The sequence below is a fragment of the Talpa europaea genome (assembly GCF_964194135.1).
Source record: "Talpa europaea genome assembly, chromosome: 10".
NCBI classification, from domain to species: Eukaryota; Metazoa; Chordata; class Mammalia; order Eulipotyphla; family Talpidae; genus Talpa; species Talpa europaea.
Window position 1 is genome coordinate 43,446,712 of NC_140077.1, and position 576,716 is coordinate 44,023,427.

Here is a 576,716-nt window from a genome sequence, read left to right on the forward strand (position 1 = left end):
TCATCTATTTTTGGGCATTTTGGGTGTTTCCACGTTTACCTATTGTAAATGTACTGCAATAAACACAGGGGTTCAGGTGTTCTTTTGAATCAACGTTTTTGTGTCCTTTGGGTAGATCCCTAGTAGTAAATTGCTGAGTGATATGGTAGCTCCATTTTTAGTAAGTTGAGGGTCCTCTACACAGCCTTCCATAGTGATTGGAGCAGTTCGCACTCTCAACAGCAATGTAGGAGAGGCTTAACGGGGTTCTCACAGACAGTGCCCATTAGTCCAATGGAAAACAGCCTTTTTTTTTTTTCACTGAAGTGGCTGAACTTACAGGTCTACCCTGAATCTCCTTGTCCAAACTGGCTTAGCTCCTCCACATTCTTGGGCCCTGGAAATGAGCTGGCTGGGCCACACCCTACATTCACAGCTATACAGACATGGCAGCCATTCCCACCCAGCTTCCTGCTGTCATTTAAGACCTTTCTGCAATCCTTTCTAGTGTGGTGAATGCCTTTTCATATTAAATCCAACCCCCTCTGCCCCAGCTGTTCTGTTTGCTCTATCTTCTTTGCCCACCAAGTTTTGCCTCTCAGATGAATCATAAGTTGCCTTGACCTGTCTCATACACATAACCTGATACATAAAATGATGTGATGGTGGCAACTCTCTTGCCTACCTGTGACTATGCAGGTGCCTCTATTTTTCTGTAACCTTTTCCTAATAAACTTGCTCTTTTAAAATGGAAAATAAACAAATGTTTGAAATGATGTGATCGTGATGATGGGAGCGACAAACAGGGCACGGAGATAACTTTCTGTTAGCAACCCTATACAACAGGACTGGCAATTCACCCCAAGGGCAGGCAGATAATATAAATAAATTGCCTTTTTTCTTTTGTTGGAAATGTGGGAACCCAAAATATTTTGTGCCCATAACTCTGTGATTTGAGAAACAACAACATACACTTGGTGATAAATGGCAGTGGACATTCATGTCCCAGCTGGGTAACAATAGGGACATTGCGGACTATGGTGAATGGAAGAACATCAGTAAAGTTTGGCCTGCAGCTCTGCATCAGCCCAATGGCCCCTTGAAGAGTGTGAGCCCATGATTTCCAGCCTTCCAGCTTCTTAAAATACCCAGAAATCCCATTTTGATTTCTGATTATTGGCAATTCACTTCACTCTTTGAAAACAACCCAATGTAGGCAAATCTGGTACAAAACAAAGAAAACGTGGAAATGGGCCGTAACTGATCCAGAGCCATCAATTTGAAAACTCCAGTTTTAATAGAACCCTTTTGACAGTTTGAAAAGCTCATCCTGCCTCACCATTTCAGGGAGAGAACCATCAGTTCCAATAGGATGGTATCTGAGGGTCTCCTGGCTTTGGCAGGCAATCAACCCCAGAGCCTCAGTTCTGATCTATCAGGAAATGACCTTTGTTTCATGCACCTCAGACATAAATCTCAAAACACAGCCCTATGGGGTGGGCGGCAAAACTCAGGGTGGCCTCCAAGACATGAGAGGATGTGGCTTTGCCAGACCATTGTCAGAGGGGCTCAGAACTACTGCACAACCCTCCTGACTTTTTGCAAACTCCCTACACTTTAATCCCTTTGGGTTTTGTGTGATCCAGCAGCTCAAATGCCCAGCCCTGAATCCCCAGTGGGTTGGGAGGTATTGGTGAGCTCGATAAGCACAGTTGCAACCACTGTTCTCACACGTTTCCGTTCACAGACCCACACACAAACAGGGGCACAAGAGAAATCTTGAAACTTCACACTGGCTGCTGTGCTCATTGAAAATAAACATGGGTGTGGGCCATACCTTTGGGGTTAAGGAAGCAGGGGCAGGGTGGGCCTGGATCCGGGACAGCTCCAACAAGGATGGGAGTCGTTCATGTGCCCTGGTGGTCAATGACACAGGCAAGTCTCTCCGCTGCCTGGGCTGCCCCAAAAGACACTCCCTTTCTACTCCCTTCTTGAGACTGTTTGGAGGGAGGAGGGCATGAGCCTATCTGGAAGGTGAGTTCTACAAAAGGGGTCCTGAAAGGTCATCTGGTTAGCCCTGCTGGTTTTAAATGCAGGGAAAGCGAGACCCCAAAGAAGGAATTTAACTGTGGCCACAGAAGTTTGTGGCAGGGCCAGGTCTTGAGTCCTGGGGACTACAGTCTGAATAAAACTTGAGGGAGGCCAATAGAATTTGGGAAGGAGGACTCTTGGGGAGAGGGTGTGGTGAGACCGAGGAGAAGGAATGGCCCCTGTCGAGGGGAGGCAGCAGTGGCACCCTCAGCCCTAACTAAGGCCACCCCCATGATATCTTTGTTTCTCCCCACTTAAGGCCCCACCTGAGGCCCCTTGGGTAACCCTCCACTATGCCAGCTCTCTTCCTTTTGCTGGCCCCACAGGGCACAGGAGGCTGACCTGCCTGAGCTGGTCAGTGGGCAGGAGATGGGGGTCTGCAGAGATTAGGGCAACTACTCCTCTTGTTACAGGGCAACCCCACTCTAAAATGGGTTACCTGACTGTGGATCCCCAACAACGCACTCAAAGGAACTTACACTGCAGGCACACACAAAAAGCTAACAAAAGATTTGTTTACAAGGGAAGGGGAAATGAGAAAATGTACAACTCAGGAGAAAAGAGGGAGATAAATTCTTAAATGTGTCCTACCCATTCGGCCGACCTGGAATCCCAAATCACCTGCAGAGACCAAACCTGACTGGCCAAGAGCACGAGCCAAGTGAGCCCCAGACCCCACGGATATGGCTGGTTATAAACCAAGGCTTGAGAAAATGGCTGCTTAACTCCACCCTTAGGTCCTCGCAACCTCCCTTTGGGGATCATGGGATTTGTAGTTCCCAGGGTCTTGATGGAGTGGAGGTGGCATCCACAAAGCCTGTATGGAATTCGCTCAGGACATCCTTTCCCCTTAACACTTTCAGTGTCCCCAGTGAGGGGGTGCTGCTTTGAGAAGCTGTAGACACTCTCCAGTGTTCTTCATTCCCCCACATCTGTCACCTATCACATTCCTGCCATCTCATATTGCCCGCTTCTGCCTCTGTAGCTCAGGCCATTAATACCGCTTGCCTGGAATAGTCTGTCTAATCACTCCTCAGCCTTTTGGCTAAGATCAAGTCTGGAATAGTCTTCCTCCAGTCCCCTCACTGATCTCTAGAGTCCCATCTGCCCCTCCCTGTCCCAAAATTCCACAAACACCATAGTGGCAGCACCCAACCCATAGCCCCACAGGCCCCACTCCAAGGCAACCCCCGCAACTCTGCCTGAGGAACCCCCGCAATTCACTCTGTCTGCCTGCCCCAACGGAAGGTCAAAGTGCTAGGGGATAGTGAACATGCCCAGTCCAGCCCTGAACACCAACAATGGCCCGTGGGAGGTGGTGTATGAACACCCCAGCTCTCTCCCCCTCGGCAAGAATAATGCTGAGGGGAGTAGTCTGTGTTGGCTCCCAGAGATGACCCCCTCCACTTGCAAGCAGGACAGATGGGGGCCTGCTCACGGTCATACACCCGGGGCCAGAGAGGCCCACTCCTTCTAATTCTAAAATGCAATCACTGCCTTCTCATTTAAGGGCCCTCCTCACCCAAGAGAGCAGCTTTTGGTGGAGGCAGCTGAGGGGGAGGGGGCACCCTGAATACAGGACTCCAGCCTAGCTAGAACCCCCTCCTAACCCCTTACAGAGCGAGCTGGGTGGAGGCAAAAGAGGAGGCTGTGTTGAAGCTGGAGCAAGCCGTCCACATGTAAACATCTGTTTATAATTCAAAACACAAAACAGAAAGATGGTTTGCTGAGCTAATTCACAGGCAGAAGAGACGGCAGGGAATGATAGAGCTTTGTTAGGAACCCAAATTGCTTTCAAGTCCTTTGGATGTGATTTAACCACACAAATGTGCTTATTCAGCAAACCATGCAAATTAGCTTATAAACCCTGAGTAATCCTTGGCGATCAGTATCTGCGACATGAAGCAGGTGCTGTGGGGACCCCAGCTGAGTCATACGGTAGCTTTTTCTTGGTTTTCATCTGTCGTGTATCTGAAAATAATACTAGGGTTTTCCTTGAGAAGGTTCCATGATTTCGATGTTCTGGTCAGTTCTTCCCTAATTATGTCTCCCAACTATTTCCAAAGAGCATGTCTTTGTTTATTGTCTTTGTGCAACAGGGGCTGAGACTGGCTACTAGATAAATACTCATTTTGCACAAATCTGTGCAAAAAGGCCTTTATTGATTTCATCTGGAGGGAACAGCATACCCAAGCCTTCCCAGACAGATGTGTGTGGTGGGCTATACCCCACTTACTAAGTGACCTGGAGCCAGTGGCTCCCCTTTGAGCCCCCAGTTCATCATGTGTCGCCCAGACATGCTGGCAGTTAAGCCATTTTCAGATCACACATATACCCATGTGTGGGGCAGGATGGGATGCAGAAGCAGCGGCCAGTGTGTAGGGCATGCAGTGTTGGAAAGGGCCCCTGCTGTGGGCTGACACCTCTCCTGCCCCAGGTCCTTCAGATGGCTGAGGGCTACATCTTATCAAAGAGGGGCAGGTAGAGAGGGAGCAGAGTGGACTGAAACAATTTTTCTGGTGTACATGCCAACTAAAATAGTAATCATTCAAGGATGAATAAACAGGCAAAATAAAACCTCATTATGAGGCATATGAAAAATTTTATAACTTTAAGAAAAGAAAAATATAGCATGAGAGAGAGAGAGGGAGAGAGGAAGAGCATACTTTTGAAAAAGATTTACAACATGAGATTCTCTATACAATCTACTCTCTCAAGAAACACACAGACTCCACTGTGTGGGGAGCCTCAGGGACACAAGGATCCCCGTCTGAAGCCTGCTTCTCTGGTCTGCTGCTCTCACCTCCCTGCCAGGAGACCTGCTCTGGCTGGAGCCAACTTTCCTCCTCAAATCTTCCTTGGAAAATCTCAGTAAGACATCTCGATCCTGATTGTCCGCAGACAAGGAGTGAATAGGGCAGAGCACCATGCGGGGATGGGGAGCCAAGGCAGAAGGGACAAGCCTGTCCCCAGTACAACAGCCTAATGCAGAAGAGAGGGGCAGAGAAGCCCAGGGATGGGGCCACTCCCACAGGGCCCCCATCACATCCCTAACACCAAGTGCTTCCACAGCCCCCACCACCAGGGCTTCCCTTCCCAAGGGGTTGGAAACTTCAGGATGCTTGACCCCTCAGAGCCTAGATTATGGAAAGTCTCTCCCAAAACCCTTGTGACATTGACGTCACCTCCCCTTGTGAAGCAAATAAACACGCTGTCATCTCACAAGCCCAGGAAACAGCCACCAACACCCAACTGGTGAAAAGGCCATCCGGGTATCCAATGGAAGCCACACTGCCAGCTCTGAGGGTGGGGAGGGGTGTCTTTTGGGAGAAATCTCTCTCTGCTATCCCTTAACCAGATCGTTAAGACCCTTCTGGTCACACAGCAAATGCTCAGGATAAGCTCTGATTGGCCTCAGTGGCCACTTGAGTCCATGCCTAGCCCCCAGCCAATCACAGCGTCGGGACCAAGGGGTGGACAGGGTGGCTCTCCGTCCCTGTTGCGCCTGAGATGGAAACTCAGAGATGGTCACTAGAAGATGAGTAGGGACTGGGGAGAAGACAACCACATGTCCACTCTGTGGCCCCAGAATACCTGGGGACCTAGTGCTCATTTCAGAGGCTGTTGGAGTCAGCTCGGGTACTGGAATCCCGGCCATTTTCAATGATGGGAAGAAAAATGCATGGTGCAGGTTGTACGTCAAGAAGCAGAGAAAATGGGCTACTAGATAAATACTCATTTGGAAAAATATCAATTATATTCTCTGCTTTATGGCATTCACCAAAATGTATTCCAAATGAATTAAAAAACTACATTTAAAAAACAACATTGTGCAAAAATTCAAAGAAAACATAGGAAATAAACATAGATCTGTGGAGAGGGAAGGTTGCTTACACATGATAAAACCAAATGCAGCATTTGACTATATCATAACTTACAACTTCTCTATGACAAAATACACTCCAAAAAAGTTACAAGAGCAAATAATCTGGGAGGAAGAACTGCTTGTAAACAGTACCTATCTGTCAATTTATCCATCTATCCATCCACCCATGAATAAATCCGATTTTATTAAAAATTATGCCTAACATTTTAAAAGCAGACAACCCAGCATAACAAGAGACAAATACAGATGAGAGTAAATCCAAATGGCCGATAAGCATATGAAAAGATGTTCTACTTCATTAGTAATCTGGGAAAATCGTATTAAGATAAAATTAAAGACTATTTTTTTCCTTAGCAATTTGGCAAAAATCAAAAAGACTGCTGACCTCAAATAATGAGGTGGGACTGGGGAAATGGGTGTTTTCATAATATGCTGGTGTTTAATTCAGCCCAGAAGACAGCCTCGTTTAGTTCAAAGAAAGAAGCAGCATCACTTTTGGATAGAGCGGGCACTGTCATGTAAGTTTTGTCCATGGGTGGGGTGGGTGGAGGTGGGCAAGGAAAAAGTAAGCTAAGACGATACACAGTCAAACTTAAAAGGTGCACCTCACATCATTTATCAGTGTGAATCATCGGAGGCAAGGATTTCTTGTGGGTGTTGAGGGGAACCTCTTAAAGGAACAGCAAGCAACAAGTCCAAGAACCACAAGACCGTGAGCATGGGTTTTTCAAGTAGTCAGCTTTCTACTCAACCCCCTCACACCACCCAGCTAGGCGCCCTGCTTAAGGATTGACATTTCTGTCTCCCATCGCTGAAAATGGCAGAGGACTCCAGGACTCCAGAGCTGGGTCTTGGAATCAGACTTTCTTGGCTTCTCTGTCACTCCCTGTAAAATGGGCATCCTGGGGCCTCCCTGGTGGCACAAGGGGTTAAGACACAACCAACGAAGCTGTCCGCAGCCACTGCAGCACAGGTTCGATCCCGGGTCAGCTTGGGAGCTACCCACATGGTGCAGCAGACCACTCCCTCTCGCCCAGTGCTCCCTTCGGCAGTGTATTTCAGTCAGTCTGCCTGTTCTGTTCCCTAATCTGTCTGGTGAATCCTCTCACCCTCCCACCCCGTTGACCTGTACCCCAGCTATTGTATGCATAAATAATAATAAATAAATCTTAAAAAAATAAAAATAAAATAACTCTTCTTATAAAGAAAATAAAAATAAAAAAATAAAATGGGCATCCTAATACTTCCCTGGTGGTATTGTTGGAGTTCTGAATGAGATGAAGGCTGCACACGAAGCCAAATGTCATAGGTAAAGTAAGGGTTCTGCTAGAGAATATCATAAAACAAAGTACTGATCTTAGAACAGGTGGGCTGCAGTGGAGGCTGAGATATGAGAAATGAGAAATGAGCTATGAGAAATCCAGTGTGACTATCCTACAAGTCAATAATGAAAAAGACCCAAAGAAAAAAATTCGCCAAGGATAGACAAGTCATAACAAAGAAAATACATAAGGCCAATACACGTGAAAAAAGAGTTCAAATCTCTGTTCATTTACAAAAAATTATAAAGTTAAATAACTATGAGATGCTACTTTGAGCCATTAATTGGCAAGAACTTTTTTTTAAAATGTAATACACAGAGCTGGGAAGAGTTGTGACCCAGCATCCTCATACAGTGCTGTTTGAAACATAAAATAGGACCTTTCTGGTGACAAATTGAAAGTATACATTGAAAACCTTTACAATGGGCTTTCCCTTTATCTAGAAAATAATAGAGGTTGACATTGCCCTAGAAGATTTAGAGACATCAACCCAGATCACTGCCCAACTCCCAATCCTCTCCCACCCTCTGCCCCGTTATCACAGGGAAGACTGAGCTACAATGTCTTGTCCCTCTGGCCACAGCCCACAGGACGCACAGCCCCTCACTTGAGATCAGAGGTCAGGGCAGGTCATGGGGAAGGCAAATTCATCTGCCTGAAACGGTTCATAGACAACAGAAAACCAAGATGGTTACTTTCCTCAAGTGCAGTCAGAGAAGGCTGACCTTCCCAGAAAGAAGGCTGACCTTCCCAGAAAGCGACCAGAGAGGCCAAGACAAGAGTGAGGGGCCTCAGCCAGGTCCTCAGGCAGCAGGGTCTGGGGTGGGATTAGCTGTGTGAGATTGATGTGGAGAAGCCTCTGTGGCGCATAAAGGAGGAGGCAGAAGGCAGGAAGGGCATTCAGACCACAATTTGGGTCTGACACCCCAAGAAGAGATGGAGAAGAGCCCACCCTGCTGGGTAGCTCTGAGGAGCTCCTGGCCAGAACACGAAGAGGCCCAAGCAAGGCCGGCGGATGCAGGCACACCGCAGTGGGCAGACATAGCCCGAGTCGAGGCTCTAGGGCCCCTGCGGTGCTCACTGTTGGCTGTCGGCTGGGAGCAGCCCAAGAGACTGAGCACTGGAGAGGGAGCCTGGCCTTGGCAGCCACACTTGTTGGATCTGAAGGTGCCAGCTCTACTGAGAGGAGGTCTGCACAACCCCGTGGATGCCAAAGAGGGCTTCTGGGGCTCCCGGGACAGTTCCCCTATACCTAATTCCCCATGCCCTACTACATGCTACTAAGGGTCCTCTGAGCTATTTCTACTGACCTTATTTTTCACAATTCCCTTTTTGATAAGTCAATGGGGGCCATTCTCAGGATTACGCTATTCCAGGAGTTGTATCACCTGCCCAAAGATTTGTGCTTGAAAATGTTCCTTGAAATATTCTTTATAAATGTTAACATTAAAAACTAACCCAAATGTAAGGATGTGTATCTTGATGATAGAGATTTGGGTTACACAGGTGTACACATCTGTAAAACCTCACTAAGCAGTACACGTCAGATTTGTGCATTTGGGGTAGGTAAATTTAATCGCAAAAGAAAAATGAAAGACCTGAATGACAACAAAGTAACCCGAGTAGCCTAGAATGAAGGAATTGGTTTTTAAAAATTATTAAGTATTCACACAATTAAATGTTATGTAGTCACAGAAATACTTCAGAGGCTAAAGGCAGAGGGAAATACATATTTTTAAAATGTGAATTAGGGTTTTCCAGAGAAACAGAAGCAATAGGAGATATTTGTTGCTTTGATTGTTTATTAGAAGAAATTGACCATGCAATTATGGCAGCTGGCAAGTTCAAAATCTGCAGAGTCAATGTGCTAGCTCCAGCTAGAGGCCATCAGGGGGCAGAGGTCTACCTTCCTTAGTAGTCTGAAATTCCACTCTGTTCCATTTCCCTAGATACAACAGTCCTTCACACTTTAGTGTGAATTCACTTGTTAGGTTGCTTTCTTCAAAGAGGGGCTTACAATGACACCCCTGGGCAGCCCGAATGAAACAGTAAGGTAGATTGGGGATGTGAAGGGAGGCAAGGGTGGCAACTTTCTCTGAGAATCAGGAGTGCTCAGGGCAGGTGCTCTTGATTCACCCTGCCCACCCACCCTTATCCAAGGAGCAGCAACCAGAGTTTGCACCCATTCTCTACCATCTGCCCCACAATACAGACAAATCAAGTTAGGCACAATTCACATTTTGCCATCTTTAATACTCAAAAGCTCTGTATAAAAGAAAAATCACAAATGAATCCTCACAACACCCCTGTGAGGTAGCAGACAAGTATTATTCTCCCATTTTACAGATGGGGAAACTAGGGCAGAGAGGGAAAGGGACCAGTCAGCGATCCCAGCACAGCTGGAATGCAGGGCCAACCATGAGAACATGAAGGCTCCCTCCCAGGTCAGCCCTGGTCTCTGGCCTCTCATCCTTATGGGCAAAAAAATGAAAACTTTTTAATACATGCAAAAATAAAAACAATTCCAACAACAAATCTGAAAAGGTAGTGAGCAGATGACATACAGTAGTTCTGCAAAAGAATTCAGACAAGATGGGCACACTCATCCCAAGACTAGATAGATGTGAACAACCTCAGCCTCTTCGCCACTTTCGAAACATCATGACCAGTAACACCTCCACTTCCTTCTCTACAGAAGTTAGCCACAGAGCAACTTCCTAGTCCCCACAAGCCACACTTAGGGTACGGTCCCCCCCAGTTCAGGACCTGGGTTTTCACAGGCACAGGGTCCAGAAGAACAGCTGCAAGGCTCAGCTCACACCGCCTGCCTCTCCCGCCTCTCTGGGGAGCCTCCTACTGTCCACAAGAGCTAGTGCTGGTGCCTCCAACTTCATGGTGCATGGCCCCTCTCTTCCTCTGCCCAGCATGAAAAGCAACTCATGGGTGCTCAGCAAGCATGGTCTGGAATCCAAGTGACCCCTAATCTGCCCTGTGCTCACACCCCAGTTTTTTGAGAGGCATCTGTCAGTCCTTGGGGGTGCTGCTTGCAAAAGGTGGGGGCACAGAGCCATCTGTAGCTGGTGGGCAGGGAGGAGGCTCTCCAGTGGAGCCTATCTCCCTCAGCACCTCCAGACTGGCTCCCATGCAAATCAAGCAGGCCTCTTCCACAGGATTTCACCCACCTTCTGGAAGCTCTTGCCTGCCCTGAATGGAATTTCTTGATGTTCCAGGCTCTGTGGAAACCTCCATAGCCCTCCCAGTACCAGGGAAGGGGGTGAGGAAAAGAAAGGAGAGGGAGGGGCCTCCAGCAGGCCATGCTGTTATCATTGCAGAAGTCTCCAACCCGGAGCCAGAGCCTGAGAGGCAAGAAAATTGGATAAAGCTGCCTTTAAAGTAACAATACTCACCCCCCCAAACTGCATTCACTCTGCAGGGAACCAGAGCCCAAGGGCAGTGCTCAGGTAGCAAAAGGGGAGAAGCCAAGGGGCACAGCAGTGAGGGACAGAAAGACAAGGAAACCACCCGCAGCCTGCCTGCCCTGCAACAGGGCCGTCTGCGCTGCTGTAAAAGGGGCCAGAGCAGGAGGGAAGTAGCCCGGAGATTGGCTGGCAATTTGGGGTGTGACCTCCTTAACGGGCTAAGGCATCCCAGACAGCCCACCTGCAAGGCATGTGTGTGTTTGAGTGTCTCTCTCTCTCTCTTCCAGATACACACACACACACACACACACACACGCCCCTCTTCCGGGAGGCCATGTCATTTACAAGGTGTGACTGTGTGCCAACTGTCCCACAAAAAGCTCTTACATAGAAGAGGTCCCCACCCCAGTCCCTCTGGGGGGACTAGGAATTGCCTCCTCATGACCACCCCGGGAAGAACACCAGGAACACCAGCCCGGGAGGAGGCAGGGGCAGGGGGAGCCCCTCCTATAGGAAGTCCCCTGCGGCCCAGGCCTCAGGGCTGTGGCTCTGCTCCTGCCACTGGCAGCGCAGCCCAGAGAAGGGCGGGTCCTCCACGCGCTCCAGCTCAGGGAAGCCCAACTGGTGGTGGTTCTTGTAAACTCCGGCCTTCGATGCCACCTGGGAGGAAAGCAGAGAGGGGCCAGCGCTCCAGGTGAGGCAGAGTGACCTGAACGACAGGTCACCCTTCCCTCATCACCAGGGCAGCCTCTCCTCCCTGGCTCTGAACAAGACTGGGGCCGGTGCTACCCCAGCTAAGCGACCTGATTGAGCTGACTTTGGTAACTGCGCTGAGCCTCACTTTCCTTCTAACAGGGATGTGGCTCTTCCTCCCCGGACTCCTGAGGAGGCTCAGCACAGCATGCACTCACACAGTAAGGAAGTGGGGAGTCACACGGGGCCAAGCAAGGCTGTGTCAGCCAGACACTCACTCGACACTCAGGAGCACTGGCGACAGGGGCCCAGGGGGCCGGGCAGGGCGGGCAGTGGGGAAGCAAGAGGCAGCAAGAGCCCCTTGACTGTGAACTGTGGCCCAGGCTGGCCCACAGTGGGCCTTTGCCCAGGGGTTTAGCTGGAACCTCTCCACACCACCCTTTTGCCCAGCAGCCCAGGCTCTGGCACCAGACTCAAACCACCCACCAGTGTGCCTCTTCTCCCCACCATCCTGGGAGTGGTAGGACAAAAGCTTCACTCAGAACAAGGTCTCCAGGCAATCCTCGCCCTCCACTCATCCCCAGGAGAGAGGGGATCTAGCATCCCATCCCCACCCATGATTCCCGAGATTTTCTTTCTCCAAGAAGAACCCCCCAAAAGTATCCTCATTCCCCTATCACCTCAACCCGGCACAGGAGATCAAAGGGGAGGCTGAGCCCGAACTGTTCAAAAAGGTGGTCCTGACCCCCCATCAGGTATCACTCACCCACCCCTAACACTGACCTCACGGAATCCCTCCCATATCTCGTGAGGTCACACTACGGTATCAACATTATTTCCATTTTAATGTTGAGGAGAGTAGGCTAGACCAATGCACTTGTCGAAGGTCACAGAGGGCAGCTGGCAGGAGCTGAGCCACCACACCAGCTTGCCCTGAGGGCCGGGCACAACAGCCAGCCAGAGGCACCTGGCAGATGCGCACAGCAGGAGCCCAGCAGGCACAGTACCTGGTGGACCGCCAGGACCCCTCGCGCCTCCCCGTGCACGCATTTACTCTTCAAGCTGAGATGATTATCCTGTCCCACACAGACACGGTGCTGAGCCCCAAAGTGAGACAGGAGAAACGCCGGGCCACGTGGAAGTCTCAACAGTGGATGGGGATGACCTGGTCCCTCCTGCAGCCGCCCCTTGCACCTCAGCCTCCCTCCTCTCACCTCCCGCATCCAGGTGCTGAACGGCCTCTGCCAGGACTGCGCCTTCTCCAGGTGGAGATGCGCGTTGAGAAGCACCAGGTGGACAGAGCGCTCCAGGTACTGCAGACTCCGCAGATGCAGTCTTCGGGCCTCCTGCTCCACCTTGGCTGCCTTTGCCTGGAGGACAGTACAGGAGTCAGTTTGGGGGTCACCCCACACATCGCGCATGTACACACCACATACTCTCACGAAACTCTCACACATAAAACACACACACTCACATACACATGCCGCCCACACACAGATACCCCATGCCACAGGCACCCCCATTCACACACAGCGCACACAAACACTGCATGCACACTCATGAACACCCTATACACACACACACACACACACACACTCACTACTCACACACTCACATCCCCTGCTGTCCTCAGCACCAGGGCAGGGACGGAGGGTGGATTCAGATGGCAATGGGATGGGTCACTGCCCCATCCAGGTTCCAGGAAAGGCCATTAGGTGTACTGGTGCCACGAAGAAGCCACCTCCAACCTGGGAGGGTGGTCAGCCTCCCTGAACCCCTACAGTATCAACATTAACTCCCTGAACCTCCTCGTGAAATTCTAACCACTGTTCTGAAGGGAGACCAGACAAAGACAGGTTGCCAGCAGAAAGCTCCAGGCACACAACCTCCTTCGTACCTGAGGGGTGAGGAGGGCGCCGAAGGGCCCTGGACAGGATGCCCTGCTGCAGGAGGCCTTGATGCCCCAGCCAGATAAGACACTGGCAAGCAGCGAAGGTAAAGGGCCTCACACCGTGGGGCCGAAGGTAAAGGGCCTCACACCGTGGGGCTGAAGATTCCTTGTGCCTCACACCGTGGGGCTGAAGACCTAACATTCCTTCATTTTTTGTTCTTGGTCATAAAGAGAGACAAAATTTCCCAAAAAGTACATTAGGCTATAAATTATATGTATCAGCAGACTGCAAGCAATTGGCACAAAAAATTACCTGTTTAGAAATTAGTTACTACACAATCCGGCCCAATTAACAATGGGAGACAATTTATTGCATATATCTGACCAGCAATCCAGCATAACAATTATAGTATATCCTTGTTTTGTTTTTCACAAGTTTCCTTTTTATTTAGAAGTTTCTTAGGAAAGTTTTTAAATGAAGTTAACTGTGTTAAGAAGTTTGTAGGTAGAAAAAATTCTGATAGCTGAGTAGCAGCTGGTCTCTGACTGAAGGTCGTGTGAATAAAATAGTCTTTTGATGCTTAGGTTTTAGCTGATAGGGATGCACTGGCGGCTATCCACTGTCTTAGGTAATTGTCTAGCTAAAATAATAAGTTTTAGTGTTAGGTCTGGTTTTTTATCTATTAACCTTGAAGGCTACCGTCTAGCTGGGACCCGTAGGAGCCAGTAGTCCATGGGAACATAATACACTAATTGTTTCTGCTTTACACATGACAATGTATTTTTTTTTTCTGCTTACTAAAAATGAATAAATAAAGACCTGCTGAGTCTCTCGGCAGAAGACACTAGCACCTCACCAAGTGTCGGTGCCTCCTCATTTCCCTTCCCCTCAGCTCCTGAGTTTCAGTCGCTTACAAGTCGCCAAGGCCGTCTCATCCTTTCAGGAACCCCTGACACGACATTTTGCCGGAGGCTGGTCCCCGGCAATGCCCAGTTCTTACCACAAGGTAAGGGGCCTTCTGGCCAACTTTCTGTCACCCCAAGGAAGAATATCTCCTTCCTGGTCCCCAACCCTCCCGGGAATAGAGGGAAGCCCAGGCCTCCGGGCGTGGGGGTGGTGAGAGCTCTGCTCCCTGGCCAGGCGGGGCCACGCAGGGGTCTGCCAGGGTAGGCCATTGGGGTTCTGACTTGTGGACACAACAAGGTTTGGGGCTGGGAAGCTAGGCATGATGCCAACCTTTAAAATGGACCAAATCTGCAAAATGCCGGAGCCGGTGCTTCTCCGTCTGGTTCTAACCAGTCAGAGGACTGACTCCCTCACCCCTAAGACACAGATTCTCCTTCTCTACCTCCAACTCATGTTCAGTTCTACCATCACTTGGACATGTCTCTCCAGCATGTGCGTCCAGAGGTGACCATGGCACAGCAGTCTGTGTGTTCTGAGCTTGCTGCCTAGGAAGGGCTATAGGCAAGGGGTCTGATGTGACAGGGTGGGGTGACCTGATGAGTAAGGAGTAGACACAGGCACGGTGAGTGTGCCTAGGAGGACACCAGGCCTATGTTTGAATAAGGCTGATTTCTCAGCCAAGTCTTATAGGCACAGGTGTGGTGAGAGGAAAAAGGGGAGGGCATCTCAGGCACAAGGAACTGCATGGTTGGTGGAAGGATCAGAAACGAGACCGGGATGGAAAGCAGAGGCTGAGGGGCTGGCAGGAAGAGCAGTGCTGAGAGGCCCCCTTCTGAAGCCAGGAGGGTCATGGGGAGGAATCTGGCCTGTCCAGAGGGCCCTCGGCAGTCACTGGAAGGTTCTGTGAAAGGGCAGGCACAGAGTTAGGATTTAGAAAGCTGGCGAGAGTAAAACCTGTTTTTAAATTCCTCACTCACACTGACGTGTGAGTCAACCATGGTTGTGTAGTAGGATATGTAGTGCCCAGAAGGGTGAAAGCTTTAGGATGTAGTATTCCTTCTCTTTTTGAAATACATCAAATATACCTATTAAGGTATATTTTTACATTTTATATTTGTAATCTACATTTCAATATATTTATATATTATATACTGTGAAATGTATAATAAATTATATGCTATGATGTATAAAATGTATACCATATATAACGTTAAACACATAATCATAATTCATAATTATATGGGAATAAAACTATATATAAAATATGAAATACAAACATGTACATTTTAATATGATAGGTTTCTTTCATATTATCACATTCATCTACCATATGACAGGTTTCTATCAATAGCAACCGAGACTGTTATTCTATATCTAAGTATTTTCAGTGTAATGAGGGAACAGTCTGTTGTGGGATTGAGTAAAACGGCACATGGGGGTGGAGACTTCTCTCCCCTCACCCAAGGCCAACACCCTCCAAGGCTATGGTCCTTTTGCGATCCCTCTCTTTCTAAATTTGGAAAATGAGACTAGAAATACGTATCCACCACCTCTGATGGGCACCCACGACGCCAGCCATACATGGAAACTGAGAGCCGGGAGCAGACCAGGCAACATATAGCAATGTGGCAGCTCTGCGTCCTGCTCAGCCCCTAAACCTGAACGCCCTGAGGGACGGAGAAGCCTCCATCCTTGCCCCCACTCAAAGGACACACCCGTTAGAGATGAATCTCCATTTGACAACTTAATCCACCCCCTTTCAAATGGGGGGCAACATGGGTACCCCAGCCTTGCCTGTGAAGTTCCTGCCTTCCATTTGCACAGAGCTTTCACAAGACCCAGCTCTAACTCATTGCGAGTTAAAAGCTGCCGTTCACCATAAACACAATGGAATATTACTCATCAATCAATAATATAAACACATGCAGTTTGCAGCAACATGGATGGAGCTGGAAGGGATCATGCTCAGCGAAATAAGCCAGAAAGAAAAAGAAAAATACTGAATGGTCTCACTCATAGCAGGTATTTAAAAAGCCTAATAAGAGACCAGGAGAAAGACTAATCAATGCAAAGTAAAAATCAAAATCAACGAGCAACTATAAACCAGAGACACACTAAGGAGAGGGGGGAGGAGGGGAGCAGGGAAAGGAAGGACTAGGGTCAAAATAAGGGGGGGTGCAATTGTATGGGGAATATAAACATAATGAAAATGCATACATTGTGCAAAGATGAAAAATGATACAAGAATTATAGAAAATAAAATATTAAAAAAGAAAAGCTGTCATTCACATGTTCTCCAAAATGGGAAAGGCCTTTACCCACCATCTAGCCATGAAGAAGGCTACGAGCATTTATGGAGCACCAGCTGTGTACCTGGCGCAGAACCCAGCAAGCTTCAGCCTTCCAGCTCTGCTTTTCCTTTAAACTTTGAACTAAACTCACATGGCCTGGATGTGAACCTCTTGTGATTCAAGTGGTGAGGATGTTTTGTCTAATGCCTAGTTTTTTCGTGGCAAGCAAAAAACGCCAGCTGAGAGGTTAGGAGACCAGGTCAAAACTTGGCATCTATGTGGCAAAATGGCTCTGGGCGGTCCCTTCCACCCTCACACTTCACCGTGAACGGAAGATGCGGTCACCTCTGTGGTTCCTCAGAGCCCCGACAAGTCCATGACTCAGCCCCCAGGTCTTTGCACAGGCCAACACTTCAATCTGTGAGACTTTTCCCCACACCGCACCCCCAACCCTGCAGAAAGCCTTAGTGCTTCCTTTCACTCCTTTCTCAGCAGTCACCCCTCTGTGAAATGCCCCTACATTCCCACCCCCAAATAATTCATCCCTCATAGGTCAACATCTGTGCCTTGGGCAAAAGTCTGTGGGCCCCATGCACTGAAATCTTTTACTGGTGAACAAAATTGAACTAATAATCATGAAGAAAGCTCTCATTTTACCTTTCTGAATCATTTAACATATAATCTGCAACATAGAAATTTTATAAATGTTTGCAGGATCAATGAATGCCTGTATGCCTTATGGGTTCTTAATCTGCTGTAGTGTTAGGGGATCCCCTATCACGACCTAGAGAAAGTCACATACTACTTGTTGAAGCATTTCTTATAAATACCTCACGGGCAGGGTCCTGCTTTGCTCAGGTTTTGTTGCACCAGACCTTGGCACACACTGGGTGTGTATTGCATTGAACGGCATTGAACTCCCCTCCCTGAGCCTCCACACTGAGTGAGCAGTTCTCTCCAGGGGGCAAAATGGTTCCTCTAAGAGTTTGGCTCCATCCCCAGGAAGGGTGTATGGATTAGGGATCGCAAAAGAAAATATCTATCTGGCACCAGTGTAGGGAGCTGCAGGGCAGACTTGGCTTGGCAGCGCGGTGCTGGCAAAGCAAACCCCGCCAGCTCCAACAGAGTGCCCAAGACGACCATCACCACCATGGCTGATGGACCCAGACTTGAGTGAAAATGTCCCGAAGGACAGAGCAACTCCTGTCAACAAAACAACAATGATGCTTGTGAAGCAAGTGAAGTGTGGCAGGCTGCTATTAAGGGCCGGTTCCTTCAGCTCAGCCTTCACGGGGCTAGAATTCTGAGCATGACCCGGCCAGGGATAACTTCTCCCTACCTTAGGACCCAAAGTGAGGTTATTATTTATTTTACTCACTTTTCGTGTAATCACTGTGGGTAGATAATAGTCCCATTTATAGATAAGACTTAAACTGAGGTTCAGAGAAGTTCAGTAACCAGCTCAAGCTCACACAGTGACTGGCAGAGCTGGGTCTCAGAGTCAGCTCTTCAGATACTAAAATCCATGTTCTCCAAGCTCCTACGGGTTCTGAAAGCCCGTCAATTCTCACCAAATTATTAGCTTCATAATAGTTCCTCGAAGCACATAATAGCTCCCAAAGGTGCCTGGAACTCATTGCCAGCTTTCGGGAGACTGCATGTTTCTGCTTAAGGCTGGGGATCTCAGTAAAAATCATCCCTGCAGGCCCAACTAGATGGTGCGAAGGATACCAGCCTCCAGGGATACCCAGGCTTGGGATCTGTGTGAGGCTTGATACACATCATCTCACCCAACAGCTGAAGGAGACACCCTCAAAGGTCACATTAGTCACCTGCCCACCTCAGCCACTTCTGTTCTTTGTATAACTCCAAGCAGCTGAGGCTAGTCAGGCCCTGTACCACCCTATATTTACAGTCCAAAGGCCTCCTGGATATGATTTTTGGCAAGGCCTCCATCTGATGAGCCATAGTCAGCTCTGGGAAGCTGGGAGGTTTCTGGGATGGGAACAGGGTCAGAAAACCCTCCGAGGGCCCTTGACTCAGACCCTGTACAGCTACAGGGGAGCTGAGGACATGTATGGCTACAGGGGAGCTTAGGACAGTGGAGCTGAGCCTTGGGCAGAGGGTACAGACTGCATCAGAAGGTCACAAAGAGAGCAAAGTGCTAAAAAAATTAAAATACACTGTGAAGAACCAAAACTGGAATAAACTCTAGATTTCAGATTACAGGTTGCAAAACCAGGAATCCCGAGCTATATGAGTCCCTGAGTCCACTGCAGTTGGACAAGAGGAAGCGTCCTCCCACTTGGAAGTGATTGTCCTCCCCTGAATGTTCAAAATAGGCCCACATACCTCTCCAGTCTCAGGCTCCAGAGAGCAGCTGAGAAAGGAGCTCAGGCCTGAAGCAGCCACACCCAGTGACCTAAGAGGCTGACTGAGGTATGAGTGCTGGGGGGACACCTGCCCCTGGGAGTGACTTTGGTGCACCACTGTCAGAGTGCTAATGGTCCGGAAAGCCAAACACAAGACGCAGATTAGTGCCCAGGGTCATGTGGGCTGTCAGTCACGCGGGGGCATGAAGAGAGAAAGCTGCCATCCAACCCGTGCTCCCAGGCCTGTGCATCAGCTCTGGGGACCCTTGTCTCTTCCTCTGACTGTATGCAGGAGCGTGAGCAGCCCAGGTGACATTAGGGACACTTGTCTCCCTCCTGCTGCCCACCCCACCCCCTCTCACACCACTTTGGAGATAATATTTGTGACCAGGCTCATGGGTCCTCTTATATTCTCCCTTCACTGCAGCATCCATCAGACTCTTGTGCCCTCCTCTCCCAGAATGTGTTCTCTATCAGCACCATCCATGTGGCCTGACACTAAGGGGCTATGAAGGGTCTGGGGGTCACCCCTGTAGGATAATCCATAGTTTCCTGGCAGAAGGCTCCAGACTCCAAGGACCGAGGACTGGCTGCTCATGTCATAGAAGGCAGCATGAGCTGCATGTTCCCGAGCCCCCCAAGTCCCACTGGGCCAGGTTGGAGGCCAGACCAGGTGGGTGTTGTGCCCACATGGGTTGGTATCACACTTGAGGAACCCCAGTTTAGGAAAGTCCAATCTTAAAAGGGGTCCGTGAGCAAACCTCCCAATCATCACCCAGGGAAATGGCAAGAAAATTCCCCTTCTGTCTGGAGAGAAATAAGATCTTGTTCTTCCAGGGCCACCTGCCATGCGAAAATCCTCAGAAAAGAAGTTGAGAACAAAAGCTGCAACAGGACAAGAAAACATCCATAGGATTATCCCCCAACAGATAACAGGGCTGAAAGCATGCCGGCGTGGGAGAGGACCCGCATCCATGAGTGCAAGGGCAGGCCCTGAGCTCCATCTTTTTCCCTCTACTCAGCCCTGCCTAGGACTAGAGCACCTGGAAAGAGGAGGCCACTGGGATGCAATCTCTGACTCAAATGATTTGTGATTGCCCATAGGGGACGCCTGTCCTTGTGACTTCCTGCCCTGCTTAATCTGAATTATTCCCCTGCCCTACACAGAACAGTAGACCCCAGAGGAGCCCAGAATCACACTGAGCCAGGCTCAAGCCCAGCACCACCACTGAACATCTAGGTGACTTCGTACAAGTTACTTCACCTCTCATCTTACCTTCCTTCTCTGTAAAATGAGAATAAAGGTATGTAACCATGAGGGATCCTACAAAGATTAAGCTGATGATTCATGGGAAGTGTTAAGCTTTTTGAAACAGCTGTGTGGATGAGGACCTCTAGTATTCCAACTGTTTTTCTGGTGAGGAAACTGAAAGCAGAAAGAGGACAGGACTTGGCCAAGGTCGCAGTACATAGGTACATAAGCTTTGACTTGCAACCCAAGTTCCCCAGCTTCCTGTCCAAAGCACCCACACCAACTGGGGGTGCCCTAGAGCCCAACTCCACCTCCTTTTCATCAACCTCAGTAGTCTATAGCCCCACTCAGACATGAGATATTTTAGCAGGGGAATTCCAAGCACTGCCCCTGGTTTGTCTCTGTCAGATGCAGGATCTGGAAGGGCTTAAGGAAATGTTGCAATGTTGGCTTGCCACTTACCAGCTCTGAGACTTTCCATCCATTTCTTAAGCTCCGGCCCCAGCTTCAGATTCCCCATTTGCAAAGTAAGAAAATCACAGAGCTGGTTTATGAAAATGTGGTGAAGGTGACTATATGCAAAATGCTTAGCAGAGTACTGGCACATTTCAACTGTTATTTTGACGGCATTTAGTGCAGATTCTGCTCTATTAATAAGAAATTACCAAACGAGATCCTGGGTGGGTTTGAAAGTCCTTTGTAACACTATTCAAGTGAGAAAGCTGATGCTGCCCATAACTTAACATCCTAAAACATACTCTTGTCAGAACGGCCTGGAAGCAGACCACATGAATAGAACTGCCGCAGGATCAGGACATGGTGATCACAGGCTCAGCTCCCTAATTCATCTCACCAGAGCGAGAGCAGTGGGTGAAGATGAACACAGCTAGCAGCTACTTGTCAATGGGCCCTATGAGGCCCTTTCACATTCAGTGACCAGGTATGATGCTGGGCAGGTAGCGACTAAGACCCATAGATGTGGAAACAAAAGCTTTAGTTCATGGCCATATAGCCAGAAAAGATATGCATTCAATAGAGCACTCAAGGTTCGAGGGATGCACAGGCTACAGACCGGCCTGCACCCCATTTCTTCTAAGCAAAAAATAAATAAATCTTTAAAAACATGTTTGTCGGGCCACCCTGGTGGTTCAGGGGGTTAAGGCGCAACCTATGAAGCTGTCCACAGCCACTGCAGCATGAGTTTGATCCCCGGCCAGAGAGATACCCATATGGTGCAGCAGACCTCTCCTGACTCGCCCACTGCTCCACTCAGCAGTGCATTTCAGTCAGTCTGCCTGTTCTGCTCCCCACTCTGTCTCTGGTGAATCCTCTCACCCCACACCTCTGGCCTGTACCCCAGTTCTTGTATGCATATATAAATAAATCTTTAAAAAATAGTTTGAAGAGAAGATAAGTCACATTATAAAGACAATAATTTTTAATATATATGTTCAACATCATCAACCACGAGAGAAATCCAAATAAAAAACCACAATGAGATGCCGCGTCATACACACAAGAAGGATTATAATCAGAAAGTCAGATAATAACAATGATGTCGAGAATTTGGGACTCTCAGACATTGCTGGCAAGTGTGTAAAATGGTGCAGCCATGTTGGAAAGTAGCTCCTAAGAGGTTAACCCTAGAGCTACCACATGGCCCAACACCCCACTCTGAGTACATATCCAGAACGAAAACCTGTGTCCACCCAATATCACGTGCCTGAATCTTCCAGTCACAACTGGAAACCACCTAAATGTCTCTCGAGTGATGAAAGAGAAATGAAACGGTCGTATGTTCCTATAATAGAATATTAATTAGTCCTGAAAAGATATGAAATGTTGACAGATGCTACGACTTAGGTGAACTTTGACAGTATTGCCACAGGAAAGGAGCCAGCTGCCAAAGGTCACATCTTGTATGATTTCGTTAACACAAACTATCCGAAAGCAAAAAATCCATCAAGACAAAAAGTATAGATACAGTGTGGGGTAGAAATGAGCAGTGGCTGGCAATTGGGGTCGGTGTCTTTTGGGAAGTGATGAACCCTTGCTGAAACGTGTTGTTGCACCACTCTGTAAATATACAACTGAACTGTGCACTTGAAATGGATGAATGGCATGATGTGTGAACGGTACCTCAAAAAACTATTAATAATAAACCATGCAGATGGTGTCTGGCAATGGAACAAATTGTGCTCTTGTTAGAATACATGCCTCTGAGGAAGAACTGCGCTTAAAGCACATTTCAAGTTTCAGCTGGAGAAAACAGCTATCATCAGTCACATAGGCCCGAAACAGTAGTTGTAATCCTCCTCGCCTCACTGCCCTTCATATCGCCCACACCAGCATTTCTTGGCCACTGGCCACTTCATAAGCCATTGGAAACCTGCTAAATGTACATTTCATCACTAAGCATCTAAGGATTCTTAGAAATCTCAAAGTCGGCCCCTATACATGAGGACACCAACCTAGGAAGGGGTTAATACTCCACTGGCAAGAGCCACTCAGCAAGTCTCCAGTGAAGCTGGGATTAGAACCTTTTCCTCTGCCTCACTTTCCTCTTCCTGCAGAAGAGAATTTAAATTTAAATCTGTCTTCCAAACACAGTCAGAACTCAACTCCTCACAGCCTCAGATCAGTGTCAGGCCAGGATAGCATCTAGAAGGGGATTAAGAGTTTGCAGTTGCTGGGCCTCCCCGGTGGCTCAGCAGGTTAAGTGCAGCACCGTGAAGCTGTCCGTAGCCTCTGCAGCATGAGATACCCACATGGCGCAGCAGACCTCTCCTGTCGTGCCCGCTGCTCTCCTCGGCAGTGTTTTCATTCAGTCTACCTGTTCTGTTTCCTGCTCTGTTTCTGGTGAATCCTCTCACCGTCCTGCACTTGTACCCCGGTTCTTGTATAAATAAATAAATCTTTTTTTAAAAAAAAGTTTGCAATACTTAAAGAGGGAAATAAATTTAAAAAAAAAAAAGAGTTTGTAGTTGCTAGAAGAGTGGGGGGGCACATTGCAGGAAAGAAATGGGGCGGGTTCCCAGAGGGCAGCATTAGCCCCTGTTGCCACAAGAGTGGGGGACACAAGAGGGGACCATAACCTCAGGGGATGAGCAAATCGTGGTATCACACGTGGTCTGGGGCTGTGGCTATTTGTTCCTGTCACATGTGCAGTGGGAAGGTAAATGTATGAGAACGGTCTCCGCACATAACCCCACTTACCCACCTGGGACCTGTGTAATTTTGTCCTCCAGAAGTTTCCTGTGAGTCAATCAACCCATGGAAACTTTACCCGCACAGACCTCAGGTAAAATAAGGAATGAAGACCCTGGGTCTCACCCACAGCTCTCCCCGGCGGGGTCCCAATACAGCTCACCCACCAGTGGCTGCAAAAGCTGGTCAAGGCTTGGAAGAAGCTGGGAAGAGGTGGGAACCAGCAGACTCTGCTTTCCTTCATAAATGAGGAGCAGGAGACCCCGTGTCTGGGGCTCAAAACCTGGGCTGGGCCGGGATGTAGGTGTGGGCAGGAAGTGGGCAAGTAGGTCTGAAGATGAATTGTCTCCCCACTGCTCAGGAAGGAGGGAATGGTCACATGTACTAACACCCAATGAGAGCCCAGCTCTGTTCTGAGCACCTCCCTGTGGGGTAATGTAGCGCCAGGAAGGGCACTGAGCAGGTTTTCTAAGATCCCATGCAGACAGGTAAAGAAGCAGTCCTGGAGCCTTCGGTGGCTTTCTCAGGCTTTTGTTGAGCTTTCACTTGTAGTGCAGCAACCAGGTACACTGCAGGTAGGGGTCCCGGGGGACCAGGAGGCCGCAGGTCTTCACTCTGTGTTCTCTGGCATTCTTCTCCCCTTCAATCTCCTGCCTCTGCTTCTCTTGGCGACTATCCCAATACTGCTGCCAGGGCCCACAGAGGTAAACAACACAACTTATAACAAATGTAACAACATGGAATTAGGATTGCCCTATGAGGCAGGTTTCCTAATGGCAGGAGGCAGAAAAGCCTGAAAACCATTTACCCTACAATCCACCTCCCCAGGGTTTTCTGGTATAAAGTCTACATATATACAATTTTCCCTTAACAAACACAAACACTGCAGCCATGACCCACAAAAGAAAATAGCAATGACACAACACAACAACACAAATGAGTCCAGACAGGGCACCAACCTAGTGGCAAAAGACGATTATTGGCACCAGCAGATGATCTACCACTTCTGCTGCTGAAGGCACTGTTCATAACCACTCAGGCAACTGCCATCACACACCAGGAGCCTTCAGGCTTCCTGGCCTTCTCTGCCTGATTGGCAATTCTGTCTTTGGGGGTAATCACCAAGTCCTCAGGGTTTTCTGTCTGCAGTCACTCCAGCACTCGGCTTTCACAGCCACCAATGCAACATGCAGACCCCTGCTCATGTTACAGGGCAACCCCTCTCTAAAATGGATTGCCTGACAGTGGGTCCTCACCTGCGCACTTAAAAGGGTCCTCACCTGCGCACTTGGAGGCACACACAAAAAGTTAACAAAAGGTTTATTTACAAGGGAGGAGGAAATAAGGAAATGTACAACTCAGGGAGAAAAGAGAGAGATAAATTCTTAAATGAGTCCTACCCATTCCGCCAACCTGGAATCCCAAGTGACCCGCCAAGACCAAACCTGCCTGGCCAAGAGCAGAAGCCAAGTGCCCCCCCGACCCCACTAACATGGCTGGTTATAAACATGAGCCCACAGAAAATGGCTGCTTAACTCCACCCTTAGTTCCTTGCAACTTTCCTTTGGGGATCATGGGATTTGTAGTTCCTAGTGTCTTGATGGAGTGGGGGTGTGTAGGGTAAATGGTTTTCAGGCTCTTCTGCCCTCCCATCATTAGGATTGCCCTGCCTGATGGGGCACCTGCAGTTGTTACGTTGTTGCAAGCTGTCTTGTTTACTTCTGTGGGGGGAGAGAGGCAGGGAAGGAGTATTGAGATAGTCACCAAGAGAAGCAGAGGCAAGAGAAAGAAGCAGGAGAGAGCAGGAGAGAGAAGGGGAGAAAGAACCCAGAGAAGCCCAGAGTGAAGACTTGCCAGGGGGTTGGAGGCCTAGTGGCCTCCTGGCCCCCAGCATCCCTGCCTGCCATCTACCTGGTTGCTGCTGTACTTGTAAAAGCTCAATAAAATCCTGAGAAAGCCACCGAAGGCTCCAGGACTCGCCTTTACCCAGTCTGCTCGAATCTTAGAAAACCTGCTCCGTGCTCTTCCTGGCACTACAGGGTGGCATCCACAAAGCCTGTATGGAATTAGCTCAGGACATCCTTTCCCCCTACACCCAATTCTCAGGGTTTTCTGTCTGTGGTCACTCCAACAATCGGCTTTCATAGCCACCAGTGCAACACACAGACCCCTGCACTCAGGCCAACCCTTTGCACATGCACATGGGTCGGGGATCCGTGGATTCAAGCTCCACATGCAGCCTCTCTTGGGTCCCCTCTTTGGCTGTCAGCTCCACCACAAGCCACGTTCCCCACCTGTCCCGAGGACGGATTTCTCAGCTCCTCACCCTTACTCAACAATGAGCAGAGCATCACCTACAGGTGATTTTAAGAGACTCACTGGCCTTCTTCAACATACTTAGGCTACTTAACAGCCGCTCAGGGTTTCCCCATCTCAGCACCAGCTTTTGCCTTTCTCAGTTGGCTTTTCCTCTGCCTAGCTGCTGGGCAGTACACAGGCTGCTTTTGGCCATCAAGACCCACTGGCCACCCACAGATTCCCATCTCCTGGGGTGTGCAAACAATACCATTCTCCCCCAGGGTCCCCAAAACAGAACATTACCCTGCCAAAGTTTTCCGTCTTCTGGCAGAACTGTAAGTCCAAGTCCATCATTCTCTTCCTGCATCAGCACTAGGAGAGCTCCAAATCATGGTCCTTCTTCCCCGACGATTCTGCTGCCTCCAGGGTCATTGGCTGGTCCTCTTGGGCTGTCTCCTCCTCCAGGCAAGGTCTCATTCCACAGCTCCCGGACCTTGTCCACTCCCTGTGGTGTAGCATCTCTAGCTCTTCCAGCAGCTCCTGGACTCTGGTCGCTACATGTGCTGCCATGGCTCATCCAGCGTTGTCACAGGCAAAGACAGTCTCCTACTCTTCAGTCCCTCCTGAGATCTTCAGAGGGCTCCACACCCGTCTGCATTGAATCCATCCTGCCGACCACGCCAATTGTAGTGCCAGGAAGGCCACAGTGCAGGTTTTTTCTATGATCCAAGCAGACCGGGTAAAGGAGAGTCCTGGAGCCCTCAGTGGGTTTCTCAGGCTTTTATTGAGCTGTTACATATAAAGCAGCAACCAGGTACATGGCAGGCAGGGGTGCTAGGGGGCCAGGAGGCCATGAGGCCTCTAAGCCCCCAGCAAATCTTCACTCAGGGCTTCTTAGGCCTTCTTTCTCCCCTTCTCTCTCCTGCCTCTCTCCTGTTTCTGCTTCTCTCAGTGACTATCTCAAAACTCTTCCCATGGCCCACAGAAGTAAACAAGACAGTTTGCGACAATGTAACAACTTCAGTTGCCCCTAGTGGTGGAAGGGCAGGAAAGCCAGAAAACCCTTTACCCTACAAGCATCTTTAGCTTTTCCCGCAGCCTCCTGGACTCTGGACACCTCCTGTCCTACCATGGTATATCCAGTTGTCACAGGAAAACAGTTGCTACTCCTCAGCCCTCCTGAGGTCTTCAGAGCGCTCCAATCCATCTACATATCATCCTGCTGACTTACGCCAACGTAGGGCAGGAAGGGCCACAGAGCAGTATCTTTATGATCCAAGCAGACTGGACAGGTAAAGGGCATCCTGGAGCCCTCGGTGGCTTTTTCAGGCTTTTCTTGAGCTTTTACATGTAGTGCAGCAACCAAGTACATGGCAGGCTGGGGTGCCGGGGGGGGGGGGCAGGAGACCAGTAGGCCTCCAAGCGCCTGGCAAGTCTTCGCTCTGGGCTTCTCTGGTGTTCTTTCTCCTGCCTCTCGCCTGCCTCTCGCCTGCCACTCTCCTGTCACTCTCCTGCCTCTGCTTCTCTTGGCAATATCGCAATACAGCTCCCATGGCCCACAGAAGTAAACAATACAACTTATAACAATGTAACAAAATTCAGGTGCCCCACCACACAGGCAATCCTAATGCTGGAGGCCAGAAAAGCCTGAAAAACATTTACCCTAAAGAGAGGAAACACTGGGCCTCCCCGGTGGCGCAGCGGTTGAGCGCTGGGTTGCGAAGCTGCCTGCAGCCTCTACAGCGCTGGTTCGATCCCCGGCTGCTCCCCGGCCACTGGAGGAGGGTCCCACATGGCGCGCAGACCTCTCCTGCCACCTGCTGCTCCCCTCAGCAGTGTACTTCGGTCCTTCTGCCTGCTCTGCTCCCCGCTCTGGCTCTGGTGAATTCTCTCACCCTCCCGCGCTTCTGACTGTACCCAGTGCACGTATAAACAAACAAACAAATAAATAAATAAATAAATAAAAACATGCCTCTATTAAAAAAAAAAAAAGTTATAAAAAAAAAAAAAAAGAGAGAGAGGGAACACTGAGCCCAGAAGGCAGACCATGGGGACTGGGAGCCTCCCAGCCCCGTGGCACACTTGCCTGCCATATAAAAGCCTGAAAAATCCACCGGGGGCTCTAGGACTCTACTCATCTGCTCGGATCATAGAGAACCAGCTCTGTGCCTTCCTGGTACTACAGTGTTTCTCACAACTCTGAGAGAATCTAGTCGAAAGAGCAATCCAGAATCCAGCAACTATGGGATGAGACACAGGAACTGCAACAACGTTTGAGGATTCTTGGAGGAAGTTCAGAGAAATAACCCACCATTCCAAAGACACCAGAATCCTTCTCAGGGGTGGAGGAGAGGGAGGCTGCCCTTAGCCCAAGTCTCAGCCGGTGGTGGTAAACCAACTTGCAGCTCTGGAGATGCCAGGCTCCTCTTGAGAGGACAAGGAGACTGGTCCCATGCACCGGGCCCACCCAATGGTAACTCAGAAAATGAAGCAATGGCAGCCTATGGCCCCAGGGGGTGAGGCTGCTGGAACCCCACAAATGACAGAATTTACTATATACTGACCATACACCCAGGTGGAACTGGTGGACATGGGCAAACAGTTCTGCAAGAAGCCAGGGGAGCAATCGGCAGTCTGGCTGCTATGTTTGTGGAACCTGGGGGTGGATGGGATTATTTGTACATCACAGGAGATGGAAAGACTGGCCTCAGTGACTTTACACCCATCCTGGAGACAGAGGCTGCAGCACAGCCGGCAGTATGGCCAGGGCGATCACACCCTGCTGGAATGGATACTGGCTGCCATACAAACAGTATGGGCTGATGCAGGAGACGTGCAGAGACAGTGAGCAGATGGCAGACATATGCCGAGCTGGTGCAGGTACTTTGGTAATTGGGAATGCGGCAGGCCATGTTCACTGTGAATATTCGTGGTCCTGACGACAAGCGTTTCAAAGCAGGGATGAGAGATTGGGTATTAAAGAGAGCCCCCTCATCCTCATTTGGATCCCTCATGGCAGTTCTAGCACCCTAGCACGTCATATACACGACGTCACAACAATGATAGCTACCTGGGGTGAAGTCGAGAGCCAGTGCTCTCAAACTCAGAAAGGAATATGGGTAATTGTTGAACAATCAAAAGGAATGCCAAGGAGGGCAAGGAAGCCTCTTGGCATCACAGAACCTGTTGAAGCTACCCATAACCAAAAGTGGACATATTTAGTGGGAGCAGGTGCAGATGGCACTAAAATACATGCAAAGCCCAATGCATACTTGTTAATAAAAGAATTACAGAAGCAGCTGCAGGAAGCCAAGAGGTTCATGCCATGAGAAGGACTGCTGCGAAGGGGAAGCCTGGAGGCTCCAGGCCTCAGGCACGAGCCCTGTGCCTGGGAAACCACCTGCTGCTGACCCCGTCCTCGGGCGATGGCCTGATCACTTTCGAATAAGGTGAGGGCCAAGGAACCCACCCACAGGGGACTGGCGGGGACAGGAGGCCACATGTGCACCTTGCCATCCACTGTCCCTGACTAATGTGCAAAGAGTTTAGGCTTTGGTAGACACAGGAGCAGAATGTACTCTGCTCTATGGAGATCCAGAAAAATTTCAAGGGTCTGCATGTTACATTGATGGCTGTGGAGGCCAGAGTATCAAGGTGACAGCAGTGAGACTATCCCTGGGGATTGGGCGATTACTCCATGAAAGAGTCTAAAGTATATGTATCGCCCATGCTGGAGTTCATCTGGGGGTGCATGTACTACGTGGCTTTTGGCTAGAGACCACAGCCCAAGAGTTTCACATTAAAGTGCATGCAGTAAAGGCAGCGGTGCGAGGACACGCTAAGCATCCACCCATACGACTGCCAGTCCCTAGGGGAGTGACTAATACCAAGCAATATCAGTTGCCCGGAGGCCACAAGGAAATTACGGGCACAATATAGGAATTGGAGAAAGTGGGCATTGTGCATACTGCCCGCAGCCCCTACAATTCGGCAGTGTGGCCCGTGAAGAAGCCTGATGGCTCTTGGCAAGACAGAGGATTATTGTGAGTTAAATAAAGTAGTTACCCCCTTGCATGCTGCAGTGCCTTCAGGGGCAGACTTAATAGATGGTCTGAGCCATGAGCTAGACATGGATCATTTTATAGCATGTTTGGCAATACTTCCCCCCTCCCCATAGAGACAGCTCCAGAGTCAAGACCAGTTTGCCCTCACCTGGGAAGGCCGGCAATGGACACTCACTGTGCTCCCACAGGGATACCTGCCCAGCCCTACTCTGTGCCAGGGGCTGGTGGCAGCAGGTCTGGCTCAGTGGGAAAGGCCATCTTCAGCGCATCTGTATCATTACATGGATGATGTTTTATTAACTAAGACTCTCTTGCTATGTGGAAAAGGCCGTATCTCTCCTATTGACACACCTGAAAACATGTGGCTGGGCAATCAACGGAAGCAACCTGCCTGGCCCTGGCCTGTGAAGGCTCCCCACATGCCCTGGATGGCTCTGATCGCCCCCTGGGGTCGTGGCCTGGAGGCCAATTTACAAATAACACCAGTGACTGCACAGTAGCCGCCACAGGTGAGTGTCACCCACCCTGGGATGGCAGATCAGAATGCAATCCTTAGGGGACATTTGTGATGTTTTGTGGCCTATTATTGTCACAGGGTGGTCCCCAGAAAAAGGGGAATTCCAGGTTCCCTGCCCCACCCAAAGGAGGGTGGAGCTAAAGAAAAGAAGCTGCAGAAGGTGGGGAGGAAGGAAGGAAGCAGGATGGAGCCAGAAGGAGCCCTGGAGGAGGCATATGGTGCAGGGAGACACGTGAGGAAACTGCGCTTGCCTTTTGGTCGTGGCAAGTAAAAGGGAAAAGCATCAGATGTGGGTGAGACCCGTGGGGAGGTGATAATGGCAGTTTTTGTCTTGGTTATGATTTTGCTCTTTTCCTCCCAAACTTGTCCTGTTGTTTCTGACCCTTTTCTGTGGGTCCCCACTGGACGGTGCTTTGGACTTGTGGCAGGCTTTGGGGCCTTGCTCTGGGACACTCCTGCTTGGGTGGACTTTTACCCACAAGGGGATGGGTAACCGTGGGTGCTTGATTTAGAAACTATATTCTTTGTCTTTTCTGTGTTGTTTCCTATTTGTATTAAAGTTCCTTCTCATTAAAGTCTCATAGGTTTTGTGTTGATGTGGCGGATGGCAGAACCTATTTAGAGCAAGCAGGTTTGCGGGGTCTGGGGTGCCCCTCTCCCTGCCCTGTAACATTACGAACTCGCCACTCTTGCTACATGTAGAGCCCTGTGATGCCTCTTTACTGGCAAAGCGAGTGTGGTCCTCACAACCTGGAAGGCCACTGATGCCACCTACAATATTATCTTCAGACACAAAATTGGCGTGTATATTGCCAGATGGCAGGGATCTCCCATTGCTGGTACCAGTAACTTCCTTATCTTTCTGCCCCTAGGAGAACTGAACTTACTTATATTGTGATGTATACTGGTTGCTTTTGTGAGCCATGGCTGCAGTGCTTGTATTTGCCAAGGGAAAATTGTATACACTTGCGTATGGACTGTGTGGTGGAAAACCCTGAAGGGGTGGATTGTGGGGTAAGGAAAGGGGAAAAGCCTCAGGCTCTTCTGGCCTCCCACTGTGCATGCGCACTCAGCCAGGGGCTGGAGGTGGCGTGGTGTGGAGCAGCGTGGTGTGGAGCTGTGTGGTGTGGAGTGTGGTGGAATGCAGCGGCAAACAGCGGGGAAATGAAAGCACCAACACGGCTGCTTGAAGCGTTGATGAACCTCCCCGGCATGGCATGGTTGCATTACACTCCCTGAATACTCATAGCCTATGGGTCTAACTATTTTTATATACCATTTTTACAAGGGAAACTGGGACAGAGACGCCAAAGAAGTTACCAGCCACACAGCGGGTGGATGCCAAAGCGGCCCAAGCCCGGGCTATTCAGCCCGAGCCCACTCAGTGATCGCCTTCCCTTTCCTGCATCTTGCATCTCACACCACAGCGCCCTGGCTCAAGAGCAGGGAGATCACCCCCGCGGGCCTCTTCTTCCATCCCAGAGCTGAATCTTGAAGTCCTTGGTCCCGTGTGCTCCTCTAGCCTAGACCTCATCTATTCGCCCCATCCCACACCCCAACACTTCTGCTTGGCAGATGAGCCTGTGGTCCTCTCAGTTTGCTTCCCGAGGGCTGTCAGCAGGGCCCTATGAGGTGAAGACAGGGTGGGTGTGCTGGGGGAGGGGCAGGAAACAGAAGTGAAGTGATGAGTTGTGTGGGGAGGCTGACACCATTTCAGAAGCCTCCTGTGAAGAGCAAGAATGTCTGTTTAGGAGCAGCTCGACACAGGACTCCAGGTAGGAAAGCAGGAGGGGTTTGGGGTGACTGGGAGCCCCTGTGTGGGACAGAGGAGCATGAGCATGAAACCACTCCTTTGAGAGAAGAGCCTCATGGGGCAGGAAGTGCTGTTTTCTGTAAGAAAGAGACTTGGATTCCAGACTGTGCTTCGGTGCTAACAATTTGGGCAGATTTGAGCCCACTCTGTGCTTCGGTTTCCTCATATAGCAAGCAAAGAGGGTAGAGTACACAGTCTCTTTGGCCCTTCAGATGCTGACAGAGTCACTAAGAAAGCTGAAAACAAGTGCCCGGGGAGATAAGTGAGGAGGGACAGTATGGAGACCAAGTTCCTTGGATCAAGGTTATAAACTGTGCTGGCTTCCCAAGGGGGACGATCCCAGGGCCTATGTTTTTTGGTTTTTTTCCCTAAATTCTTTATAGTTTTTTTCTTTTCTATTTTTTTATATATATATTTTACATCGTTTTTCTTTTTTGTACAATGTATGCATTTTCATCATGGTTATAGTCCTCGTACAATTCCCACCACTCTTATTTTGCTCCTACTCCCTTCTTCCCCACCCCCCAATAGTGTGTCTCTGGTTTATAGCTGCTTGTTGATTTTGATTTTGATTTTTACTTTATTATGATAAGTCTTTTTCTTGATATTTTACCTAGGTTTCTAAATTCCTGCTATGAGTGAGACCATCCGATATTTTTCATTTTCTTTCTGGCTTATTTCGCTGAGCATGATCCCTTCCAGCGCCATCCATGTTGCTGAAAATTGCATGTGTTTATCTTTTTATTGCAGAGTAATATTCCATTGTGTATATGTACCACATCTTCTTGATCCAGTCATCTATTTTTGGGCAATTGGGTTGTTTCCATAGCTTACCTATTGTAAATAGTGCTGCAATAAACATAGGGGTGCAGGTGGATCCCAGGGCCATTGAAAGCCTCCTGCTATTTACCTCCATGGGGCTACCATATTGCCTGGAATTCCACCATTCAAGTACTGCTTTGAGCAAGGCCCAGAGGCCCCAGGTAGAGTGCAGGGAGAGTTCACGCCCTCCATAAACCCAGGGCTCACAGAGGCAGCTGCCTCTGCCAGGTGCCAGAGAGGAAAGGCCTCCAAAGAATTCAGTTTGGATAAGGATAGAGAGAGGAGATTACAGATTATGAACAAACCCAGCTGAGGCTCCAGAACCACCTCAAACTGGGGAAGAAACTTTAGGTAATTGCTGTCCAACTGTAGGCAATAGGTAGCTCACAGATACTGCCGGGATCCCAGTGTAGCAGGGACTAACCAACAGGACACTCAAGCATCAGTAGGAGACCTGAAGAGCAAACTTCAAAATGTCTCCCATGCAGGATCTTAGGGTACAGGTATATGGGAGCTATTTTTCTAGAATTCAGACTGATTTTCCTCCATGGGGCTCAGAAAGAGGTCCCCAAAGGGGAAATGGAGAGAATAAGGATGAATCACAACCTCCCTTATTTCCCAGTTAAGTCAAGAACCTAAGGTGCTATAGGGTGGGGATGGAGAGTAAGAGAGATGAGGGTAGGAGAAGTGAGTGTTCTGGGGTCAAAGTAACATTTTCCAGAACCTAGACTTCTCTAGACTCACCAGGTCCCTCCCCAAAATCTGCTACAGCTACTGCCTGCCCCTCCTCTCTACCCAGAGCACCCTCCCACCAGCAGCAGCTGTGATGCAAAGGATAAAGTCATCAATTTGAGTTTCCACTAGGCTTAAATAATGAAATCAGGGCATCCTCTGCTTATATGTCCTTGGCCAAGTCTCTTCTCCTCTGTGGGCCCATCTGGACAATGCTGAGGGTGGCCCAGGTTTATAAGGGTAGTTCCAGCTCTGACCTTCAGTGACTTAAAAGAGATGGCATTCCCTCTGGATTCCATAGGTCCCAATAATCCTCAGCTGGGGGAGGACCCTCCTGAAGCCCTGTGCCTCCTGTCTCTGCAGCTCCATGGCCACCTGTGTGCTTCTCCAGGGGATCCTCCTCCTTCTGCTGCCCACCCCCACCCCTGCCCTCTGCAACACCTTCACACAGTCTGAATGCAGTGAACACGAGACTTTCGTGCCTGGCTCGTGGCTGGCAGGGGAGGGAGTGGACGTGACCAGTCTCCAGCGATCAGGCTCCTTCCCAGTGGACACAAAGCGCTACATGAGGCGGGATGGCACCTGCACCCTCTGCAAGAATGTTCTGCAGGACAACACCCTCCAGCGCCTGCCCGTGGCCATCGCACACTGGCGTGCCCGGTCCTCTGTCTGCCAGCGCAAGGTAGTCAGAACCAAGGTCAGCTCTGTCGAGGGTGTGGCCCGGGATGCAGCTAGCAAAATCCGCAATGACTGGCAGGGGAAGCTAGACCTGACTCCCAAGCCCACTTGTCAATGCACACATGACCTTTGCCGGTTCACACTCTGAGGCAGCTAACTTTGCAGCCAAGAAAACCCACCAGGATGAGTACAGCTTCACCAAGGATGAGGTGGAGTGTCAATTTTACAGGTGAGCTTGGAAGTCGGGTGGAGGGGAATGAAAAAAAAGGTGGGAAATTTAAGGTGGTGTAAAAGCCCAGGAATGGCAGGATGGGAACACAGAGACTGCCTCCACCAGGAGGAAACTGCAGGTAGAGTGCCCTATGGCCTTCCCCCCTGTAGTCTAGATCTGGAAGCACCCAGGCAGAGAACAGGTAGAGGGAAGCCAGAGCAGGCTGTGCCTGAGAACAAGATGCTGTTGAGGTCGTCTCAATAACCCCGTCTTCTATGAGCATTGGAAGTTCTGTGGGGTCCTTCCTGGATGGGGCAGAGACAGGAGATCTGGTTGGATCCCTCCCATCACTAGCCTCATTTGTCCTTTCACCCACTATTTAAGTCTGACTCTGTGTTCGGCATTAAGGCTTTAGGCTCTGTGCTGAGAATTAGGGTTAGACTACTGAGCAATTGCAATCACCCCCAGCTCTTGGGACCCAGATCCCAACCTGAGAAATGCATGCCTCCAGAGTAACCACTCTGATTTCTTATACCTGGATCCCAAATTTCCCCCACGGTGAGACAGGGCTCCTATATGGCCAGAGCTGTCAGGGGTCCATGCATACAGGTGGACAGATAGCCTACAGCAACAGGACTACCTTCCAAAACCAGAACACACCATCAGTATAGCAGCATCCCTTTTTATAATTAGAAAAGAAAGAGAAAAGAAAAAACTTTATTTTGAAAAGAAAGTGCAAACTTATATACCAAGTCCTTATCACTGCAGGAAAACAGACAGAAAGGGTTTCTCTGCGGGCTCAGTGATTCAGTTGTTTAGGTTTTGGAGCCAGACCACCTGGGCACTAGTTAGGCCACTTCCCTGTGACCTTGGGCCATGTTGAGGGAGTTATCGAATGGGGAAAATACTACCCACCACTGGATCTGATGTTTTCTCTCCTTCAGATTTAAACTAGTGCACAACCCCGCACTGCACCCTGAATTCAAAAAGGCCCTCAGGGCCATACCCCCAATTTTCAACAACTCCACAGAGACTGAGTACTTCGGGCTCATCTCCGACTACGGCACCCACTTTATCCGGTCCATGAACCTGGGTGGCCGGATCTCGACCCTCACGGCGCTGCGCACCTGTGAACTGGTCTTAGAGAGATTGACAGCCAAGGAGGTGGAGGATTGCCTGGCTGTCGAGGCTGAGGTCAGCATAGGCAGCCAGGTCAGCTCTTCAGCAGAATCCAAGGCATGTGAGGAGAAGATGAAGAGGAGCAAGATAACAAACTCCTTCCACCAGACCTTCCGGGAACGTTATATTGACATAGTTGGTGGCCACCACACTTCCTCGCATGACCTGCTGTTTGGGAACCATGCCAAGCCTGAGCAGTTCTCACAATGGGTAGATTCACTGAAGGACACCCCAGGCCTTGTGGACTACACCTTGGAGCCTCTGCATGTACTGCTGAAGAGACAGGACCCGCACCGCGAGACCCTGAGACAGGCCGTGAGCAAGTATGTGTTGCACAGGGCTCGCTGGAGGGACTGCAGCCGGCCCTGCCCTAAGGGGCAGCAAAAGAGTCCCCAAGACCCATGCCAGTGCCTGTGCCATGGCATGGAACTCAACAATCACAGCTGCTGTCCTCGAGAGAGGGGCCTGGCCCACTTGGAGGTTAAGAACTTCCAGGCGACAGGCTTATGGGGAGACTCGATCACTGCCACAGACGCCTATTTGAAGGTTTTCTTCGCAAGCAAGGAGCTGAGGACAAGCACAGTGTGGAACAACAACAATCCCACATGGCAAACAACGCTGGACTTTCAGGATGTGGTCCTGCACACAGGGAGGCCCCTGAGGGTGCAGGTCTGGGATGAAGAAAATGGCTACGACGATGACCTTCTCGGCACATGTGACACAGAACCAAAATCTGGGTCACACGAGGTGAACTGCAACCTAAACCACGGTCACCTGAAATTCTCCTACCAAGCCAAGTGCCTGTACCACCTGACAGGGGATTTCTGCATGGACTATGCCCCCCAAGGGCGTCTGGGGGAGACTCCAGGAAACAGGAGTGGTCCAGTGTGGTGAGAACAGCAGGCCTGAGGGGACCGGAATATCTGGCCTAACAGGGTTCTTTATTTTTAATTAATTTTTTTATTTTTTACATCATTTTAAAAAGATTTGCTTCCCCCCACCCCCTCAGGTGTAGTCCCCATAGAATTTCCTTTGCCAATGCACCTGTGCACCATCACCTCTGTACCCTGTGCACCTCCCTCCCTCGGATCCCTCTCCCTCTTCCTCCCCTGCCATATGTCTCTGATTAATAATTGTCTGTTTTTCTTTGTGTGTTTTGTACTGTTACTATTTTTTACACTGATGCCATATTTGGTTCCCCTATATTCCTGCTATAAGTGAAACTTTCCAATATTTTTCTTTTTCCTTCTGACTTATTTCACTGAGCATAATGCCTTCTAGTTCCATCCACATTGCTGCCAATGCCATTAATTTTTTGATTGCTGAACATTATTCCATTGTGTATATATGAACTTACAGGTCTGCCCTGAATCTCCTTGTCCAAACTGGCTTAGCTCCTCCATATTCTTGGGCCCTGGAAATGAGCTGGGTTGGGCCACACCCTACATTCACAGCTGCACAGACACGGCAGCCATTCCCGCCCAGCTTCTTGCTGTCATTTCAGGCCTTTCTGCAACCCTTTCTAGTGTGGTGAATGCGTTATCATATTAAATCCAACCCCCTCTGCCCCAGCTGTTCTGTTTGCTCTATCTTCTTTGCCCACCAAGTTTTGCCTCTCAAAGGAATCATAAGTTGCCTTGACCTGTCTCCTCCACATAACCTGATACATAAAATGATGTGATGGTGGCAACTCTCTTGCCTACGTGTGACCATGCAGGTGCCTCTATTTTTCTGCTCCTTTTCCTAATAAACTTTCCCTTTTAATATGGGAAATAAACAAATAAATGTTTAAAGTGATGTGATAGTGACGATGAGAGCGACAAACAGGGCGCTGAGATAACATTCTGTTAGCAACCCTATACAACAGGACTGGCATTCACCCCAAGGGCAGGCAGACAATATAAATAAATTGCCTTTTTTCTTTTGTTGGAAATGTGGGAACCCAAAATATTTTGTGCCCATAACTCTATGATTTGAGAAACAACAACATACACTTGGTGATAAATGGCAGTGGACATTCATGTCTCAGTTGTGTGACAATAGAGACCATGCAGACTATGGTGAATGGAAGAACATCTCTAAAGTTTGGCCTGCAGATCTGCATCAGCCCAATGGTCCCTTGCAGAGTATGAGCCCAGAACTTCTAGTCTTCCAACTTCTTAAACTACCCAAAAATCCCATTTCGATTTCTGATTATTGGCAATTCACTTCACTATTTAAAAACAACCCAATGTAGGCAAATCTGGCACAAAACATAGAGAACATGGAAATGAGCCATAACTGATCCAGAGCAATCAATTTGAAAACTCCAGTTTTAATAGAACCCTTTTGACAGTTTGAAAAGCTCCTCCTGACCCACCATTTGAGGGACAGAACCAGCAGTTCCAATAAGATGGATCTGAGGGTCTCCTGGCTTTGGCAGGCAATCAACCCCAGAGCCTCAGGTTCTGATATATCATTACATGGCCTTTGTTTCATGCACCTCGGACACAGGTCTCAGAACACAGCCCTATGGGATGGGTGGCAAAAACTCAGGGTGGCCTCCAAGACATGAGAGGATGTGGTTTTGTCAGACCATTGTCAGAGGGGCTCAGAACTACTGCACAACCCTCCTGACTTTTTGCAAACTCCCTACACTTTAATCTTTTTCGGTTTTGTGTGATCCAGCAGCTCAAATGCCCAGCCCTGAATCCCCAAGTGGGGCGGGAGGTATTGGTAAGCTCGATAAGCCCAGTTGCAACCACTGTTCTCGCATGTTTTCATTCACAGCCCAACACACAACTGGAGCACAAGAGAAATCTTGAAACTTCACACTGGCTGCTGTGCTCATTGAAAATAAACATGGGTGTGGACCGTATCTTTGGAGTTAAGGAAGCAGGGGCAGGGTGGGCCTGGATCCGGGACAGCTCCAACAAGGATGGGAGTCGTTCATGTGCCCTGGTGGTCAGTGACTCAGGCAAGTCTCTCCGCTGCCTGGGCTGCCCCAAAGGACACTCCTTTTCTACTCCCTTCTTGAGACTATTTGGAGGGAGGAGGGCATGAGCCTTTCTGGAAGGTGAGTTCTACAAAAGAGGTCCTGAAAGGTATTCTGCTTGGGACTGCTGGCTTTACATGTAGGGAAAGTGAGACCCCAAAGAAGGGATTTAACTGTGGCCACCGAAGTTCGTGGCAGGGCCAGGTCTTGAGTCCTGGGGACTACAGTCTGAATAAAAAACTTGAGGGAGGCCAATAGAATCTGGGAAGGAGAACTCTTGGGGGAAGATGTGGCAAGACCAAGGTGAAGGAATGGCCCCTGTTGAGGGGGGCAGCAGTGGCACCCTCAGCCCTAACTAAGGCCACCCCCTTGATATTTTTGTTTCACCCCACTTGAGGCCCCAACTGAGGCCCCTTGGGTAACCCTCCACTATGCCAGGTCTCCTCCATTTGCTGGCCCCAGAGGGCACAGGAGGCTGACCTGCCTGAGCTGGTCAGTGGGCAGGAGATGGGGGTCTGCACAGATTAGGGCTTCTACTCCTCTTGTTACAGGGAAAACCCCGCTCTAAAACAGGTTACCTGACTGTGGATCCCCACCAATGCATTCAAAGGAACTTACACTGCAGGCACACACAAAAAGCTAACAAAAGATTTGTTTACAAGGGAAGGGGAAATGAGAAAATGTACAACTCAGGAGAAAAGAGGGAGATAAATTCTTAAATGTGTCCTACCCATTCGGCCGACCTGGAATCCCAAATCACCTGCAGAGACCAAACCTGACTGGCCAAGAGCACGAGCCAAGTGAGCCCCAGACCCCACTGATGTGGCTGGTTATAAACCAAGGCTTGAGAAAATGGCTGCTTAACTCCATCCTTAGGTCCTCGCAACCTCCCTTTGGGGATCATGGGATTTGTAGTTCCCAGGGTCTTGATGGAGTGGAGGTGGCATCCACAAAGCCTGTATGGAATTCGCTCAGGACATCCCTTCCCCTTAACACTTTCAGTGTCCCCCAGTGAGGGGGTGCTGCTTTGAGTAGCTGCAGACACTCTCCAGTGTTCTTCATTCCCCCACATCTGTCACCTATCACATTCCTGCCGTCTCATATTGCCCCCTTCTGCCTCTGTAGCTCGGGCTATTAATACTGCTTGCCTGGAATAGTCTTCCTAATCACTCCTCAGCCTTTTGGCTAAGATCAAGTCTGGAATAGTCTTTCCTCCAGTCCCCTCACTGATCTCTAGACACCCATATTCCCATCCCTGTCCCATCATTCCACAAACACCATAGTGGCAGCACCCAAACCATAGCCCCAAAGACCCCACTCCAAGGCAACCCCCGCAACTCTGCCTGAGGAAACCCCGCAATTCACTCTGCCTGCCCCATTGGAAGGTCAAAGTGCTAGAAGATAGTGAACATGCCCAGTTCAGCTCAGAACAGCCTTCAACCAATGGCCCGGGGGAGGTGGTGTAGGAACACTCCAGCTCTCTCCCCCTGGTGAGAAGAATGCTGAGGGGCATAGTCTGTGCTGACTCCCAGAGATGCCCACAAGAACAAACTCCAGTTACCACAGCCGTAACTTGCTTGACTGCACATGCTCTATTTGCAGTCTCCCTCCCTGTCTCAATTTCCCACTCTACTGGTATTTTCTGGAATCACATCCCATATAAACAACCTACCTATGAATCCCCATCTCAAGGTCAGACTCAGGACATCAGCTAAGACACACATCTGACCACATCATTGCCTTGCTTAAAACTTTCATTACCTCCTTGTGCTCCTGAGATAAAGCACAATCACCCCAAAATGACCCATAGGCCCGGCATGCTAGCTTTGCTCTCAATTCTGTCCCCCCACTAAGCTCTGCCTCACTGAGCTGATTGGCTCCTGGGTTGACCATGCTCCTCTCTCACCCTTCACACATGCTGCCTCTACTTTCTGGAAACTTTCTCCTTAGGAGAAAAGAACCAAGTAAGTCAACTTAGCCTTCAGGTTTCAACTTCAAAGGCAGCTACCTCCAGGAAGACTTCCCTGACGGCCAAGTCTAGGTCATGGCCCCTAGCACACTGCTCCCATGTTTCCCCATCATAGCACTGTGAGACCCGGGGCCACTCCTATCTTATTCATAATTGAATCCTCTAGTCCAACACCTGCCATAAATTTATGCTTTAAAAAAATGTTGGATGGATGATTAGATGGGTGAACGAATGAAATCCACCAAAGAATCTTCTAGCCTCTGCCTGAACTCTCCAGGATCATTACCTATGGTAGTAGCTATTCTACTTGAGCTACCATGAGCTGTCATGTTCTAACCATGACCTGTCATGTTACACAAAAGCCTGCTTTCTGAACGCTGCAGGCCCAGTGGTGGCTTGGTTGGGCAGAGAGGCCACTAGACTGACTCCTGTCCAGGCAGCTTGCCTCTCATTCCTCCCTGTGAAGGAGCCACAGAAGGGCCACTCACTGCCAAGGTGGCAGTCATGTGGGACTGAGCCAGCTGCCTCCTCTCTGTTACTGACAACAGAAGTGACGCCCCTCTTGTGGCAGGTGAAGAGCAGTTCTTAATTGTTACCTACCCAGCCCTCTTGTTTCTCAATGAGCCCCATTACCAGCTGAGTCGGGTCCAACAGCGCAGTTCTTGCTCAGGGCACCACTAGGGCCCCCTTGGCCTAGGTAGGTTGGAGAAGGGCCAGGCTCACCACCTTAACCTGCTCATGGGATTCTTTTCCCCCTACACCTCTCCCCTTGCTCACACCTGACCATGAGGTTCTTTCCAGCCCAGCCGCCACATCCCAGGATGCCACACACATAAGGAGCAAAAGCATCCTCCTGACTTCACACCGTCTGAGCTGGGTCACAGATGACGTGCCCACAGGGTGCTTAGGTTTGTGTCACGCAGAAAGGGATCAATCGCTGTCACAAACAGGACACTCGAGATCAGCCAAGGACTGACATCCAAGACAGAGTAGTAAAGCCAGCTGGGTACAGGGCCTGGGGGACATGGACAGGGTTCTCGCACCACTGCAGCTGTGATGGCGGGGAGGGAGGTGCAGGAAAATGAAATGACCCATCCACACATTCACCACATGCTAACCATAGTGATCTAGCCTGTGAACTTTGGTTTTGATGTGACTTTGAGCCCCAAACTCAATCAGTTCTCTTGAGTACACCGCAATCTCAGAAAACGCGGCTGCAGGCCCCAGGATCCGCCATGTAAAATGAGCGGCTAGAACAATGATTGTTGTACCACTTTCCAGCTTGAGTTGGGGGCCGGGCCCTGATTGAATCCATCATCTAGACCCCGACTCTCAGTGGGCATGGCCGAATGGACCCATTTCTTAAGTACCTGCTGTGGGACAGGCCCCCACGGGCATTATTCCATTTACTTGTCCTGAGAGCCCCACCTTACCGCTGAGGAAACGGAAGCTGAGGAAGGCTTCCTAACGCCCCCTGGCTGCCTAGTGCTGGGAAAGCTGCTGCCAATGGCTCTGGGTTTGCGCCCTACTCCTGCTTCCCATTGACACCCCAGCCTGGCTGCCCTCGGCCACTGCAGACCCCAAGCAATATTCACTGCCCTAAGCTCCCCCTGTCTCCCCCCCAGCCAGCACAGAGGGTCTCAAGGAGTCTTTTTCTTCTCTCTGGCTCCTCACTCCCTCCATTCTTGCCCATCTTACATGGAAGTGTCCTTGCCCACCATGGCCGGGGCCTTCTGGACTCCTCAGTATTTGGAAACAATACCCATAGGCTGCACAGAGCTCTCCAGGGGCTAGAAGTTAGGGCACATGTGGTTCCCTTTCCAGGGCCCCTACAGAACCAGCCCCCCGGCTCCCATGCCCACCTCTAGACCAGAAGAGCACTGGGAAGGCCAGACTTGGGAATGTCCGAGCCAGAAGGACAAGCAGGGAGCAGCATCTACCAGGCATCCCTCTGTTTGGGACACTGGACCGGCGCGCCAACCTCCTGTCACCCTGACGCACTCCAATTGCGAACAGGACAGATGGGGACCTGCTCATGGTCGTACACCCGGATCCAGAGAGGCCCACTCCTTCTAATTCTAAAATGCAACCACTGCAATTCTCATTCCAAGGGCCCTCCTCACTCAAGGGGGCAGCTTTTGCTGGAGGCAGCTGTGGGGGAGGGGGCACCCAGAGTACAGGACTCCAGCCAGGCCAGAACCCCCTCCTCACCCCTTACAGAGCGAGCTGGGTGGAGGCGAAAGAGGAGGCTGTGTTGAAGCTGGAGCAGGACGTCCACATGTAAACATCTCTTTATAATTCAAAACACAAAACAAAAAGATGGTTTGCTGAGCTAATTCACAGGCAGAAGAGATGGCAGGGAATGATAGAGCTTTGTTAGGATCCCAAATTGCTTTCAAGTCCTTTGGACATGATTTAACCACGCAAATGTGCTTATTCAGCAAACCATGCAAATTAGCTTATAAATCCTGAGTAATCCTTGGCGATCAGTATCTGCTACATGAAGCAGGTGCTATGGGGACCCCAGCTGGGTCATACAGTAGCTTTTTCTTGGTTTTCATCTGTCGTGAATCTGAAAATAATACTAGGGTTTTCCTTGAGAAGGTTCAATGATTTCGACGTTCTGGTCAATTCTTCCCTAATTATGTCTCCCAACTATTGCCAAAGAGCATGTCTTTGTTTATTGACTTTGTGGTAACACAAAACTGTGCAAAAAGGCCCTTATTGATTCCATCTGGAGGGATCAGCACCAAGCCTTCCCAGACAGATGTGTGTGGTGTGCTACACCCTCACTTACTAAGTGACCTGGATCCAGTGGCTCCCCTCCGAGCCCCCAGTTCGTGATGTGTCGCCCAGACACGCTGGCAGTTAAGCCATTTTCAGATCACACATATACCCATGTGTGGGGCAGGATGGGATGCAGAAGCAGCGGCCAGTGTGTAGGGCATGCAGCGTTGGAAAGAGCCCCTGCTGTGGGCTGACACCTCTCCTGCCCCAGGTCCTTCAGATGGGTGAGGGCTACCTCTTATCAAAGGGGGGCAGGTAGAGAGGGAGCAGAGTGGACTGAAACAATTTTTCAGGTGTACATGAGATGCTCAATACAATCTACTCACTCAATAAACACACAGACTCCACTGCGTGAGGAGCCTCAGAGATGCAAGGACCCCCATCTATAGCCTGCTTGTCCGGTCTGCTGCTGTCGCCTCCCTGCCAGGAGACCAGCTCTGGCTGGAGCCAACTTTCCTTCTCCACAATCTTCCTTGGAAAATCTCAGTAAGATGACTTGATCCTGCATATCTGCAGCCAAGGAATGAGTAGGCCAGAGCACCGTGCAGGGATGGGGAGCCAAGGCAGAAGGGACAAGCCTGTCCCCAGCACAACAGCCTAATGCAGAAGAGAGGGGCAGAGAAGCCCAGGGATGGGCCACTCCCATATGGCCCCCATCAGACCACTACCACCAAGTGCTTTCACAGCCCCCACCGCCAGGGCTTCCCTTCCCAGGGGTTTGGAAACTTCAGGATGCTTGACCCCTCAGAGCCTAGATTATGGAGAGTCTCTCCCAAAACCATTGTGACAATGACGTGACCTCCCCTTGTGAAACAAATAAACACGCTGTCATCTCACAAGCCCAGGAAACAGCCACCAACACCCAACGGGTGGAAAGGCCATCCGGGTATCCAACGGAAGCCATACTGCCAGCTCTGAGGATGGGGAGGGGTGTCTTTTGGGAGAAATCTCTCTCTGCTATCCCTTAACCAGATCGTTAAGACCCTTCTGGTCACACAGGCAAATGCTCAGGATAAGCTCTGATTGGCCTCAGTGACCGCTTAAGTCCATGCCTAGCCCCCAGCCAATCACAGCGTCGGGACCACGGGGTGGACAGGGTGGCTCTCGGTCCCTGTTGCGCCTGAGATGGAAACTCAGAGATGGTCACTAGAAGATGAGTAGGGACTGGGGAGAAGACAACCAATGTCCACTCTGTGGCACCAGAATACATGGGGACCTAGTGCTCATTTCAGAGGCTGTTGGAGTCAGCTCTGGGCACGGGAATCCCGGCCATTTTCAATGATGAGGAGAAAAATGCATGGCGCAGGTTGTACGTCAAGAAGCAGGGGAAATGGGCTACTAGACAAATACTCATTTGGAAAAATATCAATTATATTCTCTGCTTTATGGCATTCACCAAAATGTATTGCAAATGAATTAAAGAACTAAATTTAGAGAACTACACTGTGCAAAAATTCAAAGAAAACATAGGAAATAAACATAGATCTGTGGAGAGGGAAGGTTGCTTACACATGGTATAAGAAACCAAATGCAGCATTTGACTATATCATAACTTACAACTTCTCTATGTCAAAATACACTCCAAAAAAGTTACAAGAGCAAATAATCTGGGAGGAAGAACTGCTTGTAAACAGTACCTATCTATCTGTCAATTTATCCATCTATCCATCTATCCATGAATAAATCGATTTTATTAAAAATTCATACCTATCAATTTAAAAAAGACAACCCAGCATAACAAGAGACAAATGCAGAGGAGAGTAAATCCGAATGGCCGATAAGCATATGAAAAGATGTTCTACTTCATTAGTAATCTGGGAAAATCATATTAAGATAAAATTAAAGACATTTTTTCCTTAGCAATTTGGCAAAAATTAAAAAGACTGCTGACCTCAAATAATGAGGTGGGACTGGGGAAATGGGTGTTTTCATAATCTGCTGGTGTTTAATTCAGCCCAGAAGACAGCCTCGTTCAGTTCAAAGAAAGAGTGAACATCACTTTTGGATAGAGCGGGCACTGTCATGTAAGTTTTGTCCATGGGTGGGTGGGTGGAGGTGGGCAAGGAATAAGTAAGCTAAGAGGACACACAATGAATCTTAAAAGGTGCACCTCACATCATGAATTATCGGAAACAAGCATTTCTTGTGGGTGTTGAGGGGAACCTCTTAAAAGAACAGCAAACAGCAAGTCCAAGAACCACAAGACCATGAATATGAGTTTTTCAAGTAATCACCTTTCCACTCAACCCCCTCCTCACCCACCTGCCTAGGACACCCCGATAAAGGATGGACATCTCTCTCTCCCATCCCTGAAAATGGCAGAGGACTCCAGGACTCCAGAGCTGGGTCTTGGAATCAAAACACTCTCGGGTTCTCTGTCACTGCCTGTAAAATGGGGATCCTGGGGCCTCCCTCGTGTCACAAGGGGTTAAAATGCAAGCTATGAAGCTGTCCGCAGCCTCTACAGCACAAGTTCGATTCCTGGCCGACCAGGGAGCAACCTACATGGTGCGGGAGATCTCTCCTGTTGCGCCTGCTGCACTTCTCCACAGTGTATTTCGTCAGTCTGCCTGTTCTGTTCCCTGCTCTGTCTCTGGTGAATCCTCTCACGCCCCTCCGCCCCCATACACACACCCCTCTGGCCCGAACTCCAGTTCCTGTATGCATAAATAATAATAAATAAATCTTTTAAAAAATAAAAATAAAATAACTCTTCTTATAAACAAAATAAAAATAAAAAAATAAAATGGGCATCCTAGTACTTCCCTGGTGGTATTGTTGGAGTTCTGAATGAGATGAAGGCTGCACATGAAGCCAAATGTCATAGGTAAAGAAAGTGTTCTGCTAGAGAATATCATAAAACAAAGGGTTGATCTGAGAACAGATGGGCTGCAGTGGAGGCTCAGATATGAGAAATGAGAAATGAGCTATGAGAAATCCAGTGTGACTATCCTATAAGTCAATAATGAAAAAGACCCAAAGGAAAAAATCAGCCAAGGATAGACAAGTCATAAAAAAGAAAATACAAAAGGTCAATACATGTGAAAAAAGAGTTCAAATTCTCTGTTCATTTACAAAAATTATAAAGTTAAATAACTATGAGATGCTATTTTGAACCATTAACTGGCAAGAACTTTTTAAAAATGTAATACACAGAGCTGGGAAGAGTTGTGACCCGGCATCCTCATACAGTGCTGTTTGAAACATAAAATAGGACCTTTCTGGTGACAAATTGAAAGTATACATTGAAAACCTTTACAATGGGCTTTCCCGTAACCTAGGAAGTATCAGAGGTTGATATTGCCCTAGCAGATTTAGAGACATCAACCCAGATCACTGCCAAACTCTCAGTCCTCTCCCACCCTCCCCACCCCCCACCCCTCACCCCCCCATTCACAGGGAAGACTGAGCTACAATGTCTTGCCCCTCTGGCCACAGCCCACAAGACCCACAGCCCCTCACTTGAGATCAGAGGGCAGGGTAGTGCATGGGGAAGGCAACTTCATCTGCCTGGAACGGCTCATAGACAACAGGAAACCAAGGTGGTTACTTTCTTGAAGTGCAGTCAGAGAAGGCTGACCTTCCCAGAAAGCGACCAGAGAGGCCAAGACAAGAGTGAGGAGGCCTCAGCCAGGTCTCAGGCAGCAGGGTCTGGGGTGGGATTAGCTGTGTGAGATTGATGTGGAGAAGACACTGTGGTGCATAAAGGAGGAGGCAGAAGGCAGGAAGAGTCTCGACCACAACTTGGGTCTGATACCCGAAGAAGAGATGGAGAAGAGCCCACCCTGCTGGGCAGCTCTGAGGAGCTCCTGGCCAGACCATGGGGAAGCCCAAGCAAGGCTGGTGGATGCAGGCACACCGCAGTGGGCAGACATAGCCTGAGTCGAGGCCCTAGGGCCCCTGCGGTGCTCACTGTTGGCTGTTGGCTGGGAGCAGCCCAAGGGACTGAGCACTGGAGAGGGAGCCTGGCCTTTCTCTTGTTCAGGGAAGGGTCAGCCTTTTTGTTCTACTTGGGCTTTCAGCTGATTGGCTTAGATTCCACTCTGAGGTAGGGCAATGTGCTCTACTGAGTCTAGTGATTTAAATGCTAATCTCATTCAAAACTCCCCTCACAGAAATACCAGAATAACATTGAACCACGCATCTGGGAGCCCCACGGCACAGTCAATTTGACACATAAAATTGACTGTCACAACATGGTGAATGAAGAGATGGGGTAATCAAACTTCCAGATCCTAATTTCATAGAGCAGATGTGAATGCTTTACATGCTCACATATAAAACACAGTATGGCACATAGAGAAAAGGAAATAGAACAAAATGTTGGGCATCTGGTTGTGAGATTACACATGATTTTTATTTTCTTCTATCTTCCAAACTCCTCTAGTTTGAATGGGTCTCTGCCTTCTATTTGATCTTCTGTTTCTTCCTCTGTAAATGTCCAAACTCCAGTTTCCTCTATTGTAAATCCGATGGTACACTTAAAAAGCTAGCACAGGGGCCCAGAACAGCAGATGCCAGCAAACCTCAGCATCTCTCCTGTCCACCCTCCTTAGGTCAAGAGGCAGAGGGAAAACACATGTTTCTCATTTTCCCACAAATCACATGGCCAAGGCAAGGATCAGTCCGCCAATTTACAATGACCCCTGGGGGAGGAAGTGATTTACCCAGAACCCCGGCAAACTGTGGACCTCCAATTATACTGAAGCTTCAAGCCCCAATCCTGCTCTTCTCAGTCACACAAAGGCAGGAGAGTTGGTTCACCCCCTCCCTGCTGGCTTCCTCTGGCAAACTGTCAAATCAGCCCTTCTCCAAGATCTGATTCTCCAACCCCAGCTCCAATCCCCTCAGGCCCAGGCTTCCTTGACTTCTAAGGAACCTCTGGTCTCCAGGCGGCTAACTTGGGGACACCTCTCTGGCCTCCTTAGATGCAGGAATAAATAACTCAAGTAACCAACTCTATGGAACCTAAAACGATTTCTGCAAGACTACCTGCTGCGTGCTAGGCACACACAGGCACTTCACCTGTGCTAACACTGAACGTACCCTACAGAATGATCTGAACACACCAGGCACACCTGTGTGTCTGTACCCAGACCCCTTATCCCAGACAGAAAAGTGCTGACTGCCCCCTGTACACACACACACTCACACACACACATACACCAGGGCACACGCCTCTAGGCTCTCATTCAGAAGCCAACGGGAGCATCCTTGAACCCTGCTATGCTGGGGAATAACCCAGGAGGCCTTCCTTCCCAGGCTCGTGAGATCACCAGGATGTTCCGTTCTGTCCATCCCCAGCTGACCTTAGCACTACAACCCAAATCCTGAATGAAAGAGCTTGGAGAGCAGTCTGGGCTCAGTACTCGCCTTACAGGGCTAGGGGGCAAGATGCCTATTGTTTTAAGAATTTACCAAGCCAGTGTTCAAAAAACAGCGCAATTCTGTTTAGAAATTAGGCAAATCACCAAAAAGATTTTTACCTAAATACAAATTATGACCAATCCACGACTCCTATCAGGATAGACGGACACGCCACCCCACACTAAGTATTCACCCACCCCAACCCATCTACGGCCTCCCCAACTCCATTCACACTCCTACACGCCCCATGCTGACGTTGCATGTTTGGGTTCTGAATGGATTTACAAGATTTTCACAGCAAGTCACTGCCTCAGTCAAATTTCGAAGGAACCTCTCTGCTCCTGCTCCTGGTCCATGGGCTCCCAACTTGCCCGACACTCGGGATTCAGGTCTGGAGCCACAACTCCCAGGACCACTTGGATTTCCTGCCCAGGAAGTGGGCTCCTGGTGGGTCCCAGGGTAGATGATGGGGGCCCAACCCCACTGAAGAGAGGCAGAACAGTCCTGACACGTTTGTACCGGGCAGACGGGTCTCTGGGCAGTCACGGAGCCAGGGACAGTGGCAAGGAAGTGGTGAGTTCCCCAGAGCAGGAGGAAAAGAGGCAGAGGGTAGACACTCCTGCAAGGATATTCCAGAGAAGTCTGTACACCCGCAGGAATGGATAGGCCTCTGAGGTCCCTCTAACTTGCTGATTGTTGTTCTAAAGAGGAATTGCTGAGGGGGCTTCCATAGACATCCTGAGACCAGGGGCACAAAGAAACTGCCTGAGGTCAGGAGTGGAAAGGCTTTTCTAATTGACACTGTTGTCAGAGCCCAAGAGCTGTGTGGTAGAGGATGAGCATGGTTCTGTGGAAGGACCACCGAGAGGCTGGCAGGGATGGGGGCTCAGAGGACTGTGAAGGGTCCTTCCAGCCTGAAGGCTCTAACATGCCATGCATCCCAGCCCTTTGCTGGCTTCTCTCTGCTGCTATGACAGCCATCACAGAAATGTTCCAGAAGAGAGAGACGGGCACCGGCCAGGTAGATCCTAAAACCATGGCATAGAACAGTACCAAGCTTCTTGGGACAGCAGCTGTGCAAAGTGAGGCATGCCTGCATGGGAAGCTGTCTTCCTGTACAATAAATCCACGTCTGCAAGGCAACAATCCAATGGCCAACACTGTTGACGGCCTCCACATGGTGACATGGCTTTGGCTCCCAAAATTCTCCTGCATCGGCCAGAAAAATGTTATCATAAATATACAAATCAGGAACAGCTTTGATGAGAACAGCATCCTGCTGGATGGGCTGATGTAAGACCCAAGTCTGCAAACTCAGGAGCAAAGGACTGTGGCCTGTGGGAGAAGAAATTGTTTAGTGTGTGTGCAAGTTCCAGTGAGGCCTCCATGCAGCCTTCCTTGCACCTGTCTTTAGCACTGACCCCACATGCACAGTTGGTGGGGGGCAGGGCATCCCCTGGGACCCACACCCCACGAAGGCTGTGCCTGCTACAGACCCCCGTCCTGCAGGTACCTTGCCGGGTGCACACTCCGTGCCATCCAGCGGGGGCCCCTTCTTGGTCTTGCAGAAGTACGGGTTGTCGGGGTGGCTGCACCACAGCTGCTTGCAGGCCTCAAAGGTCCTGAACTGCGTGGCAGCGGGAGCGGGCTCACGGGCTGCACTGGTGCTCCAGTTCTGACACATTGCCCCGGGGGGCAAAGGGTAGAGACAGAGGTAGAGGAGGGTTTGGTATCGGATGCTGGGCTCAGGATACTGCCAGGAAAGCAGGAGGAGCCTGTCCAGACACACACGCACGCGCGCGCACACACACACAGAGACAGACTGTGTCTTGACTCTACCCCAAGTGCCAGTGGCTGCCAGATGCCTCCTCTCCAGTAGGGCACAGAGGAGAAGGAGCCAGCCATAGCCCACACTGCCCTGTCCCCTCCCTAAACCCTCCCGGCCTTATAGAGGCCACAATGTCACTGAGCAGGGACTATGGTTCGAGGTTCTGGGGAGTCTGAGTCCCGTGCACATGGGGGGCATCGACGGGGTCAATGGTCCAGCCCAGACCCCGGCACCCAGAAAAGGTCAGGATTCCCATCTCCTCCCATCTCACCTGCCACACCAGAAGTGGGAAGGTAACTATGCTCCAGAATGTTCAGGAGAGCCCCAATTTCCTAATAGTCTCTCCTATCATCCCAGGCAGACAACAAATACAGCACATGGGCATCAAAATGCCCATGTTCTCCAGCCCAAAGCAGATGCCCTGTCTCCCAGGCTTGCCTGGCACATTGACGCCTCCCAACTCTGTAGAGGTGAGCAGGGTGTTGAGTTCCAGGGTTGGGGCTGAGCTACTCGGGTCGCCGAGGCCCGACCCCTTCTGCAAGCACCTGTCCTGGACTGTCCCATTTTCTGTTGCTCATCTCTTTTCTGGGTGGCCCTCACTGATCCCCAGGCTGTGCCCTGCTCTGCCCTGCGGCTGGGGCAGGGTTGTGTGGCCTTGTGTCCACCTCCTCAGACACAAGGGCGGGGGAGATGGGAACAGACCCCCTGGAGGGAGGTGTGTGAATTTCGCTAGGGTGGAAAGCCAGCCCCAAACCTTCCTCCACACCCCTGAAGAGCAGGTGGTGTCCTCCCAGCTGGAGCCCAGCACCTGCTGTGACTCATGGACCCCGCGCAGTTCAGCTCCCAGATCAGTCCAGCCAGGATCTCATTACTCTGCTCTCTGCCTTCTTTCCTGGTATGAAAGTGTTCTCCAGCCACTGTACAGCTGGAGTGAAAAGAGGTGGGGCTGGGCAGGGCAGGGGTGTACCAGAAGGTGGCAAAGTGAGCCCCGTTCACCTAGCGTGCCATATGGTGGCACCACCCAGCCTGGGAGCACATCGCCAGACCTGCTGGTGGGGCTGGGTGGACCAGCCTGGGTCACAGGACATGGCACCCGGCTGGCAGAGCTGGTAAGGACTGACCGCTGAGCAGGTGTGTTACCCAGAGCCGAAGTCAAAACAGCCCTGCTCATCCATAGAGTAGTCAGTGCCAGGCAGTTCCGGGGGCTGGAGCCAGGCAGGTGCAAAGGGGTCGTCAAGGAGGCAGTCATAGGAGCTGTGTAAAGATGGATGGTGAGCTAGGCAGAGGCAGGAATTCCCCACCCTACCATCCTCGAAGGATGGACTTTTAATGAGCAGGAAAGGACTTCAGGAATCTGACCCACAGCCCTGTGCTGGAGCTGTCTTCCAGGAGGTCAGGCAGCCCTGACCCTCTCTGGCATAGGCCCTCACTTGGTCCCATGGCTGTGTCTGGCGGGATCCAGGGAGAGGCACCCAGAACTGGGGTTGGGTGTGCAGCTCGTAGTTATCTTACAAGCTGGGTTTCCCCACCAGAGAGGGACATGCTATGTGGCCCAGACCAGGCTGATACATGGACAACTGGAGGGTTCACTGCACTGAGAGAAAAGGGAACGTCAGCCCACCATGCAGGACGCACCTGGGCCCGGGCCAGCAGCCACGGGGGGTTAGTGCAGCTTTTCTGCCCACCCTTGCCCCAACCAAAACCTCTCCACTCCCATTCTCAGCCCTGAGCTCCCGAGTCTAACACGTGTCCGCCCAGCAAAGCCGGAAATTGTTTCAGGAGCAGGACGGTGTTGGAGGGGAGATCACTCAGGGTGATCTCTGCTTGGAGTGGCAGGTTGCTGCCCCATCCTGGCCCCCAGGGCAGACATAACCTACAGGAGGTAGAGGCCGATTTCCAGCTGCTGCAGCAGGACCAATGGAAGCAGTGGAAGGTGCTTTTGAAGAACAGAGAAAGGTTTCTTTGCAGCCACTGACCCTCAGACTCAGTGCCCCTGCTGCAGCTGGTCCCTGGTGAGGGCTGAGGCCCTCCTCAAAGCCCAGGGCAGCTCATAGGAGAGGAACAAAATTGTGATTCTATGAGGAAGGAGGAAGGGAAGTGAATGGTTTGGGGCTGGGAAGCCAGGCGTGATGCCAACCTTTAAAATGGGCCAAATCTCCAGAATGCTGGAGCCGGTGCCTCTCGGTCTGGTTCTAACCAGTCAGAGGACTGACTCTCTCACCCCTAAGACACAGATTTTCCCTCTCCACCTCCAACTCATGTTCAGTTCTACCATCACTTGGACATGTCTCTGCACCGTGTGCTGAACACTGGCGTTCAGAGGCGACCATGGCACAGCAGTCTGTGTGTTCTGAGCTTGCCGCTTTGAAGGGCCATAGAAAGGGTCTGATGTGACAGGGTGGGGTGACCTGCTGGGTGAGGAGTAGACACAGGCACGGTGAGGGTGCCTAGGAGGGACATCAGACCTACGTTTGAATAAAGCTAACTTCTCAGCCAAGTCTTACAGGCACAGGTGTGGTGAGAGGAAAAAGGGGAGGTCATCTCAGGCACAAGGAACTGCATGGTTGGTGGAAGGATCAGAAAAGAGACCAGGATGGAAAGCAGAGGCTGGGGGGCTGGCAGGAAGAGCAGTGCTGAGAGGCCCCCTTCTGAAGCCAGCGGGGCCGTGGGGAGGAATCTGGCCTATCCAGAGGGCTCTCGGCAGTCGCTGGAAGGTTCTGTGAAAGGGCAGGCACAGAGTTAGCATTTAGAAAGCTGGTGAAAATAAAACCTGTTTTTAAATTCCTCACTCACACTGAGGTGTGAGTCAACCATGGTTGTGTAGTAGGATATTTAGTGCCCAAAGGGGTGAAAGCTTGAGGATATGGAATAGGAGGAGCTTATAATAGTGGTTTTTGTCTTTTGAAATACATCAATATACCTATTAAGGTATATTTTTACATCTTTTATATTTATAATCTACATTTCAATATATTTATATATTATATACTGTGAAATGTATAATAAATTATATATCATGACATAAAATCTATACCATATATAACATATAACACATAATCATAATTCATAATTATATGGGAATAAAACTTTTTCTGTATATAAAATATATAATATAAACATGTATCTTAATATGATAGGTTTCTAACAACCGAGACTGTTATTCTATTTCCATGTATTTTCAGTGTAATGAGGGAACAGTCTGTTGTGGAATTGAGTAAAACGGCACATGGGGGTGGAGAATTCTCTCCCCTCACCCAAGGCCAACACCCTCCAAGGCTATGGTCATTTTGTGATCCTCCTCTTTCTAAATTTGGAAAATGAGACTAGAAATACCTATCGACCACCTCTGATGGGCACCCACGACGCCAGCCATACATGGAAACTGAGAGCCAGGAGCAGACCAGGCAACCTATAGCACCTTGGGCAGCTCTGCTTCCTGCTCAGCCCCTAAACCTGAACGCCCTGAGGGATGGAGAAGCCTCCATCGTTGCCCCCACTCAGAGGACACACTTATTAGAGATGAATCTCCATTTGATCAGTTACCCACCCCATTTCAAATGGGTACCCCAGCCTTGCCTGTGAAGTTCCCACCTTCCATGTACACAGAGTTTTCACAAGCCCCAGCTCTAACTCATTGTGAGTTAGAAGCTGCCATTCACATGTCCTCCAAAAGAGGGAAAGACCTTTACCCACCATCTGGCCATGGAGAAGGCTACGAGCATTTATGGAGCACCAGCTGTGTACCTGGCACAGAACCCAGTAAGCTTCAGCCTTCCAGCTCTGCTTTTCCTTTAAACTTTGACCTCAACTCACATGGCCTAGATGTGAACCTCTTGTGATTCAAGTGGTGAGGATGTTTTGTCTGATGTCTAGTTTTTCCTAGCAAGCAAAAAACCCCAGCTGAGAGATTAGGAGATCAGGTCAAAACTTGGCCACAAAGTGGCAAGATGGCTCTAGGTGGTCCCTTCCAACCTCACGCTGCACAGTGAACGGAGGCTGAGGTCACCTCTGTGGTTCCTCGGAGCCCCTACAAGTCCATGACTCAGCCCCCAGGCCTTTGCACAAGCCAAGTTCTCAGTCTGCGAGCCTTTTTCCACGCCACTCCCAGAAAGCTTTGGTGGGTCCTTTCAGTCCTTTCTCAGCAGTCACCCCTCTGTGAATTGTTCCTACTGTCTCATCCCCAAACCATTCATCCCTTCCACATCTGTGCCTTGGGCAAAAGTCTATGGGACTCCTGCACTGAAATTATTATTGGTGAACCTAATTGGGCTAATACTCATGAAGAAAGCTCTCATTTTACCTTTAAGAACCATCTAACATATAATCTGCAACATAGAAGTTTTATAAATGTTCAGTGAATGCCTGTATGCCTTATGGGTTCTTAATCTGCTGTAGTGTTAGGGGATCCCCTATCACGATCTAGAGAAAGACACATACTACTTGTTGAAGCATTTCTTACAAATACCTCATGGGCAGGGGTGCTGCTTTGCTCAGGTTTTGTCGCACCAGACCTTGGCACCCACTGGGTGTGTATTCCATTGAACGGCATGGAACTCTCCTCCCAGCTCCTCCATACTGAGTGAGCAGTTCTTTCCAGCAGGCAAAATGGTTCCTCTAAGAGTTTGGCTCCATCCCCAGGAAGGGTGTATGGATTAGGGATTGCATAAGAAGTATCTACCTGGCACCAGTGTGGGGAGCTGCAGGCCAGACTTGGCTTGGCAGCATGGTGATGGCAAGGCAAATGCCTCCAGCTCCAACAGAGTGCCCAAGACGACCATCACCACCATGGCCGATGGACCCAGACTTGAGTGAAAATGTCCCCAAGGACAGAGCAACTCCTGTCAACAAAACAACAATGATGCTTGTGAAGCAAGTGAAGTGTGGCAGGCTGCTATTAAGGGCCGGTTCCTTCAGCTCAGCCTTCACGGGGCTAGATATTCTGAGCATGACCCAGCCAGGGATCGCTTCTCCCTACCTAGGTCAGGTTAATACTTATTTTACTAAGTTTTTTCATATAATCACTGTGGGTAGACTGGGGTTCAGAAAAGTTAAGTAACCAGCTCAAGCTCACACAGTAAATGGCAGAGCTGGGTCTCAGAGTCAGCTCTTCAAATACTAAAATCCATGTTCTCCAAGCTCCTATGGGTTCTGCAAGCCCATCAGTTCTTACCAAATTATTAGTTTCATAGGTTTCTCGTAGCACATGGCTCCCCAACGTGCCTGGAACCCATTGCGAACATTCAGGAGATGCATGTCTCTGCTTAAGGCCAGGGATCTCAGTAAAAATCAACCCTGCAGACCCAACTAGATGGTGCGAAGGATACCAGCCTCCACGGGTGTCCAGGCTTGGGATCTGTGTGAGGCTTGATACACATCATCTCACCCAACAGCTGAAGGTGACACCCTCAGTTTTTGTTTTATAACTCCAAGCAGCTGAGGCCAGCCAGGCCCTGTACCACCTTACATTTATCCTCCACAGGCCTCCTGGATATGATTTTTGGCAAGGCCTCCATCCAATGAGCCAGGTCAGCCCTGGGAAGCTGGGAGGTTTCTGGGATGGGAACAGGGTCAGAAAACCCTCCGAGGGCCCTTGACTCAGACCCTGCATGGCTACTTAGGACAGTGGAGCTGAGCTTTGGGCAGAGGGTACAGACTGCCATAGGAAGGTCACAGAGAGAGCAAAGTGCTGAAGAATTAAAGTACACTGTGAAGAACCAAAACCGGAATGAGCTTAAAAAGGACTCTAGATTGCAGGTTACAGGTTGCAAAACCAGGAATCCTGAGCTATGTGAGTCCCTGAGTCCACTGCAGTTGGCCAAGAGGAAGCATTCTCCCACTCAGAGTGATTGTCCTCCCCTGAATGTTCAAAATAGGCCCACATACCTCTCCAACCACGGCCCCAGAAAGCAGCTGGCCTGAAGCAGCCACACCCAGTGACCTAAGAGCCTGACTGAGGTATGAGCGCTGGGGGGGGACACCTGCGCCTGGGGAGTGACTTTGGTGCACCACTGTCAGAGTGCTAATGGTCCAGAAAGCCAAACACAAGATGCAGATTAGTGCCAAGGGTCATGTGGGCTGTCAGTCACGCAGGGGCAGGAAGAGAGAAAGCAGCCATCCAACCCGTGCTCCCAGGCCTGTGCATCAGCTCTGGGGACCCTTGACTCTTCCTCTGACTGAATGCAGGAGCATGAGCAGCCCAAGTGAGATTAGGGACACTTGTCTCCCTCTTGCTGCCCACCCCACCTGGGAGAGAGCATTGTGACCAGGCCCATTGGGTCCTCTTATATTCTCCCTTCACTGCAGCGTCCATCAGACTCTTGTGCCCTCCTCTCCCAGAATGCGTTCTCTATCAGCACCATCCATGTGGCCTGACATTAAGGGGCTATGAAGGGTCTGGCAGTCACCCCTGTAGGATAATCCATAGTTTCCTGGCAGAAGGCTCCAGACTCCAAGGACCGAGGACTGGCTGCTCATGTCATAGAAGGCAGCATGAGCTGCATGTTCCCGAGCCCCCCAAGTCCCACTGGGCCAGGTTGGAGGCCAGACCAGGTGGATGTTGTGCTCACATGGGTTGGTATCACACTTGAGGAACCTCAGTTTAGGAAAGCCCAATCTTAGAAGGGGTCTGTGAGCAAATTGCCCAATCATCGCCCAGGGAAACGGCAAGAAAATCCTCCTTCTGTCTGGAGAGAAATAAGATCTTGTTCTTCCAGGGCCTCTTGCCATGCAAAATTTCTCAGAAAAGACAGTTGAGAACAAAAACTGCAACAGGACAGAAAAACATCCATAGGATTATCCCCCAACAGATACCAGGGCTGAAAGCATGCCTGCGTAGGAGAGGACCCGTGTCCAGAGTACAAGGGCAGGCCTTGAGCTCCATCTTTTTCCCTCTGCTCAGCCCTGCCTAGGACTAAAGCACCTGGAGGCAGGATCAGAGGCAATCCATGTGAGGCCTGGGGGAGAGTCGGTAGTACCTGTGGTCCAGAAGAGGGAAAGCAACCTTGAAAGTGAAGGTATCCTTTCTCAAGTAAGAGGGGCCTCTGGGGTGCTACCTCTGGCTGAGATGATTTGTGATTGCCCACAGGGGACGCCTGTCCTTGGGACTTCCTGCCCTGCTTAATCTGAATTATTCTCCTGACCCTAGACAGAACAGAAGACCCCAGAGGAGTTGAGAATCAGATTGGGCCAGGTTCGAGCCCAGCACCACCACTGAACATCTAGGTGACTTAGTACAAGTTACTTCACCTCTCATCTTACCTTCCTTCTTTATAAAATGAGAAAAGTAATAATTCAGAGTTATATTTTAATTTCATAGGTTGGGTCACTTTTTTAAAAATTCCTCTAATTCATTTTGAAATGTTAAATTAATTTTTTTTCTTTTATTTTCATGGGCGTGTCTTTCTAGAGACCTTTATTATCTGATGAAATGTTATTATGCTCACTGGTCTAATTTTATTATAGGAACCCTCAATGAAGCCAGGTTCCTTCTCGGTGACCTTTTGCTGTGTGATAGAGACAGGTTTCCCTGTACTTATTAATAGGGAGAACAAACAAGCAGTTCTTGACCAAGATTCATAACTCTAGGGCTCCCTCTTCTGTAGCACTGCAGAATGTGTTGAAAATGTGACTTCAGAGGTGCTTGAACTGCTTTCTGTTTCTCTCCCCTACTTTTATCTGCATCTGGTCTTTACTGGGCTCCTTACTGTCCTGCTCTGTTTAGATTCTGTTCCCAAACACTCCTAGGTGTCAAGCTTTGACCAAGAAGGGCTTTTTGGCTGGTGAGTTTCAAGATTTCTGGGAGTGATTTCATTGGAAGAATTCATTTACATCATAATTATTAAATACTTCCAAGGTAATAGTGAAGGTTAATTGTGGGAGATTTATAACTCATGTAGATAAATGTGTGCAGGGCATTGTGCCAGGGAAACAGGGTGTTAGGAATAAACTTTTCTAGCTGAAAGGCGGATGGAAACATCTCAGACACTGCTCGATTTCTTCCAAAGAGTCATTCCTCAGATTTACTCAGAACTTTTTTCCATTCAGATTTGAACTCAGTGAGACATTCATGTTTTCACAGCCCTTTGGCTACTAGTAACCGGGCAACAACCTCCCAAGCATGACCAAGCATGGCCCTCAGAGCATTCACAAAACCCACACCAATTTTCTAAACTCTATAATCTGAGGCCACCACTCTCTCAGGGAAATCCCAAACCTGCTGTTCTTTAATAGAAATATCAGAAAATTGAGAGCTCACTGATGAGTTAGAAATCCAATTTCTCCAGACTTTGGAATACCACTTGGAAGTGTATTTACTAGGCAGCTGTATGTGAGCTGGACTCCTAAGAAAGCATTGGCCTCAAGCCACAAAACCTGGGTCTGGTCACTGCTCTGCCACTTGTTGGGTGTATCATGTTAAACAAGTGATCCTTGCTGGGTCTCCATTTTTTTCATTAGATGCAATAATTAAGAATAACAGTGTTCTGCTTGTGCCACAGCATTCTTAGGTGGAGATGAAATGATGTATGTGAAGGTACTGTAAACTGTAAATTCTATGCTATTCAAAATCAAGAAGGGTCTCCCCGATGGTGCAGCAGTTGAACGCTGGGCTGCGAAGCTGCCCACAGCCTCTGCAGCACCGGTTCATTCCTCGGCCGCCTGCAAGGGTCCCACATGGCACATAGACCTCCTCTGCAGCACTTGCCCCTCCTCTCAGCAGTGTACTTAGTCAGTCTGCCTGTTCTGCTCCCTGCTCTGGCTCTGGTGAATTCTCTCACCCTCCTGCGCTTCTGACTATACCCAGTGCTTGTATAATAAATAAATAAATAAATCTTAAAAAAAAAATCAACAAAGTGAGCCATGGAGCCCAATGGGAAGGGTGTGGCTACCATTTCTAAACAGCCACAATGGGACCATTGAAGCAGGTGAGTGAGCTGAAAATTGCATAAAGGATGAGCTACACCAGGCAGTCTGGTGAAAGTGAAAAAGGAAGCAGAGAAAGAAGAAATGAAAGGCTAACAAGTCTCAAAAAAATATACAGGAAGGACAGGAGTTAGAGCCTGATGTTTTTCTATTCCTATAAGTAGCAGCTTTCTGAAATATTCCAAAAGTAGGGTATCTTTGTAAGCCTCATTATTTTCATTGATTAAAAAAAGGCAGGAGAATCTACTTCTATTACTCATTTGCATGATATGCATATCAATAATCTAGATTCCTATTTTATTGATCAATAGAGCTTAATGTGGTGAGGTATCACAAATGACTTCCTGGTGTGATCTAAGCTGAGTCTATCTCACATGAACTTGTCACTGTCATCTACCAGGGGCTTAGATCTCTTTGTTAAAACAGGAAAAGATTTCCCCTTCATGTCATGGTGTGTGAATTAACACCAGAGTGTGGTTCTTAAATTATCAGGGTCTTCAAGAAAAACAAAGTCAATAATCCAGTCAAGAAATGGGCAGAACAGGGACGAATAACAACGAAAGAAGGCCAAAAAAAAAAAAAGTTATTAAAAGAATAAATAAATAAAATTGAAGGAAAGACAAACACAATGGCAAATACAGATGCTAACATATCAATATTAACTCTAAATGTAAATGGACTAAACTCTTCAATAAAAAGACACAGAGTTGCAGCCTGGATTAAGAAACAAAACTCAACCTTTTGCTGTCTCCATGAAACACATTTAGCTACAAAAGATAAAAATAGACTCAAAGTTAAAGGTTGGAAAACAATCCTACAAGCAAATGGACCAAAAAAGAAAGCAGGAATAGCTATACTTATATCAGATAAAACAGATTTCAAACTCAAAAAAATGAAAAGAGACCCCAACGGTCACTACATTATGATCAAGGACAACACAAAAAAGGAAAACTACAGGCCAATCTCCCTAATGAACACTGATGCAAAAATCCTCAATAAAATTTTAGCTATCAGAATCCAACAATGTATCCATAAGATAATTCACCACGACCAAGTAGGATTCATTCCAGGGACACAAGGATGGTTCAACATCCGAAAATCAATCAACGTTATCCAACACATCAACAAAAAGAAATATAAAAACCATATGATAATATCAATAGATGCTGAGAAAGCTTTTGACAAAGTGCAACACCCATTCATGATAAAAGCTCTTGAAATTCTTGGGATAAAAGGAACGTACCTCAACATCATAAAGGCCATATATGACAAGCCCATAGCCAGTATCATTCTCAATGGTGAAAAGCTGAAAGCAATTCCATTAAGATCTGGAACAAGACAAGGATATCCACTCTCACCACTGCTTTTCAATATAATACTGGAAGTCCTAGCCAGAACAATAAGACAAGAGAAAGACATACAAGGAATCCAAATAGGAAAAGAAGAAGTCAAACTATCACTATTTGCAGATGATATGATAATATACATAGAGAACCCCAAAAACTCCACAGAAAAACTAATTCAACTCATCAATCAGTTCAGCAAAGTGGCAGGATACAAAATCAACACACAAAATTCAGTAGCCTTCCTATACACAAACAATAAATCTAAGAAGAAGAAATAAAAAAAACCATCCCTTTTATTATCGAAACAAAAAAAATCAAATATTTGGGAATAAATCTAACAAAAGAGGTAAAGGACCTATACAAAGAAAAGTATAATACAATGTTAAAAGAAATAGAAGAAGACACAAAGAAATGGAAAGACATCCCCTGCTCATGGATTGGAAGAATAAACATTATTAAAATGGCCATCCTACCAAAAGCAATATACAGATTCAATGCTATTCCAATCAAAATTTCAATGTCATTCTTCAAAGAAATAGAACAATTATTGATGAAATTCATATGGAACCACAACAAACCCCGAATAGCCAAAGCTCTCCTGAAAAAAAAAGAAGGGAATGGAGGCATCACACTCCCAGACTTCAAACTATACTACAAAGCCATAATCATCAAAACTGCATGGTACTGGAACAAGAACAGACACACAGACCAAAGGAATCGAATAGAAAATCCAGAAATAAACCCACAGATTTATGGTCAACTAATCTTTGACAAAGGAGCAAAGACTATGCATTGGAGCAAAGAAAGTTTGTTCAATAAATGGTGCTGGGAAAACTGGGTCACTACATGCAAAAGAATGAATCTTGACCACTACCTCACACCATACACAAAAATCAACTCAAAATGGATTAAAGAACTAGACATAAGACCTGAAACCATAAAATACATAGAAGGAAATATAGGCAAAACACTACGTGATATTCACATCAAAGACATCTTTACAGACACATCACCCAAAGCAGTGATAGTGAAGGCAAAGATCAACAGCTGGGACTACATCAAATTAAAGAGCTTCTGCACAGCAAAAGAGACAATAACAAAAACAAAGAGAAACCCCACCAACTGGGAGAACATTTTTGCACACAACACTAATGATAAAGGACTGATGACAAAAATCTGCAAAGAGCTGGTGAGACTCAACAGCAACAAAGAAAATAATCCAGTCAAAAAATGGGCAGAAGAGCTAAAAAGAAATTTCTCTGAAGAGGAAATGCAAATGGCCAACAGGCATATGAAAAAATGTTCAACATCACTTGTAATCAGGGAAATGCCAATCAAAACTACCATGAGATACCATCTTACACCAGTGAGAATGGCACATATTTAAAAACTAGCAACAACAAATGTTGGCGAGGTTGTGGAGAAAAAGGAACTCTCCTGCACTGCTGGTGGGAGTGCAAACTGGTCCAACCACTATGGAGAGCTGTGTGGAGATTTCTTGACCTACTAAACATAGAGCTTCCATATGATCCAGCAATTCCACTCCTAGGTATTTACCCAAAAGACACAGAAACATCAATTCCAAAGGGCACCTGCACCCCTATATTTATAGCAGCACTATTTACAATAGCTAAGCTATGGAAACAACCCAAATGCCCAAAAGAGGATGACTGGATCAAGAATATGTGGTACATATACACAAGGGAATATTACTCAGCAATCAAAAAAGATAAATATATGGAGTTTGCAGCAACATGGATGGAGCTGAAAGGGGTCATGCTCAGCAAAATAAGTCAGAAATAAAAAGAAAAATACCGATGGTCTCACTCATAACAGGAATTTAGAAAACCTAAATAAGGGACCAGAAAAAAGACTAATTAATACAAAGTAAAAATCAAAATCAACAAGCAACTATAAACCAGAGACACATTATGGTGGGGGTGGTAGGGAGAGGAACAATAAGGGTCAAAATAAGGGGGTTGCAATTGTATGGGGAATATAACCAAAATGAAAATGCATGCATTGTGCAAAAATGAAAAATGATGTAAGAATTATATAAAAAAAATTAAAAAAATAAAATAAAAATTGGTTTACCAGTTTAAAAAAAAAGAAAAACACTTAAGGATACAAGCCACCAGGAGGGGATATTCAGCGGATATAATAGCATAAAGAATGAGCTACACCAAAGATTTAGATATTGGCATGACTATACATAAAAATGTAAATGACTATGTTTGAATGCTTTTAAAAAAATTTAAAGAAATAGAAAACATAGGCATGAAACAGAATGAAATAAAGAGTGCCAATGACCAGCCTCAGCAAAATGTCGTGTCAGGTGTCTCTGAAAGGATGAGATGGCCTAGGCGAAACTTTGAGGGCTTGGGGGAAGGGGATGAGGTAGTGAGGAGACACTGACACTTGATGAGGTGCAAGTATCTTCTACTGAGGGACTCAGCAGGTCTTTATTTATTCATTTTTTTGCAAGCAGTGAGATGACATCATCATGTGCATAGAAGCAAAGCAGAAACAATCAGTGCATTCTTTTCCCATAGACTTTTGGCTGCTACATGCTCTCAGCCAGAAGGCAACCTTCAAAGTTAATAGATTAAAAAAAATTAAACCTCACACTAAAACTCATTATTTCCATTTAGACAATTACCTAAGACAGCTGATAGCCTCCAGTACACCCCTATCAGCTAAAGCCTAAGCATCAAAAGACTCTTCTATTCATATGGCCTTCAGCCAGAGACCAGCTGCTTTCTGGTTATCAGCTAGCAGGGTTTTCTGCCTAGAAACTTCTTAGCACAATTAACTTCATTTAAAAACTTTCCTAAGAAACTTCTAAAAAAAGCAAAAGAAGGGGACTTACTATAATCATTGTCCTGGATTGCTTGTCAGGCATGTCTAACAAATTATCTCCCATTGTCAGATGGGCCAAATTGTTCAGTGTTTAATTGTTAGGCAGGTAATTCTCCATGCCACGTGCTTATAATATTCTATACATATAATGTATTGCCCAATGTACCTTCCGAGAAGTTTTTTCTTATATGACCAAGAACAAAAAGCAAAGGGATGCTTCTAGGTTATAGATTAATCTTCAGCCTCACGGTGTGAGGCACAAGGAGTCTTCAGCCCCACTGTGTGAGGCTCTTTGAGCTTCGGCCCCATAGTGTGAGGCCCTTCTTCTTAGCTGCTTGCCAGTGTCTTATCATGAAAGTAAAAATTATCTGAACAAAGATCTACAAGTTTGACCACACAATCTGTAGATAAGAGAAAGGGGAAACAGGTTTATTCGTGCTTTACTGTTAAGGCACTATGTGTGTGTGTGTGTGTGTGTGTTTATATATATAATTTTTTTTAATTATTGTCTTTATAACGTGACTTATTTTCTCTATAAACTTTTTTTTTAAGATTCATTTTTTGCGTAGAAGAACCGGGGTGCAGGCCAGAGGTGTCGGGGGTTGGGTGTGAGAAGATCCACCAGAGACAGAGTGGGGAACAGAACAGGCAGATTGACTGAAATACACTGCTGAGGGGAGCAGCAGGCAAGACAGGAGAGGGCTGCTGTGCCATGTGGGTTGCTCCCTGGCCGGCCAGGGATCGAACTTGTGCTGCAGAGGCTGCAGATTGCTTCATAGTGTGGCTTAGCCCTTTGCACCACCAGGGAAGTCCAGCCTGTTGATAACATTTTGTATGATGACCATCATTCTTGCTCAGAGCTTGTTTTTTTTTTTAATAAAGATTTATTTATTTATGCATACAAGAACCGGGGAACAGGCCAGAGGTGCAGGGGGTGAGAGAATTCACCAGAGACAGAGTGTGGAGCAGAACAGGCAGAAGGACCGAAGTATACTGCTGAGGATGTAACAGGGTGGTCCCCAGGAAAGGGGAAGGTTCCAGGTTCCCTGCCCCACCCAAATGGAGGGTAGAGCTGAGCAGGGAGAGAAGAAGCTGCACAGGAGACTGAGGAGGAAGGAAGCAGGATGGAGATCCAGAAGGAGCCCTGGAGGAGGCACATGGAGCCAAGAGACACATAAAGAAACTACCCTTGCCTTTTGGTCGTGGACTGGGTGACACAGATGTGGGTGAGAGACCCAAGGGGAGGTGACCATGGCAGCTTTTATCTTGATTTTGATTTTGCTCTTTTCCTTCCGGGCTTATCTGGTTGTTTCTGACCCTTTTCTGCGGGTCCCCACTGGAAGATGCTTTAGACTTGTGGCAGGCTTTGGGGCCTTGCTCTGGGCCAGTCCCATTTGGATGGAGTTTTACGCACGAGGGGACGGGTAACTTTGGGTGCTTGATTTAGAAACTATGGTATTCTTTGCCTTTCCTGTATTGTTTCCAAGTTGTATTAAAGTTCCTTCCCATTAAAGTCTCATGTGTTTTGTGTTGATGCGGCGGATGGCAGAACCTATTTAGAGCAGGCAGGTTTGCGGAGTCTGGGGTACCCCTCTCCCTGCCCTGTAACAAGGGGAACAGCAGGCGAGTCAGGAGAGGTCTGCTGCATCACCGACAGTACAGTTGTCAGTTTTTGTTTGCCAGAAATGTCTTTATTTCACCCTTGTTTTTGAATCGCACTTTTAGCTGGCAGACACTTTGACGTTATTGCTGGTTGACACCTCTCAGCACCTTGAAGTTATTTCATTGTCTCTGGCTTCCATTATTGTTATTGTTTAATGGTCATTTCTCTGTAGAGAATTTGAAGTTTATTTAGTGGTGGTACGGGGAGGAATTATTGTTAAGATCTTTTCCTTTCTGAAATTTTACTACCAGTTTGTACATAGATATGCGTTTCTATTAATTCTTCCTGTTTGGGATTTGTTATTCCTGAATGGAAGGTTCACATCTTTTCTCATTCTGGAAAACATCTTGGTCATCATCCCTTCACTTATTCCAGCTCCACCATTCTCTCTAATTTTGCCTTTTTGAATGCCAGTTAGAAATCTATTCTTTTTCGGGCCTCCAGGTGGCGCAGCGGTTGAGCGCTGGGTTGCAAAGCTGCCTGTAGCCTCTGCAGTGCTGGTTCGATCCCCTGCTGCTGAGCGAGGGTCCCACATGGCCGCAGACCTCTCCTGCCACCCACTGCTCCCCTCAGCAGTGCACTTCGGTCCTTCTGCCTGCTCTGCTCCTTGCTCTGGCTCTGGTGAATTCTCTCACCCTCCCGCGCTTCTGACTGTACCCAGTGCTTGTAAAGATAAATGAATAAATCTTAAAAAAAAAAAAAAAGAAATCTACTCTTATTCTTATTTTCTACTTTTTGTCTCTTCAGACTGTATTCTCTTTGGGTTTAGTGTGTGTGTGTGTGTGTGTATTTATATATATATATTTATATATAATATATATTTATTTATATATATATTTATATATACACACACATATACAGTGTGTATATAGTGTGTATACATATATATAGTGTGTGTATGTTTGTGTATATATACATATATATGTATAGATGAGTATATATACATATATACATACACACACACACACACACATATATATATATGTATATGAGTCAATCAACCCATGGAAACTTTACCTGCCCAGATTACAGGAAAAATAAGGAATGAGACCCTGGGTCTCACCCACAGCTCTCCCAGGCGGGGTCCCACTACAGCTCAAACACCAGTGGCTGCAAATGCTGGTCAAGGCTGGGAAGAGGCTGGGAACCAGCACCGACTCTGGTTCTCTTCAAAAAGGGGAGCAGGAGACCCCGTGTCTGGGTCTCGGAACCTGGGCTGGGCCGGGATGTAGGTGTTGGCAGGAAGTGGACAAGGAGGTCTGAACAACATGACTTGTCTCCCCACTGCTCAGGAAGGAGGGAATGGTCACATGTACTAACGCCCACTGAGGGCCAGGCTCTGTTCTGAGAGCTTCATGTAGTAACTCTGTTAGGGGGAAAGGATGTCCTGAGCTAATTCTATACAGGCTTTGTGGACTCCACCCCCACTCCAGACCACAGCCATCAGGACATTGGGAAAGACAAATCCCATCACCACCAAAGGGAAAGTTGCTGGAATCTGAGGGTGGAGTTAACAACTCCACTAATATTCATAGCCTATGGGTCTAACTATTTTTGTCCCCATTTCTACATAAGGAAACTGGGACAGATGCAGGGGACCAGTCTCAGCAAACTGTCGTGTTGTTGTAGAGCAACCCCAATACAAAACGGGGTGCCTGACTGTGGGTCCTCACCCGCGCGCTTAAAAGGACTTATCAATGCTCTACTGCAGGCACACGCTAAAGGTTAATAAAGGTTTATTTACAAGGGAAGGGGAAATGAGGAAATGTACAGCTCAGGGAGAAAAGTGGGAGACAAAGTTTTAAATGAGTCCTACCCGATCCGCTGATCAGGAATCTCAAAATGGCACTCTGAGAGCTGGCTGCAAGCCAGGAGCGGTGAAGCCAGGAGGCGAGTGATCACGAGCCCCCCCAAGGCCCACGTGTTTGGTTTTTATATCCAACCTGGCTGCCCAACTCCACCCTCAGGTCCCAGCCACCTTCCCTTTGGTAGTGATGGGATTTGTCTTTCCAATGTCTTGATGGCTTTAGTCTGGAGTGGGGGTGGGGTCCACAAAGCCTGTATGGGATTAACTCAGGACATCATATCCCCCTAACAGTGTCAGGGTTTCCCATAAGGAGGAGCCAGCATGGACGAATCTGAGGGATTAGGGAGGGGGAGTGAGGAGAGGCACACTTGGTCAGGGTGCAGACATCCTGCTGAGGGTCTCAGCAGCCCTTTATTTATACATTACAAGGTACATAAGCATATGTATTAGAGCAGTAAGATAACAATCATCACATCTTCCTCTAGAATCACCAGGGGTTCATTTGCCCTTCAACAGAGGTCCTAACATTTTTTGAAGGCACAGTTGCTTGAACAAAAGTGTTCTTAGAATAGTCATTTATTTTAAACAATTATTGTATCACTAGCAAAAACTTATGTGACTGAAACTAACATTTCTATGTTTATTATGGTGAAGGATTAACTAAGGGCTAGGGGAAATAAAGGACAAGAAGTTACCAGGGGGCAGAGAGACTAAGGGATTTTTTTCTAACTAACCTATAAAGTTTAGACTAACATATAACCACATGATAAGCAAAAAACAGAAGACTTTTATATAGAAATCATCATCTAATACTATATTGTTTTAATAAGATGTTGATTCAATATTAAGGACACAGGGCCTGGAGGGCATCAATGCCAGACAAGCCACACTGACTCTTCCCTAGCCCCAGGCTCACAATTAAGGGAGGAATTTTCCTAATCTAACAGAAGAGGTTTTCTACCTAATACTCCTATACTTAGTCAGTCTAGTTTCTGTATCTGGCTTTAAGATCAAGGGAAAATTTCTTTTTCTGTGAGATTGCTGATTGCTGTTTTAAGGAACTACAAATATCTCAGAGGCAGGGCCGGAGATGATTATTGAAAGGTTCGGCGCGGTAAAGGAAAGGAGAGCCAGGCTAAATTTCTCAAAGGGAGGGAAAATTTATTGCACCCTGGGCAGACCTCACGGACCCAAGGTGGGGGTCCGTGGAGCCATGCATGTTGTCAGGGGGAGGCAGGCTTTTATAGGGTGAGTGTTATAGGACAGGGAGAGGGGCAGCCCAAACCCCGCAAACCTGCCTATTCTAAATGGGTTCTGCCATCCGCCGCATCAACACAAAACCCATGAGACTTTAATGGGAAGGAACTTTAATAAAACTAGGAAACAATACAGGTAAGGCAAAGAGTCTAGTTTCTAAATGAAGCACCCAAAGTTACCCGTCCCCTCGTGGGTAAAACTCCATCCATATGGGAATGGCCCAGAGCAAGGCCCCAAAGTCTGCCACAAGTCTAAAGCATCTTCCAGTGGGGACCCACAGAAAAGGGTCACAAACAACCGGACAAGCCCGGAAGGAAAAGAGCAAAATCAACATCAAGATAAAAGCTGCCATTGTCACCTCCCCACGGGTCTCACCCACATCTGTGTCACCCAGTCCACCACCAAAAAGACAAGCGCAGTTTCTTTACGTGTCTCTAGGCTCCATGCGCCTCCTCCAGGTCTCCTTCTGGCTCCATCCTGCTTCCTTCATTCCTCAGTCTCTTCTTCAGCTTCTCCTCTTCCTGCTCAGCTCCACCCTCCCTTGGGTGGGGCAGGGAACCTCCCCCTTTCCTGGGGACCACCCTGTTACAACACCACAGCGCCCTGGCTCAAGAGCAGGGAGATCACCCCCACGGGCCTCTTCTTCCATCCCAGAGCTGAATCTTGAAGTCCTCGGTCCCGTGTGCTCCTCTAGCCTAAACCTCATCTATTCGCCCCATCCCACACCCCAACACTTCTGCTTGGCAGATGAGCCTCTGGCCCTCTCAGTTTGCTTCCCGAGGGCTGTCAGCAGGGCCGGATGAGGTGAAGACAGGATGGGCGGTGCTGTGAGTGGGGAGAGCTAAGAGAACCCATAACGCCACTGGGGGAGGTGCAGGAAGCAGAAGTGAGGTGCCCTAGGCCTGGTGATGAGCTCTGTGGTGAGCCTGCTTGGGGAGCTGACACCACCATTTCAGAAGCCTCCCATGAGAAGCGAGGATGCCTCTTAGGAGTAGCTCAATTCAAGACTCCAGGTAGGAAGGCAGGAGGGGTTTGGGGTGACTGGGAGCCACTGGGTAGGGACAGAGGAGCATGGGCGTGAAACCACTCCTTTGAGGGAAGAGCCTGATGGGGCAGGAAGTGCTGCTTCATGTAAGAAAGAGACTTGGATTTCAGACTGCTTTGGTGCTAACTCATTGGGCAGCCTTGAGCCCATTCTGTGCCTCAGTTTCCTCATATACCAAGCAAAGAGGGTAGAGTACACAGTCTCTTAGGCCCTTCAGATGCTGATTGAGTCACTAAGAAAGCTGAAAACAACTGCCTTGGAGATAATATTGTAACAGGGTGGTCCCCAGGAAAGGGGGAGTTTCCCTGCCCCACCCAAGGGAGGGTGGAGCTGAGCAGGAAGAGGAGAAGCTGCAGAAGAGACTGAGGAAGGAAGCAGGATGGAGCCAGGAGACCTGGAGGAGGCGCATGGAGCCTAGAGACACGTGAAGAAACTGCTTGTCTTTTGGTCGTGGACTGGGTGACACAGATGTGGGTGAGACCCGTGGGGAGGTGACCATGGCAGCTTTTATCTTGATGTTGATTTTGCTCTTTTCCTTCCGGGCTTGTCTGGTTGTTTGTGACCCTTTTCTGTGGGTCCCCACTGGAAGATGCTTTAGACTTGTGACAGGCTTTGGGGACTTGTTCTGGACCGGTGCCATATGGATGGAGTTTTACCCACGAGGGGACGGGTAACTTTGGGTGCTTCATTTAGAAACTAGATTCTTTGCCTTTCCTGTATTGTTTCCTAGTTTTATTAAAGTTCCTTCCCATTAAAGTCTCATATGTTTTGTGTTGATGCGGCGGATGGCAGAACCCATTTAGAATAGGCAGGTTTGTGGGGTTTGGGCTGCCCCTCTCCCTGTCCTATAACAATATGATGAGGGTCAGTATGGAGACCAAGTTCCTTGGATTAATGTTATAAACTGTGCTGGCTTCCCAAGGGGGATGATTCCAGGGCCTTTGAAAGCCTCCTCCTCTGCTATTTACCTCTGTGGGGCTGCCATATTGCCTGGAATTCCATCATTCAAGACCCTGCTTTGAATTGAAGGCCCAGAGGCTCCAGGTAGAGTGCAGGGGGAGTTCACACCCTCTATAAACCCAGGGGCTAAGGAGGCAGCTGCCTCTGCCAGGTGCCAGAGAGGAAAGGACTCCAAGGAACTCAGTTTGGATAAGGGTAGAGAGAGGAGATTACAGATTATAAACACACCCAGCTGAGGCTCCAGAGCCACCTCAAACTGGGGAAGAAACTTCCAGGTAATTGTCCAATTGTTGCAGAAATAAATTCTAGCCTTTTACCCAGGCAGGGGAAGAAGAAGTGGTACTTCAGGAATGGTGACGGGAAAGCTTTATTACTCAAGCATGAGGTCTCAGACCTGGGTAGTCCCATAAAGTCTGAGCACTGCTCTAGAGACAAAGAGTTTCTTTTATACACAACCACTTTACATTGATAAAGATGGTTAGTTAGTATATAAATTCTTGACAATGGGAAGGGGGAAGGATACAGATCTGCCAGGATGGCCTGGGGGATCAATCAGCCTAGCAGGCTGACAGACCTTGTTTAGATATGCTTATTAAGGAAGCAAACTTTCATTTACTTTACATTTCCAGGCCTATGACTCTTTAACAGGGAAAGATTTCTTTTTCTCAGCAGTTCCCTTTCATTTCCCCCCTTTGATGCCTTTGTGAGTTATTATCTCATAAGGCATCATCCTCCAAGGTGTCCAGCTCACTATCAACTGGCCAGTAGGGGGTGTGGAGCACATTGATACACTCCCTGAGTACAGGCCAGGAAGTGGCACAGATCAAGGTACAGTTGGGTGATACCTTTGGAGGGAACATACCTGGGTCAAGTATGACTCCCTCATACTGGGAAGGACCTTGCTCTACGCAAATCCCACAATCTGAAGCTGCATTAGAGCAGTTGAGAGCCAATGGTGCCCAGGGTGTAGGAGACCAGATCACTCCCTTGTTCTTTGTGACCCTTCTGTCAGGCTGAGTACAAACCCTGACTTCATCGCAGTTACTCAGGGTTTGGGAGACGAGTCCTCACATACAGAAGAGAGGGTGAGGGGCAGGTGTAGGAGGATACTGGCAAGTAGGCCCATTTTAGCAAACATTCGAAAACAATCATGTCTACACACGATATCGGGTAACCCAAGGCAAGTTGTGCCTCCCAACCCCAGGGGTCAGGCCAAGACAGTCACTACAGGAACAGCAAAAATAACAAGAGGTCACACGTGTCGAAGGTCCTCAAGCTTCTGCCATGCATAGACCAACCAGCTTCCCGAGTGTGGCCGGAGCAGGGCTTGATGTCTAAGGCTGCCTTGATGGGTTGATCCATTTGTAGCCTCAAGAGGAGGTGACTCTCCGGATCAGGGGTGCTGTCCATCTGTTAGGGGGAAAAGAATGTCCTAAAGCTAATTCCATACAGGCCCTTTTAAGCGCGCGGGTGAAGACCCACAGCCAGGCAACCCGTTTTATATTGGGGCTGACCTGTAACACATCCGCTGGCTGAAGTGTCCTTTTTCTGGTCTGTAGGCATTACTTTGGAGTAATGCCCCCAAGGGGGTGGAACTGTTATAGAGCAGCCCTGATAGCCTTTTCCCCCTAACAGAACCTGAGACTTTACAAAGGAGAAAAAAAGGGGGGGGATGGGCAAGGGTCTGCAAAGGGGAGAGGAAGAGGTTGGCACAGAGACAGGTGGGTGCCAGCTTGCTCTGCTGTTTAGCTCCCTTCTCCTTGGACCTCCTTAGAGGTCATTCCCCCCTTTGATGCTCTTGTGAGTTATTTTTCTCACAAGGAGCATCGCCTATATCAGACAAGGGGGGAATTGCAAGAAATACGGGAAAGACAAACTTGTTAATGCTTATCTGGGAGACTAGACATCTGTTAACTGCGTCATAATCCTCACTTTCTGGTATGACCTTCCATTTCTGAGGGAGATAGGGTCGTCATATTGTTATAGGGCAGTCCCGATAAAAAACGGGGTGCCTGACTGTGGGTCCTCACCCGCGTGCTTAAAAGGACTTATCAATACTCTACTGCAGGCACACGTGAAAGGTTAATAAAAGGTTTATTTACAAGGGAAAGGGAAATGAGGAAATGTACAGCTCAGGGAGAAAAATGGGAGACAAAGTTTTAAATGAGTCCTACCCGATCCACCAATCTGGAATCCCAAATGGCACTCTGAGAGCTGGCTGCAAGCCAGGAGCTGTGAAGCCAGGAGGTGAGTGACAGCGAGCCCCCCCAAGGCCAACATGTTCAGTTTTTATATCCAACCTGGCTGCTTAACTCCACCCTCAGGTCCCAGCCACCTTCCCTTTAGTGGTGATGGGATTTGTCTTTCCCAATATCTTGATGGCTTTAGTCTGGAGTGGGGATGGAGTCCACGAAGCCTGTATGGGATTAGCTCAGGACATCATTTTCCCCTAACAATATCATCTGGCTACTTCCTGCTGAATGGGGTCGTCGTGTGGGGTTTATTCTGGAAGACCTGTCCTTGCTGGTGCCAGTTCCCCACATGATGTTAATGATGTGATGGAGGACAGGAATAGAAAAAAAAAACTGAAAAAGGAAGCACCACAAGACCAAAAACCTGGCTCACACAAGGAGGTGGGGGTAGAAGAGATTAACATAACCATCACAATTGTGGAAACAAAGATCCTTAGGTGCCAACGCCTAGATTACAAAGCATAACATCCAAGCAAGTATCAGGAGGAGCGTCCAGTGGTAAAGATATGGAGATTGAACCCATTGTAGAATCTCCTGTCCCTTTCAAATTCTACATGGTTATCCAAAATCAGCAATTAACTCTAAGGCTCCCAAGGAGTGAGCCCCTCCCAAAGCCAAGAAGACTTGTATCAGTGCAGTCTCTGCACTGGCTCAGGGCAGCACTCCCACTGCCCACCTGTGACTATGCAGGTGCCTCTTTTCACCAACTCTCCCCCCCCCCCCCACAGGGCAGCAGCCTCCTGCCTGCCTGTGACCTGTACCAGGCCAGGACTTCTCTTTGTTGCAGAAATAAATTCTAGCCTTTTACCCAGGCAGGGGAAGAACAAGCGGTACTTTAGGAATGGTGACGTCAGGAAAGCTTTATTACTCATGCATGAGGTCCCAGACCTGGGTAGTCCCATAAGGTCTGAGCACTGCTCTAGAGACAAAGAGTTTCTTTTATACACAACCACTTTACATTGATAAAGTTGGTTAGTTAGCATACAAATCCTTGACACTGGGAAGGGGGAAGGATACAGATCTGCCAGGATGGCCTGGGAGATCAGTCAGCCTAGCAGGCTGACAGACCTTGTTTAGATATGCTTATTAAGGAAGCAAACTTTCATTTACTTTACATTTCCAGGCCTATGACTCTTTAACAGGGAAAGATTTCTTTTTCTCAGCAGTTCCCTTTCACAGTTGTAGGCAACAGATAGCTCACAGTTACTGCCTGGAACCCAGTGTGCAGGGACTAACCAACAGGAGACTAGAGCACTAATAGGAGACCTGGAGAGCAAATTTAAAGGCCTCTCCCATGCACAATCTTAGGGTATAGGCATATGGGAGCTTCTATTCTAGAATTCAGACTGATTTTCTTCCATGAGGCTCAGAGAGGGGTCTCCAAAGGGGAAATGGAGAGAATAAGAATGAATCACAACCTCACCTCTTTCCAAGTTATGTCAAGAACCTAAGATGCATATAGGGTGGGGATGAAAAAAGTAAGAGAGATGAGGTTAAGGGGCCTCCCTGTTGGTGCAAGGGGTTAAGTCTCAGTTCAATGAAGCTGTCTACAGCTACTGTGGCATGAGTTCGATCCCCAGCCAGGGAGCGACACACATGGCACAGCAGACCACTCCTGACTCGCCCGCTACTCCCCTTGTTAGGGGGAAAAGGATGTCCTAAAGCTAATTCCATACAGGCTTTGTGGACTCCACCCCCACTCCAGACCAAAGCCAAAAGACACTGGGAACTACAAATCCCATCACCACCAAAGGGAAGGTGGCTGGAACCTGAGGGAGGGGTTAAGCAGCCAGGTTTGGTATAAAACCAGACATGTGGACTTTGGGGGATTCCCCATTTTGGCTCCCCGCCAGCTCGCAGCACGCAGCCAGCTCTGAGAGTGCCTTGGGTTCCCAGGTCGGCGGATCGGGTAGGAGACATTAAAGACTTTATTTCCCTATTTTCTCCCTGTGTTGTACATTTCCTCAATTCCTTTTCCCTTGTAAATAAACCTTTTATTATTAACCTTTTGTGTGTGCCTGCAGTGGAGTATTAATTGGTCCCTTTTTAAGCGTGCGGGTGAGGACCCACAGCCAGGCAACCCGTTTTATATTGGGGCTGCTCCATAACAGCCTCAGTGGTGTATTTCAGTCAGTATGCCTGTTCTACTCCCCACTCTGTCTCTGGTGAATCTTCTCACACCCTGCACCTCTGGCCAGTACCCAGCTCTTGTGTGCATAAATAAATAAATCTGAGAGAGAGAGAGAGATGAGGGTAGGAGAAGTGAGTGTTCTGGGGTCAACAAAATAACATTTTCCGGAACCCATAGTTCTCTAGATAATTACCAGATCCCTCCCCAAAATCTACTACAGCTACTGTCTGCCTCTGTTAGGGGGAAAAGGATGTCCCAAAGCAAATTCCATATAGGCTTTGTGGACTCCACCCCCACCCCAGGTCAAAGCCAAAGACACTGGGAACTCCAAATCCCATCACCACCAAAGGGAAGGTGGCTGGGACCTGAGGGTGGGGTTAAGCAGCCAGGTGGATACAAAAGGCAGACACGTGGGCTTTGGGGTCCCCCATTTTGGCTCTCCACCAGCTCGCAGTGTCCGGCCAGCTCTGAGAGTGACTTTGGGTTTCCAGGTCGTCGGATCGGGTAGGACGCATTAAAGACTTTATTTCCCTATTTTCTCCCTGAGTTGTACATTTTCCTTATTTCCTTTTCTCTTGTAAATAAACCTTTTATTAACCCTTTTGTGTGTGTCTGTAGTAGAGTATTCATAAGTCCCTTTAAAGTGCGCGGGTGAGGACCCACAGCCAGGAACCCGTGTAATATCGGGGTTACTCTATAACAGCTTGGCGCCCCACGTTGGGCACCAAATCTGTTATAGGACAGGGAGAAGGGCAGCCCAAACCCCGCAAACCTGCCTATTCTAAATGGGTTCTGCCATCCGCTGCATCAACACAAAACACATGAGACTAATGGGAAGAATCTTTAATAAAACTAGGAAACAATACAGGTAAGGCAAAGAGTCTAGTTTCTAAATGAAGCACCCAAAGTTACCTGTCCCCTCGTGGGTAAAACTCCATCCATATGGGATCGGCCCAGAACAAGGCCCCAAAGCCTGCCACAAGTCTAAAGCATCTTCCAGTAGGGACCCACAGCAAAGGGTCACAAACAACCGGACAAGCCCGGAAGGAAAAGAGCAAAATCAACATCAAGATAAAAGCTGCCATTGTCACCTCCCCACAGGTCTCACCCACATCTGTGTCACCCAGTCCACAACCAAAAGACAAGCGCAGTTTCTTTACGTGTCTCTGTTCCATGCGCCTCCTCCAGGTCTCCTGGCTCCATCCTGCTTCCTTCCTTAGTCTCTTCTCCAGCTTCTCCTCTTCCTGCTCAGCTCCACCCTCCCTTGGGTGGGGCAGGGAACCTCCCCCTTTCCTGGGGACCACCCTGTTACACCTCCTCCTCTGCACACAGAGCACCCTCTCAGCAGCAGCAACTGTGATGCAAAGGACAAAGTCATCAATTTGATCTCCACGATGCTTAAATGTATGAACTCAGGTCATCCTTTTGGCCGTGTGTCCTTGGACAAGTCACTTCTCTGTGGGTAAAATGTGGGGTGCAGCCTAGGTATACAAGGGTCATTCCAGTTCTGGCATTCAGTGAAATAAAAGAGATCGCATTCCCTCTGGTTTCCACAGGTCACAGCTGGGGGAGGAGTCAGATGTCCTCTGCACCTCTGTCCACAGCCTCCTGAAGCGCTGCACCTCCTGTCTCTGCAGCTCTATGGCCACCTGTGTGCTTCTACAGGGGATCCTCCACCTTCTGCTGCCCACCCTCACCCCACCTCCTGCCAAACTTTCACACACACTGAAAGCAATGAACACAAGACGTTCGTGCCCAGCTCACGGCTGGCAGGGGAGGGAGTGGACGTGACCAGTCTCTGGCGCTCAGGCTCCTTCCCAGTGGACACAACCCACTACCTGTGGCCAGACGGCACCTGCACCCTCTGCAAGAACGTCCTGCAGGACAACACCCTCCAGCGCCTGCCCGTGGCCCTCGTGCACTGGCGTGCCCAGTCCTCTGTCTGCCAGCGCAAGGTCGTCAGAGCCAAGATCACCTCTGTCGAGGATGTGGCCCGGGATGCCGCTAGCAAAATCCACAATGACTGGAATGGAGCTGGATGTGACTCCCAAGCCCAGCATCAACGCATACATGACCATGGCCGGTTAGCACTCAGATGCAGCTAAATTTGCAGCAGACAAAACCCATCAGGATGAGTCCATCGTCAGCAAGGATAAGGTGGAGTGTCGATTTTACAGGTGAGCTTGGGAGTGGGGGTGGAGGAGGAATGAAAAAAAGGTGGGATATTTAGGGTGATCTAAAAGCCCAGGAATGGCAGGTTGGGAATGCAGAGACTGCCTCCACCAGGAGGAAACTGCAATCCTGGTTGCCACATCAGTGCTACAGTGCCCTATGGCCTCACCTCCTGTAGTCCAGATCTGGAAGCGCCCAGGCAGAGAACAAGTAGAGGGAAGCCAGCAGGCTGTGCCTGAGAACATGATGCTGTTGAGGACTTACCAATAACCCCTACTTCTATAAGCATTGGCAGTACTGTGGGGCCTTACTGGATGGGGCAGAGACAGGAGAGCTGGTTGAATCCCTCCCATCACTAACCTCATTCGTCCATTCATCCACTATTTTAAGTCTGACTTATCAGGCTCTGTGCTGGGCATTAGGACTCTAGTGCTGGGCAATTGCAATCACCCCCAACCCTCAGGACCCAGATCCCAACCCAGGAAATGTATGGACTCCATAGTCACCCACTCTGATTTCTTATACCTGGATGCCACCTTTTCCCCATGTGAGACCAGGGCACCTATTTGGCCAGAGCTGTCAGGGGTCCACGCATGCAGGGCCCAATTGAGTGGCAGACAAATAGGCCGCAGCAACAGAACTAGCTTCCAAAACTAGAAGATACCATCAGTATAGTATCTTCACTTTTTATAATTAGAAAATAAAAAGGAAAGAAAAAACTTTATTTTGAAAAGAAAAATGCAAACTTCTACGCCTAGTCATGATCACTGAAGGAAAACAGACAAAATGGTTTCTCTGCAGGCTCAGTGATTCAGTTGTTCAGGCTTTGGAGCCAGACCACCTGGGCTCAAGTCCTAGTTCCTGGGCTCAAGCCACTTCCCGGTGACCTGCTGTTTGGGATCCATGCCAGGCCTGAGCAGTTCTCACAGTGGATAGGCTCATTGAAGGACACCCCAGGCTTTGTGGACTACACCTTGGGGCCTCTGCATATGCTGCTGAAGAGACAGGACCCGCACTGAGAGGCCCTGAGGCAGGCCGTGAACAAGTATGTGTTGCTCAGGGCTCGCTGGAGGGACTGCAGCCGGCCCTGTCCTAAGGGGCAGCAGAAAAACCCCCAAGACCCGTGCCAGTGCCTGTGCCATGGCATGGAACTCACCAGTCATGGCTGCTGTACTCGAAAGAGGGGCCTGGCACACTTGGAGGTTTAGAACTTCCAAGCGACAGGTCTGTGGGGAGACTGGGCCACTTCCACAGACGCCTATGTGAAGGCCTTCATCGGTGACCTGGAGCTGAGGACAAGCACAGTGTGGAACAACAACAACCCCACATGGCAAACAACGCTGGACTTTCAGGATGTGGTCCTGTCCACGGGGAGGCCCCTGAGGGTGCAGGTCTGGGATGAAGACAATGGCTAGGACGATGACTTTTTGGCACATGTGACACAGAACCAAAATCTGGGTCACACGAGGTGAACTGCAACCTAAACCATGGTCACCTGAAATTCTCTTACCAAGCCAAGTGCCTGCACCACCTGACAGGGGATTCCTGCATGGACTATGCCCCCCATGGGCGTCTGGGGAGCCTCCAGGGAACAGGAGTGGGGCAGTGTGGTGAGAACAGCAGGCCTGAGGGGATAAGAATGTCTGGCCTAACAAGGTTCTCACAGACAGTGCCCATTAGTCCAGTGGAAAACAGTCTTCTTTTTTCTTTTCTTTTTTTTTTTTTTTCCATTCAAGTGGCTAAACTTACAGGTCTGCCCTGAATCTCCTTGTCCAAACTGGCTTAGCTCCACCAAATTCTTGGGCCCTGGAAATGAGCCCGGCTGGGCCACACCCTACATTCACAGCTGCACAGACACAGCAGCCATTCCCACCCAGCTTCTTGCTGTCATTCAAGGCCTTTCTGCAACCCTTTCTAGTGTGGTGAATGCCTTTTCATATTATGAAGGCCTTTTCTAGTGTGGTGAATGCCTTTTCACCTTCAAGCCCAGCAGTTCTGTTTGCTCTGTCTTCTATGCCCACCAAATTTTGCCTCTCAAGTGAATCATAAGTGCCTTGAACTGTCTCATACACATAACCTGACACATAAAATGATGTGATGGTAGCAGCTCTCTTGCACCAGGTACGGCCTGGGGCTTACACCCTCTGCTGTGTCACTTATTTATTAGCCACGTGACTTGGGTGAATAATCTGAGCTCTCCCACCTTCAGTTCCTTATTTATTATCCCTGGCCAATAAAACGCTACATCAGTGGCAAGTGTTAAAATAATAATATACAACAATAAGCCAAGACTTAGTCCGAGACACCGCTACCCACTCTTTTTTTTTTTTAATTTTTTTTTAATAGAGGCATGTTTTATTTATTTATTTGTTTGTTTGTTTGCTTGGTTTGTTTATACAAGCACTGGGTACAGTCAGAAGCGCGGGAGGGTGAGAGAATTCACCAGAGCCAGAGCGGGGAGCAGAGCAGGCAGAAGGACCGAAGTACACTGCTGAGGGGAGCAGCGGGCGGCAGGAGAGGTCTGCGCGCCATGTGGGACCCTCCTCCGGTGGCCGGGGAGCAGCCGGGGATCAAACCAGCGCCGCAGAGGCCACGGACAGCTTCGCAATCCAGCGCTCAACCGCTGCGCCACCGGGGAGGCCCTCTACCCACTCTTGATGTACAAACTGAAGTGGCTTTTATGAGTTAACTCTTTTAAACCTTGCAATATCCCCAAAGGAGATTCTAGCATCACCAATGAAGAAAACAAAGACCAGAGGCATTAAGGAATCTGCCCAGGTAACAGCACATGGAAGAGGCAGCCAGTCTCACTTGAGCCTGCTGTGACTCTCCACACACTTCACCAGACACACAGACAGTGGTGAATCTTGACAAAGATTAAACACCGGAAGGCTGTGAAAGGCAAATGAAGAGTGACCTGCTTGGGTTTGTAAAACAGAACAGCAGCCAGGGAGCCAGCAGCCTTTCTTGTTCTAACAATTAAGTGTTCCCTTCTCTCCCTGCATTACTGATGTCCTAAAAAGGGGGTTCGGTTCCAGAGAATATTATCAAAACTTGCTGCGTTTCTTAGAAAATGGGAGGTTGGGAGTTAGCTGACTTCCTGGAATTTGTCTAAAGGTCCTGGGAAATTTCAAAAGTAGTCTGCTCCCTCAGCTTGCAGCCCCTCCCCACCCCATGCTGAGGTGCTTATTTGGGTTCTGAATGGATTTGCAAGACTTTCACAGCAAGTCACTTCCTCAGCCAAATTTCTAAGGAAACTCAGCTCCTGCTCCTGGCCCATGGGCTCCAGACTTGCCCCGACACTCAAGACTCAGGTCTGGAGCCACAACTCCCAGGACCACTTTGGATTTCATGCCCAGGAACCAGGCTCCTGGTGGGACCCGGGGTAGGGGGTGGGGGCCCAACCCCACTGAAGAGAGGGAGGGCCCAGAATTGTTTGCTCCAGGGAGCTGGGTCTCTGTGCAGTCACAAAGCCAGGGACAGTGGCAAGGAAGTGGTGAGTTCCCTAGAACGGGAGGAATCCAGGCAGAAGGTAGACACTCCTGCAAGGATGTTCCAGAGAAGTCTTTACACCGGCAGGAATGGATAGGCCTCTGAGTTCCCACCAACTTGCTGATTGTCGTTCTAAAGAGGAAGACCTGAGGGTCCTTCCATGGACATCCTGGGACGAGGGCCACAAAGAAATGGCCTGGGGTCAGGAGTAGAAAAGCTTTTCTCATCAGAACTGCTGCCAGAGCCCAAGAGCTGTGTCATAGGGCATGAGCATGGGTCTGTGGAAGGACCACTGAGAGGCTGGCAGGGATGGGCGCTCAGAGGACTGTGAAGGGTCCTTCCAGCCTGAAGGCTCTAACATGCCATGAATCCCAGCCCTTTGCTGACTTCTCTCTGCTGCTATGACAGCCATCACAGAAATGTTCCAGAAGGGAGAGACTGCCACTGGCTGGGTAGGTCCTAAAATCATGGCATAGAACAGCACCAAGTTCTTCAGACAGCAGTTGTGCAAAGTGAGGCATGCCTGCATATGCAGATGCCTTCCTGTACAGTAAATCCACGTCTGCAAGGCACCAACTCAATGGCCAACTCTGTTGACGGCCTCCACATGGGTGACATGGTCTTGGCTCGCAACATTCTCCTGCATCAGCCAGAAAAATGTTATCATAAACATACAAAACAGGAAGAGCTTTGATGAGAACAGAGGTCCCCCGAGGTATGCAGTGAAAGACCTGCACAAAGTGATTGGCAACCTGCCTACTGTCCCTCCACATTCACCGGTGGGCCCAGGAGTGGCATCCATAAGAATGTGGATCCAGCAGATGCCCAAGGACACGCAGGTGGGAGGGGGCGTGGGGGGCACTCACCTCCACAGGTTTATAGTTGGCCCAGCTGTGCTTGGCGTTCTGATGGAGGTAGTAGGAGTTGCGTTTGGCACACTGCTAGGCCTGGAAGTCCTCATAAGACCCTGGACATCCCTCACTGTTGCAGATCTGGTACTGGAACATGGGCCCTGGGCACAGGCGGCCTCCATAGGCTGGGCTGTGGCAGGCACAGAGAGGCCAGTCACCTTGCTGGCAGGGAAGGCTGGCAGGATCAGGCTCCTGCATTGCCATCAGGATGGTCAAGCCTTTTAGAGCAGCCTAAAGAGGGGCTCCACTAACCTATAAACTAGAGTGACCATTGTGGGGACTGCTGAGATGAGGCTTCCTGACCCCTCTTGACCCAACATATATACCACCTCTTCATGTGTGTGTGTGTGTCTCTGTCTGTCTATTGGGGGGAAATAAAAAGGAGTAGGAGATGGGGGAGAGAAGAGTAGAAAGGGAAGGGGAAGCAGATTGAGAGGGGGTAGTGGGGTGGGAGGGAAGGCAGGGACGACAACCTTCTTTAAGTGGACTGCTAGAAAAATCAGCCTGTCATCTTCTTACATCGTTTCACCCTAACACAAGGCCTGGCATACAGTAGGCACTCAATAATGAGTAAACCACTCCTATTTGCACACACTTCCACTTGATATCATAAACTAGGGGGTAGTAGGACATTTGGGTTTGCACTCAGAAGTTTGCACTGGCTTCTGGAGTCCTGGGCGTGCACGCTTGGACTAGGTGCTTAGTCCCACGTGCCTTTGTTTCCCTTAAAGGAGGTGCCTTGGGAAAGAAAATTCTATGGGAGTCAATCTGAGAGGGTGGCGGGAAGCAAACATTGTTTGAAAATTTTAAAAAATGAACAATGATGTAAAAAAATTTTTTAAATAATAAAAAATAAATTAATTTTAAAAATGGAGGCACCATCACACCTCTCCTGTTCTACCCCCCTCCCACCATTCTGTGAAGAATCAATAAGAAATGCCATTGTAAAGCCATCTAGAGCCTCTTCTCCACTAACGGAAGAGGATGAGGCAAGGTTACTAACGCAGAGTGTCAAGTGCACGAGGTTACCGGCCCCTGCTCAGAGGCGCTGGGAGAATTACACGGGTGGATGCACCTAAGTGCTTAGCATCCCATCTGGCCCAGAGCGAGCAATGCATATGTTATTAGTAAAACAATGTCATGTATTACAAGCAGCTGTCCTTTATTAAGTGCTTCATCTGTACTGGACATGGTGCTGAGAGCACACACGTTATTTCACTTAAGCTGCATGAAATAAAAGTAGTTATTACAGAGGAGTTCAATAAATGGGCACTTGATTGAGGGTATGAAAGTCCGTCGGGGCCGGAAGGTGGTTCACTCAGAGTGGGCACCACGAGGCTTCCCTCTAAGCCCGGCTTTCTCACCTGCGGGGGGCAGTCACAGGGTAGCTCCCGTGGGCCCGTGGCCCAGGGGGGAACTCAGCATCTCGCTCAGAAGCAGGTTGCCCCGGAGGCAGTGAGCCCCGGCCATGGAGGGAAGCAGCAGAACACGCAGGGCCTGAGGGTGCCAGAGCTGCTGCTATCCTTGGACTCTGCCATTCCTTCTCCTCATCACGCTACCCGGAGCCGGGAGGGCCTGGCCTGGCTGCCCCCGCCCAGCGCTTCCATCTCTGTTCCTGGAGCGCTGCCCTGCACGCCCGTGCTGGCTGACTCCATCTCTCTTGCAGCTGCGCCAAGCAGGCTGCTGAGCCAGTCAGCTGCACTCACAGGCCCGAAGGCAGTGAGAATTGGGGAAAGGAGGGGATTTCCACAGAGTTCATACAAAGGGAAAATGGGCTGTTCCCCAGAAGGCTTACATTCGGGTGGTGGTGTGGGAGTGGAGGTTGGATGCTAGAAACAGGTAAGTGAAGAAAGATTAAAGGAAGTTTTGCTTCATGTGGTATTTGTTCTCTGAAGACCTGGCTAATAAGCATTTAGACGACCCACCCCTGCCCTGTCCTGCCCACCCCAGCCAAGCACACTCACAGGGATTATCACAGCTCCAGCTGCGGGATTGCAGCCTGCCCCACATGACCACGAACATGACCAAACTTGGTCCAGGAGCTCCAGCCTCCATGCTGCCCATAAGTCTGCTCCAGCGACTTCCAGATGCAGTGACCTTTGAAGCACCACTGGATGGATCAGAGGGGGTGAGGTCATCCTAGGCTGCCACAGAGGTACCCAGCCTGGCGCAGACACAGGTAGTAACACCAGGGATGAGTCCAGAGACAGGGATATTAAGAGTGTGAACCACTCAGGGGGGCTACACAGAATCCCACACCTCCCCCTGGGCTAAGTAGCCTTCAGCAAAGGGCTCCCCTTGCTAAGTCACTCCTCAACTGCCCAATGTGGACACCTGCCCACAGGGCTGCTGTGCCAAGGAGAAAGCCTGGCACAAGCAGCCCTGGCAAACAGCAGAGCATATTACCAGTGATGATAACAACTGTGCCCTGGGAGGAATAAAGGGCTGATAGTGGAGGAAAGACAATGTTCCCATGCCACCAAGCTTTGAACTTGCAGCACTGTGCCTCAAAATCACACCTGGGGGTCACAAGTAGTGGTGTTCCCGGAAACAAGCCAGCCGCACAGGGAGGTTCATGCATGCAGTGGAGGAGCACATGCATGAGTCAAAGGCCTGGGTCCAAGTCCCAGCTCAGCCTTTTCTAGCTCTGTGTGGTTTGTTGTCACTCCACCTTGCTAAACCTCAGTTTACTCACCTGTGAAATGGGACTGTTGTAAGAAGCAGCAGCAGTAACACCTACAAAGGCCCTAGCGCAGGGTCAGATGCAAAGGAAGACTCAGCCAAACTTAGCTCCCGTCCTTGATTCTATAGGATGACTGGACAGAAACACAGCAAAGCTTTCTCGAGAGATGACTCAGCGGTACGCAGCCTCGGAATCACCTGGGGAACTTTAAAACTCCAGATGCCTTGGCTTCACCCACACCCACTGAGTCAGAATCCCTAGGGGTAGCGGTTGTTTAAAGAAGGGGCAATGAGGTAGACTTTACAGGCCATAAAATTCACCCATTTCAAGTGTGCAATACAGCGATTTTTCATTAGCAGCGTATTGCAACCATCACCACACTCCAACCTCAGAACATTTCCATCACCCCGAGGAGAGAGCTCGTGCCCATGGGCAGCCACTCCCTGTCCTAGGGGTGGTTCTGCTAACAAGTAGCCAAAATGGAGAGCCCCTGACTGCTTCATGAATTGTGCCTGGAGAGGGTGTGACTTTGGAATTCCTGGAGTAGCCGCCCCAGTTTTTGAGATAATCACCCACCAGGCCTGGAGCCTCCTGGGCCTGTGCAACCACGGACACATGTGAGTGGAAGGAGCCTGGTGAGGGCAGAGGGCAGGCTGGTGGGTGTGGGTCCATGTCAGGACTAACAGCTGGTGCTGAGTAATCAACCCCTTAGCACCCCGCTGCACACGTGCTCCCTCACCGACTGAGACGTGACTCAGTAACTTCTGAACAACGCCGAAGAGAGAGAAGGACACTCGGCCAGGGGCCAGAGCCCAGAGATGTTCAATGAATGGTCCAAGGTCACCACACAGAGATGACCCAGGACCAGCAATAGAACAAAGGGGGGTTTCAGACCCCAGTTCAGGGCTCTCGCACCTGGCCACAAGGTGCCCCTGGAAACAAAGCCCTGTACTCACAAGTGCATGTGGGGGGGCAACACCCACTGACAAGTGAAAGGGCAGGTGTTGAGGGGAGCGCAGGGAGGAGCCCAAAGTCTCTCATGCCTCTCTTCTCTGCTTAGCTCTCTGGGTGATCTCACGGAGCTCCCCATGGCCGGGCTCATCCTCCTCATCTGCAGAGTGGAAATAAGCATCCTGCTGTGTGGGCTGATGGAAGACCCAAGTCTGCAAACTCAGGAGCAAAGGACTGTGGCGTGTGGGAGAAGAAAGGGTTGAGTGTGTGCAAGTTCCCGTGAGGCCTCCATGCAGCCTTCTCTGCACACGGGGCCTGCACCTGTCCTTAGCACTAACCCAACATGCACAGTTGGTGGGGGGCAGGGCATCCCCTGGGACCCACACCCCACGAAGGCTGTGGCTGCTACAGATCCCCATCCTGCAGGTACCTTGCCGGGTGCACACTCCGTGCCGTCCAGCGGGGGCCCCTTCTTGGTCTTGCAGAAGTACGGGTTGTCGGGGTGGCTGCACCACAGCTGCTTGCAGGGCTCAAAGGTCTTGAACTGCGTGGCAGGGGGAGCGGGCTCACAGGCTGCACTGGTGCTCCAGCTCTGACACATTGCCCAGGGGGCAAAGGGTAGCCACAGAGGGAGAGGGGGGTTTGGTATTGGATGCTGGGCCCAGAATACTGCCAGGAAGGCAGGAGGAGCCTGTCCAGACACACACACACAGAGATAACTTGACTCTACCCCAAACGCCAGTGACTGCCAGATGCCTCCTCTCCAGTAGGGCACAGAGGAAAAGGACCCACCCACAGCCCACACTGCCCTGTCCCCTTCCCTAAGCCCTCCCGGCCTTTGTAGGAGACTCATTTTCTGAGCAGGGACCATGGTTCGAGGTTCTGGGGAGTCTGAGTCCCGTGCACATGGGAGGCATTGACGGGGTTACTGGTCCAGCCCAGACCCCGGCACCCACACAAGGTCAGGGTTCCCATCTCCCTCCCATCTCACCTGCCACAGCACAGGTGGTGGGAAACTGCGTTCCAGGAGAGCCCCAATTTCCTACTAGTCTCTCCTGTCATCCCAGGCAGACAACAAATACAGCACATGGCATCAAAATCCCATCTCCCCCGCATTCTCCAGCCCAAAGCAGAGGCCATGTCTCCCAGGCTTGCCTGAACTTCGACACCTCCTGGCTCTGCAGCGCCGAGCAGGGTGTTGCGTTCCGGGTGGGTCTGAGCTACTCGGGTCGCCGAGGCCTCACCCCTTCTGCAAGCACCTGGCCTGGGCTCTCCCCTTTTCTGTTTCTCATCTCTTTTCTGGGTGGTCCTCACTGATCCCCAGGCTGTGCCCTGCTCTGCCCTGTGGCTGGGTCAGGGTTATGCGGCCTTGTGTCTATCTCCTCAGACACAAGGGCATGGGGAGGTGGGAGTTGACCCCCTGTAGTGAGGTATGTGCAAGAGAATTTCAGTAGGGTGGGAAGCCAGCCCCAAAACTTCCTCCACACCCCTGAAGAGCAGGTGGTGACAACTTTCCTTCTCCCAGATGGAGCCCAGCACCTGCTGTGACTCGTGGACCCCCACAGGTCAGCTCCCAGACCAGTCCAGCAAGGATCTCATTACGCTGCTCTGCCATCTTTCCTGGCACTAAAGCGTTCTCCAGCCACTGTACTCGCTGGAGAGCACACGGATGGGGCTGGGCAGGGCAGGGCAGGGGTGTAGCAGAAGGTAGCAGAGTGAGCCCTGTTCACCTAGCTCCCTTATGGTGGCACCACCCAGCCTGGGAGCACATCGCCAGACCTGCTGGTGGGCTGGGTAGACCAGCCTGGGTCACAGGACATGGCACCCGGCTGGCAGAGGTGGTGGGGACTCACCTCCGAGCAGGTGTGGTACCCAGAGTCGAAGCCAAAGCAGTGCTGCTCATCCATAGAGTAGTCAGTGCCAGGCAGTTCCAGGGGCCAGAGCCAGGCAGGTGCAAAGGGGTCGTCAAGGAGGCAGTCGTAGGAACAGTGGCAAAGAAAGGAAGGTGAGCCAGGCAAAGGCAGGAATTCCCCAGTCTCCCCTCCACAGAGGATGGACTTTGAATGAGAGGGAAGGCCTTCTGCTGGAGCTGTCTTCCAGGAGGTCAGGCAGCCCTGACCCTCTCTGGCATAGGCCCTCACTTTGACCCATGGCTGTGTCTGGGGGGTTCCAGGGAGAGGCACCCAGAACTGGGGTTGGGTGTGCAGCTTGTAGTTATCTTACAAGCTGGGTTTCGCCCACCAGAGAGGGACATGCTATGTGGCTGGGACCAGGCTGATACATGGACACTGGAGGGTTCACTGCACTGAGAGAAAAGGGAACATCAGCCCACCATGCAGGACGCACCTGGGCCCGGGCCAGCTGCCACAGGGGGTTAGTGCAGCTTTCTACCCACCCCTGCCCCACCCAAAACCTCTCCACTCCCACTCCCAGCCCTGAGCTCCCAAGTCTAACACGTGTCCGCCCAGCAAAACCCGGAATTGTTCCTGGAGCAGGATGGTGTTGGGAGGGGATATTGCTCGGGGTGATCTCTGCTTGGAGTGGCAGGTTGCTGCCCCATCCTGGCCCCCAGGGCGGAAGTAACCTATAGGAGGTAGCCTCTGAGCTCCAGCTGCTGCAGCAGGACCAATGGAAGCAGTGGAAGGTACTTTTGAAGAATAGATAAAGGTTTCTTTGCAGCCACTGACCCTCAGACTGATCCCCTGCTGCAGCTGGTCCCCGAAAGGACTGAGGCCCTCCTCGAAGCCCAGGGCAGCTCGTAGGAGAGGAACAATATTGTGATTCTATGAGGAAGGAAGAAGGGGTGTGGATGGTTTGGGGCTGGGAAGCCAGGGGCGATGCCAACCTTTAAAATGGCCCAAATCTCCAAAATGCTGGAGCCCGTGTTTCTCGGTCAGAGGACAGACTCCCTCACGCTTAAGACACAGATTCTCCCTCTCTACCTCCAACTCATGTTCAGTTCTACCATCACTTGGACATGTCTCTGCACCGTGTGCTGAACACTGGCGTCAACAGGCAACCATGACACAGCATGTGTGTGTTCTGAGCTCGCCGCTTTGAAGGGCCATAGAAAGGGTCTGATGTGACAGGGTGGGGTGACCTGCTGGGTGAGGAGTAGACACAGGCACGGTGAGTGTGCCTAGGAGGGACACCAGGCCTACATTTGAATAGAGGTGACTTCTCAGCCAAGTCTTACAGGCACAGGTGTGGTGAGAGGAAAAGGGGAGGGCATCTCAGACACAAGGAACTGCATGGTTGGTGGAAGGATCAGAAATGAGACCGGGATGGAAAGCAGAGGCTGAGGGGCTGGCAGGAAGAGCAGTGCTGAGAGGCCCCCTTCTGAAGCCAGCACAGTGGTGGGGAGGTGTCTGCCCTGTCCAGAGGGCTCTGGGAAGTCACTAGAAGGTTCTGTGAAAGGGCAGGCACAGAGTTAGGATTTACAGGGCTGGTGAGAGTAAAACCTGGTTTTAAATTCCTCACTCACACTGAGGTGTGAGTCAACCATGGTTGTGTAGTAGGATATGTAGTGCCCAAAAGGGTGAAAGCTTGAGGATATAGGAGGAGCTTATAAAAGTATTCCTTGTCTTTTTGAAATGCATCAAATATACCTACTAAGGTATATTTGCAATCTACATTTCAATATATATTTATATATTATATACTGTGAAATGTATAATAAATTATATGCTATGATGTATAAAATCTATACCATATAACATATAACTCATAATTCATAATTATATGGGAATAAAACTTTATCTGTATATGAAATATATAATATAAACATGTACATCTTAATATGATAGGTTTCTACAACTGAGACTGTTATTCTATGTCTATGTATTTTCAGTGTAATGAGGGAACAGTCTGTTGTGGAATTGAGTAAAATGGCACATGGGGGTGGAGACTTCTCTCCCCTCACCCAAGGCCAACACCCTCCAAGGCTATGGTCCTTTTGCGATCCCTCTCTTTCTAAATTTGGAAAATGAGACTAGAAATAACTATTGACCATCTCTTTTGGGCACCCATGACACCAGCCATATATGGAAACTGAGAGCCAGGAGCAGACCAGGCAACGTATAGCACCTTGGGCAGCTCTGCGTCCTGCTCAGCCCCTAAACCTGAATGCCCTGAGGGATGGAGAAGGCTCCTTCATTGCCCCCACTCAAAGGACACAGCCATTAGAGATGAATCTCCATTTGATCAGTTAATCCACCCCCTTTCAAATGGGGGGCAACATGGGTACGCCAACCTTCCCTGTGAAGTTCCCACCTTCCATTTGCACAGAGCTTTCACAAGCCTCAGCTTTAACTCATTGTGAGTTAAAAGCTGCCATTCGCATGTCCTCCAAAAGAGGGAAAGGCCTCTACCCACCATCTGGCCATGGAGAAGGCTACGGGCATTTATGGAGCACCAGCTGTGTACCTGGCACAGAACCCAGTAAGCTTCAGCCTTCCAGCTCTGCTTTTCCTTTAAACTTTGAACTAAACTCACATGGCCTGGATGTGAACCTCTTGTGATTCAAGTGGTGAGGATGTTTTGTCTAATGTCTAGTTTTTTCCTAGCAAGCAAAAATCCCCAGCTGAGAGGTTAGGAGATCAGGTCAAACCTTGGCAGCTATGTGGCAAGATGGCTCTGGGCGATCCCTTCCACTCGCACACTCTGCACTGTGAACGGTGGATGAGGTCACCTCTGTGGTGCCTCAGAGCCGCTACAAGTCAAATACTCAGCCCCCAGGCCTTTGCACAGGCCAATCCTCAGTCTGCAAGACTTTTCCCCACGCCACCCCCGCAACCCTGCAGAAAGCCTTGGTGCTTCCTTTTACTCCTTTCTCAGCAGTCACCGCCCTGTGAAATGCTGCTACTTTCCCACGCCTAAACAATTCATCCCTCATAGGTCCACATCTGTGCCGTGGGCAAAAGTCTGTGGGCCCCGTGCATTGGAATGAATTATTGCTGAACAAAATTAGACTAACACTCATGAAGAAAGCTCTAGTTTACCTTTTGGAGCCATCTAACATATAATCTGCAACATAGAAGTTTTATAAATGTTTGTGGGATCAATGAATGCCTGTATGCATTATGGGGTCTTAATCTGCTGTAGGGTTAGGGGATCCCCTATTGTTACAGGGCAGCCACCATATAAAAAGGGTTGTCTGGCTGTGTGTCCTCTCCCACGTGCTTAAAAGGGACTTATTAATACTCCGCTGCAGGCACACACAAAAGGCTAATAAAAGGTTTATTTACAAGGGAAGGGGAAATGAGGAAATGTACAACTCAGGGAGAAAATAGGGAAATAAAGTCTCAAATGCATCCTACCCGATCTGCCGACCTGGAAACCCAATGGCACTCTGACAGCTGGCGAAGAGCTGAGAGCAGGTGGAGAGCCAAAAAGGAGCCCCCCAAGGCCCACGAGTCTGCTGTTATACCCTACCTGGCTGCTTAACTCCACCCTCAGGTTCCAACAACTTTCCGTTTGGTGGTGAAGGGATTTGCCTTTCCCAATGCCCTGATGGCTGTGGTCTGGAGTGGGGGTGGAGTCCACAAAGCCTGTATGGAATTAGCTTTAGGACATCCTTTTCCCCCTAACAGTATCACGATCTAGAGAAAGACACATACTACTTGTTGAAGCATTTCTTACAAATTCCTTACGGGCAGGGGTGCTGTTTTGCTCAGGATTTGTCACACCAGACTTGGCACCCATTAGCTGTGTATTGCATTGAACGGCATGGAACTCCCCTCCCTGAGCCTCCACACGAAGTAAGCAGTTCTCTCCAGGGGGCAAAATGGTTCCTCTAAGAGTTTGGCTCCATCCCCAGGAAGGGTGTATGGATTAGGGATCACATAAGAAAATATCTACCTGGCACCAGTGTAGGGAGTTGCAAGGCAGACTTGGCTTGGCTGCGTGGTGCTGGCAAAGCAAACCCCACCAGCTCCAACAGAGTGCCCAAGAGGACCGACACTATCATAGCTGATGGACCCAGACTTGAGTGAAAACGTCCCCAAGGACAGAGCTCCTCCTGTCAACAAAACAACAATGATGCTTGTGAAGCAAGTGAAGTGTGGCAGGCTGCTGTTAAGGGCCGGTTCCTTCAGCTCAGCCTTCACAGAGCTAGATATTCTGAGCATGACCCGGCCAGGGATAACTTCTCCCTACCTTAGGGCCCAAAGTCAGGTTAAAATTTATTTTACTCACTTTTCGTGTAATCACTGCGGGTAGATAACAGTCCCATTTATAGATGAGACTTAAACTGAGGTTCAGAGAAGTTCAGTAACCAGCTCAAGCTCACACAGTGACTGGCAGAGCTGGGTCTCAGAGTCAGCTCTTCAGATACTAAAATCCATGTTCTCAAAGCTCTTATGGGTTCTGAAAGCCCATCAATTCTCACCAAATTATTAGCTTCATAATAGTTCCTCGTAGCACATAATAGCTCCCCAAGGTGCCTGGAACCCATTGCCAGCTTTCGGGAGACTGAATCTCTCTGCTTAAGGCCTGGGATCTTAGTAAAAATCACCCCTGCAGGCCCAACTAGATGGTGCGAAGGATACCAGCCTCCAGGGATACCCAGGCTTGGGATCTGCTTGAGGCCTGATACACATCATCTCACCCAACAACTGAAGGTGACACCCTGAGGGGTCACCATTAGTCACCCGCCCACCACAGCCACTTCTTTCTTTGTATAACTCCAAGCAGCTGAGGCCAGCCAGGCCCTGTATTACCCTACATTTACCCTCAACAGTTCTGGATATGATTTTTGGCAAGGCCTCCATCCAATGAGCCATAGTCAGCACTAGGAAGCTGGGAGGTTTCTGGGATGGGAACAGGGTCAGAAAACCCTCCAAAGGCCCTTGAATCAGACCCTGCATGGCTACTTAGGACAGTGGAGCTGAGTCTTGGGCAGAGGGCTACAGATTGCCATGGGGAGGTCACAGAGAGAGCAAAGTGCTGAAGAAATTAAAACACACTAAAAAGAACCAAAATTGGAATAAACTCTAGATTGCAGGTTACAGGTTACAAAACCAGGAATCCTGAGCTATGTGAGTCCCTGAGTCCACTGCAGTTGGACAAGAGGAAGCGTCCTCCCATTTGGAAGTGATTGTCTTCCCCTGAATGTTCAAATAGGCCCACATACCTCTCCAGCCTCAGGCTCCAGAGAGCAGCTGAGAAAGGACCTCAGGCCTGAAGCAGCCACATCCAGTGACCTAAGAGCCTGACTGAGGTATGAGCACTGGGGGGGACACCTGGACCTGGGGAGTGACTTTGGTGCACCACTGTCAGAGTGCAAATGGTCCAGAAAGCCAAACACAAGGCACAGATTAGTGTCAAGGGTCATGTGGGCTGTGAGTCACCCGGGGTCCGGAGGAGAGAATGCTGCCATCCAACCTGTGCTCCCAGGCCTGTGCATCAGCTCTGGGGACCTTGGCCCTTCCTCTGACTGTATGTAGGAGGTAGTAGCCCAGTTGACATTAGGGACACTTGTCTCCCTCCTGCTGCCCACCCCACCCCTTCTCGCACCACCTGGGAGATAATATTTGTGACCAGGCCCATGGGTCCTCTTATGTTCTCCCTTCACTGCAGCGTCCATCAGACTCTTGTGCCCTCCTCTCCCAGAATGCGTTCTCTATCAGCACCATCCATGTGGCCTGACACTAAGGGGCTATGAAGGGTCTGGCGGTCACCCCTGTAGGATAATCCATAGTTTCCTGGCAGAAGGCTCCAGACTCAAGGACTGAGGACTGGCTGCTCATGTCATAGCAGGCAGCATGAGCTGCATGTTCCCGAGCCCCCCAAGTCCCACTGGGCCAGGTTGGAGGCCAGACCAGGTGGGTGTTGTGCCCAGATGGGTTGGTATCACAGTTGAGGAACCCCAGTTTAGGAAAGTCCAATCTTAGAAGGAGTCTGTGAGCAAACTGCCCAATCATCACCCAGGGAAACAGCAAGAAAATCCACCTTCTGTCTGGAGAGAAATAAGATCTTGTTCTTCCAGGGCCACTTGCCATGCGAAAATCCTCAGAAAAGACAGTTGAGAACAGAAACTGCAACAGGACAGGAAAACATCCATAGGATTATCCCCCAACAGATACCAGGGCTGAAAGCATGCCAGCACAGGAGAGGACTCGCGTCCATGAGTGCAAGGGCAGGCCCTGAGCTCCATCTTTTTCCCTCTGCTCAGCCCTGCCTAGGACTAGAACACCTGGAAAGAGGAGGCCACTGGGATGCAATCTCTGACTCAGTCGATTTGCGATTGCCCACAGAGGACGCCTGTCCTTCGGACTTCCTGCTCTGCTTAATCTGAATTATTCCCCTTCCCCAGACAGAACAGTAGACCCCAGAGGAGCCCAGAATCACACTGGGCCAGGTTCGAGCCCAGCACCACCACTGAACATCTAGGTGACTTAGTACAAGTTACTTCACCTCTCATCTTACCTTCCTTCTCTGTAAAATGAGAATAAAGGTACCTAACCATGAGGGATCCTACAAAGGTTAAACTGATGATTCCAGGGAAGTGTTAAGCTTTTTGAAACAGCTGTGTGATGAGGACCACTAGTATTCCAACAGTTTTTCTGGTGGGGAAACTGAAAACAGAAAGAGGACAGGACTTGACCAATGTCACAGTGCATAGACACTTAAGCTTTGATTTGCAATCCAAATTCCCCAGCTTCCTGTCCAAAACACCCACACCAACTGGGGGTGCCCTAGAGCCCAACTCCACCTCCTTTTCATCAACCTCAGTAGTCTATACCCCCACTCAGACATGAGCTATTTTTGGATGGGATTCCAAGCACTGCCCCTTGCTGCAGGAGGTCTTGTTGCCCCAGCCAGATAGGATACTGACAAGCAGCTAAGAGAAAGGGCCTCACACCGTGGGGCTGAAGATCTGACATCCCTTTGCTTTTTGTTCATGGACATAGAGAAAAATTTATCAAAAAGTATATTAGGCAATAAATTATATGTATCAGCATACTGTAAGTAAATAGCACGAAAAATTGTTTGTTTAGAAATTAGTTGTTGGGCTGTTTGGCTCACTTGACAATGGGAGACAAGTTATTGAACATGCCTGACAAGCATTACAATACAATAATCATAGTAGGTCCTTCTATTTTGTTTTCTCTTGAAGTTTCTTGGGAAAGTTTTTAATATGAAGCTATTTGAGTTAAGAAATTTCTAGGTAGAAAAAGTTCTGATAGCTGAACTGCAGCTGGTCTCCCGCTGAAGGTCATGTGAATAGAATAGTCCTTTGATGCTTAGGCTTTAGCTGATAGGGATGCACTGGCGGTTATTCACTGTTTTAAATAATTGTCTGAATGAAAAAATAAGTAGCTTTAATGTTAGGTTTGGTTTATTATCTGTTAACCTTGAAAGCTGCCGTCTAGCTGAGACCTGTAGGGGCCAGTAGTCTATGGGAAACATAATATACTAATTGTTTTTGCTTTACACATGATAATGTATTTCCTTATTATTATTACTAATAATAAATAAAAAAAGACCTGCTGAGTCTCTCGGCAGAAGATACTAACACCTCACCAAGTGTCAGTGTCTCCTCATTCTACCTCATCCCCTTCCCCCTCAGCCCTTAAGTTTTCAGTTCTTTCGTTTCCGCCTAGGCCGTCTCATCCTTTCAGGAACCCCTGACAAGACGTTTTGTCGGAGGCTGGTCCCCGGCAGCCCCTGGTTTGTCCCTGTCAGATGCAGGATCTGGAAGGGCTTAAGAAAAGGTAGCAATGTTGGCTTGCCACTTACCTGCTCTGAGACTTTCCATCCATTTCTTAAGCTCTGCCACCAGCTTCAGTTTCCCCATTTGCAAAATAAGAAAATCACAGAGCTGGTTTATGAAAATGTGGTGAAGGTGACTATATGCAAAATGCTTAGCAGTGTGACTGGCACATTTCAACTGTTATTTTGACGGCCTTTAGTGCAGATTCTGCTCTATTAATAAGAAATTACCAAACGAGAACCTGGGTGAGTTTGAAAGTCCTTTGTAACACTAGTCAGGTGAGAAAGCTGATGCTGCCCATAACTAAACAGCCTAAAACATACTCTTGTCAGAAAAGCCTGGAAGCAGACCACATGAATAGAACTGCCGCAGGATCAGGACGTGGTGATCACAAGCTCAGCTCCCTAATTCATCTCACCAGAGCGAGAGCAGTGGGTAAAGATGAATATAGCTAGCAGTTACCTGTCAAAGGGCCCTATGAGGCCCTTTCACATTCAGTGACCAGGTATGACTGCTGGGCAGGTAGCGACTAAGACTCCTAGATGTGGAAACTGAAGCTTTAGCCCATGGCCATACAGCCAGAAAAGATACGCATTCAATAGAGCACCCAAGGTCCCAGAGATGCACAGACAAAAGACAGTACTCAGTCAGGCATGTCTGCAGGGTCTAGATCCTATTTCTTATAGATGAGAGTTTCTTGAGTTTTTTTCCTTGAGGCTCTCTTTGATACACAAGTTGGATCTTCTCTATCTTCCATATCAGTTGCATTCTTCACATTTTTCCCCTTCTCCAGATTATTTTTATTTCTTTTTATAATTTTCTTCTTTGCATCTTTTATTTCTCCTATGATATTATCTGAGTTATTTTCTGACCTTGTATTCACTCTCATTTATTTTAATTTCTGAAATTATTTTTCTTTCCAGAAAATAAACTACCTAATTTTATATGGACTCCATTCAAGTTTTCCTTTTCTCCAATCATCTCACTTGTGAATAATTATAATTCAGAGTTATATTTTAATTTCATAGATTGGGTCACTTTAAAAAAATTCCTCTAATTCATTTTAAAATGTTACATTAAATTTTTTTCTTTTATTTTAATGGCCATGTCTTTCTAGAGACCTTTATTATCTGATCACCTGTTATTATGCTCACTAGTGTCTAATTTTCTTATAGGAACCCTCAATGAGGCCAAATTCCTCCTCGGTGACCTTTTGCTGTGTGATAGAGACAGGTTTCCCTGTACTTCTTCTTTTTTTTTTAAATAAATTTTATTTTTATATTCCCCATACAATTGCAACCCCCTTATTTTGACCCCAATCCCTCCCCTCCCCAAACCCCACCCCCCCCATAGAATGTCTCTGGTTCATAGTTTTTTGTTGATTTTGATTTTCACTTTCTTATAGTTATTCATTTCCCTGGTCCCTTATTTAAGTTTTCTAGATTCCTGCTATGAGTGAGACCATCCGGTATTTTTCTTTTTCTTTCTGGCTTATTTCGCTGAGCATGACGCAAATGCCCCAAAACAGATGACTGGATCAAGAAGATGTGGTACATATACACCATGGAATATTAATCAGCATTCAAAAATGATAAACACATGCAATTTGCAGCAACATGGATGGTGCTGGAAGGGATCATGCTCCCTGTACTTCTTTTTTTTTTTTTTTTAAAGTAAGTTTTTATTTATTTATTTTTAATATTTATTTATTTATTTATACAAGCACTGGGTACAGTCAGAGGCACAGGAGGGTGAGAGAATTCACCAGAACCAAAGCGGGGAGCAGAGCAGGCAGAAGGACCGAAGTACACTGCTGAGGGGAGCAGCGGGCGTCAGGAGAGGTCTGCGCGCCATGTGGGACCCTCCTCCGGTGGCCGGGGAGCAGCCGGGGATCGAACCGGTGCTGCAGAGGCTGCGGGCAGCCCCACAACCCAGCACTCAACCGCTGCGCCACCAGGGAGGCCCTCCCTGTACTTCTTAATGGGGAGAACAGACAGAAAGATTTCTCAACCAAGATTGGTAACTCTAGGGCTCCCTCTTCTGTAGCACTGCAGAATGTTTTGAAAATGTGACTTCAGAGGTGCTTGAACTGCTTTCTGTTTCTCTCCCCTACTTTCATCTGTCCTGCTCTGTTTAGATTCTGTTACCAACCACTACTCCGAGGTGTCAAGTTTTGACCAAGAAGGGCTTTTTGGCTGGTGAGTTTCAAGATTTCTGGGAGTGATTTCATTGGGAGGATTCATTTACATCATAATTATTAAGTACTTCCAAGGTGATAGTGAAGGTTAATTGTGGGAGATTTATAATGATAATTATTATTCAGTAGAGTTTCGTGTACATAAATGTGTGCAGGGCATTGTGCCAGGGCAACAGGGTGTTAGGAATAAACGTTTCTAGCTGATAGGCAGATGGAAACATCTCAGACACTGCTCGATTTCTTCCAAAGAGTCATTCCTCAGATTTACTCAGAACTTTTTTCCATTCAGATTTGAACTCAGTGAGACATTCATGTTTTCCCAGCCCTTTGGCTATAGTAACCGGTCAACAACCTCCCAAGCATGGCCAAGCATGGCCCTCGGAACATTCACAAAACCCACAACAATTTTCTAAACTCTATAATCTGAGGCCACCACTCTCTCAGGGAAATCCCAGACCTGCTGTTCTTTAATAGAAAGATCAGAAAATTGAGAGCTCACTGATGAGTTAGAAATCCAATTTCTCCAGACTTTGGAATTCCACTTGGAAGTGTATTTACTAGACAGCTAGATGTGAGCTGGACTCCTAAGAAAGCATTGGCCTCAAGCCACAAAACCTGGGTTTGGTCACTGCTCTGACACTTGTTGGGTGTATCATGTTTAACAAGTGATCCTTGCTGGGTCTCCACTTTTTTCATTAGATGCAATTATTAAGAATAACAGTGTTCTGCTTATGCCACAGCATTTTTTTTTAAAGATTTATTTATTTATTTATTTATTTATTTATTTGTACAAGCACTGGGTACAGTCAGAAGCGCGGGAGGGTGAGAAAATTCACCAGAGCCAGAGCGGGGAGCAGAGCAGGCAGAAGGACCGAAGTACACTGCTGAGGGGAGCAGCAGGCGGCAGGAGAGGTCTGCGCGCCATGTGGGACCTTCCTCTGGTGGCCGGGGAGCAGCCAGGGATTGAACAGGCGCCATGGAGGCTGCGGGCAGCTTCTCAACCCAGCGCTCAACCGCTACGCCATGGGGGAGGCCCTGCCACAGCATTCTTAGGAGGAGATGAAATGATGTATGTGAAGGTCCTGTAAACTATAAATTCTATGCTGTTCAAAATCAAGAGAGTGAGCCATGGAGCCCAATGGGAAGGGTGTGGCTGCCATTTCTAAATAGCCACAATGGGACCATCGAAGCAGATGAGTGAGCTGAAAATAGCATAAATAGCATTCTGGTGAAAGTAAAAAAGGAAGCAGGGAAAGAAGAGACGAAAGAGTAACAAGTCTCAAAGAAAAATACAAGAAGGACAGGAGAGAGTGAGAGCCTGATGTCTTTCTAGTTCCCATAAGTACTAGCATTCTGGAATATTCCAAAAGTGGGGTATCTTTATAAGCCTCTTTATTTTCATTGATTAAAAAAAGGCAGGAGAATCAACTTCTATTACTCATTTCTATGACATGCATATTAATAATCTAGATTCTGATTTTATTGATCAACAGAGATGAATGTGGTAGGGTATAACAAATGCCTTCCTTGTGGATCTAAGCTGAGTCTATCTCACATGAACTTGTCACTGTCAAGTTATCTAAGCCAGGGGCTTAGATATCTCTGTAAAAACAGGATAAGATTTCCCCTTCATGTCATGGTGTGTGAATTAACACCAGAGTGTGGTTCTTAAATTATCAGAGTCTTCAACAAAAACAAAGTCAATGATCCAGTCAAGAAATGGCAGAACAACTTAAAAGACATTTCTCCAAAGAGAAAATACAAATGGCCAACAGGCATTTGAAAAAATGTTCAACATCATTTATCATCAGGGAAATGCAAATCAAAACCACAAGGAGATAGCCCCTTACACAAGTAAGAATGGTACATATCAAAAAAAACAGCAACCACAAATGTTGGTGAGGATGTGGTGAAAAAGGAACTCTCCTACATTTCTGGTGGGAATGCAAACTGGTCCAATCACTATGGAAAGCTGTCTGGAGGTTCCTCAGTCTACTAAAAATGGAGCTACCATATGACCCAGAATTCCACTCCTAGGGATCACCCAAAGGACACAAAAATATTGATTCAAAAGAACACCTGCACACCTATGTTTATTGTAGTACTATTTACAAGAGGTAAAACCTGGAAACCACCCAAATGCCCAAAAAGAGATGACTGGATCAATGATGTGGTATGAGTATATACGTATGCATTTGTGTGTGTGTGTGTTGATATATATATACACATACACACACACACACATATACACACACACAGTGGAATAAAAAAAGACAAAAAGATAGACACATGCCATTCGCAGCAATGTGGATGGAGCTAGATGGAATTAGCTCAGCGAAATAAGCCCGAAGAAAAACAAAAAGTGTCGCATGATTTCCCTTATGGCAGGAATATAGGGGGACCAAATAAGACATCGGTGTAAAAAAATAACAATACAAAACACAACAAAGCAAAAACAGACAATTTTAAATCAGAGACAGACTGCAGGGGAAGAGGAGGGAGAGGGATCAGTGGGAGGGAGGGAGGGGCACAGAGGACTGAGGTGATGGTGCACAGGTGCATTGGGGAAGAAAATTCTATGGGGACTATGCCTGAGGGGGTTGGGGGGAAACAAATATTGTTTTGAACAATGGGTCAACATCACTTGTAATCAGGGAAATGCAAATCAAAACTACAATGAGATACCATCTTACACCAGTGCGAATGGCACATATTAAAAAAATTAGCAACAACAAATGTTGGTGAGGGTGTGGAGAAAAAGGAACACTCCTGCACTGCTGGTGGGAGTGCAAACTGGTCCAAACATTATGGAAAGCTGGGTGGAGATTCCTCACACTACTGAAGATAGAGCTTCCATATGATCCAACAATTCCACTCCTAGGTATTTACCCAAAGGACACAGAAATGTTAATTCCAAAGAGCACCTGCACCCCTATGTTTATAGCAGCACTATTTACAATAGCTAAGCTTTGGAAACAACCCAAATGCCCAAAAATAGATGACTGGATCAAGAAGATGTGGTACATATACACAATGGAATATTACTCAGCAATCAAAAAATGAACTCATGCAATTTGCAGCAACATGGAGGGAGCTGGAAGGGATCATGCTCAGCAAAATAAGGCAGAAAGAAAAAGAAAAATACCGATGGTCTCATTCATAGCAGGAATCTAGAAAACCTAAATAAGGGACCAGGAAAAAGAATAACTATAAGAAAGAAAAAATCAAAAATAACAAACCACTATGAACCAGAGACACACTATGGGGTTGCGGTGGGGAAAGGAGGGATTGAGGTCCAAATAAGGGGGGTGCAATTGTACGGGTAATATAAAAATAAAAATCTTTTTTTAAAAATTGAAATATTTTTGGGCCTCCCCGGTGGCGCAGTGGTTGAGGCCTGGGTTGTGAACCTGCCCGCAGCCTCTGCGGCACCGGTTCGATCCCCGGCTGCTCCCCAGCCACCAGAGGAGGGTCCCACATGGCGCGCAGACCTCTCCTACGGCCCGCTGCTCCCCTCAGCAGTGTACTTCGGTCCTTCTGCCTGCTCTGCTCCCTGCTCTGGCTCTGGTGAATTCTCTCACCCTCCCGCGCTTCTGACTGTACCCAGTGCATGTATAAACAAAACAAGCAAATAAATAAATAAATAAATAAACATGCCTCTATAAAAAAAATATATAAAACAAAAAATTGAAATATTTTTAAAAATAAATAATATGCAACTTCAAAAAATATATAATAACCTTGGTCATGAGTACTAATTTCTAGAAAAAAATAAAAATAAAAAAATAAAATAAAATTATTCTGTTTCAAAAAAATGTACAATTGGGTAAAAAATAAAAAATTTTAAAAATAAAATAAACAAAATTATCAGTCTTTTGAATATTGTGGAATAAAATAGAAAGAATAGAATAGCAGAGAGTGGACAATCAATAAACATTTATTTCCTTCCATATTTATTGAATAAACACATGTTGAGTAAATAAAATTTGGGACATCAAATATTATAGAATACATATACTTAAAATCTCCCTTGCTATAAAACACCTGGAAAGACTAGATCAAATATATGGCATGTATCAGAAAACATGTATAAAATTGGAAATGAGTAAGGGAAATTCCAAGAAGCAGAAGCCAAAGAACAGGTAGACCTTTGGCTGCCCAGAGGGCACTTGGTATTCAGAAAACCCAGAGCCTCAGGTTATCAAGACCATGGAAGTAACAAGCAATAGGACTTGAGGGGGTGGGTAGGGGAATATTGAAGCTGTGATATCTCACATAAAGCCTAAATAAATTCTCAAAGCACAAATAACATCAGTGAAGGGTAAACTAGAAACAGATCTATTTACTGGAAAAGGGACTCAGGAAAGACAATTGCTTATCTCAGTCTCAAATCTGAGGGGAAGGACAGAGTGTCTCCTAAAACATTATAGCCACTGACCTACCTGCCCTGCATTTGAAGTTCAAATTTATGCTACTTTTATGGGTCAGAATATATGACAAGCCAAAAAATTAACATAAATAGGTAGGTTGGTAAAACTGGGAAGAGCCTCACCAAAGCAAATGCAAACCTGCTTTGAAGGAATATTCTCTACCCAGGCTTTGCAGGATTCCCACAGATAAAGAGCAGCCCAGCATAAGCTCACTATCTAAACTTATACACAAAACACTTAAGGATAGAAGCCACCAGGAGGGGATATTCAGCTGATAAAATAGCATAAAGAATGAGCTACACCAAAGATTTAGATACTGGCATGACTATCTATAAAAATGTAAATGACTATGTTTGAATGCTTTTAAAAAAGTTCAAAGGAGTAGAAAACATAGTCATGACATTTGAACAGAATGAAATAAAATGTTTATAAGAAAAAAAACATGAAAGTAAAAATTACCTGAACAAAGATCTGTAAGTTGGACCACACAAGCTGTAGATAAGAGAAAGGGAAACAGGCTTATTCGTGATTTACTGTTAAGGCACTAGTGTGTGTGTGTGTAAATATACACACAGAGAGATGTAGACATACACTAAACCCAAAGAGAACACCATCTGAAGAGACAAAAAGTAGAAAATAAGAAAAAGAATAGATTTCTAACTGGCATTTGAAAAGGCAAAATTAGAGAGAATGGTGGAGATGGAGTAAGTGAAGGGATAATGACCAAGATGTTTTCTAGAATGAGAAAAGATGTGAACCTTCCATTCAGGAATAACAAATCCCAAACAGGAAGAATTAAAAGAAATTAATATCTATGTACAAACTGGTAGTAAAATTTCAGAAATGAAAAGATCTTCACAATAATTCCTCCCCCTACCACCACTAAATAAACTGCAAATTCTCTTATAGAGAAATGACCATTAAACAATAACAGTAATAGAAGCCAGACACAATGAAATAACTTCAAGGTGCTGAGAGGTGTCAACCAGCAATAACTTCAAAGTGTCTGCCAGCCAAAATTATGTCAAAAACAAGGGTGGAATAAAGACATTTCCACCAAGCAGAAATTGACAAGTGTACTGTCAGAGGTGACCCACATGGCACAGCAGACCTCTCCTGACTCGCTGCTGCTCCCCTCAGCAGTGTATTTCAGTGGATCTGCCTGTTCTGCTCCTCACTCTGTCTCTGGTGAATCCTCTCACCCCCCACAACTCTGGCCTGCACCCCAGTTCTTCTAAGCAAAAAATAAATAAATAAATCTTTATAAAATGTTTATAGGGGCACCCTGGTGGCGAAGGGGGTAAGGCACAACCTATAGGGCTGTCCACAGCCACTACAGCATGAGTTCGATCCCCGGCCAGGGAGATACCCACATGGTGCAGCAGACCTCTCCTGACTCGCCCACTGCTCCCCTCAACAGTGCATTTCAGTCAATCTGCCTGTTCTTTTCCCCACTCTGTCTCTGGTGAATCCTCTCACCCCACACCTCTGGCCTCTACCCCAGTTCTTGTATGCATAAATAAATACTTTAAAAAAAAGTTTGTAGAGGAGAAAAGTCACATGACAAAGGAAATAATTTTAAATATATATGTTCAATATCATCAGCCACCAGGGAAATCCAAATAAAGCCACAGTGAGATGCCGCTTCATACACACAAGAAGGATTATAATCAGAAAGTCAGGTAATAACAATGATGTTGAGAATTTGGGACTCTCAGACATTGCTGGCAAGAGTGTAAAATGGTGCAACCATGTTGGAAAGTTGTTCCTAAAAGGTTAACCCTAGAGCTATCACATGGCCCAAAACCCCCACTCTGAGTACATATCCAGAATGAAAACCTGTGTCCACCCAATATCATGTGCCTGAATCTTCCAGTCACAACTGGAAACCACCTAAATGTCTCTCCAGTGATGAAAGAGAAACAAAATGTCCTATGTCCCTACAACTGAATATTAATCAGTCCTGAAAAGATACGAAATGCTGACAGATGCTACGACTTAGGTGAACTTTGACAGTATTGCCACAGGAAAGGAGCCAGCTGCCAAAGGTCACATCTTGTATGATTTCGTTAACACAAACTATCCGAAAGCAGAAAATCCATCGAGACAAAAAGTACAGATATAGTGTGGGGTGGATGAGCAGTGGCTGGCAACTGGGGTCCAGTGTCTTTTGGGGAGTGATGAACACATGCTGAAACATGATGTTGCACCACTCTGTAAATATACAACTGAACTGTGCACTTGAAATGGATGAATGGCATGATGTGTGAACGGTACCTCAAAAAACTATTAATAATAAACCATGCAGATGGTGTCTGGCAGTTGAACAAATTGTGCTCTTCTTAGAATACCTGCCTCTGAGGAAGAACTGCGCTTCAACACATTTCAAGTGCTAAGTTTCAGCTGGAGAAAACAGCTGTCATCAGTCACATAGGCCCGAAACAGTAGTTGTAAACCTCCTCGCCTCACTGCCCCTTCATATCGCCCACACCAGCATTTCTTGGCCACTGGCCACTTCATAAGCCATTGGAAACCTGCTAAATGCACATTTCATCACTAAGCATCTAAGGATACTTAGAAATCTCAAAGTCTGCCCTTATACATGAGGACACCAACCTAGGAAGGGGTTAATACTCCACTGGCAAGAGCCACACAGCAAGTCTCCAGTGAAGCTGGGATTAGAACCTGTTCCCCTGCCTCACTTTTCTCTTCCTGCAGAAGAGAATTTAAATTTAAATCTGTCTTCTGAGCACAGTCAGAACTCAACTCCTCACAGCCTCAGAGCAGTGTCAGGCCAGGATAGAATCTAGAAGGGGATTAAGAGTTTGTGGTTGCTGGGCCTCCCCGGTGGCTCAGCAGGTTAAGTGTAGCACCGTGAAGCTGTCCGTAGTCTCTGTAGCATGAGATACCCACATGGCGCAGCAGACCTTTCCTTCTTGCCCGCTGCTCACCTCAGCAGTGTTTTCAGTCAGTCTACCTGTTCACGCTCTGTTTCTGGTGAATCTTCTCACCCTACTGCATGTGTACCCATGTTCTTGCATAAATTAATAAATATTTTTTTAAAAAAATGTTTGCAATGCTTGAAGAGGGAAATAAATCTTAAAAAAAAAAGTTTGTAGATGCTAGAAGAGGGGGGGGGGCACATTTCGCAGAAGAAATGGGTTCCCAGAAGGCAGCATTAGCTCCTTTTGCCACATGAGTGGGGGACACAAGAGGGGCCATAACCGCAGGGGATGAGCAATCCATGGTATCACACGTGGTCTGGGGCTGTGGCTATTTGTTCCTGTCATATGTGCATTTGGAGGGTAAATGTATGAGAAAGGTCCCCCCACTTAACCCCACTTACCCACCTGGGACCTGTGTAATTTTGCCCCCCAGAAGTTTCCTGTGAGTCAATCAACCCATGGAAATTTTACCTGCCTGGACCTCAGGTAAAATAAGGAATGAAGACCCTGGGTCTCACCCACAGCTCTCCTCGGCAGGGTCCCAATACAGCTCACCCGCCAGTGGCTGCAAATGCTGGTCAAGGCTGGGAAGAGGCTGGGAACCAGCACAGACTCTGGTTCCCTTCATAAAAGGGGAGCAGGAGACCCCATGTCTGGGGCTCAGAACCTGGGCTGGGCTGGGATGTAGGTGTGGGCAGGAAGTGGACAAGGAGGTCTGAATACATGAATTTTCTCCCCACTGCTCAGGAAGGAGGGAATGGTCACATGTACTAACACCCACTGAGGGCCAGGCTCTGTTCTGAGCGCTTCACATTACCTCCCTGTGGTGTAATGTAGTCCCCGGAAGGGCACTGAGCAGGTTTTCTAAGATCCCATGCAGACAGGTAAAGGAGGAGTCCCAGAGCCTTCGGTGGCTTTCTCAGGCTTTCGTTGAGCTTTTACATGTAGTGCAGCAACCAGGTATACTGCAGGCAGGGGTGCCGGGGGTGGGGGCGGGTGGGCAGGAGTCCTGCAGGCACCCAAGCCCCCCCACAGGTCTTCACTCTGTGTTCTCTGGCATTCTTTCTCCCCTTCAATCTCCTGCCTCTGCTTCTCTTGGCAACTATCTCAATACTGCTGCCAGGGAACACAGAAGTAAACAACACAACTTATTAACAAATGTAACAACATGGAATTAGGACTGCCCTATCAGGCAGGGCATTGGCAGGAGGGCAGAAAAGCCTGAAAACCATTTACCTACAATCCACACCCTCAGGGTTTTCTGATATAAAGTCTGCATATATACAATTTTCCCTTAACAAACACAAACACTGCAGTCATGGTCCACAAAAAGAAAATAGCAATGACACAACACAACAACACAAATGAGTCCAGGCAGGGCACCAACCTAGTGGCAAAAGACGATTATTGGCACCAGCAGATGATCTACCACTTCTGCTGCTGAAGGCACTGCTCATAACCACTCAAGCATCTGCCATCACACGCCAGGAGCCATCAGGCTTCCTGGCCTTCTCTGCCTGATTGGCAATTCTGTCTTTGGGGGTAATCACCAAGTCCTCAGGGTTTTCTGTCTGCAGTCACTCCAGCACTCGGCTTTCACAGCCACCAATGCAACATGCAGACCCCTGAACTTGTTACAGGACAACCCTGCTCTGAAACGGGTTGCCTGACTGTGGGTCCTCACCTGCACACTTAAAAGGGACTTACACTGCAGGCACACACAAAAAGTTAACAAAAGTTTATTTACAAGGGAGGAGGAAATGAGGAAATGTACAACTCAGGGAGAAAAGAGGGAGATAATTTTTTTTTCTATTTTATTTTATTTTATTTTATTTTAATTAATAAATTTTATTTTTATATTCCCCATACAATTGCAATCCCCCTTAAATGAGTCCTACCCGGGGCGCCAACCTGGAATCCCAAGTAACCCGCCAAGACCAAACCTGCCTGGCCAAGAGCAGAAGCCAAGTGCCCCCCCAACCCCACTAACATGGCTGGTTATAAACATGAGCCCACAGAAAATGGCTGCTTAATTCCGCCCTTAGTTCCTTGCAACTTTCCTTTGGGGACCATGGGATTTGTAGTTCCCCATGTCTTGATGGAGTGGGGGTGTGTAGGGTAAATGGTTTTCAGGTTTTTCTGCCCTCCCATCCTTAGGACTGCCCTGCCTGATGGGGCACCTGCAGTTGTTAGGTTGTTGCAAGCTGTCATGTTTACTTCTGTGGGGGAGAGAGGCAGGGAAGGAGTATTGAGATAGTCACCAAGAGAAGCAGAGGCAAGAGAGAGAAGCAGGAGAGAGGCAGAAGAGAGAAGGGGAGAAAAGGCAGGGAAGGCCAGAGTGAAGACTTGCTGGGAGATTGGAGGTCTACTGGCCTCCTGGCCCCCAGGCCCCCAGCATCCCTGCCTGCCGTGTACCTGGTTGCTGCTCTATTTGTAAAAGCTCAATAAAAGCCTGAGAAAGCCACCGAGGGTCCAGGACTCGCCTTTACCCAGGAGGGACCACAGTGCAGGTTTTCTGTGATCCAGCAGACCGGGTAAGGGAGGAAGCGGAGTCCTCAGTTGCTTTTGCAGGTCTTTTATTGGGATTTACCCAGTACACGGCAGGCAGGGGTGCTGGGGGGCCGGGAGGCTGGCAGTCCTCCCAGCCCCCAGCAAATCCTCACTTTATCTGGACTCTCCAGCATTCTCTCTCTCTCTTGGCTTCTGCTGCTCTTGCTTCTCTTTCAGCTTCTTCTGCTGCTGGCATCCCTGTGACACCCCCCTTAAAAGTCCAGTCTCTCAGCCCAGGTGTACCCACTTCATATGTCCGCCATCAGGCCTGCATTCAGGGCCACAGGGTTCCCTCATCTATCCTAATGGAGGGAGGGCAGAAAAGCCTGATACCTTTTACCTACCCTACAGCCCACCCCCTCAGGGTTTTCCGCCATGTAGTCTTCATATGTACAATTTTCTTAGCAAACATAAACAATGCAGCCATGGCCCACAAAAGCAAACACATCACAATATAACAAAATACAACAGAACGCAAATAAGTCCAGGCAGGGCACCAACCTAGGGGCAAAAGACAATTATTGGTACCAGCAGATGAGCCACCAAATCTGCTGCCAAAGGCACCGCTCATACGAGGGAGGGGAACCACTCACGGCATCTACTGTAACACGCCAGGAGCCATCAGGCTTCCTGGCCTTCTCTGGCTGTAGTCTCAGCTACAAGCCACACACCGCATCCACCCCAGGATGCACTAGCTCTGGGATTGGCGATTCTATTCTGTTGGGGGTAACCGCCAACCCTCAGGGTTTCTGTCTGCAGTCGCTCCAACACTCGGCCTTCATAGCCACCCATGAGACTTGCAGACCCCTGCACTCAGGCCAACCCACTGCACAAGCACATGGGTTGGGGATCCAAACTCTCCATTTGGCTTGGGCTCCACCCCAAGCCACGTTCCCCACCCATCCCCCAAGGACGGGTTCCTTAGCTCCTCACCCTCACTCAGGAATGAGCAGGGCATCACCCACAGGTGATTTTACGAGACTCACAGGGCTTCAGCATACTCAGGCTGCTTAACAGCCGCTCAGGGCTTCTCAACTTAGCATTAGCACCAGCTTTTGCCTTCTCAGTTGGCTTTTCTCCTCCACCTGGCTGCTGGGCATGCACAGGCTGATTTTGGCCATCAAAGCCCACTGGCCACCCCCAGATGCTTAAAAAAAAACTTAACCTGCCAAGGTCCTCCACCTTCTGGGGGGATTGTCAGCCCAAGTTCCTCAGTCCAAGTCCATTAGTCGAAGTCCGTTGGCCTCTCCCTGCATCAGCACTGCCAAGCTCCAAATCATGGTCCTCTCTTCTGACAATTCTTGCTGCCTCAGGGGTCGTTGGCTGGTCCTCTGGGCGTCTCCTTCTCCAGGCGAGGTCTTATTCTGTAGCTCCCGGAACTAGTTCCTCTCCTGCGCCAACATAAAGCCTCCAGTGTCGTCATAGGCAAAGTCTGTGTAAGGCAGGAAGGACCACTGAGCAGGTTTTCTGATCCAGCAGACCAGGTAAAGGAGGAGTCAGAGTCCTCAGTGGTTTTTTGCAGGTTTTTTATTTAGATTACCAGGTACACGGCAGGCAGAGGTGCTGGGGGGCCGGGAGGCTGGCAGGCCTCCCAGCCCCCAGCAAATCCTCACTCTATCTGGGCTCTCCGGCGTTTTCTCTCTCTCTCTCAGCTTCTGCTGCTCTTGCTTCTCTTTCAGCTTCTTCTGCTGCTAGCATCCCGTGACACCACCCTTACAAGTCCAGTCTCTCAGCCCAGGTGTACCCACTTCAGGTGCCCGCCATCAGGCATGCATTCAGGACCACAGGGTTCCCTCATCTATCCTAATGGTGGGAGGGCAGAAAAGCCTGATACCTTTTACCTACCCTACACAGACTATGGGGACTGGGAGCCTCCCAGCCCCCTGGCACACTTGCCTGCCATATAAAAGCTCAATAAAAGCCTGAGAAATCCACCGAGGGCTCCAGGACTCTCCTTGACCCATCTGCTCGGATCACAGAGAACCAGCTCTGTGCTTTCTGGTACTACAGTCTTTCTCACAACTCAGAGTCTAGGCAGAAAGAGCAATCCAGAATCCAGCAACTACAGGATGAGATGCAGGAACTGCAACAACATTTGAGGATTCTTGGAGGAAGAAGTTCAGAGAAATCAACCCACCATTCCGAAGATGCCAGAATCCATCTCAGGGGAGGAGAAGGAGGCTGCCCTTAGCCCGAGTCTCAGCCGGTGGTGGCAAACCAACCTGCGACTCCGGGGATGCCGGACTCCTCTGGAGAGGACAAGGAGGCTGGTCCCATGCTCCCGGCCCACCCAGTGGTAACTCAGAAAATGAAGTGACAGCAGCCTATGGCCCCTGGGGATGAGGCTGCTGAACACCCACATGACAGAATTTACTACATACCGACCATACAGCCAGGCGGAACTGGTGGACATGAGCAAACAGTTCTGCCAGAAACCAGGGGAGCAATCGGCAGTCTGGCTGCTACGTTTGTGGGACCTGAGGGAGATGGGATTATTTGTACATCACAGGAGATGGAGAGACTGGCCTCAGTGACTTTACACCCATCCTTGAGACAGAGGCTGCAGCACAGCCGGCAGTATGGCCAGGGCAATCACACCCTGCTGGAATGGATACTGGCAGCCATACGAACAGTATGGGCTGATGCAGGAGATGTGCAGAGACAATGAGCAGATGGCAGACGTATGCCGACCTGGTGCAGGTACTTCGGGAATTGGGGATGCAGCTGGCCATGTTCAATGTGAATACTCGTGGTCCTGATGACAAGTGTTTCACAGCAGGGATGAGAGATTTGGTATTGAAGAGTGTCCCCTCATCCTCATTTGGATCCCTCATGGCAGTTCTAGCACCCTGTGTGGGACGTCAAATGCACGACGTCACAACAATGATAGCTAGCTGGGGTGAAGTCAAGAGCCACTGCTCTCAAACTCAGTGCTCTCAAGAGCCGGCGCTCTCAAACTCAGAAACTCATACGGGTAATTGTTGAACAATCAAAAGGAATGCCGAGGAGGGCAAGGAAGCCTCTTGGCATCACAGAACCTGTTGAAGCTACCCATAACCAAAAGTGGACAGATTTAGTGAGAGCAGGTGCCGATGGCACTAAAATACACGCAAAGCCCAATGCATACTTGTTAATAAAAGAATTACAGAAGCAGCTGCAGGAAGCCCAGAGGTTCATGCCGTGAGAAGGACTGCTGCTAAGGGGAAGCCTGGAGGCACCAGGCCTCAGGCACGAGCCCTGTGCCTGGAAAACCACCTGCTACTGACCCCGTCCTCGGGCAATGGCCTGATCACTTTCGAATAGGGTGAGGGCCAAGGAACCCATCCACAGGGGATGGGTGGGGACCGTAGGCCACATGTGGATCTTGCCATCCACTGTCCCTGACTAATGTGCAAAGAGTTTATGCTTTGGTAGACACAGGAGCTGAATGTACTCTGCTCTATGGAGATCCAGAAAAATTTCAAGGGTCTGCTTGTTACATTGATGGCTGTGGAGGCCAGAGTATCAAGGTCACAGCAGTGAGACTATCCCTGGGAATTGGGCGATTACCACTGAAAGAGTCTAAAGTATATGTATCACCCATGCTGGAGTTCATCTGGGGGTGGATGTACTACATGGCTTATGGCTAGCGATTACAGCCAGATAGTTTCCCCTTAAAGTGCATGCAGTAAAGGCAGTGGTGTGAGGACATGCTAAGCATCCGCCCATAAGACTGCCAGTCCCTAGGGGAATGACTAATACCAAGCAATATCAGTTGCCTGGAGGCCACAAGGAAATTACGGGCACAATATAGGAATTGGAGAAAGTGGGCATTGTGCATACTGCCCGCAGCCCCTACAATTCCGAGGTGTGGCTGGTGTAGAAGCCTGATGGCTCTTGGCATGACAGAGGATTATTGTGAGTTAAATAAAGTAGTTCCCCCCTTGCATGCTGCAGTGCCTTCAGGGGCAGACTTAATAGATGGTCTGAGCCATGAACTAGACATGGATCATTTTGTAGCGTGTTTAGCAAATACTTCCACCCTCCCCATAGAGACAGCTCCAGAGTCAAGACCAGTTTGCCTTCACCTGGGAAGGCCGGCAATGGACACTCACTGTGCTCCCACAGGGATACCTGCACAGCCCTACTCTGTGCCAGGGGCTGGTGGCAGCAGGTCTGGCCTGGTGGGAAAGGCCATCTTCAGTGCGTCTGTATCATTACATGGATGATGTTTTATTGACCGAGACTCTTTTGCTATTTGGAAAAGGCCGTATCTGTCCTATTGACACACCTGAAAACATGTGGCTGGGCAATCAACGGAAGCGAACTGCATGGCCCTGGCCTGTGAAGGCTCCCCACATGCGCTGGGTGGCTCTGATTGCCCCTTGGGGTCATGGTCTGGAGGCTGATTTACAAATAACACCATGGGTGACTGCACAGTGGCCGCCACAGGTGCGTGTTACCCACCCTGGGGTGGCAGATCAGAATGCAGTCCTTCGGGGACATTTGTGATGTTTTGTGGCCTATTATTGTCACAGGGTGGTCCCCAGAATAAGGGGAAATTCCAGATTCCTCTCTGCCCCACCCAAAGGAGGGTGGATCTAAGAGAAGAAGCTGCAGAAGGAAGGGAGGAAGGAAGGAAGCAAGATGGAGCCAGAAGGAGCCCTGGAGGAGGAACATGGAGCCAAGAGACACGTGAGGAAACTCAGCTTGCCTTTTCGTCATGGCAAGTAAAAGGGAAAAGCATCAGAAGTGGGTGAGACCCGTGGGGAGGTGAAAATGGCAGTTTTCTCTTGATTTTGATTTTGCTCTTTGCCTCCAAACTAGTCTTGTTGTTTCTGACCCTTTTCTGTGGGTCCCCACTGGAAGGTGCTTTGGACTTGTGACAGGCTTAGGGGCCTTGCTCTGGGCCACTCTTGCGTGGGTGGACTTTACCCATGAAGTAAAGGGCAGGTAACTTGGGTACTTGATTTAGAAACTATATTCTTTGCCTTTCCTGTATTGTTTCCTATTTGTATTAAAGTTCCTTTTCATTAAAGTCTCACAGGTTTTGTGTTGATGTGGCGGATGGCAGAACCTATTTAGAGCAAGCAGGTTTGCGGGGTCTGGGGTGCCCCTCTCCCTGCCCTGTAACATTACGAACTCGCCACTCTTGCTACATGTAGAGCCCTGTGATGCCTCTTTACTGGCAAAGCGAGTGTGGTCCTCACAACCTGGAAGGCCACTGATGCCACCTACAATATTATCTTCAGACACAAAATCGGCGTGTATATTGCCAGATGGCAGGGATCTCCCATTGCTGGTACCAGTAACTTCCTTATCTTTCCGCCCCTAGGAGAACTGAACTTACTTATATTGTGATGTAAACTGGTTGCTTTTGTGAGCCATGGCTGCAGTGCTTGTATTTGCCAAGGGAAACTTGTATACACTTGTGTATGGACTGTGTGGTGGAAAACCCTGAGGGGGTGGATTGTGGGGTAAGGAAAAGGGAAAAGCCTCAGGCTCTTCTGGCCTCCCACTGTGCATGCGCACTCAGCCAAGGGCGGGAGGTGGCGTGGTGTGGAGCAGCGTGGTGTGGAGCTGCGTGGTGTGGAGTGTGGTGGAATGCAGCGGCAAACAGTGGGGAAATGAAAGCACCAACACGGCTGCTTGAAGCGTTGATGAACCTCCCCGGCATGGCATGGTTGCATTACACTCCCTGAATATTCATAGCCTATGGGTCTACACTATTTTTATGCCCATTTTTACAAGGGAAACTGGGACAGAGACACCCAAGAAGTTACCAGGCCACACAGTAATGGATACCGAGCCGGGCCCAGCCCAGGCTGTTCAGCCCGAGCCCGCTCAGTGAGCGCCTTCCCTCTGTCGCCTCTTGCATCTCACACCACAGCGCCCTGGCTCAAGAGCAGGGAGATCACCCCCGCAGGCCTCTTCTTCCATCCCAGAGCTGAATCTTGAAGTCCTCGGTCCCGTGTGCTCCTCTAGCCTAGACCTCATCTATTCGCCCCATCCCACACCCCAACACTTCTGCTTGGCAGATGAGCCTCTGGCCCTCCTCAGTTTGCTTCCCGAGGGCTGTCAGCAGGGCCCTATGAGGTGAAGACAGGGTGGGTGTGCTGGGGGCGGGGCAGGAAGCAGAAGTGAAGTGATGAGTTGTGTGGGGAGGCTGACACCATTTCAGAAGCCTCCTGTGAAGGGCAAGAATGTCTGTTTAGGAGCAGCTCGACACAGGACTCCAGGTAGGAAAACAGGAGGGGTTTGAGGTAACTGGGAGCCCCTAAGTGGGGACAGAGGAGCATGGGCATGAAACCACTACTTTGAGAGAAGAGCCTGATGGGGCAGGAAGTGCTGTTTCATGTAAGAAAGAGACTTGATGCAAACTGCGTGTGTTTATCTTTTTTGGTTGCTGAGTAATATTCCACTGTGTATGTGCACCACATCTTCTTGATCCACTCATCTGTTTTTGGGCATTTGGGCTGTTTCCATAACTTAGCTATTGTAAATAGTGCTGCTATAAACACATGCAGTTTGCAGCAACATGGATGGAGCTAGAAGGGATCATACTCAGTGAAATAAGTGAGAGAGAAAAAGAAAAACACCGGATGGTCTCACTCATAGCAGGAATTTCGAAAACCTAAATAAGGGACCAGGAAAAAGTCTAATTAATACAAAGTAAAAATCAAAATTAACAAGCAACTGTAAACCAGAGACACACCACGAGGGGAAGGGAGAGAGAGAAGGGAAAAGGAAGGACTAGGGTCAAAATAAGGGGGGGCTGCAATTGTATGGGGAATATAACCAAAATGATAATACATACATTGTGCAAAAATGCAAAATGATGTAAGAATTATATAAAACAAAATATTAATTTTTTTAAAAAGCCTGAAAAATACAAAAAAAAGGGAAAAAAAAGAAAGAGACTTGGATTCCAGACTGTGCTTCAGTGCTAACTCATTGGGCAGATTTTAGCCCACTCTGTGCCTCAGTTTCCTCATATACCAAGCAAAGAGGGTAGAGTACACAGTCTCTTCAGCCCTTCAGATGCTGACAGAGTCACTAAGAAAGCTGAAAACAAGTGCCCTGGAGATAATATGATGAGGGACAGTATGGAGACCAAGTTCCTTGGATTAAGGTTATAAACTGTGCTGGCTTCCTTAGGGGGATGATCCCAGGGCCTTTGTTTTTTGTGTTTTTTTCCCCTAAATTCTTTATAGTTTTTTTTCTTTTATATATATATATATATATATATATATATATTACATCTTTTTTCTTTTTTGTACAATGTATGCATTTTCATCATGGTTATAATCCCCGTACAATTCCCACCACCCTTATTTTGATCCTACCCCCTTCTTCCCTACCCCCCAATAGTGTGTCTCTGGTTTATAGTTGCTTGTTGATTTTGATTTTGATGTTTACTTTATTATAATTAGTCTTTTTCTTGATCCCTTATCTAGGTTTTCTAAATTCCTGCTATCAGTGAGATCACCAGAATTTTTCTTTTACTTTCTGGCTTATTTCACTGATCATGATCCCTTCCAGCTCCACCCATGTTGCTACAAATGGCATGAGTTTATCTTTTTTATTGCCGAGTAATATTCCATTGTGTATATGTAACACATCTTCTTGATCCAGTCATCTATTTTTGGGCAATTGGGTTGTTTCCATAGCTTACCTATTGTAAATAGTGCTGCAATAAACATAGGAGTGCAGGTGGATCCCAGGGCCATTGAAAGCCTCCTCTTCTGCAATTTACTTCCGTGGGGCTGCCATATTGCCAGGAATTCATTCAAGTCACTGCTTTGAACAATGCCCAGAGGCTCAGGTAGAGTGCAGGGGGAGTTCACATCCCCCATAAAGACAGGGCTCAGGAGGCAGCTGCCTCTGCCAGGTGCCAGAGAGGAAAGGCCTCCAAGGAACTCAGTTTGGATAAGGGTAGAGAAAGGAGATTACAGATTATAAACAAACCCAGCTGAGGCTCCAGAGCCACCTCAAACTGGGGAAGAAACTTCAAGGTAATTGTTGTCCAACTGTAGGCAATAGGTAGCTCAGAGTTATTGCCAGGATCCCAGTGTGGCAGGGAATAAAAAAGAGGAGACTCAAGCATCAGTAGGAGACCTGGAGAACAAATTTCAAGACCTCTCCCTTGCAGGATCTTAGGATATAGGCATATGGGAGCATTTATTCTAGAATTCAGATTGATTTTCTTCCAGGAGGCGCAGAAAGAGGTCCCCAAAGGGGAAATGGAGAGAATAAGGATGAATCACAACCACCCTTTTTTCCCAGTTATGTCAAGAACCTAAGGTGCATATAGGGTGGGGATGGAGAGTAAGAGAGAAGTGAATATTCTGGGGTCAAAGTAACATTTTCTAGAACCTAGACTTCTCTAGACTTACCAGGTCCCTCCCCAAAAATTGCTACAGCTATTGCCTGCCCCCTCCTCTCTACCCAGAGCACCCTCCCACCAGCAGAGGCTGTGATGCAAAGGATGAAGTCATCAATTTGGATCTCCAGTAGGCTGAAATAATGAAATCAGGGCATCCTCTGCTTGTATGTCCTTGGCCAAGTCACTTCTTCTCTGTGGGCCCATCTGTACAATGTTGAGGGTGGCCCATGTTTATAAGGGTAATTCCAGCTCTGACATTCAGTGACTTAAAAGAGATGGCATTCCCTCTGGATTGCACAGGTCCCAATAATCCTCAGCTGGGGAAGGAGCCTCTTGAAGCCATGTGCCTCCTGTCTCTGCAGCTCCATGGCCACCTGTGTGCTTCTCCAGGGGATCCTCCTCCTTCTGCTGCCTACACACACCCCTGCCCTCTGTGACACCTTCACACACACTGAGTGCAGTAAACACGAGACTTTCGTGCCCGGCACATGGCTGGCAGGGGAGGGAGTGGACGTGACCAGTCTCCGGCGCTCAGGCTCCTTCCCAGTGGACACAACCCACTACCTGCGGCCAGATGGCACCTGCACCCTCTGCAAGAACGTCCTGCAGGACAACACCCTCCAGCGCCTGCCCCTGGCCCTCGCACACTGGCGTGCCCAGTCCTCTGTCTGCCAGCGCAAGGTAGTCAGAGCCAAGGTCAGCTCCGTCGAGGGTGTGGCGCAGGATGCAGCTAGCAAAATCCGCAATGACTGGCGGGGGGAGCTAGACGTGACTCCCAAGCCCATGGTCAATACACGCATGACCATGGCCGGTTCGCACTCTGAGGCAGCTAACTTTGCAGCCAAGAAAACCCTCCAGGATGAGTACAGCTTCACCAAGGATGAGGTGGAGTGTCAATTTTACAGGTGAGCTTGGGAGTGGGGGTGGAGGGGGCATTAAAAAAAGGTGGGAAATTTAGGGTGGTCTAAAAGCCCAGGAATGGCAGAATGGGAACACAGAGACTTCTTCCACCAGGAGAAAACTGCAGGTAGAGTGCCCTATGGCCTTCCCCCCTGTAGTCCAGATCTGGAAGCGCCCAGGCAGAGAACGGGTAGAGGGAAGCCAGAGCAGGCTGTGCCTGAGAACAAGATGCTGTTGAGGTCTTCCCAATAACCCCCTCTTCTATGAGCACTGGAAGTTCTGTGGGGTCCTTCCTGGGTGGGGCAGAGACAGGAGACCTGGTTGGATCCCTCCCATCACTGACCTCATACGTCCTTTGATCCACTATTTAAGTCTGACTCTGTGTTGGGCATTAAGGCATTAGGCTCTGTGCTGGGCATTAGGGTTAGAGTACTGAGCAATTGCAATCACCCCCAGCCCTCCAGACCCAGATCCCAACCTGAGAAATGCATGCCTCCAGAATAACCACTCTGATTTCTTATACCGGGACCCCAACTTTCCCCCATGGTGAGACAGGGCACCTATGTGGCCAGAGCTGTCAGGGGTCCATGCAGGCAGGTCCCAATCGAGTGGACAGATAGCCTACAGCAACAAGACTACCTTCCAAAACTAGAACACACCATCAGTATAGTAGCATCCCTTTTTATAATCAGAAAATAAAGAGGAAAGAAAAAACTTCATTTTGAAAAGGAAAGTGCAAACTTATATACCAAGTCCTTATCACTGCAGGAAAACAGACAGAAAGGGTTTCTCTGCGGGCTCAGTGATTCAGTTGTTTAGGCTTTGGAGCCAGACCACCCGGACTCAAGTCCTAGTTCGGCCACTTCCCTGTGACCTTGGGCCATGTTGAGGGAGTTATTGAATTGGGGAAAATACTACCCACTACTGGACCTGATGTTTTTCTCTCCCTCAGTTTTAAACTAGTGCACAACCCCCCACTGCACCCTGAATTCAAAAAGGCCCTCAGGGCCCTACTCCCCGAATTCAACAGCTCCACAGAGACTGAGTACTTCAGGCTCATCTCCGACTATGGCACCCACTTTATCCGGTCCATGAACCTGGGTGGCCGGATCTCGACCATCACGGCGCTGCACACCTGTGAACTGGTCTTACAGGGATTGACAGATAAGGAGGTGGAGGATTGCCTGGCTGTCGAGGCTGAGGTCAGCATAGGCATCCAGGTCAGGTCTTCAGCAGAATTCAAGGCCTGTGAGGAGAAGAGGAAGAACAGCAAGATAACAAACTCCTTCCACCAGACCTTCCGGGAACGTTATATTGACATAGTTGGTGGGCACCACACTTCCTCGCATGACCTGCTGTTTGGGAACCATGCCAAGCCTGAGCAGTTCTCACAATGGGTAGATTCACTGACGGACACCCCAGGCCTTGTGGACTACACCTTGGAGCCTCTGCATGTTCTGCTGAAGAGACAGGACCCGCACCGCGAGGCCCTGAGACAGGCCGTGAGCAAGTATGTGTTGCACAGGGCTCGCTGGAGGGACTGCAGCCGGCCCTGCCCTAAGGGGCAGCAGAAGAGCCAACAAGACCCGTGCCAGTGCCTGTGCCATGGCATGGAACTCACCAACCACGGCTGTTGTCCTCGAGAGAGGGGCCTGGCCCACCTGGAGGTTAAGAACTTCCAGGCGACAGGCCTGTGGGGAGACTGGATCACTGCCACAGACGCCTATTTGAAGGTTTTCTTCGCAAGGAAGGAGCTGAGGACAAGCACAGTGTGGAACAACAACAACCCCACATGGCAAACAACGCTGGACTTTCAGGATGTGGTCCTGACCACGGGGAGGCCCCTGAGGGTGCAGGTCTGGGATGAAGACTATGGCTGGGATGATGACCTTCTCGGCACATGTGACACAGAACCAAAATCTGGGTCACACGAGGTGAACTGCAACCTAAACCACGGTCACCTGAAATTTTCCTACCAAGCCAAGTGCCTGCACCACCTGACAGGGGATTTCTGCATGGACTATGCCCCCCAAGGGCGTCTGGGGGAGCCTCCAGGAAACAGGAGTGGTCCAGTGTGGTGAGAACAGCAGGCCTGAGGGGACCGGGATATTTGGCCTAACAGGGTTTTTTTTTTTTTTTTAATGAATTTTTTAATTTTTTACATCATGTTCATTTTTTAAAAAGATTTGCTTCCCCCCACCCCCTCAGGTACAGTCCCCATAGTTTCCTTCACCAATGCACCCGTGCACCATCACCCCAGTCCCCTGTGTTCCTCCCTCCCTACATCTGATCCCTCTTCCTCCTCCTTCCCTGAAGTATGACTCTGATTTATTATTGTCTGCTTTTGCTTTGTTGTGTTTTGTACTGTTATTATTTTTTTACACTGATGCCTTATATGGTTCCCCTATATTCCTGCTATAAGTGAAACTTTCCAATATTTTTCTTTTTCCTTCTGACTTATTTCACTGAGCATAATGCCTTCTAACTCCATCCAATTGCTGCAAATGCCATTACTTATCTTTTTGATTGCTGAATAGTATTTCATTGTGTATATATGCCACATCTTCCTGATGCAAACATCTATTATGGGCATTTTGGTTGTTTCCACGTTTACCTATTGTAAATGTGCTGCAATAAACACAGGGGTTCAGGTGTTCTTTTGAATCAATGTTTTTGCGTCCTTTGGGTAGATCCCTAGTAGTGAAATTGCCGGGTGATATGGTAGCTCCATTTTAAGTAAATTGAGGGTCCAGTTCGCACTCTCACCAGCAATGTAGGAGGGGCTTAACGGGGTTCTCACAAACAGTGCCCATTAGTCCAATGGAAAAAAGCCTTTTTTTTTTTTTTTTTTTTTTCACTGAAGTGGCTGAACTTACAGGCCTGCCCTGAATCTCCTTGTCCAAACTGGCTTAGCTCCTCCATATTCTTGGGCCCTGGAAATGAGCTGGGCTGGGCCACCCTACATTCACAGCTGTACAGACACAGCAGCCATTCCCACGCAGCTTCTTGCTGTCATTTAAGACCTTTCTGGAATCCTTTCTAGTGTGGTAAGTGCCTTATCATATTAAATCCAACCCCCTCTGCCCCAGCTGTTCTGTTTGCTCTACTTTGCCCACCAAGTTTTGCCTCTCAAATGAATCATAAGTTGCCTTGACCTGTCTCATACACATAACCTGATACATAAAATGATGTGATGGCAGCAACTCTCTTGCCTACCTGTGACCATGCAGGTGCCTCTATTTTTCTGTCTCCTTTTCCTAATAAACTTGCCCTTTTAAAATGGAAAATAAACAAATAAATGTTTAAAATGATGTGATAGTGTTGATGAGAGTGACAAACAGGGCACAGAGATAACTTTCTGTTAGCAACCCTATACAACAGGACTGACAATTCACCCCAAGAGCAGGCAGATAATATAAATAAAATGCCTTTTTTCTTTTGTTGGAAATGTGGGAACCCAAAATATTTTGTGCCCATAACTCTGTGATTTGAGAAACAACAACATACACTTGGTGATAAATGGCAGTGGACATTCATGTCCCAGCTGGGTGACAATAGGAACATTGTGGACTAAGGTGAATGGAAGAACATCTCTAAAGTTTGGCCTGCAGCTCTGCATCAGCCCAATGGCCCCTTGCAGAGTATGAGCCCATGATTTCCAGCCTTCCAGCTTCTTAAAATACCCAGAAATCCCATTTTGATTTCTGATTATTGGCAATTCACTTCACTCTTTAAAAACAACCCAATGTAGGCAAATCTGGCACAAAACAAAGAAAACATAAAATGGGCCATAACTAATCCCGAGCAATCAATTTGAAAACTCCAATTAAAACAGAACCCTCTTGGCAGTTTGAAAACTTCCTCCTGCCCCACCATTTGAGGGAGAGAACCAACAGTTCCAATAAGATGGTATCTGAGGGTCTCCTGGCTTTGGTAGGCAATCAACACCAGAGCCTCAGGTTCTCATATATATCAGGTGTTTCATGTACCTCGGACACAGGTCCCAGAACACAGCCCTATGGGGTGGGCGGCAAAACTCAGGGTGGACTCCAAGACATGAGATGTAGGGATGTGGCTTTGCCAGACCATTGTCAGAGGGCTCAGAACTACTGCACAACCCTCCTGACTTATTGCAAACTCCCTACACTTTAATCCCTTTGGGTTTTGTGTGATCCAGCAGCTCAAATGCCCAGCCCTGAATCCCCAAGTGGGGCGGGAGGTATTGGTGAGCTTGATAAGTCCAGTTGCAACCACCGTTCTCACACGTTTCCGTTCACAGCCTCACACACAAACAGGGGCACAAGAAAAATCTTGAAACTTCACACTGGCTGCTGTGCTTATTGAAAATAAACATGGGTGTGGGCCATACCTTTGGGTTTAAGGAAGCAGGGGCAGGGTGGGCCTGGCTCCCGGACAGCTCCAATAAGGATGGGAGTCGGGGCCTCCCCGGTGGCACAGCGGTTGAGCTCTGGGTTGCGAAGCTGCCCGCAGCCTCTGCAGCGCCGCTTCGATCCCCGGCTGCTCCCCGGCCACCGGAGGAGGGTCCCACATGGCGCGCAGACCTCTCCTGCCGCCCGCTGCTCCCCTCAGCAGTGTACTTCGGTCCTTCTGCCTGCTCTGCTCCCCGCTCTGGCTCTGGTGAATTCTCTCACCTTCCCGCGCTTCTGACTGTACCCAGTGCTTGTATAAATTAATTAATTAATTAATTAATTAATTAAATTTTAAAAAAAAACTTAAAAAAAAAAAAAAAGGATGGGAGTCATTCATGTGCTCTGGTGGTCAGTGACTCAGGCAAGTCTCTCCACTGCCTGGGCTGCCCCAAAGAATGCTCCTTTTCTACTAACTTCTTGAGACTGTTTAGAGGGAGGAGGTTTTGAGCCTTTCTGGAAGGTGAGTTCTATAAAAGGGGTCCTGAAAGGTCATCTGCTTGGCCCTGCTGGTTTACATGAAGGGAAAGCGAGACCCCGAAGAAGGGATTTAACTGTGGCCACAGAAGTTCGTGGCAGGGCCAGGTCTTGAGTCCTGGGGACTACAGTCTGAATAAAACTTAGGGAGGCCAATAGAATCTGGGAAGGAGGACTCTTGGGGGGAGGTGTCATGAGACCGAGGAGAAGGAATGGCCCCTGTCGAGGGGAGGCAGCAGTGGCACCCTCAGCCCTAACTCAAGGCCACCCCCTTGATATTTTTGTTTCACCCCCCTTAGGTAACCCTCCACTATGCCAGCTCTCTTCCATTTGCTGGCCCCACAGGGCACAGGAGGCTGACCTGCCTGAGCTGGTCAGTGGGCAGGAGATGGGGGTCTGCAGAGATTAGGGCATCTACTCCTCTTGTTGCAGGGCAACCCCACTCTAAATCAGGTTGCCTGACTGTGGATCCCCACCCACACACTCAAAGGAACTTACACTGCAGGCACACACAAAAAGTTAACAAAAGATTTATTTACAAGGGAAGGGGAAATGAGAAAATGTACAACTCAGAGAGTAAAGAAGGAGATAAATTCTTAAATGCATCCTACCCATTCTGCCGACCTGGAATCCGAAATGACCCGCCGAGACCAAAACGGCTTGGCCAGAGCACGAGCCAAGTGAGCGCCAGACCCCACGGATATGGCTTGTTATAAACCAAGGCTTGAGAAAATGGCTGCTTAACTCCACCCTTAGGTCCTCGCAACCTCCCTTTGGGGATCATGGGATTTGTAGTTCGCAGGGTCTTGATGGAGTGGAGGTGGCATCCACAAAGCCTGTATGGAATTCGCTCAGGACATCCTTTCCCCTTAACACTTTCAGTGTCCCCAGTGAGGGGGTGCTGCTTTGAGAAGCTGTAGACACTCTCCAGTGTTCTTCATTCCCCCACATCTGTCACCTATCACATTCCTGCCATCTCATATTCCCCGCTTCTGCCTCTGCAGCTCGGGTCATTAATACCGCTTGCCTGGAATAGTTTGTCTAATCACTCCTCAGCCTTTTGGCTAAGATCAAGTCTGGAATAGTCTTCCTCCAGTCTCCTCACTGATCTCTAGACACCCATCTGCCCCTCCCTGTCCCAAAATTCCACAAACACCATAGTGGCAGCACCCAACCCATAGCCCCACAGGCCCCACTCCAAGGCAAACCCCCGCAACTCTGCCTGAGGAACCCCTGCAATTCTCTCTGCCTGCCACATTGGAAGGTCAAAGTGCTAGGGGATAGTGAACATGCCCAGTCCAGCTCAGAACAGCCTTCAACCAATGGCCGTGGGAGGTGGTGTATGAACACCCCAGCTCTCTCCCCCTCGGCGAGAATAATGCTGAGGGGAGTAGTCTGTCCTAGCTCCCAGAGATGCCCACAAGATCAAACTCCAGTTACCACAGCGGTAACTTGCTTGACTGCACATGCTCTATTTGCTGTCTCCCTCCCTGTCTCAATTTCCCACTCTACTGGTATTTTCTGGAATCACATCCCATATAAACAACCTACCTGTGAATCCCCATCTCAAGCTCAGACTCAGGACATCAGCTAAGACACACATCTGACCACATCATTGTCTTGCTTAAAACCTTCATTGACTCCTTGTTCTCTTGAGATAAAGCACAATCCCCCCAAAATGACCCTCAGGCCCAGCATGCTAGCTTTGCTCTCAATTCCGTCCCCCCACTAAGCTCTGCCTCACTGAGCTGATTGGTTCCTCTGTTGGCCATGCTCCTCTCTTGCCCTTCACACATGGTGCCTCCTCTTTCCGGAACTTTTCTCCTAATGTGAAAAGAACCAGTAAGTCTACTTAGCCTTTAGGTTTCAACTTCAAAGGTGGTTTCCTCCAGGAAGACTTCCCTGACTGCCAAGTCTAGGTCATGGCCCCTAGTACACTGCTCCCATGTTTCCCCATCATAGCACTGTGAGACCCAGGGCCACTCCTATCTTATTCATAAGCGATCATCTAGTCCAGCACCTGACATAAATTTATGCTTAAAAAATATATTGGATGAATGATTAGACAGGTGAATGAATAAAATCCACCAAAGAATCTTCTTGCCCCTACCTGAACTCTCCTGGATCGTCACCTCTGCAGGTAGCTATTCTACTTGAGGAAGGTTCTAACCATGAGCTGTCATGTTCTAACCATGAGTTGTCATGTGACATAGAAGCCTGCTTTCTAAATGCTCCAGGCCCGGTGGTGGCTTGGTTGGGCAGAAAGACCACTAGGCTGACTCCTGTCCAGGCAGTCGTGCCTCTCACTCCTCCCTGTGAAGGAGCCACAGAAGGGCCACTCACTGCCAAGGTGGTGGTCACGTGGGACTGAGCCAGCTGCCCTCCTCTCTGTTACTGACAACAGAAGTGAGGCCCCTCTTGTGGCAGGTGAAGAATGGTCTTAATTGTTACCTACCTAGCCTTCTGCTTCTCAATGAGCCCCATCACCAGCTGAGTTGGGTCCAATGGGGCAGTTCTTGCTCAGGGCACCGCTAGTACCCCCTTGGCCTAGGTAGTTGTAGAAGGGCCAGGTTCACCTCCTTAACCTGCTCGTGGGATTCCTCTCCCCCATCCCTCTCCCCCTTGCTCACCCCTGACTGAAGAAGTTCTTTCCAGTCCAGCCGTCCACCTCCCAGGATGCCACACACATAAGTGGGGCGAACAGTATCCTCCTGACTTCACACTGTCTGAGCTGGGTCACAGATGACGTGCTCACGGGGTGCTTAGGGTTTGTGTCACGTAGAAAGAGATCAATTGCTGTCACAAATAGGACCCTCAAGATCAGCCAAGGATGAACATCCAACCCAGAGTAGCAGGGCCAGCAGGCAAAAGAGCCTGAGGGACATGGACAGGGTTCTCGCACCACTGCGGCTGTGATGGCAGAAAGAGAGGTGCAAGAAAATGAAATGACCCATCCACACATTCACCACACGCTAACCATAGTGATCTAGCCCATCAACTTTGATTCTGATGTGACTTTGAGCCCAACCTCAGTCAGCTCTCTTGAGTACACCGCAATCTCGGAAAACGCAGCTGCAGGCCCCAGGGTGTGCCATGTGAAATGAGGGGCTAGAACAATGATTGTTGTATCACCTTCCAGATTGAGTTGGGGGCCATGCCCTGAATGAACCCGTCATCTAGACCCTGACTCTCAGTGGGCATGGCCGAATGGACCCCATAGCCCCATCACCCCAAACCTGCTCCGCGGACATCCTCCATGACACCACTTTTCCAGGATTGGAAGAAGCTCTGCTGCTTAGCCTTTCTCTTCCCAAAGGGCCCAACAGGCAACCCAGCTGGCCAGACTCGAAAGAGCTGCTATTGTTTTGACGGGTATATGGGAATTTGTTTACTCTGGGCCTCCCACTCACATCTGGACTCACAATGACCCTCCACCACAGCTGGTTCCGGTTTCCCTTAAAGGAGCAGTGACACGTCACCTGCTGGCAGGACGCGGCTTGCCCCTGGGAGCCCAAACTCCTGTGAGACTCAGCGGTCATGACATGAGGTTGCCCCTCCGTCTCCCTTTCCTCCTGCTCCATCAGCAGCTTTAGGTCTGGGAGCTCCGCCCAAGGTCCTGCCACGCGGGAGGCCCTAACGAAGCGAGGACCCTGATCATTTTATAGAGCATTTCTCCAGTCGGCGCAGTGGAGAAAGACCTCGCTGCCGCTCCTCGCCGCCACTCAGTCCATTATTTTTCTCTCACTCACACCCAAATGAAATAATAAATGACAGTTCTTGGCCTGTTTCAAGGACTGTACTTGTGTGAGTCCATTTGCTCTTGCCAACAACTTTCTGAGGTGACTGGACTCAACCCCTTCTTAGAAAGCTGGGGGCTTCCTCTCACACGGGCTCCAAACCTCCTCCACCAGCCCCGGCGCCCGACTCCTGAAATGCTGGTCGTGAATCTCACGCTGCCTCCCTCTCTCCCGCATTGTCCTCCAAACCTTCCTCACCGCCTCGCCCTGAGGTAGCTGGCAAGACCCTGCCACTTCTGTTCTTTCCGATGCTACGAGCATTTCTCATTCAGCATTTGTCATTCATGGCTTAAGTGCAGTCACAAGGTTGCATGAGCATCACCTCCATCTCTGCCTGAAGATGGTCATGGTCTCTCACGCAAACTCTGTCCCCAAGAAACAGTTCCTTCCCCTTCTCTCCACCCTCCACCCTGGTCACCTCTATTCTACCGTCCGGCTCTGTGAATTGGCCTGTTCAAGGCCCCTGCCTTGAGTGGAGCCGGGGAATATGGCCTCTTTCACTTAGCACACTGTCCCGAGGTCCACGCGTGTGCGGGTGGCAGGACTTCGGCCCTACGATGGCTGAACATGTCCCAGGGCAGGGACACAGCACTCCGTGCCTCACCACAGTGGGCACACGGGGTGTTTCCACCCTTGGGCTACTGTGAATTATGCTGTTATGAACACTGGGGTACAAGTATCTGTTTAAGTCGCTGCTTTCGCTTCTTTTAGACATCTACTCAAGGGAGGAATGGCTAGACTTTGTCAGGTTATGTCGAACCCTCTGAGGAGCACCACACTGTTTCCCATAACCTGCCGCTGGCTTCTCAGCTAGCCGCTGCCTTGACCTTCCAGTGCCCACCTTCTCACCCGCCAAACCAGACACAACCCCACATCCAGCTCAGCTCTCTGGCATGGGAGACACCACCCTCGTGCTGATGACCTGGCCATGGCATTTCCAAGTCTTCCCAGGCAGTAAGGGCCCAGGCCTCCCCACCTCTCTGCCCACCCCTTTGAGTTCTCCCCGTGAGCAATAGAAGCCTCCCTGGTATGCTTTATCATTCTGTCTTATCACCACTATTTCTATAGCCCTTACCACAGGCCTGACATAGTAGGTGCTCAATAAACACTGTTGATTGAATGAATGATGCTGACGTGCTTCCCCGTACAGGACCATGAGCTCATTGAGGGTAGGGGCCATGGCGCCTCTATCTCAGTATTTCCACCAAGCCTGGTGTGAAAGGGAAATCCCCAACAAGAAAGCACTGTCGGGCCACAGTGAATGAACATGGCTGAGAACTGAGGACCCATGGTTTGTGGAGGGGGCAGGGCTGGCAGTGAGATGGGGAGGGTGAGAAAAAGGGAGCCTGGAGCCCTGGTCCTGAGAATGAGGATTGAGGAGGCTGGGGGTGGGGGGTGCGGCTAGAGGGAATCCCTCCTCCCCCTGGGCTCTCCTTGAGGGCAACTTCCTCCCACTGCCCCTCCCCCCCCCAAGACCAATTCTCCCCTTTTACTTTGAAACTATGTGAGACCCTCAGCCCGGAGAGCTGCTATGTTTGGAAAAGGGGGCTTTGATCCAGAGGGAAGCCAGGGGGGCCTGCTCTGGCACACGGGAGTAAGGCGAGGATGGGCTTCAAGGGCTGCTTTGCTTTTACCTTCTACTTTTCCATTTCTTCAGTTCCTGCTGTGGGACAGGTCCCCCCCTCCCCCACCCCCCACCCCCCCCCACCCCCGTATTATTTCATTTACTTGTCCTGAGAGCCCCGCCTTACCACTGAGGAAACTGAAGCTGAGGAAGGCTTCCTAAAGCCCCCTGGCTGCCTAGTGCTGGGAAAGCTGCTGCCAATGGCTCTGGGTTTGCACTCTGCTCCTGCTTCCCATTGACACCCCAGCCTGGCTGCCCTCCGCTGCTGCAGACCCCACAATATTCACTGCCCTAAGCTCCCCCCTGCCTCCCCCCAGCCGGCGCAGAGGGTCTCCCGGGGTCTCTTCCTTCTCTCTGGCTCCTCACTCCCTCCATTCTGGCCTGTCTTACATGGAAGGGTCGTTGCCCACCATGCCCGGGTCCTTCTGGACTCCCCACAGGCTGCACAGAGCTCTCCAGGGGCTAGAAGTTAGGGCACAGGTGGTTCCCTTTTCGGGGCCCCCACAGAACCAGCCCCCCAGCTGCCATGCCCACCTCTAGACCAGAAGAGCACTGGGAAGGCCAGATTTGGGAATGCCCGAGCCAGAAGGACAAGCAGGGAGCAGCATCTACCGGGCGTCCCTCTGTGTGGGACGCTGGACTGGGCACGCCAACCTCCTTCTGTCACCCTGACCCACTCCATTGCGAGCAGGACAGATGGGGGCCTGCTCACGGTCATACACCCGGGGCCAGAGAGGCCCACTCCTAATTCTAAAAAGCAACCACTGCCTTCTCATGCCAAGGGCCCTCCTCACCCAAGGGGGCAGCTTTTGCTGGAGGCAGTTGTGGGGGAGGGGGCACCCAGAGTACAGGACTCCAGCCTGGCTAGAACCCCCTCCTCACCCCTTACAGAGCGAGCTGGGTGGAGGCGAAAGAGGAGGCTGTGTTGAAGCTGGAGCAGGCCATCCACATGTGAACATCTGTTTATAATTCAAAACACAAAACAAAAAGATGGTTTGCTGAGCTAATTCACAGGCAGATGAGACGGCAGGGAATGATAGAGCTTTGTTAGGAACCCAAATTGCTTTCCATTCCTTTGGACGTCATTTAAACCATGCCAATGTGCTTATTCAGCAAACCATGCAAATTAGCTTATAAACCCTGAGTAATCCTTGGCGATCAGTGTCTGGGACATGAAGCAGGTGCTGTGGGGACTCCAGCTGGGTCATACGGTAGCTTTTCTTGGTTTTCATCTGTCGTGTATCTGAAAATAATACTAGGGTTTTCCTTGAGAAGGTTCAATGATTTCGACGTTCTGGTCAGTTCTTCCCTAATTATGTCTCCCAACTATTTCCAAAGAGCATGTCTTTGTTTATTGTCTTTGTGCAACAGGGGCCGAGACTGGCTACTAGATAAATGCTCATTTTGCACAAAACTGTGCAAAAAGGCCCTTATTGATTCCATCTGGAGGAAACAGAATACCCAAGCCTTCCCAGACAGATGTATGTGGTGGGCTACACCCTCACTTACTAAGTGACCTGGAGCCAGTGGCTCCCCCTTGAGCCCACAGTTCGTCATGTCGCTTGGACATGCTGGCAGTTAAGCCAGTTTCAGATCACACATATACCCATGTGTGGGGCAGGATGGGATGCAGAAGCAGCAGCCAGTGTTATGGGCACCCAGCGCTAGAAAGGGTCCCTGCTGTGGGCTGACGCCTCTCCTGCCCCAGGTCCTTCTGATGGCTGAGGGCTACCTCTTATCAAGGGGGGCAGGTAGAGAGGGAGCAGAGTGGATTGAAACAATATTTCAGGTGTACATGCCAACTAAAACAGTAATCATTCAAGGATGAATAAACAGGCAAAATAAAACCTCATTATGAGGCATATGAAAAATTTTGTAACTTTAAGAAATGAAAAATATAGCATGAGAGAGAGAGAGAGAGGGAGAAAATACTTTTGAAAAAGATTTACAACATGAGATGCTCTATACAATCGACTCAGTCAAGAAACACACAGACTGCACTGCGTGGGGAGCCTCAGGGACACAAGGACCCCCGTCTGTAGTCTGCTTCTCCGGTCTGCTGCTGTCACCTCCCTGCCAGGAGACCCGCTCTGGCTGGAGCCAACTTTCCTCCTCCTCAAATCTTCCTTGGAAAATCTCAGAAAGACGTCTCGATCCTGATTGTCCGCAGCCAAGGATTGAGTGGGCTAGAGCACTGTGTGGGGGGGCCAAGGCAAGAGGGACAAGCCTGTCCCCAGTACAACAGCCTAATGCAGGAGAGGGGCAGAGAAGCCCAGGGATGGGGGCCACTCCCACAGGGCCCCCATCACACCCTACCACCAAGTGCCTCCACAGCCCCCACTGCCAGGTCTTTCCTTCCCAGGGGGTTGGAAACTTCAGGACGCTTGACCCCTCAGAGCCTAGATTATGGAGAGTCTCTCCCAAAACCCTTGTGACAATGACGTGACCTCCCCTTGTGAAGCAAATAAACACGCTGTCATCTCACAAGCCCAGGAAACAGCCACCAACACCCAACGGGTGGAAAGGCCATCCGGGTATCCAATGGAAGCCACACTACCCACTCTGAGGGTGGGGAGGGGTGTCTTTTGGGAGCAATCTCTCTCTGCTATACCTTAACCGGGTCGTTAAGACCCTTCTGGTCACACAGGCAAATGCTCAGGATAAGCTCTGCTTGGCCTCAGTGGCCGCTTGAGTCCCAGTGGCCTAGTCCCCAGCCAATCACAGTGTCGGGACCACGGGGTGGACAGGGTGGCTCTCGGTCCCTATTGCGCCTGAGATGGAAACTCAGAGATGGTCACTAGAAGATGAGTAGGGACTGGGGAGAAGACAACCACATGTCCGCTCTGTGGCCCCAGGAATACATGGGGACCGAGTGCTCATTTCAGAGGCTGCTGGAGTCAGCTCTGGGTACTGGAATCCTGGCCATTTTCAATGATGGGAAGAAAAATGCATGGTGCAGGTTGTACGTCAAGAAGCAGAGAAAATGGGCTACTAGACAAATACTCATTTGGAAAAATATCCATTATATTCTCTGCTTTATGGCTTTCACCAAAATGTATTCCAAATGAATTAAAGAACTAAATTTAGAAAACAACATTGTGCAAAAATTCAAAGAAAACATAGGAAATAAACATAGATCTGTGGAGAGGGAAGGTTGCTTACACATGGTATAAGAAACCAAATGCAGCATTTGACTACATCATAACTTACAATGTTACAGGGCAGCCCCAATATAAAACAGGTTTCCTGACTGTGGGTCCTCACCCTGCACACTTAAAAGGGACTTAATACTCCGCTGCAGGCACACACAAAATGTTAATAAAATATTTATTCACAAGGGAAGGGGGATGTGAGGAAATGTACAACTCAGGTTGAAAAGTGGGAGATAAATCTTAAATGCATCCTACCCGATCAGCAGGCCTGGAATCCCAAATGTCAGTCTGAGATCTGGCCGCGAGCCACGAGCCATGAAACCAGGAGGTAAGAGAATGAGAGAGACAGAGAAAGAGACCCCAAGGCCTACTTGTCTGGTTTTTATACCAAACCTGGCTGCTTAACTCCACCCTCAGGTTCCAGCAACCTTCCCTTTGGTGGTGATGGGATTTGTCTTTCCCAATGTCCTGATGGCTTTGGTCTGGAGTTGGGGTAAGTCCACAAAGCCTGCATGGAATTAGCTCAAGACATCCTTTCCCCCTAACAATTACTTCTCTATGACAAAATGCACTCCAAAAAAGTTACAAGAACAAACTGGGAGAAAGAACTGCTTGTAAACAGTACATATCTATGTGTCAATTTATCCATCTATCCATCCATCCATGAATAAACCGATTTTATTAAAAATTCATGCCTATCAATTTAAAAAAGACAACCCAGCATAACAAGAGACAAATACAGAGGAGAGTAAATCCAAATGGCCGATAAGCATATGAAAAGATGTTCTACTTCATTAGTAATCCGGGAAAATCATATTAATATAAAATTAAAGACTTTTTTTCCTTAGCAATTTGGCAAAAATTTAAAAGACTGGTGACCTCAAATAATGAGGTGGGACTGGGGCAATGGGTGTTTTCATAAACTGCTGGTGTTTAATTCAGCCCAGAAGACAGCCTTGTTCAGTTCAAAGAAAGAATGAATATCACTTTTGGATAGAGCGGGCACTGTCATGTAAGTTTTGTCCATGGGTGGGGGGGTGGGGTGGGCAAGGAAAAAGTAAGCTAAGAGGACCACAGTCAAACTTAAAAGGTGCACCTCACATCATTTATCAGTGTGAATCATCGGAAACGAGCCTTTCTTGTGGGTGTTGAGGGGAACCTCTTAAAAGAACAGCAAACAACAAGTCCAAGAACCACAAGACTGTGAGCATGGGTTTTTCAAGTAATCAGCTTTCCACTCAACCCCCTCCTCACACCACCCAGCTAGGCACCCTGAAAAAGGATTGACATTTCTGTCTCCCATCGCTGAAAATGGCAAAGGACTCCAGGACTCCAGAGCTGGGTCTTGGAATCAGACATTCTCGGCTTCTCTGTCACTCCCTGTAAAATGGGCATCCTGGGGCCTCCCTGGTGGCACAAGGGGTTGAGATGCAACCTATGAAGCTGTCCACAGCCACTGCAGCACAGGTTCAATCCCGGGCCAGCCAGGGAGTTACCCACATGGTACAGCAGACCACTCCTTCTCGCCCACTGCTCCCCGCGGCAGTGTATTTCAGTCAGTCGGCCTGTTCTGTTCCCCACTCTGTCTGCTGAATCGTCTCACCCTCCCACCCCTCTGGCCTGTACCCCAGATCTTGTATGCATAAATAATAATAAATAAATCTTTAAAAAAATAAAATAACTCTTCTTATTTAAAAAAAATAAAAATAAAAAAATAAAATGGGCATCCTAGTACTTCCCTGGTGGTATTGTTGGAGTTCTGAATGAGATGAAGGCTGCACACGAAGCCAAATGTCATAGGTAAAGAAAGTGTTCTGCTAGAGAATATCATAAAACAAAGGGTTGATCTGAGAACAGATGGGCTGCAGTGGAGGCTGAGATATGAGAAATGAGAAATGAGCTATGAGAAATCCAGTGTGACTATCCTACAGGTCAATAATGAAAATGACCCAAAGAAAAAAATCAGCCAAGGATAGACAAGTCATAAAAAAGAAAATACATAAGGCCAATACACGTGAAAAGAGTTCAAATCTCTGTTCATTTACAAAAAAAAATTAAATTAAATTAAATAACTATGAGATACTATTTTGAGCCATTAACTGGCAAGAACTTTTTTAAAATGTAATACACAGAGCTGGGAAGAGTTGTGACCCAGCATCCTCATACAGTGCTGTTTGAAACATAAAATAGGACCTTTCTGGTGACAAATTGAAAGTATACATTGAAAACCTTTACAATGGGCTTTCCCTTTATCTAGAAAATAATAGAGGTTGACATTGCCCTAGATGATTTAGGGACATCAACCCAGATCACTGCCAACCTCTCAATCCTCTCCCATCCGCCCCAAACCCCCCCCCCCCATTCACAGGGAAGACTGAGCTATAATGTCTTGCCCCTCTGGTCACAGCCCACAAGACCCACAGCCCCTCACTTGAGATCAGAGGGCAGGGCAGGTCATGGGGAAGGCAACTTCATCTTCCTGAAACGGTTCATAGACAACAGGAAACAAAGGTGGTTACTTTCTTGAAGTGCAGTCAGAGAAGGCTGACCTTCCCAGAAAGAAGGCTGACCTTCCCAGAAAGTGACCAGAGAGGCCAAGACAAGAGTGAGGAGGCCTCAGCCAGGTCCTCAGGCAGCAGGGTCTGGGGTGGGATTAGCTGTGTGAGATTGATGTGGAGAAGACACTGCGGTGCATAAAGGAGGAGGCAGAAGGCAAGAAGGGCCTTCAGACCACAATTTGGGTCTGACACCCGAAGAAGAGATGGAGAAGAGCCCACCCTGCTGGGCAGCTCTGAGGAGCTCCTCGCCACACCACAGGGAGGCCCAAGCAAGGTTGGCAGATGCAGGCACACCGCAGTGGGCAGACATAGCCCGAGCCCAGGCTCTAGGGCCCCTGGGGTGCTCACTGTTGGCTGTTGGCTGGGAGCAGCCCAAGGGACTGAGCACTGGAAAGGGAGCCTGGTCTTGGCAGACGCACTTGTTGGATCTGAAGGTGCCAGCTCTCCTGAGAGGAGGTCTGCACAACCCCATGGATGCCAAGGAGGGCTTCTGGGGCTCCCTGGACAGTTCCCCTATACCCAATTCACAGTGCCCTACTACATGCTACTAAGAGTCCTCTGAGCTATTTCTCCTGACCTTATTTTTCACAATTCCCTTTTTGATAAGTCAATGGGGGCCATTCTCAGTAATATGCTATTCCAGGAGTTGTATCACCTGCCCAAAGATTTGTGCTTGAAAATGTTCCTTGAAACATTCTTTATAAATGTTAACATTAAAAACTAACCCAATGTAAGGATGTGTATCTTGATGATAGAGATTTGGGTTACATAGGTGTACACATCTGTAAAAACTCACCAAGCAGTACACGTCAGATTTGTGCATTTGAGGTAGGTAAATTTAATCGCAAAAGAAAAATGAAAGACCTAAACGACAACAAAGTAACCCGAGTGGCCTAGAATGAAGGAATTGGTTTTTAAAAATTATTAATTATTAAGTGTTCACACAATTAAATGATATGTAGTCAGGGAAATGCTTCAAAGGCTAAAGGCATAGGGAAATACATATTTTTTAAAATGTGAATTAGGGCTTTCCAGAGAAACAGAAGCAATAGGAGATATTTGTTGCTTTGATTGTTTATTAGAAGAAAATGGCCATGCAATTATGGAAGCTGGCAAGTTCAAAATCTGCAGCGTCAATGTCCTAGCCCAAGCCAGAGGCCATCAGGGAGAACTTTCTCTTGTTCAGGGAAGGGTCAGCCTTTTTGTTCTACTTGGGCCTTCGGCTGATTGGCTTAGATTCCACTCTGAGGTAGGGTAATGTGCTCTACTGAGTCTAGTGATTTAAATGCTAATCTCATTCAAAACTCCCCTCACAGAAATACCCAGATTAATGTTGAACCACGCATCTGGGTGCCCCATGGCCCAGACAATTTGACACATAAAATTGACCGTCACAACATGGTAAATGAAAACATGGGGTAATCAAACTTTCAGATCCTAATTTCATAGAGCAGATGTGAATGCATTACATGCTCACATATAAAACACAGTATGGCATGTAGCGAGAAGAAAATAGAACAGTATGTTGGGCATCTGGTTTGTAAGACCACACATGATTTTTATTTTTTTCTTTCTTCCAAACTCCTCTAGTTTGAATGGGTCTCTGCCCTCCATTTGATCTTTTGTTTCCTCCTCTGTAAATGTCCTACCTCCAGATTTTTCCCTATTGTAAATACGATGGTACATGTAAAAACTAGCACAGGGGCCCAGAACAGCAGATGTCAGCAAACCTCAGCATCTGTCCTGTCCACCCTCCTTAGAGCAGAGGGAAAACACATGTTTCTCATTTTCCCACAAATCACATGGCCAAGGCAAGGATCAGTCGGCCATTTCACAAGAATCATCCCTGGGGAAGGAAGTGATTACCCAGACCCCCAGCAAACTCTAGACCTCCAATTACCCTGAAGCTTCAAGACCCAATCCTGCTCTTCTCAGCCAAGACAGCAGGAAGGTTGGTTCACGCGCTGCTGGCTTCCTCTGGCAAACTTGCCAAGTCAGCCCTTCCCCAAGATGTCCCTGATTCTCCACTCCCAGCTCCAATCCCCTCAGGCCCAGGCTTCCCTGACTTTTAAGGAACCTCTGGTCTCCAGGTGGCTAATTTGGGGACACCTCTCTGGCCTACTAAGATTCAGGAACAAATAACTCTATGGAGCCAAAAACGATTTCTGCAAGACTACCTGCTGCGTGCTAGGCACACACAGGCACTTCACCTGCACTGACACTGAATGTACCCTACAGAATGATCTGAACACGCCAGGCACGCCTGTGTGTCCCTACCCAGAACCCTTATCCCAGACAGAAAAGTGCTGACTGCCCCCCGCACACACACACACTCACATACATACGCCAGGGCACACACCTCTAGGCTCTCATTCAGAAGCCAATGGGAGCATCCTTGGACCCTGCTATGCTGGGAAATAACCCAGGAGGCCTTCCTTCCCAGGCTCGTGAGATCACCAGGATGTTCTGTTCTGACCATCCCCAGCTGCCCTTAACACTACAACCCAAATCCTGAATGAAAGAGCTTGGAGAGCAGTCTGGGGTCAGTACTCGCCTTACCTTCCTCTCTTTACAGTTTCTTTACACACAGCTCTCTCAATGCAAGTGTGCTCAAGCACCCCGGACCTGAAGGAGCCAAGAGCAGTATGAGGGTATAAGAGGAGGCAGAGGTCTACCTTCCTTAGTAGTCTGAAATTCCACTCTGTTCCATTTCCCTAGACACAACAGTCCTTCACACTTTAGTGTGAATTGACTTGCTAGCTTGCTTTTACAAAGAGGGGCTTGGCATGACACCCCTGGGCAGCCCGAATGAAACAGTAAGGCAGATGGGGATGTGAAGAGAGGCAAGGGTGGCAAGGGAGGTCTGAAAAATAACTTCCTCTGAGAATCAGGAGTGCTAAAGGCAGGTGCTCATGATTCACCCTGCCCACCCACCATTATCCACAGAAAGAGGGACCCCAGTTTGCACCCATTCTCTACCATCTGCCCCACAATACAGACAAATCAAGTTAGGCACACTTCACATTTTGCCTTTTTTAATGCTCAAAAGCTCTGTACAAAAAAAATCACAAATGAATCCTCACAACACCCCTGTGAGGTAGGCAGGCAAGTATTATTCTCCCATTGTACAGATGGGGAAACTGAGGCAGAGAGGGAAATTGACCAGTCAGTGGTCCCAGCACAGCTGGAATGCAGGGCCAACCATGAGAACATGAAGGCTCCCTCCCAGGTCAGCCCTGGTCTCTGGCCCCTCATCCTTGAGGGCAAAGAAATGAAAACTTTTTAACACATGCAAAAATAAAACCAATTCCAACAACAAATCTGAAAAGGTAGTGAGCAGATGACATACAGTAGTTCTGCAAAAGAATTCAGACAAGATGGTTACATTCATGCCAAGACTCAGTAGATGTGAACAACCACAGTCTCTTCGCCCCTTTCTAAACATCATGACCAGTAACACCTCCACCTGCTTCTCTGCAGAAGATAGCCACAAAGCAACCTCCTAGTTCCCACAAGCCAGAGTTGGGGTGCAGTCCCCCACTGTTCAGGACCTAGGTTTTCACAGGCACAGGGCCCAGAGGAAGAGCTGCAAGGCTCAGCTCAATAACGCCTGCCACTCCCTCCTCTCCGGGGAACCTCCCACAAGAGCTGGTCCTGGTGCCTCGAACTTCACGGTGCATGGCCCCTCTGTCCCTCTGCCCCGATTGGAAGGCAATAATACATGGGTGCTCAGCAAGCATGGTCTGGAATCCAGATGACCCCTAATCTGCCCTGTGCCCACACCCCAGTTTGTTGAGAGGCATCTGTCAATCCTTGGGGGTGCTGCTTGGAGAAGGTGGGAGCGCAGAGCCATCTGGAGCTGGTGGGCAGGGTGGAGACTCTCCAGTGGAGCCTATCTCCCTCAGCACCTCCAGCCAGGCTCCCACGCAAATCAAGCAGGCCTCTTCCACAGGATTTCACCCAACTTCTGGAAGCTCTTTCCTCCCCTGAAAGGAATTTCTTGATGTTCCTGGCTCTGTGGAAACCTCCATAGCCCTCCCAGTACCAGGGACGGGGGTGAGGAAAAGAAAGGAGAGGGAGGGGCCTCCAGCAGGCCATGCTGTTATCCTTACAGAAGTTTCCAACCCGGAGCCAGAGCCCGAGAGGCAAGAAAATTGGTTAAAGCTGCCTTTAAAGTACCAATCTCCCCTCTCCCCCAAACTGCATCCACTCCCCAGGGAGCCAGAGCCCAAGGGCAGTGCTCAGGAAGCAAAAGGGGAGAAGCCAAGGGGTCCAGCAGTGAGAGACAGAAAGGCAAGAAAACTACCTGCAGCCTGCGTGCCCTGACCCAGGGCCATCAGCGCTGCTGTGAAAGGGGACAGAGGAGGAGGGAAGTAGCCCGGGGCCTGGCTGGCAATTCGGGGTGTGACCTCCTTAACGGGCTAAGGGCAGGCCAGTCAGCTCACCAGCAAGGCGTGCGTGTCTCTCTCTCTCTCTCTCTCTCTCTCTCTCTCTCTCTCACACACACACACACACACACAAACACACACACACACACACACACGCGTCCCTCTTCCGGGAGGCCATGTCATTTACAAGGTGTGACTGTGCCAACTGTCCCACAAAAAGCTCTTACATAGAAGAGGTCCCCACCCCAGTCCCTCTGGGGTGACTAGGAATTGCCTCCTCATGACCACCCCAGGAAAAGCACCAGGCACCCCAGCCCAGGAGGAGGCAGGGGCAGGGGGAGCCCCTCCTATAGGAAGTCCCCTGCGGCCCAGGCCAGGCTTCGGAGCTGCGGCTCTGCTCCTGCCACCAGCGCAGCCCAGAGAAGGGCGGGTCCTCCACGCGCTCCAGCTCAGGGAAGCCCAACTGGTGGAGGTTCTCGTAAACTCCAGCCTTCGATGCCACCTGGGAGGAAAGCAGAGAGGGGGCAGCGCTCCAGGAGAGGCAGGGTGACCTGAACAACAGGTTATCCTCCCCCCTTCACCAGGGCAGGCTCTCCTTGCGAGCTCTGAGCAAGACTAGGGCCAGTGCCGCCCCCAGCGAAGCGACCTAATTGAGCTGACTTGTGTTAACTGCACTGAGCCTCAGGTTCCTTCTAACAGGGATGTGGCTCTTCCTCCCGGGCCTCCTGAGGAGGCTCAGCACAGCATGCACTCACACAGTAAGGAAGTGGGGAGTCGCATGGGGCCAAGCAAGGCTGTGTCAGCCAGACACTCACTCGACACTCAGGAGCACTGGCGACAGGGGCCCAGGGGGCGGGGCAGGGCTGGCAGTGGGGATGCAAGAGGCAGCAAGAGCCCCTTGAGTGTGAACTGTGGACCAGGCTGGCCCACTTAGGCCTTTGCCCAGGGGTTAGCTGGCTCCTTACCACACCACCCATTTGCCCAGCAGCCCAGGCTCTGGCACCAGACTCAAACCACCACCAATCTGCCTCTTCTCCCCACCATCCTGGGAGTGGTAGGAAGGACAAAAGCTTCACTCAGTACAAAGGTCTCCAGGCAACCCTCACCCTCCACTCATCCCCAGGAAAGAGGGGATCCAGCACCCCATCCTCACCCATGGTTCCCCAGATTTTCATTCTCCAAGAAGAACCCCCAAAACTATCCTCATTCCCCTATCACCTCAACACCACACTGAGATCAAAGGGGAGGCTGAGCCCGGGCTGCTCAAAAGGGTGGCCTGACCCGCCATCAGATCTCTCTCACCCACCATCGACCACCCTGAAGGCTCACCTTCGCACAACTGCCCAGTCGCCACCATCCCTGCCCCTGGACACTGCCGTGGCCTCCCTTGCTGCTCTGAACCCACTGGCAGTCATGCCTAAGGCCCCTACAGGCTCCCATCCTCAGTCTGGCTGGGGTGTGCACCCCCTGCCGCCTGCCCCATGGAAGCTAATTCCAGCCTGGAGTCCAGGTTAGAACTGCCAGGACTGGGTGGTGAGGTCAGGAGGGCTAGCTTCCTGGAGGAGGGTAATTACAGGCCGCGCTGCGGAGAACAGGAGGCCTCGCTCCTGACCTCTGGCCTAGGTGTGGAGGCAGCAGCTCTGCCTCTGAAAGCAGTGGCGGCCAAGCAGGAGAGCCAGAGGCTGAACAGAGGGCAATGATCAAGAGGACAGTGTCTCAGGACAGACATCGGGGGCTTTAGAACTAATCACCTGGCTCTCACACTGACAGTGAGCAAGTACTGACCTCCCTGTGCCAGTCACCCTGCAGAACAGGAGCAACAGTTTCCCCGAAGACAGTCCTGCTCACCACAGCCCAACACTGACCTCACGGAATCCCCCCAAAATCTCCTGAGGTCACGCTACGGTATCAACGTTATTTCCATTTTAATGTTGAGGAGAGTAGGCTAGACCAATGCACTTGCCGAAGGTCACAGAGGGCAGCTGGCCGGAGCTGAGCCACCACACCAGCTTGCCCTGAGGGCCGGGCACAAACACCAGCCAGAGGCACCTGGCAGATGCGCACAGCAGGACCCCAGCAGGCACAGTACCTGGTGGACCGCCAGGACCCCTCGCGCCTCCCCGTGCACGCATTTACTCTTCAAGCTGAGATGATCATCCTGTCCCACACAGACACGGTGCTGAGCCCCAAAGTAAGACAGGAGACAAGCCGGGCCACGTGGAAGTCTCAACAGCGGACGGGAATGACCTGGCCCCTCCTGCAGCCGCCCCTTGCGCCTCAGCCTCCCGCCTCTCACCTCCCGCATCCAGGTGCTGAACGGCCTCTGCCAGGACTGCGCCTTCTCCAGGTGGAGATGCGCGTTGAGAAGCACCAGGTGGACAGAGCGCTCCAGGTACTGCAGACTCCGCAGATGCAGTCTCCGGGCCTCCTGCTCCACCTTGGCTGCCTTTGCCTGGAGGACAGTACGGGATTCAGTCTGGGGGGGTCACCCCACACATCGCACATGTAAACATCACATACTCTCATGAACTCTCACATATAAAACACACACACTCACATACACATGCCTCCCACACACAGATACCCCGCCACAGGCAACCCATTCACAGCGCACACACAAACTCTGCATGCACACTCATGAACACCCTACACACACACACATACTCACTACTCACACACTCATACCCCCTGCTTCCCTCAGCACCAGGGCAGGGACAGAGGGTGGATTCAGATGGCAATGGGAGGGACACTGCCCCATCCAGGTTACAGGAAAGGCCATTAGGTGTATTGGTGCCAGGAAGAAGCCACTTCCTATTGGGGAGGGTGGTCAGCCTCCCTGAACCCCTATTTCCTCCTGAAATTCTAACCACTATTCCGTTCTGAAGGGAGACCAGACAAGGACAGGCTGCCAGCAGAAAGCCCCAGGCACACAACCTCCATCGTACTGAGGGGTGAGGAGGGTCCGAGGGGCCCTGGACAGGATACTTAGTTCTAACCACAAGGTAGGGGCCTTCTGGCCAACTTTCTGTCACCCCCAAGGAAGAATATCTCCTTCCTGGTCCCCAACCCTACCGGGACTAGAGGAAAGCCCAGGCCTCCGAGAGTGGGGGTGGTCAGTGCTCTGCTCCCTGGCCAGGAGGGGCCGCGCAGTGGTCTGCCAGAGTAGGCCATAGGGGTTCTGGCTTGTGGACCAGCAGGAACCCTCTCGTCTCCCTTGGCCTGGGATCTGCGGCAGCCAGCTTCTCTCTGCTAGGAAGGGGGAGAAACCCAGCCTGCCCTCTGCCCCCACTGGTCCCTGACTGACCCTCTTGCCTGTTTCTCAGGTGGTTCAGGATCTAAGGTAGAAGGGTACAGGCTGCCCTCAGTGGTTCTCCAGGGCTGACAGATCACAGAAAAGCCACCAGGGTTAAAGGCTAGGGAGAAATACAAGATTTGACCAGGGGCTAACCCTCAGGAACCACTGAAGGTTTGTGGGTAGAAGTGACCTAATAAAGGGAGGAAGGGAACTTCAGGGGGTCCTCTCAAACTTCTCCCCAGCATAGAGGTCAGGAGCAGGCCAGCAGACAAGGCCGAGCACACACACGGCCGGCTCTTCCCTGCAGCAGGTCTACACCACGCTTGACAGCGCTCCTCTAACCCTCCAGTGTGCTACCCGCCTGGAGGGAGCAGGAGGGTGAGCACTGTACCTCACTTCGTACCTCCCAAGGCCACCCAGGGCACACAGCAGTTCTCTCATCTCCAGAAAGAAGTCGCCCAGAGGCTGTTCCCTCAGCAGCCAGGAACATCTGTGGAAAGGTACAGATATTTGGGCCTCTGGGAGCCAGGAGCTCTCAGAGCAGTCTCCCAACAGCTGGGCCACAGCTGGAAGCCTCCCCACAAAGGCAGTCAGGCTACTGTGTGTCTGGAACACCATGGGAAGGCTCCTGGTGGGACCACCACTAACCCCGGATGTGACACAGCCCACAGTCCCAAAACAGGAGCTGGAGTGGGAGGCCTCCTGTTTCTGCCTCCAGGGACTCAGGCTCCTAGGTTCCCGTGAGGGCGGGGTAACTCCACAGCCAGCCCACCCTCATCATCCATAAGGAGCCTGGAGGCCTTGGGATTGGATGGAAGAAGGGGTGAGGGACCCAGCCCAGTGCTCTGAAGCCTGAGAGAGGAAACGGGGCTCTGGTACTAGTTCTCCCATTTAAGCTCTCGGCCTCCATGTTTCTGGAGGTAGGACGCCCACACAGTAGGTGAGAAAGCACCTGGAACAGTGAAGAGCCACATCAGCTCCTTCACGTCCAGAGCAGGAGGGAGGGACGGCGACATGAACACGCACAGGCCCACACACAGACCACGGGGTCCGCTGGAGGAGGCCAAAGACAAGGGCAAAGTGGCTCATGAGATCCAGGAGGCAGGGAGCTGGCCAGAGAGGGCATCAAGTGGAGGGCATATTGGCATGGATTAGCATGAGAGAGGAGGCAGAGCGAGAGAGGCAGGTGGTGGTAGACAGGAAGAGGAAATTGTGGCAGAGGACGGAGGTGATGGGAGGAGGCTGGGCCTGCAGCGCCATGTGCAAGACAAGACAAGCACTGACCCTACAGACCAAGGGGCCAGTGAAGGCTTCTCATAAGACCTGAGGTTGGGAATGGCTCTGTAGCTGGTGAAGGAAGGTGACTGGGATATAGGAATAGGGGCAAGATGCCTGTGGTTTTAAGAATTTACAGAGCCAGCATTCAAAAAACAATGCAATTCTGTTTAGAAATTAGGCAAATCACCAAAAAGAAGGTTTTTACCTAAACACAAATTGTGTCCAATCCATGACTCCTATCAGGATGGATAGACACGCCACCCTGCACTAAGTATTCACCCACCCCAACCCCTTCTATGGCCTCCCCTACTCCATTCAAAGGCCTCGAGTCTGGTTAAAGACATTTTCTTAGAAAGCAGGAAAGGAAATTACCCTCAGCACACTGGGCAAAATCCTTTTTTTTTTTAAAGAGGCATGTATTATTTATTTATTTGTTTGTTTGTTTATACATGCACTGGGTACAGTCAGAAGCGCGGGAGGGTGAGAGAATTCACCAGAGCCAGAGTGGGGAGCAGAACAGGCAGAAGGACCGAAGTACACTGCTGAGGGGAGCAGCGGTGGCAGGAGAGGTCTGTGTGCCATGTGGGACCCTCCTCCGGTAGCCGGGGAGCAGCCGGGGATCGAAATGGCGCTGCAGAGGCTGCGGGCAGCTTCGCAACCCAGCGCTCAACCGCTGCGCCACCGGGGAGGCCCTTGGCAAAAGCCATTTTAAACCACTTTAAATTAAAGAACTCAGAATAAAATCCTGTGGGCTTGAAAAGCCCGCAGCTCTGGGTAAGGCCTTTGGATACAGCCACCCAGCCCGGTCCCCGCTGTTCCCCGCTGCTGTGGGAGACTCCAGGGAGAGTTAACTCAGGAATCTTCAGGGTGGCAAGGTTGACTGATTCTTTCAAGTCTGCTGGCAAGGCAGGGTGGTGTTATCTCTAAATTCAGATCCCGAAAAGGTGACACCTGACTCCCCCAAAAAGGTTCCCTGGGCCCATCCTGCCAGCTCACAGTCTGTGATTTGAGATGAGACACGACCCGTCTCCTATCAGGGCTCTGTTTTCTTTAAAATAATCCATGTCAGGGCCTCCCTGGTGGCGCTAGGGGTTAAGCACTGCACTGTGAAGCAATCCACAGCTTCTGCAGCATGAGTTCGATCCCCAGCCAGCCAAGGAGAAATCCACATGGGCAGCAGACCTCTCCTGTCTCTCCTGCTGGTCCCCTCAGCAGTGTATTTCAGTCATTCTGCCTATTCTGTTCCCTACTCTGCCTCTGGTGGATCCTCTCACCTCCTGCATCTCTGGCCCGTACGCCAGCTCTTGCGTGCATAAATGAATAAATCTTATTAAAAAAATAAATAAATAAAATCATCCATGTCAGTGCTAGGGAGGAGGAGAGGCCAGCCACCTCCGGTCCATGAAAATAGTGGAGCTGTTTTTAAATGGCCTGGCCGACCAGGCTGTCATTAGCTGCGGTGGAGCAGGACAAAGCCTCCTAGTCCATGGGGACTGAGCCTTGAAATAGCAGGGGCCAGGGAAAGGTGGGCAGGCGCTGCGCATTTCTCAAGCCTGCGGTCGACCCTGCACCAACACAGGCCCCGTGTCACCAGCAGTGGCTCTTAAAGCTCTGCTCAGGGCCGGGCCACCAGGAACAGGCCCACTGAGCCAGGGCTGGGAGCTTCCCAGATGTGTCGCTGCATGCCACCGGTGGGCTGAGCACATCACATCCAGATGCTTAACGCCAGCACACTCTGTCAACAGGCCGTGAATGGACACAGATATCGCACTTGCAGACAAGGCTCTGCAAGGTTAAATAACTGCCCAAGGTCACAGGTTCCAAGTCCAGACACGAACTCCAAACTCTCAGCTCTTCCACCTCCCTAGCCCCTTCGCCTCAGTCAGGTTCAACTCCCAGCCTCACTCTTGCCAAGCGCTTGTCCTCCCATCTTCCTCCTGCCTACAATGTCCTCCCCTCTGCCTGCTGGCCATGTTTAGTTTGTCCCTCAAGGTCAAAGGCAAGCCCACATCTCAGCACTGTAGCCCCACAGCCTGACCTCAGCCTCCCCTGCTTTCATGCTGAACCATTTCAGTAAATACCACATTGCTTTCCATCAGAGGATTTCTAATTGTTCCCAAGGTGTGATGGGTTCCCCCAAGACCACAAAAAGCTCAGAGGCAGGCCCCAGATTATAACCAGACTTATATGTTGGCCTCAACCAGCACCCAGCATGTCCTTTGTCTTGCTGTGCAGCAGATCTGGTAGGTCAGGTCAGTGAGCACATGGCCCTGAGTCATCTCACCCTGTCTCATGCTTTCAATGTCATCTAGAATCTAGATTATTCTGGACAAGTAGTAGGTGCAAAATGTTTGTCAAATCGATGAATCACTACCTTGTATGTCTCACATTTTCACAGCTCTGCATCAGACCACCTGTGGTTACCTAGAAGCAGAGGTCAAAGAGGTGGCCTGACCTGCGAGGGGCACATGGAGAGCCAGACATAGCACAAGCACCAGGAAAAAAGAGCCAACACCCTCCATTATAACCCCCCAGCCCCAATGTCCACAATGTCCAACACCCAGAGCAGAGGGGGAAACAAGAAGCCAGGCCAAGATCAGGGTCAAGAAAAGCCAGTCAACATCCCGTTACTGGAACCCTGCATGGCCTTGTGGTCTCTGCCCTCCTGGTGTGCCAGAGTCCAGGCTGAGTGGGCAGCTGACAGCCCTCAAAGCTGATCAGTCTCCAGAGGGCAGGGTCTCAGAACGCAGGCCCCACATTTCTCAAAGTTCAATGTCACTGCTCTCCTTGGCAGACCTGGGCCCACAAGTAAGCAGAGCCAGCTGCCAGAGTTTTCCATGAGTCCCTGAAAACTCCACCCTCAGGCCTGCGTGACAGTGGGGCGTGGAACAGAGGAAGAAGCTAAAGCTGGCATGTGGGCTTCTCTGCATTCCATTTATTAAACAAACGTCACTCACCCATGCCAGGCCCTGGATTCAGCACTCAACTGGCTGTTGCTCCCTCAGGGGCCTACTATCCCTACACATAACCCCATGAGGTGGCCTGGCGTCCCAATCACCCTGCCCTCCACAACCTCCAAACCCCACTCACACTGGTCCTCACCACCACCCTCCAAGGTAGCCAGAGCAGAGGTAATGACCCCAGGGCACAGAAGGAAAAGTCAAGGCCCAGGCAGGTCAAAGTCATCTGCCCCAGGTTGAATGGGCAGTTCCTAGCAGAGCCCAGAGAACCCTAGGTTTGGAAACCCCTGCCCCAGGGCTCTTTCGGTAACAGCAAAAGGGTGCCCTTCCTGAAAGACCAACAGGGCAGACAAAGCCAAGAGGTATCACAAAGGCAGGGTCAGATTCTAATAAGCATGTGATGATTTATTCAACAACCATCCATCCATTCACTCATTAGAAAGACATTCATGGAGCCCTGCTTGTTCCAAGTGGGGTGTGGGAGTCAGAACAGGAGTGAGTGGCACCTCTGGTGACAGCCACACCCCGACAATGAGCACAGGAAGCACAGAGCCTGGATCTTAGCATGTGAGGAATGTGCAGGGGTGGTGGGTGCTGGTTTGAGCTTTAAACCCCTCTCAAGTCACCAAACCTTCCAAGCCACTGAAACTCAGAAGCCATGCCTGTGTGCTGTGGGTGCTCCAAGGATATTTATTGTTGAAGAAGCCAGGAAAGTCCCACCGGAGGCCGGAAATTCAGCCCAACAATGGGAAGAAGGAAAAGCAAGAGAGGTCTCAGCTTCTGAGAACATATCACCCCTCTCCCCCCAACACACACACTCCATGTTAGCAGTTGCTCACCAACCCACCAGCTCTATTTTGGGTGGGGTGAGAGAGCCTTGAGAAGCAACCCTTTCCTTCTGCCACACTTTATGTGACAGCTCACAGCTTCTCTAATTGCAGGGCCTGGGCAATTAACTACTGGAATGAAGTCTCGAAGGAATGGCTTGGGCCAAGCCAAGGTCTTGGAGAGACTGAGACACCCGAGCTGAATTAGAGCCAGAGCTGTCTCACTCGTTATTTTTCTTAAGAAACCACCTTACTCCTGAGGACACCAGGCTGGGTCTCCTTGGGCCTCTTGACAACTGCATGAGCCCTGTGTGGTGCATACAGCAGGGACCGGCAGCCTCCTGGCCCACCCTTCCCTTTTCTGCCACAACTCATGCCCCCTGAGTCATGGTTGTCACTGTGGAGGGAGGAGAACACGGGCTCAGGAGGTAGGGGACAGACCTCGGTTTCCTCCTCAGTAAAAGGGGCTAATAAAACCCACTCTCATCTCCTCTGAGGACCAGAGGAGTTCTTAGAAAACTCAGAAACTCGGGGCCCCCCGATGGCACAGCGGTTGAGTGCTGGGTTGCGAAACTGCCCACAGCCTCTGCAGCTCCTGTGAGACCCCCGGCCACTGGGTGAGGGTCCCACATGGCGCGCAGACCTCTCCTGCCACCCGCTGCTCCCCTCAGCAGTGTACTTATCAGTCTGCCTGCTCTGCTCCCCACTCTGGCTCTGGTGAATTCTCTCACCCTCCCGTGCTTCTGACTGTACCCAGTGCTTGTATAAATAAATCAATAAATATTTTTTAAAAAAAGAAAAAAACTCAGAAACTCAAAAACTCAGAAACTCAAAGCTAGAGCGTAACAGTCTTAAAATGCATCTCAATTTGAGACCAAAGGACATTTTACTTCTCTCTGTGTGGCTATTTTCACCTGGACTTTTCTTTCCAACTCTCTCTGGAGGAACAGAGGGGAGAAACATTAGACTGTTTTAAATACAGAACACTAAGAATGTCACCAGCCCGGGCTAAGGAAAAGTGTCCCTGGCGTTAATGGTTCTAGTGGGCTTCCTCCAGGAGCCCTGACCTTGGTTTGTATCACAAATATTTTCCATTTCCAAGCTCAGCAGGAAACATTAATTCAACAGATGGAGTTGGCCACTTCCCGGCCTAGCCAGTTTGCCTGGATTCCAGCCCCTGCAGATGCGGTTTGTATGGCAGTTTTTTAAGTAGCCCGAGCATTCGGGTCCCTTCACACACATGAGGGAAGCAGGCCGACATGCTAGAGAGTGAGGAGGCAGGGCAGCCTGAGAGAGGCCTGTGCAGAGAGGGCTGAGACTATTAGACCAGGGAAAAGGGAGGAGGGGACCGGCTCTGGTCTTAGCTCCAGCAGGTCACAAAACTTCATTAGACCTCAGCTGCTTCCTCAGTAAAAAGGATCTAAGAAAACCCACTCTCATCTCCTCAGCTGCCAGCAACTATGTGGGGCCCTGGACAACCCACTCTCCCATTCATCTGTAACTGGAAAGTCAGATGCTCTCTGAAGTCCTTTTACATTAAAATCTGAGGGTCCAAGGTGGGTGTTTTGAAGGTACAGGCGCATCCCAGGGCACTCTGGCCCACAGTGATCCTCGGAGTTCTCACACAGGTTGACCATTCCCTTCGCGCCAACCAAGCCGTGTGCTGCCCCATCCCCTACCCTTCCCAAGCACAGCCCTGCCAGGAAGCAGCTCTGGCCCAGCCCTGGTGGGGGACACAGGTGGTCAGAGAGGATGAAGATGGCCCTGTCAAAACCCAGCTCCCTCTAACTCCCACATCCACATTCCCTCCGCCTGTCGGCCCAGAACAGTCGAACCTGCTTTCTTCCATCCCCACAGGGACTGTTGCTCGGCCCCCATCAAGTCAACTCCAGTGCACAGACACCCCCGAGCTGGCCAGGGCCCTGCAATGTGGCTGCAGCTGGGACAGCGTAGACTATCCCGACATCAGTCAGGACATCAGCTCTGGGCCTGGCCAGGCCCGGGCAAGTGCAGGCTGACCTTGGAGGAGGCACACTGCCTGGCTGCCAAAAGCTGCAAATCCCGAATCCATGTCCACAAGAATATAGAAACACAAATGTTTTCTAGGGCTGTCCTCAATTCTAGATAACCTCTATTCTACTTCCCTGGCACTAAAATATTCTCTTTTAAGTGAAATGCCAACCATATTAGGAGGTAGACGGGTTGTTAATTTTTTGTGTGTTTCTTTCTTTAAAATGGTCACTTTTTTCCTTTTATTAATTGTTTTACATTGTTGATTTTGTACAGTATTAGATCCCTTGTGCTCCTCCCACCTCTGTTTTGATCCCTTTTCCTCCCCCTTCCCTACTTTAAGCTTCATATCTATAGTTGCTTTCAGGTTTTGTCTTTTTTTTTTTTTTGACCCTTTGTTTGGTTCCCCTATATTTCTCCTATAAGTGATATCATCCAATATTTTCCTTTTTCCTTCTGACTTATTTCACTGAGCATAATTCCTTCCAGCACCATCCATGTTGCTGCAAGTGGCATAAGTTTATCTTTTTTGATGGCTGAGTAGTTTTCCATTTTGTTTGTTTGTGTGTGTGTGTGTGTGTGTATCACATTTTCTTGATCCAATCATGTTTTGGGGCATTTAAGTTGTTTCCATATCTGAGCTATCATACATAGTGCTGCAATAAACATTGGGGTGCACGTTTCCTTTTGAATTAATGTTTTTTGTGTCCTTTGGGTAGATTCCTAGGAATGGAAATGCTGGGTCATGTGGTAGATCCATAAAATGGACACTTTTAATAAAAAGTTACACATTGGCAACCCAACAAAGGTCCTTCCCATTTTTTTAAACAGTTCTGAGAAATTTATGTGATTGGGGTATTTATAGTTCCTTTAGTTTTTTTCTTTGTCCTATAATACTATTGAGGGTAGTCTCCAATTATGATCTCTAAAATTTGCAGCTTTGTAAAAAGATACAAGAGTCACCCCATCCCCCAACACAACATACACACACACAGCACACATAAACACATCAAGGAAAACCATGACTGTATACAAGTGAGGATGAGAGCCCTCACGGGAAACCAAATTGGCCAGCACCTTGACCTTGGACTTTCCAGGAAGAATGGTGAGAAAATTAAAATTCTGTTGCTTCAGCCACACCATCTGTGGTGTTTTAACAACACAGCCCCAAGCTGACTAATACAGCTGTGATACCCTTTCCCTCAATAGGCTCCATCTCTCCACCTGTAAAAGTGAGCAAGTAACATTCTATTTCAGCATTACACTAGTGCCAAGTCAAATAAAGATATCATAAGAACAACAGCTCATAAAACTATATACTATAAAACTACAAATCAATAGCTCTTAGGAATCTGATGTAAAAATCCTCAACAAACCAAATGCAGTAAAATACAAAGATGACATACTGTGGCCAAGTACAACTTATCCCAGGAATGCAAGATTGGTTTAACATCCAAAAATCAATTAACATACTATGCCATGCCCGTAGAATAAAAGGGAAAAACCATATAATCATCTCAATGGACACAGGAAAATCATTTGACAGTATTCAACATCTTTTCATGAAGAAAAACTCAATAAACTAGGAATGAAAGGGAACGTCCTCCACTTGACAAATATTATGAAACAGTCACACTTAATGGTAAGAGACAGAAAGCTTTCCCCCAAAGTCAAGAACAAGACAAAGATGTCTGCTCCAGCTACTTTTATTCAACAGGATGATCTTGCCAGGGCAACTAGACAAGAAATTTAAATAAAAGGTATCCAGATTGAAAAGGAAGAGGTAAAACTCTCTTTTTGCAGATAATTTGAACTTATATATAGAAAATTCTAAGGAATTCACTTAAAAATATGTTAGAAATAATAAGCAGGTTTAGCAAGGGTGCAAAATAGAAGATCAATGTAAAAATATCAATGTATTGATAGAAGGTCAATTGGATTTCCCTATAGCAGCAATGAAGAAACTAAAAAAGGTAATTAAGAAATCAACTCCGGGCCTCCCCGGTGGCGCGGCGGTGGAGCGCTGGGTTGTGGGGCTGCCCGCCGCCTCTGTGGCGCCGGTTCGATCCCCGGCTGCTCCCCCGCCACCAGAGGAGGGTCCCACATGGCGTGCAGACCTTTCCTGCCGCCCGCTGCTCCCCTCAGCAGTGTCCTTCGGTCCTTCTGCCTGCTCTGCTCCCCGCTCTGGCTCTGGTGAATTCTCTCACCCTCCCGCGCTTCTGACTGTACCCAGTGCATGTATAAACAAAACAAACAAATAAATAAATAATAAAAAAAAATGCCTCTAAAAAAAAAAAAAAAAGAAAGAAATCAACTCCACTTACAGTAGCATAAAAATCATAAAATACTTGGGAATTGATATAATAAAAGAAGTGCAGAACTTACACTATGGAAACTACAAAACACCAAGTAAAAATCTAAAGAAAACCTAATGAGTGCCTGGCAGGAAGCCAGGCACTAGCAGGTCTGGAAGCAGGAAGGTGTGGAAAGGGGGCGCTGACAGAACGCACCCAGTGCAAGGTGGAAAGCCTCTGGTGTTTTGAAGTCTGGGTAGGCAACCCTTTTCAACTCCTTGGGCTTCCAGCTGCACAGATTACCCCCAGCTTCAGTTTTCTGCTCTCTCCAAGCTCTAGAACAGCAGACACGCCAGTTTTTAGATCATGCCGCCACCTGGTGGCACTATACGAAACCACTGGGCAGAGGACCTAAATGTAACTCACCCTGGGGATGCAAATTCCCCTTCCAACTGGCCTCTGACCTGATCCCAGATACCCTGCCCCCAGCCAAATACCAACATTTGCTCCTGTCAAGGTCTGATCCACGACCTTGATCAGACTGGCCTAGACCAGCGACTTCATCAACTTGTGCCTGGCCGCAGGAGGACCATGGGCTGGTTTGCGGCAGCCCCTCCATGGCGGAATTTCTCATGGGAATTGCTGGCCAGCATCAGAGAACACAAGGTCAGCAGCACCCACGGAGGTGTTCACTCACTTTGGGGTGTTTGCTCACAGCTGCTACCTTCCACTCCGACACCCTCCTCTGCCCTAGCAGCCAGCCAACATTCACCAGACTAGAGAAGACAAGAATTAGGCAAGTCAGTGGCTCCATACTGAGCCCACAAGTCCAGTGACTAGAATGGCTGGCGCGGGGAGTATGTGCCAGAATACTGGGGCCGTGACTGGCAGGAGGACATATTTTCTCATAGCCTGAAAATCAGATTTTTATATGAAATCTAGACACTTGGGGAATCTTCCGATATTTATGATTTTACAAGCTATTCCAAAGCAATTTTTAACTGAGCAGGACCTCGGGCAGGGCGGATGTGCACAGGTCCTGAGCTGACAGTCCCCTAGCATCACTGGTTAAACACTAAATGCTTCCCTGTGCTCATTAAAGAGGCCCAGTAGAGGACCCTGTTGGACTGAGGGAACTAGAGGGTTCACGCCTACCCCCACAGGGTTCCAGGACAGGGTGTTCATTCAGACTGGTCACATGGCCCTAGAGCAGCAGCTGCTGTTAAATGCTTCAAAACCACCCCTGCACACAGCTCACCAAGCACTGCAAACCAAGCAGGGGTGAGGCGGGGCCGGACGCTCCTCCCTTCCAGGGATCAGCCCCACTTTCAGAAGTGGAGAAGTAACAGAGCTCATTTCATCCTTCGGGCTCCCCCTTCACCTTACCCCCTTGTCAGCAGCAGCTGGGCTCTCATGGGGCAGGCTCACCTGGCGGCAGGTGCAGATGATGATTTCCCAAATTGGTAGTGCATGGGCGTCATGGTCTCACTGACGGTGTCCACTGACGCATCCACCTCCTTCTTCACAGGTGCCCGTCGGGCAACAGCTGCACCATCTTCATCACCACCTGGGCCAGAGGAGGAGGGTGAGCAGAGAGAAAACTGAGGCAGGCAGGAGGGAATCTAGTCCCCGCAAAGGCTCACCCTACACTAAAAGCCACACAGGTCATTCTGGGTACCCTTCTCACTCTACTACCAGTGACCCCAAAGGTCTACCAGTGAGGACTGGGCTGTTCCTGCTCATCCTATAGCCCCCTCTTCATGCAGGTATCAGTCACTCCTCTCCAATCCCGCCTCCACACACCCGGCCTCCCAGAGTAACAGTGTTATCATGACCTCCGTACTGGCCTCAAGGTCGAGGTTACACATGGTATGGCCCTCCAGAGTTCTCACTGTCCCAGTACCCACCCACCTTAGCACCACCTTCTAATGTTCTGCCAGTCACAACCTTAACACAACTCCTGCCCTTTCCAGATTGCACACTTGTCCCCTCTGCACATTCCCCCTCCTCCTCGACACTCAAATGTTACCACCTCCATGAAGCTCTCCTGGCTCCCCAGTATCAGCCTCCGCTCTCAGAACTGATGTCAATTTCAACCTCTTCACACTCTATGAAGTAAATCTCTATTGAACTGTGGGTTCAAAAAGCCTGAACTAACTGCAAAGGAAGCTATTCCAGACATGAGAATTTCCTGGGGTGGGTGTAGATGGGTACAAGGGTGTCGTCAAACACCATATGTTACTTTGGAACAAAGTCTCTGAGGTCCATTACCTGCCTTCTACCCCAGCCCATGACCTCCAATGTGGCTCCACGAACATGAGCTTGGCTCCCTATGCCTCAGTTTCCTCATCTGTCAAGTAGGAATAGTAAAGGCACCTAGCTCTCCAGAGCTGTGAAGGATGAGCTCCTAGCATGGGGCCAGATATACGTAAAGAGAGTTCTATCACATCTGAGGACTGTCGTAAAGACTAACAATTCAACTTGCAAATAAACTCTCATGCTTGTTTGATCAAATGATTATCAACAAGGATGCCAAGTCCATTCAATGAGAAAGAGACAGTCTTTTCAACAAATGGTACTGGGAAAGTGATACCCTCATGCAAAAGAATAAATTTACACATATCCAAATATTAACAGGATATCTAAATACTAGCAGCAAATATTACACTAGAATGGATTAAATGAGCTAAACGGAAAAGCTAAAACTATAAATCTCTGAAAAGAAAATGTATTGGGATGACACTGCATTTGCCTATGAGTTCGTGAATATGACACCAAAAAAGCACAGGAAATAAAGAAACAGACACATTGAATTTCATCAAAATGGAAAACTTAAAAAAAAAAACAAAGGAACTGACAAAATGAAATCAAAACAAACCTTAGAAATATGACTGCAGAATTGAGGATGTTTAGGCAGGGAAAGAGGATGCAGCGGGACAAGGGTGAAGGGCCCCGTGGCCTAGGGTAAAAGAATGTGGATTCTTGACTGGGGTGGTAAGTAAAATACATCTAGAAGGTGTGAAATTATTGCATACGGTGTCATAAATCAATGTCACCTCAATAAAAATATACAATTTTAAAAACATTAAAAACTTCTGCATAAAGGACATTATTGACCAAGTAAAAAGACAACCCATAGAATAGAAAAAAAAAATATTTGCAAATCACATTATCTAATAAGGCATCTATATCCAGAATGTAAAATGAATTTCTATAACTTAACCACAACAAAAATAAGTCCAACCCAAAAATGGGTAAAGGACTTGAAGAGGCATGTCTCCAAGAAGATAAACAATGGCCAATAAGACGCTCAGCATCACCAGTCGTTAGGGAAATGCACATCCAACCCACAATGCGGCCCCACTCACACCCACCAGGATGACCACCAGCACAAAAACACAAAACAAGTGTCAGCAAGGAGGGGAAGATACTGGAACAATGAAAAATGGTGCGGCTGCCTTGGAAAAACAGTATGGCCACATCTCAAAAATTAAACAGGATTAACAGTTGAACCAGCAATTCCATTTCTGGAATTAAAAGTAAAAACTCAAGCAGATATCTGCACTCTCGAGTTCACAGCAGCGTTATTCACAACTGCCAAGAGGGGAAGACAGCCCAAGGGTCCATCCATGGTGACTGGATATCCAAAATGGGGTTTATGCACAGAATGGAATATTACTCAGTCTTACAAAAGGAAATGCCAACACATGCGACAGCATGGACGAAGCCTGAGTCGTGGAAGGACAAGCCAGTCATGGAAGGACAAATACAGTGTGAGTCCACTTATATGAGGTATCCAGAGATGTCAAGTCCACAGAACTGAAAGTAGAACGGCAGTTACCAGGGCCGGGGATGAGGGAAGTTAGTGTTCAACAGTCCAGTCATTTTGGGAGGATGGAGAAAGTTCTGGAGAAGGATGGTGGTGATGGCTGCACAACTAAGCGAATGCACTTAGTGCCACAGAACTGCACACTCGAAAATGTTAAAAATGGAAAATTTTGTACTAAACATTTTACCACAATAATAACAGAAAATAATCAGTGAATCACCCAGGACAATAACAGAAAAAGAGGCCAGGGCAGGGAATGGCATAGGCAAAGGCTCAGTGGCTGAAAAAGCTTGGGGAACTCGAGAAACTACACAAAGGGTGGGGTAGCAGGGAGGGCAGGTGATGGGTGCATGGCTGGCTGGGTAGACAGGTGCCAAGCACCATGCCAACAACCAGCAGCTACACGCCCAGCTCTGAGCTCCGTTTTTCCCACCTGTAAGATGGGGACATTGCCACCTACTCTCTGGGGAGATGACATGTGATTGGGGCACATGAACCAGTCATGACTAAATCGGAAAAGTCCATCCAGCACCATGAGCTGAAATGGAACGGAGGCATGGGGGCAGAAGCCTGCACCATGATCGCCAACCACAGCTGGATCCCAGGTTTCTAGGAAGCCACTGGGTATGGCCAACATAACCCAGACCAGAGGGTGGCCTCCCACCAGCCACACAGCAGCCCAGCAGCAAGACCCGTGAGGTGGGGGTCCAGCCCCATCTTCAGTGGCTATTTGACATGGCCCCAGAGCTAAGCCGCCCCACACCTTGGCTTGCTCTTGCGTGAAATAGGAATAGGGAAGCACTGGGATGATGAGGTCGACAGCACTGGGGACAGCTTGGAAGATTCCCCAGACCTGCCAGCAAGATTCACCCTCTCCCCTCCCGCAGGCATCTCCTGGGGCCCCATAGGGAGTGCTCACCTCAAATTCGCCTTTGGTGAACTTGGCATCAGGCAGGCTCACCAGCTCCTCCTCGCCGACCTCAGGGAAACCCTAAGGAGGACAGCTCTTGGGGTGGGGAGCACTCCTCTCCTATGTCAGGAGCCCCATGCCAATGGTCTGCCAGTCCCGGTTGCCCTACCCGGGATTGATGGCAGGGGGTTCCTGGACCACACCACATACCACCTCTGCCCCCACACCTTCCCCATAGCCAGTGTTCCCAGGGACCAAGTGCCCAGGCTGTCCTCTCACCAGAGGTCACACGTACTCAGATGTGTCAGAAGGTGAGCACAGCCACCACCATGGCGGAGGTGGTCTGGCCCTGTCCGCTGAGGCAGCTGAACACAAAGCCAGTGACTGAGTCCTTGGCGAGGGCAGCCCTCAGGGCCATCAGCAATCGGTCAAAATCCTGTGTGAGGAGATCAAGGTGTGGGTCAGCAGCCGCTCCTGCTGCACAGACCCCCAAGGTGGCCGCCCCTCCAAATGGCAACCCCAGCAGCTGTCCTGGAAGTGCTTTCCCCAGGCCTGTCACTGCCAGGCTCACAACCTTGTACAATCACACTCCACTCACTGAACACATGCAAGTCCCTGTGTGTGTGAATACAGCACCCCTGTGTAAGCTGTAACCCCACCCCAGGGACCAGGACAGGACATGTGAGCCAGCACACACACTGGGGGCTCACGATGTCCACTGTCCACTGGGCAAGACACACTTCCATGTGCTGCACCCCCTAGGCTGCACATGGACCCCCTGCATCTGTGCCCACCTAGACTGGACCCAACCTAGGTCCCAGGCTGAGCACAGGTCCCAGCCTCAGCCCATCGCTGCAGAGCACGGCCACCAGGGGGCAACCACGGGCAAGGAGACCCGCTGGCAAAGTGAGGCCAGAACTCAAGCCCCAGCCTCCACCTGCCACAAGGAGCCGTGACACAGGCCCTGCACACGCTGGGCACAGACACACAGGCCACCCAAACCACCATGTATGACACAGGCACGCACAGTATCCACAACCTAAAGATACACAAACAACGCAGACGCCCATGAAGACACCAACCTGCAGATACCACGAGGACACCCAACCCCCCTCAGGCACACACAGCATTCCACACCCCCTCCTCCACAGAGCCCGGATGCACGCCACACCACACGACTCCCCAGAAGACACTCTCTCCACACGTGCTCTCCCCCAGTGAAGACAAAGTGTTCCTCACAGACTCCACAAAAAATACGCGCACCACAGATACACGCACTTCACAATGACATGACACCCGCTCCCAACACAATCCCCAGCAAAGATACACACACACCATGAACACGATGGATGTGCTCGCCCGAGACACACCTACAACACCTGACAAGCACCCATGAATACACACGCAAACAAGAAACTTGGACACAGTGTGAGTAAAGCACTTGGTCAAACTCGAAACCCCCAACCACTCCTAGGAGCCCACGGTCCAGAGGGGGCCATTCCCTGCCCAGAGGGACACCTTGGCATGGCCCTCACCTCTTCACAGGGGGCACAGAAGTCTGGCAGTGGGATGCGGTGGTAGGTGAGACCAGGACAGGCCCCCCGGTGCTGGCTGAAGACCTCCTGCATAGTGAGGCACGTCTGGAACTTGTGGGTGCGGGGGCCCTCTGTGCCTGGGAGAGGCTTGCTCAGGTGGGTCTTCAGCTGGGTCTCCAGGTTCTAGAGGGGGTGGGACAGAGGACAGCGGCCACTGAGGCAACCTGCAGGCCAGCTCTGAAAAACGGGAGCCTGCTCTGGTCAGGGCCAGTACTGGCTTCTGGGAGCATTTCCTCCCCTTCCTGAGCCTGGGGGTCAGACCCAGACTTGGACCAGGGAGGTGGCCCGACACACATCCTGAGTCAGCCACTCCCTGGCACAACTCCCATCAGGGCTCGGCTTCTCCATCAGTACAGCAGGAGCAGCAAACCTTCTGAAGATCCTCACAGGCCAGTGCCCCAGACGGCCTCCGAGGAAGGGGTGTGCAGAAGGCAGAAGGGCTCACCTCCAGCTGGTCAGGCGTTACGGGGGGCCCAGGCTGCCACAGGCTGCGGGTGTGCCCATCACACTCCAGCACGGCCTCCTCCCTCAGGATCACCCACACGATGTGCCGCAGCTTCCTCTTGGCGTCGGTCAGGTAGGCCAGGACACTCCCCAGGGCCTGGGGGGACAGGAATATGGTCAGTGAAAGGGCTCGACCCTCCTGCTCCTACCCCAGGCCTCTAGGATGGTTACCTTGGCACTGGGCTGGGCCGTGCCATAGATGGGCATGCGGGGCACCCGCCGAAAGTTCGCCACGTCCATCTCTCTCAGAGTGCCGAGTGCGTCTGGGGAGACGAGATCGTCCACCTTCTGCGGGGAGAGCAGCAAGCCTGGGACCACACCCGCTGACACGGGTCCAGAGCCTGGTCCCAGAGGGGCAGGAAGGGGTGGGACCGGCTCCTTTTGCACACTAGGAGCTTTACCACTGCCCAAGGAGAAGAGGGATGGCCCCCACTCTCCAGAAGAGGAGGCTGAGGCTCAAAGACCAGCCCACGCCCACTCCCATCCTCCCAGCCAGCCAGCCACACTCACCAGGGAGCCCTCGGCCATGAGGTCCCTGGGGGCCACTGGCCCCACTGAGGTCAGCGTCACAGGCAGACGGTACAGCTCAGGGTGGGCACACAGCCAGCGGCTGAAACTGATGGCAAAGGCCAGCGGGTACTGCAGCCCAAGGCGGAAAAAGACAGGAGTTCAGGGTCATAGGGCCATCCCAAGCTCCCCCAACCGCAAGGTAGGGGAGGCCAAATGACACCCATCAAGCCTGGAGCAGGAATGAGGGGGAGGGAAACTCGGACCAGGACATCCAAAGCAAGAGCCAAGCAGGACCTGATGCCCAGTGGGGTCAGAGAAGGGCCCCGTGATGGGGCCTTCTTTCATCTGCCAGGGAACACCCCCCCAAACTGCATACACTCCCCAGGGAGCCAGAGCCCAAGGGCAGTACTCAGACAGCAAAAGGGGAGAAGCCAAGTGGCCCAGCAGGGAGGGACAGAAAGGGAAGGAAATTACCTGCAGCCTGCCTGCCCTGCACCAGGGCCCTCAGCGCTGCTGTAAAAGGGGACAGAGGAGGAGGGAAGTAGCCCGGAGCTTGGCTGGCAATTTGGGGTGTGACCTCCTTAACCGGCTAAGGGCAGCCCAGACAGCCCATCTGCAAGGCATCTCTCTCTCTCTCTCTCTCTCTCTCTCTCTCACACACACACACACACACACACACACACACACGCCCCTCTTCCGGGAGGCCATGTCATTTACAAGGTGTGACTGTGCCAACTGTCCCACAAAAAGGTCTTACATAAAAGAGGTCCCCACCCCAGTCCCTCTGGGGGGAGAGGAATTGCCTCCTCATGACCACCCTGGGAAGAGCACCGGGAACACCAGCGTGGGAGGAGGCAGGGGCAGGAGGAGCCCCTCCTATAGGAAGTCCCCTGCTGTCAAGGCCTCAGGGCTGCAGCTCTGCCCCTGCCACCAGCAGCACAGCCCAGAGAAGGGCGGGTCCTCCATGAGCTCCAGCTCAGGGAAGCCCAACTGGTGGAGGTTCTCGTAAACTCCCGCCTTCGATGCCACCTGGGAGTAAAGCAGAGAGGGGCCAGCGCTCCAGGTGAGGCAGGGTGACCTGAATGACAGGTCACCCTCCCCCCTTCACCAGGGCAGCCTCCCCTTGCGGGCTCTGAGCAAGACGAGGGCCAGTGTCCCCCCCCCCCCCCCCCAGCTAAGCGACCTGATTGAGCTGACTTCTGTTAACTGCACTGAGCCTCACGTTCCTTCTAACAGGGATGTGTCTCTTCCTCCCGGGCCTCCTGAGGAGGCTCAGCACAGCATTCACTCACACAGTAAGGAAATGGGGAGTCGCACGGGGGCCAATCAAGGCTGTGTCAGCCAGACACTCACTCGACACTCAGGAGCACTGGCCACAGGAGCCCAGGGGGCCGGGCAGGGCGGGCAGTGGGGAAGCAAGAGGCAGCAAGAGCCCCTTGAGTGTGAACTGTGGCCCAGGCTGGCCTACTGTGGGCCTTTGCCCAGGGGTTTAGCTGGAACCTCTCCACACCAACCTTTTGCCCAGCAGCCCAGGCTCTGGCACCAGACCCCAACCACGCACCAATCTGCCTCTTCTCCCCACCATCCTGGAAGTGGTAGGAAGGACAAAGGCTTCACTCAGTACAAAGGTCTCCAGGCAACCCTCACCCTCCACTCATCTCCAGGAAAGAGGGGATCAAGCACCCCATCCCCACCCATGGTTCCCCAGCTTTTCATTCTCCAAGAAGAACCCCCAAAAGTATCCTCGTTCCCCTACCACCTCAACACCACACAGGAGATCAAAGGGGAGGCTGAGCCTGGGCTGCTCAAAAGGGTGGCCTAACACCCCATCAGGTCTCACTGACCCACAAACAACCACCTGAAGGCTCATCCTCAGCACAACTGCCCAGTCACCACCATCTCTGCCCCTGGACACTGCCGTGGCCTCCCTCGCAGCTCTGAACCCACTGGCAGTCGTGCCTAAGGCCCCTACAGGCTCCCATCCTCAGTCTGGCTGGGGTGAGCACCCCCTGACCGTCTGCCCCAGGGGAGATAATTCCAGCCTGGAGTCCAGATTAGAACTGCCAGGACTGGGTGGTGAGGTCAGAAGGGCCAGCTTCCTGGAGGAGGGTAATTACAGGCCGCACGGCCGAGAACTGGAACCCTCGCTTCTGACCTCTAGCCTAGGTGTGGAGGTGGCAGCTCTACCTCCGAAAACACTGGCGGCCAAGCAGGAGAGCCAGAGGCTGAGCAGAGGGCAATGATCAAGAGGACCTTAAGGAAGGTGTCTCAGGACAGACATCGGGGGCTTTAGAACCAATCACCTGGCTCTCACACTGACCGTGAGCAAGTACTGACCTCTCTGTGCTCGGTCACCCTGCATAACAGGAGCAACAGTTGCCCCGAAGACAGTCCTGCTCACCACAGCCCAACACTGACCTCACGGAATCCCCCCAAAATCTCATGAGGTCACGCTACGGTATCAACGTTATTTCCATTTTAATGTTGAGGAGAGTAGGCTAGACCAATGCACTTGTCGAAGGTCACAGAGGGCAGCTGGCCGGAGCTGAGCCACCACACCAGCTTGCCCTGAGGACCGGGCACAACAGCCAGCCAGAGGCACCTGGCAGATGCGCACAGCAGGAGCCCAGCAGGCACAGTACCTGGTGGACTGCCAGGTCCCCTCGCGCCTCCCCGTGCACGCATTTACTCTTCAAGCTGAGATGAACAACCTGTCCCGCACAGACACAGTGCTGAGCCCCAAAGTGAAACAGGAGAAACGCCGGGCCACGTGGAAGTCTCAGCAGCGGACGGGAATGACCTGGCCCCTCCGGCAGCCGCCCCTTGCGCCTCAGCCTCCCGCCTCTCACCTCCCGCATCCAGGTGCTGAACGGCCTCTGCCAGGACTGCGCCTTCTCCAGGTGGAGATGCGCGTTGAGAAGCACCAGGTGGACAGAGCGCTCCAGGTACTGCAGACTCCGCAGACGCAGTCTCCGGGCCTCCTGCTCCACCTTGGCTGCCTTTGTCTGGAGGACAGTACAGGAGTCAGTCTGGGGGTCACCCCACACATCGCACATGCACACATCACATACTCTCATGAAACTCTCACGCGTAAAACACACACACTCACATACACATGCCCCACACACACAGATACCCCATGCCACAGGCACCCCCATTCACACACAGCGCACTCAAACACTGCATGCACACTCATTTATACCCTACACACACACACACTCACACACTACACACACACTCACTACTCGCACACTCACACCCCCTGCTGCCCTCAGCACCAGGGCAGGGACGGAGGGTGGATTCAGATGGCAATGGGAGGGACACTGCCCCATCCAGGTTACAGGAAAGGCCATTAGGTGTACTGGTGCCAGGAAGAAGCCACCTCCAACCTGGGGGGTGGTCAGCCTCCCTGAATCCGTATTTCCTCATGAAATTCTAACCACTGCTCCGTTCTGAAGGGAGACCAGACAAGGACAGGCTGCCAGGAGAAAGCTCCAGGCACACAACCTCCCTCGTACCTGAGGGTTGAGGATGGTCCAAGGGGCCCTGGACAGGATGTCCAGTTCTAACCACAAGGTAGGGGCCTTCTGGCCAACTTTCTGTCACCCCAAGGAAGAATATCTCCTTCCTGGTCCCCAACCCTCCCGGGGCTAGAGAAAAGTCCAGGCCTCCGGGCGTTGGGGTGGTGAGAGCTCTGCTCCCTGGCCAGGAGGGGCCACAAGAGGGTCTTCCAGGGTAGGCCATGGGGGTTCTGACTTGTGGACACAATAAGGTTTGGGGCTGGGAAGCCAGGGGTGAGGCCAACCTTTAAAATGGGCCAAATCTGCAAAATGCTGGAGCCGGTGCCTCTCGGTCTGGTTCTAACCAGTCAGAGGACTGACTCCCTCACGCCTAAGACACAGATTCTCCCTCTCTACCTCCAACTCATGTTCAGTTCTACCATCACTTGGACATGTCTCTCCACCGTGTGCTGAACACTGGCGTCCAGAGGCGACCATGGCACAGCAGTCTGTGTGTTCTGAGCTTGCTGCCTAGGAAGGGCCATAGGCAAGGAGTCTGGAGTGCCAGGGTGGGGTGACCTGCTGGGTGAGGAGTAGACGCAGGCACGGTGATTGTGCCTAGGAGGACACAAGGACAATCTTTGAATAAACCTGATTTCTCAGCCAAGTCTTACAGGCACAGGTGTGGTGAGAGGAAAAGGGGAGGGCATCTCAGACACAAGGAACTGCATGGTTGGTGGAAGGATCAGAAACGAGACCAGGATGGAAAGCAGAGGCTGAGGGACTGGCAGGAAGAGCAGTGCTGAGAGGCCCCCTTCTGAATCCACGAGGGTCGTGGGGAGGCGTCTGGCCTGTCCAGAGGGCTCTCGGCAGTCGCTGGAAGGTTCTATAAAAGGGCAGGCACAGAGTTAGGATTTAGAAAGCTGGTGAGAGTAAAACCTGTTTTTAAATTCCTCACTCACACTGAGGTGTGAGTCAACCATGGTTGTGTAGTAGGATATGTAGTGCCCAAAAGGGTGAAAGCTTTAGGATACAGTATTCCTTGTTTCTGAAATACAACAAATATACCTATTAAGGTATATTTTTACATCTTTTATATTTGTAATCTACATTTCAGTATATGTATATATTATATACTGTGAAATGTATAAAAAATGATATGCTAGGGCCTCCCCCGTGGCGCAGCGGTTGAGCGCTGGGTTGCGAAGATGCCCGCAGCCTCTGCAGCGCCAGTTTGAACCCTGGCTGCTCCCCGGCCACCGGAGGAGGGTCCCACGTGGCGCACAGACCTCTCCTGCCGCCCGCTGCTCCTCTCAGCAGTGTACTTCGGTCCTTCTGCCCGCTCTGCTCCCCGCTCTGGCTCTGGTGAATTCTCTCACCCTCCCGCGCTTCTGACTGTACCCAGTGCTTGTATAAATAAATAAATAAATTAATTTAAAAAAAAAATTATATGCTAGATGTATAAAATGTATACCATATATAACATTAAACACATAATTATAATTCATAATAATATGGGAATAAAACTATCTGTATATAAAATATATAACATAAGCATGTACATTTTAATGATAGGTTTCTATCATATTATCATATTCATCTACCATATGACAGGTTTCTATCAATAACAACCGAGACTGTTATTCTATTTCTATGTATTTTCATTGTACTGAGGGAACAGTCTGTTGTGGAATTGAGTAAAACGGCACATGGGGGTGGGGACTTCTCTCCCCTCACCCAAGGCCAACACCCTCCAAGGCTATGGTGATTTTGTGATCCTTCTCTTTCTAAATTTGGAAAATGAGACTAGAAATACCTATCGACCACCTCTGATGGGCACCCACGACACCAGACATACATCCGGAAACTTTAGAGCCAGGAGCAGACCAGGCAACATATAGCACTGTGGGCAGCTCTGCGTCCTGCTCAGCCCCTAAACCTGAATGCCCTGAGGGACGGAGAAGGCTCCTTCGTTGCCCCCACTCAAAGGACACACTCGTTAGAGATGAATCTCCATTTGATCAGTTAATCCACCCCCTTTCAAATGGGGGCAACATGGTACCACAGCCTTCCCAGTGAAGTTCCCATCGTCCATTTGCACAGAGCTTTCACAAGCCCCAGCTCTAACTCATTGTGAGTTAAAAGCTGCCATTTACCATATACACCATGGAATATTACTCAGCAATCAAAAAAGATAAACACATGCAGTTTGCAGCAACATGGTTGGAGCTGGAAGGGATCATGCTCAGCGAAATAAGCCAGAAAGAAAAAGAAAAATACCAGATGGTCTCACTCATAGCAGGTATTTAAAAAGCCTAAATAAGAGACCAGGAGAAAGACTACTCAATGCAAAGTAAAAATCAAAATCAACGAGCAACTATAAACCAGAGACACACTACGGGGGGGTGGGGGGAGGAGGAGGCGGGGAAAGGAAGGACTAGGGTCAAAATAAGGCGGGGCTGCAATTGTATGGGGAATATAACCATACTGAAAATGCAAACATTGTGCAAAGATGAAAAATGATGTAAGATTATATAAAATAAAATATTTTTTTTTAAAAAGCTGCCATTCACATGTCCTCCAAAAAAGGGAAAGGCCTTTACCCACTATCTGGCCATGGAGAAGGCTACGAGCATTTATGGAGCACCAGCTGTGTACCTGGCACAGAACCCAGTAAGCTTCAGCCTTCCAGCTCTGCTTTTCCTTTAAACTTTGAACTAAACTCACATGGCCTGGATGTGAACCTCTTGTGATTCAAGTGGTGAGGATGTTTTGTCTAATGTCTAGTTTTTTCATACCAAGTAAAAAACCCAGCTGAGAGGTTAGGAGATCAGGTCAAACCTTGGCAGCAATGTGGCAAGATGGCTCTAGGCGGTCCCTTCCACTCTCGCACTCTACACCATGAACGGAGGATGAGGTCACCTCTGTGGTTCCTCAGAGCCCCAACAAGTCCATGACTCAGCCCCCAGGTCTTTGCACAGGCCAGCTCCTCAGTCTGTGGAATTTTCTCCACACCCCCACCTCCTCAGAATGCCTTGGTGCTTCCTTTCATTCCTTTCTCAGCAGTCACCCCTCTGTGAAATGCCCCTACTTTCCCACCCCCAAACAATTCATCCCTCATAGGTCCACATCTGTGCCTTGGGCAAAAGTCTGTGGGCCCCGTGCACTGAAATTATTTATTGGTGAACAAAATTGGACTAATAATCATGAAGAAATCTCTATTTTACCTTTCTGAAGCATCTGACATATAATCTGCAACATAGAAGTTTTATAAATGTTTGCAGGATCAATGAATGCTTGTATGCATTATGGGTTCTTAATCTGCTGTAGTGTTAGGGGATCCCCTATCACGATCTAGAGAAAGACATATACTACTTATTGAAGCATTTCTTATAACTTCCTCACGGGCAGGGTGCTGCTTTGCTCAGGTTTTGTCGCACCAGAGCTTGGCACCCATTGGGTGTGTATTGCATTGAACGGCATGGAACTCCCCTCCCTGAGCCTCCACACTGAGTGAGCAGTTCTCTCCAGGGGGCAAAATGGTTCCTCTAAGAGTTTGGCTCCATCCCCAGGAAGTGTGTATGGATTAGGGATCACATAAGAAAATATCTACCTGGCACCAGTGTGAGGAGCTGCAGGCCAGACTTGGCTTGGCAGCGCGGTGCTGGCAAAGCAAACCCCGCCAGCTCCAACAGAGTGCCCAAAAGGACCGTCACCACCATGGCTGATGGACCCAGACTTGAGTGAAAAGGTCCCCAAGGACAGAGCTCCTCCTGTCAACAAAACAACAATGATGTTTATGAAGCAAGTGAAGTGTGGCAGGCTGCTGTTAAGGGCCGGTTCCTTCAGCTCAGCCTTCTCGGGGCTAGATACTCTGAGCATGACCCGGCCAGGGATAACTTCTCCCTACCTTAGGACCCAAAGTCAGGTTAAAATTTATTTTACTCACTTTTCATGTAACCACTGCGGGTAGATAATAGTCCCATTTATAGATGAGACTTAAACTGAGGTTCAGAGAAGTTCAGTAACCAGCTCAAGCTCACACAGTGACTGGCAGAGCTGGGTCTCAGAGTCAGCTCTTCAGATACTAAAATCCATGTTCTCCAAGCTCTTATGGGTTCTGAAAGCCCATCAATTCTCAACAAATTATTAGCTTCATAATAGTTCCTTGTAGCACATAATAGCTCCCCAAGGTGCCTGGAACCCATTGCCAGCTTTCAGGAGACTGCAGGTCTCTGCTTAAGACCAGGGATCTCAGTAAAAATCACCCCTGCAGACCCAACTGGATGGTGCGAAGGATACCAGCGTCCAGGGTTGCCCAGGCTTGGGATCTGCATGAGGCTTGATATACATCATCTCACCCGACAGCTGAAGGTGACACCCTCCAAGGTCACATTAGTCACCCGCCCACCTCAGCCACTTCTGTTCTTTGTATAACTCCAAGCAGCTGAGGCCAGCCAGGCCCTGTACCACCCTACATTTACTGTCCAAAGGCCTCCTGGATATGATTTTTGGCAAGGCCTCCATCCAATGAGCCAAGTCAGCGCTGGGAAGCTGGGAGGTTTCTGGGATGGGAACAGGGTCAGAAAACCCTCCAAAGGCCCTTGAATCAGACCCTGCATGGCTACTTAGGACAGTGGAGCTGAGCCTTGGGCAGAGGGTAAAGACTGCCATAGGAAGGTCACAGAGAGAGAAAAGTGCTAAAGGAATTAAAATATACTGTAAAGAACCAAAACTGGAATAAACTCTAGATTGCAGGTTACAGGTTGCAAAACCAGGAATCCCGAGCTATGTGAGTCCCTGAGTCCACTGCAGTTGGCCAAGAGGAAGGGTCCTTCCACTCGGAAGTGATTGTCCTCCCCTGAATGTTCAAAATAGGCCCACATACCTCTCCAGCCACAGGCCCCAGAGAGCAGCTGAGAAAGGAGCTCTGGCCTGAGGCAGCCACACCCAGTGACCTAAGAGCCTGACTGAGGTATGAGCAGGGGGTGGGGGGGACACTTGCCCCTGGGGAGTGACTTCGGTGCACCATTGTCAGAGTGAAAATGTTCCAGAAAGCCAAACACAAGACATGGTTTAGAGCCCAGGGTCGTGTGGGCTGTGGGTCACGCGGGGTCAGGAAGAGAGAAAGCTGCCATCCAACCTGAGCTCCCAGGCCTGTGCATCAGCTCTGGGAACCCTGACCCTTCCTCTGACTGTATGCAGGAGCATGAGCAGCCCAAGTGAGATTAGGGACACTTGTCTCCCTCCTGCTGCCCTCCCTAACACCTCTCATACCACTTGGGAGATAATATTTGTGACCAGGCCCATGGGTCCTCTTATATTCTCCCTTCACTGTAGCGTCCATCAGACTCTTGTGCCCTCCTCTCGCAGAATGCATTCTCTATCGGCACCATCCATGTGGCCTGACACTAAGGGGCTATGAAGGGTCTGGGGGTCACCCCTGTAGGATAATCCATAGTTTCCTGGCAGAAGGCTCCAGACTCCAAGGACCGAGGACTGGCTGCTCATGTCATAGCAGGCAGCATGAGCTGCATGTTCCTGAGCCCCCCAAGTCCCACATTCACAGCAATGTGGATGGAGCTAGAAGGAATTAGCTCAGTGAAATAAGCCCAAAGGAAAACAAAAACTGTCGCATGATTTCACTTATGGCAGGAATATAGGGGGACCAAATAAGACATCGGTGTAAAAAAATTACAATACAAAACACAACAAAGCAAAAACGGATGATTTTAAATCAGAGACATACTGCAGGGGAGGAGGAGGGAGAGGGATCAGAGGGAGGGACGGAGGAGCACAGAGGACTGTGGTGATGGTGCACGGGAAGAAAAGTCTATGGGGACTACACCTGAGGGGCTTGGGGGTGGAAGCAAATATTGTTTGCAAATCAAAACTACAGTGAAATACCATCTTACACCAGTGCGAATGGCACATATTAAAAAAACTAGCAACAACAAATGTTGGCTGGATGTGGAGAGAAAGGAACTCTCCTACACTGCTGGTGGGAGTGCAAACTGGTCCAACCACTATGGAAAGCTGTGTGGAGTTTCCTCACCCTACTAAAAATAGAGCTTCCATATGATCTGGCAATTCCACTCCTAGGTATTTACCCAAAGGACACAGAAATGTTAAATCCAAAGGAACCTGCACCCCTATGTTTATAGCAGCACTATTTACAATAGCTAAGCTTTGGGAACAACCCAAATGTCCCAAAACAGATGACTGGATCAAGAAGATGTGGTACATATACACCATGGAATATTACTCAGCATTCAAAAAAGATAAACACATGCAATTTGCAGCAACATGGATGGTGCTGGAAGGGATCATGCTCAGCGAAAAAAGCCAGAAAGAAAAAGAAAAATACTGGATGGTCTCACTCATAGCAGGAATCTAGAAAACCTAAATAAGGGGCCAGGAAAAAGAATAACTGTAAGAAAGAAAAAATCAAAATCAACAAACAACTATGAACCAGAGACACACTATGGGGGGTGGGCGGGGAAAGGAGGGATATGGGTCAAAGTAAGGGGGTGCAATTTTATGGATAACATAAAAATTAAAAAAAAAATTTAAAAATTGAAATATTTTTAAAAATAAATAATATGCAACTTCAAAAAAAATAAAATTTTTGTCATGAGTACTAATTTCTAGAATAAAATAAAATAAAACCAAAATTATTCTGTTGCAAAAAAAAATGAACAATGGGTTAAAAAATAAAAATTCTAAAAATAAATAAAATTATCAGTCTTTTGAATATTTTAGAATAAAATAGAAAGAATAGAATAGCAAAGAGTTGGCAATCAATAAACATTTATTTCCTTCCATATTTTTTCAATAAACATGTGTTGAGTAAATAAAATTTGGGACATCAAATATTATGGAATAAATATCGCTTAAAATCTCCCTTGCTATAAAATACCTGGAAAGACTAGATTAAATATATGGCATGTATCAGAAAAAATTGGTTGTATAAAATTGGAAATGAGTAAGGGAAATTCCAAGAAGCAGAAGCCAAAGAACAGGTAGACCTTTGGCTGCCCAGGGGCACTTGGTATCCAGAAAACCCAGAGCCTCAGGTTATCACGACCACAGGAGTAACAAGCAATAGGACTTGAGGGGGTGGGTAGGGGAATATTGAAGCTGTGATCATCTCACATAAAGCCTAAATAAATTCTCAAAGCACCAATAACATCAGTGAAGGGTAAACTAGAAACAGATCTATTTACTGGAAAAGGGACACAGAGAAGACACTTGCTTATCTCAGTCTCAAATCTGAGGGGAAGGACAGAGTTTCTCCTAAAACTTTATAGTCACAGACCTACCTTCCCTGCATTTGAAGTTCAAATTTATGCTATTTTTATGGGTCAGAATATATGACAAGCCAAAAAATTAACATAAATAGGTAGGTTGGTAAAACTGGGAGGTGCCTCACCAAAGCAAATGCAAACCTGCTTTGAAGGAATATTCTCTACCCAGGCTTTTCAGGATTCCCACAGATAAAGAGCAGCCCAGCATAAGCTCACAATCTAAACTTATACACAAAACACTTAAGGATAGAAGCCACCAGGAGGGGATATTCAGCTGATAAAATAGCATAAAGAATGAGCTACACCAAAGATTTAGATACTGGCATGACTATGTATAAAAATGTAAATGACTATGTTTGAATGCTTTTAAAAATGTTCAAAGGAGTAGAAAACATAGTCATGACATTTGAACAGAATGAAATAAAATGTTTATAAGAAATAAAACATGAAAGTAAAAATTATCTTAACAAAGATCTGTAAGTTGGACCCCACAATCTGTAGATAAGAGAAAGGGAAACAGGCTTATTCGTGCTTTACTGTTGAGGCACTAGTGTGTGTGTGTGAGTGTGTGTGTGTGTGTGTAAATATATATACACACGGATATATACATACACTAAACCCAAAGAGAAGGCCAGAGGAGTGTGAGGGGGTCTCCAGATGGGGGATATCAAATATTATAGAATAAATATGCTTTGAAGAGACAAAAAGTAGAAAATAAGAAAAAGAATAGATTTCTAACTGGCATTCCAAAAGGCAAAATTAGAGAGAATGGTGGAGATGGAATAAGTGAAGGGATGATGATCAAGTTGTCTTCCAGAATAAGAAAAGATGTGAACCTTCCATTCAGGAATAACAAATCCACATGGCCCAACACCCCCACTCTGAGTACATATCCAGAATGAAAACCTGCCTCCACCCAAAATCATGTGCCAGAATCTTCCAGTCACAACTGGAAACCACCTAAATGTCTCTCGAGTGATGAAAGAGAAACAAAATGTCGTATGTCCCTACAACAGAATATTAGTCAATCCTGAAAAGATACGAAATGCTGACAGATGCTATGATGTAGGTGAACTTTGACAGTATTGCCACAGGAAAGGAGCCAGCTGCCAAAGGTCACATCTTGCATGATTTCATTAATACAAACTATCCGAAAGCAGAAAATCCATCGAGACAAAAAGTACAGATATAGTGTGGGGTGGAAATGAGCAGTGGCTGGCCATTGGGGTCCGGTGTCTTTTGGGGAGTGATGAACACGTGCTGAAACGTGTTGTTGCACCACTCTGTAAATATACAACTGAACTGTGCACTTGAAATGGATGAATGGCATGATGTGTGAACGGTACCTCAAAAAACTATTAATAATAAACCATGCAGATGGTGTCTGGCAATGGAACAAATTGTGCTCTGTTAGAATACTTGCCTCTGAGGAAGAACTGCACTTCAAGCACATTTCAAGTGCTAAGTTACAGCTGGAGAAAACAGCTGTCATCAGTCACATAGGCCCGAAACAGTAGTTGTAAACCTCCTCGCCTCACTGCCCCTTCATGTTGCCCACACCAGCATTTCTTGGCCAGTGGACACTTCATTGGAAACCTGCTAAATGCACATTTCATCACTAAGCATCTAAGGATTCTTAGAAATCTCAAAAGTCTGCCCTTATACATGAGGACACCAACCTAGGAAGGGGTTAATATTCCACTGGCAAGAGCCACTCAGGGAGTCTCCAGAGAAGCTGGGATTAAAACCTGTTCCCCTGCCTCACTTTCCTCTTCCTGCAGAAGAGAATTTAAATTTAAATCTGTCTTCTGAGCACAGTCAGAACTCAACTCCTCACAGCCTCAGATCAGTGTCAGGCCAGGATAGAATCTAGAAGGGGATTAAGAGTTTGCAGTTGCTGGGCCTCCCTGGTGGCTCAGCAGGTTAAGTGCAGCGCCGTGAAGCTGTCCGTAGCCTCTGCAGCGTGAGATACCCACATGGCGCAGCAGACCTCTCCTGTCTCGCCCGCTGCTCCCCTCAGCAGTGTTTTCGGTCAGTCTACCTGTTCTGTTTCCTGCTCTGTTTCTGGTGAATCCTCTCACCCTCCTGCACCTGTACATCAGTTCTTGTATAAATAAATAAATCTTTTTTAAAAAAAAAGTTTTCAATGCTTGAAGAGGAAATAAATCTTAAAAAAAAAAAAAATTTGTAATTGCTACGGGGGGAGGGAGCACATTGCAGGAAAGAAATGAGGTGGGTTCCCAGAGGGCAGCATTAGCTCCTTTTGCCACAAGAGTGGGGGACACAAGAGGGGACCATAACCGCAGGGGATGAGCAATCCATGGTATCACACGTGGTCTGGGGCTGTGGCTATTTGTTCCTGTCACATGTGCATTTGGAGGGTAAATGTATGAGAACAGTCCCCCCACTTAACCCCACTTACCCACCTGGGACCTGTGTAATTTTGCCCCCCAGAAGTTTCCTGTGAGTCAATCAACCCATGGAAACTTTACCTGCTCAGACCTCAGGTAAAATAAGGAATGAAGACCCTGGATCTCACCCAGAGCTCTCCCCGGCAGGGTCCCAATACAGCTCACCCACTAGTGGTTGCAAATGCTGGTGAAGGCTGGGAAGAGGCTGGGAACCAGTGCAGACTCTGGTTTTCTTCATAAAGGGGGAGCAGGAGACCCCATGTCTAGGGCTCAGAACCTGGGCTGGGCCGGGATGTAGGTGTGGGCAGGAAGTGGACAAGGAGGTCTGAATACATGAATTTTCTCCCCACTGCTCAGGAAGGAGGGAATGGTCACATGTACTAACACCCATGAAAGCCCGGCTCTGTGCAAGCACCTCCCTGTGGGGTAATGTAGCGCCAGGAAGGGCAATGAGCAGGTTTTCTAAGATCCCATGCAGACAGGTAAAGGAGGAATCCCGGAGCCTTCAGTAGCTTTCTCAGGCTTTTGTTGAGCTTTTAAATGTAGTGCAGCAACCAGGTATACTGCAGGCAGGGGTGCCAGGAGGGCCAGGAGCTCTGCAGGCACACAAGCCCCCAGTAGGTCTTCACTCTGGGTTCTCTGGCATTCTTTCTCCCCTTCAATCTCCTGCCTCTGCTTCTCTTGGGGACTATCTCAATACTGCTGCCAGGGAACACAGAAGTAAACAACACAACTTATAACAAATGTGACAAATGTAACAACATGGCATTAGGACTGCCCTATCAGGCAGGGCAACGCTAACTGCAAGAGGGCAGAAAAGCCTGAAGACTATTTACCGTACAATCCACCCCCTTAGGGTTTTCTGGTATAAAGTCTGCATATATACAATTTTCCTTTAACAAACACAAACACTGCAGCCATGGCCCGCAAAAAAAAATATCAATGACACAACACAACAACACAAATTAGTCCAGGCAGGGCACCAACCTAGTGGCAAAAGGCGATTATTGGCACCAGCAGATGATCTACCACTTCTGCTGCCAAAGGCACTGCTCATAACCACTCAAGCATCTGCCATCACACGCCAGGAGCCATCAGGCTTCCCGGCCTTCTCTGGCTGATTGGCAATTCTGTCTTTGGGGATAATCACCCAATCCTCAGGGTTTTCTGTCTGCGTTTACTCCAGCACTCGGCTTTCACAGCCACCAATGCAACACACAGACCCCTGTACTTGTTACAGGACAACTCCGCTCTGAAACGGGTTGCCCGACTGTGGGTCCTCACCTGCACGCTTCAAAGGAACTTACACTGGAGGCACACACAAAAAGTTAACAAAAGGTTTATTTACAAGGGAGGAGGAAATGAGGATATGTACAACTCAGGGAGAAAAGAGGGAGATAAATTCTTAAATGAGTCCTACCCATTCCGCCAACCTGGAATCCCAAGTGACCCGCCAAGACCAAACCTGCCTGGCCAAGAGCAGAAGCCAAGCACCCCCCCCCCAACATGGCTGGTTATAAACACCAGGCCAGAGAAAATGGCTGCTTAACTCCGCCCTTAGTTCCTTGCAACTTTCCTTTGGGGATCATGGGATTTGTAGTTCCCCATGTCTTGATGGAATGGGGGTGTGCAGGGTAAATGGTTTTCAGGCTCTTCTGCCCTCCTATCTTTAGGACTGCCCTGCCTGATGGGGCACCTGCAGTTGTTACGTTGTTGCAAGCTGTCTTGTTTACTTCTGTAGGGGAGAGAGGCAGGGAAGGAGTATTGAGATAGTCACCAAGAGAAGCAGAGGAAAGAGAGAGAAGCAGGAGAGAGGCAGGAGAGAGAAGGGGAGAAAGAAGCCAGGGAAGGCCAGAGTAAAGACTTGCCGGGACATTGGAGGCCTACTGGTCTCCTGGCCCCCAGCATCCCTGCCTGCCGTGTACCTGGTTGCTGCTCTACTTGTAAAAGTCTGAGAAATCCACCGAGGGCTCCAGGACTCTCCTTTACCCATCTGCTCCGATCATAGAGAACCAGCTCTGTGCCTTCCTGGTACTACAGTGTTTCTCACAACTCTGAGAGAGTCTAGCCAGAAAGAGCAATCCAGAATCCAGCAACTACGGGATGAGACACAGGAACTGCAACAACGTTTGAGGATTCTTGGAGGAAGTTCAGAGAAATAACCCACCATTCCAAAGATACCAGATTCCTTCTCAGGGGAGGAGAGGGAGGCTGCCCTTAGGCCGAGTCTCAGCCGGAGGCGGCAAACCAACCTGCGACTCCAGGGATGCCAGACTCCTCTGGAGAGGACAAGGAGGCTGGTCCCATGCTCTGGGCCCGCCCAGCAGTAACTCAGAAAATGAAGTGACAGCAGCCTATGGCCCCTGGGGATGAGGCTGCTGAACACCCACATGACAGAATTTACTACATACCGACCATACAGCCAGGCGGAACTGGTGGACATGAGCAAACAGTTCTGCCAGAAACCAGGGGAGCAATCGGCAGTCTGGCTGCTACGTTTGTGGGACCTGAGGGAGATGGGATTATTTGTACATCACAGGAGATGGAGAGACTGGCCTCAGTGACTTTACACCCATCCTTGAGACAGAGGCTGCAGACAGCCGGCAGTATGGCCAGGGTGATCACACCCTGCTGGAATGGATAGTGGCTGCCATACGAACAATATGGGCTGACGCAGGAGACGTGCAGAGACAGTGAGCAGATGGCAGACGTATGCCGAGCTGGTACAGGTACTTTGGGAATTGGGGATGCGGCAGCCATGTTCAATGTGAATACTAGTGGTACTGATGACAAGTGTTTCACAGCAGGGATGAGAGATTTGGTATTAGAGAGTGTCCCCTCATCCTCATTTGGATCCCTCATGGCAGTTCTAGCACCCTGTGTGGGACATCAAATACACAACGTCACAACAATGATAGCTAGCTGGGGTGAAGTCAAGAGCCGGCGCTCTCAAACTCAGAAAGGCATATGGGTAATTGTTGAACAATCAAAAGGAATGCCAAGGAGGGCAAGGAAGCCTCTTGGCATCACGGAACCTGTTGAAGCTACCCATAACCAAAGGGGCGGATTTAGTGAGAGCAGGTGCAGATGGCACTAAAATACACGCAAAGCCCAATGCATACTTGTTAATAAAAGAATTACAGAAGCAGCTGCAGGAAGCCCAGAGGTTCATGCCATGAGAAGGACTGCTGCTAAAGGGAAGCCTGGAGGCTCCAGGCCTCAGGCACAAGCCCTGTGCCTGGAAAACCACCTGCTGCTGACCCCGTCCTCGGGCGATGGCCTGATCACTTTTGAATAAGGTGAGGGCCAAGGAACCCATCTGCAGGGGACTGGCAGGGACAGGAGCCTACATGTGGGCCTTGCCGTTCACTGTCCCCAACTAACGTGCAAAGAGTTTAGGCTTTGGTAGACACAGGAGCAGAATGTATCTGCTCTATGGAGATCCAGAAAAATTTCAAGGGTCTGCATGTTACATTGATGGCTGTGGAGGCCAGAGTATCAAGGTGACAACAGTGAGACTATCCCTGGGGATTGGGCAATTACCCACTGAAAGAGTCTAAAGTGTATGTATCCTCCATGCTGGAGTTCATCTGGGGGTGGATGTACTACGTGGCTTGTGGCTAGTGACCACAGCCCGAGAGTTTCGCCCTAGAGAGCATGTGGTAAAGGCAGTGGTGCGAGGACATGCTAAGCATCCGCCCATACGACTGTCAGTCCCTAGGGGAGAGACTAATACCAAGCAATATCAGTTGCCTGGAGGCCAAAGGAAATTACGGGCACAATATAGGAATTGGAGAAAGTGGACATTGTGCATACTGCCCGCAGCCCCTACAATTCGGCGGTGTGGCCGGTGTAGAAGCCTGATGGCTCTTGGCATGACAGTGGATTATTGTGAGTTAAATAAAGTAGTTCCCCCCTTGCATGCTGCAGTGTCTTCAGGGGCAGACTTAATAGATGGTCTGAGCCATGAGCTAGACATGGATCATTTTGTAGCGGGTTTGGCAAATGCTTCCCCTCGTTCCCCATAGAGACAGCTCCAAAGAGTCAAGACATGTTGCCTTCACCTGGGAAGGCCGGCAATGGACACTCACTGTGCTCCCACAGGGATACCTGCACAGCCCTACTCTGTGCCAGGGGCTGGTGGCAGCAGGTCTGGCCCGGTGGGAAAGGCCATCTTCAGCGCGTCTGTATCATTACATGGATGATGTTTTATTGACTAAAGACTCTCTTGCATATTTGGAAAAGGCCGTATCTCTCCTATTGACACACCTGAAAACATGTGACTGGGCAATCAACGGAAGCAAACTGCATAGCCCTGGCCTGTGAAGGCTCCCCACATGCGCTGGGTGGCTATGATCGCCCCTTGGGGTCGTGGCCTGGAGGCCAATTTACAAATAACACCAGTGACTGCACAGTAGCCGCCACAGGTGAGTGTCACCCACCCTGGGATGGCAGATCAGAATGCAATCCTTAGGGGACATTTGTGATGTTTTGTGGCCTATTATTGTCACAGGGTGGTCCCCAGAAAAAGGGGAAATTCCAGGTTCCCTGCCCCACCCCAAGGAGGGTGGAGCTAAGAGAAGAAGCTGCAGAAGGTGGGGAGGAAGGAAGGAAGCAAGATGGAGCCAGGAGACCTGGAGGAGGCACATGGAGCAGGGAGACACGTGAGGAAACTGGGCTTGCCTTTTGGTCGTGGCAAGTAAAAGGGAAAAGCATCAGAAATGGGTGAGACCCTTGGGGAGGTGAAAATGGCAGTTTTTTCTTGATTTTGATTTTGCTCTTTGCCTCCAAACTTGTCTTTGTTGTTTCTGACCCTTTTCTGTGGGTCCCCACTGGAAGGTGCTTTGGACTTGTGACAGGCTTAGGGGCCTTGCTCTGGGCCACTCCTGCCCGGGTGGACTTTACCCATGAAGTAAAGGGCAGGTAACTTGGGTACTTGATTTAGAAACTATATTCTTTGCCTTTCCTGTATTGTTTCCTAATTGTATTAAAGTTCCTTTTCATTAAAGTCTCACAGGTTTTGTGTTGATGTGGCAGATGGAAGAATCTATTTAGAGCAAGCAGGTTTGCGGGGTCTGGGGTGCCCCTCTCCCTGCCCTGTAACATTACGAACTCGCCACTCTTGCTACATGTAGAGCCCTGTGATGCCTCTTTACTGGCAAAGCGAGTGTGGTCCTCACAACCTGGAAGGCCACTGCTGCCACCTACAATATTATCTTCAGACACAAAATCGGCGTGTATATTGCCAGATGGCAGGGATCTCCCATTGCTGGTACCAGTAACTTCCTTATCTTTCCGCCCCTAGGAGAACTGAACTTACTTATATTGTGATGTAAACTGTTTGCTTCTGTGAGCCATGGCTGCAGTGCTTGTATTTGCCAAGGGAAACTTGTATACACTTGCGTATGGACTGTGTGGTGGAAAACCCTGAGGGGGTGGATTGTGGGGTAAGGAAAAGGGAAAAGCCTCAGGCTCTTCTGGCCTCCCACTGTGCATGCGCACTCAGCCAGGGGCTGGAGGTGGCGTGGTGTGGAGCAGCGTGGTGTGGAGCTGTGTGGTGTGGAGTGTGGTGAATGCAGCAGCAAACAGCGGGTAAATGAAAGCACCAACACGGCTGCTTGAAGCGTTGATGAACCTCCCCGGCATGGCATGGTTGCATTACACTCCCTGAATATTCATAGCCTATGGGTCTAACTATTTTTATCCCCACTTTTACAAGGGAAACTGGGACAGAGAGGCTAAAGAAGCTACCAGGCCACACAGTAGTGGATACCGAAGCCAGCCCCAGCCCAGGCTGTTCAGCCCGAGCCCACTCAGTGAGCGCCTTCCCTCTGTCGCCTCTTGCATCTCACACCACAGCGCCCTGGCTCAAGAGCAGGGAGATCACCCCCGCGGGCCTCTTCTTCCATCCCAGAGCTGAATCTTGAAGTCCTTGGTCCCGTGTGCTCCTCTAGCCTAAACCTCATCTATTCGCCCCATCCCACACCCCAATACTTCTGCTTGGCAGATGAGCCTCTGGCCCTCCTCAGTTTGCTTCCCGAGGGCTGTCAGCAGGGCCCTATGAGGTGAAGACAGGGTGGGTGTGCAGGGGGCGGGGCAGGAAGCAGAAGTGAAGTGATGAGTTGTGTGGGGAGGCTGACACCATTTCAGAAGCCTCCTGAGAAGAGCAAGAATGTCTGTTTAGGAGCAGCCCGACACTGGACTCCAGGTAAGAAAAGCAGGAGGGGTTTGAGGTAACTGGAAGCCCCTGTGGGGACAGAAGAGCATGGGTATAAAACCACTACTTTGCGAGAAGAGCCTCATGGGGCAGGAAGTGCTGTTTCATGTAAGAAAGAGACTTGGTGCAAACTGCATGTGTTTATCTTTTTTGGTTGCTGAGTAATATTCCACTGTGTATGTGCACCACATCTTCTTGATCCACTCATCTGTTTTTGGGCATTTGGGCTGTTTCCATAACTTAGCTATTGTAAATAGTGCTGCTATAAACACATGCAGTTTGCAGCAACTTGGATGGAACTAGAAGGGATCATACTCAGTGAAATAAGTGAGAAAGAAAAAGAAAAATACCGGATGGTCTCACTCATAGCAGGAATTTCGAAAACCTAAATAAGGGACCAGGAAAAAGACTAATTAATACAAAGTAAAAATCAAAATCAACAAGCAACTCTAAACCAGAGACACACCATGAGGGGAAGGGAGAGAGAGAAGGGAAAAGGAAGGACTAGGGTCAAAATAAGGGGGGGCTGCAATTGTATGGGGAATATAACCAAAATGATAATATATACATTGTGCAAAAATGCAAAATGATGTAAGAATTATATAAAACAGAATATTAATTTTTTTAAAAAGCCTGAAAAATCCAAAAAAAAAAAAAAAGGAAAAAAAAAAAGAAAGAGACTTGGATTCCAGACTGTGCTTTGGTGCTAACAAATTGGGCAGATTTGAGCCCACTCTGTGCCTCAGTTTGCTCATATACCAAGCAAAGAGGGTAGAGTACACAGTCTCTTAGGCCCTTCATATGCTGACAGAGTCACTAAGAAAGCTGAAAACAAGTGCCCTGGAGATAATATGATGAGAGTCAGTATGGAGACCAAGTTCCTTGGATTAAGGTTATAAACTGTGCTGGCTTCCTTAGGGGGATGATCCCAGGGCCTTTGTTTTTTGTGTATTTTTCCCCTAAATTCTTTATAGTTTTTTTTTCTTTTCTTTATATATATATATATATATTACATCTTTTTTCATTTTTGTACAATGTATGCATTTCATCATGGTTATAATTCCCATACAATTCCCACCACCCTTATTTTGATCCTTCTCCCTTCTTCCCTACCCCCCAATAGTATGTCTCTGGTTTATAGTTGCTTGATGATTTTGATTTTGGTGTTTACTTTATTATAATTAGTCTTTTTCTTGATCCCTTATCTAGGTTTTCTAAATTCCTGCTATGAGTGAGACCACTGGAATTTTTCTTTTGCTTTCTGGTTTATTTCACTGAGCATGATCCCTTCCAACTCCACCCATGTTGCTGCAAATGGCATGAGTTTATCTTTTTTATTGCTGAGTAATATTCCATTGTGTATATGTAACACATCTTCTTGATCCAGTCATCTATTTTTGGGCAAGTGGGTTGTTTCCATAGCTTACCTATTGTAAATAGTGCTGCAATAATCATAGGGGTGCAGGTGGATCCCAGAGCAATTGAAAGCTTCCTCTTATGCTATTTACTTCCGTGGGGCTGCCATATTGCCTGGAATTCCATCATTCAGGTCACTGCTTTGGACAAGGCCCAGAAGCTCCAGGTAGAGCACAGGGGGAGTTCACATCCTCCATAAACCAAGGGCTCAGAGAGGCAGCTGTGCCCGAGCCCGCGGACTGGTCAACGAGGTTCTCGAGGGGAGAGCAGCGACCTGAAGAACAGGGGTACACCACGGAGGGAGACACGCACACTCTTGGTTCAGCTATCGCAGGTCTCTTTTACTTTCGGTTTCGGCGGGGCTTTATACCTGGGGACCGGAAGCGGAAGAAGCAGGCCAACAGTGCCTAGCCAATGATTAAACACATAACCTTATTTGGTGCACCGGAGGTCGTCATGCGCACTGGGCCGAAAGGAGCACAGCCAATCACGGAAGGGGGAAGTATCCTGATGCCACGAGGTAAGGCGCCAACACAGCTGCCTCTGCCAGGTGCCAGAGAGGAAAGTTCTCCATGGAACACAGTTTGGATAAGGATAGAGAGAGGAGATTACAGATTATAAACAAACCCAGCTGAGGCTCCAGAGCCACCTCAAACTGGGGAAGAAACTTCAAGGTAATTGTTGTCCAACTATAGGCAATAGGTAGCTCAGAGTTACTGCCAGGATCCCAGTGTGGCAGGGAATAACAAACAGAGACTCGAGCATCAGTAGGAGACCTGGAGAACAAATTTCAAGGCCTCTCCCTTGCAGGATCTTAGGATATAGGCATATGGGAGCATTTATTCTAGAATTCAGATTGATTTTCTTCCAGGAGGCGCAGAAAGAGGTCACCAAAGGGGAAATGGAGAGAATAAGGATGAATCACAACCTCCCCTCTTTGCCAGTTATGTCAAGAACCTAAGGTGCTATAGGGTGGGGATGGAGAGTAAGAGATGAGGGTAGGAGAAGTGAGTACTCTGGGGTCAAAGTAACATTTTCCAGAATCTAGACTTCTCTAGTCTTACCAGGTCCCTCCCCAAAATTTGCTACAGCTATTGCCTTCACCCTCCTCTCTACCCAGAGCACCCTCCCACCAGCAGCAGCTGTGATGCAAAGGATGAAGTCATCAATTTGGATCTCCACTAGGCTTAAATAATGAAATCAGGGCATCCTCTACTTATATGTCCTTGGCCAAGTCACTTCTCCTCTGTGGGCCCATCTGGACAATGTTGAGGGTGGCCCAGGTTTATAAGGGTAATTCCAGCTCTGATCTTCAATGACTCAAAAGAGATGGCATTCCCTCTGGATTCCATAGGTCCCAATAATCCTCAGCTGGTGGAGGACCCTCCTGAAGCCCTGTGCCTCCTGTCTCTGCATCTCCATGGCCACCTGTGTGCTTCTCCAGGGGATCCTCCTCCTTCTGCTGCCCACCCCCACCCCTGCCCTCTGTGACACCTTCACACACACTGAGTGCAATGAACATGAGACTTTCGTGCCCGGCATGTGGCTGGCAGGGGAGGGAGTGGACGTGACAAGTCTCCGGCGCTCAGGCTCCTTCCCAGTGGACACAAAGGGCTACATGAGGCAGGATGGCACCTGCACCCTCTGCAAGAATGTCCTGCAGGACAACACCCTCCAGCGCCTGCCCCTGGCCCTCGCACACTGGCGTGCCCAGTCCTCTGTCTGCCAGCGCAAGGTAGTCAGAGCCAAGGTCAGCTCTGTCGAGGGTGTGGCCCAGGATGCAGCTAGCAAAATCCGCAATGACTGGCGGGGGGAGCTAGACGTGACTCCCAAGCCCATGGTCAATACACGCATGACCATGGCCGGTTCGCACTCTGAGGCAGCTAACTTTGCAGCCAAGAAAACCCTCCAGGATGAGTACAGCTTCACCAAGGATGAGGTGGAGTGTCAATTTTACAGGTGAGCTTGGAGTGGGGATAGAGGAGGCATGAAAAAAAAGGTGGGAAATTTAGGGTGGTGTAAAAGCCCAGGAATGGCAGGATGGAAACACAGAGACTGCCTCCACCAGGAGGAAACTGCAGGTAGAGTGCCCTATGGCCTTCCCCCCTGTAGTCCAGATCTGGAAGCGCCCAGGCAGAGAACGGGTAGAGGGAAGCCAGAGCAGGCTGTGCCTGAGAACAAGATGCTGTTGAGGTCTTCCCAATAACCCCCTCTTCTATGAGCACTGGAAGTTCTGTGGGGTCCTTCCTGGGTGGGGCAGAGACAGGAGACCTGGTTGGATCCCTCCCATCACTGACCTCATACGTCCTTTGATCCACTATTTAAGTCCGACTCTGTGTTGGGCATTAAGGCATTAGGTTCTGTGCTGGGCATTAGGGTTACAGTACTGAGCAATTGCAATCACCCCCAGCCCTCCAGACCCAGATCCCAACCTGAGAAATGCATGCCTCCAGAGTAACCACTCTGATTTCTTATACCGGGACCCCAACTTTCCCCCATGGTGAGACAGGGCACCTATGTGGCCAGAGCTGTCAGGGGTCCATGCAGGCAGGTCCCAATCAAGTGGACAGATAGGCGCAGCAACAGGACTACCTTCCAAAACCAGAACACACCATCAGTATAGTAGCATCCCTTTTTATAATCAGAAAATAAAGAGGAAAGAAAAAACTTTATTTTGAAAAGAAAGTGCAAACTTATATACCAAGTCCTTATCACTGCAGGAAAACAGACAGAAAGGGTTTCTCTGCGGGCTCAGTGATTCAGTTGTTCAGGCTTTGGAGCCAGACCACCTGGGCTCAAGTCCTAGTTCTGCCACTTCCCTGTGACCTTGGGCCATTTTGAGGGAGTTATTGAATGGGGAAAATACTACCCACCACTGGACCTGATGTTTTTCTCTCCCTCAGTTTTAAACTAGTGCACAACCCCCCACTGCACCCTGAATTCAAAAAGGCCCTCAGGGCCATACTCCCCGAATTCAACAGCTCCACAGAGACTGAGTACTTCAGGCTCATCTCCGACTACGGCACCCACTTTATCCGGTCCATGAAGCTGGGTGGCCGGATCTCCACCCTCACGGCGCTGCACACCTGTGAACTGGTCTTACAGGGATTGACAGATAAGGAGGTGGAGGATTGCCTGGCTGTCGAAGCTGAGGTCAGCATAGGCTTCCAGGTCAGGTCTTCAGCAGAATTCAAGGCCTGTGAGGAGAAGAGGAAGAACAGCAAGATAACAAACTCCTTCCACCAGACCTTCCAGGAACGTTATATTGACATAGTTGGTGGCCACCACACTTCCTCGCATGACCTGCTGTTTGGGAACCATGCCAAGCCCGAGCAGTTTTCACAATGGGTAGATTCGCTGAAGGACACCCCAGGCCTTGTGGACTACACCTTGGAGCCTCTGCATGTTCTGCTGAAGAGACAGGACCCACACCGAGAGGCCCTGAGACAGGCCGTGAGCAAGTACGTGTTGCACAGGGCTCGCTGGAGGGACTGCAGCCGGCCCTGCCCTAAGGGGCAGCAGAAGAGTCCCCAAGACCCGTGCCAGTGCCTGTGCCATGGCATGGAACTCACCAACCACGGCTGTTGTCCTCGAGAGAGGGGCCTGGCCCACCTGGAGGTTAAGAACTTCAGGGCGACAGGTCTGTGGGGAGACTGGATCACTGCCACAGATGCCTATTTGAAGGTTTTCTTCGCAAGGAAGGAGCTGAGGACAAGCACAGTGTGGAACAACAACAACCCCAAATGGCACACAACGCTGGACTTTCAGGATGTGGTCCTGCTCACGGGGAGGCCCCTGAGGGTGCAGGTCTGGGATGAAGACAATGGCTGGGACGATGACCTTCTCGGCACATGTGACACAGAACCAAAATCTGGGTCACACGAGGTGAACTGCAACCTAAACCACGGTCACCTGAAATTCTCCTACCAAGCCAAGTGCCTGTACCACCTGACAGGGGATTTCTGCATGGACTATGCCCCCCAAGGGCGTCTGGGGGAGCCTCCAGGAAACAGGAGTGGTCCAGTGTGGTGAGAACAGCGGGCCTGAGGGGACCAGAATATTTGGCCTAACAGGGTTCTTTTTTTTTTAATTTTTTAATTTTTTACATCATTGTTCATTTTTTAAAAAGATTTGCTTCCCTCCACCCCCTCAGGTGTAGTCCACATAGAGTTTCCTTAGCCAATGCACCTGTGCTCCATCACCTCAGTCCCCTGTGCTCCTCCCTCCCTCCCTCGGATCCCTCTCCCTCCTCCCCTGCCATATGTCTCTGATTGATAATTGTCTGTTTGTGCTTTGTTGTGCTTTGCCTGTTACTATTTTTTTACACTGATGCCTTATTTGATTCCCCTATATTCCTGCTGTAAGTGAAACCTGCCAATATTTTTCTTTTTCCTTCTGACTTATTTCACTGAGCATAATGCCTTCTAGCTCCATCCACATTGCTGCGAATGCCATTACTTTATCTATTTTGATTGCTGAGTACTATACCACTGTGTATATATGCTACAACTTCTTGATCCAATCATCTATTTTTGGGCATTTTGGTTGTTTCCACGTTTACCTATTGTAAATGTGCTGCATAAACACAGGGGTTCAGGTGTTCTTTTGAATCAATGTTTTTGTGTCCTTTGAGTAGATCCCTAGTAGTAAAATTGCCGGGTGATATGGTAGCTCCATTTTTAGTAAGTTGAGGGTCCTCTACACAGCCTTCCATAGTGATTGGAGCAGTTCGCACTCTCACCAGCAATGTAGGAGAGGCTTAACGGGGTTCTCACAGACAGTGCCCATTAGTCCAATGGAAAACAGCCTTTTTTTTTTTTTCACTGAAGTGGCTGAACTTACAGGTCTTCCCTGAATCTCCTTGTCCAAACTGGCTCTGCTCCTCCATATTCTTGGGTCCTGGAAATGAGCTGGCTGGGCCACACCCTACATTCACAGCTGTACAGACACGGCAGCCATTCCCGCCCAGCTTCTTGCTGTCATTTCAGACCTTTCTGCAACCCTTTCTAGTGTGGTGAATGCCTTATCATATTAAATCCAACCCCCTCTGCCCCAGCTGTTCTGTTTGCTCTATCTTCTTTGCCCACCAAGTTTTGCCTCTCAAAAGAATCATAAGTTGCCTTGACCTGTCTCCTCCACATAACCTGATACATAAAATGATGTGATGGTGGCAACACTCTTGCCTACGTGTGACCATGCAGGTGCCTCTATTTTTCTGCTCCTTTTCCTAATAAACTTTCCCTTTTAATATGGAAAATAAACAAATAAATGTTTAAAGTGATGTGATAGTGACGAGAGCGACAAATAGGGCGCCGAGATAACATTCTGTTAGCAACCCTATACAACAGGACTGGCATTCACCCCAAGGGCAGGCAGATAATATAAATAAATTGCCTTTTTTCTTTTGTTGGAAATGTGGGAACCCAAAATATTTTGTGCCCATAACCCTGTGATTTGAAAAACAACAACATACACTTGGTGATAAATGGCAGTGGACATTCATGTCCCAGCTGGGTGACAATAGGGACATTGCGGACTATGGTGAATGGAAGAACATCTCTAAAGTTTGGCCTGCAGCTCTGCATCAGCACAATGGCCCCTTGCAGAGTATGAGCCCATGATTTCCAGCCTTCCAGCTTCTTAAAATACCCCGAAATCCCATTTTGATTACTGATTATTGGCAATTCACTTCACTCTTTAAAAACAACCCAATGTAGGCAAATCTGGTACAAAAGAAAGAGAACATGAAATGGGCCATAACTGATCCTGAGCAATCAATTTGAAAACTCCAATTATAATAGAACCCTTTTGACAGTTTGAAAACTTCCTCCTGCCCCAACATTTGAGGGAGAGAACCAACAGTTCCAATAAGATGGTATCTGAGGGTCTCCTGGCTTTGGCAGGCAATCAACACCAGAGCCTCAGGTTCTCATATATCTCAGGTGTTTCATGTACCTCGGACACAGGTCTCAGAACACAGCCCTATGGGGTGGGCGGCAAAACTCAGCATGGCCTCCAAGACATGAGATGTAGGGATGTGGCTTTGCCAGATGTGGCAGGATGTGGCTTTGCCAGACCATTGTCAGGGGGGCTCAGAACTACTGCACAACCCGCCTGACTTTTTGCAAACTCCCTACACTTTAATCCCTTTGGGTTTTGTGTGATCCAGCAGCTCAAATGCCCAGCCCTGAATCCCCAAGTGGGGCAGGAGGTATTGGTGAGCTTGATAAGCCCAGTTGCAACCACCGTTCTCACACGTTTCCGTTCACAGCCCCACACACAACAGGGGCACAAGAGAAATCTTGAAACTTCACACTGGCTGCTGTGCTCATTGAAAATAAACATGGGTGTGGACCGTATCTTTGGGGTTAAGGAAGCAGGGGCAGGGCGGGCCTGGATCCCGTACAGCTCCGTCAAGGATGGGAGTCGTTCATGTGCCCTGGTGGTCAGTGACTCAGGCAAGTCTCTCCGCTGCCAGGGCTGCCCCAAAGGAAACTCCTTTTCTACTCCCTTCTTAAGACTGGAGGGAGGAGGGCATGAGCCTTTCTGGAAGGTGAGTCTATAAAAGGGGTCCTGAAAGGTATTCTGCTTGCCTCTGCTGGTTTCACATGCAGGGAAAGCGAGACCCCGAAGAAGGGATTTAACTGTGGCCACAGAAGTTCGTGGCAGGGCCAGGTCTTGAGTCCTGGGGACTACAGTGTGAATAAAACTTAGGGAGGCCAATAGAATCTGGGAAGGAGGACTCTTGGGGGGAAGGTGTGGTGAGACCGAGGAGAAGGAATGGCCCCTGTCGAGGGGAGGCAGCAGTGGCACCCTCAGCCCTAACTAAGGCCACCCCCATGATATCTTTGTTTCACCCCACTTGAGGCCCCACCTGAGGCTCCTTAGGTAACCCTCCACTATGCCAGCTCTCTTCCTTTTGCTGGCCCCACAGGGCACAGGAGGCTGACCTGCCTGAGCTGGTCAGTGGGCAGGAGATGGGGGTCTGCAGAGATTAGGGCATCTACTCCTCTTGTTGCAGGGCAACCCCGCTCTAAAACGGGTTGCCTGACTGTGGATCCCCACCAATGCACTCAAAGGAACTTACACTGCAGGCACACACAAAAAGATAACAAAACATTTATTTACAAGAGAAGGGGAAATGAGAAAATGTACAACTCAGAGAGTAAAGAGGGAGATAAATTCTTAAATGCGTCCTACCCATTCCGCCGACCCAGAATCCCAAATGACCCGCTGAGACCAAAACTGCCTGGCCAAGAGCACGAGCCAAGTGAGCCCCAGACCCCACGGATATGGCTTGTTATAAACCAAAGCTTGAGAAAATGGCTGCTTAACTCAACTCTTAGGTCCTCGCAACCTCCCTTTGGGGATCATGGGATTTGTAGTTCCCAGGGTCTTGATGGAGTGGGGATGGCATCCACGAAGCCCGTATGGAATTCGCTCAGGACATCCTTTCCCCTTAACACTTTCAGTGTCCCCCAGTGAGGGGGTGCTGCTTTGAGAAGCTGTAGACACTCTCCAGTGTTCTTCATTCCCCCACATCTATCACCTATCACATTCCCGCCGTCTCATATTGCCAGCTTCTGCCTCTGCAGCTCGGGCCATTAATACCGCTTGCCTGGAATAGTCTTCCTAATCACTCCTCAGCCTTTTGGCTAAGATCAAGTGTGGAATAGTTTTCCTCCAGTCCCCTCACTGATCTCTAGACTCCCATCTACCCCTCCCTGTCCCAAAATTCCACAAACACCATAGTGGCAGCACCCAACCCATAGCCCCACAGGCCCCACTCCAAGGCAAACCCCCGCAACTCTGCCTGAGGAACCCCCACAATTCACTCTGCCTACCCCATTGGAAGGTCAAAGTGCTAGGGGATAGTGAACATGCCCAGTTCAGCTCAGAACAGCCTTCAACCAATGGCCCGTGGGAGGTGGTCTATGAACACCTCAGCTCTCTCTCCCTCGGCGAGAATAATGCTGAGGGGAGTAGTCTGTCCTGGGTCCCAGAGATGCCCACAAGATCAAACTCCAGTTACCACAGTGGTAACTTGCTTGACTGCACATGCTCTATTTGCTGTCTCCCTCCCTGACTCAATTTCCCACTCTACTGGTATTTTCTGGAATCACCTCCCATATAAACAACCTACCTGTGAATCCCCATCTCAAGGTCAGACTCAGGACATCAGCTAAGACACACATGTGACCACATCATTGTCTTGCTTAAAACCTTCATTGACTCCTTGTGCTCTTGAGATAAAGCACAATCCTCCCAAAATGACCCACAGGCCCAGCATGCTAGCTTTGCTCTCAATTCCATCCCCCCACTAAGCTCTGCCTCATTGAGCTGACTGGTTCCTCTGTTGGCCATGCTCCTCTCTTGCCCTTCACACATGGTGCCTCCTCTTTCTGGAACTTTTCTCCTAATGTGAAAAAGAACCAGTAAGTCTACTTAGCCTTTAGGTTTCAACTTCAAAGGTGGTTTCCTCCAGGAAGACTTCCCTGACTGCCAAGTCTAGGTCATGGCCCCTAGTACACTGCTCCCATGTTTCCCCATCATAGCACTGTGAGACCCAGGGCCACTCCTATCTTATTCATAAGCGATCATCTAGTCCAGCACCTGATATAAATTTATGCTTAAAAAATATATTGGATGGATGATTAGATGGGTGAATGAATAAAATCCACTAAAGAATCTTCTTGCCCCTGCCTGAACTCTCCTGGATCGTTACCTCTGGAGGTAGCTATTCTACTTGAGGAAGGTTCTAACCATGAGCTGTCATGTTCTAACCATGAGCTGTCATGTGACACAGAAGTCTGCTTTCTAAATGCTCCAGGCCCGATGGTGTCTTGGTTGGGCAGAAAGACCACTAGGCTGACTCCTGTCCAGGCAGCCATGCCTCTCACTCTTCCCTGTGAAGGAGCCACAGAAGGGTCACTCACTGCCAAGGTGGCGGTCACGTGGGACTGAGCCAACTGCCCTCCTCTCTGTTACTGACAACAGAAGTGAGACCCCTCTTGTGGCAGGTGAAGAATGGTCTTGTTACCTACCCAGCCTTCTGCTTCTCAATGAGCCCCATCACCAGCTGAGTCGATCCAATGGGGCAGTTCTTGCTCAGGGCACCGCTAGTGCTCCCTTGGCCTAGGTAGTTGTAGAAGGGCCAGGCTCACCTCCTTAACCTACTCGTGGGATTCCTCTCCCCCTATCCATCTACCCCTTGCTCACCCCTGACTGAAGAAGTTCTTTCCAGCCCAGCCATCCACATCCCAGGATGCCACAGACATAAGTGGGGCAAACAGCATCCTCCTGACTTCACGCTGTCTGAGCTGGGTCACAGATGACGTGCTCACAGGGTGCTTAGGGTTTTTGTCACGTAGAAAGAGATCAATTGCTGTCACAAATGGACCCTCGACATCAGCCAAGGATGAACATCCAACCCAGAGTAGCAGGGCCAGCAGGCAAAAGAGCCTGAGGGACATGGACAGGGTTCTCACACCACTGCAGCTGTGATGGCAGAGAGGGAGGTGCAAGAAAATGAAATGACCCATCCACACATTCACCACACGCTCACCATAGTGATCTAGCCCATCAACTTTGATTCTGATGTGACTTTGAGCCCAACCTCAGTCAGCTCTCTTGAGTACACCGCAATCTCGGAAAACGCGGCTGTAGGCCCCAGGGCCCGCCAGGTGAAATGAGGGGCTAGAACAATGATTGTTTTACCACTTTCCAGCTTGAGTTGGGGGCTGGGCCCTGAATGAACCCGTCATCTAGACCCTGACTCTCAGTGAGCATGGCCGAATGGACCCCATAGCCCCATCACCCCAAACCTGCTCCGCGGACATACTCCACGACACCACTTTTCCAGGATTGGAAGAAGCTCTGCTGCTTAGCCTTTCTCTTCCCAAAGGGCCCAACAGGCAACCCAGCTGGCCAGACTCAAAAGAGCTGCTATTGTTTTGACGGGTATATGGGAATTTGTTTACTCTGGGAATCCCACTCACGTCTGGACTCACAATGACCCTCCACCACAGCTGGTTCCGGTTTCCCTTAAAGGAGCAGTGACACGTCACCTGCTGGCAGGACGCGGCTTGCCCCTGGGAGCCCAAACTCCTGTGAGACTCAGCGGTCATGACATGAGGTTGCCCCTCCGTCTCCCTTTCCTCCTGCTCCATCAGCAGCTTTAGGTCTGGGAGCTCCGCCCAAGGTCCTGCCACGCGGGAGGCCCTAACGAAGCGAGGACCCTGATCATTTTATAGAGCATTTCTCCAGTCGGCGCAGTGGAGAAAGACCTCGCTGCCGCTCCTCGCCGCTCCGGTCCATTATTTTTCTCTCACTCACACCCAAATGAAATAATAAATGACAGCTCTTGGCCTGTTTCAAGGACTGTACTTGCGTGAGTCCATTTGCTCTTGCCAACAACTTTCTGAGGTGACTGGACTCAACCCCTTTTTAGAAAGCTGGGGGCTTCCTCTCACACGGGCTCCAAACCTCCTCCACCAGCCCCGGCGCCCGACTCCTGAAATGCTGGTCATGAATCTCACGCTGCCTCCCTCTCTCCCGCATTGTCCTCCAAACCTTCCTCACCGCCAGACCCTGAGGTAGCTGGCAAGACCCTGCCACTTCTGTTCTTTCCGATGCTACGAGCATTTCTCATTCAGCATTTGTCATTCATGGCTTAAGTGCAGTCACAAGGTTGCATGAGCATCACCTCCGTCTCTGCCTAAAAATGGTCATGGTCTCTCACGCAAACTCTGTCCCCAAGAAACAGTACCTTCCCCTTCTCTCCACCCTCCGCCCCTGGTCACCTCTATTTTACCGTCTGTCTCTGTGAATTGGCCTGTTCAAGGCCCCTGCCTTGAGTGGAGCAGGGGAATATGGCCTCTTTCACTTAGCACACTCTCCCGAGGTCCACGCGTGTGCGGGTGGCAGGACTTTGGCCCTACGATGGCTGAACACGTCCCAGGGCAGGGACACAGCACTCCGTGCCTCACCCACAGTGGGCACACGGGGTGTTTCCACCCTTGGGCTACTGTGAATTATACTGTTATGACCACTGGGGTACAAGTATCTGTTTAAGTCTCTGCTTTCGCTTCTTTTAGACATCTACGCAAGGGAGGAATGGCTAGACTTTGTCAGTTTATGTCAAACCCTCTGAGGAGCACCACACTGTTTCCCATAACCTGCCGCTGGCTTCTCAGCTAGCCACTGCCTCGACCTTCCAGTGCCCACCTTCCCACCCGCCAAACCAGACACAACCCCACATCCAGCTCAGTTCTCTGGCATGGGAGACACCACCCTCATGCTGATGACCTGGCCATGGCATTTCCAAGTCTTCCCAGGCACTAAGGGCCCAGGCCTCCCCACCTCTCTGCCCACCCCTTTGAGTTCTCCCCATGAGCTATAGATGCCTCCCTGGTACGCTCTCTCATTCTGTGTTATCACCACTATTTCCATTGCCCTTACCACAGGCCTGACATAGTAGGTGCTCAATAAACACTGTTGATTGAATGAATGATGCTGACGTGCTTCCCCGTACAGGACCATGAGCTCATTGAGGGTAGGGACCACGGCGCCTCTATCTCAGTATTTCCACCAAGCCTGGTGTGAAAGGGAAATCCCCAACAAGAAAGCACTGTCGGGCCACAGTGAATGAACATGGCTGAGAACTGAGGACAGATGGTTTGTGGAGGGGGCAGGGGGGAAGCAAGATGCGGAGGGTGAGAAAAAGGGAGCCTGGAGCCCTGGTCCTGAGAATGAGGACTGAGGAGGCTGGGAGTGGGGCAGGGCAGCTGGAGGGAATCCCTCCTCCCCCTGGGCTCTCTTTAAGGTCAACTTCCCCCCACTGCCCCACCCCCCCAAGAAAGACCAATTCTCCCCTTTTACTTTGAAACAATGTGAGACTCTCAGCCCGGAGAGCTGCTATGTTTGGAAAAGGGGGCTTTGATCCAGAGGGAAGCCAGGGGGCCCTGCTCTGGCACACGGGCCTCAAAGGCACACAAGCGAAGATGGGCTTCAAGGGCTGCTTTGCTTTTACCTTTTACTTTTCCATTTCTTAAGTACCTGCTGTGGGACAGGCCCCCACGGGCATTATTCCATTTACTTGTCCTGAGAGCCCCATCTTACCGCTGAGGAAACTGAAGCTGAGGAAGGCTTCCTAACGCCCCCTGGCTGCCTAGTGCTGGGAAAGCTGCGGCCAATGGCCCTGGGTTTGCGCCCTGCTCCTGCTTCCCATTGACACCCCAGCCTGGCTGCCCTCGGCCACTGCAGACTCCAAGCAATATTCACTGCCCTAAGCTCCCCCTGCCTCCCCCCAGCCGGCACAGAGGGTCTCCCAGGGTCTCTTCCTTCTCTCTGGCTCCTCACTCCCTCCATTCTGGCCTGTCTTATATGGAAGGGTCCTTGCCCACCATGGCCAGGGCCTTCTGGACTCCTCAGTATTTGGAAACAATCCCCACAGGCTGCACAGAGCTCTCCAGGGGCTAGAAGTTAGGGCACAGGTGGTTCCCTTCCTGGGGCCCCCACAGAACCAGCCCCCCAGCTCCCATGCCCACCTCTAGACCAGAAGAGCACTGGGAAGGCCAGATTTGGGAATGCCCGAGCCAGAAGGACAAGCAGGGAGCAGCATCTATCAGGCGTCCCTCTGTGTGGGGCACTAGACTGGGCACGCCAACGTCCTTCTTCACCTTGACCCCCTCCACTTGCAAGCAGGACAGATGGGGGCCTGCTCACAGTCATACACCCGGGGCCAGAGAGGCCCACTCCTTCTAATTCTAAAATGCACCCACTGCCTTCTCATTCCAAGGGCCCTCCTCACCCAAGGGGGCAGCTTTTGCTGGAGGCAGCTGCGGGGGAGGGGGCACCCAGAGTACAGGACTCCAGCCTGGCTAGAACCCCCTCCTCACCCCTTACAGAGCGAGCTGGGTGGAGGCGAAAGAGGAGGCTGTGTTGAAGCTGGAGCAGGCCGTCCACATGTGAACATCTGTTTATAATTCAAAACACAAAACAAAAAGATGGTTTGCTGAGCTAATTCACAGGCAAAGGAGACGGCAGGGAAAGATAGAACTTTGTTAGGAACCCAAATTGCTTTCCATTCCTTTGGACGTCATTTAAACCATGCAAATGTGCTTATTCAGCAAACCATGCAAATTAGCTTATAAACCCTGAGTAATCCTTGGCGATCAGTGTCTGGGACACTGTGGGGACCCCAGCTGGGTCATACGGTAGCTTTTCTTGGTTTTCATCTGTCGTGTATCTGAAAATAATACTAGGGTTTTCCTTGAGAAGTTTCCATGATTTCGACATTCTGGTCAGTTCTTCCCTAATTATGTCTCCCAACTATTTCCAAAGAGCATGTCTTTGTTTATTGTCTTTGTGCAACAGGGGCCGAGACTGGCTACTAGATAAATGCTCATTTTGCACAAAACTGTGCAAAAAGGCCCTTATTGATTCCATCTGGAGGGAACAGCATACCCAAGCCTTCCCAGACAGATGTGTGTGGTGGGCTACACCCTCACTTACTAAGTGACCTGGAGCCAGTGGCTCCCCCTTGAGCCCAAAGTTTGTCATGTCGCTCAGACATGCTGGCAGTTAAGCCAGTTTCAGATCACACATATACCCATGTATGGGGCAGGATGGGATGCAGAAGCAGCGGACAGTGTTAAGGGCATACAGCGCTGGAAAGGGCCCCTGCTGTGGGCTGATTCCTCTCCTGCCCCAGGTCCTTCAGATGGCTGAGGGCTACCTCTTATCAAGAGGGAGCAGGTAGAGAGGGAGCAGGGTATATTGAAACAATATTTCAGGTGTACATGCCAACTAAAACAGTAATCATTCAAGGATGAATAAACAGGCAAAATAAAACCTCTTTATGAGGCATACGAAAAATTTTGTAACTTTAAGAAATGAAAAATATAGCATGAGAGAGAGAGAGAGGAAGAAAATACTTTTGAAAAAGATTTACAACATGAGATGCTCTATGCAATCTACTCAGTCAAGAAACACACAGACTGCACTGCGTGGGGAGCCTCAGGGACACAAGGACCCCCGTCTGTAGCCTGCTTCTCCAGTCTGCTGCTGTCACCTCCCTGCCAGGAGACCCGCTCTGGCTGGAGCCAACTTTCCTCCTCCTCAAATCTTCCTTGGAAAATCTCAGTAAGACGTCTCGATCCTGCTTGTCCGCAGCCAAGGAGTGAGTAGGGCAGAGCACCGTGCGGGGATGGGGAGCCAAGGCAGGAGAGACAAGCCTGTCCCCAGTACAACAGCCTAATGCAGGAGAGAGGGGCAGAGAAGCCCAGGGATGGGGGCCACTCCCATAGGGCCCCCATCACACCCCTACCACCAAGTGCTTCCACAGCCCCCACCACCAGGGCTTCCCTTCCCAGGGGGTTGGAAACTTCAGGACGCTTGACCCCTCAGAGCCTAGATTACGGAGAGTCTCTCCCAAAACCCTTGTGACAATGACGTCACCTCCCCCTGTGAAGCAAATAAACACGCTGTCATCTCACAAGCCCAGGAAACAGCCACCAACACCCAATGGGTGGAAAGGCCATCCGGGTATCCAACGGAAGCCACACTGCCAGCTCTGAGGATGGGGAGGGGTGTCTTTTGGGAGAAATCTCTCTCGGCTATCCCTTAACCAGATCGTTAAGACCCTTCTGGTCACACAGGCAAATGCTCAGGATAAGCTCTGCTTGGCCTCAGTGGCCGCTTGAGTCCATGCCTAGCCCCCAGCCAATCACAGCGTCAGGACCACGGGTGGACAGGGTGGCTCTCGGTCCCTATTGCGCCTGAGATGGAAACTCAGAGATGGTCACTAGAAGATGAGTAGGGACTGGGGAGAAGACAACCACATGTCCACTCTGTGGCCCCAGGATACATGGGGACCTAGTGCTCATTTCAGAGGCTGCTGGAGTCAGCTCTGTGTACTGGAATCCCGGCCATTTTCAATGATGGGAAGAAAACTGCATGGTGCAGGTTGTACGTCAAGAAGCAGAGAAAATGGGCTGCTAGACAAATACTCATTTGGAAAAATATCAATTATATTCTCTGCTTTATGGCTTTCACCAAAATGTATTCCAAATGAATTAAAGAACTAAATTTAGAAAACAACATTGTGCAAAAATTCAAAGAAAACACAGGAAATAAACATAGACCTGTGGAGAGGGAAGGTTGCTTACACATGATAAAACCAAATGCAGCATTTGACTACATCATAACTTACAATGTTACAGGGCAGCTCCGATATAAAACGGGTTGCCTGACTGTGGGTCCTCACCCGTGCACTTAAAAGGGACTTAATACTCCGCTGCAGGCACACACAAAATGTTAATAAAAGATTTATTCACAAGGGAAGGGGGATATGAGGAAATGTACAACTCAGGTTGAAAGTGGGAGATAAATCTTAAATGCATCCTACCCGATCAGCCGACCTGGAATCCCAAATGTCAGTCTGAGAGCTGGCCGCGAGCCACGAACCATGAAACCCGGAGGTGAGAGAGAGAGAGAGACTCCAAGGCCCACTTGTCTGGTTTTTATACCAAACCTAGCTGCTTAACTCCACCCTCAGGTCCCAGCAACCTTCCCTTTGGTGGTGACGTGATTTGTCTTTCCCAATGTCCTGATGGCTTTGGTTTGGAGTAGGGGTGGAGCCACCAACTGGGAGAACATTTTTGCACCCAACACTAATGATAAAGGACTGATCACAAAAATCTGCAAAGAGCTGATGAGACTCAGCAACAACAAAGAAAATAATCCAGTCAAAAAATGGGCAGAAGAGCTAAAAAGAAACTTCTCTGAAGAGGAAATGCAAATGGCCAACAGGCATATGAAAAAATGTTCAACATCACTTGTAATCAGGGAAATGCCAATCAAAACTACCATGAGATGCCATCTTACACCAGTGAGAATGGCACATATTAAAAAAACTAGCAACAACAAATGTTGGCGAGGGTGTGGAGAAAAAGGAACTCTCCTGCACTGTTGGTGGGAGGGCAAACTGGTCCAACCACTATGGAGAGCTGTGTGGAGATTTCTGGACCTAGTAAACATAGAGCTTCCATATGATCCAGCAATTCCACTCCTAGGTATTTACCCAAAGGACACAGAAACATCAATTCCAAAGAGCACCTGCACCCCTATGTTTATAACAGCGCTATTTACAATAGATAAGCTTTGGATACAACCCGAGTGCCCAAAAATAGATGACTGGATCAAGAAGATTTGGTTCATATACACCATGGAAAATTACTCAGCATTCAAAATAGATAAACACATGCAATTTGCAGCAACATGGATGGCGCTAGAAGGGATCATGCTCAGCGAAATAAGCCAAAAAGAAAAAGAAATATACCGGATGGTCTCACTCATAGCAGGAATCTAGAAAACTTAAATAAGGGACCAGGAAAATGAATAATTATAAGAAAGTGAAAATCAAAATCAACAAAAAACTATGAACCAGAGGCACTTTTTGGGGGGTGGGGGCCGGGAGGGGAGGGATTGGGGTCAGAATGGGGCATTTGCAATTGTATGGGGGAATATAAAAATAAAATTTATTATTTAAAAAAAATAATAATAAATAAATAAATAAATAAATAAAAATAAATCTTAAAAAAAAAAAAACAATTACTTCTCTATGACAAAATGCACTCCAAAAAAGTTACAAGAACTGGGAGAAAGAACTGCTTGTAAACAGCACATATCTATCTGTCAATTTATCCATCTATCCATCCATCCATGAATAAACCGATGTTATTAAAAATTCATGCCTATCAATTTAAAAAAGACAACCCAGCATACAAGAGACAAATACATAGGAGAGTAAATCCAAATGGCCGATAAGCATATGAAAAGATGTTCTACTTCATTAGTAATCTGGGAAAATCATATTAAGATAAAATTAAAGACTTTTTTCCTTAGCAATTTGGCAAAAATTTAAAAGACTGGTGACCTCAAATAATGAGGTGGGACTGGGGAAATGGGTGTTTTCATAAACTGCTGGTGTTTAATTCAGCCCAGAAGACAGCCTCGTTCAGTTCAAAGAAAGAGTGAACATCACTTTTGGATAGAGAGGGCACTGTCATGTAAGTTTTGTCCATGGGTTGGGGGGGTGGAGGTGGGCAAGGAAAAAGTAAGCTAAGAGGACACACAGTGAAACTTAAAAGGTGCACCTCACATCATTTATCAGTGTGAATCATCGGAGACGAGGATTTCTTGTGGGTGTTGAGGGGAACCTCTTAAAAGAACAGCAAACAACAAGTCCAAGAACCACAAGACTGTGAGCATGGGTTTTTCAAGTAATCACCATTCCACTCAACCCCCTCCTCACACCACCCAGCTAGGCACCCTGAAAAAGGATTGACATTTCTGTCTCCCATCGCTGAAAATGGCAAAGGACTCCAGGACTCCAGAGCTGGGTCTTGGAATCAGACATTCTCAGCTTCTCTGTCACTCCCTGTAAAATGGGCATCCTGGGGCCTCCCTGGTGGCACAAGGGGTTGAGATGCAACCTATGAAGCTGTCCACAGCCACTGCAGCACAGGTTCAATCCCGGGCCAGCCAGGGAGTTACCCACATGGTACAGCAGACCACTCCTTCTCGCCCACTGCTCCCCTCGGCAGTGTATTTCAGTCAGTCTGCCTGTTCTGTTCCCCGCTCTGTCTGCTGAATCGTCTCACCCTCCCACCCCTCTGGCCTGTACCCCAGATCTTGTATGCATAAATAATAATAAATAAATCTTTTTAAAAAATAAAATAATTCTTCTTATTAAAAAAAAATAAAAATAAAAAAATAAAATGGGCATCCTCGTACTTCCCTGGTGTATTGTTGGAGTTCTGAATGAGATGAAGGCTGCACAAGAAGCCAAATGTCATAGGTAAAGAAAGTGTTCTGCTAGAGAATATCATAAAACAAAGTGTTGATCTGAGAACAGATGGGCTGCAGTGGAGGCTGAGATATGAGAAATGAGAAATGAGCTATGAGAAATCCAGTGTGACTATCCTACAAGTCAATAATGAAAAAGACCCAAAGAAAAAAATCAGCCAAGGATAGACAAGTCATAAAAAAGAAAATACATAAGGCCAATACACGTGAAAAGAGTTCAAATCTCTGTTCATTTACAAAAAAAAATTAAATTAAATAACTATGAGATACTATTTTGAGCCATTAACTGGCAAGAACTTTTTAAAAATGTAATACACAGAGCTGGGAAGAGTTGTGACCCGGCATCCTCATACAGTGCTGTTTGAAACATAAAATAGGACCTTTCTGGTGACAAATTGAAAGTATACATTGAAAACCTTTACAATGGGCTTTCCCGTAACCTAGGAAGTACCAGAGGTTGACATTGCCCTAGCAGATTTAGAGACATCAACCCAGATCACTGCCCAACTCCCAATCCTCTCCCACCCTCCGTGCCCCGTTATCACAGGGAAGACTGAGCTACAATGTCTTGTCCCTCTGGCCACAGCCCACAAGACACACAGCCCCTCACTTGAGATCAGAGGGCAGGGCAGTGCATGCGGAAGGCAACTTCATCTGCCTGAAACAGTTCATAGACAACAGGAAACCAAGGTGGTTACTTTCTTGAGGTACAGTCAAAGAAGGCTGACCTTCCCAGAAAGTAGGCTGACCTTCCCAGAAAGTGACCAGAGAGGCCAAGACAAGAGTGAGGGGGCCTCAGCCAGGTCCTCAGGCAGCAGGGTCTGGGGTGGGATTAGCTGTGTGAGATTGATGTGGAGAAGACACTGTGGTGCATAAAGGAGGAGGCAGAAGGCAGGAAGAGTCTCGAGCACAACTTGGGTCTGATACCCAAAGAAGAGATGGAGAAGAGCCCACCCTGCTGGGTAGCTCTGAGGAGCTCCTCCCCAGACCACAGGGAGGTCCAAGCAAGGCTGGCGGATGCAGGCACACCGCAGTGGGCAGACATAACCCGAGCCCAGGCTCTAGGGCCCCTGCGGTGCTCACTGTTGGCTGTCGGCTGGGAGCAGCCCAAGGGACTGATCACTGGAGAGGGAGCCTGGCCTTGGCAGATGCACTTGTTGGATCTGAAGGTGCCAGCTCTCCTGAGAAGAGGTCTGCACAACCCCATGGATGCCAAGAAAGGCTTCTGGGGCTCCCTGGACAGTTCCCCTATATCCAATTCCCAATGCCCTAACATGCTACTAAGGGTCCTCTGAGCTATTTCTCCTGACCTTATTTTTCACAATTCCCTTTTTGATAAGTCAATGGGGGCCATTCTCAGTAATATGCTATTCCAGGAGTTGTATCACCTGCCCAAAGATTTGTGCTTGAAAATGTTCCTTGAAACATTCTTTGTAAGTGTTAACATTAAAAACTAACCCAAATGTAAGGATGTGTATCTTGATGATAGAGATCTGGGTTACATAGGTGTACACATCTGTAAAAACTCACCAAGCAGTACACGTCAGATTTGTGCATTTGGGGTAAGTAAATTTAATCGCAAAAGAAAATTGAAAGACCTAAACGACAACAAAGTAACCCAAGTGGCCTAGAATGAAGGAATTGGTTTTTAAAAATTATTAATTATTAAGTGTTCACACAATTAAATGATATGTAGTCACGGAAATACTTCAAAGGCTAAAGGCATAGGGAAATACATATTTTTTAAAATGTGAATTAGGGCTTTCCAGAGAAACAGAAGCAATAGGAGATATTTGTTGCTTTGATTGTTCATTAGAAGAAATTGGCCATGCAATTATGGAAGCTGGCAAGTTCAAAATCTGCAGCGTCAATGTCCTAGCCCAAGCTAGAGGCCATCAGGGAGAACTTTCTCTTGTTCAGGGAAGGGTCAGCCTTTTTGTTCTACTTGGGCCTTCGGCTGATTGGCTTAGATTCCACTCTGAGGTAGGGCAATGTGCTCTACTGAGTCTAGTGATTTAAATTCTAATCTCATTCAAAACTCCCCTCACAGAAATACCCAGATTAATGTTGAACCACGCATCTGGGTGCCCCATGGCCCAGACAATTTGACACATAAAATTGACCGTCACAACATGGTGAATGAAAAGATGGGGTAATCAAACTTTCAGATCCTAATTTCATAGAGCAGATGTGAATGCGTTACATGCTCACATATAAAACACAGTATGGCACGTAGAGAGAAGGAAATAGAACAAAATGTTGGGCATCTGATTTGTAAGACCACACATGATTTTTATTTTCTTCTTTCTTCCAAACTCCTCTAGTTTGAATGGGTCTCTGCCCTCCATTTGATCTTTTGTTTCCTCCTCTGTAAATGTCCTACCTCCAGATTTTTCCCTATTGTAAATACGATGGTACATGTAAAAACTAGCACAGGGGCCCAGAACAGCAGATGTCAGCAAACCTCAGCATCTGTCCTGTCCACCCTCCTTAGAGCAGAGGGAAAACACATTTTCCCACAAATCACATGGCCAAGGCAAGGATCAGTCGGCCATTTCACAAGAATGACCCCTGGAGAAGGAAGTGATTTACCCAGACCCCCAGCAAACTCTAGACCTCCAATTACCCTGAAGATTCAAGACCCAATCCTGGTCATCTCAGCCAAGCAAGGCAGGAAGATTGGTTCACGCGCTGCTGGCTTCCTCTGGCAAACTTGCCAAGACAGCCCTTCCCCAAGATGTCCCTGATTCTCCACTCCCAGCTCCAATCCCCTCAGGCTCAGGCATCCCTGACTTTTAAGGAACTTCTGGTCTCCAGGTGGCTAATTTGGGGACACCTCTCTGGCCTCCTAAGATTCAGGAACAAATAACTCTACGGAGCCAAAAACGATTTCTGCAAGACTACCTGCTGCATGCCAGGCACAACAGGCACTTCACCTGCGCTGACACTGAATGTACCCTACAGAATGATCTGAACACACCAGGCACACCTGTGTGTCCCTACCCAGAACCCTTATCCCAGACAGAAAAGTGCTGACTGCCCCCCGCACACACACACACTCACATACATACACCAGGGCACACACCTCTAGGCTCTCATTCAGAAGCCAATGGGAGCATCCTTGCACCCTGCTATGCTGGGAAATAACCCAGGAGGCCTTCCTTCCCAGGCTCGTGAGATCACCAGGATGTTCTGTTCTGACCATCCCCAGCTGACCTTAGCACTACAACCCAAATCCTGAATGAAAGAGCTTGGAGAGCAGTCTGGGGTCAGTACTCGCCTTACCTTCCTCTCTTTACAGTTTCTTTACACAGCTCTCTCAATGCGAGTGTGCTCAAGCATCCCAGACAAGAAGGAGCCAAGAGCAGCATGAGGGTATAAGAGGAGGTAGTGGAGGCAGAGGTCTACCTTCCTTAGTAGTCTGAAATTCCACTCTGCTCCATTTCCCTAGATACAACAGTCCTTCACACTTTAGTGTGAATTGACTTGCTAGCTTGCTTTTACAAAGAGGGGCTTGGCATGACACCCCTGGGCAGCCCGAATGAAACAGTAAGGCTGATGGGGATGTGAAGGGAGGCAAGGGTGGCAAGGGAGATCTGAACTACAACTTCCTCTGAGAATCAGGAGTGCTCAGGGCAGGTGCTCTTGATTCACCCTGCCCACCCACCCTTATCCAAAGGAGCAGGGAACCCAGTTTGCACCCATTCTCTACCATCTGCCCCACAATACAGACAATTCAAGTTAGGCACAATTCACATTTTGCCATTTTTAATGATCAAAAGCTCTGTACAAAAAAAATCACAAATGAATCCTAACAATACCCCTGTGAGGTAGGCAGGCAAGTATTATTCTCCCATTTTACAGATGGGGAAACTGAGGCAGAGAGGGAAAGTGAACAGTCAGCGATCCCAGCACAGCTGGAATGCAGGGCCAACCATGAGAACATGAAGGCTCCCTCCCAGGTCAACCCTGGTCTCTGGCCCCTCATCCTTGTGGGCAAAGAAATGAAAACTTTTTAACACATGCAAAAATAAAAACAATTCCAACAACAAATCTGAAAAGGTAGTGAGCAGATGACACACAGTAGTTCTGCAAAAGAATTCAGACAAGATGGTTACATTCATGCCAAGACTCAGTAGATGTGAACAACCTCAGCCTCTTCGCCACTTTCGAAACATCATGACCAGTAACACCTCCACTTCCTTCTCTACAGAAGTTAGCCACAGAGCAACCTCCTAGTCCCCACAAGTCACACTTAGGGTACGGTCCCCCCCAGTTCAGGACCTGGGTTTTCACAGGCACAGGGCCCAGAAGAAGAGCTGCAAGGCTCAGCTCACACTGCCTGCCTCTCCTGCCTCTCTGGGGAGCCTCCCACTGTCCACAAGAGCTGGTGCTGGTGCCTCCAACTTCATGGTGCATGGCCCCTCTCTTCCTCTGCCCAGCATGAAAAGCAACTCATGCGTGCTCAGCAAGCATGGTCTGGAATCCAAGTGACCCCTAATCTGCCCTGTACCCACACCCCAGTTTGTTGAACGGCATCTGTCAGTACTTGGGGGTGCTGCTTGCAGAAGGTGGGGGCGCAGAGCCATCTCTATCTGGTGGGCAGGGAGGAGGCTCTCCAGTGGAGCCTGTCTCCCTCAGCACCTCCAGACGGGCTCCCATGCAAATCAAGCAGGCCTCTTCCACAGGATTTCACCCAACTTCTGGAAGCTCTTTCCTCCCCTGAAAGGAATTTCTTGATGTTCCAGGCTCTGTGGAAACCTCCATAGCCCTCCCAGTACCAGGGACGGGGGTGAGGAAAGAAAGGAGAGGGAGGGGCCTCCAGCAGGCCATGCTGTTATCCTTACAGAAGTCTCCAACCCGGAGCCAGAGCCCGAGAGGCAAGAAAATTGGATAAAGCTGCCTTTAAAAGTAACAATCTAACCCTCTCCCACAAACTGCATCCACTCCCCAGGGAGCCAGAGCCCAAGGGCAGTGCTCAGGCAGCAAGAGGGGAGAAGCCAAGGGGCCCAGAAGGGAGGCACAGAAAGGGAAGGAAACTACCTGCAGCCTGCCTGCCCTGCACCAGGGCCATCAGCGCTGCTGTGAAAGGGGACAGAGGAGGAGGGAAGTAGCCCGGAGCTTGGCTGGCAATTTGGGGTGTGACCTCCTTAACCGGCTAAGGGCAGCCCAGACAGCCCATCTGCAAGGCATCTCTCTCTCTCTCTCTCTCTCTCTCTCTCTCTCTCTCTCTCTCTCTCTCTCTCTCACAAACACACACAAACACACACACACACACCCCTCTTCTGGGAGGCCATGTCATTTGCAAGGTGTGACTGTGTGCCAACTGTCCCACAAAAAGCTCTTTCATAGAAGAGACCCCATACAGTCCCTCTGGGGTGACTAGGAATTGCCTCCTCATGACCACCCCGGAAAGAGCACCGGGAACACCAGCCCAGGAGGAGGCAGGGGCAGGGGGAGCCCCTCCTATAGGAAGTCCCCTGCGGCCCAGGCCTCTGGGCTGTGGCTCTGCTCCTGCCACTGGCAGCGCAGCCCAGAGAAGGGCGGGTCCTCCACGCGCTCCAGCTCAGGGAAGCCCAACTGGTGGAGGTTCTCGTAAACTCTGGCCTTCGATGCCATCTGGGAGGAAAGCAGAGAGGGGCCAGCGCTCCAGGTGAGGCAGGGTGACCTGAACGACAGGTCACCCTCCCCCCTTCACCAGGGCAGCCTCTCCTTGCGGGCTCTGAACAAGACTGGGGCCGGTTCTGCCCCCAGCTAAGCGACGTGACTGAGCTGACTTGTGTTAACTGCGCTGAGTCTCAGGTTCCTTCTAACAGGGATGTGGCTCTTCCTCCCGGGCCTCCTGAGGAGGCTCAGCACAGCATGCACTCACACAGTAAGGAAGTGGGGAGTCACACGGGGCCAAGCAAGGCTGTGTCAGCCAGACACTCACTCGACACTCAGGAGCACTGGCCACAGGGGCCCAGGGGGCGGGGCAGGGCTGGCAGTGGGGAAGCAAGAGGCAGCAAGAGCCCCTTGACTGTGAACTGTGGCCCAGGCTGGTCCACTTAGGCCTTTGCCCAGGGGTTAGCGGGCACCTCACCACACCACCCTTTTGCCCAGCAGCCCAGGCTCTGGCACCAGACTCCGCACACCATCAATGTGCCTCTTCTCCCCACCATCCTGGGAGTGGTAGGAAGAACAAAAGCTTCACTCAGAACAAAGGTCTCCAGGCAACCCTCACCCTCCACTCATCCCCAGGAAAGAGGGGATCCAGCTCCCCATCCTCACCCATGGTTCCCCAGATTTTCATTCTCCAAGCAGAACCCCCCAAAAGTATCCTCATTCCCCTATCACCTCAACCCACACAGGAGATCAAAGGGGAGGCTGAGCCCAGGCTGAGCGCAGGCTGCTCAAAAGGGTGGCCTCACCCACCATCGACCACCCTGAAGGCTCACCTTCGCACAACTGCCCAGCCGCCACCATCCCTGCCCCTGGACACTGCCGTGGCATCCCTTGCTGCTCTGAACCCACTGGCAGTCGTGCCTAAGGCCCCTGCAGGCTCCCATCCTCAGTCTGGCTGGGGTGTGCACCCCCTGCCCGCCTGCCCCAGGGGAGCTAATACCGGCCTGGAGTCCAGATTAGAACCACCAGGACTGGGTGGTGAGGTCAGGAGGGCCAGCTTCCTGGAGGAGGGTAATTACAGGCCCCGCTGCCGAGATCAGTAGGCCTCTCTCCTTACCTCTGGCCTAGGTGTGGAGGCAGCAGCTCTGCCTCTGAAAGCAGTGGCAGCCAAGCAGGAGAGCCAGAGGCTGAGCAGAGGGCAATGATCAAGAGGACCTTAAGGAAGGTGTCTCAGGACAGACATCGGGTGCTTTAGAACCAATCACCTGGCTCTCACACTGACAGTGAGCAAGTACTGACCTCCCTGTGCCGGTCACCCTGCAGAACAGGAGCAACAGTTGCCCCGAAGACAGTCCTGCTCATCACAGCCCAAAACTGACCTCACGGAATCCCCCCAAAATCTCATGAGGTCACGCTACAGTATCAACATTATTTCCATTTTAATGTTGAGGAGAGTAGGCTAGACCAATGCACTTGTCGAAGGTCACAGAGGGCAGTTGGCAGGAGCTGAGCCACCACACCAGCTTGCCCTGAGGGCCGGGCACAAACACCAGCCAGAGGCACCTGGCAGATGCGCACAGCAGGAGCCCAGCAGGCACAGTACCTGGTGGACCGCCAGGACCCCTCGCGCCTCCCCGTGCACGCATTTACTCTTCAAGCTGAGATGATCATCCTGTCCCGCACAGACTCGGTGCTGGAGCCCCAAAGTGAGACAGGAGAAACGCCGGGCCACGTGGAAGTCTCAACAGCGGACGGGAATGACCTGGCCCCTCCGGCAGCCGCCCCTTGCGCCTCAGCCTCCCGCCTCTCACCTCCCGCATCCAGGTGCTGAACGGCCTCTGCCAGGACTGCGCCTTCTCCAGGTGGAGATGCGCGTTGAGAAGCACCAGGTGGACAGAGCGATCCAGGTACTGCAGACTCCGCAGACGCAGTCTCCGGGCCTCCTGCTCCACCTTGGCTGCCTTTGCCTGGAGGACAGTACAGGAGTCAGTCTGGGGGACACCCCACACATCGCGCATGTACACGCCACATACTCTCACGAAACTCTCACACATAAAACACACACACTCACATACTCATGACCCCACACACACAGATACCCCATGCCACAGGCACCCCCATTCACAGCGCACACACAAACTCTGCATGCACACTAATGAACACCCTACATACACACACACACACACACACACTCACAACTCACACACTCATACCCCCTGCTGCCCTCAGCACCAGGGCAGGGACGGAGGGTGGATTCAGATGGCAATGGGAGGGACCCTGCCCCATCCAGGTTACAGGAAAGGCCATTAGGTGTACTGGTGCCAGGAAGAAGCCACTTCCTATCGGGGAGGGTGGTCAGCCTCCCTGAACCCCTATTTCCTCCTGAAATTCTATCCACTGCTCCGTTCTGAAGGGAGACCAGACAAGGACAGGCTGCCAGCAGAAAGCTCCAGGCATACAACCTCCATCGTACCTGAGGGGTGAGGAGGGTCCGAGGGGCCCTGGACAGGATGCCCAGTTCTAACCACAAGGTAGGGGCCTCCGGCCAACTCTCTGTCACCCCAAGGAAGAATATCTCCTTCCTGGTCCCCAACCCTCCCGGGACTAGAGGAAAGCCCAGGCCTCCAAGAGTGGGGGTGGTCAGTGCTCTGCTCCCTGGCCAGGAGGGGCCGTGCAGTGGTCTGCCAGGGTAGGCCATAGGGGTTCTGACTTGTGGACACAGCAGGGATCTGCGGCAGCCAGCTTCTCTCTGCTAGGAAGGGGGAGAAACCCAGCCTGCCCTCTGCCCCCTCTGGTCCCTGACTGACCCCCTCGCCTGTTTCTCAGGTGGTTCAGGATCTAAGGTAGAAGGGTACAGACTGCCCTCAGTGGCTCTCCAGGGCTGACAGATCACAGAAAAGCCACCAGGGTTAAAGGCTAGGGAGAAATACAAGATTTGACCAGGGGCCAAAACCTCAGGAACCACTGAAAGTTTGTGGGTAGAAGTGACTTAATAAGACTCATGAAAGACTAATGCTCAGGAGGAAGGGAACTTCAGGGGGTCCTCTCAAACTTCTCCCCAGCATAGAGGTCAGGAGCAGGCCAGCAGACAAGGCCAAGCACACACACAGCCAGCTGTTCCCTGCAGCATGTCTACACCACAACTCACAGCACACCTCTAACCCTCCAGTGTGCTACCCGCCTGGAGGGAGCAGGAGGGTGAGCACTGTAGCTCACTTCGTACCCTCCCAAGGCCACCCAGGGCCCACAGCAGTTCTCTCATCTCCAGAAAGAAGTTGCCCAGGGGCTGTTCCCTCAGCAGCCAGGAACATCTGTGGAAAGGTACAGCCATTTGGGCCTCTGGGAGCCAGGAGCTCCCAGAGCAGTCCCCAACAGCTGGGCCACAGCTGGAAGCTTTCCCACAAAGGCAGTCAGGCTACTGTGTGTCTGGAACACCATGGGAAGGGGCCTGGTGGGACCACCACTAACCCCGGATGTGACACAGCCCACAGTCCCAAAACAGGAGCTGGAGTAGGAGGCCTCCTGTTTCTGCCTCCAGGGACTCAGGCTCCTAGGTTCCCGTGAGGGCGGGGTAACTCCACAGCCAGCCCACCATCATCATCCATAAGGAGCCCGGAGGCCTTGGGATTGGGTGGAAGGAGGGGTGAGGGACCCAGCCCAGTGCTCTGATGCCTGTGGAGAGGAAACGGAGCTCTGGTCCTAGTTCTCCCATTTAAGCTTTCGGCCCCCATGTTTCTGGAGGTAGGACGCCAACACAGTAGGAGAGAAAGCGCCTGGAACCATGAAGAGCCACATCAGCTCCTTCACGTCCGGAGCAGGAGGGAGGGACGGCGACATGAACACGCACAGGCCCACACACAGACCTCGGGGTCCGCTGGAGGAGGCCAAAGACAAGGGCAAAGCGGTTCATGAGATCCAGGAGGCAGGGAGCTGGCCAGAGAGGGCATCAAATGGAGGGTATATTGGGCATGGATTAGCATGAGAGAGGAGGCAGAGCGAGAGAGGCAGGTGGTGGTAGACAGGAAGAGGAAATTGTGGCAGAGGACGGAGGTGATGGCAGGAGGCTGGGCCTGCAGCGCTGTGTGCAAGACAAGACAAGCACTGACCCTACAGACCAAGGGGCCAGTGAAGGCTTCTCATAAGACCTGAGGTTGGGAATGGCTCTGTATCTGGTGAAGGAAGGTGACTGGGATATAGGAGTAGGGGGCAAGATGCCTGTGGTTTTAAGAATTTACAGAGCCATCATTCAAAAAACAATGCAATTCTGTTTAGAAATTAGGCAAATCACCAAAAAGAAGGTTTTTACCTAAACACAAATTGTGTCCAATCCAGGACTCCTATCAGGATGGATAGACACGCCACCCTGCACTAAGAATTCACCCACCCCAACCACTTCTATGGCCTCCCCAACTCCATTCAAAGGCCTCGAGTCTGGTTAAAGACATTTTCTTAGAAAGCAGGAAAGGAAATTACCCTCAGCACACTGGGCAAAATCCATTTTTTTTTTTAGAGGCATGTATTATTTATTTATTTGTTTGTTTATACATGCACTGGGTACAGTCAGAAGCGTGGGAGGGTGAGAGAATTCACCAGAGCCAGAGCAGGGAACAGAACAGGCAGAAGGACCCAAGTACACTGCTGAGGGGAGCAGCGGTGGCAGGAGAGGTCTGCGCGCCATGTGGGACCCTCCTCCGGTGGCCGGGGAGCAGCCGGGGATCGAACCGGCACTGCCGAGGCTGCGGGCAGCTTCGCAACCCACCGCTCAACCGCTGCGCCACGGGGGAGGCCCTGGGCAAAAGCCGTTTTAAATCACTTTTAATTAAAGAGCTCAGAAGAAAATCCTGTGGGCTTGAAAAGCCCGCAGCTCTGGGTAAGGCCTTTGGATACAGCCACCCAGCCCGGTCCCCGCTGTTCCCCGCTGCTGTGGGAGACTCCAGGGAGAGTTAACTCAGGAATCTTCAGGGTGGCAAGGTTGACTGATTCTTTCAAGTCTGCTGGCAAGGCAGGGTGGTGTTATCTCTAAATTCAGATCCCGAAAAGGTGATACCTCACTCCCCCAAAAAGGTTCCCTGGGCCCATCCTGCCAGCTCACAGTCTGTGATTTGAGATGAGACACGACCCGTCCCCTATAAGGGCTCTGTTTTCTTTAAAATAATCCATGTCAGGGCCTCCCTGGTGGCGCTAGGGGTTAAGCACTGCACTGTGAAGCAATCCACAGCCTCTGCAGCATGAGTTCGATCTCCAGCCAGCCAAGGAGAAATCCACATGGTGCAGCAGACCTCTCCTGTCTCTCCTGCTGCTCCCCTCAGCAGTGTATTTCAGTCATTCTGCCTATTCTGTTCCCTACTCTGCCTCTGGTGGATCCTCTCACCTCCTGCATCTCTGGCCCGTACGCCAGCTCTTGCGTGCATAAATGAATAAATCTTATTAAAAAAATAAATAAATAAAATCATCCATGTCAGTGCTAGGGAGGAGGAGAGGCCAGCCACCTCCGGTCCATGAAAATAGTGGAGCTGTTTTTAAATGGCCTGGCCGACCAGGTTGTCATTAGCTGCGGCGGAGCAGGACAAAGCTTCCTAGTCCATGGGGACTGAGCCCTGAAATAGCAGGGGCCAGAGAAAGGTGGGCAGGCGCTGCGCATTTCTCAAGCCTGCGGTCGACCCTGCACCAACACAGCCCCGTGTCACTGGCAGTGGCTCTCTTAAAGCTCTGCTCAGGGCCGGGCCACCAGGAACAGGACCAGTGAGCCAGGGCTGGGAGGTTTCCCAGATGTGTCGTTGCATGCCACCGGTGGGCTGGGCACATCACATCCAGATGCTTAGACGCCAGCACACTCTGTCAACAAGCCCGTGAATGGACACAGATATCGCACTTGCAGACAAGGCTCTGCAAGGTTAAGTAACTGCCCAAGGTCACAGGTTCCAAGTCCAGACACGAACTCCAAACTCTCAGCTCTTCCACCTCCCTAGCCCCTTCGCCTCAGTCAGGTTCAACTCCCAGCCTCACTCTTGCCAAGCGCTTGTCCTCCCATCTTCCTCCTGCCTACAATGTCCTCCCCTCTGCCTGCTGGCCATGTTTAGTTTGTCCCTCAAGGTCAAAGGCAAGCCCACATCTCAGCACTGTAGCCCCACAGCCTGACCTCAGCCTCCCCTGCTTTCATGCTGAACCATTTCAGTAAATACCACATTGCTTTCCATCCAGAGGATTTCTAATTGTTCCCAAGGTGTGATGGGTTCCCCAAGACCACAAAAAGCTCAGAGGAAGGCCCCAGATTATAACCAGACTTACATGTTGGCCTCAACCAGCACCCAGCATGTCCTTTGTCTTGCTGTGCAGCAGATCTGGTAGGTCAGGTCAGTGAGCACATGGTCCTGAGTCATCTCACCCTGTCTCACGCTTTCAATGTCATCTAGAATCTAGATTATTCTGGACAAGTAGTAGGTGCAAAATGTTTGTCAAATCGATGAATCACTACCTTGTATGTCTCACATTTTCACAGCCCTGCATCAGACCACCTGTGGTTACCTAGAAGCAGAGGTCAAAGAGGTGGCCTGACCTGCGAGGGGCACATGGAGAGCCAGACATAGCACAAGCACCAGGAAAAAAGAGCCAACACCCTCCATTATAACCCCCCAGCCCCAATGTCCACAATGTCCAACACCCAGAGCAGAGGGGGAAACAAGAAGCCAGGCCAAGATCAGGGTCAAGAAAAGCCAGTCAACATCCCGTTACTGGAACCCTGCATGGCCTTGTGGTCTCTGCCCTCCTGGTGTGCCAGAGTCCAGGCTGAGTGGGCAGCTGACAGCCCTCAAAGCTGATCAGTCTCCAGAGGGCAGGGTCTCAGAACGCAGGCCCCACATTTCTCAAAGTTCAATGTCACTGCTCTCCTTGGCAGACCTGGGCCCACAAGTAAGCAGAGCCAGCTGCCAGAGTTTTCCATGAGTCCCTGAAAACTCCACCCTCAGGCCTGCGTGACAGTGGGGCGTGGAACAGAGGAAGAAGCTAAAGCTGGCATGTGGGCTTCTCTGCATTCCATTTATTAAACAAACGTCACTCACCCATGCCAGGCCCTGGATTCAGCACTCAACTGGCTGTTGCTCCCTCAGGGGCCTACTATCCCTACACATAACCCCATGAGGTAGCCTGGCGTCCCAATCACCCTGCCCTCCACAACCTCCAAACCCCACTCACACTGGTCCTCACCACCACCCTTCAAGGTAGCCAGAGCAGAGGTAATGACCCCAGGGCACAGAAGGAAAAGTCAAGGCCCAGGCAGGTCAAAGTCATCTGCCCCAGGTTGAATGGGCAGTTCCTAGCAGAGCCCAGAGAACCCTAGGTTTGGAAACCCCTGCCCCAGGGCTCTTTCGGTAACAGCAAAAGGGTGCCCTTCCTGAAAGACCAACAGGGCAGACAAAGCCAAGAGGTATCACAAAGGCAGGGTCAGATTCTAATAAGCATGTGATGATTTATTCAACAACCATCCATCCATTCACTCATTAGAAAGACATTCATGGAGCCCTGCTTGTTCCAAGTGGGGTGTGGGAGTCAGAACAGGAGTGAGTGGCACCTCTGGTGACAGCCACACCCCGACAATGAGCGCAGGAAGCACAGAGCCTGGATCTTAGCATGTGAGGAATGTGCAGGGGTGGTGGGTGCTGGTTTGAGCTTTAAACCCCTCTCAAGTCACCAAACCTTCCAAGCCAATGAAACTCAGAAGCCATGCCTGTGTGCTGTGGGTGCTCCAAGGATATTTATTGTTGAAGAAGCCAGGAAAGTCCCACTGAAGGCCGGAAATTCAGCCCAACAATGGGAAGAAGGAAAAGCAAGAGAGGTCTCAGCTTCTGAGAACATATCACCCCTCTCCCCCCAACACACACACTCCATGTTAGCAGTTGCTCACCAACCCACCAGCTCTATTTTGGGTGGGGTGAGAGAGCCTTGAGAAGCAACCCTTTCCTTCTGCCACACTTTACGTGACAGCTCACAGCTTCTCTAATTGCAGGGCCTGGGCAATTAACCACTGGAATGAAGTCTCGAAGGAATGGCTTGGGCCAAGCCAAGGTCTTGGAGAGACTGAGACACCCGAGCTGAATTAGAGCCAGAGCTGTCTCACTCGTTATTTTTCTTAAGAAACCACCTTACTCCTGAGGACACCAGGCTGGGTCTCCTTGGGCCTCTTGACAACTGCATGAGCCCTGTGTGGTGCATACAGCAGGGACCGGCAGCCTCCTGGCCCACCCTTCCCTTTTCTGCCACAACTCATGCCCCTTAAGTCATGGTTGTCACTGTGGAGGAGGAGAACACGGGCTCAGGAGGTAGGGGACAGACCTCGGTTTCCTCCTCAGTAAAAGGGGCTAATAAAACCCACTCTCATCTCCTCTGAGGACCAGAGGAGTTCTTAGAAAACTCAGAAACTCGGGGCCTCCCCGATGGCACAGCGGTTGAGTGCTGGGTTGCGAAACTGCCCACAGCCTCTGCAGCTCCTGTGAGACCCCCGGCCACTGGGTGAGGGTCCCACATGGCGCGCAGACCTTTCCTGCCACCCGCTGCTCCCCTCAGCAGTGTACTTATCAGTCTGCCTGATCTGCTCCCCACTCTGGCTCTGGTGAATTCTCTCACCCTCCCGTGCTTCTGACTGTACCCAGTGCTTGTATAAATAAATCAATAAATATTTTTTAAAAAAAGAAAAAAACTCAGAAACTCAAAAACTCAGAAACTCAAAGCTGAAGCATAACAGTCTTAAAATGCATCTCAATTTGAGACCAAGGACATTTTACTTCTCTCTGTGTGGCTATTTTCACCTGGACTTTTCTTTCCAACTCTCTCTGGAGGAACAGAGGGGAGAAACATTAGACTGTTTTAAATACAGAACACTAAGAATTCATCAGCCCCGGCTAAGGAAAAGTGTCCCTGGCATTAATGGTTCTAGCAGGCTTCCTCCAGGAGCCCTGACCTTGGTTTGTTTCACAAATATTTTCCATTTCCAAGCTCAGCAGGAAACATTAATTCAACAGATGGAGTGGGCCACTTCCCGGCCTAGCCAGTTTGCCTGGATTCCAGCCACTGCAGATGCGGTTTGTATGGCAGTTTTTTAAGTAGCTGGAGCATTCTGGCCCCTCACACACATGAGGGCAGCAGGCCGACATGCTAGTGAGTGGAGGAGGCAGGGCAGCCTGAGAGAGGCCTGTGCAGAGAGGGCTGAGACTATTAGACCAGGGAAAAGGGAGGAGGGGACCGGCTCTGGTCTTACCTCCAGCAGGTCACAAAATTTCATTAGACCTCAGCTGCTTCCTCAGTGAAAAGGGTCTAAGAAAACCCACCCTCATCTCCTCAGCTGCCTGCAACTATGTGGGGCCCTGGACAACCCACTCTCCCATTCATCTGTAACTGGAAAGTCAGATGCTCTCTGAAGTCCTTTTACACTAAAATCTGAGGGTCCAAGGTGGGTGTTTTGAAGGTACAGGCACATCCCAGGGCACTCTGGCCCACAGTGATCCTCGGAGTTCTCACACAGGTTGACCATTCACTTCGCGCCAACCAAGCCGTGTGCTGCCCCACCCCTGCCCTTCCCAAGCACAGCCCTACCAGGAAGCAGCTCTGGCCCAGCCCTGGTGGGGGACACAGGTGGTCAGAGAGGATGAAGATGGCCCTGTCAAAACCCAGCTCCCTCTAACTCCCACATCCACATTCCCTCCGCCTGTCGGCCCAGAACAGTCGAACCTGCTTTCTTCCATCCCCACAGGGACTGATGCTCGGGCCCCCATCAAGTCAACTCCAGTGCACAGACACCCCCGAGCTGGCCAGGGCCCTGCAATGTGGCTGCAGCTGGGACAGCTTAGACTATCCCGACATCAGTCAGGACATCAGCTCTGGGCCTGGCCAGGCCCGGGCAAGTGCAGGCTGACCTTGGAGGAGGCACACTGCCTGGCTGCCAAAAGCTGCAAATCCCGAATCCATGTCCTCAAGAATATAGAAACATAAATGTTTTCTAGGGCTGTCCTCAATTCTAGATAACCTCTATTCTACTTCTCTGGCACTAAAATATTCTCTTTTAAGTGAAATGCCAACCATATTAGGAGGTAGACGGGTTGTTAATTTTTTTTGTGTTTCTTTCTTTAAAATGGTCACTTTTTTCCTTTTATTAATTGTTTTACATTGTTGATTTTGTACAGTATTAGATCTCTTGTGCTCCTCCCACCTCTGTTTTGATCCCTTTTCCTCCCCCTTCCCTACTTTAAGCTTCATATCTATAGTTGCTTTCAGGTTTTGTCTTTTTTTTTTTTTGACCCTTTGTTTGGTTCCCCTATATTTCTCCTATAAGTGATATCATCCAATATTTTCCTTTTTCCTTCTGACTTATTTCACTGAGCATAATTCCTTCCAGCACCATCCATGTTGCTGCAAGTGGCATAAGTTTATCTTTTTTGATGGCTGAGTAGTTTTCCATTTTGTTTGTTTGTGTGTGTGTGTGTGTGTGTATCACATTTTCTTGATCCGATCATGTTTTGGGGCATTTAAGTTGTTTCCATATCTGAGCTATTATACATAGTGCTGTAATAAACATTGGGGTGTACGTTTCCTTTTGAATTAATGTTTTTTATGTCCTTTGGGTAGATTCCTAGGAATGGAAATGCTGGGTCATGTGGTAGATCCATAAAATGGACACTTTTAATAAAAAGTTACACATTGGCAACCCAACAAAGGTCCTTCCCATTTTTTTTAAACAGTTCTGAGAAATTTATGTGATTGGGGTATTTATAGTTCCTTTAGTTTTTTTCTTTGTCCTATAATACTATTGAGAGTAGTCTCCAATTATGATCTCTAAAATTTGCAGCTTTGTAAGAATATACAAGAGTCACCCCATCCCCCAACACAACATACACACACACACATCACACATAAACACATCAAGGAAAACCATGACTGTATACAAGTGAGGATGAGAGCCCTCACGGGAAACCAAATTGGCCAGCACCTTGACCTTGGACTTTCCAGGAAGAATGGTGAGAAAATTAAAATTCTGTTGCTTCAGCCACACCATCTGTGGTGTTTTAACAACACAGCCCCAAGCTGACTAATACAGCTGTGATACCCTCTCCCTCAATAGGCTCCATCTCTCCACCTGTAAAAGTGAGCAAGTAACATTCTATTTCAGCATTACACTAGTGCCAAGTCAAACAACGATATCATAAGAACAACAGCTCATAAAACTATATACAATAAAACTACAAATCAATAGCTCTTAGGAATCTGATGTAAAAATCCTCAACAAACCAAATGCAGTAAAATACAAAGATGACATACTGTGGCCAAGTACAACTTATCCCAGGAATGCAAGATTGGTTTAACATCCAAAAATCAATTAACATACTATGCCATGCCCGTAGAATAAAAGGGAAAAACCATATAATCATCTCAATGGACACAGGAAAATCATTTGACAGTATTCAACATCTTTTCATGAAGAAAAACTCAATAAACTAGGAATGAAAGGGAACGTCCTCCACTTGACAAATATTATGAAACAGTCACACTTAATGGTAAGAGACAGAAAGCTTTCCCCCAAAGTCAAGAACAAGACAAAGATGTCTGCTCCAGCTACTTTTATTCAACAGGATGATCTTGCCAGGGCAACTAGACAAGAAATTTAAATAAAAGGTATCCCGATTGAAAAGGAAGAGGTAAAACTCTCTTTTTGCAGATAATTTGAACTTATATATAGAAAATTCTAAGGATTTCACTTAAAAATATGTTAGAAATAATAAGCAGGTTTAGCAAGGGTGCAAAATAGAAGATCAATGTAAAAATATCAATGTATTGATAGAAGATCAATTGGATTTCCCTACAGCAGCAATGAAGAAACTAAAAAAGGTAATTAAGAAATCAACTCCACTTACAGTAGCATAAAAATCATAAAATACTTGGGAATTGATATAATAAAAGAAGTGCAGAACTTACACTATGGAAACTACAAAACACCATGTAAAAATCTAAAGAAAACCTAATGAGTGCCTGGCAGGAAGCCAGGCACTAGCAGGTCTGGAAGCAGGAAGGTGTGGAAAGGGGGCGCTGACAGAACGCACCCTGTGCAATGTGGAGAGCCTCTGGTGTTTTGAAGCCTGGGTAGGCAACCCTTTTCAACTCCTTGGGCTTCCAGCTGCACAGAATACCCACAGCTTCAGTTTTCTGCTCTCTCCAAGCTCTAGAACAGCAGACGCGCCAGTTTTTAGATCATGCCGCCACCTGGTGGCACTATACGAAACCACTGGGCAGAGGACCTAAATGTAACTCACCCTGGGGATGCAAATTCCCCTTCCAACTGGCCTCTGACCTGATCCCAGATACCCTGCCCCCAGCCAAATACCAACATTTGCTCCTGTCAAGGTCTGATCCACGACCTTGATCAGACTGGCCTAGACCAGCGACTTCATCAACTTGTGCCTGGCCGCAGGAGGACCATGGGCTGGTTTGCGGCAGCACCTCCATGGCGGAATTTCTCATGGGAATTGCTGGCCAGCATCAGAGAACACAAGGTCAGCAGCACCCACGGAGGTGTTAACTCACTTTGGGGTGTTTGCTCACAGGTGCTACCTTCCACTCCGACACCCTCCTCTGCCCTAGCAGCCAGCCAAAATTCACCAGATCAGAGAAGACAAGAATTAGGCAAGTCAGTGGCTCCATACTGAGCCCACAAGTCCAGTGACTAGAATGGCTGGCGCGGGGAGCATGTGACAGAATACTGGGGCCGTGACTGGCAGGAGGACATATTTTTCTCATAGCCTGAAAATCAGATTTTTATATGAAATCGAGACACTTGGGGAATCTTCCGATATTTATGATTTTACGAGCTATTCCAAAGCAATTTTTAACTGAGCAGGACCTCGGGCAGGGCGGATGTGCACAGGTCCTGAGCTGACAGTCCCCTAGCATCACTGGTTAAACACTAAATGCTTCCCTGTGCTCATTAAAGAGGCCCAGTAGAGGACCCTGTTGGACTGAGGGAACTAGAGGGTTCACGCCTACCCCCACAGGGTTCCAGGACAGGGTGTTCATTCAGACTGGTCACATGGCCCTAGAGCAGCAGCTGCTGTTAAATGCTTCAAAACCACCCCTGCACACAGCTCACCAAGCACTGCAAACCAAGCAGGGGTGAAGCGGGACCGGACGCTCCTCCCTTCCAGGGATCAGCCCCACTTTCAGAAGTGGAGAAGTAACTGAGAGCTCATTTCATCCCTCGGGCTCCCCCTTCACCTTACCCCCTTGTCAGCAGCAGCTGGGCTCTCATGGGGCAGGCTCACCAGGCGGTAGGTGCAGATGATGATTTCCCGAAGGTGGTAGTGCATGGGCGTCATGGTCTCGCTGACGGTGTCCACTGACGCATCCACATCCTTCTTCACAGGTGCCCGTCGGGCAACAGCTGCACCAACTTCATCACCACCTGGGCCAGAGGAGGAGGGTGAGCAGAGAGAAAACTGAGGCAGGCAGGAGGGAATCTGGTCCCCGCAAAGGCTCACCCCTACACTAACAGCCACACAGGTCATTCTGGGTACACTCCTCGCTCTACTACCAGTGACCCCAAAGGTCTACGAGTGAGGACTGGGCTGTTCCTGCTCATCCTATAGCCCCCTCTTCATGCAGGTATCAGTCACTCCTCCCCACTCCCCCCTCCACACACCCGGCCTCCCAGAGTAACAGTCTTATCATGACCTCCGTACTGGCCTCAAGGTCGAGGTTACACATAGTATGGCCCTCCAGAGTTCTCACTGTCCCAGTACCCACCCACCTTAGCACCACCTTCTAATGTTCTGCCAGTCACAACCTTAACACAACTCCTGCCCTTTCCAGATTGCACACTTGTCCCCTCTGCACATTCCCCCTCCTCCTCGACACTCAAATGTTACCACCTCCATGAAGCTCTCCTGGCTCCCCAGTATCAGCCTCCGCTCTCAGAACTGATGTCAATTTCAACCTCTTCACACTCTATGAAGTAAATCTCTATTGAACTGTGGGTTCAAAAAGCCTGAACTAACTGCAAAGGAAGCTATTCCAGACATGAGAATTTCCTGGGGTGGGTGTAGATGGGTACAAGGGTGTCGTCAAACACCATATGTTACTTTGGAACATAGTCTCTGAGGTCCATTACCTGCCTTCTACCCCAGCCCATGACCTCCGATGTGGCTCCACGAGGATGAGCTTGGCTCCCTATGCCTCAGTTTCCTCATCTGTCAAGTAGGAATAGTAAAGGCACCTAGCTCTCCAGAGCTGTGAAGGATGAGCTCCTAGCATGGGGCCAGATATACGTAGAGAGAGTTCTATCACATCTGAGGACTGTCGTAAAGACTAACAATTCAACTTGCAAATAAACCCTCATGCTTGTAATCAAATGATTATCAACAAGGATGCCAAGTCCATTCAATGAGAAAGAGACAGTCTTTTCAACAAATGGTACTGGGAAAGTGATACCCTCATGCAAAAGAATAAATTTACACATATCCAAATATTAACAGGATATCTAAATACTAGCAGCAAATATTACACTAGAATGGATTAAATGAGCTAAACGGAAAAGCTAAAACTATAAATCTCTGAAAAGAAAATGTATTGGGATGACACTGCATTTGCCTATGAGTTCGTGAATATGACACCAAAAAAGCACAGGAAATAAAGAAACAGACACATTGAATTTCATCAAAATGGAAAACTTAAAAAAAAAACAAAGGAACTGACGAAATGAAATCAAAACAAACCTTAGAAATATGACTGCAGAATTGAGGATGTTTAGGCAGGGAAAGAGGATGCAGCGGGACAAGGGTGAAGGGCCCCGTGGCCTAGGGTAAAAGAATGTGGATTCTTGACTTGGGTGGTAAGTAAAATACATCTAGAAGGTGTGAAATTATTGCATACGGTGTCATAAATCAATGTCACCTCAATAAAAATATACAATTTTAAAAACATTAAAAACTTCTGCATAAAGGACATTATTGACCAAGTAAAAAGACAACCCATAGAATAGAAAAAAAATATTTGCAAATCACATTATCTAATAAGGCATCTATATCCAGAATGTAAAATGAATTTCTATAACTTAACAACAACAAAAATAAGTCCAACCCAAAAATGGGTAAAGGACTTGAAGAGGCATGTCTCCAAGAAGATAAACAATGGCCAATAAGACGCTCAGCATCACCAGTCGTTAGGGAAATGCACATCCAACCCACAATGCGGCCCCACTCACACCCACCAGGATGACCACCAGCACAAAAACACAAAACAAGTGTCAGCAAGGAGGGGAAGATACTGGAACAATGAAAAATGGTGCGGCTGCCTTGGAAAAACAGTATGGCCACATCTCAAAAATTAAACAGGATTAACACTTGATCCTGCAATTCCATTTCTGGAATTAAAAGTAAAAACTCAAGCAGATATCTGCACTCTCGAGTTCACAGCAGCGTTATTCACAACTGCCAAGAGGGGAAGACAGCCCAAGGGTCCATCCATGGTGACTGGATATCCAAAATGGGGTTTATGCACAGAATGGAATATTACTCAGTCTTACAAAAGGAAATGCCAACACATGCGACAGCATGGACGAAGCCTGAGTCGTGGAAGGACAAGCCAGTCATGGAAGGACAAATACAGTGTGATTCCACTTATATGAGGTATCCAGAGATGTCAAGTCCACAGAACTGAAAGTAGAACGGCAGTTACCAGGGCCGGGGATGAGGGAAGTTAGTGTTCAACAGTCCAGTCATTTTGGGAGGATGGAGAAAGTTCTGGAGAAGGATGGTGGTGATGGCTGCACAACTAAGCGAATGCACTTAGTGCCACAGAACTGCACACTCGAAAATGTTAAAAATGGAAAATTTTGTACTAAACATTTTACCACAATAATAACAGAAAATAATCAGTGAATCACCCAGCACAATAAGAGAAAAGAGGCCAGGGCAGGGAATGGCATAGGCAAAGGCTCAGTGGCTGAAAAAGCTTGGGGAACTCGAGAAACTACACAAAGGGTGGGGTAGCAGGGAGGGCAGGTGATGGGTGCATGGCTGGCTGGGTAGACAGGTGCCAAGCACCATGCCAACAACCAGCAGCTACACGCCCAGCTCTGAGCTCCGTTTTTCCCACCTGTAACATGGGGACATTGCCACCTACTCTCTGGGGAGATGACATGTGATTGGGGCACATGAACCAGTCATGACTAAATCGGAAAAGTCCATCCAGCACCATGAGCTGAAATGGAACGGAGGCATGGGGGCAGAAGCCTGCACCATGATCACCAACCACAGCTGGATCCCAGGTTTCTAGGAAGCCACTGGGTATGGCCAACATAACCCAGAGCAGAGGGTGGCCTCCCGCCAGCCACACAGCAGCCCAGCAGCAAGACCCGTGAGGTGGGGGTCCAGCCCCATCTCCAGTGGCTATTTGACATGGCCCCAGAGCTAAGCCGCCCCACACCTTGGCTTGCTCTTGCGTGAAACAGGAATAGGGAAGCACTGGAATGACGAGGTCGACAGCACTAGGGACAGCTTTGAAGATTGCCCAGACCTGCCAGCAAGATTCACCCTCTCCCCTCCCGCAGGCATCTCCTGGGGCCCCATAGGGAGTGCTCACCTCAAATTCGCCTTTGGTGAACTTGGCATCAGGCAGGCTCACCAGCTCCTCCTCGCCGACCTCGGGGAAACCCTAAAGAGGACAGCTGTTGGGTGGGGAGCACTCCTTTCCTATGTCAGGAGCCCCATGCCAATGGTCTGCCAGTCCCGGTTGCCCTACCCAGGATTGATGGCAGGGGGTTCCTGGACGACACCATGGACCACCTCTGCCCCCACACCTTCCCCATAGCCAGTGTTCCCAGGGACCAAGTGCCCAGGCTGTCCTCTCACCAGAGGTCACACGTACTCAGATGTGTCAGAAGGTGAGCACAGCCACCACCATGGCGGAGGTGGTCTGGCCCTGTCCGCTGAGGCAGCTGAATACAAATCCAGTGACTGAGTCCTTGGCGAGGGCAGCCCTCAGGGCCACCAGCAGTCGGTCAAAATCCTGTGTGAGGAGATCAAGGTGTGGGTCAGCAGCCGCTCCTGCTGCACAGACCCCCAAGGTGGCCGCCCCTCCAAATGGCAACCCCAGCAGCTGTCCTGGAAGTGCATTCCCCGGGCCTGTCACTGCCAGGCTCACAACCTTGTACAATCACACTCCACTCACTGAACACATGCAAGTCCCTGTGTGTGTGAATACAGCACCCCTGTGTAAGCTGTAACCCCACCCCAGGGACCAGGACTGGACATGTGAGCCAGCACACACACTGGGGGATCACGATGTCCATTGTCCACTGGGTAAGACACACTTCCATGTGCTGCACCCCCTAGGCTGCACATGGACCCCCTGCATCTGTGCCCACCTAGAATGACCCAACCTAGGTCCCAGGCTGAGCACAGGTCCCAGCCTCAGCCCATCACTGCAGAGCACGGCCACCAGGGGGCAACCACGGGCAAGGAGACCCGCTGGCAAAGTGAGGCCAGAACTCAGCCCCAGCCTCCACCTGCCACAAGGAGCCGTGACACAGGCCCTGCACACGCCGGGCACAGACACACAGGCCACCCAAACCACCATGTATGACACAGGCACGCACAGTATCCACAACCTAAAGACACACAAACAACGCAGACGCCCATGAAGACACCAACCTGCAGATACCACGAGGACACCCAACCCCCCTCAGGCACACACAGCATTCCACACCCCCTCCTCCACAGAGCCCGGATGCACGCCACACCACACGACTCCCCAGAAGACACTCTCTCCACACGTGCTCTCCCCCACTGAAGACAAAGTGTTCGTCACAGACTCCACAAAAAATACTCGCACCACACATACACGCACTTCACAATGACATGACACCCGCTCCCAACACAATCCCAAGCAAAGATACACACACACCATGAACACTATGGACGTGCTCGCCCGAGACACACCTACAACACCTGACAAGCACCCATGAATACACACGCAAACAAGAAACTTTGACACAGTGTGAGTAAAGCACTTGGTCAAACTCGAAACCCCCAACCCCTCCTAGGAGTCCACGGTCCAGAGGGGGCCATTCCCTGCCCAGAGGGACACCTTGGCATGGCCCTCACCTCTTCACAGGGGGCACAGAAGTCTGGCAGTGGGATGCGGTGGTAGGTGAGACCAGGACAGGCCCCCCGGTGCTGGCTGAAGACCTCCTGCATAGTGAGGCACGTCTGGAACTTGTGGGTGCGGGGGCCCTCTGTGCCTGGGAGAGGCTTGCTCAGGTGGGTCTTCAGCTGGGTCTCCAGGTTCTAGAGGGGGTGGGACAGAGGACAGCGGCCACTGAGGCAACCTGCAGGCCAGCTCTGAAAAACGGGAGCCTGCTCTGGTCAGGGCCAGTACTGGCTTCTGGGAGCATTTCCTCCCCTTCCTGAGCCTGGGGGTCAGACCCAGACTTGGACCAGGGAGGTGGCCCGACACACATCCTGAGTCAGCCACTCCCTGGCACAACTCCCATCAGGGCTCGGCTTCTCCATCAGTACAGCAGGAGCAGCAATCCTTCTGAAGATCCTCACAGGCCAGTGCCCCAGACGGCCTCCGAGGAAGGGGTGTGCAGAAGGCAGAAGGGCTCACCTCCAGCTGGTCAGGCGTTACGGGGGGCCCAGGCTGCCACAGGCTGCGGGTGTGCCCATCACACTCCAGCACGGCCTCCTCCCTCAGGTTCACCCACACGATGTGCCGCAGCTTCCTCTTGTTGTCAGTCAGGTAGGCCAGGATACTACCCAGGGCCTGGGGGGACAGGAATATGGTCAGTGAAAGGGTTTGACCCTCCTGCTCCTACCCAAGGCCTCTAGGATGGTTACCTTGGCACTGGGCTGGGCCGTGCCATAGATGGGCATGCGGGGCTACGTCCATCTCTCTCAGAGTGCCGAGTGCGTCTGGGGAGACGAGATCGTCCACCTTCTGCGGGGAGAGCAGCAAGCCTGGGACCACACCCGCTGACACGGGTCCAGAGCCTGGTCCCAGAGGGGCAGGGAAGGGGTGGGACCGGCTCCTTTTGCACACTAGGAGCTTTACCACTGCCCAAGGAGAAGAGGGATGGCCCCCACCTCCAGAAAAGGAGGCTGAGGCTCAAAGACCAGCCCACGCCCACTCCCATCCTCCCAGCCAGCCAGCCACACTCACCAGGGAGCCCTCGGCCATGAGGCCCCTGGAGCCACTGGCCCCACGAGGTCAGCGTCACGGGCACACGGTACAGCTCAGGGTGGGCACACAGCCAGCGGCTGAAACTGATGGCAAAAGCCAGCGGGTACTGCAGCCCAAGGCGGAAAAAGACAGGAGTTCAGGGTCACAGGGCCATCCCAAGCTCCCCCCACCGCAAGGTAGGGGAGGCCAAGAGACACCCATCAAGCCCGGAGCAGGAATGAGGGGGAGGGAAACTCAGACCAGGACATCCAAAGCAAGAGCCAACCAGGACCTGATGCCCGGTGGGGTCAGAGAAGGGGCCCGGTGATGGGGCCTTCTTTTGTCTGCCAGGGACCACCCCCCCAAACTGCATCCACTCCCCAGGGAGCCAGAGCCTAAGGGCAGTGCTCAGGCAGCAAAAGGGGAGAAGCCAAGGGGCCCAGCAGGGAGGGACAGAAAGGGAAGGAAATTACCTGCAGCCTGCCTGCCCTGCACCAGGGCCCTCAGCACTGCTGTAAAAGGGGACAGAGGAGGAGGGAAGTAGCCCAGAGCTTAGCTGGCAATTTGGGGTGTGACCTCCTTAACGGGCTAAGGGCAGCCCAGACAGCCCATCTGCAAGGCATCTCTCTCTCTCTCTCTCTCTCTCTCTCTCTCTCTCTCTCACACACACACACACACACACACACACACACACACACACACACACACGCCCCTCTTCCGGGAGGCCATGTCATTTACAAGGTGTGACTGTGCCAACTGTCCCACAAAAAGCTCTTACATAGAAAAGGTCCCCAACCCAGTCCCTCTGGGGGGAGAGGAATTGCCTCCTCATGACCACCCTGGGAAGAGCACCAGGAACACCAGCCCAGGAGGAGGCAGGGGCAGGAGGGCCCCTCCTATAGGAAGTCCCCTGCTGTCAAGGCCTCAGGGCTGCAGCTCTGCCCCTGCCACCAGCAGTGCAGCCCAGAGAAGGGCGGGTCCTCCATGAGCTCCAGCTCAGGGAAGCCCAACTGGTGGAGATTCTCATAAACTCCGGCCTTCGATGCCACCTGGGAGTAAAGCAGAGAGGGGCCAGCGCTCCAAGTGAGGCAGGGTGACCTGAATGACAGGTCACCCTCCCCCCTTCACCAGGGCAGCCTCTCCTTGCGGGCTCTGAGCAAGACTAGGGCCAGTGCCCCCCCACCCCCCACCCCCAGCTAAGCGACCTGATTGAGCTGACTTGTGTTAACTGCACTGAGCCTCACGTTCCTTCTAACAGGGATGTGGCTCTTCCTCCCGGGCCTCCTGAGGAGGCTCAGCACAGCATGCACTCACACAGTAAGGAAGTGGGGAGTCGCACGGGGGCCAATCAAGGCTGTGTCAGCCAGACACTCACTCGACACTCAGGAGCACTGGCGACAGGGGCCCAGGGGGCCGGGCAGGGCGGGCAGTGGGGAAGCAAGAGGCAGCAAGAGCCCCTTGAGTGTGAACTGTGGCCCAGGCTGGCCTACTGTGGGCCTTTGCCCAGGGGTTTAGCTGGAACCTCTCCACACCAACCTTTTGCCCAGCAGCCCAGGCTCTGGCACCAGACTCAAACCACCCACCAATCTGCCTCTTCTCCCCACCATCCTGGAAGTGGTAGGAAGGACAAAGGCTTCACTCAGTACAAAGGTCTCCAGGCAACCCTCACCCTCCACTAATCTCCAGGAAAGAGGGGATCAAGCACCCCATCCCCACCCATGGTTCCCCAGATTTTCATTCTCCAAGAAGAACCCCCAAAAGTATCCTCGTTCCCCTACCACCTCAACACCACACAGGAGATCAAAGGGGAGGCTGAGCCTGGGCTGCTCAAAAGGGTGGCCTAACACCCCATCAGGTCTCACTGACCCACAAACAACCACCTGAAGGCTCACCTTCGCACAACTGCCCAGTCGCCACCATCCCTGCCCCTGGACACTGCCGTGGCCTCCCTCGCAGGTCTGAACCCACTGGCAGACGTGTCTAAGGCCCCTACAGGCTCCCATCCTCAGTCTGGCTGGGGTGTGCACCCCCTGACCGTCTGCCCCAGGGGAGATAATTCCAGCCTGGAGTCCAGATTAGAACTGCCAGGACTGGGTGGTGAGGTCAGGAGGGCCAGCTTCCTGGAGGAGGGTAATTACAGGCCGCATGGCCGAGAACAGGAGCCCTCGCTTCTGACCTCTAGCCTAGGTGTGGAGGTGGCAGCTCTACCTCCGAAAACACTGGCGGCCAAGCAGGAGAGCCAGAGGCTGAGCAGAGGGCAATGATCAAGAGGACCTTAAGGAAGGTGTCTCAGGACAGACATGGGGGGCTTTAGAACAAATCACCTGGCTCTCACACTGACCGTGAGCAAGTACTGACCTCCCTGTGCTCGGTCACCCTGCATAACAGGAGCAACAGTTGCCCCGAAGACAGTCCTGCTCACCACAGCCCAACACTGACCTCACGGAATCCCCCCAAAATCTCCTGAGGTCACGCTACGGTATCAACGTTATTTCCATTTTAATGTTGAGGAGAGTAGGCTAGACCAATGCACTTGCCAAAGGTCACAGAGGAGAGCTGGCAGGAGCTGAGCCACCACACCAGCTTGCCCTGAGGACCGGGCACAACAGCCAGCCAGAGGCACCTGGCAGATGCGCACAGCAGGAGCCCAGCAGGCACAGTACCTGGTGGACTGCCAGGTCCCCTCGCGCCTCCCCGTGCACGCATTTACTCTTCAAGCTGAGATGAACAACCTGTCCCACACAGACACGGCGCTGGAGCCCCAAAGTGAGACAGGAGAAACGCCGGGCCACGTGGAAGTCTCAACAGCGGACGGGGATGACCTGGCCCCTCCTGCAGCCGCCCCTTGCGCCTCAGCCTCCCGCCTCTCACCTCCCGCATCCAGGTGCTGAACGGCCTCTGCCAGGACTGCGCCTTCTCCAGGTGGAGATGCGCGTTGAGAAGCACCAGGTGGACAGAGCGCTCCAGGTACTGCAGACTCCGCAGACGCAGTCTCCGGGCCTCCTGCTCCACCTTGGCTGCCTTTGTCTGGAGGACAGTACAGGAGTCAGTCTGGGGGTCACCCCACACATTGCGCATGTACACCCCACATACTCTCATGAAACTCTCACGCGTAAAACACACACACTCACATAAACATGCCCCCCACACACAGATACCCCATGCCACAGGCACCCCCATTCACACACAGTGCACACAAACCCTGCATACACACTCATTTATACCCTACACACACACACACTCACACACTACACACACACTCACTACTCGCACACTCACACCCCCTGCTGCCCTCAGGGGGCAGGGACAGAGGGTGGATTCAGATGGCAATGGGAGGGACACTGCCCCATCCAGGTTACAGGAAAGGCCATTAGGTGTACTGGTGCCAGGAAGAAGCCACCTCCAACCTGGGAGGGTGGTCAGCCTCCCTGAATCCGTATTTCCTCGTGAAATTCTAACCACTGCTCCGTTCTGAAGGGAGACCAGACAAAGACAGGCTGCCAGGAGAAAGCTCCAGGCACACAACCTCCCTCGTACCTGAGGGTTGAGGACGGTCCAAGGGGCCCTGGACAGGATGTCCAGTTCTAACCACAAGGTAGGGGCCTTCTGGCCAACTTTCTGTCACCCCAAGGAAGAATATCTCCTTCCTGGTCCCCAACCCTCCCGGGGCTAGAGAAAAGTCCAGGCCTCCGGGCGTTGGGGTGGTGAGAGCTCTGCTCCCTGGCCAGGAGGGGCCACAAGAGGGTCTTCCAGGGTAGGCCATGGGGGTTCTGACTTGTGGACACAATAAGGTTTGGGGCTGGGAAGCCAGGGGTGAGGCCAACCTTTAAAATGGGCCAAATCTGCAAAATGCTGGAGCCGGTGCCTCTCGGTCTGGTTCTAACCAGTCAGAGGACTGACTCCCTCACGCCTAAGACACAGATTCTCCCTCTCTACCTCCAACTCATGTTCAGTTCTACCATCACTTGGACATGTCTCTCCACCGTGTGCTGAACACTGGCGTCCAGAGGCGACCATGGCACAGCAGTCTGTGTGTTCTGAGCTTGCTGCCTAGGAAGGGCCATAGCAAGGGGTCTGGAGTGCCAGGGTGGGGTGACCTGCTGGGTGAGGAGTAGACGCAGGCACGGTGAGTGTGCCTAGGAGGACACAAGGACAATCTTTGAATAAACCTGATTTCTCAGCCAAGTCTTACAGGCACAGGTGTGGTGAGAGGAAAAGGGGAGGGCATCTCAGACACAAGGAACTGCATGGTTGGTGGAAGGATCAGAAATGAGACCGGGATGGAAAGCAGAGGCTGAGGGACTGGCAGGAAGAGCAGTGCTGAGAGGCCTCCTTCTGAATCCACGAGGGTCGTGGGGAGGCGTCTGGCCTGTCCAGAGGGCTCTCGGCAGTCGCTGGAAGGTTCTATGAAAGGGCAGGCACAGAGTTAGGATTTAGAAAGCTGGTGAGAGTAAAACCTGTTTTTAAATTCCTCACTCACACTGAGGTGTGAATCAACCATGGTTGTGTAGTAGGATATGTAGTGCCCAAAAGGGTGAAAGCTTTAGGATACAGTATTCCTTGTTTCTGAAATACAACAAATATACCTATTAAGGTATATTTTTACATCTTTTATATTTGTAATCTACATTTCAGTATATGTATATATTATATACTGTGAAATGTATAAAAAATTATATGCTAGGGCCTCCCCCGTGGCGCAGCGGTTGAGCGCTGGGTTGCGAAGATGCCCGCAGCCTCTGCAGCGCCAGTTTGAACCCTGGCTGCTCCCCGGCCACCGGAGGAGGGTCCCACGTGGCGAGCAGACCTCTCCTGCCGCCCGCTGCTCCCCTCAGCAGTGTACTTCCGTCCTTCTGCCCGCTCTGCTCCCCGCTCTGGCTCTGGTGAATTCTCTCACCCTCCCGCGCTTCTGACTGTACCCAGTGCTTGTATAAATAAATAAATAAATAAATTTTAAAAAAAAATTATATGCTAGATGTATAAAATGTATACCATATATAACATTAAACACATAATTATAATTCATAATAATATGGGAATAAAACTATCTGTATATAAAATATATAACATAAGCATGTACATTTTAATGATAGGTTTCTATCATATTATCATATTCATCTACCATATGACAGGTTTCTATCAATAACAACCGAGACTGTTATTCTATTTCTAAGTATTTTCAGTGTAATGAGGGAACAGTCTGTTGTGGGATTGAGTAAAACGGCACATGGGGGTGGAGACTTCTCTCCCCTCACCCAAGGCCAACACCCTCCAAGGCTATGGTGATTTTGTGATCCTTCTCTTTCTAAATTTGGAAAATGAGACTAGAAATACCTATCGACCACCTCTGATGGGCACCCACGACACCAGACATACATCCGGAAACTTTAGAGCCAGGAGCAGACCAGGCAACGTATAGCACTGTGGGCAGCTCTGCGTCCTGCTCAGCCCCTAAACCTGAATGCCCTGAGGGACGGAGAAGGCTCCTTCGTTGCCCCCACTCAAAGGACACACTCGTTAGAGATGAATCTCCATTTGATCAGTTAATCCACCCCCTTTCAAATGGGGGCAACAAGGTACCACAGCCTTCCCAGTGAAGTTCCCATCGTCCATTTGCACAGAGCTTTCACAAGCCCCAGCTCTAACTCATTGTGAGTTAAAAGCTGCCATTTACCATATACACCATGGAATATTACTCAGCAATCAAAAAAGATAAACACATGCAGTTTGCAGCAACATGGATGGAGCTGGAAGGGATCATGCTCAGCGAAATAAGTCAGAAAGAAAAAGAAAAATACCAGATGGTCTCACTCATAGCAGGTATTTAAAAAGCCTAAATAAGAGACCAGGAGAAAGACTACTCAATGCAAAGTAAAAATCAAAATCAACGAGCAACTATAAACCAGAGACACACTACGGGGGGTGGGGGTTGGAGGAGGCGGGGAAAGGAAGGACTAGGGTCAAAATAAGGCGGGGGTGCAATTGTATGGGGAATATAACCATACTGAAAATGCAAACATTGTGCAAAGATGAAAAATGATGTAAGATTATATAAAATAAAATATTTTTTTAAAAAAGCTGCCATTCACATGTCCTCCAGAAAAGGGAAAGGCCTTTACCCACTATCTGGCCATGGAGAAGGCTACGAGCATTTATGGAGCACCAGCTGTGTACCTGGCACAGAACCCAGTAAGCTTCAGCCTTCCAGCTCTGCTTTTCCTTTAAACTTTGAACTAAACTCACATGGCCTGGATGTGAACCTCTTGTGATTCAAGTGGTGAGGATGTTTTGTCTAATGTCTAGTTTTTTCATACCAAGTAAAAAACCCAGCTGAGAGGTTAGGAGATCAGGTCAAAACTTGGCAGCAATGTGGCAAGATGGCTCTAGGCGGTCCCTTCCACTCTCGCACTCTGCACCATGAACGGAGGATGAGGTCACCTCTGTGGTTCCTCAGAGCCCCAACAAGTCCATGACTCAGCCCCCAGGTCTTTGCACAGGCCAGCTCCTCAGTCTGTGGACTTTTCTCCACACCCCCACCTCCTCAGAATGCCTTGGTGCTTCCTTTCATTCCTTTCACTCCTTTCTCAGCAGTCACCGCCCTGTGAAATGCCCCTACTTTCCCACCCCCAAACAATTCATCCCTCATAGGTCCACAACTGTGCCTTGGGCAAAAGTCCGTGGGCCCCCTGCACTGAAATCTTTTACTGGTGAACAAAATTGGACTAATAATCATGAAGAAATCTCTATTTTACCTTTCTGAAGCATCTGACATATAATCTGCAACATAGAAGTTTTATAAATGTTTGCAGGATCAATGAATGCCTGTGTGCCTTATGGGTTCTTAATCTGCTGTAGTGTTAGGGGATCGCCTATCATGATCTAGAGAAAGACACATACTGCTTGTTGAAGCATTTCTTATAAATACCTCACGGGCAGGGTGCTGCTTTGCTCAGGTTTTGTCGCACCAGAGCTTGGCACCCATTGGGTGTGTATTGCATTGAACGGCATGGAACTCCCCTCCCTGCGCCTCCACACGGAGTGAGCAGTTCTCTCCAGGGGGCAAAATGGTTCCTCTAAGAGTTTGGCTCTATCCCCAGGAAGGGTGTATGGATTAGGGATCACATAAGAAAATATCTACCTGGCACCAGTGTGAGGAGCTGCAGGCCAGACTTGGCTTGGCAGCGCGGTGCTGGCAAAGCAAACCCCGCCAGCTCCAACAGAGTGCCCAAGAGGACTGTCACCACCATGGCTGATGGACCCAGACTTGAGTGAAAACGTCCCCAAGGACAGAGCTCCTCCTGTCAACAAAACAACAATGATGCTTGTGAAGCAAGTGAAGTGTGGCAGGCTGCTGTTAAGGGCTGGTTGCTTCAGCTCAGCCTTCACAGAGCTAGATATTCTGAGCATGACCCGGCCAGGGATAACTTCTCCCTACCTTAGGGCCCAAAGTCAGGTTAAAATTTATTTTACTCACTTTTCATGTAACCACTGCGGGTAGATAATAGTCCCATTTATAGATGAGACTTAAACTGAGGTTCAGAGAAGTTAAGTAACCAGCTCAAGCTCACACAGTGACTGGCAGAGCTGGGTCTCAGAATCAGCTCTTCAGATACTAAAATCCATGTTCTCCAAGCTCTTATGGGTTCTGAAAGCCCATCAATCCTCACCAAATTATTAGCTTCATAATAGTTCCTTGTAGCACATAATGGCTCCCCAAAGTGCCTGGAACCCATTGCCAGCTTTCAGGAGACTGCAGGTCTCTGCTTAAGACCAGGGATCTCAGTAAAAATCACCCCTGCAGGCCCAACTGGATGGTGCGAAGGATACCAGCGTCCAGGGTTGCCCAGGCTTGGGATCTGCATGAGGCTTGATATACATCATCTCACCCGACAGCTGAAGGTGACACCCTCCAAGGTCACATTAGTCACCCGCCCACCTCAGCCACTTCTGTTCTTTGTATAACTCCAAGCAGCTGAGGCCAGCCAGGCCCTGTACCACCCTACATTTACTGTCCAAAGGCCTCCTGGATATGATTTTTGGCAAGGCCTCCATCCAATGAGCCAAGTCAGCGCTGGGAAGCTGGGAGGTTTCTGGGATGGGAACAGGGTCAGAAAACCCTCCAAAGGCCCTTGAATCAGACCCTGCATGGCTACTTAGGACAGTGGAGCTGAGCCTTGGGCAGAGGGTAAAGACTGCCATAGGAAGGTCACAGAGAGAGAAAAGTGCTATACTGTGAAGAACCAAAACTGGAATAAACTCTAGATTGCAGGTTACAGGTTGCAAAACCAGGAATCCCGAGCTATGTGAGTCCCTGAGTCCACTGCAGTTGGGCAAGAGGAAGGGTCCTTCCACTCGGAAGTGATTGTCCTCCCCGGAATGTTCAAAATAGGCCCACATACCTCTCCAGCCACAGCCCCAGAGAGCAGCTAAGAAAGGAGCTCTGGCCTGAGGCAGCCACACCCAGTGACCTAAGAGGCTGACTGAGGTATGAGCACTGGGGGGGGCCACTTGCCCCTGGGGAGTGACTTCGGTGCACCATTGTCAGAGTGCAAATGGTCCAGAAAGACAAACACAAGACGCAGATTAGTGCCCAGGGTCATGTGGGCTGTCAGTCACGCGGGAGCCAGAGGAGAGAAAGCTGCCATCCAACTCGTGTTCCCAGGCTGTGCATCAGCTCTGGGGACCCTTGTCTCTTCCTCTGACTGTATGCAGGAGCGTGAGCAGCCCAGGTGACATTAGGGACACTTGTCTCCCTCCTGCTGCCCACCCCACCCCCTCTCACACCACTTTGGAGATAATATTTGTGACCAGGCTCATGGGTCCTCTTATATTCTCCCTTCACTGCAGCATCCATCAGACTCTTGTGCCCTCCTCTCCCAGAATGTGTTCTCTATCAGCACCATCCATGTGGCCTGACACTAAGGGGCTATGAAGGGTCTGGGGGTCACCCCTGTAGGATAATCCATAGTTTCCTGGCAGAAGGCTCCAGACTCCAAGGACCGAGGACTGGCTGCTCATGTCATAGCAGGCAGCATGAGCTGCATGTTCCCGAGCCCCCCAAGTCCCACTGGGCCAGGTTGGAGGCCAGACCAGGTGGGTGTTGTGCCCACATGGGTTGGTATCACACTTGAGGAACCCCAGTTTAGGAAAGTCCAATCTTAAAAGGGGTCCGTGAGCAAACCTCCCAATCATCACCCAGGGAAATGGCAAGAAAATTCCCCTTCTGTCTGGAGAGAAATAAGTTCTTGTTCTTCCAGGGCCACCTGCCATGCAAAAATCCTCAGAAAAGAAGTTGAGAACAAAAGCTGCAACAGGACAAGAAAACATCCATAGGATTATCCCCCAACAGGTAATGGGGCTGAAAGCATGCCTGCATAGGAGAAGACTCACGTCCATGAGTGCAAGGGCAGGCCCTCAGCTCCATCTTTTTCCCTCTGCTCAGCCCTTCCTAGGACTAGAGCACCTGGAAAGAGGAGGCCACTGGGATGCAATCTCTGACTCAGTGATTTGTGATTGCCCACAGGGGACACCTGTCCTTGGGACTTCCTGCCCTGCTTAATCTGAATTTTTCCCCTGACCTAGACAGAACAGTAGACCCCAGAGGAGCCCAGAATCACAATGGGCCAGGTTCAAGCCCAGAACCACCACTGAACATCTAGGTGACTTAGTACAAGTTACTTCACCTCTCATCTTACCTTCCTTCTCTGTAAAATTAGAATAAAGTTACCTAACCATGAGGGATCCTGCAAAGGTTAAACTGATGATTCCAGGGAAGTGTTAAGCTTTGTGAAACAGCTGTGTGATGAGGACCACTAGTATTCCAACTGTTTGTCTGATGAGGAAACTGAAAGCAGAAAGAGGACAGGACTTGGCCAAGGTCACAGTGCATAGGTACATAAGCTTTGATTTGCAACCCGGGTTCCCCAGCTTCCTGTCCAAAGCACCCACACCAACTGGGGCTGCCCTAGAGCCCAACTCCACCTCCTTTTCATCAACCTCAGTAGTCTATACCCCCACTCAGACATGAGCTATTTTGGCAGGGGATTCCAAGCACTGCCCCTGGTTTGTCCCTGTCAGATACAGGATCTGCAAGGGCTTAAGGAAATGTAGCAATGTTGACTTGCCACTTACCAGCTCTGAGACTTTCCATCCATTTCTTAAGCTCCGCCCCCAGCTTCAGTTTCCCAATCTGAGGCCACCACTCTCACAGGGAAATCCCAGACCTACTGTTCTTTAATAGAAATATCAGAAAATTGAGAGCTCACTGATGAGTTAGAAATCCAATTTCCCCAGACTTTGGAATTCCACTTGGATGTGTATTTACTAGGCAGCTGTATGTGAGCTGGACTCCTAAGAAAGCATTGGCCTCAAGCCACAAAACCTGGGTTTGGTCACTGCACTGCCACTTGTTGGGTGTATCATGTTAAACAAGTGATCCTTGCTGGGTCTCCATTTTTTCATTAGATGCAATAACTAAAAATAACCGTGTTCTGCTTGTGCCACAACATTCTTAAGTGGAGATGAAATGATGTATGTGAAGGTCTTGTAATCTGTAAATTCTATGCTGTTCAAAATCAAGAGTGAGCCATGGAGCCCAATGAGGAGGGTGTGGCTGCCATTTCTAAATAGCCACAGTGGGAACATTGAAGCAGGTGAGTGAGCTGAAAATAGCACAAAGAGTGAGCTACACCAGGCAGTCTGGTGAAAGTGAAAAATGAAGCAGAGAAAGAAGAGATGAAAGACTAACAAGTCTCAAAGAAAAACACAGGAAGGACAGGAAAGAGTTAGAGCCTGGTGTCTTTCTAGTTCCTATAAGTACCAGCATACTGGAATATTCCAAAAGTAAGGTATCTTGATAAGCATCATTATTTTCATTAAAAAAAGGCAGGAGAATCAACTTCTATAACTCATTTCCATGACATGCATATTAATAAACTAGATTCTGATTTTATTGATCAATAGAGATCAATGTGGTAGGGTATCACAAATGCCTTCCTTGTGGATCTAAGCTTAGTCTATCTCACATGAACTTGTCATTGTCATCTACCAGGGGCTTAGATCTCTTTGTAAAAACAGGAAAAGATTTTCCCTTCATGTAATGGTTTGTGAATTAACACCGGAGTGTGTTATTAAATTATCAGAGTGTTCAACAAAAATAAAGTAAACAATCCAGTCAAGAAATGGGCAAAAGAACTTAAAAGACATTTCTCCAAAGAGGAAATACAAATGGTCAATAGGCATATGAAAAAATGTTCAACATCACTTACCATCAGGGAAATGCAAATCAAAACCACATTGAGATATTACCTTACACCAGTGAGAATGGTGCATATCAAAAAAACTAGCAACCACAAATGTTGGCGAGGATGTGGTGAAAAAGGAACTCTCCTACATTTCTAGTGGGAGTGCAAACTGGTCCAACCACTATGGAAAGCTGTCTGGAATTTCCTCAGTCTACTAAAAATGGAGCTACAATATGACCCAGCAATTCCACTCCTAGGGATCTACCCAAAGGACACAAAAACATTGATTCAAAAGAACACCTGCACACCTATGTTTATTGCAGCACTATTTACAAAAGGTAAAACCTGGAAACAACCCAAATGCCCAAAAAGAGATGACTGGATCAATGATATGGTATGTGTATATATGTATGTGTATGTGTGTGTGTGTGTATATATATATACACACACACACACATACACACACACAATGGAATAAAAAAAGACAAAAAGATAAACACATGCCATTCACAGCAATGTGGATGGAGCTAGAAGGAATTAGCTCAGCGAAATAAGCCCAAAGGAAAACAAAAACTGTCGCATGATTTCACTTATGGCAGGAATATAGGGGGGCCAAATAAGACATCGGTGTAAAAAAATTACAATACAAAACACAACAAAGCAAAAACGGATAATTTTAAATCAGAGACATACTGCAGGGGAGGAGGAGGGAGAGGGATCAGAGGGAGGGAAGGAGGAGCACAGAGGACTGTGGTGATGGTGCACGGGTGGATTGGGGAAGAAAATTCTATGGGGACTACACCTGAGGGGCTTGGGGGTGGAAGCAAATATTGTTTAAAAATGAACAATAGGTCAACATCAATTGTAATCAGGGAAATGCAAATCAAAACTACAGTGAAATACCATCTTACACCAGTGGAATAGCACATATTAAAAAAACTAGCAACAACAAATGTTGGCTGGATGTGGAGAGAAAGGAACTCTCCTACACTGCTGGTGGGAGTGCAAACTGGTCCAACCACTATGGAAAGCTGTGTGGAGATTCCTCACCCTACTTAAGATAGAGCTTCCATATGATCTGGCAATTCCACTCCTAGGTATTTACCCAAAGGACACAGAAATGTTAAATCCAAAGAGCACCTGCACCCCTATGTTTATAGCAGCACTGTTTACAATAGCTAAGCTTTGGGAACAACCCAAATGCCCAAAAATAGATGACTGGATCAAGAAGATGTGGTACATATACACCATGGAATATTACTCAGCATTCAAAAAAGATAAACGCATGCAATTTGCAGCAACATGGATGGCGCTGGAAGGGATCATGCTCAGCGAAATAAGCCAAAAAGAAAAAGAAAAATACCGGATGGTCTAACTCATAGCAGGAATCTAGAAAACTTAAATAAGGGACCAGGAAAATGAATAACTATAAGAAAGTGAAAATCAAAATCAACAAAAAACTATGAACCAGAGACACTTTTAGGGGGGCGGGGGCGGGAGGGGAGGGATTGGGGTCAGAATGGGGGGGGCTGCAATTGTATGGGGAATATAACAATAAAATTTATAAAAAAAAAAAAAGATGTGGTACATATACACCATGGAATATTACTCAGCATTCAAAAAAGATAAACGCATGCAATTTGCAGCAACATGGATGGCGCTGGAAGGGATCATGCTCAGTGAAATAAGCCAGAAAGAAAAAGAAAAATACCGATGGTCTCACTCATAGCAGGAATCTAGAAAACCTAAATAAGGGGCCAGGAAAAAAAATAACTGTAAGAAAGAAAAAATCAAAATCAACAAACAACTATGAACCAGAGACACATTATGGGGGGTGGGCGGGGAAAAGAGGGATATGGGTCAAAGTAAGGGGGTGCAATTTTATGGGTAACAAAAATTAAAAAAAAATTTTTTAAATTGAAATATTTTTAAAAATAAATAATATGCAACTTCAAAAAAAATAAAATTTTGGTCATGAGTACTAATTTCTAGAATAAAATAAAATAAAATAAAATAAAATAAAACCAAAATTATTCCGTTGCAAAAAAAAATGAACAATGGGTTAAAAAATAAAAATTTTAAAAATAAATAAAATTATCAGTCTTTTGAATATTTTGGAATAAAATAGAAAGAATAGAATAGGAAAGAGTTGGCAATCAATAAACATTTATTTCCTTCCATATTTTTTCAATAAACATGTGTTGAGTAAATAAAATTTGGGACATCAAATATTATGGAATAAATATCGCTTAAAATCTCCCTTGCTATAAAATACCTGGAAAGACTAGATTAAATATATGACATGTATCAGAAAAAATTGGTTGTATAAAATTGGAAATGAGTAAGGGAAATTCCAAGAAGCAGAAGCCAAAGAACAGGTAGACCTTTGGCTGCCCAGAGGGCACTTGGTATCCAGAAAACCCAGAGCCTCAGGTTATCACGACCACAGGAGTAACAAGCAATAGGACTTGAGGGGGTGGGTGAGGGAATATTGAAGCTGTGATCATCTCACATAAAGCCTAAATAAATTCTCAAAGCACAAATAACATCAGTGAAGGGTAAACTAGAAACAGATCTATTTACTGGAAAAGGGACTCAGAGAAGACACTTGCTTATCTCAGTCTCAAATCTGAGTGGAAGGACAGAGTTTCTCCTAAAACATTACAGCCACTGACCTACCTTCCCTGCATTTGAAGTTCAAATTTATGCTATTTTTATGGGTCAGAGTATATGACAAGCCAAAAAATTAACATAAATAGGTAGGTTGGTAAAACTGGGAGGTGCCTCACCAAAGCAAATGCAAACCTGCTTTGAAGGAATATTCTCTAACCAGGCTTTGCAGGATTCCCACAGATAAAGAGCAGCCCAGCATAAGCTCACAATCTAAACTTATACACAAAACACTTAAAGATAGAAGCCACCAGGAGGGGATATTCAGCTGATAAAATAGCATAAAGAATGAGCTACACCAAAGATTTAGATACTGGCATGACTATCTATAAAAATGTAAATGACTATGTCTGAATGCTTTTAAAAATGTTCAAAGGAGTAGAAAACAGTCATGACATTTGAACAGAATGAAATAAAATGTTTATAAGAAATAAAACATGAAAGTAAAAATTATCTGAATAAAGATCTGTAAGTTGGACCACACAATCTGTAGATAAGAGAAAGGGAAACAGGCTTATTCGTGCTTTACTGTTGAGGCACTAGTGTGTGAGTGTGTGTGTGTGTGTGTGTAAATATATATACACACAGATATATACATACACTAAACCCAAAGAGAAGGCCAGAGGAGTGTGAGGGGGTCTCCAGATGGGGGATATCAAATATTATAGAATAAATATGCTTTGAAGAGACAAAAAGTAGAAAATAAGAAAAAGAATAGATTTCTAACTGGCATTCCAAAAGGCAAAATTAGAGAGAATGGTGGAGATGGAATAAGTGAAGGGATGATGATCAAGTTGTCTTCCAGAATGAGAAAAGATGTGAACCTTCCATTCAGGAATAACAAATCCACATGGCCCAACACCCCCACTCTGAGTACATATCCAGAATGAAAACCTGCCTCCACCCAAAATCATGTGCCAGAATCTTCCAGTCACAACTGGAAACCACCTAAATGTCTCTCCAGTGATGAAAGAGAAACAAAATGTCTTATGTCCCTACAACTGAATATTAATCAGTCCTGAAAAGATACCAAATGCTGACAGATGCTACGATGTAGGTGAACTTTGACAGTATTGCCACAGGAAAGGAGCCAGCTGCCAAAGGTCACATCTTGCATGATTTCATTAATACAAACTATCCGAAAGCAGAAAATCCATCGAGACAAAAAGTATAGATACAGTGTGGGGTGGATGAGCAGTGGCTGGCCATTGGGGTCCGGTGTCTTTTGGGGAGTGATGAACCCTTGCTGAAACGTGTTGTTGCACCACTCTGTAAATATACAACTGAACTGTGCACTTGAAATGGATGAATGGCATGATGTGTGAACGGTACCTCAAAAAACTATTAATAATAAACCATGCAGATGGTGTCTGGCAGTTGAACAAATTGTGCTCTTCTTAGAATACCTGCCTCTGAGGAAGAACTGCGCTTCAACACATTTCAAGTGCTAGGTTTCAGCTGGAGAAAACAGCTGTCATCAGTCACATAGGCCCGAAACAGTAGTTGTAAACCTCCTCGCCTCACTGCCCCTTCATGTTGCCCACACCAGCATTTCTTGGGCACTGGCCACTTCATTGGAAACCTGCTAAATGCACATTTCATCACTAAGCATCTAAGGATTCTTAGAAATCTCAAAGTCTGCCCTTATACATGAGGACACCAACCTAGGAAGGGGTTAATACTCCACTGGCAAGAGCCACTCAGCAAGTCTCCAGAGAAGCGGGGATTAAAACCTGTTCCCCTGCCTCCCTTTTCTCTTCCTGCAGAAGAGAATTTAAATTTAAATCTGTCTTCTGAGCACAGTCAGAACTCAACTCCTCACAGCCTCAGATCAGTGTCAGGCCAGGATAGAATCTAGAAGGGGATTAAGAGTTTGTGGTTGCTGGGCCTCCCTGGTGGCTCAGCAGGTTAAGTGCAGCGCCGTGAAGCTGTCCATAGCCTCTGCAGCGTGAGATACCCACATGGCGCAGCAGACCTCTCCTGTCGCACCTGCTGCTCCCCTCAGCAGTGTTTTCGGTCAGTCTACCTGTTCTGTTTCCTGCTCTGTTTCTGGTGAATCCTCTCACCCTCCTGCACCTGTACACCAGTTCTTGTATAAATAAATAAATCTTTTTTAAAAAAAAGTTTTCAATGCTTGAAAAGGAAATAAATCTTTAAAAAAAAAATTGTAATTGCTATGGGGGGAGGGAGCACATTGCAGGAAAGAAATGGGGCGGGTTCCCAGAAGGCAGCATTAGCTCCTTTTGCCACAAGAGTGGGGGACACAAGAGGGGACCATAACCGCAGGGGGTGAGCAATCCATGGTATCACACGTGGTCTGGGGCTGTGGCTATTTGTTCCTGTCACATGTGCAGTTGGAGTGTAAATGTATGAGAACTGTCCCCCCACTTAACCCCACTTACCCACCTGGGACCTGTGTAATTTTGTCCCCCAGAAGTTTCCTGTGAGTCAATCAACCCATGGAAACTTTACCTGCCCAGACCTCAGGTAAAATAAGGAATGAAGACCCTGGATCTCACCCACAGCTCTCCCTGGCAGGGTCCCAATACAGCTCACCCACCAGTGGTTGCAAATGCTGGTGAAGGCTGGGAACCAGCGCAGACTCTGGTTTTCTTCATAAAGGGGGAGCAGGGGACCCCATGTCTGGGGCTCAGAACCTGGGCTGGGCCGGGATGTAGGTGTGGGCAGGAAGTGGGCAAGGAGCTCTGAATACATGAATTTTCTCCCCACTGCTCAGGAAGGAGGGAATGGTCACATGTACTAACACCCATGAAAGCCCGGCTCTTTTCAAGCACCTCCCTGTGGGGTAATGTAGCGCCAGGAAGGGCACTGAGCAGGTTTTCTAAGATCCCATGCAGACAGGTAAAGGAGGAGTCCCGGAGCCTTCAGTAGCATTCTCAGGCTTTTGTTGAGCTTTTACATGTAGTGCAGCAACCAGGTATACTGCAGGCAGGGGTACCAGGGGGGCCAGGAGCCCTGCAGGCACCCAAGCCCCCCCGCAGGTCTTCACTCTGGGTTCTCTGGCATTCTTTCTCCCCTTCAATCTCCTGCCTCTGCTTCTCTTGGCGACCCTCTCAATACTGCTGCCAAGGCCCACAGAAGTAAACAACACAACTTATAACAAATGTGACAAATGTAACAACATGGCATTAGGACTGCCCTATCAGGCAGGGCAATGCTAACTACAAGAGGACAGAAAAACCTGAAGACTATTTACCCTACAATCCACCCCCTTAGGGTTTTCTGGTATAAAGTCTACATATATACAATTTTTCTTTAACAAACACAAACACTACAGCCATGGCCCACAAAAGAAAATAGCAATGACACAACACAACAACACAAATGAGTCCAGGCAGGGCACCAACCTAGTGGCAAAAGACGATTATTGGCAACAACAGATGATCTACCACTTCTGCTGCCAAAGGAACTGCTCATAACCACTCAAGCATCTGCCATCACACGCCAGGAGCCATCAGGCTTCCCGGACTTCTCTGGCTGATTGGCAATTCTGTCTTTGGGGATAATCACCCAACCCTCAGGGTTTTCTGTCTGCGTTTACTCCTACACTTGTCTTTCACAGCCACCAATGCAACACACAGACCCCTGTACTTGTTACAGGGCAACCCCGCTCTGAAACGGGTTGCCTGACTGTGGGTCCTCACCTGCACGCTTAAAAGGGACTTACACTGCAGGCACACACAAAAAGTTAACAAAAGTTTATTTACAAGGGAGGAGGAAATGAGGAAATGTACAACTCAGGGAGAAAAGAGGGAGATAAATTCTTAAATGAGTCCTACCCGGGGCGCCAACCTGGAATCCCAAGTGACCCGCCAAGACCAAACCTGCCTGGCCAAGAGCAGAAGCCAAGTACTGCCCCCACCCCCCCAACATGGCTGGTTATAAACACGAGGCCAGAGAAAATGGCTGCTTAACTCCACCCTTAGTTCCTTGCAACTTTCCTTTGGGGATCATGGGATTTGTAGTTCCCCTGTGTCTTGATGGAGTGGGGGTGTGTAGGGTAAATGGTTTTCAGGCTCTTCTGCCCTCCCATCCTTAGGACTGCCCTGCCTGATGGGGCACCTGCAGTTGTTACGTTGTTGCAAGCTGTCTTGTTTACTTCTATGGGGGAGAGAGGCAGGGAAGGAGTATTGAGATAGTCACCAAGAGAAGCAGAGGAAAGAGAGAGAAGCTGGAGAGAGGCAGAAGAGAGAAGGGGAGAAAGAAGCCAGGGAAGGCCAGAGTGAAGACTTGCCAGGGTGGTTGGAGGCCTACTGGCCTCCTGGCCCCCAGCATCCCTGCCTGCCGTGTACCTAGTTGCTGCTCTACTTATAAAAGCCTGAGAAATCCACCGAGGGCTCCAGGACTCTCCTTTACCCATCTGCTCCGATCATAGAGAACCAGCTCTGTGCCTTCCAGGTACTACAGTCTTTCTCACAACTCTGAGAGAGTCTAGCCAGAAAGAGCAATCCAGAATCCAGCAACTACGGGATGAGACACAGGAACTGCAACAACGTTTGAGGATTCTTGGAGGAAGTTCAGAGAAATAACCCACCATTCCAAAGACTTCCTTCTCGGGGGAGGAGAGGTAGGCTGCCCTTAGCCCGAGTCTCAGCCGGTGGTGGCAAACCAACCTGCGACTCCAGGGATGCCAGACTCCTCTGGAGAGGACAAGGAGGCTGGTCCCATGCTCTGGGCCCGCCCAGTAGTAACTCAGAAAATGAAGTGACAGCAGCCTATGGCCCCTGGGGATGAGGCTGCTGAACACCCACATGACAGAATTTACTACATACCGACCATACACCCAGGCGGAACTGGTGGACTTGAGCAAACAGTTCTGCCAGAAATCAGGGGAGCAATCGGCAGTCTGGCTGCTACATTTGTGGGACCTGAGGGAGATGGGATTATTTGTACATCACAGGAGATGGAGAGACTGGCCTCAGTGACTTTACACCCATCCTTGAGACAGAGGCTGCAGCACAGCCAGCAGTATGGCCAGGGCGATCACACCCTGCTGGAATGGATAGTGGCTGCCATACAAACAGTATGGGCTGATGCAGGAGACGTGTAGAGACAGTGAGCAGATGGCAGACATATGCCAAGCTGGTGCAGGTACTTTGGGAATTGGGGATGCGGCAGCCATGTTCAACGTGAATACTCGTGGTCCTGATGACAAGCGTTTCACAGCAGGGATGAGAGATTTGGTATTAGAGAGTGTCCCCTCATCCTCATTTGGATCCCTCATGGCAGTTCTAGCACCCTGTGTGGGACGTCAAATACACAACGTCACAACAATGATAGCTAGCTGGGGTGAAGTCAAGAGCAGGCGCTCTCAAACTCAGAAAGGCATACGGGTAATTGTTGAACAATCAAAAGGAATGCCGAGGAGGGCAAGGAAGCCTCTTGGCATCACAGAACCTGTTGAAGCTACCCATAACCAAAAGTGGACAGATTTAGTGAGAGCAGGTGCCGATGGCACTAAAATACATGCAAAGCCCAATGCGTACTTGTTAATAAAAGAATTACAGAAGCAGCTGCAGGAAGCCCAGAGGTTCATGCCGTGAGAAGGACTGCTGCGAAGGGGAAGCCTGGAGGCGCCAGGCCTCAGGCACGAGCCCTGTGCCTGGAAAACCACCTGCTGCTGACCCCGTCCTCGGGCGATGGCCTGATCACTTTTGAATAGGGTGAGGGCCAAGGAACCCATCCACAGGGGATGGGTGGGGACCGGAGGCCACATGTGGACCTTGTCATCCACTGTCCCTGACTAATGTGCAAAGAGTTTAGGCTTTGGTAGACACAAGAGCAGAATGTACTCTGCTCTATGGAAATCCAAAAAAATTTCAAGGGTCTGCTTGTTACATTGATGGCTATGGAGGCCAGAGTATCAAGGTGACAGCAGTGAGACTATCCCTGGGAATTGGGCGATTACCCACTGAAAGAGTCTAAAGTATATGTATCGCCCATGCTGGAGTTCATCTGGGGGTGGATGTACTACGTGCCTTGTGGTTAGAGACCACATCCAGAGAGTTTCGCCTTAGAAAACATGTGGTAAAGGCAGTGGTGCGAGGACATGCTAAGCATCTGCCCACACGACTGCCAGTCCCTAGGGGAGAGACTAATACCAAGCAATATCAGTTGCCCGGAGTCCACAAGGAAATTATGGACACAATATCAGAATTGGAGAAAGTGGGCATTGTGCATACTGCCCGCAGCCCCTACAATTCGGCGGTGTAGCCAGTGAAGAAGCCTAATGGTTCTTGGCATGACAGTGGATTATCGTGAGTTAAATAAAATAGTTTCCCCCTTGCATGCTGCAGTGCCTTCAGGGGCAGACTTAATAGATGGTCTGAGCCATAAGCTAGACATGGATCATTTTTTAGCTGATCTGGCAAATGCTTCCCCTGCCCCCTATAGACATAGCTCCAAAGAGTCAAGACCAGTTTGCCTTTACCTGAGAAGGCCGGCAATGGATACTCACTGTGCTCCCACAGGGATACCTGCACAGCCCTACTCTGTGCCAAGGGCTGGTGGCAGCAGGTCTGGCCTGGTGGAAAGGCCATCTTCAGTGCGTCTGTATCATTACATGGATGATGTTTTATTGACTAAGACTCTCTTGCTATTTGGAAAAGGCCGTATCTCTCCTACTGACACACCTGAAAACATGTGGCTGGGCAATCAACGGAAGCAAACTGCATGGCCCTGGCCTGTGAAGGCTCCCCACATGCGCTGGGTGGCTCTGATCACCCCTTGGGGTCGTGGCCTGGAGGCTAATTTACAAATAACACCATGGGTGACTGCACAGTGGCCACCACAGGTGCTTGTTACCCACCCTGGGTGGCAGATCAGAATGCAATCCTAAAGGGGACATTTGTGATGACTTTGTGGCCTATTATTGTAACAGGGTGGTCCCCAGAAAAAGGGGAAATTCCAGGTTCCCTGCCCCACCCAAAGGAGGGTGGAGCTAAGAGAGAAGAAGCTGCAGAATGTGGGGAGGAAGGAAGGAAGCAGGATGGAGCCAGGAGACCTGGAGGAGGCACATGGAACAGGGAGATGTGAAGAAACTGCGCTTGCCTTTTGGTCGTGGCAAGTAAAAGGGAAAAGCATCAGACTCTTCCAGCCTCCCACTGTGCATGCGCACTGAGCCAAGGGCTGGAGGTGGCGTGGTGTGGAGCAGCGTGGTGTGGAGCTGTGTGGTGTGGAGTGTGGTGGAATGCAGCGGCAAACAGCTGGAAAATGAAAGCACCAACACGGCTGCTTGAAGCGTTGATGAACCTCCCCGGCATGGCATGGTTGCATTACACTCCCTGAATACTCATAGCCTATGGGTCTAACTATTTTTATCCCCATTTTTACAAGGGAAACTGGGACAGAGACACCCAAGAAGTTACCAACCACCAGCTAATGGATAACAAAGCCGGCCCCAGCCCAGGCTGTTCAGCCCGAGCCCACTCAGTGAGCGCCTTCCCTCTGTCGCCTCTTGCATCTCACACCACAGCGCCCTGGCTCAAGAGCAGGGAGATCACCCCCACGGGCCTCTTCTTCCATCCCAGAGCTGAATCTTTAAGTTCTCGGTCCCGTGTGCTTCTCTAGCCTAAACCTCATCTATTCGCCCCATCCCACACCCCAACACTTCTGCTTGGCAGATGAGCCTGTGGCCCTCTCAGTTTGCTTCCCGAGGGCTGTCAGCAGGGCCCTATGAGGTGAAGACAGGGTGGGTGTGCTGGGGGCGGGGCAGGAAGCAGAAGTGAAGTGATGAGTTGTGTGGGGAGGCTGACACCATTTCAGAAGCCTCCTGAGAAGAGCAAGAATGACTGTTTAGGAGCTGCTCAACACAGGACTCCAGGTAGGAAAACAGGAGGGGTTTGAGGTGACTGGAAGCCCCTGGGTGAGGACAGAGGAGCATGGTATGAAACCATTTCTTTGAGGGAAGAGCATCATGGGGCAGTAAGTGCTGTTTCACGTAAGAAAGAGACTTGGATTCGAACCAGCCTGTGCTTCGGTGCTAACTCATTGGGCAGGCTTGAGCCCATTCTGTGCCTTAGTTTTCTCATATACCAAGCAAAGAGGGTAGAGTACACAGTCTCTTCAGCCCTTCAGATGCTGACTGAGTCACTAAGAAAGGTGAAAACAAGTGCCCTGGGAGATAATAAGATTAGGGTCAGTATGGAGACCAAGTTCCTTGGATTAAGGTTGTAAACTATGCTGGCTTCCTAAAGGGGATGATCCCAGGGTTTTTGTTCTTTGGGTTTTTTCCCTAAATTTTTAATATTTATTTTTTCTTTTCTTTTTTTAAATACATATATTTTACATCTTTTTTCATTTTTGTACAATGTATGCATTTTCATCTTGGTTATAGTCCCCGTACAATTCCCACCACCCTTATTTTGATCCTACTCCCTTCACTCCCCCAATAGTGTGTCTCTGGTTTATAGGTGCTTGTTGATTTTGATTTTGATTTTTACTTTATTATAATTAGTCTTTTATTTGATCCCTTATCTAGGTTTTCTAAATTCCTGCTATGAGCGAGACCATCCGGTATTTTTCTTTTTCTTTTTGGCTTATTTCACTGAGCATGATCCCTTTCAACTCCACCAATGTTGCTGTAAATGGCATGAGTTTGTCTTTTTCATTGCTGAGTAATATTCCATGGTGTATATGTACCACATCTTCTTGATCCAGTCATCTAATTTTGGGCAATTGGGTTGTTTCCATAGCTTACCTATTGTAAATAGTGTTGCAATAAACATAGGGGTGCAGGTGGATCCCAGGGCCATTGAAAGCCTCCTCTTCTGCAATTTGCCTCCATGCAGCTGCCATATGCCTGGAATTCCATCATTCAAGTCACTGCTTTGGGCAAGGCCCAGAGGCTCCAGGTAGAGTGCAGAGTGGGAGTTCATGCCCTCCATAAACCCAGGGCTCAGAGAGGCAGCTGCCTCTGCCAGGTGCCAGAGAGGAAAGGCCTCCAAGGAACTCAGTTTGGATAAGGATAGAGAGAGGAGATTACAGATTACAAAAAAACCCAGCTGAGGCTCCAAAGCCACCTCAAACTGGGGAAGAAACTTCTAGGTAATTGTTGTCCAATTGTAGGCAACAGGTAGCTCACAGTTACTGCAGGGATCCCAGTGTGGCAGGGACTAACCAACAGGACACTCGAGCATCAGTAGGAGACATGGAGAGCAAACTTAAAGGCCTCTCCCATGCAGGATCTTAGGGTATAGACTGGGAGCATTTATTCTAGAATTCAGACTGATTATCTTCCATGAGGCTCAGAAAGAGGTCCCCAAAGAGGAAATGGAGAGAATAAGGGTGAATCACAACCTCACCTCTTTCCCAGTTATGTCAAGAACCTAAGGTGCCTATAGGGTGGGGATGGAGAGTAAGAGAGATGAGGGTGGGAGAAGGGAGTGTTCTGGGGTCAAAGTAACATTTTCCAGAACCTAGACTTCTCTAGACACACCAGGTCCCTCCCCAAAATCTGCTACAGCTACTGCCTGCCCCTCCTCTCTACCCAGAGCACCCTCCCACCAGCAGCAGCTGTGATGCAAAGGATAAAGTCATCAATTTGAGTTTCCACTAGGCTTAAATAATGAAATCAGGGCATCCTCTGCTTGTATGTCCTTGGACAAATAATTCTCCATCTGTACAATGTGGGGGACAGCCCAGGTTTATAAGGGTAATTCCAGCTCTGACATTCCGTGACTTAAAAGAGATGGCATTCCCTCTGGATTCCATAGGTCCCAATAATCCTCAGCTGGTGGAGGAGCCTCCTGAAGCCCTGTGCCTCCTGTCTCTGCAGCTCCATGGCCACCTGTGTGCTTCTCCAGGGGATCCTTCTCCTTCTGCTGCCCACGCCCACCCCTGCCCCCTGCCACACTTTCACACACTCTGAATGCAATGAACACAAGACGTTTGTGCCCGGCTCGTGGCTGGCAGGGGAGGGAGTGGACGTGACCAGTCTCCGGCGCTCAGGCTCCTTCCCAGTGGACACAACCCACTACCTGCAGCCAGATGGCACCTGCACCCTCTGCAAGAACGTCCTGCAGGACAACACCCTCCAGCGCCTGCCTGTGGCCCTCACGCACTGGCGTGCCCAGTCCTCTGTCTGCCAGCGCAAGGTAGTCAAAGCCAAGGTCAGCTCCGTTGAGGGTGTGGCCCGGGATGCAGCTAGCAACATCCGCAATGACTGGCGGGGGGAGCTAGATGTGACTCCCCACCCCATGGTCAATGCACGCATGACCATGGCCGGTTCGCACTCCAAGGCAGCTAACTTTGCAGCTGAGAAAACCCACCAGGATGAGTACAGCTTCACCAAGGATGAGGTGGAGTGTCAGTTTTACAGGTGAGCTTGGAGTGGGGATAGAGGAGGCATGAAAAAAAAGGTGGGAAATTTAGGGTGGTGTAAAAGCCCAGGAATGGCAGGATGGGAACACAGAGACTGCCTCCACCAGGAGGAAACTGCAATCCTGGTTCTCACACATGAGTGGTACAGTGCCCTATGGCCTCACCTCCTGTAGTCCAGATCTGGAAGCGCCCAGGCAGAGAACAGATAGAGGGAAGCCAGCAGGCTGTGCCCAAGAACAAGATACTGTTGAGGTCTTCCCAATACCCCCTCTTCTATGAGCACTGGCAGTTCTGTGGGGTCCTTCCTGCATGGGGCAGAGACATGAGACCTGGTTGCATCCATTCCATCACTAACCTCATTCGTCCTTTCACCCACTATTTAAGTCTGACTCTGTGCTGGGCATCAAAGCATTAGGCTCTTTGCTGGGCATGAGGACTCTAGAGCTGAGCAACTGCAATCATCCCCAGCCCTTGGGACCCAGATCCCAACCTGAGAAATGCATGGACTCCAGAGTCACCCACTCTGATTTCTATTACCAGGAGCCCACCTTTCCCCCACAGTGAGACAGGGCACCTATATGGCCAGAGCTGTCAGGGGTCCATGCATGCAGGTCCCAATCGAGTGGACAGATAGCCTACAGCAACAGGACTACCTTCCAAAACCAGAACACACCATCAGTATTGTAGCATCCCTTTTTATAATCAGAAAATAAAGAGGAAAGAAAAAACATTTTGAAAAGGAAAGTGCAAACTTACATACCAAGTCCTTATCACTGCAGGAAAACAGACAGAAAGGGTTTCTCTGTGGGATCAGTGATTCAGTTGTTTAGGCTTTGGAGCCAGACCACCTGGGCACTAGTTCTGCCACTTCCCTGTGACCTTGGGCCATGTTGAGGGAGTTATTGAATTGGGGAAAATACTACCAACCACTGGACCTAATGTTTTTCTCTCCCTCAGTTTGAAACTAGTGCACAACCCCCCACTGCACCCTGAATTCAAAAAGGCCCTCAGGGCCATACTCCCCAACTTCAACAACTCCACAGAGACTGAGTACTTCAAGCTCATCTCCGACTACGGCACCCACTTTATCCGGTCCATGAACCTGGGTGGCCGGATCTCGACCCTCACGGCGCTGCGCACCTGTGAACTGGTCTTAGAGAGATTGACAGCCAAGGAGGTGGAGGATTGCCTGGCTGTCGAGGCTGAGGTCAGCATAGGCTTCCAGGTCAGGTCTTCAGCAGAATTCAAGGCCTGTGAGGAGAAGAGGAAGAGGAGCAAGATAACAAACTCCTTCCACCAGACCTTCCGGGAACGTTATATTGACATAGTTGGTGGCCACCATGCTTCCTCTCCTGACCTGCTGTTTGGGAACCATGCCAAGCCCGAGCAGTTCTCACAATGGGTAGATTCGCTGAAGGACACCCCAGGCCTTGTGGACTACACCTTAGAGCCTCTGCATGTTCTGCTGAAGAGAGAGGACCCGCACCGCGAGGCCCTGAGGCAGGCCGTGAGCAAGTACGTGTTGCACAGGGCTCGCTGGAGGGACTGCAGCAGGCCCTGCCCTCAGGGGCAGCAGAAGAGCCCCCAAGACCCATGCCAGTGCCTGTGCCATGGCATGGACCTCACCAACCACGGCTGCTGTCCTCGCGAGAGAGGCCTGGCCCACCTGGAGGTTAAGAACTTACAGGCGACAGGCCTGAAGGGAGACTGGATCACTGCCACAGACGCCTATGTGAAGGTTTTCTTCGCAAGCAAGGAGTTGAGGACAAGCACGGTGAAAAACAACAACAACCCCACATGGCAAACAACGCTGGACTTTCAGGATGTGGTCCTGGAAATGGGGAGGCCCCTGAGGGTGCAGGTCTGGGACCAAGACAATGGCTACGACGATGACCTTCTCGGCACATGTGACACAGAACCAAAATCTGGGTCACACGAGGTGAACTGCAACCTAAACCGCGGTCACCTGAAATTCTCCTACCAAGCCACGTGCCTGCACCACCTGACAGGGGATTCCTGCATGGACTATGCCGCCCAAGGGCGTCTGGGGGAGCCTCCAGGAAACAGGAGTGGTGCAGTGTGGTGAGAACAGCAGGCTGAGGGGGACCAGAATATCTGGCCTAACAGGGTTCTTATTTTTTTTAATAATTTTTTTTTATTTTTTACATCATTGTTCATTTTTTTAAAAGATTTGCTTCCTCCCACCCCCTCAGGTGTAGTCCCCATAGAGTTTCCTTCACCAATTCACCCCTGCACCATCACCCCAGTCCCCTGTGCTCCTCCTTCCCTCCCTTGGATCCCTCTTCCTCCTCCTTCCCTACAGTATGTCTCTGATTTATTATTGTCTGCTTTTGCTTTGTTGTGTTTTGTACTGTTATTATTTTTTTACACTGATACTTTATTTGGTTCCCCTATATTCCTGCTATAAGTGAAACCTTCCAATATTTTTCTTTTTCCTTCTGACTTATTTCACTGAGCATAATGCCTTCTAGCTCCATCCCCATTGCTGCAAATGCCATTATCTTTTTTGATTGCTGAATAGTATTTCATTGTGTATATATGCCACATCTTCTTGATCCAATCATCTATTTTTGGGCATTTTTGGGTGTTTCCACGTTTACCTATTGTAAATGTGCTGCATATACACAGGGGTTCAGGTGTTCTTTTGAATCAATGCTTTTGTGTCCTTTGGGTAGATCCCTAGAAGTAAAATTGCCGGGTGATATGGTAGCTCCATTTTTAGTAAGTTGAGGGTCCTCTACACAAACTTCCATAGTGATTGGACCAGTTTGCACTCCCACCAGCAATGTAGGAGAGGCTTAACAGGGTTCTCACAGACAGTGCCCATTAGTCCAATGGAAAACAGCCTTTTTTTTTTTTTTTTTCACTGAGTGGCTGAACTTACAGGTCTGCCCTGAATCTCCTTGTCCAAACTGGCTTAGCTCCTCCACATTCTTGGGCCCTGGAAATGAGCTGGCTGGGCCACACCCTACATTCACAGCTGTACAGACACGGCAGCCATTCCCACCCAGCTTTCTGCTGTCATTTAAGACCTTTCTGCAACCCCTTCTAGTGCGGTGAATGCCTTATCATATTAAATCCAACCCCCTCTGCCCCAGCTGTTCTGTTTGCTCTGTCTTCTTTGCCCACCAAGTTTTGCCTCTCAAATGAATCATAAGTTGCCTTGACCTGTCTCATACACATAACCTGACACATAAAATGATGTGATGGTGGCAACTCTCTTGCCTACCTGTGACTATGCAGGTGCCTCTATTTTTCTGTCTCTTTTTCCTAATAAACTTGCCCTTTTAAAATGGAAAATAAATAAATGTTTAAAATGATGTGATAGTGATGATGGGAGCGACAAACAGGGCACGGAGATAGCCTTCTGTTAGCAACCCTATACAACAGGACTGGCATTCACCCCAAGGGCAGGCAGATAATACAAATAAATTGCCTTTTTTCTTTTGTTGGAAATGTGGGAACCCAAAATATTTTGTGCCCATAACTCTATGATTTGAGAAACAACATAATACACTCGGTGATAAAGGCAATGAAGGGCCTCCCCTGGTGGCACAGCAGTTGAGCGCTGGGCTGCGAGGCTGCCCGCAGCCTCTGCAGTGCCGGTTCGTTCCCCGGCACAGGCGAGGGTCCCCAAAAAAAAAAATGGCAATGGACATTCATGTCCCAGCTGGGTAACAATAGGGACATTGCAGACTATGGTGAATGGAAGAACATCTCTAAAGTTTGGCCTGCAGCTCTGCATCAGCCCAATGGTCCCTTGCAGAGTATGAGCCATGATTTCCAGTCTTCCAGCTTCTTAAAATACCCAGAAATCCCATTATGATTTCTGATTATTGGCAATTCACTTCACTCTTTAAAAACAACCCAATGTAGGCAAATCTGGTACAAAACAAAAGAACATGGATATGGGCCATAACTGATCCAGAGCAATCCATTTGAAAACCCCAATTTTAATAGAACCCTTTTGACAGTTTGAAAAGCTCCTCCTGCCCCACCATTTCAGGGAGAGAACCAGCAGTGCCAATAAGATGGTATCTGAGGGTCTCCTGGCTTTGGCAGGCAATCAACCCCAGAGCCTCAGGTTCTGATCTATCAGTAAATGGCCTTTGTTTCATGCACCCGGACACAGGTCTCAGAACACAGCCCTATGGGGTGGGTGGCAAAACTCAGGGTGGCCTCCAAGACATGAGAGGATGTGGCTTTGCCAGACCATTGTCAGGGGGGCTCAGAACTACTGCACAACCCTCCTGACTGTTTGAAAACTACCTACACTTTAATCCCTTTGGGTTTTGTGTGATCCAGCAGCTCAAATGCCCAGCCCTGAATCCCCAAGTGAGGCAGGAGGCATTGGTGAGCTTGATAAGCCCAGTTGCAACCACCGTTCTCACACGTTTCCGTTCACAGCCTCACACACAAACAGGGGCACAAGAAAAATCTTGAAACTTCACACTGGCTGCTGCGCTTATTGAAAATAAACATGGGTGTGGGCCATACCTTTGGGGTTAAGGAAGCAGGGGCAGGGCGGCATGGATCTGGGACAGCTCCAACAAGGATGGGAGTCGTTCATGTGCCCTGGTGGTCAGTGATTCAGGCAAGTCTCTCCGCTGCCTGGGCTGCCCCAAAGGAAACTCCTTTTCTACTCCCTTCTTAAGACTGTTTGGAGGGGGAGGGCATGAGCCTTTCTGGAAGGTGAGTTCTACAAAAGGGATCCTGAAAGGTCATCTGCTTGGCCCTGCTGGTTTTACATGTAGGGAAAGTGAGACCCCGAAGAAGGGATTTAACTGTGGCCACAGAAGTTCGTGGCAGGGCCAAGTCTTGAGTCCTGGGGACTACAGTCTGAATAAAACTTAGGGAGGCCAATAGAATCTGGGAAGGAGGACTCTTGGGGGGAGGTGTCATGAGACCGAGGAGAAGGAATGGCCCCTGTCGAGGGGAGGCAGCAGTGGCACCCTCAGTCCTAACTCAAGGCCACCCCCATGATATTTTTGTTTCACCCCACTTGAGGCCCCACCTGAGGCCCCTTAGGTAACCCTCCACTATGCCAGGTCTCCTCCATTTGCTGGCCCCAGAGGGCACAGGAGGCTGACCTGCCTGAGCTGGTCAGTGGGCAGGAGATGGGGGTCTGCAGAGATTAGGGCTTCTACTCCTCTTGTTACAGGGCAACCCCGCTCTAAAACAGGTTACCTGAATGTGGATCCCCAACAACGCACTCAAAGGAACTTACACTGCAGGCACACACAAAAAGTTAACAAAAGGTTTATTTACAAGGGAAGGGGAAATGAGAAAATGTACAACTCAGAGAGTAAAGAGGGAGATAAATTCTTAAATGTGTCCTACCCATTCCGCCGACCTGGAATCCCAAATGACCCGCCGAGACCAAACCTGCCTGGCCAAGAGCACGAGCCAAGTGAGCCCCTGACCCCCCTCATATGGCTGCTTATTAACCGAGGCTTGAGAAAATGGCTGCTTAACTCCACCCTTAGGTCATCGCAACTTCCCTTTGGGGATCATGGGATTTGTAGTTCCCAGGGTCTTGATGGAGTGGAGGTGGCATCCATAAAGCCTGTATGGAATTCGCTCAGGACATCCCTTCCCCTTAACACTTTCAGTGTCCCCCAGTGAGGGGGTGCTGCTTTGAGAAGCTGTAGACACTCTCCAGTGTTCTTCATTCCCCCACATCTGTCATCTTTCACATTTCTGTCATCTCATATTTCCCTCTTCTGCCTCTGTAGCTCGGGCCACTAATACTGCTTGCCTGGAATAGTCTTCCTAATCACTCCTCAGCCTTTTGGCTAAGATCAAGTGTGGAATAGTCTTCCTCCAGTCCCCTCACTGATCTCTAGACCCATCTGCCCCTCCCCGTCCCATCATCCCACAAACACGATAGTGGCAGCACCCAACTCATAACCCCACAGGCCTCACTCCAGGCGACTCCAGCAACTCTGCTGAGGAACCCCTGCAATTCTCTCTGCCTGCCCCATTGGAAGGTCAAAGTGCTAGGGGATAGTGAACATGCCCAGTACAGGACACAACAGCCTTCAACCAATGGCCAGTGGGAGGTGGTGTATGAACACCCCAGCTCTCTCCCCATCGCTGGCTCCCAGAGATGGCCACAAGAACAAATTTCAGTTACCACAGCGGTAACTTGCTTGACTGCACATGCTCTATTTGCTGTCTCCCTCCCTGACTCAATTTCCCACTTTACTGGTTTTTTCTGGAATCATCTACCATGTAAACAACCTACCTGTGAATCCCCATCTCAGGGTCAGCCTCAGGACATCAGCTAAGACACACATCTGACCACATCATTGCCTTGCTTAAAACCTTCATTGACTCCTTGTGCTCTTGAGATAAAGCACAATCCCCCCAAAAGGACCCTCAGGCCCAGCATGCTAGCTTTGCTCTCAATTCTGTCCCCCCACTAAGCTCTGCCTCACTGAACTGATTGGTTCCTCTGTTGGCCATGCTTCTCTGTCGCCTTTCACACATGCCTCCTCCACCTTCTGGAACTTTTCTCCTAATGTGAAAAGAACTAGGAAGTCTACTTAGCCTTCAGGTTTCAACTTCAACGGTGGCTTTCTCTTGGACTTCCCTGACTGCCAAGTCTAAGTCATGGTCCCTAGTACACTGCTCCCATGTTTCCCCATCATAGCACTGTGAGACCCAGGGCCATTCCTATCTTAATTATATTGAATCAGCTGTTACAGGGCAGCCCCGATATTGAACGGTGCCTGGCTGTGGGTCCTCACCCGCGCGCTTAAAAGGGACTTATTAATACTCCACTACAGGCATACACAAAAGGTTAATAAAAGGCTTATTTACAAGGGAAAAGGAAATAAGGAAAATGTACAACTCAGGAAGAAAATAAGGAAATAAAGTCTTTAATGAGTCCTACCCGATCCGCCGACCTGGAAACCCAAAGTCACTCTCAGAGCTGGCCAGACGCTGCGAGCTGGCAGAGAGCCAAAATGGGGAACCCTTTCAAAGCCCACGTCTTGCTGTATACCAACCTGGCTGCTTAACCCCACCCTCAGGTCCCAGCCACCTTCCCTTGGGTGGTGATGGGATATGGAGTTCCCAGTGTCTTTGGCTTTGGCCTAGGGTGGGGGTGGAGTCCACAAAGCCTATATGGAATTAGCTTTAGGACATCCTTTTCCCCTAACACAACTAGTCCAGAACCTGACATAAATTTATGCTTTAAAAAAATGTTGGATGCTTATTGTATACCCTTACTCAATTTTTTTTTTAATTATGACATTAATGAAACATTTGGAAATTTGGATTATGACTGGATATTTGATGATCTTAAGAATTACTGATTGGGCCTCCCCAGTGGTACAGCGGGTTGAGCACAGAGCTGTGAAGCTGTCTGCAGCCTCTGTAGCGCGGGTTCGATTCCCAGCCGGCCAGGGAGAAACTCACATGGTGCAGCAGACCTCTCCTGTCTCACCCACTGCTCCCCTCAGTGCAGTGTCTTTGGTCTGTCTGCCTGTTCTGCTCCCTGCTCTGTCTTTGGTGAATTCTCTCACCCTCCTGCACATCTGACCTGTACCCCAGTTCTTATATAAATAAATAAATCTTTAAAAAAAAAAATGTTGGATGGATGATTAGATGGTGAATAAATGAAATTCACCAAAAATCTTCTAGCCTCTGCTTGAACTCTCCCAGATCATTACCTCTGGAGGTAGCTATTCTACTTGAGCTACCATGAGCTGTCATGTTCTAACCATGAGCTGTCATGTTACACAGAAGTCTGCTTTTTAAACCCTCCTGGCCCAGTGGTGGCTTCGTTGGGCAGAAAGACCACTAGGCTGACTCCTGTCCAGGCAGCAGTGCCTCTCACTCCTCCCTGTGAAGGAGCCACAGAAGGGCCACTCACTGCCAAGGTGGCGGTCACGTGGGACTGGGCCAGCTGCCCTCCTCTCTTTCTGACAACAGAAGTGACGCCCCCCTTGTGGCAGGTGAAGAAACAATCGTCTTAATTGTTACCTACCCAGCCCTCTTGTTTCTCAATGAGCCCCATCACCAGCTGAGTCGGGTCAAACGGGGCAGTTCTTGCTCAGGGCACCGCTAGTGCCCCCTTGGCCTAGGTAGGTTGTAGAAGGGCGAGGTTCACCACCTTAACCTGCTCGTGGGATTCCTCTCCCCCTATCCATCTACCCCTTGCTCACCCCTGACTGAAGAAGTTCTTTCCAGCCCAGCCGTCCACATCCCAGGATGCCACACACATAAGTGGGGCAAACAGCATCCTCCTGACTTCACATCGTCTGAGCTGGCTCACAGATGACGTGCTCACGGGGTGCTTAGGTTTGTGTGACGCAGAAAGAGATCAATCACCATCACAAACAGGACCCTCGAGATCAGCCAAGGACTGACATCCAACCCAGAGTAGCAGGGCCAGCTGGGTACAGGGCCTGAGGGACATGGACAGGGTTCTCGCACCACTGTGGCTGTGATGGCGGAGAGGGAGGTGCAGGAAAATGAAATGACCCATCCACACATTCACCACACGCTCACCATAGTGATCTAGCCCGTGAACTTTGATTTTGATGTGACCTTGAGCCCCAACCTCAATCAGCTCTCTTGAGTACACCGCAATCTCGGAAAACGCGGCTGCAGGCCCCAGGGTCCGCCATGTGAAATGAGGGGCTAGAACAATGATTGTTGTACCACTTTCCAGCTTGAGTTGGGGGCCGGGCACTGATTGAACCCGTCGTCTAGACCCTGACTCTCAGTGGGCATGGCGATGGACCCCATAGCCCCATAACCCCAAATCAGCTCAGCGGACATACTCCACGAGCACCACTTTTCCAGGCTTGGAAGAAGCTCTGCTGCTTAGCCTTTCTCTTCCCAAAGGCCCCAACGGGCAACCCAGCCAGCCAGACCCGAAAGAGCTGCTATTGTTTTGACGGGTATATGGGAATTTGTTTACTCTGGGGCTCCCACTCACATCTGGACTCACAATGACCCTCCACCACAGCTGGTTCCGGTTTCCCTTAAAGAAACAGTGACACGTCACCTGCTTGCAGGACGCGGCTTGCCCCTCGGAGCCCAAACTCCTGTGAGACTCAGCGGTCATGACATGAGGTTACCCCTCCGTCTCCCTTTCCTCTTTACTCACCTCCATCAGCAGCTTTAGGTCTGGGACCTCCACCCAAGGTCCTGCCACGCGGGAGGCCCTAACGAAGCGAGGACCCTGATCATTTTATAGAGCATTTCTCCAAGTCGGCGCAGTGGAGAAAGACCTCGCTGCCTCTCCTCACCGCTTCTGGTCCATTATTTTTCTCTCACTCACACCCAAATGAAATAATTGAAAGGGAGCAGAGTGGATAGAAACAATTTTTCAGGTGTCCATGAGATGCTCTATACAATCTACTCACTCAAGAAACACACAGACTGCACTGCGTGGGGAGCCCCAGGGATGCAAGGACCACCGTCTGTAGCCTGCTTCTCCGGTCTGCTGCTGTCACCTCCCTGCCAGGAGACCTGCTCTGGCTGGAGCCAACTTTTCTCCTCCACAAATCTTCCTTGGAAAATCTCAGTAAGACGTCTCAATCCTGCTTGTCCGCAGACAAGGAGTGAGTGGGCTAGAGCACCGGGCGGGAGCCAAGGCAGGAGGGACAAGCCTGTCCCCAGTACAACAGCCTAATGCAGGAGAGGGGCAGAGAAGCCCAGGGATGGGGGACACTCACACAGGGCCCCCATCACACCCTTACCACCAAGTGCTTCCACAGCCCCCACCGCCAGGGCTTCCCTTCCCAGGGGGTTGGAAACTTCAGGATGCTTGACCCCTCAGAGCCTAGATTATGGAGAGTCTCTCCCAAAACCCTTGTGACAATGACGTCACCTCCCCTTGTGAAGCAAATAAACACGCTGTCATCTCACAAGCCCAGGAAACAGCCACCAACACCCAACGGGTGGAAAGGCCATCCGGGTATCCAACGGAAGCCACACTGCCAGCTCTGAGGGTGGGGAGGGGTGTCTTTTGGGAGAAATCTCTCTCTGCTATCCCTTAACCAGATCGTTAAGACCCTTCTGGTCACACAGGCAAATGCTCAGGATAAGCTCTGCTTGGCCTCAGTGGCCGCTTGAGTCCATGCCTAGCCCCCAGCCAATCCCAGCGTCGGGACCACGGGGTGGACAGGGTGGCTCTCGGTCCCTGTTGCGCCTGAGATGGAAACTCAGAGACGGTCACTAGAAGATGAGTAGGGACTGGGGAGAAGACAACCACATGTCCACTCTGTGGCCCCAGAATACATGGGGACCTAGTGCTCATTTCAGAGGCTGCTGGAGTCAGCTCTGGGTACTGGAATCCCGGTCATTTTCAATGATGGGAAGAAAAATGCATGGTGCAGGTTGTACGTCAAGAAGCAGAGAAAATGGGCTACTAGACAAATACTCATTTGGAAAAATATCCATTATATTCTCTGCTTTATGGCATTCACCAAAATGTATTCCAAATGAATTAAAGAACTAAATTTAGAAAACAACATTGTGCAAAATTTCAAAGAAAACATAGGAAATAAACATAGACCTGTGGACAGGGAAGGTTGCTTACACATGATAAAACCAAATGCAGCATTTGACTACATCATAACGTACAACTTCTCTACGACAAAATACACTCCAAAAAAGTTAGAAGAGCAAACTGGGAGAAATAACTGCTTGTAAGCAGTACCTATCTATGTATCAATTTATCCATCTATCCATCCATCCAAGAATAAACCAGATTTAAAAAGACAATTATGCCTATCAATTTAAATCATGCCTATCAATTTAAAAAGACAACCCAGAGAAACAACAAACACAGATGAGAGTAAATCCAAATGGCCAATAGCATATGAAAAGATGTTCTACTTCATTAGTAATCTGGGAAAATCATATTAATAACATTAAAGACTTTTTTCCCTTAGCAATTTGGCAAAAATTAAAGACTGGTGACCTCAAATAATGAGGTGGGACTGGGGAAATGGGTGTTTTCATAAACTGCTGGTGTTTAATTCAGCCCAGCAGACAGCCTCGTTTAGTTCAAAGAAAGAGTGAACATCACTTTTGGATAGAGCGGGCACTGTCATGTAAGTTTTGTCCATGGGTGGGGGGGGTGGGGTGGGCAAGGAAAAAGTAAGCTAAGAGGACACACAGTCAAACTTAAAAGGTGCACCTCACATCATTTATCAGTGTGAATCATCGGAAACGAGCCTTTCTTGTGGGTGTTGAGGGGAACCTCTTAAAAGAACAGCAAACAACAAGTCCAAGAACCACAAGACTGTGAGCATGGGTTTTTCAAGTAATCACCATTCCACTCAACCCCCTCCTCACACCACCCAGCTAGGCGCCCTGAAAAAGGATTGACATTTCTGTCTCCCATCGCTGAAAATGGCAGAGGACTCCAGGACTCCAGAGCTGAGTCTTGGAATCAGACACTCTCGGCTTCTCTGTCACTCCCTGTAAAATGGGCATCCTGGGGCCTCCCTGGTGGCACAAGGGGTTGAGATGCAACCTATGAAGCTGTCCGCAGCCACTGCAGCACAGGTTCGATCCTGGGCTAGGCAGGGAGTTACCCACATGGTACAGCAGACCACTCCTGTCTCGCCCACTGCTCCCCTCAGCAGTGTATTTCAGTCAGTCTGCCTTTTCTGTTCCCACTCTGGCTCTGGTGAATCCTCTCACCATCCCACACCTCTGGTCTGTACCCCAGATCTTGTATGCATAAATAATAATAAATAAATTGAAAAAAATAAAAATAAAACAACTCTTCTTATAAAGAAACTAAAAACAAAAAAATAAAATGGGCATCCTCGTACTTCCCTGGTGTATTGTTGGAGTTCTGAATGAGATGAAGGCTGCACACGAAGCCAAATGTCATAGGTAAAGTAAGTGTTCTGCTGGAGAATATCATAAAACAAAGGGTTGATCTGAGAACAGATGGGCTGCAGTGGAGGCTGAAATATGAGAAATGAGAAATGAGCTATAAGAAATCCAGTGTGACTATCCTACAAGTCAATAATGAAAAAGACCCAAAGAAAAAAATCAGCCAAGGATAGACAAGTCATAACAAAGAAAATACAAAAGGCCAGTACATGTGAAAAGAGTTCAAATTCTCTGTTCATTTACAAAAATTATAAAGTTAAATAACTATGAGATGCTATTTTGTTGGTTTTTTTTTAAAGATTTTATTCATTCATTCATTCATTCATTCATTCATTCATTTATGCAAGCACTGGGTACAGTCAGAAGCACTGGAGGGTGAGAGAATTCACCAGAGCCAGAGCAGGGAGCAGAACAGGCAGAAGAACCGAAGTACACTGCTGAGGGGAGCAGCGGGTGGCAGGAGAGGTCTGCACGCCATGTGGGACCCTCCTTCTGTGGCCAGGGAGCAGCCGGGGATCGAACTGGCGCTGCAGAGGCTGTGGGCAGCTTCGCAACCCAGCGCTCAACTGCTGCGCCACCAGGGAGGCCCTGAGATGCTATTTTGAACCATTAACTGGCAAGAACTTTTAAAAAATGTAATACAGAGAGCTGGGAAGAGTTGTGACCCAGCATCCTCATACAGTGCTGTTTGAAACATAAAATAGGACCTTTCTGGTGACAAATTGAAAGTATACATTGAGAACTTTTACAATGGGCTTTCCCTTTATCTAGAAAATAATAGAGGTTGACATTGCCCTAGCAGATTTAGAGACATCAACCCAGATCACTGCCAACCTCTCAATCCTCTCCTACCCTCCCCGCCACCCCTTCGCCCCAGGGAAGACTGAGCTACAATGTCTTGTCCCTCTGGCCACAGCCCACAAGACCCACAGCCCCTCACTTACTATCAGAGGGCAGGGCAGGGCAGTGCATGGGGAAGGCAACTTCATCTGCCTGGAACGGCTCTTAGACAACAGGAAACCAAGGTGATTACTTTCTTCAAGTGCAGTCAGAGAAGGCTGACCTTCCCAGAAAGAAGGCTGACCTTTCCAGGAAGTGACCAGAGAGGCCAAGACAAGAGTGAAGGGGCATCAGCAGGTCCTCAGGCAGCAGGGTCTGGGGTGGGATAGGCTATGTGAGATTGATGTGGAGAAGACACTGTGGAGCATAAAGGAGGAGGCAGAAGGCAGGAAGGGCCTTCAGACCACAATTTGGGTCTGATACCCGAAGAAGAGATGGAGAAGAGCCCACCCTGCTGGGCAGCTCTGAGGAGCTCCTGGCCAGACCCGGGGAGGTCCAAGCAAGGCTGGCAGATGCAGGCACACCGCAGTGGGCAGACATAGCCCGAGCCGAGGATCTAGGGCCCCTGCGGTGCTCACTGTTGGCTGTTGGCTGGGAGTAGCCCAAGAGACTGAGCACTGGAGAGGGAGCCTGGCCTTGGCAGCCGCACTTGTTGGATCTGAAGGTGCCAGCTCTCCTGAGAGGAGGTCTGCACAACCCCGTGGATGCCAAGGAGGGCTTCTGGGGCTCCCTGGACAGTTCCCCTATACCTAATTCCCAGTGCCCTACTACATGCTACTAAGGGTCCTCTGAGCTATTTCTACTGACCTTATTTTTCACAATTCCCTTATGATAAGTCAATGGGGGCCATTCTCAGTAATACACTATTCCAGGAGTTGTATCACCTGCCCAAAGATTTGTGCTTGAAAATGTTCCTTGAAACATTCTTTATAAATGTTAACATTAAAAACTAACCCAATGTAAGGATGTGTATCTTGATGATAAAGATTTGGGTTACATAGGTTTACACATCTGTAAAAACTCACCAAGCAGTACATGTCAGATTTGTGCATTTGGTGTAAGTAAATTTAATTGCAAAAGAAAATTGAAAGACCTAAACAACAACAAAGTAACCCGAGTCGCCTAGAATGAAGGAATTGGTTTTTAAAAATTATTAATTATTAAGTGTTCACACAATTAAATGATATGTAGTCAGGGAAATGCTTCAAAGGCTAAAGGCATAGGGAAATACATATTTTTTAAAATGTGAATTAGGGCTTTCCAGAGAAACAGAAGCAACAGGAGATATTTGTTGCTTTGATTGTTTATTAGAAGAAATTGACCATGCAATTATGGAAGCTGGCAAGTTCAAAATCTGCAGCATCAATGTCCTAGCCCAAGCTAGAGGCCATCAGGGAGAACTTTCTCTTGTTCAGGGAAGGGTCAGCCTTTTTGTTCTACTTGGGCCTTCAGCTGATTGGCTTAGATTCCACTCTGAGGTAGGGTAATGTGCTCTACTGAGTCTAGTGATTTAAATGCTGATCTCATTCAAAACTCCCCTCACAGAAATACCCAGAATAATGTTGAACCACGCATCTGGGAGCCACACAGCCCAGTTAATTTGACACATAAAACTGACCATCACAACTAGGTAAATGAAAAGATGGGGTAATCAAACTTCCGGATCCTAATTTCATAGAGCAGATGTGAATGCGTTACATGCTCACATATAAAACACAGTATGGCACGTAGAGAGAAGAAAATAGAACAAAATGTTGGGCATCTGGTTGTGAGACTACACAATTTTTATTTTCTTCTTTCTTCCAAACTCCTCTAGTTTGAATGGGTCTCTGCCTTCTATATGATCTTTTGTTTCCTCCTCTGGAAATGTCCTACCTCCAGATTTCTCCCTATTGTAAATACGATGGTACATGTAAAAAGCTAGCACAGGGGCCCAGAACAGCAGATGCCAGCAAACCTCAGCATCTCTCCTGTCCACCCTCCTTAGGTCAAGGGGCAGAGGGAAAACAAATCACATGGCCAAGGCAAGGATCAGTCGGCCATTTCACAAGAATGATCCCTGGAGAAGGAAGTGATTTACCCAGACCCTCAGCAAACTCTAGACCTCCAATCACCCTGAAACTTCAAGACCCAATCCTGCTCATCTCAGCCAAGCAAGGCAGGAAGATTGGTTCACGCGCTGCTGGCTTCCTCTGGCAAACTTGCCAAGTCAGCCCTTCCCGAAGATGTCCCTGATTCTCCACCCCCAGCTCCAATCCCCTCAAGCCCAGGATTCCCTGACTTTTAAGGAACCTCTGGTCTCCAGGTGGCTAATTTGGGGGCACCTCTCTAGCCTCCTTAGATGCAGGAACAAATAACTCAAATAACCAACTCTAAGGAACCAAAAACGATTTCTGCAAGACTACCTGCTGCATGCTAAGCACACACAGGCACTTCACCTGCGCTGACACTGAATGTACCCTACGGAATGATCTGAACACACCAGGCACACATGTGTCCCTACCCAGAACCCTTATCCCAGACAGAAAAGTGCAGACTGCCCCCCGCACACACACACACTCACACACACACACACACACACACACACCAGGGCACACGTCTCTAGGCTCTCATTCAGAAGCCAAAGGGAGCATCCTTGGACCCTGCTATGCTGGGAAATAACCCAGGAGACCATCCTTTCCAGGCTCGTGAGATAACCAGAATGTTCCGTTCTGACCATCCCCAGCTGACCTTAGCACTACAACCCAAATCCTGAATGAAAGAGCTTGGAGAGCAGTCTGGGGTCAATACTCGCCTTACCTTCCTCTCTTTACAGTTTCTTTACACACAGCTCTCTCAATGCAAGTGTGCTCAAGCATCCCGGACCTGAAGGAGCCAAGAGCAGCATGAGGGTATAAGAGAAGGATGTGGAGGCAGAGGTCTACCTTCCTTAGTTGTCTCAAATTCCACTCTGTTCCATTTCTCTAGATACAACAGTCCTTCACATTTTAGTGTAAATTGACTTGTTAGGTTGCTTTCTTCAAAGAGGGGTTTAGATGACACTCCTGGACAGCCTGAATGAAACAGTAAGGCAGAAGGGGATGTGAAGAGAGGCAAGGGTGGCAAGGGATGTCTGAAAAACAACTTTCTCTGAGAATCAGGAGTGCTCAGGGCAGCTGCTCTTGATTCACCCTGCCCATCCACCCTTATCCAAAGGAGCAGGGACCCCAGTTTGCACCCATTCTCTACCATCTGCCCGACAATACAGATAAATCAAGTTAGGCACAATTCACATTTTGCCATCTTTAATGCTCAAAAGTTCTGTACAAAAAAAAAATCACAAATGAATCCTCACAACACCCCTGTGAGGTAGGTAGGCAAGTATTATTCTCCCATTTTACAGATGGGGAAACTGAGGCAGAGAGGTGAAGTGACCAGTCAGCGATCCCAGCACAGCTGGAATGCAGGACCAACCATGAGAACATGAAGGCTCCCTCCCAGGTCAGCCCTGGTCTCTGGCCCCTCATCCTTGTCTGCAAAGAAATGAAAACTTTTTAATACATGCAAAAATAAAAACAATACCAACAACAAATCTGAAAAGGTAGTGAGCAGATGACATACAGTAGTTCTGCAAAAGAATTCAGACAAGATGGGCACGCTCATCCCAAGACTAGATAGATGTGAACAACCTCACCCTCTTCGCCACTTTCGAAACATCATGACCAGTAACACCTCCACCTGCTTCTCTACAGAAGTTAGCCATAGAGCAACCTCCTAGTTCCCACAAGCCAGAGTTGGGGTGCAGTCCCCCACTGTTCAGGACCTGGTTTTTCACAGGCACAGGGCCCAGAGGAAGAGCAGCAAGACTCAGCTCACACCGTCTGCCTCTCCCACCTCTCTGGGAGCCTCCCACTGTCCACAAGAGCTGATCCCGGTGCCTCCAACTTCAGGGTGCGAGGCCCCTCTGTCCCTCTGCCCCGGATCGAAGGCAACTCACTGGTGCTCAGCAATAATGGTCTGGAATCCGAGTGACCCTTAATCTGCCCTGTGCCTACATCCCAGTTTGTTGAGAGTCATCTCTCAGTCCATGGGGTGCTGCTTGCCGAAGGTGGGGGCGCAGAGCCATCTCTATCAGGTGAGCAGAGAGGAGCCTCTCCAGTGGAGCCTGTCTCCCTCAGCACCTCCAGCCAGGCTCCCACGCAAATCAAGCAGGCCTCTTCCACAGGATTTCACCCACCTTCTGGAAGCTCTTTCCTGCCCTGAAAGGAATTTCTTGATGTTCGTGGCTCTGTGGAAACCTCCATAGCCCTCCCAGTACCAGGGACGGGGGTGAGGAAAAGAAAGGAGAGGGAGGGGCCTCCAGCAGGCCATGCTGTTATCCTTGCAGAAGTCTCCAACCCGGAGCCAGAGCCCGAGAGGCAAGAAAATTGGATAAAGCTGCCTTTGAATTAACAATGCCACCCCAAAACTGCATCCACTCCCCAGGGAACCAGAGCCCAAGGGCAGTGCTCAGGCAGCAAAAGGGGAGAATCCAAGGGGCCCAGCAGGGAGGGACAGAAAGGCAAGGAAACTACCTGAAGCCTGCCTGCCCTGCACCAGGGCCATCAGCGCTGCTGTGAAAGGGGACAGAGGAGGAGGGAAGTAGTCCGGAGCTTGGCTGGCAATTTGGGGTGTGACCTCCTTAACGGGCTAAGGGCAGCCCAGACAGCCCATCTGCAAGGCATGTGTGTGTGTCTCTCTCTCTCTCTCTTTCACACACACACACGCCCCTCTTCCGGGAGGCCATGTCATTTACAAGGTGTGACTGTGTGCCAACTGTCCCATAAAAAGCTCTTACATAGAAGAGGTCCCCATACAGTCCCTCTGGGGTGTCTAGGAATTGCCTCCTCATGACCACCCTGGGAGGAGCACCGGGCACCCCAGCCCAGGAGGAGGCAGGGGCATGGGAAGCCCCTCCTATAGGAAGTCCCCTGCGGCCGAGGCCTCGGGGCTGCGGCTCTGCTCCTGCCACCTGCAGCGCAACCTAGAGAAGGGCTGGTCCTCCACGCGCTCCAGCTCAGGGAAGCCCAACTGGTTGAGGTTCTCGTAAACTCCGGCCTTCGATGCCACCTGGGAGTAAAGCAGAGAGGGGCCAGCGCTCCAGGTGAGGCAGGGTGACCTGAACGACAGGTCACCCTCCCCCCTTCACCAGGGCAGCCTCTCCTCGCCAGCTCTGAACAAGAGTAGGGCCGGTGCCGCCCCCCAGCTAAGCGACCTGATTGTGTTAACTGCACTGAGCCTCACTTTCCTTCTACAGGGATGTGGCTCTTCCTCCCGGGCCTCCTGAGGAGGCTCAGCACAGCATGCACTCACACAGTAAGGAAGTGGGGAGTCGCACGGGGCCAAGCAAGGCTGTGTCAGCCAGACACTCACTCGACACTCAGGAGCACTGACCACAGGGACCCAGGGGGCAGGGCAGGGCTGGCAGTGGGGAAGCAAGAGGTAGCAAGAGCCCCTTGACTGTGAACTGTGGCCCAGGCTGGCCCACTGTGGGCTTTGGCCCAGGGGGTTATTTGGCACCTCACCACACCAGCCCTTTGCCCAGCAGCCCAGGCTCTGGCACCAGACTCCAACCATCCCCCAATCTGCCTCTTCTCCCCACCATCCTGGGATTGGGTAGAACAAAGGCTTCACTCACAACAAAGGTCTCCAGGCAACCCTCACCCTCCACTCATCCCCAGGAAAGAGGGGATCCAGCTCCCCATCCCCACCCATGGTTCCCCAGATTTTCATTCTCCAAGAAGAACCCCCAAAAGTATCCTCATTCCCCTACCACCTCAACCCCATATAGGAGATCAAAGGGGAGGCTGAGCCCGGGCTGCTCAAAAGGGTGGTCCTGACACCCATCAGGTCACATTCACCCATCAACGACCACCCTGAAGGCTCATCTTCAGCACAATTGCCCAGTCGCCACCATCCCTGCCCCCTGGACACTGCCGTGGCCTCCCTTGCTGCTCTGAACCCACTGGCAGACGGGCCTAAGGCCCCTACAGGTTCCCATCCTCAGTCTGGCTGGGGTGTGCACCCCCTGACCGCCTGCCCCAGGGGAGATAATTCCAGCCTGGAGTCCAGATTAGAACTGCCAGGACTGGGTGGTGAGGTCAGGAGGGCCAGCTTCCTGGTGGAGGGTTATTACAGGCCGCACTGCCGAGAACAGGAGGCCTCTCTCCTGACCTCTGGCCTAGGGGTGGAGGTAGCGGCTCTGCCTCCAAAAGCAGTGGCGGCCAAGCAGGAGAGCCAGAGGCTGAGCAGAGGGCAATGATCAAGAGGACCTTAAGGACGGTGTTTCAGGACAGACATGGGGGGCTTTAGAACCAATCACCTGGCTCTCACACTGACAGTGAGCAAGTACTGACCTCTCTACGTTCGGTCAAACTGCAGAACAGGAGCAACAATCGCCCCGAAGACAGTCCTGCTCACCACAGCCCAACACTGACCTCACGGAATCCCCCCAAAATCTCGTGAGGTCACGCTACAGGATCAACGTTATCTCCATTTTAATGTTGAGGAGAGTAGGCTAGACCAATGCACTTGTCGAAGGTCACAGAGGGCAGTTGGCAGGAGCTGAGCCACCACATTGGCTTGCCCTGAGGGCCGGGCACAACAACGAGCCAGAGGCACCTGGCAGATGCGCACAGCAGGACCCCAGCTGGCACAGTACCTGGTGGACCGCCAGGTCCCCTCTCACTTCCCCGTGCACGCATTTACTCTTCAAGCTGAGATGAACATCCTGTCCCGCACAGACACGGTGCTGGAGCCCCAAAGTGAGACAGGAGAAACGCCGGGCCACTTGGAAGTCTCAACAGCGGATGGGAATGACCTGGCCCCTCCTGCAGCCGCCCCTTGCGCCTCAGCCTCCCGCCTCTCACCTCCCGCATCCAGGTGCTGAACGGCCTCTGCCAGGACTGCGCCTTCTCCAGGTGGAGATACGCGTTGAGAAGCACCAGGTAGACATAGCGCTCCAGGTACTGCAGACTCCGCAGATGCAGTCTCTGGGCCTCCTGCTCCACCTTGGCTGCCTTTGCCTGGAGGACATACGGGAGTCAGTCTGGGGGTCACCCCACACATTGTGCAGGTACACGCCACATACTCTCACAAAACTCTCACGCATAAAACACACACTCACATACACATGCCCCACACACACAGATACCCCATGCCACAGGCACCCCCATTCACACACAGCGCACACAAACCCTGCATACACACACTCATGTACACCCTACACACACACACACATACACACTCACTACTCGCACACTCACACCCCCTGCTGCCCTCAGCACCAGGAGAGGGAGGGAGGGTGGATTCAGATGGCAATGGGAGGGACACTGCCCCATCCAGGTTACAGGAAAGGCCATTAGGTATACTGGTGCCAGGAAGAAGCCACCTCCAACCTGGGAGGGTGGTCAGCCTCTCTGAACTCCTATTTCCTCATGAAATTCTAACCACTGCTCCGTTCTGAAGGGAGACCAGACAAGGACAGGCTGCCAGCAGAAAGCTCCAGGCACACAACCTCCCTTGTACCTGAGGGTTGAGGACGGTCCAAGGGGCCCTGGACAGGATGTCCAGTTCTAACCACAAGGTAGGGGCCTTCTGGCCAACTCTGTGTCACCCCAAGGAAGAATATCTCCTTCCTGGTCCCCAGCCCTCCTGGGACTAGAGAAAAGATCAGGCCTCCGGGCGTGGGGGTGGTGAGAGCTCTGCTCCCTGGCCAGGAGGGGCCACGCAGGGGTCTGCCAGTGTAGGCCATAGTGTTTCTGGCTTGTGGACACAGCAGGGACCCTCTCTTCTCCCTCGGCCTGGGAAATCGGCCGTCAGCTGCTCTCTGCCAGGGAAGGGGGAGAACCCAGTCTGCCCTCTGCCCCCATTGGTCCCAGACTGACTCCCTCGCCTGTTTCTCAAGTGGTTCAGGATCTGAGATAGAAGGGTAGGCAACCCTCAGCTGGCTCTCCACGGCTGACAGATCACAGAAAAGCCACCAGGGTTAACGGCCAGTGAGAGATACAAGTTTTAACCTGGGGCCAACCCTCAGGAACCACTGAAGTTTTGTTTGTAGAAGTGACCTAATAAGACTCATGAAAGATTAATGCTCAGGAGGAAGGGAACTTCAGGGGGTCCTTTCAAACTTCTCCCCAGCTTAGAGGTCAGGAGCAGGCCAGCAGACAAGGCCGAGCACACACACGGCCGGCTCTTCCCTGCAGCAGGTCTACACCACGCTTGACAGCGCTCCTCTAACCCTCCAGTGTGCTACCCGGCTGGAGGGAGCAGGAGGGTGAGCACTGTACCTCACTTCGTACCCTCCCAAGCCACCGAGGGCCCCAGCAGTTCTCTCTTCTCCAGAAAGAAGTGGCCCAGGAGCTGTTCCCTCAGGAGCCAGGAACATCCGTGGGAAGGCACAGCCTGTCGGGCCTCTGGGAGCCAGAAAAGCAGTCTCCCAACAGCTGGGCCACAGCTGGAAGCCTCCCCACCAAGGCAGTCAGGCTACGTGTGTCTGGAACACCATGGGAAGGCTCCTGAGGGGGACCACCACCAACCCCGGATTGATACAGCCCACAGCCCCAAGAACGGGAGCTGGAGTGGGAGGCCTCCCATTCTTGCCTCCGGGGACTCAGGCTCCTAGGCTCCCGTGAGGGCAGGGTAACTCCACAGCCAGCCCACCCACATCATCCATAAGGAGCCCGGAGGCCTTGGGATTGGGTAGAAGGAGGGATGAGGGACCCAGCCCAGTGCTCTGATGTCTGGGGAGAGGAAACGGGGCTCCGGTCCTAGTTCTCCCATTTAGCTCTCGGCCTCCATGTTTCTGGAGGTAGGACGCCCACACAGTAGGTGAGAAAGCACCTTAAACCGTGAAGAGCCACATCAGCCCCTTCACGTCCGGAGCAGGAGGGAGGGACGGCGACATGAACACGCACAGGCCCATACGCAGACCTCGGGGTCCGCTGGAGGAGGCCAAAGACAAGGGCAAAGTGGCTCATGAGATCCAGGAGGCAGGGAGCTGGCCAGAGAGGGCATCAAATGGAGGGCATATTGGGCATGGATTAGCATGAGAGAGGAGGCAGAGCGAGAGAGGCAGGTGGTGGTAGACAGGAAGAGGAAATTGTGGCAGAGGAAGGAGGTGATGGCAGGAGGTTGGGCCTGCAGCTCCGTGTGCAGGCCAAGTCAAGCACTGACCCTACAGACCAAGGGGCCAGTGAAGGCTTCTCGTAAGATCTGAGGTCGGGAATGGCTCTGTAGCTGGGAAGGAAGATGACTGGGATATAGGAGTGGGGTAAATTTTACCCTAAGAATTTACCAAGCCAGCGTTCAAAAAACAATGCAATTCTGTTTAGAAATTAGGCCAATCACCAAAAAGAAGGTTTTTACCTAAATAAAAAATTGTGTCCAATCCACGACTCCTATCAGGATGGATAGACACGCCACCCTGCACTAAGTATTCACCCACCCCAACCCCTTCTACGGCTTCCCCAACTCCATTCAAAGGCCTCGAGTCTGGTTAAAGACATTTTCATAGAAAGAAGGAAAGGAAATTACCCTCAGCACACTGGGCAAAAGCCATTTTAAACCACTTTAAATTAAAGAGCTCAGAAGAAAATCCTGTGGGCTTGAAAAGCCCACAGCTCTGGGTATGGCCTCTGGATACAGCCACCCAGCCCGGTCCCTGCTGTTTCCGCTGCTGTGGGAGACTCCAGGGAGGGTTAACTCAGGAATCTTCAGGGTGGCAAGGTTGACTGATTCTTTCAAGTCTGCTGGCAAGGCAGGGTGGTGTTATCTCTAAATTCAGATCCTGTAAAGGTGACACCTGACTCCCCCAAAAAGGTTCCCTGGGCACATCCTATCTGCTCAAAGTCTGTGATTTGAGATGAGACATGACCCATCTCCTATCAAGGCTCTGTTTTCTTTAAAATCATCTATGTCAGGTCCTCCCTGGTGGCACTAGGGGTTAAGCACAGCACTGTGATGCAATCCACAGCCTCTGCAGCATGAGTTCCATCCCCAGCCAGCCAAGGAGAAACCCACATGGTGCAGCAGACCTCTCCTGTCTCTCCTGCTGCTCCCCTCAGCAGTGTATTTCAGTCATTCTGCCTATTCTGTTCCCTACTCTGCCTCTGGTGGATCCTCTCACCCCCTGCATCTCTGGCCCGTACCCCAGCTCTTGCGTGCATAAATGAATAAATCTTATTAAAAAAATAAATAAATAAAATCATCCATGTCAGTGCTAGGGAGGAGGAGAGGCCAGCCACCTCCGGTCCATGAAAATAGTGGAGCTGTTTTTAAACGGCCTGGCAGTCCAGGCTGTCATTAGCTGCGGCGGAGCAGGACAAAGCCTCCTAGTCCATGGGGACTGAGCCCTGAAATAGCAGGGGCCAGGGAAAGGTGGGCAGGCGCTGCGCATTTCTCAAGCCTGCGGTCCACCCTGCACCAACACAGGCCCCGTGTCACCGGCAGTGGCTCTCTCAAAGCTCTGCTCAGGGCTGGGCCACCAGGAACAGGCCCACTGAGCCAGGGCTGGGAGCTTCCCAGATGTGTCACTGCATGCCACCGGTGGGCTAGGCACATCACATCCACATGTTTAGACGCCAGCCTACTCTGTCACCAAGCCCGTGAATGGACACAGATATCGCACTTGCAGACAAGGCTCTGCAAGGTTAAATAACTGCCCAAGGTCACAGGTTCCAAGTCCAGACACGAACTCCAAACTCTCAGCTCTTCCACCTCCCTAGCCCCTTCGCCTCAGTCAGGTTCAACTCCCAGCCTCACTCTTGCCAAGCGCTTGTCCTCCCATCTTCCTCCTGCCTACAATGTCCTCCCCTCTGCCTGCTGGCCATGTTTAGTTTGTCCCTCAAGGTCAAAGGCAAGCCCACATCTCAGCACTGTAGCCCCACAGCCTGACCTCAGCCTCCCCTGCTTTCACGCTGAACCATTTCAGTAAATACCACATTGCTTTCCATCCAGAGGATTTCTAATTGTTCCCAAGGTGTGATGGGTTCCCCCAAGACCACAAAAAGCTCAGAGGCAGGCCCCAGATTATAACCAGACTTATATGTTGGCCTCAACCAGCACCCAGCATGTCCTTTGTCTTGCTGTGCAGCAGACCTGGTAGGTCAGGTCAGTGAGCACACGCTCCTGAGTCATCTCACCCTGTCTCACGCTTTCAATGTCATCTAGAATCTGGATTATTCTGGACAAGATACGGGGACAACCACAAACACACTCCACCTGCTTCTTCAAACAGGGCATCCCCATCCCTCTCCTCAAATACACCAGGCAGCTCCTACCTCAGCACCTTTGCACTTGCTGTTTCCACTGCCTCGACCACTCCTCCCTAGATGTCAGTGTGGCGCCCTTCACCTTCGTCCGGTCTGTATTCACATGCTACCCTCTCAGGGCCCCTTTCTGACCCAGACCCTATGCAGAACCGCAGCGCCTCCCCTCACAGACATATCAGTATCCCACACACCATTCCTGTGTCTCCCTCACTGGAGTGCAGGCTTCGTGTAGGCAGGGATTTTCAGGTCTGTTCAAAAAGCCCCTCCAGCACCTGGTGCAGTAGTAGGTGCACAGTGTTTGTCAAATCGATGAATCACTACCTTGTATGTCTCACATTTTCACAGCTCTGCATCAGACCACCTGTGGTTACCTAGAAGCAGAGGTCAAAGATGTGGCCTGACCTGCGAGGGGCACATGGAGAGCCAGACATAGCACAAGCACCAGGAAAAAAGAGCCACACCCTGCATTATAACCCCTCACAGCCCCAATGTCCACAATGTCCAGAACCCAGAGCAAAGGGAGAAACAGGCTAGGCTCAGTGTCAAGACAAGCCAGTCAACATCCCGTTACTGGAACCTTGCATGGCCTTGTGGTCTCTGCCCTCCTGCTATGCCGGGGTCCAGGCTGAGTGGGCAGCTGACAGCCCTCAAAGCTGATCAGTCTCCAGAGGGCAGGGTCTCAGAACACAGGCCCCACATTTCTCGAAGTTCAATGCCACTGCTCTCCTGGGCAGACCTGGGCCCTCAAGTAATCAGATCCAGCTGCCAGAGTTTTCCATGAGTCCCTGAAAACTCCACCCTCAGGCCTGCGTGACAATGGGGCATGGAACAGAAGAAGAAGCTAAAGCTGGCATGTAGGCTTCTCTGCATTCCATTTATTAAACAAACGTCACTCACCACAGGCCAGGCCCTGGATTCAGCACTCAACTGGCTATTGCTCCCTCTGGGGCCTACTGTCCCTAACATAACCCCATGAGTTGGCCTGGCATCCCAATCACCCTGCCCTCTACAACCTCCAAATCCCACTCCCATTGATCCTCACCACCACCCTTCAAGGTGGCCAGAGCAGAGGTAATGACCCCAGGGCACAGAGGGAAAAGCCAAGACCCAGGCAAGTCAAAGTCATCTGCCCCAGGTTGAATGGGCAGTACCTGGCAGAGCACAGAAACCCTAGGTTTAGAAACTCCTGCCCCAGGGCTCTTTCGGTAGCAGCAAAAGGGTGCCCTTCCTGAAAGACCAACAGGGCAGACAAAGCCAAGAGGTATCACAAAGGCAGGGTCAGATGCTACTTAAGCATGTGATGATTTATTCAAGCATCCATCCAGCCATTCATTCATTAGACAGACAATCATCTGTCCAATCATCATTAGACAGACAATCAAGCACCCCGGCTTGTTCCAAGGGGGGTGTGGAGTCAGAACAGGAGTGAGTGGCACCTCTGGTGAACCATTGAACCGGTTCAAGCCACACCCCGACGATAAGCGCAGGAAGCACAGAGCCTGGATCTTAGCATGTGAGGAATGTGCAGGGGTGGTGGGTGCTGGTTTGAGCTTTAAACCCTCTCAAGTCACCGAACCTTCCAAGCCAATGAAACTCAGAAGCCATGCCTGTGTGCTGTGGGTGCTCCAAGGATATTTATTGTTGAAGAAGCCAGGAAAGTCCCACCGGAGGCCGGAAATTCAGCCAGACAATGGGAAGAAGGAAAAGCAAGAGAGGTCTCAGCTTCTGAGAACATATCACCCCTCTCCCCCCAACACACACACTCCATGTTAGCAGTTGCTCACCAACCCACCAGCTCTATTTTGGGTGGGGTGAGAGAGCCTTGAGAAGCAACCCTTTCCTTCTGCCACACTTTACGTGACAGCTCACAGCTTCTCTAATTGCAGGGCCTGGGCAATTAACCACTGGAATGAAGTCTCGAAGGAATGGCTTGGGCCAAGCCAAGGTCTTGGAGAGACTGAGACACCCGAGCTGAATTAGAGCCAGAGCTGTCTCACTCGTTATTTTTCTTAAGAAACCACCTTACTCCTGAGGACACCAGGCTGGGTCTCCTTGGGCCTCTTGACAACTGCATGAGCCCTGTGTGGTGCATACAGCAGGGACCGGCAGCCTCCTGGCCCACCCTTCCCTTTTCTGCCACAACTCATGCCCCCTGAGTCATGGTTGTCACTGTGGAGGGAGGAGAACACGGGCTCAGGAGGTAGGGGACAGACCTCGGTTTCCTCCTCAGCAAAAGGGGCTAATAAAACCCACTCTCATCTCCTCTGAGGACCAGAGGAGTTCTTAGAAAACTCAGAAACTAAAAGCCAGACCATAACAGTCTTAAAATGCATCTCAATTTGAGACCAAAGGACATTTTACTTCTCTCTGTGTGGCTATTTTCACCTGGACTTTTCTTTCCAACTCTCTCTGGAGGAACAGAGGGGAGAAACATTAGACTGTTCTAAATATAGAACACTAAGAATGTCACCAGCCGGGGCTAAGGAAAAGTGTCCCTGGCGTTAATGGTTCTAGCGGGCTTCCTCCAGGAGCCCTGACCTTGGTTTGTATCACAAATATTTTCCTTTTCCAAGCTCAGCAGGAAACATAAATTCACCAGATGGAGTCACCACTGAGGGATGGTGGCTGCTTGGCCTCTCCTCAGCCCTGGCCAGCCAGTTTGCCTGGATTCCAGCCCCATGCAGACGTGGGTTGTATGGCAGTTTTTTAAGTAGCCCGAGCATTCTGGCCCCTCACACACATGAGGGAAGCAGGCCGACATGCTAGAGAGTGGAGGAGGCAGGGCAGCCTGAGAGAGGCCTGTGCAGAGAGGGCTGAGACTATTAGACCAGGGAAAATGGAGGGAGGGGACGGGCTCTGGTCTTACCTCCAGCAGGTCACAAAACTTCATTAGACCTCAGCTGCTTCCTCAGTAAAAAGGGTCTAAGAAAACCCACCCTCATCTCCTGAGCTGCCAGCAACTATGTGGGGCCCTGGACAACCCACTCTCCCATTCATCTGTAACTGGAAAGTCAGATGCTCTCTGAAGTCCTTTTACACTAAAATCTGAGGGTCCAAGGTGGGTGTTTTGAAGGTACAGGACATCCCAGGGCACTCTGGCCCACAGTGATCCTGGGAGTTCTCACACAGGTTGACCATTCACTTCGCACCAACCAAGCCGTGTGCTGCCCCACCCCTGTCCTTCCCAAGCACAGCCCTGCCAGGAAGCAGCTCTGGCCCAGCCCTGGTGGGGGACACAGGTGGTCAGAGAGGATGAAGACGGCTCTGTCAAAACCCAGCTCCCTCTAACTCCCACATCCACATTCCCTCCGCCTGTCGGCCCAGAACAATCAAACCTGCTTTCTTCCATCCCCAAAGGGACTGATGCTCGGGCCCCCATCAAGTCAACTCCAGTGCACACACACTCCCGAGCTGGCCAGGGCCCTGCAATGTGGCTGCAGCTGGGACAGCTTAGACTATCCCGACATCAGTCAGGACATCAGCTCTGGGCCTGGCCAGGCCCGGGCAAGTGCAGGCTGACCTTGGAGGAGGCACACTGCCTGGCTGCCAAAAGCTGCAAATCCCGAATCCATGTCCACAAGAATATAGAAACATAAATGTTTTCTAGGGCTGTCCTCAATTCTAGATAACCTCTATTCTACTTCCCTGGCACTAAAATATTCTCTTTTAAGTGAAATGCCAACCATATTAGGAGGTAGACGGGTTGTTAATTTTTTTTGTGTTTCTTTCTTTAAAATGGTCACTTTTTTCCTTTTATTAATTGTTTTACATTGTTGATTTTGTACAGTATTAGATCCCTTGTGCTCCTCCCACCTCTGTTTTGATCCCTTTTCCTCCCCCTTCCCTACTTTAAGCTTCATATCTATAGTTGCTTTCAGGTTTTGTCTTTTTTTTTTTTTTTGACCCTTTGTTTGGTTCCCCTATATTTCTCCTATAAGTGATATCATCCAATATTTTCCTTTTTCCTTCTGACTTATTTCACTGAGCATAATTCCTTCCAGCACCATCCATGTTGCTGCAAGTGGCATAAGTTTATCTTTTTTGATGGCTGAGTATAATTCCATTTTGTTTGTGTGTGTGTGCATGTGTGTGTATCATATTTTCTTGATCCAATCATGTTTTGGGGCATTTAAGTTGTTTCCATATCTGAGCTATTATACATAGTGCTGCAATAAACATAGGGGTGCACGTTTCCTTTTGAATTAATGTTTTTTGTGTCCTTTGGGTAGATTCCTAGGAATGGAAATGCTGGGTCATGTGGTAGATCCATAAAATGGACACTTAATAAAAAGTTACACATTGGCAACCCAACAAAGGTCCTCCCATTTTTTTAAACAGTTCTGAGAAATTTATGTGATTGGGGTATTTATAGTTCCTTTAGTTTTTTTCTTTGTCCTATAATACTATTGAGGGTAGTCTCCAATTATGATCTCTAAAATTTGCAGCTTTGTAAGAAGATACAAGAGTCCCCCCATCCTCCACCACACCACACACACACAAACACACACACACACATCACACGTAAAGACATCAAGGAAAACCATGACTGTATACAAGTGAGGATGAGCACCCTCACGAGAAACCAAATTGGCCAGCACCTTGACCTTGGACTTTCCAGTAAGAATGGTGAGAAAATAAAAATTCTGTTGCTTCAGCCACACCATCTGTGGTGTTTTAACAACACAGCCCCAAGCTGACTAATACAGCTGTGATACCCTGTCCCTCAATAGGCTCCGTCTCTCCACCTTTAAAAGTGAGCAAGTAACATTCTATTTCAGCATTACCCTAGTGCCAAGTCAAACAACGATATCATAAGAACAACAGTTCATAAAACTATATACTATAAAACTACAAATCAATAGCTCTTAGGAATCTGATGTAAAAATCCTCAACAAACCAAATGCAGTAATATATAAAGATGACATACTGTGGCCAAGTACAACTTATCCCAGAAATGCAAAATTGGTTTAACATCCAAAAATCAATTAACATAATACACTATGCCAGTAGAATAAAAGGGAAAAACCATATAATCATCTCAATGGACACAGAAAAATCATTTGACAGTATTCAACATCTTTTCATGAACAAAAACTCAATAAACTAGGAATGAAAGGGAACGTCCTCAACTTGAAAATATTATGAAACAGTCACACTTAATTGTAAGAGACAGAAAGCTTTTGCCCAAAGTCATGAACAAGACAAAGATGTCTGCTCTTGCTATTTTTATTCAATAAGATGATCTTGCCAGGGCAATTAGACAAAAAATTTAAATAAAAGTTATCCAGAATGAAAAGGAAGTGGTAGGGCTTCCCCTGGTGGCACAGCGGTTGAGCGCTGGGTTGCAAAGCTTCCCACAGCCTCTACAGAGCTGTTCCATCCCCGGCCACCGGCGAGGGTCCCACATGGCACGCAGACCTCTCCTGCTGCCCACTGCTCCCCTCAGCAGTGTACTTCATCAGGCTGCCTGTTCTGTTCCCCGCTCTGACTCTGTTAAATTCTCTCACCCTCCCGTGCTTCTGACTGTACCCAGTGCTTGTATAAATAAATAAATCTTTAAAAAAAAAAAAAGAAGGAAAAGGCAAAATTTTTGCAGATAATTTGAACTTATATGTAGAAAATTCTAAGGAGTTCACTTAAAAATATGTTAGAAATAATAAGTAGGTTTAGCAAGGGTGCAAAATAGAAGATCAACGTAAAAATATCAATGTATTGATAGAAGATCAATTGGATTTCCCTAGAGGAGCAATGAACAAACTAAAAAAGGTAATTAAGAAATCAACTCCACTTACAAGAGCATAAAAATCATAAAATACTTGGGAATTGATATAATAAAAGAAGTGCAGAACTTACACTATGGAAACTACAAAACACCATGTAAAAATCTAAGGAAAACCTAATGAGTGCCTGGCAGGAAGCGAGGCGCTAACAGGTCTGGAAGCAGGGGGATGTGGAAAGGGGGCGCTGACAGAATGCACCCAGTGCAAGGTGGAGAGCCTCTGGTGTTTTGAAGCCTGGGTAGGCAACCCTTTTCAACTCCTTGGGCTTCCAGCTGCACAGAATACCCACAGCTTCAGTTTTCTGCTCTCTCCAAGCACTAGAGAAGAAGACACTCCAGTTCTTAGCTCATTGCCGCCACCTGGTGGTACTATAGGAGACCACTGGGCAGAGGACCCAAATGTAACTCACCCTGGGGGTGCAAATTCCCCTTCCAACTGGCCTCTGACCTGATCCCAGATACCCTGCCCCCAGCCAAACACACCAACCTTTGCTCCAGTCAAGGTCTGATCCACGAACTTGAGCAAAGACTGGCCTAGACCAGTGATTTCATCAATATGTGCCTGGCCGCAGGAGGACCATGGGCTGGTTTGCGGCAGCACCTCCATGGCAGAACTTGTCATGGGAATTGCTGGCCAGCATCAGAGAACACAAGGTCAGCAGCACCCACGGAGGTGTTCACTCACTTTAGGGTGTTTGCACACAGCTGCTCCCTCCCACTCCAACATCCTCCTCTGCCCTAGCAGCCAGCCAAAATTCATCAGACTAGAGAAGACAAGAATTAGGCAAGTCAGTGGCTCCATACTGAGCCCACAAGTCCAGTGACTAGAATGGCTGGCGTGGGGAGCATGTGACAGATACTGGGGCCATGACTGGCAGGAGGGCATATTTTTCTACATAGCCTGAAAATCAGATTTTTATATGAAATCTAGACTCTTAGGGGAATCTTCCGATTTTTATAATTTAATGAGCTATTCAAAAGCAGTTTTTAACTGAGCAGGACTTCGGGCAGGCGGATGTGCACAGGTCCTGAGCTGACAGTCCCCTAGCATCACTGGTTAAACACTAAATGCTTCCCTGTGCTCATTAAAGAGGCCCAGTCCAGGATCCTGTTGAACTGAGGGACCCACCCACCAACTTGATTCTGAACCAGGTGTTCCAGGGCCTCCCTGGACCCAGAAACTAGAGGGTTCACGCCTACCCCCACAGGGTTCCAGGACAGGGTGTTCATTCAAACTAGTCACATGGCCCCAGAGCAGCAGCTGCTGTTAAATGCTCCAAACACCACCCCTGCACACAGCTCACCAAGCACTGCAAAACCAAGCAGGGGTGAGGCGGGGCTGGACGCTCCTCCCTTCCAGGGATCAGCCCCTCTTCCAGAAATGAAGTGACCGAGAGCATATTTCATCCCTGGGGCCCCCCCATCACCTCACCCCCTTGACAGCAGCAGCTTGGGCTCTCATAGGGCAGGCTCACCTGGCGGTAGGTGCAGATGATGATTTCCCGAAGGTGGTAGTGCATGGGCGTCATGGTCTCGCTGACAGTGTCCAGTGCCGCATCCACCTCCTTCTTCACGCGGTGCCCATCGGGCAACAGCTGCACCATCTTCATCACCACCTGGGCCAGAGGAAGAGGGTGAGCAGAGAGAAAACTAAGGCAGGCAGGAGGGAATCTGGTCCCCGCAAAGGCTCACCCCTACACTAATGGCCACACAGATCATTCTGGGTACCCTCCTCGCTCTACAACCAGTGACCCCAAAGGTCTACCAGTGAGGACTGGGCTGCTCCTGCTTATCCTATAGCCCTCTCCTCATGCAGGCACCAGCCACTCCTCCCTTCTCCCCCCTCCACACAACCAGCCTCCCAGAGTAACAGTCTATCATGACCTCCATACTGGCCTCAAGGTCGAGGTTACACATAGTATGGCCCTCCAGAGTTCTCACAGTCCCAGTACCCACCCACCTTAGCACTGCCTTCTAATGCTCTGCCAGTCACAACCTTAACACAACTCCTGCCCTTTCCAGATTGCACACTTGTCCCCTCAGCACATTCCCCCTCCTCATCCACACTCAAATGTTACCATCTTCATGACCCTCCTGGCTCCCCAGAATCAGCCTCGGAACTCAAAACTGATGTCAATTTCACCCTCTTCACACCTATGAAGTAAATCCCTATTGAACTATGGATTCAAAAAGCCTGAAATAACTGCAAAGGAAGCTATTCCAGACATGAGAATTTCTTGGGCTGGGTGCAGATGGGTACAAGGGTGTCGTCAAACACCATAATGTTACTTTGGAACATAGTCTCTGAGGTCCATTACCTGCCTTCTATCCCAGCCCATGACCTCCAATGTGGCTCCAGGGGGATGAGCTTGGCTCCCTATGCCTCAGTTTCCTCATCTGTCAAGTGGGAATAGTAAAGGCACCTAGCTCTTGACAGCTGTGAAGGATGAGCTCCTAGCATGGGGCCAGATATACGTAGAGAGAGTTCTATCACATCTGAGGACTGCCGTAAAGACTAACAATTCAACTTGCAAATAAACCCTCATGCTTGTAATCAAATGATTTTCAACAAGGATGCCAAGACCATTGAATGAGAAAAGGACAGTCTTTTCAACAAATGGTGCTGGGAAAGTGATACCCTCATGCAAAAGAATAAATTTACACATATCCAAATATTAACAGGATATCTAAATACTAGCAGCAAATATTACACTAGAATGGATTAAATGAGCTAAACGGAAAAGCTAAAACTATAAATCTCTGAAAAGAAAACATGGGAGGATGACACTGCATTTGCCTATGAGTTCATGAATATGACACCAAAAAAGCACAGGAAATAAAGAAACAGACAAATTGAATTTCATCAAAATGGAAAACTTAAAAAAAAACAAAGGAACTGACAAAATGAAATCAAAACAAACCTTAGAAATATGACTGCAGAATTGAGGATGTTTAGGCAGGGAAAGAGGATGCAGCGGGACAAGGGTGAAGGGCCCCGTGGCCTAGGGTAAAAGAATGTGGATTCTTGACTGGGGTGGTAAATAAAATACATCTAGAAGGTGTGAAATTATTGCATACGGTGTCATAAATCAATGTCACCTCAATAAAAGATATACAATTTTAAAAACATTTAAAACTTCTGCATGAAAGGACATTATTGACCGAGTAAAAAGACAACCCATAGAATGGAAAAAAATATATTTGCAAATGACATTATCTAACAAGGCATTTATATCCAGAACATATAATGAATTCCTATAACTCAACAACATCAACAAAAAAGTCCAAACCAAAAATGGGTAAAGGACTTGAACAGGAATGTCGCCAAAGAAGATAAACAGTGGCCAATAAGACACTCAGCATCACCAGTTGTTAGGGAAATGCACATCCAACCCACAATGCGGCACCACTCACACCCACCAGGATGACCACCAGCACAAAAACACAAAACAAGTGTCAGCAAGGAGGGGAAGATACTGGAAAAATGAAAAATGGTGCGGCTGCCTTGGAAAAAGAGTATGGCCACATCGCAAAAATTAAACAGGATTAACAGTTGATCCAGCAATTCCATTTCTGGAATTAAAAGTAAAAACTCAAGCAGATATCTGCACTCTCGAGTTCACAGCAGCGTTATTCACAACTGCCAAGAGGGTAAGACAGCTCAAGGGTCCATCAATGGTGACTGGATATCCAAAATGGGGTTTATGCACAGAATGGAATATTACTCAGTCTTACAAAAGGAAATGCCAACACATGCGACAGCAGGGACGAAGCCTGAGGGCATGTTTATTTCACATGCTATGTGAAATAAGCCAGTCATGGAAGGACAAATGAAGTGTGATTCCACTTATATGAGGTATCCAGATACGTCAAGTCCACAGAACTGAAAGTAGAACAGCAGTTACCAGGGCCGGGGAGGAGGGAAGTTAGTGTTCAACAGTCCAGTCATTTTGGGAGGATGGAGAAAGTTCTGGAGAAGGATGGTGGTGATGGCTGCACAACTAAGCGAATGCACTTAGTGCCACAGAACTGCACACTCGAAAATGTTAAAAATGGAAAATTTTGTACTAAACATTTTACCACAATAATAACAGAAAATAATCAGGGAATCACCCAGGACAATAAGAGAAAAGAGGCCAGGGCAAGGGAACAGCATAGGCAAAGGCTCAGCGGCTGAAAGAGCTTGGGGAACTTAAGGAACTACACAAAGGGTGGGGTAGCAGGGAGGGCAGGTGATGGGTGCATGGCTGGCTGGGTAGACAGGTGCCAAGCACCATGCCAACAACCAGCAGCTACATGCCCAGCTCTGAGCTCCATATTTCCCACCTGTAAGATGGGGACATTGTCACCTACTCTCTGGGGAGATGACATGTGATTGGTGCACATGAAGCAGTCATGACTAAATCAGAAATGTCCATCCAGCACCATGAACTGAAATGGAACAGAGGCATGGGGGCAGAAGCCTGCACCATGAGCAGCTGGATCCCAGGTTTCTAGGAAGCCACTGGGTATGGCCAACATAACCCAGAGCAGAGGGTGGCCTCCCACCAGCCACACAGCAGCCCAGCAGCAAGACCCGTGAGGTGGGGGTCCAGCCCCATCTCCAGTGGCTATTTGACATGGCCCCAGAGCTAAGCCGCCCCACACCTTGGCTTGCTCTTGCGTGAAACAGGAATAGGGAAGCACTGGGATGACGAGGTCGACAGCACTGGGGACAGCTTTGAAGATTCCCCAGACCTGCCAGCAAGATTCACCCTCTCCCCTCCCGCAGGCATCTCCTGGGGCCCCATAGGGAGTGCTCACCTCAAATTCGCCTTTGGTGAACTTGGCATCAGGCACGCTCACCAGCTCCTCCTCGCCGACCTCGGGGAAACCCTAAGGAGGACAGCTGTTAGGTGGGGAGCATTCCTCTCCTATGTCAGGAGCCCCATGCCAATGGTCTGCCAGTCCCGGTTGCCCTACCCGGGATTGATGGCAGGGGGGTCCTGGACCACACCACGGACCACCTCTGCCCCCACATCTTCCAATAGCCAGTGTTCCCAGGGACAAGTGCCCACGCTGCCTAGGTGACCCCTGTCCTCTCACGAGAGGTCACACGTACTCGGATGTGCCAGAAGGTGAGCACAGCCACCACCATGGCAGTGGTGGTCCGGCCCTGGCCGCTGAGGCAGCTGAACACAAAGCCGGTGCCTGAGTCCTTGGCGAGGGCAGCCCTCAGGGCCACCAGCAGTCGGTCAAAATCCTGTGTGAGGAGATCAAGGTGTGGGTCAGCAGCTGCTCCTGCTGCACAGACCCCCAAGGTGGCCGCCCCTCCAAATGGCAACACCAGCAGCTGTCCTGGGAGTGCTCTCCCCGGGCCTTCACTGCCAGGCTCACAACCTTGTACGCTCACACTCCACTCACTGAACACACGCAAGTCCCTGTGTGTGTGAATACAGCACCCCTGTGTGCAGTTGTAACCCCACCCCAGGGACCAGGACTGGACATGTGAGCCAGCACACACACTGGGGGATCACGATGTCCGCTGTCCACTGGGTAAGACACACTTCCATGTGCTGCACCCCCTAGGCTGCACATGGACCCTCTGGATCTGTGCCCACCTAGACTGACCCAACCTAGGTCCCAGGCTGAGCACAGGTCCCAGCCTCAGCCGTTCGCTGCAGAGCACGGCCACCAGGGGGCAACCACGGGCAAGGAGACCCGCTGGCAAAGTGAGGCCAGAACTCAAGCCCCAGCCTCCACCTGCCACAGGGAGCCATGACACAGGCCCTGTACATGCCGGGCACAGACACACAGGCCACCCAAACCACCATGTATGACACAGGCACCCACCGTATCCACAACCTAAGGACACACAAACGACGCAGACGCCCATGAAGACACGAACCTGCAGATACCACGAGGACACCCAACCCCCCTCAGGCACACACAGCATTCCACACACCCTCCTCCACAGAGCCCGGATGCACGCCACACCACACGACTCCCCAGAAGACACTCTCTCCACACGTGCTCTCCCCCAGTGAAGACAAAGTGTACGTCACAGACTCCACAAAAAATACTCGCACCACACATACACGCACTTCACAATGACATGACACCCGCTCCCAACACAATCCCCAGCAAAGATACACACACCATGAACACTATGGACGTGCTCGCCTGAGCACATGACCTACAACACATGACAAGCACATGACAAGCACCCATGAATACACACGCAAACAAGAAACTTGGACACAGTGTGAGTAAAGCACTTGGTCAAACTCGAAACCCCCAACCCCTCCTAGGATCCCACGGTCCAGAGGGGGTGGAGCAGGGAAAGGCCTCCTTTCCCTGCCCAGAGGGACACCTTGGCATGGTCCCTCACCTCTTCACAGGGGGCACAGAAGTCTGGCAGTGGGATGCGGTGGTAGGTGAGACCAGGACAGGCCCCCCGGTGCTGGCTGAAGACCTCCTGCATAGTGAGGCACGTCTGGAACTTGTGGGTGCGGGGGCCCTCTGTGCCTGGGAGAGGCTTACTCAGGTGGGTCTTCAGCTGGGTCTCCAGGTTCTAGAGGGGGTGGGACAGAGGACAGCGGCCACTGAGGCAACCTGCAAGCCAGCTCTGAAAAATGGGAGCCTGCTCTGGTCAGGGCCAGTCCTGGCTTCTGGAAGCATCTCTTCCCCTTCCTGAGCCTGGGAGTCAGACCCAGACTTGGACCAGGGAGGTGGCCCGACGCACATCCTGAGTCAGCCACTCCCTGGCACAACTCCCATCAGGGCTTGGCTTCTCCATCGGTCCAGCAGGAGCAGCAAACCTTCTGAAGATCCTCACAGGCCAGTGCCCCAGACGGCCTCCAAGGAAGGGGCGTGCAGAAGGCAGAAGGGCTCACCTCCAGCTGGTCAGGGGTTACAGGGGGCCCAGGCTGCCACAGGCTGCGGGTGTGCCCATCACACTCCAGCACGGCCTCCTCCCTCAGGTTCACCCACACGATGTGCCGCAGCTTCCTCTTGGCGTCGGTCAGGTAGGCCAGGATACTCCCCAGGGCCTGGGGGGACAGGAATATGGTCAGTGAAAGGGCACGACCCTCCTGCTCCTACCCCAGGCCTCTAGGATGGTTACCTTGGCACTGGGCTGGGCCGTGCCATAGATGGGCATGCGGGGCACCCGCCGAAAGTTCGCCACGTCCATCTCTCTCAGAGTGCCGAGTGCGTCTGGGGAGACGAGATCGTCCACCTTCTGCGGGGAGAGCAGCAAGCCTGGGACCACACCCGCTGACACGGGTCCAGAGCCTGGTCCCAGAGGGGCAGGAAGGGGTGGGACCGGCTCCTTTTGCACACTAGGAGCTTTACCAGTGCCCCAAGGAGAAGAAGAATGGCCTCCACTCTCCAGAAGAGGAGGCTGAGGCTCAAAGACCAGCCCATGCCCATTCCCATCCTCCCAGCCAGCCAGCCACACTCACCAGGGAGCCCTCGGCCATGAGGTCCCTGGGGGCCACTGGCCCCACTGAGGTCAGCGTCACAGGCAGACGGTACAGCTCAGGGTGGGCACACAGCCAGCGGCTGAAACTGATGGCAAAAGCCAGCGGGTACTGCAGCCCAAGGCGGAAAAAGACGAGTTCATGGTCACAGGGCCATCCCAAGCTCCCCCCACCGCAAGGTAGGGGAGGCCAAGAGACACCCATCAAGCCCGGAGCAGGAATGAGGGGGAGGGAAACTCGGACCAGGACATCCAAAGCAAGAGCCAACCAGGACCTGATGCCCAGTGGGTACAGAGAAGGGGCCCAGAGATGGGGCCTTCTTTCGTCTGCCACGGACCACCCCTCTATCTGGGTCTCTCCTTGCCTCTCCCATATAGCTTTCCTCTGGAAGCCCCAGGTTCATGGGGTTTCCCTGTAGGCTCCCATGCCAGTCATCATGGCAGGGAGGCCTGGAAGGAGAAAGGATCATGGCTCTGTCCAGATCCTCTGGAGAAAGGATCGTGGCTGTCCACCCCCAGTCTCACCTGCTCATGGAGATAATAGTTAAACAGGATCAGGTAGAAATATCGCTCCAGGCTCTGCAGCGCCCTCTGCTGGACACCATTCTGGCTGTCACTTCCCTGAAAAGAGGAGAACAGATAGGAGAATGGAGCAATTAAGATTGGAGCTGCTTAGAAGAGCCCCTAGCTCCAGCCAGGAGGGCACAAATGGGCCTCAGAAATCCCCAGATACAACCTACCCCTCCCTTCACAACACAGTTCTGCCCAACTAGAAATTCTCCAAGCGTCTAACCCTACCCCACTTGCCACAGTAAATCCAGGATGCAGGAAAAAGCTGTTGGTGGCTGTACCAGGCACTACAGTTCTGAGTGTGGGGACTGCCTCCCCCACAGGCTCTGTACCCAGAAACAGGTACAGTACCCCTCCCCTACTTTGCTCCGAGATCACCAACATACAGGGCTACGCACTCACCGTGTTAAAGCAGCAAGTGTATAAACACCCTTGCCTGAGCCAGAGTCCTCACTTAAGAACTACGACCTCCCCGCCAGAAGACAAAAAGACCCCACATCACATCAGTGCTCCCAGGGGACACAGGATCTCCAAGGAGAAAGAGGCCCAGAGAAATGAACTGACTCACTCAAAGCCACACAGCTGATGGCAGACAGAGCTGGGTCCCCAACTAAGGATCCTAACTTCAGGCCATCAGCCTCTGAGTAGAGGATTATTGAGAGACTCTCAGGGGTCCCTGTCTCAGCCTTCAGGGTTCTGCTGGGTCAGTGCTGCCATCTAAAGGGCAAGTGAAATTTATATGCCCGAAGAAAAGGTCATGCCCACAGATGAACTTAAACCCCATCTCTGGGAATCTACATCAGGGGTTGAGAAACTTTCTATATGAGGCCAGACAATAAATATTCCAGGCTTGCAGACTCCATGGTCTCTGTTACAATTGCTCAATCTGTCATTTCAACATAAGGGAGCTGTAGACAGGACATAAATGAATGGGCAGGACCATGTTCCAATGAAACTTATTTACAAAATCACGTGGCAGGCTGGATTTGGTCCATGGCCATAGTTTGCCAACCCCTAATCTAGACTAAAGGGAAAAAATCCCCAATACACAAAAGCCTTATTTTCATGAAGCTGCTCGATACAAAAGTATATATACTGATGAGGAACTGGAAGCAACTCAACTGTTAGACAAGATGGGCCTGTTTAGTAAATCCTGGCAGGTGATGTGCCAAGAACACCTGCTGCATGTCAAGCTCCCTTCTGAGTTCCTTAGTAATTTATTTCACCTAATCCTCATAACCACCCAAAAGGGACATTATTAGTGGCTCCACTTTACAAGTGAGGAAACTGAATCACAGAGCGGTAAAGCTGGCTGCCCGCATGCACACACCCTCGGCGGCAGGCCAGGAGTTGAGCCCAGGCAGTCGGGTCAGTTCAATGCTATCTGAGCCACACACTGGACTTAAGTCACACAACCAACCAAAATCCCAAAGACGACAACCAGGGGGTGACATGGGGTAGCAGAACACACACCTGTGCCAGGGCACTCTCCGCAGAACCCCATAAATAAAACATGAAGGAAGCCATTCCTGAAAGCTCACAGCAGCTGTGCTGGGATTATGGGTCCTTTTTAGCCTTTATCTAAATTCTCAATTTTCTATTATTGGTTTTAAAAGATGCTTTTATGTATTAAAGCAGAAAAAAAGCTTTGCAAGCTTTAATTCTTTCTGTGCACTGTGTGCAAACACTGTCAAGCCTCTCCCCAGGACGTGGGTCAGCCCGTTGAGACAGCCCAGAGTCCATCACTCTTCCAGAAGCAGCAGGCTGGACCCCACCCAGCCTTCTGAAGTAACACCAAGCATTTTATTTGCCGGGAGCTCTAAGCAGTCTACAAAGTATTAGATCTCGACACCCGCCAGCAGCCCCTTCCTCCATCCTGTTTATTCTGCAGCGAGGGGACCTGGCCAGGGAAAGTAAACTTCCCCCCTTCCTTGTCCATCCTTCCTGCAAGTCCAACTCTATCTCCCCTTCCTCTGAAAACTGCTCTTCTCCTGGGAGAAGAAACAACCAGGAAACGTCAGCCTGAAAGAAACCAGCCGCCGGTCTAGCGAAATGGGGCTGCCGGCTCGGCCAAGGCAGAAGCACCCAGGCCTCACCTGAGCTGGGCTTCCTGGCCCGACGCTGTCCAGCTTCCTCTGGTTTTCCAAGACCACTTCCTTCAGGTCCTGCAACTCTGCACAGGCGGTGATGGCTCTGTCCACCTGGTACCAGGGACCAGGACAGGGCCGCAGGAGCGGCAGCAAGGAGAGCACGGGGCAGGGCATGAGAGCAGGGGAGGGAAGAGATGAGAGGGAGGGAAAGAATGATTGGCCAAGAAGGGAGAGGGGACACAAAGGGAGGAAGCGACCCCATGGAGGAGTGATGTTCCCTCCACTGCCCCTGCCCCAGCTGTGTGTCCAGCCCCCTGGCTCACCTCCTCCATCATCTTCCTCCCCTGGGGCACCATGTGGAGAAAGTTCTGGATCACCAGGAGTTGCTCCATGGGGAGTGGCTTGGTCTGTGAGGAGATAGCCCTGCAAAGCAGAGGGCTCAGTGTGATCAGCTCTCCCAGAAGCCTCTAGGATGGCCCCACTGCACCCCTCCTCATTCATATGGCCTCTAGAGTCACCTGACTACAGGTTCCTAGTGTTCATTCCAAATCAGGTTAGGAGCAACAAGGGGTGTTTTCCCCTATGGGAAACGCCAAGAAACGCCTAGAAACGCCAAGTGACTTTCTCAAGTCACTGGCAAGTCTGACAAACAAGGAAACGAACCCCAGAGGCCCAATCTCCAGTCTGGCTCTGGACTCCCGATAAATCCCATCGTTCAGGGCTGCCCCGACCCTCCTCTCCTTGTCCCTGCAACCCCTTGGAACACTGGATCCCAGGCCACTCACTCCGGCCTCGAGGAAGTCCCACTGTGGTGTAACAGGATGAGGGTGCCCAGGACCATGCCCAGGTTGGTCCTGCCCACACCCGTCTGGCAGCTGAAGAGGAGAGCAGGGGGAGGCCCATGGGCGTCTCGGAGCAGCAACAAGCTGGGGGTCTCCTGGGGCAAGATCAGCAACATCATGACCGGAAAACCCTTGGCTGAGGACCCAGTCGCGGTTGTAACATCAGCCCACCCCACCTCACAGTCTGCAACAAGGTGAGGCCTACAGGCCTCAGCTTCTTCCCCATAGCCTGGTCTGCTCCATCTCCCCCCCAGCAAAGTAGCATAAGGCCTGCCTCCTTCCCAGACTGGGCGGGTGGGGAGTAGGAGCTAGGAGTAGGTAGGTGGGGGTAGACGTGAAAGTGGGGGCACTCAGTGAGGCCTTGGAAGTGAGAACTGCTCCAGGAGACATGGCCTTAACACCTCCTGTGGGATGAGAATTAAATAATGCAAATTCAATAATGAAGGGGTTGGGACAGAAACACCACAGGAAACATCAGACATCAGCCCTAAAGAGACTACAGAGTGAGAATGTCCAACTCCGGTAAAGAAAACAGAACTAGAAGCCTAGAGAGGGCAGGAGATTTGTCCAAGGCCACACAGCCAGTTAGCAGCCAAGCCAGGGCCAGAGTCCTGCCCTCCAGATGGTCAGTGCTGGACTCACAAAGACTCTGCCATTAGAGAATGCAGACACCCACACAGACACCCACACCACTGACAACTGGACCCCACACACCACACCGAATGAGGCCTGTCTCTGAGCAACATCAAAGAAACGTTCACGCCCACCATGAACATCTCTGTGGAGACAGATCCTAGACACAGACCAACTCTCCAGGCAGGTACCCACTCCCCCGGTGCCCCCGTAACCCCTCCCTGGCCCCACTTACCCGGAGGACACTGACAAAGGCATCAAACTGGGCTTCCAGGGGGGCTCCTTGCTCTGGCAGGGGCAGGCGGTAGTACCTGCTAGGTGAAGGGAAACAGCCCATCAAGCAGGCCACACCCCCCTGGAGAGCCCCCAGTACCTACCTCTCCCAGTACCTGGGGTCCCTGGAGGCCCAGAGCCATCTGGACTGGCCCACAGTACCTGTAGGTGGGCTGCAGGAAGAGGGGTCGTCTATACACCTCCTCCGTCACGTGCACGTCATCCTCACCCCGGATGGTTACAGCATGGGGCTCCCCTTGCAAGTCCTCAGTGTTGTGGTACACGTGGTACATGTTCTCACTTAGCTGGGCAAAGTCGTGGATCTAATGGAGGTGTGGGGGCCAGAGGGTCAGGAGGGGCCTTGAGCTCCCTCTCAATCTTCCTGGCTGAGCTCTGAAAGGACTAGGCCACACAAAGACCAGGGACAGGCTGCCTTTCCTCCAGGGGGATCTACAGGGCCCGAGGCACTCTCTATGCCCTGGGAGCGCTAAGGGGGCAGGGTGGCCACCGACCCGAGGGCAGCCCCCTACACAGGCGCTGACACAGCCCACACCAAGGCTCAGTCAGCTGGGAGCTAGGAAAAGGAGGCCTGCAAGGGAGATGACCAGTGGCCAGCATGGCCTTGTTTACTGACCGTGGGAGTCTCTGGGGCACCGTGCCCCCCTATGGTCAACTTATACTCTTTCATGGTGTGTCAACAGCCTCCAAGACCTTGACAAGTCTCCCTGCTGTGGAGGAGGAGGGCAGAGGAACCTCAGAAACAGACAAGAGCCCAAGGAGAAAAGTGACTCATCTCGGGCCCAGAGCTCATCTCCACCTCAGTCTCAGGACTCCCAACCTAGCCCGCTTTTCACGTCCCCAGACCACTTTCTAAATAAGGATGGAGAGTGTGGAGAAGAGCAGAGTGGGGAAGGGTTAGCAAACAGTCAGGAACAGAAAGTCATCCCTCTGGGTACACATGAGTAGTTATAAGGTCAGCCACTTGCCCAAGCAGGGCAGAAACACCAGCAGGTTAAGGAGAGGGGTATGGAGGTCAGTAAGGACCAGAAAGGACGAAAGCAAAACTGGGCTGTGGGTGGGGGTCTCAGCTCAGCCGCCTGAGGCCCACCAAGGAATGGGGGGCCCCCACCCCACCAGCCCTCACCTCCTTCCTGATGGCCAGCTCCAAGCTCTCCACCCCACCTCCAGATCCGAGACCCTGAAGGTTCTCTCGAAGGTTCCGCTTATCTCGAGGGGTGTAGGGCACAAAGTCCTCCTCAATGTGCAGAAACAGCACGGGTTCCTCCCGCACACAGAAGATGATGCATTCCTGCCAGAGCCCCAGGAGAGAGGACACCATCACCACCACCGGCAAGGACACCCTGCCCAGCACCCAGCCTTGGACCGGTCCGTGCACCATTCTTCAAGGCCCATCACCCCGCCCTGTCCCTACAACCTGAATCCTATCAAAGAAGCAAAGCTAAGTCCAAATGTTACCTCATCCCGATGCTCCCTCCTCTCAGAGCCAACAGTCCTTCATCTGAATCCCATTCATTCTTGCTTTGCATTAACATTATCGACGAATACATCTTTTCTCCCTTCACAACGATTCCTCACAGGTAGGATCATGTCACAGTCATTTTCATGACCCCCCACCCCATTTCCTAGCACAGAGCCTGGATAAATCAGGGGCGTAGTAGACATCAGCTGAAGTAATGAATAACCCCACAACAATGCAATCATTCATTCACTGGGCACTGAACAGGCAGAGGGACAGCCATGGGCAGGTATGTGAGCACAGGAGGAACTGGCAGTAAAGCTGGGAAGACGGAACCCGCGCACCCCAACACACCCACCCCACTCTGGTTCACAGAGGTCTCTCCATCAGATCAGGTGCAGGCTGCTCCCAAGTCTGCAGTCACAGAGGGCCCTCAGCCTGTGTCCTGGAGACACTCAAAACTCTGCCTTGACTTCAGGCAGAAGAGAGGAGACATTAAAAGCAGGTACTCGGAGTCCAGATGTCTGGGTTTGGGTTTTGGGACACACTCATGAGTGTGTACCTTCTTTCTGGGCCTCAATTTTCCTCTCTGTAAAGTGGGAGGAAAACTGCCCCCACCTTGAGGTTGACGTGAAGATACAAGAGTTAGTGGTGACGAGTATCCTCTAGTTCTTTCACAATGGCCTGACCCCTCTGGTCACCCCATCACCCTCCTCACTTTTTCAGACCTTCTCAGAGTAGAATGTAGAGGCTTCTGACCTCAGGGTTCCCCTGTCCACACAGGAGGTGCAATAAACATTCACCCAGAATTTCCCAATCATGCAGACCACAATGGCCACCATGGCATTCAGGGTCTGGCAGGGCCTGGTCCAGACACCCTGCCCAGGCCAGGCCCTACCGTAGTCTCTGAAGATACCCCTCCCAAGAACAACCCCCCTCCAGATCTGGGAGACTAGTCCGTGGCTGGAAATGCTTGTACTCACTCTGTGTCCATCCTTTTGGAGTTTCTGGAGGACCCGCCTGAACCCTGAGAGACTGGGCTGTCCCATGCCAAACACAGTGAGCCCGCCCTGCACCTGCCGGAAGTTGGGGGCCCCACAGCTTTTCACTGTGCCCAGCACGTCCATCTTCTCAGCAACATCCCGCACCAGGAAATAGCGTCCCTGGCAGAAGGAAAGCCATAGGGAGGGTCACTCAGATGACTCAGGGACAGTCTACAGGTGGGGCTCTGTCCTGGGTCCCAGGGTACAGGGAGCAGGAAGCGGGGAGTGTAGAGAAGATTGGAAATTGAAAACAAATTATATGAATGCCTATGATCTCAGGAAGGGTGTCAGAGTGCAGGAAAATGAAAGACAACTCTTCCTGAAGGGATTATCAGGGAAGACTTCATGTAAGAGGTGGTATCTGAGCCAGGTCTCAAAGTAAGAGAGCAGGAAACCAGGGGCAGGAAACCAAAGGTGGCTCTAGGGGGCATGCAGCTGCTAGGAGGAAAGCACCCCCAGTGAAAGTGCATGAAGAAGGGGCCCCAGTAGGGACTCATAGCTGGGGCACCAGGTATCAACCAGAGGAAATCTGTGTTAGCCATTGCATAAGGCCTTGCAGTTCTGAGTGTATAAAGGCCTTCCCTCCCCACCCCCACAACAGTAGGGGCAAACAGATGCTATGACTGCAAAAGAAAGAGGAAGACAGGACTTAGGGATCAGGTGAGAGCAAGAGGACCCTCCTCCAGCTCACTCATGGGCAAAAGGAGGTGCAGAGGCCACCCTGTCCACACCTTGCCTCCAGCAGGACCCACACCTACATTGCCTGATAGATAAGAAGTGGTACCAGTTCTCCCAGAAACCAGAAATTCCCAGCAACTCTTTCAACAAGTTCAGTTTAACCATGATGCTTCAGTCATCCATTTATTGAACATTTATTAAGCACCTACATGGTGCCCAAGCACTGTTCAGCAGTGAACAAGGATAGATCTGTCCTCGTGGACTTTGCTTTCCGGGGACATTTAAGGGGAAAGGGGGGAAACCTAAGTCAGAGAAGTTCTAAAACTTCAAAAGAGAATGGGATGGAGATTTCCAGCTTGTGGGGAGCAGCCTGGGGTCCGGGGTCTTCAGTTCCCATCTCTCTTCTCCCTGGTGCTCTGAGGAAGGGGGTGCGGGCAGGGTGGGGCAGGCAGAGGGCGAATGAGAAGAGAATAGCAAGGGAGTATGCCAAAGCAGGAGAAATGGGCCCCAGGGAACTAACAGTGAGAGAAAATAGGATCAGGACCCTGGAGTGTGGGGTGAGGCAGTGAAGCAGAGAAGGGGGGAGGTTAGGGAGGGAGAAGGACAGGAGGGTGGGGAGAGTTAGCAAGGGGGAGAGGAGCTGGAAGGGCTGGGGCGGGCCTCACCTGCACCAGGTAGTGCTCAGGGGTGGCATCAGAGAGCCGGCCCAGTGTGTAATGGGCCTTGAGCAGCTCATCATGGATCTGGAATTCCTCCTTGCAGTTGTATCTGCCGAGGGGAGAATGGAGACCAAGTCAGACAAGCTCCGTGGCCAGGCTCAGCCCCACCCGCAACAGATCCCACAGCAGGGCCACAGCACACCCACCTATGCAAATAACCCATTTATGGCAGAGACTGCCTATTGTCCCTCAGTATCCACTCTCCCTTTCTTCCTCAGTAACAGAACCCCAGAAGGGGCATCCAGTTAAAGACTACATTTCCCAGCCTCCTTTGCTACTAGTGGCCAAGTGATTAAGTCTGGCCAATGATATGTGAGGAGAAGTAGTGTGTGCAACTTCTAGGGCATTTCCTAAAAGGGGAGACATACGCCTTCCACTTTTCTCTCCTCCCTGGATAACCCCCAGATGCGATGGCAGAAAATAGATGTTGATGACGGCAGGACAATGAGAGATGAGAAGTCTGGTGGAACATGTAGCATCCATACCAGCCTGGAGCATCTCCTGGACTTTTTCGAGAGAAGCTTCTATCTTGTTTGGAAGAGCTTGTAATAGGATTTTGTTTATCTCATTCAGTGGTTACTTTGATCCCAAATGGACCCTCCATCAGATCATCCCCAACACACTGACAATTTGGGGCCACATGGTCTGGGCACAAGTCCCACACCACAGCCTGGTAAGTTCATGACTGTGGAATAATTCTCTCTATAGTCCCACGCCCAGTAATTCCCACCTCCCAGGGCTGTTGTGAAAACTCAATGTGCTAATGAACGTGCTTCGCCCAGCACTCTGGGCACAGAAAGCATTTATTAGTATATTTACTATTGCTAGTAGTACTTGTAACCCCCACAGGGGACCATTTCAAACAAAACCCACAGGAGCAAATCTAGAGTTCTGTAGATGCCAAACCAGGGGGAGATCTTACACTCAAGACACCAAAAGCTACTGTGCTGATTATAACTACAAAGACACAGTCTTCCGGAGCACATAAGCCATGTTTATCACCCTCTTTACAAAACTCCTGCCTTTAGGAAAGGCAGGGTGATGGGTGGTGGGATGGGGGGAGGGGGGAAGCAATAGGCAGGAGTCGGGAGACCTGGATTCCTGCTGCCAACGCTGCCTCCACTTCACCACATGATCTACCATCCTGAAACTCAAGTTTTTAATCTAGATCAGTTTTCACTTCTGATCTAAAAGGTCTTAAATCGGAGTTGGCAAATCTTTCATACAAAAGACGAAAGACCAGATAGTGTTTTAGACTCTGCACCATGAGTTCTCTTACAACTACTCAACTCCACCAGTGTCCACAGTGTAAATGAATGGGAGTGGCACTGTTCCAATAAAACTTTATTTACAAAAACAGGGGATGGCGCAGATTTGGCCTGTACGATAGCTTGCTGATCCCATTATTAGAGGATCTCTAAGATCCCTTCCACCTCAAACATGCTACAATCCAAAGAGGGCCGCACTTGTGACAGCTCAGAGTGGCAGGCACGATACCACCATAGAAGGTTTCACTGCAAGCCGGCAACTAATCTGAGTCACAGCACTGGTTAAATGTTTTGAATGTCATCTCTACCTATCCTGATAAGGAAAATAAGGAAAATAAGGATAAGGGAAATAAGGATAAGGATTAAGTCTGGCCAATGAAATGGCCAGATAAGGAAAATAAGACCTAGAGAGAGGAAAAGGATTTGCCCAAGGTCACAGAGCAAGGGAGAGGTGAAGCCAGGCCCAGGACAAATGAATGTCTCTAACACTGCCTTCAAGGCCCAGGCCTAATTTTATCATCTGTTAATAGACAGACTCCATATCAAGTCTTTTATATAATCTCTTTTGCCCTTACTGTGATGAGCACAGTAATATATTATGATTACAAATTTTACTGTCAGTCCACCGAAATCAGCAGGCCAGATTTCGTCATTCCCACCCCTCAGATTTCCTTACACAAAAGGCCCTGTTTGCTAGGTCTCTGCCAAACTTCTATGTATGGAACTGATTTAATTCTTAGCTCATCGCATCCTACTTCCTGCACCCTGGAGGGGCTCAGAGGCAGGGAGCACAGTGGGTAGATGTGATATAAGACACGGCTTCCTGACTCACCAGGAGACAGAGCCTCAGGCCCCACAAGGCAGACAGGGTTTCAGAGCCCCCTTCCTGACCTTCTTCCTCTGGACACAGAGTACAGTTCCAGGTCTCTCAAAATATGATGCCAGAATAAACCCTCAACCTCCTCCAACCTCCTCCAACCTCCTCCTCTACGAACATCCCTGAAGGACCTAATTAGGAGAGTCAACCAATAGCTTCCACTTTTTTCAGCCCAAAATCTTTTAATGGCCTGGTGTTGACCTCAGTTTTGAACCATAATTACTGGGTATGAAAAAGAAATCTAAATTTTATGGATCTAAGTATATAATCTTCCTATGAAAATGTTCAGTCAAAAATTATTTTCAAAAGGGTATCCACCCCGGCCACTTCTCCCTCTCCACACTCCTGGCACTGTGGACTTGGTACGTACCAGGGGCTAAGAAACCCTAAGCAGAAACCGGCTGTGCTACCCTCTGGCTGTGTGACTCCAGACAAACTGCTTAACCTCTCTGGGCCTCAGTGTCTTCATCTGTGAAAGTGGTTTGGAGAAGTGCTGTATGCAACCACCCCTCAAGGCACCTCCCCCACCCCTGTCTTTCTAGGACATGACCACATGCCCTCTGCCACTCACGTGATCACGACGGGAGCCACCTTGTTGGGGATGATAGACTTGGCCTTACTGTTGTGCAAGCCTGTGGTCTGGAAGGAGTGGACGCTGAGTGAGTGCCGCCCGTCCATTGTGCCACTGCTCTGGAGACACTCGAAGGGGGCAGCTGCCGAGACCGAATGCTGGGCTGTGCTGGCTGTTGTACCCATAGTCTGCCAGCAGCCTCAGGACCCAAGACCTACGGGGTAAGAACAGGTGTGGTGAGGGAAGGGTGAGAAAAGCCACAGTAAGAAGGGATCTAACCCAACCCTCAACCTGACAGTATGGACAAGGTAAAGTCTGGGACCCAGAGAGCCAAGCTCTCTGTAGCTGAAGACAGAGGATAGATCTGGCACCTACCCTCACATGTCTGCTGAGTGCCAACTATGTGTCTGGCCTTTTTGATGTTCTGTGGGGAATTATGGACGTGAAGAGACACAGAGACCCAATGCCAACCCCGCACAGTATCTACTCCTTTGGCAAAAAAATAACAGTTAGGAAAGGGTTAACTCTCCACACCAAGTTGGGACCTAGCGGGGGCTAAGTGACCAGGCTAGGCCACATGGAGCCCAGACCTTCCAGACTGGAGAAGTGTGTGACCATCATTAGAGGGAGAATCAGGGACAGGTGCAAAAGTAAACCCGGCTTGGATTCAAAGGATCTGGATGGAAAGGAATACAAGAGGACATTCTAGAGTGAATGTCAAAATGAGGCCTGGGAAGTCCAGACTGTGTGAGCTCTCAGTGGATCAAGTGTTCAGTTAAAGCATCTGGGCCATAAACTCATCAACATTATCAACATCGATATCATCATCATTAACACCAATGACACCAACATCATCATTGTCTACAGCCTCCATCCAACAAAAGGGGGTCTGTTAAATAAATTATGGGGCATCCTTAAGGTGGAATGTTAAACAGCCCTTAAAAGATCAGATTAATGACCTGGTAAGACATAAAGAATTAGCGTGGAGCAGGATGCAAAGCAAGTATAGGTTTCGGTCACATACATACATTTATTTATTTATTTATTTATTTAAAGAGTTATTTATTTATGCATAGAAGAGCTGGGGTACAGGCCAGAGAAGCAGGGGGTGAGAAGATTCACCAGAGACAGAGTGGGGAGCAGAACAAGCAGATTGACCAAAGTACACTGCTGAGAGAAGCAGCGGGTGAGTCAGGAGAGGTCTGCTGCGCCATGTGGGTTGCTCCCTGGCCGGCCGGGGATCGAACTCGTGCTGCAGAAACTGCGGATTGCTTCACAGTGTGATGCTTAACCCCTTGCGCCACCAGGGAGGCCCTCAGTCCCATTTAAATTCATGAAAGTATATCAGGAGAAAAGTCTGGGACTTTTCCTCACATCTAAAATGTATTCTCCTGTATACATCAAGATGATATGGGGAGCTATCACCACGTGATGACATTATAAACTACTCTCTTTTCTCCTGTCTGCTTATCTGCACTTTCTGATTTTCTACTTAGGATGTTAGCTAATAAAGTTGAAACCTACTTAAAATTAATAAAACAATGGCTGGTGAGATGGACTAGAAAACTTAGTCAAGAGATAGTAGAGGGTGTAGGGAAGATTGGCTCAGGGTCCAAGAGCCAGGGCTGCTAGGAAGGAAAAGGACTGGAAATTCCACACAGACCCAAACGAAGGATGACAGGACCTGAGAGCTCAGCAGCGGGCCCCACGCAGCACTGACAGTCCAGGATCAGGAGGGGCAGAAGCAACCTGCCCTGCCCACTCCCAGCTCCACCCTGAGGTGGGCTCACTCTCAAACGCCCAGGGACATAAGCAGTCTTGAGAACCCGGCAACTCCCCTAGCTGCCTTCAGCCAGGCCTGAGCTGCTCCAGGTTCGTGGGGACTATGTGCTTCAACCATCCACTCCCTGCACCACCACCCCCCGACCCCCTCTGCCCAGCCACAGCACCTCAGCAGTGATGGCACAGTCAGTAGGTCAGCAGGTCAGTCTGAAGGCTGAGCTCCCTAGGCGCTCACTCCTCAAGGCCTTGAGTCAGAGCTCCTGGAGCCAAAGTGGGTGCCCCCTAGGCCTCCCCAATGGCTGTGTGCTCAGGCTCTTCCTCTGCAGGGCGCCTAGACAGAATGACTGACCACCAGACTCAGCCATCTCTCCCAAAACCTTCCCAAACCACCACCACCAGTCCCTCTTATCCCTCCTGGGTGTGGCAAAAGGCTCCCGTCCCCCTCCATCCCACCCTTATCATCCTTGAAAATCCCCAGCAGCCATCTGACAGCTTTGTTAACACGCACACCTTGAGTTTATGAATCTATCACAGCTCTCAACACCCTGTCCAATATCCCTCTCTCTCTCATCAGAGATGGAAGGAATGAGCCCCTGCTGGACATCAATACAGCCATGAAAGTTGACTTGCCTCGGAAATATCTCCTTCCCCTGCCATAGTAGGTCCCAAAAACACTCACTGAAGTTCTCCAGACCCCTCTTAGCAGATTGGGCCAAGGAAGCATAATTGGAAACAGCCTCCTTAAGAACAGGGGCAGGGGCCCTCCCCGGTGGTGCAGGGGTTAAAGTCAGTGCTGTCAAGCTATCCCCAGCCACTGCTGCATGAATTTGATCCCCATCCAGAGAGCTGACTCACAAGGCACAGCAGACCTCTCCTGTCTCACCCCTGCTCCCTTCAGCAGTGTATTTAGATCAATACACCTGTTCTGCATCCCAATCTGTCCCTGGTGAATCCTTTCACCCCCTGCACCTCTGGCCTACACCCCAGTTCTTGTATGCATAAATAAATAAAAATCTTAAAAAAAAAAAAAAAAAAGAACAGGGGCAGGGTAGGTTGACCCCAAGGAGGGAGATAGACAGGACAAGAAAGGGTCTGTGGCAGCACCAAGGCCAATGCCTGGCCCTGTTCCCACTGTAGGAAGGGGTTGGGGTAGGGGCAGGGATGCCACCTCCATCTCTCTGCCCCTTGCTTCCCCTACAGCTTCAGCCCTAGCCACCCTCATCTGTCATGGGCTCCACAGACAATGACAGGCCCCTTCCAATCCCTATAAAAGCAGCTGAGGAACAACACAGATGTGCACAGCTGCAGGGGTTGGGGAAGGACTGTATCCTCTGAAAAGTGACCTGCCTTCAAAATATCTAGAGGAGGGCACAATTCTCAAGCTTCTCACTCTGACACTCTCACCCTAAAATCTCTCTCCATCCTGCCCTGAGGGACAGCACAGGGGTTTCCATGTTGCTGGCCACAGTCACATGCTGTGTGGCCTTAGGCAGCCCTTTCTGGGCTTCAGTATCCCCAGCCATTAATGACAGTGAGGGATGGAATGGACTGAAAGCTCTCCAGCTCCATATGGATCTGGCTCCGAAATTCAGTGCTAATGATCACACCATTGCTGTCCAGTCCCAGGGACAGTGGTCAGTTAAAGGTAGGGGTGTGGGGCAGAGGGCTTCCTAGTGCTCAAACCTCTGCAGGGAAGAGAGCTGGGATAAGGCTGGACCAGAATGAGACTAGACTATAAAATGGGAATCCACAAGCCCAGATGGTTGTGGACAATTATGCCTTTGTTTTCCTAACTTCTAGTTAAAAGAGAGCATTTCCTTCAATCACGAGTGAAGGCCACCCCTTGCGTGGACAGCAGAGCTCACAGGCACCACCACCTCATGCTGCAGGTGTGCAGGTAGGTGGAAACCTACCTGCACACCTCACCCCCTTCAAACCATAGGCACGGGTCCTGCCAGGGACCATATGCGCTCAGGGCCCCCATCCCAGACACTGCAGGGCCATCACAAACCAACTTTGAGCAATTCTGTGCCTGGGATTCTAGGGCCTCCACAGTGGGATCCAGGTTCTCACCACTAAGTCTGCCTCAACAAGCCTGGAGAAGTCTGAGAGTCCTGGCCAGTACCTGAGCTTCACCTTCAACTTGGGCCATGGGGGCGCTGCTGTTCCATGTGCAAAGTGGGGTATTCAGCACCTGGAACCATCAAAACAATCACAGTCCTCCCGTGTCCATTGTGCAGGCACAGCCCAGCTTAATGTCCCTTCAGAAGCTGAGCAACGACAGCCTGGTCACGGGCGTGTATTTAAAAATAAAATTTAATCTTTGTTTGCCGAATGGATTGTGTCCTGTTAATGCAGTGAAGAACGAAGGGCAGGAATAAAAAAGAAGGGCAGGCACCAGTTTCTTTTTGTTTTGACAGCTCTCATATAAAATGTACTTCAAAATAAATAAATAAAAAATAAAATGTACTTCCGCTGCAATCCCATATACTTTATTTTGTGCCTTTCAAAACATGATTCTGAGAAAAGGTCCATGAATTTCTGTCAGATTGCTAGGTGGGCCTGGCAGAGAAAAAAGGGGCACCCCTGCTTTAAAGGAAGAACACTCCCTACACTAACTCTCTTCCAACTTCTCCTTTGATTCTGGGCATTAACATTTCAAAGCACCCACTGAGCACCAGGCACCCCCAACAACCCTGATGGGTCAAGGCCCTATTGTTTCAGGTTTCAGGTGGGGACAAGGCACACATACACCTCCAGGAAGTGGGAGCAGATAGCTGCTCCCCGTCTCATCAGTCCACCTACCTCCCTCTTCACAGCTGACCCTGGCAGCAAGGGCACCCCCTACATGCTAACCTCCATCTTGAATCTGTGTGAGCCCCAATCAGGTCCTTCAGACCCCTCCACTCTGCTCTGGGAGAACACCCAGACACTGCGTCCTACAAAGGCAGCCACAGGTTTCCTCCTCCCTCCACGCAAACTCATGCAGTCAATCCCGAGAGAGAAGAAACTGCCTGTGGTATCCTCGGCAGAGAGGTGACCTCATTTGTTCAAGAAGAATCAAATTTCTGGAGCTGGGATCTTATCTCCAACTCATCAGCGAACTGCCTGATGCCATGGCATAAAGGCCCAGCCCCCCCCCCCCCCCCCCCAGTGAAGAGCCTCACATTGATGGCAGCATCAAGCCAAAGGGACGCTGCAGTGGACCATTCCAGGACCCAGAGTTGGGGGTAGCAAGGGAGGTTGGAGCGCTGAATCCTAAGGCCAGCCTAATAGCTCTAGAACCTAAGTCCAGATCTTTCATACACTTCTAGTAGAAGTCAACTGTGCCCATCTGGTCTCAGTTTCCCCAACTTTAGTCCCTATCTCCTAAATTCCTTTTCTTTGCTTTATGATACAGCAACCATGACCTCCATTGATCAAACCCTTTGGGCTTGGCATAGACGAACGGTGGCATTTTAAAGCAGTCTGGCTCCTGCGACTGAAGCAGAAAGCTGGACATCAGCTACTGACCCCTGCTGCCACATGCCCCTTTCCTTTCTCCTGGTCTGCCTGCCGGCTGCGGCCTAGACACTCTGACAGAATCCCCAGTCTATCCTTAAGGAACCATGAGACCACAGGAACCTCTACAAGGGGCTGTCACCGCAGCCCTCCAGGAGCCAACTGTCCATCAGCTGCACTGCTGAAGGTCAGCTAGTCCAACCTCTCTTTCTATGGCTAAGGAAACTGAGGCCTAGAGAGGGTAAGAGGTGTGTTCTAAATCATAAAGAAAGCGGTGATAGGGCAGAACTGGAACCCAGGACTCTTGCCGCCCTCCCCAAGGCTCCCTGGCTGGGCCATGCTGACTCTGGTCTGTAGCAAAGGGGAAGAATTAGTTGTGAACACAAGGAGACTGTATAATCAAGGTGTGTCAATCAGGCATGTCTGATTCCTGTGCCTGCCAGGGCCGGGTAGTGAGTTGTCCTGAACAGTCACCTTAGGTAGCCAGTGACCCTGAGCACAGAAAGAAGGATGCCAGGAGGGCCACTAGGTGGACATACATGATCTCATTTAGGTCCTGCCCAAAAAAGAGGTGGCAACTCTTACAACTCAATAGTTAACAACAACCACAAAAAATTACAAAATGGGCAAAGATTTATAGGCACATACAGGGCCTCCCCGGTGGCGCAGTGGTTGAGCGCTGGGTTGCGAAGCTGCCCGCGGCCTCTGCAGCACCGGTTCGATCCCCGGCCGCTCCCCGGCCACCAGAGGAGGGTCCCACATGGCACGCAGACCTCTCCTGCCACCCGCCGCTCCCCTCAGCAGTGTACTTCGGTCCTTCTGCCTGCTCTGCTCCCCGCTTTGGCTCTGGTGAATTCTCTCACCCTCCCGCGCTTCTGACTGTACCCAGTGCTTGTATAAATAAATAAATAAATCTTTTAAATAAATAAATAAATAAAGGCACATACAGATGTCAAATAAAAAGATGTTCAGTATCATTAAGGAAATGCATGACAATACCAGGTTTTGGTAAGGCTGTGGCGTAACCGTAACTCTCAGACACGGCTGCAAGGGATAAGCTCATACAGCTACTTTGGAAGACAACTCAGTAGATTTTTATAAATTTAAACAAATATTTGCCATATCACCCATATCACAGGGAACTATCAAAAGAAATGAAAGTAGGCCCAGAGGAAGACTTGTGCATAGCACCTTTATTCATAATAGCCAAAAACGAAAATCAACTCATATGTGCATCGTCTGCTGAACATATGAACAAAATGTAGCAGAGCCATACAACAGAGAAGATGGCATTGAAAAGGAGCAAACTGGGGCCTCCCTGGTGGCACAAGGGGTTAAGCACAGCACTGTGAAGCTATCTGCAGTCTGCAGCATGAGTTTGTTACCCGGTCCCTGGCCGGCCAGGGAGCTACCCACATGGTGCAGCAGACTTCTCCTGGCTCACCCGCTGCACCCCTCAGCAGTGTATTTCAGTAGATCTGCCTGTTCTGCTCCCCACTTTGTCTCTGGTGAATCCTCTCACCTTCTCACCTCCCCACCTCTGGCATGTACCTCAGTTCTTGTATGCATAAATAAATCTTTAAAAGAAAAGGAGCAAACTGCTGATACAGACAACAATGTAGATGAACCTCAAAAATACCATACTAAGAGAAGCCAGCCAGGCCCAGAAGAATTCAAGCCATACAGCCTCATTTACATGACATCTAGGAAAGGTGAAACTACAGAGGTAGAAAATAGTTGATGGTTGTCAGGGGCAGGAGGCGGGAGGTTGACCAAACAGGGGCTCAAGGGCATTCTTGGTTGACGGAACTTCTCCATATATTGATGGTAGTTACACAACTATACACATTTGCCATTACCGATCAAATTGTATATGCTTAAAATATAATTTATTATATAAAATTTATCTCAATAAATCTGTGAAAAACAAGAGGGGCTCCCCTGTCCTGTGTCTCACAGTGTCCTTGCCCCTCAAATCACGCCTTTGTACCCAGTGCCACCGCTGACCTACCGTGTGAACAGGACCAAGTATCCCTCTGGACCTCCGTTGCCACTTCTGTGAAATGGGGACCATAGCATCACCTCCCTAGTGGGGTCATGAAGGTTAAATAATAGAATATAGAATAATAGAATATAGAATGTACACGAAGCCCTTACAACAGGGCCCAGTCACTGAGGGCACCATAAAGTCCTATAAGCCAGCTGTTACCAGACATGGGGGAGAGGGGCCAGGAGAGGGTGGGTGTCCCTGATCAATTACACTCTGGAACTACACTGCGCAATAAGTAGCCATGGCTACTGAGCCCTAGAAATGTGACTGGTCCACATTGCAAGTATAAAATATAAACCAGATTTCAGAGAATTAGTACTTAAAAGGGAAAAGATGTAATTTTTTGTGTTTATTTATATATACATAAATCAATTTATGTACAGATTTATTTATAAATCAACATATTTATTATGTTGATTACACATCAAAACAATACTTTGATATATTGGGTTAAATAACATGTGTTATTAAAATTAAGGTCATCTTATTTCTTTTTACTCTTGGCTCTTCAAAATGGCAGGTGTGGTTCACATTACATTTCTCTTGGACAGTGCTGCTGAGCCTCAAGTCCTCCACAGTCCTCCAGGGCACCCTTTGGTCAGCTTAGGGTGCTTAGAGTTGAACCCAATACCTGCTGCAGGTAAGAATAAATACCTATAATAAGCATGAGGAAGCCCCAGGAAATAAGTTCTAGCGTTCCCATTTATTTGATAGAAAAGTGGGGGCTCCTGGAAGCTGAAAGGGCTCTCCAAAGTCCTCACACCTTGCTGGGGGACACTGTAGTTCTGACTTTCTGTGATTCTGGGGTCAAACTGGCTGGTTCCCATCTCTACCACTCACTGGTGTGACTCTGGGCACAGGTCTTAACCTCTCTGAGTCTCAGTGTTCCCAACTACAAACTGGGGAGCATAGCTTACCTCCCTAATTAGAATGTATGCAAATAAAATAAGTGAGTGTGCATAGACACCTACCCAGCCTGACACACTGTGAAAGTTCACTCTCACCAGCTGCCCCAGCCCGCCCTGCTCCACCACATCCCCTGCTAGTAGCCAGAGGCAGGTCCCAGATCAGAACCTCTCTGCTAGGGACCAGAGCCTCATGCAGACAAAAGGAAGGGACTGGAGGCACAAGTGGGCTCCAGCAATACTCTGGTGCTCCTCCCAAACAAAGAACAGGGCAGAAAGGGGCAGGGTCACAGCAGCTGCCCCATTTTAGAAACACACAATTAGAACTCTCCCCACTCCACGCTGTCCCTTAAGCCACTTAGGGAGGTTTCCACCTGCTCCTGGCCTTAATTAAGAACCCAGAGAGCCCAGCTCCCCTTTGGGGCCTTGGTAAATCCTTTGCCTGCTCTGAAACTCCACCCCTCAAAGGGCGGGGTTGCACCCCAATTGGTCCGATTTTCTCCAGCTCCCCAGCGGACACCCAGTCAGGCCACCGGCTCCTGGATGCACCACCTGAAGCAGCCTCCCGCCAGACTCCCTCATACTGTTACAGGGCAGGGAGAGGTGCACCCCAGATCCCCCCCAAAACCTGCCTGCTCTAAATGGGACCACACTATTACAATACTCCTTCACAATCCATCCTCTACGCAGCAGCCAGAGGGTCCTTTAAGGCCTTGAGCAGGCGATGCCTCTTCCTTCCATCACATTGTGACATCCAAACCCCTCACCCTGATTTATAGGCTCCGCCTCTCAGAACTCACCCCCTTCCCTTGCGATGGCCTTCAGTCACTGGCCAGTCTTCCTCGGGGCCAAGGCTTCACACCCACCACCCTCTGCCCGGAACACTCTTCAGTTGTCACCTGTCACCTTGGCTCAAACATCCCTCCTCAGAGAAGCTTCTCTGAGCCCCTGGCCGAGCTGCCTGCTCACTCCTTCTCCCCCATCCTTCCGTTTCATGCAAATCCCTTTTATTTCTTAATGGCCTCACAGCAGGATTATGCGTAACATCAGTCTCCCCCACTTCCTAAGAGCAGCAAGTCTTGACTTGCCTGCTTCATGGCCCCAGCACCAGGACAGCTACCAAGGCCCAGAAGCTGCTCAGTGAGTATTTTGGAAAGGAACCAACAATGACCAACCCGAGGACATCGTCACCTTTCAGAATTCACAGAGGCGAGAGCCCAGTAGGTCTCAGGCTTCTTTCTGCAGGGGATGTGGGGAAAGCGAGTACTACCTCACACTCCTCTTGTTATAGGGCAGCCCCGATATTGAACGGGTTCCTGGCTGTGGGTCCTCACCCGCGCGCTTAAAAAGGACTTATTAATACTCCACTACAGACACACACAAAAGGTTAAAGAAAGGTTTATTTACAAGGGAAAAGGAAATAAGGAAAATGTACAACTCAGGGAGAAAATAGGGAAATAAAGTCTTTAATGCGTCCTACCCAATCCGCCGACCTGGAAACCCAAGGGCACTCTCAGAGCTGGCCTGACGCTGCGAGCTGGCCGAGAGCCAAAATGGGGGACCCCTCCAAAGCCCACGTGTCTGCCTTATACCATCCTGGCTGCTTAACCCCACCCTCAGGTCCCAGCCACCTTCTCTTTGGTGGTGATGGGATTTGGAGTTCCTAGTGTCTTTGGCTTTGGCCTGGGGTGGGGGTGGAGAAAACAAAGCCTGTATGGAATTAGCTTTAGGACATCCTTTTCCCCCTAACACTCTCACTACTGTCCTGTCCTCTTCCCTCCATCCTCCTACATTTTACACCCTTGCAGGTTAAAGTCTAGCTCCTCCAGGAAGTCCTCCCTGACTACATGCTCACCCCCATCTCTCAACACCCACAGTCCGTTGTGAGCATCACAAAATGGGACATTCCATTCCCTTCCGCTGCACGCCAGCCCGTGTCCTTCCTGGCTCGTGCAGCTGCTTGGCTCAGGGGAAAAGCAGGACACATAACTGCAGATGGAATGAGCTGACCCCATCACTTTACCTTCCCACCCACCCTGCCTGGCTCCTTGTTGAGGGGGCCAAGGACGGCACTCAACAACAATGAGGCACAAAAGACGGGAAGGATGTTTACTTAAAAGTGATGGTGGTGCTCATTCCTGAACGTGGGACTGAGTTGGTGTTTTCTCCTTTCTTGCTTAGCCATCACTTTGAAATTTCCTACAATGAACGTGATTACTTAGGAATCTTTAAAAAGTATGATTATTTTTAAAATTTTAAAGTTGGACAGATGCCACAGCTCCTCACCCAGGGTATGCCCCTCCTGGCACACCCCAAAAGCCCCCTGTGCTCCTCCAGCTGCATGCCTTTGCCCCCAACCCCCACCCCCAGTACCCACTACCTAGTGATCCATGTCACCATGGCAATAACTCCATTTGTACAGCTTAGGGGGGCTGCATGTCTGCTTGGATTTTCTGTCTTTGCTATTGACAACAACCGTGAAAGGGGCGGCGGGGGTGGGGGTAACAGGGTTCATGACACCCCTATACAGAAGAGGAAAAGGCTAAGCAGTGTCGAGGATGTAAATTTACACTTAGCAGAGGCAGAATCCTCTGGTTTCCACTGTGTGGCCTGATGCCTCGTATCTCTGGGGTCACCCACACCTCTGTCCCTCAGCCTGTTTCCCTTTAAAACTAAGATGAGATCAATTTTAAAAATAAAATAAAAATAAAATAAAGCCGTCTGGGGTCTGGGAAGGCAGGAGACCTTCATCTGCTAAATTATATGTCTCTGAAATGTTGTTATTTTTATTTTTTCTAAAAAAAAGTGTTTGTTTTAAAGTTAAAAGCAGAAGGTAGGGAGTGTTAGGACATACTACCACGTATTCGGCAGGAGGCTGTCACCGTGGGGTGGGTTTCGTGTCCCCAGCTTTAGTTTGCAAACAGGGAGCTTTGCAGGCCTTTGAAGGTCTGAGTTCTGATAAGAAGATGTCATTGTCACACACTGAGATGACACCTCAACATGGGCTTGGGGCTGGCAGTGGACAAAGGCAAGGTCACTAGGTGTGCAGCCGAGTAGCTATGGCAAGTGGGGGGTCACACAGATGGACCCCCTGAACTGAGAGAAGCCATAGGTGGAGAGCAGGTCCTGCCCTTTGGGGAGGGAGTGGACAAGCCCCCCTCGGCTCACCTGGTGGTGGAGGGTGGAGAAGGGGCTCTTGCCTGCTCTGCTACCAGCACAGACCTTGGCACCTGGCGCAAGGTGCTCTAGCATGGGCCTGGAGGCGGTCAGAACCCAGGACCCTCAGGAAGGAAAAGAACCCTTTCCAGCAACCCTTATCACCTGCCTCTATGCCTGTGGAGGCCCACCACCACCACCTCTGGAGCCCCAACAGTGAGTCAGCTCTGCCTGACAGAAAGGGCTGTCTATATGGGATCTTGGATTGGGTAGGGGGAAGGCTATAATGGACACTTTGAGGATAAGCAGGAGACTCTGAATATGGACTAAACGTTGGATACATAAGTGAACACCCTTGGGTGCGATAATGACATCATGGAGATGAGGAGACTGTCCCTATTCTTAGGAGATACAGAGATACAGAGAACTCTTCAGAGTTCAGAGATAAAACAGAGATAATGACATCATGGAGATGAGGAGACTGTCCCTATTCTTAGGAGATACAGAGATACAGAGAACTCTTCAGAGTTCAGAGATAAAACATTGGATGCCTGTGACCTTCATACAGTTGAGAGACAGAATGAACCAATGGTGCAATGTGAGCAGCTGGTGAGGACGGACAGGCATTCGCTGTACTCTGCACTTAAAATTTTTCAAAATAAAAAAACTGGGGTTAAAAAAAACATTTTTAAAATATTTTTTTTTAATTAGCTATCTTATAAGAAACTAGTTTTCCATATATTCCCCTTACTCCCTGCTCCCAGAAGACTCAGAGAATGCATCTTCCTGGAGGGAGAAGGCTTATAATCCACAGCACAAAAGGGTTCAAGTGTACCCAGGGCCTGACCCTCAACTTTTGTGACTTTTCACTCAAATTAGCTGCCAGAACTTAAAAATCAAGGGGTTTCAAATAAGACAACAGCTCTCTGGCTACTCTTGAAGAATCCAAAGATGTGCAACAACAGGGCTCCATGATGGGGAGGCAAGTAGAGAGACCCCTGGGGGACTCCTGAAGTCCTCCAGGCCTTCCCAGACTCCTAAGGTCTGGTGGGGAGTGGGTTCCCTCTAACTGTTACAGAATGCATCTTCATGAAAGGGGGAGGGGCATCACAGTGTAGTAAGCAGGCCCCATTTTCCTTGCCCCCACTCATGTGCAGTCACCTGGGACTACAAGTCCCAGAATGGCATGAACTAGACTTCTTGGGGGTGGAGGGAGCTACTGGGAACTAGGGTTGGAGCTGAGCAGTCAGGTGAACCTACATTTAACTGAACACATGCAGCCTGGGGGCTCGAGCTTCTGTGGCCTGACTCACCCCTGATACAGCTGGGAAGGAGACTTGGAGGAGATATGTGGAAGAGACTCATGGGAAGGCTGTCCTTGGCAGAGACAGTGGCAGCCATTATCTTGATACGGTATCTCTACCCAGCTCTCTGGGACTTACTTAACCCCTTTCTTGTGGTTCCCCACCAGAAAGTACCCTAGACTTGTGGCAAGTTTTCAGGCCTCAGCAGCCCTGCTTCTAGCTGACCCTGTTTGACCGGGAATTTTCCCATGAGGGGGATGGGTAACTTGGGGAGTTTTATTGGGAAACTTTTATTGGGAATATCCTTTCTTCTTGTTTCTCTTTATGTGCACCAATTCTTTTTTTTTTTCTATAGAGGCATGTTTTTATTTGTTTGTTTGTTTGTTTGTTTACACAAGCACTGGGTACAGTGAGAAGCGCAGGAGGGTGAGAGAATTCACCAGAGCCAGAGCAGGGAGCAGAGCAGGCAGAAGGAATGAAGTACACTGCTGAGGGTAGCGGCAGGCGGCAGGAGAGGTCTGCGCGCCATGCGGGACCCTCCTCCGGTGGCCGGGGAACAGCCGGGGATCGAACCGGCGCTGCAGAGGCCGCGGGCAGCTTCGCAACCCAGCGCTCAAACGCTGCACCACCGGGGAGGCCCCTATGTGCACCAATTCTATTAAAAGTTTTCTCACTAAGAGTACGCTTCCTTTGCCTTTGGCAGATGGCTGGGTGCCTTGTAGAGCATGCACCCCTTAATAGGCATCCCTGGGTGCCCCCTGGTTATTCATAAGCATAACCCTTGTCTGGGATTCCTTCGAAGCTGCATCCTGTTCACTTTTTTGTAATATCTGCCATTCTTTGCTTTTCCCAAGTCTGAGTCCCCAAGCATCCTGGGGACTGAGAATGAGACTTTCCCTCAGGATCCAGCAGCCCAGACATAGGTCACACTTTCCCACTAAACTCTGATGCCCAAGTAAAGGGGGCCCCACCTCCGACTTCTGCCACTGAGCTGACTCCTAACCCTTCAAAAGCCTCCTCCCCTCAGATGTGGTTCCTGCTCCCCTCCCTGGCCTGGGGCATGTGGCTGTCAGGTGTGAAGCAGACTGACCATCCCCTGGGAAATCTCTCTGGGTAAGACTCTACCTCCCCTGAAACTCTGGCCCAGTTTCTCAGCCTGCAGGATTGATCAAAATGCTCTCCATGCCTTCACTCCCTCTCCCTCCCTCTGTCAGTATTAAACAAACTGGAGAAGAAGCAGAAACGAGCACTTGGTTGCCCACTTGGTTGCCTGGAGTCAAGACAACATCTCCAGTCTCCCTAGCAGCTACTGAGGCCACTAATTCTAGCTAATGGGGCACAGGGCAGTGTTACGTGGCAAGTTCTGGTATCATTCCTGTGGAGATCCTCCCTTCATCCTGCTTTTTGGAACACAGATGTGAGGGCTGATGTTTTGCAGCCATTTTGAACCACAAGCACGTGAAGTCACACCCTAGGAATGATGGAGATCAAGTTCCCTGAGAAGTTGGAGCAGAACTACCATACCAGGCGTGGACCACTGCAAAGCTCTGAGCTTGAATAGGACAGAGAAATTAACTTTCATCTCGTCATCCAGTTATTTGGTTCTTCCTATTACTTGTGGTCAACTCTAATCCTGACTAATGTGCTCTATTATTTTTAGGTTTCACCCTCAATGACTACATGGCAATAGGACAGTACTTGGCTGCCTTCCCCTCTGGTGGGAGAAGGTGAGTTTCCCTGGCAGTAAACATGGGCTGCTTGGAGGGCCAGGGATCTGTGCTTAGGCCAAGATCCTGTGAGTCCCACCCAATACCAGAACCCAGGAGGCATCATCCCTGGCACCAGGGCTTGCAGGATAGCTAAAAAGACACACAGAAGACAATCAGAGCCCCACCGACTGGGAGATAGTGTGATGCAGCAGTTACCCCGAGTGAAATGGGAGGTCTGGAAAGTTCCAAGCAGCTGATGTTTGTTCCACACTGTAGAAAGAGGCCTGGCCTCCATTGCTCCAAAAAGGCAGAGAGACCGCAGGAGTCCCCCATCAGGGTCTCTCCATGACCCACTCGGGAGGCCTTTCTGAGCAGGGGTACTCCCTGGGAAACAAGAAGGTATGCCTGGACAGGAGAGAGCCTGTCTTTTGGTTCCTGCAGGGAGGGGCAGGCAATGCATGTAAAGATGCCCTGGAATGGCATGGCAGTCATCTGACTGCTGAAGGATCCTGATGCCCCCATCCATCTCCAGGTTCCTTGCAGCCAGATTGGGGGCAGTGGGTAATACAGGAGGTAGGGGCGGGCAAAAAGAACAGGGTTAGGAATGCCTGGACATGCTCAACTGCTCAAATCTAAGAAACTATGTCTTTGGGTACTTCCAGGTCAACAGAAACCCAGGGTCTCCTGGGCCCACCAAGGCCCTGGCCATACGCACACTCTCATCAGCTTCCAGGGCCTGAGCCCAAAAGAGTTTTACGCATGAACCCCACTTTCAACCTCTAGCACAGGGACCTCAAGTATCATTTCAACAGGCTGGAAAGAACCAAGACCCAATTCTGGCATCTGTCCCCATCCCTTCCACGACTGTGGCCTCCAGCCTAGCATTCAATACCACATTTCCTACCCTGATGACCCACTATTTACTCTCCAACCCCCGACATTCAGGCATATCCAGGTCCTAGCTGCCTGATGATACCTCCTGCCCATAGGAGAAGTGTCCCTCCAACTCGGAGAGACCTCAGGCTCAGTACCAGCCTCTCTGGGTCACACATGATCTCCTTGAAAGTGAGGGGCTGGACAAAATGGGTGGCTTTTGAACATTTTAGCAGCTGAACCTTGGTGCAAAATTAACCTTTCACAAAATTCCCATGTACAACAGTCAGAAGTAGAGTGCTATGCTGGCTGCCGGCTCAAGAGGGTGTTAAAGAGCCTCCTGTCCCTCCCAGGCAGCAGCAGCCCCAGAACTGCTGGCCAGAAATGCGCCAGGCCCTTTCCTGCCTGGAACTCCCACGACATAGTGGGGCCTTCCTTACCTCCATGCCGCTGCCTTCCCTGGTCCCACAACCAGGAACCCCACCCTCACCGCCTTCACCACAAGCACCTACATCTAGCAGAATCGCCCCCTCCTGCTTCAAGCCTTCCGGCATATATCCAGTGCCCACACAACCCTGGCCTTGACTTGAACCCACTGGCTTGGTGTTTAGTAGCTACATGCCTATCTCCCACTCGATTCCATGCTCCTCTGGGCTCCCACAGGGCTCCCATAACAGTTGTAGATCCCAAGTGTCAATTTGCTAAGTGAATTTCACATTTACTATCTCACTTGATCTTCAGTGCAATGAGAAAGGCAGACGCACGAACTCTTGTGCCCTCTGTGAGTGACATACCAAGGCTCAGAGCGTTCCTGGACCCTGCTCCTTCTACTGCATCACCCACCCAGTCACCCACCCAGTCACTTTCTGCTGAAGCCATCCAGCCTTTCTCCACCAGCACTGGGAAGCTTAAACCAGGGACCTGGTAGAAGGCAGAGAACAAGCTGGACCCAGGAGAAGAGCGCCCCTTCCAGGGCCACAGCCTCCACATACCCCTAGCTGCCAGATGCCTGGGGAGAGCAACAATGGAGCTAAAAATAGGGCAGGAGGATGAGTGGCCAGCTGCAGGAAACATCTGCCTCAGTTGCAGAACAAACACAGAGGAAGTCCCCACACTGCAGGGCTCCCCTGCTGTGGGGCCAGAAGAAGTTGGAGGGGAGCATGGATAAACTTTCAAATCAGTACCCAGAGAAGGCACTCAGGCCAGTTCCCCCACCTGTCCTGAGCCTTGTTCCCCAACTCCCTGTCTGCAAGCACATGCATGCACATTACAGAATCAAAATTCTCCTTGGTCTCCAAGATGTAGAGTTAGAACCAGAAGCATCTTTGAGACCTGGTCTATGCCTCTCATTTTATAGATGGGGAAACTGAGGTCCAAAGTAGGCCAGAAACCAACCCACAGTAACAGAGCAACAGATGGCAGGCAGGGTCAGGACTAGGAATCTCCTACTTCTCTCCCCCCACACCTCCCTACCCATCAACTTCACAGAGCATTTCCTTCCAGGACCAGGAAGCACCCGATTCCAGAGAATGAAGCACACCCAGCAGAAGAGACAGCTTGCAGCATAAAAGACTTCAGTTAGACTCAAGGAGGAACCACATGGTCATCAATGACTTCTCCCAAGGAGGCCTACTGCTCCCCAACTCCCACCTCTGCTCTAAACTCCACCACGGTCAGCTCTCCTCCAGGAATTAAAATGACACCACTGATACTTCCATCAAGCAGCAGATGAAGCTGAGAGCCACCAAACAGCCTCACGCTCATCCAGTGCCCTCTGCCGCATTCACTCCCATCTCCAGCACCAGGAAGGCTTTCTGAACTGCCCCTGGCACATCCCACCATGGGTGTCATCCCCCACAGAGCCCACCAGGCAGGGGAGCTGGGGGCTGGCCTTCAATGGCATCCCTGTGGCCCAAAGTAATCACGTGAATGAGTGAAACTGGAAAGATATTTAAAGGACAGTAACAATAGATCAATCCTGCCGGTGTCTACGCTGTGAACATAAAAGAGGTGAGAGAGGTGGAAGTTTAGCCCAGGGCCCAGAACACAACAGGCACTCAGAAATTGCAGCCCTGTCTGGGTTGCCTCAGAGCTTCTAGAAGGTTAATGAGGAAGCTCATGGAGGCTGTAGAAGCTCCCTTGGGCCAGGAAGAGGGGGCGCTGACTCTGAGGAGCACCCATTAGAGAAGCAGACCCCACCCACTGCCAGACCCTTGCCTGGCTGGGTCACTCCCTGGTCACTCCTGTTGAGTCATACCCTCCCTGACTCCCAGAAGAACAAGAAAAATGGGACACCTACAAAGTCCCCTTGGGTACTCCTGCGCTGAGGCCACACACCTTCCATGTAATCTAAGGTTCTGACAGCAACAGCACGCTCCACAGAGCCCAGGTCCCCAACACCTTCCAGGGGTCCACAAATTAAAACGTCCTTTGGACAATACTAAGACATCACTGCCTTTGCCCAGAAGGAAAGTTCACGGGACGCAAGCCACAGCAGGCCAAACTGTGGCCCCACCATGGGCTGGTCGCACTCGTGGTGACGAGATATGCCAGTGCCACTTGAGAATGTCCTTGGTGACACAATAAATACGATGTCACTGAATGTCAGTCCATGTGATGGCCCAGGATGGACAAGGACCGCTCCCCGGGCATGACAGGTGTGCAGAGGAACAGCACTGTGAGCTTGTCTGAGCTCCAGCACAACCGGCCGCTTTCTCCACAGAACACAAACCCACTCCTGCTTGGAGACAGGGTTGACTGACAAGCCATGGTCATTTAGAATTGGGCCCCCGGAGGACATCTCTCAAGAATGAAAAAAGTAAATCCATCCCTTCGAGGAAAACAACTGTCAACATTTGCTGCCAAAGATAAAAGTGTGAGCTTTCAAGAGAAAAACTGGAGTTTTGGGAAACTTACATTAGCCTCTATGAGTTTGGCAGCTTCCCAAAACGCATTTTGTGATGATATGGGTGATGTTCAGACATCTAATTTTTTGATAAGATGAAATGAAATGTGTCCACATTTGGAAGCGTTATGTAACTAACAAACCCATTGTCCAAATGACTAATTGTATGACGTTACAACATCACACCTGGGTCAATGATTCCATAATGTCAGATGGCCTAGTGGGTTTTAAAATAATAAAACACGAAAGGTTCATTATATTTTCCATCCTACAGTTAAACAAACCTCAGAGAAACTGTCACTTGTCAAATTTTTATGTAGTTACAAAGGAAAACAGCCACAGGCTAATAAAATCCTCCCTTTTCCAAGTACTTATCTGTGGGAAGGTGGATTTTCTTCACATAGTTCAATCAAAAACAAGATATCACTACAGACTGATGCAGGAGCAGCTGGGAGAATCCTGCTGTCTTCCATCAAACCAGACATTAAAAGAAGTTTGAAAAATTGCAAAACAATGCCACTCTCCCCAATATGTTTTTTGTTTGAAAGTTACTTTTCAGAAAAAAATTTCATTTAAGTCAACATATAAGTGTGTTCTTATTATTTTTTTTTAAGATTTATTTATTTATTTATACAAGCACTGGGTACAGTCAGAAGCGCGGGAGGGTAAGAGAATTTACCAGAGCCAGAGCCAGAGTGGGTAGCAGAACAGGCAGACTGACGAAGTACACTGCTGAGGGAAGCAGCGGGCAGCAGGAAAGGTCTGCGCGCCATGTGGGACCCTCACCCGGCGGCCAGGGATCAAACCGGCGCTGCAGAGGCTGTGGGCAGCTTCGCAACCCAGAGCTCAACCGCTGCGCCACCAGGGAGACCCTGTTCTTGTTGTTTTTTAATGAATTTCTAAATGTGTCTTTAAATATACTGTTTTAATTTCTAATATGGTAAGTATCAATCTATATAAATAACTCACATAAACAAAAGTTCCTTGGGGGTCTTCAGTATTAGGATGTGAAGAAAAGCATCTTAGCTCTTGTACTGAAGGCGCCTGTGGAGCCAAGGACATCAGTGCAGACATGGCCAAGGCCAAGAGCCACACCACGTACAACCAATCCCAAAAATGGCACAGAAATGACATCAAGAAACCCCTATCACAAAAACATGATTCTCTAAGGGGGTGGACCCCAAGTTCCTAAGGAACATATGCTTTGCCAAGAAGCCCAAGAAGGGCCTCCCTGGTGGCACAAGGGGTTAAGAATGCAACCTATGAAGCTATCCGCAGCCACTGCAGCATGAGTTCGATCCCCAGCCAGGGAGCTACCCACATGGTACAGCAGACCTCTCCTGACTTGCCCGCTGCTCTCCTCAGCAGTGTATTCAGTCAGTCTGCCTGTTCTGCTCCCCACTCTGTCTCTGGTGAATCCTCTCGCCCCCACACCTCTGGCCTGTACCCCAGTTCTTGTATGCATAAATAAATAAATCTTTTTTAAAAAAGAAAAGAAAAAGCAGCCTGAGGATGATGAAAGCCAATAATGCCAAGGCTGTGAGAGTACATGCAGAGGCTATCAAGGCTCTTGACAGTCAGGGCCAGCATGCCGAAAGGCAGCAGCCGCAAATTCAGTCCACTTGCCTACATTGCTCACCCCATGCCTGGCAAACGTGTGCCTGCCCCATCACCAAGGATCTCAGGCTGTCCCCCAGAGACCAAAGCTCAACCCCGGCCAAGGATGCAGCTAAAGCACAGGCTCCCAAAGGTGTGCTGACCCCCACAAAGGCTCCAGAACAGAGAATCCTGCCTGCCCATGTAAGGACAGAGGACTGGAGTCACTCCTAGGCCCTAAGTCGCTATGCCATTTGTACAAATAAGCCTGGGGGAAAAAAAAAGAGACCTGGGACTAAAAATTTTACTTGAGACTAAAAAGTTTAAAAGGCTGTTGTAATTCAACCCTCACAACAGTTGGTGATTATCATTTTTATAATCTACTGGCATTATTCACATTGGCACATACAGACACTGAGGCACAGGGTCTGGTAACGTGCCCCAGGGCACACATGGAACCAAGCTGCTATTGATCTCTAAGTTGTCCCTCACCTGACATTATGCTCCCCATGGAAGTGTGGACGGAAGCGCAATGACATGAGACACAGGAACCCACAGAAGCGAAAGAAGAGAATGTAGGTAACTATCTGTGTCATCTTGGGAGAGAAAAGACAAGCTAGAGAATACATAGAGTTAAATATTGATAGATCGGACCACTTAAAAATGGCCAGCTTTTCTCCAACACACATGAACCACAATGTTAAAAAGCAAATGACAAATTAGATAGAAATATTTTCAACATATTTTTATTACCTATATTCAATATAGGAACTTTTTGGTTTTTTTTTTTCCAAACAAATGAGAAAGCAAATACACCTCGAGAGTAAAGCAGACCTTAAAAGAGACCAAGTGGGCCTCCCTGGTGACGCAATGAGTAAAGCACAGCACTATGAATGCAACCTTTGAAGCTATCCGCAGCCACTGCAGCACGAGTTCGATCCTTGGCCAGGGAGGAGACCCACAAGGTGCAGCAGACCTCTCCTGACTTGCCCGCTGCTCCCCTCAGCAGTGTATTTCAGTAGATCCACCTGTTCTGCTCCCCACTCTGTCTCTGGTGAATCCTCTCATCCCCCACACCTCTGGCCTACACCCCAGTTCTTGCATGCATAAATAAATAAATCCGAAGCACCTGGAGAATGGAAACCACATAGCTGTCTGGAGGCCAAGCTGGCAAAAATTCTCAAATACCTTAAAAATGTGCAGGCCTTGGACCCAGCAATTTTAGGAGTTGATCGAAAGGAAATAAAGATCTGCCTGCAAAAGAGCTCAGTACGGGGTTGTTTCTGTCCATAAAAAACTGGAGTTCTCCTTCCCATCAACAGAGGGGGACAGAGGTGTCATGGATGTCACCATGTCATCATCAAAACCTATGGATGAATGTCACTAACAGAACATGGGGCAGAGCAACCTAGGGATATGTTCAAGATTCCATTTATTCGAACCTCAAAAACAGGTCAAACTAGTGTATGATACTAGAGGCAGGCAAGAGCAGAGCAGGAAGGTGGGGACAGGGATGAGGTCCTGGGTGTCCGGGTGCTGGAAGATTCTGGTGTTAACCTGGGGGAGGTTCACAAGGCTGGCTTTGCACAGTCATCACGTATGTGGGCTGTGTGTGTTTTTCTGTGCAGGTTACTTCACTTTAAAGGTTTCAAAAGAAAGAAGTAGCAGTTATTTACTGAGAAAGGAAAATACCTACTGTGTGCTTAGTTTTTTAAAAAGCTAGTTGAGGGCCTCACCGGTGGCGCAGCGGTTGAGCGCTGGGTTGTGAAGCTGCCCGCGGCCTCTGCGGCGCCGGTTCAATCCCTGGCTGCTCCCCGGCCACTAGAGGAGGGTCCCACATGGCGCGCAGACCTCTCCCGCTGCACGCTGCTCCCCTCAGCAGTGTACTTTGGTCCTTCTGCCTGCTCTGTTCCCTGCTCTGGCTCTGGTGAATTCTCTCACCCTCCCGTGCTTCTGACTGTACCCAGTGCATGTATAAACAAACCATCAAACAAACAAACAAATAAATAAATAAAAAATATATATAAAAAAAAAAAAAAATAAAAAGCTAGTTGATCTTATTTTTGAGTTTTGTCCCATTAAAGAAGGAAGGCTCTTGGATAAAAGCACACACTCCTGCACACACATGCTCCCTACCACACAGACCCGCAGAGATGTGCACACAGGCCCCCAAGACACACAGAGACAAGCCCACCACCACCAGCACCACCCCCCCCCCCACACACACACACACACACACGTCTGAAAGGAAACATCTCGAAACATCAATGGTGAACTGTGATTATTGCTGGGAGGTGATTTCACAGGTGATTTTTTCTGATCTTGCATAGCCTCCTTTTCCCTGGTTTTCCTACACAAACATAAACTATAGGAAAAGGGGAGGGGAGAACCACATGGTGTGGCTGCTGACACCAGGAACCATGGTTCCTTATGACTTTGCAGTCCACACAGCCCTGAGTCCGTGGGAGAAGGTCAAGAAGTGCGGATTTCCAGCCTCACCTCTGCTGGGAGGCTACGCATCTTCCCGTGAAGACACTGCAATGCGAGAGTTGGAATGATCTGGGGACACGTCCAGCGCTGTTTCCCCAGAGACCTGGGTGAGTTCCTGAGCCTGTGTGAGCCTCAGTTTCCCTGCAGTGGAGTGAGGATTAAATGCAGTCAAGGATGTCTCAGACTGAGGGGTCAATGGTCGGAGGCATCCTGACAACCAGGCTCCCCCAGGTTCCGCAGTAGTAGAAATGGAGACCGAGGGAGGCTAAGAGACATCCTCACTTCACAGCATAGGCCCGAGGCCCTGGGGATTCTCTCAATTGGAGCATGCTCCAGAGGCCCAGCTCCTGGTCCCGTCCTCAAGAAGTGCCTGCCCTCCCTGGGCCTCAGTAAAGAGCAGGCTGGACAATGGACTTGACCTCAGGTAGCCTCCCTCAACCCCCACGCCCACTGTTCCCATGAAACCCCTGTGAGGAGAGCTGTGGCAGGAAAGGTGGACGCTTCTCCAGACAGGAAGTGACCTCACCGGATGAATGACAGGCCAACATTCCATCAGGAGCCCCACCTGCTGGTGACCTTTGGGGTCATGGGAGCCAGGAGTGGGTGAGCACACTGAGGCCACGGAGGAAACAGGATTTATTTCGGAAGACCAGGCACATGGCAGACCCCAGGCAGGGAAGTGACTTCATTTCACACTATGTCCTCCTCGCTTCAGTGCTGGCACTACAGAGAGTTAACCCTTTAGAGGGCCTTGCTACACAAGGCCCTGGCCAGTTCCACGCAGACCAGGGCAGGAGACTCCAGGCTTTCTCCTCTTCCCGTCTCCTGTTATACCAATCCACAATGAGGAAATTGAGGCTTAGAGAGGCTAACAACAGGACCGGCACTTTCTCACTATGCTGAACTGCACAGAGACGGCAGATGAAAACTCAGGGTCAGAAAATCAGGGAAAGCTTCCTGAAAGAGGAGATCACTGGGCAAATTTGACAGACAAGAAAGGTATTCTACACAGAGGAAACAGCATGGAGACAGAAATGCTTAGTGCTGTGCAGAACCTCCTAGGAAGTATTAAGGTACTTGGGAGGCAAGAATACAGGTTGGGGAGGTGACCCCCAAGTGCCTTGCTGTGCCAGGAAGTTAGCATGCTACTCTGAGGTGAGATGTGCTGCCCAGCCAGGGCAATAGGAGAGAGTCATGATGATGCCCTGTATCAATCCAAGATTGCTGCATGGAGGAGGCAACATGTAGAGACCCACCTCAGCAAGGGTATTACTTGCTATTACACTGGGACTGCTAGAGTAGGGCTCAGCAGACCTCATCTTACTATCCTATCATCCCCAACTAAACTTAATTTCTCTGCTAAAGAGTAGGAAAAGAGGGCCTCCCTGGTGGCACAAGAGGTTAAACACAGCACCGTGAAGCTATCTGCAGCCTCTGCAGCATGAGTTCCATGCCTGGCCGGCCAGGGAGCAACCCACATGGCAAGGCAGACCTCTCCTGTCTTGCCCACTGCTCCCCTCAGCAGTGTATTTCAGTCAGTCTGCCTGTTCTGCTCCCCACTCTGTCTCTGGTGAATCCTCTTACCCCCCGTACCATTGGCTGGTACCCCAGTTCTTGTATGCGTACATAAATAAATCTTTAAAAAAAAAAAAAGTAGGAAAAGAAATTCACATACCAATAGTACCATCTGCCAAGGTCTATACCAGACACCAGACCAAGAAAACAGCAGGGTGCTGAGTACACAGACTGCCAAGGTTAAAGCCTCAACTCCTCCTCAACCAACTGTGTGACCTTGACAGAAATACATAAAACCTCTCTGTGCTTCACCACCTATCCAGTGAACACTCCTAATGAACACACAGCATGGCTGTTTTCTGAGACAGAGAGCTGACCACATAGCAAAGAAATACTGGAACCAAGATTTAAAGTTGGGCCTGTCTGGCCCCAATGTCCAGGATTGTCCCAGCCCATCCACAAAATAAAACCTAAAATCCTAAAACCTAAAACCTATCAACTCTCCAGGCCTCTGTGGGGTTTCTGGCAAGCAAGAGTTTCATCACCCCAAACATCATGGCCACGGGAAGGGCAGGGAGAAAACACCGGGGCAAGGAGAGAAAGAAAAATATTTTTAAGTTTCTCCCTCTTCCTGTTTATCTATCCTCTTGATCCCAAAGCTCCTGGTAGCTGTTTGTTCAGGGAAAGTTCTGCCAAGAGTGACATCCTGCCATTGGCTGCCCTAGACTAAGCACGCCCTGCCAGCTTGGTGCTGGGGGCTCGGAGACTCACAGCCCCACAGACCCCTGCCGGGCCCAGGAAGGCTCCTACATAAAGGGTTCTCAACAGAAGTCAGGGTCCAGGAAGTGGAACCCCAGCCAAGGAGGTAGGCCGCTGCCATCGCTTCCTCAGTGCCAGCTGGCACCCATCAGCTCCACACTCAGCTAGACCAGCTGCAGAGGTGATGAAAAGGATTCGAGGAAATGACTCTAAGGCTGGACTGGGAGCTCACTGGGGGTGGGAATGCGGAGCATGGGCTGTGCTGTCAGGCAGACCTGGTGCCCAAGCCTGGCTGGCTAATGACCTGCTCTGTGACCTTGGCCAAGTTACTGAACTTCTCTGAGCCTAGCTCCCTCATCTGTCAAAAGAAGGTAGCACTGGTACCCACTTCATGAGGATATGGTGAGGATTACATGAGACAACATAAGGGAGGGGCTGGCTCCTTGTAAATGTGAACGAACATTTACTCCCACTCTCACCATCAAGCTGATTCCCTCTCTCAATCCTGAAGATTTGAAACGTCGTTAAGATATACTCAAGGGCCTTCCTGGTGGCGCAGGGGGTTAAGCACCACACTACGAAGCAATTCGAAGTCTCTACAGCACAAGTTTGATCCCCAGCCTGCTGCATAGCAAAGCCGACCTCTCCTGTCTCGTCCACTGCTCACCTCAGCAGTGCATTTCAGTCAGTCTGCCTGTTCTGTTCCCCACTCTGTCTCTGGTGAATCCTCTCACCTCCCCACACACACCTCTGGCCTGTGCCCCAGCTCTTGTGTGCAGGAATGAATAAATCTTTAAAAATAAACAAACAAACAAATAAATAAAATATACTCAAAAGAACAATTACAGTCTTAAAAAGGGATGGAATTCTGACACATGCTATCATATGGATGAACCTAGAAGACATTATGCTAGGAATTTAAATAAGTCAGGCAAAAAAGGACAAACACTGCATGAGTCCACTTATATGAAGGAGATAGAACAGGCAGATCCCCAGAGATAGAGAGTAGAAGCGCGTGTGCCATGGGCCGAGAGAGGGAATTGGGGAGTTCATGTTTAATGGACACAGAGTTTGGGGATATGAAAAAATGCTGGAGCTGGTGGTGGTGATTTGTACAACACTGAGAAGGGACTTAGTGTCACTGAACTGTACAATTAAAAATGATTCAAAGGGTAAATTTCATAATATGCACATTTTATACTTAGTAAAAAAAGACTCATTTTTCAGTGTTTGGGGGTTTTTTTGTTGTTGTTTTTTGAGGATTCTAACACATCACCCAGCAAGCACCCTGGGTATATATCCTATAGAAAAGAGAATGTGTCCACCAGAAAAGGCAAGACTGTTCAGCAGCCAGAAACTGGAAACAAGACAAATTCAATCTATAAGAAAAATATAAACACCAATGGTATACCCATACAGTGGAGCATTAGACAACAATGAAGTGAACAAATGAAAAGGAAAAGGAACAGGGCCTCCCTGGTGGCGCAGGCAGTTGAGCGCCACACTGTGAAGCTGTCGCAGCCTCTGCAGCGCGGGTTTGATCCCGGCTGGCCGGAGAGATACCTACATGGCACGGCAGATCTCTCCTGTCTCACCCGCTGCTCCCCTCAGCAATGTATTTCGTCAGTCTGCCTGTTCTGCTCCCCACTCTGTCTCTGGTGAATCCTCTCACCCTCCCGCGCATCTGGCCTGTACCCCAGTTCTTGTATAAATAAATCAATCTTTAAAAAAAAAAATAAAGAAAAGGAAAAGGAACAGACTGCTGATGTCTGTACCCTTACAATGGACTTTACAGAATTTATGTTGGGTCAGGACAGGCCAGATAAAAACAGCTTATACCATATAGTTCATTTATATAAAGTTTAAGAACAAGCAAGACTAATCCTTGGGAAGGGACTCAAAAGTGTGGCCATTTGATAGTGTGGGAAGTTAGAGCAAGGGACGGGGAACAGACCCCAGGGAAACTTTCAGGTCACTGGGAGAACTCTGTCTCTCGATCTGCGTACAGGTTGCACAGGTGCTATATCTATAACAATTCATCAAACTCTGCCCTGATTTATCATCTATAAATTATATAGCAATAAAATACAAATAGCTGGGCCTCCCTGGTGGCGCAAGGGGTTAAGGCACAGCCTATAAAGCTATCCGCAGCCGCTGCAGCACGAGTTTGATCACCAGCCAGGGAGCTACCCACATGGCACAGCAGACCTCTCCTGTCTCACCCGAAGCTCCCCTCAGCAGTGTATTTCAGTCAGTCTGCCTGTTCTGTTCCCCACTCTGTCTCTGGTGAATCCTCTCACCCCCCACACACCTCTTGCCTGCACCCCAGCTCTTGTATGCATAAATAAAGAAATCTTGGGGGGGAAAATACCAACAGCTAATAACACATACTGTCTTCCGTTGAGGACTTCAATGAGTTGGTAATGAAAAATGCACAAGTAAGGGCCGTGGAAAGTCGGAAGGTGGGTAAGAACATGGGCTGGGGGCCAGGAGACCAAGGTTCAAATCCTGGTGCTCCCTCTGACTAGATATGATTTCTGATTGCTGACCAGATTTTATGGCACAAAATTTATATTGACCATCACAAATCAAAGCTGTACAAAGAAAAAGTTTATGTCCTTCTCATCACCCACCAAGTCCACCTTGTAGGGTGCCTTTTACAACAAGCTTTTCGCCCCTCCCAGTTAACCTGGGTAACTCCAACCCTGTCCATTAGGGGTGGCATACCATTTCATTGCATCACAACTCATTTAACAAATAGCTACTATGACACAATAGTGTCAACTAGATGATGCCGTCTTGGCTCCTCTAGGAACAGACATTCCAAAAGGAGAGAAAAAGAGAAGGAAGCAGGGAGGGAGCCACAAAGAAATACAAAAATGACACAGTGAGTACATTGTACATGAGATACAGGGGCTGAGATGCTGAGAAAATAAGGCCGAGAGGAAAAGGACACAAAGGACACATATTTAGCTACCAGAGTAGCAGAAAAGTTGTGCTGACAGCTGCAGAGCAGACAGCTTTCAGCCATGAGAAAAAGCACGCTAAGCAGACAGACGCAAAGTAAATGCCAACAAGGGAAAGAAGGGGAACTGAAAGCAGACTGTGTATTCTCTCCAGCACCAGGCCACGAAATCCTTATTCACACAGCCTCGCTTCCCGACAGTTTTACTTCACTGGGACAGACGACCAGAATTTGGACTGCTCAAGCAAAAAGGCATGTGCATTTTTAAAACTGTAATAAATACTGCCACATCAGTTTCCCAAATGTTGCAGCATTTCGTATAGCAACCAAAAATGCCTGCGAGGGCTGGTTTCCCCACATCCTCTCTGGTTCAAGAAGTCATCAATCTTCATTTTTGCCCATATGAAATATCTCCACACCCAACTTATAGATTGGGATAAAGTTCCTCACCCTCAGGATGCCGTGAGGCTTAGCTGAGGATCCATGTAATCTGCTCAGCTCAGCACCTAACAGCCACACCTAGCAGGGCGATCGCACAACTATGAGGATAGGCTGTCACCATTGGTTCTGTACAAATGCCAGGAGGTAAGTGCCAATTCCATAAATACCACGCTAATAGGGAAACCCCTAAGTGGAGCTCTGATTGCTCAACCCACAAGAGAATGAGGTGGGAATGAGATGGCTCAGCAAAAGAATGCTGGGCGGGGAGTCAAGAGGCTAGGTTCAAGTCAACCATTTTAAGACTCAGTTTACTCACCTATAAAATGGGCTAACTCATCCCTGCTCATGCAGTCATTCTACAAACATTGCTGCAGTGCCGATTACGTGTGAGGCATGTAATTGTTCTAAGAGCTGCCTGTAGGAGCTATGGGGAAACACAGAAACAAAGCGTATCAGTGAGTTAAACACATAGTATACCAGAAAGCGAGAGTGAGAAGAAAGAAAAGGTTTATGGAGATGAGGCACAAACTATTAGACAGGATCCATGGAGGCTCCACATTTGGGTAAACACCTGGAGGAAGTAACAAGGCAAGCTATATGGCTTGCTGAAGAAATAGCCTCCCAGATCGAGGGGACAGTCCATGCCCAGGCCCAGTGTTGCAAGGGATGCCTCCTGACGCAGACAGTTTGGCTACAAGTTGAGAGCAGGTGGGTAATGGCTGGGAGACCACAGAAAGGACAGTGGCTTTTGCTGTGGATGATAAATGGGAGGCCCCTGGGAGGCCTGGAGCAGAAAGGCGCCTTGGTGGGACATCTACGTTCTAATGAGGTCTCTGTGGCTGCTGTTAGAAGGGTGCATCAGGGGGCATGGAGAAGTCACTGGTCTGTTCAGAGGCTCCAGCAGTAGTGCAAGTGGTGCTGGAGACTCGGACCGAGGAAAGAAAGGAAGGAAAAGGGCTCGTCCTGGATCCACTCTGACACTGAAGCTACAGCACTTGGCCAACACGTATTTCCTGAGTATGTGAGACCACCCAGGAAGCCCACAGAATTCCAGAAGTGCTGCAGGACTCCAGGGTTTCTCCAGCTGAAAACACAACACAATTCGACTCCACGGCTGTCTGCTTTGGGTTCTGTGAGATTTTTTTTTTTTAATTGGAACTTTGCTCACTTGTTATAAAAGTCACCCTTTTAAAGTATACAATTGAGTGGCATTTTAGACATTCACAGAATTGTACAAAATGTTAAACACAATCGTCACACGACCCAGAAATTCCAATCATAGGTTTTGAATGGAAAACAAGTCTGTACACCCGTGACCATACCAGTACTGTTCACAGAAGCCAAAAGGCAAAAACCACCCAAATACTCATCAACCAAATGAATAAACAAAATGTGGTATGTCCATACAATGCGTCATTATTCAGAATGAAGCACTGCCACATGCTACAGGACATCTGAACCTTGATAACTTTATTTTGGGAGAAAGAATCCAGGCACAATAGTCACATATTGTATGATTCCATCTGTGAGAAAAATCCAGAACTGGTAAATCCTTAGAAACAGAATGTAGATTAGTGGTTACCAGAACCTGGGAAGAAAGGGGAAATCAAGAGTAACTGTTGAATAACTAGAGGGTTCCTCTAGGATGTTGAGAATGTTCTAGATGCTCAACATCACTACCTAAAGACAGGCAAGCCAAATGCAATGAGATACCACCTCAGGTCCCTCAGGATGGTTATTATTCATTTAAAAAAAAAAAAAAAAGATGCAGAGAAACTAGAATCCTTCCACACCTTTAGCAGGAATGTAAAATGGGCAGCCCCAAAGGAAAACAGTACAGAGGTTTCTCAAAAAAATAAAAATAGAACCACCATATATGATCCAGTAATCCCAGCTTTGGGTATTTATCCAAAAGAACTGAAAGCAGGATGTGGACAAGATATCTATTTCCCCATATTCACTGCACTATTCAAAATAGCCAAGAGGTGGAATGAACCTGAAAGCCCACTGAAAGAATGAGTAAAGAAAACATGGTATATACATACAAGGAATACTATTCAGCCTTTAAAAAGAAGAAAATTCTGTAACACACTACAATACGGATGAGCCTTGAGGAAATGATAGTAAGAGGAATAGTCACAAGAAGACTAACACACATGATTCCATTTATGTGAGGTATCTAAAGTACAGCCACACTTCAGAGATATTGTGAGTTTGGTTCCAGACTACCGCCATGAAGCAAATACAGGAATAAAGTGAGGCACACAAATTTTTTGGTTTCCAATTACATGTAAAATTATGTTAGCCCTATGTTGTAGAAAGTTATGTTAACCCTATGCTGTAGCCTATTATGTATCATAGCACCATATCTTTTTAAAAAAGTACATAGCTTAGTTAGGAAGTGGGCGGGAAGCAAGCACATGCTGTTAGAAAAAATGGCCCCAGTAGTCTGCATTGCCACGAACCTTCAGTTTGTTTCAAATGGCAATGTCCACAGTGCACAATAAAATGGTGCACAATAAAGCAAGTGTGTCTGCAATGAAATTCACAGACTAAAAGAGTTAGCTGGTGGTTGCAGGGGGGGCTAGGAGGAAGAGAGAAATTGGGAGTTACTAATCAGTGGGCATGAAATCTTGCTTAAGCAAGATGAGTAAGCGCTAGAGATCTGCTACACAACACCTAGAGCCAACAATCAGGCAGCATGCACTGAAAAATTTTGTTCAGAGGGCTATCTCCTGAGAAGTATTCTTACCACAACAACATAAAAAATTTAAGCACCGTACTATCCGCAGCCTCTGCAACATAAGTTCGATCCCCGGCCGGCCAGGGAGCAACCCATAGGGCGAAGCAGACCTCTCCTGGCTCGCCCACTGCTCCCCTCAGCAGTGTATTTCAGTCACTCTGCCTGTTCCCTCCCCACTCTGTCTCTAGTGAATCCTCTCACACACACACCCCGCCCCCGCATCTCTGGCCTGTACCCCAGTTCTTGCATGCATAAATAAATCTTTAAAATTTTTTTTTTTTTAAAAAAAAGCATTAATTTGTTTAAAAAAAAAGTTTTAAAAAGATTTGGGATTAGGGCCTCCTTGGTGGCCTAGAGCTTAAGCCTCAGTGCTATCACCCTTACAGCCTGAGCTCCATGCCTGGCCAGGAAGCTACCCACAGATGATGCAGCAGACCTCTCCTGCCTCGCCTGCTGCTCCCCTCAGCAGTGTATTTCAGTAGATCTGCCTGTTCTACTCCCCACTCTATCTCTGGTGAATCCTCTCACTGCCTGTACCTCAGTTCTTCTACACAACAATAAATAAAAATTAAAAAAAGAAAGAACTATTAAGAAAAGATTTGGAATTAGATGGAGGTTCTGGGTGTACAACATTGTGAGTGTCCTAAATACCACTGAATCACACACTGTCAAATAGTTAATTTTGTTATGTAAGTTTCACCTCTTTTTTACGTTAAGAAGCAATGAGAGCATATCCTGGGTTATCTGAGTGGCTGGCTCATAATAAGCTATTCCATGCAATTTGGGGCTAACATGTGCTCCTGTGTTTACAATCCAGTTCCTTCCCTAAGTGCAAAGTGACATCACCACACAGCACAAACCAAGCTTATGGTTCAAATAGAAGGGGTGGGGCGGAGACTGAGCCCCCTCCCCCATCGCCCACAGCAGCTTGGAGGTGCTGGTGCAAAGGCCCAGCCTCTTAGCACTGGGGACCAGAGTTATGTTGAGAATATCTGTGTGAACAGAGCAAAGTCCATCTCTGTGCCAAATTCCTGATTTCCACATGAAGTGGGTTTAAGAACCACTATACGCAGTTTTCAACAACACCACTATTCTGCCCTTATCTCTCATAAAACAAGCCCGCTTTCCACATATCAAGTGATGCTCTATTTAAACAGGCATTTCAGGATTACTCACTGGCAGTTGGGCTCAAATATATAAGTGATAAGAATTACCCCAGACTGCTCAGTCAGTCCAATATTATTAAGGCCACTCTTGTACAGCAGATTCAGACACAGGCCTAGAAAATAAGACACGTAGCTGCCATTAGCCACCAGATACTGGCCATTTTCTTGCAGTTTCCAATCTTCCGATAAATCAACACTGTTTATTTGAAATGGGTTGATTTTCTAATCTTATTAGCATTTCATATCTGTCTTACATTTATGTAAAAACTATGGAAGTGTGGGCCTGCCTGGTGGCGCAAGGGGTTAAGACACAACCGATGAAGCTAACTGCAGCCACTGCAAGCACAAGTTCGATCCCTGGCCAGGGAGCAACCCACATGGCGCAGCAGACCTCTCCTGTCTCGCCCGCCACTCCCCTCAGCAGTGAATTTCAGTCTGTCTGCCTGTTCTGTTCTCCACTCTGTCTCTGGTGAATCTTTTCAACACCACCCCCCACACACGCCTCTGGCCCTGTACCCCAGTTCTTGTATGCATAAAAAAATAAATCTTAAAAAAAAAAACAACTATGATGCTTCTATCAAGTTTTATATTTGTACGCATGTTGTCATATTTTAATGAGAAAATGTAAATCCACAAGTGGAGGTTTTCTTTCCCCCTTTAAAAGGGAACCCACAAAAAAGCATATGCTGTGTGATTCTGTTTGTTGGAAATATCCAGGACAAGCAAATGTGTAGAGACAGAAAGCAGAGTCGTGGGCTGGGGTGGGAAGTGATGACTACCAGGTAAGGGAATCACTACAGAATGACACGCGGAACTGTGCATTGCACAGCATATGGATTAGATCTCCTTAAAGCTACCCTAAAAGTCTACACATTAGGGAGCCTCCCTGGTGGCTCAAGGGGTTAAGACGCAACCTGTGAAGCTATTCGCAGCCACTGCAGCACGAGTTCTATCCCTGGCCAGGGAGCTGACCCATATGGCGCAGCAGACCTCTCCTGACTTGCCCGCTGCTCCCCTCAGCAGTGTATTTCGGTCTATCTGCATGTCTGTTCCCCACACTGTCTCTGGTGAATCCTCTCACTCCCCACACCTCTGGCCTGTACCCCAGTTCTTGTATGCATAAATAAATAAATCTTTAAAAAAAATAAAAAGTCTACACATTGCCTAGGCTTGAGCAGCGCTAAGCTGGTGCTAGCACAGAGACATCAACAAACCCACTAATTGATTGTATCTCCTCCCTCTGGACTGTCCAAGGGATCGGAGGACGCGAAGACAAACGCTAAGTCACAAGACAAGCCCACCCTAGTGAGGAGGGGGTTGCCCTGGAACATCACAACACAGGATTCCTGGCTCCTGGACTCACTGTATACAACAGTAGTAAAATGCTACTTTCAGTGATTTAACTAGGAACAACTTCAGCTTAAAAACAAGCACAGCCAATGTTAGCAAGTGTGCAGGGAATGTGAGTCATTTTTCATATCACTAGCAGGATCGAGGAAAAGCAGCCTGAAGATACAGATTAAAGCCCTGCAGTCGTGGGCCAGGGTCAGAGTAGGACAAGTGACTCTGAACAGAGCAGCCCCATTCCGCAAGGGGCACAGACAACCCCACCTTCCACCCACACATAGAGGCAAAGTCTGCTGTGAGGACAGAGTTTGTATCAGGGAGACCCTAAGTTGCTGCCTAAAAGAGCCTCAGCAAGGGGCAGCTTCCCTAACAAAAAGAGAGGCCCCCAAGGGCCTACTTCTGTCTCCCAATGTAAATCCACAAGTGGAGTTTTTTTTCCCCCCTTTAAAAGGAAGCCCACAAAAAAGCATATGCTGTGTGATTCTGTTTGTTGGAAATATCCAGGACAAGCAAATCTGTAGAGACAGAAAGCAGAGTTGTGGGCTGGGGTGGGAAATGATGACTACCAGGTAAGGGAATCACTACAGAGGCCCATCACTTCCAGCGGCACATCACAGAGACAGAAGAGGAAGTCCCAGCTACTGGGTGGGAGGTGGTGGTGAAGCAAGTGGGGTGACCTCCACCCAAATACCCAGCTTCCAACCCAGCCCAGGACAGACAAATGCATTTGTTTCAATGCCTCCCTCCTCCAGAAACCTGCTGACTTGACCACCTCCAGGAAGACTTCACGCCATCTACCCAAAGACCGATAGAGCCCTAGCTGGGCCAAGATGCCCTCCTCTCAGCCCTAGGCTCATGGGTACAGCTCCCAGGCAATGTGCACAGAACTCGACGGCAGTGGTAGGGACAGCCCCACAACGAGGGCTCAATGAAAAGCAGGCCCCAAGACCTCCCGGTTGGCGCAGCAGTTGAGTGCTGGGTTGCGAAGCTGCCCACAGCCTCTGCAGCGCAGGTTCGATCCCCAGCCTCCGGCGAGGGTCCCACATGGCACGCAGACCTCTCCTGCCGCCCACTGCTCCCCTCAGCAGTGTACTTCATCAGTCTGCCAGCTCCGCTCTCCTCTCTGGCTCTGGTGAATTCTCTCACCCTACCACACTTCTGACTACCCAGTGCTTGTATAAATTAAAAAAAAAAAAAAAAAAAAAGCAGGCCCCAAGGGTCTCCCTAGTGTTGCCAGGGTTTAAGTCTCTGAGCTATAAAGCTATCAGCAGGGGAGCTGACCCACATGGCGCAGCAGACCTCTCCTGACTCACCCACTGTTCCCCTCAGCAGTGTATTTCAGTAGATCCCCCTGTTCTGCTCCCCACTCTGTCTCTGGTGAATCCTCTCATCCCCCCCCCAGCCCCTGCACCTCTGAGCTATACCCCAGCTCTTGTATGCATAAATAAATAAATCTTTTTTTAAGGTTTATTTATTTATGCATACAAGAACTGGGATACAGGGCAGAGGTGTGGGGGGCAAGAGGATTCACCAGAGACAGAGTAGGGAACAGAACAGGAGAAATATCCAAAATACACTGCCAAGGGGAGCAGTGGGTGAGACAGAAGACGTCTGCTGCTCCATGTGGGTTGCTCCCTGGCCAGGGATCGAATTCGTGCTGCAGTGGCTGCGGACAGCTTCATAGATTGCGTCTTAAACCCTGCGCCACCAGGGAGGCGCAAATAAAATAAATCTTAAAAAAAAAAAAAAAAAAAAAAGGCTCCAGCACCACCAAACCAGCAGAATCTGATTTAGAGCTCCAAATTCACTTAGAGGCACAGAAAAAAAAGACCAAGGAACAGTCAGCAAATAGTTGACAATATTATGTCTGGGGAAGAGAGGAAGCAAGGTAGGGGAGGAGACTTTATTTTAATCTCTCTATGAAGCTACTACTTCCATCTTTCATAAAGATAAGTACTTTTTAAATTTTTTTTTTAACCTGAAATATTTTCAAAAGCAGGATAGGTATATCAATTGGGAACATGATAAGCAAGCTGTGGTCCCTGCATACCTACTCTCAATGGAATACTACTCAGCCATAACAAAGGACTCATCCCTGAAACACACGGCAAGGTATGTCAGGAACACCATGTTGAGTAAAGAAGCCAGGTACAAAAAGACTACCCACTGTGGGTCTGAGTATGTGAAATTAAAAAAAAAAACAACAAAAACACAACCATGGTGACGGAGAGGAGGTAAGTGGGCCTGAGACAGGAATGAGTATAGCAACTCACTAGAATGAGGAATGAGTGAGTATAGCAACTCACTAGAATAGAGCATGAGGAACCTTCTGGGGACTGGAAGTGGTCACGACTTGCCTGGGTGGTGGTGGCTGCAAGACCACAATTTACCAACACTCATCAGCTGTAGACTCAGCACATGTGATTTTTATTGTAAAAAAGAAAAAAAACAGTATTTTTTAAGGTAGAAGAGGGAGTAACTACTTAATGGGTGGGGACTTTTCCTCTGTGGTGATGAAAGTGTCTTGGAACTTGGCAGATGTTGGTGGTAGCAAATAGTGAATATATTCAAACTGAGTTATGAATTTCACCACAATTTTTACAAAAAATAATTCAAGGAAGGTGGGGGTAAAGTTATATCCATTTTGCAGATGAGAAAACTGGGCTCAGAGAAAGCAGTCAACTGCCTGGAGGGGGCTCACCCACCACAGCCTCAGGCCGGTCAGAGCCCAGCAGAGGAGAAAGTTGCTCATCACCTCCCTCCATCCCCGGGCCCCGGCTCTGTACCTCTGGGTCCTCTCTCTGGGACATTTGGAAACCAGAGCTCCCCTCACAGACCTGGAGTGAGCCAGCAGAGTAGTACCTGCAGGAGACCCCAGAGCCATAAGCTCCATCAACAGACAAGGCTGCCACAGCAGGAGGGGCTGAACATCCAGTAAGAAGTGTAGAGTCCCACCTGAAAATTGAGGGGTCCCAAGAAGGGCTGGCAGGCCCATCTGAAAAATGGGGGGGACAGCAAATATGATTCCTAAAAGGTAAGTGAGAGGCCTGGAATTCCAGTGGACCTCCAGTTTCCCCTAACAGGGAAACTAGGGCGGCCTCAGAACCCAGAGTGGCAGAGACAAAGGTCCAGGCACATGAGGGCTTGTCTGTCTGGCCCAGAGCACTGTGGTGACTGCCCTCCCCAGATCCGGATATCTGCTCAAGTTCCCTAAACACCCAGCCGCACGTCTGCTATTTCTGCTTGGGAAGCCTTCCCTCACCCTTGCAATCTCTTGGCTGTCCTCCAAAGCCCACCAGAAGTGGCACTCTGCCCTGGCCAAGTCATTCCCTCCCTCTGGCTCCAGCCACAGGGGAAGGACCAGGTGCTTCTCTCACCTCCTGACAAGGGCCAAGCTCACCCATCTTTGGTCCCCTGCACCTCATGCTGAACCCAGCGCCAGGAAAGATCCGGGTTCTGAACAACCAAGATGCCATCCCGCAGCCTTCCCACTTTAAGGCTTGATGCAAGCGCCCTGGTCCCTGTGGCTCCACAGTCCCTCCCTCTGCTGAGAGAATAGCAACCACATTGATAACCCTAGCACCTAATGTTTATGGAGCAGCTACTAGAGCCTCATACTACCTAAGGGCTCTCCGGGAGCTATCTCCTTTCATCCATGCCACAGCTTATACGATAAGAAAGTTAATCCTGTTCACAAGAGAATCAAGCTCTGTGAGCTGCCCAGAGGCACAGAGCTAGGGAGTGAGGGAGGTGAAACTCAGCCCTTGGTGGTGTGTTCCAGAGCAGGTGTTCTTACTCACTACCCGCCCATGGGGAGCAGTCCTCAAGACAAGTTCTAAACAGGAGATGAACTCTGAGATTTCAAAAGTCGGTGCTCCCCAGGCCTCCTCTTTCCCCGGGTCCCTGCCAAAGACCCCAAAGAGCAGCAGGGCCTCCTCCCAGCCCCAGCCTGCTGCTCCCAGGCCCATCCTATGCTGAGTGCCAGTTACAGGAAACATAAAAGGCCCGTCTGCAAGAGCCTTGGCCTGGACAGGGAGGCGCACAGCTGCCCACTGGGAGGCAGAGCCATGATTTGGGGCTATTCTTAGCAAACCACTGGCTCCCCTCCCAGAGGCCTGGCAGGCAGCAGGCCCCAGCTTCCACACACCCTGCCTGCCATTACCCAGCGCATAGTGGTCCCTCGGGGCAAAGAGGTGGCCAGTGGGCAGAGGGTGAAGACAAAACCCTCTAGCTCTCAAAGCAGAAGCACCTGCCTCCCAGCCTGCCCAGGGCCAGGTACTGTGGCTGCTGAAGCAGCTCTAAAGAGTGCTGGACATGGGGGAGAACACCACTGCCTTCCACTGGTTATGCTGAATGTAACCCTTACAACACCTCCACGGGATCAGGGTTACTGGCCCCATTTTAAAGATGAAGTGCTTCATCTTTAAAGATTGGTTAGTTAGGACATTAAGTACTTTGCCCATAGTCATATAGGGAGTGAGTGATGAGCTATGTGCAGACTCTGGGCTGGCCCCCAATCTCCAGGTTGGGTAAAAGAGTGGTAACCACAGCCATAAGGTGGAGGGCCCCTTCCCTGTCTAGGTGCAGGGTTTGGGGCCTGTACGGTTCACACCAGAGGGCAATGACCTCATCAAAAACCCCCATTGTATGTCTACCCAGGGGTTTTCTCTGCCAATGAGAGTCCCCAGCCTGGCTCCTCCCCTGTCCTGGCCACCCAGCCTCACTCAGGAAGCTCTGGAGACCCAGGGAAGACAAGACTCAAAGGTTCAAAAGGCCCCTGCTGGTGCTTAAGGCATGCACCCAGACTGCAGTGCAAGGAGTGAGTGGGGAGGTCAGCTGAGTAAAACAGAAAATACTTGGCCCTTTGGGGCCTTCAAACCCCAAAGTGGGAGTCTAGAAATGAAAGTATGCCACAGCACACCACTACCCCAAACAGGACAACCTCTGGGCATTGCTGCCACAGGGGAAAACAGGGAGAACTTAACAGTGCCCCCCTCCAAGACTATATCTCAGTACCCTATTCAGTCTGCATCCTGGATGCTGCTGTCAGGAGAGGCAGGTTTACGTGTCTGTGTCCCCAGGAGCCCAGAGCCAACTCCAAGTGTGCTCTAGTGTTCAAGCACTTCCATGGGGTCTCACATCTGCGAGCATCAGTTCACATCCCTGTCTGTGCTCCGGCGGGTCCACCCATGTCTTCCCACTTCCACGTCTCCCTTCCATGTGGCTTCAAATCCTCCTGACGTTGCAGATCTGTCTATATGGTGTCTGTGGCCCATATGTGGCCCATGTTTCTGTGTTCACATGTTTGTCCCTGAATATGGCTGCAGTTTCCTGTGCCTATCTTCATGCATGTCTGTATTCAGATCCTCTTTGTCTCTGCCTGGGCTTGACCATAACCTGAGTGTGCACACCTGTACCCCCACCTGTGCCCAAGTGACCCTGTGTGTACCACTTATTTGGAGGCAGGTGTGTTCATCAAGTGTTCCCAGAGCTGGTCAAGGGTTGAGGGGGGTGAGATCAGCACTCCCCTCTACTCCTAAATCAGCACCCAAGGCCACAGGTAAGAGCACACTGCCCTCTTTGCTCTCTCTGCAGAGTGGTCCAGAAAAGTTAAGGATGATGGGAGAGGGGCAGAACCCCAGACACCACAGAACCACAGAGATGAGGTCGGTGCTGCCCCAGGTGCCACTTACCTCAGGCCAGCCCTGCCCACCAACCTCAAACACCCAATGACCAGTTGACCAGCGGTGTGGGGCGTGTCTGTCTGCATTCCAGGAAACAGTATCAGACGGCAGGCCTCCAGCCTCCCAAACTCATCCCCAACCCCCAGTGGCAGAGGTTCTTGAGACAGGAAGTACAGACTTCCTCTCCAGTGGTCTCGGAATCTCCCATAGGGCTGGATCTAGACCCAGGAGCCCTCAGGAGCCACAGGGCAACTGCAAGAGTCACATACTCAGCCTGACCCAGAAACCAAATAGGCTTCTTCAGAAATCCACTAGCAGGAAAACACACACACACACACACACACACAACCTGGAGAGGGCTGGAGGGCTCATATGCACAGGAGGGTCTCAGCCCCTGGCAGCTCCCGGAGGTGGTGAGGGGTCCTAATGACCAACCAAAAAATAAGGAAGGATGGGTGTGGGGCTAGAACATTTTAAATACATTTTCAAGGTGCATGAGAACAGGCTCCCAGCAACCGCAGTGATGGCAGTCTATGTCACTCACTTAGTAATTAATCACATGCAGCTTCTTGGCATTTCCACTATTATTACTAGTCGAGGGCTGGTATCAAAACCCCTAATGAGCAAACTTTTTGTATGTTTATGTCTTGTCTTCACCCGTGGGGTTCAGCCACCTGAGGATAGAAATTTTCAACTCCTCCCACCACACCCATCCTCCCCAGTGGCGCCCAGTGCTGGTATTTACCAGGGGGTGGACCGCAGGGTCCAGCTCTGCACAGAAGCCAGGAACTGTGCCTGGACTGTGGCTGCAAGAGTGGAGAAGCACAGGAGCTTCTAACTCAGAAAGCTTTTCTTCCACCCCTGACTCCCCAAAGATAACAATCATGTTCCAATCATCCTGGCCACTTAAAAAGTACAGTGGTCAGACCCCCACCGGCCACTCTGCTTCCTGGCAGGTCCCTGACCTTCCAGGACAAACTTCTGAAAAAGAAAAGGGGGCTCTCCCGGGAGACCAAGGCCCACAGATGGCCAGATGGGCCCGGAATCAAAGCCTATGCTCGCTGGGACCTTTGAACTCTTCTCTGTTCCGAGGGCTCCAAGTCCTCTAAAGAGAAGCCCAGGGGCCGCGAAGCCGGCTGGGGCCATGCCCCAGGCCTAGCTGAGAACAGTGGAGCTGTCGCCGGGCCAGGCTACCCCAGTCCGAGGGAAACCTCAGGGGCAGGTAGCCCAGAGTCCCAATACAGAATGACTTTATAACTGCTCCCTGTGGACATGTGAGGTCCGGCTTCTCTCCAGCACCTCACCCGTGCGGGTGGGGGTCCGGGATCGCCTCTCCAGGAAGCCCAGGAAGGCGCGCGTGCCCGGGAAAGGGGAGCGGGTGGTCAGAGCAGTCCCGGGCGCGGGTGCCCAGAGGACGGCCGGATCTGCCCTCCCCTCGCCAGCCCAGGGTGAGAACGCGTCGGTACCTGCCAGCCCGCGGGTCCCGGGTGCATCCGCGCTCCTGCAGCCGGCGCGCTGCGCCCTGACCGCGGGCGCCAAGTCAGGCAACAGCGGGGTGCGCCCAGCGCGGGCTCCGGCTCCCTCCGCCCTACTTCTCAAGCCCATCCGTGGGCAGAAGGCTCCGGAGGCGGGCAGGCCAGGCGAGGCGAGGCGAGGCCGAGAGAGCGGGAGCCCGTGCTCGCGGCAGCACAGGCAGCGCGCCCCAGCCCCAGCGCGCCGCGCGGATCCCCGCGCCCCGCGTCCCCCACGCCGAGGGGCGGACCCGGCCGGGCCGCCAATCACCGCGGCCGCCGCAGCCGGGCCAGCGGGAACCAGGGTCCGGGTCACCGAGGGGCGGGGGGCTCGGATTTAAAGACACACTCACCCAAGCCGCGCCCCGACTGGCATCCCGGAGCCCTGAGCCCCGGGCGGGGAGGGAGAGGCTAGCCCCACCTTCCCCCGCCTCGCTTCCTCCCTCCGCCGGCCCACCCTTCGCGAGAAGGAAAAGTTTGGGGCGGGGGAGACGGCCTGGGAAGCTGGTTCCTCCTCCCTGGTCACTAGCTCGCCTCGTTCTGGAAGATGCCCAAACCCCACTTCCAGCCTCCCTGATTGGAGAAAGAACCGAATGCTCTCGGTGCCACATACCCCATGCCCAGCCAGAGGTTCCAGCCCCCCTATGCTTTTTAAAGTCGACTGAGCTTTGTCGAGACTGAGACGAGTATCCAGGCTCCGGAACCAGTTTTACTATGCTGTGCAACCTGAGATAAGTGATTGCCCTCTCGGAGCCTCAGCCACTCCAAGTGCTAAAGAGTGCGTCTTACAGAGCAGAATATCCGCAGACCGTTCCCCCAAGCTCTTGACATCCAAGGCAACACGTCCGCCTCGTGGCAACTGCCCCCTATGAAAACGGAAGATCAGGGTCGAAACTTGAGAAGAGGAGAGTTCCCTCTGCCCCCACCCTGGCTCTGGAGGTGAAATGCACAGTCCACGCCCGGGGGGGGGGGGGGGGGGTCTGTCCCTGGCTCCAGCACTGTGCCCTTCTGTGAAAAAACTCCAGAGGCCCATGCTTGCCCACGGACGCCCCGCGGATACACACGTGCGTTCATTCTCTCAGTGCTGCTTCCTCTCCTGAGACCGGCTTTGTTGTATTTGGTGAGTCACTTCCTCTGTCTCTCTGATCTACACTGGGGAAATCCTTCTTCCTCACCTGTCATTACCTGCCTCCTCGCCTATTAGGGCTGGAATGGGAGTGGGTCTAGCTCTAACCCTAGCTCCCCAGGATGCAAGCACTGCAGGCCTCCCCTCTGCCCAAGGTCTGGCCAGAGGTCTCTGGGCTGAGAGGGGCCCACAGGCCACAACCCGCTGTGGCCTGAGACTAAACAAAGACCAGAGGAATGCTGTCACTTGACATACTCCGACCAGGCATCCAGCACCTAGGTCTCAAGTGCTTCACCTGGAGGACTCTAAACGGTAAATACCTTTATTGTCCCTATTTTAATGGGTGAAGAAACTAAGGCCCAGAAGATTTGGACTCAACTATTAGTCACCTCCCACCCTACCCAAGGTGCAAGGAGGAGTTGAGAAGCAGAGAAAGTACAGGAGTGGCCTTGAAAGCAGACCTCATGGTTTATTGTGCAAACATGCATATATTCCTGCATGCATGTGAACATTCTCCCCACCCCTCACAATCCCGTGGACATGGCTGTCAGCCTCTCTCAACTAAGCTCCCAGAGGACAAAATTCTGAATCTGACCTGTCTCTCAGCCCATGATGCAGTGCCTGGCACATTGTCATTCATTCATTTCTATTCACCGTGCACACAGTAGGTATTCTTGTTGAATCCAGGAGAAAAGCCGAAGGAAAAGGAAATGATGTCTCCAGGTAAGCCTACAGTCCCTGGGGCTCCAACGGTTCCTGACCTGGGCTGGTAGTGCCCAGAGCAGAGGACTGGGGGATTGGAGATGTCTCCAAGGCAGGCCACAGACAGCATCCAGACCACAGTGTCCAACCTCACTAGCCCAGCCCAGCCCCCCAAGGTTCTGCCAAGTCCCTGTTCAGAGCAGCCAGTCCTGTGTCCCTGGCTCCCTGCTGGTCATGGAGCTGGAGGCACCCCCCCCCCACTAGAAAGCCTTCAGACCAGATTCACTCCACCCAGGACTTGGGGAGGAAGGGGGTGGATGTTGAAGGAGAAAAGAAGGGACACAGAACAGCCCTAGGTCTACCCATGAGAACACTCTGCACTCTCTTCCTAGCCCCAGACAACTCCCTTAAACCGATGAAGAAGGGCCTCCCTGGTGGCGCAAGGGGTTAAGACACAATCTATTAAGCTATCCGAAACCACTGCAGCAGCCAGGGAGTCAGGGAGCAACCCACATGGCAAAGCAGACCTCTCCTGTCTCGCCCACTGCGCCCCTCAGCAGTGTATTTCAGTCAATCTGCCTGTTCTGTTCCCCACTCTGTCTGGGTGAATCCTCTCACCTCCACACCTCTGGCCTGTACCCTAGTTCTTGTATGTATAAATAAATAAATCTTAAAAAAATAAAGCCTGCTGCAGAAGCTCCCAGATAAGTCTAGACACTCAGAGCAGAAGCCCAAAAGTACCAGCCTCCTAGAACTGACCTCAAGTCCTACTTCCACTCTCCCAGCACCCCACATCCCACAGGTACAGTACCCAAGAGATCACCTAATCATCTGCAGAATACCAGGGCCCTGTGGATGGCCCTGCACAAATGTGCTTATATGTGAAGACATGTGCATGCATACACATTGCTTGTGCTGCTCGTTTGTGAACTCTTGTTTGCAAAGATGTGAATCCGGTGTCAGCATTTGTGCAAGTGTCCACTGGGTGCAAGTGTGGTGTGTGTGTATACATGGGTATGTGTAATACACAAACAAACCAACCCAGCACAGTACCAAGACAGATAAGCTGCCACGGCAAAGAATAATGAAAAACCCTAGTACTCACAGTTGCAGGAGACCTGCCTCTGGCTGTTGACAGCCCATCTGTCCAAGCAAGCAAGGTGCTACCGCTCCTGGGAGAGCGCTCCTAAGTTTAGTGCCTGTGCAGAAACATAAACTGTGGGAAACCCCAATCCCACGTTGGAACACTCAAGTCAGGAATTATTTTCTGACAGGCACTGACTACTCGCCGGAAGGCAGAGGAGCTGGGTTTAAACCAGCAAAGATGAGACGTGACAGAAGATGAGAAACAGGCCCTATTGCTCTTTTCTGCTCCTCAATCGGTGCTAAAGCCACCACAAGCTGGGGGACTCTGGGTCAGAGGAATGGACAGTATCAGGGCAGGGGGCCAATCTGGACTTGATCCCTATAGCCATGTTACTGCTAAGAACTAGGACTCACATGGGTGCTCTAGGGTGGGTGTTTTGGGGTTACAAGTTTCCCCTTGAGTCAGGCAGTCTCTCTGAGCCTCAGGTAGCGCATGCCTGCTGCCTGAATCCTGACACAGACCATCCCCATCACCCTGGCAGCCTCTGGGTCCCTGCCCTGGCTGCCTGCCCTTCCAGGCCTGCTGCCCATCCCCAGCATTCAGCACTCCTAAGTGGACCCCAGCTGTGTGCAGTCCAGGGCTTGAAGCCACAGACTACCCTGGAACTAGCCTCAGCAATTTCATCACTGTATGGCTCCTACCCTAAAAATCACCACATTTCCCCAAATCTCATTTCCTCCATTATCAAATGGCTTGAAGAGCAGTTCCTGCCTCTTGGGGATGTCTGGAGGATTAGAGGAGAGCCGGCACTCAGCCAAAGGTCACTGGTGATGATGACTGTTGTTACTATTATTGCCAGACAAGCTCCAACTCTGACCCAGCCCTGAACCAGCGAGGGCAGAGAGGCTCTTCAAGACTGAGTTCAGGTTCCGCCTCCTCCAGGCAGTCTTCCTGGCTAACAGGATCCCTGTCTGCTCTGGACTCATTTCCTTCACCTCTGTGCAGAGTTATGGGGCCTGAGTACTCCTGCCTGGCACAAAATGCATTTTCAATAATTGGCTTCATAATTATCAGTGAAATCATTCATTTTGGTTGTCTCCTTCTTTAGGTCTAGCCTGAGGATAACATCTCCCACCTCCCCAAATCACACCCTATGCTCAGATTTTGAGTGAGAAAGGTAAGAAATACATTTTGTACTGAGACCACCACCTACCTAGCACATGAATATGTTTCATTTGAGGGCCTCCCCTGTGGCGCAGCGGTTGAGTGCTGGGTTGCGAAACTGCCTGCAGCCTCTGCAGCACCGGTTCAATCCCTGCAGCACTGGTTCAATCCCCGCCCACCGGGTGAGGGTCCCACATGGCGCAGTCCTGCCGCCTGCTGCTCCCCTCAGCAGTGTACTTCGCTCCTTCTGCCTGCTCTGCTCCCCGCTCTGGCTCTGGTGAATTCTCTCGCCCTCCCGCGCTTCTGACTGTACCCAGTGCTTGTATAAATAAATTAATTAATTTAATTAAATTAAATAGAATATTTTTCATTTGAAAAATGCTTAACCATTACTGTGGTGATGCGATGCATTCTGATACTTCCTAATCTATCCTATCCTGTTTGTTTTTGCTGCTGCTGAATGCACAGCACAAAATTCATCAAATCAGTGAGCTGTAGTTTGAAAATACTGCACTGGATGAATGATGAGATCCCTGAGAAAAGGAGGACATCCCTCCCCCCCCCCCCCCCCCCGCACACTCAACACCTGACTGAAGAGCACCCGGGACATGAGGGAGGAGGGTGACTGTCTTCAGACCTACCCTTCAAGTGCAACAGGGAGAGTGCTCCCTCAAAAGAAGAAAAGAGAAAAGGAGGAAGGAATCCTGGCTAATTCATTCAACAAACGTGTCAGTCACTCAGTCAGTCAGTCGACAAATATTTACAGAATCCCAGCTATATACCAAGCCCCTTTCTAGGCCTTGAGCAAGAAACATAAAACAGAGAAGCAGAGAAAAGTGCACTGGTGGGGCTGCTTTAAGAATGATGGAAGTCTCTGAGCCTGGGGTAACTCTCCATAAAAAGGCAATGACGATGCTTACTGGCAGGTGACTGGGGGACTTGACTGGTGTGATGACTCCAAAGGTTGCAGCACCATCCCTGCGCCGAGTGGCCTTTATCAGCATCATTACTATGATGGACACCTAAGGTTGGAGGCAGGTTGGGATAAGTTCCAAAGAGCATGGGATTGTGTTGGGCTTCAGAGGCGGGTGTGAGGACAATGCTGACTACAGAGCATGTCAGGGATCACACAAGGACTGACTTGTCCCTCTGCCCAGCTCACCTGGCTTGTCCCTTCCTGTGCTGCTTTGCAAGTTAGCAAAGTCCAGTTCGAGCTGTGCTCTCTCTGAGAGCGATGACACTGAAGAGTTAACTTTCTTCTAGTGGAGTGTCCCAGACCACACAGATACTGGTGCCCCCACACCCAGCAGCCTCCCCGCCCTCGCCACACATTCCTCGCTTCTGCATAGACTCCAGCTCATCAGACCATGGTTGCCCAAGAACGCTGGTGCTGAATCCCAGGGATACAAAGAGGGTATGTGCTTGAAGTCAGGGAAATGCTGAAAGCTTCGGATCTTTCCAAATGGAGGAGACAAGGCTTGCTGTCTTCGAGACCCTGCAGGGTGATCGAGGAGAAGGTGAAGACCCCAGCCCCAGGGAGAGTTGCTCAAGCATCCAACTCTATATGACAGCATTCTTTAAGCACCTACTAAGTGCCTGACCCCACAGAGATGAGCCTGAGGTCTGCACCCCCCACCATAGGTGTTCACAGACCCACGAGCAAAGCACTTCAAGTGATGTGTTCCCTGCAGGGGGGACATGGGACTGGGGTGCTGGGGTGGGGGCAGTCAGCCCACCCTTCTATATCAGCTCAGGGTAAAAATGGATACCCTATGAGGTTGCTGCCAACTTTCACAACGTACAATGATTTGTTTCAGCTTCTGCACCAGACGGACCTGAGTCTTAACTCTATTTCTGCCCCTTGTTAGCTGTGTGACCTAAGGCGAGCAAGCCATTTAGGATCTCTCAGCCTCTGTTTCCACAACTATAGAGTGGGGACAGTCACAACCACATTGACAGAGTTCTGAGATTAGATGAACAATGTATTTAAAGCCCTTAAGAAATAGCCACCTGAGGTGAAGCTTAGTACATTATAGTAGTTGCGGGGGCCATCATCAGGAGAATGCCCCAGACGCATCACCCCATTGCCTTCATTTCTGCCCACTCTGCCCCCTGTCAGCCCTGGCAAGGCAGGGAATCCTCCGCCCCCACTGCTGCCAGAAAGGAGCTTCAAGTGGCCCTCTGCTGGGTCTCACTGCAGAATCCCAGGCCCTGGACACTGGGAATAATAAGGCAGGGGAAGGGGCTTGAGAGGGGGGTGCCAAACCCTGCAGCAGGGAGAGCATCCATCCCTGAATAAACAGGCTGTCCCCCTTCACTCCCACCCCTTCTCTCCTTTAAATAAACCCAGATCTGTTGCCCAGTTGTCTCCAAGCAACACCACTCAAGCTCTCAAGGATGTCTCACTCTGACAGAGCCATTTATGAAGATGCTGCAGGGGAGGTGGGGGCAGGGCTGGGGTCAAGGGAGCCACAGAGCCTGACACAGCATCCTCTGGCCCACCCAGGGCCTTCATGTGAGGAGCTCCTAGGCTGCCCCTCAAGGGACCAGCAGGCAGGGTAAGAGCTTGCTTACCAGAAATTCCAGGAGGGAGCAAACACACCTTACAGGGAAGACCTGAGCTCCATGATGCTTGGAAAACATGGAGCTGATTACGTGCTTTGGAAGGTCACCAGCCCAGGCTTGTGATTCCCAGCCAGGTCAGCCATCCCTTCTGCTTCTCACAGAATCTCCGTGCTAAAAGGTGGTTTTGATGAGGGATGGGAGAGGAACAGGCTCACAAATCTTTTTGGTAGTATCTATCCAAATGCCAGCTGCACAGACGCTTCGCCTCAACAATTCCATTTCCAGGAATTTAGCCCAGAGATGTGTTTGCCCATGCACAAATTGACAAATGTACCAGGTTTGCAATAGTGAAAGATTAGGAGTAACCAGAAAAATCTGTCAATAGAGAGATGATGGGCTAGTTAAACCATGGAACATTGAGAAATTAGAAACATTGAGAAATTAGAAATATTTTAAAACATGAGGCAGATGTAGGTGGGCTGATAGACAAGGATCTCTAGGCCTGGGACCTCAAGGTCCAGGAGGGGACATGGACAGGGACAGTCAGGACAGCATCGTCCATGATAGTGGGGTGCTGAAGCCAGCCTCTGCATCCATCTCAGAAGAATGGGTAAGTCACGTGGATTCCAAGCATGAAATACTGCCCAGCAATTATATCCACAACCAGGTGCCCACACAGAAATGTGGGGTCAGCTTGAAAGCAGTATCCTGGGGCTACTGTATCCTGGGGAAAAGTAATAAATTGAGCTAGAGTGAGATGAAAGGGAAAATAAAACATAGTGAAACAATGCCAGAGAAAGACTTCACATATATTGATGATCATAATGTGCAATGGATTGAGGGAAATTATTTACTCAACCCTGCCATTGAGGAAAGAAGGAAGGAAGGAAGGAAAAAAGGGCAAGAGCCAGAAGAGAAAATTGTAGGAGAGAGTCTATAATATTCTAGCACTTTGAGAGTTGAAAAGGGATCTATATGTGTGCATATGTATGTGTGTATATAAGTGTAAATACATATCCACTGCATATATACACATTACAGACATGCTTCATTTTATTGCAATTCACTTTGTCGAGCTTTGCTCTATTGCACTTCACAAATATTGTGCTTTTTTACAAGTGAACATTTATGGCAATTCTTGTCAAGTAAATCTATCTGCACCATTTTTCTAAGAGCATGTGTTCACATCGAGTGTCTGTGTCACATTTTATCAAGGTATGCACATCGTTTTTATAGACATAATGCTGTTGCACACTTACTAGACTACAGGAGAGTGTAAACATAACGTTTCTATGCACTGGGATAGCAAAATATTCATGTGACTCACTTTATTGCAGCTTTTGCTTGATGGTGGTGCTCTGCCCTGAGCTCCCAGTGTCTCCATGGCATGCCTGTACACTGAATGTTCCCCAGGACAGGGAAGAAATCAGTAACTCTCATTTCCTCCAGGAACTGGGTGACCAGGGCCTCAGGGAGGAGTGATGCTTTTCGCTGTATGCTTCTTACACTTTTGAATTTATTAAAATAATAAAAAACCTTAACTCCTACACTTAGTCCTCAGAGGGGAATTGGAGTCTGGAGAGGAAAACAAACTTACCCTCCGCTAGCCTTTTGTGCAGCTGGAATTTTTACCAGATAATCTGTGACATATTCTAACAATCACATAGTTTTTAAGTTTGATTCTGAACATGTTACATACACACAAAACTTGAAAAAAATACATCTCCATCATCCAGATACCGCAGTTATCAAGATTTTGCCACACTTGCATCATCTACCATTTTTCTTTTTTGTCTTTTTTTTTTTTCCTGGCTGGAGCATTTTAAAGCAACTCCAGACATGACACCATCTCACCCCCACCCACATCAGAATAGGAAAGTGCAACAAATACAGTTCAAAGCAACAAAGTCTGAGAAGTCAGCCATTGCACCCTGCCAGGCCCAGAGGGGCTCCCCTTATGAAATCCCTGAGGGGTGATGCTCCCTGCCTCTGCTTGACTGTTGCCAGAGACGAGGAAGTCACTACCAGACTTAGTCTCCTTTGGCCTAATGGCAATAGAGCTGGCTTCTCAGATGGGACAGACACTGTCCCTGCATCCTCCCTCTACTATCCTGGAGGCCCCCAGCAGTGGGCGGGGGCAACCCATTAGAGCTGGTCATCTTCCAAACAAACTCAGAAGTATAATGACAACCCAGGCACCTCCCATAGGAGGAAGGCCATTGAAGCAGGCTGGTTTGAAAGGACCTTCCGGTTTGCCCCAGGTCATCTGAGACAGGCATCCTGTCCAGCCTGGTGGTTAGAGGTAAACCTGGAGCTAGGACTGCACAGTTGTTCCCTGGCCTGCTGCGTGTGCCTCTGAAGGCCGGTGGGAGGAGAGCAAGCACAAATTCCCAGGCTCCACTCCAGCCCTCCTAAGCCAGATCTCCAGGACTGGAGCCTGGGAAAGCGCCCTGGGTGGTTCTAAGTCAGCTGTCAAGTGTCTGGTGTTTAAGAACCATCAGGCCAAGTGACTCAAGACCCTTCTTGCTGCAATGGGACAATCAAACTGTTAGCTGCCTGCCCATGTACCAGGATTCTGGTCTCCCCGCAGCCAGGGTAGGGCGGCCAACTCCTCTTAAGAGTGTGCTGGCAGCGGCTCAGAGGAGCACTCACAGGCCCCTAAATTCAGGGTGCTTCTGGAACTAGAGACAGTGGATTCAGAGATGGCATCTTGCCAGGTCTTACCTCCCTACCAGGTCCTCCTACAGGGGAGGGAGTTGCTGAGGAGGAAGGAGACCCTAAGTATTTTCTCTGTGCCACAGTAACTCACTGACGCTTCAAGCCACCCCTTGAGACCTGACTTTCTTACCCTTCTTTAGCACAGGAGGAAACTGAGTCCCACAGACATGAACTAACTTACCTCCCGACCCCCACCACACACACCCCAACAAAGGTCAGAGGTCTCCAACCAGCAGCCTGATTTCAAAGCTCATCATTCTCTAGCCACATCACTTGGTTGTCTGCATGCTCCAGCAACTGAGCAAGACATCTGAGGTCCCCTCTGACCTGCCCCTGAAGTGTGGTCCCCAAGGCTCTGCTTAGGAGAACCAGGAGGCCCTAGGTCATTACATGTGTTGCTTTACACCATGTGTCCATTCTGATCCTCTGGAAAGCAGGCAGCAAGGTCAAGTTATCTGTACAAAAGATTTATGGGGGAAATGTCATGACCAGACAGGCCCCCAAGTGAAGCCCAGGCTTCTCAGCCTCAATCTAGTTCCTGCCTCACCATGTCTACAGTGGGCAAGACAAGCAACTCTCCGGGTCTCAGTCTCCACATCTGTAAAAAAGGGTTAAATTATCCCTTCTGTGCACATAAGCTAAAGGTACACTTTGCACACCCCCATCTGTGGTGGATAGTTAAATCAATTGCCATTCGGTGGCAGATGACAAACTCCAGACAACTCTGGGGCATTGTCAGAATGAGCCCTGTGGTTCTCCTTTTCTGGAACATCAGGGGTGAAGGACTCTTGGTCGGGATTTAAGCCAACATCTCAACTCACCCAAGAACACTCCCCACAGTACTCCTTTACTGGGTGCTTTCTAAGTGCTAGGTGCTGAGCTCAGCTTCACATCCAGGATCGCATTCCTCTCGTCCTTAAAGCACATCATGATTTTATAAATGAAGAAACTGCAGCAGATCCTGTGTTCAGCTGCTGCCTGACCGAATCACACTCCCTAGCGAGACTCCTTAACTCCCTGGGCCTTCAGATGGCCATCCTCCTCCTCCTCACACAAATCTGACACCCACTTCCAAGTCACACCCTTCAGTCCCCAGGTGGTCCCGTCCCCCTCCTCCAGACCGCCTGAGCACATGAAACTCTGCTGGAGATGGAGGGAGGAGGCCGCCTTTCAGATGTTTGAGAAATGCCATGGCATGCCCCGCCCCCTGCTCCTCCAGCTGAACATCCCCAGCACTTTCAAAGGCTGGTGGGAAACTCCAGGTCCAGGAGAAACCTTACCTGTCATTCTACTTCCTGCAGCCCCTGGAGGCCTCTTTCCCAAAGGGGTCAAGAAAAGAATGAGACCCTTGTCTTTCTTTCAGGATTAGCACCCCTCCTACCACCCCCACCCCCCAGGAAGCTGGCCCCCTGGTTCTTGACTTCACACCTAGCTGACATTTGACATTTAGAAACCTTAGACTAGTTTTCTTCTGGCCCCCAACCCACCCGCCTAAAAGCTTCATATCTCTGAAAGGGATGCAGGGTTGAGCTGCTGGGAGGAGGCAATGGGAGGTTTAGCTGCCCCTGTTCTGTAAGGGATGGAGGAAGAAGCCAGGGTGGTGGCTGTGGAGCAGTTAGAGAGGCAGTTAGAGGCAGGGGACCAGGAAATTCCTGGGCAGGTTCTTAGAGGTCTTGCTCCTGGTGTCTCCCACAAATTCCTGCTCACTAGATTGGTTCCTAGTCTTTCACTTCCTCTCACAAGTCTCCCCCCCGCCCCACCACCGCCATGTTACTCAGAGAGGACAGTTCCCACTGCCCCTTAAAAAGAAAACACTATTAAAAGAAACTCTGGGGCCTCCCTGATGGCGCAGGGCTTAAAGACAGCACTATCAAGCTATCACCAGGCACTGCAACATGAATTCGATCCCCACCAAGGGAGCTAACCCACATATGGTGCAGCAGACCTCTCCTGACTTGCCCGCGACTCCCCTCAGCAGTGTACGTCGTTCAATCTGCATGTTCTGTTCCCCACTCTGTCTCTGGCAAATCCTCTCACCTCCATACCTCTGGCCTACACCCCAGCCCTTGCATGCATAAATAAATAAAATAAATCTTTAAAAAAAAGTTAGACAGACTTGTCTGAGTCCTGGCTCCACCCCTGTAAATATATTTCTTGCACCCGGCCTTTTGTCTGTAAAATGGGCATAATAATGCCTAATCGGTAGAGTTCTTTTAAGGATTTTAGCAAATAATATAATACCTAAGGAAGGCCTGAAAAGCAATTAGTGCTCAAAAATATTCTCTCTCTCCTCTTCCTTCTCAGGAACCCAGGGCTGAGCACAAAGGGTCAGCATATGTACTCTGTAGGTCATATACAAGAATGTCCGAGCAGCTTAATTCAGAGTAGCAAAAAACTTGGCAACAACTCAAATGTCTATCAAGTCAAGACTGGATAAACAAACTATGTTGTTGTCTCATTAATGGAATATTTCCCAGCAACTAAAATGAATAAACTACCAATCTTCACAATATCATGGATGAATATCACAGACTTAACATGAGCGAAAGAAGCCAGATACAAATGAAGACACAGCACAAGGCTCCATCATTGAGATGAAGTCCTATAATAGGTAAAACAAGGCTATGATGACAGAAGTCAGAAAGTGGTCACCTCTGGGTGACAGGGAACATCGACAGGGAGGGGGCCTGAGGAAATCTTTGGGGATGCCGTGAATGTTATTTTGGTCTGGGTAGGGATCACATCTGTAAAAATTCAGCATATTGTAACTTCACACACTAAGTTCCAGCCTCACTGCTTTCAGTTCCTCAAACTGCCTCAGAACCTTTGCACAAGTTGGTCCCACTTACTAAAATGGACATCTTCCAGGTCTTCCTTTCAGCTAGGTCTTTGCTTCAGCCCCCTGGAGAAGCCTTCCCTCCTGCCCCATCTGAAGCGGACATTCATTCTCTTGTTTGCACAGCACTCGCCCTTACCTGATATTCCCCTTGTTCTATTTGCTTGTTTGTTTATTGTCTGTCTCCCCCACTGGAATGTCAACTCCACGAGAGCAGGAATTGTCTCTACAGGTTCAAATCTTGGCTCCATCTAGAGCAATGTCTGCCACACAATAGGTATTGAATAAACACTTGTCCAGTAAACAGACCCTTCCTAGAGCAGGTCCGATTATGTCTCAAGACTTTACTCTCTTCAAGGTGGTGAGAGGGAATTCATTATTTGGTTTTTCATTCAACCTACAAATATGCAAACAAAGCCTACTATGTGCTGGGCAAAACCTGAAGTCTCAAGGGGTTCACTGTGAAGCAGTGGAGACAGGACTTTCTAGTGGCATGTGAGGAATGGGCAAAGAGGTATGTGCCCAGGACTGGGGAGGAGGGGATGCACAGAAGTGAGCCACTGGCTCAGCCTTCCAGTTCCCATGGCAGGGAGACTGCAGTGGGCTCTGGGTGTGGCAATGACTGCCCAAGCCAGCTGAATGTCTGGACAGCAGGGAGGGGCCTGTGCCTTGGCAGGAAGCCAACCCTTCTAAAAAGCCAGAGAGCTCAGCCAAGGGCAGCCAATGTCCCTGCCTGTAGGCCTGGTCACCTGCTACCATGGCAACCTGTCCTGCCAAGCCAATGGCGCTGAGTACAGGAGGCACAGCGCCAGGAAGGTGACAGGGCATCTGCCAGATGCCCCTGTCCTGGGAAGGGAATCACCTCGGCCTGCCTGAGCTGCCTCTGGAAGGGTGTGTGTTTTCCTTAACTTCTCCCTGTTTGCGGGTCCCATCATAAGTGGTGCGACTGTGCCCAGAGCAAGGGTGGGCAATCATTCTGGCATCTGGATTGACGGTTGCAGTAGAAATGCCCAATAATAAAAGTGGTCATTCACTGAGCATTTATTACATGCCAGGCACTACTCTAAATTTTGGTCTCACAAGGACCCTCAGAGAAAGTACTATTTCCACTTTACATGAGGCAGATAGGTTAGATGAGGCAGATTAGTTAAGTCACTTGCCCAAAGTCTCATAACCGGTAAGCCACAGAGCCAGGCTAGAACAGGGGCAACAAGACTGCAAAGCCGCCACATCAACCTCAGGAGCACAGCCCAGAAACCAGAACTTTCCTTTTCCCCTTGGCCATTCAGTTTTCTGAGCTCTGCACAGGCACCAAGGAGAGAGAAAGGGGTTAGATTTGGCCTCTGGCTTTGTGGTCACTAGCCCCCTACAGGAGACGCCAGCAAAAAGAACCCTGCTGGGGCCTACCTGGTAGTACAAGGGTTAAAGACACAGTGCTCTAGTCATCACCAGCCACTGAGGCACAAATTTGAGTTCGATCCCAGGCTGGCCAGGGAGCTAACCCACATGGCGCAGCAGACCTCACCTGTCTCGCCTGCTGCTTCCCTCAGCAGTGTATTTCAGTGGATCTGCCTGTTCTGCTCCCCACGGTCTCTGGTGGATCCTCTTAGCCCCTGCACTTCTGGCCTACACTCCAGTTCTTGTATGCACAAAAAAAAATCTTTAAAAATAAATAAATAGGGCCTCCCTGGTGGCGCAAGGGGTTGAGCACCACACTGTGAAGCAATCCACAGCCTCTGCAGCATGAGTTCAATCCCCGGAAGGCCAGGTAGCAACCCACATGGTGAAGCAGACTTCTCCTGTCTCGCCCGCTGTTCCCCTCAGCAGTGTATTTCCGTCAGTCTGCCTGTTCTGTTCCCCACTTTGTCTCTGGTGAATACTTTCAAACCACCCCCCCCCCAACCCACATCTCTGGCCTGTACCCCAGGTCCTGTATGCATAAGTAAATAAGTCTTTTAAAAATAAACAGATAAATAACCCTGCTGCAGAACCACAAGTCTCAAGGAGGCAAGAGAAGTGCAGAGGTCCTGGGGCCAGGAAGGCAAAAAGGAGCAGCCTCTCCCCCCACCAGCCCCTGCCTTGGGGATCTCCAAGGGACTGGGGCTGCAGTTGTCCCGGAAACTGAGGCTGATGGGGGGGGGCCCGCCTCCCAAGGTGACGTTCTGTCCTGGACTGCCACCTGCTGGACAGATGGTAGCAAGACAGCCTCGGCAGCTGAAATTGCTTCTCCGCATCAGGAGCTCCCCAGTGTCCCGGTGCCTGGCTCCCAGCTGAGTGCGGGGGAAGCAGAGCTACAGAGGTCCTGAGAGCCCTCCTGGTACTTAGAGTCTGATGGAGGAGGCAGACATGGTATTATATTAGAAGCTTGGAATAGAAGAGGAAGAAGAAATCAGGGTGCCTGGTTGAGTAAGAGGATGGGTATGGGCTGTAATGAAGCAGGAACACATAAAGAGCTCAGCTGGGAACATGTGGGGCTTGAGGTATCCACAGGGGGTGATACACAGGTGGGTCCCAAGCTCAGAAGAGTGACCTGAGGTAGAGCAAGGTGGGGGACCACTGACATTGGGTGAGGTTTAAAGCCCCAGAAAGGCAAGACACGCCCCCCTCACACACACACCAGAAGCATGTAATGGGAGGGAAAAGAGCCATCAGAGAAGGGTTGGATTGGGGATTGGGTTTCTAGAACAGAGGAAGAGGATAAGAGGACAAAGAGGATTCAGCAGGAAGGCCAGGAGGGAAAGTTTATGGGACAAAGGTCAAAAGGAAAGGGAGTGTTTCAACCTTGTCCAAGGCTGCTGCAAAGTCAAGTAGAGCTAAGACCATTTAGGCCACATGAGTGTCCCACAATCCAAACCAGAGGCATATACAGGGTGACGAGTCACCCAGTGGTGGGGAGGTGGGGAGGCAGCAATTTGGCTAGGAGGAAACAGCAGCTGGAAGAGCACCAGGGTGGGTGTCTGTGAAGATAGGATATCACAGTGGTGGGCACTGATGGGCACGGGTGTGGGACAGGCAGCATGCAGGACACAGCAGGGCTATGTCCGTCACTTTTCCAGAAACTCTTCCTCTTCTTTTACTTTCTCCCTGGATTTGTAAAAGCATGAGCCTCAGGAAAAGGGGAGGTTCCAAGTTCCCACCCAAAGGAGGGGAGAGCTGAGCAGGGAGGAGAAGCTGGGGAGGAGACTTGGGGAAAAAAGAAAGCAGGATGGAGAATAAGAGGGAAGCCTGGAGGAGGCATGTGGAGCAGAAAGACGTGAAGAAGCTGTACTGGTTTTTTGGTCCTGGACTGGTTGAAAGAGACATGGGTGAGACCTGTGGAGAAGTTAACAATGGCAGCTTTTCTGTTGATTTTTTGCTCTTTTCCTCCCAGACTTGCCTGGCTGTTTCTGAATTATGTCCATGGTTCCCCACAGGAAGGTGCTTTAGACTTGTGGCAGGCTTTCGGGCCTTGCTTCGGGCCAAACCTGTTTGGCTGGACGTTTACTTACGCGGGGATGGCTAACTTTGAGTATGTGATTTGGAAACTATATTTTTTTACTTGTCTGTACTGCACAGTAATTGTATCAAAGTTCCTTTCCATTAAAGGTCATATATGTTTTGTCTTGATGTGGTGGATGGCAGAACCTATTTAGAGCAGGCAGGTTTGGGGATTCTGGGGTGCCCCTCTCCCCACCCTGTAATGGTTTCTTGGGTCACCCCTGTAATGGCCACCCCTTCCTTTCATAAGGGAAACTGAGCCCCAGAGAGGGACCAGAGGTCACACAAGGACCCCTCCTAAGCTGCCTCCAGCAGGCAAAGGGCAGGGAGGGTGCCGGGGAGAGAAGGATTCCAGGCTCTTTGGGGTTATGGGAAGCCAGCAATCATGCTGAGGTCCCCTGGCCTGGTCTGGATGCTCTTCCCTTCTTGTCAGCCCAGTGCTGGCCACCCCCACCTGCCCTGGGCAGTATGACAGAGAACAGTAGACACACCAGGTACCCAGGTCCAAACCTCATCTGCTGAGGAAGAGAAATTTTTTTTCACCCAAAATGACAGGTTTATTATAAAAAGGGAAAGAAAAGTAAAGGACACTTGCACAGTTACAAGCAGGCAGAAGGAGCTGTTGAGAGAATTTTTAAAGGAAAAATACAAATATAGGGCCTCCCTAGTGGTGCAAGGGGTTAAGATGCAGCACTATGAAGCTATCCGCTGCCATTGCAGCACAAGTTCAATTCCCAGCCAGGGAGCTGCCCACATGGCACAGCAAACCTCTCCTGCCTCTCCTGCTGCCCCCCTCAGCGGTGTATTTCAGTCTGACTGCCTGTTCTGTTCCCCACTCTGTCTCTGGTGACTCCTTACACCCCCTGCACCTCTGGCCTGTACTCCAGTTCTTGTGTGCATAAATAAATCTTTTTAAAAAAACAAAGTTACAGTTGGAGGCACTGGAAGGATCTGAAACTTATGCTTCATTAACCTCATTAGCTTCATTAGCTGCCTGTGGCTACCAAGACCCCAAGCAAGAGACACCACCCTGTGGAGCTGTGAGCACTGAGGGAAATAACTGTGCAAATCATCTATGATAGCTGTCTCTGGGTGGGTGCTGATACGCTGTGCAGTAGCTATTGTAAACTTGGCCCACCTGGTTGTGGGTGTTGGGGGTCAGAGGGAGGACAGAAGAGGGGAGAGAAAAGAGTCTCTGCTGTCCCTGAGTCCAGGACAAAAGCTTGGGGTTGCATGGTGATCCACCCACCTCTCCTGCCTCCAACTTCAGCCAGGAATCAAGTGGGGCTCTGAATATGGCCCTGAACTTGAACTTCATCCCTGCCCACCTACAGTTTATCAGGTGGCCAGTGTCACTGCCCTGCCAGCAGCAGGAGAATGAAGACAGGATGGGACAAATGAGAGGGAACACATCTAGTTGATAGCAGAACCACTCAACCAGGGTGGGGGTTCACCCCAGATGCCCCTGTTTTGCCTGGCTGGAGCCAGAAGGGAAGAGGGGAACACAGGGCCAGGAGCAGCCTGCAGGGCAGTGCTAAATTATGAGTGCCACAAACTGGATGGGCTGGACTTGCAGCCGGGTCAGGTTAGGGTTTGGGGAGGGGCCACCCCAGTGGAGCAGGGGACCTGGGACTACACCCTCCCACCCACCACTTGCCCGACTTGGGAATACTCACTGCTGCCTCTGATCCTTGACCCTCTGGCCCTGCAGCCCTCTCTGCTCCTTGGCAAAGTTGCCTGGCCTAGGTCACCCTCCTCTCGCTTTCCCACAGGGGCAGGTGCTGGACCTCGGCCCAGGCCCCTCTGGGAGGCCCGGCGTGCTCACTTCCCCGCCTACACCGTCCTGCCATTCCACAATACTCCCTGGAGGGCATTGGCTGTGCTGGGTCCAGTGTCCCACACATCCTAAGAAACTTAAAAAAAAGAAAGCCAGAGACAGGCACACAGGCTGACTCCAAGTCCAGTGCTTCTTTCCTTTGTGTGGGCCTCCTCCTGATGACAAGAACTAATTTTTCTGGGAAAAGCGAGTTCTATAATAAGAAAAGTACCCTTTTCATCCACCTTTATTAGCACCTATTGTGCACAGAGCACTGAATGCAGGGGTTCAAAAGAGCCTTCTGCCTCCTGGAAGCTCATAGGTGGGTAATAGGGACATGTTATAAGGGCATAAAGAGATGCTGATTGGACTGGAGAAATCCAGGCTGGCTGCCTGGAAGAGGAGGTCTTTAAGCAACTTTTTTTTTTTTAAGATGACAGGTGGAGAAGGATGTTTATTGGCCTAGAAAGATGGAACAGGTGACATTAAAGAAGCAGTCTATGGGGCCTGCCTGGTGGCACAGGCGGTTGAGTGCCGCACTGTGAAGCTGTCCACAGCCTGTGCAGCGCGTGTTCTATCCTGGCCAGCCAGCGAGAATGCCACATGGCAAAGCAAACCTCTCCTGTCTCGCCTGCTGCTCCCCTCAGCAGTGTATTTCAGTCAGTCTGCCTGTTCTGTTCCACGCTCTGTCTCTGGTGAATCCTCTCACCCTTCCGCACATCTGCCCTGTACACTGGTTCTTGTATAAATAAATATTCAAAAAATAAAAAGAAGAAGTCTACAGAACAGTTCACTTAGTGTGAATCTTCCAATTAAAAGGTGCATATGCACATAAGTGTCTACAAAGAAAAAATAGGAAGAATACAACCATAATGTTAACCATAGTTACATCCCAATCACAAGATTAGAGGTGATTTTCTCTTCCTCTCTGCACTGTTATTTAGTCTGCAAATTTTATTCAATATAGAATAAGTAATTTTTACTTAGAAAAGCACACTACATAAGAACTAAGGAGGGGCCTCCCTGGTGGTGCAAGGGGTTACGTCACAGCACGATGAAGCTATTCCACAGCCTCTGCAGCACAAGTTTGATCCCCAGCCTGCCAGGAAGCTGACCCACATGGCGCAGCAGACCTCTCCTGGCTCGTGCGCTGCTCCCCTCAGCAGTGTATTTCAGTCAATCTGCCTGTTCTGTTCCCCACTCTGTCTCTGGTGAATCCTCTCATCCCCTACACCTCTCGCCTGGACCCCAGTTCTTGTATGCATAAATAAATCCTTAAAAAAAAAGAACTAAGGAAAAACACAACTTTTTGTTACATCTTATCAACTGGTGAGGATGAGCAGAGGAAGAAACTGCAAAGCCTTGGTGAAGGCTCCACCAAGCCCAGGAGAGCCAGCTAAGGAGACAGAGTTGGAAATAATGCCAGATGATGAAACTGGATGGTTGGTGGCTTGGCAAAGCTGTCCGCAGCCTCTACAGCGCTGGTTCGATTCCCATCAGCCAGGGAGAACACCACATGGTGCGGCAGACCTCTCCTGCCTCTCCCACTGCTCCCCTCAGCAGTGTCTTTGCTCCATTTGCTTGTTCTGTTCCCCCGCTCTGGCTCTGGTGAATTCTCTTACCCTCCCGCGCTTCTGGCCTGTACCCCGGTTCTTGTATAAAATAAATAAATGAATCTTAAGAAAAAAAATTTATTTTTATTTATTTATGCATACAAGAACTGGGGTATAGACCAGAGGTGCGGGCTGGGGGGGAGAGGTGTAAGAGGATTTACCAAAGACAGAGTGGGGAGCAGAAATACACTGCTGAGGGGAGCAGTGGGCGAGACAGGAGAGATCTCCTGTGCCATGTGGGTAGCTCCCTGGCCACAGTGGCTGGCAATAGCTTGATAGTGCTAAGACTTTAATCCCTGCACCACCAGGTAGGCCCCCTCAAGGAGTTTTCTTGACTGACTCTCCAGCAGGGCATGGTCCTCTATATCTCTGTTACCAGTCCCTCCAGTCCTGCTTGGGCAGCTCAGAACATGATATAGGCACAAGCAGAGAAGGAGTCATGTGATTCTAGATCTTACCAGTAGGAAAGGAATGGGGTTCTGAGGAGTACAGTCCAGAGGGAAGATGGAAAAGGGGGGGCTGAGAGATGAGGCAGGAGGGGAAATAAGGATACTAATATCTAGGAGGTACTTGGAAGGTGATTGGGCCAGAGTTTCCCCTGGGAGGGAAGCCAGTGTGGTGAGACTGAAGGCCAAGACTGAAAATGGGGGACGTGGCCTGCCTTAGACCTCATGACCCTGCTCTTCTGACTCTGACATAGCAGTTTTCTTCGGGGTTGGGGGTGGTGGTGACTGGGAGAATGATTGGAGTGTGGGGGGATTACCAAGGGAGCCATGGATGAGGTGGGGATGGGACATTATCTCAGCATTGGATTATCGGGTCCCTAGACTGGAGTCTAAGCGGGCAGATGCACACAATGCCATCTCCTGCGTCTGCTACCCTCACACCAACGGGAAGGAAACATCAGACATCCTCGGGGGCTTAGCTGTTTGTTAGAGTCAGAGCGACCTGGGCTCCGATTCTAGCTCAGCCACTTATTACCTTGGGCAGGTATTTAAGAAATCTGCACCTCGGCTTTCTCATCTGTGCAATAGAAATAATTATACTACAGACTACATCGGTCTGGTTCCTTGGATTTGTACATGAGGCCTGTGTCCAAAGTACACAGCACTAAGCCTGGAGCTAAGTTGGTAACAGCTTCCAACAGGTTTTCCACCTCTGGTCTGCATACACATTTGGCAGCACCCCACCTCACCCCAACTTCTCAGGTGTCTAGGGGTTCTGTTAGTAGCCATAGAATGAAAGGCTCTGAGGGTAGGAGGTGGGTGAGAATGTATTCAAGCCACTTGCATTGAATTATCTGCTCCATGAAGACACTTCCTGGCTCATTGGTCTCTGGTTAATCATATTAGCTCTCCCAGGCTTCCCTGCATACCCGCATACCCATACCGGCCAGGTATGTGCCTCTCCCCTTCAGCGAGCTTTGAAGTCTGGGGTCCTTTGATGTGAATGGGGGATGCATCAGCCTGTGGTCTATACAGACCTAAAAATCTGGTGTCCCGAAAGTCTTAGCACACTTTTAAGCTTTAATGAAGTATATTTTATTAAATACACTTCTATTTTAGAACTATAAATGCTAAAAGTTTACAAAGAACATCAGTTTAATTATCTAAATTTTTTTATGCTTAGTTTCATGAATTTGGAATAAAAATGTTGTTAACTTTTTTTTTTTTATAGAGGCATGTTTTCTTTCTTTCTTTATTTGTTTGTTTGTTTGTTTTGTTTATACATGCACTGGGTACAGTCAGAAGCATGGGAGGGTGAGAGAATTCACCAGAGCCAGAGCAGGGAGCAGAGCAGGCAGAAGGACCGAAGTACACTGCTGAGGGGAGCAGCGGGCGGCAGGAGAGGTCTGCGCACCATGTGGGACCCTCCTCTGGTGGCCGGGGAGCAGCCGGGGATCGAACCGGCGCCGCAGAGAACGCGGACAGCTTCGCAACCCAGCGCTCAACTGCTGCGCCACCGGGGAGGCCCATTGTTAACATTTTTTAAAGTTTGTTTTATTTACACTTATTTTTATAGCTTTAGTAAGATATAATTGACACATAAAAGCTGCAAATATTTAAAGTGTATGTTTCAATACGTTTTGATATATATATAAAACCATCACTATAATCAAGGTAATGAACATAGGGCCTCCCTGGTGGTACAAGGGATTAAACAGAGCATTGTGAAACTATCTGCAGTCACTGCGAAACTATCTGCAGTCACTGCAGCATGAGTGCGATCCCCAACCCATCAGGGAGCTACCCACATGGCACAGCAGACCTCTCCTGTTTCCACTGCTGCTCCCCTCAGCAGGGTATTTCAGTCAGTCTGCCTATTCTGTTCCCCACTCTGTGTCTGGTGAGTCCTCCCACCGCCCCCCGCCCCTGCAACTCTGGCCTGTAACCCAGCTCTTGTATGCATAAATAAATAAATCTTAAAAAAAAAGATAATGAACATATTTATCACCACCTCCAAAATTTTCCTTATGACCTTTTTTACTTTATTTTTTTATTTTTATTTTTTTTGTTTGTTTGTTTACACAAGCACTGGGTACAGTGAGAAGCGCGGGAGGGTGAGAGAATTCACCAGAGCCAGAGCGGGGAGCAGAGCAGGCAGAAGGACCGAAGTACACTGCTGAGGGGAGCAGCGGGCGGCAGGAGAGGTCTGCGCGCCATGTGGGACCCTCCTCTGGTGGCCGGGGAGCAGCCGGGGATCGAACCGGCGCCGCAGAGGCCGCGGGCAGCTTCGCAACCCAGCGCTCAACCGCTGCGCCACCGGGGAGGCCCTTTATGACCTTTTTTAATCCCTCCCTCCCTCTCCCCTTTCCTGCCAGACAGTCACTGGTCTCCTTTCTGTAACTGGTCCACCAGTCTACAAGCACTAGCTTGCATCTTCCAGCATTTTCCATAGGTGGACTCACATATGAACTATCTTTTATCTGGCTTATTTAACTCTACATCATTATTTTGAGATCCATCTTTGTTGCATCTCTCATCGTTTCATTCCTTTTTATCGCCAAGTAGTAGTGCAATGTGTGGATGTACCACAATTTGTTTATCTGTTCACTATTGATGAGCATTTGGATTTGGATTGTTTTGAGTGTTGAATCATGATTTTTTTCCATTTTACTGTTTTTTGAAGATGGCAAATGTTGATTGAAGCTTTTTCTCATTAAAAATTTACTACTCAAAGCCCTCCCTGGTGGTGCAAGGGGTTAAGCGTCAGCACTATGAAGCCATCCACAGCCACTGCAACACAAGTTCGATCCTCCACCAGGAAGCTGACCCACATGGCACAGCAGACAACTCCTGTCTTTCCCGCTGCTCCCCTCAGGAGTGTATTTCAGTAGATCCCCCAGGTCTGCTCCCCACTCTGCCTCTGGTGGATCCTCTCATCCCCTAGCTCTTGTATACATAAATAAATAAATCTTTAATAAAAAATGCTACTCGAAATTCACAAAACTAAGTAGGTGTAAAAGTAATTTAACTAAACCACCAAGGATGTTTTTCATAAGTTTCTATCACTTATACTTTTGAAGTTATTAAAGTTGAAAAGAGCACTTAAAATTGGAACTTTCAGCACTCCAATCATTTTTTTTTTAAGATTTATTTATTTATTTATACAAGCGCTGGGTACAGTCAGAAGCACGGGAGGGTGAGAGAATTCACCAGAGCCAGCAGGGAGCAGAGCAGGCAGAGGGACCAAAGTACACTGCCGAGGGGAGCAGCGGGCGGCAGGAGAGGTCTGCGCGCCATGCGGGACCCTCCTCCAGTGGCCGGGGAGCAGCTGGGGATCGAACTGACGCTGCAGAGGCTGCGGGCAGCTTCGCAACCCAGCGCTCAACCACTGCACCACTGGGGAGGCCTCCGATCATTTTTTTGTTTGTTTTTTTTTTGTTTTTGTTTTTGTTTTTTTTTTTTAATTTTCTAGAGGCATGTCTTATTTATTTATTTATTGTTTGTTTGGTTGGTTGGTTTATACATGCACTGGGTACAGTCAGAAGCGCGGGAGGGTGAGAGAATTCACCAGAGCCAGAGCGGGGAGCAGAGCAGGCAGAAGGACCGAAGTACACTGCTGAGGGGAGCAGCGGGCGGCAGGAGAGGTCTGCGCACCATGTGGGACCCTCCTCCGGTGGCCGGGGAGCAGCCGGGGATCGAACCGGCTGCAGAGGCTGCAGGCAGCTTCGCAACCCAGCGCTCAACCGCTGCGCCACCGGGGAGGCCCCCTCCGATCATTTTTTAATTAGCTTCCCAGGGGATTATTATGGTCAGACAATTTGGGGGAGACATTGCGCTAATAGTGTACAAAGTCTCTTGGCATCGTCAGTGCTGGCACCAAGCACCCACCCCCTCAGCACGCCTGTTCACAATCACAACAGTTCATTTTAATATCGGCATGGCACAAAATACATATGAAATATATGCTGACACTCACAGTAGTGCTGTTCTTAGTTCTGATTATTCTCTGCACATATACACACTCACACATGTGTAGCATGTACATGCAACTGAGTGTGTGCATGTGTGTACACTCATTGGCACATATGCTCACACTTGTACACACACTCATAGGTGCATGCAGGCACACACTAATAGGCACACTCTCACACATTCACATCAACAGACATACACCCACAAGCAAGTGTGTACAAGCACATAAACACACGTATTTTCACAGGAAAGCATGGCAGCTCCTCCCAGACCCAGGTTTCATTGGGTCATCCAACTCCAGTTTGTGTTCAGCACCAGTAAGTCTTCATGGAGGGAAGAGGGGGGTGCAAGGCAGGAGGCAGGGGTGGCTGGCTGGGCTGTGGGAATTTCTGAGAAACACCCAGGGTGGGAGGAAGTCATCCTCCTGGTGGTCTCTCTGTTTGTTTCCCAGGACAGACCTGAGCCCTCACCTCCTGACCCTGTGGGAATCACAAGTCCAGCCTTGGCGCCTCCAAAGAGGGGCTGGGAAGAAGAACCTAGCTGCAGGGGGGCTGGAGGGTGCAGGAGATTCAGAGCCAGACAGGCCTGCCTTACTAGGTGGATCACCTCAGGCCAGCACACTGTCCGAGTGTGACAGCAGTCCCGCTCAGGCCACAGTGCAGGCTCCCACAAGGATCAGGAGAAGCAGAGGTGTGCTGGCAGCACAGCAACACAAAAACAAGGTGAATAATATGACTGCGCTCATGAGACACCAGGTGCTCTAGGAGGCACTCTTTTGCTGATATCATGACATCAGCTTGCCAAGACAGGTGAATTGAGCATTTATTGAGCACCTACTGTGTTCCCTACCTCTCCTGTGCTCAGTAAAGGAGGCTGGAGGAACTTGAAACCAGAGGAAACTAGTGACCTAGGGGGATTTTATCTTTTTTGGTAACCAGGAGGCACCTCTGCTGTCCTCACTGTGCCCCACTCCCCCAAGTTCAGGGCTTGGTTAAATGTATTCACTCAACAAATATGTACTTACTGGCATGTGTCAAGAACTGTGCTAAGCAAGGCAAGGGTTGGTGGGTTCAGGTTCAGTAGTGACCTGAACAAACAGGGGATCTGGCTTACAGCCCAGGCCTGGGGGAGAGGAACAGACAAAAATAAACAAACAATATCCAACAAAACAAGTGTATTCCCAAGCATGGAGGTGCTGTGGAGGATGGGGCAAGGTGATGTAACAGTCAGTTCAGCTCAGGTGGGGCAACTAGGGAAAGGCCTTTATGTGTAAGGAGACAATGGTGCAGACAAGGTGGTATCCAGCGTGGTTCCAAAGTCATGGTGACTTAGGGCCCATTGCAGCCCTAGCCCATTGCAGCCCTAGCACTCACAAGGTGTTCCATCTGGGGCAAGCTGCTGAACCCCTCTGAGCCTCAATTTCTTCACCTTTAAAATGTTCATAAATATCCAATTGGCTTCATAGGATTGATAGAAGGGGCCCGATTTGATAATGCAAGTGCATTATGGTAAGTACTCATTAAATAATCCACTATTTTGTTCTCATCCAGCCTGAGCCATGGCCCCACGATCCATGGGTTAGTTCCTGTGGAGAAAGACAACAGGGTGAGCCCAATCCAAATCTCCCATCTTTGCTGTCTTTGCTAACTGATTCCAGAAGCTCTTTCATCCATTCTGTAACACAAGTCTCAAACTCATTCATCTCTAGGGCCAAAAAGGTGTTGTAATTACACTCTGGGGAACAGATCCTGACTAAGGAAACAGCTACTCTTCCCTGGTGGGAATGTTTGCCATATTTAAATGAGGGCCCAGACCTTTCCAGTTCTCAAGTGATGCAAATAATCTGTTGCATGCAAAATCTTTAAGAAATTTCAGTGTGGGCAATTTAAGTAGAAACCTTTCAAAAGGTCTGCCAGGGGCAGACAACACAGCTATCATCTAAGGCTGGCTGCCCGTTCACTGCGCGCCAGGCCCTTCGCTGCGAACCCTAGAGTGTACAGAGCAAAGTGAGCACCAGGCTGGCTGATGGAAGGCTCCAGGCGACAGAGGATCTCAGCCCTTAAATAAACAATGACTAGGGCCAGAGCCCGTATGAGAAGTGAGGGGGAGACCATAGGTAGAGGTCTTCGTGGAAGAGGAGGTCCTTGAGCTGGGTTCTATGTGGTAAGTAGGAGTGTTCTGTGTGAATGAAGGGGCAAAATCGCTCCATTCAGAGGAAGAACAGCTTTGAACTTTGGAGACGAGAAAGTATTTCCAAGGAACTAGAGCATATTTAGAGCCCAAAGGGAGAGTGGGGAAGGGCTGTGATTTCTATCCTCGCATCACAGGGAGAGCCATGCGTGCCCAGCAGAGATGCTGAGATGGTGCCTGGGTGTCAGCCTCCAAGATCAGCACTGGGGAGGGCGGTGTCACAGGAAGGGCAGGCGAATACTGAAGGTAGAAGCAAGAAGCCTGTGCTCACACCTACCTCCACTATTTTTAGAATTGGATTCATTCATTTAGACTGAAGATCACTGCATACAATAATCAGTTAGGAACGAGAGGCTGGGGCTTCATAGACAAATGGGTCAGTAATTGCTCTTTCTTCTAGGGGGCTCACAGTCTGCTGGTGATCACTGGGGAGAGTTAGGACAACTAACTGCTCTACATTGCTTTTCTTAGAAAAGGGTGCTGTGCTTAACCCCTTGCGCCATCAGGGAGGCCCTCAGTTTCCCTGTTTCTGAAATGCTTTACATACCTTGTAGAGCTTTGGTGAGGGGTGAAGGGGCTTACGTGGGCTAGCGTATATGTGGTGTCACAATGGCAAATGCAAACGTTCATTAGACATACTCGGAATTGAGACACCTTCCTGTCTTGTCTCCCTTAGAATAAAGCCCCTGAAGTAACCTGACAGAGACTCACCAGATAAACTTTGCTCAGTGAATGAATAATCAAATGACCAATTCCCTAGGTCTTTACACACAGTTACTGCTTTCAGCCTTCCTGCCGAGCAGATATCCCATGTATCTCCATTTTACAGCTGAGGAAGTGGCAGCTTCAGGACAGCAAGTGACTGTTCTAATAAGTTCAGGGAGTTAGAGAGAAGGCTGCAGGTTCTGTTTCCTGGATGCCTGACTTCAGAGCCCCTGTGCTAAACCATGGTTTAGCTCATATGCACAGAGGGTCCAAAAGGCCAGATGGAAAGCATTTGAGAACTTGGAGGGACTCTGAGCCCCCCCACTGCAGTCAGCTGGGATGGTCCTCAAAGGTTATCTCGAGGCCAGGTAATTTGTCAGTCAGTTGTCTGGCACAAAGGGAGCAAGGTGTCCTAATGCACCTGGGAAGAGGGCACTTCCGGTCCTTTGTGCCGGAAACAAATCCTAGACTAAAGAATGCCCTTAGGATGAGAGGAATGACTGCTGACCTCTGTCCTGAGGAGGTGACAGAGATATGAGTTCCTCCAGGAAGTCAGAGCTGGAGAAAGTTCCGTGATGGACGGACTTTGATGAAGGCCTCTGTAGCTGGTGGAAGAGCAAGTCCAGGCTCCCACAAGGCTCTGTGCCAATACACATCAGGAGTGAGTTCTGTCTGCAGCTCCTGGGGGCTGGGAAAGGCAAGACTTTTACTTGAGAGTTTTTTTAAAGTCTTAGTAAATGGGGTAGTTTTACCTAGCAGTAGCACAGACCTGCTTCATGGAGTGACTGTTTCCACTTGTGAGCATGTGGCATTGCACAAGTTATCTTGTTCCTCCTGTATTTTCTTCCTTGAAATGGGAACGATGATAAAAATCAATATAATGATTGACCGAGTGCCTGATGCATTTGTTAGCCTCATGCAAATGTTAGCTATGGTTATTATCATGCATTTTAACAGAAACATTTATTGAGTACCTACTAAGCCACACAGTTCAAGGGACACAGAATGAATAAAACTATTCTAATTTTAAGAAGCTTCTGGTTCCATATGGATATTAGATATATCATCTTTTTTGTCCCGTGTCCAATCTTGGGGAATAAAACAGCTCTGTGCTGAATGTCCTACTTAACCAGGGACTGCAGAGATTTTAGGATGCCTATTGATGGGTAGATCTGGACTTTGAGAGGCTGATTCCCATATCTATTTAGGAGTCTGCCTTTCCCCTGTCTGTCTTAACTATTTTTTGTTTCCATGTTCTTGTCAGGGGCTCCCACAGCACTAGCCACCATCTAGCATTGCTTTTTACTTACATGTTCATAATCTGGGTAAGAGTTCCTTTGCCAGGGGCTATCTGCTACAAGGAGGGGGATGGGTCTGTGGCAGAGGGCTGGGTATGGCCCCCCAAAGCAGCAAGTCCCCAGCCTGGGTGTGCTGGATGAGGACAGACCCATAATAATACCCATATGCATAAGGTCTTATAAACACATTGGCTCTCGCAAGGCATTTTTGCATTCCTTTTTTTTCCTTTTTTTAAAAAGATTTATTTATTTATGCATACAAGAGCTAGAGTACAGACCAGAGATGGTGGGGTGAGAGGACTCACCAGAGACAAAGTGGGGAACAGAACAGGCAGATTGACTGAAATACACTGCTGAGGAGAGCAGCGGGCAAGACAGGAGAGGTCTGCTGCGCCATGTGGGTCACCTTCCTGGTCGGGGATTGAACTCATGCTGCAGCGGCTGCGGAATAGCCTCATAGTGCTGTGCTCAACCCTTGCACCACCAGGGAGGTTCTGCTTTCCTTTTCTTCAATCTGCATGGAATCACTGTCTGATCATGAGTTGCAGATGAGGAAACTGAAGGCTGGGAGGTGGGTTCCAAATGCAACTAGAATTCTAGCCCACCCAGTTTCTCAAAGTAGTCTGCTAAGCATCCCTGGGGTGCTTGTTAAATATGTAGATTACCAAGTTCCCTCTGAAAACCTGAATTCTGAAGGTCTGGACTGGGACTCAGGAACTATTAGTTAATAAACACCCCAGGTGATACTTATCTCTAGGCAAGCCCAGACATAATCCATTCACTGACTTACTTGGCTAAGATTCTTTGGGTCCCAACTATGATATGTACTGTGGGGTAAGCATGGTGAACAAGACCGCCCCAGTTGGAAGGAACTAGTAGTCAGCTGGGTGATGGAGTGCTCAGGTCCTGTGGCCTGTGGGGGTCTGCAACCCAGGTATCTGGGAGGTGAGGTTCCTATGTGTTGGATGGGTAGGGACGGTGGCCTGGACACAGGTTAGGAGTTGCTGGCTGAGCCTGCTGGGCCTCCTTCCACTTCCTAATACCTGCTCAGGGCTGAGCCTGGGGTTCTTTGGAGCTAGAGGCATCCCGTGAAAAACAGCTGAGATGTGCTGGCCTATAGCAAGCAGTTCAGCCAATGCTATCCAGCTGCTAGTCTGGGGCTAGGAAAGCTCTTGGGGAGTAGGATTGGGTGGGGGCAGGGGGTGGAACCCTCTAGGGTTGAGGAAAACAGCTGGGGTCTGAAAAGGGGCAGGGATTTACATTTCTTTAAAGGTAATTCCAGCTGAGACCTGACTCTGCACCTGTAGGGGAGGCCAGGCAAGGCACACTCCTGTGCAGATGAGGAATGCAGTTCCTGAATAGAAGGAAGTGAGACATCTTGAACTGAAAGCTTGGTCTCCTGTGGAAACTGCCAGGCCAGGACATGGGCCCCATCTTTGTACCTGAGATGACTGGGGTGATGTGTGCCTGAAAAGAGAGCCTGACACCACCCCAGGCATTCTGCACATGGGGCCCAGAAGCCTGGACCACCAGTTGGCAAAGCCAGAACTCCAGCCACTGCTAGACTCTTGTCATGCCCATAGAGAAGTCCTTCTTCTGTCCCTGTCATTCCTGCCCTCTGTGGTCCAGGGAGAACACTTCAGTATTTGAAGTATGTCTCCTTGGGCCTTCACCTGGCGCTCACCTTCATAGTTCTAACAACTACCTAGTAACTTCCCAGGAGCTAGCTTTGGAGAGGAGGCCTAGGATTAGGCCAGGAGTGCTCACAGAGGCCAACTAGATAGCCTCCGGGAAGGCTGCAAGGGTGCGGCTGAGCAGAAGCACTTCCAGACCAGTGCGTGGCCAGACCTTGCCTGAGAGTCGCCAGGACCCACCCACTCCCCACCAGCTCCTTGTAGAACCCCACCTCTGTTTGGAACAGTTTGGACCGGGAGGGACAGGAAAGGGTAGGGATCCCAGGAGAGGCAGAGCAAGGAAGCCACGTTTCTGACCTGGGAATGAGCACAAACTTGCTGTTTCAGAAAAAAAGAGTCAGTATCTACAGTAACAGAGTGTCAGGGTGCCCACAACCAACAAATTAGCCTGTCCCGGGACCTAAAGCTCCCTTAAGCTTTGCAGTTCTCCCTACCAGGCTCAGCTCTATCCCGCCCCCAGTAGGGGGTCCCTCCAGAGACCACCCCCGAGTGTCTGTGTGTGTGGGGGTGGGTGGGTGGGGGGAGTATAAGATCCTAAAGCATCCACCGGGGAGGAAGCACGGGGGCGGGGCGGCTTCCACGGCGCGGGATAAAAGGGGCGGAGGAGCCGCTTGCAGGCCCCGCCAGCCCGTCATGCACGCCCACCGCCTGCCGAGCCTCCTCCTGCACGCCTGGTGCGCCCTGCTCCAGGCTGGCGCCGCGACCGTGGCCCCCACACACCTACACACGCGGGGGCTGCCCGCCTCGCCGTCTCCTCTCGCTTATATGCTGAGCCTTTACCGCGACCCGCTGCCTCGGGCGGACATCATCCGCAGCCTGCAGGCGCAAGGTGAGCTGGGGACCCCGGGCGCCGCGGCCCTGCGCGGAGGTCCGCCGTCGAGGCTGCCAGCGCGCTCTGAGGGCGCGATCTGGGGCTTGAGTCTGTCAGCTTTCGGGGTGAGGGTCCGGGCGTGTTCGGGGCAGAGCCCCCTGCGTTGTGAGTCTTGGTTGAGGGCGGGTAGAGCGCGGCACAGCCGCGCCGAGAGCGGGATGACACCACTTCTGTGAGGTCTGGTTAAACTGCTGAATACTTAACCTCGGGGCGCCTCACTTTGCGCATCTGCAGAATAGGGATAATGGAACCTCTTTCAAGAGATGTGACAAGGGCTAGGTGACAGCACATAAAACGCTGAGCACAAAACTTGTCATGGGGACACCATGTGGTGGTTATTATTGCCTACGATTATGTTGTCTTGTCGAATATCTTCTATTCCTGAGAGTGATTGGGTCTGGCCTTGGCAGTATCTCTCAGCCTGAGAGGGAGCTTTGAAACCAGCTATCAAGCAGGGAATGTCAGGGACGAGGATTCAGAGTTCCAGTATTAGAGATAGGATTCTCGGAAATGGGGATGTGTCAGTGTTCGAGATGAAACCGCGTTCAGGGCCTTGTGGGGTGTGGGGCGCCTTCAAAGACCGTGGTGACCTGGGAGGTAGGGCGTGGAATTCTGGCACCAGGAGAGGTGAGCAGGTGGGTGTTGAGCAGAGGGTGCCCTTCCCCCTAGACCCCTCTCCAGCAGAGTCCCGGTCCCCGGTGCAATCCACATCCTGGTGCCTGGGTTGGGGGGCAGACCCCTGCAGCCCTGCACCTCCCTCTGCAGCCAGGGCCAGACAGCCCTCCCCAGGCCTGGGGCGCAATCCACATCCCACAATCTGATCTCACTGGCCTCCTGCTGGCCCCTAGTGGTCTGAGAGTGGGGGCTTCTAGTGACCTGGCCTGCCATGTCTGGGGTCAGACAGCTGGTGACTCTCTCCAGAAGGGTCATCTGGGGACCAGCCAGTCTAGGGACACCAGGAGTGCGGCAATTTGAAAATTACTGGAGTGCCAGAAAACTGGGGGTCGGGGAGAGAGTGACACTTTTCTCCAGTTCACTCCATTTTCTAGAAAGTTCCCGAAGGTTTTGCAGGGATGGGACAGTCTAGGAGTCTGGAAAACTGAGTTCTGGTTTCCTCACCCTGCTTCCCCTTTGTGTCCCTGGCAATCAGTTGACTCCTCTAATTTCCTCTTTTGTAAAATAGAGGATTGGCTTTCTTTCTGCCTCATTTGTGTATGTGTAGTAAAATATACATAACAAAATTTGCCATTTTACCCATTTTTAAATGCACAATGACATTAAGTACATTCACATTGTTGTGAATTGGTTTCACTTAAAAAAAAAAAAAAAAGGAGAGAGAGGGCCCTGCCTGGAAGGAGATTCGCCTGAGAAGGGATGTCCTCCCCGCCCTCCTTTCCCTTCTGAGATTTTTGTAAGCTGCACCCTGATGACATGAAATGGGTGTTGGCGTTTATCCAAGTTGGGTTTGCTTCTGCTCTGTTTAACCACCTTCCCTGTGAACCTCCCGGGTCCTCATCTGAAGAATGGTGATGGTGGTAGGGAGGATTTAACAAAGCCACACTGTAAAACACTTAACTTGGGGAAAGCGGTACAAAAGTAGAAGCAATTGCCCTTTTACTTTATAAAAATGTAGAGTGGGCACTGTCCTACTCCCCACTCTCCTTTGCTATAGAGACCCGAACCCTAACTTAGCCCTAACTCCCTGTTTAGGGGAAGGGAATGCAAGGGCATGACCCCAAGCACTTCCTTCTGTGGAATTAGAAGTGGGTCAAGCTATCGTTGGAACCTGCGTGGCCACGTCTGCATTCATGGGACAGACGGGTCTCCGGGGGATCCAGGAGCCCCTTTCTCATTCTCAAAATCACGTTTGTTGTTTACGTAGAAACTGAATTTTTTTCCTGGGGGGAGCATTCTTAGCTTTCATCAGGTATCAGTGACCTCCAAAAGTTTAGGCACCCCCTGTTCTAAGATGAGCCAGAGCCAGAGCTAAGAGAACCTCTCAGCATACTGTCCCAGAAAGCCCTGGGCAGAGGGCCGGGTGGTGGAGTCACAGACTCTTCCTGCTGACCGAGCAGCCTCCCTGCCCCTCCCTCTGTGCTGCTCATCCCAGCAACACATGTCTTTGCTCCCCTAATCCAGGTCCCTCACTGCCTGAACCCTTTCATTTGCAACTTTGGGCCTAGGCAATAATAAGGAGGTGATTGATGACAGCAATTGTTTATTGGACTTTGTTGTGCTGGGCAAGACACTTCACACGCATTATCTCAGTAAATCACAATACCCCTGCGAGTTGGATGCTGTCAGCCTCTCACTTTTTCAAAGATAACTGAGGCCCAGAGAAGAAAAGCAACCTGCCCAATGTTAAACAGCAAGTGGCCGAATTTGAATCTTTGCGGGAGACACCAGGGACCCTGCTCCCAACCGGCTCTCGACCCTTGATCTGGAACACCTTCTATTAAAAGGCCATTTGCGGATACAGGCAGACCTTTTATTGTGCTTTGAAGAGAATTGGTTTTTTTGCAAGACTCTCCACCACCAAAAATATTATGACTTACTGAAGACTCAGATGATGTTAGCAATTTTTTGCAATAGTTTTTATTTTATTTTATTTTTTTAAAGATTTACCTATCCATGCATAGAAAAGCTGGGGTACAGTCTAGAGATGTGGGGAGTGAGAGGACTCACCAGAGACAGAGTGGGGAACAGAACAGGCAGACTTACCGAAGAACACTGCTGAGGGGAGCAGTGGGCGAGCCTGGAGAGGTCTGCTGTGCCATGTGGGTTGCTCCCTGGCCGGCAGGGGATCCAACTCGTGCTGCAGAGGCTGCAGATTGCCTCATAGTGCAGTGCCTAACCCCTTGTGCCACCAGAGCAGCACTGTAATAGAGTTGTTAAATTAACATTTACGCCCTCGTTTAAGACAAATTGCTATTGCTAACTTAATAGACCACATACAGAATAGTGTAAACATAACTTTTATATGCATTGGAAAGCCCAAAAATCGTGTGACTTGTTTTATTGTGATATTTACTTTATTGCTGTGGTTGGAAGCAAACTCACAAAATCTCCAAGGTGGACCTATACTTGAGACAAGATGTTTTTAGCTCTTGATTCAGGTGACCAGGAGTTGCTACTCATCCTGCCTAATCCCCAGGGGGCCAGGTGGTGCTGCAAGGGGTCATGGTAAAGTCTGCCTCCTCCCTCACCTCTAGGGGAGTTGCTAGTCCAGGCCGGTTATTGCCCCCTGCAGGTGCTAATGAGGAGGGAAGTGGAAATTAAAAGAGCAGCTGGAGAGGGCTTGGAAAAAGCTGCCAGGAGGCTGAAGCTGGAAATGACCCCTTCAAATACAGCCTGGACTTCCCAGAGAAATTCACTTACTGTCTGACTGACCAAAGATGCTCCAAGACAATAAAAAAATAAAGTGTTATGTATGTAGTCTGCCCAAGGGACCTAAATTGGAGATCATCACCAGCTCTGAATCTATTCCCAAAAGGGTGACAAACTCCCTCTTTTTGTATCTAATGAATGACTCCTGACTTATATTTAGTAAATGAACCTTCAAACCTTTGTTTCCCCCACGTCCTCCCGATAACGCAGAGATAGGTAAGGCATCACTATTTCCATGGTAAAGAGAAAGTTGAGCTTGAAAAAAAGTTAAAGATCACTTATAAATGACTGAAACTCCACATATAGGTGCTATCCCCAGACATCAGACCAAATTGGCCCAGGACTGAAATAAATGGAATGCTTCCCCACGCCCTTTATCCAGTTTGGGTGAAGTCATTGGGGTAGAGAGTGGGTCGGGGGGTGCCTTGGAGTATTTGCTGCGTTTGTCCCAAAAGTGTGGCTGACCCTGGGCCTAGGAGGTGAGTGCCCTGCAGGTGAACAGGAAGGATCCTTGGGTGCAAACTGCAAGGTTGTTGCAAAGTCTGCTTAGAAGCCTATTTGTGAGGTTGCCAAAAACACCTGAGGTTTCTGTTTCCTTTTTAGGAACTGGCTGGGGAGGGGGTGGCCACTCTAGCTTCCGCTGCCCATACCTTCCTGAGCCAGGGCCTTTGCATGGTATGCCTGCCAACTTACTTTTGCTTGTGAAACACACCCTCTTCCCAATAAGAAAACAGGGCCTAGGATGGTGACTTGCTCCAGGGTCACAGAGTGAGGAGAAGTCCCGGGTTTAGGTCAGAAAGCCCAGAGCTTGGTCTTAGACTACCTGTGTGAGAGACAGGCTCATCCAGACCTCTCTCCAGTTTTCTCACCTGCAGAGTATCTTGGTGGGGAAGATAGAAGAGCAGTTTGGGCTTTGCAGTTGGGCAAATCCAGGTTTATTCTTGGCTCTTCCACCTTCTAAGAATGACAGCTCAGACAGTTCTTTAATCCTCTGACCCTCAATTTTCCTCATCTCTAAAATGGACTCAGTAAACACGCCCAACTCTGGGTGAGGCCTAAGAGGTGACTCGTGTGAGGTGGGGGCTGGAGCATGAGCTGTGGTTGTCCTTATGCTGACTGGGGCTGAGGGAGGTCCCCATTCACCCTGCTTCCTTCCTGGTTTCTCCCACCCAGATATGGAGGTGGATGGGCAGAACTGGACCTTTGCTTTTGACTTCTCCTTCCTGAGCCAAGAAGAGGACCTGGCATGGGCGGAGCTCCGGCTGCAGCTGTCCGGCCCTGCGTACCTCGCCCCCGACATCCCGCTCTCCATTAAGATTTTCCACCAGCCAAAGCTGGCCGAGGAGCAGGACCCAGCCGGCTGCCTGGAGCGTCTTCAGATGGACCTGTTTACTGTCACTCTGTCCCAGGTCACCTTTTCCTCGGGCAGCATGGTCCTGGAGGTGACCAGGCCACTCTCCAAGTGGCTGAAGCACCCTAGGGAGCTGGAAGAGCAGATGTCCGGGAGAGGGGGAGCGTGTTGGAGGCGGCCCCCCACGCCGCCTGTCACCGACGCAGTCCTCATGCTCTACTCCAATCTCTCGCCAGAGCAGAGGCGGCTGGGGGGCTCCACCTTGCTGTGGGAGGCTGAGAGCTCCTGGCGGGTCCAGGAGGGACAGCTCTCCCGGGAGAGGGACAGGAGGCACCGCCGACATCACTTACCCGACAGAAGCCAGCTGTGTCGGAAGGTCAAGTTCCAGGTGGACTTCAACCTGCTTGGGTGGGGCTCCTGGATCATCTACCCCAAACAGTACAATGCCTATCGCTGCGAAGGTGAATGTCCTAATCCTGTGGGAGAGGAATTTCATCCAACCAACCACGCATATATCCAGGTGTGCTCCAAGGCATGGGGGTGGAACGGGCTCAGGACTCTGCCTTGCTCTGAACTTACTGTATTTGTTCATTCAGTTCAAGCCTGTGCAAGGTGCCAGGTCCTGTGCTGGATCCTAAGGACAGAGATGACAGCATCCTCAGAGAGTCTACATGAGCCATGCCCTGCTGGCAGCCTTGTACACTTTGCTTTCCTGGGATATTTTCCTTGTCTTTTATAAAATAAGGGGCAGAAGGTGTAGGCTAGAGGGTGTCAGCTCCTCTCCAGCCCTGATGTTCTGGGAAAGGAGTTTGGGGAAAGGCAGGCCAGACTTTGATTCTTACCTGTTAGCTATGCCATGGTAAGCAAGTTGCTTACTCTCTTGGAGTTTCAGTATTGCCACCTGTAAAATGGGGATAATGTATATTTCATAGGGATGTTGTATAGTTGAGTGAGATGACATGCATATTGCATGCACAGTAGTTGGCATTAAATGGGCATGTTTAGTGATGCATGGTCATTATTAGAAGTCCCATACTTGTAGTTGATGGGGCTACGGTTGGGATAATACTGTTCTAACCACTGTACTTTTGCTGCCTGAAACTGAAGCTGGGCACCCATTATGCAGGAGTTTATGAGACTGCTCATTAGCCTAATCTAGAAGGTGGAAGAGGTGGTAGAAAGAGAGGAACAGAAGGAGAATGAGAAAGAAAAAGCGGGAACGGAGTCTAATGTGGGGCCCTGCTATTATAAGGTGGCCCTGCCCTGCTCTCAAAGGTTATATAGGACCAAAGTGTTTCTATTTTACTCCATAGAGCTCAGACTGGGGATCTCATGGAGCTTTGTGCATTCTCTAAGCTGGGCCTCAGGCAGGGTTCAGAGGCTCTGGAGAGCATATGAGCTGAGCTCATGCCAGGGAGGTACTAAGTCCTGGACAAAGGCCCCCGAATCTCCCCAGCTCTACTCCTGGGTCCCATTTCACTCCACTGACCTAACTGGAGTGTGAACCAGAAATCCGGGTGTCTCAATCACCAACTCTTGACACTCTGATCTGAAAAGACCTCGTGGGACCACAGGGAGTGGGCCTGGTTCCAGAATGCCAAGGGGTTGCTACCTTTTCTCCCGTTGACTCTGTTTGTCCTTCTCTGGGCAACAAGGCAAATGCCACAAGAATTTGCACATGACTCTCTTCTGTTTCATATTTCTGGACCTAAACCAGGGGTTTCTTGGAATACTTTCTAAACTGATATTCCCTCCAGGCTAAAATAATAGGAGAACATATAAAATAGTTATTGTTTTGCCCAGATAAAGCTTTTAAAATCTTGTTAAAGCTGTTGATAAAAAAAAAAACAATAGACATTATTTTAGACTAGAGTTGATGATTAGCATGCTGGTTCCTTTATGAAAATAATTTTCTATTTTTTGCACCTAGAAACCAATTTGAACTCTCTATTAACTGTTTCACCCTTTTCCCAGAAATTATACATTCTGACATGACCATTGGGATGTGAATTGACCCCACTCCCCTTCTTTCAGAGTCTACTGAAACGGTACCAGCCCCACCGAGTCCCTTCTACCTGCTGTGCTCCAGTGAAGACCAAGCCTCTGAGCATGCTGTACGTGGACAATGGCAGAGTCCTTCTAGACCATCATAAAGACATGATTGTGGAAGAATGTGGGTGTCTTTGAGGAGCTCCTGGAGGAGGCTGGATCTGCCTGTATCCTGGAAAGTTGGGAAGCTCCTGGAAGCTAAAATAACCATCTAATGCAAAGAGGAGAAATAAAGAGGGGCAAAGTTGCTCTATCCATGAGACCTGAGGAGGAAAGGTTGCCCACCCTGCAAATGAAGGCTCTGGAATCCAACTGAAAACAGAGGCCACTCTCAGGGGAGGCAGGAGGACGCCAGGGAAGCGGGCCTGCTGGGTTTTCTCTTTAGTGAACAGAGGTGGGTAAATGCACTAGAGCAAGAGTCTCTTTACCTGAATTCCCAGAAATTGCCTGCAGAGATTGGAGGTTATGTGCATTTATTTTTGAGTTGGGACAATTTACATATAATGTTTATGTATTCTTGAGGTTAGTCTTCAATCCCCTCTCCCAAATATTAAATTACTGTGTTAAATTAAGAACAGTCTGTTGGCTCTTGTTGCCACAGGCTGGCATAGGGGAGCCCCCACTCATCTTTTTGGCTGGCCAGTGACAATCTGTTGGCCTTGTCCAGAGATTCCCTGGAGTGGGGCTCTGCTAATGAGTTGCACAAACAATAAAGCCATTGTACAGTCCTCCTAGGCCAGCTGGTGCCTCTGAAGGAAGAAGCAGGAACACGTCCAAGAGAAGTGACCACATTGGTCTGCAGAACTGGAGCCCTCAGACATCCCTGAGTCAGTCTGCTTGAGTAGACATGATTGAGTCTATTAAAGTTGCTGACAGTTCACCTCAGTTTCACTGTGTGCTATTAATGAGGCCCCTGAGTTTCCTGTCACAAGGGGAAGGGCCCTGTCCTCATTGAAGACTTCTCAGTCTCTAAGAAGCTGTGTGATCTCAGGTAATTCACTGCTCAGCCTCCTCCCATTAGATGCAAGAAGGTAAATGCAAATGGCCATTAGCAGGCCCAGAAGAACCATGAGCTTGCTTGCTTTCTTTTGAAGATTTACTTATTTATGCATACAAGAACTGGGGTGCAGGCCAGAGGTGTGGGGGTGAGAGGATTCACCAGAGACAGAGTGGAGAACAGAACAGAGAGATCTACTGAAATACAACTGCTGAGGGGAGAGCAGCAAGGCAGGAGAGGTCTGCTGTGCCATGTGGTCAGCTCCCTGGCTATCTGGGAATCGAACTCGTGCTGTAGTGGCTGGTGATAGCTTGATAGTGCTGTCTTTAACCCCTAAGCCACCAGAGAGGCCCCAAAACCAAGAGCTTTAAACCACAGGCTGGCCCCCTCTCAATTCATGAACCCTGTTTAGCCCAGGCCCTGCCAGGCCACTTTCACCTCTATCAGCTCTTCTTTTGCTCAGGATTCTGAGGCGGCCTTAATGTCAGGCTCCATTTTCAAACAAGCAAAAGGAATCGCGACTTAATTATAGGAAGCTCTATCCCCCAAAACAACACAAGACTTCTGACTGAACAGACCTGAAAGGCAGCTGACTGTGTTGAGCTTTAAAAAAGCAGGGACTATTTTTTTCATTTGTTTGTTAGGCAGGGCAAAGAGGCCACTTGTTGCCATTTGTTGGTAATGTAAGTTCACAATGAATATATCCCTTACTCTTCTTCCCAAGAAACCTGCTGACTTGTGCTCCAGGCTTAGGAAAATGATTCTCATCGTGTGGGAACCTCTGTGAGATGTGACTCAACTGCAGCGTTGGTTGAGTCAAGGTAGTGATCCTAGTCCAGGCAGCGTTTGGCTAGGCCAGAGTCAGGTCTGGGCTTGACAAGCCTCAATTGCCCTGATTCAGCAACAGAGCTGATCTCGCTGCTTATTTCCTGGAGTGGAAGTAGATCTGCCCTTGCCACAATTCAAAATCACAATAGGATCCTGCATGTGACACTTAGAAAACAGAATTGAGGGGCCTCCCCGGTGGCGCAGCGGGTTGAGCGCCGCACTGTGAAGCTGTCCGCAGCTCTGCAGCACCAGTTCAATTCCCAGCCAGCCAGGGAGATACCCACATGGTGCAGCAGTTCTCTCCTGCCTCGCCCGCTGCTCCCCTCAGCAGTGTATTTCAGTCAGTCTGCCTGTTCTGTTCCCCGCTCTGTCTCTGGTGCATTCTCTCACCCTTCTGTGCCTCTGACCTATACCCCAGTTCTTGTATAAATAAAAATAAATCTTAAAAAAAAAAAATCGAGTTCTTGTGAGGTCAGCTTTAGTCCCTGCCTGTTCTCTGAGACCTGAGCGGTCTAGTGGATGGCCCACACAGTTAGGAATGAGCTGAGCTCTGGCCCCAGGAGCCAGGTTTTGCTCAAGAGCATTGGATTCGTTTTTGGAACCATATATTTGAATCCCAAGTCAATTACCAAACTGAAGTTCTTGGGAGTGAAAATCCCATCGTAGGGCTTTAGAGCATCTTCTTTGCTCAATAGGTGCCCCACTGCTCTGCTATGGCTGAAGCCAGGAAAGGGAAAGGTCAAATTATTTGTGGCTACAGCTGGTGGGAGTGTATGTAGTTAACAGTTCTACTCAGAACAGACCTCATGACATTGCCTTGGCATTCTGCCACCCCCCTGAAAGCTTAGTGTGTGGTTTGACAGCAGCAGGGTCATCCTGCCTGGCCAGAGGTGTCTGGGGCTGAGCCTAGCAACAGCTCCATGCTCTGACCCTTGTGTGCTAGTGCTGCAGACCAGCTTTCGGCAAAATGTCGGGTGAGAAGTCCTTGAAAGGAAAAGACGGCCTAGGCAAAAGGGGCTCAGGGAAAGGGAATGAGGTAGTGAGGAGACAGACACTGGATGCGGTGCAATGTATCTTCTCCTGAGGGGCTCAGCATGTTCTTTATTTATACTTTTTTTTTTTATTTTATAGAGGCATGTTTTATTTGTTTGTTTGTTTTGTTTATACAAGCACTGGGTACAGTCAGAAGCGCGGGAGGGTGAGAGAATTCACCAGAGCCAGAGCGGGGAGCAGAGCAGGCAGAAGGACCGAAGTACACTGCTGAGGGGAGCAGCGGGCGGCAGGAGAGGTCTGGGCACCATGTGGGACCCTCCTCCGGTGGCAGGGGAGCAGCCGGGGATCGAACCGGTGCCGCCGAGGCCGCGGGCAGCTTCGCAACCCAGCGCTCAACCGCTGCACCACCGGGGAGGCCCTATTTATACTTTTTTAGCAAGCCGAGAGATGACATCATCATATACATAGAAACAAAGCAGAAATAATCAGTGCATCCCTTTTCCCATAGACTTTTGGCCACTACGTGCTCTCAGTAAGAAGATGCTAGTGAGGCTTTTTTTTTTTTTTTAATTTTAAAAAAGTATGCATTTATGCATACAAGAGCTGGGGTGCAGACCGGAGGTGCAGGGGGTGAGGATTCACCAGAGACAGTGGCAGTCAGTACTAGTGAAGCAAAGACAAGATAAAAGCACAAACAGGATCACAGGTGATGTAGTGGTGGCAACTGAAAGCACGAGGGCCATTTTCATGTTGCAAAGTCTGCCTTTGCACCAGCCTTACCCACCTATCCTGTTGCCTTGAGCTATTATCCTACTTGCCTTTGGGGCTGAGTAAAAATGTGGAGAGTGCCTTCAAAATGACTTGGCTGAGAGATGCTTGAGGCTGCTGGAGGCCCACACATCAAGAGCAAGTCGGCCAACCTGCTCCACCTCCTATCTGCGTTCTCAGGGTAACGGAGACCCAACTGAGGGACACGGGTGCCACACCAACTGGGCTATTAGGTCCCTTAGTGAACTCTACATGTAGCAGGCCCCTGAGTGCTCTCCATGGCCTTCCCCTAGCCTCACAACAACCTATGAAGACTTTTAACACTCTTGTGGAGAAGGAAACAGGATTAGAGATGCAGAACCTTGTTGGCAGTCATGTGGCTGGTAAGCACAGCTGTACTTCAAACCCGTCTTACTCTAGGGCTTGTGCCCTAAATCTCTCTGCTATCTTCACGGGAAAGACCTCAAGTTCAGTTTTATTCTGTCGACCTCTGTTAACATATAAAACATGACAGGACAGCATTCCTGTCATTGTTCTCAGCACTAAGATGTGACTAGACTAATAGTAAGGAAACCAATGCCACCACGCATGCAGTATGCCTCATTTCAGGGTCAGATAGGAGGGATTTCTGGTAGGTGCTCCCAGAGGACCAAGGTGGTGCTCTTCAGAAAAAGCTAAAGCTGCAGTTAGGTTGCTGGGAGCCTGGTACCTAGAGGCTTTTTGGGCCTGGCATGTCCATGTTCACCTCCAAGGTGAGAGGGACCCAGTTCTTTGCCTGCACAGGGTCAGAGGGACAAAGGGTGTGTTCCCTAAGTGTCAGTTAAAGCAATCCACTGCCTTTGCCTGTGTCCCTCACCAGCCAAGATCCCAAAATGAAATCAACAGGGCTTCACCTGAAATTTTCCAAAATCAAACAAAACACCAAGTTGATATTCAAGATCTTTATTGATTTAACTGTAACAGCAACCGTAGGTGAGAATTTAATTTTTCCCTAATTTCCAAAGACCTGCTGGTATGGAAGGACAGTCTCACACACACACAAAAAACGGTCAAGGAATCACACAGGGCTGCACGGCACCCTCTGCTACCCGTCCACGACGGTGAAGCGACAAACAGCTAAGGGGGAACCACATTAAAGGAGAGGAAGGGAAGACCAAGGAAAGTACTGGTAGTCCCCACTTTTCCATTCGAAATGGATGGAGCCATTTTGGTGGCACTAAGACAAGGGCATTTTTTTTTAATATATATATAAAATACTTTACAGATGCTTAAAATGGACACCTGAACATGTGTCCTCTGGGCTCTCCAAGACACCTTTAAGGCATACCCTTAAAGCAGAGGGTCTCCTCACCCAGGTGGAAAGATGGACTCCATCTTCAGGTGAAGGAAAGGCACTGGCTCACAGTACTCAGGATTTGGATACAGACACCCGGAGCAGGACGGCTCACCCAAGCGACTAGCCCCATCTCTCAGTGTGCCTCCCCGCTCTCCAGGTTTCAAGTAAACATTACCCTTGGCCTTGGCTCTGGGTTTTGTTTCCATTTTTTAAGATTAAGATGGAGAGGAAGGGGAGACACTAGAGCAAGAATGGATATTCTGTGCTAGAATCATGGAATTCTTTAAGTTTGAAGTATCCAGGAATTTTGGTTTTAAGCACTGGCAAGAGCTCCCTTTGGAAATTTCAGTGGCCACATGATTATCAAGCATTGCAGCATCTCTACCAGCCTCCCACTCAAGACAGGTGGCAGAGCGAGTTTAAATACCCTGGGAAATGTGTTTCATCTTGGGATTTCTTCACTGGGCACCCACCATACGGTATGTTCGGCTGGGCTGCAGCCAGGGGTTAAGCAGAGAAACCACAGACCAGGGACTCAAGACGTCTCCTAAATCTAAAACTTTGCCAAAAGGTATCAACTTCCAGGACCAGCCCAGAGATAGAGATTTAAATTCCAGAGGATGAAAAAGGTGTTAACGTATGTTTGCGAAGTGAGTATGTGTCAATAATCATCCTTAAGAGCCTCCAGTAAGACATTTCTAGCTTCAAGGAAACTCCCAACAACAAGCTGGAAAGTCATCACTAGAATAACAAATGCTCCCAGGGAATAATCATTCTCAAGAATTGTGACCTAACTGCCTTAAGGTCTGATTTCATCTTTTACTGGGGGAGGCAGAGAGTATACCCCCTTCTAACTCCAGACAGAAACTGCACTCCCAAAGAAACACAGCTTCTTTAGCAGTACTACCCTCTTCCAAGTCACAGGTGGGTGATTGGGTTTCACAGATCAGTAAATAGCTGCTCATATGCACACTGTCCAGATAGAAACCAAGGATAAGTTTTGGACCAGACAGAAGTAGTGGGGCCTTCTTGCTAAAAGGGGTAGGCAAAGGGCTGAGGGCTGGCTTCAGTCAAGATAATCGAATCCCCATCAGGTATCTAAGATGGGGAGAAAGATTTGGTCTCTGGGATATTGCTGCCAGTGAGATGAACCCCTTACACCAGCTGCCTTGATTCCAAGCAGGCACTCAATTGCCACTTGATGGGTTCTGGGGGTGAAACCCACACACCTAGCAGGTGGCATTCTAGTGGAAACATTTGAACTAGGAGAGTAAGGTCTTCCGAAGAGCTAGTAACCAAACAGCAAAAAGTAAACGACCATCTATTTTGATTCTACCTCAGAATCAGAAGGAAAATCAAAGTACCTTTTCTTACAGCTGCCCCAGCAACATTGCTTCTTATTCTGGTATACTCCCAAACAAGAACTTGCATCCTTAAGATGGCCGAAATGTAGAAGCTTGGTCAGACATGGGTGCCAGAAACACAAACCAGACACTAAGAATGTGTTGAACTTACGAGCCTCATCTAAGTTTCACTCAAAGGTGAAGATAGCATTGATTCTCTAAGAAAAATTTCCACCAGGAAGCCCAAGATGAGGTGGGATACACAGTTAACTGGCACACTGGGTTTAAAGGGACCATCAGCAGACATTTTTAATCCCCAGATGGTACCTACTTTATTGAGAAGTGGTTTCTTGGGTGAGCGTTGCAACCCACATTTCTTTGAGCTAGTATGGTCAGAGACCACACCAAGCACCAACTCTGCTGGGGGCCTGGTTTCCTGATATCTATTTCACCCTAAATCTTAAAGGCTAACTTTTCTTCAGTCCAATAACTTAATGTCTAATTCACATTTGCTCCCTTTGCTTGACAATCCTGACTCCAGTTAAGTCAGCTTTAGTGATTCTACTAAAAAGGATCCAATTTCCTTTCTTTGTTAATTCTTGGCTAAAGAAGATAGCAACTAAGTAGTAATCAAGACTTGAGACAGCAAGATTGCAGAGAAACATCTCTGGGCTGCTGGTAGTCAGGAGGTATATGGATATCCTAGTTCTCCTGAAAATTGCCATTTCTCAACACTTCTCCAAACCAGCAGGCTTTGGGAAAAGAGAAAGTCTGCACTCTGTGCCAGGCTGGTGATGCATGACTTGGAGACCTGTTTTTGGTAGCAATTTCTCTCTGGAAATCTATGATCTGATTCAAACCCACCACTGTCAACCTAGTTTCCTCCTCTGTTGGGGTGTGGTAGACATAGCCACAAATTCTTTGATACTGCTCAGTGGGTAGGATGTAATTCCCCTCCTCGGGCATTTGCTGGGCTTCATGGTTTGCTTCTAAGAAAAAGTAAATGTGAAAGTCAGTGCTTTCAGAGACTGTCATAAAAAGCAGTGCATGCGTATTCCTTCTTGCCCCCTCTCTCGGTCACTCAGCTCAGGGAAGCCACTCATAAAAAGCAAGGTACAAATGAATGTCAGTATCTTAAGAATCAACTCACTCAAATGGTACCCTAAGAGTGTTCCCTCCCCTAGAAAAAAACCAGGATTAAAATATCTATTTAGAGCTTCATCTGTGAGCCTTCCAAATATCCAGAAGCAAACCAACTACTGAATTCTGGCTGCTCCCAAAAACATTCTGTGAAGCATGGCACAAAGGTATCATCGGTGGCAGCTGACCTGTTGCTGTGTGATAAATACTGATTTGGGGAGGTCAAGGTAGCAGTGGCCTCCAGGAATGAACTGCACCAAGCAGTGAGGAAGTTCTTGCAGAGAAGGCTATGAGATCAGGCAATTACTATAGGCTACAGATGACACGCCTAAGAAATACTAAAACATGGCCTCTGATTAGGGGGTGGCACGCAGATTCCCCAAGATGGCAAAGGGGGAAATGGCATCTTGAAACCACTCAAGCTGGCATGTTTTAATTCCATTCCCCTTTGTTCGGTGAGGAAGCCATGTTTTCATGTGCAGCATTAAAGATCAAGAGGGGATGGGGTGCTCTTCCGCTGGCTGACAGGCCTACTACCTACAGTTGGGCTCAGGTTCTAGAGGATGCCAGGGTCAGGGTATGAAGAAGGAAAGGCTCCATTTCCAAAGACTTAAGCTCCCCAGGGGGCAAAGAGGTCCTGACAATCCTCTAGTGTAAATTATAGTGCAACTTAAGTTTTCCAAGACTATGTAAAATGAAATTTGAAGTTTAATTAAAATCAGAACAGGGATACATTAGACAAACAAAAAATACCATTCTGATCAATTTTTGAGACTAAAGGTATCACCAAATTGGTGATGCAACGTATTCCTGAGACAACAACCATCACAAAAGGTTTCACTCTGAACTATTCACATTTTGTTGCAGAAAACAGAACAAAGTTCCTCACACATCCTTCCTCTCCTCTAAAACCTATCTGCCAACAGGGTCTTTTCATAGTTGAAAAGAAAAACAAACAGTTTTCCTTCTGAGTCAAATGGCCTATGACGCTCACCCTGGAACTGATCTCCAAAAGGGGTTCGGGATACCAAATCCAATCAGAAATTTCCGGGACGCCAGTGGTACTTTGTCTTCTGTGAGGGAACAGAGCCATCAGTCTTCCTTGAGGGGAGTCACTCTCTGGGGTTTATTGTGCCATTCAATAGTCACGGGACAGCAGGGTGGAGAGGAGGGGGAGGGAAAAGCAAAGGGTGAAGGGAAAGAACGAGGCTTTCACGAACAACCCACAGCCAGGCAGACTGGTCCAGATTTATAAACCACCCAGGACAAACTCCAAACATGCACACCCAAAACTGGAGGGAGAAGGAAAGCACTCATAAAAGGCTGGAGGAGACAAAGGATGGTGACACAGAACAGCAGACTCACCGACGGACACCTGTCACCTTCCTAACACTGGAAGATGTTTAATTTAAAAAGTTGCTGTTCAAAGTTGTACTGAAAACATATCTAAAAATAGGTCTGTAGTCATTTTAAAAATAAAAGGCCACTCCTCATATAAGAGAAGTGACAGATATCAGATACCAACAATTGAGGTATCTCTGATGTATATTTGAAAAATGGCCTGATAGAGAAAAAGGAAGGAAAGCGGGAGGAAAGGGAAAATTCAGAGTACGATGGGTAAGGCAAGAAAGTGGGAGGAACACATTTTTAAACCGATGCTTATCTATTTCAGCAGTCAAAGCAGGTCCACAAAGGGAAAAAGTTCAGTTCTTTTCCACAAACATTCTGAAAGTCAACTTTAAACTCAAAATATAACACACTGCACTCTGAGACAACAAGTATCACAATGCTCCTTGGCTTAGAAACTGACTACTAAGGACTGGCTCACCGCTTGTCTGCGGGCACCCCGGGGCACCATCTGGCAGAATACTAACATGATCAGGCCGTGCCCAAAGTGCTTCCACCACTTGGTATGGGCCTTCTCTGGGAGCAGATGAAATCACCTGGACAGAGAACGTCCAAGACGACCCTAAGCAACCAGATGCAAGTGGGAGGAATGGGAGACGAGAACTCCTTTCCAATGTAGAGTTAAAATATTTTGTATAAATGTGCTAAGTAAAGGAATGGGAAGATGAACAGCAATACCAAAGACAGAAGACATTCTTCCCAGAGGAAGCGAACCTCAAAACAGTGTCATAGGGTAATGCTCCTGGAGCTGCACAAACTGTGCTCTGTCCCGGAGGACAAAGATCTCAAGGTAATGTTTACCCTCTAATGGTTGTGAAGACCCCAAGCTCACTCTGGTGGCACTGATCCATGGTGGGAGACAGGATGGGGAGCCAGAGAGTAAGAACAAAAAGCTGAACCCACCAAATCTCTGTCTTCCGTCCCCAGACCTCCCAACCAGGCAGCTTCAGGTCAGCTGCTATTTGATTTGGGATTGAAAAACAATCAGGGGAGGGGAGATTTCTCAGTATAAAAAGGACCAGAGAAGCCAAAGCTTAACTGTTTTCCTCTGTGGGCCACTTGGTTCTACAGAAATAAGACAAGGGCTTGCAATCTAATCTAACTGGGAAGGGGAATGGGAAACAGGGAGAGGAAATGGTCAGATGAAGCTCATCTTCACATGTTTGGCACCCAGAGAAAGAGAGGAGGTGGAGAGTGCGACAGGGACTGCTGGTACTGCCTCTTCTGTCTCTTCATCGTTGATCCTATTGGCAAATCAGGTACACACAGTATCAGTGTTGCTGCTTTTCTTCAGATCCTGGCAGGACAGTCAGATGTCCATCTCAAACTGAGCATCATCCCCTAGGGAGAATGAAGAAATGGAAAAATTTAGCACAAAAAGGAAAAACGAAACCAATGAACAACTAGCACTTTCTCTGCACAAGCATCAAAAAATAATTCACACTATCCTATTTCCTGCTGCCCTAAAACAATTCTCCTGTTTTGTCTTGCCTCTTCTTCTTAATCTGGAGGGGAAAAGGGCAGCTAAACTACACCTGGGGAGGAGCATGTGGGGAAAAGACACAAGTGAGTACGCTGCTAGTGCCCCTTTGCCCCCAGGCTGACCAAACCGGAGCTCCCGGGGCGTCCCTTACCAGCAATCATGTCAGCGCTCTTCTGGAGGCGCTGAACTTTGCCCCGCTCTGGAATGACACTGTGTCCATTAAAAACTCATTCGGAATTTGAGAAGACAGAGTGCTAGCTCAGGTACAGGGATCACAATGAGCCAACCAAGGTGCACTTCAGAAGCTGGCCATTTCTACCTCCCTCTCTGCTTCCAAACAGAGGATTCATTTCTAAAAGTGTGTTTGGGGTCTATTAAATTCCATTTTGTTTTGTGTGTCATCCTAATCTGATAAAGCACAGGTTCAAGGAATCATCTTGATTCCCTGATTTTGCATTTTTATTTTTTTAAAGATTTATTTCTTTATGCACACAAGAACTGCGGTACAGGCCAGAGGTGCAGGGGGTGAGAGGACTCACCAGAGACAGAGTGGGGAGCAGAACAGGCAGATCTACTGAAACGCACTGCTGAGGAGAGCAGCGGGTGAGACAGGAAAGGTCTGCTGTATCATGTGGGTAGCTCCCTGACTGGCCGGGAAGCTTCACAGTGCTGTGCTTCACCTCGTGCGCCACCATGGAGGCCCTGATTTTGTATTCTTCCCAACACTCACTAGATTAGATTTGCTTATGATTTAGAACTTGGAGCTTCTAGAACATATCACTTGGTAAGAGAGTGGTGGGACTCCCAGAAACATGTAATTGAATACCAGTTATAATTGAAGCATCAGCATTTCCTAAACCTACAGCAGATTGATTTCAGATCTCCAAGGTCTCCCGCTTGGTCCCCAACACCATCATTCTCTTACCAACTGCATGCTTCCTGTCATGATTGTTCAAGTTGTTCAAATTGTTTACTTCTACTTTGGAGTCTTCGATTAAGGTGCCAGGGCTGGTGACTCCTGGGATGTTGGGCAGATGGCAGGGTGGCGTCTGAGCCATGGGAGAATTGCGACGATCCAACAGAAACTTTCTATCATAAATGATTCTGGTTCCTGAAAAATAAGGTTAAAAAGAATTTGAAATAACATAAGGGATTATCATATCTAATACTACCCAGTAGTTTTATTTTAAATCTCATTTAGTTCCAACCCTTATGGATTTTACAATTCAAGCTGCCCTGGCCTGGATCCAGGTATCTCTGCCATCTGGAATGATTTTCCTCCTCATCTGCTGGGGAAATGCCTGCTCATCCTTCCTTCAAGACTCAGCTGGGGCCTCCCTGGTGGCGCAAGGGGTTAAGACGCAGCCTGTGAAGCTGTCCGCAGCTTCTGCAGCACGAGTTCGATCCTCGTCCTGTCTCACCCACTGCTCCCCTCAGTAGTGTACTTCAGTCAATCTGCCTGTTCTGTTCCCTGCTCTGTCTTTGGTGAATCCTCTCACAGCCTCCCACCTCTGGCCTGTACCCCAGCTCTTGTATGCATAAATAAATAAATCTTTAAAACTAACAAAAAAAGAAAGACTGTTAGTTCCTTAAGCCATGGCTATTTTATATGTGTCTCTATCTACAGAAATATAGATGTAAATCTGTATGTATCTGACCTAGGTCCTAACATACACCTTCAGAAAAAGTTGTAAATAAATAAATGTGGGGGGGGGGGAAGACAGCAAGGGCTTTAGTTTAAAAGCTTCCCAAAGAAGCACTGAGTAGATAATTTTTCCAGAACTATGGCAGAAGTTGAAATAAGCAGCCCTCATATATTTCACAAAACAAATGCTTACCAATAAAAGTTGCTGGTGTTTTATGACAATAGTTCTGAGGAGTACACTTTACCTGATAAAAGGTTAAGAAAACCTGCTGCTGTCTATTTCTCCTATCATAATTTCTCAAAATACTAAAAATTATTAGGTGAAAAAATAAGACTCAAGGGGCATCCCTGGGTGGCCTAGGGGTTAAGTCTCAGTGCTATCACCGCTTATGGACTGAGTTTCATCCCCGCCAGGGAGCTAACCCATATGTCGCAGTAGACCTCTCCTGTCTTGCCTGCTTCTCCCCTTAGCAGTAAATCTGCCTGTTCTGCTCCCCACTCTGTCTCTGGGGAATCTTCTCACCCCCCTGCACCTCTGGCCTACATCCCCAGTTCTTGTATGCATAAATAAATAAAAATGAATCTTTAAAAATAAGTAAGATTCAAACTAGTGCCTTCCTAGTTGAGAAACTGTCCAAAAGAGACTCCACTTTCCTCCACTTCTACCATCTCTGCTTTAACAACTAGAATCAAGTGCTAAAAAGTGCTCCTTTTTATAATACAACAAAATCAGCCAAGGAAAGAATGACTAAGTGTCTCAGAATGGAAGAATGTTCTCAGAAGGGTGTTTAACACACAAAGCATTTTAAAATAAAATCTTTAACGATTTCAAAGGATACCTTATCACCTTTCTTTTTTTTACTATCTAATTCTGTTGCAACTATAGTACACAAGCATTCATATTTATAACTTATGAGAAAGTCTCTCCACAATACAACCCTAAGAAGTACACAGTGCTGGGCCTCTCCCTGGTGGCGCAGGGCTTAAAGACACAGCGCCATCAAGCTACTGCCAGCCACTGCAGCACAAGTTCTACACCAGAGCTGGGCCATGGAGCTAAGCGAACCCACATGCAGCAGACCCCTCCCGTCTCTCCTGCTGCCCCCTCAGCAGTGTATTTCAGTTGATCCGCCTGTTCTGTTCCCCACTATGTCTTTGGTGAATCCTTTCACCCCAGCCCCGGCCCTTGGCCTACACCCCAGTTCTTGTATGCATAAATAAACCTTTTTTTTTTTTAAAGTATACAGTGTGGTATCTAGAATCAACTAGGGCAGTACTGTTGTGATTCTGCATTAGAATCAACTGGGATGCTTGTTAAAAAATACTCTAGGGCCTCCCCCGGTGGCACAGGCGGTTGAGCGCAGCGCTGTGAAGCTGTCCGCAGCCTCAGCAGCGCCGGTTTCATACCGGCAGGCCAGCGAGGATCCCACATGGTGTGGCAGATCTCTCCAGTCTCGCTCGCTGCTCCCCTCAGCAGTGTATTTCAGTCAGCCTGCCTGTTCTGTTCCCTGCTCTGTCTCTGGTGAATCCTCTCACCCACCCGCGAATCTGGCCTGTACCCCGGTTCTTGTATAAATAAATAAATCTTTAAAAAAATAAAAAATACTCTAACTGAATCAGAATCCTTGAGATTAAAACTTAGAAATCCACATTTTTCAAGTCCCCAGGTCATTCTGTTCACTAAGGAACCCAAATTCACCCTTCTCCCAAAGACTGAGTAACTGATTTGAGAATGTAAATTCTATTTCTATTTGATTTGAGAAATATCAAAGAAGCACTAGAAAGAATGAAAGAGCTTAGAGATCACTTTGACAGTTGATGCTAAGACCTAGAAAAGGGACTTACTCATCGTCAGGGCTAACCAGAGACAAAATCAGCATAAGACCTGTGGTCACCATCATGAATCCTAGTCCGGTCCACTTTCTCTTCTACCTCAGCCTACAATCTCCAAGAACGGTAGTGAGATGTCCAAAGTGCAAGAAGAAAGTCAACAGCTACTTAATATATAAATTACACGGTGAACAGACAATGTGTTATATAAGGGACCACTAAACATTTGCCCTAAGCACCACTTAGAGGGTGGGGGGAAAAGCGAACTGATGGTGTCTCTATTAGTGCTCCCCTAGGGAGCACCATACAAATAGGCAGAAGTGGGTTTTGGTCTTGTTGTCTGGCAATGTCTGAGTATTTATACTTTTTATAAGTTGCCTAATCTTTATATTTCTTCTTACATAATAGAGATAGATTTTTCCAAGTATGTGACTTTTTGGCAAAGGTTATATAATCTAAGAAATTCATTCAGAATAGTAAACAGGGTGTTACAAACTAGTGCTAATAAAAGAAGCTGGCAGAGATGATAATCTCTCAAGAAGAGCACAGCAGAAACCAGGTTAAAAGCTCTAATTACTGTAAATAGTGCTTCTTTCAGCTATTAGCTAAATGAAATACACAAAGGCCAAAAACCTTCACAAAAGAAATCTCTTAGCCCTGAGAGTGGGCTACAATTAGTTTCCTTTTTTTACTGCTAGAAAGTTTAGGCCTAGAGCCCATGTGTGAAGGGACCTGGACAGAACAGCTCTGTATGCCTGCCTCCAACCCTTTAAGACATTTGGAAAACTTAGGCATCGCATTTGTTCCTGATTTTAAAGAAGACCCAAGTCTTACATCTTTTCTCAAATATAATTTCAGGAGAAAGTAGAAATATACCTTTACCTTCTTGCTTTGAAAAATAAGCTATATTAATGCAAAAAGGCATCTGGAAATCATGAGAAATGAGTCATTCTGGATAACAGAAAATTTGATTAAACTTTCAAACAATGACTAATTTGCATTATTGTGATGCAAAATTTTCTAATGCGGAATTAAAACTTTTTAATCAACCCTTTCTTATCAATCATTATGATGAAAATAATTTATTATATACTATGTTATGATCTAGGAAGTCTCAGGACTTACTGGTGCTCTTTAATTACCAACAATGTGCTTGTGTGATTTGTGATTTGTTTACTCCTCCTTCACTGTTAAGCTAAGTGCTACCATTTTTCCATGTAGTCAGCCCAGGATGCCATAACAAATGCCACAGACTGGGTGGTGTAAACAGAAGGGATACCTTCTCACAGTTCTTGAGAAGTTCAAAATCAAAGGGCCAGAAAGCTCTCTTCTGGATGTGGAGAGAGGAACCTTTCACACCATGTCCTCCCATGGGGGTAGAGTGGGAGAGAAAGCTGTCTGGTGTCTGTCTGATGGGACACTAATCCCATTACGAGGGCCCCACACTTTTTTTTTTTTAAGATTTATTTATGCATGTCAGAACTGGGGTACAGGCCAGAGGAGGGTGGGGGGAGGTGAGAGATTCACCAGAGACAGAGTGGGGAACAGAACAGGCAGACTGACTGAAATACACTGCCGAGGGGAGCAAGGTGCAAGTCATGAGGTCTGCTGTGCCATGTGGGTAGCTCCCTGGCCAGGGATCAAACTCATGCTGCAGCAGCCGTGGACAGCTTCATAGGTTGCGTCTTAACCCACTGTGCCACTAGGGAGGCCCCAGGTCCCACACTTATGACCTCAACTAAACCTAAGTGTCTCCCAAGGTTCCATCTCCACTATCATCACATCGGGGGTTAGGGTTTCAATGTATAAATTGGGAAGGGGGATGAATGGCACAATTCCGCCCACAACACACCCTTTACACACAGTGCACGCCTGATGATTCTAATCTGCTACAGGGTTTGGAAATCAGCAACCTGCTTATTAGAATGCTAGATAAAATAAGAGCGAATAGCTTGAGAGGGGGCCAGATAGCTTCCAAAGAACAACAGCCAGAGCTTTAGTGGTTGGACTGCACATTTGTCCTGTCACCCTAAGGGTAGTTTCAGAGGGGTGAGGTTTCACCGTGAGATGTTCTTACTAACAATTTCAAGTTGGAACAAGATTATTCTCACTCCTGCAGTACACAAGCTTGTAAACTCCAGGGATAAGGTGGTGGAAAAAAATAAAAACCACAGGAGAAAAGCAAGCTTTCTGTTACTGAATTATATATTATCAATAGCATATGCATCAAAGAACTGTAATTCAACCAACTGTGAAATCAGTACAGATTCTACCTAAATATGTGATGTGTAAGAGAAACTCTGAAGAACAGATAAGACTTTGCAGAGGTGATAAAATACATTTCTTATAGCTTTCTTGAAGTGTAATTCAGAGTGTATCATTCAGTAGTTTTTAGTATATTCAAAGTTCTGTGCAACCTATCATCACAATCAAATTTAGAATATCATCAATATCCCCCCAAAAATCACTTCCTCTCTAGCTTCTCCAGCCCTACACAACCATTAATCTATTTTCTATCTCTATAAAGATTCTGGATAGTTTATATGAATGGAATCATACAATATGTGGTCTTTTGTGATTGTTCCTTTCATTCACATGTTGGCAAGGTTTATGTATGTTCAGCAATTATTAGTATTTCATTTCTTTTTACTGCTAACATTCTGCTGTGTATATTTTATCATCTTTCATCAACCTGCTGATTGACATTTGTTATTTCCACTTTAAATGTTATAAACACGTATGTATGATACAAGCTGTAAACATGCAAATGTGATATTGTGACTTATAAGAAAATATATATTCAATCATTCAGATGACTAAATGTATATTTCTCATACATGTATCTGGTCTTCAACTGCAGTTCCCAGTTCACAGCATGCAAAAACCTTCGAATTTCCTAAGTGTTGAGAGCAATAAAGATGTCTTTTGTTACATAAATGAGGTAGCTTTTGGAAGCACCTAAGAATGTGAGCAGGTTGCAAGCAGAACTAACCAAGTGATTAGAGGTTGGAATTTCCAGGCTCCCCCACCCCCCTAACCTCTGAAGAGGGTTTGGAGACTGACTGGATCACCAATGGCCAGCCATGATTTAATCAGCTATGCTGAGTAATGAGGCCTCCATAGAAACACAAGAGGTGGGAGTTCATGGGCTTCCCTGGTGACACAGGTGGTTAAATGCCCCACTGCTAGCTGTCCGCAGACTCTGCAGCACGGGTTTGATCCCAGCAGGGTGGCAAGAATCCCACATCCGGGCCTCCCTGGTGGCGCAAGGGGTTAAGCATTGCACTATGAAGCAACTGGCAGCCTCTGCAGCACAAGTTCGGTCCCAGGCCGGCCATGGTGCAACCCACATGGCGCAGCAGACCTCTCCTGACTCACCCGCTGCTCCCCTCAGCAGTGTACTTTGGTCAGTCTGCCTGTTCTGTTCCCCACTCTGTCTCTGGTGAATCCTCTCATCCTCCCATGCATCTGATCTGTATCCGGTTCTTGAATAAAAATAAATAAATCTTGGGCCTCCCCGGTGGCGCAGCGGTTGAGCGCTGGGTTGTGAAGCTGCCCGCGGCCCCTGCGGCGCCGGTTCAATCCCCGGCTGCTCCCCAGCCACCAGAGGAGGGTCCCACATGGCGCGCAGACCTCTCCTGCCGCCCGCTGCTCCCCTCAGCAGTGTACTTCGGTCCTTCTGCCCGTTCTGCTCCCCACTCTGGCTCTGGTGAATTCTCTCACCCTCCCGCGCTTCTGACTGTACCCAGTGCTTGTATAAACAAACAAACAAATAAATAAATCTTTAAAAAATAAATAAATAAATAAATAAATAAATAAATAAATAAATAAATCTTTAAAAAAAAAAAAAAAGAGATGGGAGTTCAGGGAGCATCCAGGTCGGTGAACATGTGGAGAAGGGGGAGAATGGCACAACAGGTGAGGGTATGGAAGGTCCATACCCTAGCCCCACTCCTAGTTTTATAAAGTGCGTCCACCTGGCTGCTCCTTCTGAGATTTTATCTTTTATAATAAGTCAGTGATCAAATAAGTAAATGTATTTCCTAAGTTCTTTAAGCCATTCCAAAATTTTAATTTTATATGAGGCAGTCATGGTTATTTCTACCCAGGTGGTCAGAAGCACAGGAAATAGCCTGGGCTTGGAACAGTGCCTGAAGTGGAGGGCAATCTTGGGAAACCGAGCCTTTACCCTGTGAAATCTAATAAAATCATTACCTCTGGGTAGCTAATGTCAGAACTGAGTTGAATTCTCAACACCCTGTGGGTGTCCAAGAGTTGCTTGTTGGTTGAGCCCCACCTTCACCCATTTTGTCTACCCTTCTACCCATCCTCCTGCCTCTGGCAACCACCAAACTTTTCTAACTATGAGATCATCCAGTATCTGTCTCCTAGTTCTTATTTCACTTAGATTAATGCCCTCAATTCAACTCATTGTGGTGAATGTTAAAATTCATTTTTTTCATAGCTCAATTATTACTCCACTGTGTTTATGTGAATACACATATAAGTACATTTTCTTTATTTCCTAAGCAATTTTAACATTTAATTGTTGATAATCTGACTAATTCCAACTGAGTACTTGTCCACTGAGAAACAATAAATTAAGGGAGGTTAGAAATGTTTCAGAATTCTATTATCTCTATCTAAAAATCACCTATCTATCTACCTGGATACATATGCTCTTTTCATGAGAAAAAAAAAATTTAATCAAAAATATACACATGCCTTTTCTATACCAAATCGGCAAGTTACATGTAAAATCCTCTCACATAAGCTTGATTTTCTTAAAAATAACAGTTTAAAAAAAAAAAGATTTATTTATGCATACAAGAACTGGGGTGTAGACCAGAGGTGCAGGGAGTGAGAGGATTCACTAGAGAGTGGGAAGCTGAACAGGCAGATCTGCTGAAATATACTGCTGAGTGGAGCAACAAGTGAGATAGAAGGGGTGTGCTGCACCACCATGTGGGTCGCTCCCTCATGGGGTATTGAACTCAAGCTGCAGTGGCTAGCACAGTGGATGGCAATAGCTTGATAACACTCAGACTTTAACCCCTGTGCCATCCCTGAGTCCCAATAGTAACAAAGTTTAAACTCACTCACATCTCTTTCCCTGTCTCCATAAACTACTGTTCTTCAGAGTTGTTTAAATTGAGGCAACATCACATTGTAATGTAAGTATTAGGTGTGTAACACTGAGAATCAACATTAAGGTTATTACAAAAAACTCAGTTCTACCCATCATCATTTCATTGTCCTTCTCCCCAGTACTCCCCCAATCTGCACCACACACACACCCCTAATTCCTTTCTGGTAACCATTAATTGACTTCACAGTCCAAAAGTTTATTTTTTACTTAGCTCATCTATTTATTTCCTCTATCTACCACAGGAGTGAAATCATAAGTTGTTTCTCTTTTGTTGCCTGGTCCCGTTCACTAAACATGATGCCCACTCACAGTATCACAAATGACAAGATTTCATTCTTTTTTTATGACTCTATAATATTCTACAACATTCACGGAAGAATATTTAGGTTGTTGCCTGGAATTGTCTTCTTAAGCTCATTTTTCTATTAGCCATTATAAGTTTACAGAAATAAAATTGGTTTTTGTATACCAATCTCATATCCTGCAACTTGCTAAAGTCAGGAACTAGTTTTAATAGTCTTCTTGAATGGATTCCTTAAGTTACACTTGGTTTTGAATACATATAAAGTAAATAATCTAGAAAAAAAACACTCTGAGGAACTAGGACTTTAACTGATGCTGTTTTCAAATATAGCCATGACAAAAAAGGGTACAAGTAAAAATGGGAAATCAGTTTTTTGATTAAGGATTATATAATTCAGGGCCTCCCCGGTGGCGCAGCGGTTGAGCGCTGGGTTGCGAAACTGCGCACGGCCTCTGCGGCGCCGGTTCGATCCCCGGCTGCTCCCCGGCCACCAGAGGAGGGTCCCACATGGCACGCAGACCTCTCCTGCCGCCCGCTGCTCCCCTCAGCAGTGTACTTCGGTCCTTCTGCCTGCTCTGCTCCCCGCTCTGGCTCTGGTGAATTCTCTCACCCTCCCGCGCTTCTGACTGTACCCAGTGCATGTATAAACAAAACAAACAAACCAGCAAACAAATAAATAAAGCATGCCTCTATTTAAAAAAAAAAAAAAAAAAAAGGATTATATAATTCTAACTCAAAACCCATAAAACTACTCAAAAAGAAAAATTAAGACTCAGCTAAGAATAAAATGACAGGAAAAACACTATTTCCTTTTTTGGATTTGTGTTTATTATATGAATTCCAAGAACACCAATTTTAAAAACCTAAAATACTCAACGTCTCTTGTACGAGAGCATAAGTAAAGCTGTATTATCCAAAGTGAGAACTTAATTCAAATTTCGTTCAAACTGCCTGCCACATTTATGTGAACATAGTATCAATCACAACTAGAAATAAGTTAACCTTAAATTCCCAAAGAAGGCAAACAAAAGACTACATCAGTAGCTTACACATATACAATATTAAAATGGGGGGGAGCATGCTTGTGATCTATTAGTGGGAGTTTGTTAAAAAAAGGAATCTATTTGTCCTTGATAATGGAAACTTTTTCCTTAGTTACTTTTCTATTTCCTTTTCTATGAAAATAATCAGAAACCATACTCCTTGCTTTTATATTGAAATGTTATAAAGTATCTCATACATTATTTATCAGTTTTCAAAGTTAACAATAAAACTACAATAAAGCAAAGAATTTTATACTCAAAGAATATGCAAATATTGCAGGAATAGAGGCAGACAGGTACCTAGTCTAATCTTATATATCGGAGATCTAAAACTGACAGAGGTCCTACTACCAGAGAACTAAAAATGGTTCATCAATTTACAGAGATTGGTAAATGGAGAGCGCAGGGAAAATTAAGAGCTAGCAAGTAACGGGGTGCCCTAGATTCCTCATCTTTCATAATAGGGAATTAACAGTATTATCTAATGTCCAAAAATCAAGAAATCGTGGTGTGCATATACTATTTATAGAATAGTGGTAACCAAAAGGCACGGGTTGCACGGGTTATCTACTGTTGGTTGGTCAAAGGAGGTTATCTAACTGGCACTGGCTATTACTGGCATTATATATTTTATGTACTCTGAACTGTTCATATTTTCTTTTTCTATTTTTTTCTTCTTTTGATCTAAAAACTAGTGATTTTCAAATGGCATGGAACAAAGACACTAAATGGGGCCCCAAACTATGTTTGCCAGGGTAGTTTAATACACAAACAAGGTCATTCAAGCCTAAGCACCTCTTGCAAGACCAAATAATCTACTTAAATAATAATCTATGTATTAAGCTATACACACCTAAGAAATTGTACAACTTCAAAATAAACCACCTAGAGAATGTTTACAGTAGCATGGTTAACTGACAGAGTAGTAAGTACTATACTTTCACAGGGTAATCATAAAATGCTGTTTAACGAAGGCTGTGTCCAGAATTAGAAATACATATCCACTCATGCAAACAGTTCAGAAAAAGAAGTATTAAATAATGTGCTCAAATTATGTAGCCTGAATAAACTGGTGACAAATCCCCCCCAAAACGCTACGATAGACATACACCCTCACACAACAGTTGTTCCAAGTATAAAGGCAAAGTGTGGAGTCAAACAGCACTACCCTCAGAGGACTTTCTCCATTGAAAAGGAAAATCTTTCTCAGAAAAACCCTTAGCAGACTTCCTCCTACTCCTCATTTGACCACAACTGGGTCAGATAGCCACCAGATCAGGCTCGGGTAAGCTGTGACTGGCTTAGAGCAGTCATAAAGTATATCCAGGGGCCTGGCACACTGCCACTTAAATAAATGGGAAAGTCGGGGTAGCATGGAAGAGGGAATGATTGCTGGGTTGGAAACCAACAGTACTTATGTCTATGTTTAATGTTTATAAAAATTATATTAAATCTAACCAAAATGGGTTAAAAAATTAAAATAAAACTATTGTACAATGTGAGGATTTATAGCAAATAAATCATCATCTTCCACAACAATTAGAAACTAATTGGTAATATCTAACTGAGAAACAGTAAAACATTATTTAGAAATCCAGGAGTAAATATAGAGGAAATAGCTAGAAGAGTTTAAAATGCCTTCTCTGAAGGATGGAAATGGAGGTGAGAGGGGATGGTCTGTGAAAATAATACTTTCTGTTGTTAGCCTAATACTATATGACTTGCATAAATATTATAATCAAATGTTAGAGAAAGCAAAATAAAAAGGTGATTGCATGAATCCTGACATTATCTTAAGTCAAACAAGTCAGTCACAAAAGGACAAGTAATGTATGATCCACTTATATGACGCACCTACAGCCGTAAGATTCACAGACACAGAAAGTATGGTGGCGGGGCGGGGGGGGGGGGTGAGGACAGGTGAATAAATGGGTAATAACTGATTGGTTAATGTGTATGAAGTTTCAGTTTAGGAAAATGAAAATGTTGGGGGAAAGGATGTCCTGAACAAACTCCACAAGCAGATTTTATGGACCCCGCCCCCACCCCAGACCAAAGAGATCCAAGACACCAAGAACTACAAATCCCATAATGTCATCACCACCAAAGCACGGATTGCTAGGAACTGAAGAGTTAAGAGCCAGGCTTGGTATATAACCAGACACATGGACCTTAGGTGTGCCTGGTTTTCACCAGCTTTCAGCGTTCTATTGGGGTTCCAGCTCAGTGCAATTGGTAGGATACATTCACCAATTTATCTCCCTCTCTCTTTCTCCCTGAGTTATTCATTTCTCCATTTCCCCTTTTTGTAAATAAACCCCTTTTTAAAAAAGATTTATTTATTTATTCATATAAGAACTGGGGTACAGGCCAGAGGTGCGGGAGGGTGAGAGGATTCACCAGAGACAGCGGGGAGCAAAACAGGCAGATGGACCCAAAACACTGCTGAGGGGAGCAGTGGGCAAGACAGGAGAGGTCTGCCATGCCATGTGCACCTCCCTGGCTGGCCGGGGATGGAACCCAAGCTGCAGAGACTGTGGACTGCTACTGCTTCACAGTGCAGCGCTCAAGCCCCAGTGTCACCAGGGAGGCTCACCATAAACCCGTTATTACTGTGTGTACCTGCAGTTGAGTCTCATTTTAAGTCCCTTTTAAAAGTGCACAGGGTGATGACCCACAGTCGGCAACCCATTTCACACTGGGGTTGCCCTGTAACAATAACAAGGCTTATTGACTGAGTTAGAAAACAGTTGTGAAAAAACTCAGTTTTAAACATCTGTTCTTCAGGGAGCTCTGGATGAAAAAGCAGGCTCCTGAATAGCTATGCCACATAAACAGAGAAAGCTAAAAGCTGCCTAATCCTGTACCCTTCAGGGAGGATGATGGTAGCTAAACTATATTCACTGGAAGTGAAGCCCTAAAGTGCTAATAAAACCAAGGACAATTTTTACATCAACAAAAGTGTAATTGGAGCTTGAAACCTTGTAACTTAGTATAAGTAAATTATTATGGCAAAGGGAAGACATCCAAGGTTTGTGAGAAGCTAATCCTACTGTCTTTTGATTAACTCCAAGTCTCAATAACTAAGAGCAAACATTTCCAAGATATTAATATCAAAGGATGGCTCCCAGGCCCAATCACTTTCAGAAGATTGCCATAACAAAAGGCTGAAATACATAATAAAAGGCTGACATACATAACACAGGCTGAAGGGCAAGTTGGTAATGACTACCTTCCCACTCAGAACTTACCTTCGCATTCAGTGTCAGAAGCGGTCTTAGCACTTGGCAGAAGCCTGTCACTCTACAGATGAAGAAACTAGTACCACATAGTACACAGAAGACCAACAGAAATAAGCTAGGTAGGTTCTCTAAGCTATTCTGGTTCTCTTAAGTCTCAGCTGCAAAATGAGTTGAAAAAGATGATATGTTTCAGATCCAAACTAATATCTAAAACACAAATATGGGCCTCCCCGGTGGTGCAGCGGTTGAGCGCTGGGTTGCGAAGCTGCCCGCAGCCTCTGCAGCGCTGGTTCGATCCCCGGCTGCTCCCCGGCCACCAGAGGAGGGTCCCACATGGCGCGCAGACCTCTCCTGCCGCCCGCTGCTCCCCTCAGCAGTGTACCTCGGTCCTTCTGCCTGCTCTGCTCCCTGCTCTGGCTCTGGTGAATTCTCTCACCCTCCCGCACTTCTGACTGTACCCAGTGCATGTATAAACAAAACAAACAAACAAATAAATAAATAAAAACATGCCTCTATAAAAAAAAATAAATAAAACACAAATAAATGCTAACTGATTTTAATTCTATCTTGCCTTTATCTCCAGACGATATGAGTCGAAAGAAAGTGCATCAAATACGTTCACTTATGTTTGCGCTTGGATATTCATCTTGAAATATATTTTCTCTCCCCAAATGCAAAAATCTGCCAGGTTGCTGGATCTAGCTGGATCTGCTAAGTAGCTGACAGTATCCTGGGTCCATTCTTTGGATTAGATTTCGCAATTGTGGTTCAGTCTGTCTGTAATGCCAATAATTAATGAAAGCACTGCCATTGTTATAGGGAAACCACTCAAGATCAAACCTGGCTTTCTTTCCAACTATTTGCTTTTTTTCCCCAAGTTCACTCCTCTTGGGCACTTCAGTGACTGAAAAAGACTTCAAATTTTTTTTTTAAATGTGTAATTCTGCATTCTGACTTAACTGTTTTTTTTTTTGTGTGTGTGTGTGTGTGTATGTTTGGAGCAGTGTTAAGATTAAATAGATTTTTTTCAGAATCTTGAACAAATTTAAATAACGTTTTTTAAATAAAGACAATGTACATCTACCAATATCTTCTACTTACTATAAGGAAGGCGTTTGGACTCTAGCAACAAAGTTTCTAAGATGTAAAGCCTACTACTGGGGATCACTGTTCTAAGTCACTTTTTAATCTGCATTCTGCTCATAATGGTTCCACGAACTTTTCAGACCAGAGTGTAGTTTCATTTCAATGTAAAAACAGCCCACCTCCAACATAAACAGTCTTTGGGGATGAGACTCCCCTCTGAGGTCCAAGTGACTACATATGACATTTACAAATTAAGAGTGAGGAGCTTCTCATTACTTCCTGGGAGGTACCTCTTAGAGCCTAAAGAACCATGGTCTAGCCCCACCAGTAAATAATCTGTGGATCTGTTATAAAGAGACCATTTGTAAAAACATTAATATTGAATTGTGTGGGGGGGAGTCATGGGGGAAAAGGCTGCCCTGAACAAACTCCACAAACATAAGTTTTGTGGACTCCACCCCCACTCCAGACCAAAGAGATCCAAGACACCAGAATCACAAATCTCATAATGTCATCATCCCCAAAGGGAGGATTGCTGGGACCTGAGGGTGCAGTTAAACAGCAAGGTTTGGTATAAAACCAGACATTTGGGCCTTGGTGGGGGAGGGGGGTCTCTTGGCTTTTTGCTGGCTTTCAGAGTGCTACTGGCAGTCCAGCTCAGGGAAACTGGTAGGACGCACTCTCCAATTTATCTCCTTTCTTTCTCCCTGAGTTATTCATTTTATTCATTTGCTTCTTCTGTAAATAAATTCTTTATTAACCTTTTTGTGTGTGCCTGCAATTGAGTGTTACTACAAGTCCCTTTTAAGTGCGCAGGTGAGGACCCACAGTCAGGCAACCCATTTCATGTCAGGGTTGCCCTGTAACAGAATGAGCAAAGTATTATTTTGATAATAAAATCAGGCATTAAAAAAAATCAGGTTAATTTCCCTTATGTATAAAGATGCAAAATTTCCCAAATTTTAGGCAAACCTATCTCACCAACATATAAAAAGGATTATGTACCATGCCATGTGGGTCTTATCCCAGGAATTTCAGGCTGGTTGAACACCCAAAACTCCTAAGTCATGCTAACAGAACAAAGAACTAATATTACTCAATTATCTCAGTACATGTCCCTGCCCCCCAAAATGCAGGCAACAAAATCCAATGCCCTTTCACACGATATAAACAAGCAACAGACTAAGAATAAAAGGAAGCGTTCTTGCCTGGATTAAGGGCATCCATGAAAACCCACAGTTAACATCTTAATGGTGAAGGACTGGATGGCTGGCCCCTAACATTGAGAACAAGTCAAGGGTGTCTGTCTCACTATCTTGCCACTTCTGCTCAACACTGTAATGACGGTTAACTAGACAAGAAAAATAAAAAGCACCCAGAGAAGGAAAACTAGCTCTATTCACACAAGCACGATCTTGTACACAGAAAATTTCAGGAATCTACAATAATTGGATTGCATTTTCTAGTTAATTTATGCTTGTTTGTTAGGGTTTTTACTCATCAGTGAAACAGACAGCTTCTGTTTCTCAGGACTTTTGTCCTAGAGGTATGACAGATTATTTACTTAGATGTAAAAACTCAGACTCCTGAGCTTTTGGGTTTGAGCTGTGACTAAGAGCCAGGTACATGGGGCCGTGAAAAACTGGATGAAAAGCTGCTAGGTGTTAATGAGCATATAGGTTTTAATGAGCCTTCACGAAACAAAGTTCTATGCTAAACAAATCTGAAAGTAGGAGCCTAAGTCTCATCTATTCAGTAAACTGAATAGTCTAACAAGTCTCAACTCTCTTTTGTTTAATTATAAATACAGCAGCAAAATCTTTTAAACATTAATTTGCTCATCTAAAGACTTGAGAACCAAGAAAAAGTTCTGTCATTCACCAACACACATATTCTCCAGTTCAGGCACTCTGCCTCTCCAACCAGATGAACTACCTTTCCCCACATTAACTTGAAATCTACTCTGCAAATTTTTACACACACACACACACACACACACACACACACACACACACACACACAAATAATCAAGTCTACAATGTCTCCAAACAATGTGAGAACCTCTACTATATGATTGTCTTTTAGACTCTAGTTCTCAAAAGTCTCAGATGATTAACTCTGGCTGTTCTAATTTACAGACTATTCACTTTTTTTTTTCCTTTCTATTCTAACACAGGCCTGGGGAGAGCTGAAGGGAGCCGCACTGCCAACCAGTAAGAACTCTTATTTTCCATGCTTATACTGCACAAGACCTCAGACAAACAGAGGCATTCCATTTCACATAATGGACTGTTATACAGCTGGAGGACGGGGAGAGCATTGCCTTTCCGAGGCTCAGAGTTCAGTCCCTCATCAGCCAAAAAAAAAAAAAAAAAAAAAAAAAGCAGCAGCAGCAGCATTCAACTTAAAAACTGAAGTACAACTTGTTTAATATATACTTTGGCTGCTGATAAGCATGAGACTAGAGTTGAGTCTGCTATGGATTCATATTACTCTGAGATAAGTAAGTACAAAGTGTCTGAACGTCCTTCATGTTTTTTCATGCACATCTTACATGTAGTAATTAAATTCTTTGGTTAATAACTGAAGCTAAAGAACCAAATAAGTACACTTGTTGGTTCAGAAGTTTTTGGCCTAGGTCACTGAATTAGAAATTTTGAGAGTCAGAAAATGACCTTCCTTGGGGCTTCCCTGGTGACGCAAGGGGTTAAAGCACAGCACTATGAAGCAATCCCAAGCCTCTGCAACACGAGTTTGATCCCCCGCTGGTCAGGGAGCAACCCACATGGTACAGCAGATCTCTCCTGTCTGGCCTGCTGCTCCCCTCAGTAGTGTATTTCGGTCAGTCTGCCTGTTCTGTTCACCTCTCTCTCTGGTGAATCCTCTCCCCAATCTCTGGCCTATACCCCAGCTTTTGTATGCATAAATCAATCGTTAAAAAAAGAAAATGACCTTCCTTCCCCATACCTATGCACAGAGCTCTATTCATTTCTCCCCAAAAAGGAATCAGATTTAAACTCAGAGCTCCCCCGAAATACTCTTAATTTATCACAGTTCACTCCAAGCAGATTATTTTCCTTTCTTCCTGCTTTCTGTGTTTCTAGATCCTCCCAATGGCTTTCAGGTAATTCTGCCCCAGTGAACTAACCACAGTAAGCTCAAGCAGGCAGAGAGGAAGAGCAAAGCGTGAACAATATTTCAGACCATCATCATTAAGTTCCCCTCTGGTGCTCTTGTTACATCAGCATACTTTCCTAAAGCTGATAAGAATGTTGTGCAGGAAAAGACAAAAAAAAAAAAGAGAGAGAGCGAAAGAAGGAAAAAAAATAGCTAAATGAGGTTATGATGTTCTGCTGATTTCTTGGAACACAACTCTCCCAGAAGTTCAGAACTTACAAAGGTAGAAAGAATCACATTAGCCAGCATTCCAGAGCTAGGAAGGGAGGGAGAGTCCCAAACCTCCCTTCTCAGTGAAATAAACATTTTAAGGTGGTGGAGGGAACACTGGAACAGGTACCAGGGCACTAAATTTGAGGCTACCCACTGACATTAATAACTAGCCACACCATACTAACAAGTTACTTAATTTCTTTGGGTCTCACTTCCTCTCATTTATAAAATGAAAGCATTAAGTCCCCTCAAGCTAACCACAATGTTATAAAAGTGACATCAACTGTAGTAAATTTACCTTCCACTGAAGTCAGATGTAGCCTCTCAAGGAAGAAGCAAATATCATTCCCACTCTTCCAATAGAGAGATAAAACAAAATAAAATACAAGGGCACTTTAATTTTTGATTTGAATTTACTTAACAAAAATTTTCCTCATCCTTAATTAGAAAAAGCAATATAAGGAATCTAAGAGGTTATTATCAAGTATATCTTCATTTCCTCTCATTTCCCAAATCACAAGATGGCAATTTTGAAAAACGTTTCAAGGGTAAACTATATTCTCTCATCCCCAATGAATAAAGGACTCTCAAGGAAAGCGAAATGGTAAGTTGACTACTATGTGAATGTCCCTCCCTGCCCAGTATGATCACTTAGTGCATTCAGCACATGAACTGTTTTCCTGAAATGCTCTAACATGTGTCCAGTAGGTTCTAGAGTTTGAGAAAGGAAATGTTAATCCCACCCCTTCCCATTAAATAGAGACTTGACACACAAACCTACTATAATTTTTCTAAATGTTTTCAAGTCTGAAATACATGAGTTATCATCTGACCCTATACAAAGTTTTTTGTTCACCAACTAAGAAGTGTATCCACCCCAACTCCCCATCAAGATTTTAAGACTGTTTCCTAATTTTGTATGTGATCGCTTTTGTGCAAAGCATTGCACTGGGCCCTCAAGACTCACTTAAGATCCCGCACCACATTAACTCAGGTGGCTGGAGGTATCCAAGTAGCAACCTTCTTACCTTGGTTTGAAGAAATAAAATTACAAGTGGGGGTGACGGGGATGCAAGACAGATGAACAAGTCATTAGAAGGTGAAAAATTTCCGATGGGGGAATAAAAGTAAATCAATCAGCACTAACATCTAAATAGCACTAAGTAACTGCAATATAAATTAGGGATTACATTCAATTTCAACAATACTATATATCCTATAAACACTTTATGTAAGTCTTCCTATGAAAAATGAAAAGATTACAATGTACTCTACCAATAAATACAGGTTCACTACATTTGGCCAGCTAAGATGACAATTATTTAAATCTGAAACAAAAAACTTTGTATGTGTAGAACTATCTGAAGAAAGCAGTGGTGACGGGGTATGCTGGGAGAAGGGGTAAATAATCAGTATTTCTGGCAGAATCTTTCCAAGCATTTTAGGAACTAATCCAGACTATGAGACAAGTTCTATCTTTAAAGCAATGTTTAAAGGCATGGTAGCCTGGCTATTTGAAATATGCCAAAAGGATGTTCCTCTGTGGTTCTTTCCTCAGGGTCTTCATGGTTAATATATAGGCAAAAATCTAGTTCCTTCCCCAAATAAAATTATAGTGGAGTGCAGTTGTTACCATGACATATGTTCTAAAACTGATGGAAGCCTAAGGCGAGCTCAGGGAGGACAGAAACCTCCCGTGGAGCAGAAGGGCAAAAGCTCGCTTGATCTTGATTTTCAGTACGAATACAGACCGTGAAAGCGGGGCCTCACGATAATTAAAAAAAAAAAAAAAAAAAAAAAAAAAAAAAAAAAACTGATGGAAGCACAATCTTTTACTCACCAATACCAACAACAATTCTGGAAAAAGTTATATATGCCTTGCGCCTTGGAAAACAATATCCATTTCTACTATCAATTCAAGTTCAAGACAGCTCTACTGTGGAGCAGGTTCTGGTCTGTGAAAAATCTTTCAGAATTAAAAAACAAGATCTCAGTACACTCAGGGGCTGGCCTTGAACAGATCAGATCAGGAAGGAGGTTTCTCCAATGAGGTAAGCTATCTCATGAGAAACGTCACTGTTTCGCAAAGTTAAAAATTCTTTAAGCCAGTTGTCCATAAATATTAACTTCTCCTGACTGGGTTACACTAAAGTCTTCCAAGGCAGCCATTCCTGCCCTAGAGTAGCCTGGCTGGATTCCTCTGTAGTGTTCTCTCCTAGATTTTTATCCCTTGTTGGCAAGAAGTTCTTGTAACCCTTCAAGCCCTGCTATTTATTGTGCAACCGACTCAAGGATCGCCCAGGCCTAACTGCACCCAGTTGGTTGTAGCATAACTGGTGAGCACAGCCCTTAGGAAAGAAGGAAGCCAGCAATCTTGTAGACAGTAGGCAGGGGCTGTCAGCAAAGTCCCAAGCCTCTGGGGCTTTCAGAAGGCACCCCATCACTAAAAGAAGGCAAAAATCTTAAGTTAAAAACGAAGCACCATTCCCTTTTAACAAAAGTCCCTCAAGATCATTCTCCACTCTCCTCCCTCTGGAGAACTGCCCAGATAGGGGGCAGACAACCTTTGAGCTCCCTTTTCCTGTGACCAATTCAGCAGGCTTCACCTCTACCCCAGTGTTCTTGCTCAATAAACAGTTCCTAGTGGGATTTCCATAAGCAATGCCCACTAGCTTCCCTCTGCTCTGCCTCTCTCTAGAAGGCATCTCCCCAGAATCAAGCCATCCCACCAAGCTGCACTCCTTGACAATGCCCTTTTCAATCTACCTCCAAACGAGTCGCCGCCAAAGCGCTGCTCTTAAGGCTGCCAACGCTCGACCACCCCCTCCTCGAGTATTATTTGATCACTAGTGCTGTCCTTCAGTCTGGGGACTCCCCTCCTCCCCGTGGGGCCTCGTCCAGCACAGTAAACAATGCTGTCAAAGCAGGATAACGCTGGGCGAGGCTTCCAAACTCCGCATTCCAGCCTCGTCCTGGTGTTCTAAAAGCAGCAAAACAAGTCATCGCAGGGTCCCACGAGCGAATTACTCTCTCAACTTCCTTTCTAAAAAGGCCCGGGAGACGACACCCCGTATTCGTGTGCACAAACGCACGATCTGCAAAAGGCAGAGGCAATACCGAGCGCGTGCCAGGCCAAGGACAGACGGACTCGCCCAGGAGGAGCGGGCGGGGAGCTAAGAGTGGAAGCTCAGCCTGCCACGAAGGGAACAAGGGCTTTCTCTTCGCGCGCGCCAGCAGTCCCGCTCCCGGAGAGGGCGCGCGCCGCGCCGGGTTCTGGGCAAGGGAGAAGGCGAAGCGACGCTCGCCGAGAGGCTCCCCGGGGCTCCGGTGGGGCAGGCAGCTGGGGGAACCGGGCAGCCGAAGCGGCCCGGCGTGGACACGCCCCGAGTCAGAGGACCGCGGCGGGGCGCGCAGGCCGGCGCGCGGCCGGCTGCAGGATCCGAGGGCGAGGGCCGCGCGGGGCCGGGGCCGGGGCCGGGGCCGGGGCCGGGGCCGCGCGGGGCGGCCAGCGCTCACCTCCCGGCGTGGTGGAGAAGAGCGTCCCCCCGGGCGTGGTGCAATAGTCATGAGGTAGCTGCGCGGCGTCGCTGATGGGCACGGTGCGGGTGGGGATGGCGCGGCTCTGGCTGGGCTGGTGGCCGCTGCCGGCGGACGAGGACATGGCTGTGGCGCGGGTTCGAGGCTTTGTCCGGCGGGCGGGCGGGCGGCGGCGGCGGCCGCGGCGGCTGGGGGCCCGGGCTGCTCCGGCTCCTCAGGCGGGCGGAAGGGCGGGCGGGGCTGGACGCTCCGCTCGCTCCTCGCTCGCTCCCTCTCGCTCCCTCGTCCCGCTCCGCTCCCGCCGCCGCCCTCTCAGCCGCCGCCGCCGCCGCCGCCCGATCCTCCGGCCTCCGCCAGCAGCCTCAGCAGCAGCAGCAGCGGCAGCAGCGGCGACGCGACGACCGGAAGCGGGCGCGGGCGGGAGCCAGAGGGAGTTCGGGGAAGCGGGTCCGCCGGAGGTGACGTCGCCGGGGGCGTGGAGGCGAGGTGAGGGGGCGTGGTCTAAGCGGCGAGGGGCGGGGCTTGGGCTGGCAGGGACTCAACCCCGCCCCGTGCCGGAAGCTGACCGAGGGGTGTTTGCGCCAAGTGTGCCTGAGCTGCTTGGCGGCCAGAATGGAAAACTTATCTGACTTAAAAAAAAGGAAACTCTGCGTTAACACTACTTTACTCGAGTCGACTTTTGTGACTGTCCGTCTAAAAGAAAGTGTAATGTTACGTTTAGTTGCTTATAATTAAGTATAGGCAATGTATGCACGATGTGTTAAAAAAATTGGACAGAAAAATTTAGGGTGTCACTTTCTTCCACTTCCCCAATTCCTGCTGCCAGAGGGGACTACCAGTAGCAATGCAACGCGTATCCTTATAAGAGTTTTATAGCTTTAGCTCTTGCATTTAAGTCATTGCTCCATTTTGAGTTAATTTTTTTTAATATGGTACGAGGTAAGGATCCAATTTCAATCGTCTACAAGAGGATATTCAGTTGACCTGACACCACTGATTGGAAAGGCTATTCTTATTTTTTTTTAAGATTTATTTTATTTATGCATACAAGAGCTGGGGTACAGACCAGAGGTGTGGGGGTGAGAGGATTCACCAGAGACAGAGCAGGGAACAGAACAGGCAGAGTGATGAAATACACTGCTGAGGGGAGTAGCAGGCCAGACAGGAGAGGTCAGCTTCGCCATGTGGGTTGCTCTCTGGCCGCAGGGGGTGGGGTGGGGGGGCTCCACCTGGTGCTGCAAAGGCTGCGATTGCTTCACAGTGCTGTGCTTAACCCCTTGCACCTTGAGGGAGGCCAGAAAAGGCTATTCTTACCACATTAAATTGTCTTGTCCAAAACTTCTTTCTTTCACTGATATTCTCTAGCATAGAGAATGTATTCTCTAGGGAAATGTATTCCCAGATAAGGAACTCAAAGTAATGGCATCACTGTAGATTAACAGAGCCTTTTTAGAATCAACTGAACAATAAACACCACAGCAACTAATATCCAAGGGTTATTACTCTATCCCACTCTTTCCTACCACTTTTTATACACCACTGCTTTATATATTCCTAACAATAGCCCTCTGCAGTAGTCTCCAATTTTATATCCATTTTGGAGATGAGGAACTGAGCCTCAAAGAAGTTGAATAACTTGCTGTATTACTTATCTATGGCTGTATAGCAAAACCCCCTCAAATAGCTTAAAACAATACATACTTATTGTATTTCAGTTTTTGATGTCAGGAATGTGAAAGCCACTTGCAGTGAAGATGTCTGCCAGGTCTGTAATCATCTGAGTGTTCGACTGGGGCTGGAAGATATGTTCCCAAGCTCTCTCACGTGGCAGGAGCAGGAGGGCTCAGATTCTCACCTCAGGGACTTCTCCAGAATGTTACTTGAGTGTCCTCAGGACAAGGCAGCTGCTCCTTCCAGAGTGACTGAACCAAGAGAGGGAATAAGGACTATGCTACAGTGACTCTTTTGACCTAGCCTTGGAAGTCATATATCAGGCTGTCACCTGTGCCACATTGTACTTACTGGAATCAAATCACTAAGAACTGCTGGCATTCTATTGGAGGGGGACTTAGACTTCACCTCTTAAAGGGAGGTGTATCAGGGAATTTGTGGATGTGTCTTAAAACTACCACTCTTGCCCAAAGTCACTATGATTGTAAATGTTTAGCAGGAGAAATCCAGTGTGCAAGCTGATAAACCCCTACCTTGCACCACACTTGTTACTATCCTTTGGCCAAAGAAAGTTACATGTCCAAACACAGATTCTATATGGAAGGTAACCAGAACCCATATCCCAGGATATATTTCACTGGAGGCACCAACTTAACATTCTGCCACAGAGCAGAATCTTTGATATCTCTGAAATACCGGTCTTTCTGAAGTTGTCCTTTGCAGTTTGCACTGTCTTATTTCCTTTGAATTTCCTTTCTCTGTTTTTAAGCCCTTGCCTTTCAAATCAGAAGATTACATGGATGAACCAGAGGAATGGACTCCTGGCTGGACCTTCAGCAATGACCCTTGGAATACTGTGGAAGTGATTCTGCAGGAGAGATGTTGGTTGGGCCAGAGTCAGCGAACTAGGGAATAAGGAGCTTCTATCCAAGCCACAGCCCACCTTAGCCCCCTGTCAGAGATGGCAGCTTCTCTCAGATCATGGGCTTCAGTGCCACACAGTGCCTATTAGATCCATAACAGCAACACTACTTTTCCCTCCTACTTAATTCGGAATTCAAGTCTTGTATGAAGGCATGGGATTGGTGTAACTAGAAATACATTGGGAGTCAGGTTGCAAGGAAAGGTGGAAAACAATGTTTTTAGTTTTCTAGCCTCTGCAGTATCAGAAGGCACACCAGAAGGAAGCTACAAGAGGCGTCCATGTACCTACCACAAAAGGCAAGTAAATGTGTATTAACATCTTGTACCTGGACTATCAGGATTCAGTCCCACTGCTTTTCTCATGTCACCTAAGTTCCTTCCTCCTGGCCATTAGGAGTCAACTTTAAAAAATCCCTTCCTGGGCTTCCCCCGGTGGCGCAGCGGTTGAGCGCTGGGTTTCTAAGCTGCCCGCCGCCTCTGCAGCGCCGGTTCGATTCCCGGCTGCTCCCAGGCCACCAGAGGAGGGCCCCACATGGTGCGCAGACCTCTCCTGCCGCCCGCTGCTCCCCTCAGCAGTGTACTTCGGTCCTTCTGCCTGCTCTGCTCCCCGCTCTGGCTCTGGTGAATTCTCTCACCTTCCCACGCTTCTGACTGTACCCAGTGCTTATATAAATAAATAATCTTTAAAAAAAAAAAAAAAAGCTACAAATTCTTTAAAAAAAAAAAAAAATAAAAATAAAAAAAAAATAAAAAATCCCTTCCTTGCCTTTGCTCAGGGGTCAGCAAACTTTTTCTAGAAAAGGTTAAAAGTGTAAGGGGCTGAGGGTGGTGCAAGGAGCTGAGCACAACACTTTGAAGCAATCCGCAGCTTCTGCAGCATGAGTTCGATCCCCAGCCAGGGAGCTACCCACATGGCACAGCAGACCTCTCCTGTCTCGCCGCTGCTCCCCTCAGCAGTGTATTTCAGTCAGTCTGCCTGTTCTGCCCCCCCCCACTCTGTCACTGGTGAATCCTCTCACCCCCTGCACCTTTGGCCTGTACCCCAGCTCTTGTATGTATAAATAAATAAATCTTTAAAAAATAAATAAATCTCTTTTAAAAAAGAGTAAATATCTTGGATTTTGTAGGGCATACAATGGCCTCTGTCACACTGTGAGAAAGCAGTTACTGACATATAAACCAGTGAGGGTACATCCAGTACAACGTCAGTCATGTGTCTCTTAACTAGGAGACGTTCTGAGAAATGCATCATCTGTCATTGTGCGAGTGTCACAGTGTCTGTCCACAAATCTCCACATCTACACTACATGGTATGGCCTGTGGGTCACCATTGTATATGTGCACTGTCATTGACCAAAACATCTTAAACCACTCTTGACTATATTTACAAAAGCAGGTGGCGGACTTGATTTGTCTTTCCATGGCAGATCCCCCATCTTTGCTGGTACTGACCAGCAACTCATCAGTTAACGACCCCCCACTGTGTGTAAGAATCTTCTGAGGGAGGAGATATGGCAGTAAACAAGACAGCCCAGTAGACGCTACATTCTAAACTAGAATTTAATATTCTAGTTGGGGTGTCCTTCCTGGACTTCCATCTCGCCAGCCAGGTTGCGCACCCTCCCTCTGAGCTCTCACAGTGCCCTGTGCTCTGTGGTCACTAATACCTATCTTGTGGGTGCACTTTGTCTGCTCATGTCCCTGGTTCCCTGCAGGACCACAGCTCTTCCAGGTTGAAGACTGGCACACTTCATCTCGGCTCCCGTGGGGCCTGGCACAGACCCAGTCTGTGGTCCAAGTCTGTTGAGATGATTCTAGGATGCCTTTGTGGAGGCTGAGATAAAAACATTAGACACAGTTGCGGGCAGAGAAGTCTGGGGTGACCAGATGTCTATTCAGATGATAATTTTTTTATCAACTTTCATGCACTACTTTCGAGTGTGCATGTCAATGAATTTTCACAAATGTTTATATTCTTGTAAACACCACCACAAGTAAGATATATCAATAGAACATTTCATCACCCCCAAAAGTTCCCTTGTACCACTTGGCAGTCAACACCCTCAACTCTAGTGCCAGTTCCAGGCAATTACTGACCTGCTTTCTAGCACTGCACATTAGCCCTGCCTCTTCTAAAACTATACACATGGAATCACACTATGTGTCCTGTTTTATGTCTGGCTTCATGCAGCATGATGTGGTGCTTGTGGCAGCAGTCCATTCATTTTTATGACTGAGTAGCATTCCATTTATGGATGTACCACAATCTGTTTATCAAATGAGAATTTTGAAGAAAAAGATCTCTTTGCTTCATCCCCACAAAACTTACCATAGGGGACTCAGAGGGGCTCACATAGCCTCAGATGTGGGATTATCTCTGAATAAGGTTGTGTAGAGAGTTGGGGATTGGGAAGCTGCTGATGTAATTGCAATTCTACAGACACAGTACCCCTAGATTCAAAACCGATGTACTGCAAAATCTACCATACCTGGGCGGACCTTTCTTTGACATTTATTAATGTAACAGGAATCTCATAAAGTAGAAGTAGCCTGGGTGTCCCCAGTCCAGAAGTGTCCTTCCTATAGTGTATTATTCCAGGGTCTAGTCACCTGGCTTCCCAAAACTCACTCCTTTTAACTCCCCTGCATACACCTGATACCTGTGTTCCCTCTGGTTCTTTTTCCCAGGGGCAGAGAGAGGCTGGTCCCACCCTCAGTAACGAAGCTACCCACTTAGATCTGTATCATCATAAGCATAATCACCATAAGCATAATCACCTTTTGCATCAAACTTTTCCACTTTACAAAGCACTTTTAGGCTATTATGTCTTTTAAGCTGAGCTGCTTATTAGTCTCATTTCACAGATAAAGAAAAGGAGGCTCAAAGAGGGCACGGTATGACTTCTCTGAGGTCACATAGCCAAGACCCGTGGAACAGGGACTAGTGCTCAAGCTGCTGATGGGCCACCCTCCATGCTCCCCACCTCTGCTGGCCTCTTGCACTGTAAAGAGGGCAAGGTGCCCCTTGGGCAGCCACTCTTTATCTTCACATCTGCTGAACTCCCTGGAGATGAGCAGCATCCATTTCCCAAGTTCCTGAAACATAAAAGAGGAAATGTGTTTAGAAGGTGATAACAATAACAGATAACTTTCATAGGCTGAGTCAGGTGCTGTATGAGGCCTTTCAGGACTCTTATCTCTAATATTCCCAACTGCCATACAAGGTGGGGATTATTATGGCCACATTACAGATGAGGAAGCAGCCCTAGAGACACTAGCTGGCCTAAGTTTACCTATTGAATCTCTAGAATTTCTCTGGTTTCCCATGGTTGGGAACAGTTCACTGTGCACAGGTATTGACATCAGACATGTTTTGGTTCAAATGCTGGCTCCCCCACCCACTGCTATATGACCATGAGCTCTGAAGCTGTTCAGAAAACCTGGACAGTGGGAGGAGGAAGCCCTCATTCACAGAGTGTTCTCCTAAGGATGAAATGTCAGACCCAGCCAAGGTATAGCCAATTGAATAATTATTAAGCACCCATCCGACCCAAGAAGATTCCAGCAGCCAATAAGGCTGGGAGAAGAGGGGCAAGCAAGTGTGACTGTGAGGCATTCCAGAGGGGCCAGAGCTCCAGGCTCAGCATTTCCTCCCTTGGAGGTCTTGTTGAGTGATGCCAACAAAAGTCTGTAGTTGCAGACTTCAGAAAATGAGGTGTGGTTCAGGCCTGATAAAGACCTCTCTTGAAGTCAGCTCATTACCTGTCATATCACAGCCCAACACCTGTCCTTCTTGTCTTTCACCCTCTCCATGCCAATATTTAGTAGAAGACTCCTCCTGGGTGCAATCCTTTCTCTATTAGACCTGGCCTGCAGGGGGAAGTGGACAGTGTACTTAACACCACGCCCACCAGTGCAAGTGCTGGCTCCAACAGTTTGAACTCCTACCAGAGAGAGCACTTTTGAAATGGAAATGTACTGTCATGAGCAGTGAAGGGTGTGCCACGCCCTGTACTCGCCACAGCCCAAAGGCAAGGCACACCCTGTACACAGCCTGGGAGCCAATGGCAGTGGTGTAAAATTAAGGCAAAAGGTGCTCTGCCATGGGGAGCTTCTGCTTTCTTTTGGTGGAGTCCAGGGTTTTCAGTGGGAATCTTTTTATGATGACTTGGTGGGTACTGTTGCATTGAGTATGGATGACTCTGACTCAGTTACTGGAGATTCTCCATGGCTTCTATAACCTGGCTTCCACATCTCATTCAGAAATAGCCATTCAGCCTCTTGTATGGCCCCAGCTCTGGGTTCAGAGGGGAACAAGAACAGCCTTCATGGAGCTTCCGTCTAGCCATGGGGATGCCTGAATCTAGGTTTTCTGGTTGGATATGTATGAGTTTACTCATCTGCCTACAGTGAATTAGCCTCAGAAGTCCTGGGAGAGCAATGGGCTCGCAGTGTATCTTGGATTGCATCTCCACCTTCTCTTCCTTGGCTTTCCATTACTCTTTGAGTCTTGAAGAACACCAACTATGATCTAACCTCACCTCCCTCTCAGTTTCTGTGCTGTTGTTCTTCATCCCCTCCCACCACAGGATCTTTGCACATGCTACTCCACTTGCCTAGTAGTTCTCTGTGGAGAACAGTCATTAAGGTGACATTCATGATCCTTAGCTCCTTGAAGGTGGATGCGACCTGTGACCTGCTGCTAATCAAAGGAATTTGGGGAGCACTGCCATTGGTTCCCAGGCTCTGTACAGTGTCACTCCAGTGTGATGTTATATAAGGCTCCATCTTGCTAAGAGACTCACTCTAGAACTCCCCACCTCTCTGTCTTTTGCTGGTTTTGCATAAATAAGCAGCCATGAGTCCTACCATGAGGAAATGAATCCTGCCAATAACCTGAGTGAGTCTGGAAATGGGCAACCCATCCCCAGTCAAGCCTCCATGTGAGAACGCAGCCCTGCCTTACACCTTAATTGCAACCTTGTAGTGGATCCAGCTCAACATGCAAGGACTCCTGACTCACGGAAACTATGAAACAACAACTTTGTATAAGTATTTTCTTTTTATATCCAAAAGGGCAGACTTTTTATGAAAGGGAGAGAAGAGTAAAGGACGCTGGCTGACACACTGCAGGGAGAAAGATCTGCCCCTGAAAGGGACAGGTTTGTTAAAAAAAGATGCTTGCATAGTCACAGGTAGGCAGCCTTGGGAGGAGAGCTCCTGCTGCTGCATTGCAAAGAGAGAGGGTCAGTGATGAGAAACACCTGCATAGTCACAGGTAGGCAGGAGAGTGGCTGCCTTGGAAGGATTTTCTATATGTAGCACAGAAAACCAATATATTTCCTAATATTCATCTAGTTGGCTCCTACTCATCCCTTATAATTCCCATACCACTCAGATGAATTTTCTCAGGGCAGACTTCCCTAGCATCTCTGCCAAGCCCTGATCTCCCTGTTAAGGATCTCATGCCACTCTGTGCCTCTCTTCCACAGGACCTGTACAGTAATAATTATGTGATTATTTAATTAATATCTGTGCTCTGCTAGACATATGTTCTATGATAGCATCCAATCATGTTTTCTTTTCCTCAAGGACAGTGCCCTACACATGTAAGTACTCAGTAAATATCTGATGAATAAATAGTTTGCAGAAGCGTCAGGCTTAGGAGGAGTGCAGTGATAAACAGGGATTGTTCAGTAGTTGGAGGCTAAAATGACATGGGGGATATTGGGTAATGTAGTCCTAAAAACCCACTTTTATTGCAGCATATCTGTACTAAAGCTAAAGTTGTATTTTGGGACACCATGGCGGGCATGCTATATGTCCATTCAGTAGTTAAAGAGGCATAATGAATGGTCTTTTCTGCTTCTTAAATATTTACATTCATCTACTTGTTTCTAAGGTCTTTTTATTCCAGCCTCACATGGAAAGCCTGAAAGACTATGATATTTCTGGGTCTCTATCTGCAATTTTTTTTAAGCAGGAAAAGGAAAAGGAGTGAGGAAATGGTTTTTGCTCTTTCTAAAGCTGCACACGAGGAGTAGTTTGATTCTGGAGTTGTGGGGTTTAGTGGGTTGTTAATGAGCTCTCTTATCAGTAGAGGCAGTCATATAGAGTATCCTCCATAGAGAGAATAGTCTGCTACTCTGGGTGTGAGGTGGGGCTACTCAAAGGTGGTATATTGGTGACCACATCTAGCTCACAGAGGCATTTTATTTGGCTTACATATTGCTCAAAATTCTTTAATGAGTTGCCAACATTAAAAATCCCAGAGACTTCAATATAGAAAAAAGTCTAGATTTTCTGAATAATCAGATTTGGCAATAACTGATAGCACAGCATTAAGACTGGAACTTGATTTATAGGTGCCCTCTTAGGTGGCACAGTCTGCACAGCCTTCAGCTGCCTGCATCATGCTGTGCCTGGACCCCAGGAGCACCTGAGTCCACTCTACCCAGTGCGCTAAGACCACATGTTCCTAAGTATTCATCCAACCTGTCATTTGAGGTTCTGATCATATGCTGCATAATGATGTTTCAGTGTGCAATGGATGGCACATAAGACATATTTATATAGCCTACATGTGGAATAGCCAATTCCAAGTAGGTGGGTGGAAGTACACAATATGAGGTGCACACAAACAATGAAATCGCCTAATGACACATTTCTCACCACATATCCCTGTCGTTAAGTGCTGCTTGACTATATGGATCTAGCAATTATTGTATTCAGGCAAAATTCCCTTGGGATTTCCTCTAGGTTTCCCCCATCTGACTGATCCTCATAAACTCACCTTCCCTTGTCTCCTCAGTAAGAGATGTGTTCGTGACTGCATGTGCTCTGTGCCTCTCCCATTTCCCTTTCCTGTCTATCCCAGTCACCTTCCTGTTCCTAGCACTTCTCTGACTCAGGCCTTTAGCCCTCTCCAAGGCCCATTCCATTCCAATATTATTTCTTCAATATTGTTCTCAGGCTTGGCAGCTAAGAGTATGTGTGTCTGTCTTAGCAGTGCTCTGGAAGTTTGCATGCTTCTAGAATAAACTATGAGAAGAGAGATGAGTGGTTGTTCTTATATAAGGCTCTAAACACCCCCCAACAGATGCAGATAAACTAAGACAGTCCGGGGAGATGCCGGCCCAGTTTGGGATGCTTCCAGATGTGTGAAATAAAAGAGTTCCCTCAAAGTTTGAGACAAAGTCACATATGCAGTCTTCCCAAGGGCATGTGAGGGCAGGGATATCATGGCTTGAAGGCATTGTTTAAGGCTGGGTGAAACTCTCTCCCTGCAACCTCCACCTCCTTTTCCCGCTTATTCCCAGGGATACCTAGGGAATTGACAACCCTTGTGGATTAAGTCAGATAGACAGGATTTGAATCCTGATACTGCCATGTATAAGTCATGTGGCTCTGGGCAAGTCATTTAGTCTATATGTTCCATGTTCACATGCCTAAAATGGGGATAACACGAGCACAGTAGTGAGCTCACAGGGTGGTCTTCTGCAGTGAGAAATTGCATGTAAATTGTGGATCACAGCCTGACACAAGGTGATTGAACAAGAGGTAGGTGATGACAATGTTATTGACACCCCACATGACTATCTCACACTCATCTCAAATACAATATTAGACATGCTGAACTCTCTGTCACCCCTATCCCCAAACCTGTTTCTCTCTGTGGCTCGATCATGGCACCGCCCAGGAAAGGTTCAAGCCAGAAGCTAGGGTGTTAAACTTGACACCTCTCTTTCAGTGTCCAAATTCAATCCATCGGCATGTCCTGGTGATTCGCCTCCAAACTGTCCTATGTCCTTCTGTCTCTGGTCACCATCATCTTTCCTCCGGGAGACTGGCTGAGCCTCCTATCTATACTTCCCAAGCTATTCTTGGCTCCCTTCAATCCTCCACATTGCAGTCAGAGGGATCTTAAAATACAAGTCAGATCTTGTCATTCCCTGTTGAGAACCTTTCATACTTTCAATTGCATTTAGATCATAAGATTACCCTGCTCACTCTACTGCTCTCGTCCTACATCCTCTCTCCACCACACACCAACCTCATAGAGCTTCTGTTGGCTCACTGAAAACACCAGCTCTTTACATTCTAGGGCCTCTGTGTGTGCTGGCATCTGCCTGGCACACTCTCCCCACTCTCTTGTCCTGGTCTTGGTCACTCATACTCTTTCTTCAGGCCTCAACCCTAATGTGATTTCCATGAAGAGGCCTTCCTGTTACTTTCTCTCCCTGTTCTTTCCCCCAAGGCCCTTTACACAAACTTTGATAAGGATGTATTTGTATGTTCTTTTACCGTCTGCCTCTAGTGTACCAAATTAAACACTCCAGGAAAGCAGGAATCTTATTTCTCTTGCTAAACATTGAATCCATAATACCTAGCACAGTACCTGGGGCAAAGTGCACAAATAAAATTAAAAAATTTAAACTGATGAAAGAATTAGGTCATTAACAGAACAAAACATTTCTGGATGTCAATACACGTACAATATAAACTCAGAGTAAGTGGTGTAAGAATTTGGTTCAGTGAGCACTTATGCTGGGTTGGTTTGACCTCATTAATCATCTTGGAGGGGCAGTAAGCACCCATCTATCCACCCACTTACCCATGAAGCCATTCACTTATCTATCCATCCATTCACTCGTCCATCTACCCACTTTTCCATGGCCCATTCATCATTTCATCTAATGTTCACTGAATATCTCTTATGCAGACTGATGCAAAATGCTGAAAAGTGAAAAGAACTTAGAGATCACTGAGTACAGTGGCTCAAAAGCATTTTGGATTTGGTTAAAGTCAAAATCTGAATAAAAAATCCAGGTATTTGAATTAAAAAAAAAACACATTTATATCATGATCCTGGACATAACATTTGTGTAAAACAAAAGGTTTATTAGGGCCTCCCCGGTGGCGCAGCGGTTGAGCGCTGGGTTGCGAAGCTCCCTGCGGCCTCTGTGGCGCCAGTTCGATCCCTGGCTGCTCCCCGCCCACCGGAGGAGGGTCCCACATGGCGCGCAGACCTCTCCTGCCGCCTGCTGCTCCCCTCAGCAGTGTACTTCGGTCCTTCTGCCTGTTCTGCTCCCCGCTCTGGCTCTGGTGAATTCTCTCACCCTCCCACGCTTCTGACTGTACCCAGTGCATGTATAAACAAACAAACAAACAAACAAATAAATAAAATACATGCCTCTTTAAAAAAAAAGAAACAAAACAAAAGGTTTATTAAATAAGGTGTGAATTATTATGTGTGAATTTCTCTATTCTGTTCTATTCAGTAGAAATGTTGATATTACCCAATATGGTTGGCAGCTTCTGCATGGCTCTCAAAGATCCAACCTCCTCCTATCCTCACGCTATGTGATCCTCTCCTTTGTGTGTGGGCTGGGCCTAGGGACTTGCTTCTTCTAATGAATGGGATGCAGTGAGATAGCACTTCCAGGATTAGGTTACAAAAGATGGTGTCTTCTCCCTTATAATGCTCTCTCTTGCCCTCTTGCTTGCATACTCAGATAAAGCCAGCTCCTACGCCTTGGGAGTCTTGATGGAAAGACCCACATGGCAAAGAACTGAGGGAGGCCTCTTGCCAAGTACTTGTGAGAACTTGGGGTGTCTTTAGTCAAATAGCCCGTGGGAACTGAATCCTGCCAGCAATGTTGTGAGAGAAGTAGGAAGAGGATCCCCCTCCAGTCAAGCCTTGCAAGATGGTAAGAAACAATGAGAGGCTCAGAACCAGAGGACCCAAACATGCCCTGATTCCTGTCCCACAGAAACCATCATATCAAAAGTATTTTTAACCAGTAAGTTTTGGGTGATTTCTTATGCAGCAATAGATAAGTAATACAGCTACCTCATGTCTTCTCAACCTGCTAATCAGGAAACATCTATAATTTGAAAAAAACACCAATCTAGTTCTAGGTGCAAATCCTATGCTGGGCATAGGAGGGAGATTCAGGGATGAATAAAAACCTGGTCATTGTCCTCCAGAAGCTCTAAGGATCTGAAAATTCAATAGGGTTATTTCTAGGACAGAGTGTTCCAAGACAGTAGAAGTTAATGAGAGGTTCGCTAAGACCAAATAGACCATTGTGATGAGTGGGGCAGTATCTGGAAACGGGGAGTCCTTACAGAGGAAAATGCAGCCTTCACAGAAGGGATTTCCCCAACCAGAAGGGGAATCTCTTCGCCAAAGGGATTTCCACACCAGAAAGGTTTGGAAGAGAAAGGAGAAGCCCATGAAGAACTCTGCTCAGGGAAGGATCAAAGATGCCACAAATCACGTCTGTATTTCCACTGTGGCTACAGCTTGTGGGTTGCTCACTAGACTTGGAGTTGGGGAGCTGGAGAGTGGAGGAAAGAGTGACAAGGGTTCTTGTGAAAATTACATGAACAAACAAGCATAAAATGCTTAGAATAGCACTGATGCATACTGAGTGCTGTGTTGCTATTCTTGTTTTGTTATTGCCATAGGGTTCTGGTCCTGGCAGTGCTCGTGAAAATCTTTCAGATTACCAAACCCGGTCCTTCCTCCCCTCCCTGCAGCATCAGGCCCTGCTGCCCAAATCCATACGAGTGACTCAAGCTTACCACTGGGTGGGGCTCAGATATAGCAAATATCAGGAAAGCGGTTTTGCAATGGTTGAAGCCTGAGCATGACTTTAGTATAGTCCTTTTGGGGATGAGTCTTATTTCTCATAGCAAGTTGCAAGCATCTTGAAGGTACTGATCCTCACTCATATTTGCAAACCCTGCAGGGGGCTCATGGTGGGTACCTCTCACAAGGCAGAGCCTTCTGGAAAAAGGATTAGGCGACTGCTCTTCTGCTCAGGATGGTAGCGGCTTGGAGTGACCTCAAGTTCCTGGCTGTTGATAACTCAGCTCTAAGCAGAAGAATGACCCCAGATGGAAAACTCAGGAGGCATAGGATGATGCATGTGGTCTGGCTCACACAAGTCAATGGGACTTCATGTTCTGTTTCTACCCAAATATGTTTTCCCTAAAGAATGTGTGATAAGGATAAATATGAGAAGAATAGAGTGGAAAAGGAGAGACTGTATTTATTTGCTAAGGCTATTGAAGCAAGGGACCACAAAGTGGGAGTTTTAAGTTATTTCTAGTTTGGGGAATTTCATTATTCAGAAAAAAAAAGAAAGAAAGCAATCACTGATGCATGCACTTACTGTATGAGCTCTGGTCTATTTGAAATCAAGTAGTCTTGGGAGAGGAAGCAAACACACTGGGAACAGAAGAGGTGGCACAGGAACAGGGAGGTGTCTTGTCCATGTGAAATTGGAGGATCGAGGGTGAAATTCCTGGAAGAGGGGACAAAGTGAGGTAAGCTGTGAATGTGGGAAACCCCAGGCTGGAGCCACCTGTCAGTAATACTGAGCCCTTACCACCTGCACAGAAGCAATATATTGACTATCTTGGGTTTGCACATGGCCTAGTGGGAGAGAGAAGAATCCACCTGAGGAAGCTGGACAGAAATATCAGGCTGGTTTTGAGTGAAGCAGAAGCAAGAGTGTCTGCTTTGTTCAGAGTAATTAATAGGGATCTTGGTTTAGGCAGTATGAACTCAATCCATTTGTTATTTATATCTGGTACCTGGTATGTGCATGGCAGGGATGAGGCGATGAAGTTGGGAATAAGCCTCTGGCCCACCTGAGAAGGCACAAAGGGTCAGAAACCGTGGTTGCCTAGGCAACCCCTTGAGAGCAGGTCTGTGTCTGATTCATCTGGTATCATGACCCCAAGACACAAGGCTTTGCATGGAGCAGGCTTTCAGTTTGGAAATGCTTCTCGTCCCTTTGGTTATATTTCCACTCACCTATTGTATTAGTTTCCTAGGTCTGTTGTAACAAATTGCCACAATTGAGTGGCTTAAAACATACTCCTCTCGGGCCTCCCCTGGTGGCGCCACGGTTGAGCGCGCTGGGCTGCGAGGCTGCCGGGCCGGTTCATTCCCTGGCCTTTGGCAAGGGTCCCCCCCCAAAAAAAGAAAAAAAGCAAAACAAAACATACTCCTCTCACAGTTCTGGAGGTTACAAGTCTGAAATCAAGGTGTGGGCAGAGGTGGTTCTTTTTTAGAGACTGAGGAAAAAAATTTGATCATAGCCTAGACCTAGCTTCTGGTTCTTGCCCATAATCCTTGAGCTTCCTTGGCATTCTGAATGTGTCTCTCTTTCTGGGTCTTTTAGAAGAATACCAGTCACACCCAAATCCAGTTGCTTTTAACTGGCCTCTAGTTATCTTTACTAGGTATATCTGCAATGACTCTATTTCCAAATAAGATCACTTTCTGAGGTACTAAAGGTTCAGACAACAACCTTTTTCTTTTGGTGTGTGTATGTGGGGGGTGGGGTGGTGGTGGTGTCACAATTCAACCTATAAGATCTATCCAGACTCAGGGGGATGTGTTCCCCAGAGACAGAATTAATTAATGAGTGTTGTCCCTCCAGGACTCCCTCATCCGAGACATACTTCTGTTTATTAGAGCAGTCCATTTGTTAGGGGGAAAAGGATGTCCCAAAGCAAATTCCATATAGGCTTTGTGGACTCCACCCCCACCCCAGGCCAAAGCCAAAGACACTGGGAACTCCAAATCCCATCACCACCAAAGGGAAGGTGGCTGGGACCTGAGGGTGGGGTTAAGCAGCGAGGTGGATACAAAAGGCAGACACGTGGGCTTTGGGGATCCCCCATTTTTGGCTCTGGGCCAGCTTGCAGCGTCCGGCCAGCTCTGAGAGTGACTTTGGGTTTCCAGGTCGTCGGATCGGGTAGGACGCATTAAAGACTTTATTTCCCTATTTTCTCCCTGAGTTGTACATTTTCCTTATTTCCTTTTCTCTTGTAAATAAACCTTTTATTAACCTTTTGTGTGTGTCTGTAGTAGAGTATTCATAAGTCCCTTTAAAGCGCGCGGGTGAGGACCCACAGCCAGGAACCCGTTTAATATCGGGGCTGCTCTATAACACATTCACTCGTTGATCATCCTCACTGCTTGTATCAGGGGCTTCCTCTCCCCGCCCCCCTCTGCCCCCATTGTGCCTAGTCAGGTGAGTAGCGTCAATCCTGTAAATACGGGCCTTGAAAGCTGCTTCTTCCCCCTGAGCTATAGTTCTGGACACTGCACTAGAGATTTCAGGCATTAATCTTCATAGTCACTCTCCAATCTTATGGTGGTGAACACCGGGATTTAGAATTTAGAAAGGTGAATTAACTTGGTGTAGCCAGAATTCTCTCTAAAAACCTGAAGGGGGCCCTGAAGGTATCACATGAAAATTTTCCAATTTCTCATTTCACGATTTTCAAAGCACCTCTGATCTGGGTAGTTCAACTTCACTTTCTTTGTTTCTTTCTTTATTTTCTTTCTTTTTTTTTTTTTTTTTTTTTAGATTTATTTATTTATGCATACAAGAGCGGGGGTACAGGCCAGAGATGGGGGGCGGTGAGAGGATCAGAGACAGAGTGAGGAACAGAACAGGCAGCCTGACCGAAGTCCACTGCTGAGGGGAGCAGCTGGCGAGACAGGAGAGGTCTGCTGCGCCATGTGGGTTTCTCCCTGACCGGGGATCGAACTCGTGCCTCAGAGGCTGCGGATTGCTTCATAGTGTGGTGCTCAACCCCTTGCGCCACCAGGGAGGCCCCAACTTCACTTTCTTAAGAAAAATAAATTTGGAGCCTCGGTCTAATTGATCCTGGGAGCTGTTGCACGTTCCCGGCTCGATCTCCGCCTCTCCGGCGTTTTCCCTCCAGAAGCCACACACAAAGCGGACGCACCCAGCGCACGAGAGCGCGCGGGCCGCCTTTCCGCAGCCTCGGCTCCCGGGCGCACGGTGGCTGCGCGCGCTGCCTGTCCCCGCCCCGGCGCCGACGGTGGCGCGGCGATAGGCCGAGTGGCCGCGCGCGCACAGACCGCAGCTCCGCGCGCCCCTCCCCGCCGGCTCCGCAGCGCCGCTGTTGCATGGGGCGCCGCCGGCGGCCGAGGGAGCGTGACTGCGCTGCGCAGGGCGCTAGGAGGCATTGTCGCCGTAAGTGGAGCAGAAAGCGGCCTGGAACGGGGCCCCACGCTGGGGCCCCGGAAAGTAAACGTAGCCTGAGGCTAAGCCTGGAGGGGCTGGGGGAAAGGGAGAGAAGTGTCCCCCTTTTTTAAACGTACCTTCCCCTCCCCCCCCCCGTCCCCCGGTGGAAAGAGCAGCGGTCCCCCAGCTGTGGCTTCTGCAGAGCCTGGGGGCCGGGGGCCGCGCCGACTCTTGGTTGCAGACTGCATCTGGATTGGCTCGGGGGAGTGGGGGCGCGGTGCCAGGAAATAGGGAGCCTTGGCAAACGGTCCCGGGCGGGCCTTTATTCCCGCGGGAGGAGCCCCTACGGGGAGAAGCTGCCTTGTCTTTCGTCCCTGAAGTGACACTTTCGGGGCTTGCTTCCGCTCCAGGGAGCCGCAAGTGCCCGCCCCAGCGCGTGCTTCTCCGCCTCTGGGCAGCTCGCGAGTCCCTGGCGCTCTGCGATCGCCAGCAGAGATGATCTCCCCTCCGCCTGCTTTATTCTCCCCAGTCCCCGCCTGCCAGGCTAGCGGAGGGCCGGCGACCAGGAGCCATTGGCGAAGGGCGCTTGAAGGGGGCGGGGGTAGATAGACCTCTGAGGTGTCCTCTTGCGCAAAGCGCTGGGACCCTGGCAAGACCCCTGCGCTCAGCTTTGGAAGGCGCGTGGCCCCCCAACAAGGCTCCAGCCCATCGGGCTCACGCCCAAACAGGCTTCTTCCTGTTGGGTGGGAAAGTGGGTCACTTGTGTTCTGGCCTCGAGTGGGCTTTCGTGGCTTCTTGTGATCGATCCAGCCCTCTGCCTCTCTCACCGACCCACAGGTTCCTCCGCGTGGTGTGGTCCAGAGGACCAGCCGGAGCCTGCTGCGGGGAGCTTGTTCTCATGGCTCAGGAGGCTCGAGTTGCCCTTCTGAGCGATTGCCAGGCTCTAAAGTTCCCAAATGACCACACCAGTAACTAAATATAGGAGCAGCTGGTGCTGCGGGGTGTCTCAGTAGCCCTTTTGCACACATATCGGGGCTTCAGATAAGGTAGAGTTCTCACTGGTAAGTTAGGCTGGAGCCCTACAGAGGGCTTCTGTCTGGGTTTAAGAGACATCCCTCCCCCAGTCTTGTATCCAGGCAAAACCAGGTGGTAAATACAGGAGGGCCAGATTGCCAGTTCTCACAAAGCAGGGCAACTTTCCCCCCTCTCTGGCATTCAGTTTATTATATCCTAGTTTACTCTCTGGACCTGTTTAATGACTTATTGGTAATGCCTTAGTTTACCTCAGTCCTCACCTATGCCCTGCTGTTGCACCCTCACCCACCTTATGCACTTTGCCCATCTGGCACCATTAAACTTTCGAATTTATGACTTCTCATTTAGACAGTGTCTTAGATTTATGTTAGATTTGAAACCCAAATGATGGCTGTGAGCTTCATTTGGGGGTACTGCTAATTATGTGTTATACAGTGTGTTATACAGTACAGGAGGAAATCACAGAACAGGTCAGCCCCTGTCCCAAGCAGCCTGCAGTCCAATTGAGGGCTATATATATATATATATATATATATATATATATATATTTAAAAGCTCATCAACAACCCAGTGGCTTATGCAAAGGTAGTAAGTGCTACTGAAACTCAGAGGGAGTAGAGAACCCTGAGGGCTGGGGCAATGAGGGAAGACTTCCTGAAGGTAGAGAGATGAACATTCTACTCATTCCTCAAAGATGAGTTCCACTGAATTGTTTGATTGAAGTCACATGTGTATGAAGCTGGAGTTAGAAGTTGGCATTACGTCTGCACGTGTACTGCTTGCTCCTCTCTAGCTTTCACTGAGTACCTGCATGTCCTGGGCTCTGGACTAGACAAGAATAGATATTTTGTTCAGTCCTCTTGTGTACCCCATGAGGTAGGTATTCCTCAATCTCCTACTCAGACAAAGAAACTGGGACTCAGAATGGTTATGATTCTCTCCCAAGTCTTAACTAACAATGGCAGTTGGGTACGAGGTATGTCTGCAGTGTAGAGTCTTTTCCCACCACAGTGTCTCAGGCCTCCAGAGTCAGTCTCCTTGGTGGTGAGAGGCACACACATAATGAACTCTCCACTGACTCCCCCTAAGCAGATGGGTGGGCTTGGCCAGCCCCCAGTTGGCATTCCCTGCCCAGATTGTCCAGTTGAGCAGATGTAGACTTTTCCTTGGTGTGTGTTGACAGTTCTCAGACAGACAGATGTGTGTGTGTGTATGTTTGTGTGTGTGTGTTTGTGTGTATGCATGCATTTCTCTCCACCCTTCACATTCCTCTGCTTTTGACCCACTGAGTTCGTTGGAGCTCCTCAAACAGTCTGTAAAACTGGGATTGGGAGCCAGGGACAAAGAGAGGCACTGACCTCAGCCTCAAAGTACTTTGTCTCTGGGATGCTGCCACTGGGACTGAGTAGCTTTAAAATTTTTTTTTTATTTATTTATTGATACATATAAGAACTGGGGTGTAGGCCAGAGGTGCAGGGGGTGAGAGGAGTCACCAGAGACAGAGTGGGGAACGGAACAGGAGAATCAACTGAAATACACTGCTGAGGGGAGCAGCCGGCAAGACAGGAGAGGTCTGCTCTGCCATGTGGGTTAGCTCCCTGGCTGGGATCGAACACATGGCATAATCACTGGCAATAGCTTGAGAGCACTGAGACTTTAACCCCTGCGCCACCGGGGAGGCCCTGTGGGTAGCTTTTGTTACACAGTGAGCTCTGGATGTAGAGGTGGGTTGACTGGACTATTGATGCTTACTCACTTTGACCTTGACCAGATGATTTAGTCCCTCTCTCTGCCTCAGTTTCCTTCTCTAATAAACAGGGAGTTAGAGGTGTTTTTAGAGTCCCTGAACTCTTTCAATACCTAATAATTTAGATTGTGTTCCTCAATCTTCTTTAAGCCTCTCTCCCCCAGTGATCCAATTTCCCTTTTCTTGTTTCCCTGCCTTGCTCTCCCTGTCCCCTGGGGTTCTGCAAATAAACTCAGATTCTGACCAAAAATCAGGTCTTCAGGCTAAAACTAACCTTCCCTGCATATAGATAGGTGGGGAGAGAATTTGTAGAGACCACCCACCTGCCAGATGGTGAGCTCTGACCAGGTAGGGCCTTTGTGTCTCCACTTCCTGGCACCAAGGAGGATCCTGACAGATGTGGGTGGGGTGAGCAGGGAGCTGGAGGAATTGTCTGAAGGGCTGTGGATAGAGCACCAGCACAGAGCCCGTGGGATGGAGGGACAAGTGTCTCTCCCCTGCAGCTGGCTCCGCTCCCCTCCTTGAAGCTCCACCTATTAAATGAGTCACACACCAGTGCACACCTGAGCCTCACGCTCACCTGGCCACTGCTGCAGGCCCTGGCCCCCAGTCCAGTGAGGTGACACATGTTGATCCTCCCAGGAAACTGTAGGGATGGGCTGCCTCCACTTTTGAAGGGCAGGTCAATCACTGTGGAGGCCAAGTTGGATGTGGCCTAGGCTCTGGGCCCCTCGTGAGGAGGTGAGTGGCCTGGGTCCCTCCCTGCTGGCTTTCGCAGTCTGGCTTCTTGGGGAGGGTGGACTCAGGGGTGGGTCCCTGGCCAGTGGGCGGGCATTTCACAGCCATGTGTCTTCCTCAGGCACAGGCCCTATGAGCAGCAGACCAGCCTGGTGGCTGGCGACAAGACCCGTGTGTCTGCATGCTGAAGAAGATGGGTGAGGCGGTGGCCAGAGTTGCCAGGAAGGTCAACGAGACGGTGGAGAGCGGCTCGGACACCCTGGGTGAGTGAGGGCAGGATTTTTCCAACTGTAAGGTGCCCTAGGGGTGGTTTATGAAATCGGTTTATGAATGACATAGGGAAAGAAGGTAAGAGACGGCATCAGTATGGAACTTTGTAGTTTTATTTTTTTTTATTTATTTATTTTTTCTTTTATAGAGGCATGTTTTATTTATTTATTTGTTTGTTCGTTTGTTTTGTTTATACATGCACTGGGTACAGTCAGAAGTGCGGGAGGGTGAGAGAATTCACCAGAGCCAGAGCAGGGAGCAGAGCAGGCAGAAGGATCGAGGTACACTGCTGAGGGGAGCAGCGGGCGGCAGGAGAGGTCTGCGCGCCATGTGGGACCCTCCTCCGGTGGCCGGGGAGCAGCCGGGAATCGAACCGGCGCCTCAGAGGCCGTGGGCAGCCTCGCAACCCAGCGCTCAACCGCTGCGCCACCGGGGAGGCCCCGCGGAACTTTGTAGTTGTTAATTCATAGACACCAGGGCCCCGTGTAAAGTAGGTTTCTTCCTCTGCATCATGATCAAAGAGGTTTGTAAACAGAGTGAGGAGCCAACCCCCTTCCCCCAGCCTGTCTGCTTGCCCTTGGGTTGTCAGTGACTCTGAGTGTGTATGTGCTCCTTGACCAGGTGACAATAGTTGGCGTTGGCTGTGCAGGCCATGACCCAGGCCCCGGGGCTTCAGGAAAGTCACCCTATTGAATCTTTACACTGTTCCAGATGGTGTTACCTGACAGGCACCACTAGTTTCGGCCTTCAAATGAGGAAGAAGTGGAGGGTTGAAGGCAAAATGGACTTTTCCTACATCACTCCACTGTTTTACTTGAATTGTGTCAGATAATGTTGGCTTTGAATTGTCCATAGCATGTTAACCCATGAAGTTAGCCCCAAGACTGCAAGCATTTAAGCAAACCATTCCAATTCATTAAACTCAGTAGATGTTTATGGACTGTCTACTTCGTGCAAAGGTTAAGAGGAGATGCAGTGCAATGATCGTGCGCATGCGGCCCACTGGAATATAGTATCCCTTAGCCACAGGCACATGTGTGCACTCAGAGACAGAAGCCTAGTCCTGCCTGGGATGACTGCAGGTGGTCAGGTGGGTTTGAGTTGGGTCTTGGCACAAGGAGAGGAATTTCATACACAGGTTGGATGCGTGTGCGTGTGCACATGTGCGTGTCTGTCTTACACAGGAGCATTTCTATGGTGGTTGTTGCCTGCACTCAGACCCAGAGTCTGGAAAGGCAGTGTTTCTCTGGCAGCTTCTGGGACAGGAGGTGGTGGCCCAGGAAGTAGAGGGCCACTCAGCTTTCAAGATGCGCTTTTTCACTGCTTCCTCTAGGAGCCTCAGCCTTACCCTGTCCATCCCTTGCTCTCTTCCTCTTCTGTAGCATCTGTTCGGTATCCTTGGAGGGCAGGAACCCTGTGGTCTTTTGCTCCCCACCCCCCAAGAGCCAGAGCAGTGTTGGGCACTTTGGAAGCACATGAAAGTGTTTGCTGAACTGAGCTAAAATGGGAAGCGTCTCCTCTATTAGCAAACAAACTCAAGGGGTATCACTGGTTTTGGAGGAGCCTTCCGCTGGTGAACTCCTTGATGTGGGCCCTTGGTGAGGTGTTCTGGAATCCTGCATTGGTCACTAATAAGGTTGTATTGACCCCGCTATTCACAGTTCTCCACCACTAGTGTGACCTGCCCCCACTGGAGTCTCCCCACTACTGCCTGCTAGCCAGCTACCTTAGCAGGTTGCTTTAACCTCTCTGAGCCTCGCTTTCTTCATCTATAAAATGGGGATGTAATCATGTCCTTCTCAACAAGGTGGTTAGGAGTAATTATAATTATAATGTCTGTGAGATGCTTGGTATGTTAGTAACACAATAAATGGCAGCTAATATTTTAAATTTTTTCTCATCTCCAAAGACTAAAGGTGGGGCCTAAGTCCCTCCCCCCACAAACACACCTCCTCCAGGTGTCAGCCAGTCAAGGCTAAATGTCTTCATATTGCCTTTGAATGGGGAATTCAGCGCAAATGGCCAAATGTTGCAGGGAAGGGGGACACACGTGCAGCACAATCTCATCCAGATGGGTGAAGGAGGTAAGGGTAGAGGGGTGGTAGAGAGGGGAGGAAAGAGTTCTCACCCCCTAGGGGAGGTGCTGTTTGAGAGAAGATTTCAGAAGAAGTAGAGGAGGTGCTATCGCCTGCAGGCAGGGCTGCCCTGGAGTTGGGAGAGAGAACTCTGCATAGTTGCCGCCCTGCAGGGAGGAGGTAATGAGGAATGGCAGCCAGCAGGTGGAGGGCCTGGAAGTTTGTGTTGAATCTAAGAGTCTAAACTTCAATGTCTGTGAACCAGAGATTGCAAACTCAGTTCTTCTGCAAGCCAGGTGGGGATTTCTGTGAACCAGATAGTGGATACCCTGCTTGGGATAAAGTGTGCTGGGCTTCTAGGGGCTCTGAAACCAGCTGCTCTGCACTACCTGAGGATTATGCCCACTGAGGAAGCCAAGCCAGGCCTCTGGCCACCCTATCTGACCACACAGTGACTGGGATTGGAACCCCAACTGTCTGGCACCAGAGACAGTAAAGCTTTCGTCACCTTGGGAGAGGAGAAAAATCCTTTTAGCTATAGCAGTTTTGACCAAATCTTGAGATTTTCATGTGGAAGTGACTAGGACTGTAAAGTTAGGGCTGAACAGTAGAGGGCCTTTTACATCTTCAGTGCCCAGAGAAGATGCAGAATGTCAGACTTGTACCATGGGCATCTGCCATCCTGACGCTGTGCAAGTAGAACTGATCAGGCTTCTGCATCTGAGGGGTCTGGAGCCTAAGCAGCCAGCACCTATATATGTTGAGCACCTATATGCAGGGTGCTGGAGGCTCTTAGGGATATGTGTATTAGACCCTTGCCTGAAACTGGCCTGCCCCTGTGAGACCATTGAACAGCAGTGAGTGACATCCAGGTTCCCTGCCCAGCTGGGTTAGACAGACCAAAGGTGGTGTAATTTAGAGGTGGGAGACGTTGCTGGGAGTTGAAGTAGTCCAGGAAGGCTTTCTGGGGGAGGTGGCAACTGAAATGGGTCTTGAAAAATATGCCAAATAACCCAATATGGTTCCCATGTAAAACAACAAATAATCTGAAGCAGGCTAAATAAGCAGCACCAGTAAATTGCTTAAATAGATTTGTTATAGCTATACAGTGTGATTTATGTTGCCATTAACAATGGTACCTGAAATTTTATCATATGTTTGAAAGAAGTCTGGCAAATTCTCATGTATAATGTCATTTGGGAAAAAACCCAGGACCCCATTCTCTGTATACAAGATGCCAATTAGGGCCTTTCCTGGTGGTGCAGTGGTTGAGCGCTGGGCTGTGAAGCTGCCCTCAGCCTCTGCAGCGCAGATTTGAGCCCCGGCCACCAGCGAGGGTCCCACATGGTGCGCAAACCTCTCCTGCCACACCTACTGCTCCCCTCAGCAGTGTGTTTCGTCAGTCTGCCTGATCTGCTCCCCACTCTGGCCCTGGTGAATTCTCTCACCCTCCCGCTCTCCTGACAGTACCCAGTGCTTGTATAAATCAATAAATGTATAAATAAATAAATCTTTTAAAAAAAAAAACCACCAAGATTCCAATTATGTTAGCATGTATGTACATAGAAAAAAATTAGAAGGAAATAAAACAAGATGTTAGAAAATACAATTTTGCATTTTCTAAATGTTCCATGATGACACATTATTCTTACAAGAGGAGTAGGTTTTAGGGAATGGAATCACACGCCTCTCTGGAAGGTGGAAAGAATACATACTTCCCAACAACAGCTGTAAATGATGGGGTGGCTCCTTCTCCAAGTCCCTGGCCTTGGGAGTGAAACAGGCTTCCCTGGCTTCTTCCTTCTGCTGGCTCCTCTCCCTGCCTCCCTGTGCACAGGCCTTGGCCGGATCTGGCCTGGTGATATGGTTGCTCTGAAGCTGCAGTTGTGGCCCCAGAGTGGGCGAGCCCTGTGTAGAGCTCAGTTACAGGCAGGTTCTCACCTTACTCAGGCAGGTAACCCCGGTAAGCATCTCTCTCGCCCTCCACCCCCAGGCACTCAGTGGGGCACTGTGGAGCCAGCTTTGCACCTCCTGCAACCTGAGCTTTGGATCCCAGCCCTTGCCTCCCCACTCCAGGCCTCTTCACTCCATAAGGAGTGGGCTCCTTTCAATCTGGCCTGGGGTCTGCTCCTCAGTTTGAATTGAAGCACCATTCCTTCAATCCCTCACCCCTCCTAAAGATCATCTTCTAGACTCTTTCTATGAGTTTGTGGAGTCAGACTGACCACCTGTGACCCAGGTTGTCCTTTCCACCACCTCTCAGCTTGCTGTTTTTGTAACGTCTCATGCCCATCTGGGCCTCGCTGGCTCCTCATAACCCAGAGAGGCCTCTGTGTGAGCATGTCCTTCTCTGCCTGGCCTTGGACTGAGCTCATTTGGCCAGTGGCCCCTTAGGCCAGTCTGCTCTGTACCCACTTCTCTACCAGGGCCAGGCTCCCGGACTATGTGCTTTGGAGAGGATTTTAAAAATGATCATGACTGCACAAGTGGGATTGGCAAAGGCCTGGTGGGAAGGGAGGACCTGCTTAGCTGGGATGGAGGCACCCATAAAGATGGGAAGACCGGGGTGGGCTGGGAAGGGAAGGCGCCAGTGTTAGTCTGAGTGTCAGCTGCTGTGCTGCAGCCCAGGAATATTTGCTATTTATCTTCTTCCTTTTTGTGGTCTTTTGTATAACCATGTGTCACTTAATGACAGGAATGTTCTGAGAAATGGCATCATTAGGTGACTTCATGATGGTGAGAATGTCACAGAGTGTCATTACCCCAATGGGGGTGGTACAGCCTATTCCACACCCAGCCTGGCGGGTGTAGACCTCGGGACCAGTCATACACACGGTTGGTCGTTGACAGAAGCATCGTTGAGCGATGCATGACTGTACTTCCTGACTCTGAGGGCTCCTACCTATATATGTTTCCAGAGAGTTCCTAGTTGTTAGTTCCTGACCTGTTGCTCTGGTCCATCCCTTAATCTCTCACCTAGAATTCCTCTCCCGCCTTACCATTCCATGATAGATTGGATGTTATTTTTATTCCATGCCTCCATTGCTCTTACATACTGTTTTTCTCTTTATCTCCCAGTTACATCCTGAGAAACCTCCTCAGCTCTGTCTTCTATTTCACTATTTGTTTCCTCATTTGTGTTTAATATGCTCTTGAACCCATCGGCTAAGTTTCAATTTTTAAGGCCACATTTTTATTTTCAAAAGTTTTGTTTGATTCTTTTAAAAAATCTGATTTTATATATTCTAGTTTCTCTTCAGATCCAGTATATTTTTGCTTCTTACTGAAAAAAATGACTCAAGGAAATAGTATTATTGTGATTTCTTTATGTTTTTCACTCTTAAATGTAACCATTTGATACTTTGTTTTTAAATCTTTACTACTATTTCTATAATAGAATGTCCTTAAGGATCCAAGTCTGTTTCCTTTTGACTCTTGCTCACCTTGGTGAGCTGTACGTGATTTTTTTATTATTATTTTTTTCATAGCAAGATTGAAGAATTTATTAAAAGCAAATACTTCCAGAGATAGCTTCATAGTGCTAAGACTTTAACCCCTGAGCCACCAGGGAGGCCCCACTACTGTGTTTATTTTTAAGAACAGTTTTAGATCATTTTTATAGAAAAATTGTGGTGATCATACAGAGAGTTCCATATATCCCATGCTCTGTCTCCATTGTTATTAATATTTTACATAGTATGGCTCATTTTTATGACTTATGAAGCAATAATGGTATTTTATTATTAACTAAAGGCAATACTTTATTCAGACTTCCTTCCTATAGAAATAATGTTCTGTTTAAGCATTCTATTCAAATTATCACATTACACTCAGTAGTCATATCTGCTTAGATTCCTCTTCATCACAGTTTCTCAGAGTTTCCTTGTTTTTGATGACTTGTCTTGGCAGTTTTGAGGAGTACTAGCCAGGTATTTTGTAGAATGTCTCTCAGTTGGAATATGTGGTTTATTGATTTTATCAAGGTATAATTTGCATAATAAAATCTACTCTTTTAGTGTACTCTTTTTAGTGTACATTTCTATGCATTTTACTCAACACATACAACCCTGTAACTACTACCACCAAATCTAGAACCTTGGCTATCACCCCCAAGAAATTCCTTATGCCATTTGCAGTTCCTTCCCCTCATCTGCAGTACCTGGGGGCACTGATCTCTTTCTAAACCTGTGGTTTTACCTTTTCTAGAGTATCATGCAAATGGAAATCATATTAGTATATAACCTCCGGCCCCTGACATCATGTTAGCATAAGTATTTGAGATGCGTCCATGTTTTACGTGAATGGATATATTTGTTCCTTTTTATTGGTGAAGAGTGTACATGGTATGGATGTGCCATGATTTATTTATCCATTAATCTGTTGAAAGACATTTGTATTGTTTCCAGTGTTTTAAGATTCTAATTAAGTCTGTAAACAGCCACATGCAGGGTTTTGTAACAAAGTTTTCATTTTTCTTGGGTAAATCCCAGGAGTGGAGTTGCTGGTTTGTATATATTAAGTTTAAGTTTAACCAGATTAGAAACTACCACAATCTTTTCCAAGGTGGTTGAGAGTTCTACCTCCTCTATATTCTTGTCAACACTAAGTGTGTTTGTAAATTTTATACTTTTATAGGTTCATAATGGTATCTCCTTATAGTTTTTTTTTTTTTTTTTTTTTTATAGAGGCATGCTTTATTTATTTGTTTGCTGGTTTGTTTGTTTGTTTTTTGTTTATACATGCACTGGGTACAGTCAGAAGCGCGGGAGGGTGAGAGAATTCACCAGAGCCAGAGCGGGGAGCAGAGCAGGCAGAAGGACCGAAGTACACTGCTGAGGGGAGCAGCGGGCGGCAGGAGAGGTCTGCGCGCCATGTGGGACCCTCCTCTGGTGGCCGGGGAGCAGCCGGGGATCGAACCGGCGCCGCAGAGGCCGCGGGCAGCTTCGCAACCCAGCGCTCAACCGCTGCGCCACCGGGGAGGCCCTCCTTATAGTTTTAATTTACATTTCTATGATGCGTGATGATGTGAGCCATCTTCCCAGGGGCTTATTTACTATAGGTTATCTCCTTTGATGAAATGTCTATTCAAATCTTTTGCACACTGAAAAAAACTGGGTTTTTTCCTTATTAAGTTTTGAGGCATCTCATATATTCTGGATGCACATTTTTGATCAGGTAGGCTTTCTAACCTATGCTTTGTCTTTTTGTCCTCTTAACTGACTTTTGATGAAGACTAATATATCAATTTTATTTCGTGGAGAGTACTTTTGGTGTTGTTATCTAAGAAATCTTTGCCAAACCTAAAGATTTCCTCCTATCAGAATCCTCTGGATATTAAAAATACTGATTCATGAACCCCACTGTCACACTTTAACAATAGATTCTCAAGGGTGGGCCTGGTGGTCTGTATTTTAACATAAACCCTGTATAATTCTTCCCTGCCTTGAATTTTGAGAACCACTAGTTTACCATTTACAAAATGGAGATTCCTTCTCGCTCTGGCTTCTGGGGGAGTGGGCAAGGAGGGGTGTTGTCTGGGAAGATCTCAGAATGTGGTATATGAAGGTGGGGCTGGGGTGGGGAAAAAGGGAGAGAGAATGAATATGAACATGTATATGATCTGTCCCCAGGTAGCTAAGCAGCTCAGTTGGGAGTTAGGAAATAATAAAGTGGGGAGGCCACGCCTAGTCAGAGAAGGGGTTGAAGAGGCCATACTTTGGCCTAGCACTTTTCTCCTATGCTTGCCAGCAGATGGCGCTCTGTCTCCATCCTCCAGGTTAAGGGCAACAGATCCAGCAGCTCCTGGTTTGGTGTCCAGATTCTGACAAGGGCCTCCTCCACTGACTGTCCAGCTCACATCCTGGATCTACAATCCTGACTGATGGATATGCTAACTAGCCTTATTGTGGTAATCATTCTGCAATGTGTACATAATATAGTCACTACATGTAGTATATCTTTAACTTATGCAATGTTGGGCGTGTCAGTGATATCTCAAAAATGCTGACTGACCCTCAGAGATCTGACTTTGCAGAGCATGTCTGCTCAGGAAACACAGTAGTGTGGAAACCCTTAAGATACTCATACTCAGAATCTTTGGGTCAGAAACTGCCGTGGGTTTCTTTTGCAAAAAACATACGTTGAGCTTCTACTGTGTGTTATCACATCTGGAGGACCCAAGTGCCCCAGGAGTGCCCAGTGTGGAGGCAGAGGCAGCCAGTACACACTCACATACACTTGTGTGCCCTCCCTCCCCCCAGGGAGGGGAGCAGCCGGGACTATGGTGGGTGCAGCTTTTCTGACCTGATGGGGTGGTGGTCTTGGCCCTAGGAGGGACTTGTCAGCCTGCAGTTCCTGGCCCAGAGCCAGGCTGTGCTGGTCAGGGTGAGAGCACATGCTTGACTGCGATGTGTCCTGGCCTGGAGAGTTTGAGGTTCAACCAGGTCTGTGCCACTCTGAAGGCATGTCAGTGGTGGAGTTCCTAACACAGTGACTTGGAGATGCCACAAGCCCGGGAGATGGGTTCCCAGATAGCGGGCTGGTTACAAAGGCTACAGAAAACTTGCAGAACATGAAATGAACTAACTGAGGATGAGTTCAACTCCACACTGGGTTTTGGTTGCATGGAAGAGGTGGCATTTCAGCTGAACTTGAAAGAAGGTGACAGATTTAGGGCTGTAGGCCTGAGATGGGAGTGAGGGAGGGACATTCTAGGTGACAGTGTCTGTGATCAAAGATCTGGCTGCATGCAAGCTGTAAGGAGACCGTGACCCGCAGGGTAGGGGAGGCTGAGTTGGGAGAAGGATGGAGCTTGCCTGCCAATGGCAGAGCACCTGGAGTGTCAACTGAAACAGTTGCACGGTGAAGTCCCATCATATTCTGTGGTTGGGTGCTAAGGAGAGCCTGACAAGTGGAAATCATCTGGAGTCAAAATGACCCACAAATAAGAACTCACACTTATTTAGTACTCATCACTTACCCAGCTGCCCCCATTGTTTTACATCTGCCTTATCCCAACCTCACAACAACCCAGTGATTGTTGTGAGGTGGCTGTCATTCAGCTGTATGAGGTGGCTACTGCTATAATTTCTGTCTGATAGAGGAGACATCTGAGGCACACCAAAAAAAAAAAAAGCTAGACAGCTTCACCCAGGGAGGGAATTTGAACCCTGGCACTCTGACTGCAGGGTCCGTGTTCATATTCCATGCTACCAGCATGATAACTAGACAGTTGTTTTAGGTGGAAGGGAACTGGGTGCAGTCACTGGCTTGTGGACAGCAAACCCATGTTGTAGGTTCTGAGCAGCAATATGAGGTTCCTCCCTGAGTTTAGGGGACTCACTCCCAGGCACAGGATGAATGTGACACCAGTGGAAAGGAAATAAGAAAGAGGCACCTCCATGTGCCAGGCCTGTGTGGGTTTAACCTTGTCAGGAGTGGGGCCCGTGGGGGAGACAGGAGGAGGAGAGACTGTGGAGAGAGGTGGGCAGCTGATCAGTTGTGGGAGTCGTAGAGTTTGAAACCTGGTCATGATATAGTAGAAATAGGTGGATAAGGGAATTCTGATGGATCAGAGTCCCTGAGGGGTCCCCTGCACAGCAGGGGACTGGAAAGATGGCATAGCCAGCTAGAAATGGAGATTTCTGTGGACATGCCACTGCCCAGAGGGACCCTGTCTCTTTTGGTCCCACCTTCATTATGGGGTTCCTGATAGCCCCCAACCCTCCCACCAGCTTCCCTAACCCTCCCACCAGCTCAGGCCAGCAAGTACCCCTCAAAAGTGGGTCATTAAGCAGCTCGCCCGAGGCTGTGTGACTGCCCTCTTTGTTGCTGGCACTTGAAGCATCTTTTAAGGGAGAGAAGAAATATTCTTTGAAACCATGTGGATAATTACACAGCTGCTGTAAAATATATGTTGGCAGAAGAAAGAAAATGTTCTGCTTCAAAGAATTAACCAAATAGTTAATTTTGTGGCAGCAAAAGCTTTCATTGCTCAAGTATGAAAGTGTTAGCCTCAAGGAGGTGATTTAGCAAGGTTGAAGATTTTATTAAAAGCAAACACTTCCAGAGATGCAAACATGGTGATGGCTAGCGGGAGTGCTAGGCTTGGAGGTTGGTGATGGAGAGCTCGGCAAAGGCAGTCATTCTGGAATGGAGCTCTCTGCAGAGCCCAAGCTTAAATGAGGTGACACAGACAGAAATGCATGCTGTCCTTTAAAGGTTAGAAGATTGTGGTTTATTCTGACAGGTGCTGTAAAAGGTCATTATCTTCGAAGATGAGGTTAAATTTAAGTGCCTTTAATTGGCATCTGCCTTATCTGGGCTGATTGTGTTTTGCTAAGATGCTTATTTTTATCATGCTTCAGTTTATCCCCAGGATTCCTTATTCTGTCAAGTTCATCTCAGCAAATGTGTTATTCACTATTTTCTGTGTCTGTCTGAGTAACACTCTGCCCAGGATGAAAAGGTGAGAGACGGAGCTAGTAACTAGCAGGTGTCCCATTATGCTGTGTACTGCCTGGATCCTTCTTTGCCTAGATCTTTACATGTCCTTGCTCCTTCTTTTTATCTTGTCTCAGTGAAATATCACTTCCTCCGAGAAGCCCTCCGTGACCATCCTAGTGAGCATTGCCCCTACCCCTACCTCACTTACTTGCTCTCCCATTACAATGTCTTATATACATAAGCTCACCCTCACTGTGTGACCTCTTGGGTACTTATCTCTGTATTTACCATGCTTCTCCCCATACCAGAGTGCCAACTCTTGGAGGCCAGGAACTCACTCACCCCCTTACCCTTAGACACTGCCAGCCTGTACTGGGTACTCAGCCAATAAGTCTCAAATCCATGATTACATCTGATTTTCTCAACAGCTTTAGATGATGCTGTTGCCATATCACTCATAGGAGGGGAAACCGAGGCTCCATAAACTTCAGTTGTTTGCCTAGATTCTCACAACCACCAGATCTTGTGCTGGACTTTGAACTTGAGTCTATTGACCTCTGTGCCCTCTGACCCAGTGGGACCTAGTCCCTGTCCTTGAGGAGCCATCTGTCTTGTCAGAAAGAGTGCCAACACATTGGCAACTCCCCCGAGAGACACAGGCTAGGCACTCTGGCAAGGTAGCAGCCCACAGCCGGGACTCAAGGCAAAACAGGCTCATAAGTTGAGGATGTGAGCAAAGGCTTCTCAGAGGGGGAATTTTTTGAGGATAAAGGATGACATTCTACTTAGTGGATACAGCAAAAACAGAAGCAGGGATATAGATACAAATAAAAGGGGGTTGCAGGGAACAATGGGTAGTGTGGTTTGGCCAGAGAGTGGGAGCTTCAATGCAGGGTTGGAAGAGGGAAGTGGACCCCTGATCTTTCAGGGGGAACATTGGGCTGAAGAGGGTGGGTTCACCCTTTGTGGCATGGGGAGTCCTGAGGTTCCGAAATGGGTAGAGGTATTTCTGGTGATGGGGGCTGAAGAGTGAGGAGGCCAGGAAGAGGGATTCCTCAGTGAAGAAACAACCGGGGTCCTCATCGAGGTGAATTCAGGGTTATAAAGCTGGTTTCTTTCAAGTAACCATACAGTCATGTGAGAACCATCACATCTTTGCTGCAGACAGCATGATGCTTGCTGTGCATTCAAACCATACACAAATATTAGCTTGTTCTTTTCATTCCCCAAAGGACTTCTGTACTCCCATTTTACAAAGAGGGATCCCAAGACAAAACTTTCAGGGGTGAGAGCCATGGTAAATTCAGAAGTGTTTGCCCAGCTCAGTGCTAGGCTGGAGGGGCCATCAGCAGGAGGACACACACTCAAGTTCACTGCTGGATCCCGGAGGCAAATTGCAGCTGTTTACCAGTATGGAGAAGGTAGCCTAGCACAAGTGCTAAGGCAGGCATCCTGTGGTTGGCAGCCAGGTGTCAGGCACCCTTTCTGGGAGAGGTGGGGCTGGATAGCGGGAGGATTTGTGGGGGCAGAGAGGCTGGAGAAGGGCATTTCAGACTGTGGGGATGCCAAGTCTGGGGGGCGAGTGAGCTCCAGGGCTAGCCATTGACCCTCGCCTGGACCCTCATCAGCTTTGGGCCCATTCAGTTGTCCAGGGGTATCGAGGAAGCCCAACTGCTATTCTGAAAAAGCATTTCTTGCAGGACTGCCTTCCTTATTATTTCAAACCCTGAATGATTGTTTGAGGAGAAAAGGTGTCATAAGAACCCAGTCAGTCAATAACTGCTTTCATTGAGTGCAGTTTCCGCAGCTGTCAGCTGCAGCCACCTTGCTCTCTGCCCTGCTCAGAAGTGGGCTTCAGGCTGATTGGATTGCCCAGTATCTCTTACCCCAGAGGTGCTCACATGTTCCCTAGAGGAGCGTTTTATTCACAGTGGCTTCATCCGGGGAAAGGTACTGAGGCGTCTCCTCTGGGCTGCAAGTCAGACTAAGGAAGTTTTTTCTGGTCTTTTATTGGCTTCCACTGTGTACCAGGCATTGTGCTGGATAATGGGGCAAATGAGAGGTGAAAGGACACTGTTCCTGCCAGCAAAGAACAGGTGTTGGTGTCCCTTTGACCACGTGGATTATGTGCATGCCATGTTCATGGTTTTGCCAGGGCCAGCTGGAGGGACTAATGTGGTTGAAGTCAGGCTGCCCATTTTTGAGGTCTGACTCTGTCACTTACTGGCTGTGTGAACTTGGGCAAGTCACTTGATCTCTCTGATCTAGGTCTTAATTTTCTCACCTCGAAGAGGTGCTCACAAAACTGTTACTTGTAAAGGTTCAGAATGGTGACTTAACATATACTCAATGCTAGAAAAGTAGTAGCTATGATTGTTACTACTTAATGGTTTTCTTGAAATAAATTTAATTTAAATAACATTTGGGATCTTCGTTTCATTACATGCTGGAAAATCAGTATAATTTTCATCAGTAGTTGAAAACCATAAAAATAAATGTGAAAACAAAACACCATTATGAAATTGTAGATAGCCATGTCAGGCCTGAATCTGTTTCCCAATTAAAAAAGGGGTGAAGCCTAAAGGCTTAAAGAGGTGATGACTGTCGAAATGGGACTTTTTCATTGTCCAGCTCATCATCTAAGTTCAGCTTCTCAACATGTGGCCCGAGGATCAGCCTCAGCAGCAGCTCCAGGAAGCTCAGCTCCTTCGAAATGCTTATTTCTTGGCCCCACCCATAAGCTACATTCTAACAAGAGCTCCAGGTGAGCTTGGCCATCACTGTTTGAGAAGTCTGGTCCTAGTTGCCAGTTTTGTGCTTTACACACTTAGAGAGAGACATACAACATTCATTCTCTGAATTTTATACATGAGGAGCTCAAGACCTGAGCGTGACCTTCCTGAGGGCACTTGATGAATTGAACACAGCAACAGATAAGAATCCAGGTCTCCAGACTCACTCTGCAGGGCTAAGTCCCCAAGAACAAGTCAAGTGCCAACGCTTCTTTCCTGTGTGACTTTCAGCAAATTCTTAACCTATCTGGGCCTTAGTTTCCTAATCTGCAAAAGGGTGCTGAGAATAGTACCCTTCCTCAGAGGTTGTTGTCAGGAGTAAATGAGATGGTGCTCAGTCAGGGTTGGCAGCTCTTATCCTTGTGGAATACCTCAGGCCCGTCCTGGCCTCTCCAAGGTCCAAACCAGCTGTTGTGGCTTGGGACCACACTGCCAGCATCCCTGTGGATGCCACTTCTACTTACTTTTGTACCACGAGTTTTTGTACTACAAGTTAGGGATGAGATGAGTCATCAATTACGTTAAAATAATTCAGTATCTCAAATTGATGACAGTCATTTACTTGTGTTCTGTGTGAGTCGACGGCATTTGAATCAAATAGAGGTGTTTGTGTGTGTGTGCGTGTGTGCGTGTGTGTATTGAAGGTGATTGACTGTCTTGCCAGGAAGAAGCAGGGTTGTTTTGGCAAGTCCCAGACCCCACAATAATATCCACGGTTGTCTTGGTGTGTGAGGATGTTAGAATAAGTGGCTGCCAGCGAGCCTCTTCTCCCTTCAGGGAACAGAGCTGAAGCCCAGCCTTGTAATGAATTCTCAAGTAGAAACGTCTCTGGAGCCTCACAGCAGCATCTGCTGTTTACGGAGCTCACACTTGGATGCCAAGCCCTGCCTAAGCCCCTTGCAGACATCGTTTCATGCTCAAAATGACTGTTAGTTGGATCCTCTTGTCCTCTTAATTGAGGAGTAATTCACATATGGTAAATCCACTATTTCACCGTGTCACATACTGTGACTTTTTCATATATTCACATCATGTGGCCATCACCACCGTCAATGTTAGAACTTGTCACCCCCAAATCCTGTACCATGAAGGAGTGCTCTGCTTCTCGCGTCTCCCCAGCTCCCCACAGCCACCATCTACTCGCTGCCTGTGTGGCTTTGCTTATCCTTGGCCTCAGATGACAAGTGACCTTTTGTGACTGGCTTTTTCAATTAGCATCGTCTTTTGGGGATCCCCAGGAGAAGCCAGGCACACCTCCACCTTGGCTGGAGCGCCTCTCTGAGTGCCGTTCCCTGGGGCCCCTCATGAGTGTTCTTGAAGTGGAACTTTCTGGCTTCCGTGGGACTAGTGAGCGCCTTCTTCTGTGACCTCTTTCTCCGGGTGGCACGAGGCAGGGTAAGGCCACTCTAGAGATCAGGAGATAAACACTAACACAATCCTTGTTTCTGGGAAAGGGGTTTGTCAAGAGGAAGCAGAGCCAGGGTTCCTAACGCTTCTGGAGCTGGTCAGCTCTGGGAACGCTGTGCGCAGATAACCGTGAAGGCCGGCCTGATTGTGCTCGGTGGGGCGTCGGCATCACTCCTCGGGAAGGGTGTTTGCATGCTGCCTGCGTCCCACACTCTTAGCTTTGGAGATTAAGTGGGAACCAGGTTGCCAAGGTACAGCTGTTTACAGTTTTGCTCTTGCACCAGCTTTCCAACACTCAGCCCCTAACTCTTGATGGAGGAGCTGGGAGTTTGGTCTTCTGCACGGGGTACTGGTTCTTCCCCGTAGACCTAGTTTTTAGTTTTCACTTTCATGTCTCAAAACATTCTGTTTTCTTTGCCTCTGCAAAGAGCCTTAGCCTAGCCAGGTTCTTTCTTCTGATGGCCTCACAAGCTCCTCTGTCTTATCCTTTTATTATTATCCCGTTAAACAGAGCTCTCTCAAGGTAGGGGAGCCAGACTGCCTGGTTTAAAATGCATCTCTTCTGTTTACCCAGCAGGCCTCCGTTTCCACAGTGATAAAATGGGGGTGAGCATAATAAGACTGACCTAAATTAGATCAGGTGTGCCCAGTGCTTAGAAAAGGCAGCACATAGGAAATGCCCTAGAAGGGTAAGTTATTAGCTTATTTTTCTCTTTAGGACTGTCCTCTCTCCGTGGCAGGAAGAGTGCCGTAGTGTAGTGTAGACAAATGCAGGTTGTGGAAAGACCGTGGGCTTTGGAATTGAAGTATCCTGGGTTCAGATCTCAGCTCTGCCCATGAGACATGGGGTGCCAACTTCACCGAGTCTCAGATCCTTCTATTACTGAGCCTGTTTTAGCACCTGGGCGATTCAGAAACATTTGAGTGCACCTTGCAGTTCTTCTCTTTGGCAGGGGCACTGGCCAAAGAGCTCTAGCTTAGTAGAATCATGGAGTCACAGAATGTCAGGCCTGGTTGAGACCCTTCTCCCCTCCCTAGCCCATAGTGCAAACCCTCATTTGACAGAAAAGGAGATAAAGCCCATTGAGAATTTGTTTCTCTGAAACCCCATAGTTGCTAGTGGAGAGCTGGGGTGAGAGCCTAGATCCCCTGAATTCAGCCCAGGGCTACTTCTACAGGAGAGTCCGCTGTGCCTCTTGCAGAACCAGAAACACAAAGGACAAAAGAAAAGGAAATGGCAGTGAATCTTCATTGAGCTGTAGACACAAGGCAAGTAACTTTCCATCTGTGATAAACTTAAGCCCCTGCCTAGGGCCAGAGCAGCCAGCTCTCAGTAAACGGGAGTTGTTGTCATTACTGGCACCATTATCATGCGGCAGGGCCAAGCAGCCACAGTTGGCAAGAGGCTTAGCTCTGTGCCAGTGATTCTGAAACTCGAGTGGGCATTCTGCTTGGCCCCAACCCCAGATGGCTCAGCCCCAACCCCAGAACTTCTGATTCCAAAGGTTTGGGGTGGCATCTGAGCATTTGTATTTCTAACAAGTTCTGGAATGATGCTGATATGGTGGGTGTGGAGGCCCCACTTTGAAAATGCGTTGGACTAGCCCTGGCCTGCTGAGAGTGGCCCTTGTAGAAATACAGGATTTTAGCATCTATCCCAGACTTGTAGCATCAGAATCTTTACCATCACAGCGTTCCCTGTGACCTGTTTACACATTGTAGCTGGAGAGGTGGCGGCACAGTGGAGTTCTCCACCCTGGCTGCATATTAGAATTTCCTGGGGAACCGTGGGATGCCCTTTCCCCATCCCAATTCCTGAGTCTCAGCTCACCCTCAGTCAGAATCCCTGGGAGTGAGACTCAGGCATCATGAGTCTTCAAAGTTCCCTGGTGATTCAGGGTGACCAAGGCTGAAGACCACCAGCCAGAGTTCACAGTGGCTGCCGGGAGCAGCCTTGGGGAGGATGCCTCCAACCGGGTGGATGACAGAGAGGGACACTGAGGCTGTAAGGCTCCTGCCCCAGGGCCCACAGTCAATAGTGACATATCCATGCCCCGATACCAGATAGTTCCTCCACCAGCTCTTTCAGTCCCAAATCTCCTTAATATAACTCCATGGTGACTACAAAATACCAGTGTCCACAGGAATTCATTGCAAATCTTGGGAGAACAACCACTTGTGGGAAACTTGCAATCTCTCATTTTGTTTCAGAGCAGCCGGCCCAGCCTGGAGCGGGCCATGTGCCACAGGGAGCGCACACCCACAGTGGTGAGGGCTGCTCTCCAGACCAGCACTGCTGCTTATCAACTGACATCTCTATAAACAGGGATGGTGGTAATAGTTCCCATCTCCTGGAGCTGCTGTGAGGAGTGAGAGTTAAAATCACAATGCTGACATCAGTGACTTGCCCCCAGGAAGCGCTGGATAAATGTTACTTGCTTTTTCATTAATTGAGTGGCTTTGGATAATTCCCGTGATCTTGAACAGTTAAACCCTTGGGACTCCCTGGTGGTGCAAGGGGTTAAGCATAGCGCTGTGAAGCTGTCCGCAGCCTCTGCAGCACAGGTTCAAACCCCAGATGGCCAGGAAGCTACCCACATGGCGCAGCAGACCTCTCCTGTCTTGCCCGCTGCTCCCCTCAGCAGTGTACTTTAGTCTATCTGCCTGTTCTATTCCCTACTCTGTCTCTTTTGAATCCTCTCACCTCCCCCACCTCTGGCCTATACTCCAGTTCTTGTATGCATAAATAAATAAATCTTTAATTAAAAAAACAATTAAACCCTTTACTCTCTGTGAATCAGTTTTGCCATCTGTTAAATGGGGTAAGCACAGAACTGACTTACAGGGTGGTTGTGAAGAGATGAAATTGTCAGTCTGAAGCCCCTGAACATGGTTTCTAGCATGGAGCTGCTGCCAATGATGGTGACCAGGTCGGATGTTAAGACTGAAAGCCTGCACAAGAGTAACATCTTTTGACTGGTGCAGGGTCTGACTGGGCTGATATCAAGTCTCCAAAGGAAGCATCTAAAACCATGGGGATTGGGTGGCCTCCCTGGTGGCACAGGGGTTAAAGACAGAGCTATCAAGCTATTGCCAGTCATTGCAGCACGGATTTGATTTACCGGCCAGCGAGGTAACCCACATGGCACAGTAGACCTCTCCTGTCTTGCCCACTGCTCCCTTCAGCAGTGTAGTTCAGTAGATCTGCCTGTTCTGCTCCCTACTCTGTCTCTGGTGAATCCCCCCTGCTACATGCACCTCTGGCCTATACCCCAGCTCTTGTATGCATAAAGAAATAAATCTTTAAAAAAATAAAGCCATGGGGATTGAAGGTTCTGGGAGGTATCTGCCTGGAGAAAGACTTATAATGTCCTTCAGCCTCAGGTGTGTAAAAGATTGTCATTTGCAAAAGGGAGCAGATCAATTGTATGTGATCCCAAAGGACAAAATGACGTAGTGGTAGTGGCAGGGAATTAATTATCACATGGTTTATGAAAGAACTTTCTAACAGTTAAAACCATTCTGTGGAAGGGAAGGTGAGCTCCCCGTCACTGGAGGTGTTCAAGAACTCTGCCCTCGGTGGACATATGAGAGGATTTCAAGTCTGAGATCAAAGGCTGCATTACTTATTATTTCCCAAGTTTGCTTATTGATAAGAATTACTTGGAAATACTCGTTAAAAACTCAAATTCCCTGGACCATCCCAGACCCACTGAAGCAGAATCTCAGGGGGAGGGGACTAGGACCAGCCTCTCCAGATGATTTGTATTAGGAAGTTTGCAAGACTTGGACTAAATGACCCCTAGTTTCCCTTCTCACCTTGAGATTCAGTGAAAAAAGACATTTTGTGGAAAAAAGACACTGGCTACAGATTTGTCCTGGACATCTGGGAGCCTTACTCCTGGCCAGGCCACAGAGCCCAGGCCCTCACCAGCCGGAGTCCTTGACACTTTCTCCTTCAGCCCTGTGACTGGGTGGAAGGCTCTGCGGTCTTCTCCACTTTCTCTGTGGGTCCAGTACTAGGCCCATCTCTCAGCAGGGACTGAGCAGGGGTCAGAGTTCTCTGTTTGTAAGAAGCAACATAAGCTTGACCCAACCTTCCTGACTTGATGCAAAACAGTTTGCTTCTTGGTGATTTTCCCCTGGTTCTGCCCACAGGTTACATTTCATCAGGCATTCTTTAGAGATTAATGAGATAACCTTCAATGAAGGAACTATGCATTTAGAAAAAAAAAAAAAACTTCTTTATTAAAAGAGTATTGTCCTAATGAGAGGTTTGGGGACATGCTGTTTGGCTTTCTTGCAATTAGAAGTTTAATTATGAGGATAGTTATGCCTGTGTTCATTGCAGTGCTCCCCCGTAAACATTTCTCTCCTCTACTTTGGCTCAGGTATTAGTGTCTGGGGGTGCTGGGGAAGATGTGATTGAGTCCATATGCCATCCAGATGCTGATGGAGGGGTGCCGGGGACCAGCCTCCTGCAAAATGTTATGTCAGGGGTTCCTGAAAGGATGAGACAGCGTCTGTGAAAACGAAAGGGCTAAGGGGAGGGGGATGAGGTAGTGAGAAGACACTGACACTGGATGAAGTGCAATTATCTTCTGCGGAGAGACTTCAGCAGGTCTTTATTTATTCATTTTTAGTAATCAGGAAAAAAATGCATTATCATGTGTAAAGCAGAGACAATCAGAGTATTTTATTCCCATGGACTACTGGCTCCTACAGGTTTCAGCTAGACTGTAGCAGTCAAGGTTAATGGATAAAAAAACCAAACCTAACACTAAAACTTATTTCAGCTAGAGAATTACCTAAGACAGTGATACCGCCAGTACATCCCTATCAGCTAAAGTCTAAGCATCTGGGCCTCCCCGGTGGCGCAGCGGTTGAGCGCTGGGTTGCGAAGCTGCCCGCGGCCTTGGAGGCGCCGGTTCGATCCCCAGCTGCTCCCCGGCCACCGGAGGAGGGTCCCACATGGCACGCAGACCTCTCCTGCCGCCCGCTGCTCCCCTCAGCAGTGTACTTTGGTCCTTCTGCCTGCTCTGCTCCCCGCTCTGGCTCTGGTGAATTCTCTCACCCTCCCGCACTTCTGACTGTACCCAGTGCATGTATAAACAAAAACAAACAAACAAATAAATAAATAAATAAAACATGCCTCTATAAAAAAAAAATAAAGTCTAAGCATCAAAAGACTATTCTATTTATATGGCCTTCAGCCAGAGACCAGCTGCTTCTCAGCTATCAGAACTTTTTCTACCTAGAAACTTCTTTTTTTTTTTAATAGAGGCATGCTTTATTTATTTGTTTGCTGGTTTGTTTGTTTGTTTTTTGTTTATACATGCACTGGGTACAGTCAGAAGCGCGGGAGGGTGAGAGAATTCACCAGAGCCAGAGCGGGGAGCAGAGCAGGCAGAAGGACCAAAGTACACTGCTGAGGGGAGCAGCGGGCGGCAGGAGAGGTCTGCGCGCCATGTGGGACCCTCCTCCGGTGGCCGGGGAGCAGCCGGGGATCGAACCGGCGCCGCAGAGGCCGCGGGCAGCTTCGCAACCCAGCGCTCAACCGCTGCGCCACCGGGGAGGCCCCTACCTAGAAACTTCTTAACACAGTTAACTTTATTTAAAAACTTTCCTAAGAAACTTCAAGAGAAGGCAAAAGAAGGACCTACTATAACTATTGTGTTGTAATGCTTGTCAGGCATGTTCAATAAATTGTCTCCCATTGTCAGGTGGGCCAAATTGTTTAATACTAATTTCTAAGCAGATAATTTTCCGTGCCATTTATTTACAGTCTGCTGACACGTACAATCCACTGCCCAATATACTCTCTAATAAATTTTTCTCTCTGTATGACCAAGAATAAAAAGCAAAGGGATGCCAGATCTTCAGCCCCACAGTGTGAGGCCCTTTCTCTTTGCTGCTTGTCAATATCCTCTCTGGCTGGGGCAACAAGGCCCCCTGCAGCAGAGGGGCTTGGAGTCGCCCCCTGTTATTAGTACCCTTGATCCCCTGTTGGGGCCTGGGGAGTACCCTTGATCCCCTGTTGGGGCCTGGGGGCATGCACGCACCACCAAGTAGCATGAAAAATAATTCCAGTGCCAGGGTCTTTCTCTTGGGAGATTTGAGCAAGGACAAGGCTTCAGGAAACTGTAGAAGGCAGGGCTCAGAGGTGGAGTCCCAGAAGAATGAACATCCTCTGGGCCTTTGCTTGTGCCATGGCCCATACCGGGGTTGGCCTTCCTCTCTGAATAGTTATCTCTCATCCATCAGCATCCAGCCTGAGTCTGAGGTAACCAGCCAACTTTCATGATTTGCCTGGGGCTGAGGAGGGGTTCCCCCAATGCTAACATTGCGAATGTTCTGGGAAAACTAGAACAAGATGGTTACCCTCCTGGAATCTTTGCATCTGGATTCTTTGAATTCCATCATCTTACCAAAATGACCTTGCACAACTCACCTGTCAATACCAGCCTCATTTTCTCCTGGGAGGGTGACCCATGGTTGTTATGGGAATGTAATGAGTTAAAATATTAAAAGTGCCTAGTATTGGACATGGCACATACTAAAAACTCTGTGATGTTAGCTATGTTTGCTTCAGTGAGTTGAACAAGATCTTTGGGATCATGGATTCACCTGGTTCAGGAATCCTCTTAGCGGTGACCCTGCTTGCTCACACCCAACCATGTGATATGTCCTCACTTCCTCCTATGGAATCCTTTGCTTTGGGACTAATTAGTCGCTGTGCTGTCAGTTCTGAGGATCTATAGAGAACTCGACTCTCTTCTTTTTTTTTTTTTTTTAAAGATTTATTTATTTATGCATACAAGAGCTGGGGTGCAGGCCAGAGATGCAGGGGGGGGGGTGAGAGGATTCACCAGAGACAGTGGGGAACAGAACAGGCAGATTGACTGAAATACACTGCTGAGGGGAGCAGCGGGTGAGACAAGAGAGGTCTGCTGCACCATGTGGGTTGCTCCCTGGCCAACCGGGGATTGAACTCGTGCTGCAGAGGCTGTGGATTGCTTCATAGTGGAGTGCTTAACCCCTTATGCCACCAGGAAGGCCCCTCAACTCTCTTCTTGATGACCTCCTATGGCTCCTACGGTTGCCTGTCTCCAACCTGCTCTTCTTTGAGTGGGGTCCCCCGCTCCCTTAGTCAGTGTTCGTTGGCAAACTGACCCCTGTACATAGAGGGCAAAGAAAGAAGCAGATGGCTCCATACCACCCACCACTGCCATGGTGTGTGGCAGTCCTCATAAGCAAGGGAACTTACTTATGAGGGTGTCTTGGGTGACCCAAGGCAAGTAAACTTCTGTACTCACCCGTTCAGTCTTGGAAGTTTGTATGGGGGCCTTACCCAGGCTTGGTCACATAAGCTACTCAGATGTTCTTGACTATACATTAGTTTCTCAAGGTTGTGTCCAGGCATCGTCTGGAACAGGGAAACAAGAGGAAGGCACATTCCAAGGTCAGTGTGCACACAACTTTTAATATTCTGCTTAAAAAAACTTAAATGCTATAATCTGAACTATTAAACAAGAGAACAATAACAGACATAGATTGATAACACTAACGTTTGGGGGGCAAATTGCCAGAACTCCAAATAGAAAAGTAGCAAGAGACACAAACAGGATTTTCCACAAAGGAAATAAAAAAGCTTTATTAACCATGAAAGAGAATTGGCCTCATTTTTTTTTAAAGATTTATTTATTTATGGAAGAACTGGGGTACAGGCCAGAGATGCAGGAGGGTGAAAGAATTCACTAGAGACAGAGCAGGGAGCAGAACAGGCATATGGACTGAAAACACTGCTGAGGGGAGCAGCGGGTGAGACAGAAGAGGTCTGCTGCACCATGTAGGTATCTTCCTGGCCAGCTGTCCGCACTTCAGAGGCTGCGACAGCTTCACAGCGCTGTGTTCAACCCGCTGCGCCACTGGGGAGGCTCCAGCCTCATTATTGAGAAAATTTCAGATTAAAGCAAGGGATCCCATTCCCCCTGATCATATTAGCTAAAAAGAAAAAAATATTTAATGATCCCGTTACTTGTTGGATAGGATATTTATAAGCTGTCATAAAATTCTCAAAAACACTTTGGCATTACATATTAGGAGTCATTTATTTATTTACTAATTATATTTTCTCCCTTGTGAATAGCTTCTGTTCTTTTCCCATCTAATCTTTTGGGTGGTCTTAACTTTTTGTATTGAATTATATTGAATATTTTAAGTTATAAAGAGAACTCTTTGTGTATCCTATTTGTAGATCCTTTTTCACAATCTATTGTTTGCCTGTTTCTTTGTTTTTTAAGCATCTAGGTGTTTTATATTTTTTACACCTAGGTTTGTTGATCTGATCTGTTGTTATGGCTCGTAAGTTTAGAAAGTCATCCTCACTTAAAAGATTGTATCAATGTTAAGTTCTGTTTACTTATAATATTTTTGGTTTGACTTCAAAAATATTTAAAGTGTAATTCTGTCTAGTTTACTTTGATTCTTAGATTAATTGAGAGTTTCTCTCTTTGTTTTCCCAACAAGATTGTGAATTGGTTATTTTGAGACAGGTTATTATCTTTCTCTTCCCCTACTGCTGAGAGTTCCTTCATCATTTACTAAATTATGACATGTTATCATGGACTATCTTTTCTGGACTATATTTTTTTTCCTATAATCTGTTTTTCCGATTACCCTTTGTTTTACTTACTGTAGCTTTGCAATGTAGCTTATTGCCTACCTTCTGCTTTAGAGAGCCTTGCTTGCTTCTTGCCCTCGGTGAAGTTGAAAACATTTTCATAAAGTTCAAAGCTTCTGTACAGCAAAAGAGACACTAACCAAAACAGAGACACCCTTCTGACTGGGAGAAAAATTTTTGCTCACAATACAACTGATAAGGAACTGATCACAAAATTCTACAAAGAGCTCACACGACTCAACAAAAACAAAGTAAACAATCCAGTCCAAAAATGGGCAGGAGGGCTAAAAAGACACTTCTCCAAAGAGGAAATGCAAATGACCAACAGGTATATAAAAAAATGTTCTATATCACTAATAATCAGGGAAATGCAAATAAAAACCACAATGAGATACCACCTTACACCAGTGAGAATGGCACACATTAATAAAACAGGCAACAACAAATGTTGGCGAAGTAGTGGAGAAAAAGGAACTCTCCTCCTGCACTGTTGGTGGGAGTGCAAACTGGTCCAACCACTATAGAGAGCTGTGTGGAGATTTCTTGACCTACTAAACATAGAGCTTCCATATGACCCAGCAATTCCACTCCTAGGAATCTACCCAAAGGACACAAAAATATTAATTCAAAAAGATGCCTGCACCCCTATGTTTACTATTTACAATAGGTTAAGATATGAAAACAACCCAAATGCCCAAAATTAGATGACTGGATCAAGATGTGGACCATATACACAATGGAATACTATTCAGCAATCAAAAAAGATAAACTCATGCCAATTGCAGCACCATGGATGGAGCTAGAAGGGATTATGTTAAGTGAAATAAGCCAGAAAGAAAAAGAAAAATATAGAATTGTTTTACTTATAGGAGGAATATAGGGGAACCAAATAGGGGATCAGGGGGGAAATAACAATGATGATAAGAGTAAAAAAAACCAAAACTAACAGACAACCATAAATAAGAGACATTCTGCGAGGGAGGGGGAGGAAAAGGGATCAAAATAGGAGAGAGAATACCACAAGAGACTGTGGTGAAGGTTCACAGGTGAATTGGTGGTGGGAATTTTATGGGGAATACACAATGATGTAAAAGATATACATAAAGAATATATATTAAAAAAAAATAAAATGCTTTTGCAAATTAAAAAAATGATAATTTTGTCATTATGTTTGATTCCCACAGCCCCATGAGCCAAGTCAGTCCCCTAGCAGTGGTGACTTGTCAGATAATGACTCAGCCTGAACCTGCACGTCCTGTAAAAGATGTGAAATACAGAGTGACTAGTCCAAGATGTAGACACTGTTTCTTAGACTTGAGAATAGTTAAGTCCCATTAAACAGTTGTGCCCAGTTCCTGAGGGCACTGGTTGCAAGCCATAATAAAAGGCATTTTAAAAGTTAATATTTTGGGGTGTCGGGGAGAGAGAGCAAGCAAATGTTCCAGTTCTGTTCACAAAGAAATGAAATATACCTTTTCTGCAGTTCATAGCACAGCTCAAGCAATGTTTTCAGTTGCAATTTTGGTTTCTTCTAGAGATGGAACCCTCACTTCAGATGTGGGGTGCAAGGGAAATCATCCAGTGCCCTTCTGGGCTCTTCTAGGCTGGCGAATAAACAGGCTTTAGACAGATCAATGAGAGGAAAAAAAGGCTAAATTAATTTCTTAAAAAATCAATATCATTTCAGTATTTTGACTTGTTTTCCATGAGCGATATAAATAGCTTCACATACAAATTTGCTTTTAAAAACATCTTTGTGTGGGCCTCCCCGGTGGTGCAGAGGTTGAGTGCTGTGCTGCGAAGCTGCCCACAGCCTCTGCAGCGCTGGTTCGATCCCCAGCCACCTGCAAGGGTCCCACATGGCATGACAGACCTCTCCTGCTGTGCCCGCTGTTCCCCTCAGCAGTGTGTTTCATCAGTCTGCCTGTTCTGCTCCCCACTCTGGCTCTGGCTCTGGCTCTGGTGAATTCTCTCACCGTCCCACGCTTCTGACTGTACCCAGTGCTTGTGTAAATACATAAATAAATCTTTAAAAAAAAATCTTTGTGAACTCTTCTATTTTTCTTAATATTGGTCAAGTGCTCTTTCCATTGTGATTCTCTGTGTTTTCTATTGTTGCCATTTGGAATAGGACCCTTAAAAACTATATGTTTTTATTGGTGGTATATAGGAATATTTTTGAATTTTGAGTGTTTGTTTTATTAGCCACTTTGCTGAGATTTTTTTAATGTGTGTCATTTGTCAGATGTCTACTTTGGGGTTTTGAGGTTATGCAATGATTTTATATGCACATAATAGTCATTTCTCGATATTTTCCATGTTTCTGCTGTTTCATAGGCCAGGACTTCCAAGTCTGTCTGCAGGGATACTGGTGATGGGGAGCATTCTTATTTTGCTCTTTGTTTTAAAGGGAAAGCCTTCTGATGTTTCCCTTGATGTTGCTCCTAGACTGTTTGAGATCTTTGCCTTTACCCAAAAATGCTGTTACGATTTATAACAACCACAACAAAGACTCCTTTCTTGCCCTTTGTGCATCTGGCATAAAGCACTAGGGACCTTTTTGTAGAAGCGCTAGCTCTTTCTAGAATCCCCGGCTTGCCCCAGTCTTAGAGCCCACAGAGCTCGTCCAGTTCCAGCCCCAGATCTCTCTCTACTGAAAGCCTGACTTCAATCTCTGGCAGAACTTGGCGGTCGCTTCTGCCAACACTGCCAATTGATAGAAGAGCTGGTGCCCGACATTGGACAGCAGCAGGGCTGAGTTCGTCTGTGCAGTCTAGGACCGGATGAAGCAGTTAGGACTCTTGGTAGGATGCCTTACATCTTCTGTGGATCCTTAATCATGTGGACTTTCCCCTCATCCCACCTGTTTCCTTTCCTGCCTCAAATCAACTGAGCAAGGTCACCAGTACCCTGTCCTGCTGCAAGCTTGAGAGCAATAGAGATTGTGCCTGTGTGAGGTGGTCCCTCCCAGTCCCATAAAAAAGCAGACACGAATTAATACAATATAGAATAAAAAGGGCTTATTCACACTATGTGAGATTCAGAGGCTGGAGCCACTAATTGCTGGGGGCAATCAGAGAAGGCTTCTTAGAGGAGGTGTCATCTGAACTGACACAAATTTGTCTAGAGGGCAAATGAAGGAGAAGGCCTTCAGTCATGATTATTCCTTTAGACTTTGTATTATTGTTGCTATTCAGAAGAGTTTTAAAAACTATGTTCTTGCTGGCATGTAAGAAGGAATCCGATTGAATTTTGCATTTTCACTTTGGAACAATCTTCAGTGGGTTAGAGCCCTGTTCAGCCTCATTAGGAAAAAGACAAAGAGTTTGCTGATAGATGGGTCAGTGCTGTCTCAGTTGGTCAATGCTCCTGAGGTTCCAGGATTGGGGAGTGAGCAGTAATGGGGGCACTCATCAGGGAACATATGTACCTTTCGCACTACCAACCTGCCAGGGGCTTTGTTAGTACATTTAGTGCTTTTAGTTACATTTAATTTTGCTGACAACCCTGTTAGGTTGATGATGATACCCCCATTTCACAGATAAAGAAATTGAGGCTCAGGGCACTTGAGGACTTAGATGAGCTGCTCAGTCTAATTCCAAGTGCCCAGGTTTTCAATGTCTCCCTGCTGCATGTATAACAAATCTTTACTGAGATATAATTCATTTACAGTGTACAGTTCAGTGATTTCAGTATATCCAGAGTAGTGCAATTAAACCTCACCACCATCAAATTTTAGAACACTTGTATTAACCCTACAAAGAAAGCTTCCCCCTGGGGCCGCCACCCATGGCCCAGCCCAGGTGAGCATGACCCTACTCTCTGTCTCTGTAGGTTTATGTCACTCTGGACATTTTATGTAATTGCATTTCTGCAACATGTGGTCACTTGTGACTGGCTTCATCACTCACATAAGGTTTTCAAGTCCATTCACATTGTAACACGTATCAGCAGCACTTTGTTTCTTTTCTTTCATTTTTTTTGACCCCATACTATTCCTTTTTTTAAAATTATATTTTAATATAAGTTATTAATATGACTTAATATTTTAAGTTATAAAGAGAACTCTTTGTGTATCCTATTTGTAGATCCTTTTTCACAATCTATTGTTTGCCTGTTTCTTTGTTTTTTAAGCATCTAGGTGTTTTATATTTTTTACACCTAGGTTTGTTCGTCAGATCTTTTTTCACTGAATCTCAAGGTGAGAAGGGAAACTAGAGGTCATTTAGTCCAAGTCTTGCAAACTTCCTAGTAAAGATCATCTGGAAATGCTGGTCCTAATCCCCTTCCCCTGAGATTCTGCTTCAGTGGGTCTGGGATGGTGCCAGGGAATTTGAGTTTTTAACAGGTTTTCAAGTCCATTCACGTTGTAACACTATCAGCAGCACTTTGTTTCTTTTCTTTCATTTTTTTTGACCCAGTACTATTCCTTTTTTTTTTTTTTTTTTTTTTTTAAGATTTATTCATTTATACAAGAGCTGGGGTACAGGTCAGAGGCGCAGGAGGGTGAGAGAATTCACCAGAGCCAGAGCCAGGAGTAGAACAGGCAGATGGACCAAAGACACTGCTGAGGGGAGCAGTGGGCAAGGCAGGAGAGGTCTGCTGCGCCATGTGGTTTTCTTCCTGGCCGGCCGGGAATTGAACCAAGGCTGCAGAGGCTGCGGACAGATTCACAGCGCTGTGCTCAACCTGCTGGGCCACCGGGGAGGCCCTCAGTACTATTCCTTTTAAAGGAGATACCATATTTTGCTTATCTGTTCATATGTAGATGGGCATTTGCCTTGTTTCCACTGCTTTGGCTGTTGTGGAAAATGCTGCAGCATTCACGAGCACTGTTGCTGTGGGATAGGCAGTCGTTTCTCCCGGGTGTGTGCCTGGGCCGGTTGCTGCAGGGAGTTGTGAGGCCACGTGGTAACGTGTTTTACCATTTGAGGAACTGTGAACCTGGTCTCCTCGATGTCTTCACTGCTGCCCTGCACATATACTTGCCTTCAGGGTGATAAGACTGGGAAGCAGGTCGACCACAAAGTCTATGTGACTTGCCTGTTTTCAGGGACGTAGACTGTTATAAAATCCTCATAACCCTGCAGCTACAAAGTGGAGTCGTTGATGATTCCAGGGGGACATGTGGACTCTGCAGGGCTTCAAGCTCATGACTGTGAGTGCTGGTTGCTATTGCGCTGGCAGAGCTCTGCCTTTGGCATACGGCTGGTAGACTGAGATAACAGAGAAGGCGCTAGAAGTAACCATAAGGCTCAATATGTGAGATGGGAACAAGTGTTCTTAATGGTGACAAAGGAGGCTCTTGGAAGGGGGAGGGCAGTGTCTGGAGATTGCATCGTGGGGAAAGGGAGTTAAGGTCCAGGCCCGTGTGGTTTGAGACAAGTTCTTGGGCAGCTGTGGCCACTAACTCTGGTCTGTCTTTGTTCTTTGGCTGCAGATCTGGCTGAGTGCAAGCTGGTTTCCTTCCCCATCGGCATCTACAAGGTCCTGCGCAATGTCACTGACCAGATCCACCTCATCACACTGGCCAACAATGAGCTCAAGTCCCTGACCAGCAAGTTCATGACCACATTCAGTCAGCTCCAAGGTAGGTAGGCCCTAGTCAGCTCAGGGGCCTGGCTGGGCATGTCACAGGGGCTATTCGCTTCTAGTTAGCTAGACCTGTGAAATTACTCCCAGAGGAGGCTACGAGGGTGGACCCGTGTCCTCCCTCCCTGTCCTGGAAATCTCTAAGCACCACTCCTGCCTCTAGCTGACTGGGAATCTGATTGACTCATGGTCAAGGGTGAGGTCCTGGAATGGTCTATAGCAGGGTGTTTGAGGTCTGAGGCCAAGGAATAATTATTCCTTGGTAGACTCAAACCAGCCCTGCTTCTGACTTCCCAGTCTAGAATTACTTTCTCAGGTCAGGAGTGACAGATGCCAAGGTTGTTGGTGTTTTCTCTGCAGGACACACACAGAGTAAGAGGATGAGGGTGTGTGCCAGGGAGATGGATGGGAGGCCAGCGGGTGGGTAGTGTAGATTCTCTCGATATAGTTTCTTGGGAGGGATGAGCAGGATGCAGTGGTTCTGCTGTGCCCACTCCCCTCTCCAGAGAGCAGTCCCTCTGACCTTCTGTGAGGGTCCACTGTCCCTCAGCAACCCATGGGGTGGAGTCTGGGTGTTTGGTGTGTGAATGTGAAATGCTGGAGAATTGAGAAGGGCACAGGAGGAGCCAGATAGATGACTCTTACCTTCTGAAATTCTCTACTTCCTAAAGGTATGAAAGTGTCTAAGAGCTTTTTAGAGCGACTGAATCAGAAACTGCTGATAGAACCAGAGAGACCTGAGCAAGCATATCTCAGAGCTGATTTTAGGCTTTCTAGGAGGAAGTTGCACAGAGCTCAGAGGGGAGCTGGAGGCATGAATTGGCAAACAGGGATCTGTGGTGGCTCAGAGGGAGCTCCAGGCAGGACCTGGAGAGCCATAGCTGGATGCAGACAGAAGGCCAAGGAGGAGGGGTTGGTCTTTATAGTTGTTTCTGAGTGAGCTCATTGAATATGTGCCTAAAATGCAAAGGTACTTATGATTGGAGGGTGGTTTGTGTTGTGTGCAGGAGGGGAGACAGCAAGACTTGTTCCCAGAGGCACCTGTGGGCACTTTCAACCTGTTCTACTTTTTCCGCCCTTCCTTTTCTGGTGGCTGCTTCTTTGCAAGGTCAGATTGGTTCTCAAAGCCAGCAGTCCCCTTGGACCATCATTTCTTGATACTGGCTGAATTGAGAACAGTCAAAGGAAATTTACTACAAACACTCTTGCCTTGTCTCTACCCCTAGACCAATTAAATCACAATGTCTGGGTGTGGGAACTGGTCTAGGTGTCTGTTAAACTTATACTGGTCATTCTAAGTCTCAGCAGACAAAGTTGAGACCATAATTCAGGGGTTTTAAGTGTAAATGTCTAAGACTAGTATGTAAGTATCAAGTGATTGGGTATATGACAAGAGGGAGTGGTGGGGACTGTGGCAAACTGGTACATGACCTGCTTAGTTTCAATCAGGTGTGTTATGGGATAGTTCTGATTGTTTTATTCAATAGAAGCTAGAAATAACGATTTTTATGTGAATTTTACCAACACGAAAGATATTTGCAAACATAATTTAGTCCAAGGGCCACTAGTAGGGAGGATCTCCCATAAAATATTAGAGCTGTCTCTGCCATCTCATTTCATGGATGGAGAGAGAAGCTGAGGGAGACAGAGACTTGTTGGGGGTCTCAGAGCCGTATATCCAGATGTTCCATCTCAGAAGCCAGGTCTGCCTTTCCAGGCCACTTGGGGTTCGCTCAAGGGTCAGTCAGAGCTGTACTAGTCAATTAAAATTGGCTATCTGTTTTCCAGAGGAGGATAGAAAGACAAAGGATGGATAGCAGAGTTAGACTGGGCTAGGGCAGTACACCATCAGGGGAGAGTTCATTCATGCTTTCCTTTTATCCACCTTCACGTGAGCACCTGCCTATTCTGGAGGATGGGAAACAAACAAAGGCCAGTGGACCAGGTGTCTCCTTGAAGGAGCCCATGATTTCAAAAGAGTCATCGTTGGCACTGATTGCGGTGATACTGGCGTGGACAAAATGCTGGGACTGCCAGAAAGATCAACTTACCCTGAGTGGCATGGGCAAGGAAGCTGTGGTTTGGAAGCAAAGACTTTCAAGGACATGGCCATTTGGTAGTGCCTTGTGAGATGACTCTCTAGGCCCTTTGCAGGGGGTCTGGTGACCAGTGTCAGAGAAAGGCAGCTTGGAAGCCCTTGGTTTTGTGCCTCAGCCTCGGAAATTTATTTCTCTTAATATCCTTCCAGTCAGAAGTCTGTTAAAAGATGCATTTGAACTCCCTCCTGTGTTGCTTATAGCTCTTGCTCCCCCTTGCTGCCTCGGCTTAGAAAGAGAAGGCCATGATGTGTCCAGTAATTGAATTTCACAGAGGTGGCAGTGTTAGGGGGAAAAGGATGTCATATATTCCATCTTCATCACCATGGAAATGGTGGCAAAAAGTGAAAGGGGGGAATTGTTAGGGGGAAAAGGATGTCCTAAAGCTAATTCCATACAGGCTTTGTGGACTCCACCCCAACTCCAGACCAAAGCCACCAGGACATTGGGAAAGACAAATCCCATCACCACCGAAGGGAAGGTGGCTGGAACCTAAGGGTGGGGTTAAGCAGCCAGGTTTGGTATAAAACCAGACACATGGGCTTTGGGGTGGGGGTGTCCCTTTTTTTGGCTCTCCGCCAGCTCACAGCGCTTGTCCAGCTCTCAGAGTGCCTTCGGGTTTCCAGGTTGGCGGATCGGGTAGGACACATTAAAGACTTTATTTCCCACTTTTCCCCCTGAGCTGTACATTTCCTCATTTCCCCCTTCCTTGTAAATAAACCTTTTATTAGCCTTTTGTGTGTGCCTGTAGTGAAGTATTAATAAGTCCCTTTTAAGTGCATGGGTGAGGACCCACAGCCAGGCAACCCGTTTTCATATCAGGGCTGCTCTGTAGCAGCAACAGACTGAGGGCTGGTGACCAGGGGCCATAGGGACTGAAGCTGAGATAGCTGCTACAGAGATGGCCCTGGGCCGAGCGTTTTTTGTGGTTTCTCTTTCAAATTAGAAAAGCCCTCTCTTTTTGCGTGTGAAGGAGAGGCTTGAGCAGGCTTTGCTGGACTCTGCTTAGCCTTCCGGTGTCCCCGGTTGTGTGACTGACAGAAGAGATGGGCCACCTCAGTGCTGGGGAAGAGAGCCATCTGCTGACACCTCGCCAGCCCAGTTGTCACATACAGGTACCCTGGGTCTGTCTTCTATTCTTGGTCCCTCAGAGTTAGATCATCTTCAGAGGGTTCCGTCCCCTTGATGTCCATCACCCATTTTATGGAAGGAAAAAGCAAGGCCTGAGAAAACCAATGACACAAATAAAATTGTCCATAAGGCGGGCAGGCCTCATGGAGAGTGGGGTCCAGTGTCCAACTCTGACTCTTGTCCCCTCCTCTCATGTGTCCCAGTCTCCCCACTTCCTCCTGATGCAAGTCACTCAGCTTTTTTTTTTTTTTTTTAAAGATTTATTTATTTATTTATTTATATAAGCACTGGGTATAGTCAGAAGCGTAGGAGGGTGAGAGAATTCACCAGAGCCAGAGCAGGGAACAGAACTGGCAGACCGACGAAGTACACTGCTGAGGGGAGCAGCGGGCGGCAGGAGAGGTCTGCTGTGCCATGTGGGACCCTCGCCAGTGGCCGGGGATCTAACTGGTGCTGCAGAGGCTGTGGGCAGCTTTGCAACTCAGCGCTCAATCGTTGTGCCACCAGGGGAGGCCGGCACTCAGCTCTTTTTAATAGGTCTATCTGAGCCCTGTGAGCCCAGGAGTGTGTGTTTCTTCTGCGGAAATAAGTGAGGGCCACTCACATGCCAGCAGGTGGAGGCTGTTTATTTACAAATTGTTCTAGCTGGGAAGCAGCCACTGTCACTTATATTGGCAGACTCAAAGGAGGCCAGAGAGAAAGCTTTGTTGTGTAATAAGGGAAGGCTTCAGGGTGGCCAGTAAGCACAGAAGCTACAGGGCCTCAACTGACTGAGGGGCAGCTGATGAGACTGGTAAGGCTATGTGTTTGGCTTTCTCTGGTGGCCCTTGATTTGGAAGGGGGGCACATTAGGGACACTGGCAGTTAGTAATCAGGCCCTGCCTCTTTGGGGCTGATTGTTGCGGGGGTTTAGTTTGACTTCCTGGACTGTGGGTAGGGATGGCGTGGCCTATGCAATCCAGCTTCCAGTACTGGTGGCTGTAGATAACGGTTGGTTTCCTGGGCAGGTTGTGGGTCAGAGTTCTATCTTTATATTGTCTGACTGTACCTCAGTCTCACATCTTTCAACTCAAATTGGTGGATCCTCAGGACTCTCTGACCTGCATCAGATGGTAGGCGTGAAGAAGCAAAAGATAACACAGCTATGCAAATTCACTCGGGGGTGTGAAGCCCTCCCAGCAGTCCCCATGCGTCATCTCATTTAATCCTCACAGCACCTGATGACAGGGAAGGATAAGCGCCCTCCCAGAGCCACAGCCACCACAGGGAGGCAGGGTGGTCCTCAGAGCCCAGCACTTCCTGAGACATCAGGAGAGTAACCCCCTGGGGCATGTCTGCAAAGGGCCCCTGGCTGCTACCTGATAGCCTGTTGTCTTCACCTCAGGGCTTCCAGCAGCTGCAGATCCTTTGTTTGCTGCCAGAGAAAGCAGGGTAATTTTCCTCATTACATCAACCTTCAGGACTGTGAGAAGACGTACAGGGCTTTTCTTTTACCTTGAGAAGAAGCTGCTGGGGCCTGTGCCTCATTTCCGCTCTTCTCACCCTGGGTCTCAAGTCTTCGGAAGGGGACCCACCTGCTTGGTGCCTGGGGTGAATTCGGGAGGAGGGAAAGGGGGAGCTGGTTTGAAGGAACTGCCTTCAGCAGGCAGACAAGAAAGAAGTGGCTGATTCTTCATCCTCAGGTCAGCCCTCAAAACTGCCACTGACCATGGCCCTGGAGTCTTGGGAAGAATTTGGGGCCAGGAAGGGGGTGTGCCAGTGGGCAATGTGTGTCAAGGCCCCAGAGGACTTCTTTCCTGGTATTCTGGGAAAGCATGTCAGTGATTGGGACGATGATCCAGACCCAGGGGAGCAGCCAGCCCTCAGAGGCAAGTGGCCCCAAAACAGTAGGAGACGGTGGGGTCACAATGCATTTTATTCTCCCTCTTCTTACTTTGCTTTGACCCGCTGTTTTTTTTTTTTTTTTTCTTTTTTTAAAGATTTATTTATTTATTTATGCAAGAACGGGTACAGGCCAGATGCGCAGGAGGATGAGAGGATTCACCAGAGACAGAGTGGGAAACAGAACAGGCAGACTGACGAAGTACACTGCTGAGGGGAGCAGTGGGCGGCAGGAGAGGTCTGCTGCGCCATGTGGGACCCTTGCTGGCCGGCTGGGATCGAACTGGGGATGCAGAGGCTGGGGACAGCTTCACAGCATGGCGCTCAACTGCCTGCGCCACCAGGGGAGGCCCTGACCCGCTGGTTTTACTTTTGTTTAGCTGATGGTGCTTAGTGATTGAAGGGAGAATAGGGGTGTTCTGGAACCCTGCTGGGAAAGCAGGCCAGATGTTGAAGCTTTGCAGTGGTCAGCTGGCTTCTTCATGTTGGTTTTAGTCTGAGTCTTTAGACCAGGCAGAGGTCCTCCTACCTGGGCATGCCTTTGCCCATTCCCACAGCACAGTTCACCCCCGGAATAGTGGGGTCTGGGAACTGCCCATCTAGATATCCTACTTGATATCAAAGCAGCAATATGGTTGTGACCTTCTATTTGACCTTCTATTTGACCTTCAGTTTGACCATCAGTCCTGAGGGCATCTGACCCAGGGGGTTAGCTGACTGACCTTAGTGGGGCAGAAGCCAAGCTGTATGCATGCTTGTGGGCAGTGTGTCGGTCAGGCACCCAAGCGCCATTGACTTCAGCATCCTTAGGATAGAATCCCAGGGACGCTGAGGCCATTGGGCATGAGTGTTTTAAAGCTGTTGGCTACACTGAAACGTCATTAAGCATGGAAGTCACCCTGAGCCCGGGACCCACCAGGAGGTAATGAGCTGCCCACCCTGTGGTCGGGCTGAACCAGGATCTGAGACATGAGAGACTGGGCCACTTGGTGGTCAAAGCACTGACACCAAGCTCGGGCCCAGTTCTAGACCCATGCTGGTCCTAACTCACACCTTCTGGCTGTGGTTGGGGGTGGTCAATGGGCTCCTATAGGGTAAATGATTTTCAGGCTTTTCTGCCCTCCCACCATTAGGATTGCCCTGCCTGATGGGGCACCTGCAGTTGTAACATTGTTGTGTTGTTTACTTCTATGGGCCATGGAGGAGTATTGAGATAGTCACTGACAGAAGCAGCAGCAGGAGAAAGAAGGGGAGAAAGAAGCCAGAGAAGCTCTTCACCCCAGAGTGAAGACTTGCTGGGGGCTTGGAGGCCTCCTGGTCTCCTGGCACCCCCCCACCCCCCTGCACCTCTGCCTGCCGTGTACTTGTTTGCCACATCACATGTAAAGCTCAATGAAAGCCTGAGAAAGCCACTGAGGGCTCCAGGACTCCTCCTTTACCCAGTCTGCTAGGATTATACAGATCCTGCTCAGTGCCCATCCTGGTTCCACAGCTCCCCAGCCAGAGATGGGGGAAGAGAGGAGAATAATATCCATGAATTTGTCCCCCTGGCAGGGGAACTTTTCCTCTGCAGGCAGCCTCTACACAACCCTTGCCTTCCAGGTTTCCTTTGGGTGCTAATAGCTCCCTGCTGCTGGGTTACTGCACTATCCCTTGAGGTTCCCCTACAGCCTCCCATATCTTTGTAAATGGTTTGTTGAAATTAACCCTCTTTGGATCATCCTAATTTGGATGTGACATCTGTTCCTGGCTGGGAGCTGACTGATGCTCTCTGCCACTTACTAGCTTGGCAGCCATGGCAGCTTGTTTACTTGCTCTGGGCCTCAGTGTTCCCCTTAACACAGTGGAATAAAACTGGTAAGCGTCTATCTCATAGGATCCTTGTGAAGATTGAATGAGTTAAGCTATGCATAGCCCTGGCAGCAGCCGCTCCCCCTATACTCCATAACACGGTACCTGGCACATAGCTGGTATTCAAAAATATGTTTTGAGAGGGTGAATTAATAACTTTGCACCCCATGACCAGCAGAATAATCCCTCTCACCACCACCACCTGTCAAAATGCCCATGTCTTAATTCCTGGAACCTGTGACTTTGTTACCTTATGGGTAGTAAAAGGACTTTGCAGGTATGATTAAGTTAAGGACCTTGAGATGGAGAGCACCTGGTGAGTGGGGCAGATGCCATCACCGGGTCTTTATAAAAACACAGACGGCCAGGGGCAGAGAAGGAGTTGTGAGGGCGGAACCTGAGGTTGGAGTTATGTGCCCACAAGCTAAGGAATGTGGGCAGGCTTTAGAAGTTGGAAAGGTCGAGTGGATTTTCCCTTAGAACCTCCACATCTTTAAGACCCATTTGGGTCTTCTGATCTCCAGAAGTGTAAGAGGATAAATTTGTTTTAAGCTACTAAGTTTATAGTAATTTTTCCTGCAGAGCAGCAGGAAACTAATGCACACCAGGTGAATTGAGGTTTCCTGCTTCGATGTCCCGCCTTGCTTACTTTCTTGCCCTCCCACCCGACCTCACTTTGGAGCTGGTAAACCCTCAGCTCCTCCTAGCATTTGACCCTGCATGTCCTGGTAGAGCTCAAAATTATTCAGCATGCTTCGTTCAAACCATTCCAGAAGCTGCTCCCTCATTGTGGTGGTTTGGGTAGAGGAGTGCAAATGGAGTTGAATTGTCCTCAGTGGGACAGAACCTGAGACCCACTTTCTTCTCCAGCTCAGCCTGGCAAGAGGAGATGAACTCTCCTCAGAACATCCAAGCAAGAGTGTGTGCTCCACGGGGCTCCTCAGTAACAGAAAGCTGTTCTATTTCTCTATTATTGCATAAGAGGCTGCCCTAAGACTTACTGGTTTTCAATAACAATGTGTTATTTCCTCCAGCTCTGGGAGGTGTCTGGTCGCTGTGGGTTGTTCATCTGCTCCTCCTAGTGAAAACAGAGGTCACCTCACTGCGGAGGGAGGTCCCTCCTCCTTATAGCCTTGTTCCACGTGCCCTCCAATGTGCTTGGACTTCACAGCTGGATTCCAAGAGGAAGGAGTGGTGGTGCAGAGTGGTGCTTAATGCCTGTGCTTGGAGGTCTTGGAAGGTCAGTCACTTCGGCTGCATTCTGTTGGTCTAAGTGGTCTCACAGCCAGCTCAGATTCCAGAGCTGGGAGCTATACTCTGCTCCTGATAGGAGCCGCAGCAAAGTCTCATTGACAAAGGCACAGGGATGAGAAAAATTGCTGGGCTGTCTGGGGAAATAGTCTTCAGAGTAGCTTTCTTAGTTTATTAGCTGAAACACCGAAGGATGGCAGTTTTATCATTCCTATGTGCTCAGCACTTGAGTATCTACCATTTGCTAGGTACTGTGGTAGGGACTATGAGGAAATCATTTTATGCCGGGGTCTGAAAACCTGACCTTGGCCTTCCCAAGCTGTATGACCTTGGAATAAATACTGAACCACTTTGAGCTTCCATTTTCTCATTCTGATATGGGCAAAGTAAATTACTTCCCAGAAAGTATATACGTGTCATATGCTATTTGTTGCCCTTACTTATATATTCTTATAGACCAAACTATAGATCCCTTTTTGAGAAAGTGACAGGATTAAATAAATTCCCCTTGGAGGGGAATTGGGGGCAGCCTGGAGAGGCATTCCTGCCTCAAAAACAGAATATCGACCCTGCTGGCCTCGCTACACACTCAGGACTGAGACTTTAACCCCTGCGCCACCAGGGAGGCCCGGGTTCTGAAATTTAGACAAGTTCCCATCCCTGCCCCCCATCCACCCTGCTTACCCGCTGCCTAAGAATTTCTCTACCTGTAAACTTCTAAGGCTTCATTTGAAAAATACACCCCTATTTTTTATATAGGAAATAGATACCTACAGTTTAATATTTTAAGACTCAGAAGGGGTGTTAGCGAAAAATAAGCAGCTCTCCTGCTCACCTGTGACTATGCAGGTACTTCTCTTTTTTCCCCTCCTTTTCCTAATAAACCTGCCCTTTTAAAATGTAAAAAAAAAAAAAAAATAGTAAAACATAAATCTCCCTCTTACTCTTATTTCCCCAGGTGTCCAGTTCCCCTGCCCAGAAGCAAGCACTCTTGCCAGTTTAAGAAATAGTCTGTGCCAGTATGAACATTAATATACTTAGTGTGAACAGGATTTGCAGTATACCACCATGGTCAGGCAAATGGTGGTGTTTTATAATTTTACAAGTCCAAATCTATTTAAATCTGTACAACTCTGTGAAGTCAGCATTTATCATGTCTTTGTTGTAGATGAGGAAACTGAGGCAGAGAGATCATAAGAAACTTGCCTGAGATCATACAGTGAGAAAGAATGTGGTAGAGACTGTGGGTCCAGATCCAGAGCTCCTTTCTAAACTGCTAAGGGCGCTGTTTTATAACCTGCTTTGTTAAATTAGTGATCTTCTTTAGAAATTGGTCTATGTCAATATGATGAGAGATGCCTTATTCTTTTCGTGGGGCAGAATGTTTCACACTTCATTTTAGTCTGTCCCACACTGAGTTGCAAAGTTTTCTCACCTCTTCCTTCTGTCTACCCAAGAAGTGGGTAGGAACCTTACTTTTCTGTTCTCTGTGGGCATCAGACTTGTGTGACTTTGGGTGAAGCTTCCTTAGTGCTAAGCATGGGCCATTTGGAAGATATTTATTACCTCACTCTTACTATGTCCTATAGGAGAGGTACAGGGACAGTGGCAGGCAGGGGCAATGATTGCAGTCGAGGTGCTTGATTAATCCTCAGTGGGCAGGTATTTTTGGAACTGCCAGATTCTCTCCCTGCCCAGCTGCATAATTATTGCAGGCCAACTTGGTCTGTCCCTCAGCACAATCAATAGTCCTCCTCTCTCCGCTGAGGTCAATCTTAGGTCTGCGAGTCAGCTTTGGCAGTTGTCCAAGATAAAGATGATGCGGAAGTAATAAGAGGCACTTGGGGAAAGAGAGATCCACTTAATAGACACCGGAAACCATATTCAGTAGGGATAATATATAAAGGGATGTCATGATGGGCTGGAGAAAGCCTTGTGAGCAGAATAGAGTAGGGTCTTCTACCATGGTCCCTGGTCATCTTGGGAGGCCAGGTTGTTCAATTCTGAACCCCGGCATAAGAGAGCAGAAAGAAGCATCTGAAGCTCCCCTAATGTAGTCTCCTGTGACCAGAGGACCTCAGCCCTCTGTGCGAAAGGAGGGCCTGAGGCCTGGGCCTTGTGATCCCAGCAGTGAGAAGGAATGTATTGTGATCCCAGTGATGAGAAGCAAGGTTAGACGCTGTTGTGACTCCGTTTAGCTGGAGGCTACATACACCAACTGATCAGGTAAGTGGGGCTATTGGTCACACTTTTGTTCTTCCTCTGAAGTGAAAACAGCAGAGAAAACCTTAAATGTTTGCTGGGGAGATATAAAGTCCAGAGAGTTAAGCAAGATTGATACTTTAACATTTGGGGGCATCAATCTCAGGGAGTTAACTTTCTTTTCTCTCCACTGAGGGGACTTAGAAATATCTCCAGGATTTGATTCCTATTCAGAACCTCTAGAATCTGTTATGAACAACTTTGAACACATCCACTTGACTACTTGGATAAATGGAACAGTTCCTTGAAAAAACAATCTTCCAAAATTCAACCATGATGAAATAGATAAACTGAATAGTTCAGTAACCATTAAAGTAATAAATACAAAGATTCCCAAAAAGAGAGTTTTAGGCCCAGATGATTTCACTAGAGAATTCTGTCAAACTTTTAAGCCAGAATTAACATCAGTTTTACATAGTTTCTTCCAGAAAATATAAGGACATACTTTCTAAGCCAGGCTACAAAGCCAGCATTTAAATTTCATATCCAGATAAAGACAATTAAAAAAGGAAAGAAAGAAAATTTCAGACCATTATTTGTTGTTTCTTTTATGAACTAAGGCACAAAAACTAGCAGAAAAATATTGGCAATTAAATTCAGCAATGTACCAAAAGAATTATATGCCATAACCAAGTGGTATCAATTTTTCTAGATGTGCAAGACTGGTTCAACATTTGAAAATCAGTCAGTGTAATCCATTTTGTCAAAAGGCTAAAGAAGAAGAGTCACACAGTTATATCTGGTGACAAAGAAAAAGCATTTGACAAACTCTAACACCTATTTATGATTTAAAAAAAAAAAACAAAAAACACTAGGAATCCAGCAAGTCAAGTTGGTAAAAATCACTGCAAAAATCCCACAGTATAATCAGACTTAACAATGAAATGTTTTCCACCTAAGATTGGAAATCAAGGAGGGATGTTAGTTCTCATCCTAGAAATTCTAAACACTGCAATAAGACAAGAACAAGAAATAAAATGTATACAGCCTGGAATTGAAGAAATAAAACTGTCCCTGGGCCTCCCTGGCGGCGCAAGGAGTTAAGACACAGTCTATGAAGGTATCTGCAGCTACTGCAGCACGAGTTCAATCCACGGCCAGGGAGCTACCCACATGGCACAGCAGACCTCTCCTGTCTTGCCCACTACTCCCCTCAGCAGTGTATTTCAGTCGATCTGCCTGTTTTGTTCCCCACTCTGTCTCTGGTGAATCCTCTCACCCCTCCACACCTCTGGCCTGTACCCCAGTTCTTGTATACATAAATAAATAAATCTTTTTTTAAAAAAACTGTCCCTATTTATAGGTGACTTGATTGTCTACATAAAAAACCCCAAGGAGTCTTAAAAGGAACAAACACGCACACACAGCTATCCTACAAATAATAATTTGGCATGTTCCAAGGTCATAAGATCAGCATACAACTTCCTAGGTGAATCACACTCATCCTCAAGATGCTTTCCTTGACTTCCTGTCTCAGAGTAAATCCACAACTTTTGCAAGGTCCCCAGAGCCCTGCATAACCTGGATTCAGCCTCATCTTTACCACTTTTCCTTTTTGACTCCCTACTCCAGGCACAGTAGATGTGCTGAATTCTCTCTTTTTTTTTAAAGATTTATTTATTTATGCACACAAGAACTGGGGTACAGGCCAGAGGTGCAGGGGGTGAGAGGATTTACCAGAGACAGAGTGGGGAACAGAGCAGGCAGACTGCTTAAAATGCACTGCAGAGGGGAGCAGTGGGCGAGACAGGAGAGGTCTGCTGCACCATGTGGGTAGCTTCCTGTCCAGCTAGGGATTGAACTCGTGCTGCAGAGGCTGCTGATAGCTTCACAGTGCTGTGCTGTGCTGTGCTTAACCCCTGTGCCACCAGGGAGGCCCTGAATTTTTTTACACTTTTATTTCCTCTGATAGCTAGCCCCTGGGTTGTTTGCACAACTCATTCCTTCTCATTGTTCTCTATGGCTTTAGATACCTTCCTAGTAATCTGGAATAGTCTCATTATTTTCTTATTTATTACTTTCTCCTGCCATTAGTGTGCCAGCTTGTTGGGGGAGGTTTCCTAGTGCCTGCCCATGGTAAGTGCTGAGTAATATGTAGACTGAGTGAGTGAAGGCTGTGTTGGTTGGTATCATGGTGTCTCACTTTCCAGAAAGTCAGGTGTCACAGCTGCATCCACATCTTCTTTTATTTTCCCTCTCGATGCCTGCCTTTGAAGTCACCTTTCAATTTTGTTTCCATACAACATTCCATAATCCAAGTATTAAGTCTCATGGACCTTCTAAATGGAAAATAGTTCCATTTATCAAATGCTTTTGCTTCTCAAAGATTATCCTTTTTTGCATTCAAGTACAGGACTGAGTGTGTACTTAGACTGTGCATAGTAAATAACTGTATTTTGCAACATGCCCTGCCCTCCACAGCACTCTCCACTCATCCTCACTGTCCTGCTGTAGATGGGGAGGGAGGACCTTGTCATGAGCATCCAGAGAGAGGATGCCTCAAGAACACATGGTGAGTTAGGCCAGAGCCAGGTAGTCCTGGTTTCCTCCCTTTTTTCATTTACAACTAAAGAAACAAGGATTTGCTGAGTATCTACTCTGAGAACAGGTTATGCATGAATTAGGGACATACAACTGGAAAAAATAGGGTGCTGGGATGGCCCCTTTCTCTTGGGGAGGTTGACTGGTGTTAAAGCCATGCTTTGGGGATTGAGTGAGGAAAGTCAAGTATCTAAAGAAGAGGCTGGGGTTTGGGTGACCCTGGGACAAGTTATTTCATCTCTCTGTCAATTGGGAGTAACAGGTTATAATAAAACTTAAATGATGGTTGTGAGTAAACCTTTAAAACAAATACTCAGAATGTCATGGTGTTCCCTAGATGTTAGCTATCATTATTACTTGTAAGCCCCACAGGCACTGTACTAACTTTCGATATCTGCAGAAGAGCTCTTTCCTGGAAACCCCCTCCCTCTCACTCAAGCCTAGACTTAAATACCCTCTCAAGCAGCAGGAGCCTGATTCACTAAAGTGGGCTGACACGCCTTCTTCAGAGCACAGCTGAGCCCCTTTTGAAGCTTACAAGTGGAAAGCTTTCAGTGTAGCCCCTTTGATTACCCTAATGCAGTTAAGGAGCTGAACCCCAAAGGGGCAGGTCCTGTCTGCTCAGTTACTACTCTCTTGGTGCATTTTGCTTCTCAGAAGAGTTTCTGAACTAGGGGAGAGGCTGCCACCCTTCCTTGCAGCTGAGCCTTCCTCAGAACCTGCCACTAAAGAAAAATTGGATTTCACAGAGCAGTTTTCCCTAGGGAATGTGAAACTGGGGCAATGGCATGATTTTGTGCGCAACTTACTTAATCCTTAGAGCGATGATCTCCAGGGGAAGATACACTGAGCAATGACTGGAAAAGTTGCTTACAATCTGCCGAGTGCAAATAGCGGGTCTCAAAAGAGTATATATAATCCGTGATTCCATTTTTATTTTTAAAAACAATACCTATCTATCTATCCTGTTTGTTTTTATTTCTGAATGTACATACGTAGAAAATCATGCAAGAATGTATACCAAGCAACATTGGTTCTTTCCAGGGGTGGAAATATGTGAGGTTTTCATTTTTCTATGTTCCATATTTTTGTAATGTTTGCATTTTTTACAATGAGAATATACTGCTTTTTTAAGAAGAAAATATATTTAAGGTTAAATACATCACATTGGTCAAAATAGGCCACTCTTGCAAATAATCCCAAATCTCAGCAACCAAAAGCAGAAGTCTATGTCTAACTCATGACATGTGTTTATCATGTTTCTCCTCATTGTCTCAAGGATCCAGGCTGGTGAGGCAGCCACACAAATGTTGTTGGTCACTGTGCTAGAAAGAAAATAAAGTGTGGCAGAGCACGTTAGCTCTCTGTGCTTCCCCTCAGCAACTCTTCTCATCTTGCATTGATAGAAACAAATCACATACGTGGGCAGAAAGGTGTGACCTACCTGTGTCTGTGTCAGAGAAATAGCTGTGGAAGGAGAGAGTAGTGAATTTGTTGTTGTTTTATTTTAAGGGTTTTTTTGATTTATTTATACAAGAACTGGGGTACAGGCCAGATGCGCAGGAGGGTGAGAGGATTCACCAGAGACAGAGCGGGGACCAGAACGGGCAGACTGATGAAATACACTGCTGAGGGGAGCAGCAGGCGAGACAGAAGAGGTCTGCTGCGCCATGTGGGTTTCTCCCCGGCTGGCCGGGATCAAACCCGCGCTGCAGAGGCTGCGGACAGCTTCACAGCGCTTCGCTAAACCACCTGCGCCATCAGGGAGGTCCACCATAAGCCCTTAATTACCCTTTTTGTGTGTACCTTCAATCACTAAGCACCATCAGCTAAACAAAAGTAAAACCAGTGGGTCAAAGCAAAGTAAGAAGAGGGGGAATAAAATGCATTTTGACCCCACCGTCTCCTAATGTTTTGGGGCCACTTGCCTCTGAAGGCTGGCTGCTCCCCTGGGTCTGGATCATCGTCCCAATCACTGACATGCTTTCCCAGAATACCAAGAAAGAAGTCCTCAGATCTCCCCTGGTGGCGCAGCAGTTGAGCGCTGGCCTAGGAAGCTGCCCACAGCCTCTGCAGCGCTGGTTCGATCCCTGGCCGCCGGCGAGGGTCCCGCATGGCGCGCAGACCTCTCCTGCTGCCTCCGCTGCTCCCCTCAGCAGTGTGTTTCATCAGTCTGCCTGTTCTGTTCCCCTCTCTGGCTCTGGTAAATTCTCTCACCCTCCCGCACTTCTGACTGTACCCAGTGCTTGTATAAATAAATAAAAAATTAATTAATTAAAAAAAGAAGAAATACAGGGAAAAACTCTCAACAGAGAGGATAGCCACTGCGAGGGCAAGAAGCAGGTGTTTATATGGGTATAGTGGGCGAGGAGTGGGGATTTGGCTGTTGGGTGACTGTGTTGTTTCTCTTGCTGATTGGTTGGGGCCTGTGGGGTCTCCTAGGTTACTGAGGCCCACTGAGTCTCCCAGGTTACCTGGTCTGCTTTCCCAAAATGAGCTTTGGTCTGTTGCTTTGGCATTGTGTTATTGTGTTGGTGTTAGGAACATTCGATTTTTACTGGGCTGGGGGTACTCTGACCTCAGCTGATTGTTCCTTACTCAGTTTGATAAATGTGCTTAGGACACCTGAGCTTGGGCCTCGCTCCCCGTCTCCCCTCCACCATACTAACTAACTACCTGCGCCCATTCAACTGTGTGAAGGTCGTAGAGCGTAGCCACACAAACCTGCACACCTCGGCTGTCTATAGGGACTGGGGTCACACTTGCATCCATTGCTACGCAACTCACAACGGTATAGTCTCTATGTACATGACATCCTGTGATTTATTTATTTTATAATGAAAAGTTGGCACCTTTTGACCTTTTAAAAAAATAACAATAGTGAACACATCATTAATTGGGACTAAAAAACCTGAGAGAGGAGAGATTCTCTCCCTCCCTGCAGCAGTTACCCTGGTTGTCCCTGCCCCCCGTCTGGGTGTGGCCCTGTGGTATGGAGAAACTGGGTCAGCATCTTGTGAGACCCTACAATGCTGTGTGTCAGTGATATTACTCCAAACACCTGATCCCCAAAGGCCTCTGGATCCTCAAGGGTTTTCTGAAGCAGCAAAGGATGATCTGCAGGCTCAGGCTTAAATTTGGGCAGTTAGAAATACAAGTCTAGTAGGTAACTCAGTGCTCACTGGATTCTTTGCATTTACCAGGTGCCCTGTAGGTTTTGCTGTATGGATCCCCTTGCCTGCCATCCATCTATCTATCCTCCTATCTGTCTGACATACTTAACACACTTATTGTTATGTGCCTAGTGCTAGTCAAAGCCTTTTTCATGTATTCATTAAAAGCCACCACAACCTTATAGAAAGGGTCAGGTACTGTTTGCATTTTACAAAAGAAACTGAGGCAAAGATAAACAATTTTAGAAAGTGGCAGAATCTGAATTTGAACTGGAGACACCAGGCTTCAGAGCCTGGGTTTGTCACCCTCACTGTACAGTATCTCATCACAATCCATGGGTGCTGGGCAATCTCCCCTGCCCACATGGGGCTCATTGGTGTTACCCAGCAGACGGGATCTGCCAGGGGAATGCAGGGTTCCAGGAAGGAAGGGTGGAGGGCTCGGGAGTGCGCTGAGGAAGACTTCCCAAGGTGGTACAGGCAGGCTAGGGGGCCTGACCATGACAATGAGAACAAACCTGGACACAGCTGGGACAGGGGAGGCCACCAGCCACCTCCCTGCCATGACACCAACGAGCACCTGCTGGCGTGCTTGGCAAATGCTCTTGAAAATGCCCTCTGGCCACCAGCTGCTGTCCTGTGGAGGCCAGGGTCATGCTCTAAGTGGTCCATTACGGGTTCCACTGGTGGGGGCTGGGCTATGAAGTGAGGATTTGGAGATGCCATGGCAGGCAGACCACCCAGAACTCGTTCCTGTAGAAAACGAGGACTTGGAGAAACACATAAATAGTAAATGAACAACCAGGAAAATTGGGCCATGGTCTCAGCTAAGAACAAATGTCCATTCCAGAAAAGTGACTTCCAAGAGACTTGGAGCCAGCTGCCCCTGAGTGGTCCTGGCTAGCCCAGCACCAACTCCATCCCTGCCTGGAATGTGCCCTCCAAACCTGCCCCCGTGTAAATCTGTGTGAGGCCCAGTCTTCATCTAGCAATAGGATCCAGTGAGAATTGAATAACATTTTTATGAAAGCAATAGCATTTTTTTCCTTTTTATGAAAGTGAAAAAGAACAAGCCTATTTAAGGTAAAACATGGCACATATAGAACAGAAATTTAGCAAAACTGGGGGGATGGGGCGTGATACTCAAATTCATTTATTCATTTATTTGTGTATTCAACACATATTTATTGAGTACTTTCTGTGTACCCAGCCCTATTGTGGGCACTTTTCTACCACAGGTTAAGTTCCACCCTCGTGCATTTTTGGTTATGAGGGGGGCACCAGTGGAGGATGGAGTGGATGTAAATTGATGTATTAGGTAATGAGGGATGCTGTGAAGGTAACCATTGCAGGAAAACAGAAACTGATGGGAGAGGATGCTGGTTTAGATAGAGTGATATTTGAGCAAAGACAGAAATGATGTGAAGTCACCAAGCCTGCAATATATTGATAAGGAATGTTCCAGAAAGAAGGAACTGCAGGGCCTCCCTGGTGGCACAGGTGGTTGAGCACCACACTGTGAAGCGGTCCGCAGCCTCTACAGTGCGGGTTGGATCCCAGTCTGCCGGTGAGAATCCCACATGGCACAGCAGACCTCTCCTGTCACGCCCGCTGCTCCCCTGTGCAGTGTATTTTGTCAGTCTGCCTGTTCTGTTCCCTGCTCTGTCTCTGGTGAATCCTCTCATCCTTCTGCACATCTGGCCTGTACCCGGTTCTTATATAAATAAATAAATCTTTAAAAAAAAAAAAAAAAAGAAGGAACTGCAGGTGCAAAGACCCCGGGGTAGCAGCATGCACGGAGTATTTGAGGAAACATGTCTGACAAATGGGTAGGAAGCTCTGGACTAGATGTTTTCCAGCATCCCTCCCAATGACCTTGTAACAGTGACCTGGATTGGGATGTTTTCTGGATTAAGACATGGCCACCTAAGAACCTGGCTACTGGTGGGTCCCTGACTGTGTGTGGGGCAAGCACTAGTTCTGCCGAAAGAGCTGTGGGTTCAGCATGTCCCTGAAGATGGGAAAATGAGGAGTAGGTCAAGCCCCCTGCATTGTCTGTTTGCCTCTTGAGGATAGGGGTGGGGGGTGGGAAGAAGAGTCTTCATTCATCAAGTGTTTGCTGAGTGACCACAAGTGCCCTTCAGGGGGCTGGAGGTAGAGAACAAAGATGAATCAGGAACAGTTCCCATCCATCGGAGTCCCAGCCTGGGGGCTTGGGGACCTGCCATGTGGCTGGCAAACGGGTATGGAGGTACAGTGTCTTCAGGCCAATTCTACCCACACCGTGGAACCCTAAGTGAGGAGGCTGTTGGAGTTTCACCGTGGCTCCTCTCCCACAGCCCAGGGCTGCATCATAGAGTCCAAAGCAAGGGCCAGGGCTAGCTACGTATTGATGGGGGCCCAATGCAAAAAAAAAAAAAAAAAAAGTCACGGAGGCCCTAGTGCACAGAACAGGAGAAAAGTGCTTTTCAGTATGTGGAATGCTAACTTCCTCTCTTCTGTGGCCTCTCTCTCAGCATTTGTAATGTCCATTTGCTATAGCTAAGTAAAGGAAAATGGAATTTTAAATGATTAGTGCAAATTTGACCCTTTATCTTTACATTGCACAGTGGTACTTTAAAGTACAAATATCAGAATATGTAAGTCATATGTGGAATCTTGAAATTATACTGCTCATATCCTGGGCTTGTTTCCAGAGGGCAAGTGGGCCAATAGGACACACTCAAGCCAGATTGGGGAAGGTGGCACATTCTCATAAGCACCCAGGGCCCTGCACCCACAAGGCAGACACGCACATGTCCCCTCTGCCCGACACCTCCCACCACATCTTGGACAGCCACACCTCACCTTGGCCAAGGATGGCATCAGGGAGGTTCAGCCTGGCAGCCCAAGGATTTTGAAATCTTGGCCTCAGGCTGTGCTTAATACCTGGATCAGGAGTGGGTGAGAGATCCCTCCTGCCAAAGCCAGTCTCCAGCTGCCACCCACCAGATACACTTTAGGGCTCTCAGCAACCCTATAAGGGAGATCGCTGCCCCCGTGCTCCATGCCAGATACACAGGAATACATGCCTGGCTAGCCCGCCCTGTGCCTGGAACCCTGTTGGGGTGGAGGGCTGTAGTAGTTTCAGAGCAGGGGGATAGTGGGAAAGGCTGACATGTCCTGGGGTATAGAGGGCAGGAGAGCAGACTGCTAAGGACCTATCCTGGGGAGGCAGTAGAAGGCTAGACCACATGTGAGCTGAGACTCCATGGCTGCTTACACAGTAGACTCCAGGATAAAATAATTAAGGCTTTTGAGATGGCAACACAGACCATTCCAGCCCGAGTTTGAGGCCCTCAGAGCCTGGGAGACCCTGGGAGAAGACCTGAGATCCCCTGGCCTTTCTGAACCTCACTTCTCTAACTCAGACGAGGTGGGGAAGCTCGCTTGGGCCATGTAATGAAGGAGGGGTTCACTGTGGGTCATATGTGCCTGGGGACTGGGCAACCAGCAGAAACCGAGGCCCTGAGCTCCCATGGAAATTCTGTGTCTGACCACTCCCCCACCCCGATCTGCTGCCAGCCAGCTTCTCTGCCTGCTCCCTGATGTTTATGGTGTACTTGCTGCATGTATGTCAACTTATGCTGGGCACTTCTCACATTTAATCTTCTCAACAGCCCTGTGCTGTAGGAAAAGCAGTGTGTGTGAACGTCTCCTCTGTACAGGCACCCAGCCAAGTGCTTTGCTGTGTTAACCCCATAGCAGCTCTGTGAAACAGGTATTATTAGTTTCTTTCTACAGATGAGGAGACCAGGACCTGCTGGGGTTCATTAACCATCTGAATGAATGACTTGTAAGTGGTACAGTGAGGTCTCCCTAAGCCCTGCATCATTAACTCTTGGTTTCTGCCCCTCATGCTTTTTCTGTGGGCACTCCAGTATCTGTTTGCAGAACACAGCACTTTAGCTTTAAAGTGCTACACCCACACCTCTCAGCACTGCCTAGGCCAGGTTCCCAAAAGAGGGGCACCCTGGGGCTCTTCTCCACCAGCAGTGCTCAGGTTGTTGGTCAGCTTTTGAAGTGGTCATTCTAAGCATGGAGCCCACTCTTATCTGTGTGTGAGCTTTGTCAGGGAAGGGAGCTTGGGGGGCCAAAGGGGCAGTGGCTGTAGCCTAGAGCCAGCTGTGGGCCAGTTGTGGCTGAGCAGGGGAGCAGGTTCAGGGACACAGAAAGAACAGTTGTCCTCAGAAGTGTTCCTCAGATGGGCTGTGGGGCTGGGGAGCCCAGGGGCTGCCCATCCCTATCTGTCCCATCAAGACCTAGAGTTGAGGCTTGACCATGTGTCTAGGTCCAGACTGTGTCAAGTCAAAAACAGGTGCCCCCGGGCAGGAGTGATGGCCAGGCTATGGTGGGAGTTACTCTTCCTCTTGCATACATATGAATCTACTGTTTGGGGACTTTCTGGCCTTCCTGGCCCCTGCAGAGGTGAGAACTGCAGCACCTGTGGTCTCCAGCTTGCTCCCCTTCTCACCCTTGCTCTTCTTCCTCCTCCATGTGGCAGAGCTCCGCCTGGAAGGGAACTTCCTACACCGCCTCCCCAATGAGGTCAGCACCCTGCAGCACCTCAAGGCCATAGACCTGTCCCGGAACCAGTTCCATGACTTCCCTGAGCAGCTCACCTTGTTGCCTGCTTTGGAGACCATCAATCTAGAGGAGAATGAGATCGTGGGTGAGTGCTCCCAGCCCGCCTGCTCTTGGGACGGCTGCCTCCTTGTTTGCACTGCTCTCTGAGCTCCCTTTCCTGAGCCGGGCTCATGGGGCTGCACTGGGTTCAGGGCCATGGAGTGAGACTTTCACAGACCAGAGGGCAGGGGTGGCCTTGTGGTTTGAGATAGCCAGGCACTGGGCCTGGGAAGGTAATTATTACGAGGTTCTGCCCTCTGGGAGGGTGCCAGGGCTCATTACTTGCTCTCACCTGGCAGGTAGGAGGCCATGGATTGCCCAGAACTGGCCAGGCCACCCCTGGCCTCCGGCTCTCCCTCTCCAGTCTCCATCTGCCAGTCTGGGCTGCAGTAAGAAACTTCAGCTCCGACTCTCTTTACATTTACGCCTGCCTGAGTGCCTGGCTTCCCCTTCCTGGCCTTCACACTTTGTTTTTCACCATTATTTAGTGAGGGCTTCTCTGGAAACATTTTCAGAACTGCATCTCTATGCCTTCCAGTACAAAAATGCTCCTCCCAGGGAACCAGAGGGTGTCCTGTTGCAGGTCTGAGGTGTGTGTGCAAACAGTAGACATGGTGATCTAGGCTTGCTCGGGTAGGGAAGTCGTTCTTTTCCCCACTTGCCACATTTATTCTCCTCATGGTCTCTTGAGGATGTCAACATTCTCTCCAGCTGCTGTCTAAGCACCACAGGCTCCCTCCGAGCTCCCTCCTTCAGCTGCTTTGTCATGCTACAGAGGCCCTTCTCCAACCTCTTCCCCACTCCCTCACGTTGCTTTGTTGATGGTATTAATAATAACTTCCTTCAGTTACGCTTTTATTTTCATAAGCCCTTTCATAGCCATTATGCCATTTGATTAAAAGCAAGAGCTCTCGATTGGTTTGGAGCTGTTAGATGGAAAATGGACTGCCTCGTGTGCTGGGCATGTCCCATCTATCAGAGATTTGCTACCAGGACTCTCTGACCCTGGCTAAGTGAGAGGTGGGACTGGCTAATGTCTGAGGTCCTGGGTCTTTTACAGATAGGTAGACTGAGACTCAGAGAGGTTACTTGAGACTATTAGGTTGCACAGCAAGAATGTAGATGTGCCAGGACAAGAATATGATTCCAATGCTGAGGCCTGCACCGGGGTGGTATCTCTTTGTCTGGTCCCTATGAAGGTCCTGGGGGGCTGAGGGAGCTTCTGGCTCAACCTCACTCTCCCAAGACCAGAACCCTTGAGCGACTTGAACCTGGGCTGGCCTCCCTGGTCACTTGGGCTTCTGTGCTATCTTTAAGCAGAAGGAGCATGTTCAGAAGTACCTTTTACCTGCAAGGCTCACCCTCCTGGTCTTCTGTGAGCCCTTCATTCCTGCCATTTCCAGCATTCCTGGCCATGCTCTCCTGGCTGGGCCCTTCCTCCCTGTCTTTTATTTTTAGTCTGTTCCTGCTGCTCCTTTTCCTTCTGCTGCTTATCCAAGTGGGGCAATAACCAAGCAGGGGCTACTCCAGGGCAATGGTGCGATGAGAGCTGGGTGTGGAGCTGCAGCAGGTGAGTCAGGAGTAGCACTGGGCATGGGTCTCTCCTCTTCCTACCTGCGGCCTTAGATGCACGTCACCTCTCTGCACCTCCATTTTTCCTTGTTTTTAACATGGAGGTTAGAAAATGGCCTTTTCTCAGGCAGGGGAGCAGGTGAATGGGCCTCTGTGCTGGCTGCAGTACGTGAAGTGACTTTCCCCAGAGTCTGAGTCAGTTCAGGAGCCACAGATTCCCCACTCTTTGCCCTCCTACCAGGATGATGCGATCTCTCAGGTGCAACCCCTGAACAAAGAGCAGCTGTTTTGGTTCATTCTTTCCTCTTCCTATCTCTCTCTTTCTTCAGAGTGACTGTAATAACTCTACATACAGAAATATCTTATAGTTTGCCAAGATCATTTACTCACAGGTCTGAGGAAATGGTCATTGTCCCCATTTGACAGATGTAGAAACTGAGGCTCTCAGAGATTCCCCTAACCTTCAAGGTCAAGTGTCTGTTGCACCCTTGGCCAGGAAAGCGGTATCAATCATGGGGCTGTGCTCCCCGGTCAGTTCAACCTGACAGCGTCCCCCACTGCCCAGCTTGAGCCAGGCCTGGGGCTATGGAGATGCTGGAGTGTACGCCTCTCCTGCTTGTTCCCAAGTGCCCATGACTCCCAGACATGCTCAGCTTATGTCAGGGCCCTCTCCAATGTGGGGGGCCATGGTGGTTCTCCCAACCCCTCAAGAAAGAAGGGGCACACCGAGCACATATCCCCTTGCTGGATTCTCCTCACCTCTCCCTAATCCAGCCTAGTTACTTGGGTGGGTTTCCTAATTCCCAAACCTGTGGAGGGGCCGGACCAGGCATTGCTAGCTTGACTGCAGGGAGGAGGGCCAGTGGTCCCAGGGAAGGAGGGGAGGGCAGAATGTCCACCATGGAAATCACTTTGTGCTATTCATCAGACAGAACCGCTCTCCTGCAGGGCCTCATGGGGATAATTGTAGTGGGAGCTTGGCATACCTTAAGTGTGGCTTATTTTTCCTCCAGAGCCTTCAGAAGGTGTTGGAAAATTTCTTTTTTAGATTATTTTGAGAAATAAATTTGAGATGAATGGATTGTCTTAAACTTTTGTTCAGAAAGGTCACTCAATCTGAAGGCCCCCCTCTCCGCCCAAGGGATGTAGCTGGCCAGACCCCAGAAAGACCTGGAAGCTTGTGCACCCTGGGAGTTACCAAGCTCCATTCCAAACTCCATCTTTTTCTATTTTATGAGGAATAAAATATGCCCTATCCGGAGGAGAGACCTCCTGAGCCCGGGGGTCGGGCAGGGGGCAGACAAGCCTGCCAGGACACAGTTGTTTGCTCTGGGCACTCCAAAGAGCCAAGAGATAATAGTTCACAACAAGATCCAGGGATGTGTGTGGGTTGGTCCCTATAGTTTCCAAACCAGAAAGTGTTCAATGGAGAATATCCTAAGTATTTGTAGACTAGGCTGCTTGGGGAATGCAGTTTCCGGAGGAAGAGGGACTGCAAAGGTGATTGAGATGGTAGCTCTGAGCTCAGCTGCTTATAGGCTGGAAGGGAAGTATGAGTGGCAACAGATAGGAAGCTACTGGATGAGCCATCTCCAGATGTGCCAGGACATGCCAGCTAGGGGGAGGCCTCTATAGATGCAGAGGGGTGCTGTGTGTGTCCTGATGAGGTGGGGTTGCCAGGATGGCCCAGGGAGGGTGCTGAAGGAAGAAGAGGCTGATAGTTGTAAAGGCAGGAACTGGCAGAGTGCAGGTTTTCTGATCCCATGCAGACCGGGTAAAGGAGGAGTCAGAGTCCTCAGTAGTTTTGCAGGTTTTTTATTTGGGGTTCACCAGGCATATGGCAGGGGTGCTGGCAGGGGTGCTGGCTGGGGGGCTGGGAGGCTGGCAGACCTCCCAGCCCCCAGCAAGTCTTCACTCTATCTGGGCTCTCTGGCATTCTCTGCTTCTGCTTCGGCTTCTCCTTCAGATTCTGCTGCTGCTGCTGCTGCTGCTGCTACTGCTGCTGCTGGCGTCCCCCCGTGATGCCGCCCTTAAAAGCACAGTCTTAGCTCAGCTGAATCCCATCTACCTATGCCCACACTCTATTCCAGGTGCCCGCCATCAGGCATGCATTCAGGACAAGGATCCATCATCTATCCTGATGGCGGAAGGGCAGAAAAGCCTGACATTTTCTTTACCCTACAGTCCACCCCCTCAGGGTTTTCTGCCATACAGTCTATACATATATATACAATTTTCTAAGCAAACAAACAATGCAGCCATGGCCCACAAAAGCAAATACATCAAATATAACAAAATACAACAGAACACAAATAAGTCCAGGCAGGGCACCAACCTAGCGCAAAAGACAATTATTGGTACCAGCAGATAAGCCACCAAATCTGCTGCCGAAGGCACTGCTCATACGAGGGAGGGGAATCACTCACGGCATCTACTATATCACACCAGGAGCCGTCAGGCTTCCTGGCCTTCTCTGGCTGTAGTCTCGGTTACAAGGCACACACAGCATCCACCCCCAGGATGCACTAGCTCTGGGATTGGCAATTTTATTCTGTTGGGGGTAATCGCCAACCCTCAGGGTTTCTGTCTGCAGTCGCTCCAACACTCGGCCTTCATGGCCACCCATGCGACTCACAGACCCCTGCTCTCAAGCCAACCCACTGCACAAGCACATGGGTTGGGGATCCAAACTTTGCATTCGGCTTGGGCTCCACCCCAAGCCACATTCCCCACCCGTCCCCCAAGGACAGGTTCCTCAGCTCCTCACCCTCACTCAAGAATAAGCAGGGCATCACCCACAGGTGATTTTACGAGACTCACAGTTCTTCAGCATACTCAGGCTGCTTAACAGCCACTCAGGGCTTCTCAACTTAGCATCAGTACCAGCTTTTGCTTTCTTAGTTGGCTTTTCTCCTCCACCTGGCTGCTGGGCATGCACAGGCTGCTTTTGGCCATCAAGGCCCACTGGCCACCCCCAGATTCCCATCTCCTGGGGTTTACAAACAAAACTGTTCCACCCCCAGGGTCCCAAAACATATCAACCTGCAAGGTCCTCCGCCTTCTGGCGGGATTGTCAGTCCAAGTTTATCAGTCCATGTCCTTTGGCCTCTCCCTGCGTCAGCAGCGGCCTGTTGCCTCAGGGGTCATTGGCTGGTCCTTTCCGGTGTCGTTGGCTGGTCCTCTGGGGCGTCTCCTCCACGTGAGGTCTCGTCCCACAGCTCCGGACCGTATCCAACTTCTGTGCCGCCATGGCACCTCCAGCGTCATCACAGGCAAACAGTCTGTTCTCCTTAGTCCCTCCTGGTCTTCGGAGGGCTCCAATACCCGTCTACATGGATCCTCCCAACTACGCCAATTGTAAAGGCAGGAACTGGCAGAGTGCAGGTTTTCTGATCCCATGCAGACCGGGTAAAGGAGGAGTCAGAGTCCTCAGTAGTTTTGCAGGTTTTTTATTTGGGGTTCACCAGGCATATGGCAGGCAGGGGTGCTGGCTGGGGGGCTGGGAGGCTGGCAGACCTCCCAGCCCCCAGCAAGTCTTCACTCTATCTGGGCTCTCTGGCATTCTCTGCTTCTGCTTCGGCTTCTCCTTCAGATTCTGCTGCTGCTGCTGCTGCTGCTGGCGTCCCCCCGTGATGCCGCCCTTAAAAGCACAGTCTTAGCTCAGCTGAATCCCATCTACCTATGCCCACACTCTATTCCAGGTGCCCACCATCAGGCATGCATTCAGGACAAGGATCCATCATCTATCCTGATGGAGGAAGGGCAGAAAAGCCTGACATTTTCTTTACCCTACATAGTCTAACTGTGGATAGGGACATGGGGATATCATGGGTCCCCTATCTTGTGACTACCAGGAAGCTAGCTCTTCACCCCAGCAACCATGGCATAAAGGTGGGTGCAGGAGAAGCATGTATTCTGACCCCTTGCTCACAAGTACTGAATGCTGCACAGCAATTAAGCATGTTCTCGGAACACATGGGGGTGAAGAGAAAATCAAGAATTTAGGAGACTTCATTTTGCCAAGCGGGAGACCACTTTGGTTAAGCTAGAATTTAACTTTCTGTAACCCTCAATTTGCTGGGGTGTTTTCCCCTCTGTACCCACTGTTCCAGAAAGAGCAAGAGATCATAGGAAAAACAGATTCTTGTTAAGAACTAAACAGGGGCCTCCCCGGTGGCGCAGCGGTTGAGCGCTGGGTTGCGAAACTGCGCGCGGCCTCTGCGGCGCCGGTTCGATCCCCGGCTGCTCCCCGGCCACCAGAGGAGGGTCCCACATGGCGTGCAGACCTCTCCTGCCGCCCGCTGCTCCACTCAGCAGTGTATTTCGGTCCTTCTGCCTGCTCTGCTCCCCGCTCTGGCTCTGGTGAATTCTCTCACCCTCCCGCGCTTCTGACTGTACCCAGTGCATGTATAAACAAAACAAACAAAAGAAAACCAGCAAACAAATAAATAAAGCATGCCTCTATAAAAAAAAAAAAAAAAAAAAAAAAAGAACTAAACAGTATAGTAGCTCTTTGAAAAAGAAAAGTACCTGTGTTGGGGGGCTTTGAACTGCATTTGCTTAATTCTGCCCTTGCATTCATTAACATCTTACTGCCAGTATTTCTCAAAGTGGAGCCCCAGAGCTTGCAGCAGCACCAGCAAATTGTTGGAAATGCATGTTCCCAGGACCCTCCCCAGACCTCCTCAATCAGAAACTCAGTGGGAGGGGGAATCATCTGTTTTGACAAGACCCCCACCTCCACCCCCACCTCCACCAGGTGAATCTGCTACATATTGAACTTTGAGAATCCCAGCCAAGGCTGTCACTTCTCAAAATGTCACCTGGAGCCCAGAGACCTGGCCATCACCTGGGAGCTTATTAAAATTCAGAAACTCAGACCCCGCCTCCCATGTCCTGAATGAGAGCCTGCACCTGAGCAAAGTCCCAGGCAATGCCTGTGCACTGTCCTGGCGGAGAAGCACTGGCCTGGGCCTTTTCCTAAAGCACTAGGGGCTATTTCCTGGCAGCTGCTGGTGTCCACGAGAATCTCCGGCCCAGATGTCACCACTCCTTTCCCACATCTACCAGTCAGCTCCCCGTCCTGCCCACCCCGCCTCTTCAATCATCTTGCAACTTCCTCCTCTCACATGTCTCAGCTGGCCTGTTCAAGTGTTTCATCGTAGTTTATCTGGGCCATGGCGCCAGCCCTCACTCATCAGGTTTCCCTTGTTCCCTGGGAGCCAGATGGAAGTGGAAACAGGGTTTGAACCAGGTTTTCGGTGTTCCAGAGCCTGCCTAGTTTTCATTTAATGGAAGAGGATGATGTGGGTGGCTCCATGGAGAAACAGGTGCAGGATGAATGCCTGGTAGGCACCCAAAAACGATTTGCTGAATCAAATTGGCAGGGTACGGGGGAATCGCTTTCCCAACCTAGCCTCACTCAGTCCTGGCAGGATTCCTGTAGGTGCAGAGCAATCAGCTCTCCCTGCAAGGCCTTGTTATCTGGGATTTCACTGCTAGCAAGCACACTTCAGCTCCCTGCCTGCTGCCGGAGGCTGCCAGTCCCTCAAACAATGCAAAGGGCTGGGCTCTTGCCCACCCTTCCCCATACAGCTGCCAGACTCTACTGGGGGCCTGGGACTGGTCTAATCTGAAGGTGAATTAGGAAGTAGTACACCTTGTATTCTCCAGCACCAACAAGCCACCCTGTCGGCAACTTCTGCCCAGTGCTGTAAAAGCAACACACAAAACTTGGCTGGTCGTGTCTTTCCAGTTCCACCATTCTCCACCTTGTGTCAGTTGGGATTTAACCAAGCTCTATTCCTGGTTGGCAGATGATGCCAGGCTGTACAGAAGAGACCCATTACCAGTGAGATCCCACATTAAGGGGAGACCATGCCAAGGCCAAGAAAGGTTTGCCAAAATTATCATCTGGAGAATTCTGAGTGGCCAGCCCCCAGCCAGGCCCTTTGAATCCCTTCTCCTCTCATGCACACATTCTGAAATAGGCTGCTCTGTCATTCTGGCCCCAATCTTAGGTTAGGTGAGGGAGGGGTTTAAAGAAGGTTAGCACTGAGGAGCCTAATCAAACTGTGCTGCATTTGAGCCTGACAAGGTGTAGAGTTAGGAATGGACCACAGTGCAGGTTTTCTAAGATCCAGCAGACCGGGTAAAGGAGGAGTCACAGTCCTCAGTGGTTTTTTGCAGGTCTTTTATTGGGGTTCACCATATGGCAGGCAGGGGTGCTGGGGGGCCGGGAGGCTGGCAGGCCTCCCAGCCCCCAGCAAGTCTTCACTCTATCTGGGCTCTCCAGCCTTCTCTGCGTCTCTCTCGGCTTCTGTTCGTTCTCGGCTTCTTGGCTTCTGCTCGTGTCCCCGTGACACCACCCTTAAAAGCACAGTCTTAGCCCAGGTGAATCCCATCTACATCTGCCCACATCCTATTCCAGGTGCCCGCCATCAGGCATGCATTCAGGAGCTCAAGGGTCCATCATCTATCCTGATGGCGGGAGGGCAGAAAAGCCTGACATTTTCTTTACCCTACACAAGGGTTTGACTGGGCAGGTCCCTCTGGACTGATGGGTCTGGGAAGACCCTCCAGGATGTGGTTTGGTTCTTTCCTCCTGTCCCTGGATTGGAGAGACAAGAGGGGTGGGAAAAGAGCCAGCCTCTTGCTGGGTATTGGGTTTGATTTCTGCTGAGCACAGCCAACCAGCCACAATCTGATCCTTGTCCTGCCCCCAAAGCACTGTGTGCCGCAGAACCCAGGGAGGGTGATTCACCCTTCAGTGTGGCAGCTAGCAGCTTGGCACTGCAGACTCGGGTTCTCTGTCCTGCGTGCTGCTATCCAGCACTTACAGTGGGAGCAGTTGTGCCTGTGAGCAGCAAGCATTATGTTCTAGGCGTTGATCTGAACCAGTCACTGGTGCAGGAAACCCTTGCTGGTTCTGGAGCCACTGGGGGAAAGTTGGAAGAGAAAACAAACAGGCTTCAACTTCAATTAGTGCAAATTAGATGTGCCCTCCAGGCACAAGAGGGAGGGCGGCTCCTGTTCGCAGCCCCTGAAGCCCCTGACTTGGAGTGTGTCTTGAAAGGGAGTTGGCAAGTCACTTCTCTGAGCACACCAACACACACTTGGTCTCTGCCCAAACGACCATCTTTGTGCCAAGCACTGAGTGGTAAACCCTTGATTAACCAGCACCTCCGGCTATCCAGGAAGCTTCTGGCACTCTGTGGGTCTCAGACAGCAAGAAAAGAAGTTCTTCCACATTTGTTTACAACAAACACTCCGCTGTGCTCCCACAGCCAGTGCTGGTCCCCAAGGCTGCTGTCGCTGTCCAGAGTGCTGGCGAGCAGCCCCTTGCTCTGCATCTTGGCCCTGTAAGGATCTTGTTCAGGGAATTAGGAACTTTAGGGGGTGTCTGTGGATTTGGGCATTTGGGGAATGTTTATTTGCTAGTTGTTGTTTTTTGAATTGAGTAGCTGATTCTGTGCTGGGCACTGTGCTGGAGACGGAGGTGGGCAAAGCACATACCCTAATCTTTGGGGCTTGTGGCTGATCGGCTGCAGCAGTTGGGATTCAGTGGTGACTTACTTCACATTCAGAGCTTTTCGTAAGCATTTCCCAAGTATGTTCTTGTTTAGTTCTCACAACAACACTATGAGGCAGGTACTGTCATTCTCTCCAGGTAAGGGAACTGAGGCACAGGGGAAGTTAAATAAGTTGACCAAAGTCTGCCTCTACCAAACCAGGGTTCAAAACCAAGCAACCTTGCTCCAGCACCCAAGCTGGTCAGGACAGTGATTTGCATAGGGAGAGAAAATCTTGCACATAATTAGAGGGAGATAGAACACCTCAGGAAAGTTACAGCTGAAGACCAGAACTTTGGTTGGAAGGAAACTCACTGGGGGTGGAGAGAACAGTGTAATGTAATGAGGCGGGATTTCCTGGCAGATTCCCAGTGAGGCAGCCATGTAGGCAGTCAGCCTGGCCCCCAAAAGCAAGTGAGGCAGGTAGGCAGCGTCCTAGATTCTCTTATTAAGCCGGTGGGTGCTCAAACTAGCTATATGTTTTAAATACTGGGGAAATTTTCAAAACCCCTGTATCCAGGCCACACTCCATGCCAATTAAATATTATGCTGGCTTTTAGGCTTGGTGGTTTTAAAAAACTGCTCTTCTGGGGGGCCTCCCTGGTGGCTCAAGGGGTTAAGATGCAACCTATGAAGCTATCACAGCCTCTGCGGCATGAGTTTGATCCCCGGTCAGGGAGCTGCCCGCATGGCGCAGCAGACCTCTCCTGAATCGCCCTCTCCTCCCCTCTGCAGTGTACTTCGGTCAATCAGCCTATTCTGTTCCCCACTCTGTCTCCGGTGAAACGTCTCACTGCCCACACCTCTGGCCTGTACCCCAGTGCTTGTATGCGTAAATAAATAAATCTTAAAAAAATTTAAAAATTTTAAAAACTGCTCTTCTGATTCCATTGTGTAGGCAAGGTGGATAGAGTCCCTCTCCTGGTTCACATGTAGCACAGGCACTTTCAGAAGGAACTTTATCACTAAGCCAAAGGTAACTGAGAGTATAGGAATAGCAAAACAGTGGGCCAGTTCCCAAAGTACAAGTTTATGGCAAAGAATCCCAGCATAAGTAGAATTTGTTGGCTGAGCTCCCACACCTGCTTGGGTGCCTGAGTCCTGCCTGGGTGGGCTACACCTCTTGCCTCACCAGTGGTGCTGGAGGTGCTCGCTCAAGTTCAGCCACCTCACCTTGATTGCTTGAAATCAGCCATGGTGGCAGTGTTTACACTATGAGAAATCAGCAAGTGCCACCAGCCCTGCCTTTTTCCTCCCAGGGAGAGATGATTAAACATTAACCAGGATGTGACAGGCTCCAAACCAACCCATTCCTTGCTCTCTTTGGTGTCTTTACCACCCACCCCACCAAAATCCCACCACCACCTTGTTCAACACACTTTGTTCCCCAGAAGCTGATTTCCCTGTGAGGCCACTGCTAACTCGTTTCCACCTGGAGATTATCTTACAAGCTATCTTTCTTATTTTTCAATTGTAATGAAGTCTTCTTTGTCTAATAATGATTTTAAATCTGAGCAGAAAGATTTGTCAGGTTGGTCTTAGCAAGCTTAAGTCCCAAACATGGAGCTGGCTTTATAAAGGAGTGGTTTGCAACTCTACCCCCACGCCAGGGAGAGAAACCTTTGGGGGTGAGGGGGTGATACCTGTCCCATCCTGCAGGTCCGACCACCCCTCCCATGCAGGCACCGAGCGTACGCACAGCAGATAAGGCAGTGCTAATCCTCCAGATGAGAGATAGGTATGTGAATAGAGGCACACGGCCAGAAGGGGAAGGAATGACAGCGCTCGTGAGAGGAGACAGCAAAATCATCATTCTTGGCAGAGGCTCTTTCCGGAGCATCTGACCGAAGCAGTTGGAGGGCAGCCTGCAGGGTAGAGGGGAAGTGGGAGGCAGTGGAGGAGGACCCTCAGCAGAGAGAGGAATGGGCACAGGGAAGCAAAGACTCTGAGTCTGACCGGAAAGATAAATGCCAGGCATAAGCCAGGCAATTTGAGTCACACATTTGGCTGTCTCCAGAGAAGATAATAAGACGGTATTACTTCGATGAGAATTGTTACGCTCTGGCTTTGATTGCATATCATAGCCAGGCCCAGGGAGTGTGTAGGAGGCGGCTGTGGCAGGTGGCCCCACGAGAGGCCCACCAGCCCACCCTTGCTGGCCTGGGGCAGAGGAGGGAGTGGTAGCCGGGGCTTTTCTCCTGTTTTCTTTCCCTGCAGCTGATGCTTAAAGGGAAAAGGGTACCTCTTCATGGATGAGTGTATTCTTAAAGCACTCCCTGCTCCCCATTCTCTCCACGGGGTTGTCTGCTATGCTCTCCCTCCCTCAGCAGCCCTGTCCTCCTTGGGGAGCACCTGATGGGGCTCCTGTGGCTCCATGATGCAGAGAGCCTTTGAAGATGAACGATTGAGGTTTAGAGAGGTTAAGAAGCTTGCTTGAGGTTGCATGACATGATATAGCAGATCCAGGTCAGGGCCTGGCTCTCTGGCCCTGTCCACATTCCCAGATGGCCTTTCTTTTCAGCAGGGAACTTAGAACTCCCCTTCTACACCACTTTCCTGAGGGCCAAGAACTCAGCATGCAAGATTGTTGAGGATATGCAGTATCCTCTGTGCTTCCTGAGGACAGGGGCTATTTGTATGTTTTCTCTGCAGTCCCCAACCTCCCATCTCCCCAGGATACTTGATTCAGAGCCACATGTATGTGAGTGTGGGGAGGGGAATTGGGAGGTTTGGTTTGGTCACTGCCCCCATCTGGTTTCCACCAAGTCTTCTGAATGGACAGTCCCAGCTGTGAGTAAGGGGTGTATATGTGAGTGTGGCCAGGGACACTTGTTAGAGGCAGATTCTGTCCTTGCCAGGTGACCATCGTTGACTGGCTTGTCTCTTGTAGCGTTTTGAGTGGATGCTTGAAGCTCATCTCTGCTCAGCATTCTTTTTATTCTTTTTTAAGATTTATTTATTAATGCATACAAGAGCTGGGGTGCAGGCCAGAGATGTGGGGGGTGAGAGGATTCACCAGAGACAGGGTAGGGAACAGAACAGACAGACTAACTTACATACACTGCTGAGGGGAGCAGCGGGCGAGACAGGAGAGTTCTGCTGTGCCATGTGGGTTGCTCCCTGGCTGACCGGGGATTGAACTTGTGCTTCAGAGGCTGCAGATTGCTTCATAGTGCGTGCTTAACCCCTTGCACCACCAGGGAGGCCCAGCACAGCATTCTTGATCTTAGTTCTTTTGGTCTCCAGGCACCAAGAGCTGCATGGAGGCTGAGGTCTGGGCTAGGGCCAGCCCTAGCTGCTGGGACCAGCCTAGATTCTCAGGTGTGCCCACAACCCCCAGGGATGCTCAGGCGGTTTCTCAGGCACCCCCAAGGCAAGAGGGCTGGGATACCTCCTCCGTATCTAACCAGCACCCTGGGTGCCATTGTGAGCAGGTGTTCTGAAGGTTCTGTTCAAGTCTTATTGGCTGGGATCTGATAGGGATGGTGGCAGAGAAGCTGGAGCATCCTGAAAAGTCATGCATTCTGTTCAAAGGAGATGGGCCACATCAGAAGCGGGCCTGCCAGCCACCTATAAACTTCTAGTGTGCTCCCTGGAGGGTCGGGGCTGCCAGGCTTTGTTTCTAAGCTGACAAAGAAGCCAGAGAACTAGGGCCCAGGTTGGGTAGCCTTGGATCCCAATTCCAAGAAAGAACTTTAGATGTCATGGAGCCCAGTCCCACCCAAAGTGAGAACCAAGAAGTTGCTGGTCTCTACTGTGTTACCTCTGTGCCGGGAAGCTTGGTTTCCCTTACCACTTCACTGGGACCAGACCCCTCCTTCTCGGCACCCTTCTCAACCAGGGTATTAGAAGTTTAAAGAACAGAGCCCTGGAATGATCATTTTTCTCATCTTGCCTCTGACTGGTCTTACTGGCATCAAATAAGTTTGTCACTCAGTAGTGCTAATGATCAGTGAGGTGAAGTCAAGATGACCTCAGGGAAGTAATTTTCTCTAAGTACTGCCCACTCTGATTCTGCTATTATCAATTACATTAAGCTCCAACAGACAGGCGGAAGTCTGAGACAGCTGTCTACAGTGAGAGGATGGCTGGATCCATCTACACAGCTGGGGGAGGGTCAGACAGGACCCTTTGAGGTGACAGGAAGATGCAGTGGACTGTGTCCCACCTGTGCCAGCATCCATGGTGTTTAGTCCAGGCTGGGGGAGCAGTAGGTGAGGCAGGAGAGGTCTGTTGTGCCATGTGGGTCTTCTTTCCTGCCCTGGGATGCTGAAAGGCTTTAGTCCTCATGGGGAATACTGGGCCTCTCAATATAAGTCCACCACCACTGTACACCTGGGGACCATTGGAAGCCCAGAAGCCCCTGGGAACATTATTCTGGCTTCCTAAAAGAGTTTTAGAATCTCACATCCTACCTTCTATAGTCACAGAGAGAAAGAGATAAAGGAAGCCCAGAATGCCTGGTGGTCTCATGGCCTCTTGTTATCTGTAATAGCGAGAGCTGGAAACAACTAACCCCAAGTATGGTCCTGCCACGCTATGGACTATGATGCAACTGTGATCATGTCACTGACTTGGAACCTGGAAATATGTTTATAGTGAGGCCTTAAAAATAGTGCATTATGAGGGCCTCCAGGTGGTACAAGGGGTTAAGTCTCAGCACTATGAAGCTTTTGGCATACTGTGGCATGAGTTCAATCCCTGACCAGGGAGGTGACCCACATGGCACAACAGACCTCTCCTGCCTCACCTACTGCTCCCCCTTCTGTCTCTGGTGAATCTACTCCCCCCTCCCACCTCTGGCCTACACCCCAGCTTTTGTATGCATAAATGGATAAAATAAATCTTAAACAAAAAGAACAGTGCATTGTGAAATAGTATCTAGGAGACCATCTTTGAGATATGGGTGGATGTGTGCACATGCATGTTAAAAAGTAAGCGAGGTTACGTACAATCACGTTAGTAGTGATTGATTCTAGGTAGTAGGACATACGTGATTTTAATTTTGCTGATCAATATTTTCTTATTTTCTAAATTTGATTACTGGTGTTAAAGTGCCAGTGTCCTACTTGGTCTTCAGCGGCCAGGCCCTGCCTGGCAAATGTGCCTAAATGCGTCAGGCCAGGGGAAGAGCCCCAACTCTTGAATATCCTGTGACCACAAAGTTGCTTAATCAAGTACTGTTAACGTTGTGTCCATTGTGTGCCCAGCCCAGGGTGGTCCCAAATCTGAAGGAACTTATGATCTAGTTTAAGATTCATTCACCCAACAGGTAGCTGTTGAGCGTCCTGGAGGCACTGTGCTAGGTACTGCATGGTGGGGTGTGATGCGTGATACAAGGCTGGATAAGGGTTATGAGAGTTGGAGGGGAACCAGGAGAATGAGAGAAGGTGGCCTTTGAGCTCAGACTTTGAGGATGAGCAGCACTTGAGTGGGAGGTGATGAAGGTGATAAGAGGGAAAGCTGAGGTTCCTGTGTGTGCTAAAGCTCAGAGACCTGGCTTCTGTTGCCAGCAGCTGTCCATGAGTGATGAGGTCTTAGGAGGCCTGTTTAATCTCACCAAGCCTCAGTTCCCCCTCCCATAAAATGCAGATCTTACCTTAGCCTCTCCTCTACCCTCCAGCCATCTCCCTTTCTCATCAGGACGTTGTGAGCATAAATGATCTTTTTGCTTTATCTAGAGACTCCCACTTGGCTCCTTGGACTTGTTGCTTGCTAGCTATGCTGCTCCGCTTTGTCGATTCTGCCAACTTTGATACAGTCTTGAGAGCCCACTGCTCCTTCCTCTCTGTTCAAAAGTCTGTAGCGGTTAAATCAAGGGTAAGAGAATCACCCAATCCCTGCTCTGTGCCTATGAACATCACTGACCTTCAGGAGGGTGGGTTGGAGAATACTACAGACCCTGGAAGACCAGCTTGGTGGTAAGCGTGGGAAAAAAAACACTGAGAACTCAGGCAGTGCTGCTCTCTTGGGGCCTGGAGTTGTAGGGATCTGTTCCAAGGCTGGGCAGCCGCTGGTCTTTGTGCCACATGCAGCAAACCTGTTACAGTGGCATCGCAGGGAGATTATCATCTCAAACTCATCAGCATGGCCACTCTGCAGGCTGCTGGCCTCTCTGGCTGAGGGATGGAGAAAAGACAGAGTCACAGAACCTTAGCAACTTCCTAGTATCATCCCCTCTAGAGAAACTGAGGCAGAATCAGTGACCCTCAGTGGCAGGTGACTTAGCAGCTCTGAGCCTCAACCTCCATCTTTGAAGTGAGGCTTTATTAACAATTAAGGTTATGACCCCCTCAACCCAGGGTCCAGCCCTTAGTGAGCTGTTCAGTAAAATTGCCTGTGATGATTATCCGCTGGAGTTTGGGGGGCTGTGGAGGGGCACTGGCTCTGGTCTTGGCCTTGTTCCTCTCTGTGCTGGATCAGAGAGCTGCCCTGCTTCCACCCTTACTGGTGACCTTGGATCCTGTCAAAGAAAAACCAAAGCTGAATGGTACTTAAAACAATGAAAACATCGTAGTCAGAGCGATTGTAATCAAGGGGAGAGAGACCTCAGTATAGAACCAGCTCAGTTCCAAGTACAAAATGCCAAGTGGGAATTTATAGCCAAGGAACAGGTGGGGGGCCAGTGGATAGAAAGTGACCAAGAGGAACATTAGGAGTGAGGGGGCACTCTGGCTACAGTGGTGCCACAGGGATCTTTTTTTTTTTAATGTGAACGATTTTTAATAGAAATGAGAGTGCGGAGAGAGAGAGTATAGGGGGCATTCCTAATAATAGTTTCCTAGTAAAAATCCCCAAATTACCCATCCACTTATGGGTAAATGGCCAGCCAAATACGGCCAGCTTGGGGAGGGATCACTGAGGCCAGCAAGTTTGCCACAAACTGGTTCCCTACCTTCTGGCAGGGAACCACAAGAAAGGGGTTTGGCAGGTTCCAGACAACTGAGGAGAGAGAGAGAGAGAGAGAGAGAATGCAAAATACAGCACATCAAGATAAAAGCTAGGAGGAGTCTGCTCCCAGGAGTCTGCTCACCACCTTGTGCTGCACCCCTGCATTCTGCAAACAGCTTCTTTCCCTCCTGAGCCTCCAATTTGCCCTGAACTCCGGGTCCCTCTTTGCTGCTTCTGTCATTGGGTCTGTCATGCAGGGCCCTGCCAGTCAGACGCCTGCTGTCCCACCCACTCACTGCCCTGGAGGTGATCTTCCTGCTTGGGACCTGGTTCCTGACCTCCCCTGGCCTAGTGACTCCCTCCTGGCTGCCATTATCTCTGCCAAGGACCAGGGCCAGCTCCCCACATTTCTCTCCCCCATGTGTCTCTTCCAAGAATCTCTTCTAAGTGTCTCTATACATCTCTTCTGCAGTCTCCTCCCCAGCCACACCACGGTGTGAGTCGGGCCCCTGGAACAAGAGCCCCCCAGGATTCTTGCTGAGGTAGACTGGGGTGATCAGACATCACTCGGGGAAAGGTAGAGAATGAAGAACCCAGTCAGATATTGAGAAGGAGCAGATGTTGAGGGGGGAGGATTCTGGCAAACAACTTGGCAATATTCTTGCCAACACCAAACAAAGACAAACTCAGAAGCCCAAAAGTCAGACCTTGTTGAAAAATTCAGGAGTTTGAGAATCTTTGTCAGCACCAAGAATCTGAGGCTCAGTTTCCTTATCTGCAAAATGGGCCATCATGAGGGACCCTCACAGTGTCAGTTCTCAGAAGCAACCTCTTCTGCTTGGCTGCTTTGGACAAAGTCCATTTGGACAAAGCCACAAGCCCCCCTGGACCTGTGTCACATGGGGGTTATAATACCCTGTGAAGTAACTGCCTCTTAAAGGCCCAATCAGGCCCTTTATTATCTAAACCATCTCAGGCACAGGGAATGGTGTCCGTCCCGCCTGCCCATGCTAATGGCTGTCAGCGATGGCCATTCATCCAAAGCTGCTGCGACTGTGGAGCCTCCCAGTAATTAGCTCTTTTCTTCCCAGCCATTATTAGCAGGGGCAGTGAGGGCTCAGCATTATGGAGAGAGCTGAGAACTACCATGGTAGCGCCCTCCTTCAGCCCCCACTCCAGAAGTGGCCCACTCTGCCAGGGGCCAGAGGAGTGGGCTGCTGTGTAATCTGACAACAGCACACAAATGAGAATGTGGAAGGAGGAGCTTGGGGACTGAGAACAGTTGATTTTGCTTCCCACCCCCCTCCCAGGAGTCTGCTCACCACCCTGCATTCTGCAAACAGCTTCTTTCTCTCCTGAACCTCCAGTTTGCCCTGGACTCCGGGTCCCTCTTTGCTGCTTCTGTCATTGGGTCTGTCATGCAGGGTCCTGCCAGCCAGACGCCTGCTGTCCCGCCCACTCACTGCCCTGGAAGTGATCTTTCTGCTTGGAACCTGGTTCCTGGCCACCCCTGCCCTAGTGACTCCCTCCTAGCTGTCCAGAACGTCTTTTTGTGCCCTCCATGTATGCGTGCCAAGTCTGGTGTCAGCCCTGGGGATTCAAGGACAAAGAAAAGATAAACTCTTGCCATTGCGGCAACATGAATGAAGCTAGGGGGATTGTGCTGCACCTCCCCCTGGCTTCTCTCAACCCTGAGGTGGCCTCATCGTCTACTGCTGTGCTGGTCCGTGGCAGGATTGTGCTCAGCGAAATAAGTCAGAAGGGGAAAGACAAATACTGAATGTTGTCACTTATGGACTATAGAGAAACTAACATAGGATCAGATAAAGACAAACTCTAGAAAGCTGACTGTAGAACCGAGGGTGTGTGTGCTGGGGGGCCAGGATGGGCAAGAACAAAGTGGAAGGGAGCACATGGACTCTGGTGAACTGTGGGTACGTTGGTGGTAAGTAGGTGCAGTGTGGTACCACCACCAGAGGGGGGAGATCGTAAACCTCTAAATCATATGGTGTTGTTAAACCAATGTTGCCTCAATAATAATAATAAAGAGCCCTCAGGAACTTCAAGATGTTCATGTGCCCCCAGGGCCAGGTGCAGTCAGAGCCAGGCCCTGAGGGAGCTCAGAGTTAGGTCACCCCTAGATGCTAAGGGAGGGGGCTCCTCCTGGTAGGGGCTGCCTATTACAGGGCCCAGGACTCCTGCATATCACCCTTCTGTGGTGGGAGCCAGTCTCCACAGTCTCAGCACCAGGTCCCCCAGAGACTGGGTCATCCAGGTCCTAGAGGCTTCCTCCTGTTGTGTCCTGGCTTCTGCGACTTGGGGGATCATACCAGCTTGGGTGGCACTCTGCTATGTTCTATACAGGCCCTGGCCAGCAGCCCATGAAAAGATGTTCAAGGCACCTTCCAGTTGGTTCTCTCGGCTCTCAGCAGAGCCCGCCTGCAGGGCTTCTGGCCTTCTGTGAGTGGGGTTGAGGGACTCGGGGAGCTGTAACATTTTCAGGGGAAATTGGAGGCTCAAAGCCTCTTCCTTTTCCACATCACCTACATCCAGGTCATCTCAGCGGCCAACTGCAGCTGAGCTGTTTCTGGCCACATCCTGTGCTGTGGCTCGAATCTACATGCTGGGCAGCTTGAGGCTTGTCAGCAGGGATCTGGGAGTGGGGGGCGCTTGACTGATGTGTCAGTGCAGGCACCAGTACAGTGACAGGGAGCAAATGACTATAGAGTGTACCTATAGAGTGTGGAGCATGATGCTGGCATCCAGCGTACAGTCATGTCATTGGATTCTCATGGCCTTTCTGCCAGGTGTGCAGAATGACGTGTGCGCTCCCCCCCATTTGACAGGTGAGAAACTGAGGTGTAGAGATGTGGCCTAGGGCAACACCTGGAAAAGCCTGTTTCATATTTCTTACATGAAAGATCTGGAGGTGCTCACTTGAAGGAGTTGTTAACTCAAGGAATTGGTGGAAGGGTTTTTATGGACAAGAAAGGAAAGGCTTGTTCTGTACTGTGACCCAGAGCAGAACAAGGAGGTTTGGAACATTCCTGAACTAATCTGAGGCATTTCCCAGAAGCCCTGCCTCTCAGAGCAGGTTAGCAATGGAATGGTTGCCGGGGGGATCTTAGAAGGCCTAGTAAAACATGTGCCTCCTGTCCTGTGCCCACGGCTTCTCTGGGAGGAGAGTCCCTGGGCTGTGGAAGGGGCCTGTTCCTGTTTGGCAACCTAGAGAGTTGTCAGCATCTTGGTCAGGGGAAGCTGACATCCTGCAGAGTCCCAGGAGTCCTGGAAGAAGACTGTTTTATATCTCACATTACTAAGGGGAGGCCTCTGAGGGTTCCAACAACTGCTGAGGGGTGGGGCATGCCAGGCTGGAGCAGTGTGTGCGAGGTGGGAGGAGGTATGAAGAACACGGATTCTGGAGACAGCCCACCTAACTTTGTGTTCTAGCTCCGACTCTCCCTAGCTGTGTGGCCTTGGGAAAATCATACAGCCACTCTGCATTGAAAATCCAATCCAGGGGCACTGGATGATAATTTTGATGAGGAGCAGTGTATTAAAATGCATCCCCACAGACTTCTTGTTAATTGCAGGGGAGGAGGGAAAAACAGTTATTATACAATGAAGAAAACAGGTATCAGGTAAAATACCTGAATGGGTGATGAAAAGTAGCATGACTTATGAGGGTCCCACGGATCCCGTGTATCTCCAGATGTGACCCCAAGGGAATATGCCAGTCTTTCAGCTGAGGGCGCATAATCCGGATTTATTCATGAGGAAATACTAGGCAGACACAAAATGAGGAATTCTTTTTAATCAAAAGCCAGGGATGATGGCAGTGATCATCTTCCAAAATGTCAGTGTTATAAAAGATATGAAAGGCACCCCAAGAAATGCAACCACAAAATGCAATACCTGACCCTGCTGGCTCCTGTAGTGGAGGAGGGAGGTGCTAGATGGAACACTTAGGTAGGAATTGGTGGCTACCTAAGCCTGAAAGAACTGAATGATGAAAAAAATCAGGGGTTACAAATTAAAAGAGGCACAGGGAACCCCTTGAGAGTTGTTGAAATGTTTTATAGCCAGATCTGGATGGCTGGCATAAGCGTGTATACTTCTATGGAAACACGCTGTATGCCTGCCAGCACTTGAAACATTTTCCTGTATGTAGATCTCAAAAACAAGTTAGCGGTGTTCAGTGAAAAAGAAGGAGAATGAGATCTACAGCACAGAACCATTTATCTACATTAAGATATATGGATAGTGTGTGCCAACGTGATTCTCATTTAAAGACAAACCATGACAAAAATAAAAACCCGGGGGCCTCCCCGGTGGCGCAGCGGTTGAGCGCTGGGTTGCGAAGCTGCCCGCAGCCTCTGCAGCGCCGGTTCGATCCCCGGCTGCTCCCCGGCCACCAGAGGAGGGTCCCACATGGCGCGCAGACCTCTCCTGCCGCCCGCTGCTCCCCTCAGCAGTGTACTTCGGTCCTTCTGCCTGCTCTGCTCCCCGCTCTGGCTCTGGTGAATTCTCTTACCCTCCTGCGCTTCTGACTGTACCCAGCGCATGTATAAACAAAAAAAACAAACAAATGAATAAATAAATAAATAAATAAAACATGCCTAAAAAAAAAATAAAATAAAAATAAAAAAAATAAAAACCCCCCAACTCCAAAAGCCCATTGCATAGTGCCAGGAGAAGACAGGGCCTGGCCATTACTGTGGGCCTGAGGTGTGCAGGTGCCGGAGGGGTGAGGCCCCTGGCCCTGCCCTGGGCTGGGGTGGGGGACACATGGAATCTGGGCTGCTCAGAGTTGGATGAGGGCCGATGAATGTGGCCTGAGCTTCTGCCTGCACAGGCCTTGTGTTCTGGGCAGCCCAGCTCTGGACCTGTTTGTCACATTAGTTCCTTGTTATCAGCTGCCTACTGTGGGTCCAGCCTCTCTTTTGAATGCTTTGTATTGACTCCTCTGATCCTACAATAACTCATTGGACAGGTACTTTTGTTACCCCCATTTCACAGATGAGGAAAATGAGTCACAGAAAATGTGGTTAAATTGCCCAAGAATATACAGCTAGAAAATGGTAGAGCTGGGATTTGAGCTCAGATGATCTGAATCACTCTCTGAGCCACAGTATTCATCCTCCTAGTGACTCCCACATATGGTGGTCCAAAGTGGGGAACAGAAAAACCGCTTCTCCCATAAGGCTCCCAGAAAAACAGCTTCTCCCATAAGGCTCCCTAGGCTCAGACAGAGGGTCTGGCTCCCCGGGCTGAGAGGTGCTATGTTCCTTAGTGTTCCAATCCACCTGGGGGACAGGGCCCTCAGGATTTGGGCCTGGAGGTTTCTAGATGCCATTGATAAGCATTCAGTCCCTCCCCTCCCCACTCTCTGAACCCTACTCCTGTGCTTTTGCCCTCTCCAGCCACAAATTGCATTCCCTCCCCATCATTCAAACTCTTTCCATCCTTCCAGTACTAACAGCAGACACCTCTGCCCAGCCTGACTACTCCCCTGAACTCTTGTAATCACTGTGAGAATTTGAATTCCAGTCTGGGCTCAGCTAATTCTGATTGCGGCCTTAAGCAAGTTACCTAACTTCTCTGGACTTCAGTTTTTTTGTAATATCTAGTATTCACTGAATACATGGATTCTCTCATTTATCCTAATGCAGCAGGTGAGATCTATACTGTAAAATTGTTATTATAGTGATTTGCATTTGGCTCACACCCATTACATGGCCTGCCTGGGGCTTCAGCCAAAGACTGATCCTAAAGGTGAGGTGTGAGGAATCATGAAAGGTTATCAAGTGTTAATGAAACTACTGCCTTGTCCAGGTATTTTTAAAATGTTGAGGTAAAACCCACAGAACATAAAATGAACCATTTTAATCGCATACAGGTCAATGCCCTTAGTACATTCCTGGTGTTCTGCTACCGTCCCTTCTATCTACTTTCAAAGTACTTTCAACACCCCAAAGGAGATCCTGTGCTCCCTCAGCTCCAATCCCCTCCCCCAGCCCATGGCAGCCCCTTACCTACCTTCTGTCTCTGGATTTACCTGTTCTGCACATTTCATGTACATGAAATCACTCACTATGTGACCTTTTGTATCTGATGTTTCATTCAACACAATGTTTTTGAGATTCATCCACACAGTAGGGGGTTTTGTTCCTTTTCATGCTGAATAAGATTCCATTGTTTGACTTTACCACATTGTTAATCATCTGCTGGTGTCTCACAGTTTGGCTCTTGGGAATCGTGCTGCCATGTGTACATTTGCACACAAGTGTCTGAGTACCTGTTTGCATTGCTTTCAGTTCTACCCAGGATTGGAATTGCTGGGATAAATGTCTAACTTTATTTTTTAGGGTGCTTCCCTGCATGTGCTTATAATGCCCGTTGGGCCACCACGAGTGATGGGGAGCCCCTCCCCACCTGTGCTCTGGCCTCCTGGGCAGAAATGTGTCAGCATCTCCTCTGCCTGCTTGGCTGCCAGCGCCCTAACCTGCCCTCTCTCCCCACAGATGTGCCCGTGGAGAAGCTGGCCGCCATGTCCTCCTTACGCAGAGTCAACCTCCGCTTCAATCCACTGAGCGCCGAGGTGCGCGTCATTGCCCCACCGCTCATCAAATTTGACATGCTCATGTCTCCGGAGGGTGCGCGGCCTCCCCCACCTTAGGCCTGCCTCCTCATGCCCACCCAGCAGGGGACAGAGGCCACCTGGCACCCTGAGGGGAGGGACTCCCACAGGCCATGGGAGGCCAAGCTTGGGTATGGAGGTGGGTGGGCCAAACAGCTGGAGGTGGGAAGGTGTGCAGCCGGCCCAGGATAGATGCTTAGAACAGTAGTGGGCTCTGCAGTGCCCAGAGGAGGAGGTGAAGTGCCAGCTGGGGCTCAGACTGGGCCCTCGAAGCTTTTGTGCAAACTTGGGCAGACCCCCGTTGCCTCTGAGCCTTGTTTTTTGGGAAAAAAGGGTAGTGAGGGGCCTGTGCCTCCTTTGGGCTATTGGATGCTTTTTTGGCAATACCTGCCTCCACATCACCATCAAGTCACGGACCTGGAGGAGCCCACAGAGGAGCATTGTGGAGCATTTTCTGGGCCTCATTTGTAGTGCTGAGAACCAGTCGCTGCTCTGGGAGGAAGAGAAGACAATCTTCATCCATTTATTGCTTCCTGAAAACTGACCCAGATGAGGCCCTTCGCGGGGCTCCTCAGTCTGGGAGGTTGTTGAATGGGCAGGAGCCTGAACCAAAGTCATGGAGAAACCACAGAGAGCATGGTCCTCACTGCAGCAGGGCTGGAAATGTTTATATAGGAGCTAGCTGCCTCTTGGCTAGGGAGCCACGGTGCAAGTCCAGTCAGCTCTGTCCTTCCCTGAGAATGAGAAATGGATGGGGTAGAAGTTCTGGGACGCCATCCCTCCCTCAGGAGCAACCAGGAGTGCCTGGTCTCAGCTCTTGAGCCCTAGGAGAGGGGGCCCTTCTTGAAGCCATTTGCACCTGTGGATCTGGTCCAAAATAACTAGATGGCTACTCCCACTACACTTCCCTTTGGCAGCACCTGACTTCCCTGTCATTCACCTGGCACAGAAGGCACAGTGGACCACTGAGTTTGTAGCCAGTTACTCCCAGGCCACCACCCAAGGCCCTGATGACCTAGTTATTTCTGAGCCCTCAACCTGCAGTCGAGGGTGTAGCCAGCCAATGGCGTGTCCAACTATCCTGTTTGCTGAGGACTGAGGGGTTTCCAGGGATGTGGGGCTTTCAGCACTAACATGGGGTCAGTACCCAGCAAATAGCTGGTTTCCCTACCAGGAAAGGGCCTGGGGCTCTTGCATCCTGATAATAACTGTGGTTTGGGGAGCCCCTTGAACCCCCTAGGTATCTACCTCCCACCTTCTCCTCATCTATGGGGGCAAGCAGACTCAGAGCTCAGAACTTGGCTCCGTGGGAGACACCTGAGGCCCCAGGGGCAAGCCAGGCCTCCCAAATCCTACATTGAGGCCAGTAGTCACTCTTCACTCCTAGGGTCAAACTGTTCAGAGTTCAGACCACTGCTGTGAGCTATAGCCCTGTCTCCTAATGCTCCCATTCCCTCCCCACCCCCAGCCCTCCATCTCCTCATGAGGAACTGAAAGATTGGGCCAGATTTGGCCTGTCACTGAGTGCTAGGTGTCCCAAGGGATGCCTTCTTCACTGCTTATCTCCAAAGCCTGGGTGGGTAAGCTCTGGGAAAAGGGTTTTCAGTGAGGAGGTTGAGACTAGGCCTACAGGGCTTAGCTGTGGACACTGGGGACAGGTGGAGGCTGCAATCTAGGCTGGCCTGGCCCCATCCACCCTGTGTCCTGGAGTGAGGTTTCTCTTTGTCACAGAAGGGGTGTGCTTTTCTGATACATAAAAAGGCTTTGTATGGCCAGAGTCTTGCAACTCAGGGTGCGGTGAGTGGGCCTGCAGCATCGTCATCCATGGGAGCTTGTTAGAAAGGCAGAATCCTGGGCCCCAGCCAGACCTGCATTTTAATAAGATCTCTAGGCAATTTCTACAAGCACTTTATAGTTGGAGAAGCAAGGGTCTAGGGGAGACCCTAGGAATGTACTCAGATTGGAGGGTGAAGGTTCTCTCAGCTGTCCCCTTGCCAATGCCAGGCCTCCAATGAACTCCTCCCCACCTCCCCAAACCAGCCCCAGATCTTTTCAGATCCCCAGCAAAGGGAATGAACGCGAAGTCACCAGGAGCTGAGGCTTGCCTTGGCCAGGCCACCTGGCTTCTGCCTCTCTGGTAACCTCTGCATGCTGAGCTGCCTGTGTCCCCAGGTCTTTTGAAGTGGTTGCTTCTGAAAGTTGTTTTCTATTCTGCTTGGAAAATTTTCCCTTGCCTCTCTGGGAAAACGTGGGTAGTCTGAAAAGCCCCCTAATCAGAGCCCACAGAGTGAGTGAGCCCTTAGCTTCAGTCTGCAATAAAAAATGTATTGGTTTCCTCTGCCTGGTTGGTATTCGATTCATTCTCACTGCAGATCTCTGAAGCCTGGGAGAGGAGGGGCTGCCCCATTATTAATACATGAAGTAATGAAAGCCAAACTGGGCTTTTACTGATATTCACAGGTGGGCCGGGCCACTGCCCGGCAGAATTGACACGTGTTCCAAAGCTGTGCTGCCGCAGAGCAGCTGAACGTCAGCCTGGGGCGCCTGCATGCCTGGAAGGGTCCTGCTGCCCCTAATTTTTCCCTTTGTGATGCCAGAAACTATACCCTTAGCAATTCATTTCTCAGGGTCTATGGTTCTCAAAGAGGAGTCTCTGAAACAGCAATGTCAGCAGCACCAAGCACCTGGTTGGATGTGCAGACCCTCAGTCCTACCCCCTGTCTGCAGAACCTGATCCACTGCTTTTAACAAAACTTCCAGGGGTTCAGATACAAACTGGAAACCTCTTCTGGGTTTAAGGTTAAAGTAAATTTTTTGTTTTTTAATATGAAAGGCCAACCTGAGTCTGCTTGAGCTTTAGACCAGACCATTATGTTTTATCAAACAAATGCATACAGAGCTTAGTGGGTGCCACACAATGTCTGAATAACATTACCGATACTCATTCATTTAATCCCTGGTTAAGCCCTGCCTAGCTTTGTGAACTGGGCAGAAGATACCTTTCCCACTGTCGATCCCGTTTCCTGTCTATAAAGTGGAGTGGCTGCAGGGAGAGAACACCCAGGGCTTTTCCAGAATGCATGGGGTACTACTCTGATTCTGGAGGCCCTGTCTCCTGTGGGTGAGCCTGTGCTCAGGCAGCTGCCTACCCCATCCCACGGGTCAGACACAGGACTTTGCCTCCCCGTATCCATTGATGTTGAGACAAAGCTGAAAGCCTCTTGTGGAAGTAAGGGTGCGCCCCCCTTCGCCCTGACTGGTCAGAGTGGAGACAGGCACAGTAGTTAGATCTTAGCCCACTTCAGGTGGGGCTTTCAGTGCAAGGGAGGAAGCCTTGATTAAGATTGGATAAAATTCATGATACCATTAGAATTGGACACAGAGACCATTTTGAGGTGAAGAAACTTAAGTTATAAATTCTCTGCAGTACAAGAGTTGAGTAACTTGAAGTTTCTTTAAATGTTCTTTCAGGAAGTTCCCAGACTGTACAATAATAGAATTTACAACTTTTGCTCCCTGGGCAAGTTTCCAAGAACAGCATCATCGTGTTGAAGAACAAACTAAAATAACCAAATCTTGATAACAGTGAGTGAGCTGTATGGGGCTAAAGGTTCAAAAGAAAAACTTACTGAGGTATAACTGACATATAGCAGTTTATTAGTTTCAGGTGTACAACATAATTTGATATCTGTATATGTTGTGAAATGATCACCACAGTAAGTCTAATTGGTATCTATTACCAAACACAGGTTTGATTCTCAATCTCACCAAAATATCATGTTGGACCCTGGAGTCCTGCTTTGAAGCTGCTCTTTACATGAGATGTTCCTGTTCCTTCCCAGAAAGCCAGCCCTGGGATTAGGAAACCTGTAGGGGAGCACTGGCAATCACCCCAGAGCGCCTGACCAGAGCCCTGGGAGGGGTGCCGGGGCCATGAAGGACAGGCCTTGAGGAAGGCACAACTTGGGGCTGCAGGGGACAAGGTGTGGGCTGGCCAGGCCCGAAGTAGCCACATGCCGTGAATGTGTGTCTCAGGGCCAGGAGGGACGGACTCATCCCTCAGGAGAGTGGCACATCCCAGCTGCGTTATATCCAAGCAAGAGCACTCGTTGAGCTCTGCTGTTGATGGGCATTGGGTAGGAACTTGGTGCTTTCTGTTTGTCATCTGTAGGTGCCCACTCAGTCCACTTGGCCTTGGGCAAGGGGTGGGGAGAATGTGGCTAGGAAGGAGCCACACTGGGGTTTAGGAGGCTAGCTTGGACAGGCTTCACCAACTCACACGTTCCTTCCCTCATTATGTGCCTCTCATTACAGTCCAGACTTGCTGTCCTGATTTATAACTGGGTGCTAACACCACCTTCCCTAATGCATAGGGTTAACAACAGATGATGTAGGTAAGTAACCCCTGCTGAACACTATCACACCCATTTCATACACGAGTGCTTCCTCTCCTCAATGCTTATGCCCACCCTTGTGTGGGCACAGTCTTTAGGGTCCTGACAAGAATCTCACCTCCCTCAGCAATGCAGAGCTGCTTGGCACACATCCCTGGGGCACATCTGGATGCTGATGGGAGATTGTTATGCACAGGGACTAGAGAATCAACAGTTCACCCCATCATCATGGTTCAGGGGTGTGTCTGGCTTCCATCACATGGGAGGACAAGGCACTCAGGCCTTGGCCAAGAGCTGTCTGGGGCCACTCTGCATGTGTACATCTGCGTTCTTCCCAGCTGAGGGGCCTGGCTCCTATCGACTAGAAGCACTTAGGATGTCTTCAAGGTGGACCCTGCAGGACAGCCACGTCGTGCAACCCCAGCAGGGGAGGGTGCATTCACAGCTCATTCTTGGTAATTGGCACCACTTACCTGGAAGACAATGTACATGGGCCACTGGAGTTGTGCAAAGGGTGGGGCTGGATCTCTAAACCATCTGCAAGAGAGTCAATCTACTGGGGTGTTTTAAGGTACACAATCCCAGGCCCACCTGAACCTCAGTAAATCGGACTCAAAGTAGGGCCCACACTTCTGCACTCTTCCTCAGAGTGCCAGAAGCCTGTGTTCACTGCCTGCTGGAGCGTGGGCAGTCCCACCCTTTTGCCTGCCAGCCAGCCCGAAGTCCCACCAGTAGGGCTGCATTGCTTTTAATTTAGCGTCACCCTCTCCTGTGATCTTATTCCAACCCTTGACATGATTGTGAAGATTTCTCTAGACAAAGCTGAGAGGTCCTTGCTACTCAAAGTGTGGTCCTCGGGTGAGTAGCATCAACAGCACCTGAGGATGTATCATAACCTCAGAGGCTACATCTCTCCCCAAATCTTCTGAATAAGAATCTGTGCGTTAACAATATCCCCGCATGACTTATGGGTATGTTCAAGTTTGACTGGCATGTTTTGATGACTTTGAGACAAGCCCCCCACCCCCGCCATGACCCTCTCCCGGTCCCTGTGATAGGCAGTGCCAAAGTATCATTGCAGAAACTAACATCATAGGATAAACATGTGTCAAGATTTTATCGATCCTGTTAATGAGGGAAGTGGTAACATAATAAAACTGATTCCAAGAGCATCTTGAAGGAGTGTGGTCCTTAATTGCTGGGTAAGATTGCTGTTACATATAACCCTGATCATTGTCCTACAATAAAGGCAATGAAGAGTCAACTTGGGGATTGACTTGCTTTTTTTTTACTGGACACAAATTCATAAGTTAACATAAGTAATTTCTCAGAGTCTGTGCCCTTAATTAATGGTAACTAAGAAAACCCAGAGGTAATTCTCATGGGCAAGCCTGTTAAACAGTGCTTCATGCATGCAGTTACCATCTTGGCCTCATCTCCAGGTTTTGGGTAATATGTCTTAATAACAGAGTCCCCTGGGAGGGTGTTAATATTCCTGGGACCGAGTTTATCATCTGCTGTGTGTACTCTTAAAAAATTGGAGTCCCTGAAGCTTGGGGGAAAGGGAAATAACCAGAGGTACAAAAAGGACTGGTGGAGGAAGAAAAAGGCAGCTAAAGTAAAAATATATATGCTTACCAGTTACCCCATTTCTGTGACTATGTTAAGTGCTTTCCGTTTCTTTTCTCAGTGAATCCCCAGAGCATATGAGGAAGCACCTATTTTTATTTCAGTTGCATAGAGGAAGACACAGAGGACTGGAGAAGACAACCTGGCCAAGGTCAGATATTAGTTGGTGGAGCAACCAGGATTCAAGAAGGCCTTTTGCCCAGGCTCCAAGTCTCTCAGAACTGTGTTCAGAGTCTAGGAAATGGTTTACAGAAGACCCCACTAACTCCCAAAGAGCTCCCCACTTTTTCCCAAGAGGCTTTAACACCATCCCCGGGATGTGTTCTTCCTGACCCTGTGGTGACTGACCTTAACCCTTCTTGACCCAGTGCCCACCCCCAGAAGCCTGCAGCCTGCCCAGAGTACAAGGCCCCAGCCAGAGCCTTGAGTCCCTCAGTGTGCCCAACAGTCCCAGTGGGGTCTCACCCAATCCCCATTCAAAACTTCTTATACCTGGTTCTCCAGAGGAGAAGGTAGACTACCACCGCGAGAATCTTCTTCTGGTCCCAACCTTTCCCATTTTATAGATGGGAACGCTGAGTTCCAGACAGCATGTGACCTGCCCAAGGATGTGCAAGGAGCTGTCGGCATTGCTCAGATGGATGTCCAAGCATCCTGGCTCCTGTCCAGAGTCCTTGCTGGGGTCCTCACTGGATGCCAGCCTTTGTCTGCTTGGTACTTCCAGCCTGCTCACTGGCTGGCTGTGCTGTGGGAGTGAGTTAGCCATTAAAATCTTCACTTGTCATTTACAAATGCAGATAACAGCTTTGACCTCCTTCCTTGGGGAGAGCTCACTAATAAGCATTTTAAAGGAAGTACTCCTCAGAGCCTGACTGGAAAGAGGGAAAAACATCTCCTGGCTCCCAGGAGGAGATCCCACTTCGGTCCAGACCTCAGACTCTCTGCATTCCCCTGGCCTCACTCTTCAAGGGGACTTTCCTTCTCCCCCACCTTCCAGCCTTCAAAGAGATGTTACAAAATGCTGGAGTTTGCGTCCCAGAGGTTATATTGTCACAAGGCTAAAGCCCCCTTCCCCTCCCCACAAATTCTGAGGCTTTTCAAAATGGCAGCTATACCAGTGGCCTTCCTTGCTCCAAAGTCCCATGTGCATTTCCAGCCTGGAAGAGATAGACCAGGTCTTCCATTGGAGAGGCTTTATTTTGTCCCTACCAGAGAGATATCCCACAAGGCACTCTATGGCTTTGTGCCAACCATTCTCCAGAGCACCTACTAACTCTCTCAGGCATCTAAGAAAATACCTCCCTCTCTGCTTAGAGAAGGAGTTTGTGTGAGATCAGGACAGGCCTCATACATTCCATCCACACCCATTGACACCTGTGGCCAGGAAGGACAAGAGCACATTAAACTCCAAGGACAAAGACAATCACTCGTTCCTGCCATTGTCCCCTCAGTGAGCTCCCTCACTGATTTCTGCCCCCCACCCACCGCCCCTAAAAGCTTGATTCTAAAATCACCCTTGACCTCCTCTCTACCTCCCTTTGGGCTCCTCTCCAAGCAGATATCCAGATCAATATCAATTGGCACAAAAAGTTCTTTTCCCTTCAAGGACCTTCTTAATCCACTGCCCTCCAGACACCACCTGGCATCCAGCTTTTCAGATGGAAATCAGTTTTCCAGCATGGCGTGCTGCCTTCTTTCAGCTCTGAGACTCCCTAGGCCATAGCACAAGCTCCCAGCCACAGCTGTGTGGGGAGCAGTTTCCCTGTGGACGAGGGGCCAGCCAAGGGTGTGGTCAGAAAAGGCAGAGAGGGAAACTCTGAGGGCAAGGGAGTGGAGGGACCCCCCCAAAATGGACATGGATTGCTCTGTGCCCTGGATGACAGCATTTAGTTTCTCAGGTGCTGCCAGAGTGCCAAGAACCTTGAGGGTAGGCTGGTGAGACAGGGGGCAGCATGTCCAATGCCCAAGTTGTCCAGGAGAGCATCCTGCCTCTTTCCTCCACTGTCCAGCTGCAGAGTCCAGAACAATTAAAAAATAATTGGGCCTCCCTGGTGGCGCAGCAGTTGAGCGCTGGGTTGCGAAGCTGCCCCGTAGCCTCTGCAGCGCCAGTTCGATCCCTGGCTACTCCCCTGCCACTGGAGGAGGGTCCCGCATGGCGCGCAGACCTTTCCTGCCACCTGCTGCTCCCCTCAGCAGTGTACTTCGGTCCTTCTGCCTGCTCTGCTCCCCACTCTGGCTCTGGTGAATTCTCTCACTCTCCCGCGCTTCTGACTGTGCCCAGTGCTTGTATAAATAAATAAATAAATCTTTAAAAAAAAATTGAGGCTGTGGGAGGGAGCTGACCATAAGCTTAAATGAATGCATTAGAATACTATGCTGCATAAGAAAGAAGTGTGGGGTGGGTTGGGGGAGGGAGTAAAGACAAAAGTAAAAAGGTGAGACTGAGTTATTCAAAACCCAGTGCCCACATAAACATAGCTCATAGTTTGTTGGGCACTTACGCAGTGCCACGCATTGTTGAGCCTTACTATACAGTGGGTACAATTATTTTCCCTGTATTGTAAATGAGGGGAGACTAAAGCACAGAGGTTTAATCACTTTCCCAAAGCCACACACACAATGAGTGGCAGTGCTGGGCAATACAACTTGACAGAAGTTTCCTGTGTTGGTCAAGGGAGCTTGACAATCAGAGGGATTCATGTAGTAATGACATGAGCAGCTAATACTTACTAGACATGAAATATGTGGCAGGCCTCTTGCCAGTGCTCTATACAGAGCAACTCCTTTCATCTTTGCAACAACTCGGAGAGATAGGTCCTATTATTCTCCCCATTTTACAGATTAAACCTGAGGCAAGTCACGGGAGGAAAAAGCCCAAAGAAATCTACATGTTTGGCCTGCGGAACGGTGGACTTGAGAGGGTGCCTTCCCTTCTGCTCTTGGATGGGCTGTCCTGGGGACAAGACCGATTTCAGGGCAGAAGTACCTACCATGGGGCAGTAGGATGGGACGCTTAGCCCAATCAGAGTCAGAACCACTTACTCTAAGGCCCTTTCAGCTCTGAGACTCTGTCAGCTGTCAGGACAGAGAGGGAAGTAGAGAGAGAAGGGGAAACCAGGAGCAGCCTTGATCATTCACTCTCTCCTACTTGCCTTCATTCATGTGGTAAATGTCTATGGTGGTGATTTTGGTGTCTGATAGGGGCTGAAGTGGTAAGAGGGAGGTGGTTTCCCATTCATGTCAAAGGACCATTTGTTGAGCAGCTATTATGTGCTGAGCAAAAACTGACATCATTTCATTTACTCCATTTTACAAAAGCAAAAACTGAAACTAAGGCACAGGTAAGAAACTTACCCAAAGGTAAGCACCTGGCCAGCGCTTGAGCCCATCGGTCATCTATGGCACACATTGTCCACAATCTCCTCACAGAATTCAGAGCTGATGGGGCATCCCCACCGTCCTCCTTTGGCCTTCCTGTGTATTCACAGCTGTCCCTCATCCCCTCCTCAGGGGACCCACACCAAGGCGGGTGGCTGGGGGCCAGGATGGGGTAGGACAAGGACAAGAAGTGAGGACAGAGGTTAGGGATGTGGAGCATGGAGAGAGGGACACAGGGTTATTACAGTGGGCCATGGGGTGTGTCCCCTACTTTGGAGAGGTGCTCAATCCCCTCCGAGAGGGCTGCAGCAGGAAGGCGTACCTGGGGATCCCCTGACTCGGCAGACTGGGGCGGGCAGGGGGCGCTGCGTTGGGCACACGCGTGCCAGATGCTATGGCAACAGCATGGGGCTAACGCCTCCCTTCCTCTAGCCCCAGCGCAGCAGCCTGTGAGGGAGCCTTCAGCCAAGGTGGCTGGCCAGCGAGCCCAGAGGGAAGCGAGGCCCCCGCCAAGGGCTGGAACCCAGAAGCCTGAGAGTGCACACAGCCTCCTGTCCGCCTCCGCGGGGCAGCCTTGAGCTGAGCGCTGAGTGCTGAGGCAGAGGCAGAGGCAGGGGCGCTGGTGGGGCACCGAGTGCCCAGAGACTGCCCTTCCGTTCCTGTCATCCTAAGAGGCCACTGCTTCCCTCGATTGTGGACTGTCCCGGAGCGGGCGGGAGTGGGCAGCATGGAGGGTGAGTGACCAGGGTGCTGAGGTGGGGGTGAGTGGGGTACTGACTCAGGAGCAGGACAGAAAAGAGACTGGGGTGTCTGAGCTCTGATGGCTGTCCAGAGTGACACTCGGTGTGTGTGTGTGTGTGTGTGTGTGTGTGTGTGTGTGTGTGTGACAGAGAGTGAGACAAAGAGAGACAGAGAGACAGAGACAGGGAGAAAGGGAGAAAGACCTCATGAGCTCTGTACTGTGTATGCATATGTGTGTCAGAGACAGAGACAGAGACAGAGAGGAAGAAAAAGACTTGGGTGCCATGTGTGCATGGGCACACTCCCTCCTGCCTGGGCACAGGGTCCTTTGCAAACAGGTGAAAACAGCTTGGCTATTCTCTTTAGAGGAATTGTTGCTGACTTTGCCTGCTTGCTGGGTGGGAGCAGTGGAGGAGATGGAATTCTAAACACGGTCCCCTCTGTGGAGCAAGAATATCTCTCTCTGGGGGAAGGGAAAGGAGCTATGGATGTACCCTTCCAGATGCTTGCTCTTACCTTACCAAGCAGGGGCCCAGGCTCCTCTATCAGCCAGTGTGGGCAAGGGGAACCATATTTAGGTGAAGAAACTAGAGGACTGAGAGCCAGTCCACTGGCATGCTGGATGTCTTTGGGGTAGTGTCGAAACTTCTCTGTGCCACTGGTTACCCATCTGTTGAATGCTAATGTTTAAGACAAAATGTGGTGTATAAGTTCATTCCAGTGAGAAAAGGCTGCTACAGGAGGTAATAAAGCCCTGATATTCCAAGTAATTGCAAGCACTGCAGGCAAGAAAGAAAGGGGGAGTTTTACAGACCATCTTGTGAGGATGCACTTGTAGCTTTTCAATGAGCTAGGGTTTGAAAAGCGCACATGCAAAGATTGCGACAAGGAATGCATAACCCAAGATGAATCTGGAAGATTCGTAAGACTTATAAAAATAGTACTAGCAAAGCACCAAAGCAAGGTCAGAATGAACAGAAGCCAGGAAAATTGGCAAAGACAGAGCATGGAGCTTTCAAAGTCTAAGGAAGACTAATAAGAAGGAATTTGCTTGGGATTTGGGGCATGTGGTGAAGGGAGGACAGGCAGAGTAGAGAACAGGCAATTTTACTTCAAATGGTGGAATGGAGCATAAGAAGGAAATTGCAACCCAAGATATGCGATGGGAAGAAGACTGAGCCACCTACAATGAGCTCACCCTTCCAAGCCCAGACAAATGACATCCCAGGGACCTGGAGACACTTGCAGATATAATCATAGAGGAAATTACACGGAATGAAAAAAGTGCCAGAAAAGTGAAGATGGCAAATATCCTGTTTATTCCTTCCTTTAAAAAGGAAGGAATGATAGATTTTAAAAAACAACTCTAAATAGCTAAAATTAATCTTGATCTCTATTAATATTCTAGAATAAATTATCAAACACACAGAGACAATAAAGCAATCACATCTTGGAATTTTTTTCAAAGGATTTGCAAAGATATGTGCATAACCATTTTCTTCACCCTGCAAAATTTGAAACCATCTAGATGTCCATAAATTAAGTAAATTAGGTAAATGATGAGATACCTTTGCATCGGACATTTACTACCCAGACATTAAAACTGTTTTAGTGTTTTATTTATTGGCATGCGATTATGTTCAGGGCCTCCTGTGAATAATAAGAAGAAGGTTTTAGAACACATGTGAAGTATGAGCCATTTTATGCAAAATTACATAAGCTTATTATTAGATATATACGTAAAATATGGTCACTAACATCTTTGTCTGGGGTTCCTGCTTCTGAAAGCATGCCCTAACACAAGGACTTGGGTCCAGGAAGTTTATTTGGGAGGTGATATCTGGAATCAGAAGTCAGGAAGAGAGATTGGAAAGAGGGAAAGGCAAGAAATGGGTGCACAAATGAACTGGGTTTAGCTGTGGGCCACTGGGGTTCTATCCCTTTGAGGAACCTCTGAGAAAAGTGCAGAAAGCACCAAGATATGCCCTGTGTGAGATGGAGAACTGACTGTGCTTTGGTTCTCCTTGTTGATGAAGGATTATCTTACTCCCACATTTCTAGGCAGTTCCTACTTATGATTTCAAAGAAAACGAAACAGAGAAATCCCTGCAAAAGGAGCAGGCTTGTGGGGGTATTGGAAGCACATGAACTGTCCACCCCAGTCAGAATCCTTGTCTGAGGTGAGGTGGCAGGAATCATCAAAAAGGGGGCAAGATTTCAGTGATAGTCACTCTCTTCTTTTGTAGTGTTCAGAACGGTTTTATTATAAGCACACTTTTTTTATATAAAAACAAAAACTTCTTCTTCAGAAAGAAAATAATATAGTATTCATCAGGACCATCTATTAGTCCTTGCTTCTTAGCAAATCAGGCTAGACCTACTGAATTTCCTCTTTCAGACTAGGTTTCTGAAAAGGCAAAAAGATGAACGGTGAGATCTCAGTAGAACATTGAAAGTTTTCTCATGAAAGCTCTGAGACCTGGTGGAGAGACATGGGAAGGGGCTGGAGGACTGACAAGGGGCTTTGCTAGAGGCAGGAATGCAGGGTCGAGGTCCTGTGGATTCTCCTCTTGACATGCCATTAAAAGATTCAGAGGCAAAGTAAAAGGCATGCTTCTCAGCTCTGTGGGCGAGACCTATACACCCGCAATAGCAGCAGATTTGAGATTTAAGGCTACTCAGCCTACTGGAATGTTGGATAAAACCAAGAACATGAAATGTAAATAAAACATAAAATGCTGAATTTAAGTTAAAAAAAATCAGTTGCACAAATTTAAAATGAGGGAGATCTGGCTTGTATCCTTGAGGAAAATTACTGAGAGGTCAAAATGCACTGACAGGGAGAGGGACCTAGAATTCCCCTTGTTGAAGAGTCCCTGAGATGTTCACGAGCCCCTGAGAAAAGCAGGGGTGGGGGGAAGGGGATGATTCTGGGGAGAGGGGCTCACTCTTGTTCTTCGTGGTTCAGGGTGCAGAACAGGGACAGGTGGAGGGCAAGCTGCAGGAAGACAATTCAACTCATCAGGAAAACTTCCGATCACTCAGAGCTGCCCTAGAATCTGACTCTGTGCCTGTTCTCAACATTCAGTTTGAGTAAGGGGAACTGACTGGTCCTAGGGGGTGGGGGCGGGGGCAGAAGGAGGGATTCTTGGATGGTTGGTTGGATGGAAAACATGGCCCGGAAGGGTCGTCTCTGAGAGCCTAGGCACCTTCTCCCAACATCTGCAAACAAACTACCATTTGCAGAGCCTCCTACCGAGTGGCTGTACTCCTACCGAGGAGGAGTCCCCAGCAGGCCCTCCCGCTGCTCCCCAGGACCTTGACTGGTGTGCTGTGTGGTTGGCAGCAGAGAATAACAAGTCACACACACTCCCCAGCCAGACCCCAGTGTACTGGCTTCCTTGGAACCCCGGGAGATCTGCGGCCAAGGGAGGTCTAGCGAGAAGGAAATACACTCACACTGACTGGAGGTGGGGGTACGGGGGTGGGGGGGAAGTAGCCCACGCAGGGGAAGAGTCACTAAAGAGAGGAGAGGGAGAGGAGCAAACCAGCTGGTCTCCAGCACAGGGCACAGAACATCTTGGAGGTCCAGGTAGGCTTTCCATGCCCCCAGAAATGCTGCCACAGATACTGTGCCCTGTGGTATCTTTTTCACCAAGCATCTCCTGGTGTTTCCATCTAGCCTGGAAGGTGGCCTGGCAGACAGCATTTCCCCTGTTTAACAGGTGATCAAGTTTAGTTTAGAAGGTGCAGCTTGGCCTAGACTTAAACTCCAGAAGACCTGTAGGCTCTTTTTGCACAATGGCCCAGATTTGGGGGGACACTTGGGGCTGCAGCCTCCAGGGGGTTCAGTTATCCAACTTTGTCCTGAAGATAGTGTGTTCCTTTTGTCTTGCTGGGAGGGGGAAAGAGAGTGGTCTTAGCTGCTACTGGGGCCGGGGGAGGAAGGAAAGGATAGGTAGGTGCAAGTCTCCTGCTCACCCTAACCACCACCTGTTGATAGCAGTCTATCCTGCTTCCTGCAATTGAGTTGGGGGCAATAACCACAGTATTTCTGTTCCAGTCATTGTGCGGCCCTTCTATTGTGAAAACCCCTGGTAATGAGAGCCAGGAAAGGCCTGGATCAAAAGCTACTCTACTCTGATTTTACAAAAAAGGGAAACTGAGATGTAGAACATGGAGCTGATTACATAATTACTATTAGATCTACTTAAACACAAATAGAAAAGAATTAAATTCAGTCCGCCCTTCTCAAAAAACCCTTCCCTACTCTCTCATTAATAACTGAAATTGAAGAGCTTTGTTTTTCTTATTTAAGGGTTGATTCTCTTTGAAATGCAAACACCAGAAAGGGGCACAGCACTTTAAGCTGTCAAGACTCATCCTTGTGAGCAAGTTTATCAGAATCTTCCCTAAGAGAAGATCATGCTAGGAATGGAGAGAGAGAACATTAGCAGCTTGGTGCAGGGACCGAGATGCCAGGTGGCAATGCCTCGGGGGAAGTATTGGGCAGGAGAAGGTAGGTGTCTCTTTCCACTTCTCATTGAAGCCCAGAGCAGCCCTGCCTCCCGCCACGGTGTACCTGCATCTTCAAGAAATGTTTCTTGAGGGCCTCCCCGGTGGCGCAGCTGTTGAGCACTGGGTTGCGAAGCTGCCCGCAGCCTCTGCGGTGCCTGTTCTATCCCCAGCTTCTCCCCAGCCACTGGAGGAGGGCCCGGCATGGCGCGCAGACCTCTCCTGAGGCCCACTGCTCCCCTCAGCAGTGTACTTTGGTCCTTCTGCCTCTGCTCCCCTCTCTGGCTATGGTGAATTTGTAACAGGGTGGTCCCCAGGAAAGGGGGAGGTTCCCTGCCCCACCCAAGGGAGGGTGGAGCTGAGCAGGAAGAGGAGAAGCTGAAGAAGGGACTAAGGAAGGAAGCAGGATGGAGCCAGGAGACCTGGAGGAGGCGCGTGGAGCCTAGAGACACGTAAAGAAACTGCGCTTGTCTTTTGGTCGTGGACTGGGTGACACAGATGTGGGTGAGACCCGTGGGGAGGTGACCATGGCAGCTTTTATCTTGATGTTGATTTTGCTCTTTTCCTTCCGGACTTGTCCGGTTGTTTGTGACCCTTTGCTGTGGGTCCCCACTGGAAGATGCTTTAGACTTGTAGCAGGCTTTGGGGCCTTGTTCTGGGCCGATCCCATATGGATGGACTTTTACCCACGAGGGGACGGGTAACTTTGGGTGCTTCATTTAGAAACTAGACTCTTTGCCTTACCTGTATTGTTTCCTAGTTTTATTAAAGTTCCTTCCCATTAAAGTCTCCTATGTTTTGTATTGATGCGGCGGATGGCAGAACCCATGTAGAATAGGCAGGTTTGCGGGGTTTGGGCTGCCCCTCTCCCTGTCCTACAACAGATTCTCTCACCCCCCTGAGCTTCTGACTGTACCCAGTGCTTGTATAAACAAACAAACAAACAAATAAATAAATAAATCTTTAAAAAAAAAAAAAAAGAAATGTTTCTTGACACCTGCAGTGTTCATGGTGTCAGCTGTGCAACAGGAGCCTCGGGAAGGCAAGGTCCCCCTCAAATCAAGAATCCCCAGTTGCTCCTAATAGACCTGGTGTTAATAGGCCTTATAGATGACCTGATGAGACCCAGAGAGATGGCTGGAGGTGGCAGAGCCAGAGCAGGGACTCAAACTCAATCTACGTGACCTGGTATACAAGGTTTAGAGCAGAAATACTTGTGATTATTGCTTCAACTCACTGCAGAAAGGAGGACAGGCTGCCATTGGACAGATCACGGTCACAGTGAGAACCAGACTTTACTTACCTGGCTTCTGCCTTTCCAGAACTGCTGACGCCCCTTCCGTTCCTACTTCAGAGTAGGAGAGGGGAAAGTTCACAAAGAGATTTGTTTGGTGCTCTAGGAGCTCCTCAGCTTTCAGCCTTTGGCCTTTGCCAACCCAGATATTCTTGGGAGGTCTGCCTGCTGTGACTCACTAAGAAAGGGCCGGTTTGCAAAATCCCTGTGGCTTTGCTGAGTCCTGGGATAGTGGGCTTTCACTCACCTCCTGGAGGTGCAATAGTGAGATTGCAGGTCTTGGGAAACCTCCTTCCTTCCTCAGCAATAATCCTCTTGTACACCCAATTTTACTCTCCTCTGTGACCCCAACACAGGGCTTGTCGAGGCTTCCTTCCTTGGGCCAGTCCCCTGCGGCTGTCCAAGAGTGAAGGTGAATGGCACAATGAGGACCTTTATCATGTATTCTGCTGTCACACTGAGCCTGGTGACAACCCCACAAGGTGGGGAGATGCAAAAGCTAGGGTCATCTACATCTGAAAGCCAAGAGAGCACAACTAGAGAGATCAAGTGATCTTCCTGATTGACATATGAGTACCAAGCAATGGCATGGAGATTAGACTCCCCTGTCAGCAGTCCCCAAATTAAAAACATCTCTGTATAAATTGCAAAAGTGGCTGTGAGACAGGTTCCCAGGCTTCTTCTTCAAGCCAAGTTGCTCCCCTTAACACCCCTCATACGCAGGTTCTGGAGTGATCTCCATTGGGCCAATTCCCAAGTCTGTGTTTTCTAACTCCTAGGTCAGGAAGACCTGACGTGAGGTCATGGGGGAGGTGAATATATATAATCTGGGGAGCAGAAATCTTGGGGATCAATGGTACTATCCCACCCACTCCACCCCTGCCACTGTCCCAGGGGTTCTAAACCTGAACTCCATAGGCCCCCAGGAATTACAAGGAATATCAACTTCAGGCCCCTTGTATTAGTGAAGACATAGCTTATAACCAATGGAACTGATTCTGGTTAACTTAACCAACAATGGGAATTTACTGGATGAGTAGGGGTGGATCTCCGATTGCAAGGAAAAACTGTGTTTCTGATGGAGGGGAATAATAGAAAACTTGAAAAGGAGGCATCACAAAACCAGGATCTGACTCACACAAGGAGGTGGGGGAAGAAGGGATTAACATAGCCATTAACCCAGCTATAGGAACTAAAAATCCTTGGGCACCAATATCTAGATCACAAGGCAAGGTCCTTACTCTCCAAACCCAGCATCTCCAAGACGAGATTCTTCATTACTGGGGCCAGAGTCCAACCCGAAGCAGAAGAAGTCTGGTCAGCCATACTTTGGCCAGTGGCAGGTGCAGACCCTTGATTGCCAGTTCCTTCCCTTGAAAGCTAGAAGAAAGGACAATGGGTATAAGGTGGGCTGCAATCCCAAATGCCCACTAGTCCCCTGAAAATGCATGTAAAATATCTAGTATACTTTTTGAGAGAGCGAATACAAAGCTTTCATCTGGTAAATTCCATCTGACACGACCGTTCCTTGATATAGCAGGACAGAGCCCTAAGGAAGCATCTGTGAAATGAATTAAGATATATCAGTATCTCAAAAAGTTTGGTTATCCTCAAAATATTAACCGCCACAAAAACTGACCGTATGTATCGTAAGTATCTTGAAGGTAGGGACCATGTAATTCAGTAGGTGTCAAATCAATCTATCCTTGGGGAAATAAACAAGGGAGTTTTAAAGAAAATTACCATTGCCTGGATCCCACCCCCAGAGTCTCACTCAGTGTGGGGGCAGGTGATTGTAACATGACTCAGAGTTTAGAATCACTGATGTAGTGAGTTTTTAAATCATATTTATCAGAACTTCCTTCTAAAAGGTCAAAATGCAAATTAGTGGAAAGGAAAATAAAAAACAACTCAAGGATCTCCTGTGGATAAACAACGCTAACTTTTTTGGTGGTTTGTCATTTGTTCTCATACACACTTTGATATAGAATGCAGATTTATGATGCATGTACATACCATATACAACCCACAGTCAATATCTTCCTCACACCATGAGATCTTGCTCTGTTCCTTGGGATAAGCCCATAGAAGTGGGAGTGGGTTCCCTGTCGGGGTGCTGAGTGAATGTGCCCCAGCTATGAAGGCTCAGCCGGGTTGTGTCCCACCCCCTCCTCTGCAGAGCATGTCTGCCCTCTGGCCCTCATGGACACTTTCCATTTCTGTCAATCTGATCGATGAAAAGCTTACCTCGCTATTCTTTATTTTATTTTTTAAAAAGATTTATTTGTTTATACAAGAACTGGGGTACAGGCCAGATGTGTGGGAGGGTGAGAGGATTCACTAGAGATAGAGTGGGGAACAGAACAGGCAGACTGACCGAAATGCACTGCTGAGGGGAGCAGCAGGAGAGACAGGAGAGATCTGCTGCGCCATGTGTGTTTCTCCCTGGCCACCCGGGATCGAACCCATGCTGCAGAGGCTGCGGACAGCTTCAGTGTGGTGCTCAACCGCCTGCACCACCAGGGAGGCCCTCGCTATTCTTTTATGGCATTTATTTTATTTAATTTTATTATTATTCTTTTAAAAGATCTATCCATCTATGCATTCAAGAGCTGGGGTGCAGACCAGAGGTGTGGGGGATAAGAGGAATCACCAGAGACAGAGTGGGGAGCCGAACAGGCAGACCTACTGTAATACACTGCAGAGGGGCGCAGCAGGCGAGACAGGAGAGGTCTGCTGTGCCATGTGTGTCACCTCCCTGGCTGGGGATCAAACTCGCACTGCAGTGACTGTGGGTAGCTTCACGGTGCTGCGTCCTAACCCCTTGTGCCACCAGGCAGGCTCCCTGGCATTTATTTTAAATTGCAAATGAACTTTAACTTTTTGTTTTGTGTGTTCATTAGCCACTGTACTGTTTGTATTTTGCACTCTCAGAAGCCCCTTGTGTTGTCTTCAGCAGGACCCCAGTGCTTCTAGTGGTGTCCCCCCCAGAAGGCTCTCCCAAAGTGAGTATTGAATGGTGAACCCAGGTCTCTAGCATGGGGCTGAGCTCCATGTGGTACCAGCAGGTGGCGATGATGAGGAAGTTTTTAGTTGTCAGGTTGTGAACCCTGGGACAAATCCAGACCCAGTCTAAGCTCAGGGTGTTCATTGTGGTGTTTTCTCTCTCATACATCTTGTGCAGGCAGGCTCAGGTCAAGAGTATTATACAAATAGTGGAGTCATATGCATTGTGTGGTTTAATGCTGTCAATTCTGCTGCTGGGGAGCTAGCATGTATTAAGTGCCACGTGCCTGACATTGCTCCATGTTCTTTTCACAAATTATCTCATGGTTTCTTATCACAATCCCTTCTCAATAAGCGTGAACATATCTCCATTTTACCAGTGCGGACTCTTCTTTCCTGAGAGGTGCCATTGTCTCCCCCAGGCCATAGCCAGGAATTGCATGTCTGCATTTTAAGATGAGAATGCTGAGTATTAAGGGGTTAATCCACTCAGGCTGAATGACAGAATACTGTGGACTGGTAGTTTCTTACAATTCTGCAGCCTGTGAAGTCCAGATTCATAGCACAGATTTGTTGTCTGGTGAGAACTTTCTTTCTGGTTCAAACATGGCCATCTTTTTGCCTTGTCCTCACATGGCAATGAGGGAGTTTGCGAGGGCTTTGTATAAAGGCACTGTTCCCATTCCTGAGAGCTTGCCATCATGGCCTAATCACCTTCCAAAGGCCCCACCTCCAAATGCCATCACACTGAGGTTGCCATTTCAACATAGGAATTTTAAGGGGACATAAACATTTAGTCTTTTTCTTGAAGTCACCAGGAAAGAGGTAGGAAGAAGGGGTAGGACTTCCCAAGTTTTGTGGACCAAGTCCCTCAACTCTGTGGCTCTCAAACTGCAGCTCACAATAGAATCCCCTGAAGGAAGTACGGAAGAAAAAGAACTGGTTTTCTGTTTCCCTAGATAGAGGATGAGACTGAAAATTTGCATTTCTGACAAGTTCCAGATGGCAATGATATTGCCGGTCTGGGACCACACACTGAGAGCCAGCCTCAGGCCGGCCCCAGGCTTTAGTTGGTCCAAGGCTTGATCTCTGAAATCATCAGAATACCCTGGAGGCAACCATTATTATATCCTGAGATCTCCAGGAGACTCCCCAATAGGGGAATGGCTTAATTGGTTTCAGCGGATGAAATTTTCACAGGATGCAATACATCCATAAGGGCACTAGGCAGATCCCCAGAAAAGACAGGGTGTTAATGAGGTCTCTGGTTGCTAGCACCAGACCCAGTGGGGCGGGAGGCCTGCCTGCCTCCACTCCATCGTATCACATCCGGGGAGAGTTGCTAGGAATAGGAAGGAATTCTTTGAGAAAAGATAGTCCGCAATGCAAGGCTAAGTCTAGAGACTGATATCTAGCTTCATATGAGGGTGTAGAGGCTGGCAGGGTCACCCCAGATACGGCCCAGGGGCAGGTTTTGAAATATAAACTCACTAAGCAATTTGATGAGGACAAGTGAAGGGCAGTGGGTGAAAAACACAGACTGGAGTCTAGCCGAGTAGGTTCTGGCAATTTCCACACCCATTCACACCCATCCACATCCATCCACCCAAGTCATGTGAACTGATTCAGAGTTGATTTTGAGGCTCAGTGGGCTGAGCTGCCTGATAGGGAAAGAGGCGCAGCGGGCAGGGGCTGCTCCTAACAAATATTGTGATGTAGGATCTTTCTGGAGCACCCAAGAAAAAGTGTTCTAACACCGGCAATGCTGGCTTCAAGCAGGACCCTATCACTTGGCATTACCTTTCTTCTTTTCTCCCTTCAAACAAATATTTATTCATTCAACAACTGTTTAATGAACCATTTCCTATGGGCAGGCACTGACAAGATGCCTGCCCACTGACAAGACAGGGAGAGAACTGTCAATAAGACAGCGAAGATTCCTGCTCTTCGAGAGCGGACTCCAAAGGTGAGGGAAAAACAATAAACCTGAAAACTAATAAAATATTGACAAATTGAAGAAAATAAATAGGATGCTGTGAGCGAAATAGTGGGAGACCGACTTTAAATAGACTGATCAGTTCAGGCTTCTCTGACAGAACAACATTCAAACTGAGAGTTAAAAGAGAGAAAGTGGCAGAAGGAATTGCAAGAGATAAAGGTTTTGAATTGGAGAAAGCAAGAGAGTGTGGGAGCTATTGTAAGGTGGACACAGCATGACAGAAAGGGGAGACTAGCAGGGGCTGAGGCTGGAGAGATGGCAACAGATCAGAACATACAAAGTTTTGATTATATTTGAGATGCAACAAGGGGGTTAAGCAATAATCATCTGTGGCTGCTGTTGAAAACATTGATGAAAAGCTGATGTGGAACTTGACAATGGAGGGATCACACTGACATTACCTGAGTCCAAACATTAAAGTTAGCATTAAAAAAAAATCATCAGACATAATCTGATCAAGCCTCTAAATCTGTCAATTATAGGAAATACCAGGGACAGGAGTAGGACCTATAAAATGGTATCACAGGGCACATTAGCAAAATCAGGTCTACGAGGAACAGACAAATGACCCAGTGATTTATCTGATAAGTAAAATTGCCGTGGGGAAAGGAGACAGAGGGAGAACCTAGAAACTGAAGAGCCACATTGACGAAATATAGTGTGTGGGTGGTGGTAGATTTTAAAATAATGGACTTCAATGAATCATGATCATCCATTTTGCAATGTAATTTTGTCATTCCTACCAGCAGGTGGAAACTATTTCTCCTCTGACTTAAATCTGGACTGACTTTGTGACTTAACTTGACCAATAGAATATGACCGAAATGATGCTGTAAAAATTCTGGATCCTAGGTCTTAAGGAATCTGTAGCATTTTCTCTTGCTGATTTGGAATCCCAAGACCACCAAGCCATGAAGAAGCCCAGTCTGGCCTCCTGGAGGATGAGAGGCCACGTGGAGGAGAAGCAAGATACTGCAGCCAATAGTCAGCATTAACCACCATGCATGTGAGGGAGGTCAGCTTGGACCTTGCCGTCCTAGTTGAACCATCTGATGACTGTAGCTGCATGAGTGATCCCGAGAGAGACTTGGGTGGTTTGTCACATAGATGGTTTGTCACATAAATTTTGGGTGGTTTGTCACATAGATAATAAGTAACAGACACAGAAATCTCCTTTAGATTCTTACTCAAACAAATTTAAAAACCTATGTAACAATTAGGGAACCCAGAATACTATAACTGATAATATTAAGACATAATTGTTCAGTGTGTTAGGTTTTTTTTTTTAAGATTTATTTATTTATGCATACAAGAACTGGGGTGTAAGCCAGAGGTGCAAAGGGTGAAAGGTTCACCAGGCAGATTGGGGAGCAGAACAGGCAGATCTACTGAAATACACTGCTGAGGGAAGCAACGGGCGAGGCAGGAGAGATCTGCTGCGCCATGTGGGTCAGCTTCCTGGCCAGAGATTGAATCCATGCTGCAGGGGCTGGTGATAGCTTGATAGTGTTGTCTTTTTTTTTTTTTTTTTAAGATTTATTTATTTATTTATTTATACAAGCACTGGGGACAGTCAGAAGTGCGGGAGGGTGAGAGAATTCACCAGAGCCAGAGCGGGGAGCAGAGCAGGCAGAAGGACCGAAGTACACTGCTGAGGGGAGCAGCGGGCGGCAGGAGAGGTCTGCGCGCCATGTGGGACCCTCCTCTGGAGGCCGGGGAGCAGCCTGGGATCGAACCGGGGCTGCAGAGGCTGTGGGCAGCTTCGCAACCCAGCGCTCAACCGCTGCGCCACCAGGGAGGCCCGATAGTGTTGTCTTTAACCCCTGTGCCACCAGGGAGGTCCTCAATGTGGTAGGTTTTATAATGACATTGTGGTTATATTTTGTTACGTCCTATTTTTTAGACATACAAACTGAAGTATTTATGGATGAAAGGAAGTGATGTAATATTCACTTCATAATAATCCAAAGAGAGAGGTGTATGACTTTGAGTTGAGCATTATTGAAGGTGGGTGACATATACAGGTGTTTCCTTTATATGCTTTTCTTTTGCAATGATTTCTTAAATGATATATTCTTGTATATGTCCACTAAACCATTCTCTCTCATACGTGTTTGACGTTTTCCATATTAAAAGAATAAAGATGTTTGGGTGCAACTGGATGCCCCTAGATTGCCTAGTCAGTGGAGTGTCATTTTCTCCTCTCACTGTTCACTGGAATCTTCCAGCTTCTCCATCGCTAGCAGCAGGCCCTCCACCCCTCCCTCCCACCCCTTGAGCCCCTGCTGCACCTGATGGTCCCCGTGGCCTCAATCTTGCCAACTCATTGGCCCAGCTCCCCTCCAGGGTCTATCTAGCCTCTGGGTCCTAAGTCTCCAATGGGCCTCTAGGCCAGTGGCTAACCTCTGGATGCTACAAAAGACTCCCCAAAGACTCTTCATCCCCTAGAACAAGTCACATTCAGTCCCAGAGGAGGCAGGAAGAGAGTTTATGAGACAACATTGTGATTCAACACATCTAATGACTTCCCAGAAGAGCTGTGGTTGGACACTGAACCTTTCCCTTCCAAACACGGCTGCAGAGACAGGAAAACCTGGTACTGACTAAGAGACACATAGAGCAGGACGTCGCTACTCCTACTCGTGCCACCCTGAGCAAATCACAGAACCCCTCTAATCCCAGTTCTCCCATTTCAAATGGGCTAAAACCTAATCTGTTTACCTGGGTGTAGCTGAGAAGGTTAAATAATAGATAGGCACATGCTCTGTTAAATACTATGCAAATGAAAAGGCTGATACTGTAGTGGGAGGAGTTAAAGGGTGGGTGGTAGACTTGGCTTTGGGTGGCCTTCTGGCGAATTAAATGGTGCCTTTTGCTCCTTAACCCTGGTTCAGATCCCCCTTTTATTTTCCCTTGCTAATGCCTTCTTGCCTTTGCCAGCCACAGTCCATGGAGATGATGATGAAGGACATTGAAGACTTGGAGGGCGTAATAGTCATGACCCCAGAAAAAAACAGGTGGTGCACACAGAAGGGGTTTAACTGAAGAGAATTTAATAGTAGAAAGTTTAATAGGGGCTTTATGCGGGGAGGGGAGATTATGAGAACTCACAGTGGATGGTGAGGTGCCCGGGGGGCTGGAATCACTGGGACCTGTTGGAGTAAGGATGGTGTGACTGTGGCCCAATAAGTGCTAGACTCGTGGACGAGGACTCACCTAACTCACCTGTGTCCATAAGGTCAGCCCCGTGGGCAGAAGTGAACCAGGCAGGAGGGGAGGCAGGGGATGAATCTCCCTGACCTCTCTCTTCTCCAGTACCCCAATCTCCTTCCATGCCTCCCACTGGCTGAACCTGGTCAAAATCCAGAGTGCATGGGAACCTGGGTGATAGAATCCTTAGAGGGCAGCCTCTGAGGCAGAGCACAGGGCTGAGAAGGATAGAAACTAGGTGGGATAGAGAGGGCTTTGTGTACAACAGGAGAGCAGCTGGCAATGGGACATGTGTCCTAGACAAGATGGAGTGGAAGGTATGAGGTCAGGTTTGAGTGGTTGTGGGCCGACTGTCTTGGATCAGGGCATCCAGGTGCAATTGGAGTTGAGCACATGACTGAGGCTATAGGGAATGGTCAGGATTTGGAGCACACAGAAGGGTCTCTTCAGTAAAGAGAAATCAGTCTCTCTTCTCTGCCTAGGACCCTGACCTATATGCTTCTTTGCCCCTAGGGGAGCCCTCCCAGCCTCCCAACAGCAGCTGGCTGCCAAGCCAGAATGGGAGCAATGCCACGGCCACCCCAGCTGCAAACCTCACCTTCTCCTCCTACTATCAGCACTCCTCGCCAGTGGCGGCTATGTTCATTGTGGCCTACGTGCTCATCTTCCTCCTCTGCATGGTGGGAAATGCCCTGGTCTGTTTCATCGTGCTCAAGAACCGGCACATGCGCACAGTCACCAACATGTTTATCCTCAACCTGGCAGTCAGCGACCTGCTGGTGGGCATCTTCTGCATGCCCACCACCCTTGTGGACAACCTCATCACTGGTGAGTGCAGCCAAAGGGGATGGGAGCTCCCCTCACCCCTGAAATCATACCTAGCCCGCTCTCCTAGCCAAGACACTTTTGTCACAAACTCTCAAGCCAGCCTTTCCAGGGATTAGGCTAGAAGGAACAGGTGCAACAAATTAGTCATTTTCTTTGTGTCAGACATTTGTGATGTAGTCTTACGGCATTTTCTTAATTATCCTCACGACAATCCATGGATTAGACAACATTATCCCATTTTAATGATGAGGAAGTTGATGCTCAGAGTGATCAGGGACTGGTCCGTAGTTACACAGCTAAGTGTTAAGCCCCACATTCTCATAGCCATAGGTCTAACTACTATATCAATCGGTCTTACTCTCCCAGGAAGTGCCCATGGACGGAACTAAAACCAGTGAGATGTGGTAGAAAAAATGGTTTCCTCTGAATAAGGAACTAAAAGCCCATTTATTTAAGTTGTCCTCAAGCAAGAGAGAGGTCCTCAAAAGAAAGCTCCCTGTCGCTGGGAGTGTCTAAATCGGGTCTGGCGACACAGCAAGGTTTTGCTAAAAAGGATTCAAGTGGAAGTAGACTACCTGACCTCTAAATTCCTGCCTATTCACCATGCTGTACTCAGAAGGATCCCACCATCACCTCCTCTCTCCTGTGCGATTTCTCTTTCTTGTTTCAGAATCAGGTTCCACCCACCATGAGACTCTGGGTGGGAACGCCTGGTTTCCAGAGCTGTGGAGACCCCTAGAGGTCGGAGCCTTCAGACTCTGAGCTGGGAGCTCCCTGCAGCCGGGATCCAGAGCTCATGACAGCCCCTTTGGAGCCCTCACCTGACTGGGGAAGGGGGGAGGTGCAGTCCATGTTTTGTACGTTCCAGGATCCAGGAAGTGGAGCCAGGACAGTTAGCTTCCCTAGCTGAACTGGTTCTGCCTGGCAGGACCTTTACTCACTGCCCAGTTCCTGGTTCTTCCAGGGCGTCTGCTTATCCTGCTCAAACACAGACACACGTGTGCAAACACATGCACCAGTTAACAATGATATGTTGGTTGAGGTGGTGTCTGTCAGTCCTTTTTATATTCCTAAATTTCAACAATTTGATATCAAAAGTTACCCAGTGAAAAATCTGCTGTCCACCCCTCTCCTCTGGCATTCTAGCTCCTCTCCAGGAGACAAAATGTTGCCAGTTTCCTGTGTCTCTTTCCAAATATATTTGATGCAAGTACAAGCAAATGAAGGCAAGGCTAAATTTTCAAATAGTTCTGCACCTTTACTTGCCCCCCTGCTTAAAAATAGACCATGTATGTTGCAAATAAAATCAATTATTAATCAATTATTGACTTATTAAAATCAATTCACATGGAGTTATACTATATTAATAAGAAAATGTTTTTCATTCTCCTTATACTTGCTCAGAATTCCATTGTATGAATGTACCACAACTTTATTTAAACAGTCTCCTTTTGATGGGGATTTAGGTCATTTCTAATAGAAATTTCTGCAACAAAACAAAATTTCATACAACTTTTCTTTCCTTTCTCCCTCCCCCTCCTCCTCTCCTTCTCCTCAGAATGCAGGTACACAGGGCTTTAGTATCCCAAGCATGATGTGGCTTCATCCTGTTGTGAAGCCCCTCATGTATTTCTTTTTTTTTTTTGAGTTTTCTTTTTTTTTTTTTTTTAAGTATTTTTTTTTTTTTTTATAGAGGCATGTTTTATTTGTTTGTTTGTTTTGTTTATACATGCACTGGGTACAGTCAGAAGCGCGGGAGGGTGAGAGAATTCACCAGAGCCAGGGCAGGGAGCAGAGCAGGCAGAAGGACCGAAGTACACTGCTGAGGGGAGCAGCGGGTGGCAGGAGAGGTCTGCGCACCATGTGGGATCCTCCTCCGGTGGCCGGGGAGCAGCCGGGGATCGAACCGGCGCCGCAGAGGCCGCGGGCAGCTTCGCAACCCAGCGCTCAACCGCTGCGCCACCGGGGAGGCCCCCTCATGTATTTCTTATTTATTCATTCCCTTCTGTACTCCACTCTAAATTCCTTTCCCAGCCCATAGGTAAACATCCTATTAAATGTAATGTGTGTCCTCTTATTTGTATGCACTCTTATAAAATGTGCATTGGGAATACACGCGTTCTTTACATTTAAATATATTGAGATATAATTTAACATCCAAAAAATCCACCTCTTTCTAGTTCCACAAGTTTTAATGAATATAGACAGTGACATAACTACCACCACAGTCAAGGAGGGGATCACCTTCATCACTGAAAAAAATAATTTCCCCTCGTCCTTTGCAGTCAGATTGTTCTTCCACCCCCATCACCATCAGTCTGCTTTTTGGAGGAACAGAAAATATTGTTTTGCCTTTGCAAGAATGTCACATAAATGGAATCATACAGCCCATTGCCTTTTGAATCTGGGGAATTTTTGCTTTGTTTTCATTTATTTTCTTTTGAACTATATAGTTTACACTTACTAAAAAATCACAAAAGTAGTAGGCTGTCCCTTTACATGCCTCCTTACCTTCTCCTAATGGTAGTAGCCTCGATAACCATAATACAATCATTGAAACCATGAAATTAGCATTGATACAGTGCTAGCAACTAATCTGCAGACTTTATGTGAACTTAATTCATTTAATTTCCCCACAAATGCCCTCTTCTCATCCAGGGTTCAACCCAGGACCATGTATCGCATTTAATGGTTTTATTGTCTGTTTCTTCCAACCTGTAACAGTTCCTTGGTCTTTCTTGACTTTTATAAACTTGACTTGTTTGACACCTTTGACCCTGACAGTTATTTTACAGAATGTCCTGCAACTTTGGTTTGCCTGATGTTTTCTTTTAGTTAGATTAAGTCTATGCTTATTTGGCAAAGAATGCTAGGGGATACACATTCATAAGGCTCGTAATATCTGTATGTGTTAATGGTGGTATTAACTTTGATCATTTGGATAAGGTGTTATCTGTTAGGTTTTTTCACTATATAACTACCATTTTTCCTTCATAATAACAAATTTCTCATGGAGAGAAACTTTGACTCTATGCAAATGTCCTGTTTCTCATTATGACCTTGTCCACCCATTTTAGCATACATTTGATGGTTCCTGCCTACAAGTATTACTGTTGTAACACACTTGCTACTTACATCATTTCTTCTATATTTATTAATTGAAATTTTACCTTGTGGATTATGATCCAATACTATGCTTATTAATTCTGATGTTTAAATTACCCCTGGTTTTGGCTACAGGGAGCTCTTTCAGGCTGGCTCCTGTGTCCTTTTGACATACTGCCAGGATTGTTTTTAGTATTTCTTTACACCCTGGCACCACAAAATGCTCTAGGCTCATTTTCTATTTCCTTGCTCCAGCCCTGTAGTCAATCAACTATGTCTCTAAGAAGCCCTGGTAACTTGCTGGAGAAAGGCATTTAGAAACCAAGATTTGGGTAGTATTGGTACAGGGGTATCATTGCTTCTAGGCCCTCTCAAGGGACAGAGCTAGGAAATGTGTGTGCTAACACACACCAACTTACTTATACATCTTTATCGATTTCTTTATTTGCCCAGCTGTATAAATATTAAAAACCATGATTCACTCCAATATCATGGGATCCACTTTAACTTTGTTCTTTTCCTTATTTGTAACTTCTCTGATAGTGAGAAACCTATTTATCTGCAATATGCTTATTTGTTCTATCTTAGTATACATAAAAGGTACAGTATTGCTAATCCACACCCCTCTGAGAAACAAATTTTTAATGACAATACAGTATTAACATACGGTTGTTTCTGTAGTCATATAGAATACAATCAAAATGCTGTTTTTCCCACATTGCTGAGGTTAGTTCCTTGCTCCCCGCTCCCCCTTCAGTTTGGTCATATTATCCTTTATAATACACTTATTTTTTTTTGTTACTGTCTGTATTCCACTTTGGGTTTCTCACCAAACACAAAACATTGTCATGGTTCTTAAGAGTCAGAGTCGTTCAAAAAGATAGGGTCCAAGAAGTGTCATTCTTCTGTCATCTCTGCTCCCCCAGGAATAAGGTGAGGATACCAGGTAGGAGAGGTTGGGGCTGTTTATACCTCCCTTTCATCTGGGAGTCAGGATTGATCTGTATAAGTGTTTCTCAACTTTCGCTGCCCTTCAAATGCCAAGTAGATTTGAAGAATACTGATATCTGAGTCCCAGCCCCAGAAGTTCTGACAGTGATGGGTCTGGCCTGGACCTGGGTACTGGTTCTTTCCAAAGACCTCAGGTGATGCTAGTGAGCAGCCAGGGTTGAGAACCATTGGCCTGGAACCTGGGGCAGGACTATGTGAGCAGAAAGCCAGGCAGGACAGGATGGATCTAAAGTTCATGGAGAGAGAGCAATGGTCAATATGAAGCTGTCTCTCTAGTAATCAGACTGTCCATATGGTATGGGCTGGTCAGCTGTCCATTCCCGGGATTGCATAAGTAGAGATGGGATGACCCCTAGCAGGCCATGAAGGGAAGATCCAATGCACAGACAGGGACGATTTCCATGGCCCGAGACCTCTGACTCTGTGCCTTCTGTCATTGCAGGGTGGCCTTTTGACAATGCCACATGCAAGATGAGCGGCTTGGTGCAGGGCATGTCTGTATCAGCTTCCGTTTTCACACTGGTGGCCATTGCTGTGGAAAGGTGAGAGCCTTCCTGGATAGGTTTTTCTGTGAAGGACCTGATGCTAGAAAGAGCTGCTGGATGTCTCCATTGCTGGGCCATCCAGAAGTCTGTGGTTTATGGGACTGAATCCCAAGTCTAAAAGGGAAGACCTGTGGGCTGGCTTTCTTCTAGACTTGAGGCACCTGCAGAGGACACCATTCCCTCCAGATCTTTGAAAGGTCTGGAGGCATCTTTCATGGAGGTTTAATAGGGATTCCCGGGACCTGAGGAGTTTGAGGCCAGTCCTTGTTTCTTGAGCAGCCAACATCCTGCCACCCCTGATCTGAGCCAGGGGATCTGCCTGAGGGTTTGGCCTCAGTAGGTCTGGGGAGGAAGGGTCTCTCCTGCTCTTCTATAGCTTCTTGGTTGGCTTCCATTCCCACGTCATCTCCAGTGACTTCTGATCTGTCAGCCTCAGATTCCACTGGGTTCTCTGGTAAGCATGGATCTGGGAGTGGATTGGGGCCAAGGAGACTTTGCAAACAATAAAACTGACCAAACTACAGTAGGTTCTTCTGTACTCCTCCACCCACGCCTCCCTCTCAGTGTGTCTTTTAACAAGGGTCCACCCTGGGTGTCTTTCCCTAGAGCATGGGAAGCAAGCAGGTAAGTTGGAGGTGGTTTTTAATCATTGTCTTCTGTCTTCAAACCTGGTACCACTGCCTACTTGGTACCACAAATATATGACCTAGGATAATTCACATATCTACTATGGGTCTCAGTTTTCTTACCTGTAAAATGGTAAATACACTACAGTGAGCTTTTGCTTGTAAAGATGATACATACTCTCAGACACAGAATCTAAATGTCAGCTGTTAATGTTATTTTATTTCTTCCTTACATTCTCCTCCTTATCTTCTTCCCAACACAGATACTTCTTAGCTCTGCCCATTCTAGACCCCTGGTCCTCCTCTTCACCTCTGCCCTCAGCAAGCCCAGTCTTTTTTTTTTTTTTTTTAATAGAGGCATGTTTTTCTTTATTTGTTTGCTTGTTTGTTTTTGTTTTGTTTATACATGCACTGGGTACAGTCAGAGGCGCGGGAGGGTGAGAGAATTCACCAGAGCCAGAGCGGGGAGCAGAGCAGGCAGAAGGGCCGAAGTACACTGCTGAGGGGAGCAGCGGGCGGCAGGAGAGGTCTGCGCACCATGTGGGACCCTCCTCCGGTGGCCGGGGAGCAGCCGGGGATCGAACCCGCGCCGCAGAGGCCGCGGGCAGCTTCGCAACCCAGCGCTCTACCGCTGCGCCACCGGGGAGGCCCAGCAAGCCCAGTCTTTTGTGACCGAAATAGGCAGCTGGAGAGAGAGAACTGGGTTCCTGTTTCTGCAAGGCCACTCACTATCCTTGCAGTGTAGGGAAGTCCTTCTCTTTCCCTGATCTTTATTTTGTTATTGTTAATGATATCTGAGTGTGCAACCTCTTCTACTGGGGTTTGCAATATTTTTCAAATTCCTACCTCCTACAGGAAGTCTTCCTGGTCTGCCCCAGGATTCTCTTTCATCCAGTAATTGCTAATTTCACTTATTGTCAGTAGTATATGCTTTACGAATTATTTATTCTCAGCCATTTCTTAAGTGTGTGACTCTATAAAATGAGTAGGCCAAAGGTTGAAACAACAAGCCTAACAGCTGACTCCCTCACAGGTGAGAAAGCCATCTGTTAGCAAACTACCCTAGTGAATGTCTTAGCTGTTCTTTGAAGCAGACTCAGGTACAGTGGTCATAAAGCGCCCACACCCCTCCAGCCCTCCACCAAGGCTAGCTCTCAACTCCAGACCCACCCAGAGTCCAGCTTCTCAGAATTTCCTTCCCCGCCGCAGGTTCCGCTGCATCGTGCACCCTTTCCGTGAGAAGCTGACCCTGCGCAAGGCGCTGGTCACCATTGCCGTCATCTGGGCCCTGGCCCTGCTCATCATGTGCCCCTCGGCGGTCACGCTGACTGTCACGCGCGAGGAGCACCACTTCATGGTGGACGCCCGCAACCGCTCCTACCCGCTCTACTCGTGCTGGGAGGCCTGGCCCGAGAAGGGCATGCGCAAGGTCTACACCACCGTGCTCTTCTCACACATCTACCTGGCGCCCCTTATGCTCATCGTGGTCATGTACGCCCGCATCGCCCGCAAGCTCTTCAAGGCCTCGGGGCCTGTCCGGGCTGGCGAGGAGGCGGCCGGGGAGGGCCGGCTGGGGGCCAGGCGCAAGGCCAGGGTGGTGCACATGCTGGTCATGGTGGCGCTGTTCTTCACGCTGTCCTGGCTGCCGCTCTGGGCTCTGCTGCTGCTCATCGACTACGGGCAGCTCAGCGAGCCACAGCTGCACCTGGTCACCGTCTACGCCTTCCCCTTTGCCCACTGGCTGGCCTTCTTCAACAGCAGCGCCAACCCCATCATCTATGGCTACTTCAACGAGAACTTCCGCCGCGGCTTCCAGGCCGCCTTCCGCGTGCAGCTCTGCCCACTGCAGTGGGGGAGCCAGAAGGAGACCTACTCCAACCCGCCCAGCGGGCTCCTGCGCTCCCGGGTCTTCGTGGAGGTTCAGCCCAGTGATTCAGGCCTGCCCTCCGAGTCAGGGGCTAGCAGTGGGGGCCCTAGGCCCGGGCGCCTCCCGCTGCGCAATGGCTGGGTGGCCCACCATGGCTTGGCAGAGGAGGCTGGTGAGTGCTCCCATCTGCCCCTCACCGTACCAGCCTGGGATATCTGAGTGATGTAGCAAGGGAAGGCCCTGAGTCTGAGGGACACGCGAAACTGGACATGTAGTAACCCAGTATAGAGTTAGAAGAGGGTCCCAGAGGGCCTCCCTCTGAAACACAGCACAGTGGACTGCTGCTAATGATTTCTTCTCCAGGGCTGCCCCCTCAGGGGGAAAAGAGCTAACTTTTCCAGAAAGCTGTGTGACAGGCTCCCCAAACATCAGTTGAATTCTCACAACACTGGGAATAGGTTTTCTTTTCCTCTTTTGATTGAGCCCTGGCAGAGGAGAGGTGGCTAACTGGATATTTCCCATGAGCCTGACTCGAGGGCCTGTATCTGGTTTTTACCATCTCCAGCTTCTGTGTCCAGAAGGTGGAGCATGGTGAAGTGTGTAAATCCTAACTAGGCAGCCTGGAAGAAAACACAAAGGTGACTTGCCCATTTGATGCTTTACATGTGTGTCCTGGAGTCACTGTGTTTATTGAAGCCACTGCCCTTGACCTGTTCCTAGGAGAACTTGCTGTGCCCCACCTGCCAATTCTGTGTAGGTTTGTCTTGCTTGTTCCAAGAGGTGGTCAGGGCCATTCTCTTCTCCCCAAAGCACTACAACAGGATGTCACCTCCAAGCAGCTGCTCAAGGAGCTCCTGGGAACCTGCATCAGTTGCAGATTCTCTGGGTCTTGTTTTCTGGGTCTGAGCCCAGAGACAGGAGGAGGGAACTTAATCTTTCCACCTCTCTTTGTCATGCCCAGCATCATCACTCAGGCCCAGGCAAAAACTTATAATGCAACAGGCAGTTGCAAGACCACTCGGGGGCGTCTGTTTATTTATTCATGGACAGGAAGCAGAGAAAGCACAGCACCTATTGTTATTTGCCGCATTTGGAAACACATTTGCTCACTGGAGCTGCAAGCACAAAACCATCCCCAAGACCTCTTTTCCCTGCTTCCTCGGGGACAAGCTGAGGAGGTGGCAGCTGGGGTACCTTTTGGGGCCTCCTGGAGGACAAACACTAAATCCTCTCTGGCACAGATAACTAACTCTATACCCTAAAAAGGAATGGGCACCAGGAGCTTCCTCCTTTTCTCCATCTCTCACCCAGTGCACCAGCATCACCTTGAAGAAATGGAGCTTCTCTACAGGTGATGGCGGAGGTGGGACTGCCTCAGAGATCCTTGCAGGGACCCAATAAGCTGTGGTTCACTGGATATTTCCCAGCATCTCTACAGAAAACAGTGTTGCTAGAATTTTAGTCTAAAAGAGCAGCTTTTCCAGGGGTCAGAGCAGAGAATGTGGCTCTGCCCTCTGATTATTTCTTAGTTGACACACAATGACTTAGCCCTCTTTACTCCACTCTGAGTACTGGGTGTAGGGAAATTCCTAAGCAGAAGAAAATTCCTATGCAGTTGTACAGTGTGTTCTCCAAGCATGTCCCCAGACACTGTCTCGTTTGATCCATACTAATGAGGCTGATGTTGTTGCCATTTCACAAACAAAGTGAGAGAGGATCAAAGGGGCAAAGGTCACAGGCCACAGAGGGTTTGGATTATAATTTGTCTTCTGACCATTTCTTCCCAAGCTGTGCCCTGCTTCTCAAGGCAAGTGGATTGGGCATTACAGGGAGGAGAGCTAGAAGTGCCCACCAAGATTTTCTGCCTGATAATGAAACAGAATGCCATCAGAAACAGAATCCCTACCCTTAAGCTTTTGCTCAGCGAAATGAGTCCTTTGTGTTCATTCTTGTAATATCTAGCCTGTGCTATTTGGGTGCAATGTCTATAACCCGTGTATTGAGTAGGCTTCCAGGATGCATTACGACCCTACCCTGGTCCAGGTGTCTGGGGTGATGGATAAGAGTGTCAGCAGGGGACATGTCATCCTGACCCTCATTGGCTAAAGCATGTGTGGACTTCATTTCTGGTACTGCATCGTGTTAGTCCAGAGAGTTCTGAGCTGCTTACTGGAGGAACTCTGACTCCAGCTCTAAAAATAGGCCAGAGAAAGGGCCATCTCAAACCCAATGCTTGCTCCTGTGGCTGGGTAGGATCTGTCTGGAGACACGTCTGGTCTCTCGTCTGGGATGTGTTTCTCCTTTAGCATGGACTCCCCAACCACAAAATCACAACCTTTACAGGGGGGAGACCAGGGTGCTCACCCAAGCCAACCTTTCTACCAAAGCTCCTTTGTTTTATTTTCCCCCAAAGATGCCATGCTTTGAAAGACTGGCCTGCCAAAAAAACTGCACTAAGTCATAATTCATATTTTTTGCTGTTATTTTTATTTCTTTTAAAAAATCAATCAAAGGTTATGCCTGCCCAGAGATTTGATCTGAATACTAACAGGCATGACTTGATGCTTTCATGAGGGGCCTTGTGGATGGGTACATGTAGATGCTTATTTTTGTTTTTGTTATTTGGTAAAATAAAAACATACAACTCACCATTTTAACAATATTTAAATGTACCGTTCAGTGGCATTAAGTTCATTCACATTGTTGTGTAACCAATACCATTACTGATTTCCAGATTTTTTTGGTAACATCCCAAGCTGCAACTTTGTACCCATTAACAATAATGCCCCACTCCTGCCAGGCCCTGGTAACCACCATTCTTCTTTCACATCGGTGGATTTCATGCCCATAGGTGCCTCATACACATGGAATCAGATATACAGTATTTGTCCTTTCATGACTGACTTGTTTCACTTCATGTAATGTCCAATATTATACTTCATGAAGTGTAATGTTCCAGATTTATCCATGTTGTAGGAAGCGTCAGAATGTCCTTCCACCTTAAGGCTGAGCAATATTTCATTGCATCCACATTTTGTTATCCATTCTACTGTTGACGGACTCTTGGTTGCATCTTCATTTTGACAATTGTGAATGATATGTGGAGTTTTAAGATACTGAAAGTATTTCCTGAAAATAGTGCCTCTGAGGACAGAGACCCCAGGTTGGGAACCCAGAATACCTCTCAATTTAGCATTTATGGGTGACAAATCCAAGGCCTTGAGAAAGCTATGATTTGCCTCATTTCTCAGGGCCTTCCCCAACTATCTGAGCTTCTGCTGGGCTTTACTTCTTGGCCAGAGTGTCTAGAAGACTGTATGTTCCTTCCATGGGATGATATTTTATGAAAGTATTTTTATAATTATACATTTATTATTCCCACCAGAATCCTGTGTCCCAACACCTGGGCCCTGTTAGAGTCCTTGTCCAGCTACCCCATGACACCAAGGGTAGACAATGCAGACTTCTGACGAGCCTCCCTTCGCTTATGGAGCCCATCGGGTCTCCTGAGGTGACTGCCCTTTCACAGGTGGAAAGTTTGGAGAGGAATTGGATGTGTGATGGGGGAAAAGGGCCAGAGGCCTGTTGACTTTGAACACCCCCACCCCAGAGGGGCTCTTGGAGGGACTCTGTGTCCCGTCCTGCCATGGGAAGCATGAGCCCTCGGTTGTTCTAATCATGGGTCTTCACTGATGAATGGCCTCTTGACTTCACCAAGACCATGCAGCACTCAACAGACCAATGTGAGCTGGAGGCGGGTGCCTGGCCTGGACCCCACAAACCACAATCTGCCCAGCCCTATACTAAGGACTTTCTCTTAGGGCCTGGAAGATGCACGAGTTGATCTGGGTTGGAATGGAGGGTGGAGTTGGCAAAGTAGGATGAGAGCCCCCCATCATTAGCCTTCTGTGTATTCATCCAAAAATCAAGGTGAGAGCCAAACCAAGAGCTACATGGACAAAGCATTGCTATTAAGCTCTGTACCTTTTTGCATCTGTTTCCTCAGCTCACCCCTCAGAAGTGCCACTGAGGAAAGATAGATGAGAAGGAGGTGACTCAAATGGGCTTCATTACAAGCAAACAATGTTGAATCAAGAATAGATTCCTTGTTGAATAACCCAATTATTTATGTTTATGGCATTTTATTGTTGGCTTCTCTCTCTCTACACCAACACTCCATAATCATTGTGGAAATTTTACAAAATTTAGATAAGCAAGGAGAAGAAAATTTTAAAATTATCCAAATGCCACAAGAGAGAAGCAGAGTCATTTTCTATGCGTATGCATCAGTGTGCTTTAAACTTTTGTAATGGTTTTATTAAGACATAACTTGCATACAATAAAATTGACCCAATGTCAGAGTACATTTTGATGGGTTTTAAGCTAGTATCTATAGTTGTGTAACCACCACCATTCTCAAGAGTTTCCAGCATCCCAAAAAAAAAAAAAAAAAAAAATCCCTTGGGCCAATTTGTAGTCAACCCTCTCCCCCTACTCCTGGTCCCACATAATCATGGGTCTAATTTTGGAATATAATATGCATGGAAACATACAGTGTGGGCCTTTTGAGTCTGACTCTTTCACTTAGTGTGATGTTTTTGAGATTCACCTGTGTTGTAGCATATGACACTAGCTGTTCCTTTTTATTGCTGAGTAGTATTTCCTGGTTGGATAGATCACATTTTATTTGTGCATTTGATGTTCAAATATTGGTAAACACTTAGATTGTAGCCAATCTTTATGAATTATGAATTATGCTATGAAGATTATATACATGTCTTATGTGTATATATATGTATATATATGCTTTCAATTTTTGAATAAATACCTATGAGTGGTTTTACTAAGTTGTATGGTAAATATAGTTTATCTGTGTGAGAAACTTCAAAGTATTTTTTTCTAAAGTTGCTGAACCATTTTGCATTCCCATCAGCAGTATACAAGAGTTCCTGCTGTTCTTGCTGACATTTAGTAATATCAATCTTTAAAAGATTTCCCTGATAATTGGTGATACTGAGCATCTTTTCATATGCATATTGGTCATTCTTCTATCTTTTATTGTACAGTATTTTCAAATCTATCTTTTAAAGATATGATTATATTATAGAGACTGGTACAAAAGTTTTCCCTAAATCTTAGAGGAACTTATTGCTAATAATTTTTAAACCTTTCAAGAATGGGTTTAAAGCAAAATATGTGGATAGAATGTGATAGAAGGGGGAAGGCTATTTTAATGGGTGATTAGAAATGGTCTAAGGAAGTGACATCTGAGCACAGATTTGATGGAAATGAGAGGCGTCATGTGATTAAGCTGAAGAATCTAGATAAAGAGATCATGTGCCAAGACTCCATTGAGAGGAATCAATGGAAAAGGAATGAGTGCATATCTAGATGGTATTGAATTTCAATTATATTTCTGTTCAACTCTAAACATTTATGGAGTATCCGTTAAATGCCAGAAATAGTAGTAAGTGCTTTGTGTCTGTTATTTATTTCTCACAATAGACCATAAGCTCCATGAGGAGAGGAGCTATGTCTATTCCACTCATCTTTGTGCACTCAGATCTAGGTCATTGCCTGGTACACAGGTGGTATTCAGTACATGTCTATTGAATGAATGAAGTTAAAAAAAAAAGCAGGCACTTTTTTTATTATCCCCATATTATAGATGAAAAGCCAAGTTGCAAAGAAGTAACTTGCTAAAGGTCAAATAACTAGATGGTGCTGAAGCTGAGATTCAACTCTTGGTCCGTCTGACCAGGAAGCCCAGGTTTTTGCAATTCCCCCAAGCCACTGTGGATTCTCCTTCCTATATTTGGGAAACTGAGGTTCAGAATAAAAGAAAGAGGCTTGATGGAGGTCCCCTTTAATCCTAAAGTTAAAAACCAGCCAGTCACAGGCTCCAGACTGCTGGTTTGGCCACGAGATCACTTTTCTTTCACATTCAATGGCTTCCAAAGATGGAGATAGAAGAATTATTTTAAGTAAAAGGTATAAATTCAGTTTGAATCAACACTACATCAAGCCAGGCAGCCATGGACTGAAAGAAATCATCCTTTTGACGCCTCTGCCTTGTGGTCATTGACGGGGCAAGAGCTGCGGAACTGGCTACAGTGTGTTATCCTGAGTTGTTTGTGTTTTCTCGCTTGCTGCAGTGCCCAGGTCTTTGAATCCTGTCACCAACAAATGCGGCTGTTGTCATGTGCAAGCAACAAAATTAATGTGGGTGGAAAAACCCAAGCTTAGTGATTTGAGCAAATTAGTTTATCTGTCACATAGCCAGTGGTGGTGGTAAATCACTCTCTGTTTGAGGAGTAATCACTCCCCACCCTTCTCTGTCTTCCTCTGTGGGGAGGTTAGAACAGCCAAAGCCAAGGTGTTTTTGTGACACAGAAATCTACGTTTATGTGTTTTGATCATCCCTGAAGAGGAGCATTTTGGGTAGTGTATTTTGTTTGTTCATAATGCTATCTGGTGGGCCTCTGAAGCCACCACTCTTGTTCACAACCCCTCTCTTCATTCCTCTCTAGTCCATATCTTTGGAAATTGATTCTGTTACCTATGCTCTAAATTATAGAAAATAAATTAATTATGAAAGTGCTTGGTGTTACTTTCTACTTTACATTGCATTGGTAGTTGTGCATCTTCACTGAGAATTAAGTTTCCAGGCAAAATAACCACCCCCACTTCCTTACCCGAGAAGGTAGACAGTAGGCTCTGTTACCACTGACAAACTGTGGTATACCCATTTGACAGATGGGAAACTGAGTTGTGTAGAGACCAACACATCTCCTTGAAATCCTTGCAGCTCAGAAATGGTGAAATCAAAACAAAATTTCAGGCTTTGTGAGGTACAGTCCAGGCTCCTTGACACAATACCAAATTATCTACTTGCTTGGCTCCCCACTTGTAACCATGTGTGACAGTTTAGATAAAACTTAATTCTGGCATGTGTACACCCAACAGATTTAATGTCTGTTGAGTCTGGAAACATGGACTTCCTCACAGTTTGATGAGTAAAAGTAAAAAAAGAAAAATCATAAAGCGATATAGTACTTTCTATGATGGATATCATGAGTGACCAAGTCAGAAATAGAACAGTCTGAGGGGTATCAGCAGCTTGAAATAAGTCTTGAAAACTGAGTTCCAGAGAAGGAAAAAGGTTTCAAGCATGCAGATCTTATCTGTTAAAGCTTACACTGGAGGGAAGGAGAGAATGACTTGGAGGGTGATGGAGCTGGAGACTAATGAGGTAAGAGGTATTTGTAGGAATCCAGATGAGAAATCCTAGGGTTGGCTAAGGTGGTAGGGATGGAGAAAATGCTGAAGAGATGTTTGCGAGTTCAACTCAACATTATCTGGTAACTTTAGGACATTAAGAGTGGGAGAATGGGTCATCATCTGGGATGCTATTGATTGCCAGTAACAGAAATATGACTCAAAACAGCTTAAACTAAAGGGATATATTGGTTCACATAATAGTAAGTACAGAGGAATGGTTGACCCAGAAGCTCAATAATATAATCAAGGACCCAGGTTGCCTCCATTCCTTGACTCTGCCATCTACAGTGTGAACTCCATCCACAGGTCGACTGCCCTGATGGTGCAGGATACAGCTGTCAGCTATCAGAGTGACATACTTTCTCTTATGGCTACATTTTCCTACAAGAACAAAGTAACTTCTCAGAGGAGGCAGGGGAGACACAGTGATCACAAAGATGGTTTTCCCAGGGCGAGGCTCCCCCATTGTACTCTGGGTTTGCTGACCTCTGAAATTTCCACAAATATGGGAAACTCAGCTGCAAAATTTCTGGTAGTAGTGTACTGCATTCATGAGCTCCCCTGGAAAGTGGGAAAAAAAGGCAAGCTATTTTCATTGGCTAAAATTGTACCAAGTATCCATCCTGAACAAATTCCTCTGGTTAAGAGAAAGTGTTGTTCTGAATTCTGTGGTTGTTTTTTTTTTGGTGGGGTTCTGGAACAGTTATAGGGGGTGGAATTACAATAATTGATTTAGACAAATCAAGGCCCGTCCCTGGAACAAGAGTCAATCTTCAATCTAACTAATCTGCAGAAAGTGGTAAAAGGCTGAAAGGAACAGAATCCTCTGAGTCAAACTGTTTTAAATACAACAAAGTGAATCATTATCTGATATCATTTATTATTAATTAATTATCATACTTAATCATAAGAAGACCTGAGGCAGGGAAAGCCCAGGGTTAGTTAAGTCAGCAGCTTGATGACACCATTAAGACCCAAGGTTTTTCACTTGGCATCTCCACTGTGGGTGTGAGGATATTACCTGCAGGCTATCTTTCCTCCAGCTTGAAAGACAGCCATGGTTGGCAAAATTTGTGACAATGTCCAAAGGAGGAAGAGATGTCCTCTTCCAGCATATCTCTCATAGAAGCAAGATATCATTTCCCAGAAGTCTCTATCACACTGCACCTTAGATCACTGAGGCCAGAACTGTGTCACGTACCCATGACAAAACTTGCAAGGGAACGGAACTGCTATGGTTAATTTAGACTAATCAGACCCTTCCATCAGCTGGAATGGCACTGCATTTCCTGAAGACCCACACATGTGTCTGATCAACAACAGAGTTCCATAAGGAAGGAGGAAGGAAGAGTGAACAGGACTTGGGCAGGCAACCACCAGTGGCTGCTGCTGAAGTTAACCAGGAGAACTCTAGAAAAATTTACTGGTTGGCTGGCAGGGCAGTTGAGGCATTGTTAACTGAGTAACAGGACTCAAGAGAAAATGGCAAGCTCATTTTTGGACTGGGTGGATATGAGTTGCTCATGGGCCAGGCAGAGAAGTCCAGAAAACAGCTGTGGACAACAGAGGGTTGTCCACACTCTTCTTAAAACTCCTCTTCCCCAGTCCCTAAGACATCATGCTTCCAGGCCTCCCTGGTGGCGCAGCGGTTGAATGCTGGTTTGCGAAGCTGCCCGCAGCTTCTGCAGCGCTGGTTCGATCCCCGGCCACCAGGTGAGGGTCCCACATGGCACGCAGAACTCTCCTGCCGCCCGCTGCTCCCCTCAGCAGTGTACTTCATCAGTCTGCCTGCTCTGCTCTCCTCTCTGACTCTGGTGAATTCTCTCACCCTCCCGTGCTTCTGACTGTACCCAGTGCTTGTATAAATAAATAAACAAACAAATAAATAAATAAATCTTTAAAAAAAAAAAAAGACATCATGCTTCCCAGTTTTATGGGACTCATGCTCCTTCCTCTCTGGCATTTCTTCTCAGAGTCTACTCTGCACCTCTTCTGCCATCCATCCCCAGAAAATTAGGATTCCTCAAGGATCCGTTCTAGATCCTCTGCTTTCGATTTTATTTTATTTTTTTATTATTCTGTATGTTTCTTCTAGGTGGTCTCATTTTCTCCCATGGCTTCACTCATCCACCTCAATAACTTCAGCCAACCCTCTTTTCTAAGCTCCAGGTCTCATATCTAACCACTTACTAGGCATCTCAACTTGAACTGCCCTCCCCCTTCCATAATCTCTATAAGATTCTCTCCATTATTTATCACTGACAAACCTGGACAATTTTTTTTCTCTATCTTACATAACTTCAAGTTGCCTTCTCAACTAACACTATTGCTATCATAAGTCACTCCTGTCATTTCCATTCTTTACTCTCTTTCTCTGTTCCACACTCTTTGTGGTGTCGCCGCGGGGGAGGGGGCAGGGGGTAGAGGGGAGCTAACCTCTATAAATGAGGTTAGCTTAGATCAGGTTCCTTAGAGGAACACAAGATTATATTATTATCACCAATTATTCAATCTGCTCCCCCCCTCCATAATAGGAATATATATCTCCTTAGAGTACCTCCCCACAGATGCGTGCACTTCCTGGATGCCTTGAAATTGATCCTGGCTACTGATTTGCTTTGACCAATGGAAGATGAACAGAAGCTGTCAGTATCAACTCTGGCCGGAAGATTTAGGAGCCACGATATGGCTTGGAATTTCTCTTCTCCCTCTACCATGAGACCAAGATAGGCCATTTCTTTTTTCCCTCAGTTAGCCCAGGAGACCAGATACACAGAGCAGAGCCAAAGCCAACCTGTAGTCCTGACATGGACTCTGAGAAAAGAATAATGTTGTAAGATTTGGGGGGTGAGGGGTGGGGAGAACTGTCTGTTCACACAACATTATCTACAAAAAGCTAACAGAGTAATTGGTGCAAGGAGCAGAATGCCATCTCAAATGAGTGTCATTGGCTTTGGAGCCTCGTAGTCAGCAGCCAGGGACCTGTAGCCTTTGATCACTTGGATGGCAGGTAATGTACCAAACAGCTTGTGATTTTAGGTAAAGAGGTTGGGAAACAGGTTGTGATTACTGTGCCTTTGTTCTTTTAGATTCATTTGACAGGATATTCTAAGAGTTGAGCTCAGAACAGAATTGGCTGTTTGCAAGCAGGGAGGAAAAGGAAAAGAGAGAACCCAGAAGTTCCAGGACTGGCAGGGATGAGGGAGGCAAGTGTTGCTCATCTCCAAACAATAAAGCGTAGAAATTGAGAAATGCTTTGTGTAACACTGCCCATTAGTCTCAAATTAAAACTCGGCCTTGACTCCCCGTAATGACTTTGTTGGATAAAATGGCTCAGGGGAAATAGATGACGAGGTTGGCTTTCCAACAGTAGCTTGGTAAGTTCAAGGTAGCTTAGCAATTATGCCTAGAAAGAAGCATGTCCAGAAAAGAATGATAGGTGTGGTAATTGGCATGTGGAACTGACTAGAATCACATTAGTAAAACACTATCCAAGTTTTAAAGAAAGGTTTACGGCTAAGATGTTCCAGTTTGGGTTAAAAGATTGTAACTCCAGTAGGAGAGCAACTTTTGAGCTCCCAAATATCAGTGGGCAGAAAGGAAGCTGAGAAAGCTGCTCATCCCCCAAGGAGGATATGTTTTCCAGATGTGACCAATGAAAGATAATAGAGACAAAGGTCCTTTCTGAGGGTAACATTAAGAGCTGTGAACAGCAGTAAGAGGGGGTTACTCCCAGGGAGCTGAACCTGAACTTAATCAGGGCCTGTATCCTACACCCAGCAGGATTTTGCAATTCTAAGAACCAGTGATGGCTGTGTGCCTCCCAGTCTTTCTTTTTGATAAATATTTATTTCAGTATTTATTCTGTCCTCGTCCAACTGTTTCATATCAGGTGTGACATGTTTTTAATTGTATTAGTCTCTGGGCAAAGAGGAGCCACATCTGGATTTAACACAGAAACTATCAGCACTTTGGTGCTGATGTCATGATTGGTTGAGACTTTGGGTGTCACTCTCTGTAGGGAGAATAAGTGTAATTGCACTGCAAAAAGGAAAGAAATGAATATTTATGAGCAAGATTGTGGAGAGAGTATTATGGTTACCATTTGTTAGCTTCTCTTCCTGTAGAGGATTATATATTCCTATATGTGGTTATCAACTTGGGGTGTCGGCCAAATATTTCCATGACCTTTGGCATCAGGCAAGACCAATTAGCTTTAGCTAAATGAATATGTGTGGATGTGACATATACCATTTCTGAGCAAAAGCTTAAGAACCACTGTGTGGTTTGGCCATTTCTATCTTCCTTCTGCAATGAGAACAAAATGAGTGCTGCTACGTCAGCCTCAAATGGGAAGATACACAGGGCAGAGCCACGGGAGACCCATGTCACTACCATGAAACCTGTTCAAGTTATAAATGTTCATTCTTGAAAGCAAGTGAGATTTTTAAATATTGCTTTGTACTGCAGCATAAACTATAGCCAAAATTGACTAATATAGTTGGTTTCCATATTGGTTTCACCGTATTAAGCCTTTCTTATCCTTTAGGCTCAGGTCAAAGGTCACTTCTTGAAGTTCTCTGTTAGCATAATGCAATGCTTTGTATTTCCTTTATCACCCTACTCATCCAAATTTATTGTAATTATTGTTGAAGTCTGTCTTCCCTTTACACTACAATTCCTATGAAGGCCAAGTCCATGTCCTTTTGAGTATTAAATCCCTACCACCTAGCACAATCACCACAATAAGTGCAAAAGAAAACTTGTTATTGATTTGAACAATCTCATGTTTTGGGAAAGGTGGTTAACACTATACATATAATATGTATGTATGTATGTATATATATCTATAAACAATCTAGTGATTATCTAGGGAGAGGGTATTTCTAGAGAGCAGGAACACAAGAAGGACAATGATGATCAAGATGAAGAGATGAAGAGAAGGCTAAGAGAGAGAAGAAATGAATGGTAAGAGAAGTAGGAGGAATGTTAGAAGAGAAGGCAATTACAAGTTAAAGAAGAGAGCACAACAGGCAACTGGAGGTACCCCACAGGATTAACTACAGCAGAGAGGCCAGGGGATGAACTGAAAAAAGTACTATAGGATTTGATTACAGAGCAAGAAAGATGATGTATGAGAACAATTGGGCTCATTCTTTGTCAAAGTGAAACTGAGCACCTCCCCCATCCCCCCAACCCCCACCACAAGACCCAGAGCAAGGCACTTTGCCCTGGGCCCTCACTGACTTATCCAGACCCCATCTACTCTGAGGTTAGGGCAGGCTGAGCAGTGGTGGGCTCAGGGGAGCCCTGGAGGAAGCTGGCCTCAGTTGGGCAGGATGCTCAGGACACCAGGAGCCCTTCAGCTGGGCCAGGTGTAGCGATGCAGAGACGGGCAGCAGAGCTGGGACTTGGGTCCCAGCCACCAGAGCACAGGCCTTCCTAGGAGCCTGCCATGTTGGCCAGAGGCCCTCAGTCCTCCGGCCTCAGTCCTGGTTCCCTCACTGCCGCTGCCCTGCCGGAGCTCCTGGGCTCCACTCTCCGTCAGGAGAGGGGGCGAAGGTAGGGGTGGCAGGAGGAGAAGAAACCATCACGCTGATGCCTGCCCTGGGAGCCCCAGCCTGGCTTGAGGGACTGCCTGCAGAGGGCTGCTGAGGCAGCAGGGGACCCTGGCCAAACTTTCATCCCCAGGAGTCCTGGTTTCCAAACCTTTATAGGTCAGAAGGTATTTTTTTTCTCTCCTTTTCATTAACCCTTCCACTCACTGGTCCAGCATAGCTTCATTAAACTCCTACTTGAGGCCAGGTACTGTGCCATGCTGTGCCTCAGTGAGACATGAGAAACAAAACAAGAACAGCTTGGGTCTTTGGGCCTCACCACTCTTGCCTTCAAGGGAAAGTTACAAAGAACAGACTCATGCCCCAGAAAAATAAGTTCTTGGCATTTCATTCAAGTTGGTACTGATTGGCTCTCCCAACAATAAAACAAGAGCTAGGGTGCAAGTCCAGAGATCAGCAAGGCCTTATTATCTTGCTCTGAGTTGGCAGCAGGTAAAAGAGAAAGTGTGGTGGCACATGATTGCATCATTTCTGTCTGTTTATAAGTCAGTCATAGATGAAATTCTGGGTTTTTCCAAGTTTTCAGTTCTGTTCAAAGGTAGAAAAGTGACAGAGCAACTCCCTTAAAAAACTCTCTGAACTAGGTCTGGCTTAGTATTCACTCTGCAGACTCCTTTGACTTTGAACAATACATTATATTACTCTTTAGGCCTCCTGATGTTGGGTTTTAACTAGAGTAAAACACTTAATGTAGCTTTTAAAAGGTCGAGTCATGGCCTTCAGAAAATTCATGGGAGTTTGGATGGAGACAGCAGGGAACTTTTCCAACCAGTTGAAAATTTACCTTTACTAGGTTTTCATTTAATACAGGAAGCATCTTATTTTATATAATAGACATTGTTTTGAAAAAAAGTTTAAATTAAAATGGCACATTATCTTTAATGTCCTAGAAATACAAGATTGTAAAAAAAAAAAAAAAAAAAACCAAGACCAGCAAACATTTTAATAAAACTGGGCAGTCTTTGAAATAATCATATAATCAAGTGATGAACATTCATTTCTTAATTTATAAATAGGATTTTGAAATATATACATATATCTATTTTAACTTATAGGATTGGGGGAAGTAAGTGATTAAATTTTTGCCCACAGCCTCAATCAGACTTTAGTTTTTCGGGTCCAGCCTGATACGAGACAAGCAGAAAAACAAGTGTCAAGATGCTTACACCTGAGAGAAAAGTTCTCACGGGACACTTAGCTCAAGCCTGGACTTTCACCATGCTTCCATCTCAGTCCTTGGGGACCTGGTGTGGGTTAGGCAAGAGGTGGGTAGAATGACTCCTCCGCTGGGGAGGGTGGGAATAACAAAGTTACCTTTCCTGAGTGCTTAGAATGAACCAGAACCTTCCTCCACCTCTTGACTTGAACCAACTCCGTTAATATACCCCCAAACCCACAAAATATCCCTACTATCTCCATTTCACAAATGAGAAACTGAGTCAGAGAGGTTAACAGCAATTCACCAGTTATACTCTAGAAAGTGGAGGAGCTGTAGTTACCAACCTAGTAACCATCAGGGGGTCAGTGATATGCCTTCACTTTGCTTAATGATGAGAAAAATGCGCACCTGTAAGATCGCAGGCAGGGTTAGTCTGGTGAAGCAGGTGCCTTTTGCGATAAAGAATGATTCTGCGTGAAAGGGTGTGTGAGAGTCAAAGGTGAGTTTCCAGTGTGCATGGTGGTGGAGAGGTCGGCGGTCAATTCCTACTTTGCCCCAGCCCATAAACTGCGCTTTCACCCCCTGCAGGAACTCCAAAGCCGGCCAGCAGGGACCGGAGAACAGCGCCAGCCGCCAGCCACGTGGCTCAGCCCGGGAGGCGGTCCGCGGGGGCGGGGCCCGAGGGGCGGGGCTGGGGCGCGGGGACGCGCGGGCCTGGCGGAGTGCGCATGCGCACGGGATGGGCCGCTCGGGGGTGGGGTGGGCGAGCGAGCTCGAACTGCGTTAAAGGCCGCTCCCCGCCCCTCTGGCCGGCCCAGGTCCTCCAGTGCGCAGGCGCGCAGGTCTCTCCTTGTCAGTCGGCGCCGCGTGCGGGCTGGTGGCTCTGGCTGTGGCGGTGACGCGTCTCCAGCACCATGAGCGCCTTCAGCAGCGAGGAGCGCGCGGCGCCCTTCACCCTGGAGTACCGGGTCTTCCTCAGTGAGTGTCGGGGGCCCGCGGCCCCACCTCTCCCGCCCGCCCATTCATTCCCCGCCTCGCCGCCTCTAGCCTCCCGCCCCGGCGGCCGTGGCCCGCGCTCGCCTCCTCGACCCGGGCGTGGGCCGGCGCCTCGGGCCGGTCCCCTGGGCCTGGTCGGCCCGGCCCGCCTCTCCACAGGTCCGGCCCGCGGGCCCCGGGCCGCCGTTCCTTCTTCACGCGCCCGGCTGCGCCCGAACCTGGGCCAGGCTAGTTTGCAGGTGCCCGGGCCGGGCAGAGTCTGAAGGGAAAGAAACCCTTGAGTCACCCCAGAAAGGGGCTGGAGGTAAACTAATCCCCCTAAGAGGATTACCTTATTTGGAGGAAAGGTGGGGGGAAGGGAGAGTGCGCGACGAGGGGGGCTGTGCCTCCCTGAGGACCGTGATTCCGCCGCTGTCGCTCAGATTGTGCCGGCTAAGCGGTGTCGAGCCGAAACCCTACAGACGGGGAAACCGAGGCCGGGACTGGGGTTCATCCATGGGGGCGCCGACCCATCCCTCCGGGGGCTGGGGTGCGCTCTCGCCGCGTTTTCCGGTAACTGTGATGCTGGGAGGGCGCCTTATGAAACAGAAAGCTGTTTTCTTAAGTTAAACAGGTGACGTCAATCTGAGAAGCACGAGTCGCCAGGGCCAAGTTTGCACCCCTTTGCAGGGAGCAGCCTTCGGAGGGTACCTGCCCCCCGTCGGCCGGGGAGAGCTGCGCTTGCAGCCTGGGAGGCTGCAGGCTGGCGGCGCGGGGCTGGGCTGGGCGCACCGCCCTTTCGCCTTGTGCTTGGAGAAAGCTACCTTGGATTTATCTTTATCTTCTGTCGCCTCCCCGACCCACCCTCCCACCCCCCCAAGCTACTAGGAATAGATTATTGAAGATAACGGAGGCGATCGGAAAGGTGTCTTCAAAGATATCTCAGTTTTAACTTCTTCACGATCTCCTTGGGAAGGAAGCGATGGGCGTGTGCGGCAGATCCCGTCTGTGTAAATGGCAGGAAAAATCGGGGTGGAGGGGACAAATGGGAATACTGAAAGAATAAACAAATCTAGCAAAAAAAGTGGCCTGTGTGGGAGAAAAAGGAACCTGAACCCTGAAGTTTACACACTTAGTTGAAGATTAGACAGCTGTGTAAAATCCACTAAATTTCAGAATGAAGTAGCAAGGGCAGTGCAGAAACTTTTGATGAATAATTCACTGAACTATTTTCCTGGAAACGGTATTGGTTCCATAAAGCTCAAAGCCACTCCTTGGCTTTGGCACTGGCTAAGGTAACTTTTTATCAGATGGAACTCTCTGAAACTTAAGTACCAATAATTAGAAACGACTGTATAATTATATAATTTTAAGTTGTTTTTAATCATGAATTTCTTAACAGCCTTCCTTAACAGATTTCTTTTTTTTTTTTTTATCTATATAATGTAACATTTGTCAGTCTCTTTAAAACTGATAGTAGGTTGGGCCTCCCCGGTGGCGCAGCGGTTGAGCGCTGGGTTGCGAAGCTGCCCGCAGCCTCTGCGGCGCCGGTTCGATTCCCGGCTGCTCCCTGGCCACCATAGGAGGGTCCCGCATGGCGCGCAGACCTCTCCTGCCGCCCGCTGCTCCCCTCAGCAGTGTACTTCGGTCCTTCTGCCTGCTCTGCTCCCCGCTCTGGCTCTGGTGAATTCTCTCACCCTCCCGGGCTTCTGACTGTACCCAGTGCATGTATAAACGAAACAAACGAACAAACAAATAAATAAAAACATGCCTCTATAAAAGAAAAAAAATTAAAAAAAAAAACTGATAGTAGGTTGAACCATTGATTCTGAAGGGGCTATTATGGGTTTGGGATGGCGACTGTTTAATTTTTCCTATTAGACTTTCATTTCTTAAATGGGAAGGGATGCAATGTCGACTGACTCTTAGATTTCTTAATAGTAAGGAAGTTTTAAAATTGCTTTTTGGATATAGTACTTAGGTCTCTAGAATACAGATATCACCTGTGAAAGTGTTGATGATTCTTAAGAAAAATCATAATCTAAGATGGCTATCTTCCTATAACATCCCTTAAAGCAACATGGTTTATCATTGAGCAAATTGGTCCCTTCCCAGTCCCCCCAACTCAAGTATTCCATTAATTCTATAAACTGCTACCTGGTGTAATAAGATCAATCCAAAATAATTTGATTGCCTTTTGCATACTAGCTCTGCTAGGCTCTGGGGATACAAAGGATGTGTATGAGGCAGTCCCTGTCCTCATTATAGAGGTTAGCACCTGTTAGATGCCTAAGGAACACATAGAATGAAAACCTATCCCAGTCTTAGAGGAGGATTAGAACAGGTGAAATATACAACCATTTTTTCTGGTGTGGGAATAAAATTTTGGTGTAAAGAATATCTACACCATTCTAGTGAGTTGTGTTGATATGGAGGAGACCTTATATGTATGTGGTATATGGGGAGCCTCTGTGCCGCCTAATTTTATTACAAACTTAAAACTTTAAAAAAAACCGAAAAACTTGTCTGGAAATTAACCCAAAAAAGTACTAACTTGTTCTAATTTATTTTGCAGAAAATGAAAAAGGACAATATATATCTCCATTTCATGATATCCCAATTTATGCAAACAAGGTAAGTGGCCCTTATCTCTTGAGCTTAATCTTTTCTTTTTTAAGATTATTTATTTATATAAGAACTGGGGTACAGGCCAGATTCATGGGAGGGTGAGAGGATTCATCAGAGACAGAGCGGGGAACAGAACAGGCAGACTGATGAAAATACACTGCTGAGGGGAGCAGCTGGCAAGACAGGAGAGGTCTGCATGCCATGTGGGACCCTCTTCTGCCAGCCAGGATCGAACCTGTGCTGCAGAGGCTATAGACAGCTTCACAGCGCTGTGCTCAACTGCCTGTGCCACCAGGGGAGGCCCTTGAGCTTAATCTTTTATATCTGTTCTCCACAATGCATTTTTTTATGTTTTAATCATTTTTAAAGTGCTTCTTGTGCTGTGTGAGTTAAAGGTGCATTGATAAGTAGGAAGTCAGTCTTAAATTCAGATTATTTGATTAAAGAAGCAATTATAAGTTGGTGGAGTACAGGAATGGAAAAAAATACTTTAAAGCTGACTTGGTTAAAAAAAAATATCACATTGGTCTTTATGTGGATTTGGAACTAAAATCTTAGTACTTTATTAGTGGTTTTAAAGTTAACCAGGGAGCCAGCACAACTTTGGGCTGTGGAATATTTATTAAACAGTAAAAATAAACTAGATTATTCAGTGAATACAGAAAAATTCAGTACTTTTAATGGACTAGTAGAGTTAAGATCTGCAAATAGTTTTAATAAAGGTAACACCACAGACTTTTAAAAAGAGATGTCTTCACACCAGTATGTGGAAGAAATCTAACTTTAGTGCAAATTAGTTGGTTTACCAAAATTGATTAGAAGTTTACTTTCCTTTTCTATGGGAAAAAGTCTACAACTATATATTCTAAAATATTTGTGATCTCTAGATGGTTAGAATTGCTAATGACTCTTGTTTTCATTTTCATTTTGTTGGCATTTGTTTACATTTTCGTTTTTGCTTTGTTAGATGTTCTAATGTTTTTACAAGAGCATGCATTGTTTGTACAAACTTAAAATAAGTTTTTGTTTTAATATAGCTTGTTTTAGTTTCGTTCCCAATAGAAGTCTGTAGTGTGTTTAGGAACTGATAGAAGGACTGATACCTGATTCTTTTTTTATACCTTTAAATATTTGTTTCAAATGATGCCCACCTGAAACTTATATAGTATTAAAGTGCATTGTGACTTCAATTAAATTTTTTTTTTCATTCAGCCAGGAGGTTGATTCACAGTGAATGCAAATCATTTTGAATTGTAAAAGCTATGTAGGTTATTGATCTCCCTTAGTTAGATGTTGATACATAATACATGTGAGCATAACATTCAAATAAGAATGTCTACAATAATTATGAAGATGAAATCTTATCCTTGTGTGTGTGTGTGTGTGTGTGTGCTAAGTTCTACTGGGTTTTTCTTTTTCTTTTTCTTTTTTTTTTTTTTTGTGGTTGACTATCAAAGAGAAACAGTTTCATTGTACTCCATCAGAAAGCTGTTCTACCTAAACTAACACTTGAACACTGGCGGGAAATTCAGCCGGCCTGTGGCTTCTGAAGAGCTACCAGAGTTGGGCTCTAGCTGGAAGCATTGGAGCAAACAGCCCAAGCCAATTATGTGCCACAGTTACAGAGGGACCTCTAATTGGCTTGTGTTCTCCTGTGGGATTCTCAAAGTTGTATTTATTCAGAAACTCTAATTTGCTACATCTGATATCCTGGGATTTGATATGAACCTACGGCATCCTTCCTGCCTCATGAATTGGCGTCACTGGTGGGTTTGTTATCTGTTTGTTGTATAGCTAGTATGTATGTCCAACTACTTTGCAGTAATATGCCATCTTGAGTAATGAACAGGCATAAGATGACCCTAAGATTATTAATGGTACCTTAGCATGCAGATGTGCTAAGGAAAGAAAACATTTTCCTGACATATATCTGTGTGTGGGTGTGTTCATACGTCTCTTAGTTTACTCTAGCTGCTAAAACAAAATGCCTATACTAGTTAGCATATAAAAAGCAAAAATTGATTGCTCTCAATTCTGGGAGCTGGAGGTCTGAGATCAGTACCAACATGGTCTGGGGAGGACCCTTTTCCACTTTCAGACTTCTCGCTATGTCCCTTTTGTGATGAAAGAGGTGAGGGATCTCTCTGGAGCCTCTTATAAGGTACTAATCCTATTTATAGATGTAAGTGATTGGACAGTTTTCTAGCCAGGGACCAGAATAATCATAACACTTGTAGTGCCTTATTGCTGCTTTTAGTTATCCCCAAATAGGAAACAGATTATATTTTGGTGTCAAGTAAAACACCTGCAACTCCTTGTGGTGTTATTAGGACTGCTCATGCCTATAATCTAGGATTACTCAGATGAATATGCTGTCTTTTTTTTTTTTAAGATTTAATTTTATTTATTTGTGTATACAAGAACCAGAATGTAGCCCAGTGGTGCAGGGAGTGGGAGGATTCACCAAGACAGAGCGGGGAGCAGAACAGGCAGATCTGCTGAAATATATAGCTAAGGGGAGCAGAAGGTGAGAAGGAGAGGTCTGCGGCACCATGTGGTTCAGCTCCCTGACCAGGGATCGAACTCATGCCGCAGTGGCTGGCTATAACTTGATAGCGCTGAGACTTTAACCCCTGTGCCATCATGGAGGCCCCTGAAGACTCTGTCTTTGTTCTACTTTGGACTGGCTCAAAAGCACAAGGTCTTGTGACAACTCTGGATTTTACCAAATCACAGTGAACCTTAGCATTTCAGAGTCCTGCCTAAAAAACAGGAAAGAGATTTTTTTTTTTAGATTTTTTAAGAAATATTTATGCATACAAGAGCTGGGGTACAGGCCAGAGATATGGGAGGTGAGAGGATTCACCAGAGACAGAGTGGGGAACAGAACAGGCAGACTGACTGAAATACACTGCTGAGGGGAGCAGCGGGTGAGACAAGAGAGGTCTGCTGCGCCATGTGGGTTGCTCCCTGTCTGGCTGGGGATCGATCAAACTCATGCTGCAGAGGCTGCGAATTGCTTCATAGTGCGGTGCTTAACCCCTTGCACCACCAGGGAGGCCCTAGATTTTTATTTTTTAAGGAAGTTTAGTAAATACAAAACACAAGAGTGTATAGCAGATTATTCGGTATTATATCCTAAACAAAAGATCCCATTCATTAAGCTGGTTATGGAAGAGTGGTTTTTTTAAAAAATATCCAGTGTGATTAAGTTCATGTAAATAGACTTTTTTATGTGGCCATAGACTTAACCCCAATGAAATAATTCATTTGAAGGGTATTAATAAAGCAATGTACAGTTCAATCATCTTAATAAAGAAAAAATGCCAAAAAAAATTCACATTCTACTCCATTCAGGACCTTCAGTGTGGACAGCATTTGACTTGGTATATAACCATTGGGTAATCAATTCAGCCAATTCTGGAAATCCTTGTGACTCAGATAACCTGCTTGGATTATTTCCAAATCCATTGTAAGGGGGAAGTGCAAAAACAAGGGCTCACTGGATTTTTGTTTTTTTTAACTTTAGAAGTATCCTTTGTTCTGAGTCCATTTTATGACCAAATATAAAACATCTATAACTCGAGTATTTTCTGACATAAAACTTCTGATATATTAGAAGTTTAAAAAATTCCAAACATGAGCTGCTCTCCAGCCCACCTATAACTCTGTAGGTGCCTCTTTCTCTTTTCTCCTTTTCTTAATAAACCTATCCTTTTAAAATGTTTAAAAAAAATTCAAACATAATTAGCACAAACAATGTGAAGTACTGGATAGCTTAAAGCTTTATCTAAATCTGAAAGTGTTCAAATATCATGACTGATTTTTAATTTTAGAATTGGTTATTTTCCTATACCATATCTTAAACTTTAATGTTAAATACTTGTTCTAACAAAATAGACTTCAATTTGTTTTTCAGGTGACTATTGGAAACATATATAAATATGGAACTTTTCTCTCCTACAAAAAAGTTAAGCTTCCAATCAAATAAGTAGATATTTCAATGAAGAAATGTCACCAAATTAGTAATTTAAAGAGTTTATTTTCTCAACAAAAAACTATGAACCAGAGACACTTTTAGGGGGGCGGGGGTGGGAGGGGAGGGATTGGGGTCAGAATGGGGGGGCTGCAATTGTATGGGGAATATAACAATAAAATTTATAAAAAAAAAAAAATAAAGAGTTTATTTTCCCCAACCTTATTTGTATATAGAATGGTTGGGTTTTTGTTTATTTTTTAGTTTTGTGTTTTTCAAACCAAAGTAAAAACAAAGAACAGACTAAAACTGGTAACAACATTAACTAAGAATAAACTCTTAATTTTCTCCCTCAGATGAGCTTTACGATAACTAAATATTGAAAACATATTCTAGCCATAATCTCTGCAGTGTATCCACTTTATCAAAAAGATAAAGTTGTGATGATTAAAATGCATGTAACGTGCAGGCATAATGCCTTGTCTATATAGTAGAGTTTCAATACGCAATAACCAAAAAGATAAAAGTAGCATGATACGATGATTGGCTATTTCTGAAGCCTTTCTCAACTCTGTTAAAATAAAGATCACTGAACTAGGAATAAGAAATCTTGATTTTAGTCCTAATTTTACCACTAACTGGCTTTTTGATATTTACTTAAGGTGTATATTTTGATGTTTTGATATACACATTGGGAAGTGATCACCTCAGTCAAGCTAATTAATCTCTCCATTACCTTATATATTTTTGTATACATTAAAAACACTTAAGAGCTTCTCTCTTAGCAAATCTCTTAGAACATGCTACACATTATATCTTCAGAATATAATCATCAAAATTACTGTCAGGTCAAAATTACCCTTTGACCATTACCCTCACTCCCAGACCCTGACAACAAACACCATTGCACTCTGTTTCTGTGAATTCAGCTTTATTAGATTCCACATAGAAGTGAGATCATAGAGTATTTTGTTTTTCTGACTTACTTCATTTAGCATAATGTCTGCCACATTTATCCATGTTGTCACAAATGACGGGATTTCCTCCTTTTTAAGGCTGAATACTATTTACTTGTTTATTTATATACCACATCTCCTTTAATAATTCATCTGTTGATGAATACCTAGGTTGTTTCTATGTCTTGGCTATTGTAAATAATGCTGCAGGGAACTAGGGAATGTAGCTACCTCTTCAAGACTCTGATTTAATTTATTTTAGATAAATATATATCCAGAAGTGGAATTACTGGATCATATCGTAGTTCTGTTCATAACCCATCTACTTTTAACAGCTTAGAGTATATCCTATAATTACAAAACTGACTAAGACCCATTGTACTTAAAGAACACTTGATGAGGAATAATATTCCTGAAAATGTGGCATCTGCTCCACCTTTTCAAAAGCACCTTTTTTGGGAAGTGGAACATTTTCTTATTATGAAAGTAATAAGTGAGCTTTTCTCATAGGGATTTTATGCTCCAAAGCTACTCTAGAAGTTAAAGATGCCCTTATTTTTTATTAGCCTCATGCTTTTATATTTCTTTCTACGTCTTTCTGAAGTTTTCTAGAGAAACATGTGATGGGTCAACTTGAAAATGTTAATTTAAGCCACTTAATGTAATTTTTCAGTACAGCAAGCCATGTTCAGTAGGCTTCAGATTCAGTGTAAGTCATGAGGTATTCCTAAGTCTCCAGTAAAGACACATTTAACTTTACTACTAAGACTCAACTACATCATAATAATACTTAACTATGTAGTAATAATAGCCTACCTAATAACCATAGCCCCTTCATAATGACTTAATCAACAAGAAAACTAACCATTTTTGAAATGAAACCTATAATCCTTGTACTGTCATAATACTCATGTTTAATCAATGAAGTTTAAAAGCCTAATCAAGATGTAGGTTACATTCTTCTATCCCTTAAAACAATTTATTTTAAATCTTTTTGATAAATGGAATAATGTAAATTAGGTTTCCACTCTTCTTAGAAGAACCTGGGTGTCTTTAACATTAACATTCTTATCTTACTAATGAAATGATTATAAATCTGGGAAGTAAAACTGGTATATTTGATTCTGGGAAGTCAGAACTAAAGCTATAAACTCATGTTTTAATGATGGGAACATCTGAAAAATGTGTCATTAGTTTTGCGAACACCACAGTGTATTTACACAAACCTTGTTTATTACTCACCTAGGCTGTATAGAGGGACCACCATCATATGGGCTGTCATTAACTGAAACTTCATTATGCAGCACATGGCTGTATTTTGCTTTTTCTGTTGCCTCCTGCAAACTTGTCAAAATCCTACTAGACTACTGACCTCTTCCTTTCTCTGATACTATACACAGAGAGCTGAGAACTTGATGCCATAGTTGGAATTTAGAACCAATAGCATAGTAGAAGGAAAGCAGAGTTCTGAGAAGTCCTAACAATGGGGATAATAAGATAATAAATCTAGGACTTAGCTAAGTAATAGTTGAAACCAGTTGGGATTAAGGAGGGAAAGTTTGAATTTCTACCTGGGTGGTACCAAATTTCCTCAAAATCTTGTCTCAGTCTTTTAAATGTGTAAATGTTGGAAACATTATAATGCATAATTTTTCCAAATTTTTAAATTGTAAAATATATATAGCATGCAATTTATTTTCTTAACCATTTTTAAGTATACAGTTAAGTGTATTTGCATTATTGAGCAGCCATAGCCACCTCATCGCCAAAATACTTTTTTATCTTACAAAACTGAAACCATACTGTTGAAAAATAATTCTCCATTCTTTACTTCCCCCATCTACTGGAGGATCATCTGAGAAATGTCATCATTTTACTTTGTTTCTGAATTTGATTTCTCTAGAGACCTCAAGTGTTAGTGGACTCACAGAGCACTTTTTGTGTCTGAATTATTTCACTTAGAATATCTTTTTCTTTTTTTTAGTACTGAAAACTTTTTTTTTTTAAGATTTATTTTATTTTATTTTTGTTTATTTATTTATGCAAGCAGTGGGTACAGTCAGAAGCGCAGGAGGGTGAGAGAATTCACCAGAGCCAGAGCAGGGAGCAGAGCAGGCAGAAGGACCGAAGTACACTGCTGAGGGGAGCAGCAGGCGGCAGGAGGGGTCTGTGCGCCATGTGGGACCCTCTTCTGGTGGCCGGGGAGCAGCCGGGGCTCGAACCGGTGCTGCAGAGGCTGCGGGCAGCTTCGCAACCCAGCGCTCAACCGCTGCGCCACCTGGGAGGCCCCACTTAGAATATCTTAAAAGATCATCCATGTTGTAGCATGTGTCAGAATTGCCACCTTTTTATGACTGAATAATATTCCATTGTGAGTATATACCATATTTTGTATATTCATTCACTCCTTGATGGAGTGAATGAATATACACTTACTTCTACACTTCTATGTTTAATGAATAAAGTTGTGAACATAGTACACAAATATCTCTTCAAGACCTTGCTTTCAGTTTTGGGGGTCTATATCCAGAAGAAGAATTACTAGATCTTATGGTAATTCTGTTTTTAATTTTTTGGGGACCCTCCATACTATTTCCAGAGACTATACCACTTTGCATTCCTGTCAACAGTGCACAAATGTTCCAGTTAAAATGCATGTTTAATAGTGAATGTGTTAACTAGGAATGGAGTAATTGGTTGAATTTTCTTGTATCAGTTGCCCTGAAACTCCTCTAAGTATCACTGTTCTCCTAGTGGCAACTCTCTAAATTATAATTAGGAGAACCTCCTTTTTAAATATCAAAATATTTAAATTTCACCCTCTTGTGATAATAACTGATAGAGAAAATGGCAAATAAGGACTACTGTAAATTCATTGACATATAAAAGGTAATACAGTGGTCCTCTCTGGTGGTGTAAGAGGATAAGTTGCAGCATTATGAAGCAATCTGCAGCCATTGCAGCATGAGTTCAGCCCCTGGCCAGGGAGGTGACCCACATGGCGCAGCAGACTTCTCCTGACTCTCCTGCTGCTCCCCTCAGCAGTGTATTTCAGTCAGTCTGCCTGTTCTGTTCCCCACTCTGTCTCTGGTGAATCCTCCCACCCCCCACACCTCTGGCCTGTACCCCAGTTCTTGCATGCATAAATAAATAAATCTTTAAAAGAAAAAAAAGAAAAGAAACGGTAATACAGTAATTATCACCCCATCAACATACACTTGAAAATGTGCTAAACATTCATTCTATAGACTAACAGGCCCTGAGCTAATAGTTTTCTAGACCTAATAGTTTTGTAGGCCTCAGGCCTACAAGGTAGTACAACTTCGTTTGGAAAACTAACTCTTAGGGAGTTAAAAGAGCTTTTGTTCTGTTCACTGCTAGTCTTAATTGCCTAGGAAAGTGTTTGGCACAAAACAGTGGTACTTAATATATTTGTTGGAAAAAAAAAAAAATGAATGAATAGACTCTGAGATCCCCAGAGCATACTCCTTGCTATTTTGGCCCAGTTAATTTCTAAAAAGCATCAACTTCAGCCTTTTGAAGTTTCAGTTTGCATTAGTGATCTTACCATTTTCCAAAAAGATGTTTTATTTCCTATAATGGTGGATTTTTTTCTTTCTTTGCTTCCCATGAGTTATGTAGGTTTGTAATATTATTAGGCAATGTGATTTTGAGGATCTATTTGTATTTATCACTTGGTTACTTCCATTAAAGTGTTTGATAGTTTCCAAATTTTAAATTAGTGATTTTAGCTGTATTTGCTATTAATTCATTTCGTAATATTTTTAAAGATCCTTGGTTTTTTGTTCTTAATCTTTTGTGTGATAACAGCTCCATCTTGTGAACCATTAGGATATTGCTGCTGAAGTCTTGGAGACCTGACTTGTTCTTGAAGCATAGACACTGATAGTTCATTTTAATACCTGAGTTGTGATACTAAAGAAACTATTCTTGAAAACTTATAATGAATAGAATGAAATTTAATCAAAGATTGGATCTGAGGTCTCTTGACTCATAAACATTTAGTGTTCTGTAACCATCCGGTTATGACTTTACAGGGGATAAAGTATTATATTTAGTTCTGGATTTAAATCACATCTCCATTCTGTGTGGTTTTTATGTTGTATCAAGTAGGCATCAGGAGACTTGGAATAGAACCCACTGGAATGTTTTCATCTCCCTTGGTTTGAGCAAGAACTGAAATAAATGACAGAAGTTTTACAGTACACATTTAAATCTGTGTAGCATTTCTGCTTGGTTAAAAGTACCAGCAAGATAACTCATAGCAGGAATCTAGAAAACTTAAATAAGGGACCAGGAAAATGAATAACTATAAGAAAGTGAAAATCAAAATCAACAAAAAAACTATGAACCAGAGACACTTTTAGGGGGGCGGGGGCGGGAGGGGAGGGATTGAGGTCAGAATGGGCGGGCTGCAATTGTATGGGGAATATAAAAATAAAATTTATTATTTTAAAAAAAAAGATAACTATTAGCCTAGAACCTTTCATTTATTCACTTGAAGTTTATTGGTCCCTCCGTTTTTTGATGCAGAATAGCAAAGAAGTAATAAAAAATTGTATAAATAAGTGATTTTTTATTTAAATCAACTTTTTGAAATATACATTTTATAAAAGAGTAATTGCTGATTTGCCTATAAACTCAAAAACTGCTTGTAACGTTTTATTCCTTGGCAAAAATAGTTTTCTGACTAGTGAAAGCTCAGTTCCAATTAGAGAACTTCTTTTAAGTTGATATTTGACTGTTGTGCAAAATGAGCTAACAAAGTGTGATTTTCCTTGTGTTCTTGAACAGTAAGCATCTAGGAATTTAAAAACAATATCATCACCTTTAAAATGGTCCATTTAAGGCTGTAATTACAGTAAAATGAAATTAATTAAAATATTTTTGGAGCCTGTTATCTTCCGTGTCAAACTTCTTGTCCTTTTAAGAATTGATTTTTAAAAACAACCAGATTGGCATAATGCATGTCATTAATCTGATTAATTTTTTTAAGGCTAAAACTGAAATATGACACTATAATTAAACTGACATGAGGTTTGTCTTTTAAACTGCCGCTGAAATAGAAGATTTGGGAAACATTTTGAGTAATTGTGCTGTCAATGGAGGAAATGAAAAGCCTTTGGAATTCCTTGCTTTGAAGATGTTCTTCAGAGATACAAAGTTCTGTTATCGTTAAAAATGGTTCCTTTTTCTTATAGAAACTACTTCGACACCCAACAATTTGTTTTTTTTTTTTAGGATTTATGTATTTGTGCATACAAGAACTAGGGTATAGGCCAGCGGTGCGAGGGATGAGAGGATTCACCAGAGACAGTGGGGAACAGAACAGACAGATTGACTGAAATACACTGCTGAGGGAAGAGTGGGGCGAGATAGGAGAGGTCTGCCGCGCCATGTGGGTTAGCTCCCTGGCCCAGGATTGAACCCACGCTGTAGTGGCTGCAGATAGCTTCATGGTGCTGAGGCCCAACCCCTTGTGCCATCAGGGAGGCCCCAACCCAACAATTTATTATGAAAATTTTAAACATACAGAAAAGTTTGAAGAACTTTATAGTGAACTCCTAGTGTGATTCTATAATATTTTGCTATATTTATTTTCTCTCCTTATCTATCAGTCTGTCTTTTATTATTTATGAATTTTGTTGAACCTCCATTGACTTCAAAGATCTGATACAACGAACAGAGTGAGGGTGTCAAAGAGGACAAATTAGCTCTGTGACATCTTCCCTTCTGTCTGTTTTTCAGGATGTGTTCCACATGGTGGTTGAAGTACCACGCTGGTCTAATGCAAAAATGGAGGTATGTTTCTTTTTAGCCTATTAGTTTTGATCTAGCCACATCAATTTGCTCAAGGGTTAAATAACAAACCTAAAGTTTTCTGCTTTTTATTTCCAATCTGTTTTCCATTTATATCTTTCATTGCCTGTGAATCGTCCCTCTGTGTTCTAACTAAACTCAAGCATTTACCATTTGCAAATTTACAATTCTATAGACTTTCCTCCTCCATACTTTTGCTTCTGGCATTCCCAAAGCCGAAAACTACCCTTCTTTTGCCTGTCTTGTTCTCTGTCTTTTGTTGACTCCTCCACCGAGTCAGCAGGCTTTCCTCAGCACTCCAGCTACAAATGATCTTATTGTAATTTCTGTTGCATTTTGTAAATCTCTTTCTAATGGACACTTATTTGACTTTTATAGATATTTATTGCATATCTTATCATTTATGCTTTTTCACAGTAAATATACTTTGCATTTAACACTCAAATATTTGAACTAATTTAAGTGCTTACAGGAAAGCTGAAGTTGGGTAGTAATTAGTATTTCTTTTACCCTTTTTTTTTTTAAAGATTTATTTTATTTATACAAGAGCCAGGGTACAGGCCAGAGGCACAGAAGGGTGAGAGAATTCACCATAAACAGAGCGGGGAACAGAACAGGCAGATGGACCGAAAGCACTACTGAGGGAAGTAGTGAGCGAGACAGGAGAGGTCTGCCGCACCAATGTGGGAATCTCCCTGGCTGGCCAGGAATCGAACCCACGCTGCAGAGGCTGCAGACAGCTTCTCAGCGCTGCACTCAACCCACTTCGCCACTGGGGAGGCCCTTTCTTTTACCTTTTTAATAGAGATTCTTGAGAGAAAATCAGTTTCTCCCTTGATAGTTTGTGTATACCTCAAATAAGTTTACCACTTAAGGGCTATTTATGGAGAAACTTATTTTCAAATTATAAAGAAATTAGGAATAAAATATATATAGCACATATCATGTACATATATAATAAAGTATATTGTTAAAGTGAAATAAGGGGAGTTATATTTCATCATTCATCTCAAATCCTTTTTTGAGTAGTATTTCACATCCAAATATACAATGCTTTGAATTTTCATTTCATTTCAGATTGCTACGAAGGACCCTTTAAATCCAATTAAGCAAGATGTGAAAAAAGGAAAACTCCGTTATGTTGCAAATTTGTTTCCTTACAAAGGATATATTTGGAACTATGGGGCCATCCCTCAGGTATGTCTCTGTGTAGTTGCTAAAAATGTACTTTTTAACTTAAAAAATCTAATCTTGTACAAGTAAAAAAGATTTAAACTTCTTTAAAAAGTTTTTGCTACAGTAGATTTTAAAAGCATGGGATAATAAACTCATTATTTCTTTGAATAACATCTTCAAGAGAAACTGAAAGCTAAATATAACATTTAAATTCACATTGGAAAGTTTGTTCTTTTCTTAAATACTAATTTTTTCTTTATGGACTGCTTATAAGCTATAAAGACTCTTTACAGAATGAGTGGCAAATCTATTAAGAAACAATAGAAAGTGATGATTTAAAAAACCAATTTTTGGCACCAGGCAGATTAGAGTTCAAATCCCAAATCTGCCAATTCCCACTTTATCTAATCTGCTTATTTCTTTCTCCCTGAGACATTAATATCTCCCTCTGAGATATTAATAGTACTTAGCTCACATGACTATTGTGAGCAATAAAGCACTTAGCTCCTGGCACATGTAAGTTCTCACAGCTGTTGAACCTCACATTTAGCAGCCTGATTCCTCCTATAAACCTAGCTCTTTGTGTAAATAATGGGATTCTGTTTTCCTAAACAGACAATCCTTTGAAGAGGGGCCATATCTGCATTATTTACCAATTTATCCCCCGTACAATGCCAGTATGTAGTGTTCTTATTTAATACCTGAATGAAGAATCACTAATTATTTTTTCCTATTAATAAGTGGCTTGGCTTGTTTTTATTAACCATTATGTCTATTAAGTAGAACCTACTGTGAAACAATTTGCAAGTTAACAAAAAAAAGGTCAAACTCTTCTAACTTGTTAAGTAATCATAAAGTCATTTGTTTGCTTTAATTATAGCACTTTCATATTGTACTTCAGTTGATTTAGTATTTAGCCTTGAAATGTGACTCCTTTAGGAAAACATAGGTGAAATACTTATTCTTCTGGAGGTTGAATTTGACTTTGCTGGATCCAGTCTTCTTTTATCCCCTTTCACTTTTATCTTTTTCCCTTTACTCCAGCTGAGTAGGCACACAAATTTGCGAAATATGCTCTGGATTGAGGGAGAAAAGAACCAGAACAACAGCTACATTTGAAGCTAACTTCCTTGCAAACACAGGGCATCCATTCTTTTGTGAGATGCTCTGCAAGGACTCTGTCCTACAGTTTAGCAGCAATGAAAGCCTGAAATTTAAAGCTTCAGAAAGTCTGATTAAACTTTTTGGTCTTGGCCCCTGGTCAGCGATGACATTTGCCATCAGAACAGTTCGTTTTCATTTTAGTACCACTGCCTAACTACCTCTGCTTTAGAAATTTACTTTTAAGGAAGATCTAGTTAATAGAAGATAGTAAAAATAAAAACTTCATCAAAGCACTTTTCTTTTAATATATTTTTAAGTTAAATATTTGGGTCTGTGTTTGTGTTCTCGTGTTATCTCAATTGTTAGGAAATTGGATTTCTATTTGTTTTAAAGAGGGTCATTATCTGTTTTAAGACTTAAATTTAATTTAGCATTATATGCAGAATAGGAGCTTTGGCATTTTATTAACATTGTTGTGTGTAGCTAAGATGCTTAGATGTGAAAGACTTTCTTATAAAATGAGAAAAAAAATGGCCTAAGATTTCTATTTTTGCTGAAGGACTCATGGGATGTTGTCTTTTAATGTCAACATGACCACTTTGTCAGCGGCGTGTGTAGGAATGATATATTCTAAGCCTTTTTTTTTTTTTTTTTAAGACTTGGGAAGACCCAGGACACAATGACAAACACACTGGCTGTTGTGGTGACAATGATCCAATTGATGTGTGTGAAATTGGAAGCAAGGTAATGGAATATGAATATATCTTTTCAGTGTTGAGATGACATTAATAAAATATGTATAGTTTATACTTGAAGACTACTGTGGATAAATTATATGAACACTAGTGAAATAATGATGTCTCTTTGGGCAATAAAAGCCTCCTTTACATCTAAGCATTTGTATATTATCATTTGTACATTTAAACTTAGTCTAGAAAAAATATGCACTATTAACTCGATATATTTGTGGAAGTGGATGCGTTCATTGCTTTAGGATGCAGTGGTCAGTGGTAAAAAGTACCAGAATGCAAACTTGATCTCAGTACAAGGCAAGACTTACCTAATGATTTGGAGAGGTTGGTGAATTGACCCATTCCAAATAGCCTCACAAATTGGAGATTAATAGTAGGGATTTGTCTATCAAGTAGGGTTGCTTTAGAGATTCTGACTGTAGTTGTATTGCTTCATGATTTTTCTTGGGTTCAGGGGAATAGTTAACTATTGAAAAGGAAGTTGTCATTTACTTGAAGTCATAATATTAGTCACATTGTATGACTTACCTAACTCAATGGAGGGTTTATCTTATTAATTACCCTGAACTACATTACTGATTTTCTTAGGGATATAAGTAATAAGGGGTAATATTTTCATGCTATGACATATTGGGCCTTTTAGATTTTTAAAATTGCTTAGAGGAACATTCTTAAGGTAATTTTGCAGGAATTTGGCATCTTTTACTTTTTAGTATTGTCCTGACTTTGGTTGTTGTCTCTCAGGTGTGTGCAAGAGGGGAAATAATCAGGGTGAAAGTTCTGGGCATATTGGCTATGATTGATGAAGGGGAAACCGACTGGAAAGTCATTGCCATCAATGTGGATGATCCTGATGCAGCCAATTATAATGGTAAGAAAATCTGAAGAGTCTGAAATTTTTATACCTACATCTTACACACAACCAAGCTTAACATGTGATAACAAAATTATACGTGTAGGCCTTTATACAATTACCTCTTAGAAGTTCTATATTATTCCACCAGTCTAAAATCAAGGTGTTGGCAGGGCTGTATCCTGTCTGGAGGCTCCCAGGGGAGAACCCATTGCCTTGCCTTTTCCAGCTTCTATAGGCTACCTACAGTCTTTAGCATGTGCCCTCCTCTTTCAACACCTTTAAAATCAACATCTTTAAAATCAGCAAGAAGTGACCCTTCTTCTGCCTCACATCCTCCTCTGGAAAAGGTTCTCTGTTTCTAAGGACTCTTGTGATTAGACAAACCCACCTGGATGGTTAAGAGTGCTCGCCAAATCTCACAATCCTAGCCTTAATCACATCTGAAAAAGTCCATGTCCATGTGTCGTGCAAGGTAACATCTCCACAGGTTTTGGACATCAGGAGGTGACTTCTTGGAAGGAGGCCTGCTTTATTCTGCTGCCATATAATTCTGTCAATTTTGACAAATTCACATTATCGCGTATACACCATTACAGTGTCATCATTTGTGCTGCGCAGATTATTGCCCCCATCCAAAGATGTCCATCTCCCAACTCCCAGAACAAGTGTATATGTCATGCTGCTTCACAAGGGAGAAAGTTAGAGATGGAAGTCAATCTTGAAATTGGGAGATTTTCCTGGGTTGTCTGGTACACCCAATACAATCCTAAAGTCCTTTATCCTGTGGAAGAGAGAGGCAGAAGAGTCAGAGAAAGAGACGTGATAAGGACTCGGCTCACCGTGCTAACTTTGAAGACTGAGAGAAAACATGAATCAAGAAATGTGGGCAGCCTTTAGAAACTGGGAAAGGCAAGGTAAAGGGTTTTCCCTAAGAGCCCCCAGAAGGCTCTCCTTCTGACACCTTGATTTTAGCCCAGTGGGACCCATTTTGGAATGGACAAGAAGACTAATAACTAAATGAATGAATTAGGTCATCAACTAGAGGCAAGGTTAATAAAAAGATAGTAAAGAGAAAGATATGGAGTTAGAAGATAAAAACAAACATGTAAGCCAACGATGACTCTCAGTCTAGTCCATTTTTCTTGTCTTTTAGTACTGAATTTGCATGTGATCCTCTGAATACAGCCTGTCTTTTTTAGTATCTTCTATCATGTAGCCCCAGTCATTTCGCCATCTCTCTTATCTAGTAGATACTACTGTTGTTGTGATTCTTCTCTTAGCACTTCATGTCAGAGCTATTCTAAGGCTCTTTAAGATTTCCTATGTGTGTGTGTTCTTCTCATCAACGTGGTTTGCTCTCACATAATCTTGAATTTTTTTGATGATCCATCTCATAGCTCTCTCAAATTAAGTAATTGATATTTTCTTTGAATGCAGAATTACATGTGTATCTTGCAACCTGCTTATTCTCACCTTAGATATTAATGATGTCAAGCGACTGAAACCTGGCTACCTGGAAGCTACTGTGGACTGGTTTAGAAGGTACAAAGTTCCTGATGGAAAACCAGAGAACCAGTTTGCTTTCAATGCAGAATTTAAAAATAAGGTAATGTGCCACTGACAACTATAGCTTTGGCATTTGTTTTGAGACTTATAATTAACTATGTTATTACCATTTGAAGACTTAACGGCCATCAAGTAAGTGTCTAAAGACATGAGACAGCCTTGACATTGATTTTATTCATTTAAATATTTTCTTCCATTTTTGACACAAGGAAGTGATTCAAAAGATACAAAGGAATAGGACCTCCCCTGGTGGCACAGCGGTTGAGTGCTGAGCTGCGAGGCTGCCTGGAGCCTCTGCAGCGCCGGTTCGTTCCCCAGCCGCCAGCGAGTGTCCCGCAAAAAAAAAAAAAAAAAGATACAAAGGTGTAACGGGCTTTAAGAAAAGGATTATTAATAAGAAAAGATAACTTTTCTGTCATTGTAATGCATAGCTCTTCAAATTATAGGACTTTGCAGTTGATATTATTAAAAGCACTCATGACCATTGGAGAGCATTAGTGACCAAGAAAACGGATGGAAAAGGAATCAGCTGGTAAGTATTAACTATGCTTTAAACGCACAAAGCCAATCAGTTTGCTTCAAAGGTTTTAATAACCATAACACATTGCACCATTACATTCACTTAGGAAAGAGATAACCAGTTTGTCAGTCAGTGCTTAGGTGAGTGGGAAGGTAAATACATAAATAACTGCAAAGTGCCCATTAGATAATCTGAACAAGTCCAGACCTAAATGAAAAAGGGACAGTGATTACCCTTTGTTATGGTAATCAGGACAGGATACCTCAAATCACTGTGCTCAAAAAGCAAAGGGTAAAATCAGGTTGAGTGCAAGGGCTGGTAATTGCTCTATGAAAATTTGTAAAATGCCTTGCAGCTTAACTGCCATATCTACCATATACACATGGAATTAACTACCACTAATAATTATAACTAGTATTTATTGAACAGTTAGTACTTACCAAGCTTGTAAGAGATGTTAGGGAGAATAAAATTAACCAAGTCACCACATATTAAGTATTTTAGCATTAGAGCTCTCATCCAACACTGTTACTGCCCCCATCCCATGTTCAGTGCAGTATACTTTCTCTTAGGTATTTAAAGCTTTATAAGAGAATGTCTACTATTGGAGATAATCGTTCTATTGTTATTGGAAATAATAGTCCATGGAGTAAATAAGAGAAAGAAGATGCAGGAATATTGGAAATGGGGAAGCAACATAAGGAATTCAGTGAAGTTACTGATTATGAAATGAGCATATATGTATATTGCCAGCTCCCTATACATACTATAATAGAAACTATAATGGAGAAAAAGACCCCACAGAGAATAATATTTTATAAAACAACTACCAAGGTTTAAACAAGAAATCTGAAGGACTCAGAAGAAGAAAACCTTTAAGACTCTATCGAGAAATAAAAATGTTAAATAGAAAGGTAGATTATATTTGTGAATAATGTTCACTTTCATCTTTAAAAAGTTAGCATGTGAGAATGTAACAGGGTGGTCCCCAGGAAAGGGGGAGGTTCCCTGCCCCACCCAAGGGAGGGTGGAACTGAGCAGGAAGAGGAGAAGCTGCAGAAGAGACTGAGGAAGGAAGCAGGATGGAGCCAGGAGACCTGGAGGAGGCACATGGAGCCTAGAGACACGTGAAGAAACTGTGCTTGTTTTTTTGGTCGTGGACTGGGTGACACAGATGTGGGTGAGACCCGTGGGGAGGTGACAATGGCAGTTTTTATCTTGATGTTGATTTTGTTGTTGCACTTGATCCCGCATGCTTTGAAAAGCTGACTCAAAAACGTTACGATTTTTCATCCCCTATACTCTTAATAGTTAAATCAAAAGCCTGATTTTGTTGTTTCATAGCTAAGTTAAGAGCTTGAATTTGTTGCAGCACATTCTCAGTATGTGAAGTATAACCACTACTTCGCATAGAACCAAGAATGTAGTACATGGCGCCTATGCACATTACCAAAAAAACACCCAGAAGCACAGACTGCAAAGGGATGGCTTGTAAACCATTCACATATGTATACAGAATTAAAATCATGTGCCATACGCTAGGTTTAATCCAATTATTTATACTTATCAAACTGGTGGTAATATTTAACAGAAAAAGGCTACTTAAATTCAAGGCCGGAAAAAAACTGAAAGAACTCAAGTTAGGGATTAAACTGCTGAAGTTCATGGTTGAGGTCAAAACCACACCCACAAGAGCCGTATGCGCGGAAAAAAAAACTTTTCAAGACGTGAAACAAAGAGTTTCACTGCGAGTCCTGCAGACCTAATGCGCTTTTATGGTGACCAACGCAAGAAAAATTACTTTGGGCTGGTCAACCACGGGTGAAACTTGCAAAGCACGTTGGGCGCCAAGTTGTTATAGGACAGGGAGAGGGGCAGTCCAAACCCCGCAAACCTGCCTATTCTACATGGGTTCTGCCATCCGCCGCATCAACACAAAACATAGGAGACTTTAATGAGAAGGAACTTTAATAAAACTAGGAAACAATACAGGTAAGGCAAACAGTCTAGTTTCTAAATGAAGCACCCAAAGTTACCCATCCCCTCGTGGGTAAAAGTCCATCCATATGGGAATGGCCCAGAGCAAGGCCCCAAAGCCTGCCACAAGTCTAAAGCATCTTCCAGTGGGGACCCTCAGAAAAGGGTCAGAAACAACCAGACAAGCCCGGAAGGAAAAGAGCAAAATCAACATCAAGATAAAAGCTGCCATTGTCACCTCCCCATGGGTCTCACCCACATCTGTGTCACCCAGTCCACAACCAAAAGACAAGCGCAGTTTCTTCACATGTCTCTAGGCTCCACGCGCCTCCTCCAGGTCTCCTAGCTCCATCCTGCTTCCTTCCTCAGTCTCTTCTGCAGCTTCTCCTCTTCCTGCTCAGCTCCACCCTCCCTTGGGTGGGGCAGGGAACCTCCCCCTTTCCTGGGGACCACCCTGTTACAAGAACAGCAAGGGAAATTCTGGAAGGAAAAAGAAAACATGGGTAATGGTGGTGGGAAGGAGTGTTAATTATTTTGAGTATTATTTGGTAATATTATTTTACCAAGTTTGATACTGAAGAAGAATGTCAAATCATTCAGTTCTGTTAGAGTTTGGTAGACCTAAAGATGTACAGGAATTTAGTTTAGAATCAAGAGTATTTTGGATGAGTGGTTTGGACCACCTGGCTCTTTAGAAAGAAAATCAGACTAGATCTCGGTGTTGCTTCTTATATTCCTTATGCTGGAGAGGCACATTTGCAGCCGCCACCGCCAGTCTAGTTGCTTTGCTTTTAAAAGATGTTATTATCAGCCCAGCACCAGCGTCCTTACCTCTAGCTGTTCTATACCCTTTGTGTCAACTGGGTGCTGGCCGTTTGAATCTGAAAACATTGCCTTCCATCAATACTTAATTCCAGACAGATAAAATTAAATGTTAAAAAATTCTCAAAAAATTACAGGTTGTTTTTTTTTTTAAATAGCCTGTAATAGGGAAGTCCTTTCCAAACAAAATATACAAGCTCATAAAGAAAGATTTACTTATAACATTATTTTTTATGTATCATGAAACAGTTTTTCCTAGTTTCTTTTTTCTTTTTAAACAACACATGACAAAGGATTAAATTCCACAACTTAATTTATAAATAGCTTATTCAAGCCATTTAGCAAGATGATGTTATCACCATTAAATTTGTAAAACTTGAGAAAATTAGATGATAGCCAGATAATAATAGATTATTTAAATTTCTGATTGAGTTCTGAGAGGTAGATTTCTCTATCAGACCATATGAATTTTTTAAAAAGGTTTTGGACACATTTTACCTGATTATTTCTTAGGAATATTGAACCAGATGTTACTTCTACCAGAAATGTTATCTCAGAGAGGAACCAGGAATTTTGTATGTTTTTTCCCCCCATTTTATCTCTTTAGAAAAGGTATATTCCTCACTTTAATTTGCATTTCTTAGCTATTTCAGTGAGAATAACAATGCATTCAGTCTCAGATTTTTAAATCTGGACCTAAGGTGTTTGAATAAAATTGACCACAAGAAGAGCTATCTACCTTACCAAATAAATCATTAGAATATGTAATATAGGTGAGAAAATGTGCAACTAAATCAAGCCTGAATCTCATCTGGTCTGCCATCTTCAACTTCTTTTTTAACTCACTCATTACTCAGAGAGTAATGTTTGTTGCTATAACTTATTACTACTTTTGTTTCTTTAATAGCATGAATACAACAGTGTCTGAGAGTCCCTTCAAGTGTGATCCTGATGCTGCCAAAGCCATTGTGGATGCTGTATGTAAACGTTTCCTTTTTAAAAAAAAAAAAAAAAGCTAAAAACTTATTGTTGAAATGGGAGGGAAAGTTTTTCTTTTAGCAAATATTTCAGTGCGTCCTACATGCATATTACTGTGAGGTCTTGAGAGCAAAAACTGAACATGCATTTGGCTGAGGGGGGAGCACATGGCAGTGTGGAACAGTTTGTAAAAGTGAAAGTGATTCTAGAATATACCAATTAACCGAAGAGTCTGTGTACCTGTCTAAGCCATTTTCAGTGTCTGAGAAACTTAGCAAATTTCAGAACCATTGCAGAAGTATTTTATAATCCTAAAAGACTTTCATGTGAGCTAGTAAACCATCTGTTAGAGAAGTAATTTTGGTTATTGCTATTTTTAAATATCTGACCTGGATTAACTGTAAGACTGAATTTATCATCTAGATGAACTACATCATCTTACCCTCATTTACAATAATAAATAAGGAGAACAAAAGAAAATGAGGTCTAATTTTTTTACTGCTTTGTAAATGGGGGTGATACAAAGAAAAAGTACAATTTAACAATGAAGCCAATACATTTTTATTCACCTTCATAAATAATCCTGACACAGTTAAAATGAAAAAGAAAAATTGGAAGGGAAAAGCCATTGGTCAACATCATTACTTTTCTCTGTCACTCTGCCCATATAGACTCATCATATATGTATACTTTTTTATTCTTCATCTTGAAAAACTTGTTTTTTATTGTTTGTTTTACTGTGTGTCACAGAGACTTGAATTTGTTAGCATCTCTTAGCAGTAGGGTGTACCTTGCATTATTCCTACATTTTGTGATTTATTTTTAGAACCTAAAGACTGGGATAATTGTCTTCATTTCAAATTATCTTATGTTTATTTATTTATTTATTTTGAAAGATTTACTTTTTTTTTTTTTTTAAGATTTATTTATTTATTTATACAAGCACTGGGTAAAGTAAGAAGCACAGGAGGGTGAGAGAATTCACCAGAGCCAGAGCGGGGAGCAGAGCAGGCAGAAGGACCGAAGTACACTGCTGAGGGGAGCAGCGGGCGGCAGGAGAGGTCTGCGCACCATGTGGGACCCTCCTCTGGTGGCCGGGGAGCAGCTGGGGATCGAACCGGCGCTGCAGAGGCTGCAGGCAGCTTCACAACCCAGCGCTCAACCGCTGCGCCACAGGGGAGGCCCGAAAGATTTACTTTTTAAAGATTTATTTTATTTATGCATACAAGAGCTGGGGTGTAGGCTAAAGGTGTGGGGAGTGAGAGGATTCACCAGAGACAGAGCGGGGAGCAGAACAGGTGGATCTACTGAAATATACTACTAAGGGGAGCAGTGGATGAGATGAGAGGTCTGCTGCCCCGTATGTGGGTTAGCTCCCTGTGACAGCTTGAAAGTGCTGAGAATTTAACCCCTGTACGCCAAGGAGGCCCTCAAATTATTTTAAACTTTTGTGTCAGTATACTTATTTTCTTTCTCAGATTATCCTAATACATTTTAATACTTTGTTTTAGTTACCACCACCATGTGAATCTGCCTGCACGGTACCAAGCGATGGTAAGATCTGTATTCTAGAAATGATATTAAAATTATATATATGTGGGGAGATTAGATCTACAGATATAGATATAGCTTACATACCACCTACATATGGAGAAAGAGAAGGTAGGGGTGAAGGGTCACATTGGCGTGCCATGGTATGTGAGAACAAGTGCCACTCCAGTGCCCCCCTCTCACTGTAGTTTCCAAACCAGGACCCTGTTTTCTTCTGAGTTCTTGAAGGCATTGAAGCAGGCTGGGCTCTGTGGCTCCCTCTCAACCCAAGCTGCTTCCCCCTGAAAATAGTTCTCTCCCCTTTAGAGGTGAGATTTCTCTGTAAGGTTTTCCTGTGTGAGTTGTACAAATCACATATTTATACAATTAGTATCAGAAGTAAGGAAGGCCCAGACAATGCTATCATAAATTGCCTATTTTTGTCATAGTGAAACTCGGCATTTTTGTTTTAAGGTAAAACACAATAGGATACAAAAAGCTAGTATATTATTCTTTGTGTTATATGTTGGACAAATTTTGATACTTAACAGGAATTCTAATTTGTTTCTCTTTTCTCTGAATGTAGTGGACAAGTGGTTCCATCACCAGAAAAACTAAGAAAATATCTCCGAAATTCTGGCTGACGTTGCTGTATCTTATTCATCTGGAAGTATTAGATGGAAAAGTAGTGGCTTTTCAGGGCTTTAAATTTATGGTTTTAAATTTATAGAACTAAACTAACTAAAGCAAATTCTGCTGTGACCAAGCATATATATTCGGAATATTATCTACCTATTGGTACATGCTTAAATATCAAAGCGGTAGTTATTTGGAAGTGAAATGTGCAAGGTAAATGCGGATGTCTGTTTCCCATGTGTTAGGAAATAAAATTATTTTGCTGAAATTTGTTTTATGATATTTTTATTTTAATCTGAAGCCTGGCATTACCAAGAGGTGTGGGGGCTTTTGGTGTTTGTTATCAGTGAATGATCTTATAGTTGAATTTTGTAATTATTGGCCTAAAATGAACCATATTTTTAGGAGCCTGAGATTGAAATTCCATATACACATAGTAGTCTTAATACTTCACTCATACTTCACTCCTAGTATCCCATTTTATTATTTTTTTTTTAAGATTTATTTATTTTATTTATACAAGCACTGGGTACAGCCAGAAGCGCAGGAGGGTGGGAGAATTCACCAGAGCCAGAGCGGGGAGCACAACAGGTAGAAGGACCGAGGTACACTGCTGAGGGGAGCAGCAGGTAGCGGGAGGGGTCTGCGCGCCATTTGGGATGCTCACCCAGTGGCCGGGGATCGAACTGGTGCTGCAGAGGCTGCGGGCTGCTTCGCAACCCAGCGCTCAACCGCTGCGCCACTGGAGAGGCCCTATTATCCCATTTTTAAAGCAAACGTTTCAGTGTTTATGTCATGTTAGCAGCAAGCATAAAATTGTTTACCCTTTGTAGTAACAGTTACTTTTTTCCACTTCTCTACTCAATTAATTGAACCATTAAATCATTCACAGTATATTCTGAGTTATCAGCCAGAATAGTTTTGTGATTAAGTTCATGGGTTTTGAAGCTGTGTGGGGCTGAATTTTGAGTTCTAGCATACCTACTTTGTACCTCTAATCTTAAGTCAGTTTCCAGCCATCCAACTTTAGTTCCCTCATTTATAAAAGAAATGTTATTCATGTAATGGCGTGTAAGCGTTTGGATTTTTTTAATGGAAATTTTAATTGCAATCATTGTAGAATCACAGGAAGTTGTAAGAAATAATGCAGAGAGATAATAATAATAATAATGCCCATTTTTCCCCACAGGTAACATTTTGTAAAGCTATAAAGCTATAGTATAATAACACAACCAGGACACTGACTTTGGCACGTCCACCAAACTTATTCAGATAATCCAATTTTACTTGTATCTGTTTGTATACATATTGTTTTATAAGATTTAGTTGCCTACATAGGAACTTGAAAAAAGTGTTTTGGTATTGTTGAGTATTGCTGTTAGTTTTATCCATTGCTGAAAGGGAGGTGATGAAATTGTCAGTTATAACCATGGATTTGTCTTTGTCATTTTTTAGCTATCTCAGCTCTTTTTCATGTATTCTGAGGCTCTATTGTCTGGTATGTACACATTTTAGATAGGTGTTCCTTCTATCATTATGTAATGTTCTTTATCTCTGGTAATTTTCTTTGCTCCTAAGTGTATTTTATCAGGTATGAATACAGCCACTCCTGCTTTTGACTTTTTTTTAATGTTTGCATGGCATGTAGTTTCCTTTTAGCCTATTGATGTTATTGATATGGGTGGTGGATCTTTGTAATTATCCCACTGGTCGATAGGCTCTGCCACTTTTTCTTCCAGTTTTTCTTACTCTTATTCAGACTGGGTGAGTTCTGTTGTTCTGTTTTCAAGTTTACTGACTCCATCCTCTGTCGGTTTCACAATGACATTGAACCTATCCAGTAAGCTTCTTATTTCGGTTACTGTATTTTTCAGTTCTGTGATTTCCATTCAGCTCTTATTTATAACTTCTATTCTTTGTTGAGATTTTCTGATTTTAAATTTATTTCAGGGGGACTTCTAATTGACAGTCTAATTGCGGTTTTAAGTTGGCTACTTGAAAATCCTTGTCAAGATTCATCTTTGTGTCACATTCATTGATTGTCCTTCCTTTTTCAAGTTGTGATTTCATAGTTCTGGGTGTGTTACAGGGGATTGTCACTAGTATACTAGTTTGTCTATTATGTTAGGAGACTTTAGGTCCTACTTAACTCTTTATTTTAAGAGACATCTTATTTAGGATTAGCATGTGGGTCCTGGCATACTTTTGTGGGCTGCGGTTTTAGAGGAAGTTTAATTTTTCAGAGCTTTGTGGTGTTATTTTGTGTTTTTTTAGTTTATATGATGCTGCTGGGGTTTCTGTTAGTCTCTGCTGATGCAGCCTCTGGGGGATGATGGAGGGGTTAGTGGAGAATGGAAAAGGGGGTCCTCTAATTGTTACTCCATTACCCTGGTATCTCTGGGCAAGGGAAAAGAGTCTTAGAACTCTTCGGAACAAAGAAGGACTCTTTTAGGAATAATTCTCAGGAATAAAGCAGCTTCATTCCTAGCTGTAGGTCACCCACTAGAGCTGGGTCTCTCCCTCAGGCTCAAACCATGCACCTACCTGGGTAATTATTACTGGAAAGGGGAGTCTCGTGCCTTGTGGAGAAGAAGAGTGCCTCCCCTGGTGGCTTATTTCTGGTTGGGTTCCCAATCAGTCGCTCTTGCCAGGTGGTATCGTGCTTGCCAGTGGGATCCCTGCTGTATACAGGGCAGGAATGAGCCTATCTGAGCTGATTCCATTACAAGGTCAGGGGTGAGGAAGGTCACTCCTGTCAAATGGTGGGGTGTATGTGCCTGCCGCTGTGCTATGCTGTGGTCCTGAGAGCCCGAGCTTTGTGCACTGTCTTATCACCTTTCCGATTTCTCCTTTGGTTGTCTCTTTTGTCATTTTCAGGTTTTACAGCTGTGCTTAGGAGGGAGGACCAGAGAAAAATATATGCCATCTTGCCTGGACCACAATCAGAAACATCAACATTCAGATTTTAGTAATATTTCGCATATTCCTTTTGTGAGTCCTTCTGCTTTTAAATGCTGCCTCCATTATTGTAATATTTGGTTTCTGAGGTGATTTATAGGTTTGGATAACCAATACTCTAATATTATAAAAGATTATACAATGTGGCGGACTCCATAAGCATTGGTCCAATAGATAGGAATTACATCCCCCACCCCCATATTTATGGAAAGGAGAGAGAATAGAACAGGAGCAAGAGGAAATGTTAGCCATAGTTCTATGCAAGCTCCTGTATAGAGAGCAGCCACTCTATTAAAGCAAGACAATGTATAACACTCTTGTATTAGTTTGCTACGGCCATGTATCAAAGTATCACAGGTTGGATGCCTTAAACTACAGAAGTTTATTGCCTCATAATTATGTGCATTAGAAGCCCAAAATCAAGGTGTCAGTAGAGTTGTGCTCCCTCTGAACGCCCTAGGGAAGGATCTGTTCCAGGCTTCCCTCCCTGCTTCTGGAATTTCCTGGATCATGGCAGCCCAACTAATCTTCATGTATTGGCTGCATGTTGTCCTTTTAGTGAGGACACCCATCATTGGGTTAGGGCCCCCCATTTCAGTATATATGAATTCATCTGGACTAATTTACTCTACAAGGACCTTATTTCTAAACAAGGTCAAAATCTGAGCTCTGGGGGTCATTCAACATGTGAGTTTGTGGAGGAGACAAATCAAGTCTTACTGACATTTAGGAAGTTTTGAGCACTTAGAAAGCTCTCTTCCTCGTCGATGCCAAATAAAAGTTATCTGCTGACTAACGCCAAAAAAGAACACCTAACACCTAGGACACAGTCATTCTACAAACATTTCTTGAGATTTGACTTTGTGTCAGGCATTGTTTCAGATAATGTGGATATAGTGTTAAGCAAGACAGAGGAGGTCACTAATAGTCTGGATAGGTTATGCTCAACAACCTGCCAAATCTCACTGGCTTAAGAAAACAAGTGTACACAAGTGTTGGCAAGGATTTGGAGAAAAAGGAATCTGTGTACACTGTTAATGGGATGTAGATTTCTCCAGTCCCTATGGAAAACTGGATGGAGCCTTCTCAAAATATTAAAAATGGATCTACCGTATATATGATCTAGGAATTCCACTCATAGGCATCTACCCAAGTGATGCAAAAACACTAATTCAAAGAGATACAGGCTCGCCTATGTTCATTGTAGCACTATTTACAATAGCCAAGCTATGGAAACATGTGCCCAAAGACACATGAGTGTATAAGGAAGATGTGATGCAACGGGCGTGCGCCTATGTGCGTGCGCGTGTGCGTGCGCACACGCACACACACACACACACACACACACAGAGGAATACTACTCAGCCATGAAAAAGATACTCTTGCCACTTGTGACAACATAGATGAAACTGGATAGGATTATGCTAAGTAAAGTAAATCAGGGGAGAAAGACAAATATCAGATGGTATCATTTATATGTAGAATATAGAGAAACAAAACAAGGGGGCAGTTAAAGCCAAACCAGTAACAAACCCCAGAAATCTGATTGTAGAACTGAAGCTACCTTGGGGGGGAGCAGGAGTGGGTAGAGCAAAGTGAGGAGGGAGCACAATAGTCTATGGTATCCATGGATTTGGGGTATGTTGTTGGTGAGTATGGTAACAAAACCTAAAGGAGATGACCTTATACCTCTAAATCATATACAATGAGGGCTTCCCCTGGTGGCGCAGCGGTTGAGCGCTGGGTTGTGAGGCTGCCCGCAGCCTCTGTAGTGCCAGTTCGATCCCCAGCCACAGGCGAGGGTCCCACAAGAAGATAAAATAAATCACATAGAATGAGGTAAACACTGTTACCTCAAAAAAAAAAAAAATTGAACACTGAAAAAGGAAAATGCAAATCTTATGCAAAATCAGCTCTGCCTCTTGGCAGCTGTCTGACATTGGCTACCATCTCAAGGAAGAAAGTGCTGGAATCTCTTTAGTGATAAATGATTCCTCTTAGAAGTGACGCACATTGATGTTCTCATTTCACTAGCTAATGCAACCCTCCTAGTTATGCCTGACCATGGAATAACATCTTACTGTGAGGAGACGGTGAGAATACTGGAGACTGAAACACCTCATTTAATACAGAAAAAAGGAATCACTTTTTAATGAGAAAAAGATTCTGGGGACAAATTGTTCAAGGTCACTCAGTAAGTGGTAGAGATGACCTAAACCCAGTTATCTGACTTTGAGACCAGAAGTCTTCCCACTATTTAACATGGTTTCTTGTTCTTCACACTCATTAATAATGGGTACTTAATTCATCAAGCTGATTATTTGGTCATTCCTTATTCATTAAACATAGCTTTTTCTAATATTTAGCTCTTTGTTATCTTTGGCATTTTTTTTTCCCACTGGGTTTATTTTCTAAGGAAAAATTTCCAAGGGTAGATTGCAAAGTCTTGGGACACAGATATTTTTGTTCCCTTTATTTTCCACAGATTTGGAAGCCAAACAGACCTCATTATAGTATTCTGGTTAAATAACTTCATTTATTTGAGTGTTGGGTTTCCCTTCTGTAAATGGTTTTCCCATCTGTAAATCTGTAAATGCCATCATCACAGAGTAGAGGGGATGTAGTGTCCAGGTTATAGTAAGTGCAGGTATGGTAGGTACTGACTATTCATAGTCGTAAGCTCAATAAATCTTGAGTGTGATTAGTGCACTCTTCAGATGAGGAACCTGCAGCATTGGTCTCGTGTAAACAGTCTGAGAAGCCAGGATTGGAATTCAACACGTATTTTCGCCATCGCTGAGCCAGGCCTGGGTGTGCTGCAGCTGTAATGAAAATCATGTCCTGTTTGATCAGCCTATAGTCTCTGCAAGGGCTTAGTCTGTGCTTTTGCACAGAATACTCTTTACATTTAACATGGGCAAGAATTTAACATGTGCATATTGCTTCATGTGCATTTAACATGTGCATATTGCTTCATGGTGGACAAGTATTTATTTAAGAGTAACTTGAGTAACTTGAGTCAACTGCCACCTAGTAACTTGTTCCCCCCTGACAGTCTTTGGGAGTTTTCCCTTAGTTATTACAAAACCTTTAACAAAATACTTACCAGCAGTAAGATTAAGCAATGGAAATCACAAGGCTAAGTGGCAATCTGAATTTAAATAGAAATCTGAGATCAATTTGGCAATCTCCATCATAATTTTAAATTTATATTTACCATTTGAGTAAGCAATTCTAAGAATTCATGCCACAGAATAGTCAACCAAGCACACAGTCTATAGCCTCTTCATTTAGTATAGCAAAACCTGAAAAAAGATCTAAATGTCCAGTGGTGGGACGGCTGAATATTTTACCCTTACCATATAGCTGTAAAAGAATGACGTCTCTGCTTGAGCTGATAGAGCAAAGGTGTTCAAAACTGTACATGAAAAGAGAAAACTGTGGTGTTTTATAACAGCAAACTATGGCCTGTGGCCAAATCCAGCCTGTTGCCTATTTGGTAATAAAATTTTATTGGAACATAGCCACACCATTCATTTACAAGTGCCTGTGGTTGCCTTAGAGATACAGGAGCTCAGTAGTTGAAACAGAGACTACCTACCTCCAACACTGAAAATATTTACTATCTGATGCTTCACAAAACATATTTATCAACCACTGCTCTATCCTATGATTCTACTTGTGTTTTTTACAAAGTAGTGGGTGAGAGAGATTATAGTGGATATACTTGTATGGACACAGACAATCTCTGAAAACACACACACAAAAACCCCCACAGTTTAGGACCTCCCTGGTGGCACAAGGGGTTAAGTCCCAGCACTATCAAGCTATCACCAGCCATTGTGGCCTGAGTTCTATCCCTGGCCAGGGAGCTGACCCACATGGCGGAGCAGACCTCTCCTGTCTTGCCCACTACTCCCCTCAGCAGTGTATTTCAGTAGATCTGCCTGCTGCTCCCCACTCTCTCTGGTGAATCCTCTTACCACCCCCACCCCCGCACCTCTGGCTTGTACCCCAGCTCTTATATGCATAAATGATTTTTTTTTTAAATCTTAAAAAAAAAACAACAACCTGCAGTTTAACAATGATTATCTGGGGATGGTGTGGGACTAGCATTAAGCATGGGGTCCAGAGTTTCCTTATACATTATAAGCTTCTGTGCTCTTTGAACTGTTTTTCTAAACATGCATAATTTATTTTTTAAAATTTTAAAAGAAAATCAAATGAAGTTGTGACAGAGGGTCCCTGGCTGAAGGCCATCTCTCTCGAGCTGCTTCCTGAACCACCAGCACTGAACTACCTGAGATATTTGTTTGTCTCCCACTGGGAGGGAATCCAATTTTTAACCAGTTCCACGAGTTGATTTTAACACCTTGATGTTTGAAGCCACTGTTGTATTCGTAAATCTCAGCAAAGGATTTCTCGGTGGATTTTTATAGAGTCAGTGTAAGATAATCCAGCCTGTGTCCACCACAGCAGCAGCAGCAGCAATGATAAATCCCATCTGTGAGCACTTCCTACATGCCAGGCCCTGAGCTCTGAGGCTTACATACTTCATCCCCTTTAATTTACTTGCATCATCAAGTCAAGTATCAGTGTGAGGGAGGTTGTGTGCCCCGCCTGATGTCTCAGTGCCTCATTGGGGCAGGCACAGAATGTGGGTGAGGGACGCCATGCCAGCCCTACGCCCTCCCCACAGTGACAGGAGAGTCTCTTGTTTTGATATTGCTCATCCAGGAAGCCACGTAATGCTGGCTGGACTTTGTGAGGTGACTAACCAGCTGGGTCATTTTTGGCAGACAACTTCCACATTTGGAAAATGAGGGATTTGACCTGAGTCCCCTAGAAGGCCCCTTCCAGCTCTGACATCCAGGTCTCCAGCTTAAAACAGTCCTGTCACTCTGCAGAGTGTGGCTGTTCCCGTGTGACCTGTGACTCCTTGCTGCCATTTCCGTGCATCCAAGCCATCCTCCCTGGCCTGCCCTCCCCTGTGGAGGCAGAGGGCGTCACTGTCCTGCATTCTTGTTTCGTGTCTACTTCCCTGGCACCTCTCTCTCCTCCCAACTCATGAAAATATGCCACAAGCATGGAACTTGTTGCCCTGAGCAGCCTGCCTGCCAGCTCCTCACTGGCAGAGATCATGCCGTGGTCATGTTTAAATCTTGTGGTCCAACACAATCCCCAGTCCGTAAAGGAGTTGAGTATACACCTTCTGATCGCTTCTCAAATGGCTTTTCAAACACGAATGTAACCAATTTCTCAAGTTGATAGAACCAGCAACTGGCCGCTGCTTGCTCTGACGTAAAGGAGGTCCTGTGTGGGCATCAGCGTGGGGTGGTGTGTGACTCTCCAGGTGGAGGCTCCAGCACCCTATGGGGACACAACTGTCGAGGGGTGCTAGGCCACAGGTCAGACACAGCAGAAGGAACCCAGGATGCCGATTTTATTGGAGTGACTATTCATAATCACCAGGCTATTTATAGATTAAACGATGACACAAATATGTTAGAATATTAATGCTAGTTTTCCATGAATTTTGAGTTAAAACAGAGATTCCACAGCAAGCTGCCGTTTGTGTCTGCCATCTTTGGATTATGTGGCCAGATCCCTGGAGTAGATTCTCGCTAGTGTTGGAATAAACTCAGGGCAAAGTTGCAATCGGAAAGAGCTCTTGCTGGGAGTCATGAGACCTGAGCTCAGGCTCTGGCTCTGTGAGACATCAGGCGGATCTTTTTACCTCTCTGGGCCTCGGTTTCCCCACTTTGTATAATAAGGTAGAGGACTCCTACCATGAGCATGTATTTTAACATATGGACAGTATCATGTCTGTGATTCTGAGCATCCAGTGGAACAGGGCCAGGAGAGAAAAACATCCTGTCTGGCTCAAGTGGGGCAGGGGAGTGGCTGAGGCTGATACTCGAATTTGTAGGATTCTGGACTAGAACTGGCACACCACAAAGAATGGCCATGCCCCTTTGCTGCGTCAGGACATGTTCCCAGCTGCTCCTGGGAATGTGGCATGAGATGAGATGAGGCCTCCTGAAATGGAGAACTGCGGTCGGTGGTACCTTCCCCTCCCTACTTCCGGCCATTGGGATCTTTTGCAGTGACGCTGCATTAGAGGCTGGGGTCGCAAGTCACAGGAGGAAGAATGAGCCCCCCCTCAAGGTTGAGGTGGATATCCTTGGGGACCCAGTCAAGTACTTGGGCTTTATCCTCAGTTGCTAGCTATATGTAGTCCCCGAGGAACTGAAAAGGACTCTATCAGAAGAATGTGAGTGGGGAAGAATAATCAGGAGAAAGGGACTTCTTTTCTGAACAAGTTTCCTTTCCTAAGGAACAAGAGAGGGAAGCAAAAGGCCAAGGGACTTACCAAAAGAGAGGTGAATCTGTTTCCCTTTCACGTCTCTGTACTTGACATGAGTGCTCTACGCCAGACACTGTATAAAACCCTCGGGGTTCAGTCAGCATGAAGGTGCACTTTTCCTCCTAATCGTGATTCTCTGTATTTGCGTGCAAGCCATACATTCAGACCATAGAGTTCAAAAAATATAATTTTTTTTTTCCTTGTTGGGGGTGGTGAGGAGGGGTACTGGTGGTGGAGCACTTAGGGAGAGAGGACTGCATAAATATTACCTTCTTATTTTAGGAAACTTTGAAAACACAGAAAAATAAAAAAAAAATAAATACAGTGCTGGTTGAATTACTTCAACGTTGTTGATGGTCTC

The 576,716-nt window shown here is 48.3% G+C and overlaps 10 protein-coding genes and 3 pseudogenes across 17 annotated transcripts; 9 read left to right on the forward strand and 4 right to left on the reverse strand.

Moving 5' to 3' along the window:
• Nucleotides 1-11,204: 11,204 nt before the first annotated feature.
• Nucleotides 11,205-157,345, reverse strand: LOC311178709 (paladin-like; the record flags this gene model as incomplete). Its single annotated transcript, XM_084245449.1, is given in 12 exon segments — nucleotides 11,205-11,357; nucleotides 12,605-12,760; nucleotides 150,615-150,643; nucleotides 150,646-150,714; nucleotides 150,717-150,753; nucleotides 153,935-154,006; nucleotides 154,245-154,361; nucleotides 155,461-155,643; nucleotides 155,966-156,121; nucleotides 156,196-156,312; nucleotides 156,535-156,663; nucleotides 157,292-157,345. Coding segments are annotated over 12 exon segments (1,272 nt in total).
• LOC311178060 (perforin-1-like) lies at nucleotides 33,924-36,518 on the forward strand (annotated as a pseudogene). Its single transcript has 2 exons — nucleotides 33,924-34,463; nucleotides 35,390-36,518. The product of its transcript is annotated as a perforin-1-like (transcript).
• On the forward strand, nucleotides 59,453-78,574 carry LOC311178100 (perforin-1-like; annotated as a pseudogene). Its single transcript has 3 exons — nucleotides 59,453-59,470; nucleotides 76,345-76,828; nucleotides 77,819-78,574. The product of its transcript is annotated as a perforin-1-like (transcript).
• Nucleotides 115,566-118,471, forward strand: LOC311178927 (perforin-1-like; the record flags this gene model as incomplete). Its single annotated transcript, XM_084245675.1, has 2 exons — nucleotides 115,566-116,104; nucleotides 117,052-118,471. 2 exons carry the CDS (start codon nucleotides 115,566-115,568, stop codon nucleotides 118,178-118,180), a joined length of 1,668 nt encoding a protein of 555 aa, XP_084101801.1. The 3' UTR covers nucleotides 118,181-118,471.
• Nucleotides 157,346-157,410: 65 nt separating the features above from the next.
• Nucleotides 157,411-227,301, reverse strand: LOC311178710 (paladin-like; annotated as a pseudogene). The gene is made up of 12 exons: nucleotides 227,200-227,301; nucleotides 222,926-223,081; nucleotides 222,718-222,786; nucleotides 220,055-220,181; nucleotides 219,733-219,832; nucleotides 219,503-219,658; nucleotides 218,998-219,180; nucleotides 217,793-217,900; nucleotides 217,475-217,546; nucleotides 214,159-214,298; nucleotides 159,384-159,539; nucleotides 157,411-157,563 (listed from the first exon to the last, which is right to left on the reverse strand). The product of its transcript is annotated as a paladin-like (transcript).
• LOC311178489 (perforin-1-like) lies at nucleotides 178,806-181,594 on the forward strand (the record flags this gene model as incomplete). The annotated part of the gene is made up of 2 exons (XM_084245130.1): nucleotides 178,806-179,344; nucleotides 180,289-181,594. The coding sequence occupies 2 exons, from the start codon at nucleotides 178,806-178,808 to the stop codon at nucleotides 181,415-181,417; spliced, it is 1,668 nt and encodes a 555-aa protein (XP_084101256.1). The 3' UTR covers nucleotides 181,418-181,594.
• A 16,466-nt stretch (nucleotides 227,302-243,767) lies between the features above and the next one.
• Nucleotides 243,768-246,661, forward strand: LOC311179035 (perforin-1-like; the record flags this gene model as incomplete). Its single annotated transcript, XM_084245894.1, has 2 exons — nucleotides 243,768-244,306; nucleotides 245,266-246,661. The coding sequence occupies 2 exons, from the start codon at nucleotides 243,768-243,770 to the stop codon at nucleotides 246,392-246,394; spliced, it is 1,668 nt and encodes a 555-aa protein (XP_084102020.1). The 3' UTR covers nucleotides 246,395-246,661.
• Nucleotides 246,662-261,978: 15,317 nt separating this feature from the next.
• PALD1 (phosphatase domain containing paladin 1) lies at nucleotides 261,979-292,798 on the reverse strand (the record flags this gene model as incomplete). 2 transcript variants are annotated; one of them, XM_084246131.1, is made up of 19 exons in its annotated part: nucleotides 261,979-262,131; nucleotides 263,931-264,086; nucleotides 275,586-275,726; nucleotides 278,914-278,985; nucleotides 279,212-279,352; nucleotides 280,481-280,663; nucleotides 280,986-281,141; nucleotides 281,216-281,332; nucleotides 281,556-281,684; nucleotides 282,098-282,193; nucleotides 284,239-284,343; nucleotides 284,556-284,655; nucleotides 285,018-285,169; nucleotides 285,943-286,018; nucleotides 286,143-286,303; nucleotides 287,125-287,289; nucleotides 288,441-288,620; nucleotides 289,844-289,946; nucleotides 292,614-292,798. In XM_084246131.1, 19 exons carry the CDS (start codon nucleotides 292,796-292,798, stop codon nucleotides 261,979-261,981), a joined length of 2,571 nt encoding a protein of 856 aa, XP_084102257.1. The 2 variants fall into 2 exon arrangements, with proteins under 2 accessions (XP_084102257.1, XP_084102256.1); XM_084246130.1 differs by having other exon boundaries at nucleotides 285,943-286,021.
• Nucleotides 292,799-363,057: 70,259 nt separating this feature from the next.
• NODAL (nodal growth differentiation factor) lies at nucleotides 363,058-370,220 on the forward strand (the record flags this gene model as incomplete). The annotated part of the gene is made up of 3 exons (XM_084244427.1): nucleotides 363,058-363,253; nucleotides 367,856-368,553; nucleotides 370,068-370,220. 3 exons carry the CDS (start codon nucleotides 363,058-363,060, stop codon nucleotides 370,218-370,220), a joined length of 1,047 nt encoding a protein of 348 aa, XP_084100553.1.
• Nucleotides 370,221-380,203: 9,983 nt separating this feature from the next.
• On the reverse strand, nucleotides 380,204-401,727 carry EIF4EBP2 (eukaryotic translation initiation factor 4E binding protein 2; the record flags this gene model as incomplete). Its single annotated transcript, XM_084245379.1, has 3 exons — nucleotides 380,204-380,235; nucleotides 381,303-381,488; nucleotides 401,583-401,727. 3 exons carry the CDS (start codon nucleotides 401,725-401,727, stop codon nucleotides 380,204-380,206), a joined length of 363 nt encoding a protein of 120 aa, XP_084101505.1.
• Nucleotides 401,728-418,164: 16,437 nt separating this feature from the next.
• LRRC20 (leucine rich repeat containing 20) lies at nucleotides 418,165-494,570 on the forward strand (the record flags this gene model as incomplete). 4 transcript variants are annotated; one of them, XM_084246283.1, is made up of 5 exons in its annotated part: nucleotides 418,165-418,231; nucleotides 421,864-422,005; nucleotides 450,855-451,004; nucleotides 471,736-471,903; nucleotides 494,416-494,570. In XM_084246283.1, the coding sequence occupies exons 2-5, from the start codon at nucleotides 421,924-421,926 to the stop codon at nucleotides 494,568-494,570; spliced, it is 555 nt and encodes a 184-aa protein (XP_084102409.1). In that variant the 5' UTR covers nucleotides 418,165-418,231; nucleotides 421,864-421,923. The 4 variants fall into 4 exon arrangements, with proteins under 4 accessions (XP_084102409.1, XP_084102410.1, XP_084102412.1 ...); XM_084246284.1 differs by lacking the exon at nucleotides 418,165-418,231 and having other exon boundaries at nucleotides 421,795-422,005; XM_084246286.1 differs by lacking the exons at nucleotides 418,165-418,231; nucleotides 471,736-471,903 and having other exon boundaries at nucleotides 421,795-422,005.
• A 24,416-nt stretch (nucleotides 494,571-518,986) lies between these two features.
• NPFFR1 (neuropeptide FF receptor 1) lies at nucleotides 518,987-526,898 on the forward strand (the record flags this gene model as incomplete). Its single annotated transcript, XM_084245450.1, has 4 exons — nucleotides 518,987-519,014; nucleotides 519,211-519,525; nucleotides 524,084-524,183; nucleotides 526,022-526,898. The coding sequence occupies 4 exons, from the start codon at nucleotides 518,987-518,989 to the stop codon at nucleotides 526,896-526,898; spliced, it is 1,320 nt and encodes a 439-aa protein (XP_084101576.1).
• Nucleotides 526,899-541,651: 14,753 nt separating this feature from the next.
• On the forward strand, nucleotides 541,652-567,012 carry PPA1 (inorganic pyrophosphatase 1; the record flags this gene model as incomplete). Its single annotated transcript, XM_084246287.1, has 11 exons — nucleotides 541,652-541,715; nucleotides 544,288-544,346; nucleotides 555,042-555,095; nucleotides 556,191-556,310; nucleotides 558,051-558,137; nucleotides 558,890-559,016; nucleotides 560,480-560,607; nucleotides 561,014-561,099; nucleotides 564,794-564,863; nucleotides 566,376-566,418; nucleotides 566,981-567,012. 11 exons carry the CDS (start codon nucleotides 541,652-541,654, stop codon nucleotides 567,010-567,012), a joined length of 870 nt encoding a protein of 289 aa, XP_084102413.1.
• Between the last annotated feature and the right edge of the window lie 9,704 nt (nucleotides 567,013-576,716).